This window comes from Rana temporaria, chromosome 1 (genome assembly GCF_905171775.1).
Source record: "Rana temporaria chromosome 1, aRanTem1.1, whole genome shotgun sequence".
Taxonomy (NCBI): domain Eukaryota; kingdom Metazoa; phylum Chordata; class Amphibia; order Anura; family Ranidae; genus Rana; species Rana temporaria.
In genome coordinates this window covers 446,213,596-446,790,311 of record NC_053489.1, presented here as the reverse complement: position 1 = coordinate 446,790,311, position 576,716 = coordinate 446,213,596, and the positions used below count along the sequence as shown (strand labels likewise).

At 43.2% G+C, this 576,716-nt stretch overlaps 4 protein-coding genes and 1 long non-coding RNA gene across 9 annotated transcripts; 1 reads left to right on the top strand and 4 right to left on the bottom strand.

Moving 5' to 3' along the window:
- Nucleotides 1-23,429: 23,429 nt before the first annotated feature.
- LOC120932092 (mucin-16-like) lies at nt 23,430-61,577 on the bottom strand. The gene is made up of 18 exons (XM_040344227.1): nt 61,343-61,577; nt 58,538-58,555; nt 55,491-55,621; nt 53,471-53,538; nt 52,337-52,509; nt 51,133-51,150; nt 49,788-49,951; nt 49,348-49,415; nt 46,239-46,405; nt 46,131-46,157; nt 41,203-41,354; nt 36,030-36,100; nt 34,988-35,160; nt 32,665-32,846; nt 30,824-30,891; nt 27,331-27,479; nt 25,580-25,677; nt 23,430-24,192 (listed from the first exon to the last, which is right to left on the bottom strand). Exons 1-18 carry the CDS (start codon nt 61,548-61,550, stop codon nt 24,094-24,096), a joined length of 2,034 nt encoding a protein of 677 aa, XP_040200161.1. The 5' UTR covers nt 61,551-61,577; the 3' UTR covers nt 23,430-24,093.
- Nucleotides 61,578-61,952: 375 nt separating this feature from the next.
- LOC120932084 (mucin-16-like) lies at nt 61,953-121,361 on the bottom strand. The gene is made up of 18 exons (XM_040344215.1): nt 112,457-121,361; nt 97,245-112,409; nt 87,696-87,797; nt 84,345-84,481; nt 82,834-82,901; nt 75,127-75,299; nt 74,353-74,379; nt 74,102-74,256; nt 73,542-73,603; nt 73,232-73,404; nt 72,638-72,673; nt 69,847-69,986; nt 68,565-68,632; nt 67,358-67,530; nt 66,014-66,031; nt 64,207-64,346; nt 62,905-62,972; nt 61,953-62,007 (listed from the first exon to the last, which is right to left on the bottom strand). The coding sequence occupies exons 1-18, from the start codon at nt 121,359-121,361 to the stop codon at nt 61,953-61,955; spliced, it is 25,665 nt and encodes an 8,554-aa protein (XP_040200149.1).
- An 82,019-nt stretch (nt 121,362-203,380) lies between these two features.
- Nucleotides 203,381-342,613, bottom strand: ARHGEF18 (Rho/Rac guanine nucleotide exchange factor 18). 2 transcript variants are annotated; one of them, XM_040327062.1, is made up of 22 exons: nt 342,373-342,613; nt 303,966-304,033; nt 295,329-295,392; nt 291,610-291,748; nt 288,711-288,823; nt 286,753-286,893; nt 286,384-286,631; nt 276,583-276,708; nt 271,626-271,743; nt 271,071-271,319; nt 260,808-260,884; nt 255,942-256,120; nt 255,149-255,237; nt 254,831-255,019; nt 254,456-254,581; nt 250,527-250,612; nt 248,624-248,677; nt 237,622-237,669; nt 233,989-234,453; nt 224,869-225,202; nt 222,424-222,546; nt 203,381-204,422 (listed from the first exon to the last, which is right to left on the bottom strand). In XM_040327062.1, the coding sequence occupies exons 1-22, from the start codon at nt 342,596-342,598 to the stop codon at nt 204,259-204,261; spliced, it is 3,426 nt and encodes a 1,141-aa protein (XP_040182996.1). In that variant the 5' UTR covers nt 342,599-342,613; the 3' UTR covers nt 203,381-204,258. The 2 variants fall into 2 exon arrangements, with proteins under 2 accessions (XP_040182996.1, XP_040183004.1); XM_040327070.1 differs by having other exon boundaries at nt 295,335-295,392.
- Nucleotides 342,045-422,439, top strand: LOC120916237. 2 transcript variants are annotated; one of them, XR_005743974.1, is made up of 3 exons: nt 342,045-342,331; nt 385,842-385,929; nt 421,600-422,439. It is a non-coding gene; the product is annotated as an uncharacterized LOC120916237 (long non-coding RNA). The 2 variants fall into 2 exon arrangements; XR_005743973.1 differs by having other exon boundaries at nt 342,045-342,437.
- Nucleotides 346,731-491,441, bottom strand: LOC120916219 (rho guanine nucleotide exchange factor 18-like). 3 transcript variants are annotated; one of them, XM_040327082.1, is made up of 9 exons: nt 491,290-491,441; nt 453,778-454,175; nt 427,731-427,908; nt 423,718-423,832; nt 410,234-410,291; nt 396,944-396,988; nt 385,088-385,159; nt 366,040-366,145; nt 346,731-347,611 (listed from the first exon to the last, which is right to left on the bottom strand). In XM_040327082.1, exons 1-9 carry the CDS (start codon nt 491,434-491,436, stop codon nt 347,444-347,446), a joined length of 1,287 nt encoding a protein of 428 aa, XP_040183016.1. In that variant the 5' UTR covers nt 491,437-491,441; the 3' UTR covers nt 346,731-347,443. The 3 variants fall into 3 exon arrangements, with proteins under 3 accessions (XP_040183016.1, XP_040183031.1, XP_040183022.1); XM_040327097.1 differs by lacking the exon at nt 491,290-491,441 and adding an exon at nt 461,170-461,334; XM_040327088.1 differs by lacking the exon at nt 396,944-396,988.
- Nucleotides 491,442-576,716: the final 85,275 nt, after the last annotated feature.

The window sequence follows — 576,716 nt, the reverse complement described above, 5'->3', positions numbered from 1 at the left end:
CCGGTCTCGGCTACATGTGAATTGAGTTTGGTGGTCTCAGCCCGGCTCCCGGTGGGTGTGCTATGCGAGGTAAGCCTGCGCTTAGTACGCCCCCTCCCACAAAAACCACCACACTTACACGCACTCGAAATTGGGTTAACATCATGCACTTTGACCACACGGTCTCTAAAAAGAGAGGCAAAGGACTAACGGGGCTGGTTGAGCGGGCTAATCCTCTCACTCCCTTATAGGGAGTCCCTCTGCCCCGTTGAGCTTCAAAGCGGAGCAGGTAGGGCGGGCTGTGTGGGAGGACCCCCTCACACACCTGCCATTGCCACCCGGGGCATGGAAAAAGGTGGCAGATTGCCTCTGGGGGAGGCCTGCCTACTCCCAACTCCTGCAGTCCGGCTCCTCTCTCGAGTACACACACAAAATACACTTAAAAAAAAAAAAAAAAATGGGTAGCAGATACATAGTCACAAATGAAAAGGGGGATATGGTCAGAAATGTACACAAGGGTGCCGAATCACCAGCCTTAGCATTCAATGCAAGGTGGTGCAGAGGAAAAAATGAGTGGAATGTAGGACGTCTCTCTTGTAAACATGCGACCATCATGTGGTCACAAAAAAGCACTCCATACCTTCTGAGGATGTGTAGTTTTCAAGGAGAGCAATAAGTGACAACGCCATAAAATTGGTCTGTTTGGGGAGATATTAGATTAGCTTCTATGAGTTGGGCATAATTTCACTGGTGCCAGGGGTTAGGAGCGATTTGTTTTTGTACTGCAAATCTAATGTGGTCTTTCCTCCTGCACTTCATTTTCTCCACATTCAGAAAATTATTGATGCTGCCTAAATTCCTTTGTATAGATTGGATGCATAAGGCAAAAAAAAGTGGAGAGGATTCATGACTGGCTAGTTTGTGCTGAAGATAAAAAGTAGCCTATACATCGTTGTAGGTAGGGCCTGGGGATGGGATACCCAACCTGGGAGAAATCACACACACACATATTTCTGGAACACATTTAGGCCTTATTCACACAATATTTTAGTGACAGCTTTGTCAAGGTAGCTATCTAGGTAATTCCTGCAGCCGGATTCACAGGTGGTTGCAGATAATTGCAGCCACTAAGCCTGTACAAAGCAATGAAGGCTGACAGGAATTAAAGCTGTCTTCTGGTATTCGGATGTAATCATGCATGGCGCAATTACCTGCAGTTAGGTACAACTGATTGCCCTGAATGCAATCCATTTCTGTTCTAGGGTTATCATCTATCCTCAACCTCAGATAATTGCTCCATGTGTAATTACATCCAAATACTGGTGGACAGGTGCAGCATGTCATTGCTTGGTACAGGCTACATGGCCACAACTATCTACATCCACCTGGGAATTTATCTGCAGGAATTCCCTGGATTCTTCTGGCAGCTGTCACTAAAATACCATAAGAATGAGGCCTAATCCTACAACCTTGTTACTGTACAAGAATGGCAAGAGCCACCATGAAGTGTTGTTACAATTTCAAACACTAGACTAAATGGAGTAAAGTTTCCCAGTCTAGCCCTTTAAGTGGATGAAATGTATTGTTTTTATATATTTATGCATGACACTACTATCAGCCCATCCCCACATGCTAGGGTTCTAGGTGTAATCCTGAACTCTGAACTATACTTTTGGCCCCATGTCCAATCACTGTACAAATCTTGCCACATCAACTTCCACAAAACATCTCTAAGATAGGCCCTTCCTAACCAATTACACCACAAAGCTCAAAGTTTACTCCCTAGCCATCTCTCTCCTCGACTCCTGCAACTCCCTCCTCATTGGATTACCTTTACAGAGGCTATCCGCCCTTCAAACCATCACGAAAGCTGCTGTCGGGCTCATCCACCTTTCCAAGTGCTCAGTGTCTGCTACTCTCCTCTGTCAATTCCTCCACTTACCTAACAAATTAAATTCAAACAACTAACAACAACTTACAAAGCCATCCACAACGCTGCCCCCAGCTACATCACTAGCCTAGTCTCAAAATACCAACCTAATCATTCTATTCATTCCACTTAAAACCTCCTGCTCTCTAGCTCCCTCGTCACCTCCTCCCATGCTCGCCTTCAGGACTTCCCACAAGACTCTCCCATCCTATGGAACGCCCTACCCCAATCTGTCCAACTATCCCCTACTCTGTTTGCTTTTAGGCCGCGTACACACGATCGGTCAAAACCGATCGTGTGTGGGCCCCATCGGTCAGTCAACCTTCGGTCAAAAAATTTAGAACTTGCTTTAAAATTGAACCGATGGACTGATAACCGATAGGTCAAAACCGATGGTTAGTATGCAAAAGCATCAGTTAAAAACCTGCGCATGCTCAGAATTAAGTCGACGCATGCTTGGAAGCATTGAACTTCGATTTTTTCCTGCACATCGTTGTGTTTTACGTCACAGCGTTCTAACACGATCGTTTTTTTAACTGATGGTGTGTAGGCACATCAGACCATCAGTCAGCTTCATCGGTTAACCTTCGGACCGTTCTCATCGGATGGACTGATCGTGTGTACGCGGCCTAAGACAATCTCTGAAAACCCTCCTCTTTAGAGAAGCCTGTTCTGCCCAAGCCTATCAACTGTACTTTTATTTTCTCCATCAGCTCATCCCCCACAGATATTACCTTTTGTATCACTTGAACCTCCCTCTTAGATTGTAAGCTTTAATGAGCAGAGCCCTCTGAATCCTCCTGTATTGAATTGTATTGTAATTGTACTGTCTGCCCTCATGTTTTAAAGCACTGTGCAAACAGTTGGCACTATATAAATCTCGTATTATAATAGATTCAGCATAAACCAGTGTCAAAGCACCAATGTTAATGTGTCATTAAAATAACTTAATTAAAATGTCATTAAAACAACTGAAAAATAAAACTTGATGAAAGTTAAGAAGAACACCGTAACGTTGCAAAAATAGCAAGATCATTTTATTAGATTTTAGCTGATCAAAACAAAACAAAAACAAAAAAACAGTAGGATGTGCTTGAATGTGAAAATATGTTAAGGAATTTCATTATACAAAACCTTTTTCTTGTAATACTGAATGCTCACTATACAACTAAACAATCTGAAAAGACGTAGCATGGTGACGTAAAAGGTGTAGATAAAATAGAAGCAGATGGGTAATCATGTGCGATAAAGATGAGATAAATGTAAGTGGGAGTGCCAGTTTTAAGTGCCTAAGAAACATTCTGTCACCTTGACAACCCTGCGTATGCTGTACACAATGCACACATTGTTTGTTATTGTATAACCATAATTATTTGACTTCCCTTTTATACTGTAAAGGTTAACAGATGGGACCAACTCCAATGCCTCTTATCTCTTATATATCATTGTCTTTGTTTTCTCCTTACTCATCCTTGGTCAAAGTACACATAAACTTTCTTTCTTTTTTTCAGCATAAACATCTGAATAGTTTTTCTATAGGTTCAAGAGATAATTCAAGTCTATATTCAGTTTATTTCCAAGTAACATTCACTTCTTTTTAATACATTCAGTAATAGGTTTCATAAACATTTCTTCAAAAAGACAATAACCATGCTAAATTTAGAATTCAAAGTAAGTTGCGCTAAGTGAACATAATATAAATGTGGATGGATGGTAAAGTCCAAAAAAATGTCAGCAAAAAAAAAAAAAAAAAAAAAATTGATAAGTCTAATTTCTTGAAACATATGCTGAATAAAGTGTTGGGTGCTGTGAACTCCAAATGGTATCCTTCACCAGGTGAATCACCAACATAAATTAAGGCTGTACTAGGGCGACACGACTTCCAGCACGAATTTCAGAGGCGACTCCGACACGACTTGAGCATGAACCACAGGGCGATTTACAACACGACTTGAAGTCGTCTCCAGGACAGGAGACTTTCCAGTGGTCAATCAAACAACAATCAGCTCTGTGGGAGGGAGGGGGAGGGAGAGGTTTGCCTGAGAAATGTATGTTATCTTCCTGGAAAGTCGCTTCAGTTAAGACAGTGATCAGACTTGGATCAGACTTGGAGGCGACTTCCATTGAAATCAATGGGTACAAATCGCCTACAAGTCGGATTGAAGTAGTTCAGGAACTTCTTTTGAAGTCGGAGCGACTGGAGTCGTGTGTATTAACACCTCTCCCATTCACTTGCATTGTTTTTCTCGACCGCGCGACTTGGGACGACTTTAGGCGACTTCAAGTCGGATCCCAAGTCGCCCCAGTGTGAACCGGCTCTTACCGCATACGGTGGACCCTCTGTTATGGAAGGTCAGTCAAGCAAAGGAAACTGTCAGCTCCTGGCACCAAGGGGAAACAGTGGTATAAGGAATATACCTATCTCCAACAGCTCCTCCAGATGGCTGAATCAGAACCTCATGTCCGCCGAACAGATTCCCAAAGGAAATAAGAAGGGGGGCTTCCAATAGTGTAAAAAAACTTTTAAAAGGTATTTTATTCAGACACTGTGCACAACATAAGATACACAGTGCATATAAAGCATACAAACTGAAGTTTAACCACTTAAGGACTGCCTAACGCCGATATACATCGGCAGAATGGCACGGCTCGGCACAGGCATGTACAGGTACGTCGCCTTTAAGAGCCCAGCCGTGGGGCGCTCCCGCTGGACCCGCGGACCCAATCGCCGCCGGTCTCCCGCGATTGGTCACAGGAGCTGAAGAACGGGGAGAGGTGTGTGTAAACACACCTTCCCCGTTCTTCTCTGTGGCAGTGTCACTGATCGTCTGTTCCCTGTTATAGGGAACGACGATCAGTGATGTCACACGTCCACCTACAGTAAGAATCACTCCCTTAGGGCACACTTAACCCCTTAGCGCCCCCTAGTGGTTAACCGCTTTACTGCCATTGTCATTTTCACAGTAAGCAGTACATTTCTATAGCACTTTTCGCTGTGAAAATTACAATGGTCCCAAAAATGTGTCAAAAATGTCCGATGTGTCTCCGATGTGTCCACCATAATGTTGCAGTCATGAAAAAAAATGCTGATCGCCGCCATTACAATAAAAAAAATATTAATAAAAATGCCATAAAACTATCCCCTATTTTGTAGACGCTATAACTTTTGCGCAATCAATAAACGCTTATTGCGTTTTTTTACCAAAAATAAGTAGAAGAATACGTATCCGCCTAAACTGAGGAAAAAAATTATTTTTTTTATATATTTTTTGGGATATTTATTATAGCAAAAAGTAAAAAATATTGAATTTTTTTGTGGAAACCACACACCAATTATACGATGACCTCTAAATCATATTTTCACTTTTGAAGTTAAATTTGATAAAACCCCCTCCATATTCTCATTATGTGTTCCCAATCACAAGCATGCCAAAAATTATGTTTTTTAAATATGTCTTATCCTGTAGGTGTTTCCCATGAGGAAATGTCATGGTTGACTGCAAGGTTTTATCTTTTTGGACCAGCCCAAATATTAAAACTTTTTGGTCTGAGGTTGCTGGTTTCATCACATAGCTCACCAGTGTTCATGTATGTTTGCTCGGGCTGGTGGGCGCATTGATCCCCCTTCGGCTCTTAGGACTCTTGTTAGTCTGCTGATTTTTTATGACCGTTAGGCCTGGTTCACACTGGTACGATTTGAGATGCGATTTGAGATGTCAAATCGCATCTCAAATCGGCGGGATTTGCCGGCAATTGTCGGCAATGGCACCGTCCTAATCGGTGCGACGCCGCATCTGCGGCGCTGCACTGATTTCAAAAAGTAGTGCCTGTACTACTTTTAGCAATTTCGGGCCGCGATTTACATTGACATCTGTGCAGAAACCTGCACAGATGTCTCTGAAATCGCGTCCGAAATCCGGACTGCCAGCGGGAGTGAAATTGTGCGAATTCAGCCGAAAACTCCACTGCTTCACTCCCGCAGCCCAGTGTGAACCTGGGCTAAGGCTGTTACCTTGAAGTGGAAGTCTAAGGAGACCCCTAGCTTACAATTTTGGAAAATCCAGGAAAATAAGGTAATCCCCCCTTTATAAAATAATTTATGAATCTCGTGGGTGTTCTCGAAAGTTCAATAAGGTGTGGGACTTATAGGTAGATTCTCCATCCATAGCCACATAGTATCTGAGAAATCCCAGTAGCTACATGGGGAAATAAATGTGAAATATTCATTATTGTTTGTGGTGTGCTGCATCATGGGTATTGGGGATAATGCAGAGACCCTTCCATTTTTCTTTATTTCTAAAATGTATATCTCATTGAGCTGAGTGAAGATAATTAGAGATGTTTGTTTTGATGTTTACCTCAAGCCGGGGAATGGCCAGAGGCTCTGTTTTGTTCCACTTAATTCTTTAAAACCAATAAAAATTATTTAAAAAAAAATAGGTGTTATCCCAATTTGTCTGAAAATGTAGAAATACACTTTAACCACTTCCCTACCAGCGCATTGTAAAATGACGTGGGCAGGGACATTCCCTCTCTGGGCGGGCATTATCAGGGATGAGGTCTGTCGCTCAGGACACAGCCCATCAATGATCAGGATAAAGAGCCAATGAAAATGCCTATTTACCACGTGAACGGCTGTGTCCAATCACAGCCGGTCACACACACTGTCTCTGTGCATGCTGCTCGTGCGGGCCTTAGGTACACGCGGCGATCGGGGATGAGGCATGTCACTCTGACACAGCCCATCTCTGATCAGGGTAAAGAGCCAATTAAATAGGCCGTAGTGAATTACGCCACAGCCTGGCTCTCTCCTCCTTCCCCCGCCGCCGAGCCAGTAGGAGAGCGCAGCGCAGAAGGGACCCGGCATGAAGCTGTAATGCTACACTGCTGGCAATGGCGGCAGCAGCACTGACAGCTGATGGAAACATCAGCTGCGGTGCCGACATCGCTGGACTCCAGGACAGGTAAGTGTCCTATTATTAAAAGTCAGCAGCTGCAGTATGTGTATCTGTTGGCTTTTAATTTTTGCAGGGGTGTGCGGACCTCCTCTTTAAGCTGCACACTAAGGAACTTGGTGAGAACTGTGATTTACAGTGGTGTAAAAGCATTACTAAACCCAAGAACAAAACACAGTCAAGTGCCAGTAACACACTTCCTATACTAGGGTGACAATACTCACTCAGTGTACTCTGAGGCCCCGTACACACGACCAAGTTTCTCGGCAGAATTCAGCAAGAAACTCGATCGGAGCTGAATTCTGCCGAGAAACCCGGCGTGTGTACACTTTCGGCCGAGAAAGCTGACGAGTTCCTCGTCGAGCCAAATAGAGAACATGTTCTCTATTTCCTCGTTGTTCAATGAGGAAAGTTGGCTCGCCGAGATCCTCGGCGGCTTCACACAGAACTCGACGAGCAAAACGATGAGTTTTGCCCGTCGAGTTCCTCGGACGTGTGTACGGGGCCTGAGGAGAAGAAACATTATCACCCAAGGCTGGGAGAGCACTTTCCCCTTTACTTTATCTCCAAAACAAAGGGTTTTGTTTTGTAGTGTGCAGAGATAACTAATAACAGTTAGTACAGGAAGAAAGCACAGATGTTAACATGTATAACAAAAAAAAATTAAATGGTATATTTAACACACCAACAGATTGGGAACATTACTTAGGAGAGGAAGGCCACCATTATCACTTTCTATAGTTTAATTTTGTAATTTTTATGATGGCTGGGTGACTTTTTCTTGAGCATTTCCCAGAAAATTCACTTTGTTTGATCCACATGTTTTACTTTTAACTGGTCAAGTAATGTACAACTGGTTCATATAATCCTATAGTGGTAGTCCATATAGTACATCTGGTGGAAAGTTGTTCACTTTAAGTCTCAAATAGACGGTGCACTTTGCAAGTGCACTTGCTCCAGAGCTTATTAAATGAGGTAAAGCTTAACTTTGCAAAGAAAACCCTTTCAAATGCAAGTGAAATAAAAAAAAAAAAAGATTTTTTTCTTGCACATGATTGGATGACGGAAGTCAGAAGACCTTTTCTTCATTCACTAAGCTCTGGGGCAGCTGCACTTGCAGAGTTCAGCTGATATTTGCCTTTAGTAACTAACTCAACTCCTTTGAGTCTGGGGGGGAAAAAAAATCTAGACTTTAAAATCATTTTAAAGCATGGTGCGCAAAAATAACATTGTGGTGAGAATATTTTGGCTATGAACTTAGTTTGTCTCCTTCTGCTTACACCTGTGGGTCATGCACTGTGGTTATACTGTATTTAATACAATGTCTTCAAAAGAATACCTTTGTTTACATGTCTTGAGATGACGTTATATTGAATGTATATGTATTATCTTAACTAGCTTAAAGCCTATACAATGCTTTTTGTGAAGAGTTGTTGGCTATGACCGCAAATATACAGTATTCACGAACAGTAAAATGTTAACATCTCAAAATTTCCTCAGGTTCCAATCGCCTCACCGCTGCTACGGGTATACCAGTAGCCTCTGTATGCTAATATATTCTTTTTGGATGATATCCATCTAACGATACAGACACATACATCTCTATATCAATTTCAAAAGACTAATAGTTATCAGTAGTGAAGAGAAAATTAGTTCCAAACCAATCTGAATCTGATAACGTGTGTTTATTTCTCTGCATATATACATGCCCAATCTGGATATAATCATTTAATTTATGTAGCATGACAAGAGTTTATCCCACCAAACTGAATTAAAAAAAATCTGCTTTGGTAAATTTCATTTGTTTGACAATCCTTTGGCAACTAATGTAGAAAATTGTATCTACTGTTTTTAGTATGACTAGTGCGGAGTTCTCATAGCTATTTTGTAGCTTCTAAAAAACTGTGCCTACACCATGAGGTAATTCAAGTTTTATACTCTTTTGTGATTTGGCTTTGATGTTATTTCGCTATTTTTATGTAATATTTACTACACCTTATCTACAGATTACATTTTTATTGCAAATTTAATGTCTCAATTTCACAAATTGGCTCTTTATATATCGCAATGCAATATTTCAAAGGAAATGTTCACTAGAAACGCATGCAATAATTGTTAGTGAACTGACCCCTAAATGTCACTGCAGATAGTTTTGATCCTTCCAGGTCATATATATTTCACACAGTTATTAGCAGTGACACTGTATTGGAAAATGCTGTAGGGTCATTTTAACTTATATGGTGCAAAAAAACATATTATCATTATTGGTTCTGATTCCTTTCCCAGCATTGAATAAACTTCAAAGTTACACTCACCACTTTCTCTTAAGTGGGTATTTATTGGGACAGAGGGACATTAGCAAGGGTGCATAGTGCCCCCAGGACACCCCGGAATTAAATAGGGGTCACTAACCTTTATTATATTTATTTTATGTTTATTTTTATATGTAGTGACACGCACACTTAAATATATAGGATACACCTTTAACTTCGTACCTAAATTGGTCGATCTTCATAGCAGAGTGATTTCAGGATGCCTGCACAGGATCCTGTCCGTCCACACCATCCATAGAGATCCTTTGTTGTTTTTATTGTATACTGTTCTGCAATAACAATTTTACCTGACATCCACAATTTGGGGCATCAGGTTCGGCAAAAGCCCTTGCTCAGTGATAATTTGTCACTAACCATCTATGTGGGAGCTATACCTATTGGCACCAGTATAAGGGTAATGTAGGATCTGTGTTCTTCAACAAGGGAGGTTCACTGCATTGGACTCATCCCTCAATCAGATTACCCAACACCTGTGTCTACACAGGAACTGTGAACACCTTAGGGTGACTTAATCTGCAGCGCCACCATCCCAACACTCATATACTGTACCACTGATCTCATCACTGAGATCCTTTAGGGAGGCAGCAGCACCAAACACATCCTAAGCGCGGACTCCTTATTATTGTAACTTAAGTGGGTATTGCTCACCCGAATAGGCCCCTCTCACCTGGCCTAGCACCCGGGTAGATGCACAGACAAGGATAATCTCAATCTCTGCCACAGACTGGTTGCAAGTTCAGATGAGGGTTTCCGGAATCCTGTGCCACAGGATTTGATACCCAGAGATCCAACCTTACAGTTCTAGAGCCTTTAAGCCAACCGGGCACACTGTAAGGTATTGTGGGCTACAGCTACATCCTTCAATAAGTTACCAGGCCTCTTCCAAAGTACCAGCCTTCTGCTCGGTCCTTTCCGGGACAGGTCCTCCCCTGGCTTCCTCCATTGAGTGGCTTCCTCCCACAGGGCAGACAGCACATGATCACATCCATGGCATAGGCCTCAGTCAGGGTAACTGGGCCTACAAGGGCTGAAATGCAGCCTCAGGCCAGCATGGTTCAGAGGCTAAAAAAATCACACGACACATACCTTGCGCCAGGAGGGCCACATGGTGAAAATGGCCCTGTAAAATGGTGTCTGCCCCTTAAGTATCCTTCCCCGGTATGCCCAGCGGGGAGACCAGTCCCACTGGGCTGTTCCCGAAGAAAGATACCCAATACACCATGGCTTGCCTTATGTAACGGAATGGCCCATGACACCCAGAGACCTTTGAAGGATGGGGGGTACCCTTGTGCCAGCTTCATTAATGACTCTTGGGTCTAGGGTCATCCTATGCCCCTTTTTGGCATAGGGTGACTGGGAAATAATAATTAATGTATTGCAGGAGATCTGGACATATTACTCGTGATTTCATGCTGACCCACAACAGGTCAATAAGAGAATGTCCCCTTCAATGCTTAACATAGACTGCTGAGATGCTAATTAAGTCTGCTACTGTGGTGATGTGGATTGAAGCTTGAGAGACAGCCTGGCTGGCTATTATGGGATGTTTTAAGTATCTTGCTGTGATTACATTCTGTGTCCATTGTACTAATTAAGTCTGTAAAGGTCAGATGTCTAACTTTGAGGTGTTAATTGAGTCTGGCTTCTGAAAGACCTTTTCATTGTGGATGCTAATGACACTGTTTTGTGTGAAAAGCCTATTGATGATTAGATGTGGAATGTGACTTGTTAACTGTAGTAATTACCTCCTCTAAATGCGGAGACAGAATGTCTGTCTGGATGTGGGGTGGAGAGTTTCTTTGTTCATTTGATTAACTGTAACATGTTTGTACTGTATATAAGAAAGCTAAGGTACCATTAAAAGTATTCATTCATTTGGAACCAGAAAGAACAGAGCTTGTGTCTCGTCCTAATTCTGGGGGAATTCTTATGGAATGGATCGTGTCTGTTGGATGGTTGGAGTGTCGGATAAGCTGTCGTGGGTTGATGGAATGGGAATATCGTAAACGGTGGTGACCGTTACAGCTTAGTTCCAACATTGGCCTGTGGCGGTATCACCACCTACAGGCAAACAAAGGGAAATCCCTCCAGGCACAGCCATAGCCGGAACAGAGGTTGATTTAGCTCCAATTAACAGAGTCTGAGCTAAACTACCAATCAGTGCTGAGTATCCTCAAAGGCCTCTACTACTCTGGCTAATTATTTAAAAAAAGTTTAGGTGCGCTGTTCCTCGAAATTCAAAAAGCAAATATCCAATACAACTGTAGGCAGGAGCTGGCTAAAATTGTCTGGGTAATAAGGAAACACTCTGCAGCACTTGTTACACTGAGGCTGCTCCCTCTAATATTCAGCCTGGACTTTATGTTGTCACATCCTGAATGCAGAGTGAATAAGACCAGATAGTGGAGCAAAGAATCTTGGGACATGTAGTCAGAAGAGCCAGGTTTTGCCCTAAAGTCAGGCTGCTATGGACTACAAGTTCCAGCTGGCTGGAGAGAGAGAACAGAATGCTGGGAGAGGTGATATATAGCCTGTGCTGGGACAGCATCACTCTCTTGGGACCTCTGCCTTCATCTGGAAGCAGTGACCCAGACGGTCGAAGGAGTACGAGTTGGTGCTGCAGCCTAGGAAGTGAGGGGAGCCTCCGGCGAGAGTGTGGAGCAGCATCCACCATCGGAGGCCATTCTCATCGTCCGCAACACAGATTCAGCTTAATCACTGCTTGCAGGGTATGCGGTCAAGCACTTCTCTTCCTGATGACAGCATCTGCAGGAGCCTGTTTCAGGACCTTCCCGCCATTCCTACAAATCTGGTGTTGTTCGGATTGGTGAGCGGGCAGAAGCCCATCCTATTTGCACCCCAAGAGACACTGCATGCAGACACCTTTACTTTTCTTCCCTCATCAAAGCCTTATAAAGGAGACACATTTACTTTGCTTCTCTCATTAGAGCCTATTAAGGCGACACTGTATACTTTCTGTTACAACATTGGATATTAGAATCCAGGAGCTGGATTGAGCTAGCTGACACTGAACATCTGCAACAAACCTAAATATTTTTATATTATTTATTGGTTCAGTATTCAGGATATTTGAGTTGCAGCGGTTCACATCCGTTGTGCTGGCTGAGCACGAGAACTTATATATATTTTTTTCTGTTTACTTTGGCTAATTGTCACACAGTTCTATAGGAGGTCATCCATTTGGATTCAGAGACTGTCCCTGTGCTCTCCTAATGGTGTTGGTGGGCTCCATTTGCGTATACTGCAGTGTCTTTCAATTTGTGGGTTCCTGTGTGTGCCATGCAACCACTCCCGTGCCTGTTGTATTACAAAGTTGTTGGCAGTTTGGCCATACAAAAACATTTAAGAGACACAGTTTAACCACTTAAGGACCGGACCAATATGCAGCTAAATGACCCAAGGGGTTTTTACAATTCGGCACTGCGTCGCTTTAACAGACAATTGCGCGGTCGTGCGACGTGGCTCCCAAACAAAATTGGCGTCCTTTTTTCCCCACAAATAGAGCTTTCTTTTGGTGGTATTTGATCACCTCTGCGGTTTTTATTTTTTGCGCTATAAACAAAAATAGAGCGTCAATTTTGAAAAAAATGCAATATTTTTTACTTTTTGCTATAATAAATATCCCCAAAAACATATCTAAAAAATGTTTTTTTCCTCAGTTTAGGCCGATACGTATTTGTTTACCTATTTTTGGTAAAAAAAATCGCAATAAGCGTTTATCGATTGGTTTGCGCAAAATTTATAGCGTTTACAAAATAGGGGATAGTTTTATTGCATTTTTATTAATTTTTTTTTTTTACTACTAATGGCGGCGATCAGCGATTTTTTTCGTGACTGCGACATTATGGCGGACACTTCGGACAATTTTGACACATTTTTGGGACCACTGTCATTTTCACAGCAAAAAATGCATTTCAATTGCATTGTTTATTGTGAAAATGACAGTTGCAGTTTGGGAGTTAATCACAGGGGGCGCTGTAGGAGTTAGTGTTTACTTTGTGTGTGTTTACAACTGTAGGGGGGTGTGGCTGTAGGACTGACGTCATCGATCCAGTCTCCCTTATATAAGGGATCACTCGATCTATACGCCGCCACAGTGAAGCACGGGGAAGCCGTGTTTACTTACGGCTCTCCCCGTTCTTCAGCTCCGGGGAGCGATCGTGACGGAGCGGCTATAAACGAATAGCCGTCGTCCCGGATTGCTCCCCGAGGGGATCCGACTGCCGCATGTAGCGGGGGAGGTCCCGATCGGACCCCCGACCCACGTCTAGGCAGGCACGTACATGTACGTTGATGTGCCTGTCCGTGCCATTCTGCCGACGTATATCTACATGAGGCGGTCGGGAAGTGGTTAAAGCTCTCACGTCATAGGACAGGCAGCCCAAGACAGGCTCCCCTGCTGAGCCAGTGGGGCCTGGGTCTGGCAAAAGAGGGATGCCTGTATCTCCATATTGGTGGCCCTGCAACCACCACCTACTTACATTCCAATATTGCATAATCTCCATACTTCCTCACTTTTGGCAAACAAAATTCACATATATTTCCCTAATTGTTCTACCTCCCATTTCTAACCTAACTATTCAGCCTTCTTCTATGGCATTTATATTTTCCAACCTCATATTACACCACTTTATTTTTGCATTTCATGTCAGGTTAGTATGGGCTTGACTAGTCCCAACGTAAACATTCTTCCAGCCTCTATCTCCCCTTCTCACATGTCACATGGACATGCATCCTCATAAAAACAGGTAGCACCAGCTAACCTCAAAGTACATCTGAAATGCCACCTGACATATGTTGCAAGGAATATTACTGTGGCAACCCATGGGCTATTGTTTACAAACATGAGGTAGCTCCTTTGAGGCCCCCTGTTGACCCATTTGGGGCCCTGATGTAGTACAGGAGGGATGCCTGTACCCCTGTATCAGTGGCCCTGCAAGTATACACTCATCTTTCTTGAATATCTTGGTTGGAAGATCGAGGTGGGGGGCAGGAGCTGGCCTCACAGGTTAATAATTATTGTAGAATCAATAACAAATGTGTATAATAAAAAGCCCATAAAACAAAATGTGGAATGTTTGACAATTTTTTATATGAATTTGCTGCACAATGGTACATATTTCCGGATTGGCATGGTGTGTGGTAGATAAATGATGTACAGTTCACCAAATTCAATTTCATTGCAGGTGCCCAGTACAACCCAGAGCTTACTGCTATATAGAGTATTCTGTTTATTGGATTGTAATCACTGTGGCATAATATAAATAACATTTTAGCTTGATGCCCTTCCTAAGCTATTCAAGAGATAAAAGGCCATATAGCATACACATGAAGAAACATAAAAAAGCCACATTTGGGAAAACACAATAGTTCAAAAGTTCAAATGTCCAAAACTTATCAATCAAAAATAGCTCAGGAAAATATAAATATATTAACAGATAATGTGATGAGTCACAAAAAGCACCATACACTACATCCTTATTTAATCTTATCATGTTAACATTTCTAATTCAATATTGGTTTGCTTCACACGTTCCAGCACCAGACACTTTGTGCTAAAACACGTGAAAGTGTTTACTGAAGGGCAAATTCCTTTTGGATTCCTTTACATCAAGCTTGAATCTGCTGTGAACCGTTGTGCTTACGGTGGTTTGTGTATGCAAATGTTATGTTTGTACTCTGTGAGGTGTGTCCAATATACACACGGTTTCAGAAGTGTTTAATCATATAGACTTTGTTACTTTCACAGGTGGAACAACATTTAATAAGAGTTCCCCCACAGAATTTCTTAGGGTGTCGCTTGTTGTGCCATTTGTTGTGCTTCGGTGATCCATTAAATCCGGGTGTCAGCGTCTGTAGTGCTCATCCGGGCCCACTGTGTAATATTGAATGCAATGATGCTTCACTTCTAACAGCCCTAAGTAAGGATCAAAAATGGTCTCTGCCTAGGCTCCTCCCAGGCCATGCCCCTTAAGCATATATTGATTGGTTTGAGCAAAAGTTATAGCGTCTAAAAAATAGGGGATAGATTTATGGCATTTTTATTAATATACCGGTATATTTTTTTTTACTAGTGATGGAGGCGATTTTTATCGGGACTGCGACATTATGTCGGACACATCGGACACGTTTGACACTATTTTGGGACCATTGTCATTTATACAGCGATCAGAGCTATAAATAGCCACTGATTACTGTATAAATGACACTGGCAGGGAAGGGGTTAAACACTAGGGGGCAATCAAGGGGTTATGTGTGTCCTAGGGAGTGATTCTAACTGTGGGGGAATGGGCTACCACTGACATGACAGGCATTTGTTTACATAGGCATCTCCCCATTCTGCCTCTCGGTCTCATGATCGCGGGCCTCCGGCGAACATTGAGTTTGCGGGACCCACGAGCATGCTCCGGCGGCATGCGGCAAGTTCGAAGGGATGTACAGGTACATCAATTTGCCTGTACGAGCCCTTCTGCTGACGTAAATGTGTGTGCGGCGGTCTGCAAGCACAAGCAGTTAAGTAGCAGAGTTATATACTGTGTGACATACTTGGCTTCAAACGTGGAACGACCAGCTGTATACTAGCAACAAATTTAATATTAAAAAAATTAAAAAAATTCATAAGAGATGAAAAAAAAATTCTTGAACCTAACCAAAACCCCTAACATATTAAAGGATTTTTTTTTATTGCTATAAGCAATGTGTTAAAAACAACAGGCGCTCTCAAAGAAAGGCCCGGGTGGCCATTCCTTCAGAGCGCATGTTTCGATGACATAACTGGCAGCATGTACAGTAAATACCTCCTAAACAGTTTACCTACAGGTACAAGTTATGCATTGAAGTTTACTCCTACATTAAAGCATGTGCTATCAACACAGCATTAATAATGTGCAGAAAGCATTCACAATATTCAAAATTTATAATAAAAATAAATCACTGTGAATAAAAGCCCAATGCAAAAGAGTCCAAAATATGTGATTATCACATATTTTGTATTCTTTTGCACTGGACTTTTATCCACACAGATTTTTTTTTCTTCTTGTGGCTACTTCCAAATAGAGCAACAATAGAGGAAGGCTGATATGAAGACTTTGAAGGGTCTCCAAAAATGTTATTTATGTAATGTCTCAAGCATTGGTGGAGTAATTAAGGAAGAGAAGGGGAAAGAAACAAGGGAGGTGGGGTGTTGGGGGGGTGAAAATGGGAAAGATGGAAGAAAGGGTTAAATTGGAAAGGAACAAGGAGGAGACAGTGCAGCACTGATTGTGGTAAAGAGCTGATGAGGTAGGCTATCTTCCATGTGATCAGCTGTGTCCAATCACAGCTGATCACATGTAAACAAATGCTGGTTATCTGAATTTCCTTTCCTATGCCCTATTAGTGTCTGAGGAAAGGAAAACCGATAACCTGCTTTCCTATGGTGACAGGGGCATTTACACTGATAATCAGGGCACTGTTGAGGCAGCCTCATCAGTGCAGCCTCAACAGTGCAGCCTCCTCAGTGTCCATCAGTGTAGCCTATCAGTACCCATCAGTGCAGCCTATCAGTGCCCATCAGTGCAGCCTCATCAATGCACATCAGCGAAGAAGAAAAATTACTTATTTGCAAAATTTTAACAGAAACGTAAAAAAGGTTATTTTTTCCAAATGTTTCTGTCTTTTTTCATTTGTTTGAAAGTGCAATAGCGCTAAAGGCTGAAAATTTTAAGTGGTTAATTATGTTTTCTATTTTGTTAATAATATCAAATGTTTTACTTTGTTTTAGATTGCTTTTACTTCTGATGTTTTGCTTCCTGTCTAATGTGATCTCACTAATAAAAGAATGCTGGTTATAGTGTTAATAAGGACGTGAACTAGATGCACATGAACCATTAAATGGTATTGCTGCTTTTCTAGAGGGAGGGGAGATTTTGTGCTAAGGTTCTGACTAGGGATGAGCTTCGAGTTCGAGTCGAACTCATGTTCGACTCGAACATTGCCTGTTCGGCGAACAACGAACAATTAGGGGTGTTCGCGGCAAATTCGAAAAGCCGCGGAACACCCTGTTAAAGTCTATGGGAGAAATCTAAAGTGTTGATTTTAAAGGCTAATATGCAATTTATTGTCCTAAAAAGTGTTTGGGGACCTGGGTCCTGTCCCAGGAAACATGTATCAATGCAATTTTTTTTTTAAAACGGCCAGTTTTTCAGGAGCAGTGAATTTAATAATTCTAAAAGTGAAACAATAAAAGTGAAATATTACTTTAAATTTCATACCTAGGGGGGGGGGGTAAAGTGAGCATCTGAAAAAGCGCATGTTTCCCGTACATAGAACTGTCCCTGCACAAAGTGTAATTTCTGAAAGAAAAAAAGGCATTTAAAACCGGCTTTGCGGCTCTAATGAATTGTCGGCTCTTTCAATTACAGAGATGATTCATTCATAAAGAAAAAAAAATGTGTGGGGGTCCCCCAAATTAAATTACCAGGCCCTTCAGGTCTGGAATGGATATTAAGGGGAACCCCGCCGTAAAAAAAAAAAAATGACGTGCGGTTCCCCGCAAATATCCATACCAGGCCCTTCAGGTCTGGTGTGGATTTTAAGGGGAACTCCACCCCAAATTAAAAAAAAAATGGCATGGATTCCCCCTAAAAATCCACACCAGACCCTTATCCGAGCACGTTAACCTGGCCGGCCGCAGAAAAGAGGGGGGGGACAGAGTGCGGCCCCCCCTCTCCTGAACCGCGCCAGGGCACATGCCCTCAACATGGGGAGGATGTCCCCATGTTGATGGGGACAAGAACCTCATCCCCACAACCCTTGCCCGGTGGTTGTGGGGGTCTGCGGGCGGGGGGCTTATCAGAATCTGGAAGACCCATTCTGGAAGACCCATTTAACAAAGGGGACCCCCAGATCCTGGCCCCCCCTATGTGAATTGGTAATGGGGTACACTGTACCTCTACCATTTCACAAAGGAAGTGTAAATAGTTAAAAAAAAACACAGACACCATAGAAAAAAATCCTTTATTAATAAAAAAAAAATAAAAATCCAGCGATGTGAATCCACTGTCTCCTATCTAGCGATGGATGATCTCTCCAGCGACGGATGATCAGCGGTCCAGTCCAGCGATGCAGAAGATCCATCCGTCCAGAGCGCAGCAGGGGAGCTCCACTCTGACGCGCTGGAGCTGTGACATTACTTATATAGGGGAAGCGCCGGCCACCCGTCAGGTGACCCCGCCCCCTCTGACGCACCCTCGTACGTCACTGGGAAAGCCCTGTCTTTCAGGGTCTTTCCCAGTGACGTACAAAGGTGCGTCAGAGGGGGCGGGTCACGTGACGGGTGGCCGCTTCCCCTATATAAGTAATGTCACAGCTCCAGCACGTCATTCCACTGGGCTGTGTCCAGCGGAGAGTGGAGCTCCCCTGCTGCGCTCTGGACGGATGGATCTTCTGCATGATCAGCGGTCCGGTCCAGCGATGCAGAAGATCCATCCGTCCAGAGCGCAGCAGGGGAGCTCCACTCTCCACTGGACACAGCCCAGGGGAATGACGTGCTGGAGCTGTGACATTACTTATATAGGGGAAGCGGCCACCCGTCACGTGACCCCGCCCCCTCTGATGAACCCTCGTACGTCACTGGGAAAGACCCTGAAAGACAGGGCTTTCCCAGTGACGTACGAGGGTGCGTCAGATGGGGCAGGGTCACGTGACGGGTGGCCGGCGCTTCCCCTATATAAGTAATGTCACAGCTCCATCGCGTCATTCCGCTGGGCTGTGTCTAGTGGAGAGTGGAGCTCCCCTGCTGCGCTCTGGACGGATGGATCTTCTGCATCGCTGGACCGGACCACTGATCATCCGTCGCTGGAGAGATCATCCATTGCTGGATAGGAGACAGTGGATTCACATCGCTGGATTTTTATTTATTTTTTAATTAATAAAGGATTTTTTTCTACGGTGTCTGTGTTTTTTTTTAAACTATTTACACTTCCTTCGTGTAATGGTAGAGGTACAGTGTACGTCATTACCAATTCACATAGGGGGGGGGGCAGGATCTGGGGGTCCCCTTTGTTAAAGGGGTCTTCCAGATTCTGATAAGCCCCCCGCCTGCAGACCCCCACAACCACCGGGTAAGGGTTGTGGGGATGAGGTCCTTGTCCCCATCAACATGGGGACATCCTCCCCATGTTGAGGGCATGTGGCCTGGTGCGGTTCAGGAGAGGGGGGGGCGCACTCTGTCCCCCCCTCTTTTCTGCGGCCGGCCAGGTTAACGTGCTCGGATAAGGGTCTGGTGTGGATTTTTAGGGGGACTCCACGCCATTTTTTTTTTATTTGGGGTGGAGTTCCCCTTAAAATCCACACCAGACCTGAAGGGCCTGGTATGGATATTTGCGGGGAACCGCACGTCATTTTTTTTTTTATGGCGGGGTTCTCCTTAATATCCATTCCAGACCTGATGGGCCTGGTAATTTAATTTGGGGGACCCCCACACATTTTTTTTTCTTTATGAATGAGTCATCTCTGTAATTGAAAGAGCCGACAATTCATTAGAGCCGCAAAGCCGGTTTTAAATGGCTTTTTTTCTTTCAGAAATGACACTTTGTACAGGGACAGTTCTATGTATGGGAAACATGCGCTTTTTCACATGCTGACTTTACACCCCCCCCCCCCCCCCCAGGTACGAAATTTAAAGTAACATTACACTTGTATTGTTTCACTTTTAGCATTATTAAATTCACTGCTCCTGAAAAAACGGCCGTTTTAAAAAAAAAAAATTGCATTGATACATGTTTCCTGGGACAGGATCCAGGTCCCCAAACACTTTTTAGGACAATAACTTGCATATTAGCCTTTAAAATTAACACTTTAGATTTCAAATGTTCGAGTCCCATAGACTTTAACGGGGTTCTAATGTTCACACGAACATTTGGTGTGTTCGCAAGTTCTGATTCGAACCGAACAGGGGGGTGTTCGGCTCATCCTTAGTCCTGACCCCTGCACTCTGCATTACTTATTGCTGACCTTTGCACTCGACAATATATGCCCGCCGCTATTAGCAAAATTACTAATAATGTGAAATTCTCACTGCCAGCCACTCTATTATATCTTGCCATAGCACACTGTACCTGTCTTGTAGAAAAACAAGCATTGTAAATACTGATTTAGCGCTATTTTCAGGCCGACTCTCGGCCAGTTTTCAAGGCTACTACAGGAGAGGCTGAGCCACCATGTGATCTCCCCAGCTGATGTCAGAGGGAGATCATGGCCACTCCTGCAGGATCCATCCATCGGAGCTGTACAGCGGCCGCAAGTCATGTGACCGGCCTGAAGACAGCTCCAAATCAGTATTTACAACGCTCGTTTTTCTACAAGACAGGTACAGTGTGCTATGCCTGGCTCTAATAGAGGGTCTGGCATTCTTTGTGTTATATGGGTTAACAAACCCTTTAATATAATGCTTGCTTTCAGAAATATTGTGCTGCATATCATTTATTTAGAATTGTATTATTCCCGGGTCTTTCTTGAGAAAACCCAATTTTTTATTCTAGCACCCTTTTTTATGTAAACTAACTCTTTAAGTACTGATGTTTTGATTTGGGTGTGCATTAGCCTATTTTTTGATTAACTAATTTTTTGCTTTTGGCTGCGCCTGTATCTCCTGGATTTATTTCTTGAACAGTACCACTCTAGTTGTATTTGAGAAGATTTAAATGCTACCCACATATTCCGTATTTTTTGCTCCATAAGACGCCCCTGACCATAAGACGCACCTAGGTTTTAGAGGAGGAAAACAAGAAAAAAAAATATTCTGAACCAAATAGTGTACTAAAATATTGTATCAAACCACCTATCAAATCAGCTTAGCTACACTATATCTGATGGTGGACACAGCAACTTCCCCCCCTTCCCAGATCAGCTCAGGGTGGCAGGGCAGACACAAACACCCCTTAAGCCTCTTCTATCACATTAGCTGCCATTATAATTCCCTCTGGCTGGCTGGCTCTCAGCCTCAGATGTACCCAGGAAGCAACTAGAAATGAGGACTGGGGACATAGTTTACAGCAGCAGCTGCGGGGGAAGAAGCAGGAAGTCAGGATTAGACCACAGCGCCGAAAAGGGGGGGATTCAGCTGAAAAAAACCCCAGCAAAGGCTCTCACTGCCTTCTGGCAGGTGACACCCGACCTGGGTGTGGAGCGCAACCCCATAGCACTGCTACTGACACCCCCCATGTTTTGACACCTGGGGCAAAACGTCTCTCCTGCTCCCTCTTGGTATGCCCCTGGACATTCTGTCCTCTCTCCTTCACAGAGAAGGAGAGAGGGATTCTGACACAGTGGCGGCACCGGGGGGGGGGGGGGGCAGTGCCTGGTCAGTATTCGCACTATAAGACACAGGGACATTTTCCCCCATTTTTGAGTCTTATGGTGCGAAAATACGGTAGTTTTTAAAGAGTAAGCATAAGGGTATTCTCATCAGAGGCTGGCTCCCTTTGCTAGTAACCATAGGTAACTTGGCTGATGCTTGTGCTCCCCTATTTTCCAGCATAGTTTGTTGGTGTGGCCATCTTCCTCAGGGTTTGGAAGCACAGGTAAACTACTTTAAGATCTCTCTGTTTCTTGTCCATTAATTTCTTTAACACCTACACCCCCAAGCTCTAAAAGGTGTGTAAACACTCCAACTTGTATAATAGTTACACCAATAAAAATCACATTACACAAACCATCTCCTAACAGATTACACAAAACACATATTTACATTAATTCATTTAAAAAACAGCATATGAAAGAATCTACATATAAAATGATGTCCACAACATATTACAAAAGAGGCTATAAAAAGTGATTAAGCATACGTTTAACATTTAACCCTTTAGGTTAAAAACTCAGTATTTTGTATATTAATTCCCCCTCCTCTTCAACTGGTTTTAACCTGTTGATCAGCTAGAAAGGTGAGTTTATTAGGATCCTTCATTTGACATTTAAAACTTTTCTCCCCTGGAAAAAACATCCTAGAAGGGAGTTTCTTCTTATCTTCTACATGGCCATTTACCAACAAATATCTCAATGTAGGGGGTGAGGGGAACACCATTTTGTTTTATTGAGTAACTAGACTTGAAGATAGGGTCTTTTTTTCAGGAATGGCCAATATCTGGTGATGATCCTAGTCACATATTCATTATCATCTCTACAGGCAGTAATTTGTTCCTTCTCTTCTGCTAAAGGTTTATTGGCCAGTAGTTTCTCCCTATCAGCATTGAAGTAAAACATATAGACCTAATGTATCATCTCACTATTGTATTTCTTCTCTAAAAACCTGGCTTTTAGGCCAACAAATGTCTCTTTCTAAGTACAATTCCCTTTGGTGTTTCCTTAATACATGGTTTATAATGGCAGCTGTTCATGGAGACAAAACCATTGCAGTCTGTATTTTTAGGAAAGACCAGAGTAGCGATGGACCCATTGGAAATTTTAAAGGTTAAATCTAAAAGGTTCACTTCCAATTCACTGCAACACACCTGATTGGCTCGTTTTGCTACGTCTCCTTCTCCCTGCCAGAATGCTGCAGTACAAGCACTGTGAGATACTGATTCAAGTCAAATTAATGTATAAACACTGCATAACATCTTTATAAAATAAAAAAACACTTATACCATGTACACACGATCAGTTCATCCGATGAAAACGGACCAATGGATTTTTTCATCAGATATCTGATGAAGCTGACTTTCATCAGTCTTGCCTACACACCATCAGTTAAAAATTTGTGTCAGAACGCGGTGACGTAAAACACAACGATGTGCTGAGAAAAATGAAGTTCAATGCTTCCGAGCATTCCGACTTGATTCTGAGAATGCGTGGATTATTAACCAATGGACTTGCCCACAGACAATCTTTTTTTTCTATCGGTTTTTTAACCATCAGATAATTTTAAAACAGGCTCTAAGTTTTTCTACCGATGGGAAAAAAAACGATGGGTCCCACACACAATCGGTTCGTCCGATGAAAATGGTCCATTGGACCGTTTTCATCAGACGAACCAATCATGTGTACAGGGTTTAGGGATGTACTAATGATCATGGGCTGTTTTAATGTGTGCCTTTTTTATGTCTGGACTTTAGCTTTGAATCAACATGTTATAAATGTTTTCTGTTTAATGACAAATAATTTGCATTAACAACAAACCACCAGCTTTTAAAGTTTTCTATTTTATTTTCACAGGTATACATATTGTATAAATAAATCATTGATTGCAAAATATATAAGCTTTCTATATATAATATATACTAAATATAATGAAAGTTTCTTCAGTCCTTTAATTAAGTGCATAATACCAGCCATTTAGAAATACATTTATCAGGTTGCAGAAATCGGATTTCTATTTGGCTGTTAGCTACATTACAATTAATCAAGTATCTTTGTACTACAGTTTAAAAAAAAGTCTTATTGGATGCTAAGCCAGTGCAATGTATTACTAGAGTTTGATGGTAAATAGAGTCAGTATCAATATTTGAGGTATTTATTTACTGTTTTTTACATATTATTTATTAAAATGTTTATACTATAGCTCCTGTGTGAAGTAAGATACAAATTGGCAGAAGACAAAGTAGTATATAGTTTAAGATATTGGCGCAGTGCAAAACGACGCAAAAAAAAAAAAAAAAAACACTATATAAACCATTTCCACAAGTGAAACTGTGGTTTCAGTAGAAATCTTAGTCCATGTTAGAATTTATTCCTTGCTTTCAGTTATCCAGTCGCCCAGCTTTTCCAATCAAAAGGTGTTTTCCAGGTTGGAAATAACATGATGGCTTAGTGATAACAATTACAGTATATAGGATAGTATACTAGCATCGATGTATATGATAATACAAAGACATTTTGAAGAAGTTTTTGGTCATCCTCAGTATAACTTTCTCATGTCCAGATGGGGGAAATAAGTTTCATAAATGTTCTGGTGTATGTCATAGGAGTCTCTCCTGCCTTTTAAACAATATATTAGCTGTGGGAAAAAATACAAATATTTTTGATATTTAGTACAACACATATATGGCTTTATGAAGACATTGCTGGACATGGACAAGGCTACAGCTTTACAGGCAATGAGATTCATTTTTTAATGCAAGATTTAACCTCTTTATGAGAGAACCTCAAAAAAGATTTAATGACTTTGGTAGCTATAGTCTAAAATGTTACCGCTTTTAAATGTACTATCCCAGATAGCAAGCAATTGAGCTTTAAATGTAAAAATGATTTGCTAATGCCTTGCTAAACTATCACTAGACTTTCCAGGCTTCACAAGTGTGTTGAACAATTGCAGCAAGTCCACATTGCATGACTCCAGATCAACTTTCTTTGCAAACATTCTGCAAGTTTGTGGCAAGTTCTGGTTCAGTTATGTTGTGCAATAGTCATCCCACCACAGGGGTCACTGTGGCTGAATATTCATGCAGTAGACTTGCAGAGCTCTTGGTGTAGACTCACCACTTGCCACGCAAATTTTCTACATATTGAAAAAGTGTCAACTAGAACATGTGCTTCAAATGCTCTGCAAGTGTACAACATGTCAGTGGAAACTTTCAATTCAACACTGCCACAAATGTGTGGCAAGTTATCCTTGCTATCTGGGATATTATCTAAAATGCATAATTATATGAGCTACTCAGTGAAATCTATGCAGTTGTCACCTCCGCACAAGCACTTATCTTTAAAAGAGAATTAGGGCACTGTTTTTAGAATCTCTGTGGTAATTTTCTAATATTAACAAAGCTGACCTGTAGCCACTGAAGGACTGGACATGCTAAATACATCCCCTGTACTATGCTGACGTTTGTGTGTGTAGCATTCCAGTGACCTGAACTTATTTAAGGAAAATATACCTATAGGGAAGTATTTTAAAGGCGTTGTAAAGGCAGAAGGTTTTTTATCCAGCAATGTTGCAGGAGAGACTCGGCTATCTGGGACTCTCCCTCTTCATTGGCTAAGACAGCAGTGAAGCACTTTTGGCTCCCACTCCTGTCAATCAAAGCCAGGGAGCCAATGAGGAGAGAGTGGGCGTGGCTCCATACCTGAATGAACACAGGGAGCTGCAGCTCCAGTGCCCCATAGCATGCTGCTTGCTGTGGGGGCACTCAACAGGAGGAAGGGGCCAGGACTGCCGAGGAGGGACCTGAGAAGAGGAGGATCTGGGCTGCGCTGCACAAAACCACTAGAACAGCACAGGTAAGTATAATATGTTTGTTATTATGTTAACATTTTTTAAACAAAAAAACAAGACTTTAGTATTGCTTTAACTTGAAGCAAACATAACTCAATGGTCATGTTTCTAGTGATTAAAGTTCTGACTATAATTTGCTTCTTTTCAATATAAAAATAAAAACTTTACTTACCAAAAAGATGATCAAAAAGAGTAAGACAAGTACTAATAAAACAGCCAGGCAAATAAGAATAATGGCCCAAAATGGCAAGTCATAATTTCTTGGGATTTCTGCATTAGAAATACACATAAGCATATTAAAATGTATTGTTATTATTTTGAATCGATTACATACAAAAAAAGGATTGGACATGCTAATTAGATTATGTTTATAGAGAAGATGTATCTGCTAACGGGTTTCTAATTCAGCACAGTCAACCAGACATAGCAAACAGTATAAACTTAAAAGAGATTAAAAGAGGCAGGTTTTAGATCAGATTCATGTACACACACACACGTTCCCTGTAAAACATATATTTAAATTGTATGTTTAGCCAGGCTCAAAGTAGCAGTAAAAGTCAACACAAATTCGAATCCTCCTCCCTCTATTCAAAACTATAACAAAAAAAAGGTTTTGGCTTGAAATCCATTTTAAGGAGTTAGTTTGTCATTATAAAAAAATATACTCTAGGCCAGGGATATGCAATTAGCGGACCTCCAGATGTTGCAAAACTACAATTCCCATCATGCCTCTGCCTCTGGGTGTCATGCTTGTGGCCTTTCAGAGTCTTGCTATGCCTCATGGGACTTGTAGTTCTGCAACAGCTGGAGGTCCGCTAATAGCATATCCCTGCTCTAGGCAGTCCACAAACACCAAAATTCTCAATTTAAAAAATATACATTAATGCTCTTCCCATAACTGTAGGTCAGTTGTGAATGGAGTGAAACTTACCCCAAAGGTTTCTGACAGTTTTCACAGCTCCATTCTGTCCTCTTCTCTGGGACAGACCAGCCATTATAGCAGCAGTATAAGAGTGAGTACCATCCTTTTTCCAAGCCCCACACATGTGTGGGGTTCAGAAGGACAATTCTCGCTTTTGTACCATTGGGAGACTCTCATCTTAATGACTGGTCCATCCTAGAGAACAGGACGGAGCTGGGAAAAATATCAGAAGCATTCTACGCACAATTGACCTACAGGATGAGATTGGTTTAGAGTTTTGGAATTGTGTTCATGAACTGCATAGAGTATTTTTTAAGGTAAACTAACCATTTACCATTTTTTTTTATTTTTACATAAGTTTTTCTTTTATATTGTTCAATTTTGAAAGAAAAATATTCTTTAGTTCATAGAGATAGAAGCAAATATTTACTTTTGCTAGGGACAGTTCATCCAAGATTGATATTTTTCCCAGTCTTCACACCAGCTGAAACAATTACAAGGTGTTCCCACTCTGCATGTTGAGTTTACTGTTTCATTTTCAAATTATGGCGCATACTAATTACTCTATTTTCACCAACATTTAATCTCACTCCAGAAACCGTGACGCTTTAGGATAGGTGGGAACAGTGCCAGAAATTAAGAGGGAATATTAGAAGACAAGGTGGATATGTTGTGATCAGATCAGATCAGACTCAAGGGAAAAAAATCTGCAAACTTGGACATTCTGTTGCTTTAGAAAATATTGTGTAATCAGTTACAGTGCATTCATAATGCATAGCCCATAATGGGGAACATAGACAATGCATTTATCTGTGGAAATTAAAAAGATTGTAAATGTTCCAACAGTGGGGGATTTGATAATTAAATCAATGACATGATGTGTTGGACAGGTTTTAAAAGATGACTGTACATCAGACCTAGAAATTAAATCATTAAGACTTGCATTTGCAAGTCTGTGACTGTAATTATCACATAATTAGAATATTTTAAGGGATCCTTACCTGTAACAGTAATATCCTTTAGGGGATATATTAATCCCAAAATACGTCCTCTATCTGACCCTTGGTTAAATTCATCCTGAACAGACTTCCTGTTTACAACTGGATCATCTTGAAAGTAGCAGTTACATGATACTATGATAGATCCATTCCTGTAAATACAGAGCATTAAGATTTGGACCCTAAAGGATTTCAAAACTGCAGGTTATAAAAACTTTTGCTTCCAAGCAGTAATCTGAAATTTCCACTTTAGAATTTTCATAGTCAAGCACCTTTTAGGAATTACTTGATTTTTAATATTTATGTTTACTCTTTCCATGTCAGAGTGTGCCAGGCTGAAAATCAAGCTGTAAGGATGTGCCCATCGAGCGGTAAGGCTGTTTGACCACATTAAACATACCAAATGTGCTTTCATGGTTACCTGAAAAGTCGTGTTTAATGAAAACCAAACACTTTGTTAACAGTAGTTTAAATGTCCACTCAGGAAAGAGCTAACTCAGTCTCCTTGGGGACTTTATAGCCTGACAATGAACTGAAAAACAGCTAAATACAGTACATATACCTGTCATGAAAGGTAAAGTTGGCCATGGATATATCGACCCTATTTCCCCATCCACACATCCCAAGTGAATGAAAGAATCTTCCCCACTGCACTATTGTATTCTGACTGCGAGGACTTCCCCTCATCCTAATACACAGATTGACTGCAGATTTGATTGAAACTAACATTTCCATCAAGCCCGTTGGAGAGCAGTCGGTCCTTAGATCAACTGATGTTGAACAGAAACTACCATTAGTGGATCAAGATTTTTTCTTTCCCTTTTGAACTGTCCCAAATTTTGATCCACCTTTGGCCAGATTAAAGCTGTACTTTGATAACAAACATATGAGTGGAGATTCAGATTGCTACAAATGCCCATTCCTGACTGGTTCTTTTTAAGGTGAATATTTTTTATCATCAGATTGCATATTTTAAACCATCATTAAGATTGGGATTAATTGAAAAACCAAATATTGTGGTATGTAAGCTCAGAAACATTTATATATTGCAGGGTTATGAAAAACTGTGACTCTGGTTGTAAAATCTCTAAAAAGATCTCCTTTAGCTTTACCAACAACTATGTAGTATGAGAATCTACCTGAGCAATTGATTCACTTTACTGTATTTTCAGTTAGATAGACCGTCATAATGCATAGACTGTAAATCTAATGGAGAATTTACAACTAGACTGTTGTGTATTTAGAAAGCCATAAATTCCACTTCACAATTATGTGCCACTCTGTGTTGGTTTATCACATAAAATCCCAATAAAATACATTTATGTTTTTGGTTGTAACATGAGAAAATGTGGACAATTTCAAGGGGTATGAATACTTTTTCAAGGCATTGTATGGATAGTGCTGAAATGGTTAATGAGTCCATATGGAGGAAAGGATGCTGCAAAGAGCAGACCAAATGGCAGGTTTTCTGTGGTTTCTTGGGCACTCAAAAAAAGAGTATCTGCTATCACTTAACATTAATTTACAATGCTAAAGGTCCATTTTAATATTTGATTGACAAACCCTTTTCACTTAGAAAAAAGCAGTAGGTAGGTAAAAAGATCACTTTAGCTTTTCCATCAACCCCAAACTGGTAAAATGATAGTATGGCAAGGCCCCTGTGTAGCCCTGACTTGTTACGGAAGGACTGTGGGGCTTTTTTTTTCTTTAACCACATGCCAACCAGCGAACGACGATGTTCACAATGGTACGACTGGGCAAATGGGCGTACAGGTGATCGGGAGCAGTGATCAGTGTTGTGTCACTGGTAGCCCATCCCCCCATAGTTAGAATCACTCCCTAGGGCACACTTAACCCCTTCAGCGCCCACTAGTGTTTAACCCCTTCCCCGCCAGTGTAATTTACACAGTAACCATGGCATTTTGATGAATATATGACAATGGTTCCAAAATAGAGTCAAAAGTGTCCGATGTGTCCGCCATAATGTCACAGTCACAATAAAAATCTCAAATCGCCACCATTGCTAATAAACAAATAATAATAATAAAAATGCCATAAAACTATCCCCTATTTTGTAGACGTTATAATTTTTGCGTAAACCAATCAATATACGCTTATTGTGATTTTTTTACCAAAAATATGTAGAAGAATACATATCGGCCTAAACTGAGGAAACATTTTTTATATATTTTTGGGGGATATTTATTAGAGCAAAAAGTAAAAAATATTGCTTTTTTTCAAAATTGTCGCTCTTTTTTTGTTTATAGCACAAAAAAATAAAAAACGCATAGGTCATCAAATACCACCAAAAGAAAGCACTATTTGTAGGAAAAAAAGGACACCAACTTTGTTTGGGTGTCACGTCGTACAACCGCTCAATTGTTAGTTAAAGCGCCGCAGTGCCGAATCGCAAAAAATGTCCCGGTCATTGGATAGCCAAATCTTCCGGGTCTAAGGTGGTTAAGAATGAAAAGGATAGCATGCAAGAAACAATGCAACAGACATGCAGGCTGGCTAACTTCATCACTGGAGGGCCAGAGATCATGTGCTCTATACCATGCTGATACCTAGATTGGATGTTCAAATGTAAAAGAAGTTTGCCTTTTACATGGTTTTGAAAAAAAGAACTAATCATCCTAAAGCACCAGTAGTTTCCTCTTAATGAGAGAATACAACGCACATGCTTGAGACACTGGTAGTCTATCCCTGCTAGATCAGTGAATCAAGTGATATCAGACCGTCCCTAGCTTGATTAAATGTGTGGTAGAGAGCATATCGGTATCCAAAGAAGGTGGCCTGGAGTGGCATGTGGCTGTGTTGGTATGGAGTACCTTCAGTGAGTCAAAAATGATGGGAACATCCCAATGCAGCTGACTGTGAAAGCTAGGAAGAATCTTTTTTTTGCCAATGTAACTGAATTGCAAAACCATCTGTTGACAGTACCGGGAGTGCTGTATATCCAGAACTTAATGAGAACACATACAGTAGTTGTGATCTTAATATCAATGTTTTCTACCAAGAGGCCAGCAAAAAGCATCTACAATGCCTGTGTTCTGCCATTGGTAAAGGGAGATCCAATCTATTGTATTGGTAGCTGGTAGAGCATTATTACATGTGTTACCCACCACCTGCATTTCAATCTTATATGTGATATTTCCTCTTAGTATGCCACTATTTGTCTGCAGTAAAAAATAAAAAAGGGTCCATGAATCAGACTTGAATTGGAATGAGTAAGCATCAATAACCATGGTCCAGTCCAGTTTAAGCTGCAGCGACAACATACAGATTTGGAGGAACCTACCCAAGATTGCTGTCAATACATAGTTTTGAAGACATTTTTATCTTTCCTTATTAGCAAAAATAAGTTTCTACTAAAACTTAAAATGTCTGCTGTAGCTTTCTGCACAATGATTATTAAACTGGAGCTTGGCTCTTTTGGAGCTGGAGGAATTTGAGTATTCACTAATCTAAATATCTATCATATACAGTTCTATACCTTATTGATGAAAGCAAGCAGTATTTGAATTGTTTGCTCAGTGTACTATTTTGATATAGCCCATTCATCTGAAAAACAAAATAAAAACAGTGAGCTGCAATAAATGCATATAAAACTACATTTTTGTCATCAAAACTGTGTCGTATCTTTCTGGCTTCAATAATCAAAGTTACAATATTTCTAAGCTGGAAAGGACTATTCTGGAATCTCATTTGTGTTCCTGATTCACAGCCTGTTCATCTCTAAATTAGGCCTTGTACACACGACCGAGAAACTCAACGGGCGAAACACATAATTTTCCTCTTCGAGTTCCTTGTTAGGCTGTCGAGAAACTCGACAAGCCAATTTTCTCCATTCCCGTCAAGGAAATAGAGAACATGCTCTCTTTTTGGCTCGTCAAGTTTCTCGACAGTTTCCTCGACGAAAATGTACACACGACTGGTTTCCTCGGCAAAAAAATATCTTTTGCCGAGAAACTCGGTCGTGTGTTCGAGGCCAGACTGTGGTATACTGAGTAACATATGCTATTGCTGCAGAAAAGAAAAGCCATACGCAACATGAATAGTCAAAATATATTATAAACTTCTTTAAGGCACAGTCCCTGATGTTACTTTTTCAGCCTACACTTTGAAAGTATCATGGGGGTTGACTTGCTAAAGGCAAATAAGCTTTCACTTTGCTGGGGAATTTTGCCTTAGCTTAGTGAACATGGTGAAATGTTACTTTGCGAAGAATACCCAATCCCATGCAACGAAAGTAAAAAAAATAAAGTCTTTTTGCTTGCACATAACTGGATGATGGAATTCATGAGAGCTTAAACTCAAGGGAACATTCCCTTGCAAAATGAACAGCCTATTTGCCTTAGCAAATGAACCTCATGGTCTCAGTCAGGCACATTTTTTCCCATGTGCAGGCACTTTCACTAAACCATGTGCCACATATGTTTTACAGTCTAGGATGTGGCTGAGCAAAAGCATTTCTTAAGTACTGGTATCAAACACTCCCAAGGGTGTTGAATACCTGTTCTCGCAACATACCATGGTGTCTAATGCCCCAACTGCCCACCTTATCCTAACATAGCGATTGGACTGGGTGGTGCACATGCCAGGGTCGTGATGCTTTGCTTCATATACGAGTCATATTTGCAGAAGCATTGCAACATATAGGCTATACTGTATATGCAGTTTAAATAACTGTTGTGTTAGCCATATACCATATACCAATATACATCTATAAAATAAAGCTATTTTTAGGATGTGAGTCGTATTACAGGCATTGCAGCTATCAACTATAATGAGTACTGTAAGGATATAAGACACATCTGTGTGATCCCAGATCTTTTTTATAGGATAATTAACCCCAGAACAAAAGCCAAAAACTCTTTCACAAAATACAGAAAATACATATTGAGTTTGCCAGAAATACAGTGTCCTGTAAGCTTAACAAGAGATTATCTTCCTTCCTATCTATCTTCTGTAATCTACCAATTACCTTTCCCCTCCTGTAATGGAGAATGAAGCGATACAGAAATGTTTGTAGTCCATACCAGGCCTAGCATGATAACTATGACTCCATCCATAGATACAGCAAAGCAATGATGTAGCCACCCAGAGAAAGGAAGTATGTTATTTTCAGGATCACCGGATGAAAATAAAGCAACAGAAGCTTGAAAAGGAAAAACATCCTCTACACCAAGGACTAGTAGACTGCAACATTTTAAATGTTTGTTTTTTGGCCTAGATACATTTTAATGAAGTTTATTGTATACGGTATTAGTATGGGATATTGTAAAATTAGGTATAGTATTTCAATTAAACTAACATCTACCAACATTTTTTTACCTTGTTCGTTATGTCTTCCTCCAGCATCTGCCGCTTTGTGGGATCATCTGGTACAGAATTGTTGAGTATGGTGAAATTAATATTAAAGCCAAGAAATGCCGAGGAAGGCAGGTTTCCTATGATAGCACTAGCTGTGGTGGTTATGCTGCTGCTAGCCGTTGTGGTTACATCTACCCTGAAAACTGTAGAGACAGCCAGGTTATTAAGTAGTAATGCGAGTAAACCTACATTGTTTGTCAATCCAACAAAAACAGTCAGTCCACTGATAACTGAAACTTTAATTTTATATGGATGGCGGTGAGCCAATTTAGGCTTATGTACACATATTTTTTACAGACTAGCCTTTTAAGCAAAAATGTAAAATATTTTAATAGTATTTAATAAAGTATTTTAATGGAAAAAATAAATTCTCACTTTAGAATATTTTACATATAATTCAGAGAAAATGTTTACACTCATGTCCAACATAAGATACAGAGCTTTATTAAACCCTGCTGTAATCTCTGAGTTGTATAGTATAAAACCCATCAGTGTCCATTTCATTCATTCATCGATCATTATAGTAATTTTACTTTTTAATTTTACATACATACATACATACATACATATATATATATATATATTGGAAACAGGTTAAAAAAAATCATAAAACTTGCAACTGACTTTTCACTTTTCACAGATTGCATTAGGAGTTGGCTTGGTTCACATAACGTACATGCAAAATAAACTAAGGGGTGGGAGCACCCAGTGATGTGATCAACCGGGGTACAAAATGTATTTAACGGCTGGAAAAAGTGGAGCTATTAGATGGTGGGAGCCAGCATCGGGTACAGAGCTCTCTTTTTTGGGGCAGCGGTGGCGCTCATCGTGATTGACGCTGGAATTGCTTTGTGTGACATTGTTTTTTTTAATAAAGGACTTGTCATAAACCGTCTCTGTTTTTATCTACTTTTTACACTTGTTTGGTGAGTGAGAAGTGGTACAATGTACCCCATACTTATTCACATGGGGGGACAGGGGTTGTGAGGAAGAGGCCCTTTTCCCCATGGAGACAATATGCTTTGGGGAGGAGGAAACATCAGTTGTTAAGAGCTGACTTGCGGACCCACTTCTTAATAACCAGCTACTGTTAAGGATGCCGGCGGCTGCACACTCCTAAAATTTGCATCAGAACCACATCTAAATTGCAGCTGAACTGCTGAACAGCTACTTGTCTCAGTTTTTCTCAAGGGCAAAACATTTTTGTTACAGGCATTCCTGACTTGAAAAAGCACTCTTGTTATCATTTAAAGCGGTTCTACAGTTAGGTCCATATATATTTGGACACAGGCACAATTTTAGTTTTTTTCAGGTATTTATCTAACATATTCAAGCTATAGTTATATAAAATATGATATAGGCTGAAAGTGTACACTCTCTAGTGTAATTTGGGGTTATGTACATCAAAATTGGAGAGTTTAGGAATTACAGCTCTTAAAGGGGTTGTAAAGGATTTTTTTTCCCCTAAATAGCTTCCTTTACCTTAGTGCAGTCCTCCTTCACTTACCTCATCCTTCCATTTTGCTTTCAAATGTCCTTATTTCTTCTGAGAAATCTTCACTTCCTGTTCTTCTGTCTGTAACTACACACAGTAATGCAAGGCTTTCTCCCTGGTGTGGAGTGCCATGCTTGCCCCCTCCCTTGGACTGCAGTGTGGAGTTACAGACAGAAAAACAGGAAGTGAGGATTTCTCAGAAGAAATAAGGACATTTAAAAGCAAAATGGAAGGATGAGGTAAGTGAAGGAGGACTGCACTAAGGTAAAGGAAGCTATTTAGGGGAATTTTTTTTTCCTTTACAACCCCTTTAAGAATAGCCATCCCCCTTTTTTCAAGAGACCAAAAGTAATTGGACAATTGAATCAAAAGCTGTTTCATGGCCAGGTGTGGGCTACTCCTTCATTATTTCTTCATCAGCGGCACCCCTCCACTTTCAGAGTACACTGATCAGCAGCTGGCTTGGTTGTTAGATCGACTTATGTCAAGTGGGAATGCCCATAGATGAATAGATCCATCTATTTCAGCTGAACATGAACTGGTTCCCCAAATCTTATGTAGAGTACGCTGTATCTTTGGTAAGCGCAAAATATGATAAGAGTTGATATTACCACATTGACAGATATAGCTGTGACACCAATACCTATAAGTGGTAAAAAATCATGCTTTGGATGAGATGGATGGATGTGGATAAGACATTCTTCCACATGTACTTCACCTTTTGATGTATACCACACCCAAAGCATACTATAAAGCTTATAAACAACACATTTACTGCATTTTACTTACCATCCACGTGAATACTTGATCTAGACAAAGTAAAGTTGCCCAAAGTGGTGCCATTTTGGGTTATTTCTAGGAGTGAGTTTTGAATATCATTTTCTGTGAAGGTTCTTGCCAAAAGGTTCATATTAAAAGTGCAGATAGCTTCTACAGTGGTGTCTACACTTTCGGGAGTTGACCTACAAACATATTTGCATAATAATTTAGAAGTGTATTTGTACACAAAAATATCACCAATACACACTGGGCCAGATCCACGAAAGAATTACGTCGGCGTATCTCTTAATACGCTGCGTAATTTCAAATTTTGCGCGTCGTATCTTTGTTTTGTATCTACAAAACAAGATACAACGGCATCTCGGATGGATCCGACAGGCGTACGTCTTAGTACGCCGTCGGATCTTAGATGCAATTTTTCGGCGGCCGCTATGTGGCGTTTCCGTCGATTTCAGCGTTGAGTATGCAAATTAGCTAGTTACAGCGATCCACGAACGTACGTCCGGTGCATTTTTTTACGTCGTTTGCGTTCGGCTTTTTCCGGCGTATAGTTAAACCTGCTATTATGAGGTGTACTCAATGTTAAGTATGGCCGCCGTTCCCGCCTCGCATTTTGAATTTTTTTACATAGTTTACGTAAGTCGTTCGCGAATAGGGATTTGCGTAGAATGACATCACCGTCTTAACCATTGGCTTGTTCCGGTTTCATTTCGAGCATGCGCACTGGCATACCCCCACGGACGGCGCATGCGCAGTTAAAAAAAAACGTTGTTTACGTCGGGTCACGACGTATTTACATAAAACACGCCCCCCATCACAGAGATTTGAATGCCGCGCCATTATGCCGCCAAAGATACACTACCCTGCCGTAACTTACGCCGCACATTCTTTGTGGATTTGAAAAAAAAAAAAAGTTACGGCGGTGTAGTGTATCTTAGATACGCTGCGCCCGGCGGAGAGAAGCGCAGAGGTACGTGGATCTGACCCAATATATTTATATAGCCACAAATAACATTATTAACCCCGGTTGATAATTTGATGGAATGCTTACCTTAACCTAATTACTTCACAGATTTCAAAGTTGTCCTTTACTCGTGAATTATATTTAAAGCCTTCATTCAGCTAAAACAGGAATAGAAAGTAAGCATTTTGTTGATAAAGCAGGCAAAAGGAACCTGGTTGTGAGAAGCTTCTTGACATTTTCTACTTTAAAAAACTTGTGTAAAAAAAATAATGACAGTTGCAAAAATAGATATAAACAAGAGTGGATGTTAGATAAACTAGTATACTTGGTTTATGGTTTAGGGGCTGACATTCCTCCCAGAGATACAAAAAAATAACTTTCTTTTTAGCACTCAAAACACTGCCAATCATTGCATGAAAAAATTATACAGAAGTATGATAATAAATGCTCATAAAACATAAATATATATTCAACAAATGAAATATATTGGTACAATCAATGTATAATATATATGACTGCAAATCAAAGTTAAAATGCAAATTAGCAGTAAAATTACAGTTTTTGACTTCTTTGTTTCACTTCTGTTTGTAAACAAAGAGGCCTGGGATTCCATTCATCCATATCTTATCTTATACCTAGATGGTATAGATTCTAATGGGGGGGGGGGCATAGAGGTCCCCCTAAAAATACACACCAGATTCTTATCCTTGATAAGAGTCTGGTATGGATGTCAAGAAGGAATCCTGGGCTGGGTGAGAATATGCCACTAATGGTTAGGATATTGGCGGCGAATGCCGGTTCTCTAAAAACCATCTTGAGAGTGAAGCTGTCACATTTAGTAGCAGTAGTAATATTGCTGCTAAATGTTTCACTGTCTGTTTCAGCAAGAGGTGCAGCTTGGCTGAAACCTGTTTGATTTGCTTCACCTCTCAACCAGCAAAATTCATAAGCTCATCCCTATTTGGGAACTACTTACCTAGTCTCATCCTGAAGAAGCACTGTACTGTGAAACATATCGACTTTGAGTTTGCGCCAACATTACATATAATAAAACAATTTTATTAGCATGGTAAAGTGGTTAATTAATACTGTACATACTGTATATTGAATGCAACAAAATATTTATATTCTACAATATGGATTTATATCTAGATACATTTTATCAGACTTATTAACAAAAAATCTGTATGATGATTTTATATGATGTTTAGTTTTGCTTTCAGTGCTGAAAAGAAAGTCCCATTTTTGTATTTGATCATTTATTAAATTATCAAAACATGTACTTTACTTTTTTAAATTATGAATGCATTTTAAGAACATTAATGCTATAATACCGCGGTTCCCAAATGCTTCTGTTCGCAAACAGACAAGTTCACAAAACTTTGCTTCAGTACGCAAACTCCACTTCGGTTCACGAACATGAGCCGTGGTCTTTTTCCCTGCTCTGACACGTGGTCGTGACTTCCTGAAGGTGAGATAGCGGTTACAGAGAGACACTGAAAGTGTGAAGACACTTATGCCCTGTACACACGATCGGTTCATCCGATGAAAACGGTCTGATGGATTTTTTCATCAGATATGCGATGAAGCTGACTTCCATCAGTCGTGCCTACATGCCATCAGTTCAAAAAACGATCGTTTCAGAGCGCGGTGACGTAAAACACAACGATGTGCTGAGAAAAATGAAGTTCAATGCTTCCGAGCATGCGTCGACTTGATTCTGAGCATGCGTCGATTTTTAATCGATGGATTTCCCCACAGACGATCGGATTTTTCTATAGTTTTTTTAACCATCAGATAATTTTTCACCGATGGGAAAAAAACAGATGGGGCCCACACACGATCGGTTCATCTGATGAAAACGGTCTATCAGACCGTTTTCATCAGACGAACCGATCGTGCGTACGCGGCATTACAGTATTGAGATGCTTTTTGGTGTGCTTTTTAGCACATTCTGTACTGTACCGTACATCCAGTATGACTCCAAAGAATATTCAGAGCAAGCATGGTGGTAAGAAGAAAGTGCAGAGTAGTAATGAAGGTGACAAGACTGTTTAGAGCAAGCATGTTGTTGAAAAGAAAATGCAGAGTGGTAATGCAGGTGATAAGAATGTGTTAGTTAGTGTTCCCTCTCTTCATACTGCACTGTACTGTTCTTTGTTTCATATTTTTGTGGTTCAAAAACAAAAAAAAATTCAGAACGGATTAACCTGATTTACATTGAACAGTATGGGAAAATTTGCCTTAGTTTGCGACCAATTCGGTTTGCGACCAGAGACGTGGAACAAATTACGTTTTGTGAACCGAGGTATCACTGTATATAAAAAAAAAATACACGTACAAGGGCTAAGGTGAGCAATATATAAATGTAGGTAAATTACATTTTATAAAATTAACATTATATTAAGCACAAGTTACTGTAAGTATTTTCTGTAAATATTTTCTCTCCATTATTACATTTTACCTGTACATTTTCAATGTCATTTTCACATGTTATGCCTGTTGTTCTTGAAAAATTACTAGTATATGTTGTAATCTCTTGTTTTTTAACTTGTTTATGTGCACCCCACTGCTTACAACATTTGTATCTAGCAATGCTTAACGCAGAACTTAACAAAGCCATTATGGTGTAGTTCAAGACAGAAGTATGTTTGAACAAATTAACATGTGATCTTGTAGTTACAGAATACAGAATACAGAGTACTTTATTAATCCCAAAGGGAAATTGGAAATTGTTATGACACAGATACACTTAACAAAGACAACACAAGATCACAACAATAAACTGAACAAGAAGCAAAACACAACAAAATTACCAATAACAGCCATTAACACCAAATAACAAAATTAAAACTACACTACAAATAAAACATCCATACAATTAAAATACAATACATAACATAAATTAAAATAACAGGCAAACTACCAAATACAAATAATACACCACTTTCTCTAAGGCCTCGTACACATGATAGGTTAACCAGAGGACAACGGTCTGAAGGACCGTTGTCCTAGGTTAACCTATGAAGATGACTGATGGTCCGTCGTGCGTACACAACATCAGTTAAAAAATCGATCGTGTCAGAACGCGGTGACGTAAAACACAACGACGTGCTGAAAAAAACTAAGTTCAATGCTTCCAAGCATGCGTCCACTTGATTCTGAGCATGCGCGGGTTTTTAACCGATGGTTTTGCATACTAATGATCGGTTTTGACCTATCGGTTAGCAATCCATCGGTTAAATTTTAAAGAAAGTTGCCATTTTTTTAACCTAAGGTTAAATAACCTATGGGGCCTGCACACGATCGGTTTGGACTGATAAAAACGGTCCTTCAGACCGTTGTCCTCTGGTTAACCTATCGTGTGTACGAGGCCTAACACCACCCCAAATAATAACCAACACAATACTATAAAAACAACACAAAATCCTGATCATAAACCAGAATTAAATATTCACCTCCAGCCCTCACAGAAAATAATTACAGTATCTCACAAAAGTGAGTAAACCCCTCACATTTTTGTACATATTTTATTATATCTTTTCATGTGACAATACTGAAGAAATGACACTTTGCTGAAGCTGGAGGAGCGCAAGGTCTCTAACATCCACCAGCTCCATGATGTTGTCATGGAGGAGTGGAAGAGGACTCCAGTGGCAACCTGTTAAGCTCTGGTGAACAGTACTCCATGCCCAAGAGGGTTAAGGCAGTGCTGGAAAATAATGGTGGCCACACAAAATATTGACACTTTGGGCCCAATTTGGACATTTCCACTTAGGGGTGTACTCACTTTTGTTCCCAGCGGTTTAGACTTTAATGGCTGTGTGTTGAGTTATTTGGGGGGGACAGCAAATTTACACTATTATACAAGCTGTACACTCACTACTTTTTTTCATTATTGTCACATGAAAAGGTATAATAAAATATTTACAAAAATGTGAGGGTTGTACTCGCTTTTGTGAGATACTGTATATAGCTTGATCGCCACAGGCAAAAATGATATCCTGTGTCGCTCTGTGGTGCATTGCAGGTGTAACAATCTGTCACTGATTATACTCTGCAGAATGACCAGTGTATTGTGGAGAGGGTGGGAGGAGTTGTCCAAGGTTGAACGTAACTTAAACAACATTCTTCCCTTCAACACTGTTGTAAAAGACTCAAATTCCAATCCAGCAACATCTCTGGCCTTGCAAATCAGTTTGTTGAGTCTGTTGGTGTCAGACACCCTAAGCCTGCTTCCCCAGCATGCCACTCCATACAGGAGAGCGCTGGCCACCACAAACACATAAGGGCTCTGGTCCTTCCTATAGAGCACCTCTGTGTTCTTGCTCCAGTCCAGCTTATTATCTATGTGCACCCCCCAGATACTTGTAACTCTCTACTACCTCCACATCCACTCCTCGAATGGAAATTGGGGCCACTGGTGGCTTTCTCTTTCTGAAATCCACAACCAGCTCCTTTGTCTTTGCCACATTTAGATACAGATGATTAACTTCACACCATGTGACAAAGTCCTCCACCACAGTCCTATACTCAGTCTCTTTTCCATCCCTGGTACATCCCACTACCACAAATAGTAAATAGTTTGAGGTTATTAGAAAGTGTGATTAAAAATAGGGTAAGCCTACATTACATTGTATAGCTATGTTGCTGGAGTTCAAGAAAAAGTTCTAATTGTGAACACCTACTGTTGGGATAACAAAAGTAGATTGCATTTTCCGCCTCTTTTGGAGGCATAGTAATATGTACTATATATATATATATATATATATATATATATATATATATATATATATATATATATATATATATATATATATATATATATATATATATATATATATATATATATAGATCTACTATAGAATGAGAAATGTCATATATTAATTAATTATAGACATAACATATATGAGAGAATTTAGGAAAGGAAAAGTGCACTTACCTTTTCTGATTCCCCTCCTGACCAAAACCGCCCCTTACACCAACCCAGAAATATACTTACCTGCATCCCTGTGGCCAAGGCCTATCACAATGTGGTCAGCTTTCAGTAAAAATCAATGATGAGCTGCTAGTTGACCACAGGCCAGTTCACTATTTCCTAGTGCACCAGCAAGTTGTTTGATACATTATAAATATGTCAGAAAGGCGCTACCATGCATACTCCAAAATGTGGTGTATAAACAAATGGCATAATAATTTCAGTACACTACTTTTATATTAATATTCCCAATAATTCATGTTTAATAAGGATGTCACTTACCAAGTTATCGAGTTTGCTTTTTAAAATTATGAATGGGCCAGAGGTTTTGTTTGCTAGACTTGCGTTAAAGTTAAGGTTTGTTATTGTAAAATTAAGAAAGAATTGCCTGGGTCCAAAAATTCTGAATGTAGTCAAAGATGGAGATTTGGTTGCTAAAATTACAAAAAGAGGAATTATTTACCAAAGATATGTTTACACTTAACTTTCAATTTTTTTTTATTAAAAAAAAAATATATATATAATGTGTTACTATACATCTTAAGTCTACAAGAAGATCCATCTATAGTACATGGGATGGCAATGCAACATGAAAAAGATGGTACCGATGGCTATAGTACCTAGAAAACACAGCGGTTTATTATTTAAAACTGGAGATTGCAAAATCTGGTGCAGCTGTGGATTGTAGACAATCAGGTTCTAACTTCAGCTTGATCAATTAGGCTTTGATAAAGATTTTGCACTCTCCGGTTTTAGTAAATCAACCCCAAATTCCTTACCTACAAAATACACTAAAAGCTAAAGCCAATAATGACTAAAGCCTTGTACACACGATCAGTCCATCCCATGAGAACGGACTGAAGGACCGTTTCATCGGTTAACCGACAAAGCTGACTGATGGTATGATGTGCCTACACACCATCAGTTAAAAAACTGATCGAGTCCAATGCGGTGACGTAAAACACAACGACGTGTTGAGAAAAACGAAGTTCAATGCTTCTAAGCATGCGTCGACTTGATTCTGAGCATGCGCGGGCTTATAACCGATGCTTTTGCATACTAACTGTTGGTTTTGACCGATCGGTTAGGTGTCCATCGGTTGAATTTTAAAGCAAGTTCTAAATTTTTTGACCGAAGGATAACTGACCGATGGGGCCATCGGTTTGGACTGATGAAACAGACCTTCAGTCCGTTTCCATCGGTTTTGACTGACCATGTGTACAAGGCCTAAGTCTCCATAATCTATTCAAGTTAACCTCTCCCTGTCCACCCATAGCCTATAAACTGTGGACGGTAAGCAGCGCTGATGCGGGTTAACATACCTGTATGTCAGCAAACATTGGTGGGTCCTGCGTGGCTCACAGAGTGCATATCCGAGAGCCCGGTAATTGGCATGTCACTCGGACACATTGGATTACATATATCCAAAAATGAGTGCTGGTGTCGCCCTACCTACAAAATAGCACTGCTCAGCACTCAAGAGTAAGCAATAAAGATAATTGGCAGCAGAATGTGAGATGTGAATATACAAAATCGAGCAGCTGCTTAAATACATAAAACATCAAACATACAGTAATCAAAAAAAACTCTTAATAGTCCCAGAGTCCAGTGTAATACTGTAGCAGCGCTACTCTCAAACCATCGTTTGAAAGACCTCTATATGTAGTGCATATAGGAAACAATAATGGTGCAGGTAAACTAGATGTCGTTGATCATAATATTCCTTAACAAGTGCTCCTTTCACCAGGGTGTAGTCACCACGTGGGGGGATATTCTCCCCTTTTGGGGATGCACTCACCAAAATGTGAAATTAAATCAGCATGGAACAATCATGTGCATCTGTCCTGAATGTTGAACTCTCCACCACTTGCTTTCACTTGTTGAGTCCAAACCGCAATCCCATATAAGGAAACACATTCATATAGTGCAGTACTGTTTAAAAAGTTTATTAGAAGCCCACATGTACACCTTATACAAATATGCGTACCCCAAGAAAAAAGATCTCAAGCATGTATTGTGTTACTTGTGCCTGTGTTTGCTCCGGTCACCAAATCAATGAAGCCGCTCTGTTAACAGTACGCCTGCAGACTTCCTTGTTCCTGGCGCCCTCAGACGAAGTCAGCCAATGACGAAACACGTCAGGGTGTGACTCCTATCGCACGACCAGAAACACTGTGAGCGTTCCAAGGACCAGGAACAAGGAAGTCTGCAGGCGTACTGGTAACAGAGCGGCTTCATTGTCATGGTGACCGGAGCAAACACAGGTACAAGTATCACAATACATGCTTGAGATCTTTTTTCTTGGGGTACGCATATTTGTATAAGGGGTACCTGTGGGGTTTTAATAAACTTTTTAAACGGTACTGCACTATATGAATTTGTTTCCTTATATGGGATTGCAGTTTGGACTCAACAAGTGAAAGCAAGTGGTGGAGAGTGCAACATACAGGACAGATGCAGATGAATGTTCCATGCTGATTTAATTTCACATTTTGGTGAGTGCATCCCCAAAAGGGGGGTGACTAACCCCTGGTGAAAGGAGCACTTGTTAAGGAATAATATGATCAACGACATCTTGTTTACCTGCACCATTATTGTTTCCTATATGCACTACATATAGAGGTCTTTCAAACGGTGGTTTGAGAGTAGCGCTGCTAGAGTATTACACTGGACTCTGGGACTATTAAGAGTTTTTTTTTATTACTGTATGTTTGACATTGGATTACATTACTGCTGTGTCGGGTGATAACATAATCGTCTACCATGTAATGGTTGTGTCTAACCACAGCAATAACATAGTACTCAATGTAAACCAAATGTAAACATCAGGTCTTTCTGCTCTTAAACAGATCAGCTGCAAGAGCAGAGAGAACCATTGCTGCAGCCTGTGAGGCCTCGTACACACGACCAGTTTCCTCGGCAGAATTCAGCTTCCGACCGAGTTTCTGGCTGAATTCTGCCGAGAAACCCGGCCGTATGTACAATTTCGGCCGAGAAGGCCGACGAGGACCTCGGCGAGGAAATAGAGAACATGTTCTCTATTTCCTCGTTGTTCTATGGGAGAACTCGGCCCGCCAAGGTCCTCGGCGGCTCCAGGACTGAACTGGCCGAGGAACTCGATGTGTTTGGCACGTCGAGTTCCTCGGCCGTGTGTACGAGGCCTGAGTGTACACTCACAGACTGCAGTCTAAGCCTGCCCAGTGTCCCTGATCACCGCCCCCAACATTATACAAATAAAGAGTGCAGCCAGCCCCTGTCATCTGCCCCAGTGTCACCAGTGCTCAAAGTAACAACGTCATACACCATACCGACGTCTTGACCACTGCCATGCACCATATTAGTGCCCTGATCACAGTCATACACGATACCAGCATCTTGATCACCACCACATCATACCAGTGTCCTGATCACCACCATGCCCGATACTAGCATCCTAATCGCCATATGCCATAGCATAGTTTGTAGACTCTAACTTTGATGCAGACAAAATAATATACCGTAAACTGTTTTGGGTTATTTTTACAAAAAAAATTGTAAGAATACATTTTGGCCTAATGTTATGAAGAAAGATTATTTATTTGCTATAAACTGTAGAAAATAGTTTTTTTTTCACATTTTTTGTATTTTTTGTTTACATAGCAAAACATAAAAAACCCAGTGGTAATTGAATACCACCAAAAGAAAGCTCCATCGGTCTAAAAAAAAATGACGAAACATGTATTTGGGTACAGTGTTGCATGCCTGAGTATTTGTCACTCAAATTGGATCGCAAATGCTAGGGAGTTGAAACATCAGTGTTTTTTTTCCCCTATCACATTATAAGAAAACAAATACTACCCAGCACACAATATCTAATTTCTCAGAAGCCCCAAATGAGCAAATAAACTAAATGTATGGAGCAAGTCTCATTTTATAATATCCAAAACTTGCTGCTGCCAACGTTGGACAAATTATTGGGTACTTTTAGAAAAATACAGTATTATGTACACAAGCAATGTATGCCACTATGTAATGCAATACACAGAAACTATATATGAATTCATTAGCCATGATGTAGTCATTGTAGATCTTCTATATATTTTAATGCCATGCCATTTTAAGCATGCGTGCCAGTAGGTTTTTGGTGAATCAGACTTAGTACTCAATGATTTAAAGTTGGAAGCCTAAAAAGTTTTCACAATCCTTTAAAAGTGCAAGTTGTATTGGCAAGCATTAGAAGTACACTTCCAATGGACAGATCAATTTGGTGAGATGTTTACTGGACAACCTGTATACAGATTTGCCCAGATGGGATTATCCACATTTGGTCAGGCTATTTAAATGCATAATATACACAGAGCAAGTCACTAAGCTAGGGACATGGCAGGGTGAATTTAGCTATTTATGATTGTAAACCTTATAATTGTAAAATGCAAAAGTTCACATTATAAACACATTTTTTTATTTAAAAGATCATCTTGGTTTATCATATAACATACTGTATATTTAACATTAATACTGTATATTCATATATATAACAAATTCAATATAATAATATCTACTTCTAAAAAAAAATAATATCAGCATATAGTTAAATAATGTAAAGTAGTAGCAATGCTTGAAAAATCAAAAAGAGCACTATCCTATCCTTAGCCTCGGACCCCACTACAGCTGTCTTCTCTCTAATGTAGGAATACAATGAATGTATGGATAGGTGAAGGAGATATCTCAGACACTATCAGAGCTATAATGTAATGCACTATGAAGTTAGAATTGCATATATGTAATCCTGTCCCACTTCCTCCTTCTGCCCAGGGGCGCTAAGGCGATACGTCATATCGCCTTCTGGCGGCCCCTCCCTGTAGGCGATCGCCTGGGACACATGACAGGTCCCAGGCGATCGCCTGAACAATCAGATAGCGCAGCGCGCTCGCGCATGCACAGTGAGTGCCCGGCCATGAAGCCAAAAGCTGTCACGGCTGGGTGCCCACAGTAACAATGAGGATGCCGGCCGGAGAGGGGGGGAGAGGAGCAGAGCTCCGGCTGGTGCGTGGAGCAGGTGAGTGCATGTTTATTAAAAGCCAGCAGCTACACTTTTTGTAGCTGCTGACTTTTAATAAACATAAAAAATGCCTGGAACTCCCCTTTAATTAAAATTCTTTTTTTATATCCAGCTATTTTTATATGAAATACATTCTTTACTGCTATTTAAATAATGTATAATAACTTACTTGTTGTAGCCATGGCCTTATTGTATCCTAGAACACAAAGGTAGATTTTTACTTTGGTGTTTGAAATTTCTACATTCACTATCTACAAATAGATTGGATTACTCTTACCATTGACATAAAGAGAGTTTGCATCTAGCTTGTAGATACTCAACTTGGTAACATTTAAGGTCATGGAAGACACCTCATTGTAAAATGCCCCTGCATCAAATTTCAGCCCTGTAGCATCCTTCTTAATATTACAAACTAAGTTTACTTTGGTGCCAACTGCATTGAATCTGGTGAACGGAAAATTAATATTTTTTAGTCATCAGTATCACAAGTGGTAATGCCATTTTCAAGTATACAATAAAAGTACAAGGTTATAATTGTAATTGATTTTACTACTACCTTTTTTAGATGTGAGAAAATGTACTGATCCTATATGCACAGACAAAAGTAGTCTGAAGCAGCAATTTTATGTTGGAAGACTATTTGATAGCATCAGATAAAAACTATTTTTTATTGCCATGTCCTTATGAGAGGAAATCTCTGCAATGGGGACACAGACATCAATAAAAAAAGATCCTGACTGAGGTTTGTACACTAAAAGAAAAATTAAATAAATGACTAATGTAACAACTGATTTACCGAATGAGAACTTTTTACCCTACTGATTTGAAAAGGAAATGTGCAAAAAAGCTGTTGACAGGACAAGGCCCTGTCCATTCAAAACTGATTTTTTTTTTTGTTAAATAATAACAATTTCTTACATTTCTCATCCCAAAGCTCATCACACACTTATGATATTTACACAAGCTTATAATACTAAGGCTATACAGGTAGTACACATTTTAACAAAAGCATATAAACTGCAGAAATACACTAGTTATGTACCAGAATTCCGAGGCAGAACAAAGGCATTAGAAATGCCTGAAAATGTCAGATGCTAAAAATCTTACCAGTCCATGTAACTCTACAAGTAAGCAAAGATTGGAGTGATTGGTGGTGAGGCTGGTAAATATTATTATTAACATTCTTTTACGTCTTTTTTTAAATTTTCTACAGGCTGTGGCTATATTCAATAATTCACCGGTAATTCAGATGTGAGTTGAAAGTTCTCTAAAAACCATAGATTCTGTTAACTGAACTTATCATATGCTATTCACATTCCTAAATGTGATTAACATATTGCATCTATCGAGCCACTGGAGGAACTTGTGACGGTATCGGTATGATATCCCCGTCAACGTTCCCTTCTTCCCATAACGAAAATCACCCCAATATTCCACAAGGAGGGATATCCCTGGAATCGCCCAGAAAGATGAGACAAGCTTACTGCTTGAACAACACAGACTTTAATGTTATATCACACAGCTTATATGTCATTTCCAAAACTGTTACAATGACAAATCTCCGCCCCCTCACACTGGGGCTTCCATACAGATGACTAGGTAGACACGACGGGGCCGATGCTGAAAACACATTTTCTTTAGACAATGACATCAGTGACGCTGAGCACTAGCTGTACTGAATACATCAACCAGACCGCTCGACCCCGCATATAGAGACATAATTACCACAATGAAGCAATCAGAATAATTAACACAAGCCACTTAAACACAGATCTCCTTCACACAACACAATAGATCAATTAACCTTTAGAAATAGTGAGGGGACATTAGCACGTCAATAACCTGTCAGAGGAATGAATCACATGAAATTCCTTTCTACCTCTACCCATATGGCTAGCAGGGAGCAGTAAACTGAGACATATAGGCAAATGTATCACAGAACTAATTACACATCTGTAAATTAAATGTAATAATTGAAATATGCAATAGCACCACCCAAGTTAACACGTAAAAGATGTTTTCGGGTAAACATTTAGATAATAACACAAATGTGTATTCACTAAACATAATAGTAATTTTTAAATCTTGTTGTGTCCTATTAATAAGCAGTTAAATACTATAAACAATGGGCCAGATTCACAAAAGGGATACGACGGCGTATCTGCTGATTCGCCGTCGTATCCCTGTTTCTATCTATGCGACTGATTCATAGAATCAGTTACGCATAGATATCCCTAAGATCCGACAGGTGTAATAGTTTTACACTGTCGGATCTTAGGATGCAGTACCGCGGCCGCCGCTGGGGGGAGTTTGCGTCGTAAACCAGCGTCGGGTATGCAAATTAGCAGTTACGGCGACTTACAAAACTTTTTCCCGTTGTTACGTCGCCGCAAGTGTTAGTTTGCCGTCGCAAAGATAGGGCACCTTTTACAAAGTGTAAAATTAGTACAAGTAAAAGTATACCCGTCTTTCCCGCGTCGCTTTTGAATTTTTAAAAAAAAATAATAATTCCCGGCGCAAGTCTTTTTTTCACGTCGCGAGTCACAAAACGTCAGCGTGTCGTAATTTCACGCAAAGCACGTCGGGAAATTTGCGTAGGGAGCATGCGCAGTACGTCCGGCGCGGGAGCGCGCCTAATTTAAATGGTACCCGCCCCATTTGAATTGGCCCGCCTTGCGCCGGACGGATTTAGGATACAACGCCGCAAATTTCCAGGTAAGTGCTTTGGGGATCAGGCACTTAGCCAGAATATTTGCGGCGGTGTAACCTAAATCAGTTACGTTACGCTGCGCCCGGGCTACGTGAATCTGGCCCAATGTTATTACAATTCCCTCAAAAAATCTGCAAAATAATAAATGGAGAGAAATGAAAACTGGTAAGCTCATGAGTAAAGCTCTTTTAAAGCGTGTACTCATTTTTTTTCTATCAATTGCTCGGGATATGCTACAGAACATTTTTCTGCATCTATAAAAATTTTTGACCGACAGCACAGGACAATTCTGTGGCAATGGACCATTTATTCAGTAAGGAATCAGAAAAAATAAAGCTATACTGTAAATTGCAGTAACCTACAGTAAGCATTTGATTTCAATTTATGGAAGCCAGAATCCTGGCAAAAAAATTCTAATTTTAACACTTTGCATTTCACTGTTACTGAAATGGCTTAAATCCAATGGATGATTTGTATAATATATGTATATCATTTGTGATAGCTAATTATTAATAAATAAGGTATTAGTTTTAAAGCGGTGCATAGATGGACTAATGTTGTTATATCAAGCCATAAATAAAACATGTCAACTTTATACATTACATGAAAATAAGAGACAAAGTTACGAAGGCGACAAGAGTACACATTGTTTAACGCTTTATAAACTGTTACTCACACAAAGCTATCAAGAAGGCAATTTATCAACTGGGAACCAAGGGTGCTGTTTTTCATTAAGTTGTTCACCTAGCAGCATAACATAGAAAAAGTCACTAGATAATTCAGAACATTCCCAGCTAAAGTTTATTATGTCAAATCACACAATTCTAATGACAGACAAAAGAATAGCTACATCCTATGAATTGTTTCCATAAGCCAGCATTCTTTAAAAAAGGAGCCTACATCTGCAACTGCCCAATGCTATTTTGAAATTAAAACATATGTGTATTTTAAGTAAAATAAAATACAGTTTATAAATACAATATGCAGGTTGGATTCTCTCGCTTTAATTGCTATAACAGTATTTATAGACTGCACCAAAGTATACAAATTCTTCTGTGTATGTGGTATCTTAAATAGCATGGACATGTAAAAAAAAGTGTAAGTACCGGTACTTACCAAGTACAGCATATTGGTAGATGTAGAGTTGTACTTTAAAGAATATTTGGAAGCAAGCTCAGAAGTATAAGCCAGGTTAAGTATGGTAACATTGAGTGTAATTTCTTCAGAACTGGCTGCGTCTACTGGGACTTTGGTAGCTGCCTCAATGGGGGACTCCACAGCTAATAATATAATGAAGTACAATTGTGAGTTCCGGTTACAATAAATCTATTAAAATATGTTATGGTAAAGTTCTTCACACCTTCTTTGATGCTATATGCAGTAATGTAAAGCCATTTTAGAACTACAGAAACTGTTTACAAAAAAAAAATGGCTAACAAGTTTTTCAGGTTAAAAACAAGATGGCTAACAACTTTTCAAGGGTATGCAACCCTGTTATTATTTTAAGCTGTTTTAAATTTGAGCATCACAAATCGTTTAAATAACATGCTTGAGAGATGTCTTAAAAGTGAAATTACCCACCAGTACAATGCAGTTGAGCAAAAGTGACAATAAAAAAGATTACAACTAAATGACAGATCTTTTAAACGTCATGGGGAGCACCCAAACTCCATACTATACCAGGCAAGTGTCTCTTCTGCAGTTACTGGGGTGAATGGCAAAATGTCTCCTAATCATCCCCATGCCAAGCAAGCATCTGTATGCCAGTTTGGAAAAACTCCTGGCTTTACAGCTGCTAGTATTCCAGATGGTGGAGTCACCCCCTATTCTCTGAGATTATTGGCTGCAACTTCATCACAGTGGCAGGTAGTTAACTGACATTTATTGACCGAGATTGGCCATCCCTGCCTTCCAGTCTTTTGCAATCACAGCGGTCAAGTAACAGTCATAGTCAACACCTAAACCATATGACTTCAGACTACTTGGGGTGCAGGATGGGCCCAGGGGGATCACTGGTTGGAGCTTGCACATTATGCACTGGAATTTTTGGCCCTGCCCTGTAGCAAGCATGATGAGAGGGCATTCAGTAGAGCAGGCTGTTTTTAATACAGAGAGTTTAATGCACATTTCCACTGATAGGGTGTATTGGCTCGCTTTTCAAAAAATGAACCAGTATCAGAATCATCATTGGTTACAAATGATTTTTCATGATTTGCTCTGCCCATAGACTTCAACAGGGTTTCGGATTTAAGTCTGTAATTTATGGACCTTGCAATGGGTTCAATGAATGCCCCATGAACCAAACCAAAACACATTTGCTTATCTTTTACATTTCACCTTTCTCCTATAACCATAAGCATTGTCATGATTTATAACTTATATCTTCGGCTAACTGGGAGAGGTCTTTGGCAAAGCCAAAGCAAACAGTATCAATTTTAAAATAAATTGGACCACTACTTACATGCTGCTTCGTTGTATCCTGCAAGAGAAAGCAAAAAAAAGAGTTTTGCCTTTTAATTCTGACAAAAAAATAAAAAACACTCAAAAAGTTATCAAAATCTCTAACAGAACTGGACACTTGTCTTACACAGATGAAGACATCCCCTCTTCCTCAGGGCTGAGCAGTCTTTACAGGCTGTGTTTATATTCTGGTAGTCATTTTTTTTTTTATTATTATTATAACTTCTATTTATTAGGATTTTTACATTTCAAGTACAAAACAAAGCCTTGGGGCATTCCCTGACTGATAAGTACAATAAAACACATTACAAAACTAAATATGACTACATAGTACAGATCTACTGCTCAGTTTTGGTAGTAATTTGATATGTCTTGCTTGTTCTGGGCTAGGTCATGGGAAAAAATGACAATCCTAAGCGCATGTTTCAAGATGGAGATTGCTAACACACTTAATAGCTGGGTCCAGTCCTTGCAGAAGTTTTGTCATACATTTTCAGACAGCAGCAATGAGAACATTTAATGCCTGGTAATCTAAAACGGAGGTGGTTTGAAGGGGGGTTGTGAGGGTTGGGAAAAAGTGCACCCATCTGTATTGTAAGTGTATTAAAGTCAAATTTTTTGTAGAATAGTTTAAAAAAATGGTTGCTTAAAGCGGAGTTCCACCCAAAAGTGGAACTTCCACTTAAACCACTCCTCGCCCCCTTACATGCCACATTTGGCATGTTTTTTTTTTTGGATGGGGGGGAGTGGGGGCTTCAGTAGGAGTGGGACTTCCTGTCCCATTTCCTCCTTCCGCCCAGGGACCACTTAGGTGACTCGTCATATCGCCTTTTGGCGGCCCCTCCCTGTAGGCGATCACTTGGGACACGTGACATTTCCCAGATGATTGTGTGTCCACTCAGGGAGTGCAGCGCTGCTCATGCATGCGCAGTGAGTGCCCGGCCGTGAAGCTGAAAGCTGTCACAGCCGGGTCCCCACAGTTAGAATGGAGGTGCCCGCGGAGGGGGGGGAGAGGAGTGAAGCTCTGGGCGGCTGTGTCGCTGGACAGTGGAACAGGTAAGTGTCTGTTTATTAAAAGCCAGCAGCTACACTTTTTGTAGCTGCTGACTTGTAATAAACAAAAAAAGGCTGGAACTCCCCTTTAATTGTAATATGTCATAATTCTAAGTGACATGGTTGAAGTTACAGAAGGAATTGCAAATTACCATTGACATAAAGACTGTTGGGATCCAAGGAATATATCCCTAGACTGGTGACACCCTTTGTTTTGTTTGCTAGCTCTTTGAAAAAAGCAACTTGATCAAATCTAGGTGCTCCAGAACTGTTGACATAAGTGCAGATGGCATCCACTTTGGTGGCACGTGCTCCATTAGCTGAGCTGTAAAAACAAAATGTAAAATATATTATTCCGATTTATTCATCCAGATTTAATAAGATGCAGTATGATAACTCTCCTTATGCAGAAACGCCACTCAACCATTCTACCAACAGATTACACCTCTCTCCCACTGGAAACTCTGCAAGTGGGGGGCTGCAATTGCACATTTATTGAAACCAGGACAAATGTGCGACGGGGAGCAGACTGTGATTAATCTGGAAGGCAAAATTGGCTCCCACAATCATGATGGCAGTGCGATGAGAAGAATGAGCTGCGGAAAGACATCACAGGAATCCATAGACTGGGAAGCAACTCATTTTTAACGTTCAGCAGCTACAGTATTTGTAGCTGCAGATTTTAATTGTTAAAGCTGAACTCCAGGATGTAGCTATCTTTGCAATTGCAGATCCCTCTCCCTAAGCTCTGTTGAACTGCTGACACAGTTCAAATGAAATTGCCTTACTTTTCTTGTAATCCAAGATTTTCCATCCCAGTGATGTATCAAAGCAAAGAGAAATGCAAGAAATGAGAGCCAGCATATGATGTCAACTAAAGGAGGATCGGAGGGCAGAGGGCAAAGTTGGCACTGAGGGCCGTATCTGCTATCCACAGTGGAAGGCATAGACCAGTGGTCTTAGACTCCCGAGTCCACGCACTACTAACTATGTCTCTGCTCGTTGTAAAGAACTACAGTGTGGCAGAGACAAGACCAGTGGCCAGGGGATACATAGTGGCCATCAGTCTTACAAAACGGAGGTAGGTATGACATCAGCTGATACATTTTCTGCCTGAAGTTCAGCTTTAAAGAACTTACTGAAGTTCCTCTTTAATGTGTGGAAAATTTAAAAGATTATTTAACAGAAATAAAATTCAATAACTAAGTGCAACGTACAGAAACCCATAGCAAAACTAAAAGCTTGACTATAGTAAGCATACCACACACACACTATTAATATCTTACCTAAATCTTATGGTCTGACATACTGGAGAAAAAAAATTCAGTGTGGTTTGGTTCACAACAGAATTTATCTGGAAAACACAAACAACATATTCTTAAAGATGATAAAAACAACCAACATGACACAGTTAATAGTTTAAACATTTTAAAGAGAAGCCATTTAACCCTAATCCTGGAGTTGGCAACACGTCAATCGTGGACAGGTGACAGCTAAGCCACGATGCCGACCCCCAGAACCTGGACAGGATAGGTGGCGGGGGTGGAAATTAGTGGACCAATCTGAAAGTAGGCTTCTCCTCCTCTTCCTCTCGCTGATATTCAGCTGCCATAGGAGGAAAATACAGGAGATTGGTACCAATGTATGCCACCCCTCTTGTCCCAGTTCCTTTTCTTTCTGCTGCTCAGGTCCCTCTGTGTGCTCCCCTGCCCCCCCCCCCATTGTTTCAGGATGACGAGCGGGGAAGAGGCCAGTTAATATGTCACAAAGGCATATGTGTTGGAGCTTTGAGGTGCACACCCTAATGCCGCGTACACACGGTCCTTTTTTTGTGTGATAAAAAAAAACGACATTTTTAAAAACGTCATTTAAAATGACCGTGTGTGGGGAAAACGTAGTTTTATGTCTTCTGAAAAATGACAAAAAAAAATTCGAACATGCTTCAATTTTTTATGTCGTTTTTCAAAACGTCGTTTTTTGTGTCATTTAAAATGATAGTGTGTGGGTAAAACGACGTTTAAAACGACGTTTTTAAACCCGCGCATGCTCAGAAGCAAGTTATGACGCGAGCTTGAATGGAACAGAGTGCCGTCGTACGTGCTGAACGTAACCGCGCTTTGCTAGAGCATTTTGAAAAAACGATGGTGTGTAGGCAACGTCGTTTTTTAAAATGAAGTTTGAAAAACGTTGTTTTGTTTCATGATAAAAAACTTTGTTTTATTTCATCACAAAAAACGACCGGGTGTACGCGGCATAATGCAATAGTCTGCGCACACCTATGTAGGTAAGGGATTGTCCAAAGCAAAAAAAAGTTTTAAAAATTCTGTTTGCAGGGAGTTGCAATTTTGATAATGCCTACAGGATCTTTTCTGAGAGCCATGCGTTGGGTTACTGTTGTAGCATGGCTGGGCAGGGGCCATGGCAATCGACATGGGACCCCCTAACTCTGATAAGCTAGATTAGACATGTTTGAAGTGTTTAGAGCTAGACAGATGTTTTTGTACATATTCCCAAGGCCGGTGCTTCCCCCCATGCTATTTTTTTACACAGATTTGCCTATTAGCCCAGAAAATTGGCATATTTTATTAGACAGACAGAATGTTTTTAATGGGATCTTGTTCAGCAACTCATTGAAGTTCACTGTTTGGCTCATCACTATTAGGGAAAAAGCAGAACTTTCCTAATATGGTCAATTTGCATCTCTTCTTCTGATGTAGTATAAAGAGGAACCTAAATATTTGCAACTGCATAGAGCTATGAGCTATAAAACTGTAATTATGATACTGTACGCGGTTTTAGCTATCATTTCTTTATGCTTGTGGACCAAACATGCTTATCAACATTGATATCAATGTAACCTACAGTATACAATTAGGGATCATTCCGATAGGCACTGACAACTATCCTGTGTGGTGGCAGCCTGTAGAGATGGATGCAGATGCAGCAGCTGCACAAACACAACCACGTGTCAAAATTTAAAACGTGGGCAAGAGCGTGTGCACAGATCCAAATGCCGACAGTGCTATCAATAATCACTGTCTTCTCTCGGAAGTGACGCTTCCCCTACCCTCTCCTGTGCCCCTGTTGGGAGAAGAGAATGGCTTGGCAGGAGGGATTCCCACTGTCTGTGTTAATAGGGGAATCAAGTAAAATTATTTCCTGCAACCCGTGATTTGCTCTGTGTATGGACTCCCTATGGTTGCTGGAAACCCACCCTTTTAGAGGAAGAGGTATTAAACAAATATATGATCTTGCTTCATGTTTACAGACATTGATAAAAGCTGTGAATTCATAATCCATACTTACTACAGTATTCATTATAAGTCGAGTGCTGTTGAATAAGGAGGTGTTCGGTGTCCCCATATTAGAGGTGTATGGGAGATTAGTTATAGAAACATTTACAGTAAAGGAATTAATTGGCGTGGTTGGATTTTTAGCTGAAAAAAACAAATAAATCCACATCACACAATGCTCCAAAGAGTATAAAAAAAATTTGAGCAAAAAGCACAACATAATCAGAAGCACAGGGGGTAGAGAACTGGTTGTTAATGTTGCAGAATATCTTTAACCACTTGAAGACCAGGCCTTTTTCTGACACTTCTCACATAGCTGTAAAGATCAGTGGGCCAGATTCAGGTACATTTGCGGTGGCGCAACGTAACCCGTTTACGTTACACCGCCGCAAGTTTTCAGTGTAAGTGCCTGATCCACAAAGCACTTACCTGTAAACTTGCGGCGGTGTATCATAAACACGTCCGGTGCAAGCCTGCCCAATTCAAATGGGGCGTGTACCATTAAAATTAGGCGCGCTCCCGCACCGGACGTACTGCGCATGCTCAGTTTAGAAATTCCCGCCGTGCTTTGCGCGATGTGACGTCATTTTTTAGAACGGCGACGTGCGTAGCGTCCATTCGTATTCCCGGATGTCTTACGCCAAAACAAAAAAAAATTCAAATTCGACCCGGGAACGACGGCCATACTTTAACATGGCTCGACAAAAGTTAAGCCATGTTAAAGCAGGTGTAACTTTGCGACGGGAAAAAATTACTAGCGACGACGTAACGAACGCGAAAACCGTCGTGGATCGCCGTAAATGCTCATTAGCATACCCGACGCAAGAAAACGACGCAAACTCCACCCAGCAGTGGCCGAAGTATTGCATCCTAAGATCCGACAGTGTAAGTCAATTACACCTGTCGGATCTTAGGGCTATCTATGCGGAACTGATTATATGAATCAGCCGCATAGATACGACAGGAGATATGACGGTGTATCAGGAGATACGCCGTCGTATCTCCTCTGTGAATCTGGCCCAGTATTTTTTTGCTAGAAAATCACTTAGAACCAGCTAAGCAAAGGCCCTAGAGAATAAAATGGTGGTGTTGCAATTATTTATGCCACACGGTATTCACACAGTGTTTTTTCAAACGCATTTTTTTGGGGGGAAAAATACACTTGAATGAACTTTGAGACACAAAAACACAATATAATACCCAATTTTTTTGGTACAATATAAAATATAATGTTATGTTAATATAATAATAATATAATGTTAATAAAAATAGATGTCATGATTTAAAACTACGCATGCCCGTGGAAGGGCGACAAACAATGTAAATTATATTATCCATAAGCGATGCTTTAAAAACCTTTACTTGTTACCACTTTAGATATACACAGGAGGTCTGGTGCTCGAATTATTGCTCGATCTGGCATTCACAGTGATAGCTCACATGTGTGGTGCAATCACTGTTTTGTACGACATTGTACCAACGCATGTGAGCACGGGGGACGAGGGCGCTTTATAATTCTTATTTTATTTTTTTATTTATCTCTTTTTTTTTTCACACTGTATTTACACTGTACCTTTAAAAAAAAATTTGATCACTTTTTATTGTTATCACAAGGAATGTAAACATCTCAACTGAGATATCTGAGATATCTGAGACATCTCATCTGCCCTCTTGGTATGATCCAATGCTTTTTAAAAAACACTACTGGTTTGTTTACAACCAGCGAAACAAAAATTGATAAAATACTCGTTGCTTCTGTTTTTTTAGACCATAGAGATGATCAGGGCCATTCCTGTCCCCTATCAGCTCCATGGTTCGTTGGCAGAACCGATGGATGCAATCTGTCCTAGTGGGATGGAAGAGCCTGGGAAGGCAGTGAAAGGGGGCCTCCCACTGCTTGTAAATGCAATCAAGTGGCTGTTTAACCACTAGGATTGCTTATATAAGAAAGTGTTCTGCGGGCTGAAAAAAACGATACTGGGGTGATGCCTGGTATAACCACTCAAAGTACGGGTACGTTAAATGATGGCAAATGGTCAAAAGGTCTTTCTTTAATGTCTGCTTTACTAGTGATTATAAATAGTTGGACACACTATTTCATTTGAGATCCCTGAATAATTAGTTGTCTTGTTCTACATATTTGAAGTATTAGAGGTAATCGATTAGCCTTTAAAAGGGTTTGATCGATGTGTGCTGAGTTGTGGCCCCCTTTTTTTTTACACTCTCTGCAAGGACAGAGAAAGATACAATGGGGTTGATTTACTAAAGGCAAATCCACTGTGCACTACAAGTGTCCCAATTGTTAGAACAGGGCTTAGGCTCTCTATGAGACCCTAGTCTCTGTGCTGGGAGATGGGTAAATATGCATCCCCACAGAGAAAAGCCCAGTCCAACGCATATTTGTGTTAAATTGGTGCCAAGGGGTTAAGGGACTGGTGTTTTCCAATGTTGCCACCGACAGACTATAAAAAGAAGGGTCCTTTCAGTAATTTTAAAAACATAATTTAGTTTCCAGTTTGTCGTGTCTTTTGTTGTCTTCGTCAATCCCTTGCCTATTAGCCTTAAAAATGGCCACAAATGTTTTTCATGAATTGCTCAGCCCGTCCCTCTACAGTCCATGACCACTATTGTTTCGGATACATAGGATCTTTGTATCTGTGATAGACTAGTGCCTATGTAGTCCCATGATTTTAGATGGTACAATTTTTGATACCCAATAAATTATTTTCACTTTTTTGACCAACAGAAGTCCGCACTCTCTGTCACCTTTGCAGCCTTCTTGTTCTTTTCCCCCTCAAGGGAACATAATTTTTCTTTGTATTTAAGCCTGCAATTTTTAGACTTTGCAATGAGTTCAATGAATGCCCCATGAACCAAACCAAAACACATTCGCTCATCTGTTACTTCCAGATAGAGAAATGTACGTTTCACTTTTCTCCTTAAACTGTAAATATTGCTATGATATATACGGTAAGTTATTTCTTTGGTTAAATAAAAGATGTCATTGGCAAGGCCAAAGCAAACTGTATCAATTTTAAAATAAATTGGACCACTACTTACATGCTGCTTCACTGTATCCTGTGTGAGAAAGCAAAAATATGAGTTTGGCCTTTAATTCTGACAAAACAAATTTTCAAATTGCAAAATCTCTAAAAATAATTGTTCACTTCAGATAAAGACATCCCCACATTCTCAGGGCTGGGCAGTCTTTACAGGTTGTGCTTATATTCTGATAGTAAGTAGCTATGTTTTGCTTGTTCTGGGCTAAGCCATGGGATAAAAATGTCAATCCTAAGTGCATGTGTCAAGATGGAGATTGCTAACACACTCAATAGCTAGGTCCAGTGCTTGAGAAAATATTGGTTTTGTTAGATTTTTTTAGACAGCAGCAGTGAGAATATTTAATGCCTGGTAATTTAAAAGGGAGGTAGGGGGCGCGGGTGGTTGATCAAAGTGACCCATCTGTAAAGTGTATTAAAGCTGAGTTCCACCCAAAAGTGGATACTCCGCTTATCTGCTTCCCCCCTCCAGTGCTACATTTGGCACCTTTCAGGTGCTGTTTTTGAAAGGTCCCCTTCCTCACTTCCGGGAGACAACACCACAGCGCCTCCCTCAGAAGTTGGCCCCGTCCTCCACGGCCAGGCCAGTTAGTAAGCACAGCGTGCTTCGCACATGTGCAGTAGGGAACTGGTTATGAAGCCAAAAGGCTTCACTGACGGGTTCCCTTTATGACGAATAGCAGCGGTAGAACCCAACTGCTGATCTGAAAATCAGCTGGGGTGCCGACATTGTCCCTGGACAGGTAAGTGTCCATATATTACTCAAACTGCCTTCAAGCCATAATTCTAAGTGACATGGCCCATTAAGTCAGACCTGGTAAGTGGATATTGTCTTATAGGGTGGATTTATAAAATCACGCTTAGTAGCAAACATACTGTATGTCAGAAAGATCAGAAAATTTTAACTAGTCAAAATAATTATAGAAGGTTGTCAGATTTTATTTTTTGGGGGGGTCATTTCATCTGAAGATACAGTGCCTTGCGAAAGTATTCGGCCCCCTTGAACTTTGCGACCTTTTGCCACATTTCAGGCTTCAAACATAAAGATATAAAACTGTAATTTGTTTTGAAGAATCAACAACAAGTGGGGCACAATCATGAAGTGGAACGAAATGTATTGGATATTTCAAACTTTTTTAACAAATGAAAAACTGAAAAATTGGGCGTGTAAAATTATTCAGCCCCCTTAAGTTAATACTTTGTAGCGCCACCTTTTGCTGCGATTACAGCTGTAAGTCACTTGGGGTATGTCTCTATCAGTTTTGCACATCGAGAAACTGAAATTTTTGCCCTTTCCTCCTTGCAAAACCGCTCAAGCTCAGTGAGGTTGGATGGAGAGCGTTTGTGAACAGCAGTTTTCAGTTCTTTCCACAGATTCTCGATTGGATTCAGGTCTGGACTTTGACTTGGCCATTCTGAGTGAGTGAGTGAAAGAGTTATATAGCGCAACACTTGCGAACTGAATCGCCTCTGGGCACTGTATTCTAACACCTGGATATGTTTATTTGTGAACCATTCCATTGTAGATTTTGCTTTATGTTTTGGATCATTGTTTTGTTGGAAGACAAATCTCCGTCCCAGTCTCAGGTCTTTTGCAGACTCCATCAGGTTTTCTTCCAGAATGGTCCTGTATTTAGCTCCATCCATCTTCCCATCAATTTTAACCATCTTCCCTGTCCCTGTTGAAGAAAAGCAGGCCCAAACCATGATGCTGCCACCACCATGTTTGACAGTGGGGATGGTGTGTTCAGGGTGATGAGCTGTGTTGCTTTTACGCCAAACATAATGTTTTGCATTGTTGCCAAAAAGTTCGATTTTGGTTTCATCTGACCAGAGCATCTTCTTCCACATGTTTGGTGTGTCTCCCAGGTGGCTTGTGGCAAACTATAAACAACACTTTTTAGGGATATCTTTAAGAAATGTCTTTCTTCTTGCCACTCTTCCATAAAGGCCAGATTTGTGCAGTATACGACTGATTGTTGTCCTATGGACAGAGTCTCCCACCTCAGCTGTAGATCTCTGCAGTTCATCCAGAGTGATGGGCCTCTTGGCTGCATCTCTGATCAGTCTTCTCCTTGTATGAGCTGGAAGTTTAGAGGGACGGCCAGGTCTTCGTAGATTTGCAGTGGTCTGATACTCCTTCCATTTCAATATTATCCCTTGCACAGTGCTCCTTGGGATGTTTAAAGCTTGGGAAATCTTTTTGTATCCAAATCCAGCTTTAAACTTCTCCACAACAGTATCTCGGACCTGCCTGGTGTGTTCCTTGTTCTTCATGATGCTCTCTGCGCTTTAAACGGACCTCTGAGACTATCGCATTTATCCGGAGACTTGATTACACACAGGTGGATTCTATTTATCATCATTAGTCATTTAGGTCAACATTGGATCATTCAGAGATCCTCACTGAACTTCTGGAGAGAGTTTGCTGCACTGAAAGTAAAGGGGCTGAATAATTTTGCACGCCCAATTTTTCAGTTTTTTATTTGTTAAAAAAGTTTGAAATATCCAATACATTTCGTTCCACTTCATGATTGTGTCCCACTTGTTGTTGATTCTTCAAAAAAAATTACAGTTTTATATCTTTATGTTTGAAGCCTGAAATGTGGCAAAAGGTCGCAAAGTTCAAGGGGGCCGAATACTTTCGCAAGGCACTGTATTTAATAAACAATGTAATTATATGTGGGTATACATGTTTTACCAATTCTAAAATAATTTTTTCCTTTAAAAATGCACCAAACATGGTATTGATCAGGTAGTTTAAAGATAAGGCAACACACATTTTAAAGAAGAGATTGCAAATTACCATTGACATAAAGACTGTTGGGGTCCAAGGAATATATCCCTAGGCTGGTGACACCATTTGTTTTGTTCGCTAGCTCTTTGAAAAATGCGACTTGATCAAATCTAGGTGCTCCAGAACTGTTGACATAAGTGCAGATAGCATCCACTTTGGTGGCACTTGCTCCATTAGCTGAGCTGTAAAAACAAAATGTAAAATATATTATTCCCATTTATTTATCTAAATGTATTTAAGATGCAGTATGGTAACTCTCAAATGCAGAAAGGCCATTTTCCCATTGTAATCTATTCAAGCGGGGGGCTGCAGTTTCACATTTTATGTAACAGAGATAAATGTGCATTGGGGAGCTGGCTGTGATTTATCATGAAGTCACGAATGGCTCCCAAAACCAAGATGGTGGTGTGATGGGAAAAAACAACTGTGAAAAGACATCACTGGAATCCATGTACTGGAGAGCAGCTGTTTTTTAAAAGTTTTTTAAAAGTCAGCAGCTACTACTGTTTTATTTGTTAACACTGAACTCCAGAATGTAGCTATCTTTGCAATTGCACATGCCTCTCCCTATGTTATTTTTTACTTTTTTTGAAATCCAAGATTTTCCACCTCAGTGATGTCATAGCATCCTTTGGAAAAGAGAACTGTCTTTCTTGCTGCACATCATATCCAAACTGGGAAAGAGGAGCATAATGCAATGGGAAATGCATGAAATGAGGGCCAACGTGTGCAGTGAGCTGAAGAAGAAACGGAACTGAGGGCTGTATCTGGTATACACAGTGGAAGTGTCAGATCGGGAGTCTTATGCCCTGTACACACACTAGGTTAGTCTGATGAAAACGGTCTGATGGATTTTTCCATCAGTTATCCGATGAAGCTGACTGATGATCAGTCGTGCCTACACACCATCAGTTAAAAAAACGATTGTGTCAGAACGCGGTGACGTAAAACACAACAACGTGCTGAAAAAAATGAAGTTCAATGCTTCCAAGCATGCGTCGACTTGATTCTGAGCATGCATGGATTTTTAACCGATGGACGTACCCACAGACGATCGTTTTTTTCTATAGGTTTTTTATCCATCAGATAATTTTAAAACAAGTTTCGATTTTTTTAACCTATGGATAAATAACCGATGGGGCCCACACGCGATCGGTTTGGTCTGATGAAAATGGTAATCATGTGTACGCAGCATCAGACTCCCGAGTCCACCCACTACAGCGAGCAGAGATGTAAATACTGTGTGTACATATAATTGGCCAGAGCATGCATAGTGGCCATCGGTCTTACAAAACGGATGTCATGGAGATTCAAGCTATAATTCAAATAATGCACCCTGGATTTCTCAGAGATTACACAGTGGGGAGAAACAAGCAGCATATTGCTCTAAGGTATGACATTGCCAATATTTCTGCCTAGAGTTCAGCTTTACTGAAGTTCCTCTTGTGTGGAAAATGTAAAAGCAAATTTAACAGAAATCAAATTTAATAACTTCAACGTACAGAAGCCCATAGCAAAATAAAAAGTTTGACTATAGTAAGCATACTGCACACACACTATTAATATCTTACCTAAATCTTATGATCTGACATGCTGGAGAAAACAATTTCAGAGTGGTTTGGTTCACAACAGAATTTATCTAGAAAGGACAAACAACATATTCTTAAAGATGATTAAAACAACCAACAAGGCCCAGTTAATATTATTAAACATTTTAAAGAGAAGCCATTTTTTAACCTGTGATCATCTTAATATAAAAATTCTTATCAGTGTGTCTTACGTATCTGCTGGATTCCAGGGGCGCCTATACCAGATCTCTATCTACATCAGAGGATTCTTTGATCACACAAACCATCTTCAGCCTTGCTGATATTGACGATCATTGGAGCCCCTGTACCTGAATAACTTCTTAAAGGAGTATTCCCTGGTCCCTTTATGCCCCCTGTAGTCACTTGAATATGGCACTCTTTTGCAGCCTTTGGACCGCCCTGGTGCTTGCCCCACCAGTGGGGTCTTCTAGAGCTACTATCTAAATACTGGTTATCACATTGACCCTGAAGAAGCCATTGTTTTTGGTGAAACATGTAGGGATTTGCTACCAGTAAATACAGGCTTATGAATACTCTGGCCAGTGCTAGCTGATACTCTGTTTTTATGCACCTATGATTGTGTTGTGATATATATACTTTTTCATGTAAGAAAATATTGTACATTTTAAATAATCTTTATCTTTATATTGTGTGGGCACCGTTTTATTCCCAATTCCTTATTCTCCTTGTCTTCATCAATATTAGGGATGAGGTGCTGGATCTCGTGAGGCCACTCAAGTTACACTCCATCACAAACTGTGTCTTACGTAGTGATAAGCCAAACGTACGCGGGTTGAGTTACTGAAATTCAGGTGCCGAATCCAACCTCCATTGAAATCAATGGGAGCTGAATGTGAAAAGAAACTGTAAGGGCCTTGTTCAAGGCTAATAGGTAAAGGATTGTATACAAACCCATGGTTGCAGGAAAGAAATTTGCTCCGTGTATGGCCATGGCTTAAGTTTCGTCTGTCACAGCTAAAACATGTTATCAATATGGCTGCTGGGAACCCTACCCTTTTAGAGTGAGGGCATTTACCCTCCTATGCCCGCTGACCTAGGTTTAAAGGTCAGGAAATGCATTATGGCCACAATGACATAATTTCACTAGATACACAAACCATGAACTCCTGAACCTTGTCCCTATAGATAGATAGGGGAAAAAAATATTTTAACTGTAAAAAACAAAACAAAAAAACTAACAGGCTGAGGTATTAAACAAATATACAATCTTGCTTCATGTTTACAGACTTTCATAAAAGCTGTGAATTCATAATCCATACTTACCACAGTATTCATTATAAGCCGGGTGCTGTTGAATATGGAGGTGTTTGGTGTCCCCATATTAGAGGTGTATGCGAGATTAGTTATAGTAACATTTACAGTAAAGGAATTAACTACTGCCAGTGGCGTGGTTGGATTTGTAGCTGAAAAAAAAAAAAAATCAACATCACACAATACTTCAAAGTAGGGTATAAATAATTTTTTGAGCAAAAAAGCACAACATAATAAGAAGTGCCAAGAAGGTTAGAGAACTGGCTGTTAATGTTGCAGAATATCTTTAACCACTTAAACCAGGCCTTTTTCTGACACTTTTCACATACATGTAAAGATCAGTATTTTTTGCTAGAAAATTACTTAGAACCTCCAAGGAGAGGCCCTAGAGAATAAAATAGTGGTGTCTTTTTATGTCAAATGGTATTTGCACAGTGTTTTTTTAAATGCAAAATTTTCTGGGAAAATGCACAAAAACACAATAAAATTACCCAATTTTTTTCATAGACTATAAAAGATATACCAAACATGTCATGCTTTAAAACTGCACACTTTAATGTAACGGTGACAAACAATGTAAATTATACTATATATAAGCAATGTTTTAAAAGCCTTTACATGTTACCACTTTAGATTTACACAGGAGGTCTGGTGCTAGAACTATTGCTCTTGATCTGACATTCACTGTGATACCTTACATGTGTAATGCAATCGCTGTTTCGTATGAAAATTGACCAACGTGTGTGAGCAACGAGGGATAAGGGCGCTTTATAATCCTTATTTTATTTATTTCCATTTATTTTTTTAATTTTATTTTTACTCTGTAAATCACCTTGTGATAACAGTAGGCAGTGACAGGTCGTCTCTACTGAGACATCTGGGGTCTATTAGACCGCAGATGTCTCCTCTGCTCTCTTGGTATGATCCAATGTTGGTATGGTCCAACACTTTTTACAACCCACTAATAATTTGTTTACAACCAGCGAAACCAGATGTGACAAAATACTTGTTGATTTCAGTTTCTTACACCATAGAGATGATTATCTATTCCTTGCCTATTAGCCTAAAAAATGGCCACAAATGTTTTTCATGAATTGCTCAGCCCGTCCCTCTACAGTCCATGACCACTATTGCTTCGGATACATAGGATCTTTGTATCTGTGATACACTAGTGCCCCACCTCTCCATTCCACGGCCTGGGATGTTAGGATCTGGTTATAGCACATGCAGTATCACCCCCTTTCCTCAGCTAGCCTTTTGTTCTTTACATTTCCCTCTGTTTGAGCCTCCAACTACCTAGTTAGATTGTGGAATTCCATTGTGATATGGCATTCGCCGTGGTGGTATACTTGGCGGCCGGACCATTCTGTTCCTTGTTTTTTGTATGTGTTTGTGTTTTTGTCTCATTTTAGCATGCCTGTCATGCATCACTAAGTGGTTTTAGGTTTTCCCTACCTGGGTGGTTGTATTTGAAGTCCTATGATTTTAGATGGTTCAATTTTTGATACCCAATAAATGATTTTCAGTTTTTTGACCAACAGAAGTCCGCACTCTCTGTCACCTTTGCAGCCTTCTTGTTCTTTTCCCCCTCTAGGGAACATCATTTTTCTTTGTATTTAAGTCTGCAATTTTTAGACTTTGTAATGGGTTTAATGAATGCCCCATGAACCAAACCAAAACACGTTCGCTTATCTTTTACTTCTAGATAGAGAAATGTACGTTTCACCTTTCTCCTTAAACCGTAAATATTGCTATGATATATACAGTAAGTTATATCTTTGGCTAAATGAAAGAGGTCATTGGCAAGGCCACTACTTACATGCTGCTTCACTGTATCCTGTGTGAAAAAAAAGCCAAAATATGAGTGTGGCCTTTAATTCTGACAAAACAAATGTTCAAATTGCAATTTTGAGGAAAAAATCTATCAAAAAGTTATCAAAATTTTTAAAATGATTGTTCACTTCAGATGAAGACATCCCCGCATTCTCAGGGCTGGGCAGTCTTTACAGGCTGTGGTTATATTCTGATAGTAAGCAGCTATGTTGGGCTTGTTCTGGGCTATGCCATGGGATAAAAATGTCAATCCTAAATGCATGAGTCAAGATGGAGATTGCTAACACACTCAATAGCTGGGTCCAGTGCTTGAGAAAATATTGGTTTTCTTAGAAATTTTTAGACAGCAGCAGTGAGAACATTTAATGCCTGGTAATTTAAAAGGGAGGTGGGGGGCGTAAAGTCTATTAAAGTTGAGTTCCAACCAAAAGTGGACGCTCCACATATCTGCTCCTCCCCCCCCTCCAGTGCTACATTTGGCACCTTTCAGGGGGGAGCAGGTGCTGTTTTTGAAAGGTACCCTTCCTCACTTCCAGGAGACAATGCCACAGCGGATACCTCAGAAGTTGCCCCCCTCCTCCTTCCTTCACCGCCAGGCCAGATAGAAAGCACAGCGTGCTTTGCGCATGCGCAGTAGGGAACTGGTTATGAAGACAAAAAGCTTCACTGACTGTTTCCCTTCATGACGATTGGCAGCGGTAGCACCCAACTGCTGATCTGAATATCAGCTTGCGGGCCGACATTGCGGGCTCCCTGGACAGGTTAGTGTCCATATATTACAAGTTAGCAGCTACAGTATTTCTCCCCAGGCGGAACACCACTTTAAAGCCACATTTCTGTAGAATAGTTAAAAAAAAGGGTTGCTTAATTGTAATATGAAATATCAGACATATTTCCCTACAGATAGCCAACCAGAAAATGTCATCAGAACATTTGTACGGCCACAGTAAGGGGACATTCTAATGAAAAAAACTCAAACTGCCTTCAAGCCATAATTCGAAGTGACATGGCCCATTAAGTCAGACCTGGTAGGTGGATATTGTCTTATAGGGTGGATTTATAAAATCACGCTCAGTAGCAAAGATACTGTATGTCAGAAAGATCAGAAAATTTTAACTAGTCAAAATAATTATAGAAGGTTGTCAGATTTTATTTTTTGGGGGGGTCATGTCATCTGAAGATATTTAATAAACAATGTAATTATATGTGGGTATATATGTTTTACCAGTTCTAAAATATTTTTTTCCTTTAAAAATGCACCAAACATGGTATTGGTCAGGTAGTTTAAAGATAAGGCAACACACATTTTAAAGAAGAGATTGCAAATTACCATTGACATAAAGACTGTTTGGATCCAAGGAATATATCCCTAGGCTGGTGACACCATTTGTTTTGTTCGCTAGCTCTTTGAAAATAGCGACTTGATCAAATCTAGGTGCTCCAGAACTGTTGACATAAGTGCAGATAGCATCCACTTTGGTGGCACTTGCTCCATTAGCTGAGCTGTAAAAACAAAATGTAAAATATATTATTCCCATTTATTTATCTAAATTTATTAAGATGCAGTATGGTAACTCTCAAATGTAGAAAGGCCATTTTCCCATTGTAATCTATTCAAGCGCGGGGCTGCAGTTTCACATTTTATGTAACAGAGACAAATGTGCATTGGGGAGCTGGCTGTGATTTATCATGAAGTCACGAATGGTTCCCAAAACCAAGATGGTGGTGTGATGGGAAGAAACAACTGTGAAAAGACATCACTGGAATCCATGGACTGGAGAGCAGCTGTTTTTTAAAAGTCAGCAGCTGCAGTGTTTGTAGCTGCTGACTTTTAATTGTTTTATTTGTTAACGCTGAACTCCAGGATGTAGCTATCTTTGCAATTGCACATCCCTCTCCCTATGTTCTTTTTTACTTTTTTTGAAATCCAAGATTTTCCACCTCAGTGATGTCATAGCATCGTTTAGAAAAGAAAACGGTCTTTCTTGCTGCACATCATATCCAAGCTGGAAAAGAGGAGTATATTTCCTATAATGCAATGGGAAATGCATGAAATGAGGGCCAATGTGTGCAGTGAGCTGAAGAAGAAACGGAAGGCGGAGTTGGCACTGAGGGCTGTATCTGGTATACACAGTGGAAGTGCCAGATCAGGAGTCTTAGACTCCCGAGTCCACCCACTACAGCGAGCAGAGACGTAAATACTGTATGTACATATAATTGGCCAGAGCATGCATAGTGGCCATCGGTCTTACAAAACGGATGTCATGGGGATTCAAGCTATAATTCAAATAATGCACCCTGAATTTCTCAGAGATTACGCAGTGGGAAGAGAAACAAGCAGCATATTGCTAAGGTATAACATTGCCAATATTTCTGCCTAGAGTTCAGCTTTACTGAAGTTCTTCTTGTGTGGAAAATGTAAAAGCAAATTTAACAGAAATCAAATTTAATAACTAAGTGCAACGTACAGAAGCCCATAGCAAAATAAAAAGTTTGACTATAGTAAGCATACTGCACACACACTATTAATATCTTACCTAAATCTTATGGTCTGACATGCTGGAGAAAACAATTTCAGAGTGGTTTGGTTCACAACAGAATTTATCTGGAAAAGACAAACAACATATTCTTAAAGATGATTAAAACAACCAACAAGGCCCAGTTAATATTTTAAACATTTTAAAGAGAAGCCATTTTTTAACCTGTGATCATCCTAATATAAAAATGATTATGAGTGTGTCTTACGTATCTGCTGGATTCCAGGGGCGCCTATACCAGATCTCTATATCAGAGGATTCTTTGATCACGCTAACCATCTTCAGCCTTGCTGATAGTGGCGATCATTAGAGCCCTTGTACCTGAATAACTTCTTAAAGGAGTATTCCCTGGTCCCTTTATGCCCCCTGTGGTCACTTGAATACAGCACTCCTTTGTGGCCTTTGGACCGCCCTGGTGCTTACCCCACCAGTGGGGGTCTTCCAGAGCTACTATCTAAACACTGGTTATCACATCTTGCCCTGAAGAAGCCATTGTTTGGCGAAACATGTAGGAATTTGCTACCAGTAACTACTACAGGCTTATGAATACTCTGGCCAGTATTAGCTGATACTGTTTTTATGCTCCTATGATTGTGTTGTGATATATATATATACTTTTTCATGTAAATATTGTACATTTTAAATAATCTGTATCTTTATATTCCTTATTCTCCTTGTCTTCATTAATAGTAGGGATGAGGTGCTGGATCTCGTGAGGCCACTCAAGTTACACTCCATCACAAACTGTGTCTTACGTAGTGATAAGCCAAACGTACGCGGGTTGAGTTACTAAAATTCAGGTGCCGAATCCAACCTCCATTGAAATCATGGGGAGCTGAATGTGAAAAGAAACTGTAAGGGCCTTGTTCAAGGCTAATAGGTAAGGGATTTTATACAAACCCATGGTTGCAGGAAAGAAATTTGCTCCGTGTGTGGCCATGGCTTAAGTTTCGTCTGTCACAGCTAAAGCATGTTGTCAATATGGCTGCTGGGAACCCTACCCTTTTAGAGTGAGGGCATTTACCCTCCTATGCCCGCTGACCTAGGTTCAAAGGCCAGGAAATGCATTATGGCCACAATGACAATGACATAATTTCACTAGATACACAAACCATGAACTCCTGAACCTTGTCCCTATAGATAGATAGGGGAAAAAAATATTTTAACTGTAAAAAAAACAAAACAAAAAAACTAACAGGTAGAGGTATTAAACAAATATACAATCTTGCTTCATGTTTACAGACTTTTAAAAAAAAGCTGTGAATTCATAATCCATACTTACCACAGTATTCATTATAAGCCGAGTGCTGTTGAATATGGAGGTGTTTGGTATCCCCATATTAGAGGTGTATGCGAGATTAGTTATAGTAACATTTACAGTAAAATAATTAACTGCTGCCAATGGCGTGGTTGGATTTGTAGCTGAAAAAAATAAATAAAAAATCAACATCACACAATACTTCCAAGTAGAGTATATATATTTTTTGAGCAAAAAAGCACAACATAATAAGAAGTGCCAAGAAGGTTAGAGAACTGGCTGTTAATGTTGCAGAATATCTTTAACCACTTAAACCAGGCCTTTTTCTGACACTTCTCACATACATGTAAAGATCAGTGGGCCAGATTCACAGAAGAAGTATGCCGGAGTATCTACTGATACTCCGGCGTACTTTCAAATTTGCTGCGTCGTATCTTTAGTTTGAATCCTCAAACCAAGATACGACGGCTTCTGGCTTCGATCCGACAGGTGTACGACTTCGTACGCCTTCGGATCGTAGGTGCAATACTTCAGCGCCCGCTGGGTGGAGTTCTCGTCGTTTTCTGCGTCGGGTATGTTAATTTTCTTTTTACGGCGATCCACGAAGGTACGCGCGGTCGTCGCATTCTCTTACGTCGTCGCTAGTCGGCTTTTCCCGGCGTATAGTTAAAGCTGCTATTTCTTGGCCTATATTTAGACTTGCCATGTTAAAGCATGGCCGTCGTTCCTGCGTCGAATTTAATTTTTTTTGCGTAAATCGTCCGTGAATAGGAAAGGACGTAACTCACGTCGACGTTCAAAAAATCACGTCGGTGCGATGTAATTTCGCGCAAATCACGGCAGGAAATTTCAAAATGGAGCATGCACAGTACGTTCGGCGCGGGAACGCGCCTAATTTAAATGATCCACGCCCCATTTGAATTAGGCGGGCTTGCGCCGGAGGGATTTACGCTACGCCGCCGCAACTTTACAGGCAAGTGCTTTGTGAATCAAGCACTTGCCCCGTAAAACTTGCGGCGGTGTAACGTAAATGTGATACGTTACGCCGCCGCAAATGTACCTGAATCTGGCCCAGTATTTTTTGCTAGAAAATTACTTAGAACCTCCAAGGAGATGCCCTAGAGAATACAATAGTGGTGTTTTTTGTGTCACATGGTATTTGCACAGTGGTTTTTCAAATGCAAATTTTTCTGGGAAAATGCACAAAAACACAATATAATACCCAAAGTTTTCATAGACTATAAAAGATATACCAAACATGTCATGCTTTAAAACTGCACACTTCAATGTAACGGCGACAAACAAAGTAAATTATACTATTCATAAGCAATGTTTTATTTCTAGCAATGGTGCTAGAACTATTGTTCTTGATCTGACATTCACTGTGATACCTCACGTGTGTGATGTAATCGCTGTTTCATATGAAAATTGACCAACGTGTGCGAGCAACGAGGGATAAGGGTGCTTTATAATTCGTATTTAATTTATTTTCATTTATTTTTACTCCGTAAACATCCCTTGTGATAACAGTAGGCAGTGCCAGGTCATCTCTACTGAGACATCAGGGGTCTATTAGACCGCAGATGTCTCCTCTGCTCTCTTGGTATGATCCAATCTTGGTATGGTCCAACGCTTTTTACAACGCACTAATAATTAGAATTCATAAACCATACTTACCACAGAATTCATTATAAGCAGAGTGCTTTTGAATATGGAGGTGTTTGGTGATTAGTTATAGTAAAATTTACAGTAAAATAATTAACCAGCGAAACCAGATGTGACAAAATACTTGTTGATTCCAGTTTCTTACACCATAGAGATGATCAGGGACATTCTTGTCCTCAGATGTCTCCTCTGCCATCTTAGTATGATCCGATCTTGGTATGAGCCAATGCTTTTTTCAAACTACTAATGGTTTGTTTACAACCAGCAAAATCGGAAGTAACAAAATACCATTCCCCGATCAGCAGTCAGAACTGCCAACTGCAGTCCTGGGTTCTCCCGGTGGAACGGGAAATCCCAGGAAGGCAGTGGGATTGTAAGGGCAATCCAGCAGCTATTTAGCCACTAGGATTGCTTTTACAAGAAAGTGTTCTGCCGGCTGAAAAAAACAATACTGGGATGATGCCTGGTATAACCACTCAAAGTCGGGCGACGTACGGGTATGTCGCCTGGCGTAAAGTGGTCAAAAGGTCTTATTTTAATGTCTGATTTACTAGGGATTATAAATAGTTGGACACACAATTTTATTTGAGAACCTTTGCCTTTGCAATAATTAGTTGTCTTGTTCTACAAATTTAATGTATTAGAGGTATAGATTAGCCTTTAAAAGGGTTTGATCAACGCATGCTCAGTAGTGGCCCCTACTTTACGTATAGGTTTCATTAAACCCCAAAAAACAGCAGTCTCTCTGTGTGGCTGCGTGACTGGTTATTTGTGTGAATTGTATTGCAAAGCATCTTAGTAGGATCATGCATAGCATTTAAAAAAACTGAAAAATACAGCCTGATGCAGCTAAGTGGGATTCAACAGCTGTTATGATACCCTCTACACCCACCCTATGGACTTTTAACTGGGTATACATGTATAATTTTTATTTTGCTCAAACAGTGGATTGAATAAAAAGGAACCTGAGAGATCCCTGCATCAACAGAGACAATTTTGATGCAGGGAGCTCTTCTACTGTGCTATTTTCAGTAAGAGAGTACCTGGCTTTAGATTATTATTGCTGTATCTGTATTTTTAAATAACTATATTGTACTGTATATGTTGACTATAAATTGACTATAAATCTATAAAAAATGTAATAGCTTACTTGGAACCAGAGATATTAACTCTTGCTCATTATAACCTAAGCAAGAAAAAAGACAATAAATAATGTTAGACTTTGGAGATAACCACAGCATAACTCCAGCAACATGCAATTACAGTATGTTAAAATATTCAGAAATCCTCTTCCGATGCCGTTAAGCTTCTCCACAAAACCAGCCATAGGTGCAAAGTTTATTATACGCCTCTGTAGACTCAATAAGCCAGTATGAAAAAAAGGGAGGCTTAATTTTTCCACAATTAGGCTCCACTAGCGGGCAAAATATTCCAGAGGAAAATATCCTGTGGTGTGTTTCTGTTCAATTGCTCTTAAAGTTGTAGGATCATTATGGATCTGAGGCATGCAGCTTAATATTGTTCTTTCCTACTATATTAAAGTATAGATAATTACTATATTGCCTACAGGCAAGCAAAACCCATATAAGAAGTAAACTTTTACTCTTGGTTGTTGGTTAAAAAAACTATTTGTAGACTGAATTTGTTGCTTAATGAAAAATTATTTATGTAAAAGAAATACACAAATTTGGCACTTGGAATTTATAGAGAAGAAATAATAATAATAAGAATAAAGACATTTTACCATTGATATAAAGGCTGTTAGGATTCAGGGTGTAGATTGCCAACTTTGTCACATTAGAAGTCAGATTTTTCAGTTCCTTGTAAAAAGCCACTGTATTAAATGGAGTGGTTAATAACTTGCTGCGGTAGTAACAGTTGGCATTGATTTTGGTGTCACCTTCACTGTTTTCCAAACTGTATATCAATTTAAACCATTGAAAAGGTGATGATTAGTAAAGTTCACACAGTTATAAGGGACATTCAACTTAAATATCTTTCTAACCAAACAATTAACTCATTATGCAATTGTTTATGGCTATTTTAATCCTTACCTTATTAGTTGGCAGAAAGAGAAAGACATTTTGAGACTGGTATTCTTCATTAAGGCATTCAACTAAAAGACAAATTTGAAGGATTTTTACAAATTTAGTAAAAAAAAATATTTTTAGGTCCTCTTTTATTTGTTTTGGAATAGGGAGAGTTAGAGATGGTTAGAAACTCTTCTAGCTTTTGTATTGCGGTATTTGTTTCCACTGTGGAGATTTCAACGTACTTCCTATCCTGGGGGGGGGGGGGGATGTCAGGAAGTAAAGGAAATTCTATATAATGGGGAAAGAGACAACAATAAAAACAGTTTAATTTGCAGAGTGAGAATTGAGTGGATTTGTGTCCTGGTGACCTCAGTTCTTCTCCTGGTTTCACAGAGATAAAAAAATCACTACAGATAGTGATAAAATCGAAACTCATACATTGTGCCACTCTGTTCAAGGTTAAAAAAAAGTTTAGTTTGAGTTAGACTTTAAGGGCCACTGATGCAATAACACATATTACGAAACAGATCTTTTACACTCTTAATGTAGTTATGTACTGGAGTTTTGAATTATTTACTTACCAATGTAGTCATGATTGCCTGGGTGTTAATGTATTTGGAAGATGCTGGGTTTGTAAATTCTTGGACATATTTCAAATTAGTCAAAGTGAAGTTCACTGTAACAGTAGAGTCTGGTGGGTATGCTGTTGTTGGCAAGCGCATCGTTGGCATAATGGCTACAATTTATCAAGAAGAAAACAGATGAGCAATAAGTACATCCTAGGCACAGTTGAGTATTTCACCTTTGATTCCTACCAAAAATGTCTACTTACTGGTTGGGACTGTGTATTTATTATAACCTGAAAGAAAGAATAGGGGTTTTAATTGTATAAAGATCCGTTAATATTACTTGCAGAGACCCCTATATTAGTCATTCTAAAGTAGCTTACAAAAGTTCAATGGCCTTCACAGTGTATTTGAGTTACTTCACAAAACAGGCCAGAAATTGAAGTTTTTAAAGCACTATTTTTATTTGAGATCCTTGGTCTTTGCAATATTTAATAGCCTTGTGCCACATATTTAATGTATTGGAGGTATAGATTAGCCTTTCAAATTGTTTCATTAATGTATGCTCATTAGGGGCCCCTACTTTTCCTATAGGGTTCACTAAACCCTACAAACAGCATACTTTCTGTGGATCTGGTTGTATGAGTTGTAATGCAAAGCATCTTAGTAGGATCATTCATAGCACTCCATAAAGCTAACAAATGCAGCCTGATGCGGGTGGGATTCAACAACTTTTATGAGCTCCTCTACACCCACCCTTTCTATGAAACTTAAAGTGGTTCTAAAGGCTGACTGTTTTTTACCCTAATGCATTCACTGCATTAAAGTAAAAACACCCCACTAACTAATGACTGAACCTCCCCAAACCCTTACCTAAGCCTGTCAGTGACCCGTTAATTTTCCTCCACTGCACAGAGCAGGTAAGTATAATATATTTGTTATTTAATTTATTTTTTAATTGTACAAAGATCCGTTAATGTTACTTGAATGAAATTATGTTTCTGAGCATTTTTATCATTTATAATTATAACACACATTACCATCAATATATAGGCTGGAATTGTCCAAGCGGTATTTGGCCAAGTTATTTATTCCATTTGTGAGGATGTAGACTTCCTTATAAACTGATTGCTTGGTAAATTTCTGGCCTACTGTGTTGTTAACGTAGGAGCACACACAGTCAATCCTGAAAGATTCAGGCACCGTTCCAGGGCTGCAAACACAGTAAAGAAAAATTAAATAGGCAGTGTGCTTCAAAATACATAGACAAACAAAAAAGGTCAAGAACATGTTAGAATGTGTATATGAAGTGAAAACTCAACATTTTATGTTTGTCTTACTTGTGAATATAAATGCTTGTATGGACAAGCAGTATGGGATGAGCTTTTTTATTTATTTTAAAGGACATCTAGATAGAAGCTAGGATGATCACCCACCAACATCTTTGTATTTCTCAGAGATTCTAGTATCAGCAAACTCAACACAGCTGTCAATGTAGACTGCTCTCCTGATTCGGGCTATAAACACCTCCCCCTCTCCTTATCTCCATGATAAGATGTGTCATTTTGTAATTTCAATGTACATGAAGCTACAAGGACAAGTGATTTCAAAGTTGATTCACATGCATTTTCTATACTGAACTTAGACTTAAAAAACGAATGTAGCCACCATATCTAAGGACTAGTAAACTGAAATATATCCTTAACAGAATAGGTTCTCAAGTGAATGGTCAGACTGAATGATCTCTTAAGCCCTGTACACATGATCGTTTTGTCTGATGAAAACAGACCGATGGACCGTTTTCATCGGACAAACCGATCATGTGTGGGCCCCATCGGTTTGTTTTCCATCGGTGAAAAAAAATAGAACATGTTTTAAAATTTACCTATGGATAAAAAACCGATAGAAAAAAATGTTCGTCTGTGTGGAAGTCCATCGGTCAAAAATGTACGCATGCTCAGAATCAAGTCGACGCATTGAACTTCATTTTTTCTCAGCACGTGGTAGTTTTTTACGCCACCGCGTTGGACACGGTCGGATTTTTGACCGATGATGTGTAGACAAGACTGATGAAGTCAGCTTCATCAGATGTCCGAAGAAAAAAAACATTGGATTAGATTCCATCAGATATCCGATCGTGTGTACAGGGCTTTAGTCTTTACTTTAGCCTCTAGTAAAGACCATTACATTACAAAATGAAGGACACCACTGGACCAGAAGTGACAACGTGCTGGACCAGATATATTATCTTTTATAATCCTTGATTCGTTTAGTATGTTTGCCTCAAAATATTTAAGTTTAAATCATTAAAGGCGCTACACATCTGTGGTATGTAACAACAGGTATGTGAACAAAGGCATTTGTGTGACTGATGGCCATGTTGTCAGCCAACATGTATACTAGTTAATGATTGGTAAGCTGTATGGTAAGCTTTTGGTGGAAGGACCTTGTGTTGTTTTGCGCTGATGAACCTGTCAGCCATTATGGAGCCTGATGCAGTCCCCCTGTACTCTGGAGTGTGCCAAGTCAAGGACCACAGGGTTACAGACATGTACTCGATAAGAGATTTTAATTCACATTTTTGTAAGTATAATCTATGTTGATTTTCAATAAATACTTAAATAAAGGGGTTTTCCACCTTTTTTTTAAGTTTATTAAAAGTCAGCAGCTACAAAAAGTGTAGCTGCTGGCTTTTAATAAACTGACACTTACCTGCTCCACGGCTCCAGCGACGCGCCGGCCGGGGCTCCGCTCCTCGCCCCCCCTCGCCGGCCGGCGTCTTCATTCTTAGTGTGGGCACCCGGCAGTGACAGCTTTCGGCTTCACGGCCGGGCACCCACTGCGCATGCGCGAGCGGCAGTGCGCATGCGCGAGCGGCGCGGCGCCGTCCGATTGGACAGGCGCTCGCCTACAGGGAGGGGCTGTGAAAAGGCGATTAAGCTAATCGCCTTTCCAGCCCCTCGGCGGAAGGAGGAAGTGGGACAGGAAGTCCCCTTCTCCTGAAGTCCCCACTCCCCCCCCAAAAAAATTACATGCCAAATGTGGCATGTAAGGGGGCGAGGAGTGGGTTAATAGGAAGTTCCATTTTTAGGTGGAACTCCTCTTTAAGGATAATGCCTTAGGCTGGTGCGCCCTCTTTTGCTCGCTGTTTGTGGTAACTATAACGTTTACTAAACAGGTTTAAAGTTAGAAGGTTCAGGATGGCAAATAGCATGCATACACCAAAGAATTACAATAATGATTTTAAAAGGTGCACATACATTGATTTTACACAGTCTGTGTGCCTCAGGCAGAGTAACATGTTGTCCAGACTTTAGAGCTTTGTGAATGGCTCTGAAAAGCCGTTGCCTGTACATGTGGGGCAGTGCCATCTGGTACAATGGTATGGATAATTCCCAATTCTCTGCCCTTACCCCTGGAAGAAATTTTTCCTCACTCTGCCTCTGCCTCTGCCTCACTTTCCTCCTCTTAAATCTTTGGCACAGTGGAAAATAGACCAGCAACAGGACAATTTAAAATGACAATTTTAGGCCTAAGGTTACTAGAGACAAAGGCCCAGATTCTGAAAGGACTTACGATGGCGCAGCGCCATGTACGCAGTCGTAAGTCCTAATCTGAGCCGTCGTATCTATGCCCCTGATTCTTAGAATCAGTTACGCATAGATATCCATTAGATCCGACAGGCGTAAGTCTCTTACGCCGTCTGATCTTAACTGCATTTTTTTTTACCGCTAGGTGGCGTTTCCGTCGAATTCCGCGTCGAGTATGCAAATTAGCTAGATACGCGAATTCCCGAACGTACGCGCGGCCGACGCAGTAAAGTTACGATGTTTACGTTAGGCTTTTCCCGGCGTATAGTTGCCCCTGCTATATGAGGCATAAGTGCGGCGTAACAATGTTAAGTATGGCCATCGTTCCCATTTTCCATTTGAAAATTTTACGTTGTTTGTGTAAGTCGTCCGTGAATGGGGCTGGACGTCATTTACGTACACGTCGAAACCAATACGTCCTTGCGGCGTACTTTGACGCAAAGCACACTGGGATATTCCACGGACGGCGCATGCGCCGTAAGTGCAAAACGTCAATCACTTTGGGTCACAGCACATTACCATAAAACACGCCCCCCTGTTCAACATTTGAATTAGGCGGCCTTACGCCGGCCGAATTACGCTACACCGCCGCAACTTACGGAGCAAGTGCTTTGAGAATACAGCACTTGCCCGTCTAAGGATACGCCGTTCTACCAGAATCTGGCCCATAAAGCACAGGTAGGGGCTTTAATTAAAAAAGATTATGGCTGATGCAGCAATAGAAAATAGGCCAGCAGCAGGACAATTTTAAATTTAACCACTAGCCGACCAGCCACCGTCATTATACGGCGGCAGGTCGGCTCTCCTGGGCGAAAGCCCGTAGCTATACGTCCTATCGTATAGCCGCCACTAGGGGGCGCGTGCGCGCCGCCGGAGGCGCGCGCGCGCGCCCCCCGCTCGCCCCGACTCCCGTGCGTGTGCCCGGCGGGCGCGATCGCCGCCGGGCACACGCGATCGCTCGTTACAGAGCGGGGACCGGGAGCTGTGTGTGTAAACACACAGCTCTCGGTCCTGTCAGCGGGGTAAATGCTGATTTTCTGTTCATACACTGTATGAACAGAAGATCAGTGTTTCCCCTAGTGAGGCCATCCCCCCCCCCCCCACAGTAAGAACACACCCAGGCATACTTAACCCCTTCCCCGCCCCCTAGTGTTAACCCCTTCACTGTCAGTGGCATTTTTATAGTAATCTAATGCATTTTTATAGCACTGATCGCTATAAAAATGCCAATGGTCCCAAAAATTTGTCAAAAGTGTCCGAAGTGTCCGCCATAATGTCGCAGTAACGAAAAAAAATCGCTGATCGCCGCCATTACTAGTAAAAAAAATATATTAATAAAAATGCCATAAAAATACCCCCTATTTTGTAAACGCTATAACTTTTGCGCAAACCAATCAATAAACGCTTATTGCGATTTTTTTTACGAAAAATATGTAGAAGAATACGTATCGGCCTAAACTAAGGAAAAAAAATTTTTTTTATATATTTTTGGGGGATATTTATTACAGCAAAATGTAAAAAATATAATTTTTTTTCAAAATTGTCGCTCTATTTTTGTTTATGGCGCAAAAAATAAAAACCGCAGAGGTCATCAAATACCACCAAAAGAAAGCTCTATTTGTGGGAAAAAAAGGACGCCAATTTTGTTTGGGAGCCACGTCGCACGACCGCGCAATTGTCAGTTAAAGCATCGCAGTCCCGAATCGCAAAAAGTGCTCTGGTCTTTGACCAGCAATATGGTCCGGGGGGTAAGTAGTTAAATTGTAGGCCCAATATGAGGTGTTTTAGGTGCACACTTTTGTTAAATTTTTCTTTCAAATGATGATGAACCATCAACATAAAATAAAAATCAAGAAACCTCTCATGGAGGCAAAAACCATAAGATATCACCCCTAAAACAATAGTATCTGTTTTCTTTTTTCTTTTTTTTTTAAAGGGCAGTCTTGCAGCAAAAAAGGCAGTTTTGTCTAAATAAATCCTATCAACACAAAAGAAACGAATATATCCCCAAAATAAATAAAGTCCTGAATTACCTCCTGAAACAAAAGCCCTTTTTTTCAAAGGAAAGCCTTGCGTCTATAAAAGAAGTTTAACCAAAAATAAAGGCCAGAACAAAATGAAAATTTATTTAGCCCCCTAAAAAATGTAATCGCCAAAATACTGCGCCCCAGAAACAAAATGCACTTTTTTTTTTTTAAAGGGAAGAGTTACAGCAAAAAAGGATGCTATGGGTGGGAGAGCATGCTAAAAGTGATCTCTGACCCCAAATCAACCAAAGCAGAAAATAAATTAAAAAATCACCCTCCAAAAAGAGCAACAAAGAGGTTGCTTGCCCAAAGAGCTAGCAATCAGAATTAAAGTACAGTTTTCTTTTTAACTGACCCTGAATCTCTCCCTATGCAATTTGACAGCTTTCCCTATCCTTTCCCTCTAAAGCTTCCAGTACACTGACACTAGGGCTGCTCCTTTTCCCCTTCTTTTATATTAGTGAGGGGCTAGCATGTAAAAAAAAGACCCCTATATTGGCGTTCTTATGCAGAATACCAAAGTGAAAAGCACTCACAGTGTATTTGAGAATGAATTACTTTACAAAACAAGTAGTTAAACATTCAGGAATTGATGGTTTTAAAGTAGTTTTACTGCTTGTTAAAAATATCTAAATGGCAACCAAAACATATCTAAGGAAAACTAAGCTCTTAGACTAATTATATTTCTTTTAATAATCTCTAACAAAATTTGTTGCTGTTTATTTAAAAAAAAAAAAAAAAGTAAAAATGTAAGGTGAGAAATATCACTGATAATTGTAACCTCTTTATATTGATTATAGAGATTATTAAAAGAAATATAATTACAAAGCACTGTAGCAATAATCGTGTCACTGTTGTCAAATAGCTACAATTGATTTGGGCTAATTAATTAAAGGAGTTGAAAATCTGCACACAGTATATTGTGTGAACATTAAAGCGGTTGTATACCCTAAATAAAATAAAAATAAAAAAACCTGCAAGGCAAAGGCATAATGAGCTAGTATGGCTAGCATACTAGCTCACTATCAATTACTTACCTTAGATCGAAGCCCCCACAGCGGTCCTCGGACACATCCTCCGTCGCCGCCATGATACCCAGAGTGTCTTCTGAGTATCGCCGCTCCAGCGCTGTGACTGGCCGGAGCGGCGATGACGTCACTCCCGCGCATGCGCGCAGAACGGCACGATCCCAGCGCATGCGCACATTTACGCCACTTTCCAGCAGGCTCCCATTCAAATGCTGCCGTGCTCAGTGCACCTGCGCCGTTGTCTACGGCGCGCATGCGCCGTAAACATCGGTGCCTGCTTTTCTGCAAATATCTCCTTAACCATATAGATTTAAGTAGATATTGCAAGCACCTACAGGTAAGCTTTAATGCAGGCGCAAGTGGGCAAAGAGGGTATACAACCGCTTAAATTTCATTCTAATAAAGTGAAAAGCAAATTCCTGTGCAGATTAAAAAAGAAAAACAGATGATTGGATAATTGAAGAGAATATTTACAAAATGTATTGTGTGAAGGTTCTCAATGTTAGTAGTTTAGCTTATTTGCATCAAATTTTTTTGTCAATATTGTCTTTTTATTATTTATTTATGTTGAGGTGTGTTAAACCCTGCGGTCATTGAAGGCTATGTGTGTAGACGAAGTTGATCAGTGTCAGTAGTCAATACATTTTGCCTACTTAAAAAATGTGTTTAATAATATATAAGGCTACTATCTGGGTCAAAATTTTAGAAAATACTCATGTAAGCAGGAAAATTTATGAAAATATTTTATAATGCCTTTTTTGAACTCAAAGGGTTCCATTTCCCGTGCCGGTTAGGAAGGGGAGATGGCCACTCCAGGTGGAGACCTTGATGATAATCCACCCCGCAGAGATCCCAGGTGCAGACAATGCAATCAGCAAGGCAGGAATAACAAGGATGTATTTCTGGACAGCTGCACTCTCGAACAAAAGTTGCCTTTATTTAAAAATGGGAACAGCACTACAAGTCACAGCAATCGAACCCCGGACAGCTGACGGTGTTTCACACTGTATCTAGAGTTTAGTCATATGACTAAACACTAGATACAGTGTAAAATGCGTCAGCTTCCCGTGCCGGTTTCTAGAATGATCATAATTCGTACACTACATTACTCCTACTCCATGCTGTCCCTCTGTATTAAAGTTTAAAGTTGGGAGGTATGTTAATCCGCGGCCTAGGATAACTCTTAAGCCTCGTACACACGATCAGCCCATTCGATGAGAACAGTCCGAAGGACCGTTGTCCTCGGTTAACCGATGAAGCTGACTTATGGTCCGTCGTGCCTACACACCACCAGTTAAAAAAACGATCGTGTCAGAACGCGGTGACGTAAAACACAACAACGTGCTGAAAAAAACTAAGTTCAATGCTTCCAAGCATGCGTCGACTTGATTCTGAGCATGCGCGGGTTTTTAACCGATGCTTTTGCATACTAACGATCGGTTTTGACCTATCGGTTACCAGTCCATCGGTTACATTTTAAAGCAAGTTCTCATTTTTTGGACCGAAGGTTAAATAACCTATGGGGCCTACACACGATCGGTTTGGACTGATGAAAACGGTCCTTCAGACCGTTGTCCTCTGGCTATCCTATCGTGTGTACGAGGCTTTAGGGGTTGATTTCCTAAAGACAAACAGGGCTGCAAGGAAAGTTCATCCTATCTTAGTAAAGGATATAAATCTCTACTGAATTCCAACGCCCAATAATGTGCAAGCAAAAATTGTGTTTTTTTATATTCCTTGCATATGATTGGGTGTTCTTTTCAAAGTGAATTTTCGCCACATTCACTAAGCTAATGGAAAATTCCCTTGCAAAGTCAACAGCCATTGGCAAATTAGCCACTTAGGAATTGGATGAGGAGAGAATTACCGTAAGTCTCAGAATGGCCTAACAATTAGGTTAGGATCAGTCACCAAAGAGTGTGCATAGTTGCTTTATTTTAATGTTTGTTTGTTTGTTTTTTGTACTAAAAACTCTTGGGCAAAGATGTACTATATTCTCAGAACATGGGGATTTAGAAGAGAAATGTATTTTAAATGTTAAGCTAGAAATAAAAAAAATCTAGAATCAAATGCTAAGCATTGAGTACATTTGAAAACAGTACCTGAACATTAAGTCTCTGCATCCTGTATATGCAGCCCCGATGCTTGTGTTTCGGAACACCTGATCGATCTAAAAAATAAAAAAAAGAATCATTCACAAGACAAGAGACATGTGCTTAACTAAATGAAAATCAGTATAAAAATCCAGTGCATTGTATTGAAAATAACTACTGAGGACATGCTTGCATCTATTGTATAAATAAAGTTTTTCTAAAAGCTCAAGGTGTTTTATCTTCATGCATTCAATGCATGAAGATAAAAAATATTCTGTGTACAACAGCCCCCCTAAAACTTTCCTGAGCCCCATCGCGATCCAGCAATGTGCACTACTAGAGCCTCAGCTCTCCAGTGACTCTCCCTTCTCATTGGCCAGTGGCTCCCACTGCTGTCAATCACAGCTAGTGAGCCAATGAGAGGGAGAAAGGAGGCAAGGTTGAATGGACACCCAGAGCAGCGGCTCAGGAGTGAGCCTGCTTGGGTGCCCCCACAGCAAGCTGTTTGCTGTGGGAGCACTTGGCAGGAGGGAGGGGTCAGGAGAGCCAGCGGGGGGATCTGTGAAGAGGAGCGATCATAGCTAATCTGTGCAAAACCACTGCACAGAGTAGGTATGGCATGTTTGTTATTTGAAAAAAATAACTCTGTTGTGTTATGGCTGGTGGATAGCGCTGGTTTTCCACTTCACTGAGAAAGTGAATGGTTTCACAAAATGCCTAGAGCATAAGGATGCAATCTCGATAGTTTTTATGAAATTAATTAATTACCTTCTACTGTTGGTCATCAATTTAAACATGTTCATTAGCTATTCCTATTTTGGTATTTTGGTCTGTTACAGTTTTTACCAGTTTACAACGTCATAATTGTGATGGCTTCAATGTATTACTGCTGTGTGTGACCAATGTTCCTAATTTGTACCATCTTTGGCTGGAATGTACTATTTAAAAGAACATTTATTTATGTATTTCTGTTACCTATGGATATATCTAATATATATGTACTATTTCTACCAGTGGATATATGCCCTTATATAGAGTACCACATTTGCTCCCCTCTGTTTTAACTCCTCAATAGCACTATACAAGAAACTGTGGCACAAAATAAGGTCACCTTGTGGTGTCTACTTTCCAAGAAGAGGTCATTATGGAGGTTTTCTTGTCCTGACAATTTTTAAATTTACATTTTTATTTAATATGTTTTATAACAGAATGTAATGAAATGGTTTATTTGCAAATGTTTTTTTTTTCCTTTGTATGGTAAAAGTTTAAAATGGTAATAAATACCATCAAATGAATGCTCTATTTGTTTGGGTACAGTGTTGCATGATGGAGTAATTGACAGTCATACTATTACAGTGCTCATCACTGAAAAACACGCTAGACACAGGTGCTGTAACATGCTGGTTCTCAAGTGGCTAAATAAACTGCTTTACCACAAATAAGAACATCCTAAACTATATACTGGTAACTTAAGGGGATTTATAGTAAACAATATTATTTTGATATCAAGCATCTCTTACCTGTAAGAGCAAGATGGCAGACATGGCACGGTAGATATTAGAGGACTGATCCTGAAACTGGGAATTGTAAGTCACATTCACCAAAGTCAAGTTGAATGTAAAATCCACAACTGCTGGAAAACCTGTTGACATTACACCTGAAGGAATTATTATTATTAAAGATAAAGTAAAATGCATGCGCAAGGATTGTATATTGGTTATATCTTGCCTTCTGTTAATTTACAACCTTCAATGCGTAGTCATTACTTGATTATTTTACTTCACATCTATTGTAACAGTTGTGTGGTGTAATTGTTCAATGATCAACTTACTGTATTCCAAATGGTATTAATGCGGAACTCTACCCAAACGGGGAAGTTCCACTTTAAGGGGAAGTTCCACTTTAAGACCTGCTCCCCCACTCCTCTTTGACATTTGCCTTTTTTTTCTTGGGGGGGGGGGGGCAGGTACCTGGTTTTGAAAGGTATCCACTCCCACTTCGGCTCGGATCACCTAGTGGATCTGAGTGAAAGTTCTCCTTCCCCCTCCCTCCCACCAGTCCTCTGGGACACGTTACAGGACCATTGATGGCTTGTGCATGCGCAGTGGGCACTCAGCTATGAAACTGTCACAGCTAGGTTCCCACAGTTCCGATGATGGCGCCAAGGACCAAAGACAGTCCTGCCACTCCCTCGGGTGAGCACAGTGGTGGATCCTGGTACAGGTGTCTGTTTATTAAAAATCAGCAGTCACAGTTTTTGTTGCTGTTGACTTTTAATTTTCAGAAAACTAAGTGGCGCTACCCTTTATGCAAAAAAAAAAAAAATCAATAACATTAAAAAATATTTGAAATTATGAAGAAAAACCTGTTTATACCAAGTTGACTTTTAAGTAATTCTCAAAAGGAGTATCTGCTGGTGTACTGGAGGATAAAAACATAAACAGAGGAAGTCATACAAATTTATAGAGCAGAATTCCGCCTCTAAAGCCAAACTTTTTTTCTCTTTTTTTTATAGAGAATAGAAGAGTTAGGACCACTGTCAGGCTAAGCTTTTTGTATCCCCAATAGGTATAATGACTCTATTTGTCCTGATGATCATTGTAACTGGGACTGAAATAGATAGGAAAGACACACATTTTGAGTCACCAGACCAGGACTAGATGGAAAATGTTATAATGGGAACACTTGTTGCATTGACAACTGTCTAAGAGGCAATTTCCTTTCACTTCCTGTTGTGTCCATAGGGCAGGAAGTAAAAAGACATCTCCAAAATGAGACACTGATGACAGAAAACAGATGTTTTTCCCATTTTCTATGCTATCCAAAATGAAAAAAATGACTACTAGTGCACCTGAACAACCAATTAAAATTTAACTTTTACTGGTCTGCTGCAAACAGGATGAATTCTGATTGGTTACTTAAAATAAATTGTCCTAAAAAATATAACGCTTAAAAACAAGTACTCAGGGCTTATTAAGATGGCAACTAGAGGTGGCTGGACTGCAGCATTAATATGCAGATAAACTCTGTGAGTGAATACAGTAGCACTCTGTGCCATGGCCACACACATCCTGCAGGATTAATTGTATCCAGATTGTGCGCAGCCGGAACTGCCATTCCTGGATGCAAAGGGTTTGCATCCGGGGCCAGTCAGAGCCCCTAAGTGCACATAACTACTAGATGAGCAGTTGTATGTGAAAGGCCAGCCATTGGTCTATACAGGGTGCAAGGAACAGCTGTGACAAGGAGACATAGAATGTGCATGAAGGTAGCGTTTCCATTGGCAAGCATTACTCCCACAGGAGACCACATAGCTGAAGGAGCTCTTAAAGCCAAAATTAACCTTCTGAATAATCAGCTAAATACATTCAAGGTTGGTTTTCTTTAAAAAGTAGGCACAGCTTGAGTAGAAAAGTCTGCCTTCTGCCAACAGCTGCAGAGTGGGACCCTGATGTGTGAAGAAGTGATCTCTTTGCAAAGGTCTGACATGCCAACCTGCATCAGAGCTAGAACTCTCTAATCAGGGCAGGGGTGGATCCAAGGGGGGAATGGGGCAATTGTCCCCCCTGAAAATATTACAGACTCAACATCAGGCCAGCAGCAGCACAGAGAGAGAGAGAGACTGCACCACCACACCGCTGGCCTGGCCTCTACTGCCCGACGCACTGCACTAGTTGCTATCGCTTGGCGTCTAGCAACCAATGAGTGACGTCACATCCAAGCCGAAGGGGAGGAGAGTGAGGCTCCAGCATCAGAGCGGAGACTTCTTTCTCCTCAGCCGCGCCTAGTGTGACTGTTCCACCCACCTCCATCTTCTCCAGGCTCCAGCACGGCATGAAGAGAGAATGATGCATCTGGCTGTATGAGTGATACCGCAATCCCCGCTCATCTCTATTGCTCCTCCAGTTTCTTGGATGCCTTTACTGTTCTTGTAAGTATATGAGGGCTGGCCTGAGTCCTGAGTTCTGATAATCTTCCTATAGGACAGATGCATAATAGCATGCTATGATGTATATGGTGTCATTGATTTAGGTGCTTCTAGGAAGTTCCAGAGATGTTCTACTGCTGACTTAATCAGGCGGAAACAGATTGCAGATGGACAAGTGTTTAGGGACCGAACACTGCTGGCCCATATATGTACCCTGCGACAAGAAAGATATCAGTGACAAATTCTGGTGAGGTTCAGTCCCAGTTTACATATATGCGATGCGGGAACCAGCACAATTCCAATGCGGGTTCCAGCATCGCATATCACCTGCCGACGGTTAACACTGACATCTGCGAACTGCTGCAGGTGTCAATGCAAAGTTAATGACAACCCCAGATCAGTTTTCAGATCGCAGTGCAAACTGTCAAAGGTGCAGGAATCGGATCACATAGGTGTGAACAACCATGTGATCCGATTCCAGTGCAGACAAAAAAAAGGGTCTTACACCATTTTGCTATGCATGCAATGTGATTTCAGCCATACATTTTGTAATGATCCTCCCAAGACTAGACTCTGGATCTGCCCCTGAATCAGGGGAGATTTGTGGCTTGTAGAGTTGTGTGATTTGTGGATTGTAGAGCTATATGTTTGACTCAATAGTGGGGGGGGGGGGGTCAGACCTCTGTAAAGAGATGACTGCTTCTCCATAGAAAGCAAGGGTCCCACTCAGCAGCTGCTGTCAAGAAACAGGCTGTAGCTTTAGAAAGAAAGTACCACTGATGACACTGGCTGCAATAGCTGCTTGAGTCTCCATTGCCTGCTCTGTACTGGAGATGCTAATTGTTAAACTAATACTTTAGTTAAAGCCAAAATCTTTTGATTATGTCTTTCCTTTATTAGTGCTAGCAACACATCACCAAATATATAGCTGAAATGGAATTACCAGATGGAGTACTAGATGCTTGGCTTATAGTAGTCTGTGCTGTGATTGTGTTAGCTCCATTAGGTTGGTATACCGGTACTTTGGTCACTGGAACTATGACTTCTGTGGATAAAAATAATGGACACTGAGTTGAAATAAAATATCTCTTTTCAATATATTGCCAGTTTGGTTTTTCTTTAGTAGGAAAGCAAACAAGCACATAGAAAGTGTACTATTTTCAATGAGTTGGGCGACTCATAGACTTGTATTGCAATAGAATCCATGAGTTTGTTTTCAAAATAATCAGCATTTTTTTTTCTTTTTTAGACAGAAGTGAGCTTGGTAGCTGTAAAGTCCTCCAATCCATATTAGAGACTAGCAAGTGGCAACCATCCTCCCAAGCATAGAGTGCATTGGTCAATTGGGACTGGCCGATAAACACGTAAGATTGGAGATTTGTGTCCCCAGTCTTAATGAGCTGGGAGCACAGGAAGTATCCGCCAGACTCCTGATGTCTTACCTGCCATTTACATAGTAGTACTACAGAGGGCTTTTCATCACTCTTGTGATAGTAACATATTTAAAACAGAAAAAAGTCCAATACATTTTAAAAAACACATACATAGAGTAAAGCCGAAAAAGAACAGTCAACCGTACAAATTAGGAATAATAGCCTATTTCCTTTACTAGACATAATTGTTCATGCATGAAAAGGTATCTTTAGGTCCAAGCACTTGAGAAAGGGTTTTTAGTCTAAAAAAGCAACATAAAAAGCTGTAGATAGACATAATTTGTACTAGAGCTCAAATCAAGTGTATTGACCATCTAAGTCTCAACGGTATCAAATTGTTGTTTTGTAGCATATTTTACATTACTGACTCTCTTTTAGGATATTATATATTCACACCCTCAAAAGTCCAGTAACAAAACATTAAAGCAATGCTCAGTAACGTAATCATCTGTCAAAGGAAGTGCAGTCTGCAGTCATACACAAAATTTTAGTCATTCATTAAAGCAAGGGCTGTTACTGATTAAAATCTTCATGTTTGATTAATCAATTTATTTAATCGATTTATCGACTAATTTCGATTAATTATAACACACATACATTTTTCGGATCACCACCATATATAGTCCCCACTGTAATATCCACAGACATCTCCCCCACTGTAATATCCACAATCACCCCGACTGTAATATCCACAATCACCCCCACTGTAATATCCACAGACATCTCCCCAATTGTAATATCCACAGACATCTCCCCACTGTAATCCACAGACATCTCCCCCACTGTAATATCCACAGACATCTCCCCATTGTAATCCACAGACATCTCCCCCACTGTAATTCACAGACATCTCTCCCACTGTAATTTCCACAGACATCTCCCCCACTATAATATCCACAGACATCTCCCCCACTGTAATATCCATAGACATCTCTCCCACTGTAACCCACAGAAATCTCTCCCACTGTAACCCACAGACATCTCCCCACTGTAATCCATCTCCCCACTGTAATATGGTCCACATCTCCCCCACTGTATAGGAAGATTAGTCTTACCAGAGAAGCTGGCCAAACACGAGCAGTTGAGGCTGGGTGATGACGTCATTGCGCCGCTCTAGACTCACCTAGGCCGCCGCCGGGTGGACCAAGATGGCTGCCGCTCCGGGCGCTAGACTGAAGCCGCTGCCTTTCATATGGCCGAGGCAGCAGCGGAGCTCCGCGGATCACGCGGTGTGCCGATCTGCATATGGTGACCAGTTCGGACCACGAATCATTTAAGATCTGTTGCACCACTAGTACCAATCAAAAGAATTTTGATCGATCAAAAAAAATGAACGATTAATTGAGGAATTAATCTTTCATTTCCACAGCCCTAATTAAAGCCTTTAGTTAAAAAAAAACACTAATGATGTTACTATAAGTGTGATGTGTTTTTTGTGCTGTTAGCTATTGGTTTAGCAGAAATCTTCCTCCTCTGATCCCCTCTATCCAGCCATAAACTTCCGTTGTTGTGGGGCTTAACAGAGCTAAGGGAGCAGTGACAGGCGCTCATCAAGATTGCCTGAAGGTTTTCCACCCTTTCTTCCACACCTCCTGTATTCATAGAGGATGTACTATGGTTCCTATAAATGAAACACAATCTATTAATAGAAGAGGACCTTTCATTAATTTGCCCATTCCCCATTCATAGATAGCTTTTGCTTCCTAGAAAATATAGTACAGCTTCTATGAATGCAGGAGGTGAGTGGAAAAGGCGGGCATGGTCGGACACTCTTGCTGAGTGTCTATCACAGAGCCCCCAGCTTTTTTAACCCCCACCTCACTGGAAGATTATGGCAATACATTTATTGGATTAACAGAATAAAAGAAAAACACAAATAGGAAGGTCTACCTAACATAAAACACCAGAAGCCCAATATCTCTATCAGGTGGTCTGTAATTTACGCCTCATGCATGCAAATGCGCACAAATACGCGTGAATGCGCCCAAATGTGAGGGACTGCACACAAATGCCTATTTACATATTGTGCAGAACGAGAACGTGAGAATACCCTTCCATGCATTTTCGGGAAATATGAAATTTGCGCAAATATGCGCAAATACATACAAAAAAAGTCTGAAAAAGTAGATGCTCAAACAGGGGTATCATGAGTAAGAGGCTTTAAAGGAGAAGTACAGTCAAAGCTGGCCACCCCCCGCCCCCTCCACAGCACAGTGCTCCAATGAGTGAGGAGGGGGCAGAGCAGAGAATTGTGACTGACAGTCACCAGCTCTCTGCTCACCGGGCTCTGAGAACCAAGCGATCTGCAGAGTTCGATCTCTCTTTCTCAGTGTAGATCAGTTGAAACCAGCAGGACTCCTGATTTACCCTCACTTCCTGTCCTGCTATCAATGGTTTCATCAGACTGGAGAAAGGCAAGGTAAAATCTACAACAGAGACACTGACAGAAATAGAAATCTGACAAGGATTTTAGCATTGCTCTATCCTACTAAAGAAAAGCCATTTTTATTTCTGTCTGTGTGGATGTTGAAAAGTTACCCTCCCTTTCTGTCTGGCAGAATTATTAAACAGAATGTACAAAGCTGGACAAAATTTTACAAAAGGCTAACATCTACAACTGCAGCCAAAACTGGTTCCATCAAATACTGGCTTGGGGGTGAGAAATGGATGCATAAGCATCAATAAATGAGTACTTTCTTGTTGAATTGCAAAACTTTCTAAAAATCACTTTGGCATTTCCTGCAAGAGTGAGTGGAAGTTGGGAGAAATAGAAGTACATGCAGGTGAGGGATTAGTAGCCTAGGTATGATCAATGGTAAGGCACAGAGGTTAGTGAGGGAATGGGGGCTACAGACACAAACAGTGCTGAGGGAAGAAGGATGTAAGTTCAGAGGGGGGGGGGGGGGAGGGAAAGGGGGATGCAAGTGCAATGGGTGGTAAAGATATGTAGGCGCAGGTGTGGAGGCGGTGAAGAAAGGACATGGGTGTGGTGGGTGGTAAGGGAACAAGGACAAGGGGCTTCATAATCCAGGGACAAAGCCAGGGTGCTACTTCCAGATCTCCAGAAATATTATGAAGCAGCAGTAATAAAGAGAGTTATAGATTGGGTCCATAAGACATCATATAAGAAATGGGTGTCGCTAGAAGACAATATGAGTAAAACGGCGTTAGGCCAGATTATCTGGATCCCTAAAAAACATAGAGACCTCCCCAAGGCACTTGCCCCAATTACAATAGGAACACTAAGAATATAGGATAAAGTAATTAAAGACATGAAAGGGCAATATAATAGTCCTCTGATGCCCCTGATAGGAAATAATTATTTCCCACCGGGGAAAAATAATAAACTGTATCTAAAGTGGACCCACTTGGACAGATTGAGGTTAAAATATGTCTTAAAGGGGAATAGGCTATGCCCATTAGAAGAACTACGTGAGAAATATGGAACATCACCATGGGATGGTTGGAGATATATGCAGCTCCAACATTTTACTGAATCTCTTCCAAAACCCCTTCGTAGTGTTGAAAGATTAAATCCTTGGGGGAGATTAATAGACCAGGGAGGGATGAGCAGAAAAGGGACGACCTCTAAAATATATAGGCTGTTGATAACCTCCATGGAGGATGGGTCAATACACCTCTTGGAAAAATGGGAGACAGAATTAAACCAAACAGTTCCAGAGAGGCTGAAGAAGAGGGTTATGGATTATGTACATTCTACCTCAAAGGACACAAAAGTGAAAGAAATTAACTATAAATTATTGACCAAGTGGTGCTATGTCCCCACTAAAATGTATAAAATAAATCATGACGCATCACCCCTGTGTTTGAGGAAATGTGGGGAAGAAGGAAATCATGCCCATATATGGTGGCAATGTAGATTGATCCAAATATATTGGGTAGAAGTACTAGGTCTAATGAAACAGATAGAAGGGACAGAGATAGAACTAGACCCCTGGAAATGCTTATTCCACGCAATGGAAGTCAGAGAAAAAAATACAGAGTGTCCCTTACCCCGTTTTTATTAAATGCAGCGAAAGCATTAATCCCGAAAAATTGGAGAATGAAGGAACCATAAAGGATAAAGGAATGGTTTAGAGAGGTAGATAAAATAAGGGTAATGGAGGAATTAATACGTTTTCAAGAGGATGCAGAAGCAAGATTTCAAGAAACATGGGGGAAATAGATGAACTTTAAGCAATCCCTGACCTATTTGGAGATCATGGGGAGTGAGGGGAATACATAGGCTGGCACCTAGGTGGTGAATCTTTTCCCCACTGTTTTTTTTTTCTTTTCTTCACATAATACGAAGTGATAAGGGGGAGGATGGAAAGTCCCCCCACTTCACTTCCTTATAAGTAAGGATACACATATGGGCACTGGGATAGTTATGGGATACACGCCAAAAGGGGTAAATTCCCCCCCTTTCCTTTTTTTTTTTCTTTCCTCTTCTTCTCTCTTGGGCCAACAACAAGAGATATATAGGTACACATATAGGGTAATGGGATGGGCGTAAGGGGGGGGGGGGATCTGGTGCGGACTTACGTGAAAGTACTGCTCCCCTCGCTTTTGCTCCCTCTTTTCACTATTTTTGGGAGATGGGGCTCCGGGGTGACACGCGCGCATATATGCGTATGTCTATATGAATATGTATGTAGGTGTGTATGTGTATGTATGTTCGAACGTACACAGGGGGGTGAGGGCTAGGCGGGCTGCTTTGATCACTCTGTTTCTGAGAGGTCTCTAAATTCCCCTCTTTTTCTCTCTTTTCTCTTTCTTTTTTTTTTTCTTTTTTTTTTGATCAAAAGAGAAGGTGCCATGGTATAAAGAGTCCCATTATAGATGCATGATTTAAAGGGATTGACCTAACTGTGTACCCACACAAGTTTTTCCTGTATTAATGTATATGTTTTATGTATGAAAGAATTTATGAACTTTATAATGGATGTTGATTTTAAAAAATTTCTAGAAAGTTTATAAAGTTTTTTCTATGTGAAAAGGAATAAAAATAACTTAAACACCAAATAGCAAATAATAGCACTACCATATAGGTGAAGCAATCTGCACAAATCACCATGTGTTGCCTGTCTCCCCAGTCCAATAAGCCATTGATCATCACCACATAGCTATAGTCATTTTAAATACCACTGCTACCACCTGTCCCCAACTGAGTGGTAGCAAAAATGGCTCCAGCCACTCACTGTACATAGGTCAGAGCTCCTAATAGATCAGATCTTCCATATGGCCTGCACTGTGATGCTGATAGGCACAGAGTGGAGAAACATAGAAGTGTTGAGAGCTGCCAGCTTTTTCTGCACAGTATAGCTGGGTATAGGCTACTGAGGGAGCAGAACAGTCTCTGTGGGCATCCATTCACCAGGAGTGGAGCAGTCTGAGTGGGAGTTAGATTGGTCGGGGCAGAAGAGGTCTAGGTGGGGGTACATTGGGAAAGATTGGAACAGTCTAGGCAGGGGTGGAGACAGGGCATGGGCCCTTTGAACCATACTGTTTCTAAATGGATGACTGTTTGGTGGATGGCTTAGTAGATTTTGTACAGTCTAATAGGCCAATGGGTGGAAGAAGTGGGGAGAGGAAGAGGAAGGAGGAGGAGAAAACTTTACTAGAAGCAAAACCCATCAGTGGGAAAGTGATTCTATGATAAACTCTTATGCCGCGTACACACCATCACTTTATGTGATGAAAAAAAACTAAGTTTTGAAAAGCGTCAATTAAAATGACCGTGTGTGGGGGGAAACGTTGTTTTATGTCTTGTGAAAAACGACAAAAAAAATTGAAGCATGCTTAAATTTTTTGTGTCGTTTTTCAAAACGTCGTTTTTTGTGTCAATTAAAATGATAGTGTGTGGGCAAAATGACGTTTAAAACAACGTTTTTAAACCAGCGCATGCTCAGAAGCAAGTTATGAAGCTAGTTTTCATGGAAAAGAGTGCTGAACGTAACCACGCTTTAGAGCATTTTGAAAAAACGATGGTGTGTAGGCAACATCGTTTTTGAAAATGAAGTTTCAAATACGTCGTTTTATTTCATGATTTAAAACGTCGTTTTTTTTCATCACATAAAGTGATGGTTTGTACGCAGCATGAGTCATTGTCTCTTAGCCAAGAGCAATGCAAAGGTGCACTGTGAAAACAAAACTCTGACTTTGCTTTCATAATATTGAGGTTTTCTTGTGGAAATGTGCACAGGAGATTAACTGATTTGAAATATTGACATACGATGTATAATACAGTAAATACAATCAGAATTTTTTTGTGAAAGTGTAAAGACATACAAATTAATAAATCTGCTTAAACTTTTGGAAAAAAAACTAATCAGCAATTTGTCAATTATCAAAATGAAATATAAGATTTGTGAAATAAATGTGTATTATGATCTTCTTTAAAAAGTAAAATTTTTGTTTTTTTATTGCAATGTTTTATAACTATGTGTGACAAGTAAACAGCAAATCACTGTCAGTGTTAAGCATGGCACAGAGCGAGCACTGAAAACAAATGACTAGTGTGGTCCCAGTGAACTATAACTATTATGACTGCTGAGGCGCAATGAGCCCAGGCGCAATTAACTGTAACATAAATGTATAGTAAAAACTTTCCCCCTTGCCCCTTCACCCCGTTAAATAAACACACTTACAACCATTTAGGTTGGAAAGGGCAAGGCCACAGCTTTATTAAATCCAAACATAACATGTGAACACTTTTCAACCAGTACCAGTCACAGTTGTACTGTGAGCACACAATTCCAAAGGGGAGGAGGCCTGTCCTTACCATAAGTGCCGGACAGGCTGCCTACTTCCGATTTCCTTCAAGGGCATAGTCCATTACGGCCATTTTATGCTGGCAAGGTCAAAAAAACGCAGCAAGCTGTGACATACTATATAAAAAAGGGACGGGAGGGTGGGCAGCTCTTACCAACCACGTTTCTTGAAAAAGACCCAGAATTCCCTAGGGGCACTACTTTTATCAAGCTCAGGCATAGCCCATTCCCCCTAGCAACCAATCATTTGATCTGCCTTATCCTGCACCTAGCCATGCCCCCATCAGTCACGGCTCTCTTCCCTAAGGGGCTCAAGAGGCCTTCATTATCACCACAGTTTGCAAAAAATAGTTTTCCTATTATTAATGGGAAAAAGCCAGGAAAAAAAAAATCAGGAATCCTGCACCTCTCTCCTAAATATTTGAAAATTGGATAGGAGTTGGTCCAGGTATAATAGAACTCTGCTCTTGTTCTTGTTACACTATAATTAGATTTATCTTGGATTTGATCTGTTACATCAACAAAATGTAACAATGCCCATTTAGTGCAAGGGCTGGCCTAAATCCAAGAAATTATTTAGTCTGTTAGACCCCTTTCACACTGGGACGTTTTTCAGGCGCTTTTGGGCTAAAAAAAGCGCCTATAAAGCACCTGAAAAATGCCTCCCCTGCATCCCCAGTGTGAAAGCCTAAGAGCTTTCACATAGGGGCGGTGCGCTTGCAGGACGTTAGAAAATGTCCTGCAAGCAGCATTTTTCGAGTGGTGGAGAAGCGGTGTACACACCGCTCCTCCACTGCTCTTGTCCATTGAAATGAATTGGAACCGCTGCCGTAGCCCCTACAAAGCGTTTCGACAGAGGCGCTACATCGACACATTTAACCGTTTATTCGGCCGCTAGCTGGGGTTAAAAGCACCCCACTATCAGCCGAATAGCCCTACTAAAACGACGGTACATCAATGCCTGCCCGCCCCAGTGTGAAAGCAGCCTTAGGCCCCGTACACACGACCAGTTTCCTCGGCAGAATTCAGCTTCCGACCGAGTTTCTGGCTGAATTCTGCCGAGAAACCCGGCCGTGTGTACACTTTCGGCCGAGGAAGCCGACGAGGAGCTCGACGAGGAAATAGAGAACATGTTCTCTATTTCCTCGTTGTTCTATGGGAGCTCTCGGCCTGCCGAGCTCCTCGGCGGCTTCAGGGCTGAACTGGCCGAGGAACTCGATGTGTTTGGCACGTCGAGTTCCTCGGCCGTGTGTATGGGGCCTTAGACTCACAGGTAAGATAGCACAAAATACAGGTTTGTGTGAGATGGGACTTTAAAAGTATGTTGAAATTGTAATTTCTTAGAGCCTTTTTTTTTTTCATTAACCTCCTTAGCGGTAATCCCGAGTCTGGCTCGGGGTGAATTTTTCATACCAAAAGCAGTATCCCTGAGCTAGACTCGGGATTGCATTGCAGGATACAGGGGGAAGTTACTTACCTTGTCCCTGGATCCTGCGATGTGTCACCGCTGTGTGTGCGGGCTCCTCCGCTGTGTCTCCTCACTCAATTCAAAGTGCCGAGTGCCGAGCTCCGTTCCCTGCGACATTACGATGCACGGGGACGGAGTTTGGCACCAAATTCAGAAAGTGAAACACACAATACACATACAGTATACTGTAATCTCACAGATTACAGTACTGTATCAAATAATTACACCCCCCCTTTGTCCCTTGTGGTCTGCCCAGTGTTCTACATGCAGTTTTATATAATAAAAACAGTTTTTTCTGCCTGGAAACTGGAGATTGTCCAAAGCAACCAAAAAGTGTCCACATCAAAAGTGCATTTAGAGCAGCTAGAAAACAGCAATAATAAATTAGAATCACTTTCAGAATTGAGAAATAGCGATTTGTGGGGAAATTCGTCATCAAACAATAAAAATAATGACAGCGACAATTCTGCAACTGAGCAAATTTCTGTGTTTTTGATTTGATTACATTATTGAATATTTTTTATTATAATTACATTATTATTAGTTATAATTATTCATAGTTATTTATTATATTATAATTTATGATTTTGTGTTTCAAACTTTATCATACTCGGGATGTCTACTAGACTCTTGTTTGGACAGTTTTAAGTGAGTTATTCCTAAGAATTACAGGCCTACAATAGAAAACACCAAATTTCCATGCAAAATAATTGTACCGCTTTCTACACCTAAAACCAGAAGGAATCATACCGCCAGGGAGGTTAAGACAATGAACAGTGATTCAATATATTCATTTACTAATCACAGAAATAGCTTACCTGTTGGTAAACGTGTAGTAGCAGTGGACAGTGACTTTGCTATTGCTGGAAAAGATGTAACTGTTGTTGACGTCTCCAGGGCTTTTGTTGATGGTGGAACTGATTCTGTGGTTGTTTCTGCTGCAGTTAGTGATTCTGTTGAAGAAGATGTTATTGTGGCCATTGTCACAGGCCCTGTTGTTGTTGGAACCACTGTGTTTGCTCTACTTGTCTCACTTATAGTCAAACGTTTTGCAGTTTCTAGTGTTTTTGTTGTTGGTGGGATTATTGTTGTGGTGGTTATCTCTGCTGTAGCTATTGATTCTGTCAACGATAGCAATGCTGATGTAGTTTGTTGTACTGTAGTAAATTTTTCGGTCAATCCTTGTGGTGTTGTAAAAGATGTTGTCTTTGTTTCAGTTAGCGAGGCTGTAAATGTTGATGATGCTGATGTTGTGCTTGTCTCTTCTGCAGTGGTTGTTGTTTTTAATGATGACATTCCTGTTGTGACAATGGGCTCTCTTGTTTTTGGAAACACTGTTGTTGCTGTACTTGTATCCAATGTAGTAATTTTTTCTGTTGATGCCAAGGATGTTGCTTCGTTAAGTGTAGTCTCTTGGTATTTCATTGTTGGTGGTAAAAATGTTGTGACTATTTCTGTTTTAATTGAAGTTGTTGTTGGTGGTTTTGCATTTGTTGTAGTTTCTAGTGTTTTTATTGTTAGTGGGATTGATGTTGTGGTTGTAATCTCTGCTGTAGCTGTTGATTCTATCGACGATAGCAATGTTGATGTAGTTTGCTGTACTGTAGTCAATGTTTCATTTAAGGCTAGCGGTGTAAAATATGTTGTCTTTGTATTGGTTACAAAAGGATTTAATGTTGATAATGCAGATGTTGTGCTTGCAGTGGTTTCTTTTGTTAATGATGACATTCCTGTTGTGGCAATGGGTTCTGTTGTTGTTGGAACCACTGTTGTTGCTGTACTAGTCTCCAATGTCATAATTTTTTCTGTTGATGCCAAGGATGTTTCTTTGTTAAGTGTAGTCTCTGGGTATTTCATTGTTGGTGGTAATAATGTTGTGACCATTTCTGTTTTAATTGAGGCTGTTGTTGGTGGTTTTGCGTTTGCTGTAGTTTCTAGTGTTTTTATTGTTGGTGGGATTGATGCTGTGGTTGTTGAGGTTAATGAGGACATTCCTGTTGTGATAATGGCCTCTCTTGTTGTTGGAACCACTGCTGTTGCTGTACTAGTCTCCAATGTCCTAATTTTTTCTGTTGATGCCAAGAATGTTGCTTCGTTAAGTGTAGTTGCTGGGTATTTCCTTGTTGGTGGTAATAATGTTGTGACTAATTCTGTTTTATTTGAAGCTGTTGTTGGTGGTTTTGCGTTTGCTGTAGTTTCTAGTGTTTTTATTGTTGGTGGGATTGATGCTGTGGTTGTTATCTCTGCTGTAGCTGATGATTCTGTCGACGATAGCAATGCTGATGTAGTTTTCTGTACTGTAGTCAATTTCTCGGTTAATGCTTGGGGTGATAAAATAGATGTTGTCTTTGTTTCAGTTACCGAGGGTTTAAATGTTGACAATGCTGATGTGCTTGTCTCTTCTGCAGTGGTTTCTGTTGTTAATGAGGACATTCCTGTTGTGATAATGGCCTCTCTTGTTGTTGGAACCACTGCTGTTGCTGTACTAGTCTCCAATGTCCTAATTTTTTCTGTTGATGCCAAGAATGTTGCTTCGTTAAGTGTAGTCGCTGGGTATTTCCTTGTTGGTGGTAATAATGTTGTGACTAATTCTGTTTTATTTGAAGCTGTTGTTGGTGGTTTTGCATTTGCTGCAGTTCCTAGTGTTTTTGTTGTTGGTGGGATTGATGTTGTGGTTGTTATCTCTGCTGTAGCTGTTGATTCTGTCAATGATAACAATGTTGATGTAGTTTGTGGTACTGTAGTCAATGTTTCGGTTAATGCTTGTGGTGTTGTAAAATATGTTGTCTTGGTTTCAGTTACAGAGGGTTTAAATTTTGACAATGCTGATGTTGTGCTTGCCTCTTCTGCAGTGGTTTCTGTTGTTAATGATGGCATTCCTGTTGTGACAATGGGCTCTCTTGTTTTTGGAAACACTGTTGTTGCTGTACTAGAATCTAATGTAGTATTTTTTTCTGTTGATGCCACGAATGTTGCTTTGTTCAGTGTAGTCTCTGGGTATTTTGTTATTGGTGGTAATAATGTTGTGACTAATTCTGTTTTTATTGAAGCTATTGTTGGTGGTTTTGCGTTTGTTGTAGTTTCTACTGTATTTGTTGTTGGTGGGATTGATGTTGTGGCTGTGATCTCTGCTGTAGCTGTTGATTCTATCGACGATAGCAATGTTGATGTAGTTTGCTGTACTGTAGTCAATTTTCCAGTTAATGCTAGTGGTGTTGTAAAATTTTTTGTCTTTGTCTCAGTTACCAAAGGTTTTAATGTTGACAATGCTGATGTTGTGCTTGTCTCTTCTGCAGTGGTTTCTGTTAATGATGACATTCCTGTTGTGATAATGGGCTCACTTGTTTTTGGAACCACTGTTGCTGTACTAGTTTCCAATTTCATAATTTTTTCTGTTGATGCCAAGAATGTTGCTTCGTTAAGTGTAGTCTCTGGGTATTTTGTTGGTGGTAATAATGTTGTGATTATTTCTGTTTTAATTGAAGCTGTTGTTGGTGGTTTTGCGATTGTTGTAGTTTCTAGTGTTTTTGTTGTTTGTGGAATTGATGTTGTGGTTGTTATCTCTGCTGTAGCTGTTGATTCTGTCGACGATAGCAATGCTGATGTAGTTTGCTGTACTGTAGTAATTTTTTGGGTTAATGCTTGTGGTGTTGTAAAATATGTTGTGTTTGTTTCAGTTACAGAGGGTTTAAATGTTGACGATGCTGATGTTATGCTTGTCTCTTCTGCAGTGGTTTCTGTTTTTAATGATGACATTCCTGTTGTTATAATGGGCTCTCTTGTTATTGGAACCACTGTTGTTGCTGTACTAGTTTCCAATGTCATCAGTTTCTCTGTTGATGCCACGAATGGTGCTTCGTTAAGTGTAGTCTCTGGGTATTTCGTTGTTGGTGGTAATAATGTTGTGACTATTTCTGTTTTAATTGAAGCTGTTGTTGGGGGTTTTGTGTTTGTTGTAGTTTCTAGTGTTCTTATTGTTGGTGGGATTGATGTTGTGGTTGTTATCTCTGCTGTAGCTGTTGATTCTCTCGACGATAGCAATGCTGATGTAGTTTGCTGTACTGTAGTCAGTTTCTTGGTTAATGCTTGTGGTGTTTTAAGAGATGTTGTCTTTGTTTCAGTTTCTGAGGGTTTAAATGTTGACGATGCTGATGTTGTGCTTTTCTCTTTTGCAGTGGTTTCTGTTGTTAATGATGACATTCCTGTTGTTATAATAGGCTCTCTTGTTATTGGAAACACTGTTGTTGCTGTACTAGTTTCCAATGTCATAATTGTTTCTGTTGATGACAAGAATGGTGCTTCGTTTAGTGAGGTCTCTGGGTATTTCGTTGTTGGTGGTAATAATGTTGTGACTGTTTCTGTTTTATTTGAAGATGTTGTTGGTGTTTTTGTGTTTGCTGTAGTTTCTAGTGTTCTTATTGTTGGTGGGATTGATGTTGTGGTTGTTATCTCTGCTGTAGCTGTTGATTCTGTCGACGATAGCAATGCTGATGTAGTTTGATATACTGTAGTTAATTTTTTGGTTAATGCTTGTGGTGTTGTAAAAGATGCTGTCATTGTTTCAGTTACCGAGGGTTTAAATGTTGACGATGCTGATGTTCTTGTCTCTTCTGCAGTGGTTTCTGTTTGAATCACTGTTGTTGCTGTACTAGTCTCCATTGTCATCATTTTTTCTGTTGATGCCAATGATGTTGCTTTGTTAAGTGTAGTCTCTGGGTATTTCGTTGTTGGTGGTAATAATGTTGTGACTATTTCTGTTTTAATTGAAGCTGTTGTTGGGGGTTTTGTGTTTGTTGTAGTTTCTAGTGTTTTTATTGTTGGTGGGATTGATGTTGTGGTTGTCATCTCTGCTGTATCTGTTGATTCTGTTGATGATAGCAATGCTGTTGTAGTTTTCTGTACTGTAGCCAATTTTTCGGTTAATGTTTGTGGTGTTGTAAAATATGTTGTCTTTGTTTCAGTTACCAAGGGTTTTAATGTTGACAATGCTGATTTGCTAGTCTCATCTGCAGTGGTTTCTGATGTTAATGATGACATTCCTGTTGTGGCAATGGGCTCTGTTGTTTGAATCACTGTTGTTACTGTACTAGTCTCCAATGTAGTAATTTGTTCTGTTGATGCCAAAGATGTTGCTTCATTCAGTGTAGTCTCTGGGTATTTCGTTGTTGGTGGTAATAAAGTTGTGATTATTTCTGTGTTAATTGAAGCTGCTGTTGGTGGTTTTGCATTTGTAGTAGTTTCTAGTGTTTTTATTGTTGTTGGGACTGTTGTTGTGGTTGTTATGTCTGCTGTAGCTGTTGATTCTGTTGACGATAGAAATACTGATGTAGTTTGCTGTACTGTAGTCAATTTTTCGGTTAATGCTTCTGGTTTTGTAAAAAATGTTGTCTTTGTTTCAGTTATCGAGGGTTTAAATGTTGACAATGCTGATGAGCTTGTCTCTTCTGCAGTGGTTTCTGATGTTAATGATGACATTCCTGTTGTGGCAATGGGATCTGTTGTTGGAATCACTGTTGTTGATGTACTAGTCTCCAATGTAGTAATTTTTTCTGTTGATGCCAAGGATGGTGCTTCATTCAGTGTAGTCTCTGGGTATTTTGTTGTTGGTGGTAATAAAATTGTGATTATTTCTGTGTTAATTGAAGCTGTTGTTGGTGGTTTTGTTTTTGCTGTAGTTTCTAGTGTTTTTGTTGTTGGTGGGCTTGATGTTATGGTTGTTATCTCTGCTGTAGCTGGTGATTCTGTCGACGATAGCAATTCTGATGTAGTTTGTTGTACTGTAGTAAATGTTTCGGTCAATCCTTGTGGTGTTGTAAAAGAGGTTGTCTTTGTTTCAGTTACCAAGGGTTTAAATGTTGACAATGCTGATGAGCTTGTCTCTTCTGCAGTGGTTTCTGATGTTAATGATGACATTCCTGTTGTGGCAATGGGCTCTGTTTTTGGGATCACTGTTGTTGCTGTACTAGGCTCCAATTTAGTATTTTTTTCTGTTGATGCCAAGGATGTTGCTTCATGCAGTGTAGTCTCTGGGTATTTCGTTGTTGGTGGTAATAAAGTTGTGATTATTTCTGTGTTAATTGAAGCTAATGGTGGCTTTGCGTTTGTTGTAGCTTCTAGTGTTTTTGTTGTTAATGGGATTGTTGTTGTGGTCATTATCTCTGCTGTGTCTGTTGATTCTTTCGACAATAGCAATGCTGATGTAGTTTGTTGTACTGTAGTAAATTTTTTGGTCAATCCTTTTGGTGTTGTAAAAAATGTCGTCTTTGTTTCAGTTACCGAGGGTTTTAATGTTGACAATGCTGGTGAGCTTTTCTCTTCTGCAGTGGTTTCTGATGTTAATGATGACATTCCTGTTGTGGCAAAGGGCTCTGTTGTTTGAATCACTGTTGTTGCTGTACTAGTCTCCAACTTAGTAATTTTTTCTGCTGATATCAAGGATGTTGCTTCATTCATTGTAGTCTCTGGGTATTTCTTTGTTGGTAGTAATAAAGTTGTGATTATTTCTGTGTTAATTGAAGCTGTTGTTGGTGTTTTTGCGTTTGTTGTAGTTTCTAGTGTTTTTGTTGTTGGTGGGATTGTTGTTGTGGCTGATATGTCTGCTGTAGCTGTTGATTCTGTCGACGATAGCAATGCCAATGTAGTTTGCTGTATTGTAGTAAATGTTTCCGTTAATGCTTGTGGTGTTGTAAAAGATGTTGTCTTTGTTTCAGTTACCAAGGGTTTAAATGTTGACAATGCTGATGAGCTTGTCTCTTCTGCAGTGGTTTCTGATGTTAATGATGACATTCCTGTTGTGGCAATGGACTCTGTTGTTGGAATCACTGTTGTTGCTGTACTAGTCTCCAATGTAGTAATTTTTTCTGTCGATGCCAAGGATGTTGCTTCATTCAGTGTAGTCTCTGGGTATTTCGTTGTTGGTGGTAATAACGTTGTGATTATTTCTGTGTTAATTGAAGCTGTTGTTGGTGGTTTTGCATTTGTTGTAGTTTCTAATGTTTTTGTTGTTGGTGGGATTGTTGTTGTGGTTGTTATGTCTGCTGTAGCTGTTGATTCTGTTGACGATAGCAATGCCGATGTAGTTTGCTGTACTGTAGTTAATTTTTCAGTTAATGCTTGTGGTGTTGTAAAAGATGTTTTCTTTGTTTCAGTTACCGAGGGTTTAAATGTTGACAATGCTGATGTGCTTGTCTCTTCTTCAGTGGTTTCTAAATTTAATGATGACATTCCTGTTGTGGCAATGGGCTCTGTTGTTGGGATCACTGTTGTTGCTGTACTAGGCTCCAATGTAGTAATTTTTTCTGTTGATGCCAAGGATGTTGCTTCATTCAGTGTAGTCTCTGGGTATTTCGTTGTTGGTGATAATAAAGTTGTGATTATTTCTGTGTTAATTGAAGCTGTTGTTGGTGGTTTTGCTTTTGCTGTAGTTTCTAGTGTTTTTGTTGTTGGTGGGCTTGATGTTATGGTTGTTATCTCTGCTGTAGCTGTTGATTCTGTCGACGATAGCAATGCTGATGTAGTTTGTTGTACTGTTGTAAATTTTTCGGTCAATCCTTGTGGTGTTGTAAAAGATGTTGTCTTTGTTTCAGTTACCCAGGGTTTAAATGTTGACAATGCTGATGAGCTTGTCTCTTCTGCAGTGGTTTCTGATGTTAATGATGACATTCCTGTTGTGGCAATGGGCTCTGTTGTTGGGATCACTGTTGTTGCTGTACTAGTCTCCAATGTAGTAATTTTTTCTGTTGATGCCAAGGATGTTGCTTCATTCAGTGTAGTCTCTTGGTATTTCGTTGTTGGTGGTAATAAAGTTGTGATTGTTTCTGTGTTAATTGAAGCTATTGTTGGTGGTTTTGCGTTTGTTGTAGTTTCTAGTGTTTTTGCTGTTGGTGGGATTGTTGTTGTGGTCATTATCTCTGCTGTAGCTGTTGATTCTTTTGACAATAGCAATGCTGATGTAGTTTGCTGTACTGTAGTAAATTGTTCGGTTAATGCTTGTGGTGTTGTAAAAAATGTTGTCTTTGTTTCAGTTACAGAGGGTTTAAATGTTGACAATGCTGATGAGCTTGTCTCTTCTGCAGTGGTTTCTGATGTTAATGATGACATTCCTGTTGTGGCAATGGACTCTGTTGTTGGAATCACTGTTGTTGCTGTACTAGTCTCCAATGTAGTAATTTTTTCTGTCGATGCCAAGGATGTTGCTTCATTCAGTGTAGTCTCTGGGTATTTCGTTGTTGGTGGTAATAACGTTGTGATTATTTCTGTGTTAATTGAAGCTGTTGTTGGTGGTTTTGCATTTGTTGTAGTTTCTAATGTTTTTGTTGTTGGTGGGATTGTTGTTGTGGTTGTTATGTCTGCTGTAGCTGTTGATTCTGTTGACGATAGCAATGCCGATGTAGTTTGCTGTACTGTAGTTAATTTTTCAGTTAATGCTTGTGGTGTTGTAAAAGATGTTTTCTTTGTTTCAGTTACCGAGGGTTTAAATGTTGACAATGCTGATGTGCTTGTCTCTTCTTCAGTGGTTTCTAAATTTAATGATGACATTCCTGTTGTGGCAATGGGCTCTGTTGTTGGGATCACTGTTGTTGCTGTACTAGGCTCCAATGTAGTAATTTTTTCTGTTGATGCCAAGGATGTTGCTTCATTCAGTGTAGTCTCTGGGTATTTCGTTGTTGGTGATAATAAAGTTGTGATTATTTCTGTGTTAATTGAAGCTGTTGTTGGTGGTTTTGCTTTTGCTGTAGTTTCTAGTGTTTTTGTTGTTGGTGGGCTTGATGTTATGGTTGTTATCTCTGCTGTAGCTGTTGATTCTGTCGACGATAGCAATGCTGATGTAGTTTGTTGTACTGTTGTAAATTTTTCGGTCAATCCTTGTGGTGTTGTAAAAGATGTTGTCTTTGTTTCAGTTACCCAGGGTTTAAATGTTGACAATGCTGATGAGCTTGTCTCTTCTGCAGTGGTTTCTGATGTTAATGATGACATTCCTGTTGTGGCAATGGGCTCTGTTGTTGGGATCACTGTTGTTGCTGTACTAGTCTCCAATGTAGTAATTTTTTCTGTTGATGCCAAGGATGTTGCTTCATTCAGTGTAGTCTCTTGGTATTTCGTTGTTGGTGGTAATAAAGTTGTGATTGTTTCTGTGTTAATTGAAGCTATTGTTGGTGGTTTTGCGTTTGTTGTAGTTTCTAGTGTTTTTGCTGTTGGTGGGATTGTTGTTGTGGTCATTATCTCTGCTGTAGCTGTTGATTCTTTTGACAATAGCAATGCTGATGTAGTTTGCTGTACTGTAGTAAATTGTTCGGTTAATGCTTGTGGTGTTGTAAAAAATGTTGTCTTTGTTTCAGTTACAGAGGGTTTAAATGTTGACAATGCTGATGAGCTTGTCTCTTCTGCAGTGGTTTCTGATGTTAATGATGACATTCCTGTTGTGGCAATGGACTCTGTTGTTGGAATCACTGTTGTTGCTGTACTAGTCTCCAATGTAGTAATTTTTTCTGTCGATGCCAAGGATGTTGCTTCATTCAGTGTAGTCTCTGTGTATTTCGTTGTTGGTGGTAATAAAGTTGTGATTATTTCTGTGTTAATTGAAGCTGTTGTTGGTGGTTTTGCTTTTGCTGTAGTTTCTAGTGTTTTTGTTGTTGGTGGGCTTGATGTTGTGGTTGTTATCTCTGCTGTGGCTGTTGACTCTGTCAACGATAGCAATTCTGATGTAGTTTGTTGTACTGTAGTAAATTTTTCAGTCAATCCTTGTGGTGTTGTAAAAGATGTTTTTGTTTCAGTTACCCAGGGTTTAAATGTTGACAATGCTGATGAGCTTGTCTCTTCTGCAGTGGTTTCTGATGTTACTGATGACATTCCTGTTGTGGCAAAGGGCTCTGTTGTTGGGATCACTGTTGTTGCTGTACTAGTCTCCAATGTAGTAATTTGTTCTGTTGATGCCAAGGATGTTGCTTCATTAAGTGTTGTCTCTGAGTATTTCATTGTTGGTGGTAATAAAGTTGTGATTATTTCTGTGTCAATTGAAGCTGTTGTTGGTGTTTTTGCTTTTGTGGTAATTTCTAGTGTTTTTGTTGTTGGTGGGTTTGTTGTTGTGGTTGTTATGTCTGCTGTAGCTGTTGATTCTTTCGACAATAGCAATGCCGATGTAGTTTGCTGTACTGTATTAAATTTTTCGGTTAATGCTTGTGGTGTTGTAAAAAATGTTGTCTTTGTTTCAGTTACCGAGGGTTTTAATGTTGACAATGCTGATGAGCTTGTCGCTTCTGCAGTGGTTTCTAAAGTTAATGATGACATTCCTGTTGTGGCAATGGACTCTTTTGTTGGAATCACTGTTGTTGCTGTACTAGTCTCTAATGTAGTACTCTTTTCTGCTGATGCTAAGGATGTTGCTTCATTCAGTGTAGTCTCTGGGTATTTTGTTGTTGGTGGTAATAAAGTTGTGATTATTTCTGTGTTAATTGAAGCTGTTGTTGGTATTTTTGCGTTTGTTGTAGTTTCTAGTGTTTTTGTTGGTGGTGGGATTGTTGTTGTGGTTGCTATCTCTGCTGTAGCTGTTGATTCTGTCGACAATAGCAATGCTGATGTAGTTTGCTGTACTGTAGTAAATTTTTCGGTCAATCCTTGTGGTGTTGTAAAAGATGTTGTCTTTGTTTCAGTTACCAAGGGATTAAATGTTGACAATGCTGATGGGCTTGTCTCTTCTGCAGTGGTTTCTGATGTTAATGATGACATTCCTGTTGTGGCCATTTGCTCTGTTGTTGGGATCACTGTTGTTGCTGTACTAGTCTCCAATGTAGTAATTTGTTCTGTTGATGCCAAGGATGTTGCTTCATTAAGTGTTGTCTCTGGGTATTTCGTTGTTGGTGGTAATAAAGTTGTGATTATTTCTGTGTCAATTGAAGCTGTTGTTGGTGTTTTTGCGTTTGTGGTAATTTCTAGTATTTTTGTTGTTGGTGGGATTGTTGTTGTGGTTGTTATGTCTGCTGTAGCTGTTGATTCTGTCGACGATAGCAATGCTGATGTAGTTTGCTGTACTGTAGTAAATGTTTCAGCTAATGCTTGTGGTGTTGTAAAAGATGTTCTCTTTGTTTCAGTTACCAAGGGTTTAAATGTTAACAATGCTGATGAGCTTGTCTCTTCTGCAGTGGTTTCTGATGTTAATGATGACATTCCTGTTGTGGCAATGGGCTCTGTTGTTGGAATCACTGTTGTTGCTGTACTAGTCTCTAATGTAGTACCTTTTTCTGTTGATGCTAAGGATGTTGCTTCATTCAGTGTAGTCTCTGGGTATTTTGTTGTTGGTGGTAATAAAGTGGTGATTATTTCTGTGTTAATTGAAGCTGTTGTTGGTGTTTTTGCGTTTGTTGTAGTTTCTAGTGTTTTTGTTGGTGGTGGGATTGTTGTTGTGGTTGCTATCTCTGCTGTAGCTGTTGATTCTGTCGACAATAGCAATGCTGATGTAGTTTGCTGTACTGTAGTAAATTTTTCGGTCAATCCTTGTGGTGTTGTAAAAAATGTTGTCTTTGTTTCAGTTACCAAGGGTTTAAATGTTGACAATGCTGATGAGCTTGTCTCTTCTGCAGTGGTTTCTGATGTTAATGATGACATTCCTGTTGTGGCAATGGGCTCTGTTGTTGGGATCACTGTTGTTGCTGTACTAGTCTCCAATGTAGTAATTTTTTCTGTTGATGCCAAGGATGTTGCTTCATTAGGTGTTGTCTCTGGGTATTTTGTTGTTGGTGGTAATAAAGTTGTGATTATTTCTGTGTCAATTGAAGCTGTTGTTGGTGTTTTTGCATTTGTGGTAATTTCTAGTGTTTTTGTTGTTGGTGGGATTGTTGTTGTGGTTGTTATGTCTGCTGTAGCTGGTGATTCTGTCGACGATAGCAATGCTGATGTAGTGTGCTGTACTGTAGTAAATGTTTCAGCTAATGCTTGTGGTGTTGTAAAAGATGTTGTCTTTGTTTCAGTTACCAAGGGTTTAAATGTTGACAATGCTGATGATCTTGTCTCTTCTGCAGTGGTTTCTGATGTTAATGATGACATTCCTGTTGTGGCAATGGACTCTGTTGTTGGAATCACTGTTGTTGCTGTACTAGTCTCCAATGTAGTATTTTTTTCTGTTGATGCCAAGGATGTTGCTTCATTCAGTGTAGTCTCTTGGTATTTCGTTGTTGGTGGTAATAAAGTTGTGATTGTTTCTGTGTTAATTGAAGCTGTTGTTGGTGGTTTTGCGTTTGTTGTAGTTTCTAGTGTTTTTGCTGTTGGTGGGATTGTTGTTGTGGTCATTATCTCTGCGGTAGCTGTTGATTCTTTTGACAATAGCAATGCTGATGTAGTTTGCTGTACTGTAGTAAATTTGTCGGTCAATCCTTGTGGTGTTGTAAAAGATGTTGTCTTTGTTTCAGTTACCAAGGGTTTAAATGTTGACAATGCTGATGAACTTGTCTCTTCTGCAGTGGTTTCTGATGTTAATGATGACATTTCTGTTGTGGCAATGGGCTCTGTTGTTGGAATCACTGTTGTTGCTCTACTAGTCTCCAATGTAGTAATTTGTTCTGTTGATGCCAAGGATGTTGCTTCATTGAGTGTAGTCTCTGTGTTTTTTGTTGTTGGTGGTAATAACGTTGTGATTATTTCTGTGTTAATTGAAGCTGTTGTTGGGGGTTTTGAATTTGTTGTAGTTTCTAATGTTTTTGTTGTTGGTGGGATTGTTGTTGCGGTTGTTATCTCTGCTGTAGCTGTTGATTCTGTCGACAATAGCAATGCTGATATAGTTTGTTGTACTGTAGTAAATTTTTCAGTCAATCCTTGTGGTGTTGTAAAAGATGTTGTGTTTGTTTCAGTTACCCAGGGTTTAAATGTTGACAATGCTGATGAGCTTGTCTCTTCTGCAGTGGTTTCTGATGTTACTGATGACATTCCTGTTGTGGCAATGGGCTCTTTTGTTGGGATCACTGTTGTTGCTGTACTAGTCTCCAATGTAGCAATTTGTTCTGTTGATGCCAAGGATGTTGCTTCATTAAGTGTTGTCTCTGGGTATTTCGTTGTTGGTGGTAATAAAGTTGTGATTATTTCTGTGTCAATTGAAGCTGTTGTTGGTGATTTTGTGTTTGTGGTAATTTCTAGTGTTTTTGTTGGTGGTGGGATTGTTGTTGTGGTTGTAATGTCTGTTGTAGCTGTTGATTCTTTCGACAATAGCAATGCCGATGTAGTTTGCTGTACTGTATTAAATTTTTCGGTTAATGCTTGTGGTGTTGTAAAAAATGTTGTCTTTGTTTCAGTTACCGAGGGTTTTAATGTTGACAATGCTGATGAGCTTGTCGCTTCTGCAGTGGTTTCTAAAGTTAATGATGACATTCCTGTTGTGGCAATGGACTCTTTTGTTGGAATCACTGTTGTTGCTGTACTAGTCTCTAATGTAGTACTCTTTTCTGTTGATGCTAAGGATGTTGCTTCATTCAGTGTAGTCTCTGGGTATTTTGTTGTTGGTGGTAATAAAGTTGTGATTATTTCTGTGTTAATTGAAGCTGTTGTTGGTGTTTTTGCGTTTGTTGTAGTTTCTAGTGTTATTGTTGGTGGTGGGATTGTTGTTGTGGTTGCTATCTCTGCTGTAGCTGTTGATTCTGTCGACAATAGCAATGCTGATGTAGTTTGCTGTACTGTAGTAAATTTTTCGGTCAATCCTTGTGGTGTTGTAAAAGATGTTGTCTTTGTTTCAGTTACCAAGGGATTAAATGTTGACAATGCTGATGAGCTTGTCTCTTCTGCAGTGGTTTTTGATGTTAATGATGACATTCCTGTTGTGGCAATGGGCTCTGTTGTTGGGATCACTGTTGTTGCTGTACTAGTCTCCAATGTAGTAATTTTTTCTGTTGATGCCAAGGATGTTGCTTCATTAAGTGTTGTCTCTGGGTATTTCGTTGTTGGTGGTAATAAAGTTGTGATTATTTCTGTGTCAATTGAAGCTGTTGTTGGTGTTTTTGCGTTTGTGGTAATTTCTAGTGATTTTGTTGTTGGTGGGATTGTTGTTGTGGTTGTTATGTATGCTGTAGCTGTTGATTCTGTCGACGATAGCAATGCTGATGTAGTTTGTTGTACTGTTGTAAATTTTTCGGTCAATCCTTGTGGTGTTGTAAAAGATGTTGTCTTTGTTTCAGTTACCCAGGGTTTAAATGTTGACAATTCTGATGAGCTTGTCTCTTCTGCAGTGGTTTCTGATGTTAATGATGACATTCCTGTTGTGGCAATGGGCTCTGTTGTTGGGATCACTGTTGTTGCTGTACTAGTCTCCAATGTAGTAATTTTTTCTGTTGATGCCAAGGATGTTGCTTCATTCAGTGTGGTCTCTTGGTATTTCGTTGTTGGTGGTAATAAAGTTGTGATTGTTTCTGTGTTAATTGAAGCTATTGTTGGTGGTTTTGAGTTTGTTGTAGTTTCTAGTGTTTTTGCTGTTGGTGGGATTGTTGTTGTGGTCATTATCTCTGCTGTAGCTGTTGATTCTTTCGACAATAGCAATGCTGATGTAGTTTGCTGTACTGTAGTAAATTTTTCGGTTAATGCTTGTGGTGTTGTAAAAAATGTTGTCTTTGTTTCAGTTACCGAGGGTTTAAATGTTGACAATGCTGATGAGCTTGTCTCTTCTGCAGTGGTTTCTGATGTTAATGATGACATTCCTGTTGTGGCAATGGACTCTGTTGTTGGAATCACTGTTGTTGCTGTACTAGTCTCCAATGTAGTAATTTTTTCTGTCGATGCCAAGGATGTTGCTTCATTCAGTGTAGTCTCTGGGTATTTCGTTGTTGGTGGTAATAAAGTTGTGATTATTTCTGTGTCAATTGAAGCTGTTGTTGGTGTTTTTGCGTTTGTGGTAATTTCTAGTGATTTTGTTGTTGGTGGGATTGTTGTTGTGGTTGTTATGTATGCTGTAGCTGTTGATTCTGTCGACGATAGCAATGCTGATGTAGTTTGTTGTACTGTTGTAAATTTTTCGGTCAATCCTTGTGGTGTTGTAAAAGATGTTGTCTTTGTTTCAGTTACCCAGGGTTTAAATGTTGACAATTCTGATGAGCTTGTCTCTTCTGCAGTGGTTTCTGATGTTAATGATGACATTCCTGTTGTGGCAATGGGCTCTGTTGTTGGGATCACTGTTGTTGCTGTACTAGTCTCCAATGTAGTAATTTTTTCTGTTGATGCCAAGGATGTTGCTTCATTCAGTGTAGTCTCTTGGTATTTCGTTGTTGGTGGTAATAAAGTTGTGATTGTTTCTGTGTTAATTGAAGCTATTGTTGGTGGTTTTGAGTTTGTTGTAGTTTCTAGTGTTTTTGCTGTTGGTGGGATTGTTGTTGTGGTCATTATCTCTGCTGTAGCTGTTGATTCTTTCGACGATAGCAATGCTGATGTAGTTTGCTGTACTGTAGTAAATTTTTCGGTTAATGCTTGTGGTGTTGTAAAAAATGTTGTCTTTGTTTCAGTTACCGAGGGTTTAAATGTTGACAATGCTGATGAGCTTGTCTCTTCTGCAGTGGTTTCTGATGTTAATGATGACATTCCTGTTGTGGCAATGGACTCTGTTGTTGGAATCACTGTTGTTGCTGTACTAGTCTCCAATGTAGTAATTTTTTCTGTCGATGCCAAGGATGTTGCTTCATTCAGTGTAGTCTCTGGGTATTTCGTTGTTGGTGGTAATAAAGTTGTGATTATTTCTGTGTTAATTGAAGCTGTTGTTGGTGGTTTTGCTTTTGCTGTAGTTTCTAGTGTTTTTGTTGTTGGTGGGATTGTTGTTGTGGTTGTTATGTCTGCTGTAGCTGTTGATTCTGTCGACGATAGCAATGCCGATGTAGTTTGCTGTACTGTAGTAAATTTTTGGGTTAATGCTTGTGGTGTTGTAAAAGATGTTGTCTTTGTTTCAGTTACCAAGGGTTTAAATGTTGACAATGCTGATGAGCTTGTCTCTTCTTCAGTGGTTTCTGATGTTAATGATGAGATTCCTGTTGTGGCAATGGGCTCTGTTGTTGGAATCCTGTTGTTGCTGTACTAGTCTCCAATGTAGTAATTTGTTCTGTTAATTGCAAGGATGTTGCTTCATTCAGTGTAGTCTCTGGGTATTTCATTGTTGGTGGTAATAAAGTTGTGATTATTTCTGTGTTAATTGAAGCTGTTGTTGGTGGTTTTGCATTTGTTGTGGTTTCTAATGTTTTTGTTTTTGGTGGCATTGTTGTTGTGGTTGTTATAACTGCTGTAGCTGTTGATTCTGTTGACGATAGCAATGCCGATGTAGTTTGCTGTACTGTAGTTAATTTTTCAGTTAATGCTTGTGGTGTTGTAAAAGATGTTGTCTTTGTTTCAGTTACCGAGGGTTTAAATGTTGACAATGCTGATGTGCTTGTCTCTTCTGCAGTGGTTTCTAAAGTTAATGATGACATTCCTGTTGTGGCAATGGGCTCTGTTGTTGGGATCACTGTTGTTGCTGTACTAGTCTCCAATGTAGTAATTTTTTCTGTTGATGCCAAGGATGTTGCGTCATTAAGTGTTGTCTCTGGGTATTTCGTTGTTGGTGGTAATAAAGTTGTGATTACTTCTGTGTCAATTGAAGCTGTTGTTGGTGTTTTTGCGTTTGTGGTAATTTCTAGTGTTTTTGTTGTTGGTGGGATTCTTGTTGTGGTTGTTATCTCTGCTGTAGCTGTTGATTCTGTCGACGATAGCAATGCTGATGTAGTTTGATGTACTGTAGTAAATGTTTCAGCTAATGCTTGTGGTGTTGTAAAAGATGACATTCCTGTTGTGGCAATGGACTCTGTTGTTGGAATCACTATTGTTGCTGTACTAGTCTCCAATGTAGTAATTTCTTCTGTTGATGCCAAGGATGTTGCTTCATTCAGTGTAGTCTCTGGGTATTTTGTTGTTGGTGGTAATAAAGTTGTGATTATTTCTGTGTTAATTGAAGCTGTTGTTGGTGGTTTTGCTTTTGCTGTAGTTTCTAGTGTTTTTGTTGTTGGTGGGCTTGATGTTATGGTTGTTATCTCTGCTGTAGCTGTTGATTCTGTCGACGATAGCAATGCTGATGTAGTTTGTTGTACTGTAGTAAATTTTTCGGTCAATCCTCGTGGTGTTGTAAAAGATGTTGTCTTTGTTTCAGTTACCCAGGGTTTAAATGTTGACAATGCTGATGAGCTTGTCTCTTCTGCAGTGGTTTCTGATGTTAATGATGACATTCCTGTTGTGGCAATGGGCTCTGTTATTGGGATCACTGTTGTTGCTGTACTAGTCTCCAATGTAGTAATTTTTTCTGTTGATGCCAAGGATGTTGCTTCATTCAGTGTAGTCTCTTGGTATTTCGTTGTTGGTGGTAATAAAGTTGTGATTGTTTCTGTGTTAATTGAAGCTATTGTTGGTGGTTTTGAGTTTGTTGTAGTTTCTAGTGTTTTTGCTGTTGGTGGGATTGTTGTTGTGGTCATTATCTCTGCTGTAGCTGTTGATTCTTTCGACAATAGCAATGCTGATGTAGTTTGCTGTACTGTAGTAAATTTTTCGGTTAATGCTTGTGGTGTTGTAAAAAATGTTGTCTTTGTTTCAGTTACCGAGGGTTTAAATGTTGACAATGCTGATGAGCTTGTCTCTTCTGCAGTGGTTTCTGATGTTAATGATGACATTCCTGTTGTGGCAATGGACTCTGTTGTTGGAATCACTGTTGTTGCTGTACTAGTCTCCAATGTAGTAATTTTTTCTGTCGATGCCAAGGATGTTGCTTCATTCAGTGTAGTCTCTGGGTATTTCGTTGTTGGTGGTAATAAAGTTGTGATTATTTCTGTGTTAATTGAAGCTGTTGTTGGTGGTTTTGCTTTTGCTGTAGTTTCTAGTGTTTTTGTTGTTGGTGGGATTGTTGTTGTGGTTGTTATGTCTGCTGTAGCTGTTGATTCTGTCGACGATAGCAATGCCGATGTAGTTTGCTGTACTGTAGTAAATTTTTGGGTTAATGCTTGTGGTGTTGTAAAAGATGTTGTCTTTGTTTCAGTTACCAAGGGTTTAAATGTTGACAATGCTGATGAGCTTGTCTCTTCTTCAGTGGTTTCTGATGTTAATGATGAGATTCCTGTTGTGGCAATGGGCTCTGTTGTTGGAATCCCTGTTGTTGCTGTACTAGTCTCCAATGTAGTAATTTGTTCTGTTAATTGCAAGGATGTTGCTTCATTCAGTGTAGTCTCTGGGTATTTCATTGTTGGTGGTAATAAAGTTGTGATTATTTCTGTGTTAATTGAAGCTGTTGTTGGTGGTTTTGCATTTGTTGTGGTTTCTAATGTTTTTGTTTTTGGTGGCATTGTTGTTGTGGTTGTTATAACTGCTGTAGCTGTTGATTCTGTTGACGATAGCAATGCCGATGTAGTTTGCTGTACTGTAGTTAATTTTTCAGTTAATGCTTGTGGTGTTGTAAAAGATGTTGTCTTTGTTTCAGTTACCGAGGGTTTAAATGTTGACAATGCTGATGTGCTTGTCTCTTCTGCAGTGGTTTCTAAAGTTAATGATGACATTCCTGTTGTGGCAATGGGCTCTGTTGTTGGGATCACTGTTGTTGCTGTACTAGTCTCCAATGTAGTAATTTTTTCTGTTGATGCCAAGGATGTTGCGTCATTAAGTGTTGTCTCTGGGTATTTCGTTGTTGGTGGTAATAAAGTTGTGATTACTTCTGTGTCAATTGAAGCTGTTGTTGGTGTTTTTGCGTTTGTGGTAATTTCTAGTGTTTTTGTTGTTGGTGGGATTCTTGTTGTGGTTGTTATCTCTGCTGTAGCTGTTGATTCTGTCGACGATAGCAATGCTGATGTAGTTTGATGTACTGTAGTAAATGTTTCAGCTAATGCTTGTGGTGTTGTAAAATATGACATTCCTGTTGTGGCAATGGACTCTGTTGTTGGAATCACTATTGTTGCTGTACTAGTCTCCAATGTAGTAATTTCTTCTGTTGATGCCAAGGATGTTGCTTCATTCAGTGTAGTCTCTGGGTATTTTGTTGTTGGTGGTAATAAAGTTGTGATTATTTCTGTGTTAATTGAAGCTGTTGTTGGTGGTTTTGCTTTTGCTGTAGTTTCTAGTGTTTTTGTTGTTGGTGGGCTTGATGTTATGGTTGTTATCTCTGCTGTAGCTGTTGATTCTGTCGACGATAGCAATGCTGATGTAGTTTGTTGTACTGTAGTAAATTTTTCGGTCAATCCTCGTGGTGTTGTAAAAGATGTTGTCTTTGTTTCAGTTACCCAGGGTTTAAATGTTGACAATGCTGATGAGCTTGTCTCTTCTGCAGTGGTTTCTGATGTTAATGATGACATTCCTGTTGTGGCAATGGGCTCTGTTATTGGGATCACTGTTGCTGCTGTACTAGTCTCCAATGTAGTAATTTTTTCTCTTGATGCCAAGGATGTTGCTTCATTCAGTGTAGTCTCTTGGTATTTTGTTGTTGGTGGTAATAAAGTTGTGATTGTTTCTGTGTTAATTGAAGCTATTGTTGGTGGTTTTGCGTTTGTTGTAGTTTCTAGTGTTTTTGTTGTTGGTGGGATTGTTGTTGTGGTCATTATCTCTGCTGTAGCTGTTGATTCTTTCGACAATAGCAATGCTGATGTAGTTTGCTGTACTGTAGTAAATTTTTCGGTTAATGCTTGTGGTGTTGTAAAAAATGTTGTCTTTGTTTCAGTTTCCGTGGGTTTAAATGTTGACAATGCTGATGAGCTTGTCTCTTCTGCAGTGGTTTCTAATGTTAATGATGAAATTCCTGTTGTGGCAATGGACTCTGTTGTTGGAATCACTGTTGTTGCTGTACTAGTCTCCAATGTAGTAATTTTTTCTGTCGATGCCAAGGATGTTGCTTCATTCAGTGTAGTCTCTGGGTATTTCATTGTTGGTGGTAATAAAGTTGTGATTATTTCTGTGTTAATTGAAGCTGTTGTTGGTGGTTTTGCATTTGTTGAAGTTTCTAATGTTTTTGTTTTTGGTGGGATTGTTGTTGTGGTTGTTATGTCTGCTCCAGCTGTTGATTCTGTTGACGATAGCAATGCCGATGTAGTTTGCTGTACTGTAGTTAATTTTTCAGTTAATGCTTGTGGTGTTGTAAAATATGTTGTCTTTGTTTCAGTTACCGAGGGTTTAAATGTTGACAATGCTGATGTGCTTGTCTCTTCTGCAGTGGTTTCTAAAGTTAATGATGACATTCCTGTTGTGGCAATGGGCTCTGTTTTTGGGATCACTGTTGTTGCTGTACTAGGCTCCAATGTAGTAATTTTTTCTGTTGATGCCAAGGCTGTTGCTTCATTCAGTGTAGTCTCTGGGTATTTCGTTGTTGGTGGTAATAAAGTTGTGATTATTTCTGTGTTAATTGAAGCTGTTGTTGGTGGTTTTGCTTTTGCTGTAGTTTCTAGTGTTTTTGTTGTTGGTGGGATTGTTGTTGTGGTTGTTATGTCTGCTGTAGCTGTTGATTCTGTTGACGATAGCAATGCCGATGTAGTTTGCTGTACTGTAGTACATTTTTGGGTTAATGCTTGTGGTGTTGTAAAAGATGTTGTCTTTGTTTCAGTTACCAAGGGTTTAAATGTTGACATTGCTGATGAGCTTGTCTCTTCTTCAGTGGTTTCTAAAGTTAATAATGAGATTCCTGTTGTGGCAATGAGCTCTGTTGTTGGAATCGCTGTTGTTGCTGTACTAGTCTCCAATGTAGTAATTTGTTCTGTTGATTCCAAGGATGTTGCTTCATTCAGTGTAGTCTCTGGGTATTTCAGTGTTGGTGGTAATAAAGTTGTGACTATTTCTGTGTTAATTGAAGCTGTTGTTGGTGGTTTTGCATTTGTTGAAGTTTCTAATGTTTTTGTTTTTGGTGGGATTGTTGTTGTGGTTGTTATGTCTGCTGCAGCTGTTGATTCTGTTGACGATAGCAATGCCGATGTAGTTTGCTGTACTGTAGTTAATTTTTCAGTTAATGCTTGTGGTGTTGTAAAAGATGTTGTCTTTGTTTCAGTTACCGAGGGTTTAAATGTTGACAATGCTGATGAGCTTGTCTCTTCTGCAGTGGTTTCTAATGTTAATGATGAAATTCCTGTTGTGGCAATGGACTCTGTTGTTGGAATCACTGTTGTTGCTGTACTAGTCTCCAATGTAGTAATTTTTTCTGTCGATGCCAAGGATGTTGCTTCATTCAGTGTAGTCTCTGGGTATTTCATTGTTGGTGGTAATAAAGTTGTGATTATTTCTGTGTTAATTGAAGCTGTTGTTGGTGGTTTTGCATTTGTTGAAGTTTCTAATGTTTTTGTTTTTGGTGGGATTGTTGTTGTGGTTGTTATGTCTGCTCCAGCTGTTGATTCTGTTGACGATAGCAATGCCGATGTAGTTTGCTGTACTGTAGTTAATTTTTCAGTTAATGCTTGTGGTGTTGTAAAATATGTTGTCTTTGTTTCAGTTACCGAGGGTTTAAATGTTGACAATGCTGATGTGCTTGTCTCTTCTGCAGTGGTTTCTAAAGTTAATGATGACATTCCTGTTGTGGCAATGGGCTCTGTTTTTGGGATCACTGTTGTTGCTGTACTAGGCTCCAATGTAGTAATTTTTTCTGTTGATGCCAAGGCTGTTGCTTCATTCAGTGTAGTCTCTGGGTATTTCGTTGTTGGTGGTAATAAAGTTGTGATTATTTCTGTGTTAATTGAAGCTGTTGTTGGTGGTTTTGCTTTCGCTGTAGTTTCTAGTGTTTTTGTTGTTGGTGGGATTGTTGTTGTGGTTGTTATGTCTGCTGTAGCTGTTGATTCTGTTGACGATAGCAATGCCGATGTAGTTTGCTGTACTGTAGTAAATTTTTGGGTTAATGCTTGTGGTGTTGTAAAAGATGTTGTCTTTGTTTCAGTTACCAAGGGTTTAAATGTTGACATTGCTGATGAGCTTGTCTCTTCTTCAGTGGTTTCTAAAGTTAATAATGAGATTCCTGTTGTGGCAATGAGCTCTGTTGTTGGAATCGCTGTTGTTGCTGTACTAGTCTCCAATGTAGTAATTTGTTCTGTTGATTCCAAGGATGTTGCTTCATTCAGTGTAGTCTCTGGGTATTTCAGTGTTGGTGGTAATAAAGTTGTGACTATTTCTGTGTTAATTGAAGCTGTTGTTGGTGGTTTTGCATTTGTTGAAGTTTCTAATGTTTTTGTTTTTGGTGGGATTGTTGTTGTGGTTGTTATGTCTGCTGCAGCTGTTGATTCTGTTGACGATAGCAATGCCGATGTAGTTTGCTGTACTGTAGTTAATTTTTCAGTTAATGCTTGTGGTGTTGTAAAAGATGTTGTCTTTGTTTCAGTTACCGAGGGTTTAAATGTTGACAATGCTGATGAGCTTGTCTCTTCTGCAGTGGTTTCTAATGTTAATGATGAAATTCCTGTTGTGGCAATGGACTCTGTTGTTGGAATCACTGTTGTTGCTGTACTAGTCTCCAATGTAGTAATTTTTTCTGTCGATGCCAAGGATGTTGCTTCATTCAGTGTAGTCTCTGGGTATTTCATTGTTGGTGGTAATAAAGTTGTGATTATTTCTGTGTTAATTGAAGCTGTTGTTGGTGGTTTTGCATTTGTTGAAGTTTCTAATGTTTTTGTTTTTGGTGGGATTGTTGTTGTGGTTGTTATGTCTGCTCCAGCTGTTGATTCTGTTGACGATAGCAATGCCGATGTAGTTTGCTGTACTGTAGTTAATTTTTCAGTTAATGCTTGTGGTGTTGTAAAATATGTTGTCTTTGTTTCAGTTACCGAGGGTTTAAATGTTGACAATGCTGATGTGCTTGTCTCTTCTGCAGTGGTTTCTAAAGTTAATGATGACATTCCTGTTGTGGCAATGGGCTCTGTTTTTGGGATCACTGTTGTTGCTGTACTAGGCTCCAATGTAGTAATTTTTTCTGTTGATGCCAAGGCTGTTGCTTCATTCAGTGTAGTCTCTGGGTATTTCGTTGTTGGTGGTAATAAAGTTGTGATTATTTCTGTGTTAATTGAAGCTGTTGTTGGTGGTTTTGCTTTCGCTGTAGTTTCTAGTGTTTTTGTTGTTGGTGGGATTGTTGTTGTGGTTGTTATGTCTGCTGTAGCTGTTGATTCTGTTGACGATAGCAATGCCGATGTAGTTTGCTGTACTGTAGTAAATTTTTGGGTTAATGCTTGTGGTGTTGTAAAAGATGTTGTCTTTGTTTCAGTTACCAAGGGTTTAAATGTTGACATTGCTGATGAGCTTGTCTCTTCTTCAGTGGTTTCTAAAGTTAATAATGAGATTCCTGTTGTGGCAATGAGCTCTGTTGTTGGAATCGCTGTTGTTGCTGTACTAGTCTCCAATGTAGTAATTTGTTCTGTTGATTCCAAGGATGTTGCTTCATTCAGTGTAGTCTCTGGGTATTTCAGTGTTGGTGGTAATAAAGTTGTGACTATTTCTGTGTTAATTGAAGCTGTTGTTGGTGGTTTTGCATTTGTTGAAGTTTCTAATGTTTTTGTTTTTGGTGGGATTGTTGTTGTGGTTGTTATGTCTGCTGCAGCTGTTGATTCTGTTGACGATAGCAATGCCGATGTAGTTTGCTGTACTGTAGTTAATTTTTCAGTTAATGCTTGTGGTGTTGTAAAAGATGTTGTCTTTGTTTCAGTTACCGAGGGTTTAAATGTTGACAATGCTGATGTGCTTGTCTCTTCTTCAGTGGTTTCTAAAGTTAATGATGACATTCCTGTTGTGGCAATGGGCTCTGTTGTTGGAATCACTGTTGTTGCTGTACTAGGCTCCAATGTAGTCATTTTTTCTGTTGATGCCAAGGATGTTGCTTCATTCAGTGTTGTTTCTGGGTATTTTGTTGTTGGTGGTAATAAAGTTGTGGTTATTTCTGTGTTAATTAAAGCTATTGTTGGTGGTTTTGCGTTTGTTGTAGTTTCTAGTGTTTTTGTTGTTGGTGGGATTGTTGTTGTGGTTGTTATCTCTGCTGTAGCTGTTGATTCTGTCGACAATATCAATGTTGATGTAGTTTTTTGTACTGTAGTCAATATTTCAGTTAATGCTAGTGGGGTTGTAAAATACATTTTCTTTGTTTCGGTTACCAATTGATTAATTGTTGGCAATGCAGATGTTGTGCTTGTTTCTTCTGCTGTGGTTTCTGTTGTTAATGATAACATTCCTGTTGTGGCAATGGGCTCTCTTGTTGTTGGAACCACTGTTGTTGCTGTACTTGTTTCCAATGTAGTAATTTTTTCTGTTGATGCCAAGGATGTTGCTTTGTTAAGTGTCGTCACTGCAATTGTTGTAGTGTCCAGGGTTTTTGTTGTTGGTGGAATGTCTGCTGTAGTTGGCGATTGTGCTGATGATAGTAACATTGATCCCGTAGTTGCATTTACTTTAGCCAGTGTTTCAGTTAATGCTGGTGGTGTTGTCGATGATGTAATTTTTGTTGCAGTTACCAAGAGTTTTGATGTTGGTAATGCTGATGTTGTGCTTGTCTCTTCTGAAATGGTTTCTGTTGTCAAAGATGTTATTGCTAATGTAATAATGGGCTCTGTTGTTGTTGGAACGTCTGTGGTTGCTGTACTAGTCTTCATTGTAGGTAACATCAATGTTGTTGGACTTGTCTCTGCTATAATTGATGTTTCTGATTTTAATTCTGAAGTTGCAAATGATTTGCTTGTCGACTGCTGTGTTAATACTGTGGTAGTTTCCACTGCAGAACTTTGTTCAGTTAATGCTAAAGATTTTGTTTCTGTTGTACTGTCTCTGGATGTTGTTTCTGGGTGTGATTTTGTTAGTGGCTCTGTTGATGGAGTTGTTGTCTCTGTTGGTGTCTCCAGTGTTTTTGCTGATGGTAAAAATGGAGTTGTTGCACTTTTTTCTTGTGTTGTTTTCTGTGTCAAATATATTGTATTATCTTCTATTGTTGTTGTTATTTCACCAGCTGCTGGTGGTTCTGTTAAAGATGTTCCTGTCATGACTTTAACTGCAGTTATTGCTATGTTAAATTTAAAAGAGAGAAGAAAACCATAAATAGACCATTTATGTTTGTTAAACAGACAATATGAGCTAAAAAAAATACTTAAAAATAGTTGATAAAGTTTTAAATATTTTTGATGTTTGATATGTGTAGCTTTTTTTTTTTTTTTTAATGCATCATCTCACTTTTATAGTTTATCTGTGTGTCAATGTATGACTTATGTAGCAAGATCAGACAACAAATGTACATTTCATAGCAACCTTTAATGTATGAATCATATGTTTATTTAAAAAGAAAAAACCTTGTTCATGTTTGGTTGATAAATAATCACTATTTTGTTACTGTTGGTAATAATTTCTCACTTATGCTGTAAGTTTTCCTTTGTATAAAAGTGCAATGGACTTCCTTCTGTAAACACATTTTACAAAACAGATAGTCAAACGTCTCTAAAAAATTTGCTATATCATCGCTTTTCTCTCTATTAATCTACCATATTCTTGGAAATACAGTGCCCTTGTCCATGAAAATATCATGTTTGCATTCAATCATCACTATATTCATTCACTGAAAAATCTCAGCTTTGCAGTTTTGAAATGGCAAATATTTATATTTCCTACATACATCAAACAGTTACTGAGATTGGTTGCTAAAGGTCATATAAAGCACTCATATCTATTTTCCTTCGATTCAGAAACATAAAGGCTTTTGCATTTGGAGGTGTACAGGACGCCGTGGCTGGGTCCTGAAAGGATGTTATATTTCCCCTCTGTGGTCCTTTTAAGGGAACAGAAAGGGTTAACACACCTGTCTAAGGAAGTGGTTTAAAGCAAAGACAGGAAGTGATAGGGGAGTGAAGGAGCATAGTGGAGGCTGTGCATGGTGAATGGTGGACATGGAAAAGCTGTGAAAAGCTGTAAAAGCACTTGGCAGTGCCCTGCCTGAAAGCCTGCTACTGGGAAACTTACCTACAAGGACTGTTTAACTGCGATAGCAGTTCTGAGCTGTACAAGTCGGTGAGACTGTTATTTCTTTTGTTTTTGCTGCTGTGAAGCCATTTAAGTTTAATAATCCTCAGTTTTTGATTTGAAAGCCTGTGTCCTGTGATCAAGCTGGTTCCCCGAACTTTACAAAGGGTTAATCTAAGATTTGTCAAATGTGCCAGACTTTCCATATTAAAGGGGTTGTAAAGGTACAATTTTTTTTCCCTAAATAGCTTCCTTTACCTCAGTGCAGTCCTCCTTCACTTACCTCATCCTTCGATTTTGCTTTTAAATGCCCTTATTTCTTCTGAGAAATTCCCACTTCCTATTCTTATGTCTGTAACTCCACACAGTAATGCAAGGCTTTCTCCCTGGTGTGGAGTGTCGTGCTCGCCCCCTCCCTTGGATTACAGGAGAGTCAGGACACTCTCTACGTTGCAGATAGAGAAAGGAGCTGTGTGTTAGTGGTCATCCTGACAGGAGTCATCCTGACTCTCCTGTAGTCCAAGGGAGGGGGCGAGCATGACACTCCACACCAGGGAGAAAGCCTCTCATTACCCCTTTAGGAGCTTTCAAAATTAGCTCAGAAGACTTCCAAATGCTACAATAAGAGTTTCCAAGTGCTTTGTGAATAATTTGCTTGCCTCTCTGTGTTACGTTGGCGTAGCGCATATGAGATGCGCTACACCGGCAGAAATATGCGCCGATCTACGTGAATCTGGGCCAGTGTCTCTCCCTTCTTTAAAGGAAGAAGACTTATCCTCACTCAATGCACCAATTCTACATAAAGAAATTTTAGATACCATACATGCATTACCAAAAAACAAGTCACCTGGCACCGATGAATTCTCCTCAGAATATTACAGAGCATTTTCGCAAACCCTGGTCCCATATTTGGGTGTTTTGCTCGACAGCGATGCCTCCTCTGCCTCCTTTCCGGAGGAGAGTAATCAGCGCCTGGCGCCGTAATGCTGGACCGCAACATGGCGACCGCGCAATGACATCATCGCCCAGTGCCGCGTGCGTTCCAGCCTGGAACGCGGAAGTGCCGAGCGTCATTAGCACTCTTTTCAGCACACATGCCTCTCAGCCTTAAATAGAACAGTGTGTAATACACATGCTGTTCTATTATTGTCAGCTGTAGCCGGCCACACTACACCACTATGGGAACCATGCCACCCTGGATGCCTGCCTAAATGAAGCTTATGCAGACCAGGGCTGCTGCTGACCTACTGCAGACATTCATCCCTACAAACCGGATAAGTACTATAACTGCTCTAGTATTATTCAATTACTGAACCCTTTACAAAGTGCTGTAATTGGATCTGGTGTATTTAATAGTATGCTGCTGTTTAAGTTTAATTAGTATGCCCTCAGCTGATAACTCTGCAATATCTTAAAGGGATTTACACTGTCAAACCAACTGAGCTATATTTGCCTCTCCAACGCAAATACTACTTGCATACAGTATTCCCATATGCTACGTGCTTGACTTCTGTTGTTAAAAGTATACGGGCTTCCGCCCTAAAATATTGAACATGTTCGCTTTAACTTTTTATGCTAAGGGTTGAAGGTATTTTATACCTGCTCCCTTAGTGGCCTAATGTGTTCCTTTATGTTAAAGTGATATTATGTAGAGAACCCCCAAACTCCTGTTCTCTGATTGGAGTGACGACTGGGGTCCTGTACTGATAATCACATACATAAAGAAGTGCATTGGAATCTTTAATGCAGTTGTGCTCCTTGATCTTCATTGTAATTTTTCTATGCTAACGGTTGGAGGCATGTTGTAATACCTCCGCCCTTAGTAGCTCAACGCATTCCTATATGTGAGAGAGATGATGTAGTGAACCCCTGTTCTCTGATTGGAGTGACGCCTGGGGTCCAATACTGAAATCTCACATAACATTGGGAGGTGCATTGAATTCTTTCCTTAACCGCAGTTGTGGTTCACTCCCGTTCACCATAGTTTGTGACAAGGAGATGTTACAAGCCACTATTGTCACTTTGCCGAAGCCAGGCAAGAAATCAGATTCCCCCCAAAATTTCAGACCAATCTCACTCCTAAATACTGATTAAAAAAATTATGACAAAATCTTAGCTAATAGACTAGCCAAAATGACCCCCACTTTAGTGAAAGTAGATCAAGTAGGCTTTTTCAAGGGTAGACAAGCACCAGATGGCACAAGGCGGTTGTTCAACCTCCTGTACATAGTAGAAACTAAAAAAACACCCACAGCAATTTTGCATTAGACACAGAAAAAGCTTTTAATAGGGTCCACTGGGGATACCTCAAAGCGACCCTACAAAAGTTTGGTCTCCAGGGGACAATCCTGTTTGTATTAGCTCTATATTCTACTCCCTCAGCTCAGGTTTTTCGTCCAACACCCTCTCAGATAAATACTATATAACAAATGGGACCCGAGGATGTCCGTTATCTTATATCATTTTTACCTTAATGATGGAACCTTTGGCGGAGGCAATTAGAACCGATGGTAATATCTCAGGGATCAATGTTGCAAACCATATACATAAGATTGGTCTTTTTGCTGACGATGTGGTCCTAACTATCACAAATCCGGCTTCTTCCTTGGCTAGAGTATATACAGTATTGAAAAACTATAGTGCAGTCTCTTACTATAAATTGAATGTTACGAAATCTTGCTTATTACCTATCAACTTGTCAAAACAACAAATATTCCTTCTAAAAGAAAAGTACACATTTCAATGGATGACTGAAGCAATTTCTTATTTGGGCAATAAATTATCCTATCCAACATCTTCCATGTATGCAGCTAACTTTCCTGCCCTAATAGACACTGTCAAAAATGACTTACACCATATCGCCTCATACAAGCTCTCCTGGTTAGGCAGAATAGCTGCCCTGAAAATGACTCTCCTACCCAAACTAATTTATTATTTTAGAACCATCCCCATCTCTTTTCCCGAATCTTTTTTCAACCTTATAGATACATTTTTCAGACAGTTTATATGGAAAAGTAAAATGTCCAAAATACATTATTCAATTATCTAAAAACACAGGACTAATGGTGGGATGGGTTTCCCCAATATATGTAATTTTTACAGAGCATCCATTTTAGACCAAAGGAAGATCTGGTTCGATCCAGACTCCACTAAACTATGAGTTCAAATAGAAAAATCTATTCTACAAAATAGAGATCTCCCTTCCTTGCTACTAGTTAATTTAACAAACATACTGTCAGGTCACCTGTGGCCAGGTGACAAGTGCACCCCATTGGGGTCAGGGATTCACCACAGGGTAGTGAACCCTATAGCCGACTGCTGCAATCAGAGAGGAAGCGTGAGCTCAAGATTCCCCAGTGTGCAGAGTCTAACACCCAGCATGGTGTTCACCAGAGCCTCTGGTGGTGAGGATGGCCTTCGCTGCAGCTGGATACAGGTCGCGACCCCTGGGGTCCCCTAGGTCACGCTCCGCAGGGAGAGAGGGGAAGCAACAACCAGGACAAGCGATAGTGATGGGTAAGCCGAGGTCAGGGCAACAGGCAGACAAGGGTAACCGAGGGACAAGCAAAAGGTCAGGGAAACCGGCAAGCAGGAGTAGTCAGAGAGCCAAAATCGGTACACAGGAAGGTAAACTTAGCACACAGCAGACAGGAACTCAAGCTACAAACAAAGTTGAACAGCACTGCAGACTTGCAGTGCAACAGTTAATATAGACTTCCTGGTATGACCTGGGGTGAGACCATACAGGAAGGAGGGATGATAAAAGGCAGCCAGAACAGAGTCAGGCCTCTAATGAACACATGGAGACAGGTAAGCTGCCAGACTTTATTGCATATCCATGACACATACCTTTGATGTGTCCCATGTTTCCTTCCATTATGACAACACTCTCGGCTTGGGAAAAGCACCATCTGAGCTTGGCTCCCGAGTCAAAATCATATCAAGAAATTACAAATCTTTGAATCTATGAGTACCTAATCCCTAACCTTAATATACAGTCATGGCTAAAAGAGAATATACTTACCTATAGACATTTACTCCTAAAAGATCCTGCTACACACACTTACTCTAGGATTCAGATACAGCACTTCCAAACCAATCGGTCAACTACATCCTATAATCTACACTGTGGTGCGTGGAACTACTTGCTGTCGAACCACAATAGGCCTAAGGGCCTGTCCTGGTTCTACTCCCTTCTACAACACTAAAATCACTTTACTAAAACCTCCAGCATGACAAACTGGGAGAAAGACTTGGGTACCACTCATTCATCGGATGAGTGGAAGGAAGCAATAAAAGTTTGCTTTAGATACTCCCACTGCACCAACCATTGGGACCTCATGATGAAGATCCTACACAGATCCTATCTCACTCCATTGAGGTTGTCCCTAATTTTCCCCATGGAATCCAGTATCTCCTGGAGGCAATGTGGATCAAAGGGCAACATCTACCACATACTTTGGGCCTGCAAGCACATTCGCAGCTTCTGGTATGCGGTTTTCAATTAATTTCTTCTTTAACTGGCTTTTTTGTAAAACTAAATCCTCAATTGGCCCTTCTCACACTTACAATTAAAAACATTCCAACTCAATTCCGAAACATAGTTAACCATGTGCTAATTGCCGCCAGGCTAACAATTACTTCCAAAAGGAAATCCAGCTTGGTACCTAATACCACTGAAGTAATCCAAAGGGTTAACATGCAACACTCTTCTGGAAAACACTTCGCTGTCTCACTCGGTACTAACATTCAACAACCAATGGGCACCATGGACATCTAGATTCTCCAATTCAGTCTAAGTTCCTCAATGGAACTACTCTTGGGTCTTAAACTAGAGATACCCACCCAGCCTTGGTACAATGTTTTGTTCTTTTGTTTTCTATTTTGTTCTTATGTTCTCTATTTTCTTTGTTTATTGTTGTTTCAGGTTTCATTACACTGTACAAATATGGTATATTGTTAAATTTATTCTCTACTACAACAGTATATTAAGGATCATTTATAGATATATTTCCTTTTGACAACTATACACCTTCTCTGCACCGTGCCTACTAAGGGGGTTGTGGTATCCACATTCAGCAGTAGGATGCGCGGTCCCTTCTACTGATAACGGAGTATGCAGGTATGTTTTGTTATCACTTATGTCTTGTATCGATTTGTAACTTGTACTCTGTAAACCAATACTGTACTTCTGTTTTTCTCTATATATTAAAACTAAAAAAATAATTGAAAAGAAAATCTCTATGAAGTAAAGGGAATTTCACTCTTAGACAGTTGTCACTAGAACAGGTGGCCCCATAGAAAGATTACCCCTCACATATTGGGTAAGATATTGTTTGTTTATAGTTCGGATATCAAAATCCAAAAACAAAAGTTGAATAAATTGCAGCTTAACATTACATGGTAATATGGGATTTAACAGTTTGCAGAAGAAAGATAACATTGTTTGTGCTTTCAGTTGAGCTCACATAAAAAGAACAATCAACAGATATTCTGTGCTTCTGCAAGTGTTTTTAAAGCAATTTATTAAATCGTTGTTCTTGTGTTTAGATATGCTTTAAGGGTTAGGGTTGTGGCTAAAGGTTAACTTCACATGGTAATGTTTTAAAAATCTTGTTTATGAGTATAATTTACATGATGTCACAGTATAACACAGTGAGCTGTCAGGAAAAAAAAATAATTCAGGAAAATGTTGTGGGGAAAGGAGGAGAGCATTGTCATATGATCAAAGCAATAAGGGCCAGATTCACAAAGGAGATACGACGGAGTATCTCAGATACTCCGTCGTATCTCTTGTTCTATCAATGCGACTGATTCATAGAACCAGTTACGCATAGATAGCCAGAAGATCCGACAGGTGTAATTGTTTTACACTGTCGGATCTTAGGATGCAGTACCATTGCCGCCGCTGGGGGGAGTTTGCGTCGTAAACCAGCGTCGGGTATGCAAATTAGGAGTTACGGCGATCCACGAAGATTTTTCCCGTCGTTACGGCGTCGCTAGTGTTAGATTTCCGTCGCAAAGATAGGGCTGCTTTAACATGGTGTAAAAGTACTCCACCATGTTAAAGTATGCCTGTCTTTCCCGAGTCGCTTTTGATTTTTTTTTTTGATTTTTGATTTTTCCCGGCGTAAGTCTTTTTTTCACGTCGCGATTCACAAAACGTCGGCGCGTCATAATTTCGCGCAAAGCACTTCGGGAAATTTGCGACGGGAGCATGCGCAGTACGTCCGACGCGGGAGCGCACCTAATTTAAATGGTACCCGCCCCATTTGAATTGGGCCGCCTTGCGCCGGACGTGTTTACGATACACCGCCGCAAATTTCCAGGTAAGTGCTTTGTGGATCGGGCACTAAATCTGAAAAATTGCGGCGGTGTAACGTAAACCGGTTACGTTACGCTGCGCCCGCTCTACGTGAATCTGGCCCTAAGATCCAAGCAAGTTAAGCAAGTGAAACGCAAAGCCCATTTGTAAATCCCACAGCAGTGATTTAAGTGGGGTACACACTATAAGAAAATTGGGCGAACGATCATCCGATTTTCCTCATTGTGTCACAGCAAGCCGTAAGTGAGCAAGGAAATAATGTATGAAAATTATTTTATGACAAATGCTTTTTTTTGTTGTTTAATGTTTCTTATCATAATGTGCAGTCTTTCATTTCTGATTTTTCTTGTGCAAAAATGGTACATATTAAACAAAAATCATTAGTATTGTTCACCTACGTGAACATTTTTGGGGTTTTCCCTTCGGAAAGGTTGGAATCGGCTATCGAAATTTGTGTACATGAGAAAATTGTACAATTGTTCCTCGGGCAAAAAAATTTTACCCAATTTTTTTATAGTGTGTGTACAAGCCACACTTTTTTTTTTTAGAAAAATGTCAGATTTTTAGTTTTTTGTTTTGCTTTGCAGCTGTATAGCAGTGGTCAGGTTTCACACTGTGCATAGTGGAATGTTTTCATGAGTTCCCTGACCATGTACCTGGTGAGACTTATTTGGTGAATAGAACCCTGCAGCAAATTAGTATGAAGGGGTTCTACTGGAAACAATGTTTTTTTCTCTCTAATCAAAGCAATTTGTAATGCATGTAGTGTGAAAAAAAACTATCATGTGTTATAGGGTAAAGAAAATCTAGTGATGACATTAAAAGAAAATGAACCCTAAATCCTAAGATTCAGTGCTAAAGCCCCATTCCATGCTAAAACTATTTTTTCTCATACCACCAACTCACCTCTCTCTGACCAGTCCTGCTAGGCATTTTCCCCACATATACTCATCTAAGTCCCCCTCTAGGTCTCTCACCAGCGTCACATCTGGTTACAAGGAACAACAAATCCAGGGGTGCAAATGAAGTCCAAGATCACTGGTCCCCTAATTCTCCCTTGTGATGAAGTCATTCTGTTTTGGATACTGAGAGAACCCCATCGCTGAATATGCAATAGGAAGTGTCCATGTCATGCAGAACCCCCCGAGAAATGACCCAAGGATAGGAGAAGGCTTGGGGATGTGGCGTGACTGCAGTTTCAGGTAAGTGTAAAGGTGGATTTAGTTAGGGAATTTTTTTTTATACAGTGATAGCGGGTGAGCACAAATGCAACTATAAAAATCTTCTTAAAGTTTTCTTAATAAGTTAACTCAATTATTTATTTGTTGTACAACAGGAACAATAACTATAAATATATGCATAGGGCAATAAAGCCTAAAATATCTTCTTTATTCAAAGCAAAGTGTACAAACTTTTTACTTGAGTAATATTAATGGCAATAAAAAATCCTTATGTTGATAGTCAGCTGCTAGTATTGTGTAAAAGTCAGAGAATACCATAGCTGTGATGGGAATTCTGGTGTGCTATACATCCTCTATAAACAAAATCATATCAGATATATAAAACAAGAATATATAGAATAGATAAAATAGATAGATAGATAGATAGATAGATAGATAGATAGATAGATAGATAGATAGATAGATAGATAGATAGATAGATAGATAGATAGATAGATAGATAGATAGTCTCATGTTCTTACCTAGAATTATTACAATTAAATCCAGTCTTCTTGGCAGACATATATGACATTTCCAATCCATCCCAGTATAAAAAGATAGTATGTAACTGTGGTCCACTTGCTGCCTCTGTGAGAAATGACAATAAATGTCTCAGGTGCTGAAGCACCTGTTTTTTTTTTATTTGTATTTTTTTTCTTTACTAAGCTAAGTGACACTCCTTTGCCTGAAGCAAGTACAGTATGCGATTTGATGTATTGTATTGCGAGGTCCAATGTAAAGCAGAATAGTTTGAAGAAAGGTCACTGGCTGACTCATTTTAACATTGTCGAAAACCAATATCTAAAAAAGAAAGTTGGCTGACTTAGATCCCTGGAATGTATGGAACCATTACACTTTTATGTAAATCACCGTACTCTACCACCAGTGATACCAGTGTTATAAAAGTGCTATACTTTTCATGCACGGCTCATTTAATTTGAAATGTTCTTACCATACCACTGTTAGATTGTTGTTTTAAAACAAAAACTTTCTGTATCGGTTTAAGGCCAATTTATATCTATGTCCTGTGGGAACACATCAGGTCGCCCTCCAGCTGTTGATGAACTACAAGTCCTATGAGGCACGTTGATGACAGTTATAAGCATGACTCCCAAGGCAGAGGCATGATGAGACTTGTAGTTTCGCAACAGCTGAAGGGCCAAAGGTTGAGCACCCATGTCATAAGGTAACATGTGCATTACTGCAAATAATGGTATATGCATTGACGTTTTAACATGCTGCAAAGCATGGCAACGCATCATAGTCCATTGTGGTGTGCTGCAGCAAAAAAATTGCAACATGTTCAATATTTGATATGTTGGAAATCAACTGATTTTAATAGGCTGCCTTAAAGTGATATTAAAGGCAATAATTTTTTTTTGTTTGTTTCAAATAACAAACATGTCATACTTACCTGCTCTGTGCATATGTTTTGCCCAGAGCAGCACAGATCCTCCTCTTCTTGGGGCGGGGGGGCCAGGAGCACCACGCAGGTGCTTCTGGCCCCTCCCTCCTGCTAAGTGCCCCCACAGCAAGCAGCTTGCAATGGGGGAACGCTGCTCTGCGTGTCCATTTACCCACTGAGTCAAGGCTTGGCCATGCCCCCTATCTTCTTATTGGCTCACTGGCTGTGGTTGACAGCAGTGGGAGCGAATGGCTCCCGCTACTGTCTCAGCCAATGAGGAGGTTGAGCCCCTGTAGAGCCAAGGCTCTTGTGAACATCGATGGATCGGGATAGAGCTCAAAAAAGTATTGGGGGGTGCTGGCTGCACAGAGAAGGTTTTTTACCTTCATATATAGAATGGATTAAGGTGAAAAACCTGGAGCCTTTACAACCACTTTAATTGAATGCATGCTAGTTAGTCCAGTAAAAAAAAATTCCATCTAGAACCAATGGGGAAAAAAAAACAGACTTAATAAATTGAAAACTGTATACAGGATTCTATACCATCAATTGACCAAGAGAAAAACAAAAAAAATCAGTATAAAGCATAGTCCAATTTGCTCCGGTTGTGGAAAAATAAACTCCTCCTTGATCCCCCAAAGGACAATCGGATATTCCCTGATCAACTATCCCTGGTGTAATTACCTATAAATGTTAATATTCATTTTTATTTTGTGTATTTTGGAATACATCGAGCCCTATTTTAAAACAATATACTGAGCTGGCTAGAACTAGTCCTTGAGGGAGCCTATTCCACATTTTCACAGCTCTTATTGTAAAGAAAACTTTCCCTATGTGGAGGTTAGACCACTTTTCCTTCAAATGTAAAGAATGCTTCTTTGCCCTCTGTGATGATCTTAAAGGGAATAACTCTACACCAAGTTCACTATATGGTTCATCACATGTGGCAAAACACACAATGACACATATTTAATAATGCAGCACACAAATGTAAATGGGCCTGAAAGCATATCTAGAGATTACGTGGCATCAGAAACAGGCCATCAACATGCGCACATTACATATTCTACCGATTCACCCTGCAAGAGTATAGAAAATTTTGACTTATTATATTCACCCTGCATGTGGGTAGGTGTAACGTGATGCGGCGGGCAGAAAACACTCAGAGTCCAGGGGCAAAAACAGAAATGTATTGTAACAGAAGATCAGCAAAACACAACAGGCCCAGCGGGAAGGCAACCTGACCAGGAACACTCACAAGTTATAACAGCGACGTGACATAAGATGGTAGTCTCAGGGAAGCCAACAGTGTCTATCTTGAGGAACGAAATGTGGCCTTGCCGATCTGTACCCACATGAGGAGTTTTTAATGTTTTTCTAATGCAGCTCCAGCTCAGAGAGGGGGAGGGTGTAAACACATCAATTTCACTTTCACTTGTGCATTGTGGGATGTGTAGTATAATGAGGAAGTGACTCATGTTGTTAAATCAGTCTGGGAACTACTAGACCCACAATGCCAAGTCACAAACCCACAATGCAAAGTCACAGAACAGCCTGCTGGGTAATGAGATAAAAGGACAGGCGTTTCCTGCTTTCGGCCTCTCTGGACGCCATTCAACAACCAGCAAGAGGTCTGTGTGTGTGCCCAGGGCTGGGAGAGCCTACAGCGGAGAGTGGATCGCCTGCCCCAGAAGGATCCTTGTGAGCAGCCCTGCTGATCGAGCAGGAGGACCGGCCTGCGCTTCATAGCATTTGAAGCCATTTGCCTTCCAGTACACCGGGAGGAGCAGCACGGCATGGCAGTGCCATCTACACAGACTGAGGCACCTGCAGGAGGTTTCCGGATGGAGTCTACAGCCAGCTGGGATCCATAGTGGTGAGAAGGCACCTGCCTATCAAAGTAGTGACTGTAATAAGCTAAGTCAGTTTATTCTATACAGACTGCCGCTGAGACCTGTAGTTCCAGGGCTGTGGATGTGCTGTATCTGAGCATTTTACAATTAGACTTTGGGGTTTTATCTTTCTCCCCTACACTACAAGATCAGTACTGTTTTACACACACATAAAAGGAATTACAAGTGGGGATAGTCCTTCAGCTAAGGACTTCATAGCATCATACTCTACAGTTATTGCTTTTTTCTGCTCTTGTGGATTACAACTAATCACCCAACTCAACACTGCAGTATAATATAAGCTAGCTGAAGACAGAACTGGAACTTGAGACATTTATCACTTTATTCTTTCACAAAGCTCTACATTGAATAATTGTTCTGAACTGATACCTAGAGGGAGCAATTTGGTGGAATATCGTTAGTATTTGCATTTCATTATTGCATTCACTGTCTGTGCAATTTCTGTGTGCATTGGTCAGTGTGTTGAGGCCCCAGTGGGAAGGTTTTCAATGCATGTGTTAAAAGTGTTGAAGATCTGTCTCCCTGTGCACCTGTTCACATATACCCCCATTTATTTATTACTGGGTACAAGTGTATGATATTACTGCGTTGAACAAATACCTTCTACCAACCATGGCCTGTGTTATTCATCTTATTCAGTCCGATGGACTTTTTTCACCAGACAAACCGATCGTATTTGGGCCCCATCTGTCTTTTTTCCATCGGTATAAAAAAATAGAACATGTTTTACATTTTTCCGATGGATAAAAAACCAATAGGAAATTAGGATCGTCTGTGTGGAACTCCATCGTAGAAAAATCCATGCATGCTCAGAATCAAGTCGACGCATGCTCGGAAGCATTGAACTTCATTTTTTCCGGCTCGTCGTAGTGTTGTACGTCACCGCGTTTTGCCACGGTCGGAATTTAGTCTGATAGTGTGTATGCAAGACTTCATAGTTTATCATTATTGTGTTTCTCTCTGTTGCTGGGTTCTACACTAACATTACAGAGCGGGTGTGCCAGAGGGGATGAGACTGTTCTTGGGGTTGAGAGACAAAGTGCAGAAACAAACATACATTGAGCGGCTCCTCTGGGGGTAGCACTACATGTAGAAGAAACTAGAGGCTGAGATGAGGCTTGCCCTAAAATACAGGGCAGACAACAGAGGTACATTAATGGTATATTGGTACAAAGGGAAGCTAGAATTTAGGGGAAAAAATATGAACTTAGACTTTACAATCAGGAAATGAGCCACAAAAATCAGCAATCCATTACAACTCTCCAAATATTCTGGATCATTTAAAGGAGTTGTAAAGGCGGAAGGTTTTTTATCTTAATGCATTCTATGCATTAAGATAAAAAAAACTTCTGTGTGCAGCAGCCTACCCAACATCCCCCAATTACCTACCTGAGCTCCTTCTCTCTCTAGCGATGTCAACGATCCCCTTAGTCACCCAGTACATTCCTCCTGATTAGCTGAGACAGAGCAGAAGCACCATTGGCTCCCACGGCTGTCAATCCAAATCAGTCAGCCAACCAGGAGACATAAGGGGCAGGGCCAGGGTGGGGCTCTATGTCTGAAGAGATACACAAAGCTCTGACTCGGCTAGGGTGCCCCCTGTAGCAAGCTGCTGGCTGAGGGGCACTGAAAGGAGGGAGGGGCCAGGAGCAGCAAAGAGGGACCCCAGAAGAAGAGGATCCGGGTTGCTCTGTCCAAAACCAACCGCACAGAGGGTGTAAGTATAGCATGTTTGTTATTTAAAATAAATAAAAAGAATTGCCTTTAAAATCACTTTAAGTCCTCGGTAAGGTGGGACAGAAAGGGATGAAAAGGGAGCATTCATTCAGTACAAAGATGGAAGGGTATTTTTTTTTTTTAGGTGGGGGATTTGTGAGTTTATGAATAGGAAGAAGAATGGTTGGCTTTTAATTAGATAAAGGGATAAAATAATGTACTCTTCAGAGCTTGAAGGCTCAAGTCGTCTTTCTGCAGGATGGCCATACATTATACAATTTTTGCGTACAATTTAACTTTAGATTTTAGATTTAGAAAAAAACATATAATATGAGGTCAAACCTAAATACTTTTAATTTCTATATAGTCAGGCCGGCCCTTGCACATAGTTGAAGGTAAATCTATAAAGAGACAGAGATTGCTGCTCCAGGCAGGTCTTGTTGGGTGCAAATCTTCTTCTCAGGAACTGAGGGTGCTAGCAATGCACATGGAAAGTAAGAACAAAAGATGATCAGGACAGCCGCACTCCAATCCAATGTAACTTTAATGTAAAAAACTGGAAACAGGCACTACAAGTCACAGCAACGGAAACTAGGACAGCTGACGCATTTCACACTAACTTCAGTGTTTACTCATAGCTTAGTACCACTCCCCTCCTTCCCATACTAGCAATGTTGCTATCCAAAGGTGTAGTGGTTACTTCATCATGTAAGCACCCTAATACAGGAAGAGTGTTGCTGGTCATATCACAAGGTAAATACAGAGGGGGAAAAAATACTAAAATAGAATTCTAATGCGGCCATCGCATCTAAGAATAAGTAAGATGCATTTTTTGGTTTTGGGTTTAATACTGCTTTAATACAAAGCAGGATGCTCTTGCATTGTCTACTTCCCACTGGCTAAACATACAGGACATGCCCAAGGACCTCAAACAGGGCCCCCTCTACAAAACCCTTTGCATTGAACTGGACCCAGTGAGACACACACTTTCTATACTTTACCTGTTACTCATGACCCCAGAATCAAGGTCCCTTCATATATACATTCGGATGTAATATGGAGATTTACGGTTTCAAGGTTAAAAATAAACCTTCTCTGCCTCAGGATTCCCCCAGCCCCCCTTATTCTTACCTGAGTCTGATGCGATGCAATAACATGCCCTCCTGTCTCCCTCCTCATTGGGCATATTCATAGCAGTAGGAGCCGTTGGCTCCTGATCCTGTCAATCATCTCCAATGACGAGGAAGTGTGGGGGGGGGCAAGTCCCACTGTCTGTGTCAATGGACGCATCAGCGGGGCTCAGGAGCAAGCACCACGAGTGCCCTCATGAGAAGCAACTTCCTGTGGGGGCACTGAACAGATAGAAGAAGCCAGGAGAGCCAGCGAGGGATCCGAGAAGAGGAGTGTGTGGATAACTGGAAGATGTGTTCCAACTGCCAAAGGAGAACATCAAAGTGTGAACCAGAGTAAATGATAACTATACCACCACTGGACATCTGTGAAGAATCTAATGAGATGGTGTGCATTGTTAGTTCCTTCTTACACCGTATATTCATCATGTATTCGCTCATGCAAATATTATCATGTATCTGTTTATCAAGAAATCATTCTACCAATCGTATATCAGCTCTTTCTATGGCCTAATTATTTAAGAACTGTATCATGTACTTTGAGATTTTGAAATGTTTTAATCTTGATTGATTAAATAATAATAATTACTATATACTCCTTGCATTTTTATTTATCAGTGACATGCCTCATATAAAGTCCCATGACCATTGTTCTTTGTTTTTATGTCTATATGTATAATAGTGATGGAGGGATGTCATGGCGGTTGTGTCGGGTCACACCTTTCTCTTTCAACGTTGTATCAGTAACACGTACCACTAAGTGGGCCATAAAGTTAAAGGACATGCATCGAAATGCAATTGGGCAGCCCCCTTGGACTTTTAAGGCAGAAAAATCTAATATAAATGTAGCCAAGGCTTGCTACAATGCTTATAATTAAGGGACAGTTTTGTTATTGTTATAATGGGTTTGGCTCAATTTAGCGCATGCTGGCAGGGCCGATCCTAGGGTCACAGACGCCTGGGTGCAGAAATGTTGCTGGCGCCCCCACATGGGCGTGGTCATCGTACTAACTCCTCCCCTTTACAAATGTTTCTATGGCTTTGACTCAAACACAGAGATGCTCCCCTAAGAAGTCTCCATTAGTGTCCCCCATCAGAGTCCCCCCCAGCAGGTGTCCCCATCAGAGTCCCCCCCAGCAGGTGTCCCCATCAGAGTCCCCTTAGCAGGTGTCCCCCATCAGAGCCTCCGAGCAGGTGTCCCCCATCAGAGCCCCCCCAGCAGGTGTCCCCCATCAGAGCCCCCCACAGCAGGTGTACCCCCAGATCAGTACCTGTCCAATAGATCCCTGTAGCTCAGGCGCTAGGAGCAGAAGCACATTACAGGGGGCGGGGCAAAGGTGGCATCTTTGGTCACTAGGAGGGTGGCACTCGGAGAGCATTTCTGGGAGTGCACTGGATGATTGGTAGCAACTCCAGCCAACCCAGAAGCCTCTCATCACACCGCCTATGGGAGAAGATCTGACACACGCAGAGGGGGCGGGGCAGACAGGAGACTGCTCCACGTGCACCAGACAGAATTAATTAGTGGAGCCTAGTACCGGAACGTGTTCCAGGAATAGGCTACGCTGCGGTACCCAACCCGGATTCCGGGGACAGCGGGGAGGTATGCGCTCTTGTCAGTTGCCAGCGGAGAGAGCAAGCGGGATGGGGAAACGCAGCACCCGCTACATGTGCTCCGCCTCTGGACACAGACAAGGAGGAGGGAGGGGAGCACTTTGGAGCTTCGGCGCCCCCACCTCTGTGGCGGCTGTGTGCGGAGCACCCCACGCACCCTGCCTAGGATCGGCCCTGCATGCTGGACTCTATGTGTGTTCTTTCTCCTGTGTAAAGACTCAGAGCAAGGCATCATGGAACATGTAGTCCGGGGTGAGGAAGCGACACTGTTAGCAGGATCAATCTGGGCCAAAGTTAACAGAATACTGTGCACACAAAACAGCCTGCTGGGAGAGGAAATAAAAAAGCAAGATTTGCTCTCTATGGACGCCATTCTGAACCTGCCAGCAGGAGGTCTGTGTGACAGGGAGTACTGAGAATCTGCGGCCTACAAAGTGGGGAACCAGATAGCCAGCCCCAGAGGGATCTCTGAGGACAGTATCGCTATCCCAGTACAGTGGACCAGCGTGTGTTCCGGACCATCCGTAGGTACCTGCAATCCAGTCTACAGGGAGCTGCAGTGTGGCGCGGTGCCACCATTTATACCGGACAAAGATAAAGAGACAGAAAATTCCGGCTGGAACCCTCTATTCATCTGATCCATTCATCTGATGTTCGTAGTAGTGAGCGGGCATAGCCCTTGTGATAGTTAACAGTACTGTTAAGTGATACTGATACAGACTGGTTGGTGATCCTTGTAGTTCCACGGCTGTGAATCTACTTCTACAAAGGCCACACACAGCAGGCACTTGGGGTCAGTGCACCCATAGTGCTTTATAATCAGTATTGTGAACACTTCTTTGTCAAAGTTAAAGGAGGAGCATACACCAGTTATCATTTATTTGGCTAAACTGCAGTTTAGTTCATTCTGAATACCTTTTACATCTTGGATTACAATTAACTGCAATACAAAAAACACAGGCTAGCTGAAGATAACTGGAATTAAAGGAACAATTATTATTTCCTCTCTTTTGTGCACAACTTCATTTTATTCTTTTGCATATTTTGTATTGAACTACTGCAGGGAGCCACCCCATAGGACATTATTTGGGTTTATAATGTTGTTCATATTTTACAATTTGCTGGTCTGTGTGTTGTTGAGGACACAGAAGGGAGAGATCCGACATGTGAGTTATAGTGTTGGGTATTTACTCCTCTGTTTACCAGTTCACATAGGTCTTGTATTGGGTCTATGTTAAGTATTCATGCATGGTAGCATACGGGGCATATTTGCTGTCAATTTAAGCTGCGTTACTTATGCAATTTTCTGTGTTTCTTGCATCTCAGTAAACATATATGATTTGTTTCATTGATATTATTTGAGTCTCTATTTACTATCACAGCTGTGGCAGGATGGAACCCAAGGTGTCAGAGGTAAGAGAGGATTTGGTTGAGGTAACCAATGGGGTACAGAGTCTATCAGCAGCTCTCACGGTGGTACCACTACAGAAAAGGTAGATAAAAGGCAATGCAGTGCCACTTTTATTGAGTACACAAATGTAAACCATATGGGCATTTGTACTAAAATATACAAAATTTACAAATGAAACAAATCACCATCACAGAACACTATGGGGGTTATTTCCGGAAGGCAAATCCACTTTGCACTACAAGTGCAAAGTGCACTTGAAATTGCACTGAAAGTGCACTTGGAAGTGCAGTCGCTGTAAATCTGAGGGGTTGAGCCGAAATGAGGGGAGGCTCTGCTGATTGTATTATCCAATCATGTGCAAGCTAAAAATGCTGTTTTTTATGTTCCTTGCATGTCCCCCTAGGATCTACATCCACTGCACTTCCAAGTGCACTTTCAGTGCAATTTCAAGTGTACTTTGCACTTATTGGGCTAGATTCAGGTAGGGCGACGTAACTTTGTGCGGGCGTAGCGTATGTTATTTACGCTACGCCGCCGCAATTTAGAGAGGCAAGTGCAGTATTCACAAAGCACTTGCTCTGTAAGTTGCAGCGGCGTAGCGTAAATTGGCCGGCGTAAGCCCGCCTAATTCAAATGTGGAAGAGGTGGGCGTGTTTTATGGAAATTAATCGTGACCCCACGTAAATGACGTTTCGAACGAACGGCGCATGCGCCGTCCGTGCACGTATCCCAGTGCGCATGCTCCAAATCACGTCGCAAATAGTCAATGCTTTCGACGTGAACGTAACCTACACCCAGCCCTATTCTGAATCGACTTACGCAAACGACGTGAAATTCGACGGCGTTTCCGACGTCCATACTTAACATTGTCTGCGTCATCTTTTTGGTGGTTTATCTTTACGCCTGAAAACGCCTTACGTAAATAGCGTATCTTACATGCGACGGGCAAGCGTACGTTCGTGAATAGGCGTATCTACGTCATTTACATATTCTCGGCGTAAATCGACGTACACGCCCCTAGCGGCCAGCGTAAATATGCAGCTAAGATACGACGGCGTAGGAGACTTACGCCAGTCGTATCTTAGCAACATTTAAGCGTATCTCAGTTTGAGCATACGCTTAAAGGCGCGGATTCGGACTTACGACGACGTATCTACTGATACGCCCATCGTAAGTCTTTCTGAATCTAGCCCGTAGTTTGCACTTGTAGTGCAAAGTGGATTTGCTTTTCGGAAATAACCCCTATGTGTTTCTGTGTATTGATCTTAAAGAGATATTTACTGATTTACTTTACCATATCCTTTTGACTTTAGACATTACTATCTCCTTTGCTGGTGCAGCCATCAGGGCGCATCTTGTTGATGTCTGCCGACGGCTCATCCAGGGATATACATTTGTCCACCTGCTCTCTCCATGTGGATTTTTACATCCATTATAGGTTTTCCCATTGCTTTTATCGTTAGTCTGTTCTGTGTCTCTATACAGTGAACTTCCTATGTAAGTTTTTATATAGCCATGAATACAATACAGTTTACTGTGTACAATCATCTGCTCAGTCAATATTATGTATTGAAGTGTGATTATTATGTGACTATGTTTGCATTTCTTTACACTCTGTCATTCAAGTAGTATCAAAGTCACATCAAAGTAGTGCAAGAATCTTTATGTGTTCAAACCCGCATGTTAGGGCTCTTTCACAAGGGGCTGTCCATGTACGTACTACACTTTCTCAGCGGGGGATCGATCCGTTAATCCCTACTGAGCTGGCGATTGGCAGGTCTGTTTCCGCTCACTGTGCATAGACAAACCTGTCAGAGCTCCGCTCTCCTCTATGGGGGATCGAATGAAAACGGACCGCCCATCCGTTTTCATCTGATCCGCCAGACGGATGGAAAATAGGTTTTCCATCTGTCTGGATTGGAGCGGATCAGATGTCAGCGGACCTGTCACCGCTGACATCCGTTGCTCCGTAGAACTATATGGAGCATCCGTTCAGGTCCGTTTAAAAAACTGACAGGCGGAACTGAACGGTCCTTTTGTGTGAAAGAGCCCTTAGGGTTAAGAGCTAGGGTTAGGGTTAAATCTTAGGGTTAGTGGAAATTGTTGGGGTTAGAATGCTAACCCTAACAGTTACCACTAGAACTAACCCTAATGAATACTGCTAACCCTAACCCTAACTCTAACCCTAACTCTAGGTCTTAACCTTAACCCTAAGGCCTTGTACACACGACCGAACATGTCCGCTGAAACTGGTCCATCGGACCAGTTTCCGCGGACATGTCCGACCGTGTGTAGAGCCTACCGGACAGTTTTCCGGCCTAGCGGACAGGTTTCCAGCGGACAAAAGTTTCTTAGAAACTTGTCCGCTGGAAGCCTGTTCGTCAGACATGTCCGATGGTTAGTACGACTCATCGGACATGTCCGCTGGCCCTAAATCTCACGCATGCGTCGAATTGATTCGACGCATGCGTGGAAGCATTGACCTTCCGTGTCAGAGAACGTCGGTGTCGTCTACGTCACCGCATTCTCTGTCCGCTGGGATTTTGGTCTGATGATGTGTACACACATCAGACCAAAACCTCCCACGCGGACCGTTTTCATCGGACATGTCTGCTCGTCTGTACAAGGCCTAACATTTAACCCTAGCTCTTAACCCCAGCCCTTAACTTTCCTTAGCCGTTTACCCCAACCCCTAAGGGTTCCTGCACTACTTTGATACTAATTTGATGCTATTTGAGTGCCAGAGAGATTAAAGTTGCATCAAAGCCACTTCAATGTCACACTCCATAAACAGAACTGTCATACTTTCCTATTAGAAAAGGAAGAATACGGCTGCACACCACCAAACAATCCAACATTGATTTATTTGTACATAAAAGTCATAATGGCTAGCCCCAAGTCAAGGACAGAGGAGAGTACACATGTTTCACACTTGACTAGTGCTTCTTCAAAACCAGGTTTCAGCTCTTCTGTGTCCTTGTCTTGGTGGCAGTCATTATGTGGTTTGTACCAGGCCCATTCTGATCTATCGTATTTATATTACCTGGAGCAGCGTTACTCTTCTTTGGATTTCCCATACTTTCCTATTATCCCCAAAAAAGAATGCAAATGCATGGCTACAGACTGGAAAAATGCATCAACCTGCATAGATGTAAACCTAGCCTTAAGTGTACTTTCTAGTAGTGTAATTTAGGCAGTATTTGAGTAATTCCCATTTGGGATTGTAAATCATACTTTTCTACTTATCTTAAAGTAACCTTTCGATTTGTGTTTTTGCTTCTGTCCTTCATATAAAAATGTGTGTATTCTTGTGTGAGTACTCACCTATGATTGGAAAAAAAGGAAAAAAATGCACTAACCCACAAAAAGACAAATACAGCAGCCAGCACTCAAACAAACAAAGTAACTCAAGATAGTAAATAAATAGTGCAGCGCTAAATAAATGACACAAAATGCTTATAGTGACATAAGATCAATGGTGTAAAGTGGAAAAACCACAGCTGAATACAATGATGTGAAAGTCCATGTGCGATGACCGCACAACGTGAAATAATGCAATACTGGATGAATCAAAAATGGACACAACATCAGTGTGTACAACTAATAAATGAAGTCCATGTGCAGTGGTCACACAATCATAAAATAAAGTGTTCTTCCGAATAACAGCACTGGATGGTAGATGATTAATTGCCTGATGAAATCATGGAGGCTTCACATATAGACAAATTAATGTACTCTTTCCATATGGTGTGGACTCAGCTGTTTTGCAACAGTAAGTCTGATGCGCTTGATGGTCTCAGAGGACCTAGAACAATGCGGCAGGGTCTCCCAGGTTGGCAAAATTTTCTCAGTAACTCCGGTGGGGTGGGTAACAGAAGCAAAGGAAATGGGCCAATGGACCTTCTGCTGCAGGATGGAGGTAAACCAATTCCTACAGGCTCCGAAAAATAAAAGAGACAAAAAAGAGTGCTCCAAATGGTGCAGGTCACAAAAACCATGAATGGTTTATTTAAAAAAGTGTCATAAAAAAACAACAAAACAGAATAAAAGTGATCACAAGAATAACAAATTTAAAAGCAGTATGAGATGCTGTGAAGCAGAAACCCGGGCCGTTTTCGTATGCCCCTGGTGGCGGCTTTCTGAGCCGAAACGCGTCGGCTTTCTGCTTTACAGCATCCCATACTACTTTTAAATTTGTTATTCTTGTGTGTTCTTGAGGTTCGTAAACATGATACCCAGCACCCATAGGAACAAGCCCACATGGAATGAGATCTTTTCTGCCAGGAAAATTATCAGCAGAAAGCACAAACACAGCAACCAATCCTAATAGTGAATTTGACACTGAAGACCTGTCATATTTAGGTGATCGGCACATCTTCCTGAAGTAAAGAGCAAAATTCTTCAGGATCAAGGATACAACTAACATTTCCTCAAATTAGGCTGCTGTTTTCCATAGAAATTTAAATTTTAAAGGAAAAAAAAAATCATGATTTGCACATAACATAACCTAACTTGAAAGTGCTTTCCCAGCTTTGATCATATAATTTTTTTTTTTTGCAGATATTCTTCTAGAATCCCTGTATAAATGAATTCAGTGCCAAGTGCATACTGTGGGCCAAATCCTCAAAAGAGATACGACGGAGTAACTGCTGTTACTCCGTCGTATCCCTGGTCCTAACTATGGAACTGATCCACAGAATCAGTTTTCCATAGTTAGGGAGAAGATCCGGCATGTGTAATTGAATTACACTGCCGGATCTTAGGATGCAGTACCGCATCCACCGCTGGGGGCATTTCGTGTCGAAATGCCGCCTCGGGTATGCAAATTAGCACTTACGGAGATCCACGAAGCTTTTCAGCTTCGTTTTTTCTCCGTAAGTATTAAGTTGCATACGCAAAATTAGGGCTGCTTTTACAAGGTGTAAAGTTAGTACACCATGTAAAAGCAGACCCTTCTGTCTAGCGACGCAGTTTTTTTTCGAATTTGAATTTTTTTTTTCGCGCCATATCTTTTTTTTTCCCGACGCAACTTTATTGACCCGTCGCAATCCACAAAGCCCAGCGTAGCGTAATTTCGCGCTATGCACGTCGGGAAAATGACGTCACGAGCATGCGCAGTACAGCCGGCGCGGGAGCGCGCCTCATTTAAATGGGAATCGCCCCCATGAAATGAGGAACGCCTTGCGCCGGCGGAATTTAAGTTACACGGACAGAAATTTCTAGGTAAGTGCTTTGTGGATCGGGCACTTAGGTAGAAATTTTAAGGCAGTGTAACTTAAATTAGAAATTCGCCGTTACGCCGGGTCTTTGTGGATTTGGCCCTGTATGCTCAACTCATTCTACCAGAGCTGCATCTTGCCGTCACTCCAGCGCTTACCATCTCTTGGGATTATTACAAAAGTTTAGAGAGGTATAAGCCTGGCTCACACTACCATTTTTACTTATTTTTGTATAATCCAGCAGGCTGAACAAAAAAAAAAACTTACAGCTCAGGAGGAGCCAATGTACTAACTATGCAATGTTAGTACATCAATCTCCCCTGCTGTGCTATTGTGTTCTGATAGGGGGACAGCCACCCACCAGAACACTCCGGTCCTGATCATCGATCAATCGGCAGACCTTTTTCGGTCATGCCCCTTTCACTGTAGGACCAGCTGCAGTACATATGGGCCAAATGTCGGCCAGTTTTTATTGAATCAGCTGATACCATCCAACAATTACAAATATGCAAAAGTTCTGGAGTGAAAAAAGAATAAGAGGTGCCTCACAATATACAACAAAAGTAATCCTTATTAACATCCCTCAATTCATTTTTACTGCATATGAGGTATAATGGGCCTGATTCCCAAAAGAGATACGCAGGCGGAACTGCTGTTCAGTCTGTGCCTAACTTTGGAAACGATCCTCAAAAGGCTTTTTCCAAAGTTAGGCAGAAAATCTGACATGTGTAAGACACTTACACGGTCAGATCTTAGGATGCAGTACCGCATCCGCCGCTGGGGGCATTTCTCATGGAAATGCAGCTTTGAGTATGCAAATGAGGACTTAAGCAGATCCACAACGCTTTTCATCAGCTTTTCAGCACTGTGATTTCTGCGTAAGTTCCGATTTGCTTGCGCAAAACTAGGGCTGGTTTTACAATGTGGAAAGTTAGTCACACCTTGTAAAGGCCCATTCAAGCGACGGCATTTGGTATGCATTCCTGAGGGAGAACTCCACGGCAATTTTTAAATTCAAAACCGGCATGGGTTCCCCCCCCAGGAGCATACCAGGCCCTTAGGTCTGGTATGGGTTGTAAGGAGACCCCCCCTACACCGAAAAATCGACGTAGGGGGTCCCCCTACAATCCATACCAGACCCGTATCCAAAGCACGCTACCCGGCAGGTCATGAATGGGAGTGGGGACGAGCGAGCGCCCCCCCTCCTGAGCCGTGCCAGGCCGCATGCCCTCAACATGGGGGGGTTGGGTGCTCTGGGGCAGGGGGGCGCACTGCGGGCCCCCCCACCCCAGAGCACCCTGTCCCCATGTTGATGAGGACAGGACCTCTTCCCGACAACCCTTGCCGTTGGTTGTCGGGGTCTGCGGGCGGGGGCTTATCGGAATCTGGGAGTCCCCTCAAATAAGGGGGCCCCCAGATACCGGCCCCCCACCCTAAGTGAATGGATATGGGGTACATCGTACCCCTATCCATTCACCTGGAAGCAAAAAGTAAAAGTTATTAAACACACAACACAAGGGTTTTTAAAATAATTTATTATTCTGCTCCGGAGGCCCCCCCCGTCTTATTTATTAGCTCTAATACCAGGGGGGCTTCTTCTTCCACTCTCCGGGGGTCTTCTCCGCTCTCCGGGGGGGGTTTCTTCTTCCGCTCTCCGGGGGGGGGTCTTCTCCGCTCTCCGGGGGTCTTCTTCTATCTTCGCCGCTCTCCGCTGTTGACTCGGCGAACCCCGGTTCTTCTGCAGCTGTCCGGTGCCTTCTCCTTCAGCGCTGGCTGCCTGCTATCTTTGTGTGTTAGCTCAATTACTAACAGGCAGCCAGCACGGTCTTCTGTGACGTCAGGTTCTTCTTCTCCCCTCTTCCGATGTTGACTCGTCGCCTCTTGTCACTGCAATGATGGAAGCGCGCCTTGCATCCCATTTATATAGGCATCACCGTCCCATCATGCTCCGGCAGGTACCCACGTGGTGGGTGCCTACCCACGTGCACCCACCACGTGGGTACCTACCGGCGCATGATGGGACGGTGATGCCTATATAAATGGGATGCAAGGCGCGCTTCCATCATTGCAGTGTCAAGAGGCGACGAGTCAACATCGGAAGAGGGGAGAAGAAGAACCTGACGTCACAGAAGACCGCGCTGGCTGCCTGTTAGTAATTGAGCTAACACACAAAGATAGCAGGCAGCCAGCGCTGAAGGAGAAGGCACCGGACAGCTGCAGAAGAACCGGGGTTCGCCGAGTCAACAGCGGAGAGCGGCGAAGATAGAAGAAGACCCCCGGAGAGCGGAGAAGACCCCCCCCCCGGAGAGCGGAAGAAGAAACCCCCCCCGGAGAGCGGAGAAGACCCCCGGAGAGTGGAAGAAGAAGCCCCCCCTGGTATTAGAGCTAATAAAGAAGACAGGGGGGGCCTCCGGAGCAGAATAATAAATTATTTTAAAAACCCTTGTGTTGTGTGTTTAATAACTTTTACTTTTTGCTTCCAGGTGAATGGATAGGGGTACGATGTACCCCATATCCATTCACTTAGGGTGGGAGGCCGGTATCTGGGGGCCCCCTTATTTGAGGGGACTCCCAGATTCTGATAAGCCCCCGCCCGCAGACCCCGACAACCAACGGCAAGGGTTGTCGGGAAGAGGTCCTGTCCTCATCAACATGGGGACAGGGTGCTCTGGGGTGGGGGGGCCCGCAGTGCGCCCCCCTGCCCCAGAGCACCCAACCCCCCCATGTTGAGGGCATGCGGCCTGGCACGGCTCAGGAGGGGGGGGGGCGCTCGCTCGTCCCCACTCCCATTCCTGACCGGCCGGCTAGCGTGCTTTGGATACGGGTCTGGTATGGATTGTAGGGGGACCCCCTACGTCGATTTTTCGGCGTGGGGGGGTCTCCTTACAACCCATACCAGACCTAAGGGCCTGGTATGCTCCTGGGGGGGGGACCCATGCCGGTTTTTTCTTTGAAAATTGGCATGGAGTTCTCCCTCTCAGGAATGCATGCTGAGCGACGCTGTCATTTTTTTTTATAATTATTTGTTTTCCCGGCGCGTATATTTTTTTTCACCCATCGCAACTTTAGTGTCCCGTCGCAATCCACAAAGCCCGGCGTCAATTACGTTCGCGCGCTGCACGTCGGGAAAATTACGTCACACGCATGCGCAGTACGGCCGGCGCGGGAGCGCGCCTCATTTAAATTTTAAACGCCCCCGGAGAGGAGGACCGCCTTGCGACGGCGGCACTTAAGTTACACGGCCTGAAATTTCTAGGTAAGTGCTTTGTGGATCAGGCACTTAGGTAGAGATTTTAAGTCAGTGTAACTTAACTGCTGAAAGTTAAGTTAGGCAGCTTTTTTGGGAATCAGGCCCAATGTATTTAGACATTATCCTTTTTAAAGGATTACTTTTGTTGTATATTGTGAGGCACCTCTTTTTCTTTTTGCACTCCAGAAGTTTTGCACCTTTGTAATTCAATCTGTATAGATAAATACTTTAATTAACCATACAGCAATTTGTTGTTTTAGGTTTAGTTAAAAAGTCCATCAGCTGAGACAGGGTCTTTAGACGCCCCCTGGTGGTGTAAAATAGATATGGTCCCTATTGTAACTATTATGACCATGGTATGGAACCACTGTAGAGAATCATGATTATCACATTGTCGTACAAATCTGTTTGTTTAGCCTTGTCCTTTTGTGTCTCGTATAGCCATTTAAGCGGTTGCACTATGGGCATCCAACATGGGTTCCAAATTTTGATATAGATACAGACAATTTCCATCATTTTCTATCAAAGTGGGTAGGTATTCACAGGGCCATCTTTAAGGCAGGGCAGCTGCCCTGGGCCCTGTCATTGCTGTGTGGCCCAAAGCAGCTACCTCATACTTGCCAACTATCCAATTTAAATTCCCTTGTCCCTTGAAGTTTTAGTCCTGTGCTGTGTCCCAATATCTTAGTGTGAAGTGCTGATACTAATGCTGCCCAGCTCTACCCTGTTGTGTACAGATGACTCACCTGCAGACCCTGTGTGTGTATACATGTAAATACCTGGCATTGATATGTAAATAGCGGCGGCATTCATGTGTAAATAGCGGCGGATCAGCGGCGGCATTCATATGTAAAAAGAAACAAAGGGGCATGCTTGAAAGTCCTGCCTGCCACTGTGGTCATTTAGCCTAACATCAGCCACTTCTGTAAAGGTAAGCAAATTGTTGGGGGGGGGGAGGGTAGTGTGGGGTGTGCAGTGGTAGGCAGAGAAGGAATTACAGTTTGGGGTGCACAGGTAAGCAAGAATGGGATGTATAGAGGTAAGGAAGTTGGTGCAAAGATGAGCAGAAGAGGCAGGCAGAGTTCAAGGGAGGAGGGTTGAAGTGGAGAGGGTGGGGGAGGTTTGGGGTGCAGAGGTTAGCAGGGGTTTTAGAATGCAAAGGTGTACTGACAGGGTGGATAAAGATGTAGGTCAGGTGTAGGGCAGCCCAATTATTTAAATGGACTGCTCTATGTGCTAGAAATGCGGAAGAAAGTCTCTAACGCTTTTTCAAAATCACATAGTTGCAAAGCACATGTCAGCAGATGCGTGAGGGTGTCATTAAAAATGAATGGCACTGCTGTGTATCTGCTAAAGGGCAGCACATTTCTGTGGTGTCAGGAAAGCGATTTTGCATGTGCTTTCCCGACACACACAAATGTGAAAGCAGGCTAAATGTCTCAGTTACATTGGTGGTCAGTGTAAATCTTCTCATTACATTGGGGCTTGGTGAAGAATCCCTTTAATTACACTAGTGGCCAGTGTTAAGGCCCCCTTACATTACTGGTCAGTGTAAATCACTCATTACATTGGTGGTTATTATGACTGCTCCTTTTACATTAGTGGTAAGTGTAAATCCCCTTTACATTGGTGGTCATTGTAAATCTTCTCATTACATTGGGGCTTGGTGTAGAATGCTTTTATTCACACTTAGTGGCCAGTGTGAAGGCCCCCCTTACATTAGTGGTTAGTGTAAACCCCTATTACCTATTGGTGGCGAGTGTTGAAACTCCTTATTATAGTGGTAGTTGGTAAAAAAAAATCAGCATTGCCATTGATAACACCCCCCCCCCCCCCAGCACTGTCATTGGTCCCAGGAGTTATAGGTTTCCTAGGAGTTTTCCATGTAAATATTGACTTTCATCATTTTCCAAAGAATAGCGGCCAAAAATCACAACTTCAAAAAATTCACCACGCCACTTACTAAATACCTTAGACTGTCTACTTTCCAAAAAGGGGTCATCTGGAGGTATTTGTACTTTCCTGGCATTTTAGGGCCTCAAGAAATTAAATAATCAGTCATACCATCAACAGAAACTAAGAAAAGCAATTGTTTTTGTTTTTTTCCGTTATATAGCAAATGATAAAATGCCCAGTGCAAAAGAAAGCACTATGGGCCAGATTCACAGAGCAAGTACGCCGGCGTATCTACTGATACGCCGGCGTACTTTCAAATTTCCCGCGTTGTATCTTTAGTTTGAATCCTCAAACCAAGATACGACGGCATTTGGGTAAGATCCGACAGGCGTACGGCTTTGTACGCCTTCGGATTTTAGATGCAATACTTCGGCGCCCGCTGGGTGGAGTTTGCGTTGTTTTCCGCGTCGGGTATGCAAATTAGCGATTTACGACGATCCACGAACATACGCGCGTCCGTCGCATTTTCTAACGTCATCTGTAGTTGGCTTTTTCCGGCGTATAGTTAAAGCAGGTATTTTGCGACGTATAGATAGACTTGCCATGTTAAGTATGGCCGTCGTTCCCGCGTCGAAATTTGAATTTTTTTTTTTGCATAAGTCATCTGTGAATAGGGATGGACGTAACTCACGTCGAAGTTCAAAAAATTATGTCGTTGCGATGTCATTTCGCGCAAAGCGTGGCGGGAAATTTCTGGATGATGCATGCGCAGTTCATTCGGTGCGGGGACGCGCTTCAATTAAATGAAACCCGCCCCCTGATCGCCGATTTGAATTCCGCCGCCAGAAATACACTACGCCGCCGTAACTTACGGCGCAAAATCGCTGAGGATTCGAAATTACGCCAGGTAAGGTACGGCGGCGTAGCGTATCTCTGATACGCTGCGCGGATCCAATTCTCTCTGGATCTCGCCCTATTTGTCTCAACAAATGATATAAAATTTATTTGGGTACAGTGTTGCATGACAGTAATTGTTATTCAAACTGTTACAGCGCTGAAAAATGAATACTGGACTAGGCAAAAAGGGGATTTAGCATGCTGGTCTTCCAGTGGTAATAGACGTGTGGTTAAATACAGTCTGAGATTACTTACAGGATGTAGAATGTGGTAGTGTTGAATGTATGGAATGAACAGTGCAGTATACACAATGAGAGGGCAAAGATGACGAAATGTGACCACCCCCTACTGAGGTTGATGGAAGTTGCACAACTTGTGCATAGAGGGCCAAATCCTCAAAAGGGATACGCAGGCGGAACTGCTGTTCAGCCTGCGTATCCCTGTGCCTATCTTTGGAACTGATCCTCAGAAGCAGTTTTCCAAAGATAGGCAGAAGATCTGACATCTGTAAGACACTTAGGCCTCGTACACACGACAGAGATTCTCGGCAGAATTCGCCGAGAAACTCGGTCAAAACCCGGATTCTGCCGAGAATCTCTGTCGTCTGTACAGTTTTGGCTCGATGGAGCCGCCGAGGAACTCGACGAGAAAATAGAGAACATGTTCTCTATTTTCTCGTTGTCCTCGTTCTTCTATGGGAGAAGCCGGCCCGCCGAGCTCCTCGGCGGCTTCATCCCAAAACTCGACGAGGAACTCGACGTGCCAAGCACGTCGAGTTCCTCTGTCGTGTGTACGGGGCCTGACACTGTCAGATCTTAGGATGCAGTACCGCATCCGCCGCTGGGGGCATTTCGCGTTGAAATGCCGCTTTGCGTATGCAAATGAGGACTTACGGAGATCCACAAAGCTTTTCAGCTTTGTTTTTTCTGCGTAAGTTTACGTTTGCATACGTAAAATTAGGGATGCTTTTACAAAGTGTAAAACAGACCTTTTTTTCGATCGCCGCTATTTTTTTTAAATTTTGAATTTTATTTTTCGGCACGTAACTTTTTTTTTACCCAACGCAACTTTATTGTCCCCTCGCAATCCACAAAGCCCGGCGTAACGTAATTTTGCGCGCTGCCCGTCGGGAAAATGACGTCACGAGCATGCGCAGTATGGCCGGCGCGGGAGCGCGCCTCATTTAAATTGTCATCGCCCCCTGCAGAAGAGGAACGCCTTGCGCCGGAGACATTTAAGTTACACGGCCGAAAATTTCTAGGTAAGTGCTTTGTGGATCGGGCACTTAGGTAGAAATTTTCCGCCAGTGTAACTTAAATGGTAAAAGTTAAGTTAGGCTACGGTTTTGTGGATTTGCCCCAGAATGTTTGGGATGGCAACATGGACAAAAATGAAATCCAGAGATTGCCATCATTGAAAAATGAACAGCACAGGACAATGTTGTTTCAATATGGTTTAACTTAAACACGAACGTGGTTGTGGCAAACATTGGGTTAAAACAGGACCTTGAATTTAGGCATATTTAAAGGGGTTGTAAAGACAAAAATATTTTCCTCTTAAATTAAAGTCTGACAGTAGCTGATAAAGTAAAAAGTAATGTTTTGCATTATAACTAGTTTGATACCTGTTGAAATCGAGCTGTTTTATTCACCTCCGTCATACCAGAATCGTTATTCTCACTGACTTCCTGGTTTGCGGTGCGCATTCATTCTTGCTACATCACGGCCTAATGGGAACTACAGTTCCCATTAGGCTTAGCCTCCATGCCTGTGAGGCATAAGAGAGCATCTTCACGCAGGGCTGTAGTCATAGGGAGGGGGTGAGCACATTCTGCTTTCCACCATGCAAAACAGCTCAGATGCTGGTGGAAAGCAAGAAGAGGAGAGACAGGAAATGGCATTTTCAAACCTGAATTACTGTATTGTTGAGGCTCGAAAGGAAAAACGAGGTAAGTGGTATTTAAATGCTCAAGCCTACAGCAATCAATTGATCTAATAAAAAATGAACCTTTATGCTAGGGTTTCTATGCTTTATGTCTTGATCTGGGCTGTGTTTAAATGAGGGATGTTTGAAACATGTCACCTTTTCTGGCTGCTCACCAAAGACATGAGATTGAAATATGTTAATTTTTTTTATTAACTTGCGAATTTTGTAGAAATGAGGGTGAAACTGTATTCAGTAAGATTCACCCATTCACTCTGCACGGTTTGAGATTTGACAGACCTCATTATCATCACACTGTTTTTTTAAAAAAAATTAAAACACCCCCACTCCCCACAGTCCAGATTACCGTATATGCTTGAGTATAAGCCAACCCGAATATAAGCCAAGGCACCTAATTTTACCACAAAAAAAATGGGAAAACTTATTGACTCGAGTATAAGCCTAGGGTGTCCATCTGCATGCCTCACCGTGCCTCACCGTGTCCATGTGCATGCCTCACTTTGTCTCACTGTGTCCATGTGTATGCCTCACTTTGCCTCACCGTGTCCATGTGTATGCCTCACTTTGCCTCACTGTGTCCATGTGTATGCCTCACTTTGCCTCACTGTGTCCATGCCTCACTGTGCCTCACTGTGCCCATGCCTCACTGTGTCCATGCCTCACTGTGCCCATGCCTCACTGTGCCTCACTGTGCCCATGCCTCACTGTGCCTCACTGTGCCCATGCCTCACTGTGCCTCACTGTGCCCATGCCTCACTGTGCCCATGCCTCACTGTGCCCATGCTTCACTGTGTCCATGCCTCACTGTGCCCATGCCTCACTGTGTCCATGCCTGACTGTGTCCATGCCTCACTGTGCCCATGCCTCACTGTGTCCATGCCTCACTGTGCCTCAAGTACGGTACCTTGATCAGCGTTATCTCCTGGCGCTGTGTCCATCTTCAGTCTTATTATCTCCCGGCGCTGTGCCCATCTTTAGTCTTATTATGTCCCAGCGCTGTGCCCATTTTCAGTCTTATTATCTCCCAGCACTGTGCCCATCTTTAATCTTATTATGTCCCGGAGCTGTGCCCATCGTTAATCTTATTATGTGCCGGCACTGTGATACATTCAGTGTAAGCCGTGTAGTGTAACCAAGCGCCACCTCCTCCTCTTCCTCCTCCTAGATGGAACACTGACTCGGTTTCCCGGCAGTGAGTCAGCCTATCACGGACAAGGAGGAGGAGGCAGCGCTTGGTTACACTACACGGCTTACACTGAATGTATCACAGCACCGGCATATAAAAAGATTAACGATGGGCACAGCTCCGGGACATAATAAGATTAAAGATGGGCACAGCGCCGGGGGATAATAAGACTGAAGATGGGCACAGCGCTGGGGGATAATAAGACTGAAGATGGGCACAGCGCTGGGAGATACAAGACTGAAGATGTATCACAGCGCTGGGGGATTAGGCTGCAGATGGGTACAGTGCCAGGAGAGACTGAAGTATAGGCCGAGGACGGCATTTTCAGCACAAATAAAAATTGCTAAAAAACTCGGCTTATACTCGAGTGTATACCGTATTAAAAATCAGTTTCTCAATCAAGCAGCTGACTAATAATAGTCAGCTTCTCAAGTACCCAGATAGCAAGAAATTAAGCTGAAAGTTTTAAAATGACTTGCTAAGCTATTGCTAGACTTGCCAGGCTTCACAAGTTTGTTGCACAACTGCAGCAAGTGTGCATTGCATGACATTCTGTAATGCCACATACACACGATCAAAATTTCTGACAAGAAAAGTTTGATGTGAGTTTTTGGATGAAAATTCCGACCGTGTGTAGGCCCCATCTGACTTTTTCTGTCGGAATTTCCGACTGCAAAAATTTAGGAGCTGGTTCTAAAAATTTCCGATTGGAAAAGTTCTTGTCGGAAATTCCGATCGTCTGTATGCAATTTCGACGCACAAAAAAACACGCATACTCGGAATCAATTTGACGCATGCTCGGAATCATTGAACTTCATTTTCTCGGCTCGTAGTAGTGTTGTACGTCACCGCGTTCTTGACGGTTGGGAATTTTGTGTGACCGTGTGTATGCAACTCAAGTTTGACCCAAAATTCTGTCTGAAAAAAAATCCATGGTTTTCTTGTCGGAATTTCCGATCGTGTGTACGCGGCATAATTCTGCTGCAAGTTCTGGTTCGGTTATGTTGTGCAATAATCATCCCACCACAGGGGTCACTGTGGCTGAATATTCATGCTGTATACTTGCAGAGCTCTTGCTGTAGACTTACTGCAATTTTTATATTTTCTAGAGACTTATTCTGCTGTAGCCAATGACAGGTCGACTTGGCCTTGTGTTTTGGATCATTGTCATGTTGGAATGTCCAAGTACGTCCCATGCGCAGCTTCCTGGCTGATGAATGTGAATGTTCCTCCAGTATGTTTTGATAACATACTGCATTCATCTTTCCAATTATTTTTACCAAATTTCCTGTGCCTTTGTAGCTCAAACATCCCCATCAATTCACCTCCATACCTTTCATCATAGGCAGTGACGTAGCATGGTTTGTCAGTGCCCGAGGCAAGGCAAGTAATTTGCGGCTCCTAACTTTTAGGACTTTTAGCACTCCCTGAGTCCTGTCCCTTCCCTTCCTACAATAGTATTGACCAGCCTGATTCCTACACTGACCACTACGCGAACCTACCTGATTCCTATACTGACCACTATACTACACTGACCACTACACTGACCACTACACTCAGGGCCGATCCGCCCTAAAGGCTCACTATGCAAGCCGCTTAGGGCCCCCCTATTTACTAGAGGCCTGGTCAGAAGTAATTTTCGGCCCCTCACCCCGTTTCTCAACTCGTTGGCTGCATGGGATAAGAGGTAAGAAATCAGCATCCCTCCGCTTCTCACTTTAATGTAAGATGTCATTTCCAACAGCAGAACACCCCCCCGCTTCTCAACTTTAATGTGTCATGTCACTGTCGGCAGTGCCCCCCCCCCCCCCCGCGTTTCACAACTTACTTTAATGTGACATGTCATCTTCGGCAGCCCCCCCCCCCCCCGCTTCTAAACTTACTTTAATGTGACATGTCATTTTCGGCAGCCCCCCCACGCTTCTCAACTTTAATGTAATTTTGCTAAGGGCCCCAGGGAGGTCAGGATCGGCACTGACTACACTACACTGACCTACCTGATTCCTATACTGACAACTACACTACACTGACCACTAGATTACACTGACCTACCTGATTCCTACACTGACCACTACACTAACCTACCTGATTCCTATACTGACCACTACACTACACTGACCTATCTGATTCCTATACTGACCACTACACTAAACTGACCACTACACTACAGTGACCTACCTGATTCTTATACTGACCACTACACTACACTACACTGACCTACCTGATCCCTATACTGACCACTACACTACACTGACCACTACACTACACTGACCTACAGTACCTGATTCCTATACTGACCACTACACTAACCACTACACTACCCTACCTGATTCCTATACTGACCACTATACTACACTGACCACTACACTGACCTACCTGATTCATATACTGACCACTATGCTACACTGACCACTATACTACACTGACCACTACACTACACTGACCTACCTGATTCCTATACTGACCACTACACTACACTAACCTACCTGATTTCTATACTGACCACTACACTACACTAACCTACCTGATTCCTATACTGACCACTACACTACGCTGACCAGTACACTACCCTACCTGATTCCTATACTGACCACTATACTACACTGACCACTACACTGACCTACCTGATTCCTATACTGACCACTACACTACACTGACCACTATACTACACTGACCACTACAATACACTGCCTGGTAATACAGGCTCCTTGGCCAGGGGTAACTGCAAACATATCTGAAAGGGAATCTTGGCCCACCGACAAAGAGTTCTGCTCAACAACATTACCTCCAGCTGCACCCCAGAATCTAGGGCAAGAAAATATGCCGTGGCCCAACTGACCACATTCCAGGCATGGTGTTTGGCGACTCTCTCCTGTTGCTAAGGGAGATGGAACTCTCCCAACACGCAGAACTTCACTTTCTTCTCTATGAGGTTGGTGACACACCTCTTCCCTGTAGCTCCTCCTTCCCATTGACACATCCTCTCCTGTTGCCAACGGAAACGGCGCTCTCCCAGCTGCACGTTGCTGGCTCTCTCCGTGAGGCGGTGTTGCTTTAAAGTTGCCACGACCCTCTGTAGGCACTATCGTTGTCTTGCGGTCCAGTGACCTGACATCATAGGCATTGCTATGGGCACCTGCACCCATCTGCTCACTCTTTAACACTCAGCGCAGGCTTCTCATACCTTTGCTTTGCTGAAGACTGGGACAAAGGGCATTTGGAAACTTCATGCCCCCACTCACTGCACTGCAAACAGCGCACCTGGCTTTCAACACTTTTTACATTGATAGCTGGCCAGGCTATACACTTGGGGTTATTAGTGTAACATCTTTGATGCTACTTCTCTCATACAGACCCAGTTCTGTCCTGTTCAGACAGCTGCGCTTGGTTTTGCAGGTTACCCGCGTCACTTCCGGTGCGCAGAGATGTGCGTTCCACGCTGGAACGCGGAAGTGCGACCAGCGTCTCTTCCAATTTTCCCCGCGAATTCGCGGCTATTTAAACCCCCAGAGATGACGGCAGGGGGTTCCGTTATTTTGTCGGATACCTGCCGTCACCTTGGAACACCCTGCCTACACGCTCCACCTCAGTCGCCTCCAGAGACCAGTCCTCATCTACAGTCAGCAGCGCTTGGACAGCACAGACCTCAGAGGACTTCTACCTGACACCCACTGATCCTTCTAATACATCTTCACTGCTGACAATCTCTATACAAACAGGATCTTAATCCCCATGGACTACTGCTCTCAGCAGAACCGCAAGTATCTTTGATAATCAATCTGTTTACCTGTCAGTATTGTCACTAGTTGCTTATCCCCATGGACTACTGCTCTCAGCAGAACCTCAAGTATCTTGATATTTAATCTGATTATCTACCAACATCGATACTAGTTACATTGGTGATTTCTGTGGTCTCACATTACATATGTCTCATGATATAAATGGACTATACCTATATCTATGATCCACTCTAATGTGAAGTAACAATATAGTTTCTATCTATTGTGGATGTCTATGCACTAATATCAATATCTCAATATCCGCTTAATAGTCCACATAAAAGAGTATGCTCATTATTCTTTCCTTTTCAGCTTATGAGGTAATAAGCTAGTTTAAGTTGGTATCGGTTAGAGGATATGATGATTTAACCCCAAACTTTCTAAACTGAATTGAGAGTGACCTGGTGGTTAGACCTGACAAGCCTCTGCAGCTGCGATCCATACACAATAAATAACATTCCACGGCAGTAAATAAAAACAATCCTTACATAATAACGGAACCCCTTAATAAAGAAAATTGTTGTAATGGAACCAGCAGAGCTTGCAAACCACCTTGTTGGACTTTCACAAAGAGTTGATAACCTTACAGCCACTATGAACGAACTTCGCCTAGAAAATGATACTTTGCGCAACCAAAATTTTGTCCAAGCTAGGGACAGGCCTGAACCTAAGGTCTGCGCCCCAGAACCATTTTCAGGAGACCGAAAAATGTTCCGTCAGTTTATTAGCTCCTGTCGTCTCATGTTTGATTTGCGCCCACGAACCTATTATTCAGACAGGGTTCGCATTCTCACCCTTATCTCCTATTTAAAGGGAGAACCTAGGCTCTGGGCTGACGCATATCTGCTTGAACATGGTGAATTACTTGGTGCTTTCGAGACCTTTTTGGATGAGATGTCACTTCTATATGAAGATCCTAATAGACAGCTAACAGCGGAAAATAATATTAGGAGCCTTAAACAAGGAAAGAGACCAGTGGAGGAGTTCATATCCGAATTTAAATGTTGGTGTAGAGAAACTCAGTGGACTGATATCTCTTTACGAAACCAATTCAGACTTGGTTTGTCTGAATCCATGAAGGATGAGTTAGCACGTGTGGAACTCCCTGCAACTCTAGAAGAGCTGATGCATCTTTCACTCACCATAGACCGACGCCTCAGAGAGAGGAAGACTGAAAGAGGCAACACCTACTTACCTCCCCAATTCAGAAGGTTTAAATCACCACCAAAGGAGGTTCCCATGGAACTGGGAGCTGTCAAGGGCCCTCTGTCACAAGCTGAGAAACAGCGCCGTAGAGCTCATAATCTCTGTCTATATTGCGCAGCTCCAGATCACTTAGTCTCCACCTGCCCACTCCTAAGGAGGAACATTGAAGGTAACATATCTAATATATGTAAGACCATTCCACCTAGAAGTACCACTAATCGTTTCATTTATGTCTCCCTTACCTTACAGTGGGACCAAGATAGAATCACTATCAACGCAATGATCGACACCGGTGCCTGTGGCAACTTTATTGATTTAAATATTGTGAATGAAAATAAAATTCCCTGTGTGCTTAAACAAAATCCACTCTCTGTCACTTTTATTGATGGTTCTACCTCTTCTTCTGGCCCAATTTCCTCTCAGACTACACCTCTACTGGTCACTTCTGGGAATAACCATACAGAGACTCTAGTTTTTGATGTTATCCCATCTCCAATATTCCCAATTGTTCTTGGTCTACCCTGGTTATTATGTCACCAACCAACTTTCCTTTGGTCTAAGCACTCTCTCAATTTAAACTCCACCTTCTGTCAAAATAATTGTTACCCAAAACATACCATTCTCTCCACAGATGTAAGCTGTAAAGACTTACCTGCTTACATACAGGATTTTTTAGATGTATTCAGTAAAATTAACGCGGCCATTCTTCCCCCTCATCGTATATACGACTGCCCTATAGATTTAAATCCAGACTGTCCAATTCCTACTGCTCGTATCTATCCGCTCTCACAACCAGAACTTGAACATCTTAAGGTCTACCTAGACGAAAATCTAAAGAAGGGCTTTATTAGACCTTCCACTTCACCAGCAAGTGCTGCCATGTTCTTCGTCAAAAACAAGGATGGATCTTTACGCCCTATCATTGACTACAGAGCCTTAAACACTATTACCATAAAGAATCGATACCCACTCCCTCTCATTCCGGAACTTATCGAACGTCTCCAAACTTCAAAAATTTTCACAAAACTAGATCTTAGAGGAGCCTACAACTTAATCAGGATTCGTCCAGGAGACGAATGGAAGACCGCTTTCAAAACCCGCTATGGACTCTATGAATACACTGTTATGCCATTTGGGTTGTGTAATGCACCCGCGACATTCCAATGGTTCATAAATGACATCTTTAGAGATTTGCTTGACATCTGTGTGGTAATATACCTGGACGATATATTGATTTATTCCGATTCAATTGAAGAACATATCAAACATGTTCGATGGGTTTTAGCTAGGCTTAGAACGCATTCTCTATATGCCAAGCTGGAGAAATGCGTTTTCGGCCAGTCTAGCATTTCATTCCTTGGGTACCAAATTACACCTGACGGTATCCAGATGGACCGCTCAAAGGTGGATTGTATCATCTCTTGGCCAATTCCTCAATCAAGGAAAGCTCTTCAACGCTTCCTTGGTTTTTCCAACTACTATCGTAAATTCATAAAAAACTTCTCAGCTATTGTCAAACCTTTAAGTGCCCTCACCAGCACCAAGACACCCTTTTCCTGGACTAAGGAAGCCCAGGAATCCTTTGACTCTCTTAAACTCTCCTATACTACAGCCCCAATTCTAGAATTACCTAACCCACAGTATCATTTCACCGTGGAAGTGGATGCCTCCCATTATGCTTTAGGTGCTATTCTTTCACAACGTCCAACCCTCTCCGAACCACTTCATCCTGTCGCATTTTACTCCAGGACCCTATCACCAGCGGAAAAAAATTATCCTATTGGAGAAAAGGAACTTCTTGCAATCAAAGACGCCTTACAAAACTGGAGACATTTATTAGAAGGTTCTACACACCCAATAACCATTCTCACGGATCACCGTAATTTACAACATCTAAAAACATGTAAGACACTCTCAGCCCGCCAAGTCAGATGGAGTCTTTTTTTTGACAGGTTTGATTTTTACATTTCCTACAGACCTGGTTCACAAAACGTGAAGGCTGACTCTCTTTCACGATTACATGAGGATCAAAACACTGAGATTCCTCCACTCTCTGTTATTCCATCTAATAGATTCATTGGAGTTTACACCTCTTTCAGACAATTAATCTCACAATCACTCGCTGCAGATACCACCTCTCTACCAAAGGATCTTACCAAATCTTCAGATGGTGTCTACACTTACAACAACAAAATCTATGTTCCTCCTAATTTACAACTCCTATTACTTAAACATCTTCATGATTCACCTTTAGCAGGTCACCCTGGGATCAACAAGACTACTCATCTTGTTAAGAGAGACTATTGGTGGCCCAACCTTTCTAAAATGATTTACGACTATGTGACGTCATGTGAGATTTGTGCTCGAAACAAGCATTCCAAGAAACCTCCATTTGGTCTACTTACCTCTATTCCAATACCTAAAAGACCATGGGATGTTTTGTCGATTGACTTTATAGTTGATTTACCTAGATCAAACGGTGCCAATACCATCATGGTCACAGTAGATCTACTCACGAAGATGGCACATTTCATCCCCCTGAGGAAATTACCAACTTCCCTTGAGACAGCAAATGCTTTCATTTCCAATATCCTTAAAATTCATGGACTTCCCTCTCAAATAATCTCTGACCGTGGATCCCAATTCATTTCTAGATTTTGGAAGACCCTCTGTAAAAGTCTACAAATCGACCATCGAATGTCCACCGCCTACCATCCGCAAACCAACGGTCAAACAGAACGTCTCAATCAGATCCTTGAACAGTATCTAAGATGCTACTGTACACACCTACAAGACGATTGGTATCAATTACTTCCATTAGCCGAATTCTCATATAACAACTCAACCAGTTCTTCATCCAGATTCACACCTTTTTTTGCCAATTATGGTTTTCACCCAAACAGTTTACCAACCAACTACCCCCCAAACGCTGTTCCAGCAGTTGATGATTACCTTTCTACTCTTAAAGATACTTTGACTACTCTACGTTCCAACTTGGAGATCGCTCAACAAAGACAAAAGAAGAATTATGATGCCCACAGGTCAACACCTCCTGAATATAAGGTTGGGGATTTGGTTTGGCTATCCACACGTAATCTTCATTTTAAAATACCCTCAAAGAAGTTAGGCACGCAATTCACGGGACCTTTCCAGATCACCCATTTGATTAACCCTAATGCGGTTAGATTGCTTCTACCCACAGATTGGAAAATTCATTCGTCTTTCCATGTCTCTTTAATTAAACCTTATGTTCCTAACCCATTCCCTAACAGGAAACCTTGCCCACCTCCACCTGTGGAAATACTTGGTCAGACTGAATACGAAGTTGAAAAGATCCTAGACTCTAGAAGACGTGCTTCTACCCTTCAATATTTGGTACGATGGAAGGGTTATGATCAAAACGATGATTCTTGGGAAAATTCCTCAGACATACATGCCCCTCGCTTAGTAAGACTCTTTCACCAAAGATACCCAGACCGACCATCTCCTTCTGGGAACACCCGTGGTGCCCCCTTGAGGAGGGGAGTATGTAACATCTTTGATGCTACTTCTCTCATACAGACCCAGTTCTGTCCTGTTCAGACAGCTGCGCTTGGTTTTGCAGGTTACCCGCGTCACTTCCGGTGCGCAGAGATGTGCGTTCCACGCTGGAACGCGGAAGTGCGACCAGCGTCTCTTCCAATTTTCCCCGCGAATTCGCGGCTATTTAAACCCCCAGAGATGACGGCAGGGGGTTCCGTTATTTTGTCGGATACCTGCCGTCACCTTGGAACACCCTGCCTACACGCTCCACCTCAGTCGCCTCCAGAGACCAGTCCTCATCTACAGTCAGCAGCGCTTGGACAGCACAGACCTCAGAGGACTTCTACCTGACATCCACTGATCCTTCTAATACATCTTCACTGCTGACAATCTCTATACAAACAGGATCTTAATCCCCATGGACTACTGCTCTCAGCAGAACCGCAAGTATCTTTGATAATCAATCTGTTTACCTGTCAGTATTGTCACTAGTTGCTTATCCCCATGGACTACTGCTCTCAGCAGAACCTCAAGTATCTTGATATTTAATCTGATTATCTACCAACATCGATACTAGTTACATTGGTGATTTCTGTGGTCTCACATTACATATGTCTCATGATATAAATGGACTATACCTATATCTATGATCCACTCTAATGTGAAGTAACAATATAGTTTCTATCTATTGTGGATGTCTATGCACTAATATCAATATCTCAATATCCGCTTAAAGGGTCACTAAAGGAAAAATTTTTTTTAGCTGAAATGACTGTTTACAGGGCATAGAGACATAATAGTTAACTGATTCCTTTTAAAAATGATTAAAAATAGATAAAAAAACAATCATATAATGTGCCTGCAGTGTAGTTTCGTTTTTGCTGTTGTTTCCTGGTTCTCTGATGTACAGAGAGCCACTAGAGGGCAGTCAGCCAATAGAGAGCAGTGATACTTTGACTAAAACTCCTCAGCACCAATCCAGTTTAGTTTTACTCACACCTCCTTGATTAGTGACCACCGTGAGAAATCTCCCAGTACTGTGGTTATCAGGAAAAAGGCAACCAGGAAGTGTCCAGAACAGAGAGGATTTACAGCAACATGAAAGCAAAAACGAACAATGAGCACATGAAACCAGGACTGCAGCAAGGTAAAGGAAGCTATTTAGCTAAAAAAAAAAATTCCTTTAGTGACCCTTTAATAGTCCACATAAAAGAGTATGCTCATTATTCTTTCCTTTTCAGCTTATGAGGTAATAAGCTAGTTTAAGTTGGTATCGGTTAGAGGATATGATGATTTAACCCCAAACTTTCTAAACTGAATTGAGAGTGACCTGGTGGTTAGACCTGACAAGCCTCTGCAGCTGCGATCCATACACAATAAATAACATTCCACGGCAGTAAATAAAAACAATCCTTACAATTAGACTCCAGCGATAGATGCGTTTTCCAGTGAGTACGCCAACTGAGTTTTTAAGGGCCTGGTAGCCCACTTTTATTTAAAAGCATAAAAGTTCACAAATACAATAGCAGCCCTCGCAGGGGGTTCCACCATTCCTGTATCTTGCCAAATCAACAGTTTAGCCTCCTGGCTTCCATAGTTGTTATCCGGCTGTTTCAGGCCTTTAGCTTAGGCCATGGGTCTGTTCCTCAGAACCAAACAATTTCCTAGAGATAAGCTCAAACCTTGCTTACTCCAAATGACATCTGCCTCTTGCAGACATGCACACAGCCTCTGAGTCCTCTCAGAGGGATTTTGGGAATTCACCTGATTCCCGAGACAGACTTCCTGTCTGCAGGGTGGGGCCCTGAGCTATAGTCAGGTCACAACTAGATAGCTGAACACACAGCTGTGTAATTAGTGTGTCTTTCTGTCCAACATATGGCATAAACCAGCAATCTTTCCCATAGCACAGAGTCCCACCCTCACAATATATATATATATATATATATATATATATATATATATATATATATATATATATATATATATATACACACAGTATATTTATATATATATATATATATATATATATATATATATATATATTTTTTTTTTTTTTTCTTTGCAGAGACCCATTAGAATAAAATGGCAATTGTTGCATTATTTTATATCACACAGTATTTTGGGGTAAAAAATACACGTTAATTAATTTTTATGCGAAAAAACACTATAGATAATGCAATTTTTTTTAAATATAAAAGATGTTGTTACACTGATTAAATAGATACCTAACATGTCATGCTTTAAAATTGATCACACCCTTGGACGCTTCCTGATGACGTAATCCATTAAACGTACGTCGAGGCGCAGACTGGTCACGCACACGCACGTTACTTCCGGGTCGGTGTTGTTGGAGGTGGAATGCACGCCAGCACACGCGGAGACGGAGACCTGTTCTCTCGTACTAACACAACGCTCAGCAGCCTCAGTGCCGGGACTTGGGCACCGGACATAGCAAGGAGCCATTCGACTGTTATTGTTTTTATCCATTTTAAATAAAGCCGGGTTATGCTATTGCAGTATTTTCTTTTATATTCTGTCGGGATTTGACATCTGCTGGTTGGAGTATAATCTTTGGATTCAGGATCGGGTGTTTGGATTCCTCCTGTCCGCAATGATTATTTACCATTGGGTAAAACAATCGTTTTTGACCTCTTTTTAGTTAAAGGGTCAACTACTGTAAGGAGCCAATTTATCTATTCACGTCGGGTGAATGTTTTATGTGTCTGGCTTCACTTTCAACTTTGAGCATCTACTTTCATCACTCAACTTTTCAAATATACAGTATTAAGGACTTTTTTGATCACAACAGATTTCTTTTGCACAGCAGCAGATATTATATTCAATATATAAATCATGCATGGACTAATTTTATTTTTATAATTTTATATCTGGTATTGTCGGTTCTACGATATTGGTATATAATTTATATTATATGCACTGGTAACTCACTAGCGCCCCCTTTCCCACATACATTCCACACCCTTGGAATGGCGACAAACTACGGTACTTAAAAATCTCCATAGGCGACATTTAATATTTTTTTACAGGTTACCTGTTTAAAACGACAATGCTACCATTATTGCTCTCTCTCTTACGTTCACTGTGATACCTCACATGTGTGGTTTGAACACCGTTTACATTTGCTTGTGTGACTTACGTATGAGTTCACTTCTGCGAATGAGCTCGGAGGCATGGGGCACTATTTATTTTAATTTTTATTAAAAAAAATTACACTGTCCCTTTGTTCATTTATTTTCTTATCCCCTTGTAGCGAGCTGCTCCCAATGACTGGGGCACTCCTCTAAATTTAGAGGGCGTCTGAGCCAATAGTGGGCTCAGACTTTGTTGAATTCCATTGAAATTAGCCTCTGTTCTGGCTATGGTTGTGCTTGATATGATTTTCCTCTGTTGCCTGTAGGTGGCGTTACCACCTCAGGCCCATGTTGGAACACAAGCGAACCATGGTGTGGTAGATGACCCTTCTCGGCAGCAGCCCAGTGGGAGTGGTGCCCCGCTGTACATGCCGGGAAGAGATACTTAAGGGGCAGACGCCATTTTTCGGGGTCCTTCCCCTCGTGGCCCTCCTGGCGCGAGGTATGTGTGTGTGATTACAGCCCCAGGACCATGTTGGTCTGAGGCTGCATCTCTATTGAGTAGGCTCAGCTATGCTGACTGGGGCCTATGATTCTAAAGGGGATGCCAAGCTGTCCATCCAAGTGGGGGAAGCTGCTTAACGAAGGAAACCGGGGGAGGACCTGCCCTGGAGGAGACCAAGCAAAGCAAGCTGATGTCTCGGGATAGGCCTGGTGACTTCGTTATAAAGGGATCCACAGCTCTATTTGTCTTACAGTCCGCTGGATCGGCTTAAAGGCTCTTTTACTGTAAGACTGGAAGTTCGTGACTTAAACTCTGTGGCAGAGGAACCTTGGCTATCCATGATCATTCACAGACGGTCTGTGGCAGAGACTGTTCTCATACTGTTCGTGCATCATCCCGGCTGCTAGGCCATGTGATAAATGGAAGCAAAAAGGTATGGACAGCCGCACTCCGATAAATGTAAAAAACAATAAAAGCCTTTAATCCAGTAAAAAAAAACACTGCACAAACAGAGAAACAGCAAACGGTGGGATAATATAGCTGACGCGTTTCACATTGTTATACAATGCTTAGTCATAGCTATGACTAAGCATTGTATAACAATGTGAAACGCGTCAGCTATATTATCCCACCGTTTGCTGTTTCTCTGTTTGTGCAGTGTTTTTTTACTGGATTAAATGCTTTTATTGTTTATTACATTTATCGGAGTGCGGTTGTTCATACCTTTTTGCTTCCATTTATGCTTCGTGCATTGCCTGCACCCATTGGATCTCTCTGAGTTCAGACTCATCACTAATTGTACTAAGTGCACTCATCTGGAGCGGCAGTTTCTTTCCCCTACTGCTAGGCCATGTGAGAGGGGTCTATCCGGGTGAGCAATACCCACTCAAGAAAGAGTGGTGAATACTGGAACTTTAGATATTTTTGTGCATTCTGTACCGCGTACCTGAACCTTCCCCTTCTCTCTATACTCTCCACTTTCTTAACACGTTTCATGCAGCAAAAATAAAACCTAACAGTTGAAGGTTTTACATCTTGTGTGGACATTGCAATTTCTATAGACTTTCTTCCCCTGACAACGAACTTAGAGGTAACGTGCTACACCCTTTATTGCTATTACAAGGATTTTAAACATCCCTTGTAATAGGAATAGGATAGCAGGACCTCTTTCTGGTGTCAAAAACCCCAAATCTCTCATTTACCTTTAAAAACAATTTGTTTAAACTTTTACTTTAACATATAAAAAATTTTACTACGGCCTGGGAACAGGAACAGCGTCGGATCGCTCCCGGGCTTCACCAGTAAAACCAATCTGCCGCCTGTCGCCACCGCCGGATGCAAAGAAAAACCACCAATGCTGCCTGGCCCGCTGTGTGACATTTATTAAATAGCTATGGGGTGGTGCCACCAGGTGTCGTCGCTGGGTAGCCCAGCCCCAAAGCTATTTAAGAAATGTCACATGGCTGGCCAGGTTTTTTTTTGTGTCTGGCGGTGGAGGCGGGAGGTGGATCTACACCGGGGACATTGTTTTTTTATTTTTTAATAATGTAATTGTCAACAACTTGTGTACTGTCTTTAGTTACCTTTTTTGTTTCAATACATTTTTGTTGAGATTTTAAAAGATAGTAAACAGATAACCAATAGTCATGGCAAATATAGAGAATGGAAGCAATTTTAGAAACTTAGCAAGTCGTCGTGAGTGATACATCGGAGGTAGCACATACAATCAAGTAAAGTAAACATTGAACATACTATAAAGTGACGCTTCGCATTTTCCTTGTATTAACTTCAGAGTACCAAAAGAGGGAAAATAGGGGGAGATGAGGTTGAAGACTTCTTGCCAGAAAACATGAAGCACAAGACAGCCCCATAAGATGTGATACAATGATCCTGTTAGACCACACTCTATCCAACAGAGGGGAGACATGTGAGTTTTGAATGTAGATATTTCAAAGGGGTTAAATACCACCTTTGGGTAATTTTTGGGTCAGTTCCCAAAGAGTAGCGCAACTTGTAACTCTGCAAATTGTCTTCAGTACACGTGGCCATTGGGAGCAAGAGTAAAGGGTTTCCAGGTCTTTCTCCCATTTTTGAAATGGGGGGGATTTTATTAATGTTTGTTTTTCTTGGAGGAGATTGTGGAAGAGTGTTATGCCCTTTTTGTTGGGTAAACGGGACTTGAGGTACAACCAGGTCTGGTTTGGTATCTTTTTTATAAGGTGAGGTGTGTGTGTGTGCAAGACAGTAAGATATTCACCAGGTACAGAAACAGCTCCGAAGGGGCTATGAGAATTTTGTTTTGTAGGCTGGAGATGGGTTTTAATCTCCCGTTTTAGTACAGGTCGTTAACATTGTTGTAGGAGGCTGCTAGTTTGGAGGGAAGATTTATGTCAGGGATCAATAATCGCAAGGTAGGTAGGGGCATATTAACCAAAGTCATATCAGTGTGCTCCCAAATGTGGTCTGTGAATTTCCACCCTGTACGCACAGATGCCCTAAAAGTGGGATAGTAGTGGAAGGGAGTAGGTCCCTTTGGACCGGTGCTGTGCAACCAGTGTCCAAGATTGTCTCCGGGTATAGTGCATTGTTCAATGTCACACCAATGAGTATTGGCGGGTTCTGAGAGCCAGTATCTAAGTTGTGCTAATATGGCAGAATGATAGTAATCCCTAATGTCTACCAGCCCTGATACTCCTACAAGCCAATGTTTAACTGCTTCCCGGCTGTCATATGACATCATTGACTTTGAGCGGTGACTTCTGAATGATGCCTGCAGTTACAGACATCATTCAGATATCTGATTTTTCAGCCAGGGATTACCTACACCATAGGAATGATCATATTGGTAGTCCAGCAGCTTGATCACTCTTACAAGTGGCGAGAGGGGTCATTCCCCCCTCCTGCCATCCTCCGGTGCTTCTCCGGGCTCGCCGCTGCCATCGGCGAACCGGAGAAGGGATCTGTCGGCCCAGGATGCTGACCATACAGATTTACGGCAGACCAGATGGTCCCCGGGGTCTTTGATTGTTCGGAGGCCTCTGCATTCGAAAAAATGGTGCCGCCTCGGCTAGGAAGCTGAGATTGTTTTTGTTTTTTGTTTTTTATTTCAGGCTTCCCAGCCTAGAGGTCAGATGTGGGGAATTATTGACCTCATATCTCACTGTAAAGAGGACCTGTCATGCTTATTTCTATTGCAAGGGATGTTTACATTCCTTGTAATAGGAATAAAAGTGATAAAAAAAACTAGAAAAATAAAACCTTTTTTTTAAAGCATGAAACTGTTTTTCTTTTTAAACATGCTTTAAAAATTGCTGCACAAATACTGTGCAAGATAAAAAGAACAACTGCCATTTTATTCTCTAGGGCAGGGGTGTCAAACTGGCGGCCCTCCAGCTGTTGCAAAACTACAAGTCCCATGAGGCATTGCAAGGCTAACAGTTACAAGCATGACTCCCTCAGGCAGAGGCATGATGGGACTTGTAGTTTCGGAACAGCTGGAGGGCCGCCAGTTTGACACCCCTGCTCTAGGGTATAATATGGGTGGGAGTGTACACTTTCAGCGAGGGGTTCCATAATCAAATAAAAATGTATGGGGTAGGGGACAGCCCTGTCTGGTGCCATTAGAGATAAAAAATGGCTTGCAGAACATTTTGGAGACAAAGACTTGGGCCAAGGGGTTGGAATAAAAAGCTGAAAAGTTTCTAATGGCTGAAAAGATTCTCCCTTGAAACTCGAACGCCTTCTCTGCATCCAAAGAGAGAAGAAGAAAAGGCGTTATTGTGTGCTCAGCAAAGTGGATTAAGTTAATGAGACGCCTAGTGGCGTCAGAGGTTTGCCTCCCAGAAGCAAACCCTGTTAGGTCTCTATGCACCAACCCAGGTAGGATGTGCATGAGTCTGAAAGCTAAAACGGGGCAGAAGTTTTGTGGTACTGAAGGGTCCTTCCCTGGCTTTGGCAAGGTTATTATCAATGCATTCAACATATCAGCAGGAATGTAGAAGAGGAGGCAGCATCGTTAAATAAATCACGTAGAAATAGGGCTAAAATTGCGCTGTTTGTAATATTCCCCTGGTAGTTAGGCAGGACCTGGTGCTTTGTTACATGGTATATAATCAATGGCTTTACAAATTTAGAATTGAGTGAATGGTTCATTTAAGTTGGCTAGCTGTTTTATTGTTATGCCCTGTACACACGATCACTTTTTGTGATGAAATAAAATGACATTTTTAAAAATGTAATTTAAAATGATCGTGTGTGGGCAAAATGTCATTTTATGTCTTCTGAAAAAATGACAACATTTTTTTTCGAACATGCTTGAATTTTTTATGTCATTTTTTTAAATGTCATTTTTTGTGTCATAAAAAATGATCGTGTGTGGGCAAAAATGAAGTTTTAAACCCGCACATGCCCAGAAGCAAGTTTTGAGACGGGAGGTAAAACTACCATTCATAATGGAGTAAGCACATTCATCACGCTGTAACAGACAAAAAAGCACGAATCGTCTTTTACTAACAAGTAACCAGCTAAAAGCAGCCACAAGGCAAAAATAACTTCCCCTTTAGAGTGCCGTCACTTTGTTCATCATTTTTCAAAAACGATGGTGTGTGGGCAACATCATTTTTAATGATGAAGTTGGAAAAATTACATTTTTTTTCATCACAAAAAGTGATCGTGTGTACAGGGCATTAGAGTTGGCAATGTGACCTTGTCTAGAAAAGCATTAATGAGTTTTGGGGTGGGTTGTATAATGGTGGGATTATCTCTAAAGCCGCGTACACACGATCAGTCCATCCGATGAGAACGGTCTGATGGACCGTTTTCATCGGTTAACCGATGAAGCTGACTGATGGTCCATCGCGCCTACACAACATCGGTTAAAAAAACGATCGTGTCAGAACGCAGTAAGGTAAAACACGACGACGTGCTGAAAAAAACGAAGTTCAATGCTTCCAAACATGCGTCGACTTGATTCTAAGCATGCGTGGATTTTTAACCGATAGTTGTGCCTACTAACGATCGGTTTTGACCTATCGGTTAGGAATCCATCAGTTAAATTTAAAGCAAGTTGGCTTTTTTTTAACCGATGGTTAAATAACCTATGGGGCCCACACACAATCGGTTTGACCAATGAAAACGGTCCATCAGACCGTTGTCCTCTGTTTAACCTATCGTGTGTACGAGGCCTAATGTTATACAAGGAATTCTAGTAGATGCTGAAAGTATCTGCTATAGCCTGGGGATCTGTTTGCTTATCATGGGTAATGGGGTGGTGCAAGAAGGGAATTTTGATCTTGTAAAAATAAATAAAAATAAAATAAAATTGTGCTAAATCAGTATTCACAAATCAATATAATTTATAGGTATAAAGCGGGGGGTCATTTGGAGCTGGTAAGAAGCAAACCATAGCACTTGGTGGTGGATTCCTCACATAGGGTGATACCAGGTGGACCATTTTATCAGGAATTTGAAAAGCTTCTAGTTACAAGCACTGGTGGACTTTTATAAGAACTTCATACCTATAGTTCTGAAAGATTGATTTGTAAAATACTGATTTATTTTCTTTTTATTTATGTTATACTGTGCTTTATGTCATACAGGAAAATTGCTGCTTGTGTTTATTGATCTGTTTTTTCAGCGCAGTTTTTTCCACACTCTTTTTACATATAAATTTGATCTAGATGTAGACAGGTTGCCAGAGTTTTACCAGCTTTATTGCTGGTATTGTAGTGAGATGCATTGTGATTTCTCAAAGGAATCCAACAGATGGCCTCTAAGCTTTTGTCGGAGGTAAAGTAGGTTGTTTTAGTGGGTGGGGTGGGGTTTTCTTTATTTTGCTCTACTAATTTGCGAACAGAGGAGAGTATGTGATCATGACGCTGTGTCCTCTTCTTCTTAGCTTGGGAACTCAGTTACTTTCTTATACCTGCCTTATGATCCATAGGGTTGCAGGGCTTTGTACTGAGCTTGCGTTGTGGTGGAAAAAGTCCTCCAGTTGCTTTTGTAGAGATTCTGCATAGGGGGAAGATTTCAAAATGAAGGAGTTAGTTAGCTCTCCATACTGTGGCTGGTGTAGAGTGGGTATCTGCACTGATGGTGGATATATCAGACACGCAGATTCTTTGAAGCAGCTATTACTCTACTAGAAAGTAGTCTATTCTTGAATAAGAATTATACGTTGCTGAGAAAAACGTACATTCGTGTTCTGAGGCATGGTGACATCGCCATACATCGAATAGGTAATTTGCTAAAATAAATGTATTCATGGGAGATTGTGTCCTTGGGCGTTTGTTGGTGGAATATAGTTGAAAGTTAGGGGCAAGGTTGAAATCTCCACATAGCAGGATGTATCCCTTTCTTGATAATCCTGTTCAAAAAATGTATTTGATGTGCATTTGGAGCATATAGAGATTAGAGTATAGGTAAAGTTGTCAATTGTGCTGAAAGGTAACAGTGTTGTGAATAGCAATGAGAACATCTCTTTTTTTTCTACGGAGAGTTGTCCGTAAAAACATGGGGAAAGGCTTTGTGTGAGCAGCGCAGAGCATCTGATCTATGGAAATGGGTCTCTTGGGCACAAACTATGTCACAGCTTTGTGCTAGTGCAGTGTTCCATAGTAAGGCTTGCTTGCTTGCTCGGACGGGTGGTTGAGGCCCTTGGTATTGATTGAGAGCATTTTAGGATATATTTTTAAGAGGAGATTGCTGTGATCAGTATTGTTCACTTACATTTGAAGAACGTTGGCAATGAGTCATTGCTGGGTTATGATAGTCAGCTGCCGACAAGTCTGGATTGCGGGTCTAGCAAGTCATGGTGGAGACTGGCTGATGGTGATGATTTGTGCCTTGCAGAGGGGAAAAAACACAGAGGGGAATAAGGGTGATGTAGAACCAAAGCATTACAAGTGAAACAAACATTGAACAAATGTTGACAGCAGCGGTAGGTGTGAGTGTCGTACCGCTGTGGATATCCTGTGGGGGATAAATTTATGAGGCCAAGACAGTGGCAGCATTTGGCTTCAGCCGGAGTAGAGGGCTGAGTTGAACGTAGCTGGAGGATGGGGGACCGGACAATTCTCATGTGTTCCTGCATTGAGGTTTAGGTGAGATCTTGAGGGTTGTGTGAGGAGGACGGCATCAGGGACCCCTCTGAGTTTTAAGTTGTTCTGGCGTGACCGGTCCTCAAGGTCAGCTATTTTTGCCTTCAGCCAATGCCGTTTTTCCAGATTATCATCATGAGCATCCACTAGGTCATTTACAGTGGTGGTGATCTCCTCCAGTGAGTTTTATATGTGATCCACCCTATCACCCAGGGGGTTCATTTTTAGAGGAGAATTTGTCTGTGAGTGTGGCAAAATCAGCGTGTAGTGAGCTTTGTAGGGATAGTAGCATATCCTTAAGTAAAGTGTTCATTACAAGATATGAGGCAATGGAAAAGTGGAGAGGGGGACAGGAGAGAGTGTTTGCAGCAGCATGGCTCATCTCACCATCCTGAGGGCTGTCATCTAATCTCATGGGGGCTTTAGCTAGGCTGGCACTGAGCGGGCTGTGTGATGAAGGAGAAGGTGGGGATGCACCTTCTAGCAGGGATCCATCAGCTGCAGGATCATCTGGGAGATCCGTCTAGTGCAGGTAGACGGCTGCGGCGCCATATTTCTGGCCTCCTCATGCAGGCTGTAGAAAAAATGCACTGAGTTTCTGTGGGTGCGGTTCATCCTTTCATTTGCGGGACATGATCCGTATGCTCCCGCGGGTCTCAGGCAGGGTTTGGCTGTGAATTGTAGAAATAGTATGGTTCGTCCCCTCCCTTTCCTGACCTTCCAGGCTGCATGCTCAGTTAATAATCTGGTATGGATTTTGGGGGGACCATACCGTTTTTTTTAAATCTTGGTGTGGGGGTTCCCCTCAAAATCCATACCAAACCCGAAGGGCCTAGTATTTATTTTGGGTGGGGGAGACAACACGCCAACAGTTCCGGATGTGTTTCTGCATGCGTGTTTTTAACGCTTTTTGATGCGTTTTGTGCAGGAAAAAAACAGCATGTTGTGCTTTTTTACTGGAATTGAAACGCACTGAAACACACTGCGATGATGTGAACTATGCCATTGGTTATTGGTACCTATATAATCTACTTTTCCATGCTCCATGCTTCCAGCTGCAGATTGAAAAGGAAAGATAACTCTTTATAACAGTCAATTATATTATGACTTAATAGTGTCGTAATCGTATACTCTATTTATTTATTTTTTGCTAAAAAAAAATCCCACAAAGTGGAGTTACCCTTTAAGCAGGCTGACATATTTAATTGCGAAACACATTTAGATAAGACTGCATTATGAATAAACAATAAAGATTTCTTCTACTGTAAGACATTCCTGAAAGGGGAGCAGCAAAATCTACAGGAAACACCTTGTATCTGAACTCAATGTTCTCTCTAAAGATTTGCCATGCTTGAAAAAAAATTATATAAACCTTTCAAATTCTTTCCTCTCTATTTAAAGAATAGACTTGTATTTACTAAACTTCTTTATTAACAAAGAATCAAATCCAAATAAAATAAGTAAAAATGTATAAATAGAGAGAAGATAGTCACCGCTCCAATTAGGTATGTGCAGTGCCGATCCTGACCTCCCTGGGGCCCTAAGCAAAATGACATGGCACATTAAAAATGAGAAGTGGGGGGCGCTGACGACAGTGACATGTCACATTAAAGAACGTTGAGAAGCAGGGGGAGGGGGTGTTATGCTGTCAGAAATGACTCAGCCAGCGAGTGTAGAAGCGGGGTGAGGGGGCTCTAGTAATTTGGGGGGCCCTTTGCAGCTTTGCGGGGCCCTAAGCGGCTTGCATATTGAGCCTATAGGGAGGATCGGCCCTGGGTATGTGGATGAATCCGTATCCGTATCCTCTCAGAGAAACCCAGGTGCCGGCAATGCACAAAGCAATTGTAGAAAGAAATGTTTGGACAGCCGCACTCTGGAAAAACCTTCTCGGTTGCCTTTTATTGGTAAAAGTATTCAAACACCACACATCACAGCAAAGACAGGGGCATACAGCTGACATTTTGCACTATCAATCAGTGCTTACTCATAGCTATGAGGGGAAGCTCTGCTGATTTTATTATTTAATCATGTGCAATCTAAAATGCTGTTTTTTATTTTCTTTGCAGGTCCCTCTCGGATATACAGCGACTGCACCTCCAAGTGCATTTTCAGTGCAATTTCAAGTGCACTTTGCACTTGTAATTTGCACTTGTAGCGCAAAGTGGATTTCCCTTTAGTAAATAACCCCCACGGTGTCTTCCAATGTTCGACTTGCAGGTCACTAAGGGATATACACTATGTTGTGTATACACACTTTTCCACTTATGAATACTCTGTTGCAAGGGAACAACTTCAGCATGTGGTATATAGATAAAGTCTAGTATCCAAAGGGGGAGACAATGTATAAACTTCTTATAATTAGTTAATCTGACAATTTACCCTGCTCTTTTTTTTTTTTTTAAAGCCGAACACTGTACTTCACCTCCTTTCACCCCTCTCCCTGTCCTTTATACAGTACTTACCTAAGGCAGGATTCACATATGTGTGAATTGGATGCGGTTTTCCGCATGCAATTCACATGACATGCGAGTGTGACTGGCTCTCAATGGTTAACACAAGTTCAGGGCGGACACGGTACGCATTCCAAAAGAGTCCTATGCATTTTTGGGTCCAGTTCAGGTACGATTTCAGGCAAAAATTCAGAACTGATTTGCACCTGAACCTGTAAACAACAGTTGTGTGATGATCCAGTCTTCTCATTGCCAGAGACAGGACCCTACTTTGGGTGGCTATGTTACCACCCGCATGACATGGACATTTCCCTTTGGCTGTCTGGAACGGATCCTCTCTGGATCCTAAAGAGACTTTATAGGAGATAATGCCAGCTTAGGGGACTGTGAATGTAAAATGCTTTCCAAAGTATATGGAAAAATAAACATACCAAATGAGTTGAATGGGGGCAGTGGGGAGGTATGGTAAGAGGGTGTTGCCCAAAGGTGGATTTTAACAATATTTTATAAAACACATCCCAATAGCAATAGGATTGTAAATAAATTACCTACGTCAATGCTTCCTCCTTAACTTTAAGAGGGTGCTTGACAAGAAGTGCCCAAATGAACATGGAAAAATGAGAAAAAAAGGCACTTGGAAATCAGGCTCTTCAAAAGCGCAAGTGCCCTAAAATGGTAATGTGATAATTTTAAAATTATGTTTCATATAGCAAGTAAAATGCTTAACTTGTCCGTCAGCTGAGGTAATGATGAAGCTTTGTGTGTCTGTCTGTGTGTGGGGGGGTGGGGTGGGGTTATTGATTACTTATGATATATTTTAGACATACTGTACGTGTGAAAACTATATTTAGCTAACTGACTCAGGCGGGCCATTACTTTTTTAAAAGAATGTAAATGTATAAACATGCCCATTTTATGTGGGTAGTACTGCTTTGCACACTTTATCCTTTGGAATATTATTGTTGGCAGATTGCATTCCAGACCAGTCACTCACAATACCAGATGAAGGATAGAACTGGTGATATGTCAAGATAAAATCCTGTTTCAAACATTAAAAAAACTTGGCTTCTCATCACCTATCATCTGTCATACTCCTTGGCCTGGTATCATGGGTAGTTCATATTTGCACTGTGTATGCCAACCAGGTAAGAGATGGGTGTGTATAACAACTGGAACCATATAGAAGCAGACATTGTATGAGAGATAGAGTGTTATACAGATATAGCAATAGCAACAGAGCAATTGGAAGCCTGGAGCCTAAAGTATAATTATTATGTAAACCCCTGCTGAGCTAATATCATATACCTACTGCATGTGCATGAAGAGAACAAAACTGCTTCCTCTTGTTGCCCAGCTCACTTCTAATCAGTATTGCTCCCCTTAATACTTTTTGTATTATGAAGATGTGAAGAGCGACATGTCACCACATTATAAGATGAGCTTTGCATAATAAGAGCACTAAGTTTCAGGGTTTCTGACGCATTTCGGAGGACTTCTAATGGTACATGTAGACACCTCTAGTTTAAGGGTGCTATACAGGCTACAAGATAAACAAGGGTTATTAAAACATTAGCTTTGCAGAAGATAATTGCGCCAGGGGAATGTAATATATTGTGGATGAGAATATATCATAACTACAGGGGCGTACCTAGAACATTTGGCACCCGGGGCGGATCCAATATCTGGCACCCCCCCCATGGTAAAATGTAAAAACACCCCACTGTGCCCCCTGCATCCTTCAATATCTCTTTGACACTACTGTGTACCCCCTCTCCACAACTGCACCACTGGACCCCTTTACATTACACAGCACCCTGCATCTCTGGACCCCTTTACATTACACACCACCCTGCACCTCTGGATCCCTTTACATTACACAACACCTTTGGACCCCTTTACATTACACAGCACCCTGCACCACTGGTCCCCTTTACATTACACAGCACCCTGCATCTCTGGACCCCTTTACGTTACACAGCACCCTGCAACACGGGTCCCCTTTACATTACACAGCACCCTGCATCACTGGACCCCTTTACATTACACAGCACCCTGCACCTCTGGACCCCTTTACATTACACAGCACCCTGCATCACTGGACCCCTTTACATTACACTGCACCCCTTTACATTAGACTGCACCTCTGGACAGTGCAGACCCCTCCCTACAATACAGACCCCCTACAGAACCCCCTTACAATACAGACCCACCCCTACAGTTCAGACCCCCCCTACAATACAGAACACCCCCACAATACAGAACACCCCCCCCCCACAATACAGAACCCCCCCACAATACAGAACACCCCCACAATACAGAACACCCCCCCCACAATACAGAACCCCCCCACAATACAGAACACCCCCCCCACACAATACAGAACCCCCCACAATACAGAACACCCCCCCACAATACAGAACCCCCCCCACAATACAGAACACCCCCCCACAATACAGAACACCCCCACAATACAGAACCCCCCCACAATACAGAACCCCCCCACAATACAGAACACCCCCCCCCACAATACAGAACCCCCCCACAATACAGAACACCCCCCCCACAATACAGAACCCCCCCCCACAATACAGAACACCCCCCCCCCACAATACAGAACCCCCCCACAATACAGAACACCCCCCACAATACAGAACACCCCCCCACAATACAGAACCCCCCTCATATACAGAACACCCCCCTTACAATAGTGCACACACCCCCCTTGCCTTCAGACCCATGATCATCAGCGCGTCGCGTGTTACACTACACACATAGGCAGCACAGCACAGGGGGAGGCGGCTGCAGCTTCACGCTCCTAGGCTGTGTGACTGTCAGTGTCAGACAGTCACAGCCGTATCTATCAGAGCCGCGGGCGCTGCGCTGCCACAGAGAAGGGGATAATTGCAGTCCCGGGTATGGATACGGGCGGCTCGCACGAGTCACCCCCCCCCCCCCCCCTGAAAAGCCACGCTTCAGCTGTGTCTTACCTAGACTGCCGCTAGCGCTGCCTCCCTGTTACCGTGCTACCATCATGCCGCACGCTACAGTCCTCTTCATTCGCGGAGGGGGGGGGGCGTCGGCCTGACACCCCTCCAGGGTGTGGCACCCGGTGCGGCCCGCCCCCTCCGCCCCATGCTTAGTACGCCTCTGCATAACTATGCTGCCATTGGATATAATATTGATTTTAGACAATATTATAATGATGGTGGGGATATTTTAAAGCTGCATATGATCATAAATGTAACTATGGGATTCATATATGGTGTCACGTACCCGATAGGAGACTAATATCACAAGGTTGGTTGCTCTTATATCCCCAGCCCTGGCCCCACTGAGAGTGGAGCAGAGGGTCCAGAGGGATAGGAGAATATGAATGCCAGCAGGTGTTGATAGGAAAACTTGCAGCTGAAGTAGGAGACCCTGGGAAGCAGGTGGACCATCAGGACAGGAACAGTAGCTGAAACCAGGAAACCAGCTGAGATTAAAGGGGCACTACACTTGTGCTGCAGGTTCAGGATGCGTGGCTTGTCAGAACTCTCAGTAAAATGCAGAACAGGTGCAGTGGACAGCCAGACGAGCACTCGAACAGAAAGGACAGCCAGGATCTGAGGTAGCAGTGTGGTCACAGGAATAACCTGGGTCATCAACAGGTGGGCAGCGAGGTACTGAATCATAAGCAGATCTGAAGTCAGGAACAAAGCTGGGGTCAGTAATATAGCGACAAATCAGAAGCAGGATCCAAGATCAGGTCAGGGGCAAGGCAAGTCAGCAATGAGGGAAACACACAGGAAGAATGCAGGATGCAGGGAACAGTTGAAAGACCAGTTAGCGCTTAAGCATGAGCAGATGCATACTTAAATAGCCCACCCGGCACCAACATGCATTCCTGTGCGCATGTGTGCACCTGATCACTATTCTGTTGATAATGCCATGCATTTCTGTGAGCAAAACGTCTGATAAGCATTCTCGAACATATGGCTTGGAGCACCACAACCCATAAACACGAGAAAAGTACTTAGGAGGGCATATACCGGCACTTTAAAGGTGCCAATAATAGCACAGTATTAAAATATCATTGTTTTATTCATTACTATTTGCTTTAAATGACAGGAAAATTAACATTAAAAATCCATAATACATATAAAAGGGTGTGGGTACAATTCACGAAAACAGACAATATACCAATCCTCTTTATTTTGAACCTTATGTAACTACTGTATTATAACCACACATTAAGCATGTTATCTTACTTTACAATAATCCATTCACCCAATATGATTGAGAAATGTAGTCTTTGTTCTTCGATACATTTAGCAATAAAGCTTCATCAGGAGTAAAAAAAAAGTGGTTCATCTATAATATTATACATAATAATTTTTCATTACCGTTACCTATTATGTCATCCAGAGTATATAATGTATGTGGTGTGATTTGGGAACTTTTTTTTGTCTTGATCAGGTCAGAGAAAAATCGAATTCAGCTCTTTCCTGCACTTCTGCAGCAATTACTGATAATAATAATAATCTATTTCTTGTTGTTGATTTTATTAAATGTTGAGTTGTGATTTATAACATATTTTTATATATTGTGGGTACATTTTTGTGTTTATTAGCACTGAGTTGTTTGTTTTTTTTAACATAGTAATTTGTCTACATAATTTTTATTTATTTATTTTCACATTTTTTACTTAAGAAAGTGAACCAGGAAGATTTAGAATTTACATGCAAGAGAAGTAGTAGACAAAATATTCAGTGATGGCGAGTAACACTTGCAACAGATTCATGTCAAAGAAGGTTTGAATCCCTCCAGAGAACATGAGGGAAACACCCCCCAGGGCTAATAGGCTGTCATGCTGTATCGTAATTCCGGGAGAAAATCGTCTACATCATTTTAATCCATATAATTATGTATCAAACTGAAAATCTAAATTGAACTTGCAGAACATTGATTGGAAAACCAAACCAAACCTTTTGTTATAAACTCAAGTTTTTGGCATCTTTTCACATGGGCAGATGAGAAAGAATTGTATATTAAAATAGAAGTCACAGACTTTTACCTACAGGTAAGCCTATAACAAGGCTTACCTGTAGATAAGGAGAATATCTCCTAAACCTGCAAGGTTTAGGAGATATTCCCCTCGCAATGCGCCGCTGATTGCAGCGGCGCATGCGCAGGGGGGATCTACGGCGAAAGGACCGGCAGACGCCGGACCTTGCCGAATTTAAATCTCCTGTGCGCATGCGTGGGAGTGACGTCATCGCCGCTCCAGACAATCACAGCGCTGGAGCGGCGATACCCGGAAGACACGCCGAGTCAAGATGATATCTCACTCGGCGTGGACCAGGTAAGTTCTATACACCTCGTTCCGAGGTAAGTATTTCATAATGAGCTAATATGCGGTGCATATTAGCTCCTTATGACTTTTGCCTTGCAGGAGAAAAAAAAAATATTTGGATGCGGGTTTACAACCGCTTTAAGCCCTGTACACACGATCGGTCTATCCGATGAAAACGGTCTGATGGACCGTTTTCATCGGTTAACCGATGAAGCTGACTGATGGTCAGTCGTGCCTACACACCATCGGTTAAAAAAAACGATCGTGTCAGAACGCGGTGACGTAAAACACAACGACGTTCTGAGAAATGCTTCCAAGCATGAGTCGACTTGATTCTGAGCATGCGTGGATTTTTAACCGATGGACGTGCCTACAAACGATCCTTTTTTTTCTATCGGGTAAGGTAACCATCGGTTAAATTTAAAACAAGATAGCTTTTTTTAACCTATGGATAAATAACCGATGGGGCCCACACACGATCGGTTTGGTCCGATGAAAACGGTCCATCAGTGTGTACGCGGCATAAGAGTACTGTACTATTTTTGTGTGTGCTGTCCTTACTGTCTTCTGTCTGTGGATAGGTTGCATGTCCAACACAGACTTCTTCCTCCCTCTGGTGGACAAATTATGCAATACCACTCACAAAAATTCAAAAATATTGTTCACCAAAGAATACTTTAACTTAAAATACATTAATACATTGCTGCCCAACATAGTTCTGAAACCTGTGTTTTTTTTTTTTTTAATAATAGCCAGAAGCCGATGACTAGTTTCTGGTTATTTGATTGCCATGATAGGCAATCAGAGTAATCACCATTGAAAAACATTACGGCCCGGATTCAGAAAGGAGATACGACGGCGTATCTCCGGATACGCCGTCGTATCTCTGAGTGCGGGCCGTCGTATCTATGCGACTGATTCATAGAATCAGTTACGCATAGATTTCCCTAAGGTCCGACCGGCGTAAGTGTCTTACACCGTCGTATATTAGGCTGCATATTTACGTTGGCCGCTAGGTGGCGCTTACGTATATTTACGCAAGGAATATGCTTATTAGGTATTTACGCCGATTCAGAAACGTACGTCCGGCCGGCGATTTTTTTTACGTCGTTTACATTAGGCTTTTTCCGGCGTAAAGTTACCCCTGCTATATGAGGCGTAGCTAATGTTAAGTATGGACGTCGTTCCCGCGTCGAGTTTTGAAAATTTTACGTCGTTTGCGTAAGTCAATTGCGAATAGGGCTGTACGTAAGTTACGCTCACGTCTAAAGCAATGACGACTTGCGGCTTAATTTCGAGCATGCGCACTGTTTTTTTTCACGAACGGCGAATGCGCCGTTCGTAAAATACGTCAAATACGTGGGGTCACAGTGAATTTCCATAAAACACGCCCACATCATCCCCATTTGAATTAGGCGGGCTTACGCCGACACACATACATAACGCCGCCGTAACTAAGGGCGCAAGTTCTTTCTGCATACAGAACTTGCACCCTAAGTTACGGCGGCGTACCGTATGTGAGATACGTTACGCCGCGCCGACAGATACTGCAATGTATCTGAATCCGGCCCTACATGTATAGTTCTGTCTCTATTATGTCAGACTTTGCTTTATTATCATTATAAACAAAAATAAAGCAAGGCATGGGTGGGACAATAGAAATGTGATTTCTAAAGATTTTTAAATATATTTACATATATTTATACATTACATCAAGGAAAATGGCCATCTTTCTGTGAATTTTTTTTTTATATTATGTAGAGTGGAAAACAAAGATCAATTGCAATACATACTTTTCAAAATCTGAAAGTGCTCTTCTAATTAAGGTAGGTCTGCTAGCAGTTAATAACACGCATCTGGTCAGTGCAGCATTTGAAATGTGAAAACATGACATTTTCTGGAAGAAACCAGAAAAGACTGGAAACTGCAGAGCATTAAATGGTATTTTTTGTGTAAAATGCTTGGAAACATGTTGAATAGAACAGTGAAAATATATCTTTAATTATAAAATTAAACACATTTTCACTTTCCTCTACGTGTATCCAATCCTGTTGTCTACAAATGCATTATAATTAAAATTATAAGTATTGTATTGGTAAGTATTGCAGGATTTAGGTTCCAACCCGTCTTTCTCTTTAACTGAGCTCTTAACAGGCGTTAGCTGCACCAAGATATTGGTGCTGGTAAATCTAGGCCCAAATGTAAGGCTTCCGCCCCCAATAAGGTAAGTGAGCATTTTTATTAGTCATTTAGTGTTAGGACAAATGTCAAAGTAATGGTAAGGCTAAGAGGTTAGGGTAAATTAGGTTAAAGGTAAAACTTAGGAGAAAAAAATATGAAAATTAAGTTAACTGTAGAGTCAATTTTAAGTATTAGTTTAGGACGGTGGTACATTGTATGGGTTAGATATATGATGCAAGCCCAACCCCAGTCTCCTATTTTATTCACTTTTTATTGTGGCTATCACTGTCTCCTGTATGAACAAAAAACATTTGCCAATCAGCAATTTACATTTTTTATTTTTGAGTCTAGAACATTGCAAAATTTAAAAAAAAAAATTGGTAGACTGTATCTAGCACTGTTTTTGTGGGTGAGTGAGTTTTTTTTTTTACTATCCTTATATATTTACACATTTGCCAAGTAGTGACCATTCTCTCCCTGCTTCATCATTCCCCAATGCATCATCCTCCTCCATGGTCCAGTGCTGCTTTTCTTCCAGGCTGAATGGCACTCAGTCACTTCTTGTGATCCCAGCCCATCCTGGAATCAAAAGAGAATTCTGTATAGAGTGGAACCACATAAATATATGGCGCTGCTCTCTGCAGCATTTAGGACCTGTACACTACTGGAGCAAATGAGGACCCATACCGTTACATGACTGGACAGAAGATTGCTAGAAAAATAGAAGGTATGCTCATTAAATTGAAAAAAAATAGAGGTGCAGGGGTGCTCCAATGGGTGGGTGGGGGTGGGGTTGGGCCTGGTCTTGAGTTGGACTTTAAGTAGTTGGTTGTAAACTGAAGGTTACGGATTAATAATTAGGACTGTTTTAAGACAGGCAGGGTTTAATGTTAAAGTGGAGTTCCACCCATAAATATAACATTACATCAGTAGTTTTAAAAAAATGTCATTAGTCCTTTACGAATATTTTTTTTTTTTTTTAGATGCCTTCAAAGTGTTGTTGCTAGGCAGAATAGTTAATCTTCCCACTTTCTGCACCTAGGTGCTTAAGATTCACTGCACAGACTCCTGGGAATGTAGTGGGTGTAACTTTCCAGGAGTCTGTGCACTCCCCAGTCTCAAAGAATCATGCGACTTGGACAGCACAGGTGCTGAAACCTGATCTGACACTGCTTGTGCAGCACTGGGCATGTGCGAGATCTGCAAGGCTGAAATCCAGGAAGTCATACAGTCTGGCTTCATGATGCCCACACTTAAGATGGCCCCAGTCAATTTCTATTTTATAAAGTGTCTAAATGCTGTAACAACCTAACAAAACGGACCTTAGTTTACAGACTAACTTTACTAGAATACATTAAGCTTGTGTATTACAGGGGTATTTATATTTAAAAAGTGAAATTGTGGTCGGAACTCCGCTTTAAGGTGAGGTTAATGGATGATGGGGAAAGTATATAGATGGGGGTATGGGTGCACATATTAAAAAACAAAATTGTTTTTTTTTTCGGACTGAAAACTGCCATGACAAAAACTCTGGGGTTGGCTTACTAAAGGCAAATAGGCTGTTCACCTTGCAAGAGAATTTGCCCGAGTCCAGATAGAAAACAATTGAGCTGAACATTTGAAAATGACGTGCCAAACTATTGCTAGACTTTCCAGGCTTCACAAGTTTGTTGCGCATTGCATGACTCTAGATCAACTTTCTTTGAAAACATCTGCTGCATGTTCTGGTTCAGTTATGTTGTGCAATAGTCATCCCACCACTTAATGCTGTAGATTTGCAGAGCTCTTGCTGTAGACTCACCACTGCAACTTTGCTCTTGCTAAATACTTGCCACGCAAATTTTCTACAAATTGGAAAAGTGTCAACTAGAACTTGATAGTGCTATGCAAGTGTACAACTTGCCAGGGAAAGTATGTAGCACGTAAAAGACATACAATTGAACACTGCTGCAAATTTGTGGCAAGTTATCCTTGCTATCCGGGAGAGATTAGTGAATGCAGTGAAGTATTCGTTTGTAAAGAATACTTAAAGGGGTTGTAAAGGTAAGTTTTTTTGGAATGGATGAGGTAAGTGAAAGAGGACTGCACTAAGGTAAAGGAAGCTATTTAGGGAAAACATTTAACCCCTTTAATCACAAGCAAGGCAATTTTTATTTAAACAGCATTTTTCCTTGTACATGATTAGATGATAGTAGTCAGCAGAGCTTCACCTAGCTCACTAAGCTCTGGGGATAATTCCCTTGCAAAGCGTCTGTTAGCCTTTGGTAAATCAACCTTTCTAGGGTTGATTTACTAAAACTGAAGAGCGCAAAACTGGTGCAGCTGTGCATGGTAACCAATCAGCTTCTAACTTCTATTAAGCTATGACATAAAAACCTGGAAGCTGATTGGGTCCTACGCAGAGCTGCATGGGATCACTCTTCTCTTTCACACGTCAGTTCAGTTTTTTAGATCAGTTTTTTTTTTCATCAGTTGATCCGTTTTTCCATCAGTTTTTCGTCCGTTTTTTGTCAGTTTTTCCATCAGTTTTTCCATCAGTTTTTTTTTTTTTTTGGGGGGCTTTTTACATACAGTGCCTGCCGCCGAGAATGTGTTTTTAGCACGACAGCATCGCGCTGATTCTCGGCGACAGGGTGCCGACATCTCGCACTCGCTGGAATAGTAAAAGCACATTCCAGCAAGCACGTCATAGAAGCGACGGGAGATCCGACTTGGATTCCCGCCAATTCTACACGTGTGCGGCGTTTGATATGAATCCTGAGGGGAAAGTCCCCGCCGGATTTTAAATAGAAATCCGGCATGGGTTCCCACCTCGGGAGCATACCGGCCCCTTAGGTCTGGTATGGGTTGTAAGGAGACCCCCCCCTACGCCGAAAAAACGGCGTAGGGGCTCCCCCTACAATCCATACCAGACCTGTATCCAAAGCACGCTACCCGGCCGGCCAGGAAAGGAGTGGGGACGAGCGAGCGCCCCCCCCCCTGAGCCGTACCGGGCTGCATGCCCTCAACATGGGGGGGGTTGGGTGCTCCCACCCCAGAGCACCCTGTCCCCATGTTGATGAGGACAGGGCCCCTTCCCGATAACCCTGGCCGTTGGTTGTCGGGGTATGCGGGCGGGAGGCTTATCGGAATCTGGGAGCCCCCTTTAATAAGGGGGCCCCCAGATACCGGCCCCCCACCCTAAGTGAATGGATATGGGGTACATCGTACCCCTACCCATTCACCTGGAGGCAAAAAGTTAAAGTTAATAAACACGACACAAGGGTTTTTAAAATAATTTATTAGTCTGCTCCGGAGGCCCCCCTGTCATCTTTATTAGCTCTTTCACCAGGGGGGGCTTCTTCTTTGATGTCTTCGGGTGGGGGCCGCTCTTCTTCGCCGCCGTCTGGTTTCTCTTCCACTGCCGGGGGGTTTCCTCCGACGTCTTCGGCGGGGGGTGGTGTGCTTCTTCTTCCGCTATCCGGGGGTCTTCTCCGCTCTCCGGGGGTCTTCTTCTATGTTCGCCGCTCTCCGCTGTTGACTCGGCGCACCCCGGTTCTTCCTCCCGCTGTCCGGTGCCTTCTCCTTCAGCGCTGAACGTCTTCTTCTTCTTCTTCTCTTCTCCCAATGTTGACACGTCGCCTCTTCTCGCTGCAATGACAGGTGCGCGGCTTGCATCGGACTTATATAGGTCTCACAGTCCCATCATGCTCCGGTACCTACCCACGTGGGTAGGTATCACATGGGTAGGTACGGAGCATGATGGGACTGTGAGGCCTATATAAGTCCGATGCAAGCCGCGCACCTGTCATTGCAGCGAGAAGAGGCGACGTGTCAACATCGGGAGAAGAGAAGAAGAAGAAGAAGAAGACGTTCAGCGCTGAAGGAGAAGGCACCGGACAGCGGGAGGAAGAACCGGGGTGCGCCGAGTCAACAGCGGAGAGCGGCGAACATAGAAGAAGACCCCCGGAGAGCGGAGAAGACCCCCGGATAGCGGAAGAAGCACACCACCCCCCGCCGAAGACGTCGGAGGAAACCCGCCGGGGGGGGGGGGGGCGCTTTTATAAAAGCGACCCCCCCCCCCCGGCGGTGGAAGAGAACCAGACGGCGGCGAAGAAGAGCGGCCCCCACCCGAAGACGTCAAAGAAGAAGCCCCCCCTGGTGAAAGAGCTAATAAAGAAGACAGGGGGGGCCTCCGGAGCAGACTAATAAATTATTTTAAAAACCCTTGTGTCGTGTTTATTAACCCCATATCCATTCACTTAGGGTGGGGGGCCGGTATCTGGGGGCCCCCTTATTAAAGGGGGCTCCCAGATTCCGATAAGCCTCCCGCCCGCATACCCCGACAACCAACGGCCAGGGTTGTCGGGAAGGGGCCCTGTCCTCATCAACATGGGGACAGGGTGCTCTGGGGTGGGGGGGCCGCAGTGCGCCCCCCCTGCCCCAGAGCACCAAACCCCCCCATGTTGAGGGCATGCAGCCCGGTACGGCTCAGGAGGGGGGGGGGCCGCTCGCTCGTCCCCACTCCCTTCTTGGCCGTCCAGGTAGCGTGCTTTGGATACGGGTCTGGTATGGATTGTAGGGGGACCCCCTACGCCGTTTTTTCGGCGTAGGGGGGGGGGACCCATGCCGGATTTTTATTTAAAATCCGGCGGGGACTTTCCCCTCAGGATTCATACCAAACACCGCACACGGCGTTAGCGGATCGGATGGTAAACGGATCATCCGTTTTGCGTCCGTTCCGTTTTTTTGACGGAAGAAAAATAGGGTTTTCTTCCGTCCAAAAAAACGGAACTTAACGCAGACGGATGCTAACGGACGTTAGCGGATGCTCATCCGCCAATGGACGTTAACCCATAGGGAAGCATTGTGGTCCGTTAACGGACGTCCAAAAAACGGACGAACAGAACGGACGTGTGAAAGAGCCCTTAGTATATCAACCCGCTGTCTTTGTATTTTTCCTGCATGTTGACGTGTAGGAAACTACAGTAAAGAAGTTTCCTTTTTTATGTTGTCTCCTACATGCGGTTTTGTGGACAGCTCAAGCACAGCTGCATCCTTTATGTGTTCATTTTCAATCTTTTAGCACCATAAATCCTCATTAAAGTTATGTCTCACACACATAAGCAGAAATCGGGTGTGCTAATTGTGAGTTAGGATATAGACTGAACTTCACTTTTTATGAGGACAAAGAGGGTTGGCTTGAAGCCTAGAAGTATCAGTAAAAAAAAAAAAAAACAAGCGTATTATTTACTTTTACCATTTTAAAACTTATTTCCCTAACAACCACATACTGATTACATTGCAATGATATAGCACATTTGCTTTTGTTAAAGACAACATAACATTAAAGGATGGTATTCTCATTGAAATGATTACTATAGAGAGTGAACTTTGAGTGAATGAAAGTTTGTAGCTCATATATTTTAAAGATGTTAATCCTATTTTTGGTAGTACCTACCTATTTTTGGTAGTTGCTGTTTCCATGTGTTCTGACAGCTAAAAATAGTGAAACATTTAGGAATCACCGGACAGTTTTACATAATTAATACCAGGAATCATAATATAATTGTTATTGATTTTATAACATTTATTCTGCCTTGAAAATTAACACATTTACAGTTTATGCTCTGAATAGTATAGTGATAAAACTGATACTTCTCAACTAAAATAATCATTTACATAGGTCTCACAGTACGGTAAATGCCATTTATAGGATGGTTTTGATCACTGTGGTTGGCCTAACCAACTATCCCTTCATGAATTATCAGTTTTAAAGCCAAGACTTTTTGTCCAACCACCACTATTGATAAATACAAAACTATTAAGGCTCTGTACCTCTTTGCCAGAAACGTAACAAACAAATACATGTTTGACAATGATAGGATCAGAATAAGACAAGAAAAGAATTAACATAAAAAATAATACATTTTATGATGCAGGCCTGCAGCCCTGCTCGATCTAATATTGCTGCTAGAAGAAAGTGGTGAAAGTGACTTTAGAGAGGAAAATAGACATGCCATAGTGGATGAGCCAACCCAAAACAATATTTAAGAACAAGTCACAGAAATTCCCAGACTTGACAATCAACTCCCATGTGTGGGCATTTTGACTGCTATGGTTAGTGATGTTAAGCGCATGATAATTGCCACTAAAGCAGTGGTTTTCAACCTGGGGGTTGAGACCCCCTCGGGGGACAAATGATGATTTGCCAGGGGTCACCTAATCCTGGGCTGTTCCTGAAGCACGCACCACTCTCCCAGCCTTCTTGCGGCTGCTCAGCAGGGCTGTCTCTGGAGCCGGTGGCCACCCAGCTGGGCTGTTCCTGGAGCACATGGCCACCCATTCAGCCTCTTCACAGCCAATTACTTGTCTTGCAAATTACTTGTCTTGCCTTGGGTGCTGACAACCCACGCTACGAAAATAGTTTTACTGTTAGGGGTCCCCACAACTTGGGAAATTTTATCAAGGGGTCACGGCACTAAAAGGTTGAGAACCACTGCTCTAAATAATCTAATCTTACTCCTACACAGCTTAACTGCCATTCATATCTTCCTGAAAAAAAGACTAATACTCCTCCTTTGACAAATTCTTTGTAGAAAAATGTTTTTTAATAACAGACTGTAAAAGTCTAATTGAAGATTTTCTTGTAATGACCTTTGGAAAGGAGTTACTCCTTTGGGGGATTGTTGCAGTTTTTTTATCTTCTACGGATGTCTTGGCATCGCTACCATTATTGATGGCTGGCATGGAACTTTGTCTAAAAAAAACAGTCCTCCGAAATGGAAGAACGTTCTTTGTGGTAGAGTTTTCATCTGATTGGTGTGCTACAGTATCTGGTAATGTAGAACCAAGCCATGTACACTCAGTATCTGAAATTAGGGTATTCTGCATGCTGGAAGACCTTACCACTGGTATTCTTCTCCTTGTGGTCCCCATCTGAAAGAAAACATCTTCTCCATTTGGTACATGTGGGCTCTCTGCAAGCATGAGAAATCCATATGGAGTGGTGGTTTTTGCTAGATGTGGGAGAGACATTGCTGCTCTGGTGACAGGGTCCAGATGGTCTTCAAAGCTGAAAATAGGAGACTGTTTGGTCTTCCCTTCCAATACGTCTTCATCATGACTATGCCATAGTCTATACTTCCACATAGTAATGTCTTCAGGAACATTCAATCTATCAAGCCTGGCAAGCGAGGGAATAACAAACTGTGGAATGTTCTTGTGGGTTATTACAGGAGTAAAGCCATCTCTTGTTGTTTTAGACTGTTTAAAATTACCGGCAAGCATCTCTTTTTCAAAAGCATACATTTTTTACTAGGAATTCTGGTTCTTCTGTGTTTGTAATCAATCTTCTACATCATTTATATACCCAGTAAGAATCGGAAGCAAAACCTAGTTGAGCATCACTGTGGCCACGTCAAAGATTCACCCCTCATCGGTCCTTGACCTTAACGTCAAGTGCTGAAGATGTATCTTCTGTCATGACAGAATTCATAGGAAGTTCTTTAACAGCTGAGGTCCCCAATATCTAATATATCTAAAAGAAAGCTTTTGAAACCGAAATGGAAGTCAGTCAGTACTAATGATAAAGTGTGGAGCACTTGAAGACTATCTCTGAGTCACATTTCAACAATTGGGAATCTCTGCCCGAAAGCCATTGTTCAGTAGAACATGCTGAAAAGAAATAGTCATAAACGATTTTCTTTATATTACTCATTGTACTACTGGCTGTATGTTTTGAGAAAAATGTGAGCATAATCAAACATCGACAGAAGCTTCTAAAGTCACAGATGCTCTTCCCAGAAGTGGTTTGCATTAAATGAAACTCAACAAATAAAACAAATACAATATAATTGATTTAAAACAAATTAAATAACATAAAGATCACAAATGACTAACAATATATTGCCTTCATTACATAAAATAGTTTACACTTATAGGTGGATTCACAGAGAGTTAGGCCGGCGTATCAGTAGATACGCCAACCTAACTCGGAATCTGCACCGTCCTAAGTTTAAGTGTATTCTCAAACTGAGATACACTTAAACCTATCTAAGATACGACGGCTTGCGCCGTCCTATCTTAGGGTGCAATATTTAGGCTGGCCCCTAGGTGGCGCTTCCATTGAGTTTGGCGTAGAATATGTAAATCACTAGATACGCCTATTCACGAACGTACGTGCGCCCGTCGTAGTAAAGATACGTCGTTTACGTAAGGCATTTTCAGGCGTAAAGTTATTCCATCAAATAGCTGGACTAGTAATGTTAAGTATGGCCGTCGTTCCCGTGTCGAAATTTGAAAATTTTACGTTGTTTGCGTAAGTGGTCTGTGAATAGGGCTGGACGTAATTTACGTCCACGTCGAAACCAATACGTCCTTGCGGCGTACTTTGCCGCAATGCACACTGGGATATGTACACAGACGGCGCATGTGCCGTTCGTAAAAAACGTCAATCAGGTCACCCCCCATTAACATAAAACACACCCCCTCAGCCTAATTTGAATTACGCACGCTTACGCCGGCCGCATTTACGCTACGCCAGCGTAACTTAGCAGGCAAGTACTTTGGGCCAGATTCACAAAGCACTTACGCCGACGTATCTAGAGATGCGCGGCGTAATTGAAAAATGCGCCGCGCGTATCTTTGCGCCTGATCCTCAAAACGAGATACGCCTGAAAGCCAGTTTTTTCCGTCCGACGTAAAACTATTACACCGGCGCATCTTGGAGCGCAAAATACGCTAGACACACCATTGTTTTGATAGGCAAAGATGCAAATGAGGGAGATAAGGCGATCCACAAAATTAAGTTTGTGCGAAGTAGGCTACGCCCTGTGCGCATCTGTTAGTTTCCCGGCGGGAATTTACACCTTATAAAAGGTGCCCTAACTTTGCTCCAGCCGTGTAAAGGTCAGCAAAAGCAACACCATTAAGGAAGAGCTGAGCATACACACTTGCAGGACAACAATCTGTATGCAAACATGCCAGGGGCATCCATGCTCATAACTATACTAGTGACTTTAGAGGCGCGCAGAAGGAGGAGGGAACAGAGAAGGAGGAGGGCACAGGAGAGGATATACCGCAGACGCCTAGATGTGTTTGCCATGGCTGCTTCTGAGGTGTATCGCACCTTCAGATTCAACCGTGAAGCCATCCTGGAAATAACCACAATCCTGCAGGATGACATCACCAGCCCAACACACCGCTCACATGCAGTGCAGCCACTGATCAAGGTCCTGGCAACACTGCATTTCCTTGCCAGTGGCTCTTTTCAGCACACAAGTGGATTGTTGGCTGGGATGTCACAATCCTCCATTAGCAGATGTGTGCACCAGGTTGTCCCTGCAATCCTGAGACGCATGGCCAACCAAATCATCAAACCTATCCAGGAGGTCCAGCGGATGAAGACAATGACAGATTTTTACCAAATTGCCAGATTCCCACGCACCGTGGGGGCCATTGATTGCACACATGTGGCACTACAGCCCCCCCATGAGACAGAGCACATGTACCGCAATAGGAAGCATTGGCATTCAATCAATGTACAGGTGATAGTGGATGCCCAATACCTCATATGGCATGTCCGTGCCAAACACCCAGGATCCAGCCATGACAGCTTCATATACCGTCAAAGCGACATCCCAAGACAATTTGAACAGAACATGTATGGGGACAGCTGGCTGGTTGGTGAGTGACATGGGTGTCAGGTATGACTGTCCCCCCCATGATGCAGACATCAGGAGGGGCACATGCATGACTAACATCCTCCTGTCTTTTCCCTTCCAGGTGACTCTGCATATGCACTTGGACCCCATCTCATGACTCCATTCCAGTACCCCCAAACCCCAGGAGAGGTAAACTACAATGCTGCACACATACGTACCCGTGCAGTGGTGGAACGCACCTTTGGCCTCCTGAAGTCCCGTTTCCGATGCCTGGATAAGTCTGGGGGTACCCTGTTGTATTCCCCAAACTTTGTGTGCCAGATCATCGGTGCATGTTGCATGCTGCACAACTTCACAGTGAGAAGGGGCCTGGAGATTGACATACGTGATGACCTGACCCCCGAACCAGACAATCCCCCCCTGACCGAGGGTACCCGGTCTGCTGAGGGAACAGCAGCCAGGAGACGCCTCACAGAAGGCATCTTTGCACAGTAAACACACACATTAAACATGGCACAATGAGAATGCATGCATGCACACCCACTGTGGTCCCTAGCACACACACCCCACATGCACATCGAATTGGATTAGACCCAAGTTAACAACATGGTATTAGGGAGCAGCAACGCCACGCCACGGCTCCAATTATGTCACTGTGCATTCATACACTATTCACATGGACCTGGGATCACTTCTCCCTGGTCCTGGGGATCCCTACTCCACCAAAACTGAGGGTGACACCCTTTTTCACCAGGAAAGTCACCCCCACATTCATACATCACTCACACACATATAACAAAGCATAATCACAGTAGAAAATCATAAAAAAAAAAAAAAAAAAAAAAAAAGAACATCCCAAATGATCAATGGCGGTGTGAGCTACGCCTGGGCCGGCCACGGGCACGGCCACGGCCAACCAGGGGAGACACATGGGGGGGGGCAGGGGAAGGAGGAGCCTCCCCTGGTGGCTGGTCACCTGCTGGCCTGCCCTCCAAGGCCACAGCGATCCTGGTCAGGCCCAGAGTGAGGGCTGCCGTATTGGCCTGGACAGCCTGTGTATTGGTGTTGACAGCCTGGGTCAGGGCAGACACCTCCAGGGCCACGCCTGCTGTGGCGGCCTGCAGGTCGTTGAAACATATTATGTACGCCACCAAGTTTGTGCCCACATCACTCACCGACTCCTTAATGGAGCCCAGGCTGTCCTCCATCTGGGCCAAAGTCCGGTTGACCTGACCCAGATGTTGGGTCTGTCGGGCCTGGTTCCTCTGCAGATTTGCAGGCAGGAGCTCGGCCACCCCCTGGTCTTCTGGGTGGCCTTCCTGCCTACAGATGAGGCTTGTGGCCTGGGAGGAGGGGAGAGAGACCCTTGTGGGGGAGGAGTGGGAGGGGCTACCCCTGATGGAGGCCTGACTGCTGCCAGCCTCAGGGGCAGCCACAAGGGGATCCTCCTGCAAACATGTCCATCCGATCATCCACGACCTCCCCCCCTCATCCTCCTCCCCCTCAACCTCCTCCTGAGGTGAGGTGTGGCCACTCCCCTGCCCTGGGGACTCTTGGCTTTCTTGGGGCTTCTCAGCAGCCTGGTGTCCGGGGGATGGTGCGGACTGGCCTGATGGGCCAGCAATCTCCTGGCCATCTGTGGATGACACAAAACATACACAGGTTGGAGGATCCACACACTTGGCACATATTCCCTTCCCCCACCCACACATGCTACTCGCCAGATAGAAAAAAAAATTACTTGTCCTCACGCCCTCCTCTGAGTCAAAGCCAGGCAGGCCCACCACTTGCTGGCTGTGGAAGCACTGGGCCACCGCACGTTCCTCCTCAGTCCACCTTACGGTGCAGGGTGGGCCTCCTCCAGTGCCCCTGGCATGGGCATTTATCTTGGCCAGCTTGTCACGGACCAGGCTCCTCAGAATCATTGATCTTCTTAGAGATCCCACTGGGGGTCCTCGTCTCCCCCCCCCCCCGCATTGATCTCATCCGTAATCTGCTGGATGATCGCCCTCTTCCTGGCCGGGGTGGTGTCCCAGCTCTCAGGGCCACGTAAATATCGCCCAAATCGGGTGATGGCCCTTGCAAGTAAGTGCTTCTCACGCACCGAGAAGTTCAGCTTCCTTCTCTTTGGTGCCATAACACCCAACACTCAACACCAAACACACACAAAAATCAAACAGAACAAACACAAAAACACACAGAACAAACAAACACACACAAAAAGACACAGAATAAACACACCCAAAAATCAAACAGCAAAAACCAGACAGCAATATCAAACACAAGCAGACAGCTAATACAAAATCAAAAACAAACACACAAAATCAAAAACAAACACAGAAAAAACAAACAAAAAAAACAGTCAGAAAAAACAAACACCTACTACAATCTCCTACTTCTATAAATCTTTAATCTAACAATACTACACTCACCAACAAACACCAACAAACAACAGAGCAAAAGCAACTTGCTTTAGGAAAGGGAACACAGGGATGTACTTTTGCAATGGAAGGGCGTTTGTGTGGGGCTATTTATATACAGGGCGTATCTCACTAAGTACGCTTGGCCTTTTTCCTATCTCACTGATTGCGCCCGGCCGAGTTCTGAGCATGCCCAGTGAGGTGCAGATTCATGCGCGCATGCGCAGTACGGCCGGCGCTTCATTTGCATGGGGTCACGGCTCATTTCAATGGAGCACACCCACTTCCTTCCCACTTGCAATAAACCCGCCTTATGCCTCGGTATTTACGTTACGTGGGCGCACATTTGGGCGCAAATGCTCTGTGGATACGGCACTTACGTCACAAAATTGAGCCGTCTTAACTTAACTGACATACGTTAGGACAAACTAAATTTGCGCCGCTCTACGTGAATCTGGCCCCAACTGCCTCCATTGACATGAAGGTCAGGTTACTGTAAGCCAGCTAGCACATAGTTCCCCCTTACATCATAGTCTGCAGGATTCCCCCTTACAGTGCAAAAAAACTCTTATGCAAAGGGGAATGCTGCAGATCATGATGCAAGGGGAACTCTGAGGTAAGGGGGGGGCTCTGGTGACCAGAGAACACCTTCCGCAGCGTGAATACACTAATGTAAGGGGGGGTATTAATATAAATCGGGAACCTTTGTATCAGTGCCCCCTAACATTATTGCATTCACTCCCCCTTACATCAGCAACCCCCCCCCCCCAGACTGGCCTGGCCGGCACTGTCACTGACCTCTTAGGTGCGCCGTGCAGGGCCCATTCAGATGGCTCCAGCTTGGTGGCTCTGGTTTTATCCTATAGCCTTCTTTCCACAGTCCACACACATCCGACTCCTCTCGAGACCCCCATTCCGGCAGCGTTCCCACTCTTGACTCCTCTCCAGACTCCCCCTCAGAGACTGCAGACATGGCACAGGAGGGGGAGGACAGAGACTGTGGACATGGCACAGGAGGGGGAGGACAGAGACTGCAGACATGGCACAGGAGGGGGGAGGACAGAGGCTGCGGACATGGCACAGGAGGGGGAGGACAGAGACTGCGGACATGGTACAGGAGGGGAAGGACAGAGACTACGGACATGGTACAGGAGGGGGAGGACAGAGACTGCGGACATGGTACAGGAGGGGGAGGACAGAGACTGCAGACATGATACAGGAGGTGGAGGACAGAGACTGCGGACATGGTACAGGAGGTGGAGGACAGAGACTGCGGACATGGTACAGGAGGTGGAGGACAGAGACTGCGGACATGGTACAGGAGGGGGGAGGACAGAGACTGCGGACATGGTACAGGAGGGGGAGGACAGAGACTGCAGATGTGGTAGGTTCCTTCTCTGCTCCCCTTCAGTATCCTTCTGTGCCCCTCCAGTCCACAGGCACATCTGTGTGTCAGGCAGTGTCCTCCGTCTGTGTCCTATTTCTCAACAGGGCAAGGCATGTGACCCCCTTCACGGCTTCACCCCCCCCCCCCAGTCCTGACAGGCAGTGTCCTCCTTCTGTGCCCTATTTCTTTACAGGGCAAGGCACCCCCCAGTCCTCGATACTTCTCATTCATTGTCCTCTTTGGCCCCCACCCATAGAAAGCTCATCTCTCTCTCTCTCTCTCTCCACCATAGGATGCGATGACAGGAGCGGGGCCCACCTCACACCTCGGTGTTATAGAAGGAGTACACCGGGGACACGGGACAGGTCCTCTTCCTCCATAGAGGAGGGCTGACCATGACAGTGGCGGTCCCCGGGGATGGGAGAGGGAGGGAGGGGGGTTCCCAGCTTACCTTTCCTGCGCTGGGCGGACGTGTGGCATTTAGTCAGCACATTGCTGGGCGCCCCGGCTCCCTCCTTCCAGCACACGGGATGCCGGGGACCCGCTCACCGACCCCCGCTGGTCTCACACACCCCGGCTTTCCTAACATGAATGACACTTCCTGCACACTCAGCTCCAACCTCTGCCATACTGTACACAGCCCGTACGACCTTCCGGAAATGCACGGCATGCTGGGTAGCCTCCTGGAGCCACTGAAGCCCGGTCGGCCATCTTCGTTAGGGGTAACCCGGTGCGCGCGGCCATCATTTTTACGGGCATAAACAGACTTTAACGGACTGCCCGAAAACGAGCTCAAATTACGGACTGTCCGTAATTTAACGGATGGTTGGCAACACAGCCGAACCGTCTCCCGCCACCGATAACAGTGATCTTGCGGCGAATCTGCAGCAGAGACCACAGTCATCATTTACAGGACCGCTCACTGAAAAGATGGACATCTCGGTTGTGGCAGCAGCTGCTGCCGCTACTGAGATATCCATCTTTAAAAAAATTACGTATATATACAGTGAGGGGTCCTTAAGTGGTTAAGAAAACTCCATACAAAGATTCAATGTGTCTGGCTTGCCTAATAACAGTAAGGTTGTAGACGTTCAAGGTGTATCGCCTTTTAATCAAGTTATTCAGAGGGTTCTGAAGTACAGGCAAAGCTGTGGATCCTGTGGAGCAACTGTGACCCTATTTTATCAGACAGCTAAAGCCCGCTGTTGGCTGACGTCGCAGAGCCAGTCCAAAGATCTCAACCATATGGTCAGGATTCGCCCACAAGCCTGGACCGTCACCCGGCTCAGCCTCTCAGCGAGTCGCTGAGCCAGCCACTCCCGCCCCTTCCACAGCCTAGAGTTGGGGGAGCCTGAGCAAGGAGCCGTAAGTGACAGTCAGCAGGTCTCTGCTCATGGAGCTGATAGAACAGAGCAATTGTCCGTATATGTCTCTATAGATTTACTTTGAGATGTCAGTGTCTGTTGTAATATTTAGAAAGGTCCTCAAATTAGAAATAAGGCACTAGTTTTAACTAAGAACCTGCTATTTAGATTGGCTCTTTTTTTCTTTGAGTTCTTTTATATATGAATATCGTGGTTGTTCCTGCCATGGTTGTCTCAAAATACCTTTACTGAATTATAAGGGATCTTTATTTGAACTCAACATAGAGCTCATATCCCTGAATGTTTTTTTCCTTGGTTTCTTGGAAATAAAAAAAAATAAAAAAATTGTCATTTGAAAAATAAATAATTCGCTTATATAATTTGTACTACTGATGAACCAATTTAAAAACATTTTCATAAAGAAAGCAAAAACAAATTGCTATGACAATTTTCTTTTTTAATTACTGAAGATTCATAAGAGGCTGGACATTATCAAAGCTGTGAAATTTAACAATTTATTCTTATTTAATAAAACAAATGACACCCTATTTTAAACATACAGAATTATCTACCTGTGTCATCGCTATATACTGCAGGGTAGTATTTGTTCATGAGACACACAACAGAAACATACACATTTGTGACACATTACATATGATACATTTCAGAAAAAATAAAATCCTATATTTACAAACTATACATCCATTCACCACCGGATTTATTGTATTTTAAATCTTAAATATATTTTATTCAAACCTGAAACCAAGAGAATTTTAATTTCCAGCACCTATAAATCAGCTTAATTTGCATCATAACCCATACATACATTGTAAGGTAATAAGCTAGAGAGCCCAAATCAGATAAGTACTACAGCTTTGGACTAAGTAATGAAGCACTGAACTGACATTTAAGAGGCTACCTCAATGAATGACATCAAGGAAAGAATACCATCCGAGTATATAATACAAGGACTTTATTTAGAAGCTGTCAAAATTAGAGGCTGCTGTTCATTAAAAGCATAGCAAAGAGAGAAAATGGACGAAATTCCATGTAGGCCCTGTGTAAATTACTCTGTCCCCTGCCCAAGTTTTAATGGATTAGTAGCTTCTTGTAGACATCTAACTGATCATCTGTTGGCTATTTCCAATTTAAGCAAACAAAAGTTTACGACAGGTAAAAAAAAAAAAAAATGAAAAAGAAAGACAACAAATCTCAGAAATGTAGACATTTGCAGTTTAACTATACTAAACAGATATTAAATTCCAAGATATGTTTGCGATGGCCTGTAAGACATCGCTGCTCTCTGTATTATAATTATTACACAGTTCCTTAGGTATTTAATAGACTTGCTGTCTCTTTCAGCTAGACCTGATAAAATAGAGAGTATATGTGGAAGAGTGTAAAACATTTTTCTACACAATGAAGACTAATGAACAATTTTTGTCAGCTACATATACCATACTTTAAAAGGGGATAAAAAACAAGCGTGTTTAAAAGTGTTCCTTGTGCAAATTCTTATCTTGCATCATGCATCAACTTGTATACTAAAGAAAGAGGACCAGCCTCCATCATCAAAAAAGGTTTTAAACAAACATTGGTGCATGGGTATTTTTTTATTTGCATTTATATGGGTACATCACAAAGCAATGAGTGGAGAGTGTTTTGAGCCAATCAGGGCCACTTAAGCGACTTGGTAATCGGTCACGGGCCACAATGAGCGGAGCGGGCGTATGACAGGTCTGTGTCCACTCTGCATATGCAAAGCGGACACGGATACAGCCCGCTCTACTCTATGGGCCCTCCGATCTGCCCAGACGGAAGGGGACGGATCCCCGTGTTTTTTTTAGCAGATCGAATTAGAGGTAGTCTGTTTACATCTGCCACTCCATAGAGGTGAATGGATGGTATGATTGGATTGGACCGATCATGTGAAAGGGGCCTAAGGCTTTCACACTGATGCTCTATAGTTTACCCACACCATGGGTGCAGGGCAGTGCACCTGTGGCTTTCCTGCGGGGATAGCTGCACTTTGCCATAGACTTCTGTTATATCCTGCAGGTGTGGAGCACTCTTTTAAAGCTCACCAAACCTGCAGGTAATAACAGAAGTCTATTGTTCAGTGCTGGTAACCGCAGGTGCACTGCACTCCACCTGTGGATCAGTTTGAAAGCAGCCCAGATATGCCCACATTATATATATATATATATATATATATATATATATATATATATATACACTTTTGGAAACAGTCTTCCATTCAGTTATCGCCGGCTGTTGCTGTGCCAGGCAGAGTGCATTTGGTATGACTCTGCCTGTGACAGGAGTACTTTACAGACTTATGTGGCTCTGCTCTACAGCCAGTTGCTTCCTCTACCGCCGGCTTCATTCACAGCACGTGTGGCCCCCGAACCACTGGTTGGGCACCCCTGGTATAATCTAACAGTGCAGTGCCACAACTTTTTATAGAATCTGTAAGGTTTTAGGGGATTTTGGAAGACTGATTAAATGAAACCTGTCATGCCAGAAATGCAAAGGCCGACACTGTTGACCTACTTTTGATGAAGCCAGTTGTATGGCTGTGATGCTTCTGTTTTTCAGAGATCCAAAGTACAGAACAGCCAAGCACTTTCGTAAGGAAAGGACAGTAACTGCAGCCTGTTTTTGACATGACAGCGGTGCTCTAAGCTTCTCATTTGCATGTCCCGCGAATTAGAGACTTTGACCCTATAGTGGCACACCCCCCTTATATAATCAAAACACTGTAAGGAGGAAATTTGCAGGATTAATCATCACTTACACTGAAATTCAAAGGCGCTAAGTGACAGCTGCACTTGCTGTGCCTAAAATGGTTGACACACCAGGTTTTCCTTCAGCAGGCCAGGCACTAGGCAATGTGCATGTACAATCTTTTGTACGTTCTCCTTCATGTGTAATCAGTGTAACTTCTCTACATGCCAAACTGGCAGTGCTTTTCATGTAGCAGTTTAAACAAGTAGTACAGGATTGGAAAAAAAAAATGCTACACTCACCTAGGTGGATTCAGCCTTGATCTGGTGCTGTTCCCCTGCCAGCTCTGCAGTGAGAATTGAGTGATCCAACAACCCTAATAACTCAATTCTCCCCTCCGAGCAGACATTCTCAGTCACTCTCTCTCTGCTCTTCCCCTCCAGTGCTCACTGGAGTGTTGGGATATGGAGAGGGGGGGGTCTGCTGACTCTGAGAGGCTTAGCCAGCTGCTAGGTCCAGGCCTCGAAGTGGATCCTGACTTTAAAGTCGGGTTTGATCTAGCGCTTGGACTCGTTGGGCGGCTTTAGCCCGCTGTTGGCTGAAAGCGGGCCACAAGAGTGCATAACTTACTGCCCTCCTGTTATCTATATGAGAAGTAGGGCAAAAAAAGCTTTGGCCATACTTTAAAATATTTTAAGCATAAAAGCACACAAGATTAGAGTTGATCTTAATTCAGACTTCCAAAATGCAGAAAGTATTAATCAGCAAAATAAGTATAGACTTCAACATACTTCTTCACATCTTGAGAACTACATTATAAATGTTTTGTCATTAACGTTACCATTCTAAAAGGTTAAATTAACTAAATAAAAAAATTAAAACAATCCCTTTGATAAACATTTCAACATGGATACAACCAAGGACTGTATTAGCCAGGGTGGCTTTAAATACTTCACAATTGCACACTTTGCTAAAGTGCTCGAGCATCAATGGCGTAAAAGACAAGGGGCTAGATTCAGGTAGCTTTTACGGCGGCGTATCTCCAGATACGCCGCCGTAATTTCAAATCTGCGCCGGCGTATCGTTCCGCTGATTCTCAAAGGCAGATACGCTAAAAAAATAGGCTTCCTCCGCCGACGTAACTTGAATGCGGCGGCGTATAATTGTGTGCAGTATTACGTTGGCCGCTAGGGGCGCTTTTGTTGTTTTCGGCGTAGAATATGCAAATTACCTAGATACGCCGATTCACAAACGTACGTACGGCGCAATTTATTTACGTCGTTTACGTTAGGCTTTTTCGGCGTAAGGTTGCTCCTGCTATTAGGTGGCGCAGCCAATGTTAAGTATGAACGTCGTTCCCGCTTCGAAATTTGAATTTATTACGTCGTTTGCGTAAGTTGTTCGCAAATAGGGCTGGGCGTAATTTACGTTCACGTCGAAAGCAATGACGATTTGCGTCGGAATTTTGAGCATGCGCACTGGGATTTTTTCACGAACGGCGCATGCGCCTTTCGTAAAAAACGTAGAATACGCGGGGTCAACCTAATTTAAATGAAACACTCCCCCCTCAACATCATTTGAATGACGCGCGATTATGCCGGCCCCATTTACGCTACGCCGCCGTAAGTTAGGAGGCAAGTGCTTTGTGAATACAGCACTTTCCTCTCAAACTTACGGCAGCGCAGCGTAAATACGATACGCTGCGCCGCCGTAAGAAGGGGCACAGCTACCTGAATCTAGCCCAAAATGTATAAGTAGGGAACTACTATGGCACTAGAAAAAAAAAAAAAATCTATATAGAAATTAGGTAGATTACAACTGTAGCTGTGCCTTACACATACGTGAAAAAAAACGTGTTTGTGGTCAGAGATTTCTGTGCAGTAGCACAGTATCCTTAACAATGAAGCAAATATAAAAAAAAAGGTATGTGAACAATTAAATAGTGGTAAAAAAATAAAATGTATAAAAACAAGCTCCAAATTTTCACATATACCACTTTCATCAACGTTTGGTCCAATGGCCACATTACCTAAAAACGGATATTATTGACTGAAACAAAACACTTGAAAAATCATTTACTGTTGCCAAAAAATCCTTATTTTTAGGCATTTACTCGTACAAGTAGGAAATAACAATTTTGTTTGTTACTGTCACACGAGGCACTCCACAAGAAAGCAAAAAATTCTACAAGAAGGATAATTTCTTAAGATTTAACCTCTGTAGACACCAAGGCCCTGTTCACACCGGAACGATTTTCTGTTTGAAGCTTGTAGCTTTAAAGTGCTCAACAAGCCAAATTCCATTCATTTCTATGGCCCCTGTTCACATAGGAGCATTCTGTCGCCTGAAGCAAAATGCCTGTCGCTCAAAAAACTACACAATTTCCTTTTTGGCAGATTACAAGTGTTTTTGGCCCCATAGACTTTAATATAACTGCCTGCTCAAACAGCAGCTCTTTACCCCTCATTTCCTCTCCCTCTCCTCCCCCTAGTGCTTTCTATTGGCTAAACAAAAAAGCCTGAAGCAGTAAAAGACATGTAATACGCTTTTAAAAAGTTTTAAAAATGCCAGTAAATTTCTACGCTCAGGTGTGAATGGAGCCTAAGGCAGGCCATACATGGTGCACATTTCTTTCCTGCAACCACGATTCCCCATCAAGACAGATAGTTCCTGCTCCTGCCGAGCAATTGTCTGCTCTGGGGGGGGGGGGGGGGGAGCAATCCCCACTGGGAGAAGACAGTGATTATTGCTAGCGGCTATAGCAGATAATTGTAAGAAAAAACAAAAAAACGGCAGGCTGGTTGTACTCAATTTAATCGATCAACTTGGTACATTCAGCCTGATCAATAACTGTTCGAATCTCGGCCGGTTCCTGCTGAACGGCCAAGATTTGAACAGTGCATGGCCGGCCTTAGGGGTTAATTTATAATAGAGAAAACCTGTATGGCTATTCGTCCAGCGAAACTGCATGTACATTTGTTCTGTTTGAGTTCATGAGTATTCAGTCATTTGTTTTAGGGATTTTTTTTTTTTGCACAATGTATAAATCTGTGTCTGTTGTGTCAATGGGGCAAAACAAAAACAAAATAATTTCTTTGCCTGATGGAATGTTCTTAAGAGTACTTTCTCTTCTGATCAAATGGTCAGAGTACTTTGTCTGCTGTTTGAATGTATAATCTCTCTTAGGCTGCATTCACACCTAAGTGTGTTGTAGCTACAAAAGTCTTAAACGTAAAAAATCTATTGTTCTCTATGGTGCATGTTCATACCAGTTGCGTGCACATATGTGAAAAGGCACCACAGAGAACTGATTTTTTTTTTAAAGTTTTTTCATGTGTTAATGCAGCCTCAGAATTAAATGTTCTTAAGAGATGATGCATTCATTACAGCTTATATCTCTACAAAGAAACCCATACACCATGTATAATAGTTGACATATTGTATTTGACAACACTGGAACAAACAGGATTAGCCAAATGTATGATGCATTCGCCCTGCAAAAGACAACTTAAATATCATAAAACAAAATGTTGCACATTTTAGAAACCTTAGCATGGAAATTATTCACAACCGTTTTCACGAATGCCTGCAGTGAATTTTTATAAATAGATATAAATACACCCCTTTATAGCTGCTAATAGAAATGCTACTTATTCTGCATGCTAAAGGAAGAAGGGACAGGCTATTGGTAATTTTTTTTTGTCCCTCAGGAAATGTTTGCGAGAAAAGACAACAAGCATAAGGACATAACTTTAACCTAAATATTAAGCAATCCTGTCCAGCAGGTAATGCTTCGGTTTGACAGATGCACCATTACCCTTTGACTTCACTCCAATTGCACTTGGAACAGAGATGTCGGGTTAGAAGACCACATGGTTAGCAGGAACAAGAAAAAAAAAAAAATATTGCATTTGGCAAATCTACTGGTGAATATCCCTTCATTATTCTTTGGACTGAATGCCACACCATTTTAAACCTGTTACTTTTACAGATTCCATTTAAAACTTCATAAAAAGGCCTTAGTGGTAAAAGCATTAATCCACAATATTTCAGTCTGTGCCATGAAAAGTGTATAAAAAGTCAGTGATGGAGCTAGAAAAATATAACATCTTCTTTATTTGTATCCTCCTCGTTAGCTGGAGCAGGTGGTGGTGGAGGATGAATAGAGGGTGTCAGTAAATGAGAACTGCTTTGCCGATGCACACTTGAATGATATGGTGGTGTTTCATTGATGGGATCGCCTTGTCCTGAAGAGTCTACGTGGCAAAAGAGAAAATTTGAAAACAGACTTTGATATGAAAAATAAAATACAACCTGTGTACCTGAAATCCCAAGCTGAAGTTAAAAATACAGCACTCAAAATGCACACAGGGACCGTAACTACTACTTACAAATTAATGTAGCGCACATTTAATCCTTAAATACAGGGAAAGAAAGGTGGGATAAAATGGCATTTTTTACTTACTTGAAAAATACCTTTCTTGGAGTACATCACAGGACAATGGAGAGGTAATTTATAGAACACTGGGGTAATCACCGCCTTTAGTTGATTGAACACTGGCAAAGAGCAAAGCCCTGCATAAACCCACACTTGCATGAAATAAAGCGGGTGAAAAGTGTCCCAAATACATTCAAATAATGGTCTCTGAGCAACACCACCGCCAGACTAAGGGCCCCACAGAGTAAACAGAGTGTGTACCAGCAGTCCTATCTGAGCGATGATTTATACAAAGGCTCTGAATAAAGAGTGGGAAGCTAGCCACCACCAAGGCAGAAACCTGGCATTTTTTAGTTTTCAGGGGAAAGCATTTGTCCAATACTGACATAAATTAAACCCATGCGACAAAGTATTGCTTGGGTGAAGCTTTCCCTTTTCACACCAAGCAAAGAGCTGTGGCAAACCCCATGAGCTGATAGTTTTTTTTTTGCCTTCTGCAAGGTGGGCCATTAGCGACTTAAGAAATCAGCTTTCCAATTTTCCACACCTGGAAAGTGTACTTCGGACAGGGCCGGAACGTGAAGTCGTAATGAGCTCCGCTTCTTGAAAAGCAGCTTGAGGCTGGGTTCACACTACTACACTACTTTCATCTTACTTTGCTCTGTGTTCAATGTTTCCCTATGAGAGCGTCTTGTAGCGTCCTACACAAGTCGGTCCGACTTTGAAAATGCTCCCTGTACTACTTTTGGTCCTACATTGATCCTACTTCAGGCCCATTGAATATGATTGAAGTCGGACCAAAGTAGTATCCTGTTCATTAAGTAGGATGGATGTAGGACCAATGTAGGATAAATGTAGGACCAATGTAGCAGAGCAAAGTAGGATGAAAGTAGTGTAGTAGTGTGAACCCAGCCTTAATCCTGGTTCCGGCTTGATGATCTATGCATGTCACAATTGGGCGTGGTTAGATTGGACCCGAACTGGCAGTCTCTGGAGCGAGGTTGGGGGCTGGGTGTCGGTGCTGAAGGGCAAGCCAATCTGCCCTAAGCTCCAGGACATCGATTGGCATCTGGAGCTTTTCCCCTGGACTGAAAGGAAATCCAAGACTCTACCCTAACCTTACAGTGCCTTCCACATCATTGGGAGAATGGATTTCTTGTCCTCCAGCACCACTATTGCAAGAATACAGTGATTTTTGTGCAAAATGCAGAGTGATCCAAGGACACAGTTGGTATGTCCAATACTGTCAGGATGTTGAGTTGTAGCAGTCTTGACAAAAATGAGCATGTAGAACTGCTTCAAAAAAGAGGCTACCATCAAATCTAGTACTTCATGCAAAGGCGAATAGGAGGGACACTCCAGGGAACATAGCCCCCCATACTATGAACCAGAGGGTCCAAAGCTCTCCTTTCCTGGAGAAGGAACATGTGCCAGGGTCGTGTTCAGGACAAGACCCAAATAAACCAGGCAGTGCAACAGTTTCCAGGGTTGACTTCTTGAGATTAAGGGCCCAGCTGAAATTTTCCAGCTCAGGCACCATGAAACGGTAACGAAGCAGGGGCAATGAGCGCTTGAGAGTGCAACAGGTTCAGCCCAGAGCACACTTCAAGGATTAGAGTGCTTTCTTCCCCTGTTGCGTTTTGGATAAACACATACAAGGAATTTCCAAAGAGGCATTTGCCCTCAAAAGGCATATATTTCAGCTGCTTCTTGCAAGGGTGTTTAACCAGTATTTCAGCCATAGTACTTGCCGAATATGAACTAGCATAAGTCCTAGGCAATTGTCAGAGAATCTTCCAACCCATCCACACAGAAGTGCAATAGTTCCGAAAAGAGATTCAGGTGCTGTCTAGAACAGCCTTTCTAAACCTGTGTGCTGCAGCACACTGGGGTGTTGCCAGAGATCCTCAGGTGTGCCGCAGGATCTTGATGGAGAAGGGTTGTCAGATGATCTCCTGCCAAACTGTACATCGGCACTGTGAGGGAGCTACATCAGCCTTAGCAAAGTAAAAGGGAGGGGGAGTGTGCTGTGCTCTCTGCTTCCTCCTACAGTGCAGTACCCAGCTGTGTAAGGAAAGGCACTGTAATATTTTTTTTAACTAGTTACCGACCGCCCACCGTCGTTCTAGGTTGGCACTTTAAAGATGGATATCTCGGTAACGGCAGCAGCTGCTGCCACAACCGAGATATTTATCTCTTCAGTGGGCGGTCCTGTCAACGATAACGGCGGATTCGCCGCGAGATCGCCATTATCGGTGGCGGGAGAGGGGTCCCTCCCACCGCTCTCCGCCGCTTACCGTAGCCGTCGGTAGCAGCGGAGGACCTCGGGTGCGCTCGGTTGCTGACTGGAGATGCGAGTGAGGGAAAAATGTCCTTCACCCGTCCCCATAGCTCTGCTGGGCGGAAGTGACGTCAAAGCGTCAGTCCCGCCCAGCGTCTTAAACAAACATTTTTTTTTTTGTCATTTGAAAAAATTACAGTTTCAATTTTTTTTTTTTTTTTGCATTTAAGCCAAAATATGAGATCTCATATTTAAGAGGACCTGCCATGCTTTTTTCTATTACAAGGGATGTTGACATTCCTTGTAATAGGAATAAATAGGAATAAAAGTGATATTTTTATTATTTTCTTTATTTCAGTGTTAAAAATTGTAAAATAAATAAAAATAAATACGAAAACAAAAATATTTTTTTTTTAAAGTGCCCCGTCCCGACGAGCTCGCGCGCATACGCGAGTAGCGCCCGCATATGAAAACGGTGTTCAAACCACACAAGTGAGGTATCGCCGCGATCGTTAGAGCGAGAGCAATAATTCTAGCCCTAGACCTCCTCTGTAATGTAAAAAATGTAACCTGTAGAATTTTTTAAACGTCGCCTATTGAGATTTTTAAGGGTAAAAGTTTGACGCCATGCCACGAGCGGGCGCAATTTTTTAAGCGCGACATGTTGGGTATCATTTTACTCGGCGTAACATTATCTTTCACAATATGTAAAAAAATTGGGACAAATTTATTGTTGTCTTATTTTTTTATTTAAAAAAGTGAATTTTTTCCAAAAAAAGTGCGCTTGTAAGACCGCTGCGCAAATACGGTGTGACAAAAAGTATTGCAATGACTGCCATTTTATTCTCTAGGGTGTTAGAAAAAAAATATATATAATGTTTGGGGGTTTTAAGTAATTTTATAGCAAAAAAAAAATGTTTTAGTCTCGTAAACACCGAATCTGAAAAACAGGCTCGGGGCTTAAAGCGGGGGTTCACCCTTAGAGGGCACTTTCCCCCCTTAGATTCCTGCTCGTTTTTACTAGGGGAATCGGCTATTTATTTTAAAATATGTGCAGTACTTACCCGCTTACGAGATGCATCCTCTCCGTCGCTTCCGGGTATGGGCTTCGGGAATGGGCGTTCCTTCTTGAGTGACAGTCTTCCGAGAGGCTTCCGACGGTCGCATCCATCGCGTCACGATTTTCCGAAAGAAGCCGAACGTCGGTGCGCAGGCGCAGTATAGAGCCGCACCGACGTTCGGCTTCTTTCGGCTACGAGTGACGCGACGGATGCGACCGTCGGAAGCCTCTCGGAAGGCTGTCACTCAAGAAGGAACGCCCGCTCCCGAAGACCCATACCCGGAAGCGACGGAAGAAGATGCAGCTCGAAAACGGGTAAGTACTGCTCATATTTTAATACAAATAGCCGATTCCCCTAGACCGAACGAGCAGGAAGCTAAGGGGATAAAAATTTTTTTTTTACAAATGGGTGAACTCCCGCTTTAACTAGTTAAAGGGCTTTATACGTGTGTCTGGAAGGTCACAAGCCTGACCCCCTGTACAAACGTACGCACCAGGGAGTGCGTCGCCAACGGTCGCTGAAAATAAACAGCCAAGGCCGAAATCTGATCCATAACTGTACTTAAGGCGAGAGCTTGACCCACTCACCGCTGTAGGAACAGCAGCATCTGGGACAACACGTATGTGCGGGGGTGCCATTTCATCTCTGCACACGTAGAGATGTAGGCCTTCCACGTACGATGGCAAATCCTACGTGAAGTAGACTTCCGTGCAAGTAGCATGGTAGAGATCATCGAGTCCGACGGACCTCGGACCTCCAACTCCTGGCTCCCAACAGCCATGCTGTTAAAGCCAGCGACTGTAAAGCAGGGTGAGGAAAAATCGGACCCTGCGACAGAAGATCTACTCTCAGGGGTAGAATCCAAGGGACGTCTGCCAGACGCACCAGGTCCGCGTACCAGGAAAGGCACGGCCAATCCGGAGCGACCAGGATTGTTGGCATCCCCTCCGCTTCCACTCTGCGCAACAGGTGAGAGGGAAGCTTCAGAGGAGGGAAAGCGTAGATTTAGGCGATAGTGACCCCACGGTGCCACCAACGCGTCTGACGCGTCCGCCCAAGGGTCTCTTGACCTGGCCGCGAAACGTGACACCTTCCGATTGGGACGGGACGCCAGAAGGTCCACACCTGGTGTGCCCCATTTTTGGCACAATTCTGAAAACACTTCCTGGTGCAACGACCATTCTCCCTGGTCCAGTGTTTGGCGACTTAGGTAGTCGGCTTGCCAACTCTGCACCCCTGGAATGTACACGGCCGACAGAGCCGGGGCGTACCTTGTGGCTCACCGGAGGATGTGTGCATCCACCACCGCGGCCGAGCTCCGCGTGCCCCCTTGATGGTAGACATACGCCACGGCCGTGATGTTGTTGTACTGGATCCTGACCGAACGGTCCTGCAGACCCAGAAACCACTTGGGGAGACGCAGCTTGATAGCCCGGAGCTCCAGGACATTGACTGGCAGACGGGACTCCACCTGAGTCCAGCGCCCTGGGCTGACTGGACACTCCAGAATGCCCCCAGCCGGAGAGGCTGGCATCCGTCGTGACCACTGTCCGATAGCACGGCAAAAATAATTTCCCGGTCCGAAGTACCGGAGATATCAGCCACCACACTAGGGAGGACCTGACCAGGCGACTTCACCCAAATATGGTAATCCAGAGACGAAGGGAGCTTGTCCCAACCTGACAGAATCTCTTTCTGCAACACTCGGGTGTGGAATTGGGCATACGGAACCGCTTCGAAAGAGGCTACCATGGGACCCAGAATTCTCTTGCAAAGGCGAAGCGACGACCACTGCTGGGTCGCAAACCGCTGCACCGCAGATTGCAGTGTCTGGAGTTCTTCCGTCGGGAGAAAAAACTTGCTTCCGAGGAATCCAGGACCAACCCCAGGTATTCCAGTCGCTAGGACGGAACGAACATTGACTCCTGGGCATTCAGTAGCCACCCAAATCTTTTGGAGGGGCTGGCAGGTGATGGACCATCCTCCCCTAAGTCTGAGCTTAAAGAAGCTCTCAGGAGAAAGTCGTCCAGGTATCCCACAACAGTGATTCCGCACTGCCTTAGCAGGGCCAGAATCGTAGCGAGCACCATTGTGAAAACTCGTGGTGCCGAAGCCAGGCCGAAGGGGAGGACCACCAACTGAAAATGGTCCTTTTCGACCGCAAAACGCAGAAACCTCTGGGGTTTCGCGCGTATGGGAATATGCAGGTACGCGTCCTGAGTACCCAAGGACGCCATAAAGTCCCCCTGATGGAGAGCCGCCACTAGCGAGCGAACAATTTCATCCTGAATCTTTGCACTTTGACAAAAGAGTTAAGGGCCTTGAGGTCCAGAATTGGACGGACCCCCCTCCTTTTTTGGGGACTACAAACAGATTGGAGTAAAAACCCCTGAAACCGTTCCCTTGAAGGAACTGGTATAATCACTTCCCTGACCAGCAGATCCTGACCAGCCACTGACAGGGCCACCCGGCGTACCGGAGGAAGCTGGAGGCTGGAAGGAAAAATCTGTTTGGTGAACAAGAAAGAAACTATCTTGAACCCCCAGGAAATTACATCGCAAACCCAGCGGTCGGAAAGAGGGATCTCCACCGAGCCGTGCATCCGTAAAGTCGGCCCCCAGCCGAGTGTCTGGCGGGGGCAGACCTACATGCAGAAGCAGGCTTGTCCGCAGGCTTTTTGTACCAGGTGCGCTTTTGATCTAAAGCGGGTGTCTTAGCTCCTTACCCTTCCCCAGATTGTGGGAGCAGAGTGCTCTTACCCCCTGTAGCATCTATAATGATGTCATCCAGGGACGCCCCAAAAGGCCGTACACCCTTCAAGGGTAAGTCCTCTTAAGGACCTTTTAGAGGTTTGGTCCGCAGACCAACACTTTAGCCACACAAGGCTGGTCAGCCAGGCCCACACGGAGCTTAGGAGCATTATGCGCCTCCAGCTCCTGCAGCAGAGACTTTGCCCGCTCAGTAATTGTCTGTGACACTAGAGCTCTGGCCAAAACCGGTCTCACTGCTGACCCCACTACTGTGAACATGGAGCAGGCCACAGCCTCAGCTCTCCTATCTGCGGGGTCCATAAAGGCGGGAGCCCCTTCCACAGGTAACGTGGTAGACTTGTTCAGTCTGGACACAGGGGGGTCCCCTGACGGAGGACTTTTCTTTTTTTTTTAAAGTCTTCCTCAAGAGGATAACGGACCGCAAACTATTTTGGTACATCAAAAACTTTCTGCGGCCGATCCCATTCCTTGTATAATATTTTGTCCAGGTAAAGAACACAAGGAAACACTTTTGCGGGGCGGCGTGAGGAACCCAAAAGGGAACGGAATCTCTGATGTCTCCGCCGTCCTCAAGTTTTTGAGTATCCCGCACCGTAGTGATAAAAGCTCCAACAAAACGCCTTAGGCCCCTTTCAGACTGGGGCGGGAGCGGTATAACGCCGCTAAAAATAGCGGTGCTATATTGCCGCGGGAATCAGCTGCTAGCGGTGCGGTATTAACCCCCGCTAGCCGCCGATAAAGGGTTAATACCGCCCGCAATGCGCCTCTATAGAGGCGCATTGCGGGCGGTATTGCCGTGGTTTCCCATTGTTTTCAATGGGAAGGAGCGGTATCCATGCCGCTCCTCTCACTGCTCCAAAGATACTGCTGACAGGAGATTTTTTTGTCTCCCGCCAGCGCATCGCCTCAGTGTGAAAGCCCTCGGGCTTTCACATTGAGTCTGCAGTGAAGGAGTTTTTCAGGCGGGATAGCAGCGATATTTTTAGCGCTGTACCGCTTGAAAAACTCCTCAATGTGAAAGGGGCCTTATCAAGCGTTGACCCTGAAGCAGAGTCATCCTCACTGACCGTGTGGGCTAAGCCTGCAACATCTGACATGACAGAACCAGAGCCAGCAGCAGGGTCTGGTTCCGTGTCAGAGCCGTTCCCAGAAGCAGGTGCAGGGGGGGGGGTTTACCCCCCTTCTGGCCGCTTGTCACTTCAATCCTGGCGATAAACGCCTAAGGGACTGCCGTATGGGCTCTACAGAGACCGCAGGGGCACTAAGGGTTAACTCAGGCATGGTTGGGGTAGAAGCCTCTGTTCAGACTCCATGTTGACCCACAGCTATGCCGCCCTAGTACTGCAAGGCAGAGACCCACAGGTCACCCTCCCGGCCGCAAAACAGAGAGCAGGGGACCCCCAGGTAACTCTCACCACCCGGCCAGGCTGTAGTGCTGCTGAAGCGCTGAGAGTGCTGTCCGCTCTGCGCCGTCCCTCAGGAAGCAATTCGCGGGCTGCAAAATGGCGGCCATACACGTGTTTAAAGCAACAATGACACAACAGAAAATACAGCCCAGCACACAAAGCAACTCCAGTACAACAAATTAATAAGAAGGGAGAAGCTGCTGCTCCAGGTGAGCACACCTGAGCAATCAATGTCCACTCAGAAACAAGGCAAAAACTTGAAGGCAGGGTATGGACAGCCGCACACCAATGAATCTTAAAAAAGTAAGCCTTTAATGGTGAAAAAGGAAAGGCACTAAAAAAAATTAATAGCACCACACAGCAGCACAGCCCCCGTAGTGACAGAGCCCCGGGCGAACCCCCCCCCCCCCTTACAGCCGCCACCCAGCATGGGGAAGGAGGGAGAGAGGAAAGCAGGGCGGACCCTCATCCGACCTCCCCAGGAAAGCACCAGCCATACCACCTTGCCAGGGCAAGGGGCCACTACTTACCCGTCCTGCGACCACCGGCTGGAGGCATTCCGGACAGAACCAACGTCCGCTAAACGGCATTGGCTGTCGGCCAGACACACTGTGACAAAGCCATAGAGACCGGTCATATGTGTGCCCTGGAACATGTAGTTCCCCGGCCACCCCTGGAGCAACGGGGCATGTCGTGGACGACTCAGAGCTGAGCTGAGGGCTGGCACACGCTCGATGGCCGAGCATGGGGGGACTACAAGGATCGAGATCCAGCCTGTCACCCAGTCGGCAGTTGATAGTAGAATCTCAGGATTCAAAAATGCAGGAACAAAACAAAATAAAAAGCGGGGGAAAAAAAAAAAATTCGCAAAAAAATTCCAGAGTACATGGACTCCAGAAGGCCATGTCTACTCCTGACGCTAGGCAGAAAAAAACTGGAGCTGCTGAGTCAGAGAGTGGGTTATACCCGGGGGACCACGCCCCCTGGGAGGAGCTTTACTGAAAAGTGTTAACACTTGAAGTGCTGTTTTTTCTGCCTAGTCTCTCCTGGAAGGAAGGATATAATACCCTAAGGTCAATTGCTGCTGTGTCCGTCCATGAACGGAAGAGAATTTTTTTTTTTCATGACATTAAAAATAGTCGTGTGTACGCAGCATAACAGGTTGGCTCCATCCATCCATCTTCCCATCAACTGACCAGCTTCCCAGTCCCTGCTAAAGAAAAGCATCTCCACAACATGATGCTGCCACCACCATGTTTCACAGTGGGGATGGAGTCTCCAGGGTTATGTGCAGTGTTAGTTTTCTGCCACACATAGTGTTTTGTTTTTAGGCCAAAAAAAGAGATTTTTAATACAGCTTACCTGTAAAATCTTTTTCTTGGAGTACATCACGGGACACAGAGCGGCATATTCATTACTATATGGGTTATATGGAGTACCTTCAGGTGATGGACACTGGCAATCTCAAAAACAGGAAGTGCCCCTCCCTATATAACCCCCTCCCATAGGAGGAGTACCTCAGTTTTGTAGCAAGCAGTATGCCTCCCAAAATGGTCCCCAAAAGAGGGGTGGGAGCTCTGTGTCCCGTGATGTACTCCAAGAAAAAGATTTTACAGGTAAGCTGTATTAAAAATCTCTTTTTCTTTATCGTACATCACGGGACACAGAGCGGCATATTCATTACTATATGGGATGTCCCAAAGCAATGCTTACAATGAGGGGAGGGAGAACATCTTCCTAAGACAAAAGGATTTAATTTAGAGATATACTCAAATCATAATAAATCCAACTTAGTTGAGAAAAAATAATTTTAAATTTTTAATTTAACTCAAAAGGGAGCCCCCGGAATCCGAGGGTCTCAAACTGCAGCCTGCAGCACTGCCTGCCCAAAGGCTGTATCAGTATTCCTTCTTACGTCCAACTGGTAGAATTTTGTAAACGTGTGGACAGAAGACCAGGTTGCCGCCTTGCAAACTTGAGCCATAGAGATCTGGTGGTGTGCTGCCCAGGAGGCGCCCATGGCCCTAGTAGAATGAGCCTTTAATGATAACGGAGGAGGCAACCCTTTCAAGCCGTAGGCCTGAGTGATTAACTGTTTAATCCACCTCGAGATGGTGGATTTTGCAGCTGCCTGCCCCTTCTTGGGCCCATCCGGTAAAATGAACAACACATCTGTTTTCCTGATCTTCTCTGTAGCTTTAAGATAGGCCTTCATGGCCCTGACAATATCCAAGGTATGCAGCAACCCTTCCTTTCTGGAAGTAGGTTTAGGAAAGAAGGATGGTAATACCAAATCCTGGTTTAGATGAAAACTGGATATAACCTTTGGTAGGAAGGAAGGATGAGGGCGGAGAACGACCCTGTCCTTATGCAAAATAAGATATGGTTCCTAACAGGATAAGGCTGCCAGTTCCGATACTCTTCTGGCGGAAACTATGGCGACCAAAAATACTAACTTCCTTGTCAGTAAAACCAAAGGAATTTCAGCCAACGGCTCAAAAGGTTGTTTCTGTAAACTTGACAGAACAAGATTTAAATCCCACGGACAAAGCGGGGATTTAACTGGAGGATTAATACGTAAGACCCCCTGTATGAAGGTCTTAACCAGCGAGTGGGTGGCCAGCGGCCGCTGAAACCACACTGACAAAGCTGAAATCTGTCCCTTGATAGTGCTTAATGCCAGTCCTTTATCCACTCCTAGCTGGAGAAAACTCAATACTCTATCGATGGTAAACTTACGAGAAAGCCATAGCTTGGACTCACACCAGCCTACATAGGCCTTCCAGACCCTGTAATAAATCACCCTAGAGACCGGTTTCCTGGCTCTGATTAGGGTAGAGATTACCTTCTGAGACAGACCTCTACCCCTGAGAATCAGGGATTCAGCCTCCAGGCCGTCAAATTTAGATGCCGTAAGGCAGGGTGGAGGATCGGACCTTGCGATAGCAGGTCTGGCCGTAGAGGAAGAGTCCAAGGGTCTCCCACTACCATCTTTAGGATTAGTGAATACCATGCCCTTCTGGGCCATGATGGAGCTACCAGGATGACTGGTATGTGCTCCACCCTGATCCTGCGCAGCAGGCGGGGTAGTAACTGGAGCGGGGGAAAAGCATAAAGAAGTTTGAACTGATGCCAAGGGCAAACCAGCGCATCGGTTCCGCAGGCCATCGGATCCCTTGAGCGGGATATGAACCTGTCTAGCTTTTTGTTGAGTCTTGATGCCATGACGTCCACGTCCGGCACTCCCCATCTCTGGCAGAGTGTCTGAAAGACCTGTGGATGTAGAGACCATTCCCCCGGCAACAGAGTCTGGCGACTTAAAAAGTCCGCCTGAAGGTTGTCCACTCCTGGAATGAATATTGCCGATATGCAGGGCACATGAGCTTCTGCCCATAGGAGAATCAAGCTCACCTCTCTCTGAGCGGCTTGACTCTTAGTTCCCCCTTGGTGATTTATGTATGCCACTGCCGTGGCATTGTCCGATTGAATTCTCACCGGGAACCCCTGCAACTTGGACGTCCAAGCCCTGAGGGCTAGTCGAGCAGCTCTGAGCTCCAAGATGTTGATGGGCAACTGCTTCTCTGGCTTTGCCCAAGTGCCTTGGCGAGTGCAACCATCCAAGATTGCTCCCCAGCCTGTCAGGCTGGCGTCTGTGGTTACTATCTTCCAAGCCACTGGGCTGAAAGACTTCCCCTTCAGTAGATTCTGAGGGTCTAACCACCAACACAGACTTTGTCGGACTCTTGATGAGAGCGGCAAAGGGATATCTAAGGCCTGTGGCCTCCTGCTCCATGCTGACAGGATGGCTGCCTGCAGGATGCGAGTGTGGCTCTGGGCGTATGGTTCCGCCTCGAATGTGGCCACCATCTTGCCTAGTAACCGCATACATAGGCGAACAGTTGGTTCCTTCTTGCTTAGAACCAGTAGGATTAATTCCTTGATGGCTTTGACTTTTATCAGAGGCAGAAACACCCTCTGTTGTTCTGTGTCTAATCTCATGCCGAGATATTCCAACTGCCTTGTGGGCTGGAATGCTGATTTTTCTCGATTTAGGACCCAGCCGAACCTCTCGAGGTACTGAACTGTGAGGGCCACTGCTCGTTCCAAGCCAGGAGACGAATGATCTATGACTAGGAGGTCGTCCAGGTATGCTAGGATCGTGACCCCTTGGATCCTTAGATTGGCTAGGATTGGAGCTAGGACCTTCGTAAACACCCGGGGGGCCGTAGCCAACCCGAAGGGAAGCGCCATGAATTGGAAATGACGTAGAGCCACTGAGAAGCGTAGAAATCTTTGATGTGGCTGGTAAACTGGAACATGAAGGTAAGCATCCTTTATGTCTATGGATGCCATAAAATCGTCCTTCTGAAGTGCGGCAATTGCTGACCGCAGGCATTCCATCCGAAATGAGCGGACCTTTAGGTATGCATTCACCATTTTTAAGTCCAAAATTGGCCTGACATCGCCGTTGGGCTTTGGGATGATGAATAGGTTGGAGTAGAAACCTAGCCCCTGTTCTTGGACTGGTACCTCTACTATTACCTCCTGAGAGAGTAGATGATTCAATGCCGCTATTAATGCAGCTCCCTTCTTCGGATTGTTTGGTACTCTTGACTCCTGAAAATGAGGAGGAGGAAACTTTAGGAAGTCTAGTTTGTAGCCTGTAGCCACGGAAGACCGTACCCATTTGTCGGGAATGCTGGCCTCCCAAACCTCTGTAAAGAGACGCAGTCTTCCCCCCACCTTCGTGGGTGGGGGCGCCCCTTCATAAGGCCGGCTTGGGGGCTGGCTTTGCTGGCTTGCGAAACCTTGCAGGAGGCCGTCGATACTGTTTGGTATTGGAAGGCCCCTGCCCAGGGGAGTACTGTCGTTTAAACGCAGGCCCCCGAAACCTTTTCTTGGTGGGCAACAGAGTACTTTTTCCGCTTGAAATGGTCTGAATGTATTTATCCAGGTCTTCTCCGAAGAGTCGTCCTCCATGGAAGGGGAACCCTACCAAGAGCTTCTTGCATGGGGGCTCTGCCTCCCAGCTCTTTAACCATAAAAGTCTTCTCATATGGATAAGGGATAACGATAAACGTGACGCTTGCTGGATAGAATCCTTAATCGCATCTACCGTAAAGCGTATGGCCCTCGGGATGTCCGAAAATTCTTCTGCCTGCTGGGCAGGAATAAGTTTAAGCATCTGCTTAGCTTGATCCGATAATGCTTGTGCAACCCCAATTGCAGCCACAGCTGGCTGCACTACTGCCCTCGCAGTAGTGAAGGAGGTTTTAAGTAGCGTTTCCAAGCGTTTATCAACCGGATCTTTGAACACCTGTATGTTTTCTACAGGGCATGTTAAAGATTTGTTAACACATGAGATGGCTGCGTCTACAGCCGGGGCTGCCCATTTCTTGGAAAATTTCTCTTCCATAGGATATAAGGCAGAGAATCTTTTTGGCGGTACAAAGATTCTATCTGGCTTGGCCCAATCTTGGAACATAACTTCCTCTAGTAGAGGATGGATCGGAAAAACCGCATTGGTTTGAGGCGCTCTTAGTGAGCCCAAAGCTGAGACCGTTTATACTTGGAGATCTGGTACTGGCAAGTTGAACGTCCTATGGACCAAGTCTGTTAAAACTTGAACCCACCAGCTCTCCCCTTGGGAGGCTGCGCCAGACTCCTCCGTACCCGGATCCTCGATCCCTGAACCTACTTGGTCCTTGTCCAAGAGGTCTTCCAATTCTCCTGCGGAAGGGACCTCCTCATCTGAGGGTTCACCTTCGGGCGACGGAGATCTATTCCGTTTTCTGCCCCGCATAGCCTTGGCTATCATTTTTTCCACTCTTTTTTCCATCTCCTTTAGAGAGGTGGACAGTACCTCGTCCGTGACCACCCTAGGGTTGGACTGACCCATGCCAGCTCCAGCCCCAGATCTCGATGGTCCCACCAAGGCTCCCTCTGGGGAAAGTAGCGGCATGCCTTTGTCTGAGACCTCAGACCCTCTGGGGGAATCCCCACCTCTTGTACCCTCTAAACCAGACGCCATGGTACAACACTGAGGTACGCCCGCTACTTAACGGTGTTTGGGAAAATAAATAGTTGTTGCCCAAAACCTTCTGGGGGAAAAAATGCCTTCTTTCTTATTAACTTGGTTTGTTTCTTTTTTTTTTTTTAAACCAAAGAAAGAAAAACCATCCTGTCCCCCTTTAGTAGTATTTGCCAAAAAAAACTGCTGAAAAAGACACCCTATCTATAGGGTAAAAGACAGTCCTTTTGAAGACTGTAATATTTTCTTTGGCCACTGTGTGTCCTCGGCGCCCCACGCTGCCGCTCTGGTCCTTCCTCTCTCAGTTCCACACTTCACTGAGCTGGGAACTTTTTGGAAGGGCCGCCCCTTCCTTTTACCTACAGGCCCGCCCTTCCCCTGTCAGCAAACGGCGCGAAATTGCGCCCATATCACGGGGACGCGCGAGCGCGGGGGCGGGGGGGGGGGTGTCAGTTCATGCACGAGGAGGTCAGAGGCTGATCCTGCCGTCCAGGCCAGGATCCACAGAGCGGCATCTATTTCTGCACAACCGCCTGGACCTCTCTGAGCAGGCTTGCAGGTAGGAGCATTCACTCCCTTTACATGAGAAACCTCAATAGATTCCCAGGGGCTTCTCTTAGAGAGAATTGTCACTTACACACAGGCCCTTTTTCAATGCTTTCAAGCACCAGTTGCAATACTACCAGGGAGGTCACTATTATGGGGAACATATATACATACAGTCATCCTATCCTAAGATATGTGACTCACCTTGCCAGATGCAGCGCATAAACCATAGGCATGTCCCACTGTGACCTTCCCCCAGAAAAAAACCTGCTGCGAACCAAGTTCCGCAAGTTTCCCCTTCACTTACCTGCTCCATGCCGCAGGACTTTGCACAGCAAGAGGTCCAATCTTCCCCCATCTCCGTGGGGCGTCTAGACCTTCAGGCCCTGGGTTCCTATTAGGGTTGTCCCGATACCACTTTTTTAGGACCGAGTACAAGTACCGATACTTTTTTTCAAGTAGTCGCCGATACCGAATACCGATACTTTTTTTAAATGTGTCCCCAAATGCAGCCATGTCCCCCCCATATGCAGCCATGTCCCCCACATATGCAGCCATGTCCCTCTAGCCATGTCCCTCACATATGCAGCCATGTCCCTCTAGCCATGTCCCTCACATATGCAGCAATGTCCCTCTAGCCATGTCCCTCACATATGCAGCCATGTCCCTCTAGCCATGTCCCTCTAGCCATGTCCCTCACATATGCAGCCATGTCCCTCACATATGCAGCAATGTCCCTCACATATGCAGCAATGTCCCTCACATATGCAGCAATGTCCCTCTAGCCATGTCCCTTACATATGCAGCAATGTCCCTCTAGCCATGTCCCTCGATGCGGCAGGAGCGGCGGGGGGGGGGGAAAGGGGGGGAAGTATTCTATTTAGGTATCGGGGGTATTTGCGCGAGTACGAGTACTCCCGCAAATACTCGGTATCGGTCCCGATACCGATACTGGTATCGGTATCTGGACAACCCTAGTTCCTATGAAGGATCCACTGTCCTGGGCCCATATAGCACCCTGGCAACAGAAACATTAGGCCCCCAAAGGTTTCTAAGTTCTGGGCCCAGGGTCCAGCTCTCTGTGACAGAAAGCATTATGGGCTATACCCCAATGGTTTGGGGTCCGGTTGCTGACCACTTTAGCACTGAGGCCTTTGGACAGAACCGGTTAGCCCACCTTAATCCCAAGGATGTGGAGGCAAGCTAAACCATGACCAACACCTAAGACACTGGCGTAAAAACTGAGGTACTCCTCCTATGGGAGGGGGTTATATAGGGAGGGGCACTTCCTGTTTTTGAGATTGCCAGTGTCCATCACCTGAAGGTACTCCATATAACCCATATAGTAATGAATATGCCGCTCTGTGTCCCGTGATGTACGATAAAGAAAGTTAAATTTTTGCACCTTCTTACAAGTTTGCTGTGTCCCCCACATATCTTCTCACAAACTGCAAACAGGCCATCTTATGGCGTCCTTTCAATAGCTTTCTTCTTGTCACTCTTCCATGAAGGCCAGATTATTGGCGTGCACGACTAATAGTTGTCCTGTGGACAGATTCTCCAACCTGAGCTGTGGATCTCTGCAGATCCTCCAAAGTTACCATGGGCCTCTTTGGCTGCTTCTCCAATTAATGTTCTCCTTGCCCGACCTGTCAGTTTAGGTGGACGGCCATGTCTTGGTAGGTTTGCAGTTGTGCCATACTCTTTCCATTTTTGGATGAAGGATTGAACAGTGCTCCGTGAGATGTTCAACGCTTGGGATATTTTTTTATAACCTAACCCTGCTTTAAGCTTCTCCACAACTCTATCCCTGACCTGTCTGGTGTGTTCCTTGGCCTTCATGATGCTGTTTGTTCACTAAGGTTCTCTAACAAACCTTTGAGGGCTTCACAGAACATCTGTAGGCAATTGGTTCCACTAGATTTTAGTTAGGGGTAACAGAGTAAAGGGGGCTGAATACAAATGCATGCCACACTTTTCACATATTTGTAAAAAAAAAATTAAAAATGTAAAACCATTTGTCATTTTCTTTCCACTTCTCAATGATGTGCCACTTTGTGTTGGTCTATCACATAAAATCCCAATAAAATACATTTACATTTTGGTTGCAACATGATAAAATTAGGAAAATTTCAAGGGGTGTGAATACTTTTTCAAGGCACTATACATACGTTTGTGTGGGTGTGTCTGTATGTATACATTTGTATGCATGTTTGTGCATTTGTTGGTATGTGTTTGTACATGTGTTTGTGCGTGTGTATGTATGTATGTTACTTTTAATCGTGACTCCTATTCCTGTACCATCAGAACTGCTTTTTTAGGGCTTGTTTGTAAAAGCAGCAAGTACTGCTGCTCCCCTGAAAAGCAATCCATGCTCAGATCGCTTTTCAGAGGCATTTGGCAGGTGGTACAGAGGCAACCTGTTTTAACCACTTAACGACCGCCTTACGACGATATACGTCGGCAGAATGGCACGGCTGGGCAGATCGACGTACCGGTACGTCCTTTACATCTACCCAGCCATGGGTCGCGGGCGCGCGCCCCGGAGCTCTGGGACCGCGAGACCCGATCGCCGCCGGGGTCCCGCGATCGGTCCCCGGAACTGAAGAACGGGGAGAGCCGCGTGTAAACACGGCTTCCCCGTGCTTCACTGTGGCGGCTGCATCGATCGTGTCATCCCCTTTATAGGGCGACAATCGATGACGTCACACCTACAGCCACACCCCCCTACAGTTGTAAACACACACTAGGTGAAACATAACCCCTTCAGCGCCCCCTGTGGTTAACTCCCAAACTGCAACTGTCATTTTCTCAATAAACAATGCAATTTAAATGTATTTTTTGCTGTGAAAATGACAATGGTCCCAAAAATGTGTCAAAATTGTCCGAAGTGTCTGCCATAATGTCGCAGTCACGAAAAAAAAAAAAAACGCTGATAATTAATAAAAATGCAATAAAACTATCCCCTATTTTGTGAACGCTATAAATTTTGCGCAAACCAACCGATAAACGCTTATTGCGATTTTTTTTACCAAAAATAGGTAGAAGAATACGTATCGGCCTAAACTGAGGAAAAAAAATGTTTTTTTATATATTTTTGGGGGATATTTATTATAGAAAAAACTAAAAAATATTGCATTTTTTTAAAAAACTGTCGCTCTATTTTTGTTTATAGCGCAAAAAATAAAAACCGCAGAGGTGATCAAATACCACCAAAAGAAAGCTCTATTTGTGGGAAAAAAAGGACGTCAATTTTGTTTGGGAGCCACGTCGCACGACCGCGCAATTGTCTGTTAAAGTGACGCAGCGCCGAATCGCAAAACCTGGCCTGGGCATTTAGCTGCCTAAAGGTCCGGGGCTTAAATGGTTAAGACTGTAAATGCAGCATCACTACACTGCAACTGTGCAATGCACACAGTTGCGGGGTGGTTGCAGTGCAGCCCCATTCACCCCAAGTATACCTCAAGCTGCAGCCACAGCATGTGTACACCCCCAGCTGCTTCCTCTGCAGCCAAGGGGGGGAGTAGTCGGGTGTGGTAAGCAGATTGTGACAGCTAGCTGGGCGATCCCCCGATAGTTTTAAGAACTGGGGATCGGGGGGAGCAGGGGCCATTGCATCTGTAACCGTGAATATGGGTGTAACATGTTACAAAAGGTGAAATTATCCTTTAAAGCTATGTATAGCATTAGCAATAAAATATATGTTCCGGACAATACGCTTACCTTGAGGAAAGAATGAGATAAGACTATTCGTGAGACTAGGACTTGCTGATCGTCTACTCCTCACTGTACTTTCATCTTTTCCAGAAAGCCTACATGGAAACAGTGCCCGGTGATCGATGGATGCTGTGATAAAATCGCAGAGAAAAAGTAATTTTAATATGTTGGTCTGCTTATTCACATTAGGTCAATAAAATGTTGCAAGCGGCGAGGTTGCCAGGCTCCGAATTAAGTATTGTGGGATTTAAGAGAGGGTGTGCCTAATCTTTCAATCCATCAGAGTTTTTTCAAGGCCCTCAGGCAGTACTATCAGAGCTCCAAGTCTAACAATAAGTGACCAGTCACACTGCTGCATGTGGTAACACAAGTTACGTGTGTTGGTGTGCTGTGGTGCCATTTTAATTTATTACCTTGCAGTACATTGGAAAAAATCGAGTCAGATCGGATGTTCAGTTCATTGTGGTGGTTAGGCAATTCAAATGTACGGCTGCCTTAACACAACTCGTGTTAGCAGACAGCTGTGGTGTGAAATAGGGGTGCGCATCTTCACTGGGCTCACGATTCGATTACGATTATCTGGTCAACGATTCAATTCGATTGGATTCCGCGATGCATCACGATTGCTGATGCGCTTCCACTTCCCCTTGGGGTGCCTAGGCGGCCCTTCCTCAAAGCAATCTTCTGTGACACATCACAGGTCCCAGAAGATTGCCCGGCTATGCAGAACAGCTCAGTCAGACATGCGCACCCGGCTGTGAAGGTGCAAGCTGTCACAGCCGAATGCCCACAGTAGCACTGCCAGCGCCGTGGACAGGCAGGGGAGAGCATGGAGTGTTCAGGTGGCCACGTCGCTGGATTGTGGGACAGGTAAGTGTCTTTTAATTAAAAGTCAGAATATACACTTTTTTTTGTAGCTGCCGACTTTTAATAAACAAAACATTTACTGGAACTGCTTTGAATTAAAAATAACCTCACTCCTTTAAAGCGGAGTTCCACCCAGTGGAACTTCCGCTTTAAGCACTCCTTGCCCCCTGACATGCCACATTTGGCTTGTCATTTTTTAGAGGGGGGGGTGTAACCTCTTTTTATAGTCGGACTTCCTGTCCCACTGCCCCGGCCACCTAGGAGGCGACTCCTCTTTCCCTAGGCGGCCCCTCCGTGCCAGCGATCTTCTGGGACACAACACAAGTCCCAAAAGATTGGCTGGCCAATGGCAGAACGCAGTGCGCACTCGGCCATGAAGCCGTAACTGTCATGGCAGGGTGCCCACAGTAGATTTGACAGCGGAGAGGAGGGGGGCTCCGTGCGGCCGCATCGATGGACCGCGGGCCAGGCGAGTGTCGTGTTTAATAAAAGTCAGCAGCTACACTTTTTGTAGCTGCTGATTTTTAATAAAACTAAAAATAGGGTGGAACTCCCCTTTAAAAAGTGCACTAATCCGGTGCACTACAGGGTACAGGAATTCAGGCATGTGGCTGCTGGGAGGTCAGGAGGGATTAGAATCCACAACCGGCAAACAGCCCTGTGAGTTTCACTGTACTGTTGACATTTCTCTGGGCTTTGCACATTCCAGCACACTAGGAGTTAACATAGTGGAATGTGCAAAGAGCCAGAGAAATGCAGGCACAGACAGAGCACGTGTAGGAGTCACACACTGCTGATAAAAATACCTGTGGTAATAAATGCCGTTATAATCTATTAAGTGGCCACTGCTGTATGTGCTTTTTAAAACATATGCAGATTCATACCTCATGTCTCTGTGTGTATATAACTGTATATGCCCCTCATGTGACTACATGGTCTGGCCTGCCTCTCTCCTCTGAAGTCTCACATCTCTCCTGACATCCGTTCTCAGCCCCGCCCACTGTCTGTAGCTAAACAAGTATCAGATCACAAGAGAGGTGGGTGGGGCTGACGTCAGGAGAGACTTGAGACGAGGGATGTGAAAAGGAGAGAGGAGAGAGGCGGGCCGGACCATGCAGTCACATGATCGCATGTACAGTTATATACACAGAGACATGAGGTATGAATCTACATATATTTTTAAAAAGCACATACAGCGGCGGCCACTTAATGGATTATAACGCGCATTTATTACAAAACTGGTATTTTAAAAGACCTGCTCGGAGCGATCTCCCGGGAGGGGCGGGGCATGTCAGATGATGTCACGAACATCGATTATTGGGGTTGCATGCATCGATGACGCATCGGGGACCCCCGAATTGCACCGATTCGACAATTATATTCAACACCCCTAGTGTGAATGGGACCTAAAAGCATGATCTATTGCATTTAGCAGCATAAAAAGGTATGCATGCTTAGTTCAATCCTTTTCTATAGCGGCAAACAAGACAACCAATTATAACTGTTCATTTTAAAGTGACACTTTTTTAATAAAAAAAAATTAATTAAAAAAATTTTAAAAATGACAAATATGGAAGTGCTAACCTGAACTATCTGTACGATGTGAAGGTTTTCCTCTGCCAGTTTTTTCCTTTCCGCTTTTGCTCAGTGCAGCCAGTTTAGTGGGAATCTGCTGTTTAGTAGGTACTGTTGGCCTTTGGAGTTGATTCGTGGTACTTAACAAATGGACAGGCACATCATTTTTCAATGCTGGCCTCGTGTCTGTGGAACTACTATCCCGGCGCATAACTTCAGGTCTCTCCAGGTAATCAGCTGCTGATACAGATGCACTGGTTTTGGTTAAAGGTTTCATAAGCTGACTAGCCCCTTCTAGGCTCTGCATTCCTTCACCGTTAAAGCTTGCTGAATGTGGAACACCCTAAGAAAAAAAAATGCATAATAAAAACAGCTGAATAGAAAGTCCAGACAGTCGCTAGTAACAAAAGAAATTTGTGTAGCATATTGGTGTGGGATTTTTAAGCCCAACAGAATCGTATTACTGTAATGCAGTCAGGCTGCATATAAATACCAAGGTCAAAATTATCAAGGCTCATCCGGCAATATTAATACACCAATATTTTCCATATCACGGCAACAAAAATCTCTCGGGGGTTATAACTCTCTCTTGCGCTATACAAAATGGAAAAAAATGTTGCCTATAGTTCTGCTTTAAAGCTGTACCCCAGGCAAATGGCTAAAAACACACATAAAATACATATAAGGAAACTGTTGTACAAACCAAAGGATTAGTACTTTGGTTCATTAATTTCTGCAACACAGTACAGCCCTGTCTGGTAGGGCAGAAGACCTGATTTTAAACAACACAGGTCTTGCCCCTCCTGAAGCCCGAGACATAACCGTAAAAGAAAAAACAGGTGGCCAATTATATTGCCTATGTTACTCTGCACTTTCCACTTATCTGCATTTGTCAGCACATTTAACATTCAGCATTCTAAGGCCCCTTTCACACTGGGACGGGAGGTGCGGTGATGGTAAAGCGCCGCTATTTTTAGGGCCGCTTTACCGCTAATTTCGCTGTGCTATTCGGCCGCTAGCGGGGCGGTTTTACCCCCACTACCAGCCGAGAAAGGGTTAAACTCGAGCCTGTGCAGAGGCGCATTGCCGGCGGTATAGCCGCGCTTGTCCCATTGATTTCAATGGGCGGGAGCGGTATACACACACACACCACTGCTTCACCTCTCCAAAGATGCGGCTAGCAGGACTTTTTTTTACCGTCCTGCTAGCGCACCGCTCCAGTGTGAGAGCCCTTGGGCTTTCACACTGGAGAAACAGCAGCCGCTGTTTCAGGTCGGTTTGCGGGCGCTATTTTTAGCGCAATAGCGCCTGCAAACCGCCCCAGTGTGAAAGGGGTTTTAGGGCTCATTTACACTACAGGTTGTGAGGCAGTAAATCCACATGGTCGACTCACAGTCTTACCATCCCACCAACACTCCCCTTTTAGAAAGTGTACACATGATGCTCCAACTTTGGATGGGGGTTTACACATGCTGTGGGTGCGATTGCTTTGCTTCATGGCAGGAATTTTACCCCGCCATATTTGGCTTGCGCTACCACTCACCAAAAACGAATGGGGTCACCCCACAACCGTGTGGAAATGGTAGTCCAACATTTTACTGCCACATGCTCTTTGAAGCATGAGTCAAACGCAGATCGCTCTTCAGACATCATTGCAAGTATAACCGAGGCCTTAAAGGGGTTGTAAAGGTAAATGTTTTTTCACCTTTCGGTTCCCAGCCTGGCCGTTGATTGGCTAGGTTGGACGAATTGATAGCTATGGCCGCCGCTGTATCACGGGAGCGCGCTCGCAAAAGATTTTCACCATGCGAGGGAGCTTGCATGAAGGTGGAAAGCTTTTGCAAGGAGGAGTAGAGACAGCCGCCGAGGGACCCCAGAAGACACGGATCGGGGCCATTCTGTGCAAAACGAGCTGCACAGTGGAGGCAAGTATAACATGTTTGTTATTTTACCCCAACAAAATTCTTGCCTTTAGTGTTTCTTTAATTGTCCCTTCCCAGTCAGAGTGCTGTTGTATAGGGGACAACAAGAAGTCGCTACCAAGTCATATTAAAGTACTCACACTGGGGTTTATTTACTAAATCGGGCTCACTTCTGCATATAAACCAAGAAGCATCTTTGTTTTATTGCCAATACTTAAAGTAGAACTAAAGGCAAAACTTTTTTTGGGGGGGGGGGGGGGAAGGGGGATTAGAAGGCTTGTCCGTTTTTGTTCCTGTCTGTCTGTGCCCCCATTAAGGAGATTCCCCCTCTATTTGTCCTGTTTGGGTTGTCCCCAGAAAATTCTCTTAATTTGCAGGGAGTTCCTCTCAATTATTGTTTGGTTATGGGACAGGAAGTGAAGATAAATCTCCACAATGGGACACAAACGGGGGGGAAACAACATCTGACAGGGGTTATAACCCTTCCTTGATCTATCCAAGATGAAAAAAAAAAAAAAGTTTTGCCTATAGTTCTACTTTAATTGAACAAGCCGAGGTTAGAAGCTGATTGGCTACCATGCACAGATGCACCATTTTAGAAAATCTACCCCACTATGTACAAAATATAAATGTACCCATTCAGGACCGATACAAGGATTTTTGCCAACTCAGGCGAAGGCGCACACACCATACATTATATATGTATATATATCAGACCCCCCACCACTAACTACAGACCCCCCTCCTGCAGTATGGATCCCCCTCACTAAGAACAGACCCCCCTTCCTCATTACAGACCACCCTCCATCAGTATAGACCCCACACCAAGTAAAGACCACCCTCCGTTAGTATAGACCCCACACGAAGTACAGACACCCCATCAGTGTAGAATCCCCCTCTTAGTGCAGACACCCCACCTTTAGTGCAGACCCTCCATCAGTATAGATTTCCCCCTTTAGTGCAGACCCCCCACTAGTATAGAATCTCCCTTAGTGCAGACCCCCACAGTATAGACACCCCCCCATAGTGCAGACTCCCCCCATCAGTATAGACATCCCTCCTTAGTACAGACCCCTCCCTCCAATACCCCCATGGCAGCCGACAGGGGGCATCACGGGGCACCAGCACACAGGGGGGTCCGGACAGCAGGGGGTTCGAAGTGGGGGGAAATTAAAGAGGAGGGGGACAATTACAGAGATTGGGGGGGCAATTACAGCGGAGGGGGTGCAAATACAGAGGAGGGGAGGTAATTACAGAGATGGGGGCAATTAGAGGAAGGGGGTGCAAATACAGAGGAGGGGGGTGCAAATAAATGCTTAAATACAATCTACTCACTCTTCATGTCAGAGCTGTAGTAGGCATGTCAGTCTGTGAAGTCGGCTGTCCCATTCTCCCCTCCGATCCACGCTGCTATTATCACAGAATCACTGGAGGAAACAGAGCCGCGGAAAACTCATGTGAACTGTCAGCCTCTGATGATGGAGGCGTGGTTAAGCCTCCGGAACGCTCTGATTGGTCACAGCATCCCAGGCTGACAGCACACTGCAGTTTCCCCGCGGCTCTGTATCCTTGGCTTCCTCCAGTGGTTCAGTGATAACAGCAGTGTGGATCGGAGGGGAAAATGTGACAGCCGACTTCACAGACTGACATGCCTACTACAGTTCTGACATGGAGAGTGAGTGGATTGTATTTAAGCATTTATTTTATTAAAAACTTCCGCAGCAGCAGCTGCCTGTCACCTCTCTCTCGCTCCCTTTTGATTGCTCTTTAATTGGTTCCCCCGCCCGCCGCTTCGATCCCCCTGCTGTCCGGGTCCCCCTCTGTGCTGGGGTTTAAAAGGAGGGCGACTGTCCCGGTCAGTTTTCCGCCCTGGGCGGCGCTGGCGCCGTAAGGCAAGTGCCCATATTGCCTTGCGCTAGCGCCGGCCCTGTACCCATTTATTATCAATAACTGCATTCATTTGTGTCTTTTATATCTGCATGAAGATCAGCTTTTTTTTTTCATTGGAAAAAGACAACTTTATTTGGATAAAAGTAATTTTACAAAGTAGTTGCTTATGTAGAATAATAAAAACAGTACATTATAACAGTCATTTTGTGTGAGATTCTTAGTACATACATGTTAAGGCACAGGTTTATGAGGGTATAGACATCCAGTATTTAAGAAACTTCATGTCTTTCAGTGACCAATACAGTTCTGATTAAGATTTTCATGGTTAACACCTTCACATGACAGTCACTTTCTACTTTCATCTTAGTATGCCTGTCTGCTGGGCTTGGATTATTTTAGGCACATGTTTCTCCATCCTCTAACCATCTATCCCACACCTTTGAGTACTTATGCGCGCACTTTCTATGGGCATAAACTAATTTTTTAAATGGTAGTGCATCATTAACGCCCCTCTTCCATTGGCGTATGGAGGGAGGCTGAGCCTGCATCCATACCTTGGCTATGCCCTTACGGGCCATATGTAGTATTTGTCAATTTCTACGTCTGGCAGAAGTCCCAGAAGACATAGTTTAAGGGTCTAATACCACTGGGGGACCCATTATGTCATCTAAAAACTGGACAATCTGCGTCCAGTATGTCTGAATGTTTGGGCAGCTCCATATGAGATGGAAGAACGCTCCAGGTGCTGCGTGGCACAAATGGCATGTCGGGTCATAAGTATGGAGGAATTTCGCCTTTTTTAGGGGAGTCAGGTAGGCTTTGTGTACAATGTATATCTGTGTCAGTCTGTCAGATAACTTGGGGGACGTCAGTCTTTCCAACAGAACTACTGACTAATATACAGTTGACCATAAGAGAAAACATTTATAAATTAAGACTAGAAAGTAACCAAACAGAGGAAAGTCAAAGCTAGGGAAATAAAATTACTTACAGCTAAAAGTTTTTAAAACAAGCTCCAACTATGCACTAGCTGAAAACGCACTACAGTTTACCCTAACATACATTTTTGTAGAGATAATAACGAATGAATGCAAAACTGAATTGACAGCATACTTGACTAGCTGCGTTTTGCTGACCTAAGAGTCTGTTATACTCTCTTATGCCAGCTTTATAATCTTAGTAGTAGTTTATCCTGGGGACAGCTTTGTATTAAAGATGATTAACAGAAACTAAGGAGCAGATTTATAAATTATCATTCAGAAAGAAAAGCATAAACCTTTGCCCCATATGTAGTGCAATGGTTTACACCAGACTTTACACAAAAAGAAGACACTGAGGTTTCAAATAGGCTGAGAAAAGCAGCTCCACTCAAAATCTCCTTGACTACTGCAGTGTGGAGAAGATAAACAAGTATGAAGCATGTGTTTCTCTCAGGGTTGGCCTTACATTGTTGTTAACCACTACAGTCCCGAGCCCCTGTCTGAGATTTGGTTTTACTAGTTAAAAACATATTTTTTGTTTTGCTAGAAAATTATTTAGAACCCCAAACATTATAAAAAAAAAAATTTCTAACACCCTAGAGAATAAAATGGCGGTCGTTGGAATATTTTGTCATACCGTATTTGCGCAGCGATCTTGCAAGCGCACTTTTTTTGGAAAAAATACACATTTTTTAACCACTTCCATACCGGGCCTATTTTGGCACTTCTCTCCTACATGCAAACATCTTATTTTTTTGCTAGAAAATTACTCAGAACCCCCAAACACTATATATGTTTTTTTAGCAGACATCCTAGGGAATAAAATGGCGGTCATTGCAACTTTTTATCTTGCACGGTATTTGCGCAATCATTTTTCGAACGCCTTTTTTTGGGGGAAAAAATAAATAAATAGCAAAACAGCCCAATTTTTTTTGTATAATGTGAAAGATGAAGTTACCTAACATGTCACGCTTTAAAATTGCTCACACTCATGGAATGGCGCCAAACTTCAGTACTTAAGCTAAGGTAAGCTAATCATATGGCTATATATAGGCGCAGGTAGATGTGTGGGTCAGCTCTATAACCCTGTTGATGTCTGTGGAGACGAAACCGGTCGGTTAAAAGTCTGATCCATATTACCAATACTGTGCCAGTTCATGTTATCTGCCTGCTGTGGATTTTTTCTTTTGATGTGCCGTGGTGAACGAGTGTCTTTATCGTTTGGGTCTTTTTACAATTTTACTTTTTTAAACTGTGGACGATTTTCTTGCTGTGTACTTCATTTTTATGAGATTTGGACTATCTCCTTGCTTTTGTTATAAACATTCTTTGATCAAGAATTTTAAATAAATTTCTACACTATGAGGAGGTGTTTTTTCCCTCTTTTCTCATATCACCTATGAAATCGGGAGTTCCTCCTCCTTATCATCTTATGTGACGTTCCTTTGACTGCTGTTACCTACTTTCCTCCTGGGATCCATCCGGAACATCGGAATTGGGATATCCATCCACCCATTGGTGCAACTGAAGGACGGCCAGCATATATAAGCCTTGAGGACCTACCCACCATACGGTGAGCTGTGGGTCAACGAAAGCTGGTAAGGGTACCTTAACTTTTATATGCCAAGGAATTGAAGATGTGCATTTTCTGAGGGAAAGGATTCTCCATTGTTATAGAAGAGGCGTTCTTTTTGAACTGAAGTGACTATCAGTTTTCTGGGGAAGCTTTGGAAGTGCTCCAATTTTTTCCCTTCCTCCTCCCCCCCTTCTGATTTTTCAGAACGTTTATTTGTGTTTTTTGTGTTTATTTACACTTATAATCATTTATTACATAAGAATTTTCTTTTGTATGCTTTTATATGCCACATAAGTATATTTTAGCACTCAGAGTTAAATCTAGCTCTGGTATTTATTAAGATTAATCTATAAGATTTTGTTTTCTTAATACTATTCTCACTATAGAGGTCACATCCTCATAACCATTCAGTGGTTTCTTTTTTTCTTTATAGTGTTGGCGCTACATTTATTTCCTTTTTTTCTGTTTACACTTATCCACTGGTATGTTGGCTGCCTATTCACACTATATATACACTTAGATTTGTTTAGCGCAATATAATTTTATATAAGTACTTAAAAATCTCCATAGGCGTTGCTTAATTTTTTTTTTACATGTTACCAGTTTAGAGTTACAGAGGAGTGCTAGAATTGTTGCTGGCGCTCTAGCGCACGCGGCGATACCTCACATGTGTGGTTTGAACGGCGTTTACATATGTGGGCGGGACTTACGTGTGTGTTAGCTTCTGAGCGCGAGCTACCGGGGATAGGGGCGTTTAAAATTTTTTTTTTTTTTTACTTAATTTATTTTATTTTTACACTTTTTTTTTTTTATCACTTTTATTCCTATTACAAGGAATGTAAACATCCCCTGTAATAGGAATCAGTGTGACAGGTACTCTTTATGGAGAGATGCAGGGTCAATAAGACCCCACATCTCTCCTCCAGGCTGTAAAGCATGAGATTGTGAAAAAAAAATCACGGATCTCATGCCTTTAGCCGCGATTGCGGCTTTGTTTACATTCCGGTACCCGGGCGTGAAGTCATAACATCGCGCCCGGGCCTCTGAGGATCATAGAGATGACTGGTGACCATCTGGTCACCAGTCATCTCTATGCCTCCCATCCGGCGCCGGCAGATCGTTTCTCCGGGTCTCCGATGGCACGGGAGAGTCCGGAGAAGCACCGGATGGCGGCGGGAGGGGGGGGGGGGACGTCCCCTCCTGTCGCCTATAAGAACGATCAATCGGCGGAACTGCCGCTATGATCATTCTTATGGTGCACAGGATCGCCGGCTGAAGAGATGTATATCTGAATGATGCCTGTAGATGCAGGGATCTTTCAGATATCCCCACTGAAAGTCCAGGATGTCATATGACGTCCTTGGGCGGGAATTGGTTAATTAAAAAATAAGACAATAGTAAAAAAAAATTGTCATTTGAAAAAAATAAAAAATAAAATGGCCCTTTAAGAGCTATGGGCGGAAGTCACGTTTTGACATTGCTTCCGCCCTGCAATTACTTGGAGACGGGTGGGGGCCATCTACCCCTCACTCGTCTCCAGGTTAAACCCTACCTTTTTATATAACTCAAACACCAGGGGAAGAAGCCTCTGCCCTCCTGCGACAACCATTATGATGGGGTCTTCGCATTCAAATAACATTTTACAATATTCTCCATTGTGGACAATGCATTAAAAGACATGATACCCCCTTGCTTGGTTTCACAGTGAATTTCTCCATTTTGCACTATGAACTTAAATTACATAAATTGATTCATGCTAGTAAAAAGGAGCCAAGTGTTTTATGGGTATCTTCAAATCCACCATTATGCCCTGACTATAGCCCCAAACCTGCAATTCTCCCCTCCAACTCCCTTTGAAACCCTAATCTTAGCAGGCTCTGCCCAGAAGGGCTTAATCTCAGACATTTATAAGATACTAAACACTTATCCCTTAGAGTCACAGGGCAAACACGCCTATATGACTCGATGGGAGAAGGCTCTTAACGAGGAAATCCCTATAGAACAGTAGCGGGTGATCTGGTCCCAAGCAGCAAAAAGCTTGCTCTGCACACTGTATAAGGAAAATGCATATAAAGTCCTCCATTTCTGGTACATGACCCCAGATGTGCTCCATGCCATTTACCCCTCTAGCTCGGACCGATTCAGTTCAGCAGCTGTTAGCCCGCCTCCTTGATAAACAGGTCCCCGCGACACCCAATTTTTTTTTCCTAGGCCCATAACCACTGAAGATCCCCACACCCAATAAAAAACTACTACGCCACATCCTCACAGCTGCACGCCGTCTCGTAGCTCTAAATTGGAAACGCCACTTCACTCCCTCTCCTGAGGCCCTGCATGCTAGAATTAAAGGTGTGGAGATGATGAAGAAAATGACCGCTAGAATACAGAACAGGCTGGAGGCCCACAATAAGGTCTGGGAGCTGTGGCACCTCCAGGAGGACTCAATACGAACCAATATGATGACATTTTACAATCTCTTTACCCCTTTTCTTCTCTTTCTTTCTATTCTGAGTTCTCTAGTAACTCCTATTTGTGTATGCACGAGTTGTTCTTTACTGTTGAACTGTATCCTGACGCATACTAAGCAATTTGCTAGCGTCGGATATGCAACCACCACTGTTTTTAATTAATTTATTTGTTGCTATGAGTGATTGTATAACTGTATTGATACATTACTGTATCAATGTGTTTATCTTTTTTCTCTTGTGTTGTAACGCAAACACCAATAAAAATGTTATTTGGGAAAAAACTGAACTCTTACCAAAGTTACCTGGACCACGTCTGGTGCAAAGGATCCAGCACCAACACTCGTTTTTTTTATCTTCTTCAACTGTTCCAAGCGCTCTCTGTCCTTCTCGACTGCTCTTTGTGCCTCGCGTAGCCTCTCCAAATCATGCTGATAAGCTTGTCTCTGTTTTTCTAAGTCTGACCGCTCCTGGTCTAACTTCTCCTTCTCCATCTGAGAAGTCTCCTCTCTTTGCCGTAGCCTCATCTCATCAGCCTCCATCTCTTTTTGATACTTCGTTCTTTCACGCTCCCATCGCTGCTTTTCTTGTTTTAATTGCTCCTGCTGCTTTTGTACATTAGCCAACTCCTCCCTTTGCTTTTCAAAATTACGTTGTTTCTCCTGCTCCAACAACCAATTGCCCCTTGATGACTGCTGTCTTAGCTGCTTCTCGCGTTCTCTCTGCACCTCAAAGTAGGTGTCTTGTTGTGCGACTACAGCCTAAAAGAGATCAAAATAATGATATTTCACTAAGCGGTTTGAAGGGAATGCTGAAGATCAGAATAAGCAATACATTTCATTATTAATGAAGGCTAAAGCTGGCCAAAGACTGATCAAAATTCGATTCCACAGTTGAGGTCAGCATGGACTGGATTCAAGTTTGGATCAGTATGTTGCTATCCCTCTTCGTCAGAAGTGTATCGTTTGTTCAACTTCTTTTAAAGGGACAGGTTGGAAAATGTTTGACGATCAATGGCTGCAGCCACTGTTAAAGAGTATTCTGATAGCAAGAGTCTACTGCCAGAATACAATGTCCCAACATGGCACCTTGCTTGTTTGGGAAGAATAAAATGTTTTTTTCCATTCAGCCTGCTGGCCAGCTATAAGATACAGATATAAAAAGAAAAGTCTGTAGGCACTAGAAAGGACCTTTGCCTGTTAAGTAATCTGTAAACCCAACATTTCATATTCCTGATATGTATCTGCTGCACCAATTACTTGTATGAAATAGTATCCTGTTCATTCTTTATTGCTTCCTTTATGTGAAATCCCTGGTGTTCCTGCTAGTCCCTCTGCTTTCTATTAAAAACTGACCACAGTAAGCAGACCTCAGTGTGCTCCCCTCCAATAATCAGACTTGCCCTCAGACACCCCCCTGCACAGCCTTTCACTTGGAAAATCAGTGTGCTGTTGCTTCTTCTCCCCCAGATCTTATGCAGTTGAGAACAGAGGGAATGCAATCACTTGCTGAGAATTTCCTCTCCATCACATCTGAGCAGCCCATGTGACTATAGAGTCAAACATGTGGGCGTATACACATTGGTAAATGACTGACCACTCCCTCCCTCATCCATGCCCATTAACCAGGCAAACACAAAGGGGCAGGATATTACATGTAGATTAATGGAGGTTTCACTTCCCTCTTATTCTAAGACACAGGCTGGAGGGGCTTGACACAGGTTGGAGAGGCTGGAGGGGCGCGACACAGGCTGGAGGGGCGCGACACAGGCTGGAGGGGCGCGACACAGGCTGGAGGGGCGCGACACAGCCTGTGTCTGGCAGAAATCCGCCCACACCAAGTTATTGTCAAAAAATAAATAAAAAAATTAAGATTTAATTTCAAATATATATTTCTATGACAATTTAAAACAATTTATTGATATTATTTCTACTGTATTTGAAAGGCAGTTTTTTATTTTTTGAACATGTGACCAGCAGCAGAGGACTAGAAGCCCCTTCTGCTATTATTTCCTTGCAGGGAGGCTGGGAAAGGTCTGGGTCATGTGACAGCTGTATATCGATTAGGAAAAGGGTACCAAATGTTTTTTTTTTAATTAAAATAAATTACATTGCCATCATCCACATACAGAAAAAGAAGGGAAAATGTAAATTAAACAGTGTTTCTTTAGGATCACTTCAAAACAAAAGAAAACTTTAGTAAACTCTGTGGGGAAAAAAATATCTGGCCCCCCTGCAGGTTAATGCCAAAATTTGCTAGTATGCACCACATACTAGCACAATATGACACTTACCTTTTAAAGTGGTAGTAAAAACTCAGCCAACACAAATGGAAAGAAACTTTATTAGAATGCAGATTGCTCAATTTGTGTGGAATGGCACAAGATGGACAGATTGTAAAGACACCACCTGGTACATTTGTTTATTACCCATTTCAAGGGATGGAAGTAGAAATCTTGAGTTTACTACCACTTTAAATGGAGCCTTACAACAGTACACTGTCGCTGCCACCAGTCTTTAGTCCAGGTCTTTGCTCTCCAGCCATTAAAATGGTTGAGCCGTGATGACATCACTTCTGCACATGAGAGTGGAACTTGCGCACAAGTCACAGCACACTCACTGTACCTGAATGCAGAGTGCACTGCACATGGCCGGTGATGTAAATAGCTGGGAATATCTCCTAAACTCTGCACAGTCACTGTACCTACAGGTAAGCCTTAAAGCGGAGGTTCACCCGTACAATATACTTTTTCCCCTTAGATGGATGCTCGTTTTGTCTAGGGGAATCGGCTAGTTGTTTTAAAATATGAGCTGTACTTACGGTTTACGAGATGCATCCTTCCGGGTATGGGCTGCGGTACTGGGCGTTCCTATTTTGATTGACAGTCTTCCGAGAGGCTTCCGACGGTCGCATCCATCGCGTCACGATTTTCCGAAAGAAGCCGAACGTCGGTGCGCAGGCGCAGTATAGAGCCGCACCGACGTTCGGCTTCTTTCGGCTACTAGTGACGCGATGGATGCGACCGTCGGAATCCTCTCGGAAGACTGTCAATCAAGAAGGAACGCCCGCTCCCGAAGACCCATACCCGGAAGCGACGGAGAAGATGCATCTCGAAAACGGTAAGTACGGCTCATATTTTAAAACTAGCCGATTCCCCTAGACAAAAAGAGCATCCATCTAAGGGGATTGTTTAAAAAAATAGTTTAATGGGTGAACTCCCGCTTTAATATAAGCTAACCTTGTAGGTACAAGTCTAAATTCTGAGTTAACTACCACTTTAACATATCAAAAATTTGTTTCACTCTGGTCTATCTGGTTTAATGACTCCAAGTGTGCAGTTCAGAATGACGACATGTACACATCTTATTTCTCCATTGCAGACTGCAACCTTTTTGTTTCATTATTTATTTAGTCTATTTCTACCCTCCTTCCCACTTCTGTGCACTTGATTCCAGTTCTCCCCTCCCAAATCCCCAGGAGTTGCCATCCTACTACTCATTGATTGTGTCGTTTGTAAGCTTATTCAGATTTTTTTAATCCTATTTGACCATTACTGTTAATGTGACTGTACCCTTCATGTGACCACTGCAAATACTGTCTATGCTAACAAAACGTTGTCCTTGTTGTGCCAATATACTTTTCTAAAACTTCAATAGGAAACTATGGGCAATAAAAAACACATACGTTTTACTTCCAGAGAATGTTTGCTAAATGTCAGACCCACCGTTTTATCAACATACTTTTTTTGCGGTGTACTGTGTGACATGTAATATAACCATCTCAAATGAGTGGGGGTCAAAGTAGGAACACCCGCTTCGACCGGAAAAGAGTAGATACATTTTTTAAATTTGTTGACAGATAAATCCACTACATGTACTACCACCAGCAAAAAACACCAATCAGCAAAAGAAAAAAATAATGTCACTTGCCTGTAGACTATACAACAGCTGCAACAGTATTTGCATCTTGCCGATGAGCTGTAAAGAAATATCAAGGTCAGAATGCATAGCAATCATTATTCAGAAACAATATCAATCACTACCCAGAAACAATGCTACAAAAGAAGCATGTTGCGTAAAGGCTATAGAACACTCAACGACAGGTAACTATGCAGCTGAATATAACTTTATTACGACTGGGAAAAACATCTATACAACCCCAACTATGATCAATGAATAGATGTGTATGACCTTATGACTGAACGTAATTCAATTTTTCTTATTTTTTTTATAACAAATATGTTATACTTACCTGCTCTGTGCAATGGTTTTGCACAGAGTAGCCTTGATCCTCCACTTCTATGGTCCCCCGCCAGCGTGTCTGGCTCCTCCTGCCTTCTGAGTACCCGCCAGCAAACCACCTCCTATTATGGAGGGGCTTTGCCTCCATCATAGGAAGAGAGAGAGAGAGGGAGGGGGAGAGAGATAGAGAGATAGAGAGAGAGAGAGAGAGAGAGAGAGAGAGAGAGAGAGAGAGAGAGAGAGAGAGAGAGATCCACTGCTCTTGTGCAAAGCACTGGATCAAGATCAGGCTCGGTTAAGTATAAGGGGGGGGGGGGGGGGGAGGACTGGGGGAATCCTGGAAACAAGTTTTTTTTTTTTACCTTAAAGTGGATAAACCCACCACTCACCCAGTATAAAAATGGCACAGTAATAAAGTATATATACATGCAAGCCTCCTGCACTTTTTCCTACCTTGCAAATGTCACCCCCTTCAGCATTAGGAGTCCCACAAAACTCTGGAATAAGTGGGTGGGTCTCTTTGCCGGAGCTTGGTGGGCGGAGTTGTGATGTCACAAAACTCCACGCCCACCTCTACACTTTCCTACTGTTCAGTCACACTGATCATGCCCCATGAGTAACATCCAGTAAAAACTCAGAAAAGGCACATGGAGCAGCCAATCCTGGGAGAGCTGGAGAAGAAAGGAGGGGGGAGGTGTGAAACTGGAATCGTAACGCATTCTTTGCTCGCTCATGACATAAAGAAATCAGATGTCAGTCACAGCAGTGGGGAATATGGCAACACAAATTTATCTGTATGTCGTTTTTTTTTTATCTTACTACAAAAAGTCATGGTAAGACTGGGCACAGATGACTTGACATCCTCTACTGTACCAGGTAGAAGTCTTCATTAAAAAAAAAAAAAAGAAAATTCCCCCCAGTCGCCAACAGGAAATCTACACTCTTCCGCCAACTGACCAGAAAACATGGCTTGTTTGATCCCTGGCGCACTACATACCCATCCGCTAAACAATTCACCTTTTACTCCCACCCTCACAAGTCCCAATCCCGTCTAGATTATTTTTTTGTTAATGTCCCAACCCTGAAAGCTTGTACTGACTCATGGTCTGATCATGCCCTGATTAAACTCTTCCTAGCACTTTCCCCGGGATCTTTAGATCATGCCATTGGCGTTTGAACGAATTCCTGCTTAAGCATGACCCCTCCAAAACGGACCTAGAGCAAACTCTGAAAAATTACTTTGCTGAAAATAGTTCTTCTGAAGTCTCCCTCGCCTCCCTTTGGGAAGGCCATAAAGCGATCTTCCGGGGTCAGTGCATTTCACTCTCTTCTGCCTTGAAATGTAATTCTAATGCCGCTTGCCAGCTCTTGCTGGATAGGCTCCGGCAATTGGAATCCCGCCTATTGCCCTCCCCATCCCTAGCCACTCTCAGGGCATTGGTAAGCACTAGGGCCGGGCTGCAGGACATTGACTTAGGGAAGACTGAGAAAGCTCTCCTTCAACTCCGACAAACATATTACAACAAAGTCAACGAACGGCATACCCTCCTGGCTAGACAACTCCAAGAACGTGCGGCTGCTGCTTCACCTGCTGCTCTCAAGGACGCGACTGGCACCCTACAATCCCATCCTTCTAAAATTGCACAGATATTTCATCTATATTATTCGGCTCTTTATAATGATCCGAGTGTACCGCATAATCCTTCCACTCCCGATCTGTTGCAGGCCATTCATTCTTATTTAGCGGACTGTGATCTCCCTGCTCTCGCCCCTTCCGCCCTAACCAGCCTTAATTCCTCTATCACTGAGGAGGAAGTAACGGATACGATTAAATCCCTCCCGAATAACAAAGCCCCTGGACCTGACGGTCTTTCGTACCTCTACTACAAGACTTTTCTACCACTTCTTCTCCCCCATATCACTCCTCTGTTTAACGCCTTTATGACCAACTCGCCTATCCCGAGAGACATGCAGACCTCCTTCCTTACGTTGATTCCCAAACCGGGACTGGCCTTTCCTGTTTGCGACCCTCCGGCATGTTGGCATGAAGGGCCCATTCCTACAAGCTATTGACCATTTATATTCGTCCCCCTCGGCCCTAGTTAGGACCCAATTTGCCTCCTCCCCCGTTTTTCCTATTACCAACGGGACCCGTCAGGGCTGCCCGCTATCCCCTCTTCTCTACGCCCTCTGTATTGAGCCCTTGGCAGCGCATATCAGACAAAATCCAAACATCCGTGGCATTCCAGTCCGTACTAGGGACTTCAAGATCTCCCTATTTGCGGGCGAGGTTCTGCTCACCCTTACACAACCTCAAGTCTCCCGAATTTGCATGTAGAGTTAGACCGCTATAGCGCACTCTCTGGGTACAAAATTAATAACTCTAAGACGGAAGCCCTCCCCCTCAATTTACCTCATCGGACATTATCTGCCCTCTCCCAATCCTTCGGTTAATGAGTGGAAGACCTCTGCCTTAAAGTACCTTGGTGTTTACCTCACGCCTTCCTACGACACTCTTTATAAGGCCAATTTCCCACAACTGTACGCCTCCATTAGGGCTTCTCTGGCCAAATGGAAAAATCTGAAGCTATCCTTATTTGGTCGCTTAGCGACCATTAAGATGGCGATCCTACCTAAGCTTCTTTATCTTTTTGAAACACTCCCCATCCCTATCCCAGCCGCACACTTTAGAGCCATTCAGGGCGATTTGATAAACTTTTTCTGGAACTATAAGAGGCACCGGATAGCTAGATCAGTCCTATATGCCCCTCGTGATCAGGGCGGCCTCGCTTTTCCCAACTTTGCCAAATATTACTTAGCTGCTCAGCTGTGCCCTGTAGCCTCTTGGTGTACCCTCCATGCCTATAATCGATGGACACAAGTTGAGAAATTGTGGCTGGCCCCTACCCACCCTAACTCCATGCTGTGGAGTTCTGACATATCGCTCAGTACATCACAATTGCTAGGCCCGATGACGCTATTGCCAACGATGTGGCAGCGCGCTAAATTGCAATATCCCCTCACATCCACTGCCTCGTTGGTCACCTCTTTTTTGTTTACGCCTAATATCCCAGACAGCTTGACCTCACAGATGTCCCACTTTTGGATGGATAGGGCCTTATTTCGCTACGGTCAATTGGTGGATACTAGAACCAGAACTTTGCGGTCTTTCCAAGACTTAAAAGATGCTTTTGATTTACCCAGACAGACTTTTTTTAGTTACTTACAAATCCGTAATTTTGCTCAATCTCTAGTAACGAACCTCCAATTCTCCCCTCTAACCGAGTTTGAAAAAATCTGGTTGGAAGGCTCGTCCCCTAAAGGTATGATCTCATGCACCTATCAGCTCCTGATTATGGACATGTCGTTAACTGGGCCCCAGCATGTCTACATGCGCAAGTGGGAGAAGGCCTTGGGTGAGGAAACGCCTCTACAGGCATGGAAGCTTATATGGTCGCAGGCTTCTAAGAGCTCCATCTGTACGCTCTATAAAGAGAATCAATATAAAATTTTGTTTCACTGGTACCAAACTCCGGACCTGCTCCACTCCATTTATCCTTCAGCTGATCGCCGTTGTTGGTGCTGTTCTGACGGGGTGGGAACGCTATATCATACCTATTGGACTTGCTCTTTGATTGTTCCTTATTGGCAGACAGTGCACTCCCTACTCCACTCCATCTTCGGTTCCTGGGAGCCTTTTTACCCTAAACTTTTCCTCCTGGGCCTCCCACCTCCCTCTTTTTCCAAATATTCTAAAAAACTCTTGGCACAGGTCCTCACGGCCGCACAGTGTTTGGTTGCCTTGAAATGGAAAAAGAAGGAACCTCCCTCCTTGTTTGAACTGCACTCTAGAATCAGGGACATCAAGAGGATGGAGTACATGACGGCATCCCTGAATAACACTCTTGATTCTCACAACCGGGTATGGGAACTATGGAATGTGCTGGAGACCCCGGTCGCATGATCAACCCCTGTTCTGGGGGGGCACATCCTGGTTGGGATTTCCGGGCTGTGGAGGGGGGTCTTGGGCGGGTGGTTGTCCTCTCTTTTCTCTTCCTCCTCTCTACTCTTTACCTCTCTTCTCCTCTTCCCTTTTACGGACTTCTTTTAACTTCTATACTATACCCCTTCCTCCTTTGTTCGCTAAAGCACACTCTGGCAGGCAGGGCATTGTGATGGTAAAGGCTCTTGGCCCTTTGTTTACTTAAATGCATCTTGCTTTGTACTGTCTTTAGCGGTTTGTCCTGCATATTTTGCCTCAGTTTTATAGCCGGAAATGCTGTTTGTCCTGCCAAGTGCTAACTCTTTGCAATGATTTATGTCCTTTTATGTTTTTTTGTCCCTTTTTTCTTTTTTGTCTGGAAAATTTTAAAAATCAATAAAAATGTAAGTTAAAAAAAAAAAAAGGTTCAGGTTTATATCCACTTAAATGCAGAGAATACATTAAGGTAAAACTCTTAAAGTGTTACTAAACCCACAACAGTAATATAATTTTGTATATGCAGTAAAACATTCTCGTTATACCCACTGTGGAACCTAAGGGGTTAATTCTCTGCATTGTGTAAAAAGGCGGTTTGATCCCATCTCCTCTGATCCTCCCCTTCTTCCACAGTCCCCAATCCATCTCTTGAGTTTGGTGCGCATTGTTGCAAGAGATTTTTGTTTATTGGGAGAGTGCATGTAAACAGCACAGGGCCAATTAGCACTGTCCGGACAGAGGTCAGGGGTCTTGCAGCCTCATAGGACAGTCATCAGAGAATGAAAACTCCTCCTACAAGCTAAATACCTTTTCTCATCAGCAGTTAAAGCGGTCTTGTGACTTCTGTTAGTGTCTGGTTAAAGACACTAACAGAAGTCACAAGACTGCTTTAACTGCTGATGAGAAAATGTATTTAGCAGTTTATATTTACTCAAACGATTGCATTCCATGTTCTGTGTACTGATACTAGATAGAGTGAATGCAGGGTCCTGGGTTTAGTAACACTGTGTGGATTTAGAACCACTTTAAGTCCTTTCCTTTAAAATAGCAAGGTTCCAATCACCAAGGATTTTGGAAGCATGCACTGGACGCACATCCTATGTTGCTGGAAATTAGGACAAATGTATTTGACAGATTCTGACACTAGGAACACTGCTGTTAGCACAGATAAAATAGCCTCTTTCAATAGTTTATTAGGTTTTTACAGATAAATGTTAAAGCAATTGTGTTCAAGCATTCAACTGTCAAGTGTCGTACAATAAAGATGGTCAATATAAGACCAGAAAGAAATTAATCCTAACAGAATTGCAAGAAGTCTGAAACCCTTGATCTATAATTTGTGGAGCATAGGCTTGGTCCACTAGATATGCAGTACATCACCTATGAAATTGCAACCATCAAAACACATCAGAATACGATGTACTAGTCTGCATGGGACCATGCACCACTTAGTAAAGATCTTAAAAAGTGATAATGATTGAGCAAGAGGCAACTGTGAACCAAATTTTTTTAGTGCTCCTTAAACTTTTCTGCTGCAGCGTAGGCATGTAAACAAACCCCTTGCTGTTGACTATGTAGCAGAAGTGTCAATTCAGGTAGCTGTAAATGCTGCCACTCATCCAGCAGCTACCCCACCCAACCTGCTATGTGTCCTGGGTTTACCTGTCCCACTTGGGTGCCCAGGACTTCAATGGTGGGTTAGCAGGATGTAGAGCGCAAGGAGATCACAGATCTTCCATAGGCCTCTGTGAAGAATGAACCAGAAATCACACAGCTCTGAGCAATTCTGGGTTCAGATCTGTCAATCAGGGGAGAGGTTAATGGAGAATGTTATGCAAACACTTTCCATACACAAGCGCCATGTTTGTATTGTGCCAGTGCTCCAATAGCCCTGGCACATCCCTATCACATACTCTCGATAAGCAGGCTTGGGTGGGGTAAGGCAGTGCTGTGGACAGCAGTTAGTTTCATAGATAATCAATAGCTGTGGGTGGGTTGTAACCAAGTGCTGTGCAGTATCCAATAGCTTTGGGTGGGTTGTGACCAAGTGCTGTTCAGTATTCAATCACCGGAAGGTATCAGTCTATAACCCAGATCTAAGAATATCAAGCCTGTGCCCTGTACTGTACAATTAGGATATTAAATGTGTTTTTATCAAATCTACATCTTCAGTAAAAAGGAACGCATTTATCATCAAGTGACAAAAAATTATAACTGCAATAATTTTATTCTACAAGGGTCCCTGCTTTCAGAAAATACATTGTGTTTTGTAAGCTCTAAGTGATTTTCAGGTCTAAAATGTGGATTTTAACCTGTGTGCAGAAACCACTAATGTAAACTGTCTATATAATGAGATGTTTGGTTGAGAATAAATAAAAAAAGATACGTTTGAGAAAAAGGTTTATAGGATAGCATGTGTGCTCAAAGTGAGCTGGTTTGTTGAAGAGGTCTCTGTTGTGTGTCAGTGAAGAAATCCAGTGTTTGATTTGCATGTATCTTAAAATTCCCAAATACTGGATCTTTGGAATTTGTATATGATCTCAGCCCAGCTAAAAAAAAAAAAAAAAAGTGTTTCCCATTGAGGAAGGAACATGAATACTTGCAATTATGAGCAAGAGCTCCACCAAGTCAGGTTTCGATTTCAAGCCAGGAGGAAATAAGGGGATGAGCAGGTGTGGCAACAAGGGTAGATGCAGCTAGATAAGCTTTATTTGTTTAGAAATACTGTGGTTGAAAATAGGGAAAAAAGGGAATTTTGACTTGCCTATAAAATCTGTATCCTAATCATACAGTAAAGAATACAGGCTGGATATACCCTGGGATGTCCACAAGGAATAAATCAGAAGAAAAGACAACAAGACAAACAGAACCATGGCAACAAGTCCAATAAAACAGTAAATGGTCCAAGGCCCAACTCAGAGTGCTGCTGAAAAAATCTTGAGGCCGAGAGCTGCATCTTCAGAGGCCTGGACATCACACTGGTAGTACTTTAAGAATGAGTAAACTGGAGACCAGGTGGCGACCTTACAAAGCTGAGCAACAGAAACTTGATGGCAGAATGCTCAGGAAACACCTACCTGATGGAGTGAGTACATAAAGGTAATGTACCATATCTTTTAGAGTACAGGTGCTTACAATGAGTTATTCTATTCGCATAGCAATAGTAGATTTGGAAGCAGGGTGTCCTTTTCTAGACACTGCTGACAGGACAAAAAAATCTGTTTTAGGTCTAGATCAGGCGTCTCAAACTGGCGGCCCTCCAGCTGTTGCAAAACTACAAGTCCAATGAGGCATTGCAAGAATGACAGTTACCAGCATGACTCCCACAGGCAGAGGCATGATGGGACTTGTAGTTTTACAACAGCTGGAGGGCCACCAGCTTGAGACCCTTGGTCTAGATGATGTGGCTTTCAGATGACTCCGACAGCCCTGATTACGTCCAAACAATTGTGAGCAATTTCCTTGGGAGCAGGTCAAAAGGATGGTGGGACAATATCTTTAGAAAAAGGTAGAAGGCTGATACCACCTTAGGGAGAAAGGAGGATTTTGAGTGCAAGACTACATTGTCCCTGTAAAGGATTAGGAAGAGCGTCTTACAAAAGAGGCTGCTCACTTTGAAACACGTCTGACAGATGTGATTGCCACTAAGAAGGCCACTTTGCAGTAGATATCACCCAAGGGGTGTTCCCCAATAGGTTCAAATGGTTGTATCTGCAAGGCGCAAAGAACCAGATTAAGATCGCAAGAAAGAACAAGGTGTTGTAATGGGGGGGTGATCCATTAGACACCATCAGTAAAAGGTTTTTACAAGACAGAGAAGCCAAAAGTTTTTGGAACAGGGTTGAAACCTGTCCCTTAAGAGTAGTTTGAGCTATGTTTTCATCAAGTCCTGACTGCAGTAAAAGCCACAATTAGAGGTACCAAGTAGTCTCTGAGGTTGAAATTCCAGTGTTTCAGGTGAAAGGGAATCCTTAGTTTTTTTAGTAGATTTTTCTTGAAATAGCTTTTCTTGTGTAACGTGGGAATGAGTCCCATCTATCAAGATCTGGGCTTTAAAGCGGTCCTCCACCCTAAAGTGGAGTCCCGCTGATCGGAACCCTCCCCCCCTCCGGTGTCACATTTGACACCTTTCAGGGGGGAGGGGGGTGCAGACACCTGTCTAAAGACAGGTATTTGCACCCACTTACGGCCACACGCTACGGGAGAAAGACGGGCATTCCGTCACATCCCGTCTGTCGCCCGTTGTGTGCTGGGAACACTCGGCTCCCAACACACAGCGTGTGAGCCAATCGGCGGGCGCAGCGCGACTCGCGCATGCGCCGTAGGGAACCGGGCAGTGAAGCCGCAGCGCTTCACTTCCTGGTTCCCTGAGCGTGGATGGAGGGGGGAGCAGCAGAGAGACGAGCGATCGCTCGTGCTCTGCTGCGATCAGCGCTGGACTCCAGGACAGGTAAGTGTCCTAATATTAAAAGTCAGCAGCTGCAGTATTTGTAGCTGCTGGCTTTTAATATTTTTTCCCCGTGACACATCCGCTTTAATAGCCATGTTGTTAACGCTAGCGACTTAAAAGTAAGATGGTACAGGGTGGACTTTGGGACAGCAGGTCTGACCTATTTGAGAGAGAGCAGGAGTCTGGGTAAGTCTGTGTACCAGATTCTTCTGGGCCAGTTTGCTTTAGTGAAAATCACAGATTGTTTTTATTCCCCCATCCTGCAGAGCAGCCAAGGAAAAATCTGCACTAAAGAAAAGACATGCATTAATCTTAACGGAGTCCATAGGATTACCAATGCATCAAATGCTGGTTCTAGAGGATTCTTGGTCACAAACGGGGATAACTTATTGTTGAACCTGGAGGTCAGGATGTCCACACCTTTGGGGTTCCCCAATCCTTACTTAGGATGGAGGTGGCCTGACCCACTTCCTTCAAGGCTGCCCGACACCCCCATGCTCTATGACTCATATAGGCCACTGCTGTGGCATTGTATCATGACAACCTAATTGGTTATCCCTGGAGAAGGTGGGTCCCATTGGTGCAAAGCAAATCTTATTGCTCTGATCTCCAAGATGTTGATGGCAGGCTTTGCTTCCCTGGGTGATTAGGTTCTCTGAACTGTGAGAGCTGTGAAAACATCGGTTATCACCCTTCAGTGAAGGTGGGAGAAATGACTTTTCCCATTTCCCATGCTGAATTGGTGATCCACCAGGCTATAGAGTTCCTTGCTTGGCTACACAGAAGCACCATCAAGTTGATAGAGGGAAATACTGAAGTACTGACTTTTTAGATGGTGGTTACCCAATGAAAGACGTAAAAAAAAATCTGGATAGTTTTTTGAATATTTAGTTAACCACTTCCATACCAGCCCATTGTAAAATGACGTCCACAACGGACCTCTAACGATCCGGGTGGAAGTCATATGACGTCCTGGGCTTTGTGGGGGGATATCTGAATGATGCCTGCAGCTAGAGGCATCATTCAGATATCCTTCTCTTCTGCCGGCGATTCTGCACAACGTAAGAATGATCATAGCTAGATCGTTCTTACAGGCGGCGGGAGGGGACATCCCCCCTCCCGCTGCCATCCGGTGCTTCTCCGGGCTCTCCCGTGCCATCGGGGGCCCGGAGAACGAATTGTCCGGCGCTGGCAGGAAGCATAGAGATGACTGGTGACCAGATGGTCACCAGTCATCTCTATGACCGTCGGAGGACCCGGGCGCGATGTGATGACGTCACGCCCGGGTCCCCGTAAGTAAACAAAGCCGCAATTTTTTTTCACCGATTTCATGCTTTCCAGCCTGGAGGAGAGATGTAGGGTCTTATTGACCCTGCATCTCTCCATAAAGAGTACCTGTCACACACATTCCTATTACAAGGGATGTTCACATTCCTTGTAATAGGAATAAAAGTGATAATAAAAAATAAAAAATAAAAAAAAAAAGTGTAAAAAATTAAATAAATATGTAAAAAAAAAAAAAAAAAAAAAATTTTTTTTTTTTTTTTTAACTCCCCTGTCCCCAGTAGCTCGCGCGCAGAAGTGAACGCACACGCAAGTCCCGCCGACATATGTAAATGCCGTTTAAACCACAAATGTGAGGTATCGCCGCGTGTGTTAGAGTGCCAGCAACAATTCTAGCACTAGATCTCCTCTGTAAATCTAAACTGGTAACCTGTAAAAAATTTCAAAGCGTTGCCTATGGAGATTTTTAAGTACCGAAGTTTGGCGCCATTCCATGAGTGTGCGCAATTTTAAAGCGTGACATGTTAGGTATCTATTTACTCGGTGTAACATCATCTTTCATATTTTACAAAAAAATTGGGCTAACTTTACTGTTTTGTTATTTTTTTAATTCATGAAACAATTTTTTTCCAAAAAAAAGGCGTTTGAAAAATTATTGCGTAAATACCGTGCAAGATAAAACGTTTCAATGACCGTCGTTTTATTCCCTAGGGTGTCTGCTAAAAAACCATATATAATGTTTGGGGGTTCTGCGTAATTTTCTAGCAAAAAAATTATGATTTGTACATGTAGGAGAGAAGTGCCAGAATAGGCCTGGTATTGATGTGTGTATAACAGCCCGGTATGGAAGTGGTTAAAATGGAATGATGAAATTGCCAGATAAAGACTTTTCAGAAACAGCACTTTTCCTCCCACAAATTTAGGATTATTTATATAATATTTTTTTGGTATTTATCTTCAACGTTAAGTTTTATTACCTCAGATTCTTGACTTGTGGAAGGATTGTTGTTTTCCAGCACTGGCATTTCAGACTGTGGAATAAATGCAAAAAGTTTAAACGGATTATAACTCATTAAAAAGTTGTGTAGCAATTTATAAAAAAGGGAACATGTGCTCTTCTGGCTATACACTTACCCCCATCATTCCAAGTTTTTAATTTGAAATACCACCTGAAGTAAACTGCACTGGGTAGTGATTCTCAAAGCAAAACTATACTTACCTTCTCTTCAGTGCTGTGGTGTCCCAGAGCTTCCTGTCAGCCACTGACATCTTTGGCCAGTGGGCTTCCAGGTACCGATCTTGGCAAATTTCCTTGGTCAGGCAGAGATGACATCATTCCCACGCACACACACGATTTCATTCAGCACGGCACTTCAAAAAATGTACACAAAGCTGCACATGCACAGCTCAGTGTAAAGGGTGGACAGACAGTTAAAGACTTAATGCAGAAAAGACATTGGGTCTCTCTTCAGCATTAAAAATTGCCATTTTCCCCCCTAATGTTTCACTTTAAAAATAACCTCTGAGGACTAGGCCCACAGAAATCAGTCGTGATACACACCTGGCCCTGGGACACGCTTGATGTCCTACCTACAACAAGCGGTCTCTATTTAAACTACCCCTCCGGTACCTAACTGGTCACCTCCAGCCTTGTACACGGCTCTTACAATAACAGCCGCCTATTACCAGATAGGTCCCAGGGCCCTCTAACCTTCAATACCTTCACACAGTCACCACAGGTCTTCTCTGCACTGGGGCAATCTTTCCAACTAAACCTCCGTGTGAGAATCTTCTCCACGCTGGACCCATGTTCCCCCAACGAGTGGACATCCTGTGCACAGAATAATATCTCCTGACGAAGCTACCACAGTAGCAAAACTAGTACAGATGAGATCTTGACTTATACGACCCCCTTCGCTCCACCGCCACCCTCTGATCGGGGTCCCATACCACCTCGGTGATGAGTTGGCTGGTCGTATAATTTGTCCGTTTTACATTACTGCTGATGTATTTTATAAAACTGTGTATTCCCTATTTTTTTTATGTTACTTTTAATAAAATTATTCATTTTTTACCTCTACTACATCTCTCTTCTTAACTCGCTTACCTAGTACCGCTATAGTCCCCCTGCCCCCACCTATCTCTCTGGCTTTTTTGGGCCTCTGGGGTCCCAACAAACCCTATTTCTATTCAAACTTATGCTTAGGATGAAGGTACTTTAATTTTGTATTTATTTTTGTTACTGAGAGGCTTCTATATAAACCACAGAAATCATGTAGAACAGCCTCTGTGCCGACTCCATTTTCTCCATTAGAAAATGGAACAATGCATGCACACATAATCCCATCCTGGCATCAAGGAGATGCCAAGGAAGCAATTTATGCTGTGCTTTTGGAAGATGGCACTCTCCTCTGGCAGCATTCTCTCAAACAGCTGTAACTATATGAGGTCCATGCGAATAATTATCAGCTGTTCCAGCATCTACTTGTCTGTGCATAGTATTAAAAATAACAACTAACCCCTGAAAGTTAAGGCTGTACTATTATAACAGTTCAAGAGCAGGTCATTGGTTCTCTTTAACTCCTTGGTGTCGGCCACACGCAAATATGCGACCACTCGGCGGCCGGGCAGCCACATTTTTGCGTGCATTAGTGCAAACAGCGCTGTGCTAAAAGCACACGCCCTGCGTGCTTCCAGCACAGATACTGGCAGCTGATGGAAAAATCAGGTGACAACCAATCACGACGGTCACACGACCTTAAGCTCCACCTCCCGGCACCCACTGGCTCCAAGGGGTTAAATAAGTATAAATGTTCAAGCCTTTCATCAATGCATATATTTTACATGCAATTCTTGAATCACATCTTGGCATACTTTTACCTCACTATCCACAAGGTCTTGAATGTGGCTTTCTGAGCTAGTGGATGTTGTGCGTCGCTCTTTGACCCCCTGTTTAAAGCTGCCACCTAAGAAAAAAAAAAAAAAGATTTCTTACATTAACGGCTTTAATCATAGTTAAAGTGTGTACATGTTAATGTAATAGCTTACTTAGCCACCTCCAGTTTGGGCCTTCTGCCACCTGTAAAAGTGATCAGGCTGTTGTATAGCCACACGGATCACTTTAACCTTGTGCAGAATCGCTGTCTGCTGTCTCCTCAGATGAGAGGACATCCGTGATAGGCGGAACACAGAACAGAGGCGCTGCTGGGAAGATTTGTGTTCCGCCTATCACAGGACAGTCTAAGAAGGCACGGCTTTCAAATCATGGACGCTTGCAGCAGACAGAGACTGTCACCGGCCTGGAAGCCAGAAGCTGCAAAACGTGAGTGATGGCACAGTGGGGGGGGGGGGGGGAGTGGGGCCAAGTGATGGCACAGTGGGGACAAGTGATGGCACAGTGGGGCCAAGTGATGGCACAGTGGGGGCAAGTGATGGCACAGTGGGGGCAAGTGATGGCACAGTGGGGGCAAGTGATGGCACAGTGGGGGCATGTCATGTAATGGCACAGTGGGGGCATGTCATGTAATGGCACAGTGGGGGCATGCCATGTAATGGCACAGTGGGGGCATGTCATGTAATGGCACAGTGGGGGCATGTCATGTAATGGCACAGTGGGGGCATGTCATGTAATGGCACAGTGGGGGCATGTCATGTAATGGCACAGTGGGGGCATGTCATGTAATGGCACAGTGGGGGCATGTCATGTAATGGCACAGTGGGGGCATGTCATGTAATGGCACAGTGAGATTTGAAAAAAGCCTGTTTCTGTCAGCGGTTGTTCCGGCTACCCCTCAGCTTCCAGAAAGACTAGAAGGAAGGGGGTAGTCTTATACGGCGAGTATATCCCAAAACCAATATATATATATATATATATATATATATATATATATATATATATATATATATATATATATATAAAAAACACGAAAAGAAAGATCAAACCAAAAATGAAAGATCAAGAGGAAGATACACTTTGTATTTCTGCAGGTTAACAACCTGCACTGCAAGAATAGTTATCAAAAGGACCTCCTACACTGAACACAGTGTCTGCTGGGAAACGGAGTCCGAGGATGAGAGGACCTCCGTGATAGACGGTAGCGGAACACAGTGTCAAACGCCCATCATGGACCAGGAGGAAACCGCGACTTTTGAAAAATGGACGCCCGCGATCCGACAGGTACACTGACTATCACGGAACGAACGGGACCAGGAGGAAGCCGTGACTTTTGAAAAATGGATGCCTGCAGCCTGTGAAGAATACAGGTACACTGAGGCTGCAATGGGCACAGTGAGAATATGCACAGTAAGGCTACAATGGGCACAGTGAGACTGCAATGGGCACAGTAAGGCTACAATGGGCACAGTAAGGCTACAATGGGCACAGTAAGGTGTGCAAATGGGCATTGTTGACTCTCTTTTCCGCTTACAGTAGCTGCTGCATTCTTACCCTAGGCTTATACTCGAGTCAATACGTTTTCCCAGTTCTTTGTGGTAAAAAAAAGCAGAGGCGGCTTATACTCGGGTTGGCTTATACTTGAGGATATACAGGTATTTTTTTAAATCCAAGTATTGTTTTTCTCTTCTGTCCATCGCCACCTCTATGCCATATTCTGCACCACTGATTTCACAAGACGATTCCTTAATTTTTAAAACAAATCTCTTCACTTTGTTTTTGAACCCGGAGGTCCACATCCAGTTTCCATCACCTGCGACAAATGTCCTGGAACATTCCCGGATGTAGGGACTACTCCTCCAGGTCCAGGCCTACTGGCTGAGGAAATCTGCCTACCAATTGCCTACGCCTGATATGTTCAACAGCGACAAGGTTAGAACATGAAGTCCTACACAGGACAGGATCTGATCTAGGTCTCTTGGTGCAGCAAAACATCTAGTTCCTCCTGGATTGTTGATGAACTATGAGACTATGATGGTGTCCACAGATAACCATTGAGTCAATTGACTGAATTCTTGCATTCTCTTTTTGTGATGAATCTTTCAATTTTTGCAGATTTAAATGCTTTTTTAGGATAGGTAAATGGGACAATAAAGGATGACAATACCCAAAGGAAATCTAATAGTTTGCCATTGTCACTTGAACAGGAAGGAGTAAAGGTAATGTTCATCAATGGGGACGTTTGTTATTGTAACAACTCTAAGGAATGTGATTTTCTCACTTCCTGTTGCATGAAATATCAAGGGAAGTGAAAGGAAATCTCCCAAATGGTGGCATAGCAATAAAAACATACCAGCTACACTGGATTGGTAACATTTTATTGTGTCTATACAGTGCCATCACTTGATTGTCCCTACCATTACTTTCCTGAACAGGATATGCCATGGTGTGCAAGATGGTATACTCTATAGTAACATGCTGCAAATGTGATGAACTTAAACACAAAATACGATGTTAAAAAGGCACTTTCTGCATAGCTTCAGCCTGCGGCTAAATGCAGATAAAAAAATAAAAACAATACTATAAAGTGAATAAGATCTAAGGTGGAGATCAGATAACTAAATAATCCAACGGACTTCTGTTTTTTTTTTCTTGGCAAGCATGTAAACATGAATAATTATATCATGCATGCTTGAGTATATGATCTACACAAACCTATAGCAAAACGTATATTGGGTAAATATACTAAAGTACAGCCAACACAATTTTTTTTGTTTAGAATAGGTAGCTTACCCTTGTAAGTTAATTTTTTGTGCTAAAGACGCAACAGGTAGAAAAGCGAAGCCTCTACAAAGGAAGGGGGATTGCTCTCTTGGACAGTTGTCACCAAAAAGATTTCCCCTTGGAAGGATGCCACCTTTTCATGAAAACGTAGAAATTGTGGATTTCGCATCACTATTTGCCTAACATTGGTCATCAGGACTAATGCCCCGTACACACGAAAATTTTTCGGCATGTGAAAAACTAAGTTTTCTGCCTCTAGAAAAACAATGTTTTTTCCAACTTCATCATTAAAACGATGTTGCCCACACATGATCGTTAAAAAAAAAATGCTCTAGCAAAGCGCGGTGATGTACAACGGCACTATAAAGGGGAAGTTCCATTCGGATGACGCCACCCTTTGGGTTGCTTTAGCCGATTTCGTGTTAGTAAAAGACTATTTGCGCTTTTCTGTCGGTTACAGCGTGATGAATGTGCTTACTCCATTACGAACGGTAGTTTTACCAGAACGAGCACTGCCATCTGATAACTTGCTTCTGAGCATGCGCAGGTTTTTAACGTCGTTTAAGCCCACACATGATCATTTTTACAACCCGAAAAACGACATTGTTTTAAACGTTGTTAAAAAATGCAGCATGTTCGATTTTTTTTTTTTGTCGTTTTTTAGAACCCGAAAAATGTTTTTTTACATGCCAAAAAAGGATCTTGTGTACGCGGCATAACAGTTGAGGAAGCTCCCAGAAAGTGACACAGACAGCATAGAACCTATCAGTTTACTTCCTTCCCTTCTTCATCCAAAAGTACAAAAAAATAATAAAAGTTTGGATTATACATATATAATTTAGGTAAAATTTCAACCACAAAAGTTCTTACAAGTCAAAAGATATCCAATAGAAAGCCTGCTGTCAAATACAAAAATTACAAGCATCAATGCTTTTCTAATATTTGGACGCTCATTAAAAAAACATTCAAACTTAATTAAAAGAATAGGCAGTATGCCTCATGATCTGTAGACATTCACTCTAACAACCATTACTAAACTACGTAAAAATGAAGAAATTATTAGTGAACAATTTTACTGTCATTCTGTAACGCCTTCACTTTCTTTCATTTCTTATAAAAAATCCAATATTACTTTTTGAATGTCCAGAGCTGTCATAACCGCCAAATGTCTCTGATCGTCTTGGTAATGCACAAACCCCTATGCTTGTATCTTCATGTGGATTGAAGGAGAGAAATAGCATGGAATGGATCTTTTCAGCTGCAAGAATGAAGAAAGCATTTAAGTTAGAACCAATGAAAGAACAGTCCGTTCTCCTTTGTTACATTTGTATATCCAACAGTGTCTGTATAAATAATAAATCAACATAAAAAAAAAAAAAAAAACAGATCACTGAAAGATAAAAAAGAAGCAGTACTGTTACACTTTTATTGTTGTCATATTTCTCACATTAAAACCATCTGAAAACAAATTAACATGTTTCCTTTTTTGTGCATTTGTTAACAATACCTTCCGCTATGGCAGCGAGGAGCGTGCTTTCTCCTTGTAGGCTGTCTGCACTATCAGATCCAATAAACAGTCTCATCTTGGATCCTTGAGAAGAATCGTCAAAACCGTATATGTCAGCCATGTCTATGTAAAGCTGTAGCTTTTCACTCAATGTTTGCATTATATATGTATCCTTCAAATTCAGACGCTCTGCACAAGAAAGAAAGAAATATACAGGAATAAAGGTATGAGACATAATGTGTATTTGCCATCTTTAAATTCATTTAAATAACACATACTTCAATTAGAAAAACAAAAGGAATTTTGATTTTGATTTACCTTCGTAATCCTTAATTCTAGCAGCACGCTCATATGCCTGTCTCCGTTCAATATCTGCTTCATTTGTTATTTCTTCTTCATCTGGACAACTTAAAAAAGAATGGGTAATTTTAAAGAAACTAACAAGCAAAGAATAATGCAAGTAGAGATCAATAGAATAATTCTATATATTAAAGTTGGAGCCAGCAAGAGCACCAAAGTTAAAACACACTATGTGGTAAATTAAGATATTATTCATAACTACATAGTAAAAAGCTGTTATAGGAAAATTGTGCTCCTGATAGAAAGTGTTTAAAGAAAGTACAACTTAACCACCGTTCACATCGGTGTAATGAGTCATGTGACTTGACAGCTCCAAAATCGCACGACAAGTGGCACACCATTTTCAGCAATGGAAATGTTCAAATTGCTGTAACTCATTTCGCAGCGACCTTGAAAAAAGGTACCTGTGCACTACTTTTTGCCAATTTCATTTCGACTTGCATAGACTTCTGTTACATGAAGTTGCAAGCTGTAATGAAGTCAGAGGTGCAAATCGCTCTGATCTGCAGCTTTGAACTCACGCTGAAGTATCGCAATTTCAAAGCCGTACCAGTGTGAACCAGGGCTTACAGTCCAAAATCAATTTCTGCTTTCAGCTGTTTAGTGCATTACGGAGAACAATATAAGGACTCAAATGATGAGGGGCAGCAAGAACAAGAGGCCAAATGAACATCCTAGTGTAGCATGAACTACATTTAGCAAAGATATAAAAATCCAATATAAATCAGGGACGTAGACTGCTGTGGTATACCTCTCCACAGCACCACGAATTAGTGTCATCCAGGTATTCCTCTCTTCTTTGGAGGCAGTATGAATTTCATACATCTCTGGGCCTTTCAGTGAAGCACTTATGAGGAACATGGCCTTTTCTTCATTAGCCACCTCTCGGACTATCAGCTTTTGTAATGAAATAACAGGTGGTTTGGCATCCTAGAAGATAAAATGGTTTGTTTATATAGGTGATGAAATGCTATCAGTTAAAACAGTTTTTTTTCTTTTAACAAACATCCATACAATATTAAATATTTTGTGACTTTGTCCATGTTTATTAATTTGAAGTGACACTAAACACTAATAGACAACAATTATTCTGATAAAAAAAGAAAATCCATACACATTACCTAATGGTCCGGTAACTTATTTTTTCCTGAAATTGTTTCTTACTGTATTTATCTGTCTCCTTGTAATGCCCTTCGTGAACTCCTGAACCTCTCCTTTTTTGCCCTCACTTCCATTTCTTTGGAATGAGCAGTGCATGTTCATTGCAGTCACATGCACTGTTCTATGCAAATTACAAACCCCATTGTTCATGGTCCATCTCAGGAGATTGCAGAAGAGGATGGCTATGTACCTACATACAGTGGGGTCACGTAGAACAAACATAACCACCCTTTATCCGGCCTGATCACGGCAGCAAAAAGGAAGAATTTGGAGATTGACAGATGGTACTTTTTCAGTCAAGAATACATATCTGAATAGAATTGTTTTAAAATTAGAGATTGTCACACTTTAATCACTTGCTGACTGCCAAACATTAAAAAATGTTCTAGCTGCAAGTCGTTACAGTGGGGATCGAAAGTTTGGGCACCCCAGGTAAAAATTTGTATTAATGTGCATAACGAAGCCAAGGAAAGATGGAAAAATCTCCAAAAGGCATCAAATTACAGATTAGACATTCTAATAATATGTAAAAAAAAAAGTTAGATTTTATTTCCATCATTTACACTTTCAAAATTACAGAAAACAAAAAAAGGCGTCTGCAAAAGTTTGGGCACCCTGCAGAATTTATAGCATGCACTGCCCCCTTTGCAAAGCTGAGACCTGCCAGTGTCATGGATTGTTCCCAATCATCGTCTGGGAAGACCAGGTGATGTCAATCTCAAAGGTTTTAAATGGCCAGACTCATCTGACCTTGCCCCAACAATCAGCACCATGGGTTCTTCTAAGCAGTTGTCTAGAAAACTGAAACTGAAAATAGTTGACGCTCACAAAGCTGGAGAAGGCTATAAGAAGATAGCAAAGCGTTTTCAGATGTCAATATCTGTTCGGAATGTAATTAAGAAATGGCAGTCATCAGGAACAGTGGAAGTTAAAGCAAGATCTGGAAGACCAAGAAAAATATCAGACAGAACAGCTCCCAGGATTGTGAGTAAAGCAATTCAAAACCCACGTTTGACTGCACGATCCCTCCAGAAAGATCTGGCAGACACTGGAGTTGTGGTACACTATTCCACTATAAAGAGATACTTGTACAAATATGGTCTTCATGGAAGAGTCATCAGAAGAAAACCTCTTCTACGTCCTGACCACAAAAATCAGCGTTTGAACTTTGCAAATGAACATAAAGACAAGCCTGATGCATTTTGGAAACAAGTTCTGTGGACCGATGAGGTTAAAATAGAACTTTTTGGTCAAATGAGCAAAGGTACGTTTGGAGAAGAAAGGGCACAGAATTTAATGAAAATAACCTCTGTCCAACTGTTAAGCATGGGGGTGGATCAATCACGATTTGGTGTTGTATTGCAGCCAGTGGTACAGGGAACATTTCACAAGTAGAAGGAAAAATGGATTCAATAAAATTTAAGCAAATTTTGGATGGTAACTTGATGCCATCTGTGAAAAGCTGAAGTTAAAGAGAGGATGGCTTCTACAAATGGATAATGATCCTAAACACACCTCAAAATCCACGGGGGATTACATCAAGAGGCGTAAACTGAAGGTTTTGCCATGGCCTTCACAATCTCCTGACCTCAACATAATTGAAAATCTATGGATAGACCTTAAAAGAGCAGTGCGTGACAGACAGCACAGAAATCTCAAAGAACTGGAAGACTTTTGTAAGGAAGAATGGGCAAAGATACCTCAAACAAGAATTGAGACTCTTGGCTGGCTACAAAAAGCATTTACAAGCTGTGATACTTGCCAAAGGGGGGGGGGGAGAGTACAAGATATTAACTCTGCAGGGTGTTTTTCTAGGGCCTCTGCTTTCAGGAAATATATCATATCATGTTTGAGAGTTCCAAGTAATTTTAGAACAGAAAATGTTGATTTTAACATGTGTGATAAAAAGGTTAAAAACTGGCAGCAAGTGGTTAGAAGTCACTATGCTTTATGAAGTAATTTTATACTGAAATATATTCATCCTAAAATAACTACACATACAGTAACATTTATATGTAGAAAACTAAGCTTGATTTGAAATTGTATGTGAAATAATGGCGATCATACCCAACAATGCTATAAAAGACCTTTAACCACTTCCCGCCCGCCATATAGCAATATGATGTGTGCAAAGTGGTTGTGTTATCCTGACCGGGCGCCATATGACGTTATCAGGATAGCAAGCTGGCGCATGCCCGCAGGGGCGCGTGGCTATCAGTGGTGCTGTGTGTCATTCTGACACACCGCATCTCCGATCTGGGTAAAGAGCCTCTGAGGGATGCCAATCAGGGCCCACATATGATGCCAGCCAGTGCCTCCATATCAGTGATGCCCAGTGCCACCCATAAGTGCCGCCTATAAGTGCCCTTCAGTGCTGCATATCAGTGCCCATCAGAGAAGGAGAAAACGTACTTATTCACTGAATTTTATAACAGAAACAAAGAATTTTTTTTTTTTTTTTCATAATTTTCGGTCAATTTTTGTTTAGCAAAAAATAAACACCCCAGAGGTGATCAAACACCACCAAAAGAAAGCTCCATTTGTGGGAACAAAATTATAAAAATGTAGTTTGGGTACAGTGTAGCATGACCACGCAATTGTCATTTAAAAAGCGACAGCGCTGAAAGCTGAAAATTGGCTTGGGCAGAAAGGGGGGGAAGTGCCTGGCATTGAAGTGGTTAATCACTTCCATAGCGGGCACTTCTATCCTACATGTAAAAATCATAATTTTTTTGAAAATTACTCATAACCCCCAAACATTATATGTTTTTTTTAGCAGAGGAAAAAATGGCGATCGTTGCAATTTTTTATGTCACACAGTATTTGCGCAGGAATTGTTAATGAATTAAAAAAAAAAAAAAAGTAAAGTTAGGCTTTTTTTTATACAATGTGAAAGATGAAGTTACGCCGAGTAAATAGATACCTAGCATGTCCCGCTTTAAAATTGTGCACACTCATGGAATGGCGCCAAACTTTGGTACTTAAAAATCTCAATAGGCAACGCTTTAAATTTGTTTACAGCTTACCAGTTTAGAGTTAAAGAGGAGGTCTTGGGCTAGAATTGTTGCTCTTGCTCTAATGCAGGAGACAATACCTCACATGTGTGATTTGAATGCCGTTTACATATGTGGGCGAGTTACGCATGCGTTCGCTTCTATGCACGAGCACAGAGGCACTTTACATTTTTATTTTTTTTATTGTTTATTTTACCTTTATTTTTAAACTTTCTCTTTAAAAAAAATTTGATCACTTCTATTCTTATTACAAGGAATGTAAACATCTCTTGTAATCGGAATCGTGCGTGACAGGTCCTCTTTATGGAGACCCCAGATCTCTCCCCCAAGACTGGGCCGAGATAAAAAAAATAAAATAAATTAACTGTCTTGGCCTTTTCAGCCGAGTCCCCACGGCTTTGTGACCCAACGACGCGTCAGGGCCTCCGAGGGTCATAGAGATGACTGGGGACTTTGGTCCCCAGTCATCTCTATGATCAACTACCGGTGGCGAAAGATTCGTTCTCCGGGTGCAGGCATTCAGAAACCCCCACTCAAAATCCAGGACGTCATATGACGTTCTTGGGCTGGAAAGGGGTTAAGGAAGTGGGGCAGGGAAGTGGGCTCAATATAGTTTTAACTATATCCAATCTGGATACATTTGAAAGCTTCAGCTCTACCACCAACAGGTGAGATTTATTTTTATTTTTTTAAAGAGAAGTACCGTATTTATCGGCGTGAGCGTGTTATACGCCGATCCCTGCTGTCTGAGGGAAGAGGAGCGAGCGCCGCTGAATTACATAGAGCCGTGATCTCCTTCCTGTGTATCCGGTGCTCTGTCACGCACAGCCACGCCTCCTGGCCCCGCATTGGACCACTGTACTGTCTATCATATGAGCAGGGGCAGGAGGCGTGGCTGTGAGTGACTGAGCGCCGGGTACACAGGAAGGAGATCACGGCTCTATGTAATTCAGTGGCGCTCGCTCCCCCTCTTCCCTCGGAGACAGCAGGGATGATCTGACAATGAAATGTGCGACTGCAGATGGGCACTGAACAGGCAGGGCATTTTGGTAAATGTATAAGCTGCAGATGGGCACTAATCAGGCTGCAGTGAGGATCAATGTTGCAGATAGGCACAGATCAGGCTGCACTGAGGCTGCAGATGGGCACAGATCAGGCTGCATTGATGGTCAGATACCATCATTTTGCTTCAAAGTGGTTTATTAAAAAAAAAAAAAAATAATAATTCCTGAAACTTCCCTCTTAAATTGGGGTGCGTGTTAAGTACCGTATTTATCGGCATATAATGTTGGGGTTTTGATAACATTGCTTTAAAACACTTGAACAATAGAAAAGCATAAACAAAATTATGACAAGTAGTTACAAAATGTAAAAAAACAAAACATGACTCAATTAGATGGATTTTAAAGAATGAAGCTTGTTCTATGACCCAACACACTTACCAAAGAAGAAAACATATACTTTTGATCCTTCTCTTGAAGAAGCAGCAGTACATCAGTCAATAAAACAGCCAAGATATCTACACACCAAAAAAATATATATACATATTACAAATCAGAATCTTTAAAATATTGCATTAAACATATAAATAAGTGATGCTTTAACTTTGCTAGTTTCCAAAGGAAATTTGTTGATAGTTTTATCAGGTATCTATAAAGCCGAGACCTTTAGTCCCCTTTGACACTTATACGACTTGTAGCATGATTTTGGATGGCAAAATCGTATAACAAGTCATTCTTCATGATTTTCAATGACTACCATTCATACTGGCACGACTTTAAGTCGTGCAGACTTCAAAGTAGTTCCTGTATTTTTTTCTGAAGTCGGATTCCGTATTAACAGATCCGACTTTGGCATGCGACTTGTACACGACTTGTGCATGAGGGAGAACTCCACGCAATTTTTTTTGGAAAAAACAAAAAAAAAAAAAACGGCATGGGTTCCCCCTTCATGAGCATACCAGGCCCTTCGGTCTAGTATGGATTTTAAGGGGAACCCCCACACCAACAAAACTGGGTGGGGACGAGCGAGCGCCGATTTTTAAAATCATTCATTAGTCAGCTCCGGGGGTCTTCTTCCGACTTCTCCGCTCTCTGGGGGTCTTCTTCTGACTTTGGGGGTCTTCTCCGCTCTTTTCTTCTGCTCTCCGCGCTCCCCGGTTCTTTTCCAGCTCTCCGGTGCCTTTTTTGGGGATGGCCCGCTGCTATCTTCTTTAAAGCTCTTTTACTAGCGGCGGCCAGCCCGGCCTTCTTCGCCTTCTTCTCTCTTCTTTTCTTCCGATGTTGACTCACCTCTCCCTCCCGCTCTAATGCCGGGTGTGCGGTGCGCAACGATTTATATAGGCCTCTTATGACATCACAGTCCCAGCATGCTCCGGGTGGTGATGACATAATTACCCCCCCCCCTTATGTCGTCACCACCCGGAGCGGAGAAGACCCCCGAAGTCAGAAGAAGACCCCCGGAGAGTGGAGAAGTTGGAAGAAGACCCCCAGAGCGGACTAATAAATGATTTTAAAAACCTGTGTAGTGTGTTTATTTTTTTTGACACTTTTACTTATTAAAGGGGGTTCCCAGATTCCAATAAGCCCCCCGCCCGACCCCAACAACCAACGGCCAGGGTTGTCGGGAAGGGGCCCTTGTCCTCATCAACATGGGGGCAAGGTGCTTTAGGGTGGGGGGGTGCAGGGCCCCCCCCTCAAAGCACCCACCCCCCCATGTTGAGGGCATGCCGCATGGTATAGCTCAGAAAAGGGGGGGGGCGCGCTCGCTCGTCCCCACCCCCTTTTCTGACCGGCCGGGCTGGTGCTCGGATAAGGGTCTGGTATAGATTTTGGGGGGGGCCCCCACGCCGTTTCGGCGTGGGGGTTCCCCTTAAAATCCGAAAGGCACGTTTTTTCGGCGTGGGGGGTTCCTCTTAAAATCCGAAGGGGCCCGGTATGCTCATGAAGGGGGGACCCATGCCGTTTTTTTTTTTTTTTTTTTTTAATTGGCGTGGAGTTCCCCCTAATTATTGGGGAATGAAAGTCGTGTCCCTGCTCATTGAAGTTGTGGGGCAAAGTCGGATCCACAGTAGTATGACTGTTTTGTCAAAATCGCGGAAGCGAATCGCTGTAAAATCGCGCGACTTTGATGTCGCACAAGTGTAAAAGGGGCCTTAGGCTGTTTATTGCTAACAAATAGTAAAGTGGATTTTTAATGAGATATTGGGCATAGTCCACATTTAAAAAAATAAATACAAAAGGCACCCAAATTCATAAAAAAGAAAACATTGTGCATTTGAGCCTGCAAAGCACTGCAACCACATTCAGTAAATCACAGTTTTAATGTAAAGGCTTCTGCAGACTGTTCTCCAGCCCCAGTTCGTACAGAGGTAGGAATTTTCAATTAAAGAGTTGGAGGAATTAGAGGAAGCAACAACAGATTCAAGTGCAGTGAAGTCACTTAATTGAGAACAGTGCCACAAAAGTGACACGTAGTCTATTTACAGATTTCTTGGTGCCATGCACAACTATGCCAAATTTTAAATTAAGCAGAAGCCTGTGGGGAAAAATAGGATTTTTATAACAGCTTACCTGTAAAATCCTTTTCTTGGAGTACATCACGGGACACAGAGCTGCATAGCCATTACATGTGGTTATAGAGTCTACCTTCAGGTGATGGACACTGGTGTAATCAATTAAACAGGAAGTTCCCTCCCTATATAACCCCCTCCCCTACTGGGAGTTCCTCAGTTTTTGTAGCAAAGCAATAAGTGTCCCAATATCCCCAGACAAGAGGGGTGGGAGCTCTGTGTCCCGTGATGTACTCCAAGAAAAGGATTTTACAGGTAAGCTGTTATAAAAATCCTATTTTCTTTATCGTACATCACGGGACAGAGAGCTGCATAGCCATTACATGTGGGATGTCCCAAAGCAATGCTTACTGAGGGGAGGGAGACACCAACAACGCAGACCGCCATCAGACGTGAGGACCTATAATGCTGCCTGCAGCATACTGCGCCAAAAAGCTGCATCCTCTTGCCGTCTTATGTTCACCTGATAGGAGTTAGTGAACGTAAGCACAGATGACCAAGTTGCGGCCTTGAAAATCTGCGTCATAAAGGCTTGGAAATGCATTGCGCATAAAGCGCTTACCATCCTGGTAGGGAGCACCCCCACAAAAAAACAGGGGGAATCCTAATCTAACCACAAGCCTGAATAATAACCTGATGAATCAACCTTAAAAACAGTTGATTTTAGACGCTGCCTGCCCTTTCCTGGGGCCTCCTGGTAGCGCAACAACATCAGTTTTCCGTATCCGAGCAGCCGCTTCAGATAGGCCTAGACCCTTCTTACTCTAACGAGAGAGAGAGTGTAACCCTTTTAATAGCTGACCTGAACACTGCCTGCCCATCTAGGGTCTTCTGGCAGCCCAATAAAAACGTCGGCTTTCTATATCTGAAACCTTCAGATAGGTATTTAACTGCTCTCATCTCAATTGAGAGAAAAGCAATAACCTTTCCTTCCGTGAAACAAGGTTTTGAAAAAAGGGAAGGTAAGAATATCTAGATTCAAATGAATACTAGATCCTTCTAGTAAATAAGGTTGGGTGAGGATGAAAATCACTCTACTTGTAAGAATAATTGAGTATGGCTCTATACCAAGAAAGTTGCCAATACTGAAACTCTCTTGGAGGCTACCACAACCAAGAACACCAATTCCTTGTTAAAGGATGAAGAGAAATATGGTGCATCGGCCCAAGGAGCTGACCCTGTAAGCCGACAAAACTAGAGCCAATCCTCCGAGCACAAGGGCGACCCAACTGGTGGACTTATACAAGGGGTGACGTGCATAAAAGCCCGGACCAAAGAGTGTGAAGTAATCGACCTTTGGAAGCAAGGCCGAGATCGGATCCTTGATATAACTTAAGGCTAGCTCCGTCTCCTTTCCAAATGTAGGAAGGCAGGAATTTTACCTTTGACAAACTTCCACGGATGCCACCATCTGGTTTCACACCAGGAACATGGGCCTTCCAGACCGTAGGATATCTGGTCCTGGAGGCCAGCTCTCTTGTATGAATCAAGGGAATTGCCGCTGATTCTGAAAGCCCCGATCCTCGAGAATGTGGGCTATAATAGCCAGACCATTAATTCACCTGTTGCAAGGCAGAATGTAATACCCCCTGCAAAGTAGGCCTGGACAAGATGTAAGGGACTGTGGGTCCTCTACTACCACCCTTACTGTTCCTGCACCGAGAGGTCGTCAGGGTTATGCCGGAGTAATCAGGCCAGCTTCCGTTCTCCTCTAAATGTTGCATAGAAGCCACAAAAGTCGCGGCACTGGGGGGAGAGACAACCAGTGACAACTGGTCCCCCCCCCTGGATTACAAACACATCTGCCCCGCATGCGGGTGGATCCTTTATCCTTGACCCCAAGCTGTTCAATCTCTTGTTGAGCCTGGACGCCAATACATCTTATGTACAGGGTACTATTTCTGTGACATTTGGTCAGGAAAACAGTCGGGGTGTAGAGGTCATTCTCCCGGAGACACTTGTTGACGGCTCCAGCGAATCGCCTACCAATTCTGCATTTTATGAAATGACGAATGTCAATAGGCAAGGCACAAGCTCCTCCTTGGTAAATTAAGTAAATCACTAGTATGGCATAGTCTGATTGTACTCTGACAGAACCAACCTGCCACCTGAACGTTCAGGCCCCTAAGCCAGATGCTCCATCGGTAGCTCTAGCTGACAGATAAGGCTCCCTTGGAGCTTGACTACTTCCCCTGGGCCATGGTCTCTTCCTGACCTGGCAAACCCTTTTAGTTAAGAATCACCAAGAGGAATTCCAGCATATCTCTGGGACCGGGTTCTTTGGATAATGCTAGGTCAAGATCCACTCTTTCTAGGCCGACAAAATACTGTTTATAACAGCCCTGAATAAAAGTTAGTATAGGGAACTGTCTTGAATGAAGCCAGCATCTTCCCTAGTGCCTTAATCAAAAGGCCAAAAGTAAGGAACTGTTCCTTGCCGTGACCACATAGACCAGTTTTCTTATAGCGATGGTCTTGTCTGAGGCCAAAAAAAAAAACTCTCCTTTTTGGACTGTGCCAAACATACCCAGCTTCTTGTCAAATGAAAGAATGTATCTTTAGAGTTCCAGATACTTGACCATGCTGGACACCCTTAGGTCCAGCCATGCTACTGACTGACCCATCAGCAGGAGTTTGCTTCGGTATGCCATTACTGCTATACCCTGGGCCTACAGACCTGCTAGAGGCGGGCCCTAGCACCCTGACAACCCAGGCACGGAGGCTAACCCAAAAGGGCAAGACCACCAACTGGAGATAGTGCTGTTCCCCTGTAAAACGCAGACAACCTCTGCAGACCCAAGTAAATAAACACATATGCAACTGGCTCCCCATGTGTGTATGTGGCAAGTGTTAAAGCCATATGCCTCAATGGAAGTGTGTGTACATGGCAGCGTGTGTTCCTGGAAGCATGAATTCATATAAATATGTTTTAAGCAAAACATGCATATAGCATGTGTGCTCTGGAACAAGCATCTTGCAAGCAAGCATGTGATATAAACGTGTTATGCAACAATGTGCAAAATGAACCCATGCAGACACGTATTTCTATGCAAACACAAGGAACCCTGTATTGCTTAATTAGGCCGCCATGTGCAACTTTAAAGTAATCATGCATCCTTATGCGATTCAGCATCTTCCATGCGATCAACATCTTATGCATTTTAAGCACTACTGTGCGGACAAGAACCCTTGTGTGACCAAGGACTCTTGTGTGACCAAGCACCCCTGTGCGATCCAGCATCCTTATGCACTCAAGCATCTTAATGCGACTTTAGGCATTTCTGTGAAACAAGCCTCTCTATGTGATCAAGTATCCTTGAGTAATCCAGGACGCTGTTGATCCAACAACCATGTGTGATCCAGCTTATTTTTGCATTCAAGCATCTTTAAGCGATCTTTAGGCATTCTTGTAGAAACAAGCCTCTCTGTGCGACCAAAATATCCTCGAGTAATCAAGGACTTGGGTGATCGGGTAATCATGTGTGATTCAGCATTTTTATGCCTTCAAGCCTCTTTATGCGATTCTAGGCATTTCTGTGGAAACAAGCCTCTTTGTGTGACCAAATATCCTTGGGGAATCAAGGACTTGGGTGATCAGGTAATCATGTGTGATTCCAGCATTTTTATGCCTTCAAGCCTCTTTATGCGATTCTAGGCATTTCTGTGGAAACAAGCCTCTTTGTGTGACCAAATATCCTTGGGGAATCAAGGACTTGGGTGATCAAGTAATCATGTGCGATTCCAGCATTTTTATGCATACAAGCATCTTTATGCGAACTTAGGCACTTCTGTGGAAACAAGCCTCTCTGTGTGACCAAATATCCTTGGGTAATCCAGGACGCGGATGCTCAGGTAACCATGTGTGATGCAGCATCTTTTTTGCATCCAAGCAACTTTATGCGATTTTAGGCATTTCTGTGGAAACAAAGCACTTCTGTGTGACCAAACATCCTTGGGTAATCAAGGATTTGGGTGATCAGGTAACCATGTGTGTGTGATCCAGCATTCTTATACATACAAACGTCTATGCGATTTTAGGCCTTTCTGTGAAAACAAGTCTCTCTGTGTGACCAAATATCCTTGGGTAATCCAGGACTTGAGTGATCAGGTAACTAGCATCTTTATGCACTCAAGCATTTCTATGCAACTCTAACAAACATGCAACACCATACAGACAGAAACATGTATCCTTATGCGATCCACAATAAAACATGCTCTGTTACTTGTTTTTATCCCACATGCATTCCAAACTCATGTATCTTATGCAACATGCGGACTGGTAAAGAGGAAGTTATCCTCTGTAGATGTGCGTTTCCTCAATTAAGAGACGTTAGCAATGTGTACCAGCAACTGTGCATCCCTCAGATGTGCATTTGGTTAGCCTGAAGCCGACACCAGGCTGAGGACCATATGGAGGTCTTACTAGCCACCTATAGGAAAAACCTCTCTTTACACTCCAAGGAGAAGATAGAGGCTTTGGCCGAGTAGGCAGAGGGAAATTATATGCAGCATGAATCTCTGAAAAGACTGCAGGTGCAATCAGAACCTGTAGGGCTATTGATAGCTTCTCCTCGTTAGGCTGCAGCTCCTGTCTCCTGTCCTCTGACAGTGAACCTTCATCCCCAGCTCTTCTAATCCCTTTGTTTAAGGATTAAAGCAGGAAAAGGGACACACCCTGCTTTTTTTTTTTTGCTTCTTGTGAGGATGCTGCGAACATAGCAGTTAACCTCTTGTAGAACAACAAATGTGATGCAAAAAACAAAACACATGCAGAGTGGCTGCAATGTTGGGGGAGGCTGCATTGATTGCCTGACAGGTCTGATGGCTCAATCTGTGAGCTGTCTCTACAGGGGAGAATAAGGGGCCACCAGGTTCAGGTGGCGATTCCTTTTTATATTCCTACCCCTGACCTTATTCAATGGGGAGACCAAAGTCCTAAGCTAAAAGCAGAGGAGCTTAACCCAGGTGCATCAACAGCTGAACTTAGTCTGGCAGCAACAATGCCTGCTAATCTGCACAGCTAGATGCGGAGTAGGCGTCTTAGATGAATCTGTATCCAACTCACACAAGGTGCTTGCGTTTGTGTCCCCCTAGCTTTACAGAGCTCTGACATCTGGGCCTTTTTGAAGAGCCCTCTCTGCGACTGCACTGAGCCGGTGAGCACGTGCAACATGGTAGAGCCTGAAGCTGAGGAAGTGGGACGCACAATAGACCAGCTAACACTTAAGCTTCCGTCTTTGGAAAGCATGGTAAGCGAAAACATCAGGCATGTCTTTTACTGCCCATAGTAGTGGAAAAAACAGATAAGACTTGCAGCTACTCATGGAAGACAATGCTTTGCATAGGATTAAGGGCATTTTTTTTTTTTTATGTACCAGCCCCTTCCAGGGGAGATATATGGGTACTACAGCCATCCTGTCTGAACAGACATAGTGGCCCAGGCTACATGCCGGCTAGGGGAGGTATATGGGTGCCCTGAGCCATCCCGTCTCAAAAGACATCGTGGTTTACATTGCCCATGCATAAAAACATAATATAGGCGAGACCCATAGTCCCCTACAGAAGACCTACTGTCGAACCAAGTCCCGTAGGTCCCTCTCTTACCTTTCCACGCTGCAGGGTATTGCCAAGCAAGAGGCCCAATCTTCCCCCTTCACCGTGGGTATAGTCCTAGACCTTCAGGGACCGGGGTCCATGGCAGGAACACCACACCCCTGGACCTATATAGCACCCTGGCAGCAGAAAAAACATTTGGTCCTTAGAAGGCACAAAGTTCTGGAACCCAGGATCCAGCCCTCCGCAGAGAGGCATTATAGGCTAAACCTCATTCTTCGTACCAAGGCCCGGGTACCGTCCACTTTGGCTATGAAGCACCTTGGACGGATCCGGATTTATGGAGGCTTTTTACATCCAGCATGGATCCCTCCAGTGGAGCTCCTAAGAGCACATGTTAACTCGTGACCAACACCTTAGACACTGATGAAAAAACTGAGGAACTCCCAGTAGGGGAGGGGTTATATAGGGAGGGAACTTCCTGTTTAATTGATTACACCAGTGTCCATCACCTGAAGGTAGACTCTATAACCACATGTAATGGCTATGCAGCTCTGTGTCCCGTGATGTACGATAAAGAAAGCACCATCTGATTAAGTTAAGTGGGGATGGGGTGCACTGGGGAATGGCACTACATAACTCCTTTAACCACTTCCTTACTGGGCACATATACCCCTTCTTGACCAGGTGAAATTTCAGCTTGTGGCACTGCGTCACTTTAACTGACAATTGCGCGGTCGTGCGACATGGCTCCCAAACAAAACGGACGTCCTTTTTTCCCCCACAAATAGAGCTTTCTTTTGGTGGTATTTGATCGCCTCTGCGGTTTTTATTTTTTGCGCTATAAACAAAAATAGAGCGACAATTTTGAAAAAAAAAATATATATTTTTTACTTGTTGCTGTAATAAATAGCCCAATTTTTTTTCTCAGTCTAGGCGATACGTATTCTACATATTTTTGGTAAAAAAAAAAAAAAATCGCAAGAAGCGTCTGGTTTGCGCAAAAGTTATTGCGCTTACAAAATAGGGGACAGAATTATTATTATTTTTTTTTTTTTTTTTTACTAATGGCGGCGATCAGCATTTTTTTCGGGACTGCGACATTAAGGCGGAGACATCGGACACTTTTGACACATTTTTGGCGCCATTCACATTTATACAGCGATCAGTGCTATAAATATGCACTAATTATTGTATAAATGTGACTGGCATTGAAGGGGTTAACACTAGGGGGGTGAGGAAGGGGTTAAATGTGTACCCTGAATTGTGTTCTGTGTGTGGAGGGGGTGACTGGGGGAGGTGACCGATCTCTGTCCCTATGTACAAGGGACACAGATCGGTCTCCTCTCTCCCCTGACAGGACATGGATCTCTGTGTTTACACACAGAGCTCCATGTCTTGTCCCTGTAGCCGCCGATCCCGAGTGCCTGGCGGACATCACGGCCGCCAGGCACACGCATCGGCATCTCAGCGATGCGGCGGGCATTTTTTTCGTGACTGCGACATTAAGGCGGAGACATCGGACACTTTTGACACATTTTTGGCGCCATTCACATTTATTCAGCGATCAGTGCTATAAATATGCACTAATTATTGTATAAATGTGACTGGCATTGAAGGGGTTAACACTAGGGGGGTGAGGAAGGGGTTAAATGTGTACCCTGAATTGTGTTCTGTGTGTGGAGGGGGGTGACTGGGGGAGGTGACCGATCTCTGTCCCTATGTACAAGGGACACAGATCGGTCTCCTCTCTCCCCTGACAGGACATGGATCTCTGTGTTTACACACAGAGCTCCACGTCTTGTCCCTGTAGCCGCCGATCCCGAGTGCCTGGCGGACATCACGGCCGCCAGGCACACGCATCGGCATCTCAGCGATGCGGCGGGCACGCGCGCACCGGCGACTGCGCGTGCAGGCCATATAAACACGGCCAGTCAGAGAAGTAGAACCACCCTGCGGCCGTATAAAGTCGTACGGCCGTCGGGTAGTGGTTAATATGGTTGTAACAAGAATCATACTAAACTATTGTAAACACTTCAATAATAATCTAAAATCCAAATTGGTACAACCAGGTACCCCTTTAAAAAATAGATCAGTTATTTTTTTATGCTTGGAAGTTTATACTCCTCGAATGGAAATCTGTTTAGACCCCTACTTTGGACCTCTGGAACTCTGTTAACAAAACGGTGCCATTGAATTAATTCACTTACGGGTCTAGAGGACGCCCCAATTCTCTATGGTATGGGACATTTGGACAGAGCCCAAGGACACGGTAGCCTCAGCGAGAATGCCCCAATAGTAGGTATTAATCTGACCTTATTAAAACGCATATACGTCATTTCATTGTACCGTGGGAACATTTTCTCCTGACATCCAATTAGTGCCTACCAGAATTGTCGAGTCACCTTTGGCATTGGTTGACAACCATTTCAGTTTTGTGTGCTTTGTTTTGTGTTCTTAATCCTAGGTATGCCCAATAGGCTTTGTATACCTTACCTTTTAAATTCAATATTTTTTATTTATTTTTACAAAAAAAATTATAAAGTAGGCCACTAAAGAAAAATCTATTTTCCCCATATACCTTTCAATCTTCCCGAAGCCGACTTCCAATAAAGCATGCCATCAAGAAGAAGTTGCCGGTTTTCCATGTTATGCTTCCTAAATGTCATCCCATTCTTTAATTTAACAGAGGATTTTGGCTCCATTTTGGCTATGATTTCACTCAGACGTTGTCCCTTCTCACTCCTATGAACACGCAAATCTACTTCTGTGATGGTTTCCTTTAGGAGTGTAAGAGCCTGAGTCAATGCTTCATAGTCCTCGGTCCCTTCTAGGTAAAGCCATAAAAAAGTACATAGTTAGACTTGAAACAAAATCTATTAAACCAAAACAAATGTATTATATGTTCTACAGAAATTAAAATTAAGTGTTAGAAAAAACACTTCCTGACAACATTAAAGAGAATTATAGCTGTAAAGTATTAGAGCACTGTAAAAACAAAGATGGTGCAGTGCACTGGTGGATTTTTTTCTGACACTATGCAACAATCACAATGCGCAAATGCAGCAGAGTGCAAAAATTACACTACCTTCTCTTCTTTTTAAATAAATAGGAATACACAGAGTATTTGCCCTACCTTCTGTGTTTTGAATGATCCTCTCCACAAGGACTGGATATTTTGTAATCCTCTGTGTAACCAAGAGTATACACTCCGGGACTCCCAGACGCCTCACAATAGACGAGTTACCTATTTTCTGGTAAAAAAATAAATAAAAAGTATAAACTTAAATATCCTACAACATTTTATTGCCTACTCACACAAGGAGTAAAAGCCAAGTGATGATGAATAGAAGGGAAAAAAAAAAGACATAATTCATAGGTCATTTAGTTTTTTTTTGTATTCTGCACTCCATTTACTTCTATTGCATTACAATACATGGAGTTTTGGACAACATAATAAAGCCATTTAAAGTAGAACTATGGGAAAAATAAAATAAATGATATACAGTATGATGCAGAGTGTCACTAGGATTAACAGAGCAGTTTTGTTTTTGGAGTCCCACATAACCTAGTTTAATTACCTGTTACCATCTTTACTTCAGAGACATGGACTCTCCAAGATGCTCTTTTCATACTGAATCATGTTACTGACCTGTTGCCAGATGTTCTTTCTGCTTAACCACTTTGCCAGCTTTCGGTTTCCCTGGACTAAATTTTTTGAGACTGCTGTTGCCATCAATTTCAAAATTACTTTACCTAGCTTTTTTTTTTTCTTACAATGGTAAATTTTCTCAGTTTAAACATTTGACGTGTTTACTACTCTCTATTGTTAATAAATTATGGGTTTATGAGATTTGCAAATTGTTGTATTTGTTTATTTTACACAGCATCCCAACTTTTTGGGAATTGGGGTTGTATTAGAACAGGTTAATTATAAGAGGTTATGCCACCACCATCAGTTGACTAGACACTGGCATAAAAAGACAAAAAAATCCCCTGCCAGGTATAATTCCACCTGGTTAGCCAAGGCTTCAAATTTTGTAGCAAGCCATAAGCCAAAAAAGGCAGAGGGGTAGGATCCCTGTGTCCTGTGATGTACTCCAACAAAGGGATTTTACAGGTAAACCAAAAATTCTATTTTCTTTATTGTACATCCCTGAACACAAGGTGTTTTATCTCCATTTTGAGGCATGTCCCAAAACACTCAATATGAGAGAAGGTAAACACGACAAGTCAACAGGCCCCAAACAGAAGAGGTTAGAAACCTTACGCAGCAGCCCACAAAACTCACCGACCAAAGGTGGTGTTCTCAGCAGCTTAAACATCTACATGGTAAAACCTTGTAAAAGTATATAGATGGAAGACTAGGTAGCCAATTTACAAACTTGAGCTACTAATGCCCGATGACAAAATAGCCCAGGAGGCACAAGCACTCCTGGTAGAATGAGCCATCACTGAACATGGTGGAATTTTCTCCTTCAGTTTAGAAGCCGGAGATAAAAGTTGATAGATGCAACAAAAAATGGTAGATAAGAAAGCTGCATTACCCGACCTTCAGGGAGCACAAAGAGGAAAACAGACTGAGGAATGAACCACATCTAAGGTTTGAAGAGCCTTGCTGCCTGACGTCTGAGGCTTAGGACAAAGAGAAAAAAAAAATGGGTTGATTTACTAAAACTTGAGTGCGCAAAATTTTGTGCAGCTCTGCATAGAAACCAATCAGCTTCTGGGTTTTCTTTTTTTGTCATAGCTTAATTTAACAAGTTGAAGTTAAAAGCAGATTGGCTACCATGCAGAGCTGCACTAGACTTTGCACCCTCCAGTTTTAGTATATCAAACCCAATGTCCTGATTCAAATGGAACAAGAAACCACCTCAGTTAAAAAACAATGGATGGTTGAAGCAGTAGAACTACCTTGTCACGTAGAAACACCGAGAACAGTTCCTTACAGGAAAAAGCAGCCAATTCTGAAACTCTGCAAGATGAAGTAATGGCAACCTGAAAAATAATCTTCCAGTGCTGATTCTAAGAAATATCACAGATAGGATTAATAAGAAATTTCGGCAATAAAGAAAGTACCAAGTTCATGTCTCACGGAGTGAACAGAGTCTTAACTGGTGTAACAATACGTGTGATACCTTGCAGAAAGACACACAAAGGACGTGAAGCAATAGGTCTCAGATTACGGACTCAGAAGTAGGTCATCCAGGAAACCTATAAGAGGAATACCAAGGGAACTTAGGAGACTCAATAGTGCCAGGACCTTGAACGCTCCAAGAGCAATGGAAAGGGAGAACCGCTGACCCACAAAATTAAAGTGGCGATCCTCCACTGAGTGAGGAAAGATCGTGTAGATAAGCATCTATGCCATCTACTGATGGCAGTAAAATCTCCATACTGGAGCAAGGCCACTGTACCTGTGGAAACTTGCCGAGTCTTTTGAGCTCGGTTATGTAACCATAAAAAGTTTTGAGTAGAAACTGCAAAACCTTTTGCCATCTGGACCAGAAAGATCATTCTCCATAATAGAAGATTATCGGTTTTTGCAAAAAGATATATTAAAGCGGTTGTGTAGTCCCATAAAAAATAAGAATTGTCAGCTGTAAGGAAAAAGGCATAATGAGCTAGTATGCACCGCATACTAGCTCATTATGAAATACTTACCTTAGAATGAGGTGTCGGTAACCCACCTGGTCCATGCCGAGGTAGCTGACATGTTGCCTCTGCGTGTTTTCCAGGTATCGCGGCTCCAGTGCTGTGAGTGGCTGGAGCCGCAATGTCGTCACTCCCCGCAAAGGTTTAGGAGATATTTTTTTACCTACAGGCAAGCCTTATTATAGGCTTACCTGTAGGTAAAAGTTACAAAAAAAGAATATACAACCGCTTTAAACCTACGGTTCATTCAAGAGAAGATTCCTTGGATGAGGATTCTTCTGCGTCTCCTACCAGAGCAGTCTTGTCCTCCTTTACCTTGCCCTCCACTGGTTTCTCCTCCATTAACAGGGAGGAGAGGAGGAACACATTTGCTTGCAACCAAGGTGGTCCAAGCCAGCACATATTCCAGAAAGCTAATGCTGTATTCAGCAATAAACTTGTTGAGTCTCTTGAGGTCAAAGAAGGGACAAACATTGAAGCTCTGTTTTGGAACCATGAAAAGGTTTGAGTAGAAACTGCAAAACCTTTTGCTCTCTGGATCAGCATGATCATAAAAAACTGCTGCTGTACTCCCTCCCTTGTTGCAAGGAACTGAAAAAAGGTGTCCCATAACAAACATTCACAGAAAAGTGTTTGAAAGGGTATGGTTTCACTTAACACCAGTGTGCTGGTTATGCCAGGAGATTTGGACTTCTAATCTAATCAGTGCACCACAAGGAAATGTTGTGTGGCCTGTTTAATACTTGTGATTTTTTGTCCCACACAAGAATGGATCTACTGAGACCTATAGTCCCACAGTGAAAGTCACTCTGCTGCGACCTGTACTCCCACAGAAAAATGTTCTGCTGTGTCCCACTAAGAGAAATTCTTCTGTAACCCCACAGAGAGCCTGCACACATGAAATTCAAGATGGCTGCCACCAGTGCGCTCTGACCTAATCGTGAAATCAGTGTGTTGTACTGTGCACATGGCCATACTAGAGTGAAACCAGGAGGTGAAAAGTAGCTCTCCTCCAAAAATATTGGTGCCCTGAGCCTCCCAAATTGGCCCTTCATACTGCTATTGCTACATAGCGCTCAGGGTGACCAAGCAGGCAAAATATATTTTTTTGCGAGCACTTATGGTGCAGAGGAGAAACCAAATGGCAGTGCCACAAACTAAAAGTGCTGGTCTCCCACAGCAAAATACAAAATCCAATGGTGTGCTGGGAAAATGGGAATAGGCATCTTGTACACTCAAAGATGTATGAATTGCCCTTGTCTAAGAGAAGAAGTAAAAGACAAATTTCGCAAATTGATACCAGATTTTTCTGAAGGAAAGGGTACAACCAACCCTTGTGACTGAAATTGGTGCAAGGTGGTAATTATATCCGTATTCTTTTGGTCTAAAGCTGGCAGATTAGAAGGAAAAAAAGTTAGGAATGGGCAGAGAAACTATTTTGTAACCCATTGGAATGTTAAATTGAACACAGAGGTTCAGGACATCGGACACCAACAGGTGTCCCCAAACGCCAAGGAATATTCAACATCAAATGACATGAGTTTTGTAAAAAAGCATGTTCAGAGGACAATGTTTTTTTTCTGGATGCCCAAAACAATCAGAAAGGGTATTCATCAGAGTCAATTACTTTACCCCAGTCCTCAGCAGTCCATTCCCTTTACCTTTTGCAGAATATCAGTCAGTCCCTGATGTTTTTCTGGGAGAGAAGTGGCTTCTTTGCTGCCCTTCTTGACACCAGGCCATCCTCTAAAAGTCTTTGCCTCACTATGCATGCAGATGCGCCATTCCTGAGCAAGCTTTGCACTGGTGGTGTCCCAAACCTACAGATAAATCAACTGTAGAAGACGGTCCTGGCGCTTGCCAGACTTTTTTGGGCGCCCTGAAGCCTTCTTCACAAATGCAGTGCAAATGTTTTTTTATGGGATTAAGTTTATTTTCATGGCAAAGAGGGACTTTGCAATTCATCTGATCACTCTTCATAACACTCTGGAGTATATGCAAACTGCTATCATAAAAAGGCAACAGACTTTGTAAAAAAAAAAAAAAGTGTCATTCTCAAAACTTTTGGCCATGGCTGTATATCTATGACCATTTACAAAATCTCTTGGAAACTTGATATACAAGACCTGAACTGTGTGTAGAGAGGTATACAATCAACAGTCTAGGAAAACGTACTGAAAATCTTTGGGCGATTACATTTTTCTGCTCTCACAAAGTATCTATATTTCTATTTTTATATAACCCACATTTCAATTTCTGTATACGGAGATAACAGAACCACCAATAATCAGTCCCAGTGCCATTTTTTGTTCCAGAGCTGACTCTAGTCACCTGCACACTCGGCCACTGAGATCAATGAACCTACATGCAACATTAATAGGTTTACATAAAAAAAAAAAAAAAAAGGGGGGGTGTTTTTAACAGTGATCGGTACTCACCTTCATGAGGTTCTGAAACTTCTTATTTTCTCTCATCAGGAACTTGTAGCGACTAACTGCTCTATTGTGCTGACTACAGAACACACCATATTTGTCCTTCATCCTTGCAGCCGTGTCACCTGAGAACTGAAAATAACCAACGTTACCCCCAAAAAAATCAGTACTTGATAAAATAAAATATCCATGGCTTAGCCCTCACGGATGTGGGACTATACGAGGCATAAGTAGTGAATCAATACAAATACATTTAATAGTGCATATGAGTAGAACATGTGTGTTTTATGTCCAAATCTATTTTGCAAAACCATGTGATAAGTGTCATAACTGCCTGACACTCCTGTATTACCATATCTCACTGTAACAGATATCAATTGGACTACCACACAATCATTCCATCTTTGAATATTAGAGTTTATATTAGGTTTATAAATGCAGCATTATTTCAGATCACTGTGACAGATCAAATATTGTATTGTGCAATGTGCCAAGGATGTGCGCATATATATCTATAGAAATCGGTTGGTCCCGGCTAGGTTTATTAAATCATGGCAGGTTGCATCACTGGTGCATTGTGGTCGCGAGGACATATGAGAGGCTGCGGCGTGAATACATCCGCCCTTACAGAATGCCAGCCATAACGTCACTTCCGCCCACAACTCAAGTTTGGCATTTACAGCTGATACGCTGATAAGCCATCCCTCAGCCCGATGATTGCTCAGCTGCAGCCCATGTGACCATTTGGAGGCTCTGTTGCACGCTGACGCAGCCCATCTGGGCATGGTGTACCTGTTAGACCAATAAGCATATAAAGAAAGTACCAAGAACTGTGTAGCCAATCCCATGAATAAGCGATTCGTCACGAAACATGTAGGGGTCGTGGCTACACGGAGAGTATCTGAACCTATGTGATTGATCTATGTGTATGGCGCAATTTCTATGACCGGCAAGTTAGAGAGGATACTTTTCTCCAAATAGAGGATTTACAGTGCGGTGGAGTGGTGAGATTATTCCAGGCTGATCGTAGGTCCGCCGTGACCATTGTTCAACCAGTTTAAGGATATTGAAGGAGTTTGCTGTGCTGTTATTCACTGCTTTAACCAAAGCTTTTTTTGTGAGTGTAACTGTTGCAGACTGTGTGCTGTGTTTTATTAAACTGCCTATTCGGTATTACACTATTGTGCGCTTTTCTTTATCACTTATGTGGAGTATCTGAATCACATTGTTGGAAGTGGAATCCTTTGATATGCATTTGAAAGATCCCGTTTTATGCTTTGCTGCCAAAACACGCGAGTGTGAGGCATATTGTTCTGGTGAGTGGCCAATTTGATGGGTGAAGGAATGACTGAACACAGTTGGTGTGGTGGAAGACTGAAGATTGCAAGATTTCTTCTCACTAATGAACTTTTTTGCTTTATCACTATAATTTAGGCTCACGGGTTTATTTAATTCGTTTATTTGATTTTCAATTTCCCTTTTTTGAAAATTACTTTTCACTTAGTCGTATGTTTATATGTATTTGTGCAAACTATACATTTATTCACTTTAGCGCTCTGCTCAATATTTTTGACACTGAACCAGGTTTTTGGAGTCACTATATTTATTTGTGCACATTTATTTTGTTTAAAGCGGCAGCTAGGAGCTTTTGAGATATCCTTTTCCAGTCAGCGCAACAGTGGGAAGTCAGGAGGGCGCTTTTTATCTTGATCACCAGTCTGTAAAACAAAATGGATTAAGAAAAAAAAACAAAAACGTAGCTGCCATATGCAGGTCATGTTCTCATTGTTGAAATTCTTGTGGAAAGCTATCCAAAAATTACATGTCTAACTTAAATGCTTACTGATTTAAACACACTGTCACAATAGGACACAAATTTTTAGGTCTATGGGACACCTTTTCCTTATAACAAAGCAGGGAAGTATTGTGTAGTCCACAGAGAGAACTGGGAATGGATTACAATCAGTAGAGTTAGCAGCTCCCTAGATTGTTGATACGGTCATAAGATTTCTGTTGCCCTTATTGGACAGATAACAAAACACTTTCAAAGGCAACAGACCTAAGCTAAGCAAATAAAAAAAGTTAATGAATAGGATTTACATACACTTCAGGGATATTGGTTCTCCTGGCCGCCATTAAGAATGGAAGTCATCATTAGGTTGCATAAATGTTTTTAAAGCGGTAGTAAATTCTTGTAAAAAAAATAAAAAAAAGAGAGAGAAAAAAGAAAGTTTCTTGCTGTAAGGCAATATCATAATGTGCTAGTATGCACTGAGCGAATAGAGGAAAAGCCGATAAACAACACTTCCTATTTACCATGTGATCATCTGTGATTGGACACAGCTGATCACATGGTAAAGAGCCTACATCATAGGCTCTTTACCAAGATTGGAAATGCTGTGTGTCACAGCAACACCCCGCATTACCGATCGCTGCATGCCTTTATCCTGCTGGATGTCATATAGGCAAGTCCAAATTCCTTTTATTATGTGTGTACAGGAAGGGCTAAACTTGGGTAGAACAATTAGGTGCTCACTGTACAGAGGTAGATGCTTCTGAGGAGGGGGGTTTTGAGAGGTTCCACTGTTCAACCACATCCTGCCCAGCCTATAACAGAATGACGGCCGGGTGGGGGATCAGTTATCCTGACTGGGCATCATATGACGTCCAGCAGGATAAGGGCACGCTGCGATCAGTAATGCGGTGTGTGGCTGTGACGCACTGCATCTCTGATCTTGGTGAAGAGCCTATGACTTAGACTCTTTAACAAGTGATCAGCTGTGTCCAATCACAGCTGATCACATGGTAACCAGAAAGTGCTGTTTATCAGCTTTTCCTCTATTTGTGCTGTCACGGCACGAGTAGAGGAGAGCTGACCACCGGCTCTCCTAACGGGGGTCTGCACTGATAATCAGCACATCAATTATCAGTGCAGGCTCTTCAAGGATGCCCACTTGTGCCAACCAATGACCACCAATGATGCCAACCGTGCCCAATTTAGGGATGCCAATGAGTGCCCACCAGGGATGGCAATCAGTGCCCATAAGTAATGCCTCTCAGTGCCTCATCTGTGCCACCTCGAAAAATGCCCATCAGTGCAGCTTCATCAGTGCCCGTCTGTGAGGGAGAAAAATTACTTATTTACAATATTTTATAACAGAAAAAAAAAAACGTTTTCTGTTTAGCAAAAAAAAAAAAAAAGGATGCTCTATTTATAGGGGGAAACAATTATACAAATTTCATTTAGGTACAGTGTTGCATGACCACGCAATTGTCATTCAAAATGTGACAGCACTGAAAGCTGAAAATTGGCCTGGGCAGGAAGGGGTGAAAGTGCCCTGTATTGAAGTGGTTAAGTAAAACCTTCCAATACATATTTTATGAATTCTGTGCTTGCGACTAGAGCCATTCCTGAAATATATCGTCTGACGTTCTAGGGCAGGGGTCTTCAAACTGCGGCCCGAGGGCCAGATGTGGCCCTTTGCTAGCCTTTATCCGGCCCTTGGAGCACTATTCCTCCCACTGTCACCAGCAATATGACACTATGTTTTGCACTGATACCAATGATGGGATTCTTTTCCTCCTACTAATACCAATAATGGGGAACTACTTCTCCTACTGATCACCAACCCTGAGGCCATATTTATTCTCACTGATGCTGGGCTTGGGACATTTTCTAACCCTGCTGGCCACAATCCGGCCCTCCTAAAGTCTGAAGGACAGTAGACTGGCCCTTTGTATGAAAAGTTTGGAGACTCCTGTTCTAGGGAATGCACAAAAAAAAAATCAGAGCAGAAGGTAACTGCTATAGCTTCTCTGTTAAAGCATGATCCTGGAAAACTGTTAGTTAGCTGCAGTTTGATATACAGAAATTGCAGCATTAGCTGGCTGCAGGGGCAGGGCTTGCTAAGGTAAAGAGAGCCTTTAGGAGCATCTCCAACTTTCTACCTGCATAATCTTTGAAAGAAAGAACATTGCCAATAGGCATATACATGTTAAAAACTATATGTATGTGTATATATATATATATAATTTGTATTATTTTTTTTCTACATACTGTAAGCAGAGCAGTGCAGTGTCACTATAGTTACATTGTACTTTTGTAGAGGTGATCATGTCCAATGAATAGCTGCTCTGATATCACCATCAATGCCACCAGCCATTGCCTTTGATTACAGCAGTACTATGTCACCAGGCTAATGCAGCCAGTCACAATGTCCCCAATCATCACCACAGTGTCACCAAAGGGCCTTTTTCACATGTGCAGTGCTCTCTGTGGCAGGCAGGCAGGCAATGCGGAGGCAATGTTTCTATGTGGAGGCCTCATCACCGCCTGCTTTAAAGCCTTGGACCCCACACACATGCCTACTTTCACTTGAATGCATCACAATCAGCAGGAATACAATACCTGCCATGGCTGCGAAGAAGAAAAAAAAATAAAAAATCACAGCGCTGGCATGTGTATACCCCTGGTTTCTGCCTCTGCAGTTGAAGGGGGTAAGAGTTGGGGGTAAAACCACATCTCAACTGCAAGGTTTTACCACCCCATAGCCCCACGTGTGAATAAGCCATAGTGGTCAGCGTGTCTCTGATCACAACCACACAAGTTACAGTGTCTCCACATCAGCGTAGCTAGAAACAGTGTTCCTTGATCGCTGTCACAGCAGTACTAGTGTCACCAGACTAGTTTGAAGGCAGCAACAATGTTTCTGATAGGACACAAGGATGAAGCACAATGTCCACATTTTGATAAAGGCCAAAACAAACCTCAGGTAGAGACAAAGGCTGCAAACGCAGCACCGCCTTATCCTTTAGGCTCCATTCACACCTAGGCATCTTAACACCTGAATCCCGACGCTATTGCAGCCTAAAATACGCTGGAGGGGTGATTTAACATTGTTCACATCTCCACGCCGAAACGCCTGAAGCTCAAAACAAGTCCCTGACCCTTTTTTTTTCAGGCAGCTTCGGCGTTCGGCATAGCCGACAATGTGTAAATCACCCCTCCAGCGAAAACAAGGTTAAAAAACGACGCGTTTTGTCGCGGCAAATCGCGGTACAAAACGCTGCGCTAAGGTGTGAATGCAGCCTTAGGAAGAGTAAGTAGGGAGACTTGCAAGACAAGGCCGCCACTCAAAGACCCCCTGGTAGAGGCAACATCCACCCGAAAGCTACTTGCCAAGAAAGTGCCACCACTCTCTCATGTACCTTAAAAAAAAAAAAGTGGTTTCTGAAAACACCCAGGGTACCAGATTCAATCCACAAAGGCAGCAGTGATTGAACCGGAGGGGCCCACGTGGAACCCCTTGGACAACGTTCCCACCGGTGAATGAGGGTCGCGGAAGAACCCAACCAAGGCTGACATCCGCCCCTCAATGGAGCGAAATGCAAGTCTTTCAACCACTCCACGCTGTAAAAAAAACAGCAGGATCCTGGAAGCCAAATATGCACATAAACCCCTAGAGAAGTAGGCCCTTCAAGTGTGACGATAATTCATCCGAAAGATGACTTCCATGCCCTCAGCACTGTGGAAGCACCTAAACGACTGGCAACGGTCACTTAGTATCCGACTGTCAACAGCTCTGTCGTGAAGGCCAGCAACTGCAAGCAGGATGAAATGTATGACCTTGCGATAAAGGGTCCTATCGCATTGGCAGCCGCCAAGGAACATCCGCCACCAGTCGCACCAAGAGGCATACAAGGGACGCCGGAATCAAACTGGGGCAAGAAGAGTACTCGGATCCCCTCGGCCACTACTCTGTGAGCAGACAAGGAAGAGTATTTTCAGGAGGAAGACGTACATAGCCGAGACTGTCCCCACAGGACCACAAAACGCGTCCGACGCGTCCTCCCAGGAACCGTCGATCCTGGTCACAACCTCAAAACCTTCTAATTGGGTCGAGAAGCCAGGAGATCCCCATCAGGCGATCCCCCATCTCTGGTAGAGGAGTCAAAACATGTCCAGGTGTAGAGACCATAGTCCATGGCCCAGCAACTGCCGACTCAGGGAGTCCGCCTGCTAGAGCTCTACGCCCAGACTGTATGCGGGTGATAGGGCCAGCACAACCTTGCCCCGCTCCCGCAGGATGAGAGCGACAGCATGCAGCAGCCGAGCGACTAATTCCCCCTCGATGGGCGACATATGCCACTGCCGTGGCGTTTTCTAACCGGATCCTGACTGGACGGTCCCGCAGCCTCCGTGACCAAGTGGAGGGGCACTGCCTGAATGCCCAAACAAGCACCCTGATCGGCAGGTGGGGTTCTTCCTGCATCCAGCGACCCTGTGTCGTCCAACAAAAAAAGGCAACGACTTCCTGGACTGAAAGGCAGGAGACCTCAGCCACCAGATCAGGGATCCCAGACTAGCTGGCTTACCCGGCTTTGACAATCCAGGGACAATGGAGCCAAGTTCCATGTCGACAGGATCTCCGTTCTGCAAGACTCGAGAGTGGAATTTAACACACAGGACCGCCTCGAAGGTGGCTACCGGAAAAAAACAGGACACGCATGTAAAATCGCAGTGACCACCACCAGCGTGATGCCCCCCTGCTGTACCGCAGCCTGAAGAGACTGCAACTTGCGAAGGGAGAAAAAAAAAACTCTCGCCTTTGAGGAGTCCAGATCGAACCCAGGCATTCCAGGCATGAAGTTAGCACCAACACCGACTTCTGGGGGTTCAGTACCCAACCAAAAACTCCCAAAGAGTCAGACTGGCAAACGCCACATCCACCCCGAATTCCGAGACGGAATCTGCACTCAGACGGAGATCGACTAAAAAGCCCATGATTGCGATACTTCGCTGCCTCAGCAAGGCCAGGATCGGGGCAAGCACTATGAAGAAACCCGCGCTGCCGACACCAGGCCAATAGGGGAGAGCCATTTAGCAGTGCTCATCCCAGACTGCAAACCGCAGAAAACTCTGATGCCTGACACAATTGGGGCTACAATAAAAAGCGTCCTTGATGTCCAAGGAAGGCAGCAAAAAAATAAAAATCCCCCAGATGTAGTGCAATGACCACAAACTGACAAAACTGCCCTGTCGGCCTGGGAACGCTTACCTGCGGGCCCGGTTGAAGGTAAAAAAAAACAAAAACGCTTGTGAGCGGGGAAAAAAGGAGGGCCCTGGACTACGGCGTGGCTCCTTACGTTTTCCGAGTCTGTGAGAGCACAGTGCTCTCACCCCAAACAACATTTTTTAATAATGTTATCCAGCGAGGCTCCAAAAACCTCTAACCCCGGCAGAGCAACTCCACCAGAGCCAACCTGGACATCTGGTCCTCAGACCAGCATCCCAGTCAAACCACACGGCATAGCCCCACCGCAGATACTGATGGTACTTCACAGCCAGGAATCTGTATCTAAGACCGCATTGCAGACATATGTAATGCCATGCACCACCTGGTCCGCTATCAAGCAGACCGGGGAAACCATTTGCAATCCAAATCACGGTGCAGCAAATCTTGTCCATTAAGGACGTATCGGTGACCCCAGGGTCGTGTTCAACAGTGGCTGCAATGCTGACCCCCATACTCTGAACAAGGGCCGGGCCTTGGATACCAGGGGGCCCCATCGGGGGAGATGTCCCTTATCAGAAAAGGGACAACGGACAGCCATGCAATTTATTGAAACGCTGCGGCCGTTCCCATCTTGAGCATAAACTTATCTAATATCTAAAACATATCTAATAAGCTTGTAGGGAAAACCTCCCAGTGGTGTGGGCCAACTTGTAGGACCCAGAAGGGACTGACACCATAATAGATGCACTCGCCGTAACCCCCAGTTTATTGGGGAGCCCGCACGTGGTGATAAGTGCTCCAACGAGCGCCTTCTAGCGCTGACCTGGACACGGAAGCAAGCGAGAACGCAGTTTCGCACAGTCCGAAGGTCCTGGGTTGCATCCTCTGACAGGTCAGAGCAGGGGACATCTGCCACAGCAAGGCCAAAGTCTGAATCAGAACTTTACCCGGAAGATGGTGGGGGAAGGGGGCGTTTTTACAAGGCGTCCATACGCACCCCATGTTCAGGGCACCGGTTGCCACCACAGAGATGTCAGGGAAAGAAAACGCCAGCTTCTGACGCCATGCAACCCGCACTTGCCTGACACCCATAGGGACCAGGCAAGACAGCAAAAAGAAAATCCACCCCCTGGCTGCTCAGCATGAGGGACCACAGGGGACTCACCGCTCTGATCCAGGTGCTGCTAGCGCCGCTGTCCACTCTCCCCATATGCCTCCTAACAGGCATGGCTGCGGTGTATTCCAGTGCCTAAGGTGTTCTGCGCCGTTCGCGCCACTCAGAAAGGACATTTTCACCACTAAAGCCAAAAGCCAAGCCGCCCCTATACAAAGCATGCGGTACTACAAGAAAATGTCGCCGGACGCCGCCAAAATGGCCGTCGAGCGCTTCTGAGGAAAAGCTGAGGAACACGCTAGGCCTCAGCGTGGAGGCCCCCCCATGGCACGAACAACACCCCCCACAGAGAGTGGACCTTAGGCACCCCGCACAGCCCCCAGCCAAGACACGGAGCCCCCACCCCGGAGGACCCCCGGTCAGTAAAGCAGGCCCAGCTACACAGAGCATGGGAAGGGGGAAAGGACAGGGTGGGAACCCCCTAATCAACCTCCCCAGGAATGCCAAGTCGCACCACCCTGCCGGAGCAGGGGATCTGCTACTTACCCATCCTGCGACGACCGCCTGACGACATCCCAGACAGAACCAACGTCCGCGCAATTACGGCATGGCTGTCGGCCCAGCAAACTGTGACACGGACATAGAGCCCGGTCATATGTGTGCCCTGGAGCGCATAGCTCACCGGCCACCCCTGGAGCAACGGGGCATGTCGTGGACGGCCCAGCGCGTAGCTAAAAGGCCTGCACACGCTCGATGGCCGAACTGGGAGGACTACAAGGATCGAGGATTCAGCCTGTCACCCAGTCGGCAGTTAATCTCAGGATCAAAAGTGCAGAAAAAATAAAAAAATCCCCAGGCCACATGGGCCCAAAGGGAGCCATGTCATTCTCCTATGCTAGGCAGAAAAAAAACTGAGGCTGCATGATGCAGGGAGAGGGGTTGTACCTAGAGGGACCACCCCCAGGGCGGTACTGTACAGTTTAGATGTATGTTTAACACTTAACATGCTTTTCTGCCTAGTCCTCTCCTAATAGAAGGCTAATACCTTAATGTCAAGACTAAGATGCTGTGTCCGTCCATGAACGGAAGAGAAATTACGTTTTCAAAAGACTCGCTATGCCTTTCAGAAATTACCTTGGTCTTTTTGTGAGTGGAAATGCTTCTTTACAATAAGAGATAGTGAGGAAAAACTAGTTCTGGCCAGCTTAGTAGATTGTTTTAAAAAAAAGAGCATTCCTAAATGCATAAAATATAACTGGATATTAATATTTACAGGTAATAAAACCAGAGATTGTCAATCCATGGAAAATTTTTCCTCCACTGAGCAAATTGGACCAAACTTTAACAGGGTTTTATTGCCTTCCTTTTTGATCAATTGTGGGTGCATGTATAGTGTATTATATGGAGATTTTCAGTTGGTTGAACTAGATGCAACAGGAATTCTGTAGGACATAAAAAGGTGGAGTTCCTATACAGTTTTATAAAGCATATGAAAACACAATCGCATAATCTGAGGACTATCAGAAAATGGGATATGAACGGTTATCAAAACTACTAAACATAGCAGTGAATGCGTTTCAAATGTTTTCTACAAAACAGTGTATTTTATGCAAGGATAAAATAATAAGGTTTTATCAGTATATTACAATTGATATGTGCGCACAAGGGATCTTTTACCTGTTGTACAAGAATATCACCAATCTTCTGTATGATGTAGTTTCGATCACTCCCCTCTTCTAAGGATTCTTTGCGCCTCTCTTTAAATCGAGTCAAGAATTGCCCATGCAACTCCAGAAGTTCATCCAGACAGGGCAAAAGTTGGTGGATTTCATTATTCCAATGCAGTTCTTCTTTAAGTGCTCGACAATACACTTTCAACATGATTTTAAGTGTCCGGACATGGTGCATTTCTGTCTGCATTAGTTCTGAAATCGGCAAAGAAAAAAAAAAAAACGTGAAAAATCCACATTAGCTGGAAATGTGCAACAACATAAACTATTTTAAATTAAGTGAGCTATTCAATTGGATACAAGATTGGATTCTCACCATAAATTACATCCTGCCTCTTGATAACTTCTTTCTTCTGTTTTTTGGCAAATGGAGGTTCAACTGCACTGCTCCAAGACTCGGTCTCAAGCTCAACAGCATCAGCTTCTAACTCAGATCTAACTGAGGAATAAAATGCTTCTGAAAAATAAAAATATATAAACAAATATAAGATTGTGAGTTCTAGCATGAGTGAAAGTGTGCCAAGATGTAAAATTGCAAATCTCAACCACATTTTTTTTAGAAAGTTTAAATATACACTATATTATATTCTTCTTACTTGAATTGAGCATTATGTAAATTATCAATATTCTCTCGTGGGATGATGACCCTCTGAAACTAATGTTACATTATTATTTGGGACATGCTGATAGTAGGAAAAGAGAAGCCTTTCAGAAAGTCATCTAGACAGCCTGGTCTTGTAGTGGTACTAGCACAATGATTCCTTGGGAGAAGAGGTGATTCAGGGCATTCAGAGACCTGCTTTTGAGACCCTCTGTCCTGAAAATAAAACCGTCCCTCTTGAATGAATTGGCCAAGTGCCTCACCAAAAAGACATCTTCTTTGGAACGGCTTACAGCCTTTTGGCTGTCCAAGCTTTTAGCCATAAGATTCTGCCCACTCCACCCCTTTCCCTGGGTGCAAGATCTCACTTTATTTCTTGCCCCAGAGACATGACAAGGAGTAGAAACCTCCCCAAGATGAGGGGAAATCATCACCCACAGGCTTATTATGGGGCATCCGTTGTCCTGTGTCCCTCCTCTACCCTGAAGCCAATCATGCAACCGGATCGAAGCGCCCCAAGAATAGGCAAGTATGCACATCTTTTTTCTACAGGGTAGGTTGAATAGGAGTTAAAATGGGAGTGGAAGCAGATTTAAGATTGTATAGGTTTAGCCCAGGCTTCCACTTTAATAAAGCATCAATGACTGTTTTCTTATAGCGGTAGTAAACCGTTGTTTTTTTCTTTCTTTTCTGAAACTTACAAGGTAAAGCCATAATGTGCTAGTATGCATTGCATACTAGCACATTATGTGAGACTTAACTTGGAACAAAGCCTTCCAGCTGCGAGTTGTCGCCACTAGGAAAATGGTAGCAATTACGACCAGCTCTGGATTTACAGTGGTAAGTCAGTGTTCAGAATGCACTATGCCTGTGCTGAGAAGCAATTAATAATGTGACAGCTTCCCACAAAGTGCTCTCTTCCTGGCCCCGTTCAGCTGTTGGCCAGGAAAACATACAGCTGTTGGATAAAAAAGGGGGCAGGAATACTGGTGGCGTCATTACCTAAATATGGTAATGCCCACATCGTCACAACCGAGGTAGACCTGATGGGGAACTAGTACCAGAGGCCGCAGCACCTGTTGAGTGGGTGGAGCCTGGGGGGAAAACAGAGACTAGTTGCCCATTAGGTCCACTTTGCTTTTGATTGACTTTGGATGGCAATGGGTGGATTTTAATTCTATTTATGAGCTGAATAGTGAATATGGATATACCCATTGCTGAGCACCGTCAGTCAAAAGCAAGGCAGATCCGATATCCCCATCAGGCTCTGCTTGCCCTACTTAAAAACGGCTTGGTCATGTGCCTGCGAGTGCGATGGGCACAGTGGCTGGGGAGGGAGCACATCGAGGAAGGTATGTTCAATATAGTCTGACCTCAGAGCCAGCCAACAAAATATTTATGTACATATTTCTGACAGGTGCAAAAATCTGGTGCAAACATCAACAATTTTAGTGCAGAGGCCCATTGAAAATTTTGAAAGGTGTCCGAGTCCATTTATAAATTCCCATGATTGAGCTCTACGCGATTTTGCCTTAAAAGTACATATAGCTTGGAGTTTGATATATTTTAATAAAAGTATACACTGTTTTGTGAACATGTGAAAACAATCCTGGGGTGTAAAATGGAAGCATATCTCGGATATAACAAGAAAGAAACCATTTTTAAAACATTACCTTCCACAAATAATGATTCTGTACTTGAAGGGGCCAAAGATACATTGTCTTCTGTGAATATCTTTAGTTTGCTAAAATTTGAGTCCAACTCATCCATATCTGCTGCGACGGAACTAAGAAGATTAATGAACAAAAAGCAAAAATAAATATTCTTGCATAGTGTAACATGTGCAGTTATGTAGTATTTGTACATTTAATAACAAAAGGTTTAAAAGAGGAAATGGGAGAGGTGATCTTCAAATACATATAGAGATGTTTGCAATGTTCCCTTAAAAAGATGAAGCCTCTCCCTTAAGCAGTAGGTGTTTAAAATACAGTACGTTACCATCTTATCCTGGCAACATAATGATAAAACACCAAGCACCCATAGTGGCCAACAGGACACTCCTAACCAAAGACACTGGCTGTTCTAGGGACCATGGGTAGTTTCTCTAGGTAGACTGATGTGAAAGTGGTTGTAAAGGCAGAGTTTTCTTTTAGCCTTGAGCCATCTACTCAAAGATCCTGCTTGAAGACAGACATATCTTTTCTCAATATTCAAGTAGAACTAAAAGATTAAGCGTTGGTACTAACCTCTGTCAGATTTATTTTTGTGTCCCATTGGGGGAGATTTCCCTTCACTTCCTGCCCCATAGCCAAAACAGGACGTGAAAGGAAATTCCCATTGGAAAATTTCCCCTCTATTCCTGTGATACAGACAACCCAAAATTTGGGATTTTCATTCACTTTCACTCATGAAAACGGTAAACAGAAGAAATAGAGAGGGTAAATCTCCCTAACCAAGACACAGACCACAATAAAAAAAACTGACAGGAGATCTAATCTATCTCAAATCTGTTAAAAAAAAAAAAAAAAAAAAAAATGTTTTGCCTTTAGTTATACTTTAATTTTAGATTACGCACCATTGATTTGGTTAATGCAAACACTACAGATATTCAAAAAGTATTCATATCCCCTTGAAAATTGTCCATATTTTGTCACACATATACATATATATATATATCAAAAAGAGACTATTGTTTTTTTGCTGTATGACCAGCAGTGTCTGCCCAGCACTAGGCTGTGCCAGACTCCCTAGATAGGTTCATGTGTGGTGAAGGTCGACGCCCCAAGTGGCCAGGGTTTATTTTATGTTTGATTTTGTTTATGCTGTTTGGACGCTTGCACTTGTTTCCAGCAAGATGGAAGAATAAACCAAAATCTTTGCTTTCAACCGTCTTCGACTGCCTGTCTGTATAAATTCAGTGTGTAGTGAACCCATCCAGGGGGTCACACACCCTGCTACCGAGCTAACCCCCTTAATATATATATATATATATACACACACACACACAATATATATATATACATATATATATATATATATATATATATATATATATATATATATATATATATATATATATATATATATATATATACACATACACATACATATACATATAAGTGACAGGAACATTTTAAATGGTTTTCTATTTTATTTTACAAATAAATATCTTAAAAGTGTGCCGTGTATTTGTATACAGCCTCCTTTACCCGAAATCCCCTAACTAAAATCTAGTGGAACCAATTGCCTTCAGAAGTCACCTAATTAGTAATCTCAGTATAAATAAAGCTGTTCTGTGATGCCCTCAGATGTTTGTTAGAGAACCTTGGTGACCAAACCGCATCATAAAGGCCAAGGAACACACCAGACAGGTCAAGGATAAAGTTGTCAAGAAGTTTAAAGCAGGGTTAGGTTAAAAAAAAAAATTGTGCTGAAAAAAAAATCTAAAATTGTGCTCATGTCCAAATATATATATATGGACCCAACTGTAGACACATGGAATAGCATTTAATTTGTATTTTATATTAATATTTCTAATGTTGTAAATAAAATATGAAATTTTTAATAATATTGTTATGGGTTGATACCTTAAGCCCAGGTTGACACTGATGCAGGTTTGAAATCGTGCAAGTTCAGCTGAACTCGCATGATTTTAAACCAACAATGCAGTCCAACTTCAGGGGCGATTTGACAGACATCTGTGCGGGTTCCTGCACAGGTGGCTATACAAATCGGCCCAAAGTCGCCAAAAGTAGTACAGGAACTGCTTTTGGGGATCTGTGTGGTACCGCAAAGTCGGCGTCACACCGATTCGAACGGTGCCATTGCCGACAATAGCTGCCGATTTGACATGTCAAATCGCATTCTAAATCGGCCCAAAGTGAATGTGGGCTTAAGCAGTATTAAACCCAAAAACAAGCATTATATTACAGCTTACCAATTCTTAGATGTATAATAGCTGTATTAGGTTTTCTTTTTTAGGCTTGCTTTTTCTATTTTCATCAGGTAATCCAACCTGCAAGTCTGTTTTTCACAGCACAATCTCTCCAAAAGAATGTATCATTTTACATGGATGAGAAGAACCACTGGTGGGACAATTAAATAAATCAGCTTTTACCCCAACCTATACCCCAAACGAAAAACGTTTGCTGTAACTGCTTATGAAGTGCTTATGAAGTGTGAGATGAGATTTGGCATCAATTTGAAAGTGGTTCTAAATCTGCTAAAAAACCTAACAATACCCTTCCCCCAAACTGATAATGCTGCTGTCTGCCGTGTCCTGTGATCATTCCTCCAGAGTTGTCTCACTAATAGAGGTGGTGTATTACTGGCCAAATCACCAGGTGAGAACAGAGGAAAAGCCAAAGAAAAGAACCCTAATGCAGTCACCACATCCAATGAATGGTAAGCTGAGATATACATTTTTGGTTTGGGGTTTAATACTGCTTTATCATAAGTTTATAAGTCAAACTACTCTACTACAAGGGGCTCTTCCATTTCTTAATTCCTTATTTTTGTCACTCTCATTCTAACCAATGTATGCATTTTGAATTTAAAAAATTCAGTGCTTACCCTGTTCTGCTCCCTGCCGTTGCTTGTATTTCCACTCTTGAATTGCCTCTATTGGTGACAGTCATTCCGGGCCCTCGTCCCTGCGTATGAGCCCCATCCAGACCTACAATAGCAATGCGATGAGGGTCCTTCAGTGAGGCTGAAAAAGAAGCAAGCACCGAGTTGGAATAGGAAGGACTACTATCATGTTGAAATCTGCTGTTAGTTTTCTTCTGTAGTGCAGAAAAAATGCGAAATGTCAAAAGCTCATTTTCCAAAACAAAGTTCCTGCCCCACTTCTTTGGATAGGAGCTGTACACAGAGATTCTGGAAGAGAAAGGCTGGGAACCACTGCCCTTCTCTCTTCTGAGACTGGCATTCCCCATACTATAGTTCAGTCAATGCTCAACTCTGAGTACTCCGTCAATGTCCCAGAATTTCTAGCTTTGAAAGTTTCCAGCGATGATTCCAGAAACTCCTCCTGCTGCTTAACTAACCATTATTGATTAAGCTTCTATGACTAGTGATCAAAGAGACAATTTCACCAGGTGCTTCTTTAACAGCCAATTGTGCCCATGAGATAAATTACTTTAGCCCTCTCTGCAGCAAGTGCTAACTGACAATCTGCTTTGCAAGCGACATACGTGTAAAGCTGATCTTCACAAAGAAGAAGAAGAAGAAAAAAAAAAAAAACTGTCTCCCACACCACCAATTATATTGAAATTTCAACATATGAGTGTAAGAACAGATTAAAAAAAATGTATTTGAAAACACAATCTAATTGTTAGAAGCTCAGTAAGCACTGCAATATGTATATTTGAAAATGAGCGACAGAATACAATAATTCATGGAGCAAAGGATGCATTTTAAAACTTTCAAAAATATAATTCTACAGTGATTTCATTGAGTACAATAATGCACCATCAACAATAGTGCAATCATTGATTTGATTAATGACAACAGCACAGGTGGTTACAATGGTTTTGTTCATAATGTAGACAAATCAGTACTGCAATGGCCAATAGATCAGACAACAGCCTGTGGTATTAAGCCCTGTTCACACCGAATCGTTGAAATCGTGAGACTTCACTTGAAAACGCACAATAAGCCACATGTCAGTGTGATTTGGCTGAATGAATATGGAAGTCGCACCTGAAAAATCGATAAAAATAGCGCAGGAAGTTCTTTATCTAAATCGGTGTGCACGGCAAAGTCAGCATCGAACCAATTTAAACAGTTCTATTGCTGAAAAAAGGGTGAGATTTGTGATGCAATTTGAACCTGTCAAATCACATGACAATTCGCACCCATGTGAACAGGGGCTTAACCCATAAACAAAAAAATATATATATTGTAGCATGCTAGTCCTTAGATGTGGTGACTGTATATTTATTTTTATTTTTTGGGCTTTCTTCTCTTTTTCGCCTAGTGACCCGGCCATTAGGTAATTTTTATTTTTTAACATCCTTTAACAGATTAAGTCATCCAGCAAAAGTGGTAATTAGGGCATTGAAAGAAACTATTTAAGACTGATCATCTAACACTGCCCTCTACCCAGATTGGCAGTGTTGCTCTCCAAAAGGTGTCTTCCATGGGTTTGGCCCCCCACAGAGCCCTGATCCCAACATTGACTCTTTCTGGGATTACTTGAAGAGACAGAAGTATCTGAGGCAGCCTACATCCACAGAAGATCCATGGAGAGGTTTTAAACAACCAACCTGCCGAGTTCCTTCAACAACTGTGCAAGTGTACCTAGAAGAATTAATGCTGCTTTGAAGGCAAAGGGTGGTCACACCAAATATTAATTTGATTTGGATTTCTCTGCTGTTCACTTACTTTCCATTTTGTGAATTGATAAAAATAAACAATTAACACTTCTAAATTCTGAAAGCATTCTTCATTTTACAGCATTTTTTTACACCTGCCTACAACTTTTGTACAGTACTGTGTAAGGGTCAAATGTGTCCAGAACTGTGACCAAACTGTCAGTCAACTCAGGGTGACATACTGATTATCAAGACGAGAGGCTTCAAAATGACGTCAGCACTGTGCAACCATCAATAATGCAGAAATATCAGGAACCCCCCCCCTCCTACCAGCCTCAGGCATCACAGCCCTTTTAAATCTCCAGCTGTAGCCAGTGTAAAGTGGTTGGAATTGGCAAGCTGCAATATATTGCATTTTTAAAAAACACTTTAAATTAAATGTTTTTGTTGTTGTGAGAAATATAGTTCCATGTACTACATAAAAGCCATGTGTGCAATGGGTTGTCCGACAAGATTCCATTCCTTTACTGAACTGACCTACAGTGGTTAAACTATTTATTTCAAGTGTTCATAAATATGTTGATTTCAGTAGTAAACTGGCCTTATGTACAATTTCTTCAATATGTTAATCAACATGCTCTTTAGAGTCGGTTCACACTAGGGCGACACGACTTCCAGCGCGACTTTCAGAGGCGACTCCGACACGACTTGAGCATGAACCACAGGGCGATCTGGGGCGATTTACAACACGACTTGAAGTCGTCTCCAGGACAGGAGACTTTCCAGTGGCCAATCAAACAACAATCAGCTCTAGGGGAGGGAGTGGGAGGGAGGGGGGCAGGAGAGGTTTGCCTGAGAAATGTATGTTATCTTTCTGGAAAGTCGCTTCAGTTAAGACAGTGATCAGACTTGGATCAGACTTGGAGGCTACTTCCATTGAAATCGCCTACAAGTCGGATTGAAGTAGTACAGGAACTTCTTTTGAAGTCGGAGCGACTCGAGTGTATTAACCACTTGCTTACTGGGCACATAAACCCCTTTCGTTCCCAGGCGAAATTTCAGCTTACGGCACTGCGTCACTTTAACTGACATTTGCGCAGTCGTGCGACGTGGCTCCCAAACAAAATTGACGTCTTTTTTTCCCCACAAATAGAGCTTTATTTTGGTGGTATTTGATCACCTCTGCGGTTTTTATTTTTTGCGCTATAAACAAAAAAAGAGCGACAGTGCTATAAAAATGCACTAATTACTGTATTACTAATTACTGTATAAATGTGACTGGCAGGGAAGGGGTTAACACTAGGGGGTGAGGAAGGGGTTAAATGTGTATCCTAGGTGTGTTATAACTGTGTGGGGTGACTGGGGGAGGTGACCGATGCGGTGTCCCTATGTACAAGAGACACAGATTGGTCTCCTCTCCTCTGACAGCACGTGGAGCTCTGTGTTTACACACAGAGCTCCACGTCCCTGCTGTCTTACCGACGATCGCGTGTACCCGGCGGACATCGCGGCCGCCAGGTACACGCATCGGCTCCCGAGCGATGCGCCGGAACAGTGTTTACCTGCTGCGCGCGCGGGTAATGCTTTTAAATGACGTCCAGTTGGCACTTGAGAGCCGCGCTGTTGACGTCTTTTGTCAATAGCGCGGGTCTCAAGTGGTTAACACCACTTCCATTCACTTGCATTGTTTTTCTCGACAGCGCGACTTGGGGCGACTTCAAGTCGGATCCCAAGTCGCCCCAGTGTGAACCGGCTCTTAACTTGTCTGTTTAATGTCACATTTCACACAGATGTCTTTTAAGTCAAACTGACATACGGCTTTGAAATCATGTGAAAAAAGCCACAGTCAATGTGAACGAGGGCTTAATGTGAACACCATTCTGAAGTGGATTACATTGATTGTATATCACCCATATAATTTAGAAACAATTTTTTTTGATCTACTATTAAAAACACTCATAGAAAGTAAATTACCTTTACCTTGCTGATAAAATGAATATACGTGGGAAGACGTTGCAGGCTTGTAAAAACTATCCTTCTGAAAAGAAACAGATTTTTTTATTTTTTTATTATTAAAACAAGATTATTAAAACATTGAAAAGTGGATGTAAGTCCTTCATACACCCAGTGAAGTGAACACCCTCAGATGATACACAGAGATGAAACCAATCTCCCTACATAGGTTTTACATTTATATACTCATATTCTCATTCAAAGAGTTTTCTTTATTTTCATGACTATGAAAAAAGGGATTTTTAATACAGCTTACCTGTAAAATCCTTTTCTTGGAGTACATCACGGGACACAGAGCGGCATATTCATTACTATGTGGGTTATATGGAGTACCTTCAGGTGATGGACACTGGCAATCTCAAACAGGAAATTCCCCTCCCTATATAACCCCCTCCCATAGGAGGAGTACCTCAGTTTTGTAGCAAGCAGTATGCCTCGCAAAATGGTCCCCATAAGAGGGGTGGGAGCTCTGTGTCCCGTGATGTACTCCAAGAAAAGGATTTTACAGGTAAGCTGTATTAAAAATCCCTTTTTCTTTCTCGTACATCACGGGACACAGAGCGGCATATTCATTACTATGTGGGATGTCCCAAAGCAATGCTTACAATGAGGGGAGGGAGAACATCTTCCCAAGACAAAAGGATTTAATTTAGAGATATACTTAAATCATAATAAATCCAACTTAGTTGAGAAAAATCTTTTTTAAATTTAACTCAAAAGGGAGCCCCCGGAATCCGAGGGTCTCAAACTGCAGCCTGCAGCACTGCCTGCCCAAAGGCTGTATCAGTATTCCTTCTTACGTCCAACTGGTAGAATTTTGTAAACGTGTGGACAGAAGACCGGGTTGCCGCCTTGCAAACTTGAGCCATAGAGATCTGGTGGTGTGCTGCCCAGGAGGCACCCATGGCCCTAGTAGAATGAGCCTTTAATGATAACGGAGGAGGCAACCCTTTCAAGCCGTAGGCCTGAGTGATTAACTGTTTAATCCATCTCGAGATGGTGGATTTTGCAGCTGCCTGCCCCTTTCTTGGGCCCATCCGGTAAAATGAACAACACATCTGTTTTCCGGATCTTCTCTGTAGCTTTAAGATAGGCCTTCATGGCCCTGACAATATCCAAGGTATGCAGCAACCCTTCCTTTCTGGAAGTAGGTTTAGGGAAGAAGGATGGTAATACCAAATCCTGGTTTAGATGAAAACTGGATATAACCTTCGGTAGGAAGGAAGGATGAGGGCGGAGAACGACCTTGTCCTTATGTAAAATAAGATATGGTTCCTTACAGAATAAGGCTGCCAGTTCCGATACTCTTCTGGCGGAAACTATGGCGACCAAAAATACTAACTTCCTTGTCAGTAAAACCAAAGGAATTTCAGCCAACGGCTCAAAAGGTTGTTTCTGTAAACTTGACAGAACAAGATTTAAATCCCACGGACAAAGCGGGGATTTAACTGGAGGATTAATACGTAAGACCCCTTGAAGGAAGGTCTTAACTAGCGAGTGGGTGGCCAGCGGCCGCTGAAACCACACTGACAAAGCTGAAATCTGTCCTTTGATTGTGCTTAATGCCAGTCCTTTATCCACTCCTAGCTGGAGAAAACGTAATACTCTATCGATGGTAAACTTGCGAGAAAGCCATCGCTTGGACTCACACCAGCCTACATAGGCCTTCCAGACCCTGTAATAAATCACCCTAGAGACCGGTTTCCTGGCTCTGATTAGGGTAGAGATTACTTTCTGAGACAGACCTCTACCCCTGAGAATCAGGGATTCAGCTTCCAGGCCGTCAAATTTAGATGCCGTAAGGCAGGGTGGAGGATCGGACCTTGCGATAGCAGGTCTGGCCATAGAGGAAGAGTCCAAGGGTCTCCCACTACCATCTTCAGGATTAGTGAATACCATGCCCTTCTGGGCCATGCTGGAGCTACCAGGATGACTGGTATGTGCTCCATCCTGATCCTGCGCAGCAGGCGGGGTAGTAACTGGAGCGGGGGAAATGCATAAAGAAGTTTGAACTGATGCCAAGGGCAAACTAACGCATCGGTTCCGCAGGCTCTGGGATCCCTTGTGCGGGACATGAACCTGTCTAGCTTCTTGTTTAGTCTCGATGCCATGATATCCACGTCCGGCACTCCCCACTTCTGGCAGAGTGTCTGAAAGACCTGTGGATGCAGAGACCACTCCCCCGGCAATAGAGTCTGGCGACTTAAGAAGTCCGCCTGTAGGTTGTCCACTCCGGGAATGAATATAGCCGATATGCAGGGCACATGGGCTTCTGCCCACAAGAAAATCAAGCTCACTTCTCTCTGAGCGGCTTGACTCTTGGTTCCCCCTTGGTGATTTATGTATGCCACCGCCGTGGCATTGTCCGATTGTATTCTCACCGGGAACCCCTGCAGTTTGGACGTCCAAGCCCTGAGGGCTAGTCGGGCAGCTCTGAGCTCCAAGATATTGATGGGCAACTGCTTCTCTGCCGCTGCCCAAGTGCCCTGGCGAGTGCAACCATCCAAAATTGCTCCCCAGCCGATCAGGCTGGCGTCTGTGGTTACTATCTTCCAGGTCACAGGACTGAACGTCTTTCCCTTCAGGAGATTCTGAGGGTTTAACCACCAAGATAGACTTTGCCGGACTCTTGGTGAGAGTGGCAAAGGAATCTCCAAGGCCTGAGGCCTCTTGCTCCATGCTGACAGGATGGCTGCCTGCAGGATGCGAGTGTGGCTCTGAGCGTACGGTACCGCCTCGAAGGTGGCCACCATCTTGCCTAGTAGCCGCATACATAGGCGAACAGTTGGCTTTCTCTTGCTCAGAACTATTTGTATTAGCTCTTTGATGGCCTTGACCTTTAATAGAGGTAGGAACACCTTCTGTTGTTCTGTATCCAATCTCATGCCGAGATATTCCAGCTGCCTTGTGGGCCGAAATGCTGATTTGTCTCGATTTAGGACCCAGCCGAACCTCTCGAGGTACTGAACCGTGAGGGCGACTGCTCGTTCCAGGCCAGGAAACGAGTGGTCTACGACCAAGAGGTCGTCCAGGTAAGCCAGGACCGTGACCCCTTGGGTCCTTAGATTGGCTAGGATTGGGGCTAGGACCTTCGTGAATACCCGGGGGGCCGTAGCCAACCCGAAGGGGAGCGCCACAAATTGGAAATGACGCTGAGCCACCGAGAAGCGTAGAAATACCTGATGTGGCTGAAAAATTGGCACATGAAGGTAAGCATCCTTTATGTCTATGGACGCCATGAAGTCGTCCTTCTGGAGCACGGCAACAGCTGACCGAATAGTTTCCATCCGGAATGAGCGGACCTTTAGGTACGCATTTACTCCCTTTAAGTCCAAAATTGGCCTGACATCGCCGTTGGGCTTTGGGATGATAAACAGGTTGGAGTAGAACCCCAAGCCCTGTTCCTGGACTGGTACTTCTACTATCACCTTCTGGCACAGCAGATGATTCAATGCCGCCATCAACGCGGCTCCCTTCACCGGGTCGCCTGGTACTCTTGACTCCTGGTAATGAGGAGGAGGGAATTCTGAAAATTCTAGTTTGTAGCCCGTGGCCACGGAAGACCGTACCCAGCAGTCGGGAATGCTGGCCTCCCAAACTTCTGCAAAGAGACGTAGCCTTCCCCCCACCATCGTGGGTGGGGGCGCCCCTTTATAAGGCCGACTTGGGGGCTGGCTTCGCAGGCTTGCGGTACCACTGCTTCTTGCCCCCAGTGGCTTGGCCTTGTGGTTTATTGTTAAAGCCTGATCTTGCAGGAGGCCGTCGATACTGTCTGGTATTAGAGGGCCCTGTCCCGGGGGGGGCTGGCGCTTAAACGCGGGCCCTCTGGCTTTCTTCTTGACTGGCAAGAGAGTGCTTTTGCCGCTTGATATAGTCTGAATATATCTATCCAGATCTTCTCCGAAGAGTCGTCCTCCATGGAAGGGAAACCCTACCAGGAGCTTTTTGCATGGGGGCTTGGATTAAAAATAAGGATAAACGTGATGCCTGCTGGATGGAGTCCTTGATAGCATCCACCGTAAAGCGTATAGCCCTCGGTATATCCGAAAATTCCTCTGCCTGCTGGGCAGGGATAAGTTTAAGCATTTGCTTAGTCTTATCTGATAATGCTTGGGTAATTCCAATAGCAGCCACAGCGGGCTGAACTATCGCCCCTGCTGAAGTAAAGGAGGCTTTCAGTAATGTTTCCAAGCGTTTATCAACCGGATCCTTAAACACCTGTACGTTTTCCACCGGACAAGTTAAAGATTTGTTCACATAGGAGATGGCTGCGTCCACCGCCGGGGGCGCCCATCTTTTGGAGAATTTCTCCTCCATAGGATATAAAACAGAGAATTTTTTAGGTGGTAAAAAGACTCTATCTGGCTTAATCCAATCCTGAAACATGACCTCCTCGAGTAGAGGATGGATCGGGAAAACTGCGTTGCTTTGAGGCGTTCTTAAAGAGCCTAAAGCTGAAACCGCCGATACTTGAGGTTCTGGTATGGGTAACTTAAATGCCTCATGGACCATGTCCGTTAAGGCCTGAACCCACAAACTTTCCCCTTGGGAGGCTGAACCAGACCCCTCAGTATCCAGATCCTCGATCTCTGAACCACCCTGGTCCAAAGCGTCAAGTCTATCCAATTCCCCTAGGGAAAGGATTTCTGTGTCTGAGGGTTCTTGCTCGGGTGACGGAGACCTAGTCCGCTTTCTACCCGATATAGCCTTAGCTATCCTTTTTGCCATTCTTTTCTCTAGTTCACCTAAAGAAACAGCAAGAACTCTCTCAGTGACAAAGCCGGGGTTGGACTGACCTGGATCAGCCCCAGCACCAGATCCCCCAGGTCCCATCAAGGCGTGCCCTGATATGTCCTGTGGGGAGAGCAGCGGCATAGCCGTGTCTGAGCCCTCGGATTTTGCGGGGGAATCCCCACCCTTTGTACCCTCTGACCCAGAAGGCATGGTACAATACCGAGGTACACCTGCTATCACCCAGCCACAGACGTAGCTAAGGGGATCTGTCGGTTTGGGAGCGATAGAGACTAACGCCCAAACTGAGAAGGGAGATCAGCAGTTCTTTCCCTTCTTCTCTTTTTCTTCTTTTTCTTTTCTTTTTTTTTCTGAAGAGGAAAAGAAACCACTCTGTCTCCCACTAAGTATTGCCAATAGCCATCTGCTGAAAAAAGGAAAAGAAAACCTATCTGTAGGTTTGACAGTCCTTAGAAAAACTGCAATTCTTCCTTTCGCCACTGGGTGTCCTCGGCGTGTCCTCCTCTCCTCTAGCTCAGAATGACACTGAGCTCTTGGCAGCTAATGGAAGGACCTCCCCTTCCTTTATTTGTGATTCGTCGCCCACAGGGACGCGCCCCCACCACGGAAACGGCGCGAAAATTGTTTATATCTCGGGCACGCGCGCGCCCGTCGGCGGGGGCCATCACACATGGAGGAGGACGGAGCAGCGCAGGCACCCAGGCAGGTAAGCCCTTTAGGTAGGTCACAGACCTCCTTTTAGCATGGGAAAAAGACTCCCCTCTTACAGAGATCCCACACCTAGCGCCAGCAGCCCAGCTAAGCAACACTTACCAGGGAGGTCACATATTACTGGGGAAAAAAGATTGAATCATCCTGTCTCTGTCATAGACATAGTGATTCCTTGCCAATGCAGAGCATACCCAGGCCTGTCCCCCTGTGCACCCCCTGTAGGGAACCTGCTAAGAACCAAGTTCCGCAAGCTCCCCAAATACTTACCTGCTCCATGCCGCAGGACTTTTGCACAGCAAGAGGTCCAATCTTCCCCCATCTCCGTGGGTGGCGTCTAGACCTTCAGGCCCTGGGTTCCTATGAAGGAGCCACTGTCCTGGGCCCATATAGCACCCTGGCAACAGAAACATTAGGCCCCCAAAGGTTTCTAAGTTCTGGGCCCAGGGTCCAGCTCTCTGAACAGAAAGCATTATGGGCTACACCCCAATGGGTTGGGGTCCGGTTGCTGACCACTTTAGCACTGAGGCCTTTGGACAGAACCGGTTAGCCCACCTTAATCCCAAGGATGTGGAGGTAAGCTAAACCATGACCAACACCTAAGACACTGGCGAAAAAACTGAGGTACTCCTCCTATGGGAGGGGGTTATATAGGGAGGGGCACTTCCTGTTTGAGATTGCCAGTGTCCATCACCTGAAGGTACTCCATATAACCCACATAGTAATGAATATGCCGCTCTGTGTCCCGTGATGTACGAGAAAGAAATTGTAGATTCACACTGAAGGCATCAAAACTATGAATTACCACATGTGGAATTATACAGAACAAAAAAGTGTGAAACAACTGAAAATATATTTCATATTCTAGGTTCTTCAAATTAGCCACCTCTTGCTTTGATTACTGCTTGGCACACTCTTGGCATTCTCTTGATGAGCTTCAAGAGGTAGTCACCTGGCGCAGCACCCCATCACTCTCCTTCTTGGTCAAATAGCCCTTACACAGCCTGGAGGTGTGTTTGGGGTCATTGTCCTGTTGAAAAATAAATGATGGTCCAACTAAATGCAAACCGGATGGAATAGCATGCCGCTGCAAGATGCTGTGGTAGCCATGCTGGTTCAGTATGCCTTCAATTTTGAATAAATCCCCAACAGTGTCACCATAAAAGCACCCCCACACCATCACACCTCCTCCTCCATGCTTCACGGTGGGAACCAGGCATGTAGAGTCCATCCGTTCACCTTTTCTGCGTCGCACAAAGACACGGGGGTTGGAACCAAAGATCTCAAGTTTGGACTCATCAGACCAAAGCACAGATTTCCACTGGTCTAATGTCCATTCCTTGTGTTCTTTAGCCCAAACAAGTCTATTCTGCTTGTTGCCTTTCTTTAGCAGTGGTTTCCTAGCAGATATTCTACCATGAAGACCTGATTCACACAGTCTCCTCTTAACAGTTCTAGAGATGTGTCTGCTGCAAAAGGTGGCTAATTTGAAGAACCTAGAATATGAAATATATTTTCAGTTGTTTCACACTTTTTTGTTATGTATAATTCCACATGTGTTAATTCATAGTTGTGATGCCTTCAGTGTGAATCTACAATTTTCATAGTCATGAAAATAAAGAAAACTCTTTGAATGAGAAGGTGTGTCCAAACTTTTGGTCTGTACTCATGTACTTGTGCAATGGTTTTACACAGAGAAGCCCTGATCCTCCTATTCTGGAATCCCCAGTCAGTGCTGTTCTCTCCTCCCCCATGCCGAGTGCCCCCATAGCAAGCACTTGCTATGGGGGCATTCATGCGTGCTCCCTCCTGAGTCAGCTGTGTGTGTCCAATAACACACAGCACAGCTTGCCAAATTTGGCAAGGCTTCTGTCTCTCAGCACCTGGGCTTCAACATTCAACAACCATGAGAAGTAGAATGCAAAACTGGACCCTAAGACAAAAGGCTTGAAATGATCGACTGAAGCCACAGGGTGTCAGCAAGCAGGCGAATTAAGTCTGTGTATAAAGTCTGGATGTATGAGAACAACACCCCCTGCTTCCAGTTCTTTTCTTTGAAGATGATTTAAGTGGGGTACACAGAGAGTAGTGATCCCAAGAAACCACCAATATCATAAAGCAGGGATTCCACAGAGCTAACAAAGTGTTTGCCACAGCCACCATAGGATGCTTTGACCTGGCAATGAACTTGTACACCGCTTTGTTGAACCAAGACCCTACCAGAGCCCCCTATCTGGAGTCCCCCACCATAGTCAGATTCTGCGGCTATCTCCCCCCGGAAGTGGGTGCAAATACAAATATTATACAGGTATCTGCACCCCCTCCCCACTGAAAGGTGCCTATTGTGGCACCGGAGGGGGGGGGGGGGGGGGGGAGTCCAATGAGCGGAAGTTAGAGGATGGGGGATCAGGAAGGATTTTTTTTCCCCCTGCTGTAGCAAATTGGATCATGCTCTGCTGGGGTTTTTTGCCTTCCTCTGGATCAACTGTGGGTATAGAATTGGGTATATGTGATTGTATGATATTAATATTTTATTTCTTATGGTTGAACTTGATGGACTTGTGTCTTTTTTAAACCTGACTAACTATGTAACTATGCAAGTTCCACTTTAGGGTGGAACTTCGCTTTAAGTCAAAGGGCCTTACTGAGGCTGAAAAGCAGGTAGTGGCAATTTCCATTTTCCATTTTTTCCCTTATTTGTTATTGTCCAAATCCTCCTGGAGGCAGCAGTATAACTCATGTGTATGCGATGCATAGTAGCCCATTATGCTTTACCTTTGCAGGGAAACAAAGAGGAAGTAACACCAATCAGGGTTTACTTCCTCTTTAATAAGCTAATAACTGTATAAGGAAAATAATTTTTTTTATGATCAGCTTCTGTCAGGAAAACCTATTAGAGCATACCACATTGAGCCACCTAGATGGGGTGCAGCACAGCCTCATGTATTAAGCCAGATGTTCCACTGATCTCTAAATTTATTTTGCCCTAAAGGATTTTTTTGATTCTGTGAAGATAACTTCCACGGAGTGTGTATGCTTGCAGCAGATATACTGCTAAAGGCCCATTTAACTTTCTTCACAAAATCTGCTGCCACCAAATACAGACATAAGAGAATAAGAAAAGATATAATAAATTACCTTTGACTTGCTACCGGTACATTCAGGAAGTAATGTCTTGCAGTTTTTATGAACATTTACAGCACAGTCTGAAATAGATATTTGGAAAAAACAAATTTATATTCTTGGCATTTACGCAACAATATTTCTAAATGGAGAGAATCTATGGATTTAGCATTAGAAAATGATGCTGAATATAAACATGCAATGCTGTGACCAAACAGAAATGTGCTCTAAAGGAAGAATGAGCTTGACCTAAGTAGCAAAGAGACATGCAAGAAAAACTGTTATTCTTTGATGAAAATGTATTACATATAAAAGTTATTTGCTTATAATCAAAAAACGAAAAAGGGGCTTATCAGTGAAGAGTTTGACGTTTCTTGTCGTGGATAGCAGCCAGACAAAATCCTTGCTTCATTTTAAACTCTCCAGCAGAAACAACGGTAAAGCCTCGTACACACGATCGGATTTTCCACAGACAAAGCCTCAGACTTTTGTCTGAAGGGCGTTGGCCAGGAACTTGTCTTGCATACAAACGGCACACAATTGTCAGCCAACAAACACGAACATAGTTACGTACTACATGGTTTTTCAGCTCTTTAGTGCCACCCTTTGGGCACCTTCTGCTAATGTTGTGTTTGGTGAGCATTGCTTCCGAGGGACTTGCGTACACACGATCGGAAGATCCGACAACAGACCGTTGTCCATGGAAAATTTTAAAAGGCTGCCATCCAACATTTGTATGCAAAAAAATTTACAATTGTTCGATGGAGCATACAAATGGATTTTCCACCAACAGGCTGTCAACACACAATTTCCATCAGAAAAGTCGGATCGTGGGTACAAGGCTTAAGATGCTGGTTAGTTAAAGTGGAACTAAACCCTCCTATCCTTTTCAGCCAAGGAAGCTTCCATCTTAGACCCCATACGCACTATTAGATTTTCTGTGGATTTTTGTCTTCAGATTTACCAATACCATATAATATGAGGTCAAACTTTAAGAGTTTCAATTTATATGCAATCAGGTAGGCCCTTGTACTACATGGTTTTGGTAAATTTGAAGACAAAAATCTGCAGAAAATCTAATAGTGTGTATGGGGTCTTAGCCTCTGTTTGATCTGAAACCGTTAAAATCACTGAGATTATTTCTGCTTTATTATGAGCGACACGTATGTTTTCTTGCTGGAGGCGGACCTAAACCCATCGATTTAACGGTTTCAAAAAACATGCTGGGATTGCTAACTGTCACGTTGGTTGTGCTCTCAACCAAACTGTCAAACCATTAAATGGTTGGTATCATAACTGAGCACAATGGAAGTTGAAGATCAAACAGAGGTTAAGATGGCAGCTTCCTTGGCTGAAAAAGATAAAAGGGTCCCCGTCACGGCCAGAATTGCCAAAGTACTCCCTTCATACTCCACAGATTGCTTTAGAGCAGGGGTCTCAAACTCAAATTACCTGAGGGCCACAAGACAAGTTTTCATATGCCATGGGGGGCCGCATGCAAACTTTCAAACTTCAAAAACAACAGTACTGGTGTCAGCGAACACATTAACCCCCAGCACTGGTGTCAGCGAGCGCATTATTACCACCTGCACTGGTGTAAGTCAGGGTTTGACAAATTTGCTTGTAATCTAGGAGCCAGCTAAAAAAAGTTAGGAGCCAGAAAACGCACCCCGTCCCGACGAGCTTGCGTGCAGAAGCGAACGCATATGCGAGCAGCGCCCGCATATGTAAACGGTGTTCAAACCACACCTGTGAGGTATCGCCGCGATTGGTAGAGCGAGAGCAATAATTCTATCGTTAGACCTCCTCTAACTTAAAACATGCAACCTGTAGATTTTTTTAAACGTCGCCTATGAAGATTTTAAAGGGTAAAAAAGTTTGTCGGCATTCCACAAGCGGGCGCAATTTTGAAGCGTGACATGTTGGGTATGAATTTACTCGGCGTAACATTATCTTTCATAATATTTAGAAAAATGGGGATAACTTTACTGTTGTCTTATTTTTTAATTAAAAAAAGTGTAATTTTTTCCCAAAAAAGTGCGCTTGTAATACCGCTGCGCAAATACGGCGTAACAGAAAGTATTGCAACGATCGCCATTTTATTCTCTAAGGTGTTAGGATAAAAAATATATATAATGTTTGGGGGTTCTAATTAGAGGGAAGAAGATGGCAGTGAAAATAGTGTAAAATGACATTAGAATTGCTGTTTAACTTGTAATGCTTAACTTTTAATACCAACGGCCACCACCAGATGGCGCCAGCTCACATCTGGTGGTAATAACTTGTAATACCAACGGCTCACCACCAAATAGCGCCAGCTCCCCCCACTTCTGCCCTGCCTGGGGGCCATTTATAACTGGTCCGCGGGCCGCAAATGGCCCGCGGGCCGGTACTTTGAGACCACTGCTTTAGAGGCTGTGCAGGCAATGAAACATAGCTGACGACAGCGGTGCGCTGTTGTCACCTCTAGCTACAATACGATCCCCCAGCAGGACGGGTGTCTGGAATTTGTGTACCGGCCGGCACACCAGATTAAGGCATTATTTTTCTGCTATGTTGTAAGTACAATACAACTTTTATTAATACATTTTTTATACTTTTAATGCGCTATGTGGAGCTGTCATTATCTTTTACATGTTGGGTACTTATACTGGTGATCTGCAACTTCACGCTGGATGAGATCCACTGATTTAAGATTGATTTTTCCTGATCTGCATTGTGGGAGTGAGACTTCTAATTATACGTGCTTAACGATCCCCTGTCATAAGGGATCAAGGCAAGTCGGTAAGGAGCCATCATTATTCACTGGTGGAGGATTCATCACTTTTTGTGTGGACACGCTGTTTTTCATAAAATTTTGGATCTTTGCACAGAACACGGGTGTACAGTATATTGACATAGCATTTGTGGACTATAATTTTGTATATTTTTTAATATAGTATTCATATATACCGATTTCTATGCCATTTTTTTTGTTTTCTGCAACATATCACTATTGACACATGTTTGTTGTTTGGTATGTGATTTTTATGGCAATTGATGTTTTCCACTACTTATTCTTTTAATAGTGACACATTTGACATGTTATCATAAGTCATTGGTCACACATCTACATATCACTATTTTGTTCCTTTAATGCCACGTGCACACGGTCGTTTTTCGGCATGAAAAAAAAACGTTTTTCCAACTTCATCATTAAAAACGATGTTGCCCACACACCATCGTTTTTAAAAAATGATGAAAAAAAGCGCAGTGACGTACAACGGCACTCTGAAGGGGAAGTTCTATTCGCCTTTGGGCTGCTTTTAGCCGATTCCTTGTTAGTAAAAGACGATTCGCGCTTTTTTGTCTGTTACAACCCGAAAAACGACATTTTAAGAAGCCAAAAAAACGATGTGAAGCCCACACACCATGATTTTAAATTACATTTTTAAAAACTTAGTTTTTTTTCATGCCGAAAAACGACCGTGTGTACGCGGCATGACACTCTTAATGGTGATTTTTGATTTTAGTTTTCACTTGGTTAAGGGGTAGCGCGATGTTTTCTTTTTCTATCAATGAAACATGGCTGATGGGTTTCTGCATGCACTTTTTTGATCTGTTTCCGATGCGTTTTTGATGCTTTCCAGCACATTTTTTCTTCACATTAAAGCGGAGTTCCACCCAAAAGTGGAAGCTCCACTTATCTGTCTCCCCTCCCCTTCAGTGCCACATTTGGCAGCTTTCGGGAGGGAGGGGAGTGGCTACCTGTTTTTGACAGGTACCTGTCCCCACTTCCATCAAACCTCGCTGCCGTGAGGTAGGTCAGAAGTTCAGCCCCTCTGTCATCGGGCCAGAAAAAGAGCACAGCGTGCATTCGCAGCAGGGAACCGGCTGTGAAGCCGCTTGGCTTCATTGCTGGGTTCCCTTACTACGAATGGCAGTAGCAGCATCGCTGGATTCCAGCACAGGTAAGTGTCCTATTATTTAAAGTCAGCAGCTACATTATGTGACTTTAAATTTTTTCGTCAAGGGGGGTTGGGACTCCGCTTTAAGGGCCAGTTCACACCACATGTAGTCCAGTTCAGTTTTTTTTTCTGCATCAGAAACGCATGAATTGTAGGTTATATGGTTTCCAATGGTATAGTTCACAACAGCGCAGTCAGTTCCAGTAAAAAAAAGTAGAACATGCTGCTGTATTTTTTCTGCACTGAACTGTACTGAAACATGGTAAAACGCATCAAAAATGCATTGGAACACACTTAAGGCACATATCCCTATTTAAAGCGGTTGTATACCCACAATATTTTTCTTTTTTTTACACCTGCAAGACAAAAGCCATAATGAGCTAGTATGCCCCGCATACTAGCTCATTATGAAATACTTACCTTAAAACGAGGTGTAGAGAACTTACCTGGTCCACGCCGAGCGAGATGTCATCTTGCCTCGGCGTGTCTTCCAGGTATCGCCGCTCCAGCGATGTGATTGGCTGGAGCGGCGATGTCGTCACTCATGTGCGCATGCATGCGCACGGGAGATTTCATTACGGCAAGGTCCGGCGGCTGCTGGCCCTTTAGCCGAGGATCCCCGCTGCGCATGCGCTGCTACAATCAGCGGCGCATTGTGAGGGGAATATCTCCTAAACCATACAGGTTTAGGAGATATTCTTTATACCTACAGGTAAGCCTTACCTTAGGTAAAAGTGGTAGTAAAGTCTTTACTACCACTTTAAGGTGAGGGGGAAAAAATGTGGTGGAAAGCATCAGGAATGTGTTTTACCGCGTTCCAGTACAATAAACATGCAGCATGTTCTACTTTTTTTTGGAACTGGAATGCACTAGAATTGACCGCACTGGTTTAAACTATGCCATTGGAAAACATATATCCTACTATGCATGCGTTTCTGATGCAAAAAATAAATAAAAATGCACTGGACTGCATGTGATGTGCACCGGCCCTTAACATTTTAAAAGATTGCATACCTGCATTCTAGTTCATCAACATAACTGACAAGAAACACTACACACTCCATCTGTATTTAGGCTGGGGAGCCTAGTTTTCTGCATAGAAAATGCAGTAGCAATGATGTGCAATAGTGTAACTTTGTTACTGAGAGAATTGCAGCAGCCAATCTTTACAAGTCTCTGCGCTAGCATCTACTGGGGTGCACATTGTTAGCCTGTTAATGTTTTCCTGGACTCCCTGCTGCTCTGCACATTGATTGCTAATGTGGTGGAGACATATTGATCCACAGAAAAATGGAACCCTGCTGGCTGACCTGTACTTTCATCTGTTACTTACTGAAGACCTAATTATCTGCAAAACAAAGTCCACATTTCCAGTGGCTGTACAAATACTCCCTCCTACAAATTCAAGGAAGTTTTTACTGACGACAAAACAAAAAGCGCTTAGCCAAACACCTCGGCAAAGTGTATTATATAACAGTTTATAGAGCTCAAACCAGGGTTATGTAAAAAGAAAAAACACACACACACACACACACACACACAAGGTCGCAGATGAGACACATGGAAACTTCTTTTCACAACGGACTGTCACATAAAACTCTATTTACGCAGTTCTTATTAAGGCTGAAACAACTAATCCAAGGCTTCACTTGTTTGCTTTGAATCTAAGAGCCAGCTAAATAAGTTAGGAGACATTTTTTTTTAACTAACAAATCTTACAGCTGGAACATGCAACATGTTCCTGAAGGTGAACTTCTCCTTTAACCCTTTCGCTGCCAGAGCCGTTTTAGGCCTGGAGATTACATAAAACCCTCAAACATTAGATATTTTCTGAAAGAAGACACCCTAGATCAGCTTTTTTTCAACCAGGGTGGCCAGGCAAAATTCCTAAAAGCATCCCAAAAATTGTATACAAGCCGACGGGTGGATGAAGTTGCCTTTTAATTATACATGGGTTTTCATTGTGCAGCATTATGACCTTCCAATGGCATCATCAGCTAATAACGAGGATGCCAGGAGCCTGTTTAGCACATCCTTGTTTAACCGGTTAAGCCCCGGACCATTATGCAGGTTAAGGACCTTGCCCCTTTTTGCAATTCGGCACTGAGCCGCTTTAACCGACGTGGCTCCAAAACCAAATTGGCGTCCTTTTTTTCCCCACAAATAGAGCTTTCTTTTGGTTGTATTTGCTCACCTCTGCGGTTTTTATTTTTTTGCGCTATAAACAAAAATAGAGCAACAATTTTGAAAAAAAAAATTCTATATTTTTTACTTTTTGCTATAATAAATATCCCCCAAAAAAAATATATATATATATATATATATATATATATATATATATATATATATATATATATATATATATATATATATATATATATATATATATATAAAAAAATCCTCAGTTTAGGCCGATACGTATTCTTCTACATATATACAGTGCTATAAAAATGCACTGATTACTGCAAAAATGACACTGGCAGTGAAGGGGTTAACCCATAGGTGGCGCTGTAGGGGTTAAGTGTGCCCTAGTGTGTGATTCTTACTGTAGGGGGGTGTGGCCTGGCGTGACACGTCACTGATCGTCGTTCCCTATGACAGGGAACAGACGATCACTGAAACTAGAAAGAACAGGGAAAGGTTTGTTTACACTTACCTCTTCCCGTTCTTCAGCTCTGTGACCCGATCGCGGGACACTGGCGGCGATCGGGTCCGCGGGTCCCATGGGCATGATCACGGAGTTCAGGCCCGGGTGGCGAACGTGGCGGCGCGCGCCTGACCCATGGCTGGGCTCTTAAAGGCAACATACCTGTACGTGCTTATGCCGCTCTGCCAACGTATTTTGTCGTGCAGCGGTCCTTACGCGGGTAAAAGGGTAAGTTCACCTTCGTACACTTTTGTTTTTGCATTCCAGCTCCCCTATGCACCAATATAGCATTAATGTACTTGTTTTGCTAAAAATGTGAAGCTTTCCATTAAATCTAGAGTCACTTACTTTTCTTGTCCTAATCCACGTTTCCAGACGTTTCTAATGTCTTTCCTCCTGATCAGACTATAGGTCATGACAAAGGAAGGAGTTGACCAGCTGACCTCATTAGCACACATCCTCCACCCTCCCACTCCCAGCTGCACGTTTTTTAAATGCAATCAATCACCCTTCTCACTAAATACACAATCAGACTGCATAGTGTATGGCCATCTTTATAGAAAGTACAAAGGAGGGAGTGAACAGAAACACTCAGCTGTCAAGCCCTGTTCACAACTCTGCATAGCAGGAACTCACATTCCCACATGTTTTTTCAAAATAGGAAGGCGTTTCGGAACATTTTCCCTCATCACACATAGAGCAACCCATCCACCTGAATGGTGCATTTTTTACTGCGATTTTTGGTGCAGCTCATTTCTAAAATGCAAGAAAACACACAGATGTGAATGGAACCTCATTGTTCTTGTGTTACAGAACCAATTTCACTTTCAGGCTCGATTCACATCTAGCATAGTCGGAGCTTAGATTTTGTGGCTCGTTTTCCGCGTGACACGCATAGGGCAGCCTGCTGATTTCAATTGGCTGCACTACATATGGTTAATGGGACATTTTGGCATTTTGTGGGTTGTGTTTTTTTATTGTGCATTTTGCAGCATTTGCCCCTCATTTCACATGGCAAAATGTGTGTTTGGTGTGCCCTTAACAATTAATGGCACTGAAAGCACAACTAGTAATTTTAGGTGTATAAACATGGCCATACACTGTGCAATCTGATTGTATATTGTGTATTTAGTGAGAAGGGTGATCACTGATTGATTGCATTCAAACAACGTGCACCTGGGAATGGGTGGGTGGATGATGTAGGCTGTGTGCTAATGAGGTCAGCTGGGCAACTCCTTCCTGTGTCATGACCTAAAGTTTGAGAAGGAAGAAAGACATTACGAATGGCAACATCTGGAAACATGGATTAGGCCAGTGTTTCTCAATTCCAGTCCTCAGGCCCCCCCAACAGGTCAGGTTTTCAGGATTTCCCTCAGATGAAAAGGCTGTGGTGATTACTAAGGCAGTGAAACTGATCAAATCACCTGTGCAAAATAATGGAAATCCTGAAAACCTAACCTGTTGGGGGGGCCTGAGGACTGGAATTGAGAAACACTGGATTAGGCCAAGAAAAGTAAGTCACTGTAGATTTAATGGAAAGCTTTGATATTTTTGCAAAAAAGTACAGGAATGCTATATTGGTGCATAGAGCAGCTGAAAATAAGAAAAAAGTATACACAGGTAAACTTACCCTTTAATAAGACATCCGGGGGTCTAAAAAACACAAGTTGTCTCACCTGTGCTCCAATGAATTGATTATTTCCTGGCCGTGGAAAGTCAAAGGGGTAACCAGAAATTATTTTTTACACATTGCTTCTGGGTTAGCGGGGGGGATTTCGAACTTGGTGGCTGCGGAGGCGCTGGATTGCTTCCATCTGACCAGCAAGTCTGTTTTTCAAAAGAACAAGTTTTCTTCCAGATTTATCAGTTTACATGGATGAGACAAATCATTTAAACACTGGCAGGGGGAGTTTGGAATAATCAGCTTTTATTTATCCATGTAAAACTTTTTTCCAAAAAAAAAAATGATTGTTGTAACTGATTATAAAGTGTGAGCTGGAGTTTGGCTTCATTTTGTTAGTGTATTTAAATCTGCTAGTGCAGGGCTCAACAAATCCCAGGCACCAGGTTGCCATGGCAACTGAAAACTGCATCTTGGCACCTGGGCTTTAGTCAGCCCATTTCCAGGTGAGCAATTCCTATTGTCCGATGCCTAGGACATGCAGTTCCGGGTGCTGGGCAGCTGGTTGCCGACCACGCGATCGGTTAGTTCTGGGGGGGGGGGTCTATTGGTGTCTTACCAGAACCCCCCCCCAGGCATGCCTTTGGACACAGCTGATCACAAATCAAGGTAAAAGGCCAATCACAGTAGCCCTTCACTATGTAAACAGCTGTGTCCAATCACAGCTGATCACATTGTAAACAGACTTGCCAGTTATCGGCAGTCCTTTTCTCACATGCTGTCACAGTGTGAGGACAGCCTGTAACCGACAGTTCTGACAGGCACATTTACACTGATAATCAGTACCCTGACCATCAGTGCAGCCTCTTCAGTGAAGAAAAATTATTTGCAAAATTTTTGAATAGAAAGTAAGAAAAAAAAAAAATCGAAATTTGTTTTTTTTTCATTAGTTTAACAAAAAATTAAAACCCCAGGGATGATTATATACCACCAAATAAACGCTCTGTCTCATAAGAAAATGATAGAAATTAAATTTGGGTAAAGTGTTGCATGACCACACAATTGTCATTCAAAGTGCGATAGCGCTGAAAGCTGAAAATTGACGGGGCAGGAAGGGGTTGAAAGTGCCCGGTAGGCAAGTGGTTAACATAAAAAAATTAAAATGATAGAAAAAGGAACACAGAGTTAAAGTGTTGTTGAAAATAAAGCTTTGTTAGTAAACAAAAAAAAACCCTGTCTCCTATCTTTTTTAGATGGCTTCTAGACTCAAAGCAAATTTGTCAAGCCCTGTGCTAGTAAAGTTAACCCTATCCTCCCCACCCCAGACTGACAATGCTGCTGTCTGCTGTGCCCCCTGTGCTTATTACACCAGTGGAGTGGAGGCACTTCAATACATGAGATGTGTTACTGGCTAGATCAACAGGTGAAAATGTCTAAAAAAGAAAACCAATGCAGCAGCCACCACATCTAATCTGCAATATTAAATTTTTGGTTTTGGGTTTAACACGGCTTTAGCCCAGGTTCACACTGGGCTGCGGGAGTGAAGCCGTGCGAGTTCAGCTGAACTCGCACAATTTCACTCCCACTGGCAGTCCCAATTTCGGCCGTGATTTCAGAGACAGGTTTCTGCACAGATGTCAATGTAAATCGCGGGCCGAAAGTGCAAAAAGTAGTACAGGAACGACTTTTTGAAATCGGTGCAGCGCCGCAGATTAGGACGGTGCCATTGCCGACAATTGCCGCCGATTGGAGATGCGATTTGACAGGCCTTAAAGTGGTTGTAAACCCTTTGCAACCACTTTAACCTACAGGTAAGCCTAGATTAAAGGGTTTGCAAAGGAATTTTTTTTTAAATCTTAATAGCTTCCTTTACCTTAATGCAGTGCTGTTTTCATGTCCTCATTGTTCGTTTTTGCTCTCAAGTTGCTGTAATTCTTCTCTGATCTCCACACTTCCTGGTTGTCTGTTTCCTGATAACCACAGTACTGTGAGCTTTCTCTCTGTGGTCACTAATCAAGGAGGTGTGATTACTGTGTGTCTAAAACCCCTCAACACCAATCAGTTTCGTTTTCCAAACCATCACTGCCCTGTATTGGCTCTGTACAGCAGAGGCAGGAAACAACATGCAAAAACGAAACTAGAAAACTACAGGTACATTATATGATTGATTTTTATCTATTTTTAATTGTTTTTTTAAAAGGAATCAGTTAACTATTAATGTCTCTATACCCTGTAAACAGTCATTTCAGCAAAAAATAAATAAATGTATTTACGACTCCTCTAAGGCTTACCTTTAGGTGCAAGAAATATCTCCCAAACCTAAAAGGTTTGGGAGATATTTGCAAAGAATATCGGCACCGATGCCTACGGAGCATGCGCCGTAGACAATGGGCGCAGGCTCATTGAGCATGCCGTTAGTGGTGGCATGCGCGGGAGTGATGTCAACGCTGCTCCGGCCAGTCACAGTGCCGGAGCAGCGATACCCGTAAGTCACTCCAAGTATCATTGCGGCATCGGAGGAGGCGTCGAACGAGGGCCGCTGCAGGGGCTTCAATCGCAGGTAAGTACTTTTCAAATTGACCTAGTATGCTATGCACACTAGCTCATTATGCCTTTGTCTTGCAGGTTGTCTTTTTTTTTTCTACAAGAGAGTTTACTTCCTCTTTAAGCTCACATCAGCAGAACCATGAAATGCGATTTTTATCAGTTTTTGTTAAAGCAAAACTAACATTCTGACATCCCCAAATGAACAAGACAAATATCAGTAATAACAAAAAGACTTTGCCAAAAGAGTATAACATAATGATCCTGTGAAGTACTACGTTGTGCAACTAGATGAAGAGAAACCAAAACTGGGCTGGGCTCAGGAATGCAAAGTATGCAGTAATTACCTTGCTCCGCAAAATAAATGTTAAGTCATACGGTTTCATAGCTGTTCAGAAAACATCCCACACCAAAATTTCATAGAGGCACCCTCCTGAATTTGTGTTATACTGATAGGCTGGATGGATATTTTTACTTGCATACATTCCTTTGTAGTTTTCCACATTCTGTCTACATGTATTCGTTACCTATCCTAGTAATCTTGTTACTATCACCTACATTGTTTCAAGGTCACTCAGAGTCATAGTGAGAAAAACAAAAGGATTATAGAAAAACAATAACCAAAACGAAGACAAAAATTGGACTTTTAGCCCTGGTTCACACTGGGCTGCGGGAGTGAAGCCCTGCGAGTTCAGCTGAACTCGCACGATTTCACTCCCGCCGGCAGTCCCGATTTCGGCCGCGATTTATGAGACATCTGTGCAGGTTTCTGCACAGATGTCTATGTAAATCGCGGCCCGAAATCGCAAAAAGTAGTACATGAACTACTTTTTAAAATCGGTGCAGCGCCGCAGATGCGGCGTTGCACCGATTAGGACAGTGTCATTTCCGACAATTGGTGGCAAATGCCGCCGATTTGAGATGCGATTTCACATGTGAAATCGCATCTCAAATCGAAGGAAATCGTACCCAGTGTGAACCTGGGCTTAGTGTCGGTTCACACTACAGCGACTTGGGATCCGACTTGTCAGACCTCAAGTCGCTTGACATCAGTAATCCCATGTTAGTCACTGAGAAACGTCTTAATGTACACTACTGAAGTCGCTCCAACTTCAGAAAAGGTTCCTGTACTACTTCAAGGCGACTTCTAGGCAACTTGTACCCATAGATTTCAATGGAAGTCGCCTCAGAAGTCGGATCTCCATCTTAGCAACTTTACAGGGAAAAAAATTGTTTACCCAGGCAAACCCCTCTCTCCCACAGAGCTGATTATTCTGTGATTGGCCACAAACAAAGTCGCCTGTCCTGGAGGCAACTTTAAGTCTTGCGGAAGTCGCCTTACAAAGTCACGCTGTAAGTCGGGTTGCCCCTGTGTGAAACTGCACTTGGAGTACAATTTGTATATACCAATTGTCTGTTAAAAATTATACTTCCGACTACCACCCAACCATATCCTTAAAGCGGTCCTCCACCCTAAAGTGGAGTCCCGCTGATCGGAACCCTCCCCCCCTCCGGTGTCACATTTGACACCTTTCAGGGGGGAGGGGGGTGCAGACACCTGTCTAAAGACAGGTATTTGCACCCACTTCCGGCCACACGATACGGGCGAAAGACGGGCATTCCGTCACATCCCGTCTGTCGCCCGTTGTGTGCTGGGAACACTCGGCTCCCAGCACACAGCGTGTGAGCCAATCGGCGGGCGCAGCGCGACTCGCGCATGCGCCGTAGGGAACCGGGCAGTGAAGCCGCAGCGCTTCACTTCCTGGTTCCCTCAGCGTGGATGGCGGGGGGAGCAGCAGAGTGACGAGCGATCGCTCGTGCTCTGCTGCGATCGGCGCTGGACTCCAGGACAGGTAAGTGTCCTAATATTAAAAGTCAGCAGCTGCAGTATTTGTAGCTGCTGGCTTTTAATATTTTGTTCCCATGGCACATCCGCTTTAAGTATATACTGTGTGCATAGTTCTAAATATAACCTTACTATGTGATGATGGGGAGGCTGTACTCATTGTTAAACACTTTTGTGAACTGGTTCAGTTCTTCAGCAGAGAGTTGGGTACGTGTGTCACAATGACCAGATTCCAACATACAGTAAGTTTAAAAAAAAATCACTGCTGTCACCTTTTGTGTGTATGTGCCCTCCCGATAGGAGACACCAGGAGAATAATGGGAGAGGAAGTCACCCACTCTGTATGTCTAATGTATTCAAATGTGATGGGTTTGCCCAACAAACGCGCCAAAAAGGGCATCAGGTGATACAATGTGAGATACTGTAAAGGACCTAGTTTCAGTCGGTTCCAACATGGGCACCGTACCCTAGGGCTATGTGTGGGGGACTGTTGGATTGTGTGAGGCATCATTTTGAGGAGACGTTCAAGTAGTATAATATGCCCAAGATCTATGACTTTTAGATGATATTATGAGGGGTAAGATCGGTCACACTATGGAATGGTCCTCAATGTCAACACATTGGGGATTTAGGAATAGCATGATCCATGCAATCTCAGACCTCAACCTGCAGCAAAGCTACACTACTCAAAGAACCTTTACACTAACTTCTGGGAGTTCTAAATGTGAAGATCCTTTGAACAGTGCAGCTCTGCTGCAGAATGAGATGCTATGAAGTGTATTTTTATAGGTACCTTCATAAAAGTTTTCTTAAACTTTATGCTTTAGTTTTTTGGGGGGGGTTTCTTTTTACTATGTGATGAATACCTTGTGAAAAATAATGCTTAGAACCTTTGTCACCTGTGAAAGAGCAGGGTAAATACTTTCCGTTGGGACTGTCAAATAGTCCTCTGTTTACGAGTTCTCTGAAGTCTGCTGGGAAAATAAAACGTTCAGATGCGCTGATCTGGGATCTCATCAACTCTCACTGGGTTTCTTCCGACATGTCACTGTTGTATCCTACAATGATGTAAAGGTCAAAAGGAAAGTAGCAGCTATTGCTGTGGGTCAAAAAAAATCTAAATATAGAAATCCCCAGAATTGTTGGTTATCTAGTAGACTTGGAGGGCGAGAAGTACCGTATTTATCGGCGTATACCGCACACTTTTTTGCCCTGAAAATCAGGGAAAAATCGTGGGTGCGCGGTATACGCCGATACCCGCTTTCCCGCGCCGAGTTTGAATACTGCGCCGACATATACCGAGCGCAGTACACTCGTGTATTGTCGGGCAGTCTCGGGTACTCTTGCGCTGACGTCCTGGACGTACAGGACGTCAGTGCGAGAGTTGCCGAGCCTGCCCGACGATACACGAGTGTACTGCGCTCTGTATATGTCGGCGCAGTATTCAAACTCGGCGTGGGAAACGAGCGGGAAGGATGCCGCATTAGGATGCCGGACCCGACAAAGAGGACACCCGAAGCCGGACGCGACGAGGCCGCCGCGCAAGACACCAAAACTGTAAGTACAAAAAAAACTTTTTCCACAGGAATTCGGGGCAATTTTAGGGGTGCACGCTATACGCGGGAGCGCGCTATACCCCGATAAATACGATATATGTTAAATAAAGCAGTGTTTGACAGCATGGGCTCTGGCAAAAGGTCAGTTCTAACACTGCTATTTTACAGGTAACAAAAGTGTGTTTGTGTCTTCAAGGTTCCGTGGGCCTCTTCTATGAACTCTAAACTTCCGTTTTTTCCATAGCTTTTCTATTGTATTCAAGTCAGGTGATTGGCTGGGCCATTTCAGCAGCTTTATTTTCTCTTTGAAACCAATTAAGAGTTTACTTGGCATTGTGCTTGTGATCATTGTGGGGTTATTTAGCAAAGGCAAATCCACTTTGCACTACAAGTGCAAACTGCACTTGAAATTGCACTGAAAGTACACTAAAAGTGCACTTGGAAGTGCAGTCACTGTAGATCAAAGCATCATATACTGTGTGTACCTGGCGCTACTGTACATACGGTAACAAAGCATCATATGCTGGATCTCTGGGACTTGTAGTTCACCAGTTTCCTTTTTGATTCCATAAAAGGGATACCGTAATACCTGAGAGATTACAACACCAGACAGATTTCAGAAATGGCTGATAGACAGGGCTCCAGCAAGGAGAAGGAAACATAAAGCCAGTTTTAAGCTCAAAGTATTAAACTTTGCCAAGGAACATAACTGCGTTGCTGCAAGACAATATGGAGTAACAGAAAATATGGTCCGAGCCTGGAAAGAAAAGGAAGATGCATTAAAGTGTATGCCAAGGGCTAAGTGTGCATTAAGAAGAGGCACCCACATTGGCCAGAACTCGAAAGGCAGGTAGCAGACACAGTGCATGAGCATCGTCAAAATGGTTTTGTAGTGACATGAAACAGCATACGAATTGTTGCACTTCAGTGGGCCAAATCTCACCCAGATAACAGCAAAGGATTTAAGGCCACTGTATCCTGGTGTACTAGGTTCTTGGAAAGGCATGATCTGGTACTGAGGCAAAAGACCAAAATTGCACAAAAATTACCTGCAGATCTCGACGGCAAAGTAAGTAATTTCCATGGCTAAGTAATACAACAGCACAAGAAACACAGTTATGCGTTAAGTCAGATCGGATATATGGATAAGATACCTATGAATTTCGATATGGTTGGAAATAAGACAGTCAATTCAAAAGGTGCCAAAACCGTGTTAATTAAAACAGGACATGAGAAGTCCAGTTTTACAGTTGTACTAGCATGTACAGCTGGTGGTGCCAAACTAAGACCCATGATTATTTTCAAAAGAAAAACAATGCCGAAAATCAAGTTCCCTGTTGGAGTTTTTGTACATGTGAATGAAAAAGGCTGGATGGATGAAGAAGAGATAAAGCTATGGCTTGAAAATGTATGGAGTAGACGACCAGGTGGACTTCGTCAAGAACGTAGCCTACTGGTGTGGGATATGTTCAGGGCTCATTTAACTCCCAGCACAAAGGAAAGGCTGACAAGAATGAACACAGATGCAGCAGTTATTCCTAAGGCCGGGTTCACACCTATGCGAATTGGTAAACCGCATACAATTCGCATAACATTATAAAATACATTGTTTTTAATGAGGCTGGTTCACAGATGTGCGATGCTTTCGCACTGCGCATTGCCGAAACATGTGCGTTTTCTAGGCATTGCGCTGCGGCTCAGGTGCGAATTCAGGCCCATCATCTTCTATGGGTACGCATCTGATTCGCACATGTGTTAATTTCTCTTCAGGATTTCTCTCATTCAGCTCAATACACTTCCCCCCTCCCCCTCCCCTCTCCCAGGTCTCCAGATTTGCATCTAAAACGAAACTGATCTGCTGAACTGTTTTCTTATCTCTCTGCAGAGATAAGAGAGCTGAAATTCGCACCGCACTAGTGTGAATCCGGCCTGAAGGATTGACATTGTTGGTACAGCCACTGGATGTGTGCCTAAACAAGCCATTTAAGGATTGCATTCGAGAACAGTGGAATGAGTGGATGGTTAGCGGCGAAAAGTCATTTACAAAAGGAGGAAACATGCGTGCTCCACAGTTGGATGTTTTGTGCAAGTTTGTCATAAAACCTTGGAATGATATTGATGCAGAAAAAGTAATCAAGTCTTTCAAGAAGTGTGGCATATCAAATTCATTGGATGGTATGGAGGACGAGTACTTGTGGCAAGATGAAGGGTAAGCCGAAGCTGAAGCCACACCATCTGATGTGGAATTAGATCCATATGATAACTGTCTTACAAATGTAACACAAGATGTTATTGATGAACTTCTGATGTCAGAGGATGAACATGAAGAGGATTTTAAGTACCAGCAAGTCAACCGTTTTCATTAAAATTACTGTGTTGAAATAAAATCTGATGTTAAGTCTGATGTTTTTTTTAAATGGTGTTGCCTCAGAAGGGGGTAGTCTTATACGGCGAGTATAGCCCAAAACCTAACTTTTCACTGGAAAAATAGGGGGTCCTCTTATACGCCGGCAAATACGGTAGACCAAATTTTAATGGTTCAGGCAAAATGGTCGGCCCTCACTTCTTTAAATCTGGTCCTCTCTGAAAAAAGTTTGGACACTTCTGGGCCAAGCAATCTATTACCAATAAAGTTTAACAAGCAAAAAATTCACAGCATCAATATAAGTAAAAGCGGATCTCCGCCGAAAAAAAAATATATTAAAAGCCAGCAGCTACAAATACTGCAGCGGCTGACTTTTAATATTAGGACACTTACCTGTCCTGGGACCAGCGCTGTCGGCAGCAGAGGACGAGCAATCGCTCATCACTCTGCTGCCCCCACCGCCATCCTCGGTGAGGGAATCAGGAAGTGAAGCGCTCCGGCTTCACTGTCTGATTCCCTACGGTGCATGCGCGAGTGTAGCAGCGCTGTCCTCACTGGTCCCCGTTGTGTTCTGGGAGCCGAGTGTTTCCCAGAACACAACCGGCGGGAAGTGACGCACTACCCGCAGAATCCCCGCAGTGAGGACTCCCGGAAGTGGGTGCAAATACCTGTCTTTGACAGGTATCCACACCCCCCTCCCGACTGAAAGGTGTCAAATGTGCCAACGGAGTGGGGGAGGGTTCCGATGAGCGGAAGTTCCACTTTAGGGTGGAGATCCGCTTTAATGAAAGGTCGGCTCACCAATCAAGGTCCAGGAGTCACAAATACTGAGCACCATAAAACATTATAAAATGATGCTTTTTGCCTGAAGCCACCCTGCTGCTGCATTACCACACCTGAATGCCATACATAAAATTTACACTACAGTAGAATCTCTTATTAAACCGTGTACATATAGGGAGTTCCACTCAAGAGCTGCCTCATGTATGTAAACTATATAGTAAAAAAGGTCCACCTACAATCTCAGATGGTAGGTGACTGGAATTGGTGTAAAATTATTGTTGTTTACACTTGCAACAGCCCTTGCCACCCCCTTTGAAAAGTGATTCACCATGACTGGTGGCTGGTAAGCGATATATAACCTCCCTACCACCTGTTTAGTAAACACCATCACACCACAACCTGAATAGGTCGTGTTTACGCTAGATCAGTGCTTCTCAACTCCAGTCCTCAAGGCGCACCAACAGGTCACGTTTTCAAGCTTTCCATTATTTTGCACTGGTGATTTGATCAGTTTCACTGCCTTAGTAATTACCACAGCTGTTTCATTTCCGGAAAATCCTGAAAACATGAACTGTTGGTGTGCCTTGAGGACTAGAATTGAGAAACACTGCGCTAGGGGTATAATGCTTGCCACAGCATGTGTACAGCCCTCTCCAACCGATGTGTAAAGTTGAGGAAGGGGGCGGTAAAACTGGACTGAAAGTGTAAACTAGGTCTTAAAGTGGTTGTAAAGGTAAAAGTTTTTTCTACCTTAATGCATTCTCTACATTAAGGTAAAAAAAACTTTTAATAGAAGCACTACCAGCCCCTCCTTAATATTTACCTAAGCCCAATCTGGATCTAGCGCTGTGTACATCCTACAGCAGCTCTTCTACCCTCTTCTCTGCCTCACAGGCTTGGCTCAGAGCAGCGGGAGCCATTGGGGTAGGGGGTGTGTGTCTGAATAGACAGCTTGGCTCAGGATCGAGTATGTATGAGTGCCCCAATAAGTGGCTTTCTACAGTTCACTCAGCAAGGGCGAGTCAGGAATGCTGGCGGGAGGACCGATCACAGAAGAGGAGGATGCGGCTGCTCCATGCAAAAGAATTGCACGGAGCAGCTAAGTATAACATTTTTGTTGGAAAAGAAAGCTTTGCAATGACTTTAAATCTATAGGTCATATGCACTGGTAGAGCACCCAAAATGCTAAATACAACAGCAGGATGAATAGCAACACACTGGCGCACAAGAAGAGGTACAGCTTCCAAACCAGACCTGAAAACATCACAGCTGAGAGTGTAAGCAGACAATATGAATAGCACAAAAAAAAAACGGTTATTTAAAAATGGAACTTCCGCTTAACCACTTGCTTACTGGGCACATAAACCCCCTTCGTTCCCAGGCGAAATCTCAGCGTCCGGCACTGCGTCGCTTTAACTGACAATTGCGCGGTCGTGCGACATGGCTCCCAAACAAAATTGGCGTCCTTTTTTCCCCACAAATAGAGCTTTCTTTTGGTGGTATTTGATCACCTCTGCGGTTTTTATTTTTTGCGCTATAAACAAAAAAAGAGCAACAATTTAAAAAAAATATATATTTTTTTTACTTGTTGCTATAATAAATATCCCAATTTTTTTAAAAAAAACTATTTTTTTTCTCAGTTAAGGCCGATACGTATTTTTCGACGTATTTTTGTAAAAAAAAAAAAAAAATCACAATAAGCGACTGGTTTGCGCAAAAGTTATAGCGCCTACAAAATGGGGAACAGAATTATGATTTTTTTTATTATTTTTTTTTTTACTAGTAATGGCGGCGATCTGCGATTTTTATTGGGACTGGGATATTGCGGCGGACGTATCGGACACTTTTGACACAAATTTGGCGCCATTCACATTTATACGGCGATCAGTGATATAAAAATGCACTAATTACTGTATAAATGTGACTGGCAGTGAAGGGGTTAACACTAGGGGGTGAGGAAGGGGTTAACTGTGTAGCCTGGGTGTGTTATAACTGTGTGGGGGGAGGGGGGTGACTGGGGGAGGTGACCGATGCTGTGTCCCTGTGTACAAGAGACACAGATCGGTCTCCTCTCCTCTCACAGCACGTGGAGCTCTGTGTTTACACACAGAGCTCCACGTTCCTGCTGTCACCTACCGTGTCACCGACGATCGCGTGTACCCGGCGGACATCGCGGCCGCCAGGTACACGCATCGGGTCTTCGGCGATGCGTCGGGACAGTTTTTACCCGCCGCGCGCCACCCAGTGGCGCGCGCGGGTAATGCACACAAAGGCCGTTTTTAAACGGCCACTTGGCACTTGAGAGCCGCGCTGCGGACGTATTTCGTCTATAGCGCGGATCTCAAGTGGTTAATACACTCCTTGCCCCCTTACATGCCACATTTGGCATGTAATTTTTTTTGGGGGGTGGAGAAGTGGGGGCTTCAGGAGGAGTGGGACTTCCTGTCCCACGTCCTCCTTCCGCCGAGGAGCTGGTAAGGTGAATAGCTTAATCGCCTTATTGCAGCCCCTCCCTGTAGGCGAGCGCCTGTCCAATCGGACGGCGCCGCTCGCGCATGCGCAGTGGGTGCCCGGCCGTGAAGCCGAAAGCTGTCACTGCCGGGTGCCCACATTAGGAATGAAGACACTGGCTGGCGAGGAGCGGAGCCCTGGTCGGCGCGTCGCTGGAACATGGAGCAGGTAAGTGTCTGTTTATTAAAAGCCAGCAGCTACACTTTTTGTAGCTGCTAACTTTTAATAAACTTAAAAAAAAGGCTGGAACTCCTCTTTAAGGCAATAGATGTAAACATAATACCCTAGGCCTGAAAAAGCAGACCTGTGCTATAGCTGTGCAGATATATGGCAATGATCTCTGCCCGTAGTCTCACATTCCACTGTTGCAAAAATAAATGGCCTTACACTGTCCATCGCCATCAAATGAAGAAAGACTTTATTCCAGATAAAAAGGCCCTTCATCATGGGCTGGTATGCTTCATAAAATCAGCATTATCTTGCCCATGTGGGAGTAAAGGGCTTCTGAGAGAAAGCTCATGTAGTGTACCAAAATCTAGAGCTTGCAGCAAACAGACCGGAGACTGTTTACCAGTGCAGTCAGAAAGCCAAACACCTGAGACACACCCCGGTACCGCTAATTAAACAATTAAAACTTGTTTACATGGAGCATATGAATCTGTGCCCAGAGTGAGGATGGCGTTTACCCACATAGGGCTGCACAGGTGTTCTGTGCATCCCTGAATAGGCAGTTCCATGGCTGTCAATTTGGATGCAATGTGACATATGTGCGACCCAGAATGCTTTTAATAGTAGCGTATACACTACATTTTCCACATTCCAGTGAGATTTGCAGTCCATTCAAACGAATGTGCTGCAAAATCACACCGGGTGGTAATGGCATGGCATTCCTGTGCAATCCCAGGGTGAACCAGCCTTGAGACCGCACGAAAAGGAAGCATGTAAATGAAGTTCCCAAACAATTGCACAAATACAAATGGGGTAAAAGGAATCTGAATGGGAGGGACTCTATTCAGCGGATGCACTTGCTGTGTTCTAATAAAGAACATTGTAGTATTTGAATCTCTTTGGAAGTGATGAACCTTTTGGACGTTTCTCACCAAAAATATATTTTTTGTTGCAGAGGGAGCCAAAAATATGACATATTATAGAGCAGACTTCCAGGTAATCAGTGAGCCAATCATACAAGCAGAAAATATTTCTGGGGGGTTCCATAACGCAATGGTGTACAAAACACCTCCAGATTGCATTGAATTTTACAGAGAATTGCAGCGATGCAGATTGAAAGGGAAACGTCATTTTTAATAACATTTAATTCCAAAATGACTTGTGTAGCAATTGTACAGTATATGCTATAATTAATGTTTTTTTGCAAAAAAAGTAGAGCTTTCATGGATTGCTACCGACTGCTTGGTGCCAGATACTACAGCATACCTTCTGAGGTCTAGTGAAGTAAATGCCTCAACGGGTTGGGCCTAACATTAGGTGGGTGATCATAATGTTTTGGCTGATCAGTGTATTTACAATACAATTACATCCAAGATGAATGTGACAGCTATTCACAATTTACACTGTATTTGCACTTCTAATAAAAGTTACGTCATTATTTTAAAGTTACAATAGTTTTTTAACCACTTCAGCCCCGGACCATTTGGCTGCCCAAAGACCAGAGCACTTTTTGCAAGCCGGCACTGCATCGATTTAACTGACAATTGCATGGACGCGGCTCCCAAACAAAATTTATGTCCTTTTTTTCCCCCCACAAATAGAGCTTACTTTTAGTGGTATTTGATCACCTCTGCGGTTTTTATTTTTTGCGCTACAAAAAAAAAAAAAAGAGCAACAATTTTAAAAAAAGAAAAGCATTTTTTTTACTTTTTGCTCCAATAAATATCCCCCCCAAAAAAAAAATATAAAAAAAAAAAAAGTTTTCCTTAGTTTAGGCCGATATGTATACTTCTACATATTTTTTGGTAAAAAAAAAAAAAAAAAATCCATTTACTAGTAATGGCAGCGATCAGCGATTTTTATCATGACAGCGACATTATGGTGGACAAATCTGACAATTTTGCCGCTATTTTGGGACCATTGAAATTTATACAGCGATCGGTGCTATAAAAATGCACTGTTTACTGTGTAAATGTGACTGGCAGTGAAGGGGTTAACCTGTAGGGGGCGCTGAAGGGGTTAAGTGTGTCTTAGGTATGTGTTCTAACTGTGTGGGGGCGGGGCTACGTGTGACACGACATTGATCACTGCTCCCAATGAAAGAGAGCAGTAGATCACAGTCCTGTCACTAGGCAGAATGGGGAAATGCTTGTTTACATCAGCAGTTTCCCGTTCTTCCTCTCCGTGAGATGATCGCGGAACTCCCGGAGGACATAGAGTCCGCGGGACCCGCGGGCACACTTGGAGAGCTTGCGGTGGGCGCGTGCCTGCAATGCAGTGTCTTAAAGGGGACGTCTATATAAACGTCCATATGCCCAGCCGTGCCATTCTGCCGACGTATATCGTCATGCAGTGGTCGGCAAGGGGTTAAAGAGAAGGGTTCCCCCCCCCTTTTATACGTACCTCGGTGGTTGCAGCATGGGTTCGATGCCGCATCTGTCTCCCGGCACCTCTGCACTGAGAACTGAGCCATCGAAAATTGCAGAACCCTCGGTTCTAACAGATCCCTGAAGGTAGAGCTGCAGACTGTCAATCAGCAGCTCTCCTCTATGCTACTCCACGCTCTCACTGGAGCGCTGAGCTGGGGAGGGGCGGGGAGCGCCCATCTCGGCGGCTCGCTAAGAGCCCGAGACAGGTATCAGTCCAGGCATCTGGTGGATCCAGACTCCATTGTCGTGATGAGGCTGTGCCTGGACCGATTACAGTGATATCAGCAGAGAGTGGACTTTAGCCCGCTCTCTGCTGAGAACGGATCACAGCGGTGCAAAACAAATTATATAGGACAAGCCCTGCCAAACAAGCTTTGGCTATACTTTATTTTAGATAACAAAATATCCTATATATTGTCACATGCATCTTTCTTCACATTCTTTTTTCCAGCAATAAAAAACCCTATAACATGAGTCAGGATCATCTAGCCTGATGTGTAACATATGTTCTGTCATTAATACAGAGGATGACAAATATGTAAAACATTTCAGAAATGTGTCAAGTTTGTAATTAAATTACAATTGCTAACAAAAGCATTTAGGTGATGAAGCACATTGTGTAAACATGAAATCCTAGATGACGTGTCTACACTGGCTTTGGAAGATGTTACATTACACAAAGTTCTTCTAGAATATGCCTAAAAATGTTTCTAAAGCTGGCCATACATTATACAATTTTCTTGTACAATTTTCCTTCAGATTTACCAAAACCAAATAATATGAAATAGTCAAACCTAACAGTTTCACCTAGTATGCAATCAGACAGGCCCTTGCACTACATAGTTCAACAAAGGAAAACTGAATAACAAAATTGTTTAATGATTTAAAGCGGTGGTTCACCCTCATTATCAACATTTTAGCATTAAATTAGGCATAGTAGCGCGAGCTACAGTATGCCTGTATTTATTTTTTTAGCCCCGTACTCACTGTGCAATTGTATAGATAAGATTCCGACTCCCCGCGGGGAATGGGCGTTCCTATCCAGGAGGGAGGATGATTGACGGCCGGCTATGGCACGTCACGCTCCCCGAAGATAGCCGGAGTAGGTCTCGGCTCTTCACCGCGCTATACGGCGCCTGCGCACAGACTATGCGCAGGCGCCGTGAAGAGCCAAGTCCTATTTCGGCTATTTCCGGAGAAGCGTGACGTGCCATAGCCGGCCGGCCGTCAATCACCTTCCCTCTGGATTGGAACGCCCATTCCCCGCGGGGAGTCGGAATCTTCAATATACGATTGCACAGTGAGTACGGGGCTAAAAAAATAAATACAGGCATACTGTAGCTCGCGCTACTATGCTTAATTTTATGCTAGAAGAAAAAAATATATATATATTTTTTTTATAGGGTGAACCCCCGCTTTAAATCTAAGATCTAAAAAAGTTAGGAACCAGATTATTTTTATTTTTTTTAAACTAACAAAGCTTTATTTTCAACGACAAAACCCCTTTTCGTATCTAGTCCTGATGTGTATCTTCACAGCTGCATGGCACAGGTTTACACAGTTATGCCTCTTAGCTTTTGCCTATTGACCTTCTTCGGACCTCTAAGAACTTTGTACATATAAAATTGTAGTAAGTTAGCGATAGTTTGACTATCCGTCACTGCGATTAGTTTTAAATTTACTAATTTCTTAAGGTTAGGAGGGTACGGTGTGATGAGAACCTAGTTTAATGTGACGAATAGAACAACCCATATATCCAAAGATCAGTTAGAAAGAGAGGGTTGCTGGGTGCAGAGAGAGAAGGGAGCGATGATCTTAACTACACTCAGGGCGCTCCGCTATCTGCAACATTGCAGAAACAAAGGTAACGGAGATCTGAGTGCCGAACTTAACAGAGTAAGAGCTCTGGCATGTTCGGACAAAGCCCGAACCCACCCAAGCTATCCGGACGCAGCACTCGCACCTTTGCATACGCGTCGCCTACCGATTGACCAGTAAATCATGATTAACGGGTTGCCGACCAAGGCGTATGGTGAATGCGCTGACAAAGGCCCAGGTGCCAGAATGCAATTTCTAGTCACCATGGCAACCTGGTGCAGATCTGTTGAGCCCTAGTAGTGTATGGCCAGCCTTACACACGGGTCATAAAAGCAGGAGGTTATTATCCATCATAATATTCATCACTGGGTTATATTGATGAATGCAATCACCCGCACAAACTAATCACAAAGAAATCTATTTATCAGCCTGGCTATATTAACAGATTCCCTATCACGTTTGCACTGTATCCTTTAGAACAAGTGTGTTACTTTCACAAACATGTATATGCTGCAGATATTGTCATTTTATTCAATAAACGTAATGACAACTTGCAAAGGGCAGCAACCCATAGTGACAACCTGAATGTGTCAGATCAGAGAGATTGGGAGGAATATTACTTGTTTTCACATAGTACTGCACTTGGGACACTGCCAGAGAGAATAAGCAACACAATGTTATATTGCCTATTCAGTCTACAGATACCTTTCTGAGCATACACAATGAAGTGGGTCCATGCAGATTGTGATCAGAGATATGCTGCTGACAAGACCTCTGCTCTACATGTTTTCCAGAGCTACATGCAGGTTGTATGCACACTAAGCCATGGAAGATCTGACTTCGTACAGTAAGATATCGCTGAGATTAAGGATAAGTTCTAGAAACATGTAATATTGTATTATTTGCTGATCCCAGGGTATAGTGAATACAGAGTGCACGTGAGTACAATGCATTGATACCACTCGCTGAGAAACAACTAATTGCTCAATTTGTATAACAGCGGTATACATTACCCTACACAACAGAACAATTACCATCTCCACAGGGAAGAGAATACCCCCAGCCATTAACAACATACAAGGGGGGAAATGAGCCGTCATATACACAGGTAGTAACGCGTGTCTAACCTGGGCACTGAAATATTCTACAAATAACAACTTTATAGAAAGACAGATACACAGCACACATTTATATGGTGATCTAATCAGAATTTTTGAGCTCCCATCATCTTAACGTAATATAAAACCTACAATTATCTTTGTAAGCTAAAATAGCAATACACAAACAAAATCAAGACGCAAATAGACGGCATTCACACCATAGCATTTTGTGACCGCGTGCCAAATCACATTTTTGCACCACACGCATCGGCCAGCATATTCGATTAGTCTGCCCTACAAGTGGTGAAGTAGTTCAAAAACCTTTCGCAGCTTTGTACATCTGTTTTGACACATCTGAGATGCCATTAAAGTGGAACTAAACTCCTATCTGAGCACCAGAAACTGAAAAAGCTATGTCATTTATTTTTATTATTCAATGGAAACTCCCCTCTCCATCCATGTCTCTATGTTTTAGTAGAGAAACTACTTTAAATAAAAACACCCCCGCTAACATTTCTAGTCGTGGCCATCTTGAGTTAGAGCAGATGATTCATGTAGCTTTTACTTCCTGGCAGGGTGGATACATTTTTTATTTTTTTTTAATGAGATTTTTTGGATTTTTATCAAATTTATTTTAATAAAATGCTATCTAAAGATAGTTTTTTATTTAAGATACATTAATAATTGTGTTTATTCAGCATGAAATTGAGCTTAGTTATGTAGCATGAGGCTGTATATTCTGCAATTTTTACATTTTTGGTAAACTCATTCAACGAATCCAAGCTCTGCAAGCTGAGATAACATGCACTTGCATGGATGCATTCGCACAAAGTTCAGGAATATTCCTGGAAGCAAATCACAGCAGGGGTCCAGTGCATCCCTGTTCTCCATTTCAGGGACGAATCAGGCCCGAATTTTGGGCTAGATTCAGACCTTAAAACGGACCAGAAGATGCACAGGACACTTCTGCAAACTGCCCCACAGCCGTCCTAGGGATGTGTGAACCTGCTCCATTGAGTGCTGGTCACAGTCTCCTGACATGCGAGTTGGATGTGGAGAAACCCACATTTAATTCGCACTAGTGTGAACCCAGCCTTATCCAATTGTTTTCCAAATCAATGCATACTACAAACTGTATGATTGAATCGGTTCTGAAATCGCTGTTTTACTACCCTGACAGCTTATCATTCTACATAGGAAACCATTTTGTTTGTAAATATTAAAGATCCTAACTACCAGCAAGAATAAGCCCTTACATAAAAAAGAGCACCTGTCATTTCAGATCCACCAGGGTAGCGCCTGTTAGCGGGCATCCACTCACCTGCTGCCATGTCCCTCACCTTGTTGTGTTACTGCCGCATCACCAGCCATCCCATTAACTACTTGCCGACCAGCCGCCGTCATTCTACGGCGGCAGGTCGGCTCTCCTTGGCGAGAGCCCGTAGCTCTACGTCGGGTCTCTGCGGCCACTAGGGGCGCGTGCGCACCACCGGAGGCACGCGCCCCCCGCTCGTCTGCGACTCCCGTGCGGGTGCCCGGCGGGTGCAATCGCCGCCGGGCACCCGCGATTGCTCGTTACAGAGCGGGGACCGGGAGCTGTGTGTTTAAACACACAGCTCCCGGTCCTGTCAGGGGGGGAAATGCTGATCCACTGTTCATACAATGTATGAACAGAGGATCAGTGTTTCCCTTAGTGAGGCCACCCCCCCCCCCCCCCCCCACAGTAAGAACACACCCAGGGACATACTTAACCCCTTCACTGCCAGTGGCATTTTTATAGTAATCCAATGCATTTTTATAGCACTGATCGCTATAAAAATGCCAATGGTCCCAAAAATGTGTCAAAAGTGTCCGAAGTGTCCGCCATAATGTCGCAGTACCGAAAAAAAAAAAATCGCTGATCGCCGCCATTACTAGTAAAAAAAATATATTAATAAAAATGCCATAAAAAAATACCCCCTATTTTGTAAACGCTATAACTTTTGCGCAAACCAATCAATAAATGCTTATTGCTTATTTACGAAAAATATGTAGAATACGTATCGTCCTAAACTGAGGAAAAAAATGTTTTTTTATATATTTTTGGGGGATATTTATTATAGCAAAAAGTAAAAAAATATTCATTTTTTTCAGAATTGTCGCTCTATTTTTGTTTATAGCGCAAAAAATAAAAACCCCAGAGGTGATCAAATACCACCAAAGGAAAGCTCTATTTGTGGGAAAAAAAGGACGCCAATTTTGTTTGGGAGCCACGTCGCACGACCGCGCAATTGTCAGTTAAAGCGACGCAGTCCCGAATCGCAAAAAGTGCTCTGGTCTTTGACCAGCAATATGGTCCGGGGGTTAAGTGGTTAAAGTGAATGGGACTGTTGGCGAGTCAACAGTTAGTCAGAGGAGGAGTCACTGCAGGACAGAGATGACAGTTGCTCTTTAAAAATTATTATTTAAATCGAGCCACGTTAAATCAAGCCTTTTTACCAGTGATTTCAATCAAATCCACCCTGCTTCCTGGAATCCATCTACCCTTAGCTCAGGGATGCAGGCAGGAGGGTGTGCTTAGCTGAGAAAACCCCTCCTCTAGATGAAACAAAAACAATGTGTGACATTTTGGCTCAATTCCGAAAACAGGAAGAAACAAAAGAATTGTAAAAAAAATAAGTTTAAAAGAGAAGTTATGGCCAGAGAGGTCATACTTCTCATGCGACTCGCACTTACTTGTGCTCTCCTGTGACCCAGAATCAGCTGTCACCGAGATGACCCAGTCTCTGCATGTATCCTGAAAATGTCAGGATCCACCAAGATACCTGCCCGGCAGCTGGCTTAGCCTCTAAGCATGCTGCGGAGATCTTGAGCCTGCCGCTCCTGCCCCCTTCACAGCCCAGTGCTCCAATAAGGGATGGAGAGCCAGGGCACAGAGCGGTGACTGACAGGGCAGACCAGGAATTTAGAAATTAGTGGTTACGTGATGGCTCATTTCTCAGGCTAAGAGGCAGGTGACAGTTGCAGCATCAGACCGATGCTGCAGCCGCCATCCATACAGAACTGGCAGAAACCAGTGGGACCAGGTATACCCATCTACTGTCCATAGAAGTCTGGCCAAAAGTGGTCTTCATGGAGGAATTGCAGCCATACCTATGATGTGGAAACAAGGCTAAGCGACTCAACTATGCATGAAAAACAGCACTGGGGTCCTCATTGCTGAGAAATACAGGTGAATACTTATACAACATGCCGTACCTTTACAGAGGTGTGCAATTGGCCCCAAATGTATTCTGCAGCAGGATGACGACCCCAAAAACATACAGACAATGTCATTAAAGTGGAAGTAAACTCATGCATGATCTTTACCTATAGGTAAGCCTATAATAAGGCTTACTTATCCACTTCCCGCCCGGTCTATAGGAAATAGACGTCCGGGAAGTGGTTACCAAATCCTGACAGGACGTTCTCGAACGTCCTGCAGGATAATGCCTAGCGCGCGCCCGCGGGGGCGCGCAGCTCGGTGATCGGGGACGGCGTGTGTCCCTCGGACACAGCGCTTCCCCGATCACGGTAAACAGCCAATTTCATTGGCTGTTTACCACGTGATCAGCTGTGTCAAAGACGCAGCTGATCACATGTCAAAACAAACTCGGCGGCGTGCTCCGTGCGCGCCGCCAGAGGCTTGCAGAGCGGGGATCGGGGAAGGCGCGTGTCCCATGGACACAGCGCTTCCCCGATCAGGGTAAACAGCCAATGAAATTGGCTGTTTACCACGTGACCGGCTGTGTCCAATCACAGACGGTCACAAATGTAAACAGACAGGGCAGTTAGTACCTGATCTCTGATCTCTCCTCACACACCGATTTGTGAGGAGAGAGCAGGGATCAGTAAGTGAGATCAGTGTAGTTTGTTACTGTAGTTTACTGTAGCACAACACAGTAGCACAACACAGCCCCCCCTCCCCCCCACCAATAAAGAGGACCTGACACAGCCCACCTGTCAATCAGCCCTCTGTCAATCAGCCCACCATTCAATCAGCCCACCTGTCAATCAGCCAATCTGTCAATCAGCGGTACCACCGCCATCAGTACCACCACCACCCGTACCGCCATCGGTACCGCCGCCACCCATACTGCCACCACCCGTACCGCTGCCACCCTTACCGCCATCTGTACCGCTGCCACCCTTACCGCCATCTGTACCGCTGCCACCCGTACCGCCATCGGTACCGCCGCCACCTGTACCGCCGCCACCCGTACCACCACCACCCCTACCACCGCCATCGGTACCACCACCACCCCTACCACCGCCATCGGTACCACCACCCGTACCACAACCATCGGTACCAACACCACTCGTACCACCGCCATCGGTACCACCACACATTCCTGCCACTAATACCTCCATTGATACCGCCACTCAGGCTACCAGTACCGCCATCTGTACCACCACCACCCGTACCAACACCACCACCCGTACCACCGACACCGGTACCACCACCCATACCGCCATCGGTACCACCACCCGTGCCACCACCCATACCGCCAACGGTACCACCACCACCACCCAAACCGCCATCGGTACCACCACCACCCGTACCGCCATCGGTACCACCACCACCCGTACCGCCATCGGTACCACCACCACCCGTACCGCCATCGGTACCGGTACCACCACCACCCGTACCAACACCACCACCCGTACCACCGCCATCGGTACCGCCACCACCCGTACCGCCATCGGTACCACCACCACCCGTACCGCCATCGGTACAACCACCATCCGTACCAACACCACCACCTGTACCACCGACATCGGTACCACCACCCATACCGCCAACGGTACCACCACCACCACCACCCAAACCGCCATCGGTACCACCACCACCCGTACCGCCATCGGTACCACCACCACCCGTACCGCCATCGGTACCACCACCACCACCCATACCCGCCACTAATACCTTTATCGGTACCACCACACAGGCCACCAGCAGTACTATTACGCAGGCCCAACAATAAGTACTGCCATACTGCCATAATGTCCAAAAGGCATTACACAACCGAGGAGGCATTTGTCATTATTTCCACCATGTCGGATAACAGCGAGGAGCTCTCATTATCCGATTCTGATTCGGAATACGAGCCAGTGGAGGATACTGGCTCAGAGTCAGAGTATGAGTCCCCGGAGGAAACCGTCCCTCCCAAAAGAATGCGATCGGGACCAAGTTCAGGACCAAGTTCAGGACCAAGTTCAGGACCAAGTTCAGGACCAAGATCAGGACCAAGTTCAGGACCAAGATCAGGACCAAGTTCAGGACCAAGTTCAGGACCAAGTTCAGGACCAAGTTCAGGACCAAGATCAGGACCAAGATCAGGACCAAGATCAGGACCAAGATCAGGACCAAGATCTGCAGATCTGCCCAGCACCAGCAGCGCCATACCCCAGGAAGAGGAGCCCAGTACAAATAATGGCAATACACGCCCAACTCGAAGAATCCTGCCCCAGTCCTACCTTCCCGATGCCCTGGCAAACCCCTTATGGTTGCCTGCCAACTCAGGATCCGCTATCATCCCCCCTTTCACCGCACAGCCAGGTGTGCAGCCCGACACTACAGATTTTTCTCAATTTGATTATTTTTGTTTATTTTTCCCAGAAGATTTTATGCAGAATATAGTGGATCAAACCAATATATATGCATCCCAATTTATTGCCGCCAACCCCAATTCTTCCTACGCCCGCATGTTCCAGTGGCGGCGTCTAACATTGGAAGAATTTAAAATGTTTTTGGGCCTTATGTTCAATATGGGACTTACAAAGAAGAATGAAGGCCATTCATATTGGTCTACACGCCCCATTGAACACATGCCTATATTTTCCTCTGTCATGTCCAGGACAAGATACGACATGATAATGCGTTTTCTCCACTTTAATGACAATTCACAGTGCCCTCCCCGAGATCATCCCCACTACGATAAATTATACAAAATACGCCCCCTAATCAATGCCTTTTCCCAGAGATTTGCAGAAGTTTTCATCCCAGACCAAAACATTTGTGTGGACGAGTCCCTCATCCATTTCACTGGCCGACTGCACTTCAAGCAGTACATCCCAAACAAGAGAGCCAGGTATGGATTAAAATTAAATAAATTATGCGATCGAGCCACTGGATATGTGTTCACATTCAGGATCTACGAAGGCAAAGACTCCCAGCTCCAGCCCCGTGATTGCCCCACATATATTGGAACCAGTGGGAAAATTGTCTGGGAGTTGGCATACCCCCTGTTCGGAAAAGGCTATCATTTATATGTTGATAATTATTATACCAGCCTGCCCCTTTTTCGTCACCTTTACAGCAAGCAAACCCCGGCCTGCGGTACCTTCAAAAAAAACCGGAAGGGATTCCCACAAAATTTGTTGACCAAAAATTTGAAAACTGGAGAATCGTCATTCATGAGGAACGAGGAGGTGTTGGCCATGAAGTGGAGGGACAAGAAAGATGTCCACATCCTCTCTACCATCCACAATGACACCATGGTGGAGATCCAAAGACGACACGGCCCTATTACAAAGCCCGAATGTGTTCACGATTACAATTTGTACATGGGTGGGGTGGATTTAAATGACCAGATGTTACAGCCCTACTTATCAACAAGAAAGTCCTATTTTTGGCACAAAAAAGTTGCGTTTCACTTGTTTCACATGGCCCTTTATAATTCCTTTGTCTGCTACCAAAAAGCCAATCGGCCAACTCAAAACCCACAAATCTCCTACCTCAGATATATCAAGGATATCATTGAAGCTCTCATTTATCAACAAGATCCCGTCCCAGGAAGCATTCGCTCTGATTGTGTGAGTCGTCTTCACGAGCGACACTTTCCCTTTAGCATCCCCCACACAGAATCTGGAAGAAAACGCCAAAAAAAATGCCGTGTATGCAGCAGAGCAGGAATAAGAAGAGACACCACCTGTTACTGTCCTGATTGTCCCTCCCAACCTGGCCTGTGCCTGGGACAGTGCTTCAAAACGTATCATACATCCATCCAATATTAGTTCCCCTTATTATTAACAGACTGCCATTTCCCCATTTGCCTGCTACCATGTAACTACCTTCCATGTTAATTAACTGACCCTGGCCTGTTTACCGACGATGTCTTTGCTTGCCGATTTAAACCACGTTTCTGACCTCCACGTGCACCAACCTCAGCCTGTTTACCGACGATGTCTTTGCTTGCCGATTTAAACCACGTTTCTGACCTCCATGTGTACCAACCTCAGCCTGTTTACCGACGATGCCTCTGCCTGCCGATTTAAACCACGTTTCTGACTTCCACGTGCACCGACCTTGGCCTGTTAATCTACCACGTTTTTGCCTGCCACTTGGACTGATCTTTTGGCCATTTACTTTTAGTACACAGGGGTCTCACATATGTGAGGGGCTTCAGAAAAGCGTTCTGAGTAGAGAAAACCAGTTTTTAGTTTTCTGTGCTCCCAGAACAGGGTCTGGTTGCCCGGAGGCTTCAAAGCGATTTGGGTGGGAGAAGCCTCTACCCCTGTCCCCCTGGCCCTAAGCTTGACGGTCCTTCCTGCTGCCTGGACCAATGCTTTGGCTGTGCTGACCATATTACTGCCTGTAATGACCCATGACATTATGGACCATGTTTCTTCCTGCTGCTTGGACTAATACTTTGGCTGTGTTGATCATATATCTGCCTGCTGCCTCTACTGACTTTGCACAGTATTTCTGCTGGGACACCTCTGCCTGCTACCTGGACCTGTGCTTTTGGCGGTGCTTTGGCTGTGCTCTGGCTGTGCTGACAGTTTCTCTGCCTGTACGAACTATGGACAGTATTCCTGCCTGCTGCCTGAATGATTGCTTTTGTTGTCGCTGACCTCATCCCTGTCTGCTGCCTGGACTGATGCTCTCCTCTGTGGACCACTGCACTTCTAAAACCACAGGTAATCTTTTGTTATTTGGTATGTACCTGCTATGTGTTAGATATATGAAGGGCCTTCAAAAATGTGATCGGTAGTCAGAAAATGATATGTGCAATTAATGCTGCTAGAATGCCTGGAAGTGCTACTTAGATGTTGGGCCTCTGTATGTGGTCAGGCTGTGTAAAAGTCCCACACATTTGGTATCGCCATACTCAGGAGGAGTAGCGGAATGCATTTTGGGGTGTCATGTTTGCTATGTATATGCTATGTGTTAGAAATATCTTATAAATGGACAACTTTGTGTAAAAAAAAAGCATTTTCATTTTTTTTCCACATTTCCCAAAAAATTCTGGAAAAAAATGAACCGTTTAAAAGACTCATAATGCTTCATAGATTATACGTTGGGGTGTTAGCTTTCCAAAATGGGGTCATTTTGTGGGTAATTCCATTGTCCTGGTGTTCCAGGGCCTTCAAAAGTGTAATAGGTTGTCAACTAGTTAGATGTGCAATTTATGCTCCTAAAACCCCTGATGGCGCTCCCTGCATGTTGGGCATCGGTATGTGGCCAGGCAGTGAAAAAGTCTCACACATGGGGTATCGTTTTACTCAGGAGGAGTAGCAGAATGTATTTTGGGGTGTCATTTTTGCTATGTACATGCTATGTGTTGGAAATATCTTATCAATGGACAACTTTGTGTAAAAAATATGCGATTTCATTTTTTTTCCACATATTCCAAAAAATTCTGGAAAAAAATGAACCGTTCAAAAGACTCATTATGCCTCATAGATTATACGTTAGGGTGTTAGCTTTCCAAAATGGGGTCATTTTGTGGGTAATTCCATTGTCCTGGTGTTCCAGGGCCTTCAAAAGTGTAATAGGTTGTCAACTAGTTAGATGTGCAATTTATGCTCCTAAAACCCCTGATGGCGCTCCCTGCATGTTGGGCATCGGTATGTGGCCAGGCAGTGAAAAAGTCTCACACATGGGGTATCGTTTTACTCAGGAGGAGTAGCAGAATGTATTTTGGGGTGTCATTTGTGGTATGCACATGCTATGTGTTGGAAATATCTTATCAATGGACAACTTTGTGTAAAAAAAATGTGTTTTCATTTTTTTTCCACATATTCCAAAAACTTCTGGAAAAAAATGAACCGTTCAAAAGACTCATAATGCCTCATAGATTATACGTTAGGGTGTTAGCTTTCCAAAATGGGGTCATTTTGTGGGTAATTCCATTGTCCTGGTGTTCCAGGGCCTTCTAAATTGTAATAGGTTGTCAACTAGTTAGATGTGCAATTTATGCTCCTAAAACCCCTGATGGCGCTCCCTGCATGTTGGGCATCGGTATGTGGCCAGGCAGTGAAAAAGTCTCACACATGGGGTATCGTTTTACTCAGGAGGAATAGCAGAATGTATTTTGGGGTGTCATTTGTGGTATGCACATGCTATGTGTTGGAAATATCTTATCAATGGACAACTTTGTGTAAAAAAAATGTGTTTTCCTTTTTCTTTCCACATATTCCAAAAACTTCTGGAAAAAAATGAACCGTTCAAAAGACTCATTATGCCTCATAGATTATACGTTAGGGTGTTAGCTTTCCAAAATGGGGTCATTTTGTGGGTAATTCCATTGTCCTGGTGTTCCAGGGCCTTCTAAATTGTAATAGGTTGTCAACTAGTTAGATGTGCAATTTATGCTCCTAAAACCCCTGATGGCGCTCCCTGCATGTTGGGCATCGGTATGTGGCCAGGCAGTGAAAAAGTCTCACACATGGGGTATCGTTTTACTCAGGAGGAGTAGCAGAATGTATTTTGGGGTGTCATTTGTGGTATGCACATGCTATGTGTTGGAAATATCTTATCAATGGACAACTTTGTGTAAAAAAAATGTGTTTTCATTTTTTTTCCACATATTCCAAAAACTTCTGGAAAAAAATTAACCGTTCAAAAGACTCATTATGCCTCATAGATTATACGTTAGGGTGTTAGCTTTCCAAAATGGGGTCATTTTGTGGGTAATTCCATTGTCCTGGTGTTCCAGGGCCTTCTAAATTGTAATAGGTTGTCAACTAGTTAGATGTGCAATTTATGCTCCTAAAACCCCTGATGGCGCTCCCTGCATGTTGGGCATCGGTATGTGGCCAGGCAGTGAAAAAGTCTCACACATGGGGTATCGTTTTACTCAGGAGGAGCAGCAGAATGTATTTTGGGGTGTCATTTGTGGTATGCACATGCCATGTGAGAGAAATAAGCTATTACAATGAAACTTTTGTGAAATTTTTTAAATAAAAAATAAAAATCTTAATTTTGCAAAGTGTTTTGGGAAAAAATTACAACTTCAAATAACTCACCATGCCTCTTACTAAATACCTTGGGATGTCTACTTTCCAAAAAGGGGTTATTTGGGGGGCATTTGTACTTTCCTGGCTTGTTAGGGTCTCAAGAAATGAGATAGGCCTTCAATACATCAGGTGTGATCATATGTGATAATTTATTATGATTTGCACTATAGCTTGTAGACTCTAAAACTTTCACACAGACCAAATAATTTCCAAAAAATTTGGGTTATTTTTATCAAAGACATGTAGCAGTATAAATTGTGGCCAAAATTTATGAAGAAAAATTAATATTTTGCAAAATTTTATCACAGAAACTAAGAAAAAAACATTTTTTTTCAAAAATTTCGGTCTTTTTTCATTAATAGCGCAAAAAATAAAAAACCCAGAGGTGATCAAATACCACCAAAAGGAAGCTCTATTTGTGGGAAAAAAAGGACAAAAAAATCATTTGGGTACAGTGTTGCATGACTGAGTAATTGTCATTCAAAGTGTGAGAGCCCTGAAAGCTGAAAATTGGTCTGGTAAGGAGAGTGTTTAAGTGCCCAGTATGGAAGTGGTTATAGGTATAGTAAATATCTCCTAAACGTTCACTGTTTAGAAGAATTGACACCGTTTTGGAGGCATAGGGTGGTCACACCAAATACTTGCATGATTTGGATTTCTCTTCAGTTCATTTTGTTAATTGATAAAAAAAATAAAAAAAATTAACACTTATCTCTGAAAGCATTCCTTACCATATAGCAAAATGAAGGTGGCAAAGTGGTTCTGTTATCCTGATTGGCCGTCATTTGACGAGATCGCGATAACTAGCCTGCGCGGGGGCAGTCTGACACACTGCAACTCCGATCTAGGTAAAGAGTCTCTGACGGACACCATGTGATCAGCTGTGTCCAATCACGGCTGATCACAATGTAAACAGAAAAAATTGTTTATCGATTTTCCTCACTCACGTCTGTCAGAAGCGAGTAGAGGAGAGCTGATCGGCTGCTCCTCTGACAGGGGGGTCTGTGCTGAATGATTATCAGCACAGCCCCCTCTGAGGATGCCCACACTGGACCTCCAGGGACACCACCAGTGATGCCCACCACTAGTCACCATCAGGGATGCCAATCAGTGCCTGCAATGGATGCCAATTAGTGACAAACAATATTGCCTACCAATCAGTACCATCCATTAGTGCCCATAATCAATGCCCATCTCCTTGGTGCCCATCAGTGAAGGAGAAAAATTACTTATTTACAAAGTTTTGTAACAGAAAATAAAAATCCCAGAGGTGATCAAATACCACCAAAAGAAAGCTCTATTTGTGGGAAAAAAATGAAAAAAAATTAGTTTGGGTACAGTGTAGCATGACCGCGCAATTGTCATTCAAAGTGCGACAGCGCTGAAAGCTGGTCTGGGCAGGAAGGTGTATAAGTGCCCTGTATTGAAGTGGTTAATTAACAGCATTTTTTTTCCCCCTACACCTGCCTAAAACTTTTGCACAGTACTGTGTGGATGACTATATGACCTAAATGATATCACTTCATAACTAGTGGCAATAAATAACAAATGTGTACATAAATCCCAAAAACGAAATGAGACACTGTGGAGTTTCACGTACACATTTAATTATTCATTGGCACTAGTTTTGACATGATATCATTTAGGTCATAATTATATATACACACACACAAATACAATGTTTAGCGGTAATAAATCTCAGAAGATTTCTGCACATAAAATTTATTGTAGGAAAAAAACAAAAAACTCAAAAAGAAAAATGCTTGTTCAGTCGATCAAACACAGAATAAGTACTTTTGTATGTATGGTAATATATTTCTATATTAAATTTGATGTGCGCTCTCTCTATATTCTATAAAATGTTTTAAAAAAAGCATGTGAGGACACATTTTTATATATATATATATATATATATATATATATATATATATATATATATATATATATATATATATATATATATATATATATATATATATAATGTGTCGTCAAAAAAAAAAAATAATAATAATAATAATATTATATATTATTTTTTTTGACGACACATTTTATTTTTATATATATATATATATATATATATATATATATATATATATATAAAAAAATGTGTCCTCAAAAAATATATATATTTTTTTAAAACATTTTATAGAATATAGAGAGAAAGAGCGCACATCAAATTTAATATAGAAATATATTACCATACATACAAAAGTACTTATTCTGTGCTTGATCGACTGAACAAGCATTTTTCTTTTTGAGTTTTGTTTTTTCTACAATAAATTGTATGTGTATGTATATATATATAATTTTTTTTTTTTATTATTACACATTTTATAGTGTATGTATTCATATTTATTACACATTTTATAATGTATTCATATTTATTACACATTTTATAGTATATATATATATATATATATATATACATATATATATATACACACAGACTTGGAGCTGTATTGAAATAGATGATTTGTTGTGGTTTATTTATCAGCTGCAATGTATTCCAATCGTGCTATCTTTCCCTCATACTATAGAGTACAGACCCTATGAGTGAGTGACACTAGGTTGGAGATAAGTGTACCTAGGATGCTCTCCCCTGATACCCCCACCACCCCTAGGCATTGTGGGTGTTGTAGTAGCACATAAAGCTTGTAGCCTGGGTCACTCTCCTCCAGAGCTGCTGACGTACTGTGTGCACCGGCTATGTACTAATGGACGGGCAGCTCTGCCAGGCACACACTGTGCCAGGGTGGCACTGAGAATAAACCCCCCCACAGGAGGTGAGAAAAACAACACAGTCCCAGCCCACTATTCACTCTACCTGTCCGCTGTCTCCGAGGACACCGACTGGATTCCACCTGACTGGATCCCCGGGAAGCGGAAGTGGTGAGGAGGGGCACTTCCGCCGCTGGGCAGGGAGGTGTTCCCACATTGGCTCTGGGAGTTGCTTTGGTTTCTTTTACCTGCAGATAAGAGCGGAATGAAGGGGATGGCTGGGTGCGCTGAGGGTTGTGTGTGCGGTCAGTGACCTTGCATAGACTTCTCATACAGAACCGGAGCGCCCCGAGGACTCGGCACCCTCATTGGGATCTATTGTCTGTGTAAAATACACTTGTGGCTGCTCCTCAGGTGGTGTTGTGCTTGTCATACATCATCGCGGATGTCTTCTGTTATTTTTAAACTACCTTTGCTCCAAAATTTGTAGACACGAAAATAAAACTGTTTTGCCTTTAGTTCAGTTTAAAAATAAATCTTTAAAAAAATGAACCTCGTGAATTGGATAGGCTGATCAGTTAAAGGATATGTAAAGCTTTGTGTTTAAAAACAAAATTACAAACATGTCCTACTTCCTTCCTCTGTGCAGTTAGTTTTGCACAGAGTGGCCCCCGATTCTCCACTTCTGGGGTCCCTCAGCTGCGCTCCTTTTCTCACGTGCCCCCTCGGAGACATGCATTCCATGGGGGCACTCCCATCCTGCTGCTGCGTCCGTTGACACAGACATCGGGACTCAGCCCTGCCCCATGTGTCACTGGATTTGATTGACAGCAGCCAATGGTTGTGCTATCAATCTAACCAATGAGCACACAAGACACCGGCTGGCGCTGCTGTGCTCGTCGCTGGAAAGACTGGGTTCAGGTATGTAAAAAGGGGGCAGCTGCATCACGGGTGTTTTTTTTGTTTTTAACCCCCTATTCATACTTGCCTCGGTGGATGCAGCATTTGTCCGATGCTGCATCTGTCCATCTGCACTGAGAACCGAGCGATCAAACCGCCAATCGCTTTGTTCTCAGAGATCCTTGAGAGGAGAGCTGCAGACTGTAAATCAGCAGCTCTGCTCTCTTATGCTCACTGGAGTGCTGAGCTGTGGAGAAGCGGATGTGTCAGCGGCTCGCTTAGAGGCTGAGACAGCTATCGGACTGATTCCAGTGACGTCAGAAGAGAGCAGACTTTAGACCATGTAAAAAAAAAAAAAGTTACATTGCTTGGAATGTTAACGGTCACATTTGCTCATGTTTTCAGCCCTTGTTCACATGTCGAAACGCAGCCTATTGCCAGCAACGGCACTGTCCCAATCGGTGCGACACTGCACTGATTCCCAAAAGTAGGTCCTGCACTACTTTTGGTGACTTCGGGGGCGATTTCAATAGACATCTGTGCATGAACCCTCCCAGATGTCTTTCAAATTGCCCCAGAACTCACACTGACATGACTGTCAGCTGAACTCACATGATTTCAAACCCGCCTTCAGTGTGAACGAGGGCTCGAACAAACTGTCAAATCATCTGGAGTCCTAAAGCTTCATGTACAGTATCTCACAAAAGTGAGTACACCCCTCACATTTTAGTAAATATTTTATTAAATCTTTTTATGTGACAACACTGAAGAAATGACACTTTGCTACAATGTAAAGTAGTGAGTGTACAGCTTGTATAACAGTGTAAATTTACTGTCCCCTCAAAATAACTCGACACACAGTCATTAATGTCTAAACCGCTGGCAACAAAAGTGAGTACACCCCTAAGTGAAAATTTCTACATTGGGCCCAAAGTATCCATATTTTGTGTGGCCACCATTATTTTCCAGCACTGCCTTAACCCTCTTGGGCATGGAGTTCACCAGAGCTTCACAGGTTGCCATTGGAGTCCTTTTCTACTTCTCCATGATGACATCAAGGAGCTGGTGGATGTTGGAGACCTTGCGCTCCTCCACCTTCCATTGGAGGATGCCCCACAGATGCTTAACAGGGTTTAGGTCTGGAGACATGCTTGGCCAGTCCATCACCTTTACCCTCAGCTTCTTTAGCAAGGATAGCAGTGGTCATCTTGGAGGTGTGTTTGGGGTCGTTATCATGTTGGAATACTGCCCCGCGGCCCAGTCTCTGAAGGGAGGGGATCATGCTCTGCTTCAGTATGTCACAGTACATGTTGGCATTCATGGTTCCCTCAATGAACTATAGCTCCCCAGTGCCGGCAGCAGTCATGGAGCCCCAGACCATGGAACTCCCACCACCATGCTTGATTGTAGGCTTTGTACTCCTCACCTGGTTGCCGCCACACACGCTTGACACCATCTGAACCAAATACGTTTATCTTGGTCTCATCAGACCACAGAACATGGTTCCAGTAATCCATGTCCTTAGTCTGCTTGCCTGCAGCCAACTGGTTGTGGGCTTTCTTGTGCGTCATCTTTAGAAGAGGCTTATGCCGCGTACACACGATCGTTTTTTAGCATGGAAAAAAACGTTGTTTTTCAGCATGTCCAAAAAACATTTTCCCAACTTCATCATTAAAACGATGTTGCCTACACACCATAGTTTTAAAAAAAATTATCTAGCAAAGCGCGGTGACGTACAACACGTACGATGGCACTATAAAGGGGAAGTTCCATTCGCCTTTGGGCTGCTTTAGCTGATTCCGTGTTAGTAAAAGACGATTCACACTTTCCTGTCTGTTACAGCGTGATGAATGTGCTTATTCCATTACGAACGGTAGTTTTACCAGAACGAGCGCTCCCGTCTCATAACTTGCTTCTGAGCATGCGCGGGTTTTTTATGTCGTTTTAGCCCACACACGATCATTTTTTTACAACCCGAAAAACAACGTTAAAAAATGCAGCATGTTCGAATTGTTTTTTTTTGTTGTTTTTCAGAACCTGAAAAATGATGTGTAGCCCACACACGATCATTTTAAATGACGTTTTTTAAAAAACAACGTTTTTTTAATGCTGAAAAATGCACCAGTGATCACCAGATAGCTGATGCCATGCAGACCTGTCAGTGTATCGGCTTGCTCATACCTCTTATGAGCAAGCCGATACACGCTGACAGAAAGATCAACTACCACAAAGCCGTGAAAGTTCATTGAGAACTACAATCCGACAGCCTCTAAGGCGGTTTGGACTTGTAGTTTTCCATTCACAGAACACTCTGCTTATATGACGCAGGTGTAGCCCCACATGGCCATGTTTTTTTTATAATTGTGACAGTGGGGGAGGGGGAGAAGATCACTGGCTAGCATGATAGACCCTGGATATGGATGTAACTTGTTATGAATGTGAAGATACATACAATGTACATGTTTGTGCGATCTGTGCAATTATTTCTGAAAATAAGCTTTGTACAGGTTTACTGTACCTTTTTTATTTTTTTAAATAAACCATTTGTTTAGAGATAAAAACAAAACAAAAAAACATGTTATACTTACCTGCTCCATGTAATGGTTTTGCCCAGGACAGCCCCAATCCTCTTTTCTAATGTCCCCCACTGGCACTCCTGGCTTCTCTCCCCTGGCTTGGATGACCCCCATAACAAGCCACTTTCTATAGGGCACTCATGCATGCTCCCTCCCAAGCCCCCTCTGTGTGTCCAAAAGACACACAGAGCGAGGCATGGCCCCTGCTCTTTTCTCACTGACTGTGATTGACAGCAGTAGGAGACAATTAGCTAGATTAAAGTACAATGGCCTTAACTTGCGGCGGCGTAGCTTAAGGCATTTAAGCTACGCCGCCGTAAGTTAGCTAGGCAAGTACATGATTCACAATGTACTTAGCTGCTAAGTTACGGCGGCGTAGCCTAAATCGGCGGGCGTAAGGGCGCCTAATTCAAATGTGTGTTAGGGGGGCGTGTTGTATGCTAATTGTGCTTGACCTTACGTTTTTCACGTTTTTCTTTTAACTGCGCATGCGCCGGGCGCCTACATTTCCCAGTGTGCATTGCGGCTAAGTACGCCGCACGGGCCTATTGATTTTGACGTGGACGTAAACGACGTAAATCCCGATTCACGGACGACTTACGCTAACGACGTAAAAAAATCGAATTTCGACGCGGGAACGGCAGCCATACTTGACATTACTATTCCAATAGGGCCTAGCTCTAACTTTACGCGGCCTATCTCTTACGTAAACGTACTGCGTCAGCCGGGCGTACGTTCGTGAATCGGCATATCTCCTCATTTACATATACTACGCCGACCGCAATGGAAGCGCCACCCAGCGGCCATCCAAAATATTGCAATCTAAGATAGGACGGTGCAAGCCGTCGTATCTTAGATATGTTTAAGCGTATCTCTGTTTGAGCATACGCTTAAACATAAGTCGGCGTAGATTCTGAGTTAGGTCGGCTTATCTACTGATAAGTCGGCCTAACTCTTACTGAATCTACCTAAATGGCTCTTGCTGTTGTCTCTGAGCCTTTGGAATGCATGACGGTAAAAAACCTTCAACCTTTAGAACCACTTTTTCATTAAATAGGGGACAAAAAGTCCCCAATGTGATGATTTTTTGGTGACAGGTTCTCTGTAATGAGACCCCAGAGGTCTAAAAGACTCCTGATGCCTCACCTGTTCTCTAATAAAGCTAATGAAATGCAGATTCCATCAGCTTCTGCCCCAGCCATACAGGCAATAAGAATGGGAGGAGAACAGACAGAGGCTGCTGTTACCAGGGGTGTTTGGAAGCGATTGGGCAGCTTACTAGCCACTGAATCATTTCCATCTGACAGCCAGCAGTCTGCTTGTCAGATATACACACTCTCAGTGATTGCAGACATATTAAAAGTAATCTAAAAATCCAGTCGTACATCTTGAACTTTTCTACAAAGATTAATATCCCTTCTTTCTACACAGATGACCAATACATGTGTTAACTGTGAAGCAGAGAATCTTTTGTCATGTTTCATCGACAGCGTCACATAACATCTCAGCTTTAAAAATAGTGTTTTGTTGCTCAAGAGATGGCTCATGCTGATTAAACATTGTTTTTCCTAAATCTTCTCCTGCAGTGAGATAATGAGTTTAGTAATAACCTTGCTTTCATGCTTTGAAGCATTAAGAACAGAGACTAAAAAAAATAAGGCAATGTGAACGTGGCATCCCCTCCAACCAAAGAAGCAGTGCCTACTCACGCATGCATTGCAGTCCACGCGCATTTACAAGTGCCTTGGTGCATAAAGTGCATTTGGCGTGATTTGAGAAGCAGCCTGGCTCCAGCTCATGCCCATTGACATTCATCAACTTGTCCTTTGGTTCTCTGCCCTTTTCTTTCAGCTGCTCTTTTATCTTACCCTAGAAGACAACATAAAGATCAAAAATAAATTGTTACCAACATTTTAACATTTCTGTAAAATTACTATTGAGACTATGGTAATACGCATTATTCATGACACATTTAGTATTTAATAAACAGCATATTATTTTGGAACAAGATACAGTTAAAACTACATCGGCAATCACTTATTTTACTGGCCCTGCTATATATACCTGATATCCTTGGAAAAATTGTGGCTGCACCCACCATGACTGCCATATTGTGCAACGAGCACAGAGCAAAAAAGGGTCCCAATTCCTGATGGAAACTGGGGTTTTGCCTGTTTTTAAAAAAAAAGGAGGTCGGTTGCATCAGAGTTTCCTAAAATACTCTGAGTAGTCGATCGCGGTGGGGGTCGGTGAGGGTTGCTGCGGGGAGGGAGGTAAGTTGGAGGTCCTTGGAGGCCCCCCTTCCTTCGTGCGCGCCCGGCCGGCTTTCCCTTATAACTTGCACAGTGTAAGTGGTTTAATTGTTGTCCGTCGGATCGGTCGGGTCGGCCTCCGGTCCCTGGCCCCTCCCTGGGGCACCGGGGAATCCCCCCTTTTTATTACCTGGTTAGATGATTGTGTGCCACCTCTATATTTTAAGCCACGAATTTATGTGTACTGTATGGGGGAGGTGGCCCTCGTCTTGGGACCGCTACCTGGTTCCCCAGTTCGTTAGTGATAATGGTATAGCCACCAAGTCCCGGGGAGACTATGTGCCCCCCCTGTTTTTCTCTTTTGTTTCTTGTTTTTTTTCTGCATTTCTGTTATGTTGGTAAAAACGAAAACGGATGGCTTATTGTCTGATGTGAGATGCTTATGACAACACATGTTGTGATGTATTACCATGCCGTCCACAAATAAAGATTTTACAAAAAAAAATACTCTGAGTAGGTGCTTTTTCCCAACATGGCAGTGCTAGAAATTAAATACTGTAGCTGCTGACTTTTAATATAAGGACACTTACCTGTCCCGAGATCCAGTGACATTCTCGCCTGATCCGATTCTTTAATCAGCTTCGGGTGCAGGTTCCTGCATCTTGGGTAAGGTTCACAGCCAGTTTTGCTACTGCTCATGTGTGAGCCATGCTGAGCTTTGGGAATGGTCCTGCAGTCTTCTTGGACCTGTGATGTGTCCCAGAAGGCTGCGGGGGAAAGGTGGAGAGGGCCGAACCAGGTACCCACTCCACCCCAAAAAGTGGCAGTGGAAGGGAAGGATGCAAACAAGCAGAACTTCCTCTTTTGGGTGAAGTTCCGCTTCAAGCAACATACCTACAAGCCTCAGCATTGTCAACTGAGGTGAGCAGGGGTTCCTAAGCCTATGCAAATACCAACTTGGCAATGAATCGATCTGACACCTAATTGTGCTGGTCATCTGACCTTTTTCCAATACGGGTGTACTTAAACACAAGGGCCCGGATTCAGATACATTGGAGTATCTATCGGCGGGGCGTAACGTATCTCAGTTCCGTATTCAGAAAGAACTTGCACCCTAAGTTACGGCGGCCTAATGTATGGGGTCCGGCGTAAGCCCGCCTAATTCAAATCTGGATGATGTGGGCGTGTTTTATGTAAATTTCATGTGACCTCGCGTATTTTAGATTTTTTACGAAAGGCGGATGCGCCGTTCGTGAAAGAATCCCAGTGCGCATGCTCGAAATTATGCCGCAAATCATCATTTCTTTAGACGCGAACGTAACTTACGTACAGCCCTATTCGCGAACGACTTTCGCAAACAACGTAACATTTTCAAAATTCGACGCGGGAACGACGTCCATACTTCACATAGGATACCCCTCATATAGCAGGGGTAACTTTACGCCGGAAACAGCCTAACGAAAACGACGTAAAAAAATGCACCGGGCGGACGTACGTTTCTGAATCGGCGTATCTACCTAATTTGCATATTCAACACGGAAATCTACGGAAGCGCCACCTAGCGGCCAGCGTAAATATGCAGCCTAAGATACGACGGTGTAAGAGCCTTACGCCGGCCGTATCTTAGTAAAATTCTGGCGTATTTTGCTTTCTGAATACAGAAAGAAGATACGCCGGCGCTTCGTAGCACTTACGCGGCGTATCAATAGATACACCGGCGTAAAGGCTATCTGAATCCGGGCCAAGGATTGAAGTTTTTTAATCCTCCCTTCCTTCTGTTCTGGCTCCCCCACAAAACTTTCCTCCTTTCCGTTTGGTGGTACCCATTAATCTACCTCATCATCCACCCCCTCCCTCATGACTGGAGCCCACCTTCTAGTAAGCTCCAGTTTCTGGAACAGCAGTGCTTCATGCAAATCCATATCTGATGTCCCCTTCCTCAATGATCATGGAGTTATTTTCCTTATCCTCAACAGTAGGAATGCTTGCACATGACCAAGATCATCCTCTTGCAGCAAGTCAGTGACCTTGTGATCAAATAATTCAATGACTCCTCGTAATTGGTTTGCAGGACTATGCCAGGATTAGCAAAGGAGGAGGAAGAAAAGGGCGCATTGGCAGCAGTTGACATTTTTAATAAAGGCAATTATCTAAATGTAATGGCAATAAGGGAAATATGTTGTGTTTTGGTATGCATTACTTTACTGGACAAATGTGCAATGGTCTGCTGCAAACACAAGTCAACTTTGCCTGTGTCTATAACAAGTGTACATTGTGGCCCCCAATATAAAAAATTAGTTCTGGCAAAAGAAAATTTACCTTTACCGTAAAAATGAACACTAAAATACTAAACCCAACCCATTTTTTAAAAAGAATAAGACAAAGACTTTAATTAAGGGGGCCCAGAAACTAAACGGCAACTGCAATTGTTGTCGAGACACATTCTTTGCTACTGGCACTCCAAGATGAGCATGCACTGTGGGGCTAATTATTTTACAAACATGTATTTTGTTCCTGAAAGACGTCCTTGTACTATCAGAGATATCAGACATTTTTCTTTCATTCTCATTGTACATCAGTGGAAGTGGCTGAATGCAGATCAGAAGCAGGTGCTGGGCACTGAAATGCAAAGCCCCTGTAGAGACATAAAATCTCAGCTGAACCTCTAGCAAATGCAGCAGCTCCGCTGCACAGTATTCAGTATGCCATTGTGCCCCATCATGTATCTGGGAGTTCTCCACATGAAAAACATCTCTTTTGTTAACCAGGCTAGTAAAATCACTTCTATTGGGTTTTTCTATACCCATTCACTTGTTGACTGGGCTGTTGGAGACATACAGTCCTTACAGCAGTGCATCCACAGTCTTTCCCTTTGCCCACTATTACCGTTGATTCTTCTGCAGCAAGATCGGGAGTTTTTTGTTTTGTAAAGAAGTAAGGTGAGATTTTGCCCCCTAATTTTCTATAGAACTGCTACTTGACACAACATCTCTCAAAGATGGATATAAAAATGGTATAGTTGCGCTAAGTAATAAAATCTGACTAAGTGTGTAGACCAAATTATTGAAATGTAAAGGAAGGTGCTAATAGTGACAAAATTCACCATACATAAATGTGCAACACAACACCATGGATATTAAATTTATGAGTGCAGAAAAAACTACAAAACGGTATGATGTCTCAAAAACATATATAATCATAGCAAGTGTCCATGTGTCCCCCAGCCTTGAATTTTTTTGAAGGCCTTCTCCTTTTGCGTTTATATGCATTTTTACATTAGAGTTAAGCCATCCAGGACTTTTGTTCGCTCTTTTAAATGCATTTCCCAATGAGATGCCCTTATGTAATGTGCTCTTAAAGCAAATCCATCTCTCCTCCGTGTTCTTTTTTTTTTCTCTAAGATTTTATCCCAATTTATATCTTCCAGCAAGGTTTCGCACTAGGATTCAGTGCTTGGTCATAGCTGTGACTAAGCACTGAACCCTAGTGCGAAACGTGTCGGCTATATACCCCACTGCTTGCTGTGCTTTGTAGTGCTTTTTTCCTTTTTACCATTAAAGGCTACCTTTTTAAGTTTTTTTTTTTTTTTTTTTTTTGGTGTGCGGCTGTCCATATCTCCTCTTAAGTTTTGCTTCGTGCATTGCCGGCACCCATTTGTTCCTGAGAGGACACTGATTGCACAGTGCACTCACCTGGAGCGGCAGTTTTCTCCTTCCCAAGGTTTGTAGTTTAGGGAAGTTGGCTTTTGCAATTCAGTGTCTTTGTGTTTCCTATTTGTGTGATTTATACTGAAGCCAATTGCCCTGTGATCGCTATTTCCTAAATTGCCCCGTATTTCCACATCCGTGATCAGGGTTGTATTGTTGGTAATCAGTAGATCTAGTAAAGCCTTGTTTATAGTTGGTGTGTCTACAATCTGACCCATGAAATTGTCCTGCAAGTCATTTAGGAACTGGCGAGCCTTAGACGAAGGCATGGGTAACTCCGCCCAGTGTATGTCTGGATAATTAAAATCCCCCATTGTAATAAATTGTAATAGGAGGTGCATCTCCCCTTCCTCCCTCAGGTTAGGGGGCCTATTGCATACTCCCAGTATTTTCCCCTTAGCTTCATCCCTTTTGGAGCTCTACCTATAAGGATTCCACCTCCTCCCTAGCTCCCTTATTGATGTCATCTCTCACATTCAATTGTACATTATTCTTGATATATAGATAGGCATACCCCTCCCCCTTTTTTACCAGCTCTATCCCTGCAATAAAGGGAATATCCTTGAATGGTTGCCAGCCAATCACGAGAGCTGTTGAACCAGTTATAACTATAAATAGAGAGCAGTCCTATGGCCACATCCATTTCAAATATTGATAAGAGAGAAAAAAGGGCAGGATTTAGTTATTCTCTTCAGATGGCCTTAAAGTGGAGGTTCCCAATAAAAAAAAATTCTAACAATAAATTCTGAAGACCGATTACACTGCGGGTAGGCTGGGGTTTTTTTTTTTTTTTTGTACATACCTCGATATCGCCGTTTCATCCCTCGACTTCCGGGTATGATTCTTGTGGGGCTGGGCATTCCTAGTTGATTGACGTTCCTCCGACCGGCGCAAACTGCGCGTCACGACTTTCCGACAGAAGCCGAACGTCATTGCGCAGGCGCCGTATAGAGTCGGCTCTATACGGCGCCTGCGCAGCGACGTTCGGCTTCTTTCGGAAAGTCGTGACGTCAAGTATGCGCCGGTCGGAGGAACGTCAATCAACTAGGAACGCCCAGCCCCACAAGAATCATACCCGGAAGCCGAGGGATGAAACGACGATATCGAGGTATGTACGGAAAAAAAAAAACAGCCTACCCGCAGTGTAATCGGTCTTCAGAATTTATTGTTAGAATTTTTTTTTAGGGGGAACCACCCCTTTAAGGAGTTTGTTACTCTCCGAAAATACCTACCAATTGCAGGTTGGGTTGTTCATTGCTTATGAAAATATGGTTCTGCTGAGCCAACAAATGGATACATATATTATATGAACACCACTACTATTGTTAAATGGTAACCTGTTAGGTTTGTGTCCATACCACCCCCCGTCCTCCCCTTCTTTTTGTTTTCTGGTATGTTTTTTGGTTTTCTCCTTATCTACTTTGGAGTTATACTAAAGTACAAATATATACTTGAAGTGGTGCTTTTGGGTAGTAAGTATATATATATATATATATATATATATATATATATATATATATATATATATATATATATATATATGTGTTTGCATTCTGTTATTTAAAATATCACTAGATCAACTACATGATGGTAATATGTAGGGATGAGCTTCGTATTCGAGTCAAACTCATGTTCGACTCGAACATCGTATGTTCGATCGTTCGTCGAATTACGAAAGTTTGGGCCGTTCGCGACAAATTCCAGTTACGTTTCACAGCCCATAATTCACTGCGGCATCGTAGTGCATTGCTGGCTGATGATTGGCCAAGCATGCACTATGACCTGCATGTGTTGCGGAGGTTAAGAGAGAACAGAGAGAGTGTCATTTTTTGCAGGTAGATAGAGAAGGCAGGCAGGCAGGCTAGTCAGTTAAATTTACAGTGTGTAGAGGATATACAGTCCTGATCAAAAGTTTAAGACCTCTTGAAAAATGGCAAAAAATCATATTTTACATTGTTGGATCTTAACAAGGTTCCAAGTAGAGCTTCAACATGCAACAAGAAGAAATGAGAGTGAGACAAAACATTTTTTGAGCATTCAATTTAATGAAAACTACGAATAAACTGAAAGAGACTGTTTTTCAGCTGGTCAAAAGTTTAGGACCACACCTCCAAAAAACCCTAACCCCCCCCCCCCCCCCAAAAAAAAACAGAAATCCAACTTCCAAACATGAACTCCGTAATGAGTAGCTCCGCCGTTATTGTTGATCACTTCAAAAATTTGTTTCGGCATGCTTGATGCAAGCGTTTCCATGAGGTGAGTGGGAACATTTCTCCAAGTGGTGAAGACAGCTGCACAAAGGCCATCTACTGTCTGGAACTGTTGTCCATTTTTGTAAACTTCCCTTGCCATCCATCCCCAAAGGTTCTCAATTGAATTTAGATCAGGGAAACGTGCAGGATGGGCCAAAAGAGTGATTTTATTCTCCTGGAAGAAGTCCCTTCTCATGCGGGCATTGTGTACTGTAGCGTTGTCCTGTTGAAAAACCCAGTCGTTACCACACAGACGAGGGCCCTCAGTCATGAGGAATGCTCTCTGCAACATCTGGACATAGCCAGCGGCCGTTTGACGCCCCTGCACTTCCTGAAGCTCAATTGTTCCACTGAAGGAAAAAGCACCCCAGACCATTATGGCGCCCCCTCCACTGTGGCGCGTAGAAAACATCTCAGGTGGGATCTGCTTGTCATGCCAGTAACGTTGGAAACCATCAGGACCATCAAGGTTATATTTTTACTCATCAGAGAATAAAACTTTCTTCCACCTTTGAATGTCCCATGTTTGGTGCTCTCTTGCAAAGTCCAAACGAGCAGTTCTGTGGCGTTCAAGGAGACAAGGTTTTTGAAGAAGTTTTTTGTTTTTGAAGCCCTTCAGTCACAGATGCCGTCTGATGCTTATGGGGCTGCAGTCAGCACTAGTAAGGGCCTTAATTTGGGTCGAGGATCGTCCAGTGTCTTGACGGACAGCCAATTGGATCCTCCGGCTCAGTGCTAGTGAAATTTTTGTTGGGGTCTTCCACTTGACTTGTTCCATAACCCTCAGGATCATTTAAGAAATTCCAAATGACTGTCTTACTGCGTCCCACCTCAGCAGCGATGGCGCGCTGTGAAAGACCCTGCTTATGCAGTTCAGCAACCCGACCACGTTCAAAAAGGGAGAGTTTTTTTGCCTTTGCCATCACAACGTGTGACTACCTGACAGAACATGACAATGAATCCACATCTTTGCACAGATTTGGCCTTTGTGGTCCTAAACTTTTTATCAGCTGAAAAACAGCCTGTTTCAGTTTAATCGTTATTTTCAATTAATTGAATGCTCAAAAAATGTGTTGTCCCACTCTCATTTCTTCTTGTTGCATGTTGAAGCTCTACTTGGAACCTTGTTAAGATCCAACAATGTAAAATATGATTTTTTGCCATTTTTCAAGTGGTCTTAAACTTTTGATCAGGACTGTATATGCATCCCAGGTGTTGTGTGTGTGTGTGTGTGTGTGTGTGTGTGTGTGTGTGTGTGTGTGTGTGTGTGTGTATATATTTATACACCGTATACTTTAGCTAGATCAGCTTTTCCTAATTTACTGGCAGGCAGGTGATTGTGCTAGCTGCAGTATTCTCACGTGGTGTATTGCCTGTGTCCTCTGCAGTGTGCAACATAAAGCTACTTGGTGTGTACTGCCCGTGTCCTCTGCAGTGTGCACCTAAAGCTACGTGGTGTGTACTGTCTGTGTCTGTGCTGTACTGTCTGTCTCAGTGATTTTCATCCATATTGCAGGGACCAGACATTACATTAAAGCCGCAAGCAGTTTTAAATTACTTTTTTCTTATAGTAATCTCATTTTGTGCAGGGACAGTTCTAAACACGTGCCACTTCACAGGCATACTATAGACACCCAGCAGGTACAATATTTAACCACTTAAGACCAGGACCTTTAGGCAGCTAAAGGACCCGGCCAGGTTTTGCGATTCGGCACTGTGTCGCTTTAACAGACAATTGCGCAGTCGTGCGACGTGGCTCCCAAACAAAATTGGTGTCCTTTTTTTTCCCCACAAATAGAGCTTTCTTTTGGTGATATTTGATCCCCTCTGCGGTTTTTATTTTTTGCACTATAAAAATAGAGCGACAATTTTGAAAAAAAATGCAATATTTTTTACTTTTTGCTATAATAAATATCACCCAAAAATATATAAAAAAAATAATAATTTTTCCTCAGTTTAGGCCGATAAGTATTCTTCTACCTATTTTTGGTAAAAAAAATCGCAATAAGCGTTTATCGGTTGGTTTGCGCAAAATTTATAGCGTTTACAAAATAGGGGATAGTTTTATTGCATTTTTTTTTAAAAATTTTTTTTTTACTACTAATGGCGGCGATCAGCGATTTTTTTTCTTTCATGACTGCGACATTATGGCGGACACTTCGGACAATTTTGACACATTTTTGGGACCATTGTCATTTTCACAGCAAAAAATGCATTTAAACTGCATTGTTTACTGTGAAAATGACAATTGCAGTTTGGGAGTTAACCACAAGGGGGCACTGATGGGGTTATGTATGACCTAATATGTGTTTCTAACTGTAGGGGGGTGTGGCTGTAAGTGTGACATCATCGATTGTGTATCCCTATAAAAAGGGATCACACGATCGATGATGGCGCCACAGTGAAGAACGGGGAAGCTGTGTTTACACATAGCTCTCCCCATTCTTCAGCTCCGGGGACCGATCGCAGGACTCCAGTGGCGATCGGGTCTGCGGGTCCCTCGGTCCCGAAGCTTCAGACCGGGTTGCGGGCGCGTGCCCGCGACTCACGGCTGGGCACTAGCAGAGGACGTACCTGTACGTGCCCAGCCGTGCCATTCTGCCGACGTAAATGTGCAGGAGGCGGTCCTTAAGCGGTTAAAGGACCATATTGCTGGTCAAAGATCAGAGCAATTTTTGCGATTCGGCACTGTGTTGCTTTAACTGACAATTGCGCGGTCGTGCGATGTGGCTCCCAAACAAAATCTGCGTCCTTTTTTTCCCACAAATAGAGCTTTCTTTTGGTGGTATTTGATCACCTCTGTGCTTTTTAGTTTTTGCGCTATAAACAAAAATAGAGCTACAATTTTGAAAAAAAATAATATTTTTAACTTTTTGCTATAATAAATATCCCCCAAAAATATATAAAAAAACATCGCAATAAGCGTTTATTGATTGGTTTGCGCAAAAGTTATAGCGTTTACAAAATAGGGGGTAGTTTTATGGCATTTTTATTAATATTTTTTTTTTACTAGTAATGGCGGCGATCAGCGATTTTTTTATTTGTTTTTTATTTTTATTTTTGCTCAGTACTGCGACATTATGGCGGACACTTCGAACACTTTTGACACATTTTTGGGACCATTGGCAATTTTATAGCGATCAGTACTATAAAAATGCATTGGATTACTATAAAAATGCCACTGGCAGGGAAGGGATTAACACTAGGTGCGGGGAAGGGGTTAAGTATGTTCCCTGGGTGTGTTCTAACTGTAGTGGACTCACTAGGGGAAATGACTGATCGCTGTTCATACATTGTATGAACAGACGGTCAGGCATTTCTCCCCTGACAGGACCGGGAGCTGTGTGTTTACACACACAGCTCCCGGTCCTCGCTCTGTAACGAGCGATCGGCAGGTTCCCGGGGGGCGATCGCGGGAGTCGGGGGCGATCGGGGGGATGGGCCTTTGATGACAGTCCCTAAAGCTCAGCTAAAGATAAGATAAGTTATATTTGCAAAGTATACTAGTGTCCCTGGTTTGATTGAAAACGAATGTTTAAAAAGTTCACTTATCCTTTAGGGCCTGTGTTTATGGGCCTTAGTTTCCATTAGAACTGCATGTTTCCCCATAAATGTTAACAGAAATACAAAAGCAGGTTGATGGAGTATATGGGAAGGTATAATGCGCCTTTTAAGAGTTCTAAATGATCACAGAACTATCTCAACCTGATGTCAAATGCAAGTGGATTGCCCCTGAAAGCAAGCTGCATCTACACTAAGGCTGGGTTCACACTACTACACTACTTTCATCCTACTTTGCTCTGCTACATTGGTCCTACATTTATCCTACATTGGTCCTACATCCATCCTACTTTCATGAACAGGATACTACTTTGGTCCGACTTCAATGATATTCAATGGGCCTGAAGTAGGATCAATGTAGGACCAAAAGTAGTACAGGGAGCATTTTCAAAATCGGACCGACTTGTGTAGGACGCTACAAGACGCTCTCATAGGGAAACATTGAACACAGAGCAAAGTAGGATGAAAGTAGTGTAGTAGTGTGAACCCAGCCTTAACCCTAAATTAGATTTTTTTTCATTTTGCATAGAATAAGGGAGGGTTATAACCCATGTAAGGTTTATTTTTGCCATCTGTGTTAAATTGATCAGATTTCTCTTCCTTTCCTGACTTATAGCTAACACGGGAAGTGAGAAAAATACCCTTTAAAGTAAGGGAATTCCTGGTTGTCACCAGACCCATTGGAAAATATCCTCACTAGTCTTGTTCTAGGGACAATCTTAAATTTGGGACTTTCTTTTACTTTCACTTTTGTTAATAATGGTTAACAGGCCTAATTGAAAGAATACATCTCCATAACAGGGGGTTTTAATCCCTCTCCACTCTGTACAAAACAAAATAAAAAACCTTTGCCTTTACTTATACTTTAAACTACAAAAAAAAAACAATGATTTTGTATTTGTTTTACAGAACACTTAACGTGTATCCCTTACTGTTACATAGGATTTCATTATGTATGTATTAATGCTGACATCTGGTGGCAATTCCATATAACCACAGCTTGTTATTGCTATATTTGTTAATGGTATAATCCAGTTTGCCTGTATGTTGGAGCTAGTTGGTTCAGTCCTTACCAGTGCTAGTTTTGTTGATGAAAATATTCTCATAGTTTTCGTCAGCGGCGTGTTTACAGTGCTGAAAATAAAACAATTATATTCAACTTTTTCCCGATTGATGAAAACTATGACGAAAATCAATTCCAATTTTCATCAACAAATGAAAACGGAATGAAAATGTGAGGGAGTGACGTTTACCAACCTGAACTTCCACCTTCTTCAGTGCTCTGCCTGTTGTTTAAAGCCCCAGCCCCCTGAGAAGCTTCATTGGCTGAGAGACGCAGGCTCCCTCTGTCTGCCTGCTGCCTGGGAGTTCTGAAACAATGCCCTGCAAACCTTATGGTGAGTGTTTCCCCTCCCAGCAAGGTAGCAGTGCTTATCACTGTGTAAAATAACAGCCTCCCCAGACTGTCCAGTTCTCTGCAATGTGCACTCCCTTCAAGAGAAATGCTTAAATAAGGCATTATAATTAAAAAAAAAACATTTGTTTTTAGTCTACTAAAATGTACTGGAGATTTTAGTAGACTAAAATACAACGAAAACTAAAAGAAATTTAGATGACTAAAACTAAAATGGCATTTTAATCAAAAGAACATTGGTCCTTACATAGACCACTCCCTTCTTCATGTTACCTGAATAAGTTACCAACTTTCGTAGTGGGCATGACACTGGGAAGAATTTTGCCTCTTTACACTTCAAATGACCGGTGAACATACCATGTATACTGCATTTTCAAGTAAAACTAAGTTGGATTAAACTCTCATGTCATTGGAGAGTTGAGCTGTCTGTAGAGGATGCAGCAAGTGACCAAACTGGCCAAGCAGACTAAGGTCTAAAAGAGGTATGTGAATGCATAAAGCTGTGTTTGAAACAGAACAATATGGTAGACCTTAGAAGCTGACTTTTAGTCATTTTTTTTTTTTGATAATGGGTTGGAGGATATAGCACCATACACATTAGGTATGTGTAATAATGGGGTTCATTTACTAAAACTGGAGAGTGCAAAATCTGGTGCAGCTGTGCATAGTAGCCAATCGGCTTCTAACTTCAGCTTGGTCAATTAAGCTTTGACAATAAAACATGAAAGCTGATTGGTTTCTCCCCAACTTTATTAAATCGACCCCAATGTGTGCATTACCTGCAGATTACTGTTTTTGCTCATAATCCTCTGTGCTGTGTTCCCTTAACAGCTGATGGTTACTGTGCTAAACTTTTGTCCTCTGGTCCTGTGAAGGTTAACCATGACATGTCCTAATCAGGAAAGTTGCGCTGCTCGCCCACCCCCTACTCCCCCATTCATGGGACTCAGCTTACTGCACTCCCACAATTTACCATGTTCCGTGAATAGGTGAGGAGTTGATTGATGGCATCCCCTCCACCCATTCACAGAACTCGGTGCATCATGAGAGTGCAGTAAGATGAGTCCCGTGAATGGTGGAGGGGGCGGGTGAGAGGCACAACTTTCCTGATCAGGAGCTGCTGCAGTTAACATTTACAGGACCAGAAGACAGACCCTTAGGACAGTATATGGTGGCTGTAAAAAGGACACAGCATGGAGGATCTGGAGCAGAAGCAGTCATCTGCAGGTGATAGGATACACATCATTACACATAACTAATGTGTACGGAGCTGTATGCAAAGTAAAGGACTAAACTTTAATTTTAACTAATCATTTTACTAAATTTTTGGAACACTTTGCCACCTAAAATGGTAACTGGAGTTTACTATATAAGTCTTGATTATACCTCAGACAGGAGGCTCATATCTTATGCATTATCTTTCTTTAATAATGCCCATAGCAGAAATACAGTAAACATTTATTGTAACTTAAAAGAAAAAATTCAAAGAACTACCCTTCCCAGCAGTCCCTGGGCCAGTGTAGCCCCTCCCAGACCGTAGTCTATATAAGGGACTGTCTGAGGTAACCTCTTCCTCTTTCTTTCTGCTCATGGCAGAGCACACAAGATAAGTATTTCATGTACCTTTATTATTTACAAGATAGGTATTTCATGTACCTTTATTATTTACAAGATAGGTATTTCATGTACCTTTATTATTTACAGGATAGGTACTTCTTGTATCTTTATTATTTACAAGATAGGTGTTTCATGTACCTTTATTGTTTGATTGTATATATGGTCTCTGATACCGAGTGCCCCGGTGTCGGGTGATTTTGTTCAGTCTTGACTGATATGTTTGAGGTATTGTGGAACATGGGGAGTTTCCCTGGAATTCCTCCCTGATACCGAATGCCCCGGTGTCAGGTATTTTGTCAGAATTGATTGTTCTGTAGTTTTTGGAAGATTTGGAATACTGGGGGTTCTCCCTGCTATCCCCCGTTTCTGCGCTTTATTTCTGTCTGCCTGACACCGGACCGGTGTCAGGCAGATATGTTTGAGAGGCCACGTTTGTTTGTTTCCAATTTCTTTGACGTCGGAGCACTGCGGCGTCCGTGCGGGATCCGCGCTGTTTTTCATTCGCTCCCTCGGCGGGCGCCATGCCTGGGCAACTGTCCCCCCCCCCTCCCTCCCCACGCTTCCCTTCGCGCGCTCAGGTGGGGGGCGGGGTCTCCGCCGCGGCCGCTCCTCTCCTCTCTTTCGGTGCCTCTCTCGGTATCGAGAGCGAGACGGGGGAGAATGGTTCTCATCGACCGTTCCGTCCCTCACAACCTCGGGCCAATAAGAACTCCAGAGGCCGTAGTCTCGCGAGACTTCGCCTCTGGAGTTAGAATCTCCTCAGGCTCCCCTCACACCGCAGGATGTCCTTCCCAGCGGTGTCGTAGCCAGGAACCTGCTGCTGTTTCACCATGCTTTCAACCACTAGATGGCAGTACATCTTTTCAGATATATATATATATATATAAATATATATATTTCATTCCAATGAATCAATATCTAATAAATAAATTAATTAATTAATTAAATTAAATAATTTAAATAACCGAATCTACAATAAATAATTCAATATATACTCAAATTATATTTCTGGGGAATTTTTTCCCTAGAACATATACCTTATTTATCCTAATAAATAAATAATCAATATGTAGATAGATCAATAAATCAATAAATTAAATAAAGAAATTATAGCATGTTTATCTCCAGGGAATTTATTCCCTACAACATACTCCTAATAAATAATGTATTAAATAACTATCTAAGGATTGAATGAATAAATACATTTATTATTAATGATATTATTATTAATATATATTATTACTTATAATATATAACTAAATCCATTATTCAGTTTTACATATAATAAATTATAGATGGATTGTACAAATTATATATTCATTATATAAATAAATTATACAAATATGTATAAAAAATTGTATTGAATTGTACAAAGATTCTACAATTTAATGAATATCATGGCATTGTTCATGCCGGTACCCCGGATAGGGTGGACACAGTCCTAGGAGGCCAAATCTCAACAGTGTTACACAGTTGCCAAAACTGATCGGTAGACCAATCTTTACGACCATGGCGTCGGTTACCCCCGCCTGCACACCATATGCCTGGACCATCTGGCAACGGTCTACCGCCCCTGAGAAGGGCTGGGCGTTCCAAAACGCTGCCACGTTTCTGTGGCCCTTGACTCCCCGACAGGGGAAGTAAATAATATGTCCCAGGCAGTACCCTACCCGGACTGCCGACCCACTGCCCTCCCAGACTCCGACCGACCCCCGAGCCTCGGGGAGATGCACATGCAGAGGCAGCGATCCGTTAGACGGACTAAGCCAGACCCATTCGTGGACTCTTCCAGAGTTGTCCGCGGAGTCTGAGGCGGCTAACACCTTGAGTCTGAGGTTGTAGATGATGAGAATGATGATGAGTGTTAGGGCAGTGGGCACATGGCGCTCTATGACGACGCCAACCCTGTTCCCAGGGTGACACTCTATGGATTCTCGTAGAGAGCCATTATAGATCCGGGGGCGATATGCCATCCACACTCCGATGACTGGGCACCTCCACCCGAGGTGATCCAATATATCACATAATGGACCCGGAGATCGGTCGAAAAACTCACCGAATCATTTTCAGGGCGTAACCCCCTTCCTTTACCATTTATGGCTGTGCACACTCCCGAGGTGAACCCCATACCCTGGGGGTATCCCATCATACACGGGAAATCCCCCAAGCTGGGAATAGAGAGGTCCTTCGGATCATACAGACCAGGGCCTTGGATCTTTGGGACCTATCACCATCATCCCACACCTTAGTGAGCAGGCCACGCCGCTGAACAGCCGACTGACCTGTCCCAAATCGGGGCTGGGCCCAACGGGCGGTCGCCTCCTGGGATGCGTGGACACTACGGGTCCGACTGGACACCGCCGCTCGAATCTTAACGTGGCTTGTTCCCCAGCTGTCTCACCTAGCCGAATCAGACCCCGGTCCGACCACCGAGGGCAGGCTAGTCGGGATCACGCTGATTAAGATATTCCAAGACGGTAGGACTCTATTCCATCCCGGATGAGCCCAAACGTCATCAAAGTCTAACACGGTACAGTGCCGGTCTATCAGGATTATAGGACCGGAGATGGACCTAGTCCCTCTTTCCTCGGTCTTCAGACCTGAACACCGCCCTAATAGACAACGAATTGCAGGGCCTCTGGTTCACCCAAACGATAGTGGAGACGGACCCGCTCTCCCCGGGTTTCCCCAAGAACGTCTTCCTGGTCAGGAAAGGAGGGCGGTTATCGCCCGGTAGTAACTTGAGAAATCTCTCGTAATTACCGTATACAGTGACGACATTCTGCGACACAAAGGGTGAGGTTGATTATCTACTTGGACGACCTACTCTTAATGGCTCGTACCCCTCGCCTGGCGAACGAACACGCCTCCGGGACAGTCCCCCATAGATCACGGGGAATCTATCCTCTCCCCATCTCAGGAGGTAGAGTTTTAGGGTTCTTGTTGGACACCAACCTAGTGCTCCTTCGGCTACCCATGACCACTTGGCCGCCATCTGCACGAGGTCAGTATCGTGCTGGGCTAACGACGGGTATCCTTACGCGGACTGGCTCGCCTGGTTGGCCTGTTTCTGGCGTTAATCCAGGCCATTTGTCCAGCTTCTTTCACTATCGAGACCTTCAGAGTCTCAGTCCCTACGTCTTTGCCAGGGGCTTCACTGTGCAGACGTCGTCACTCTGGACACGGAAGCCATAATTGAACTACGGTGGTGGCTACGTCAGGTCGACAGACGGCACGGCAGGTCCACCTGCAACTCCACTACGGATTCATCTTGGAATAGGTTGCCAACCACCTCGGTTGGGGTACTCGATGCGGTCCCTCGTCCACAGGAGGGGCGTGGCCCACAGCGGAGTCTCTGCTGCACGTTCACACGTGGAAATCCTGACGACCGCCTTGCCATCAGGACTCTAATGCCACACACGTCCACCTAATGGATCTAGCAAGATCTCTGACATTTCTGCCTGGAACGCGACATCGTTCCAGCTGCGAAATGTACCCCAGGCACTTCCGCTATGGTGTTAGATTGGAATTCTCGTTACCCGCCCAATTCCATCGACTGACGACTGCACCGGTCAGTGTTCCTGGCCCTTGCTCCCTTATGGGATCCTTTCTCTCCCCAGTCTGTACGGGGATCTGCACCCTCTATTCACGACGCACGTCCTACTTCTCTTCGCATGGTTGGGTTTTCGGGGTGTCGGTCACGGACAGTGACCTTTTCTTTTATAACGGGGGTTCCACTTGCCTTGATCTAAGCCTTGGGACTAGATATACATTTCGATCATCCGGAGGACTCTGGGTTAGTTGGTGATCAACGACAAGTTAACCTCATGAAGGCGTTCGTCTGAGATGACCAACTACCTGGTGGACTCGTTTGAGTCCGGGAGGTCCTATAGCTCCCCTGCGCCTTCCGCGCTGCGAACTTGGACTACCGCTCCCTTGTAGACTTACTACCGGTGGGATAACACCCATGGTGTACCGACTTAGTAAGCGTTAAGTTTCAACGCCCATCACACCCAGGGTATCAACGCTCTTGGGAGGTGATCAGTGGTCCTGACCACGCGCCAGGACTGGGGGGACAATCTCACTCTGTCGGAGGTTATTGTCGTTTGAGCTACTGCCCCCTCGTGTCTGATTCCGTCAGACGCATATCGAGTGTCACGACGTTGGCCATTCCAGGCGTCGGATCCCGCCTCGGAGAGTCGGGGTTTTTCCGTCGTGCGTAGGACAGCGGCGGGACTTCATCGTTTTTTTTTTTTTTTTTTTTTCTACCCGTTCTTCCCCGCACATCATACTCCGTTGTCTACGGATTTCTTAGTCCTTCACGGTCCCTCTCTTCCTACTCCTCATTCCTACGCTAAACCTCAGTTTCCGGTTTCCTCAGCTACGCTAGCCAGAGGGGTACGATCAATCATGGAAATGGCAGGGTCTTACGTAACCCCGTTGGGCGCCCACCCCTCCAGAGGAGCGGTGGCTCCTAGGTCATCACCCCGGGCGGCTCCCTATAGGATTTACGGCTAGCGGCGGACTGGTAACCACGATTGCTTTCCGCCAATTCTGCTTGGATCGGAGGAACACATATCTATATCAATTTTGTAGTTGTTTCATTTGTTATCATCTATATATGCATTGTTATAGCTTTGAACTTGCATAAGATATGAGCCTCCTGTCTGAGGTATAATTCGAGATTTTCCTAGCTTGTGACGGAAAATATTGATTATATGAAGACAGGAGGCGAGTATCTTCCCTCCCGACCCAACCCTGTCATGAGGTTGTCTCTCTCTCGTTCTAGACTGTTGAACCACACACCCTGCAAGTCGGAGGCTGGTACGCCCCGGCAGTTCGTTTTCACTAACCCCGTCGGGATTGCTGTTCCGTTTCGATCCATGGGTTTAGTTCACCGCAGATGGAGGCTCCTACTACGTTCCAGATCCGGAGTCGGGATGCCGTTGTGCCGTTGACTGAATCCGTTGGTCCATGTTCCTGAAGACGACTGACCGGTCGGCTCCGAATGGTTTTGGTTTTCCTATAGTCCCCGTTGGGATGAAGTTGGTCCGGATGAAGTTGGTCCGTGTTGGCCTTGTCCTTTCGTTTCCTCCAGATTCAGATGTTGTGTTCCGGTCGGAAGGTTCCCGGCAGCCGCGGAGATGTCTAATTGGACTTTCGGTTCCTGTTTACACTAATTCGCATGAAGAAAGAGGAAGAGGTTACCTCAGACAGTCCCTTATATAGACTACGGTCTGGGAGGGGCTACACTGGCCCAGGGACTGCTGGGAAGGGTAGTTCTTTGAATTTTTTCTTTTAAGTTACAATAAATGTTTACTGTATTTCTGCTATGGGCATTATTAAAGAAAGATAATGCATAAGATACTCGCCTCCTGTCTTCATATAATCAATATTTTCCGTCACAAGCTAGGAAAATCTCGAATTATTTTTGCTACAATACAGATTGCTTGAGATTCTGTGGCAGTGGATTATAATGCATCCATTGTTGTACCTTATCTTTTTGCCAGGATCCAGTGACTCTGTTCTTTAGGGAGCTTAGTCTTCTTTTCACTTTAGTTCCTCTTTCCACCTTCTCAGGTTTACCTGTGTCTTCTGTCCTTTAAGTGGGGGAAATGGTAATAAATGTGTAAACTATAGAGGTCAAGTTATCCCTGCTGCAATTTCATGGCTACACAAACCCATGTATAAACCTTGGCTTAATAATTTTCAGCCACTAGATGATTCATAATTTGATATTTCCAAAAGATTACTAAAACTGTTAGGCCGCGTACACACGGTCGGTCAAAACCGATGAGAATGGACCGAAGTTCAGTTTCATCGGTCCAAACCGACCCTGTGTTCGGCCCATCGGTCTTTGGTCCTTCGGACCAAAATTTTATAGCTTGCTTTAAAATTGAACCGATGGACCGCTGACCGATCGGTCCAAACCGATGGTTAGTACACAAAAGCATCGGTTCAAAACCCGCACATGGTCAGAATCAAGTTGACGCATGCTTGGAAGCATTGAACTTCGTTTAACGTCACCGTGTTCTGACCCGATCGGATTTTTAACTGATGGTGTGTACGCACATCAGACCATCAGGCCACTTCAGCGGTGAACCGATGAAAACAGTCCGTCGGACTATTCTCATCGGTTTGGATCGACCGTGTGTACGCGTCCTTAAATTCTTACTATAATATGTGCAGCAGTCCTCGTGCATAGGAAATTTTGTGCAGTAATGCCTAAAATGTACCTAAAGCCATTTTTTTTTTACTTTTGAATAGAGGGGTAGGGTTAGTTCACCTGTCAGGTTTTTTATTGCTTTCTAAAGCCCCACTGGAGAGATTTACCCTCACTTTTTGTCCTGATTGTTAGCAGAACTAAGGCCCATTCACACCTCAGCGGTTTATAGCTTGAAGCTCAAAGGTTCCAAAAGACTGGAGTAGAAATAGTAAAATCTTCTCTATGGAGATGGTTCACATCTCCAATCCAAGCCGCATGTACCTCAAAAAAGTTTTGGCGCTATTTTTGTAGCTCAAATTGGGCAGATTTGCGTGTTTTTTTTTATTCCCATGCGTGTTTTGTCTTGCATTTTTGCGCAATTGCCTGCTCAAATGAAAAAAAAAATTGTAATATATGAATACATAGGTGAAAATAAATGCACAACTAAAAATCATCATAAATGATGAATAAAAGGAATAATATGTAATAATACATAATTAAACCCTTACTTAAAAATAAATAAATAATAATAATAAAATAATAAACACCCAATCCGGAACAAAAAAATACAATAAAAATAGGATTTTTGTCCTCACCGTAAAATAGTTTTCTTTGAAGTCCATGGACAGACACAGCTTCCTTAAATCTTGACATTTGGGTTATGTTCTGCCAAATGTCAAGATTTAAGGAAGCTGTGTCCGTCCAGGGACGAAAGAGAAAATAGGATTTTTGTACTCACCGTAAAATCCTTTTCTCTGAAGTACATGGACGAACAAGGCTTCTTTAAATCTTGACATTTGGCAGAACATAACCCAAATGTCAAGATTTAAGGAAGCTTTGTCTGTCCATGGACAAAAGAGAAAATAATAATTTATTATTAATAATAATACATTTTGTGTTAGGGTATTTATTATTATTATTTCATTTTTTTTTTTTTTTTTTAAGGGTTAGGGGTTCATTATTTATTTAATTTTACATAGTATTCATTTATTGTATTATTTATGTAGGATTATTTATATTTTACATATATTAATTCATTTAGTAGTAGTAGTATTAACACCCTAACCCTAACAAAATAAAAAAATAATAATAAGAGAATAAATTAAATGTTAACCCCTAATCCTAACAACTCCAAAACCTAAACCTAGCCTTAACTCTAACCCCTTACACTAACAAAAAAAAAACTATAAATGAATAATCATGAAAAAGAAAAGCTGATGGAAAAGCTAAAATGCCTGAAAACAGATAATGGTTCTCTTTATTGGATAATAAAAAAAAACAAAGCTCAAAAACGCTGTATAAAAGCACACCAAAATCATGCATAAAAATGCGTGGAAAAAAACGCCAGAAAAACACTCTAAGGGAAATCCTACACTTTTGAGTGAAGTGAAGAGAAATGTCTTCTATGGGACAGGCAGAAAAAAAAGGAAAGTGGAAACAAAAATGTTTTGGCTTTAGCTATACTTTAAGGGCTCATGCAAGGCAACATTTAAATGAGACTCTTTAAAGAGTAAGTTTACTTTATTGTAACCATGGCCCAATGTCCGTTACCTCCCTAATTATCATAACTACATACCAAAAATGCAGACCTCAGACTAAATTTTTTTTTAAATGTTGGTGCTACAAACTACAACAGGTGGCATTGTGCTACCCTGGGAACCAGGCTGCTCACTACTGCCCATGTGTTGGCTCCATGTCATAGAATACAATGGTCAGTCTGCTTCCCTGTAGGCTTGCAGGGGGATAGCTAATTTATATTTAGACTATAGCAAAGGGCTAGCACATGCACAGTACTGCCCAGTGTGAAACTGCACCAAGCATAGGTTACAGAATCTGAAGCTAATTTTTTTTTTTTTTTTTTGGGTGTGTTTAGTTGTAACAAGAAGGCAACTGGACCATGGTTTCCTTTCAGTACACTTATTCTTTATATATGTATAATGACATACAACGCAAACCTTTTTAAAGTAGCTGAAAGACATTGCCAAAAGCAACCAATTAGGTATTTCGTTCTATTTTTCCAGTGGAAATGTAGTTAGCGGGAGTTCACCCATAAAACAATTTTTTCGAACAATCCCCTTAGATGGATGCTCATTTTGTCTAGGGGAATCGGCTAGTTGTTTTAAAATATGAGCTGTACTTACCGTTTTTCGAGATGCATCTTCTCCGTCGCTTCCGGGTATGGGTCTTCGGGAGCGGGCGTTCCTTCTTGATTGACAGTCTTCCGAGAGGCCGAAAGAAGCCGAACGTCGGTGCGGCTCTATACTGCGCCTGCGCACCGACGTTCGGCTTCTTTCTGAAAATCGTGACGCAATGGATGCGACCGTCGGAAGCCTCTCGGAAGACTGTCAATCAAAATAGGAACGCCCAGTCCCGCAGCCCATACCCGGAAGCGGCGGAGAAGATGCATCTCGTAAACGGTAAGTACAGCTCATATTTTAAAACAACTAGCCGATTCCCCTAGACAAAATGAGCATGAAGCTAAGGGAAAAAAGTGTTATGTACGGGTGAACCCCCGCTTTAAAGTTGAACTCCAGGCAGCTATAAAAACAACATCAATTATGATATGTGTACAGTATGTTCATTAAAAAGTATTAAAGGGGTTGTAAAGGTTTGTTTTTTATTTTCTAAAAAGGTTCCTTTAAGCTAGTGGATTGTTGGTTCACTTACCTTTTTCCTTCGATTTCCCTTCTAAATGTTTTTATTCTTTGTTTTCTTTGTCTAAATTTCTCACTTTCTGTTCCTCCTCAGTAAGCTGTTCTGGCTGACTAACCCCCGTGGATGATGGGGGCAAGCTTACTGAGGAGAAACAGGAAGTGAGAAATTCAGACGAAGAACAAAAACATTTAGAATGGAAATCGAAGGAAAAGGTAAGTGAACCAACAATGCACTAGCTCAGGGATCCTCAAACTACGGTCCTCCAGCTGTTGTAGAACTACACATCCCATGAGGCATTGTAACACACTGACATTCACAGACATGACTAGGCATGATGGGAATTGTAGTTCCTGAACAACTGGAGGGCGGTAGTTGGAAGACCTCGCACTCGGGCTTTCACACTGGGATTATGTTAAAAAATGAGGTACGGCGCAAAAACATACATGTGAAAAATTAGTAATAATACCAAAAAAAGAAAAAAATGAATACAAAATGTTAACCAAAAAAATGAACCACAACCTAACGTGATTAATGTAAATGGTGTATAAATACTAGAAACAGGATAATTGAATATCAATCTGTTAGTAGCCAAGAGAATGTGAATAAACAATCAAAGAATGTGACAAAAGCACAAATAAAGTAAAAAGTGAATAGAAATGTCCATAAATCAGTCCCAAGTGTAATAGAAGTGAGAAATGAATCCAAAATCTTCTTATAATGGGTGATGTAACATCAGGGATTAGAACCTCCTTCCACCAAGTGAGCACCCAAGTGAGAGAGATGTGGTCTCCTTACCAGATACTAAGACCACAAACAGGCGGTCAGACCAGGCACAGGGTTTTAAAGTCTCCCAATAAAGACTCTAGGCTGGAGATGGTTCAAATTTGCTCAATCAAACGCTGATGGGGATCTCAGGTATAAAAACAGAAAAAAGGCCCATAGTGTAGACTGCGACACAAATTTTAATAAATAATGGTATTGCACTTACAGATAGTTGATCTAATGCATTCCCGATAAAATGTATCTTAAGCGTGTGCAAAAAGAGTCTCGGCGTCCTCTCTCGTTCCTTCTCCTGTATCGGTCTGTTCTGAAGGGCGTGATGACGTCAGGACGCAGGCCACACCTACGCATTTCATCATATGTTGACGTCGTCTGGGATTGGCTGCTGAGGCTTTTTACAGGCCCTATTATTTTTTTGCTAAAGCGCCTGAAAAACCCCTCCAGTGTGAAAGGGGACTTGGTGAGGTAGAGGCAGAACTAGGAATCAACCAGGTGTGCTGGATGCAAATGTACTGACAAGGAATCTGTTAAAGTGGTTGTAAACCCATTTTTGTAACTTTATACTACAGGCACTGGCATAGGAAGGGGGGGGCAGGGGGTGCTGTGGCCCCGTGCGCGACATTTAGGGGGGGCGACTTTCCGTGCCTCCTCCTAATTTTAATTTCCCGTGTCACCGCGACACGGATGTCCGGAGCGGCCAGCGGCCACCATGTGTAATGTCCAGCGCTCTGTGATTGGGCATATGGGGGTCATGTGAGGAGTGGGGCTGGAAGTCCCGCCTCCGCACATGACCGCCATACGTCCAATCGCAGAGCGCCGGGAAAGTCTGAAAATGGCGGCGGCCGGCGGGAGACGCCAGGCTCTGAAAGTGTGACCCGCCGGCGCCGTCTTCCCCTCCGCTCTGGTGCGCTGCGGTACGGCGCTGCCACTGTGTGGAGGGAGTTGCAGCATGGAGCGGGCTGTGGATGGATGGTGCTGGCGGCCGGCGAGGAAGAGAGTCGGGACTCCGTCCGAAGCAGTGCTGGGGTCCTGTCCGTCCTGACTCCTGAGGAGAGTCCTGGAGGAGTCTCTGGAGAAGAGCAGACAAAGGTAAGGAGGACTCAGAGGATGGACTTCTACTGTAGGAGTTAGGTGGGTCAGTGTCAGTGCAGGGGTCAGTGTCAGTGCAGGGGTCAGTGTCAGTGCAGGTGTCGGGTCAGTGCAGGGGTCCGTGTCAGTGCAGGTGCAGGGGTCAGTGCAGGGGTCAGTGTCAGTGCAGGGGTCAGTGTCAGTGCAGGGGTCCGTGTCAGTGCAGGGGTCCGTGTCAGTGCAGGTGTCAGGTTGGGTCAGTGTTGGTGTCAGTGCAGGGGTCAGGTCAGTGCAGGTGTCAGGGTCAGTGTAGGTGTCAGTGCAGGGGTCAGTGTTAGTGCAGGTGTCAGTGCAGGTGTCAGTGTAGGTGTTGGGTCAGTGTCAGTGCAGGGGTCAGTGTCAGTGCAGGGGTCAGGTCAGTGTCAGTGTAGGTGCAGGTGTCAGTGTAGGTGCAGGGGTCAGTGTCAGTGCAGGGGTCACTGTCAGTGCAGGGGTCAGGTCAGTGTAGGGGTCAGGTCAGTGTCAGTGTAGGTGTTTTAAAAAAAGCTCCAAAATATTTAAGTCCCCCACGTTTATGCACATATAAACGTGGATGTTTATATAAGGGGGGGGGCGAAAAAATGTTTTCGCCCCGGGCGCCCATGACTCTGGTTACGCCACTGACTACAGGTAAGCCTATATTAATGCTTACCTGTAGCTACGCTGGATATCTCCTAAACCTGCACAGTTTGGGAGATATCCCCCTGTGTCTGCATGTGCCAAAGTGATCGGCACATGCGCACTGAAGCAATGACACGTCGTGCCGTTGCTTCAGTTAGATGTGTCGTTACCAGCTGCTCCTGTGCACACGTGCGGGAGTGACGTCGTCGCGGCTCCGGCCAATCACTGCGCCAGAGCCGCGATACCCGGAAGTAAGCTCGGGAGAGATGTCCGTGGCCAGAGGGGGGTAGAGGAGTAAGTAATACATAATGAGCTAGTATGCTATGCAAACTAGCTCATTATGCCTTTGTCTTGAAGTTTTTTTTTTTTATTATTATTCAATTTTTTTTTTTAAGGGTTTACAACCACTTTAAAGGCTACGTTTACCTGAGCTGGCAATTGATGCCCCTGCACCCGATTTATCGGTGGACGCTATGCGGCAATCATAGATGCCTTCATAGCCTAGGTGGAAGCAGCGCGTGGGAGAATGGGGGCTAGAAAGCGCCCCCCTTCCCCCGCCATCTGCTGGGGACAACTCCAATGCATTGCCGGTTCCATGACCCTGAGGTATCTGAAGATGCGGACCAAGAACCCTCTTGAAGAGAGTTTCTTGAAAAGATGGACCTCGCCCCCGATAGTGGACCCTCCTGTGTCCAGATTAAACAAGCTCCACCATACCAGTGGAGGGGGCTCCCGCCTTCAAAGACCCTGCGGACGAGAAGGTTGAGGCGATCACCCGCAACCTGTACATGGTAGTGTGTTTGACGGTATGACCAACCATAGTTGGGGCCCTGGTGTCTGACACTCATGGAAGGGGCAAAGATGCTGCTCAATGGGTTACAAGCGCCAGGCTTCCTCGAACAAGGTAGCCCTAGCTGACCTACTAGTACAAAGCCTAAAATTCATTTGTGAATCAGCCTTGGACACCTATTCCTCTGCTGGCCAGAGCTTCAGGTCAGGCGGTGGCTGTCATGGACAAAGTAGGTCACTAGATGGCGCTAGCAGCCCATCGGCGCGCGCATGAGTGGCATCGGCACGCACGGCCACGCGCAATCGCGGCACTTTGCCGGGCACGCCGAATGTTGAGACCCGTCAATCCGTTCCCGAAGTGTATCACGATTTTCTGGATGTTTTTAGCAAAAAGGGGGCTGACACCCTTCCTCCGCACAGACCCTACAACTGCCCAATCGAGCTCCTCCCTGGAGCCGAAATCCCCTTTGTCAGAATTTTCCCCCTGACAGAACTGGAGCTTGAGACCCTAAAGACCTACGTCGACGATAATCTCAGAAAGGGGTTCATCCGCTCCTCCACCTCACCAGCAGGAGCAGGGATTTTCTTCTTTGAGAAGAAGGACCATTCTCTTCGCCCCTTTGCTGATTACCGCAAGCTTAATAAAGTAACAATCATGAATCGGTACCCTCTTCCTCTGGTGCCAGAATTGTTTCAAAGACTGGGGGCAGCAGTCATCTTTACAAAACTGGATCTCCGGGGGCCTACAACTTGTTGCGCATCCGGGACGGTGACGAGTGGAAGACTGCCTTCCGTACCCACTTTGGCCACTTTAAATACCTGGTGCTGCCCTTTGGACTCTGTAATGCCCCTGTTACATTCCAGCATTTTGTAAACTACATTTTTAGACACTATCTTGATCTTTTTGTCATTGTATACCTCGATGACATCCTCATTTTTTCTCCTTCTATAGACAAGCATCGGGAACACGTCAAGAATGTGCTCAAATGACTTTGAACGCACGGATTATACACCAAACCTGAGAAGTGTGAGTTTGAACGTCAAAGTATACAATTCCTGGGACTAATAATATCTGTAAAAGGCATCGAGAGGGATCCACAGAAAGTTACGGCAATTCTCGACTGGCCGGCGCCTGTGGATAAGAAGGGTGTTCAGCGCTTCGTCGGGTTTGCAAACTTCTACAGAAAGTTCATTAGGTGGATCTCTAACATCATCGCCCCTATAACTAGCCTAACCAAACAAACTGTCCGCTTCCACTGGTCCCCTGAAGCCCAAGGAGCTTTTGAGACCCTCAAGAAGCTGTTCACATCTGCATCGGTCCTCAGACACCCTGACGCAAGCCTGCCCTACATCCTGGAGATGGATGCTTCAGAAACGGCAGTTGGAGTGGTTCTGTCTCAAAGACAGGGGCCTAAAGCTCTTCTGCACCCGGTTGCTTTCTTCTCCCGTAAATGATCTGAAGCAGAGAGAAACTACGATGTGGGGGACAAAGAACTATTGGCGATCACTGCCGCACTGGAGGAGTGGCGGTATCTCTTGGAAGGCGCAGCACACCCGATCCTGATTTATACGGAATACGGAAGAACTTGGAATACTTGGAATACCTGAAAGTAGCCAAGAGGTTAAAACCACGTCAGGCCAGGTGGGCGCTCTTTTTTACCAGGTTCTCCTTCCATATAAAATACCAAGTCCGATGCCCTCTTACGGATGTACTGCAATTCTGAAGTTCCTGCTCCTCCGGACACCATCCTATCCTCTGGAAATTTCCTGTTACTGCAGGATGACCTACTGTCTCGAATCAGGCAAGCCTCTGCAGGGATTTCCTCTTCTTCAGGCACAAACCTGCAGTCTAAGGATGGTCTGCTGTGGCACGAGAACAAGATCTTCGTACCGGAAGGCCTACGGGTCAGTGTCCTGAGTTCCTGTCATGACCACGAACTGGCTGGCCATTTCGGGGTACTAAAAACCTCTGAACTTCTGCAACGTTTTGGTGGCCTCAGCTTTTAAGGCCCCTTTCACATTGAGGAGTTTTTCAGGCGGTACAGCGCTAAAAATAGCGCTGCTATCCCGCCTGAAAAACTCCTTCACTGCAGACTCAATGTGAAAGCCCGAGGGCTTTCACACTGAGGCGATGCGCTGGCGAGAGACAAAAAAATCTCCTGTCAGCAGCATCTTTGGAGCGGCATGTATACCGCTCCTTCACCGCTCCTTCCCATTGAAAATAATGGGAAACCGCGGCAATACTGCCCGCAATGCGCCTCTATAGAGGCGCATTGCGGGCGGTATTAACCCTTTATCGGCCGCTAGCAGGGGTTAATACCGCACCACTAGCGGCCGATTCCCGCGGCAAACTCGACGGTATAGCGCCGCTATTTTTAGCGGCGATATACCGCCAACACAGCTACGGGTCCAATGTGAAAGGGGCCTTAAGGATTGCAGGAGCTACATGGAGTCGTGCACCACATGCATCCGAAATAAAGGGAGCAAATCTAGAGCCTGGGGACTTTTGAAACCATTGCCCGTACCAGAGAGGCCATGGAGGATGATCTCCATGGCTTTCATCGTAGAGCTTCCCCCTTCTGAGGGTTTCATCACCATCTTTGTGACTGTAGACAGGCTATCCAAGATGGCACATTTTCTGCCCATGAAAGGTATACCCTCTGCTCCTGAAACTGCTAAAATCTTTATTAAAGAAATCGTGAGGCTCCACGGCATCCCTGCAAACATTGTGTCAGATCAGGGGGTGCAATTTACCTCTAAGTTCTGGAAAGGGCTCTGTGAGTCTCTCAAGATTGAGCTGTCATTCTCATCTGCTTACCACCCACAATCTAACGGCCATAATGAGAGAACACTGGAACAATACTTGCGCTGCTTTTCTTCATTTTCACAAGAAGACTGGGTATCTCTGTTGCCACTGGCTGAATTTGCATACAACAATTCAGTTCATTCCGCTACTAAACAATCCCCATTCTATGCAAATTACGGCTACCATCCGCTATTTATGTCTAACTGTGTCCCGGAGTGTACGGTACCCGCTGTCCAGGAGACAATGGATTTCTTTAACTCTAACAACATGCTGTTACAAGAGACCATGACGAAAACACAGGAGCATAATAAGGAGGTATTTGATAAAAAACTCAACCTGGAACCCGGAGATCTGGTGTGGTTATCTACCCTCAACTTAAGACTTGCCTGCCCTTCAAAGAAACTGGGGCCTAAGTTTGCGGGGCCCTTCCCAATCAAGAGGAAGATTAACAGCGTGGCCTATGAATTTGAGCTACCAGATTCATTCCGCATTCATCCGGTCTTTCATGTCACCCTCCTTAAACCTAATGTTTCTGACCCCTTCCCTGGTACTGACCCACCCGAACCAATCTTGGTCGACGGCGAGGAAGAATTCGAGGTTGAGTCTATCTTGGATTGCAGGAAGAGACGCAATCGCGGCACTTTGGCGGGCACGCGCACGAGTGTCAGCGGCGTGCGGGCACGTGCTGACGCCATTTTGGCGCCAAACCAGGCTATTTAATGGAGCTGATCCTGCGGCCTCTTGCTGTTCGGTCTTCAGCGCTTCCTGTTACCCACCTGACGCCCGTTACCTGATTGTCTACAGTTCCTGTGACCCGGCTTGCCTCTGATCATCCTTGACCTCCGCCAGCCCTGACCCCCGGCTTGTCTGACCTTGTCTCTGCCTGCTCCTCTTATCTGACTGCTGCCCGCCTGTTGCTGATCCGGCCTGAACTACGACTTTGCTCCTGCTTCTACCCTGTACCTGATCCGCCCACCAGTGTTTGACCCGGCCTTCCTGACCCTGCCTGTGCCCATACTACAGCACACCTCCTTCCTGTTGCTGATCCCGGCTTCCTGCACCAAGCTCCAGCTGTCTGTTGTCCTGCTATCCTCGGCACTGCTGACATCTCCCTGGAGTCTACAGGAGTCCACCCCAGCTCCAGCACAGCGTTCCTGTCAGGCACTTGTGCGACTTTGTACTCTCAAGCTCCCTGTCCACACTACCAGGGGCTCCGGAGTCAGAGAAGCAAGAGCAGCCGCTCCCTGCACGTCACGCTCTATCACCAGGTACGTGACAGTAGCGCTACGCCGTCTACTTTGGTTAAGATTTGGTCTGCCAACCAATCTTCCAAGAAAGCCCTGATGGACTTTCCCTTTAAGGGCGACAGACTTTTTGGAACTCCCCTGGATGACATAATTAAAGATGCTACAGGAGGCAAGGGCACACTGCTCCCACAGTCCAAAAAGGGGAAGGAGCCACGCCGTAGGGCACACAAGCTTTTTTTTCCGTCCGCCCAGTACAGCGGGTAAAAGACCACAGGCCGATAAAGCGCCTGCTCAGGGACTGAGACATCAATGGATTCCCAAACCCAACAAACCTGCCGACAAAACTACGTCTGCATGAAGGTTTGCCCCCACCCATCTCCCGGGTGGGGGGACGTCTTCACAAATTCGCGACCCGGTGGACATCTCAGGTCCCCCTACCGGTGGGTTTGCAAAGTAGTGTCTTCAGGGTACAAGATAGAACTTCTATCTTGCCCACCAAACAGATTTTTTTCCCTCCAACCGCCAGCTACAACCTATTCTTCGCAGTTTAAGACCTGCTGAAACGCGGGGTGGTTATTCCTGTCCGAGTACAGGATCGGTTTCAGGGGTTTTACTCCAATCTGTTCATAGTACCAAAGAAGGAGGACGTTTGCCCAATTCTGGACCTCAGGGCCCTCAAGTGCTTTGTGAAGGTACAGGGATTATGGATGGAATCGGTTCGCTCTGTCGTCACTGCCCTCCAGCCGGGGGAATCTCTGGCATCCTTGGACATCAGGGATGCCTATTTACATGTCCCCATATGCACAAAGCATCATATACTTCTGCGCTTTGCGGTCGGGGAAGACCACTATCAGTTTGTGGCTCTCCCCTTTAGCCTGGCATCGGCACCAAGGGTGTTCACCAAGGTGCTTGCCCCAATTCTCGCCCTACTAAGACAACGTGGCATTGCTATCGTGGGCTACTTGGACGACCTGCTTCTGAGGGCCGCTTCAGCCTCAGAATTAGAGGAGAGCGTGTCTATAACCTGTCAGACCCTCAAACACTTTGGGTGGCTACTGAACATTCAGAAGTCAGTAAGGGACCGACTCAATGCCTAGTATATCTGGGATTGATTCTGGACTCCTCAGAGGCAAAGATTTTCTTCCCTGTGGAAAAGTGGCAGACCCTTCGGGCTGCGGTGCGGCAGTTGACACCCCAGAAATGGTCGTCACTCCGCTTTTGCATGCGAGTCCTGGGCCTCTTGGTGGCCTCCTTCGAGGCGGTACCATATGCGCAATCTCACATGCGAGTGCTACAGAAGGAATTTCTGTCCAGATGGGACAAGTGCCCATCATCCCTGGATTATCAAATCTGGGTGAGCCACCTGGTCAGGACCTCCCTAGTTTGGTGGCTAACCTCACCGGTACTTCTGTTCGGGAAGTCGTTCCTTCCTTATCACTGGATAGACATCACGACGGACACCAGCCTTACCGGTTGGGGGGGGGGAGTCTGGGGGGTTCAGTCGACCCAGGGTCGCTGGTCTCCAGAGGATTTCCATTTGCCGATCAATGTCCTGGAACTTTGGGCGATCAGGCTGTGCCTCTCCACATGGTCTCAGAGGCTACGAGGGCGTCCAGTCAGGATTCAGTCGGACAACGCCACAGCGGTGGCATATGTCAACCATCAAGGAGGAACAAGAAGCTCGGCTGCAGTGTCAGAAGTCGTTCACAGCCTAAGGTGGGCAGAAAGGAATGTACCGGCCCTGTCGGCCATATACATTCAGGGTGTGGAAAACTGGCAGGCGGACTACCTGAGTCACCAGATGCTGGACAAAGGAGATCTCCTGGCGTCTCGACTCAATCGGAAGGTATTGAGGTTTGTGGCCAGGTCAAGAGACCCATGGGCGGACGGGACAGATGCGTTAGTGGTGCCGTGGAGTCTGTACCGGCTAATTTATGCCTTCCCTCCTCTAAAGCTCCTGCCTCTTCTGCTTCGCAGAGTGGAGGCAGAGGGGATTCCTATGATCCTAATTGCTCTGGTTTGGCCTCGGCGTCCTTGGTACGCTGATCTAGTGCGGCTAGTAGCAGACGTCCCTTGGCGTCTACCGCTGAGAGAGGACCTGCTGTCACAAGGTCCCATACTGCATCCTGCTTTACAGTTGCTGCAGGGGGTTCGGCAGGTTGCCCCTCCAGCCCGTCCCCCCTACCTCCGTGGGGATTTGAATAGCAGACGCACCTTGGCGTCTACTGATACGAGAGGACCTGCTCTCGCAAGGTCCCATAGGTCATCCTGCTTTACAGTCAATGGCTTTAATGGCATGACCTCTAGGTGCCTCAGAAACCACCGTTTGAGAACATTAGGGAAGTTCCCTTGTTGACACTTTTTTAGAAAATGGTCCTTTTGGTTAGGTCAGTTAAGAATACGGTTCTGAGCTGGCAGCCTTGTCATGAAAGGCTCCCTATCTGATCTTCCACAAGGATAAGGTGGTGCTGCATCCGCATTCTTTTTTTCTTCGTAAAGGTCATGTCGACCTTCCATCTCAAAGAAGATATTTGTACTACCATCCTTGTGTCCTCATCTGTCGAATCCTAAGGAGACGACGTGGCATCCCTTGGACGTTGTCCGAGCTCCGAGAATATACTTGCCTGTTACTGCTCCATTCCGGAGTTCAGACTCACTGTTTGTTTCGGTGGCTGGTGCCAAGAAGGGCCCAGCGATCTCATCGGCCACCAAATTGAAGGTGGATCCGACAGATCCTGATCAGGCTACGCCATAAAGGGTCGGGCACCTCCCTGTCACGATGCATTCGACCAGGGCAATGGTGCCTCTTGGGCTTTCTGACATCAAGCATCTGTTTGCCAGGTGTGTAAAGCGGCGACCTGGTCGCCCGGTCACACTTTCACTAAACTTTACAAGTTGATGTGAGTGCATCTTCGGATGCTTCTTCGGCCGCAAAGTTTTGCAGGCGGCTGCTTAGAGTTACAACTCCTCAGTTGAGGAGCTCTGTTATGGGGTGAAGTTTATTTTTATGTCAAGATTAAGGCTGTGTCCATCAATGAACGAAAGACAAAATAGGATTTCATACTCACCATAAAATCGTTTTCTCTGAGTTCATGGATGGACACAGCACCCACCCCTCTTTTTCTTTAAAGTTTGTACTGCTTGCTACGAACTGAACTGCTTGGTGCAGGCTGAGAGGATATAGTCAGTGGGACCGCACCCTGGGCGGGGCGGTTCGGCTTTGAAGTTAACTCTTTCTGCCTAGTCACTCCTAAAGGCTATTTCCGTGTCCATCCATGAACTCAGAGAAAAAGATTTTACGGTGAGTATAAAATCCTATTTTTGTGCCAGGTTGTAGTAGTGTTTTAACCACTTCGTTACCGGGCCTATTTTGGCACTTCTCTCCTTCATGTAAAAATCAGATTTTTTTTTGCTAGAAAATTAATCAGAACCCCCAAACATTATATATATTTTTTTTAGCAGACACCCTAGGGAATAAAATGGCGGTCATTGCAACTTTTTTTCTCGCACGGTATTTGCGCAATAATTTTTCAAACGCCTTTTTTTAGGGAAAGAAACTGTTTCATGAATTAAAAAATAACAAAACAGTAAAGTTAGCCCAATTTTTTTGTATAATGTGAAAGACATCTTACAGACAGACGTACTTAAAAATCTCCATAGGCGACGCTTTAAATTTTTTTACAGGTTACTATTTTTGAGTTACAGAGGAGGTCTAGTGCTAGAATTGTTGCACACGCTCTAACGTACGCGATGATACCTCACATGTGAGGTTTGAACGGTGTTTACATATGTGGGCGGGACTTGCATGCGCATTCGCTTCTGCACGCGAGCGACCGGGACAGGGGCGTTTTAAATTTTTTTTTTTTTATTTATTTATTTATTTTTTTACTTCATTTTTTTATTTTTACACTTTTTTTAAAAAAAATTTTTTTTTATCACTTTTATTCCTATTACAAGGAATGTACACATCCCTTGTAATAGGAATCACTGTGACAGGTCCTCTTTATGGAGAGATGTGGGGTCAATAAGACCCCACATCTCTCCTACAGGCTTACAAGCATGAAATCGGTGAAAAAAAAATCACCGATTACATGCCGACAGCCGCGATTGCGGCTTTGTTTACTTTCGGGTACCGGGCGTGATGTCATAACGTCGCGCCCGGTCCTCTGACGGTCATAGAGATGACTGTGACCGTCTGGTCACCAGTCATCTCTATGGTACACCAACGAGTGCCGGCTGATTCGCTCTCCGGGCCCCCGATGGCACGGGAGAGCCCTGAGAAGCACCGGATGGCGGCGGGAGGGGGGGACGTCCCCTCCCACTGCCTAGAAGAACGATCGAGCGGCGGAACCGCCGCTTTGATCGTTCTTCTGGTGCACAGAATCGCCGGCTGAAGACGGCGATATCTGAATGATGCCTGTAGCTGCAGGCATCATTCAGATATCACCGCACAAAGTCGAGAACGTCATTTGACGTCCTACGGGTCTCAAGTGGTTAATAGCTTTTTAGGAGCATTTTGTGTTGTCTGTTTTTTTTTCTGCTGGAGAATGCTTCCAAACACTATGCAAAAAACATTTTTTTTTCTTCTCAAACGCTGAAGCTTGAAAAATGCTTGTAGCATAAAATAGTGTGCATGGACACATAGGATAAGACTATTAGCTTCTAGGAGCAGAAAAAATGCTCACAATGGTCTGTAGGAGCTTAAAAAAGCTAGTGTGAATGGAGCCTTAAAGCGGAGGTTCACACAAAAAAGTGAACCTCTGCTTTTTGGATCCCTCCCCCCCCCCTCCTCCAGTGACACATTTGGCACCTTTCAGGGGGGAGGGGGGTGCAGATACCTGTCTGAGACAGGCATTTGCACCACTTCCGGGTCTGATCCTCGCAGGGAATTCAGCCTGTGACGTCACTCCCCCCGCTGTCTTCTGGGAAACACTGCTCCCAGGAGAGAGTGGGGACCAGTGACAGCAAGCCGCGATCCGAGCGCATGCGCAGTAGGGAATAGGGCTGTGAAGCTGTTAGGCTTCACTGCCCGATTCCCTCACCGAGGATGGTAGCAGCCGAGGACCGAACGATTTCTCAGCCTCGGCTTCTGACTTTGCGGGCGCGATGGACAGGTAAGTGTCCATTTTTTAAAAGTCAGCAGCTGCCGTATTTGTAACTGCTGACTTTTAAAAAAGAAAATCGGCGGAACCTCCGCTTTAAAGATATATGCACAATGTTTTACCTGCCAGGGGATTTGTTTTTATCATCATCCAGTTTTGAGAATTATAGAGCCCCATCACAAAACACAGCCCTGTTTGGCAGTGCAGGAGGCTTAATTTTTTTTTTTTTTAGTTAAGTAACACAGACGTTGTAATTCCCCTAGCCATTGAAAGGCCGGTGAAATTGGAAGCAGAAGACTGATGAGCTAATTTTTCTGTCATGCTGCTTTCTCCTCCTTTCCACATGCTTCTCTTTAGCATGTGAACACTGCAGAACAACTGGCAAGCTCCTTGCTCTGCTTCAGAAGTGAGAGCAAGGTTGCTATACTAGGTTCATTTCAGTAACTTACACTGCTTAAAAAGCTCAGGGGTAAGTTTGAGCTGTGAATGTGGGTCAGGTTTAGTGACTCAGGGCTGGATGACTCATCATGACACCTCTTCTGGTGCCTCCCCCTGTTTTTGGGATATTGGAGAATGTTCTAGAGCTAGTGGGCAGGAGTTGAGGAGGATCTGCCTGGAATATTTATGAGGCCTTGGCCAATCCCCAGTAGTGGGCTGGCAGGGGAAGAAGCCTATCTCATAAATAGCCATGAGTTATGCCAGCAGGGTAGTCGAGTGAAAGATGGGGATGCAGTGCTAGGGAGACTGTCGGTGGCCCTCAAGAGTGCCCCCTAGTCTGGGGGGGGGGGTGACCTTGGGCTGGGACTTAGGTGCTGGAAAAATCGTTCTGCAACACACAGGAGGAAGCCCTTCTTGGAGGCACGGGAGTAAGAAAGGACAGAGTAGCACTGTGGGAACTGCAAAGGGGGAAGGCTGCATGTAGTCAGGCTCCCTTGAAGACCGCTTAGTAAGAAGCTGTATATAGAGACTGTATATAGGAAGATTGCCCCTGAAGTTTTGCTGAAGTTAAAAAGGGCAATGGCCATTCCATAATCTTCCATCCAAGTTGAAACCCCATAATAAAACACAAAAACACTATTTTCTGACTCTGGAGTGCCTGTGAAAATTTGGTGTGCCTGGCTGTGCAGGGGTGGGGGATCCAGATCACCTGCGGCTCCTTAGGGAGTGCGCTACAGATGTATTAAAGGGAACCATGAAAGTTCCACATATGTGGCTTTCCCTCAGCCCCTGTTGACAAAACGTAAGGAAAAGCCTTACAAATTCCTATTGCTGACATTCCTTGAACACACAGAGGGATCTTGGGAAAGCTCAGCATCCCAATGTTTCCAGAAGACCGATACTGCACTATACACTATACTCTATATATATATATATATATATATATATATAATGTGTGTATGTATGTATGTAGCGCCTGTGTACTTTTCAGTACAGGTGCTATGTCAAATTTAGTGGGATGAGAGAGTTACTTGCTTTCATCCATGTTGATTTATCTAAATTTGGCTGTTGCCAGCCCTGAACTGTTCCCTGGGTCATTCTGTGCTCCGGAGATGTAGTTCCATCTCTGGGTGACAGGTGGCGCCAGAGAGGTCCAGGCGGAGGCGCCTTTTCGCCCAGCAGCCAATCAGAGGAGTGTTTCCCTTGCGGGGCATGCTGGGGGAGGGTATTTCTGTGGCAGACGCCGTTCTTCGGGGGTTCCTGGTTCCAGGTGCGGCACCCACCTTTATGGTGTGCTCACATCACAGGCCCTGGCGATATGGCCTACCAGGCCGGGGCGCACGTGCTACGCGGAGTTCCTGACTCCGGGCCCTCATGGCCCGGAGCAACTTATGCTGCCAAAAGGGCCCCAGTGACTTACTGGATCCCCCACCTTTATTGAGAAGATCCCAAGCGAGTTGCTGTTCGGTGGGGAGTCGGTCTGAGGAGAACCTGGAGGCAGGTGATCCAATAGGGCTTACACCATCCATCCGGGATCTGGGTGACCGGACACTGACAGGTTGTATGCTGCAAACTGTCAGTCGGTGACCCCAAGCTATCAAGTCTACCTGAGGAGGATTCGCTCTATCATCCATGTTCACAAGTACTGGGCCTGTGGCAGAGGTCTCACTACAAAAGTCTAAATCTTACTAGAGCCAAGTCGGTGGCAGAGACTTGTTCCTTCCCAGCGGTTCCGAGTGACACCCTGGCTGCCAGGCCTGTGAGAGGGACCTGTCCAGGGGCACTACACCCACTCCTGCTGGAGTGGCGACGAAGCAAGATTAATCATTGGAGGCAGGACTGCTTCTTCTATCCATAGCCTGAATCTGCAAAGTTCTCTCCTTTTCACCAACCTATTCTATCTACCTCAAGTTGACTGTTGGTCAAAATAAAAGCACAGAAAACGTCAACTAATTGTTTGGACATTCCGTCATTGCTCTCATCATCGTCATTACCCCTAGACACATCACAGAGGTAACACAACTATGCCGATCCCAAATCTAACCAGCGGCTCCTGAGGGGGTAGCGCTACACACACACATATATATATATATATATATATATATATATATATATATATATATATATATATATATATATATATATATATATATATATGTATATACTGGATGTTCTTGTTTAATTTGAGGATCCAACTTTCCCAGGATCCATCAAGAAGACACACAGATGTCACCTCATCTAGGCAAGGTGGACCAAATGCTGAAAGTAAGATTTCCTCCCAAAAGTTATTTTTTTTTTAAGTCCGTACTATAAGATTCTGACAGCAAGGGGGTCGGGGCAGGCAGCCACATAAGTGCATCCACCATTTTAGTGCAATATCCGCTTTAATGAATACAGAGCTGCATTTTATTGAGTATTTTAAATTTGCATGGAGTTCAGCTTTAATCAAAGAGTCATTTAAACAAGGCTCATTGTGACATGCAAATTGCTTTTAATGTAGTTTTGCATACATATTTTTTTTGTCAGTTTCCATTACCACTTTCAGGCTACTGTTATTGACATCATGCATGTTCATGCACATATTGTATGCCATGCATCGGCAGTATGTTATATGTAGCGGTTTTGTGTTTAAATTAAAAAATCTTTACAGATTCAGCTGGGCTTCAGCTGCAAAAACGTATTCAAAATATACCATGAGAAACTACCTTTTGTTCTCAGAAGATGGGATACATTTATTCTAGGTTCTCTTTAAAATTCACATTTACAAAAACGCATTTGTCTAAATTACCCACTCGTTTGACAGGAACTCGTACCAGGTCAGATTTTGCTTCGATCCACTGCTTGCTTCTTGTTTGCTTTTAGTTCTATCGGAGTAAAATTAACAAAGATTTTTTTTACATTCTTGCACATTCAGGTAATCTGCATGAAGGTTCCTCTAGCAATTGGAAAAACGTATAAAGTTTTCTGATCTCTTACAATAAAGTACATTAAACCTAAACAGAGGGTACTGTTACTTCTGCCTTAAATCCAAAAAGCAAGGGGGTCTATCCTTCATTGAGAAATGCATAATGGGCAAATCCAAATAATTCCTTTCAACCTATTGTATATCTCCAATGGCATTGCCAGAATCCCTAGTTTGCAGTATGTACAGTATAAACCTTGTAGCTCTTGAAATTGTAATATTATTTGGAGACAAGGACTTTGACCATTTACAACAGTAAAAGCTATGATTAGATATGCTAACAAAAAAGTCCTCACAAAATTACATGGAAGTACGATACTACCTCCTTCTATTACAAAAAAAGTTTTTTTTTTCTTTCTTAAAGCCCAGGTGCAGCCAAAAAAAAAAAAACTTTCTTTGGAATAAGTGAAAAAGTCAGGTTTTTATTGCAATCTCTGTCCCCATTCACTTCATTGTGATGGGAAACCACTGCAGACCGAAGCAAACCACTAAACGGGGAACAGGGAATGACTTCAAAGCAATACAATCATGACCAAAATACTTACTCTTTAACATGTCTACCTAAAACTACATTTTTTTTTTAGATGAGCTGTAAATATGCCTCTGCTTGAAGAAAAGATTGACAAATTGATGGCAAATAGACGGCAAAGCAATCAAGCAAATAAAGATCGAGTGAGTAGACTATATAATGTACTGCTTTATGAAAATGTATATTAGCATGTTAAAAGTGACTCAGATTTATTTTACCAAACTCCTTATTAAAAGGAGAATTATTAGCCAAAGCTTGTTTGGCCGTACTTCACCTGTGAACCCGTTTTCAGCAGACAGCAGGCTGAAGCCCGCTGACGTCACAGAGCAAGTCCAGGCTGGGGTAAGATCGCGACAATATGGTCGCTATCCGCCCACAACCCAGGACTGGCACCTGGCTCAGCCTCTCCCACCCCCTCCACAGCCCAGTGCTCCAGTGATTGCTGGGGGCAGAGCAGAGAGCTGGTGACTGACAGTCACCAGCTCTCTGCTCATGGAGCTAAGAATCGAGTGATCAGCGGTCTTTGATCGCTTGGTTCTCAGTCTTAGAGCCAGTTGGGGTCCGATGCTGCATCCATCTAGGTAAGTATGATGCTTGGGGAAAAAATCTTCAACTTTTCTTTTAAGGGAGAATGTAACATTTGATGAGATGATTATTATAGCCAAATTGAAGGGGGAACAGGGGTCAGGAAATCTCCAATACATGTCAATCTGCTGCCCACGGGCCGCATGCAGCCCAAACCGCTATGAATGCGGCCCAAAACAAAATCGTAAACTTAAAATTTATTTTCTTTAGGAATTAAAAAAAAAAAACGTGTTTACACTTAGGCCTTGTACTCACGAGCAGACATGTCCGATGAAACCGGTCCGCGGACCGTTTTCATCGGACATGTCTGCCCGGGGACTTCTGTTCGATGGCTGTACACACCATCGAACAGAACTCCGCACGTAAACAATACGCGGGGCGTGTCCACGGTGTCGCCGCGTCGATGACGCGGTGTAGCCGCGACAATGACGCGGTGACGTGGGCGGGCCTGCCTTTTAAATGCTTCCACGCATGCGTCAAAGTCATTCGACGCATGCGAGGGATGGCGGGCGGCCGGACATGTACGGTAGGTCTGTACATGTCGGGGGGACAGGTTTCCAGCGGACTGTTTTAAAGCAAGTCCAGGAAACAGTTGTCCGCTGGAAACCTGTCCGATCCGCCCGAAAATGGTCTGCTCGTGCCTACACACGGCCAAACATGTCTGCTGAAACTGGTCCGCGGACCAGTTTCAGCAGACATGTTTGGTTGTGAGTACGGGGCCTTAGAGAACACATGAGGAAAAAACTGACAGTGTCTCTTTATTGGCCCTAAGTTTTATCTTCCCAAAGATAACTATCCCACATTAATGCCTTATTCATGTCATCGGTTTTTGGCAGTACCTATATTTGTGAGCAACTAATTTCAAGGATGAAGCATGCAAAGGACAAAATTGGAGCCAAAATATCTGATGAGCAGCTTGATACTTCATTGAGAATTGCTACTACATCCATAAAACCAGATTATTAATGTATTAGTTTATAAAAAAAAACAGTGTCAAAAGTCACACTAGTTTATGTTGCCCATTTTAATTTTATAATAAAAATACTATCAAGAAAATGAAGCTTTATTAAGATAGGTACATTAGCTATATCTGTGATCTGCCCAACTTTTTCTGCTCATCAGCCATCCTTCTTGTTAGTGTATATTATGTGTGGCCCAAGACGATTCCTCTTCTTCCAATGTGGTCAGGGAAGGTCAAAAGTTTGGACACCCCTGTTATAAGGGCAAGAGTGAAATGCAGTTCATCTATATCCTGCCAAAGCTCCCCAGATTCTGTATTTAGACTGTGTTAAGTGAATGGGCACCCACTGGATTTTAGAGTGTTTCCCACATTAGGCATCATTGCCTAATGGCAATATATTCACCTTACAGGTGAAGGACAGGGACATGGATGTGTTTCCCATTGTAAAATCGGTGCCCTTTCAAAGAATAAACTGATAGTAAGTATACTTGTAATGTCATTACACTGGAAAATGGTCACATTGGGGTTAATGTAAATACAATGCTGGCTGATCACTGAGTGGTTAATGTATATAATGTGCAGAACTGGTTTACTAGAGGGTTAAAGCACATACATTAGGAGATTTTTACTGTATGGTTAAGTCTGATACTGGAGACATGTCACTGAGGGCTCATGCACAACCACATGCGTTGATCTGCATTGATGAACATAAGCTTCATCACAAGGACAACCCAAGGACACAAGTCCATCCAGTTCAACCAACAAATATTTGCCCTGTTCACACCAGCAGTTGTGCATTATACAGATCTTAATGTGTGCAGGCTTCAGTGAACAAGCCCTGAAGGTTAATGTGTAGTGTAATAGTATCAGCCAAGGACCAGACACACAGTGAAGTTTACTTGACCTTTACGTGTTGCATGCAAGACAGAAAGGTACAATGAGTTATAACAAGTATTAAACTATGGGTTATAAACAAAAGTTATCCAAACAGAGTAACATGAATCTCAGCATCAATCCTTAAATTGGCCCACTAGCTGGCAATGTGGCATAACTATTAATATAGCACAGGAAAAAGTCAAATACTTGTAGTGCCCTGGATAAATATAGCCTGCCACCTGTTAGAGGGCCGACTGCAGAAGATAGCCCTGGTAGCTGAGGTCAGGAATCCTGCAGCAGGCTCCACATAGCTACGAGTTCAGAAGTCTCTGAAAAAGCAGCAGCTCTGAGCAATGCCATCCCACTTGATTGGCTGTACTGGGGAATCAGTCTGGACAATATTCGCCAATGTGACTGGGACTTAGCTACAGTGCGAAACGTTAGCTTTTGTTCCAATTTTTTTGCTGTGGCATGTTTATTTTGTGATCAATTTTAATTAAAAGAACATTTTTGGAGTGTGGCTGTCCAAGTTTCCTTCGTATTTTTGCATCACTATTGCATTGCCGGCACCCATGGTTTGGTTACAGTGAGGAGGTTCTTTGAAGACTACTGAGCGGTTATTTTCTCTATCTACCGTGACTAGGACTTAGGTTAATGTGTGTGCTCTTATGCCCTTCGGTGGCCTGCATACTTATTCTGATGTAGGGGGACTCTGTACCTGATCGCAGCTGGATAGCCCAGTCATAGCTTCCCCATCAGACACAGGCCCACTGGGCACAAACTGGGCTGGAGCAGGACAAAGAATGCAAAGGAAAATGTGGTCTTGCCTGAGGTAAAAAGCCCAAACCACCCTAGGAAGAAAGGAGGCTATAAGCCTTAATACTACCTTATGGTTTAGGACCAGAAAGGTTTTTTTTTTTTGCAGGATAACACCATCAGCTCAGACACATGTCTTTCAGAGATGATGATGATAAGGAAACACAAAGGGTAAAGAAAAATATGGATAAAAGGTTCAAAAAGGTGGTCTTAGAAGAGCTACATGAGAGGCACTCTGTGCAAAGGTTTTAACCTAAGAATGGGAGGCTAGCGAACTTTGAAAAAGGTGACTAGACCATGCATGTAACCCGCATGTCTCCTGCAGATAGGAGCTACCTATTGCTATCTGGCACTGAAGGAAAAAAGCAGAAAGAGAGTGAGGAGAGCGTGCGCAAAGTTCAACTAATGATGCAACATAAAATTCATCAGCATGTTACAAACAGAATAGGGTGGTAAGGTAGAGTTCAACGTTTCCAACTACTGTATGCAAGAGCTCCTGCAGCTCCAGTACTCATTCAAAGTCTACAGAGATTGGGTCACACCAAAGGCTGTGAACATGGCTCTGATTTTGGGAACGTTCTGCGGCTAACTAACATAATTACCAAGGGCCAAATTCTCAAAAGAGATACGCAGACTTAACTGCTGTTCAGCCTGCGTATCTCTGTGCCTAACTTTGGAAACGATTCTCAAAAGGCTTTTTCCAAAGTTAGGCAGAAAATCTGACATGTGTAAGACACTTACACGGTCAGATTTTAGGATGCAGTACCGCATCCGCCACTGGGGGCATTTCTCATTGAAATCCAGCTTTGCGTATGCAAATGAGGACTTAAGTAGATTTTCAAAGCATTTCAGCACTTTGATTTCTGCCTAAGTTCCGAATTTGCCGGCGCAAAATTAGGGCTGGTTTTACAATGTGGAAAGTTAGCCAAACCTTGTAAAGGCCCATTTCAGCGACGGCATTTGGTATGCATTCCTGAGGGAGAACTCCACGGCAATTTTGAAATTCAAAACCGGCATGGGTTCCCCCCCAGGAGCATACCAGGCCCTTAGGTCTGGTATGGGTTGTAAGGAGACCCCCCCACGCCGAAAAATTGACGTAGGGGGTCCCCCTACAATCCATACCAGACCCGTATCCAAAGCACGCTACCCGGCCGGCCAGGAATGGGAGTGGGGACGAGAGAGCGTCCCCCCCCCTCCTGAGCCGTGCCAGGCCACATGCCCTCAACATGGGGGGGTTGGGTGCTCTGGGGCAGGGGGGCGCACTGCGGGCCCCCCCACCCCAGAGCACCCTGTCCCCATGTTGATGAGGACAGGACCTCTTCCCGACAACCCTTGCCATTGGTTGTCGGGGTCTGCGGGCGGAGGCTTATCGGAATCTGGGAGTCCCCTTTAATAAGGGGGCCCCCAGATACCGGCCCCCCACCCTAAGTGAATGGATATGGGGTACATCGTACCCCTATCCATTCACCTGTAGGCAAAAAGTAAAATGTAGTAAACACACAACACAAGGCTTTTTAAAATATTTTATTATTCTGCTCCGGAGGCCCCCCCTGTCTTCGTTATTAGCTCAATTACCAGGGGGGGCTTCTTCTTCCACTCTCCGGGGGTCTTCCGCTCTCCGGGGGTCTTCTCCGGACTCCGGGGGGCTTCTTCCATCTTCTCCCCTCTTCCGCTCTTGACTCGGCGAACCCCGGTTCTTCTGCAGCTCTCCGGTGCCTTCTTCTTCAGCGCTGGCTGCCTGCTATGTTTGTGTGTTAGCTCGATTTCAAACAGGCAGCCGGCGCGGTCTTCTGTGGCGTCAGGGTCTTCTGGTCTTCTCCCCTCTTCCGATGTTGCCTCGTCGCCTGTTGTCGCTGTAATGATGGAAGCGCGCCTTGCATCACATTTATATAGGCATCACCGTCCCATCATGCTCCGGTAGGTACCCACGTGGTGGGTGCACGTGGGTAGGCACCCACCGCGTGGGCATCTACCGGAGCATGATGGGACGGTGATGCCTATATAAATGTGATGCAAGGCGCGCTTCCATCATTACAGCGACAACAGGCGACGAGGCAACATCGGAAGAGGGGAGAAGACCAGAAGACCCTGACGCCACAGAAGACCGCGCCGGCTGCCTGTTTGAAATCGAGCTAACACACAAACATAGCAGGCAGCCAGCGCTGAAGAAGAAGGCACCGGAGAGCTGCAGAAGAACCGGGGTTCGCAGAGTCAAGAGCGGAAGAGGGGAGAAGATGGAAGAAGCCCCCCGGAGTCCGGAGAAGACCCCCGGAGAGCGGAGAAGACCCCCGGAGAGCGGAGAAGACCCCCGGAGAGCGGAGAAGACCCCCGGAGAGCGGAAGAAGAAGCCCCCCCTGGTAATTGAGCTAATAACGAAGACAGGGGGGGGCCTCCGGAGCAGAATAATAAAATATTTTAAAAAGCCTTGTGTTGTGTGTTTACTACATTTTAGTTTTTGCCTACAGGTGAATGGATAGGGGTACGATGTACCCCATATCCATTCACTTAGGGTGGGGGGCCGGTATCTGGGGGCCCCCTTATTAAAGGGGACTCCCAGATTCCGATAAGCCTCCGCCCGCAGACCCCGACAACCAATGGCAAGGGTTGTCGGGAAGAGGTCCTGTCCTCATCAACATGGGGACAGGGTGCTCTGGGGTGGGGGGGCCCGCAGTGCGCCCCCCTGCCCCAGAGCACCCAACCCCCCCATGTTGAGGGCATGCGGCCTGGCACGGCTCAGGAGGGGGGGGGACGCTCGCTCGTCCCCACTCCCTTCCTGGCCGGCCGGGTAGCGTGCTTTGGATACGGGTCTGGTATGGATTGTAGGGGGACCCCCTACGTCAATTTTTCGGCGTGGGGGGGTCTCCTTACAACCCATACCAGACCTAAGGGCCTGGTATGCTCCTGGGGGGGGAACCCATGCCGGTTTTTTCTTTGAAAATTGGCATGGAGTTCTCCCTCTCAGGAATGCATGCTGAGCGACGCTGTCATTTTTTTTTATAATTAATTGTTTTCCCGGCGCGTCTTTTTTTTTCACCCGTCGCAACTTTAGTGTCCCGTCGAAATTCTCAAAGCCGACCGGCGTTAATTACGTTCGCGCGCTGCACGTCGGGAAAATGACGTCACACGCATGCGCAGTACGGCCGGCGCGGGAGCGCGCCTCATTTAAATTTAAAACGCCCCCAGGAGAGGAGGACCGCCTTACGACGGCGGCACTTAAGTTACACAGCGTGTAATTTCTACCTAAGTGCTTTGACGATCAGGCACTTAGGTAGAAATTTTAAGTCAGTGTAACTTAACTGCTGAAATTTAAGTTACGCCGAGTTTTTGAGAATTTGGCCCCAAAGGTCTGGGGAATGTAAAAATCCTCCTGTGGGAGGAAATATAACCCAGTTGTCTCAGATGAACTGGTGGCCCTTAATCAGGGCTGCTGTTAGAAATCACGGGGCCCTGTACAGCCTACCTGGCAGGGCCCCCCAATATATCAAAACAATATTTTCACAAAAAATATACTAAAATAATTATTAGCAGACACAAACATAAAATAGAACCTGTGTGAATTAACCCTTTTTTAATTGTTTTCTTATTTTTTTTTATTTAAATGCATATTTTTTTTTAAATGTATACAATTAAAAAATGTTTTATTATTATTATTTTTCAAATGTATTTATTTACAGGACATGGAAGCTGGCAGTGCCATGGGAGGGGGGGGGCAGCACAGTGACAGTGGGGCATACTGGGGGGGGATAAGAAGTGAGAAGAACATGGAGGGGGATTGGTGCGGGGGAAGCAATTGCAGGAACTATGCCCTGTGTCTGTGTCTCTCCCTACAGCAGCTGAAACTGAGGGAGAGAAACTGTCTTTCAGCTGCTGCAGAGAGCCGCACATGGCATATTTCTGTAATTGGCCCTCCACCCAACCACACCGATTCCTACTGCTGTTGGGCCCCCCGTTTGCTCGGGCCCCCTACAGGAGGGCTGGTGGTCCCCCCCTATCAGCGGCCCTGCCCTTAATGAACAAAGAAAGAATGGAAAAGAAAGAGCTTCCTTGTCTTTTTTTATCTGTGTAATGAATGCAGCTTTCAGAGATTCTTGATTGTTATCAGTACTTGTACGTTCCACCTAAGACTTCCTTTTTGAATTAAAGCGGATGTCAGCTGAAAAAAAATATATTAAAAGTCAGCAGCTACAAATACTGCAGCTGCTGACTTTTAATATTGGCACACTTACCTGTCCTGGAGTCCAGCGCCGTCCGCAGCAGAGGACGATCGATCGCTCGTCACTCTGCTGCCCCCCCGCCATCCTCGCTGAGGGAACCAGGAAGTGAAGCGCTCCGGCTTCACTGCCCGATTCCCTACGGCGCATGCGTGTATGACGTCCTGCCCGCAGTCTGTGGCCGGAAGTGGGTGCAAAAACCTGTCTTTAGACAGATATCTGCACCCCCTCCCCCCTGAAGGTGTCAAATGTGACACCGGAGGGGGGGAGGGTTCCGATCAGCCGGAGTTCCACTTTAGGGTGGAGCTCCGCTTTAAAGAAGGCAACATTGTATTTCACAGTATTTCAGTGGAGTGTTCTTGGTTCCTTTTGGCCTACCAGACCATGAATTTATTGGTTATTTGGCTTGGTTGTTTCCAAGCCTCGGTCTACTAAAGTAATTATTTCAATAGCCTTCTTGCACACTATGCTAGCTAATGTCTGAACCAGCTTTATGCAAATGGTTAAATGGCTCAGTATATTTATTTTATCCATTTTATAAACTACTCATTATGTTGATGTATCTTGAATTTGATATCATCTGTGAACCACAAAGCAAGAGTGACATTCAGGAGGGATAAGCATGCAAATCACTTCTCTCTCTCTCAATCAGTGGCGGCCCGTTCATTTGCAGGCTTTTGTCCCGCCTTGTGGCGCTTTCCAATGCGCTGAGTAACTTCCGCCAGGCGCTCATAGTATCTATTACTATGACCGGGCAGTTTGATTGACATCTGAGTTAGATGACACTTCCTGTTTTCTCTCTCCCATTGCGCCTGAGAGAGCCGCTGCCAGTGGAAGGAGACACAACAGGAGAGGACACCACACAGCAAGGTAAGTGCAGCTGTGCTCCTGTAGGGAAGGAAGGGGGAGGGGGGTTTGATGTGACACAGGCTGCATTTGATGTGACACAGGCTGCATTTGATTGGACACAGGCTGCATGTAAGGTGGGACTCCGCTGGGGGCACCTGATGGCATCTGGTGGCAGGCGACACGCTTAGGGCTCCCACTGATTCTGATTATGGTGAGTTGAATAATTTCATTTTATATTACAATGTAATAATAGAAATAATGTGCTTCAATCATCCTGACACCATAACAACCATGGTACTGGGGTGATTGAAGTGCTAACACCAGGTGTTTGGAGTATCTTTATCTGCTGATTGTTAAACTTTCTAGAATACACATATTTCCATTGTTGTGTAGGATCTGGGCCTGCTGTCCCTCCCTCTTCCTCCATCCCTCATTCATCTCAGATGCTAAACACACCACCTTAGAGTCACACCCACTATTTCACTAAAACCATGTCCATTTCCACAAAGTGGGAGGGGTCAAAAAGGAAGAGCGGGGGTCTGGCGCCCCCCCATCCTAAAACTTCACCAGCCGCCACTGCTCTCAATCACTTCTCTCCAGAAATAGTGCAGCCTTTCTTAAGATTTCTAAAAGCTGCCTAGGCGTTCCATAGCACTACTAGAACAATGTGGACAAATAGGACAAAGTTGACTTTATGGCCAATACAGTATGCATAGCTTGCACTTATTGAGGAACAGAAGGCCTGCACACAAGGGACGAAAATTATTCCGCCAGTTTGTACAACCGCCTGTTTGACAGAAACCAGCCTAACGTCTGGCTTTTGTTGAACAGGCATAATTGAAAACCAGCAGCTTGTAGCTAATGGCTGCGAGCTCTGTCCGTTTGTTCTGGAGGGGCAGCCCCCCTGTCAGAAGATTGCTGTTTTAACATTGCATAGGTAGTACAGCGAGTTCTTCCAGTTTTTTTTCCGTTTAGGCCGCTGGGTTGAATGGAAAAAAAACTACAGTAAAACCTTGGTTTGAGAGCGTTTTGCAAGACCAGCAACATTTTTTAATACATTTTGCCTTGATATACAAGCGATGTCTTGATATAAGAGTAGTGTCATGTCACAACTGAGTATAAAAAAGAAGACAGAAGCTTCTAAGTGTAGCAATATGGTTACATTTAATGAAGGTACAACATTTAGTAACTTATTGCTACACTTGGAGGTGCCTCTCTTCTCTTTTATACCCTGTAAAAAAATGCTTTGATATACAAGTGCTTTGGATTCCAAGCATGTTTCTGGAACAAATTATGCTCGCAAACCAAGGTTTTACTGTACCCATGTGTACCAGGCTTAATGAATTCCAAATTTGTAGCACTAACACGGATCACACTGGGAGGTAGAGCATGAGATTTTCCAGGGAGCAGAATCTAAGAGCCAGCGGGTGTTCACCAGGGCCCCCCAATGGTGGGGATGGACTTCTCTACAGTCTGGCTCCAGGTCGCGGCCCCCAGGGTCTCCCAGCTCGCGCTCACAGTTTTATTTACATGTAGAGGGTACAGGTGATTATGGGGTAAGATTCTACATCCCTGTGCTGTAAAGTTCTAATAATCACAGTACAAGAGGAATCTGAACAGATCCTATTAAAAATGCTTGTCCATGTGTTTTGCTGTGTTTGAAAATGCAGAACAATACACAATACAGTTTGAACATACTCAAACTAGAGATGGACCTGGAAAAAAAATGGAAGTAATTTTTTTTATTTATTTTTTTCCATCGACAAATTAAAATAAAAAAGGAGTGTGGAATATGTTCTTTTACAATGATAAATAATATATCTTTGTCGTGGTATTCAAACTATACAACATGAAGACCTTAATGAAAGATTTCTGAGACTTTAATGTCTTAAAGCCGGGAGTTCACCCGAAAATTTTTTTTAACCTTGGATTGATGCTCATTTTGTCAAGGGGAATTGGGTTTGTTTTTTGAAAATCGAAGCCGTACTTACCGTTTTAGAGAGCGATCTTCACCGCCGCTTCCGGGTATGGTCTTCGGGACTGGGCGTTCCTATTTTATTAACAGGCTTCCGACTGTCGCATACATCGCGTCACGAAGTAGCCGAAAGAAGCCGAACGTCGGTGCGGCTCTATACGGCGCCTGCGCACCGACGTTCGGCTACTTTCGGAAAATCGTGACGCGATAGATGCGACCGTCGAAAGCCTGTCAATCAAATAGGAACGCCCAGTCCCACAGCCCATACCCGGAAGCGGCGGAGAAGATTGCTCTCTAAAACGGTAAGTACGGCTTCGATTTTAAAAAAACGAACCCAATTCCCCTTGACAAAATTAACTTTTCGGGTGAACCTCCACTTTAATAATTGTAAGTTCTCGCAGCTGAAGACAAGCGAATCCTGGAATACAGTTCAAGTAACTACTGGCTGTAGAAAAAAAAACTGAAGCCACCAACAGTAGCTGTAAAAATGTGCTGTGGATAAGAGGCTAAGCTTAAAGTGAATTTTTCGCACATTGGATGAATTAAAAATACCACTCTGAGGACCTACCATGAAGCATAGTATTTCCATATTGCCAGAACACTAGAATCTATGATCTCATTATGATGACCTCAATATGATAAGGAGGACTGCAATCTACCTAATCAGTAAACTAATGTTTTTGTGCAGGTGAACTTCACCAAGTGAAAACGTTATACTAGTTTCAAGAAAGAGTAACATGGAGGGGTCAAAATCTGCTGGGTCAAGGTTCTAGATCTCAGAAATCCCTTTTAATATACTATTCAACTTGATACCTCGAAGAGTTCCAGGGTTTTTCTTTCTGGTGCACCTATGCACTGTATGTGTAATTAATGAGCCCACCTACCTATGATATTGTTTCAGTTCTTGGAGCACTTGCTGCACAAATAATCTGCATAGAGAAAATGTCAAGTTATCAGTAAAACATCTTTCTTAATATATTTTTTTCCAGTAATGCTATGTCTTAGGTACAAGCATGCACATTTGCCTAATGCAAATGAGCATATTCGTAGAATAGTTAGAATTAGAAAGATCTTTGGAAGCCAAATGTCTGGTGTGCTTGGCTAGCTATCTTGTAATTGCTGTACATTTTTTTCTGTTACTGCTGTTTGCCCCCCCTTCCTATTCAAAGCAGCATCCACAGTTTTTTTTAAAACATTACCCCTTTAACTGGGGGTCGCTTTACTAAATTTGGAGAGTGCAAAATGTGATGCAGCTCTGCATAAAAACCAATCAGCTTCCAGGTTTTGGCAAAGCTTAATTGAACAAGCTAAAGTTAGAAGCTGATTGGCTACCATGCACAGTTGCACCAGATTTTGCACTCTACATTTTGCTTTGTGCACTGGTCCAAATCATTTGGTGAAGTGGGGATTTTGGTGGGGGGTTTGTGATACATTTGCCTATATGTCTCAGTTTACTGCTCCCTGCTAGCCATGTCTGTAGAGGTAGAAAGGAATTTCATGTGTGATTCATTCCTCTGACCGGTTATTGACGTGCTAATGTCCCCTCACTATTCTAAAGGTTAATTGATCTATTGTGTTGTGTAAAGAAGATCTGTGTTTACCCTTAAAAGATGAGTATTGTATCATCAGGCTAAATGATTAGAGAAGTAGTATGTTAATTATTCTGATTGCTTCAGTGTATTAATTAACTCCCCTGATGTCTTTATCTAAAGAAACGTGTCTGCATGGTCGGCTCCGACTTGTCTCCTATAATCTGTATGGGAAACCCCACTGTGTGAGGGGGGCGTTCCTAACAGGTTGTAACCACATATAAGCTGAGTTTTTGTGTCAATAAAGTGTCTTGGTTCCAGCATCCAGTCTTGACTCATGTGTGGGGAATCCTGTGATGTTCTTGTATGGAGAGGAGGGAATGCTTGACGGGGATATCATACCGATACCGTCACAATTGGTTGGTAGCAGTGGGATTTTCCCTTCTACTCTCCTTTACACCCGGATTCCAAGCAGACACTGGAAGAACTACTGGAAGTTCGTGGAAGGATTGCTAGCAACAAAACCAAGCGGGTCATCATAGCAGAATCAATGGAGCTAGACCAGGAGGACGGGATTGCAGCAACGCCAGCAGTACAAGAGATGGAGACACCAGGGATTCAGGAGGAGGAATCGCCAGCCAACAAGCTAATGAGAGAGAATCTAGCGTGGTTCGGCCCGAACCCAAAGCCGGATGTGGTGCTGAAAGTGATGGACCTGTTAGTAAACGCAGAACTACAGAAGGATAAACAAATAAGAGATGCAGAGCTACAGTTAAAACTGGCAGCAGTCCAACCAGCAGCCGCACCTTCTCCAAACAGTGAGTACAGCACAGCAGACGCAAGGAAGATTCCGTTTAGCGCTTTTAAAGCTTTTGATGAAAAGGACTGTGAGATTGATAACTTCCTGGCGGATTTTGAGCGACAATGTAACCTGCACCGAATAGCTAGAGGAGAGTGGGTTGCAATATTGTCAGGCAAACTGTCAGGCAAAGCTTCTGATGCTTTCCGGACCGTGCCAGATCAGGATATCCATAGCTACGCCAGGGTTAAAGAAGTGCTCCTGGCTCGTTATGCAGTAACCCCAGAGTCCCACCGACAGAAGTTCAGGGACTCACGCAAAACCATGAAAGACTCTTATGCGGAATGGGCATGCCAGTTGTCCCGGTCGGCCTCTAACTGGGCTAACAGCAGCCAGGCCACCACCGCAGAGGACATTTTGCAACTAATGCTCCTGGAGCAATTTTACAATCACATCCAGACGGATGTCAAAGATTGGGTGAGAGATCGCAGGCCCATGACTCTACCAGAGGCCGCTAAGTTGGCGGATGAATATGCGGATACTCGCAAGACGAACCAGATCACACCACAGGAACAACCTCCACCACAAACGGTGCCCTCACACCCACCAGCCGCTAGATACCAACCTCCTAACAGACCGGTGACATCTAGCCCTCGCTATCCACGCCAGGAGGACAACGAACAACGCTGCTTCCGGTGCAAACAGTTGGGTCACTTCAAGCAGAATTGCCCCATGAATGACAACACCAGGTCAAATTGGTCTCAACCTGGGTACCGCCCACCAGCAGCAGCCCATTGTGTAGACTCGGCTTGGGATCCCCAGGAGCGGGGTCGGGAAGAACCATTGGGCACCCCTTACGAAGCCCTCATGGTACAATCTGCTATTACGGACAACAGGGAACACCATTGTCAGCTGGTCATGGGCTCCAGCCCTGAGCCGGAGGGGCCCTGGAGGGAGCTGGGCAGAAAGAGGCACCGCCGGCCACCCTTCAAGAAGAAGAGGTCCTGGAAGCCGTATAACAAGCTGACCTGGGAGGAGAAGAAGCGACTGGAGGAGAGGGAGTCGCAGCGGGCGTCCCAGATGCGGGCCGAGATGTTCGCCAAGGGCCCACCGGTGGCCCCTTACACCACCACCCAGTTCCTGATGATGAAGGACCACGTGGAGAGCCTGCAGGACATGAGCAAGCAGGAGCTGATCTGTGAGTACATAGAGCTGGAGGAGTGCATAAGCCGCATGGAGGAGGAGAACAACCACCTGAGGTCACAGCAGGCTGACCCCCCCAGGCTCCATGAACTGGAGATGGAGCTGGAGAAGCTCAAAGAGGAGAACTGGCGGCTGCGGAGGGAGCAGGGGGTGGCTGACCTTATGGGGCTCTGAGTCCCCTCTCCCCCCCCCGGACTCTGAGCATCAGTGCTACAGCATTTCAACAAATATAACTTTTTCTTTTTATGAATCTCCTGTGATTGTCACTTCAGAGCCATAACCTGCCCCCTCCCATAGCGGCACACCTAGACGGCGGCGCACAGACCCATTCGCTGTCTTCACACTGACTTCTGGTGACTTTGCAGATCGCACAAAGACTTGGGGACTGACCGGCGTGTGATCTGACGACCCGGTGACATACCTGAGTCTGAAGCAGTTGCCAAGGGAGGTCAGTCATGCCAAACGGAGTTAACCTCGGACTAAAAGCTCTAAACCCGTCAACCCTACTGGACCAGGAAAGGTCCAACCGGATTTGCCGGAGCAGGGAGCAAAAGGGGGGCCATTGTGATACATTTGCCTATATGTCTCAGTTTACTGCTCCCTGCTAGCCATGTCTGTAGAGGTAGAAAGGAATTTCATGTGTGATTCATTCCTCTGACCGGTTATTGACGTGCTAATGTCCCCTCACTATTCTAAAGGTTAATTGATCTATTGTGTTGTGTAAAGAAGATCTGTGTTTACCCTTAAAAGATGAGTATTGTATCATCAGGCTAAATGATTAGAGAAGTAGTATGTTAATTATTCTGATTGCTTCAGTGTATTAATTAACTCCCCTGATGTCTTTATCTAAAGAAACGTGTCTGCATGGTCGGCTCCGACTTGTCTCCTATAATCTGTATGGGAAACCCCACTGTGTGAGGGGGGCGTTCCTAACAGGTTGTAACCACATATAAGCTGAGTTTTTGTGTCAATAAAGTGTCTTGGTTCCAGCATCCAGTCTTGACTCATGTGTGGGGAATCCTGTGATGTTCTTGTATGGAGAGGAGGGAATGCTTGACGGGGATATCATACCGATACCGTCACAGGGTTGTTTTTCAGGGGTTGGGCTTGGACCCTCCAGTGAAGGGAACTCTTAAAGCATCAGCATACCAAGACATTTTGGACAATTTCATGCTCCCACCTTTGTGGGAACAGTTTGGGATGGCCCCTTCCTGTTCCAACATGACTGTACACCAGTGCACAAAGCAAGGTCCATAAAGACATGGATGAGCGAGTTTGGGTTGGAGGAACTTGACTTGCCTGCACTGAGTTCTGACCTCAACCTGATAGAACACCTTTGGAATTAATTAGAGCAGTGATTGCGAGCCAGGCCTTTTTGTGCCTAACCTCACAAATGCGCTTCTGGAAGACTGGTCAAACATTCCCATAGATGCACACCTAGACCTTGTGGACCGCCTTCTCAGAAGAGTTGAAGTTGTTATAGCTGCAAAGGGTGGGCCAACTCAATATTGAACCCTACTGACTAAGACTGGGATGCCATTAAAGTTCATGTGTGTGTAAAGGCAGGCGTCACAATACTTTTGAAAATATAGTGTATGTTCCCACTAATCCAATGCCCAGAAGCACAATTTCCGCATCCCTGCTGTTTCTTAAAACATGCTATATATACATAATACCCACTTCTCAGCAACAAAATGTCACTATCTATTCTGTCTATACAGTACTTAAACATTTGAACCATTCAATTCAACAAAATATATCCATAGGTATTATCCAATGCCCTCTGCCTTTTAGCACTGACAACACCTCCCCATCCATATACTGGATGCTTATCATCCACTGATTAGTAGGAGCATGTTATCCTTGGTATTGCTCTCTTCACTTCTTAATCATGTGTAACCTGCACTGCTCAGATCTACCTTACACTATTGTTTCATTAATGCTTACAAATGTAGCAGGCACTGCAACTGATTTGATTAAAATTTCCTCTAAATAGTAACCATCCAGTACTCACTAGCATAAAATCCCTGTTACTGTAGCTAACACCCTATACATATTTCCATTGACTTCTCAACAGCACATGGTCAGTGTTAATGTCATCAAAAGCGTGGGGCTCCCCCCAAATTCAATTACCAGGCCCTTCAGGTCTGGTATGGATATTAAGGGGAACCCCGCGTCAAATAAAAAAGATGTGGGGTTCCCCCAAATATCCATAAAAAAAAACAGACACCGTTCGAAAATGGCCCCGCCCCCTCTGATGTAAAGGCAAACCTGCGTTACATCAGAGGGGGCGGGGTCACCTGCACATCACTGGGAAAGCCTGGGCTTTCCCTTGCGTCAGAGGGGGACAGGGTCACGTGTCAGGTGGCCCAGCCCTCACCTACATAAGAGCTGTCACTGCTGAAGCCACGTCATTCACCGGGCTGTCTCCGGTGAAGACAGGTGATGCGTGCACTGGATTGACATCTCATTGCTGGATCCTGGATGAAGAGGAGATCTTCTCATCGCTGGACCCCGGAGAGGAGATCACCCGTCGCAGGATAGCGACAGCGCTGGAGCGGAGACCGAGAGTGGATTACCGCCGCTGAAATTTTTTAAAACATTTTTTTCAATAAAGGACTTTTGGAACAGTGTTTTTTTTTTTTTTTTTTTTTTTTACAATTATTTACACTTTCTTTGTGAAATGGTAGAGGTACAATGTACCCCATTACCAATTCACATGGGGGGGCCGGGATCTGGGGGTCCCCTTTGTTAAAGGGGTCTTCCAGATTCCGATAAGCCCCCCGCCCGCAGACCCCCACAACTACCGGGCAAGGGTTGTGGGGATGAGGCCCTTGTCTCCATCAACATGGGGACATGGTGCTTTGAGGGGTCACAGACCCCCAAAGCATGCTCCCAATGTTGAGGGCATGTGGCCTGGTACGGTTCAGGAAGGGGGGCGCTCTCTTTCCCCCCCCCTCTTTTCCTGCGGCCTGCCAGGTGGCGTGCTCGGATCAAGGGTCTGGTGTGGATTTTTGGGGGGAACTTCACACCATTTTTTTTTAAATTTGGGGTGGAGTTCCCCTTAAAATCCATACCAGACCCGAAGGGTCTGGAATGGATATTTGGGGGGAACCCCACATCATTTTTTTTCATTTGACGTGGGGTTCCCCCTTAATATCCATACCAGACCTGGGCCTGGTAATTGAATTTTTATGAATGACTTTTCTCTGTATTGCCGTGAGCCGACAATTCATTATAGCCGCGAGTGATTTTAAATTACTTTTTTTCCTTCATAAATGACACTTTGTGCAGGGACAGTTCTAAGCACGGGAAACAATCACTTTTATTGTTTCATTTTAAGCATTATTAAAATCACTGCTCCCAAAAAAACGTCTGTTTTTAAAACTTTTTTTTGCATTGATACATGTCCCCTGGGGCAGGACCCAGGTCCCCAAACACTTTTTAGGACAATAACTTGCATATTAGCCTTTAAAATTAGCACTTTAGATTTCTCCCATATGCCCCGTACACACGATCGTTTTTCGGCATTAAAAACGAAGTTTTTCCAGCTTCCTCATTAAAAACGATGTTGCCCCACACACCATCGTTTTTGAAAAATGATGAACAAAGCGGTGACGTACAACACGTACGACGGCACTCTAAAGGGGAAGTTCTATTCGCCTTTGGGCTGCTTTTAGCTGATTCCTTGTTAGAAAAAGGCGATTCACGCTTTTTTGTCTGTTACAGCGTGATGAATGTGCTTACTCCATTATGAATGGTAGTTTTACCAGAACGAGCGCTCCCGTCTCATAACTTGGTTCTGGGCATGTGCGGGTTTAAAACGTCGTTTTTGCCCACACATGATCATTTTTAACAACACGAAAAACGACATTTTAAAAAACGACGTGAAAAAATGAAGCATGTTCGATTTTTTTTTTTTTTTTGTCGTTTTTCAGAAGCCGAAAAACTATGTGAAGCCCACACACGATCATTTTAAATGACGTTTTTAAAACGTTGTTTTTTTTCATGCCGAAAAACGATCGTGTGTACGCGGCAATAGACTTTTACAGAGTGTTCAGCGGCTTTTCGAATTTGCCGCGAACACCCCAAATTGTTCACTGTTCGACTCGAACTCGAAGCTCATCCCTACTATCTATATTTTTATGTACCAGCTGTGCTCAGCAACAGAATTTCCTTATCACTGTTGCCTCTCAAAATTCCCTAACCACTTCAATACAGGGCACTCCACCCCCCCCTTCCTGACCAAGCCAATTTTCAGCTTTTTAGCGCTGTCACTTTTTAAATCACAATTGTGCGTTCCTGCTACACTGTACCCAAACAAATTCTTTATTATTTTGTTCCCCCAAATAGAGCTTTATTTTGGTGGTATTTGATCACCACAGGGTTTTATTTTTTGCTAAACAAATAAAAAAAGACCAAAAAAATAAAATACGTTTTTCTTTGTTTCTGTTATTTTTTTTGTAAATAAGTAAGTTTTCTCCTTCACTGATGAGGCTGAACTGACGGGCACTGATGGGCACTGAGGAGGTGGCACCAATGAGGTGGCACTGATGGGCACTGATAGGTGGCATTGATAGGCGGCACTGATGGGCACTCATAAGTGGCACTAATAGGTGACACTGATGGACACTGAAATGCTGAACTGATGGGTACTTATGGGTGGCACTGATAGGTGGCACGAGTGGGCACTGATGGCATTGATAGACAAGGATAGATGGCACTGATTGGCATTACTGATAAGGAGGCACTGGCAGGGATAATTGATAGGCACTGGCATCATTTGTGGGCACAGATTGGCATCTGCGGGCACAGATTGGCATCCCTGATGGCCATTGGTGGTCATCAGTCGTGGGCACCCCTGGTGGTCCTATGTGGTCATCCTGGGGGGGGGGCTGCGATGATATTCAATCAGCACAGACCCCCCCCCCCCTGTCAGGAGAGCAGCCGTTCGGCTCCCCTCTAGTCCCGTCTGTCAGATTTCATAAGAGGAAAAGCACATACATGGCTCTTCTTGTTTACACCGTGATCAGCTGTGATTGGACAAGATGATCATGTGGTAAAGAGCCTCCGTCAGAGGCTCTTTACTGAGATCGGTGTTGCGGTGTGTCCGACTGACACACCGCACCACCAATCGCCATGCTGCACGCCCCCACGGGCGCGCACCGGCTTCTTGTCCCGAAAGATATCATTTTGCTATAGGCTGGGTGGGAAGTGGTTAAACTTAAAGTGGTTGTAACCCTAAAAAAAAAAACAAGCTCCTGCCCTTTAAGGCACAAGATATAACCCAGTGCTTTTGCCAATTGTCAATTGTCCATTTCCATGTTGTACAAAACGGGTTGATCCTGCCTGTTCCTGTCTTCCCCTCTGTAAACTGACAATGTTTATCATGGCTGCTGATCTCTGATAGTGTGGTCAGTTTATGTGCCTCCATCATCCAGCTATCTCCTCTGCATCTCCCTCTCTCCCTGTCTCTTCCATAGTTTTTATGAGAACTGATCTCCTCCCTACCCCTCTCCTGCCTGTGTAATTCTATTGCCTGCAGCTACTCCAATGCTTGTAAAGTAAATAACATGTATTAATAATTTTGATCCTCTATGTTTCAGGTCCCTGTTCGGTACAGTGTCTGTTTTACTAAAATTATAATGCTAAATACCTTATTTGCAGAGCCCTGCTGAGCAGACATGTGACCTCCCTCTGCTAGCTTGCATTCATCAGAGAGAAATCTCAGCCCCCCCACTGTTCTCACTTATTCAAGAAAGGGAAGCAGAGGGAGGTCACAGCACAGAAGGGCTCTACAAAGAAGGTATTTAGCATTATAATTTTTAGGAAAGCACATACACTGTACTGAACCAGGGACCTAAAGAAGAGAGAATCAAAATAACTAATACATGTGACTTTACAACCACTTTAAGTATCAACCAATGCTTTTTGCACATTGAGTCAACAGATATCAAATTCTACCAAGATCCTTGATCCCTCCTGTTCCCAGATAGTGTACAATTTTGTTCACAAAATAGTTGTAATTGGTAGTTTTGTTCTGTGTATAAATATATTAGCAAACAGTCTTAACCTGAATCTAAAATCTTGCATAATTTTTAATGTGTCCGCCAGTATACAGATTGAAGCGCACTTTAAAAACCGTGAATATGATTTTCACTATACATTCACTGGTGGTAAATCTGCCACTGTCATTTAAAATATCTGTAATGAATGTTTGCTGAATGCCATATTCGCTGCTTTATGTATGCCCTGTAGAATTTCTGTTAACATAAAATTATATTATTTTTTTTCTACTTTTTTAATGGGTCTAGTTTAGGCTAGTGAAAAAGTGAATATTTACCGCGCTTATCAGGGGAGAAAGAAGGGGGGGAGGGGAAGGGTGGTGGGGGTACAGCTGCGGCACTGAAAGGTGTATCAAACCATACGTAATTGATAATGGGGAAGGTAGTGCTGCGCTAATGGGTGGTGGATGGACAGGTGTATGGGCAAGTGAGGGAAGAAAATGGAAGATGGTATAACTGAGATTGGGAGCAGTATAACCAAAATGGCATAAACAGAAAAGCAAAAATGATCAGTGAACAATACTGGTGCAAATCATATAACTCCACAAATTTCTCTTAATGTGGTAGAATATACTATGAATAAAGTGATAGATGGTGCAAAAAAATTATGTGTAACACAACGCCCAAATAACTGTGATGGGTAATGGTATTAAACTGGTGATAAACAGTCCATAAACAAGGCTTGAGCTATGTCAGCAAAAAATATATAAATATTTTAAAAGTCCAAAAAATAGAAGTGCTAGTGTAGGTCCGCAATGTGAAGTGGAAGGGGGATGGGTATCCAGTGATCCTTCTAAGATGAATAAGGATGTCCCCTTACCTTACTGCTGTAAGGTAACAGCATATAGATCCAACCACATAAAATGGTTATCCAGATGGGCTCTGATCCAGAAACGACAGGTCCTCCTTGGAAGTCTCGTCCCAGATTGATCAGTATCTCGCCCCAAAGAAATAAAGCATCGATAGTGTGATACCGTTTTGGAAATTTTAATTCTCATAAATAATAGACAAGGGTACTCACATAGTTTAAAATACAATTAAGCATGTAAAAAGAGGGGCAGTCTGTCGCCAACGTCACCTCCGATACCTCTCAGTGGACTCATGCGCATTCGTCACTATCATGTGACTTCCTCAGGAGTACTCCTACTCCTGAGGAAGCCACATGATAGTGACGAATGCGCATGAGTCCACTGAGAGGTATCGGAGGTGACGTTGGCGACAGACTGCCCCTCTTTTTACATGCTTAATTGTATTTTAAACTATGTGAGTACCCTTATTATTTATGAGAATTAAAATTTCCAAAACGGTATCACACTATCGATGCTTTATTTCTTTGGGGCGAGATACTGATCAATCTGGGACGAGACTTCCAAGGAGGACCTGTCGTTTCTGGATCAGAGCCCATCTGGATAACCATTTTATGTGGTTGGATCTATATGCTGTTACCTTACAGCAGTAAGGTAAGGGGACATCCTTATTCATCTTAGAAGGATCACTGGATACCCATCCCCCTTCCACTTCACATTGCGGACCTACACTAGCACTTCTATTTTTTGGACTTTTAAAATATTTATATATTTTTTGCTGACATAGCTCAAGCCTTGTTTATGGACTGTTTATCACCAGTTTAATACCATTACCCATCACAGTTATTTGGGCGTTGTGTTACACATAATTTTTTTGCACCATCTATCACTTTATTCATAGTATATTCTACCACATTAAGAGAAATTTGTGGAGTTATATGATTTGCACCAGTATTGTTCACTGATCATTTTTGCTTTTCTGTTTATGCCATTTTGGTTATACTGCTCCCAATCTCAGTTATACCATCTTCCATTTTCTTCCCTCACTTGCCCATACACCTGTCCATCTAGTTTAGGCTAGGTTTACATTGGTGCAGGAATGCCTGTAAATCGTGCGCAATCCCTCACCTGCACGCAAAACACGGTGCTTTGAACAATACGCACAAGGTGCCATTAACTCTTAATGGCGATCTCACACGCTGAAAAATGCAGTGCAGTATCCTGCTTTGGCACCATGTAATTTCCATGTAGCTGCAGTTTTAAAAAGGCGCAGGAACCTTTTTCTTGCAGGAAAACACAGGCACAGCAGGTCAGCAACCCATTCAAATGAATAGGCTGCTGCTCCCGTGCAAACGCGGCACGCAGAACTGCACTAATGTGAATCTAAAAAAAAATATTGTTTCTTCAACATGTTTGTACATTTTACAAATATAGTTGTATCACTGTTATTTTTTTTTTTTAAAGCTTTGCAAACCAGTGAATTGTGATAATGCATGCATGTTAAACGTGTGGTGTTCATGCATATAATGTGGATTGCACGAAGTAGCTCATCCAGTTTGAATGTACTCCTAAAGCACTTCAATTCAATAGAAGCGGACATGCAACATATTTTTTACCCATGGCCCACTACAGTGCATGGTTCACATCTGTGTGCATTGTGGTTCATTGCAATGCAAGTGCATTGTGTAGGTGCACCATGCGCTGTGATAGCATGTCCTAACACATTATTACTTGAATTCTCTTGCTTTTTTAACAATAGAGAAATGCTTACACGCATATGTCTCTTTAAAAGTAAGAATACCTACTGACAATTTAATACCTGAAACGCGCATCCCTACAATTATATTTCAGTTGAAAACAATGCCGCTGCGATCCAACCGGAAGTGAGGGAGCGGTCAAAACCAGGTACCAGGTGCTCCACCCCAAAAAAGTGGCAAATGTGAAGGAGGAGGTGGGAGGAAGAAGAGGAGCGGAACTTCCCCTTTTGGGTGAAGTTCCGCTTGAAGACTAGATTTCACTTGGAAATATATCCTCTAAATTTCTATTGCGTCTACAGGACATGAAATTAAAGGAAATCCACATAATGAGGCAAAGCTAAGGGGAAAAACTGACAGGGGTTTTAATCCCTTCCCTATTCTATCCAAAATGAAAACAATTTTTTTTTACTTTGGATATACTATAATTATGCATTTCCTGGACCACAATTCGTTTTTTTTTTATGAGATTTCTCACAAAGCATAGAGACATGAATGTATAGGGGAGTTTGCTTTGAATACTTACAATTATTTAAATAGTGTTTTTTGTTTTGTGATACAGCATAGTTCTGCTTTAACTACTGATAGAGCCATAATGCATTTAAATTGATAGCTCTAGGAAGATTAAAAATGTATATTTGGCAACACTAGTCACTGTAGAGTAAATAACTGCTACTGAATAATGTGTCTGTGTATGGCAGTGGTTCTCAACCTTTCTAGTGCCGTGACCCCTTGATGAAATTTCCCAAGTTGTGGGGACCCCCAACAGTAAAATTATTTACAAAGTGTATAGCACCCAAGCATGTATCTAGCACGGACACGGGATAACCACTTTTGAGGAACCAACTGGGAAGTTCATATATAAATGATATGTCTTGTTCCATAATAATTTTTTTCTTGCATAACCACGTCATGTTTGACCCAAAGCGGAGTTCCGCCATTTTTTTTTTTTTTAAGTCCAACATGACGTGGTTATGCAAGAAAAAAATTATTATGGAACAAGACATATCATTTATATATGAACGTCCCAGTTGGTTCCTCAAAAGTGGTTATTCCGTGTCAGTGCTAGATATTCAAAGTGTATAGCACCCAAACATGTCTCTAGCACTGACACGGAATAACCACTTTTGAGGAACCAACTGGGACATTTATATATAAATGATATGTATTGTACCACAATTATATTTTTCACAGTCATGTCAGACTTATTTAATCAAAATCGATGTATTAATTACACTGCTGTGACAAACAGTACAAAAATGCCTTAATTACCGGTATTTAGTGCCTGGCTTGCCAAAGTACCTCAGGTTACCTCAGGTGTTCCGTCAGCATCACTAACAAGTCTATTATATTAACCGGAAGTGACACCACCGCCATCTTGGTACCCTCGTCCGCAGCAAAGCTACAGTTAGAAGTCGGCAGGCGGACATCTTTTTACACCCACCAAAGTCTTGTATTTTACATGTATTTTTACCAGTAAACTGAGCTTATATACTATATAAAGCTTATATAGTATATAAGCTCAGTTTACTGGTAAAAATACGTGTAAACTGCAAGACTTCGGTGGGTGTAAAAAGATGTCCGCTTGCTGACTTCTAACTGTAGCCTTGCTGCGGACGAGGGTACCAAGATGGCGGCGGCGTCACTTCCGGTTAACTCCGCTTGCTGACTTCTAACTGCAGCCTTACTGCGGACGAGAGTACCATGATGGCGGCGACGGAACGTCACTTCCGCACGGTTCTCCTCTCCCGAAAGTGACGTCTTGCTGGCCGAGACGGACAGACTCAGGCGTAAACAGTAATTTCGGCTCCGTCTCGGCTAGCGTTACAGTTTGGACTAGCATTCGCGACCCCCGGCAAATTGCCAAACGACCCCCGGGTTGAGAACCACTGCTGTATGGTATTGACATATACTTTTTGTATGGAATCATTTCTGTAGTGTATAATAATATCATTTATTAATGCTGGCTCTGTTGGATATTTTAAAGAATTTTAAGATATTGTTTTGTATTATCTTACACATGTGTTGGTTCCACATGGTCCTTCTCAGTGGTTTCCATTGCAGGCGGTTGAGTCACTAGAAAGAACAAAAAAATATCCATATTTAGCAGTTATATGTCAAAGCAAATGTATTGTATTACATGTGTATTGGATATAAACATTAACAGTTGCATGTTTGGATCTCCTGCACACATTATTCTTATTCCCATATTCATCTCATGACTATTTTAAACTATTTCAGGACTTTCTTGAACCAGATATTTTTATTCTTATAGCTCTTCAAGGATAGTGCACTATTAGGCGTGTTGCTATTACATTTTTGTAAAATATAATGCTTATCTGAAATACAGCCAAGGTCAGGCGTACCCAACCCTGTTTTTCTGCTGTTGTTGAGGTGCAAGAATCGCAGGGCTCTCGTATGGAGCAGAGAGCCAATACTAGTGCCGCTCATCCTTCTGGTGAACTGGCAAGCACCAGCGGCCTTGTACATCCTGATCATACATCCACTACAGTAACACTTGGTGACGTGGCGAGTCCCATAAGTGCAGTTCAAGCTCGTAAGGTGGCTAGCACGAGTAGAGTCCCGCAGCCACCAAAAAGACAAAGACATGCCAGTTGGGCCCCCATTCACTGGCCAACCTGGATTTCAGGTGGAAACCGTTGATTTTACGTCACTTGACGGAAGTTCTCTATAGATCTATTGTGGACCAAAGCAATTTGTATGCTGTTCAACTCATCGCCACAGTTTATTCTTGCCAGAGATTAAAAACCTATTACGGTTTCTAAATTGAAGACCTTTCTGGGCCTATCCCTCCTCATGGGCATAATTAAAAAGAGTGAGTTGCGGTCATATTGGTCCACTGACCCAATTCACCATATGCTCGTGTTCTCTGCCTCTATGACCAGGACATGATACGAGCAGACCTTTTGGTCCATGCACTTCAATGATAATGAACTCTGTCGTATTCGGGGTGACCCTGGATTTGATTGGCTCTACAAAATTTGGCCCTCTCGTAAATCACTTCAACCAACAGTTTTCAGCCTTGTATACTCCCGATCAAGTTGTCTGTATTGATGAGTCCCTGAATACCTTTTCTGGCCGCTGGTCTTTCAAACAGTATCTTCCCAGTAAGTGTGCCAGATATGGGGTCAAGATGTATAAGCTATACATATCATTTTATGGTTTACGAGGGAAGAAATAGTTACGTAGAGCCGGAGAACTGTCCAGACTACATAGGGAGCGCTGGTAAGATTGTGTGGGACTTGGTGTCACCCTTATTCAGAAAGGGGTACCACTTGTACAAGGACAATTATTACACAAGTGTGACACTTTTTAGCCACCTTTTTGATTGTGGAATTGGCGCATGTGGCACTGTGCGATACAATTGCTGGGGATTCCCCCAATGGCTTGTAGAATCCTGACTTAGACAGGGAGAGAGCCTGCTTGAAGAGTAATAATTTGTTAGCAGTGAACTGGAGGGATTCACGGAATGTTTTTCGTTCTATCCTCCATTCACGCAGATATGACAGTCCAAATTCCTACCGTGACTTGTGTTTTGGAGAAACCCCTCTGTGTCCATGAATACATTTTTAACATGGGAGGGGTGGACCTCAACGACCAGTTGTTGGCACCGTACCTAATTGCCCAAAAGGCCAGATGCTGGTATAAAAAAGTGTCTGTATATTTATTCCAATTGGCTCTGCTGAATGCTTTTGTGCTATACAAAGCTTCAGGACGAACTGGATCCTTACTTTAAATTCCAGGAAGAGATCATCATAGCCCTTCTGTTTCCAGACGGTGCTGTGGTCCAACTTCCCAATGCAAATGCAGTAAGACGGCTGCATGAGAGGCGTTTTCCGATTGTCCTCCCTGGTAACCCTACCCAAAGAAGGTGTCGTGTCTGCAGAAAATGCAGATTTAGGTGTGACACCCGCTTTTATTGTCGCTCCTGTCCTGACCAACCTGGTCTCTGCATCGGTGACTGTTTCAAACGCTACCACACACTAGTGGAGTATTAGCGTAGGGTACAGCACTGCACAGTCCTAGGGCACACTAACACAGGGTTTTCGAAAGATGAGATGGCCATCTCATTTTGAGAGACCCTAATCTGGAACTTTCAGTTTACAGTTTTTATAAAAAAAAGCCCAAAATAGTTGTGGTTTTATTTTTATTCTCTCTCTCTATTGTCCGCTCACTATTCTATATCTCATGTTCTCTCTCTATTTATTTTTTACTATGTTTTATTGTATTTGCTTTGCAGGTATGGTATGTCCTACTGTTATACTGTAATGTTACTTTGTTTTATTGTTAACCATCATTTGCTTAGCAGATACACCATTCAGCTGCAGCACATCGTTTGCTCCCATGATACGTAAAGCCGTGACTCCAGCGCTGTAGGAGGTGATTTCACCACCACAGTTGAAAAAAAAAGAGCATATATGCCGAAGCATGGGGGCAGGGGTGGAGGAGCGATTTGCTCCTAACATTAGGGGCGGAATGCCTCCATGCTTCAGCATATAGGGCCAGATTCACATAGAAATACGTTACGCTGCGGCGGCGTAACGTATCCCATTTATGTTACTCCGCCGCAAGTTTACAGCGTAAGTGCTTGATTCACAAAGCACTTACCTGTAAACTTGCGGCGGCGTAGCGTAAATCCGCCTGGCGCAAGCCTGCCTAATTCAAATGGGGCGGGGACCATTTAAATTAGGCGCGTTCCTGCGCCGAACGTACTGCGCATGCTCCGTCCCTAAAATTTCCCGACGTGCATTGCGCTAAATGACGTCGCAAGGACGTTATTGGTTTCGACGTTAACGTAAATGGTGTCCAGCGCCAATCACGGACGACTTACGCAAACGACGTGAAATTAAAAAATTTGGCGCGGGAACGACGGCCATACTTAACATTGGTTAGGCCACCTAGGCATGCTTAGTTTTACGCGACGTATCTCTACGGAAACGACGTAAATTTAGAGCGACGGGCAAAGCGGATGTTCGTTAATCGGCGTAACCAGTCATTTGCATATTCTATGCCGACCGCAATGGAATCGCCACCTAGCGGCCGGCCTAGAATTGCAGCCTAAGATCCGACAGTGTAAGTCACTTACACCTGTCGGATCTTAGGGCTATCTATGCGTAACCTGATTCTATGAATCAGGCGCATAGATACGACAATCGTATCTCAGAGATACGACGGCGTATCAGGAGATACGCCGTCGTATCTCTTTTGTGAATCTGGCCCATATTTTTTAGGCACAGATTGCGTTCACATTTTTTTTATTTTGACTATGTTTTATTGTATTTGCTTATTGTATGGTATGTCTAAGGCCCCGTACACACCATAGAATCTATCCGCAGATAAATCCCATCGAATGGGTTTCAGCGGATAGATTCTATGGTGTGTACACTCCGGCGGATATTTATCCGCGGATATTTCCGAATTCCAGCAGATAAATATTTGTCGACATGCACAGAATATCTATCCGCTGGAATCGGATCCCACGGATGGATCCGCTGGTCTGTACAGACTCGCCGAATCCATCCGTCCGAAGGGATCCCCCGCATGCGTCGTAATGATTTGACGCATGCGTGGAATTCCTTATATGACAGCGTCGCGCACGTCGCCGCGTCATAATCGCGGCGACGGCGCGACACGTCTTCGCAAGAGGATTTCGGCGCGGATTTCAATGCGATGGTGTGTACACACCATCGCATGAAAATCCGCCGAAATCCACGAGAGGATTTATCCGCGGAAACGGTCCGCTGGACCGTATTCGCGGATAAATTCTATCGTGTGTATGGGGCCTAACTGTTATACTGTAATGTTACTTTGTTTTATTGTTAGCCATAATTTGCTTAGCAGGTACGTTATTCATCTGCAGCACTGATTTATTTCTTGACAGCAACAGCGTTTGCTCCCACGATACGTAAATCGGCGACTCCAGCGCTGTAGGAGGTGATTTCACCACCACAGTTCAAAATGTTTATTTTATTTTTGCACAAAGTTGTCACTAAATGATATATCAAACATGCCATGGGCATATGTGAAATTGCACCCCAAAATACATTCTGCTGCTTCTCCTGAGTACGGGGATACCACGGGTGAGTGTTTTTGGGAGCCTAGCTGTGTACAGGACCCCGAAAACCAAGCACCGCCTTCAAGCGTAAAATGGTGATTTCACTTCCTCACTACCTATCACAGTTTCGGAGGCCATGAGATGTCAAGATAGCACAAAACCCCCACAAATGACCCCATTTTGGAAAGAAGACACTTCAAGCTATTTGCTGTGAAGGCAGAAGCTTCCTACTCCCCATCACCTAGTTTAAATGTTTCACTAAACTTTTAGCCATCCTTTCCATCAGCAGGGCTTCACCCTCCCCAGTTAGGTGCAGTCCATACCTAATATATGTAGCGCCCAGCTCCCAATTACTGGGGCGCTATTCTAAATTTAGAGGGTGTCTGAGCCAATAGTGGGCTTAGGCTTTGTTAAATTTCATTCAAATTAGCCTCTGCTCTGGCTATGGTTGTGCTTGAAAGGATGTTCCCCTGTTGCCTGTAGGTGGTGTTACCACCTCAGGCCCATGTTGAAATACAAGCGAACCATGGCGTGTTAAGTGACCCTTCTTGGCAGCAGCCCAGTGGGAGTGGTGCCCCGCTGTGCATGCTGGGAAGGGACACTTAAGGGGTCCTTCGCCTCGTGGCCCTCCTGGCGCGAAGCACGTGTGTGTGTGATCTCGACCTCGGGACTATGTTGGCCCAAGGTCGCATTTCCATGGAGTGGGCCCAGTTATGCTGGATTCAAATGGGGATTCCAAGCTGTCCATCCAAGTGGGGGAAGCTGCTTAACGAAGGAAACCGGGGGAGGACCTGCCCTGGAGGAGACCAAGAAAAGCAAGCTAATGTCTCGGGATAGGCCTGGTGACTTTGTTATAAAGGGATCCACTACTCTATTTTGTCTTACAGTCTGCCGGGCCGGCTTAAAGGCTCTTTTACTGTAAGGCTGGAAGTTCGGGACTTAAATTCTGTGGCAGAGGATTCGAGGCTATCCATCTTTCGTTCTCAGACGGTCTGTGGCAGAGACTGTTCTCATACTGTTCGTGCATGCTAGGCCATGTGAGAGGGGTCTATCCGGGTGAGCAATACCCACTCAAGAGAGAGTGGTAAATACTGGAACTCTAGACATTTTTTGTGCATTTTGTACCGCATACCTGAACCTTCCCCTTCTCTCTGTACCCTCCACTTTCTTCACAAGTTTTATGCAGCAAAAATAAAACCTAATAGTTGAAGGTTTTACATCTTGGTTGGACATTGCAATTTCTACAGACTTTCTTCCCTGGACAACAAACTGTTCTCCTGTTGCCTCTCTGGAGTGCTTTGGGGTACAGTCAGTATTTGACCCTGGGCATCCTTTTCTTCAATGTAGCTCCTAAGTCCCTAAAATCATTTTTTAGGATGCTCCATCTTCCTCTATCTTTGTCATTGGTACCAATGTGTACCATGACAGTTGGGTCCTCTCCAGCCCCACCCAACAATCTGTCCATTTGATCCGTACTATGTTTATCTGTGATTTATAAAAAATCGTGTGAATTTTAAATTTGTTTTGATTATTAATAATAATAATAATAATACAAATTATTATTTGGAGCCAGATATGCTCAACAAAAATTTTCTCCTGGGGGATCAGCAGGATTACTGAGAATCTTTATTAGAGAAGAAATCGCAAGTAGATCAGTAGAGGATGTATTAAAATGATATTTATGGGTAAAGGAGAATGAATTATAATAGGGACAAGTTGAAGTCTCATGAGGTGGAGAATCTCTTCTGAGTGTAGGACCCCTGCCCTCCCACATGACTGAAACAACATGTGAAAAATTAAGACAACCACCAAAAAGGGGTTATTCTCTCTTGCTGTTGGCACTGAGGCATGGACAGACTTATAGTAAGTGTATCAGAAAGGCCAGGAAGTAGACTGGATACAGTAATAAGCACAACGTAGTGTAAGGAATACATTCTCCTCAAATTCACCCACCAAGAGGTGCAAGAGTTACAAGTGATAGTAAAATAAATGCAATTCATATATTATAAATAGACGCAAGCAAAATAAATACTAAGATTTGTATTATATACAGCTGCTGGTTTTAGTAAGCTCAGGATTTATTTTTGTGCCACTTATGTTTGTAATAGCCAGGTGGCACTGCTTAACATCACAACATGTCAAGATTGATCCACTTTATTTAACACAGGAAGGGAAGAAAACATATACAATAGCATACTTACAACATTTTAAGTGCAATATGATGGAATAAAAGAATCATAGATACAGATAGAAAACTGAAACACTAGGATGGTAGACTCTGATAGTTAAGGTAATTAATAAGATTAGAACCAGGTAATTATTACGATGTAGATCAGTTTACTGTTGAGGTGGACCTTGCAGTTCAGTGCAAGCTCTGCTTATACTGTACACGGAACAGACATAACTTTATGACCACCCACCTAACATTAAGTAGATCCCCCTTTTGTTGCCAAAACAGCCCTGATCAATCGAGGCATGGATACCACTAGACCTCTGAAGGTTTTTTTTTTTGTGTGGAAGGGCATTTTATTCTGCTGAAAGAGGACACTGCCATCAGGGAATACTGTTCCTATGAATTGGTGTACTCGGTCAGCAACAATGTTTAGGTAAGTGGTACGTGTGAATTGACATCCATATGAATAAACGGACCCAAGGTTTCCCAGCAGAACATTGCCCAAAGCATCACACTACTTCCACCATCTTGCCCTCTTCACATAGTGCATCCTTTTTCTTTACAGTATTGATTTTTAGAAAACCATGCTTGTTTAGTATCCATTTTTTTTGTATTTGAAGTGCTCTACACCCAGGAAATTCAATTAGGGCTATATTGTAAACTGACTCTTTTCTATTATTTAATTCTTAAAAAATGTAAAATCCATTGCACCAGTTCTATTTTTATTGATCTATTTATCCAGTATATTGTAGGTGTCATTGCCTGACAATATACCTTTCTTTTCAATTGCCAGTGGTGCTAAAAGATCTAAGTAATGTCTAGAAAAATAGACTCCTTTCACAATAGCGTTTAGTCTACAGTAGATCTGTCTGTCAGTTTTCCACATGTATCCAAACTGAACCACAATGTATATTGGGTCCTCGATCTGTAGATCTGTTTGTAAGGCCCCTTTCACACAGGCTGTCTGATCGGGTCCGCTTGTCAGTTTTTCAGGTAAACCCCAATTGGACCCTCCAATCTGCTCTGTGTTTGTAAGGCCCCTTTCACACAGGCTGTCTGATCAGATCCGCTTGTCAGTTTTTCAGGTATACCCAATTGGACCCTCCAATCTGTTCTATTGAGCGACAGATATCTGCGGACACATGTCCGTTGACACCCGCCAAACATCTGATCTGATGGTGGTCCTATTCCCCATTTCTCTGGGGCATCGGTTTGGATGGCTTCAGATGGAAACAGATGGACGGGCGGTCTGTTTCTACCCAATTGCCCTATAAAGGAGAGCGGGACTTTGTCCGTGTCCGCTAGCGTGTCCGCTAGCGGAGTGGACACAGACCTGTCATTGGCCTGGTCAGTGGAAAGATCCCCTGCTGAACAAACTGATTCTGCTTAGTGTGAAAGGGGCCTAAAGGTATTCTGTAACACTACTCAAGAAGTGCACAGAATAGCTTTCCTCTTGGGCACATTTGGTCATCATGAACCTCTCTTCCTTTTTCTGTGTCCACCCAGATTTTTGTAACTATACCCCAACCTCAGTGTACTCCTTTATCACTGTAGCCAATACACTGTAGCCAAAAGATCAAACTCTGTCAAACAAAGATGGCCACACACTGCAGGAATGGCCGTATTTTGATCAGTGTATTGGCAGCTTTTGTCTAGCTTTAAATACTTTCATACTGTATGTACAGTTCTCCTGTTAATCCCTGTGGGCTAAATGAAATCTGCATTTCTGGCTATTGTATTCAGACAGCTGCAGCACCCACGGCTGTCTAAATACCCAAACAGTGACTGTATTTGATAGAAAAAGGGGTCTACATTTCTCCCAGATTGTGTATAAAACAGTATGATGTAAAAAAATAAATTATGAAAATATGCACCTTGAAAGTCATAATGTGCACCATTAACTCTAGGACTTATAAAATACATGAACATCCTGTAATGCACAAATAAATGGGCAGGAGTATCCGCTTTATAAATATATTAAAGCCTTTTCTTATTGTTATGCTGTGTGTGTAGGGAAAATTACAACAAATTAAAAATCTTATGCCGCATACACACGACCGTTTTTACGGGTTGTAAAAAATTACGTATTTTTTTTATGTCATTAAAAAAAAACGTGTGTGGGCTCCAGAGCATTTTTCACGATGTAAAAAATGCCCATTAAAAATTTCAGACATGCTCTAATTTTTCACAACGTTTTTAACTTTGTCGTTTTTAACGTCGTAAAAAATGGTCGTGTGTGGGCTTTAACGACGTGAAAAAAACGCGCATGCTCAGAAGTTATGAGACGAGCGCGCTCATTCTGGTAAAACTAGCGTTCATATTGGAGTAAGCATATTTATCACGCTGTAACAGACTGAAAAGCGGAAATCGTCTTTTACTAAAACAAAATCAGCAAAAGCAGCCCGAAGGGTGGGCGCCATCTGAATGGAACTTCCCCTTTATAGTGCCATCGTATGTGTTGTACGTCACCACGCTTTGCTAGAGCATTTTTTTTTCACGATCGTGTGTAGGCAAGGCCGTTTTAACGATCGGCTTGAAAAAACGTCGTTTTTTCTAGACCATTAAAAATTTCATTTTTTACAACCCAAAAAACGGTCGTGTGTACGCGGCATAAGTGTAAGATGTAGTATAGTATCGTCTCGCAAATTATGTAAAAAGTGGAACCACTTCAATTTTGAAACATGCCCTTGTAAATAACCAGGGATGTTTATTTTACTAAGGCCCCTTTTACACGGGTGTCATCCATTCAGTCACATTTTTTAACCACATCATTACTGGGCACTTTCGCCCCCTTCCTTCCCAGACCAATTTTCAGCTTTCAGTGCTCTTGCACTTTCAATGACAATTGCGCGGTCATGCTACCCAAATTAAATATTTATTTTGTTCCCAGAAATAGAGCTTTCTTTTGGTGGTATTTATTCATGACTCAGTTTTTATTTTTAGGCCATATAAGCGAAAAAAGAGTGGAAATTTGGAAAAAAAAAAAAATATTTTGTTCTTTCTATTTTAAAAGAAATCCAATAAAATCGAATTTTATCATAAATTTAAGCCAAAATGTATTCTGCTACATGTCTTTGGTAAAAAAAAAGTGTATAATAATTGGTTTGTATGATCACGGACAGATGTACGCAGATGATCATGTACAGATGTGTGCAGGTGATCACGGGTCCCCTGGCCCCCCTCCTTCTCCCGCAGTGCTGCCTGGTTCCACCCTTACCGCTCCATCCAGCTGCTGCGGGGGTTGCTGTCAGGATGGCGAGCGGTGAAGAGGCCAGTAAACATGTAATTTACAACCCATTCCTTGTCTAAAATGATAATTCATAACTGGCCATTCATAATTGAAGTGTAGTAAACTGTGTTTACTATGCTTCAGCATGTGAATGAATGGGAAGGTCTGTACAGAGCTATTCCTGTCCATTTATTCTGTGCAGCTAAGGCTGCAGAGATGGAAATTGAGGGCTTTGTCCTTAATCTCCTTTTTCTGTCTCAAAGAGATCTGTTAAGACCCCTAATATCTCATTGAAGCCCCCCAACGGGGCTCCTAAAATATTGTAAAAAGTAATAAAAATTATATTGTAAAAAAAAAAAAAAAAAAAACTATTGACACCAGTAGCTGGTCTACCAGGGTCGCAAAGGTCGCACTTACCACCGGGCCCTGACAGTCCACCACTTGGCTCGGAGGTAAAGGCCCCAGGCTCCCAGGGAAGGGCCCTCTGGGTCAGAGGGAAGCCCCCCCCTCCAGCACCCTTCATGGTTTCTTGCACCGGGCCAGATAGAATTGTCCGGCATCACCACAAATGCTTCTTTAGTACTGTCATTTAGAAATTGTACTATGACTGGCAGAAGTTGCCTGTAGCAATAGAGAACCTTTCCTCGCTAAGCCAACACACCATAGTATAGGAGGGAAGTTCACCATGCTCCATTTCAAGCTCTTCAATCAACTCCCTAAACAACCTTCTTTGAATTTTACCTGTCTTAATGTTTTTCTTTATATCATTTATGTTCAAAAACTTCTCAGCTTTATGTCTCAAAAACTTTGGCATAGAACTAAAAATCTATTTGTCCTGCCTGTGGAAGCAGGAGCCCCATCCGCAGTATTGTTTACAGGCTTTTATTTTTGAATATACTGTATTGAGTTATTTTTTTCACTTATGAATAGATACTGTGGGCCGGATTCAGATACATTGGTGTATCTTTCTGCAGGGCGTAACGTATCTCAGATACGTTACGCCGCCGTAAATTAGGGCGTAAGTTCCGTATTTAGAAAGAACTTGCACCCTTAAGCCCCATACACACTATCAGTTTTCCTGACAGTTTTCTCTTCAGGTTTACCAAAACCATCTAATATGAGGTAAAACCTCAAGAGTTTCAATTTGTATGCAATCAGGCAGGCCCTTGCACTACATGGTTTTGGTAAACCTGAAGAGAAAACTGACAGGAAAACTGATAGTGTGTATGGGGCTTTAGTTACGGACGGCGGCGTAACGTCTGTGGTCCGGCGTAAGCCCGCCTAATTCAAATGTGGATGATGTGGGCGTGTTTTATTCAAATTCACTGTGACCCCACGTATTTGACGTATTTTACGAACGGCGCATGTGCCGTTCGGGAAAAAATCCCAGTGCGCATGCTCGAAATTACGCCGCAAATCGTCAATGCTTTAGACGTGAACGACTTACGCAAACAACGTAAAATTTTAAAAATTCGACGCGGGAACGACGTCCATACTTAACATAGGATACCCCTCATATAGCAGGGGTAACTTTACGCCAGAAAAAGTCTAACGTAAACGACGTAACAAAATACGCCGGGCGAACGTACGTTTCTGAATCGACGTAACTACCTAATTTGCATATTCCTCGCGGGAATATACGGAAGCACCACCTAGTGGCCAGCGTAAATATGCAGCCTAAGTTACGACGGTGTAAGACACTTACGCCGGTCGGATCTCAGGGAAATTCTGGCGTATCTAGCTTTCTGAATACAGAAAGAAGATACGCCAGCGCTTCGTAGCACTTACGCGGCGTATCAATAGATACGCCGGCGTAAAGGCTATCTGAATCCGGCCCTGTAGCTTTATTCCTGCTATGTCCTTTCAAATGAAAGATTTTAATAACTTTTTCCTTTACTTTCTTTAGTCACTGAAAACCATTCTAACAAGCAAGCTAAGTGTGAATTGTCTGTCATATCAACCAATTCATCAAGTGACAGAGAAACTAGCTGAAGTCATCCAAATCTGTATCAGCTGCCATGACGTCAACTCTTCTAACGTAACTGAGCAGCTGAAGGAAATCTATTGCAAATATTATTTCTGTTCTTTTTTCAAAGTTATTAAAGAGTGAATCAGCAGCTTCTAAATAGGCTTCTTTAATCATCTCACCATCCTCAGATGTTTTTTTTCCCTCTTTGCTGTTAGCTGAGACACTCGATAAGAAGACACAGATGTGACTGTGATTTTCTATACACGTCTATTAAACAATCCTTTCAATGTTTTAAAATGTGCATGGCCTCTTTTTTTTTTCTTGGCGAAAGCGATGGAAGCTTTGCAGAACAAATGCACGCGCTTCCCAATTATTTCAGTGTTATGTTCCTCTTCACAATTTTTTTTATGTATATGTTTGCCATTGACATGAAGGCTGAACAACTGCCACTACATGTTGAATTGCTCTACTGGTTTTAGGCCTGGCTATGCTTGCATCTGGACTTGCAGGCTGGGCTGAATTCTGACATGGCCCAGCTGAGCCTGGCTAGTCTGAATTCTGCCGTGGCCCAGCTGGCTGGCTGGTTTGAGTTCTGGCCTGGCTAAATGGTTTGAGTTTTGGCAATGCCAACTAAGTTTGGCCTGTCACAGCATTATACATCTCGGCCAGGACAGTGCAGAGGTTGGGAGTAAGTAACAGAGTGCAGGAACAAGAATAAGAACTGCAGAGTTCAGAGGTCAGTAGTATGTAACATAGCATGCAGATGTAAGTTTTCAGAGGTCAGTAGTATGTAACATAGCATGCAGATGTAAGTTTTCAGAGGTCAGTAGTATGTAACATAGCATGCAGATGTAAGTTTTCAGAGGTCAGTAGTATGTAACATAGCATGCAGATGTAAGTTTTCAGAGGTCAGTAGTATGTAACATAGCATGCAGATGTAAGTTTTCAGAGGTCAGTAGCATTTAACACAGAAGGCAGGGGTCAGTAGTATGTATCGCAGAATGTGGGGGGCAATAGTATGTAAAACAGAGTTCAGAGGTCAAGAATAAGTAGCACATGGTGTAGGGATCAGGAGAAAGTAATTCAGAGTGTAGAGGTCAGTTGTGTGTAACACAGAGTGCAGGGGTCATTAGTATGTAATACAGAGTGTAGAGGTTAGTTGTGTGTAACACACATCTCCATTTACAAGCAAAAATACTCATTCAGCACAAACATCTTACCTAAGCTAAAATTACCCCCAGCATAGAATTCCTCTCACCCCCCAAAACACCCACCACTTCCTGGAATGTACTCATACCTCAGATGCAGCAGCAACCAATAGAGTGAGGAAGGGGGCCACAATCTACCACTTGCATGGTTGCAATGGTCGTTCATGATCATCAGATAATGCATAAATTAGAAAATGACGCAATAAGTAACTTGGATGCTAAATATAAATGGCTGACTATAAAAAGATGTAACAGAAGTTCATAAAAAAAAAAACACATAATAATCCATAAAGGGCTAACTCTGTAGCAGCTTCTTTAACAGATTGAAGAAAATATCTGTTTAAATATAGAAGATCACCAGAGGGTGCCAGCCTTAGTGTAGCATAAACACCTTTAATGAATCAAATGGCAACTCGCACATGGTAGAGATTTTTGTTTTACTAATGCTGGAGAGTGCAAAATCTGGTGCTGCTGTGCATGGTAGCCAATCAGCTTCAATGTTTTATTGTTAAAGCTTACTTGAACAAGCTGAAGTTATAAGCCAATTGGCTCAATGCAGAGCTGCACCAGATTTTGCACTCTAAAGTTCTAGGAAATCTCCCCCGAAGTGTGAGCCACTACAACTGTTTCCCTAAGAGATTCACATCAATCCAGGCCAGCCAGAGGGCAGCCACAGACCAGGTCATGTGAAGCAACCAGGAAGAAAAGGGACTCCATGGAGCGTAGGGCCAACAGTCATACACTGGAGGACGTCATTCACACTATCCAATTTAGTATCATTATCTTTAACAGTACATATTTTACTAATTTAGGAAGTAGGGAGGTGTAATAATAATGTATGACATACCTTCAATCACTGGACAGGATGATTCCAGGCTACGGGAGATTATTGGGGTTGAAATCTTGTCTAATGTTGAAGGCATAGACTTTGAACGTAGTCTCTTGCCAGAGCTGTCTTCATCCTAGCAATTTTTCAGTCATTGAAATATTATAAAATAAAAACATACATCAAAACTGGAATGATAATGAACATCATTCAGATTTTCTTGCATTAAATGCATGAAAAACACAAACATAATAAAAGATGGTAGATGTTTTCATGCTGGCACGTTTATGTTATTTAGAAATGTGAATAATAAAACGCAATATGCAATAAATTAGGTTTGAACCTTGGTCAATTTTCATTGCACGACAGAACCAATATGCCAGTATAGAAGGTCAGTGACCCCACATTTATTAAATGCTGCCAAATCCTTGATCTCAATTTTTTGGGGACAACGATGTGTCCCGGAGGTTATGCAAAGTTGATGATCTTTTCTTTAATGGAAGAACTAACATATTTGGCTAGGGGTTCAACTGACAAATGTTCTATGATATGGATGGTTTTAGTTTAAAACCCACTACCACTACACTACTAATATAATTTCAGACCCCTAGTGGTTTATCACCTTTAATGGATTTCAATCTTGAATGTTAATGAGGTTATTTGATATATATGGCCTTCTTTTATTCTATCCAATGATTGCCATGTGTCGCAGTGCATCTGCCCCCCCCTTTTTTTTCTTTTATCTCTTAAAAAAAAAAAATGAAAATGATGGCCCGGATTCACATAGAGCGGCGTATATTTGTGCGGGCGTAGCGCATCTCATATGCGCTACGCCGACGTAACACAGAGAGGCAAGAACAGTATTCACAAAGCACTCGCTCCCTTTGTTGCGCCGGCGTAACGTAAATTGGCCAAGGTAAGCCCGCCTAATTCAAAGTAGGAAGGTAGTGGGCGTGATCTATTAAAATGAAGCGTGACCCCATGTAAATGAAGGGCCGAACGACGTCGCATATACTCCCTAAGATACGACGGCTCAATGCCACGACGTGAACGTAACCTACGCCCGGCCCCATTCATGTACGACTTATGTAAACGACGTAAAATACGACGGCTGTTCCCTGGTCCATACCCTAACATGACTTACACCTGCTTGATGTGGCTTAACTTTACGCCGGACGTACGCCTTACGTAAACGGCGTAGATTACTGCGACGGGCGTAAGTACGTTCGAGAATTGGCGTATCTCGCTCATTTACATATTTGACACGTAAAACAATGGAAGCGCCCCTTGCGGCCAGCGTAAATATGCGCCCAAGATACGACGGCGTAGGAGACTTACGTCGGTCGGATGGAGCCAAAATTAAGGCGTATCTTATTTCAAAAATCAGGCGCAGAGATACGACGGCGCATCCATGCACTTACGCGGCGTATCAGAAGATACGTCGGCGTAAGTGCTTTCTGAATCCGGCCCGATGTGCTTAATGTAAGTGGTAATGTATGTCATAAGTACGATTTCTTGGATACAGTATCTAAACATTTTGTGAGTTGCGTGTTTAGGAGAGCTGTAACTTACGGTAATATCTTTTATGTTTTGTTGAATTTTTTTACTTTCATACATTATATTTTGTACTGTTTTCTATTTAAATTTACAATAAATACTTGTTAATCAACAAAAAATAATAATAATAATAATAATAATGACCCAAAATCACTTATTCCATTCTACTTAATCTTTTTTTGTGTAGTAACTGGTAAATATGAACAAAACAGAAAATGGTAAAATTGAACTTCAAAAATCTACACCTTCAGTAAAATAAATATGATAAAGCATTGAATTTTACCTGTAAAGAACATTTCTAAATGCATCAACGATTCATTTATCAATGTTTATGCCCATATTTCACATAACTTTCACCCACAATTCACACCTTTTTCTAATGAAATCTTGTGTTGAAAAATTGATAAACAGACCCTTTAAATTCAACATTAATGTAGCCTGTAACTTTTTTCTTTTTTTTAGATTTGGCTAGCCAGCTTAATATGTTAATTGATGGAAATGCCCCCTTTTGAACCTGAACTTCAGGCACACAGTATAAAACGCATACATTAAATATATTTTTTATTTATTCTGTTCAGGCCCTCACCCAGGCATTCTTAAAAGACAGGATTGGCACGTCCCTGACCTTGCTTTTTCTCTACTGCAGTTGAGCAGTTGTACTTTGTTAACAATCTGCTCACAGCCGGCTGATTTTACAATAAAGCAGAATCACCACACTCTTATGACCATCACTCTGGTGCCTCTTTCTGTCAGCATGCTCCCTTTTTAACAGTGACAGTATTTTAGAATACAGTAGAGTAGACCCTAACTGACATATACATTTGTTCCCTTCTTTCTAGTCTGAGGCCTACTGTGGGGGGAGTAACAGGAGGCAAATATTTAGAGGATCCAGATCATTATGCTAACTGTATAACAAATACACTTTCATAAATATATATATATATATATATATATATATATATATATATATATATATATATATATATATATATATATATATATATATATATATATAATTAAACGGTAGTGTTGTATATTTGCTTGGAGTTACATTTTAAGACAACACAGCTATGGCTTTTTTAGTGGCTGTGAGTTTTTTTTTCTTTTTAAATAGTAGTATAACTCTCCCTCTTCTACCAATCCTTTTCTCCTAACCTCTTCCCTCCTTTTTTTTATTCTTTCTTTTCCCCCCTCATACTGTATCTTCTTGCAATTCTTACTGCTTTGGACCCCCTTATATCCATTTCTCTTCCTTTTTCCAGCGTCCTCACCCTACCCTTGTTTCTAAAAACAAATAAAAACTTAGGAGAGATTTTCTCACTTCCTGTTTGGCTATGGGGCAGGAAATGAAGAGAAAAATATGCAATGGGACGGGGATGGCAAAAAATCTAGTGACAGGGGCTATAACCCTCGCTTACTTTATCCAAAATGAAAAGAAAAGTGTTGCCTATAGTTCTACTGTAAGCACACATTTCTGCTAAATTTATGGAGAGGACTAAGAAAATATAACCATGCCAGTGGTGCAGCAGAAAACATATCACACAGTGATATAGGTATGTGGTCCAGGCATTGAGCAAAAGAAGGATTGGGGGCAGGAACAAATAAAGAGCGCAAGCCGGGGACTTTTTTGTGCCAGCCCCTGCAAAGTGCCGCTCTAGGCCTGGGCCTTGTTGGCCTAGGCCAAGATACAGCATTGCCTGTATGGATTAGTATGTTGACTTGACAATTGTTTGTATTCCTCTGCTCAACTCTTAAATATAGAATTTATAATAAAAAAATCTAGTAGTATTCCCGCACCGCCCAGCCGTCATTTTATGGCCGGCGGGTGGCAAGTGGTTAATGCTTTTTATTGTTTTTGTTTGTTTTTCCTTTTTTTCTTCATTTTTTTTTGTATTTTTTTTGGGCTGAGTATAGATCTATGTTTGTCCCAAACATGTTTGAAGCCATTTACTGTTGACTGTTTCATTTCCTCTGTTGGAAGTTTATTCAAAAGCATCAATTACCCTTTCAGTAAAATAATGCTTTATAAGGTTAGTTTTTAACTTTCCTCCAGTTAGTTTGAGGTCATGGAAAAAACTGCCCTCCTGAACCTTATTCACACCCTTGATGTATTTAAATGTTTCAATCATGTCTCCCCTTTCCCTTGTTTCCTCCAGACTGTACATATTACGTTTCTGAAGTCGCTCTTGATATGTTTTATCCCCCAAACCCTTTACCATTTTTGTTACTCGTCTCTGGACTCGTTGTATCTTATCAATATCTTTGCAAGTGAGGTCTCCAGAACTGGACACAGTATTCTAAAAGAGGTCTCACTAAAGATCTATATAGGGGAACCAGAACCTCTTTCCTCCTGCTGGTGATCCCTCTAGTGATGCATCCTAGAATTCTATTCACTTTTCCCATTGCCTGGTTACACTATTTGCTCATTTTGCAATCCTCTGCAAAATGCTTCTATAAATTCTGAAAAATATGTGTACCTTGTGCAGTGTTGCAGTTTCCACAAGATCAAGGTTTCCAGTATCTGCTTTAATTTTCAGGCTGGCCTTTACCACCCAAGGGTCTGATAGCTGTGGGACTTCCTGAATGGCGATTTTGTTGCTTGCCTGCAGCTCCCTTTCTCCATCGCTATCCAACTCTGAAGCATCAAGGCTAAATCTTTCAAGATACAAGAGTAATATCAGTATGCAAATCTGTCATTTCATAATACAATTTCACTGAGAACTTGTAAGTCATATTGCTCTAAAAGCTGCAGTTTGAATAGGATCATAGGAAAATATTGCGTATAAGTATTATTATGGTACCCATACAACAGGAAAAAATGAAACCACAATAGTAAGAATGAACCATTAAGAGAGATAAAAAAATTGAGAAAATAGGTATGACTAAGATTACAATATCTGTTCAAACAAAGTTCACATACTATATCAACGCGTTTCATTAGGGAATTAATGCTCTATTTTTATTGTAAGCGGATGGCTATTTTGGCCTTTTAACTCTAAATGCTTTACTTTCTTGGTATGGCTAAAGTTTGGCGTAATCCTAAATTCAATTCTCTTCATATACATATTCCCAGTACTGCATATGGTAAAAGAGAACTACATAAAAAGTACCAATGCAATGGTTTGCATATAATGGTGTGGCGGACCTGAACGGACAGACCGTTCAGGTCCGCCTGTCAGTTTTGATGGCGGACCTGAATGGCCGCTCCATGCATCTCTATGGAGCGTCGGATGTCACCAGAGACATGTCCGCTGACATCTGACCTGATCCGCTAAAAACAGACGTATGGGGATACGTCCCCAATCCGTCCATGGTGGATTGGATCGGGTAAGATCTGATGATCTGATGACATGATGTCCGTTTTTATCAGATTGCTCCATAGGAGACAGCGGCGTCCGACAAGCCCCTCCCCGCTCAGTGAGCAGAGAGGAGCTTGTCATCCGTCAGCTGAGCGGCAGATCTCCCGCTGAGCTGGCGGGAGCAGGCGGACTCCAAAGCGGAGTCCGCCTAGTGTGAAAAGAAAACATAAATCCGGACAACAGAATTAACTAAGCCCACCAAATGAAGAGAACAGCAAGCAATTGAAAAATTGCATAACTAAAATATGTTCTGAAAATGTATGTGTTATAAAACATTGAGAGGAATGTTGCAGAATGAATCCAAAGCTACCACACAATATAAAAACAGAATTGTTTGCATTATTTGTTATAACATGTTATGGATACATAAAAACGAAAAAGGAAAACTGGACAATAGCTAAATATAATATAAAAGAACACATGTTCAGACTCACACACAGGAGAAGAAATAAATGAATAAGCATATATTTTGTAAACATTTTTGTATAAATCAATGAAAAGAAATTGAAAACAGAATCAAAAAAGTTTGTTGGGCATGCCATTGAGATATCATTCCACAGTGATGAATCTGTAATCTACCTCTACCCAGATTACAGCTCACTTCATAAAATATTAACAGGTCAGTCTGGCAAGAGAGATCCTTCTTAAATCCATGTTGGTTACTAGTAATGATACTATTTTCATCAGCAAATTCATGGATATAGTACCCAAAAGTTGAACTTCCACTCATTTGTCTTCTCCTCCCACCTCCTTCCATAGGAGAGCGCAGCGGTGCCTTAGGCGCAGTAGGGACCCGACGTGAAGCTGTAATGCTGCACTGCCAGGTTTGCTTACTGGCAATGGCGGAGGCAGCACTCGACACCTGATGGAAACATCAGCTGCGGTACCGACATAGCTGGACTCCAGTGTCCTATTAAAAGTCAGCAGCTGCAGTATGTGTAGCTGATGGCTTTTCATTTTTGCAAGGGTGGGCAGACCTCCTCTTTATATATGCAAATTAGCTGCGCTACCACCAATAATTGTGTTAATTGCTTAGTTGGTAAGCCAAACAATTTCAATCAACCAAAATTAAATGGATGAAAGAAAAACACAAAACAAATGATTCTAGTGCATAAATAAACATAAGGATTCATGACATGAATAAGCATATGTGAGTCCATCAAAGAAAAGAAGCCGTTGATTTTTCCAATCCTTCTAGGCTGACAATAAAGCAAATTATATGAAAGAAAAAGAAAAACCTTCTCTTTAACATCCCCTCTTATGCCGCGTACACATGATCGGAATTTCTGACAACAAATGTTCGATGGGAGCTGGTTATTGGAAACTCCGATCGTGTGTAGGCTCCATCGGACATTTGCTGTCGGAATTTCCGACAACAAAAATTTGAGTTTTGTTGTTGGAAATTCCGATTCTGTGTACACAATTCCGATGCACAAAATTCCACGCATGCTCGGAAACAAGCAGAAGAGCCGCACTGCCTATCGAACTTAATTTTTCTTGGCTCGTCGTACGTCTTGTACGTCACCGCGTTCTTGACGTTCAGAATTTCCGATAACATTTGTGTGACCGTGTGTATGCAAGACAAGTTTGAGCCAACATCCGTCGGAAAAAAAATCCATGGTTTTGTTGTCAGAATGTCAGATCGCCTGTACGCGGCATTACAGTTTACATACTATTGATGTTAGGCTGACTGGCATGTTTCCAGCCCTTTTTTGAATATTGAATAGTGCGCCAGGAGGACTGCAGGCAGGAGGCATACTTTCAACCGCAAAGAATGGGGAAAAAGCCAACAGAGGAAAGATTTACAATGTTTCATCTTAACCTGAAGCGTGTATGGAGGGTCTCTGACCGTGTCTTCAGTGTCAATCAGCTGGCATTCAGCTTCCGTGAGGGGGTGACAGATTTGATCAAAATCCTTTCTGATGAGATGGATTTCCAGTTGCAGGGAATTGATTTTATTAGTGAGGGTGGTCATACATCCCGTAATTGCCTAAATCAGAGCCATAAAGTATGCCTGCTCTTTAAGAGACAGATACGCATCCTCTGTCTGAGTCACCATATTGCCTGCAGTTAGCACAAGGGCGGATGCGCCTTTAGATGAAGCAGGTGTATCTCTGTGACATTGAGACTCCGATTGCCACTGGCGTCTTATATGCATAAGCAGGGGGATGTAGGGAGAAGCTAGAGTTAAAGTAGACAGATAACTTTCCCTTCTGTGGCAGCAGAGCTCCTCAACTATGCGTCCAGAGCTGTCGCCATCTTGGACATGCCCACCCCTACTCCTGTTTATCTTGAATGCTTACTACAGCAACAGGTAGCTTTTGGATAGAAGTACCTGCAGACTGAGGAGCAGGGGCGTAATTAGGCTCGGCCAACTGAGGCAAGTGCCTTGCATTTCCTACTGGGGATGCAGAGGTGAGCAGAAGTGGAAGAGGGAAGCATACGTGAATAGTGTTGGAAGAAGCTAGCAGGGGATGCAGAGATAGGCAAAGCTGCAAGAGCGTTTTGGGGAATATAGAGGTGAGCAGTGTTGGAAGAGGTTTGCAAGGGATGCAAAGGTAATCAGCTTTGGAAGAGGGTGGAAGGGGATGCAGGGATAAGCATTGTTGTAATGGATGATGAGATGAGGACTGTTGGAAGAGGGTTGCAGGAGATGCAGAGGTGAAAAGAAATGGAAGAGGTGAACATTGCTGGATAAGGGTGCCATGTTATGCAAAAGTGAGCAGCTTTTAATAGGGTGGCAGGGCATTCTAGAGCTGAGCAGTGTTGGAAAGGGGTGGCCATGGGTGCAGAATAGAGCAGTGTTTGAAGTATGTTGCAGATGCTAGGAAGATTGTGGGGTGAGCAGTGCTGCAGAAGGGGTGAGTGAGTGAGAAACTTATATAGCGCAACACATGCGAACTGAATCGCCTCTGGGTGTACAATCAAAGTGTTTCAGAAGCTGGGTTTTTTTGAGAGGCAACTGTGTCCCCTCATCACCTGCAGCAGAAGAATGATTACGTAGATTACAAGAGCATAAAGATTTGTTGCCTGCCTAGTGCCTGGTATATATGTCTATTAATCTACCTTGTAGTCATTTAATGATTACATTATTGCAAAGTAGAATAATAAACATACACACCAGACATTAGGCAGGCAAAAAGGTTTACAGTATGTATAATAGTATAGGAATACATATTTGCATTCCCATACTTTTATTGTATATATAAATAAAAGAATAGGAAGGCAAAATATAAATTCCACATTTGTATTGTACTTTGAATGGGCTGCCTTGAAGCCATGTTCAACATAATGTGCACAACTCAAAAAAGGAAAGGGGCACTTATTTTTGCGGCATGGAAGGATTTAGGAGAAAATTACCAATCTGTGGTCTTACTAAGGTTCAGAACTACTGCTATAAAAAATAGGCACTTGCTGTTCTGCTTCTCAGCAGCGTGACCTGTCCACTACTATAGCACCCCGGGAACCTTCATTATATAAACTATACTGTGCATTACATACTCCTGGCCCTTACACCTGCACTCTATTTGCTATACAGTGAAACTCGAAAAATGCGAATATCGTGCAAAAGTTCATTTATTTCACTAATGCAACTTAAAAGGTGAAACTAATATATGAGATAGACTCATTACATGCAAAGCAAGATAGTTCAAGCCGTGATTTGTCATAATTGTGATGATTATGGCTTACAGCTCATGAAAACCCCAAATCCTCAGAAAATTTGAATATAACATGCAATCAATAAAACAAGGGTTTTACATAGAACAATATCGGACCTCTGAAAAGTATAAGCATGCATATATACTCAGTATTTGGTTTGGGCCCCTTTTACAGCAATTACTCCTCAATGCGGCGTGGCACTGCTGAGGTGGTATGGAAGACCAGGATGCTTCAATAGCGGCCTTCAGCTCTTCTGCATTGTTCGGTCTCATGACTCTCATCTTTCTCTTGGCAATTCAGGTGAGGCGAGTTTGCTGGCCAATTAAGCACAGTAATCCCACGGTCATTGAACCAGGTTTTGGGGCTTTTGGGCAGGTGCCAAGTCCTGCTGGAAAATGAAGTCAGCATTCCCATAGAGCTCATCTGCAGAAGGAAGCATGAAGTGCTCCAAAATCTCCTGGTAGACGGCTGCGTTGACCCGGACTTAATGAAGCACAGTGGACCAACACCAGCAGATGACATGGCTCCCCAAATCAACACAGACTGTGGACACTGGACTTCAAGCATCTTGCAGTGTGTGCCTCTCCATTCTTCCTCCATACTCTGGGTCCTTGGTTTCCACCTTTTATAGTTTAAGTTGCATTCGTGAAATAAATGAACTTTTGCACGATATTCTAATTTTTCGAGTTTCACCTGTATTGTCATTACATACCCCTGAACAAAGAATTCATTGCCTCAACAGATGTTGGTTCTGATTGTTTTAAAATTCTTCTCTAAGGTAGAAATATACAAAGTGTCAGCTCTATATCTATTTTTTGTGTTCAGAAAAACATATTCAACAGAAGGGTTTCATTTTAAAAATGATTGTGCTGAGGTTAGGATTATGTCTGTGAGAAAATTTCTTGTGGCACAGTAAGCGGTTTGGAAGAACTTTGGTATGTGTCATGTACAGTGAGTATGCTAAATATTTATTTAATGCTTTCACATCCAAGCCTTTATTTTTAAACTCAGGTAGCCAGACCTTTTTTTCAACTTTTTATATTTATTTTTTTATTACAGCTTTTGCAAAAGACCCACTAAACCATACATTTTCTGAAAGCAAAAAAAAAACGGTAGAATAAAAAGCAGGTGCTACTTATTTTTTAGGCCCCCTGATATTCATACAAATGTTTATCAGAGCAATATTTATGGCAAAAAATACACTACAAACATTATTAGCAAACATAAGCACAGAAAAACTTCTTGCTAAATTCATACTAAATCAAAAAAATAAAGCTGTATTGAGTTAATAAATAACAAATATTATTACATTTAAAATTGCACTTTTTTGTGAAACAGTAAAAAACAAAAAAACGCAAAACTGTTAATAAGTAACTTACTTTAACCACTTGACCTGCAGAATGTTTTTAACCCCCTTCGTGATCAGAGTATTTTTACTATTTGGCCCTGCACTACTTTAACTGGCAATTGTGGGGTCATGCAACCCTGTACGCAAATTAAATTTATATATTTTCTTCACACAAATAGAGGTTTCTTTTCGTCGTATTTATTCACCACTGGATTTTTTTTGCTATATACTGTAAATAAAAAAAATACCAAAAATTTTGTAAAAAAGTTTCTTAGGGCCAGATTCGCAAACAGCGGCGCCTTAATTTTGTGTCGTAAGTGCCGTATGCACAGCTCATTTGCGCCCCAAATTGCGCAAGCGTAACTTAAATCCCGAGGCGTAAGGCGGGGTTATTGCAAGTGGGAAGGAAGTGGGCGTGCTCCATTGTAATGAGCCGTGACCCCATGCAAATGAAGGGCCGGCCGTACTGCGCATGCGCGCACGAATCTGCACCTCACTGGGCATGTGCAGAACTTGGTTCGGCGCAATCAGTGAGATAGGAAAAAGGCCAAGCGTACTTAGTTTGAGAATCGCCCTGTGTATAAATAGCCCCAGACAAACACACTTGGGCAGCACAGTGGTGTTGTGAGTAGCACTTTCGCCTAGCAGCAAAAGGGTCGCTGGTTCGAATCCCGACCACGACACCATCTGCCTGGAGTTTGCATGTTTTCCCTGTGCCTGCGTGGGTTTCCTCCGGGTACTCCGGTTTCCTCCCACACTCCAAAGACATGCTGGTAGGTAAATCGGATCTGTCCAAAAAATTGGCCCAGTATATATATGTATATCTGTGTGTATGACTGTGTGTCCCAAGCGTGTCACTATCCTACAGGGTAAAATGACCGCACCAGCCAAGCAGACACTGGCTGGAAAAAGCGCCCAGAGGCGATTCAGTTTGCATGAGTAGCGCTATACAAGTCATTCATTCATTCATTCATTCATTCATTCACTTCCCTTGCAAAAGTACATCCCTGTGTTCCCCTTCCTAGAGCAAGTTGCTTCTGCTCTGTCGTCTGTTGGTGTGTGTTGGTGAGTTTAGTGTTAGTTAAAAGATTTGGAGGAGTAGTAGAGTGTAGTAGTGTGTGTTTTTTCTGATTGTATTTTCTGTTTTTTTTTTCTGATTGTTTTTTTTTCTGAGTGTATTTTCTGTTTGTTTTTTCGGAGTTTGTTTTTGAATTTGTATTAGCTGTCTGCTTGTGTGGTTTGATTTTTGTGTTTGTTTGTTGTGTGAGTATTTTTGTTTGTTGTGTGAGTATTTGTGTTTGTTTGTTGTGTGAGTATTTGTGTTTGTTTGTTGTGTTTGTTTTTTGTTTGTTGTGTGAGTATTTGTGTTTGTTTGTTGTGTGAGTATTTGTGTTTGTTTGTTGTGTTTGTTTTTTGTTGGTGCTGAGTGGTACTTATGTACTTATGATTTGTTTAATGTGTGTGAATGATGTGTGAATGTGGGGGTGGCATTCCTGATTAAATAAGGGTGTCACCCTCAGTTTTGGTGGAGTAGGGATCCCCAAGACCAGGGAGAAGTGATCCCAGGTCCATGTGAATGGTGTATGAATGCACAGTGACATAATTGGAGCCGTGGCGTATCGTTACTGCTCCCAAGTACCATTGGGGGTACTTGGATCTAATCCAATTAGATGTGCATGTGATGTGTCTGTGCTAGGGACCACAGTGGGTGTGCATTCATGCATTCTCATTGTGACATGATTAATGTGTGTGTTTACTGTGCAAAGATGCATTCTGCGAGGCGTCTCCTGACTGCTGTTCCCTCAGAAGAGGGGGTACCCTCGGTTACTAAAGTCACTAGTATAGTTATGAGCATGGATGCCCCTGGCATGTTGGCATACAGATTGTTGTCCTGCAAGTGTGTGTGCTCAGCTCTTCCTTAACCACTTGCTTACTGGGCACATAAACCCCCTTCGTTCCCAGGCGAAATTTCAGCTTACGGCACTGCGTCGCTTTAACTGACATTTGCGCGATCATGCGACGTGGCTCCCAAACAAAATTGACGTCCTTTTTTCCCCACAAATAGAGCTTTATTTTGGTGGTATTTGATCACCTCTGCGGTTTTTTTTTTTTGCGCTATAAACAAAAAAAGAGCGACAATTTAAAAAATATATATATATTTTTTACTTGTTGCTATAATAAATATCCCAATTTTTTTTAAAAAAAAACAATTTTATTTCTCAGTTAAGGCCGATACGCATTTTTCGACGTATTTTTGTAAAAAAAAAAAAAATCGCAATAAGCGACTGGTTTGCGCAAAAGTTATAGCGCCTACAAAATAGGGGACAGAATTATGATTTTTTTTATTATTTTTTTTTTTACTAGTAATGGCGGCGATCTGCGATTTTTATTGGGACTGCGATATTGCGACGGACGTATCGGACACTTTTGACACAAATTTGGCGCCATTCACATTTATACAGCGATCAGTGCTATAAAAATGCACTAATTACTGTATAAATGTGACTGGCAGTGAAGGGGTTAACACTAGGGGGTGAGGAAGGGGTTAAATGTGTAGCCTGGGTGTGTTCTGTGTGGGGGAAGGGGGGTGACTGGGGGAGGTGACCGATGCTGTGTCTCTATGTACAAGAGACACAGATCGGTCTCCTCTCCTCTGACAGCACGTGGAGCTCTGTGTTTACACACAGAGCTCCACGTCCCTGCTGTCTTACCGACGATCGCGTGTACCCGGCGGACATCGTGGCCGCCAGGTACACGCATCGGCTTCCCAGCTATGCGCCGGGACAGTGTTTACCCGCTGTGCGCCCCCCAGTGGCGCGCCCGGGTAATGCTTTCAAATGACGTCCAAAGACGTCCAGTTGGCACCTGAGAGCCGCGCTGTTGACGTCTTTTGTCAATAGCGCGGGTCTCAAGTGGTTAATGGTGTTGCATTAGCTGACCTTTACACGGCTTGTGTAAAATTAGGGCACCTTTTATAAAGTGTAATTTTACACCATGAAACTAACAGAAGCGCACAGGGCGTAATCTACGCCGCACACACTTAATTTTGTGGATCGCCTTATCTCCCTCATTTGCATCTTTGCCTATCAAAACAGCGGCGTGTCTAGCGTATTTTGCGTGCGAAGAAGCGCCGGTGTAATTATTTTAGGTAGGACGGAAAAACCAGGATTTCAGGCGTATCTCGTTTTGAGGATCAGGCGCAAAAATACGCGCGGCGCAAATTTCAATTACGCCGCGCATCTCGAGTTAAGTCGGCGCATCTGCTTTGTGAATCTGGCCTGTAGTTTCTGTTAAATTTTGCAAACAAATATATATTTTTAATAAATTTGGTAAAAAAAAATCCCAAAACAGTGTATATTATTTAGTCTGTGTGAAATTTATCGAATCTACAAACTATGATATATTTGAAAATTGATCACACCTGATGTACTGGCGGCCTATCTAATTCCTATCTAGTCTCTAATTTCTAATTTCTTGAGGCCCTTAAATTCCAGAACAGTGCAAATACACCCCCCCCCCCCAAAAAAATGACCCCCTTTAGGGATGGTGTACAGTCCAGGGTATTTAGTAAGAGGCATGGCAAGTTTTTTAAAGTTGAAATTTTTAGTGACAACTTTTCAGAAATGAAAAATGTGAAGACTTTTTTTCATAACTGTTTAATATACTGTCACCAGTGCAGTACAGTATCATCATATGACTGAACATTAATCAAAAGCCCAACTGTCCAAGTGTTGGACAGGTGCCACATCCCAATGTATATACAAAAAACTAAATGGATTGGAGATGGCACCAGCAACACTTGTATTTATTATAAAAACTGTTTATTGAATAAAAATATATAAAAAATCAGTTTAGAATGAAACATCATGGACGTTTATGACTACAGAAACCATTTTTGCCATGTCCTGTTCAGATTAAACATCGCATCACAACAATTCCCCAATGTTTGAACTACAGAAAGTCTTCTTTAGGGGGTTCTTTGTGGAGGAATGCAATGAATGGACAAATGTTTATGTAGAGAAATCAGATACGGGTGCCAGTAACAGCTCAACACACACCAAAGGATCAGGAGGCAATTCAAGGGAAGATTTTCTTTATTGTCCTAAACAGAATCATACACAGCTCAATATGTAAAGCTCCAAAATTGTTCAGCGGAATGGGAAGAGAAAAGGACGGAAAAAATAAGTCTTCTAATTACAATTTTCAAAACTTGAAAAACAGATGCACTTGTAGGGGATAACAGCGCAATCCCAAATGGACAATAGTTGTCTGCATGAAAAGAGCCCCCAAATGGGATCTGCTTATTCAAGACTGGGACAAAAATCTTTCATGTACTGCAGGGTGAGCATCCTCTGCATCCATAGCAAATATCTGGCAGCATAAGCTCTCAGTAGCTACCTTGTGTTTCACCTTCTGTTCTTCCATTTACTGAAGACCCTACTCAAGCCAGCTATACAAATAGTGACTCTTTCAAAGTTATTTGCATGAGCATGGACACACCACTAAAAACACACTAAAATGCGTAGTGCACATTTGGGTGGCATTCATTGATAATGTCATCACAAAAACACTATAGAAACTGTCATTTTTATCCTTATGCAGTACATTTGCCTAAAGTAAAGGATAAACATGATGTGATATTAAAAGGTGCCCACTTAGATCGTTGAGACTACCTAATATCCAGAGAGCACCCGGTATATGGAAGGAATGAAAGTGCAAAAGAATTGGGCATTTGACAGTAAAAATAAACAAAAATAGAAATAGAAATAGAAAAAGGTATATTATTATTATTTTTTTTTTCAAATAGCAATTTTTATTGATTTTTATCAAGAAAAACAAAGGAAAAAAACAACAATGGCCATAACAACCACAAATAGCAAGTTTTCAATTAAAACAATATTACTGCTGAAACATTATAGCGCAGGGTATCATCACTGGAAAAAATAAAATAAAAATTAAAGTAAAGCATGGAAAGTAAAAATCTGATACAAAGAAAAGGAGTGAGGGGTCATCATAACAGCTTGTTTACAGACTCAAGGTGGGTCCTCCTTGAGATGTCATAGTTCACAGACACGATTGTGAGCCTGCATTCTGTTCTGTACTCTAGCAGTCATTTTTTCCCATCAACTCCACGCCCATAATCCTAGCATACATGGCGTCTGAGGAGGGAGGGGAGCGTTGTTTCCAGTTAAGAGCTATAAGACCGTGCACAGCCGTAAGAATATGGCAGAGCAGCTTCTTATAGGGTTTAGACATTTTCAGTGGGGAAAGGCCCAACAAGAAAAATGTTGGTGTCATAGGGATAGATACCTCAAAAAGGTGAGCCAACAACTGTTGAGTTGAGTGCCAAAATGGGGTAATCAATAGACATGTGCACACTGAAATATTTTGTTTCGGAATTTCGTTTTCGTCCGAAAAATACATTTATTTAGTTACTCCCGAAATTCGTTTTTATTTAAATTGTTTCGTTAAAAAATGCATTTGTCCGAAAATCCAAATGAATTAAGATTAAATCTTTCATTAAAGGCTTATGGTGTCCGTCGAATGTTCTAAGAAGATTCGACGAAGCAGCTAAACTGTACGGCACCGCAATAGTATATTTCTGGTCGAATGTTCCACCTACAAGCTATAGAAGAATTCTAATGTTGTATGACACTAGTAATAATTATATTTATAAATTATTATTACTAGTCAACCAACATTCGAATTGGGCCGAGCATTTGACCGGAAATGTATGATTGCGGGGTCATATAGTTTAGCTGCTTGTCGAATCTTCTTAGAACATTCGACAGACACCATAAGCCTTCAACGTTTGTATTTTTTTCCCTTCTTCGTCGAATCTTCACCATTCATGTTGAATGGTCTACCCCAACACTGTCTCTATAATGTTGAATCTTTTCTCTCTGTGTCGAATCTTTCCTCTCTATGTAGAATAATCTTGGACTAATAGAGTTAAGGTTAGGCACATTCAACCACAGGTTCGACACAGATTGCTATTGTCAGAATTATGTCGAATCTCCTATCTATATCGAACTGTTGTAGCAACGAAAACAAAAATAAAGCATTTTTTATGTCGGATCTTTCGGATTTCGGATTCTGCGCATTCGTTTTCGTTTGTTAAAACAATAACGAAAATACCCGAAATTCGGACGAAAATGCATTCGGATGAAAACGAATGCACATATCTAGTAATCAATGGGCAGCTCTAATACATACGGAGGAGTGTACCTTTGTCCCTGTGGCAACGTACACAATGATCAGAACTAGTAGGATCGATGGCGTGAAGTACATCAGGTGTTAGGTACCAAAAGTAGAGAATTTTAAATGCATTTTCCTTATAAAGAGTACAAAGGGAACTTTTGGCTGCCTGAGACCAGATCACCTGCTATGCCTTCAGAGGAATTTCCTCACTTAACGCCCTTCTCCCATCAGAGCATGTTTACCTTGGACTAAATGGAATAGGCATTCAATATCTGGTAAATGTCAGAAATCAGTCCCTTCCGTGCAGAGCCCTCCAAAATTATACATTCAAAAGAGAACGGAGAGGAGAATTGCAAATTTGAAGTGATAGTTTGGGCATTATGGCGGATCTGCAGGTATCCATAAAACACCTGGCGAAGCAAACAAAATGTATCCTGAAGTTCAGCAAATGGCAACCATTTATGAGACCTAGGGTCTATCAAATGGCCAAAATGAAACAGGTTGCCCAGGGAAAGGACATCAAGGAAGTAAGGCTGTCGGGGCATCTTGGGATTGTATAGATTTAAGGGCATATTGACAGGACAGCATGCACCAAATCATCCTAAGCTGGGACATGGCAACCAGCAATCGACTAGGGTCCACCCCCACATTTGCATCCCAAAGTAGATTATTATAATGTATAGGTACTAACCATAGTTTTTCGATTTCTGTCCATTTGTTATAGGAATGTTAAAGTGGGTATATTATTTATTAATACAAAAACATATGAAAAATTGTATATGCTTTTATATATTTTTATGTTTTTGTATGAATAAATAATATACCTTTTTCTATTTCAATATTTTTGTGCATTTTTATATATATATCCAGAGACCACTGTGGAATGCCCTATTCTTTGCTTAAAGTGATTGTAGATGTAAAACAACCAATTCAGTTGAAAATAGAAATTAAAGGCAAAACATTTGTGTATGGATATGAAAAACATTATAAATACCTTATTTCCTTTCTTAAAAGTGATCACATTTCCTCAGCTGCATAAGAGCTGGGGGGAGGAGAAATAGTAGCACACTGCGGATCCCAGTGAAAGGCTGTGCAGGGGGTGGGTGTCAGGGCAAGTCTGATCATTGGAGGAGAGCAGGCTGAGTTCCCAGCATAGCTAGAGAACTGACCATATTGTGTTCTCCTGCTTAGCGTGGTCAGTTTTTTTAGTAGGAAAGCAGTGGGACTGGCAGGAACACCAGGGATTTCACAGAAATTAAGCAATTCAAAGAGAACAGGATACTTTTTCATAGAAGTACATGGTACTGTACAGCAGGCACAGATCAGGAATATGAAATGTTGGGGTAACAAACGCTTTATGTCCTAAACTATTTATTTGCTTAATGCCCTATTATACTTGTGCTTTTTTGTACTGTTGTACCTTATTTCTTGAAAAACAATAAAAATTATTGGAAAAGAAACGGGTGTTTTCTCACATATCCAAATGCCTGACAAATGCACCAAGACACACATTGAGATTTAAAAAAAAGGGTACAGCAATTACTTTGATGCATTTTTAGTGTGGAGGGCAGCCCGTACAAATGCATGGTGTCACTCCAAAAGTGAGCTGCAAAAAGACATGAAAAATGGGGTGCAGAAGCGTTGCTCAGATATGAATTTAGCCTACATTTGCTGTTTATGAATGCTATGCAAAAATTTCTTATTTATTACTTTTGTTCCTTGGCAAATTAGACATTTTAGGCCTGTATGCAAAGGGCTTAAAGTGTTACTAAACCCACAATAGCAAAATCATTGTTAGATATGTAGTAAAGCATGCTTGTTATACTCACTGTGAAATCTAAGGGGTAATCCTCTGCATTCTGTAAAAAAAAAGCTGTTTGATCCTGTCTTCTCTGATCCTCCCCGTCTTTTACTGTCCCCAATCCTTTTGTTGATAGTACAAAGCCCTAGAATGCACTCTGCACTTGCTCTGTTTGGCGTGTTTTGCTAGAGAGTTTTTTTTTTTTAGGGAGGATGCATCTGATCAGCACAGGGTCAATCAGCACTGTCCAGACAGAGGGTCAGGAGTCCTGCAGCCTCATGGGACAGTCAGAGGTGAATAAACACTCATCCGACAAGATTTAACCAGACACTGATAAAAGTCACATGACTGCTATATACTGCTGATGAGAAAAGATATTTAGCCGTTTATATTTACTAAAATAATTTTATTTCCATGTTCTGTGTATTGTGGAAGACCAGATATAGTGAATCCAGGGTCATGGGTTCAGTATAGGTGAATGGGAATGCACTTATGGAGGAACTCTGTATGATCTCAGGGGGTGTCTCAAACTGATTTCCAATGCAAGCTAAATGCTCCTAAAAGCAGCAGGCATTATGCCCATTGACACCATTTCTAAACATGTTGCTGCTGCAAGGATACATGTAGTATGCCTTATGTTTGTGTTGCTTCTTATGTCTTCCATGGGCTTACCCTAAGACATCTAAACTATTCTGCTTCTTTCCTGAGACCCATCTAATTTCTGTCTTTCTTCAGGGCCACATTGCTTAGAATATACTGTAGCTCAAGGGTTTGAATATGACAAGGCTATATCTGGATTAAGCAGAAGCACACCTTAAAAGGAGGGGACTGATAAAAATAGCCTAGATCAATAGAGGATAATGTCAAAATACATACTGTACTGATAGAAATCTAACCACTGGGATACATCCTAACTAAAGTCCTAAAACATTTCCACATATGGATACAAAAAAAAGAACTACAATGGATTGCACCATTCCTGTAAAACTGAAACACATTGCAACTAAGGAAAACAATAAAAAGGTCACATAGGAAGCAATAAAGCATTCAATAAATTAGTAGATGTATCCAAAGCAGGTTTGTCGGTTGTAAATAAAAAACACACATCAAAAATAATATGACGAATGCATCTCCTGTGGCGTTGCCCCAAATAACATGTTTACTGGAAGGAGGTTATAGGTACCATTACCAGGGTTTTCCAGGTTTGGATTAGAGAGGACCCCAAATAATGTCTGTTAGGTGTCCTAGATGATGTTATGGTGGAGGAGGGACCTAAGCAGTCAATAGCTATTGCCCTTTTTTAGGCCCAGAAACGTATTCTGGAAATCTACAAAAACCCCTACAATGAAGGAGTGGATAGACCAAATGAGTAACACTTTGAGGCTAGAAAAATATATTCACCAGCATAGGGGCAGCACAAAAAAGATTGAAAAGCTATGGGAATCCTGGTTGGGCGTTCCTGGGATGGCCCCGGTGGATCTTGTTTTGGACCCGATTGTTATAACCGATGTGCCTGGGAATCACTATCTGGTGGGTAACTCACTCATGGTGAACGGGGGAAAAAGTGTCCTTATATACAGTGGGTATGGAAAGTATTCAGACCCCGTTAAATTCTTCACTCTGTTATATTGCAGCCATTTGCTAAAATCATCTAAGTTCATTTTTTTCCACATTAATGTACACACAGCACCCCATATTGACAGAAAAACACAGAATTGTTGACATTTTTGCAGATTTATTAAAAAAGAAAAAAAAACTGAAATATCACATGGTCCTAAGTATTCAGACCCTTTGCTCAGTATTTAGTAGAAGCCCCTTTTTGATCTAATACAGCCATGAGTCTTTTTGGGAAAGATGCAACAAGTTTTTCACACCTGGATTTGGGGATCCTCTGCCATTCCTCCTTGCAGATCCTCTCCAGTTCTGTCAGGTTGGATGGTAAACATTGGTGGACAGCCATTTTTAGGTCTCTCCAGAGATGCTCAATTGAGTCAAGTCAGGGCTATGGCTGGGCCATTCAAGAGCAGTCACGGAGTTGTTGTGAAGCCACTCCTTCGTTATTTTAGCTTTGTGCTTAGGGTCATTGTCTTGTTGGAAGGTAAACCTTTGGCCCAATCTGAGGTCCTGAGCACTCTGGAGAAGGTTTTTGTCCAGGATATCCCTGTACTTGGCCACATTCATCTTTCCCTCGATTGCAACCAGTCGTCCTGTCCCTGCAGCTGAAAAACACCCCCACAGCCAGCATGATGCTGCCACCACCATGCTTCACTGTTGGGACTGTATTGGACAGGTGATGAGCAGTGCCTGGTTTTCTCCACACATACCGCTTAGAATTGAGGCCAAAAAGTTCTATCTTGGTCTCATCAGACCAGAGAATCTTATTTCTCACCATCTTGGAGTCCTTCAGGTGTTTTTTTAGCAAACTCCATGAGGGTTTTTTTATGTGTCTTTCACTGAGGAGAGGCTTCCGTCGTGCCACTCTGCCATAAAGTCCCGACTGGTGGAGAGCTGCAGTGATGGTTGACTTTCTACAACTTTCTCCCATCTCCCGACTGCATCTCTGGAGCTCGGCCACAGTGATCGTTGGGTTCTTCTTTACCTCTCCCACCAAGGCTGACATGAAATGTGAGCTGTAAGGTCTTATATAGACAGGTGTGTGGCTTTCCTAAGTCCAATCAGTATAATAAAACACATCTGGACTCAAATGAAGGTGTAGAACCATCTCAAGGATGATCAGAAGAAATGGACAGCACCAGTTAAATATATGAGTGTCACAGCAAAGGGTCTGAATACTTAGGTCCATGTGATATTTCAGTTTTTCTTTTTTAATAAATCTGCAAAAATGTCAACAATTCTGTGTTTTTCTGTCAATATGGGGTGCTGTGTGTACATTAATGAGGAAAAAAAATGAACTTAAATGATTTTAGCAAATGGCTGCAATATAACAAAGAGTGAATTTAAGGGGGTCTGAATACTTTCCGTACCCACTCTATATGAGTAACTATGTGTAGGTCCCTTTTGGACCTCTGCACATATGTCACTTGGTGATGCTTGCGGTTTCTATTGTGTAGATATTTTTACTAAATATGCTGGATTGCTACTCTCGGTATTCTACGTAGACAAAGCATTGTGAATGTGTAACAAATTGTATTGCTCTGGAGTGTAATGGATGTATTATATTTGTTTAACCACTTAAGGACCGCCACCAGTACATATACGTCGGCAGAATGGTACGTACAGGCACATCCACGTACCTGTACTTGTCTGCCTTTCTGCGGGTGGGGGGTCCGATCGGACCCCCCCGGTACTGGCGGCAGTCCGTTTAGCTGTGGGAGCAATCTGGGATGATGGGGCGGCCATTGGTTTCTGGCCACCCCCTCGCGATCACTCCCAGCGAATCACCTGCTTCCCCTGCCTGTGTAATGTAAACACAGGCAGGGGAAAGTGATGTCACGCTCCTCAAGGCGGTCTTTTTGACCGGAGCTCGAGGAGAGAAGACATCACATGCAAGTTGCACCAACAGCACACTGACACAGTACACATAGGCACACTTTCACCCCCCAGTCACCCCCAGATCACCCCCAGTACCCCCAGTCACAGTGTCACTGATTGCAGTGATCATTTATTTACTGATCACTGCATTTAGTGTCATTTGTGACTGTAAAAAGTGTTAAGGACATTAGTGTTAGGCCCCTTTAGGTCCAGGGTAGCCCCCTACCCTCCCTAATTAAGGTTTAACCCCTTGATCGCCCCCCAGGTAACCCGTTCATCCCCTATCGCCAGTGTCACTAAGCAATCGTTTTTCTGATCGATGTATTAGTGTCGCTGGTGCCGCTAGATAGCCAGTTATTTTTTTAGGTTCGCCGCCAGGTTTTTATAGCGTCTGGTACCCCCATAAATTTTCTAATAAAGGTTTTAACCCCCTGATTGCCCCTAGAGTTAACCCTTTCACCAGTGATCACTGTATAGGTGTCACTGGTGACGCTGGTTAGCCAGTTAGTTATTTAGTTATTTAGGTTCCCTGTCAGGTTTTTATATAGCGTCAGGTACCCCCATATATTACCTAACAAAGGTTTTAACCCCCTGATTGCCCCTAGTTAACCCTTTCACCAGTGATCACCGTATAAGTGTTACGGGTGACGCTGGTTAGTTACTTTGCTGTTTAAAGCATCAGGGCGCCGTATATAACCCAATAAAGGTTTAACCCCCTGATATCAATTAGGTTTTATTGTCACTCAGGGTCTGCGTCGCCCCAGGCAGCGTCAGGTTAGTGCCAGTAATGCTAACACCGACACGCAAAGCATACACCTCCCTTAGTGGTATAGTATCTGAACAGATCAATATCTGATCTGATCAGATCTATACTAGCGTACCCAGCAGTTTAGGGTTCCCAAAAACGCATTGTTAGCGGGATCAGCCCAGATACCCGCTAGCACCTGCGTTTTGCCCCTCTGCCCAGCCAAGCCCACCCAAGTGCAGTATCGATCGATCACTGTTACTTATAAAACACAACACACATAACTGCAGCATTCGCAGAGACAGGCCTGATCCCTGCGAACGCTAACAGTTTTTTTTGGTGGCGTTTTCTACATTTGCTGACAGGTCAGGTGCTTTTTTACCTGTGAATCCTCACTAGTGTACCACTAAATTTAGAGCCCAAAATGGCATAGCGAATGAACACTAGTAAAGAGGCCTACGAGTTTCTGAGCCTGACAGATAGTCAAGAGGAGGTCACGCATCTGTCAGATTCTGTCTCAGAATACAATCCCGTAGAAGACAGAGGCTCCATGTCAGATAGCTCTGACGACGAAGAAGAAGTCCCTGCTAAGGGCAGGCGTACCCGACCCCATTCTGCTGTTGTTGAGGTGCAAGAACCGCAGGTCCCTCGTATGGAGCAGAGAGCCAGTACTAGCGCCGCTATTCCTTCTAGTGAACTGGGAGGCACCAGCGGCCTAGTACACCCTGGTCGTTCATCCAGCACTGTAGTATCACGTGGTGATGTGGCGAGTCCCATAAGTGCAGTTCAAGCTGGCGAGGTGGCAAGTACAAGTAGTGTCCCGCTGCCACCAAGAAAAAGACAAAGACAGGCCCGTCGTGCCCATAGTGCCCTTCCTGCTGCATTCGCCAATCCTGATTGGGTCCCCACCACTTCTGCAGCATCCGTACTTCCCCCATTCACTGGCCAACCCGGTATTCAGGTGGAAACAGCTGATTTTACGTCACTTGATTTTAATTCGCTGTTTTTCACGGAAGATCTATATAGATCTATTGTGGACCAGACTAATTTGTATGCTGGTCATTTCATTGCCATTTGTCCCCAGTCCGCCCTTGCCAGAGAATGGAAACCACTTACGGTTTCCGAATTTAAGATATTTTTGGTCCTTTGCCTCAACATGGGCATACATAAATTCTGGAAGTTGCGGACGTATTGGTCCACACGTCCACATGACCATGTGCCTGTGTTCTCTGCTTCCATGGCCAGGAAACGATACAAGGGGATCTTGCGGTTCACGCACTTCAACAACAATGAACTTTGTCGGCCACGTGGAGACCCTGAATACGATCGGCTCTACAAAATTCGGCCCCTCATAAACCAATTCAACAAACGTTTTGCAGCCTTGTATACTCCCCATCAAGTTGTCTGCGTTGATGAGTCCCTGATTAAATTTTATGGCCACTTGACTTTCAAACAGTACCTTCCCAGCAAGTGTGCCAGATACTGGGTCAAGCTCTATAAGCTCTGTGACAGGGCAACAGGCTATACATGGAGCTTTATGGTTTATGAGGGAAAAGATAGTCAGGTAGAGCCAGAGAACTGCCCAGATTACATAAGGAGCGCTAGCAAGATTGTGTGGGACTTGGTGTCACCCTTATTCGGAAAGGGGTACCACTTATATGTGGACAATTATTATATGAGCGTGCCACTTTTAATTCACTTGTTTGATCATCAGATTGGAGCATGTGGCACCGTGTGACCTAATCGGCTTTTCCCAGTGACTTGTAGAATCCTGTCTTAGGCTGGGGGAGGGAGCCTGCTCAATGTGTAATTATTTGCTTGCTGTGAAGTGGAGGGATAATAAGAATGTTTTTGTTTCTCTATACTTATTTCAATTGGCTTTGCTGAACTCTCATGTGCTATACAGAGCTTCAGGACAGACTGGATCCTTCCTTACATTCCAGGTTGAGATCGTCACAGCCCTTTCTGTATCCAGGCGGTTCTGCACCTCACCATTCCCAACCAAATGCAGTAAGTCAACTGCATGAGAGGCATTTTCCGTATGTCCTCGAGAGTACCCCTACCCAACGAGCCCCCCAAAGAAGATGTCGTGTCTGTAGCAAGCGCGGGTATAGGCGTGACACCCGTTATTATTGTCCCTGCTGTCCTGACAATCCTGGTCTTTGCATTGGGAAATGTTTTGAATGCTTCCACACACTAGTGAAGTTTTAGCGCAGGGTACAGCATTTCACAGGCTAGGACACACTTACACAGGGTCTCCCAAGATGCCATCGCATTTTGAGAGACCAAAACCTGGAACCGAAAAGTTGAACAGTTACAAAAAAAAGTGTTAAAAAAAAGTAAAAAGAAAAACACAAAAAAATATATAAAATAAAAAAAACAAAAAATAGCTGTTGTTTTATTGTTCTCTCCCTCTCTATTCTCTCTCTATTGTTCTGCTTTTTTTTTTTTTACTGTATTCTATTCTGCAATGTTTTATTGTTGTTATGTTTTATCATTCTTGCTTTTCAGGTATGTAATTTTTTTATATTTTACTGTTTTCAGGTACGCCATTCAGGTGTTGCGTGGATTTATTTATCTTGACAGCAACAGCGTTTGCTCCCACGATACATAAAGCCGTGACTCCAGTGCTGTAGGAGGTGATTTCAGTTACAATTACAGTTAAAAAAAGAGCATATATGCCGAAGCATGGGGGCAGCAGGGGCAGAGGAGCGATTTTGCTCCTAATGCTGCGTACATACGGTCGAAATTCCGACGGAGGCTTGCCGTGGAAAAGTCTGACCGTGTGTACGCGGCATAACTTTTTATACTGCGTACAAACGGTCAAAATTACGACGGAGGCTTGCCCGTGAAAAAAGTCGGACCGTGTGTACGCGGCATAACTTTTTTGCGGGAGGATGTCCCCATGATTTGGCATATATATATTTTAGGCACAGGTTGCGTTAAAAAATGTTTTATTTTTTACTGTTTTTTTTTTGGTATTTACTTTGCAGGTGTGGTATGATCTTACTGTTATACTGTAATGTTACTTTGTTTTAATGTTAATCATCATTTGCTTAGCAGGTACGCCATTCAGTTGCAGCGCAGATTTATTTATCTTGACAGCAACAGCATTTGCTTCCAAGATACATAAAGCCATGACTCCAAAGCTGTAGGAGGTGATTTCACTACCACAGTTAAAAAAAAGAGCATATATGCCAAAGCATGGGGGCAGAGGAGCGATTTTGCTCCTAATGCCGCGTACATACGGTCGAAATTCCGACGGAGGCTTGCCCGTGGAAAAGTCAGACCGTGTGTATGCAGCATAACTTTTTATGCCGTGTACATACTGTCGAAATTCCGAAGGAGGCTTGCCCGTGGAAAAGTCAGACCGTGTGTACGCGGCATAACTTTTTTGCAGGATGATGCCCCCATGCTTCGGCATATATATATTTTAGGCACAGGTTGCGTAAAAAAATGTTTTATTTTTTACTATTTTTTTTTGGTATTTGCTTTGCAGGTATGGTATGGTAAGGTCTTACTGTTATACTGTAATGTTACTTTGTTTTAATGTTAACCATCATTTGCTTAACAGGTACGCCATTCAGTTGCAGCGCGGATTTATTTATCTTGACAGCAACAACGTTTTCTCCCACGATACATAAAGCCGTGACTCCAACGCTGTAGCAGGTGATTTCACCACCACAGTTAAAAACAAAGAGCATATATGCCGGAGCATGGGGGCAGCAGGGGCGAAGGAGCGATTTTGCTCCTAATGCCGCGTACATACGGTCAAAATTCCGACGGAGGCTTGCCCGTGGAAAAGTCCGACCATGTGTATGCAGCATAACTTTTTATGCTGTGTGCATAAGGTCAAAATTCCGATGGAGGCTTGCCCATGGAAAAGTTTGACCGTGTGTACGTGGCATAACTTTTTTTGCGGGAGGATGCCCATCATTAAAAGTGGGTGGATGAAGGGAGGTATTCTAATGGTGGGCATACCCACCGATCAATCTCTTTTTTTCGTTCAGCCAACAGGCTGCATTAATAAAAAGATTACAATACATGTCCAACAACGACCATCAACGTACTGGTATGTTGCTGGACTTTGAATGGTTATACCAGAATGATGCCTGTGGGTTTAGGTATCATCTTGGTATCATTCTTTTCAGCCAGCGGTCAGCTTTCATGTAAAAGCAATCCTAGTGGCTAATTAGCCTCTAGACTGCTTTTACAAGCAGTGGGAGGGAATGTCCCACCGGATATAAACAGCGCCATTGGGAAATTGGGAAAGCATTTTATCACACCAATCTTGGTGTGGTTAGATGCTTTGAGGGCAGAGGAAAGATCTAGGGTCTCAAAAAAAGAGTACCTGTCACTAACTATTGCTATGATAGGGGATATTTACATTCCCTGAGACAACAATAAAAATTGTAAAAAAAAGAAGAAATGGAAGGAACAGTTAAAAAATAAAATAAAAAAGCAAAATAAATAAGAAAAAAAAAAAAAAAAAGCACCCCTGTCACCCCTTCTCTTGCGCAAAGGCGAACGCAAGCCTAGGTCTAGCGTCATATGTAAACAGCAATTGCACCATACATATGAGGTATCACCGCGAAGGTCAGATCGAGGGCAGTAATTTTAGCAGTAGACCTCCTCAGTAAATCTAATGTGGTAACCTGTAAAGGCTTTTAAAGGTTTTTAAAAATGTATGTTTGTCGTCACTGCACGTTTGTGCGCGATTTTAAAGCATGTCATGTTTGGTATCCATGTACTCGACCTAAGATCATCTTTTTTATTTCATCAAACATTTGGGCAATATAGTGTGTTTGAGTGCATTAAAATGAAAAAAGTGTATTTTTTCCCCAAAAAATGCGTTTGAAAAATCGCTGCGCAAAAAATATATAATGTTTGGGGGTTCAACTTAATTTTCTTGCAAAAAAAAAAAAATATGATTTCATGTAAACAAAAAGTGTCAGAAAGGGCTTTGTCTTCAAGTGGTTAGAAGAGTGGGTGATGTGTGACATAAGCTTCTAAATGTTGTGCATAAAATGACAGGACAGTTCAAAACCCCTCCAAATGACCCCATTTTGGAAAGTAGACACCCCAAGCTATTTGCTGAGAGGCATGTCGAGTCCATGGAATATTTTATATTTTGATACAAGTTGCGGGAAATTTTTTTTTTTTTTGCGCAAAGTTGTCACTAAATGATTAATTGCTCAAACATGCCATGGGCATATGTGAAATTACACCCCAAAATATATTCTGTTGCTTCTCCTGAGTACGGGGATACCACATGTGTGAGACTTTTTGGGAGCCTAGCCACGTACGGGACCCCAAAATCCAAGCACCGCCTTCAGGCTTCAGGGTGTACATTTTTGATTTCACTCCTCACTGCCTATCACAATTTCGGATGCCATGGAATGCCCAGATGGCACAAAACCCCCCCAAATGATCCCATTTTGGAAAGTAGACACTCCAAGCTAATTGCTGAAAGGTATGGTGAGTATTTTGCAGATGTCGCTTTTTGTCACAAAGTTTTGAAAATTGAAAAAAGAAAAAAAAATACATTTTTCTTTTCTTTCTTCATTTTCAAAAACAAATGAGAGCTGTAAAATACTCGCCATGCCTCTCAGCAAATAGCTTGGTGTGTCTACTTTCCAAAATGGGGTCATTTGGGGGGGTTTTGTGCTATTTTGGGATTTTATGGCCTTCGAAACGGTAATAGGTAGTGAGGAGTGAAATCAAAAATTTGCGCCCTTAGAAATCCTGAAGGCGGTGATTGGTTTTTGGGGCCCCATAAGTGGCTAGGCTCCCAAAAAGTCCCACACATGTGGTATCCCCGTACTAAGGAGAAGCAGCAAAATGTATTTTGGGGTGCAATTCCACATATAACCATGGCATGTGTGAGCAATATATCATTTAGTGACAACTTTTTGTACATGTTTTTTTTTGTTATTATTAAATCACTTGGGGCACAAAAATGAACTATTCAATGGGCTCAACATGCATCTCAGCAAATAGCTTGGGGTGTCTACTTTCCAAAATGGGGTCATTTGGGCAGGTTGTGTGCCATCTTGTCATTTTATGGCCTTCAAAACTGTGATAGGTAGTGATAGGTAGTGAGGAGTGAAATCAAAAATGTATGCCCTTAGAAATCTTGAAGGGGGTGCTCGGTGTTCGGGGTCCCGTACGCGGCTAGGCTCCCAAAAAGTCCCACACATGTGGCATACCCTCGCAAAAGAAAAAAAGTTTGTAATTTTTCTTGCAACTTGTGGCAAAATATAAAATATTCCATGGACTCAACATGCCTCTCAGCAAATAGCTTGGGGTGTCTACTTTCCAAAATGGGGTAATTTGGGGGGGCTTTGTGCTATTTTGGCATTTTATGGCCTTTGAAACTGTGGTAGGTAATGAGGAGTGAAAACAAAAATTTGCGCCCTTAGAAATCCTAAAGGCGGTGCTTGGTTTTTGGGGCCCTATACGCGGCTAGGCTCCCAAAAAGTCCCACACATGTGGTATCCCCGTACTCAGGAGAAGCAGCAAAATGTATTTTGATGTGCAATTCCACATATAACCATGGCATGTGTGAGTAATATATCATTTAGTGACATTTTTTTGTAATTTTTTGTTGTCATTATTCAATCACTTGGTACAAAAAAAGTATATTCAATGGGCACAACATGCCTCTCAGCAATTTCCTTGGGGTGTCTACTTTCCAAAATGGGGTCATTTGGGGGGAGGGGGGTGTTGTACTGCCCAAATGTATGACTAAAATTGAGTTTATTCGATTTTTCTTATAACAAGATTTACAAAATATCATTTTTTTTCAAAATTTTTCCATTTATATCGCAAAAAATAAAAATTGCAGAGGCAATCAAATACAATCAAAAGAAAGCTCTATTTGTGGGAAGAAAAGGACACAAATTTTGTTTGGGTACAACATTGCATGACCGCGCAATTACCAGTTAAAGCAGCGCAGTGCCAAATTGTAAAAACACCTTGGGTCTTTAACCTGCATAATGGTCCGGGTCTTAAGTGGTTAATAAAATTTGTCTTAAGATAAAATAAATAAATAAATAAATGACCAAATGAAAAAATGTAATACTTTATCTGTATTATCTGTATAAAATTCCTGTAGTAGTGACAAAGCAGCTGTCAGGTGAAACCATAGCACACAGCATGTGACATGCTGTTTGACACATCCAGAAGTGTCGGATATCAGCAGTACCCATAGGTCTGACAAAGAGCAACCTGTCAGACAGGTATGAGTTTATTTTATTATTTTACAGGGAGCATTTGTTCCAATTTTCTTATCCTGGCAACAGGATTTATGGTGCAGGGCAACTGGTACCAAAATGCTTCCCAACACTGTTTGTGCATTACACCATGTAACATGAAAATTAGCTCCATAAATCAGTTTTAAAGGAAACAATATAATGAACTAATATGTTTTAAGATTAGTAAATACATAATCATCAGTGGTGACTCATAATGCCGGAATTGGAGAGTCCTAATCGGTGTGGCGCCGCACCGACTTCCAAAAGTAGTTCCTGCACTACTTTTGGTAAATTCAGGGGTGATTTCAATTGACATCAGTGCATGAACCCGCACAGATGTCTTTCAAGACGCCCCCGAAGTCGCACTGAAATTGCGTGAGTTCAGATGAACTTGCACGATTTCAAAGCTGTGTTCAGTGTGAACAAGGGCTCAACATGAAACAAGTCATCACTTTCACACCTACAAATCATGTAGTGTTTCCATAATTTTGTCCAACCCTTGTATGTATTTATCAGAATGTAGCAGTGTTCAAGTGTATAAAAATTACATTTAACAACATTTTTTGTTGTTTTAAATCAATCAATGATAAATAAACATTAAATACCTGAAGCATTAATGTTTACTGCTACATATTGATTAATCAAATTGTTAACCATCTTACCTGCGTACAGTATCTGTTGGTGATATTGCATCATCCCAGCTGTGTCTCCTAGAAGTTGACAATGACCTAACTAAGATAGGAATACTTTCCATGGTTACATCTTCCTGGCATCTATTTTCCTTATATATTTGAGATTCTGATGGACTTCCAGCTTCAAAAGACATAGGGCAGAGGATTGGCTTGGTACAAGTAATTACAACCTCTCCATTATCAAAGCTAATGTTGGGTCCACCAGAAACACGGAAGGCCTGGGTTTTCCGGTCAGTGTTCGTATCTTCCATCATTTCCAGATCTTTGTAGTACTCAGTTCCTTGAAGAGATGAGTCCAATGAAGGAAGATCTTCACTACTACTCATTGTATCACTACAGCAATTATCCAGGTCAATTGACTCGTCATCCTAAAAAGATAAAAAAAAACATAAACTCAGATTCACAGATGCACAAGTCACAATAATTAAGAAAAAATGCGTCAATAAGATATGTTTTTAAGACATCTTTACAATGCGCCACTGAAGTTCAAATTAGAACAGATAAGACAAAGTGAAAAAGAATACATACTCAGAATACATGGATCATCTGCTTTCCAGTAATAAAAAAAGTTCCTTGACTTAGTTCTGTTTTCATTTGGCTGAATGACTATATTTCCTGTTTTCGTCTCATAATAAAAGTGAGTATGAAAGAGGACCTTGTGATGGGGAGTGTGATGGTGATGAGGCATTATGGGTGGAGGTGCATCTGGGTGTACATGGTTTAAAGTTAATATTGGAGTTTTTTACAGCCCCCCCCCCCCACCCCAGTGTTAATGAGGAGGTGGAGACTCAGCTGCTTTCACAGAGTATAGAAAAGGCTGCAAGGGCTGAAATAATGGTAATAATGGAAGATTTTAACCACCATGATATTGACAGGAGTAACAGTACTGTTCGAACAGTGAAAGGGCAGACTTATAAAAACCTATTTCAAGACAATTTTATGGTACTGTTTATAGAAGCCCCAACCAGAAATGATGCTCTGCCGGACCTCCTACTCTCAAACAATGAACAAGAACAAGAACATCTTGGTAGCCGTGACCATAACATTTTGGGCCTAGTTCAAAATGCACTGCTTTTGCAACCTGCAATGGGTGTCAATGCAATGCTAATCATACCCCAAGCACAGAAGCGCAGTGTGCTTGCCTGTACTGGATTGCCTGGTACAGCAGTACCAGGCAATCCATTTGCAGCGTGTTTTTTAAAGTATTGCTTTTACTACTTTTGGTGCGCTGTAGGGCAATTCCAGCTTATTCAAATAAATGGGCGAAAACACATTGTTCTCAAATCACACAGAAATTCAAGCATGTTTCTTTGTGATTCCTAGTGTGAACCAGCTCTTTTTGTAAGCTTTAAACAACAAGCACATACTGGAAAGATAAAAACAATTGTTGTTATTAATTCCAAGGCTGTTTAGTCAGTAAAAAATGTTTCGTCAGTAAAAAACTATCATCTGGAGGTTAGCAATCCTGCAGTCTACACGGGAAATATGTCTGCTTCTGTTACAAATGATAGATGTTTCTTGCAAGCCAATGTCAATGCAACCCAGTCTAAGAACTTTGGGCTAGATTCATAAAGACTTACGACGACGTATCAGTAGATACGCCGTCGTAAGTTCGAATCCGCGCCGTCGTATCTGTAAGCAGTATGCTCAAATTCAGATAAGCTTCTCTGTTGCTAAGATACGACCGGCGTAAGTCTCCTACGCCGTCGTATATTAGCTGCATATTTACGCTGGCCGCTAGGGGCGTGTACGTCGATTTATGCCGAGAATATGCAAATGATCAAGATACGCCTATTCACGAACGTACGCACGGCTGTCGCATGTAAAATACGCCGTTTACGTAAGGCATTTTCAGGCGTAAAGATAAACAACCAAAAAGATGGCGCAGCCAATGTTAAGTATGGACGTCGGACATCTGTCGAATTTCACGTAGTTTACGTCGTTTGCGTAAGCCGATTCAGAATGGGGCCGGGCATAGGTTACGTTCACGTCGAAAGCAAGGAGTATTTGCGATGTAATACTGGGCGCGGATTCGCCGTACGATCGGCGCTTCATTTACATGTATGGTAATGAATCGTGAATTCATTACCATACAACACGCCCCCTACCTGCCTATTTTGAATTAGGCGGGGTTACGCCGGGCCATTTGCGCTACGCCGACGTAACTTAGGAGGCAAGTGCTTTGTGAATACAGTACTTGCCTCACTATGTTACGTCGGCGTAGTGCAAATGGGATGCGCTAGGCCGACCCAAAGATAGGCGGCTGCACGTGAATCTAGCTGTTTGTGTTCTCATGATACTCCTTTTTTTTAATCAGATCATTTTTATTGAATGCTTTTTAACTTTTCAATACAGACATGCAAACTAATACAAACATACGGGTATAAAACAAAAAGGAATTACATGGTACAGATGCAAATATTCATGAATGGGGAAAATGATCAACGAGAGAAGATTGAGCAAGGTAGGAGGGAGAGAGAGAAAAAAAAGACGGGGGAATAAAAATCAATAGGTTGAGGGTGAAGGGGACAAACACAATTACTTTGCATCCACTAACAATTGCAATTGTGGGTATAATCTTTTCAACATAGCATTGGTATCCCAACCCTTTGGCCTGCTTAAGTGTGTTAGATCACAATCAATATATTTATATAACAAGAGGATAAGACTCCAAGTTTCAACATGCTAGATAGGAGATTGTACTGTTTTGCCAAGTACCATTTTTATTTCCATTACATCAGTTATCTCCCAGATGCATCAACGTATCAAGTCTATAAGTAGGATATTATCATAGCGGCCTATCTCGAATCATAGCTATTGGTGCCCTTTTGGGTGTATTCAACCACTCTTATCACAGTTTTTCAAACTTATTGTGGCAACTACACTATTGGTAAGGTAACTTTTTCAGTCTGTAGGCCCCTTTCACACGGCATGTCCCCTCGGATTTACCTGTGCATTTTTCAGGCAGATCCGAGCGGGCCATCCATTGACTCTTATGGGGAGGCGGATGTCAACAGACACCCATCTGCCATCCGATCCGCTAAAATCAAACGTATGGCGATACGTTCGCCATCCGTCTTGGTGAATCGGATTGGATGAGATCTGATGAAAACGGACAATCTGTCCGTTTTCATCCGATCTCTCCATAGGAATCAGCGGCGCTCTGACAGGTCCCTCCCTGTTCAGTGAGCAAAGATGGACCTATCATCCACCGGTTCAGCGGAGATCAACGGAGCGATCCCCTGCTGAGCTGGCGGACTCCGCTGAAACAGACCTGCCTCTTGTGAATGAGGCCTAAGGCAGGTGTTTACTTCTTTAATCTGAGTTTCAACAGTAGGGGGTAAAAGTGATAATCATTTTTTGCTAGAAGTTTCCTGGCTGGGAACAGTAGTTGGCCCATTGCTAATATTATAAAATGATTAAGTATCCAAAAATATAGGTTAAGGGTGCATTCTGAGTACATGTTGTTCGGTTATTTAATTGTCTTGCTGGTACTGAAATAGTTTGGGTCTCAGGATACTACTTAAGTCCCTTTCACATGGGCTGTCCTATCAGGTCTGCCTATCAGTTTTTCAAGGGGACCTGATCGGATGCTCCATTTACCCCTATGGAGCGGGGGATGCCAGCGGTGACATGTCCGCTGACAACCGACACTATCCGATCTGATCCTTTCTGCCAAATTCAGACGGATGGTGTTCTTATTTTCCATTAGTTTGGCGGATTGTATATGATGGGGTAAAAAAAACCACACACCTGATTTCTTCATAGAGGAGAGCAGGACTGTGTCCGTCTCCGCTCTGCTTAGTGAGTGGTGACAGACCTGTCATCTGCCTGCTCAGTGGCATTCAGCAGAGTGATCCCCCACTGAGCAAGCAGAGTCCGTCAGGCACTGACGCAAGCAGAGTCCTGAGTCAATACTTTGTAAAAACCACCTTTTGCTGCAATTACAGCTGGGCATGTCTCTACCAGATTTGCACATCTGGAGAGTGAATTTTTTTCCCATTCTTCTTTGCAAAGTAGCTCAAGCTCTGTCAGATTGGATGGTCAGTGTCTGTGAACAGCAATTTTCAAGTCTTGCCACAGATTCTCAATTGCATTTAGGTCTGGACTTTGACTGGGCCATTCTAACACATAAATATACTTCAATTTGAACCATGCCATTGCAGGGTCATTGTCCTGCTGAAAGGTGAACCTCAGCCCAAGTCTCAAGTCTTTTTCAGACTAACATGTTTTCTGCTAAGATTTCCCAGTATTTGACTCCATCGATCTTCCCATTAACTCTGACCAGTTTCCCTGTCCCTGCTGAAGAAAAGAATCCCCACAACATGATGCAGCACCATCATATTTCACAGTGGGGATGGTGTGTTCAGGGTGATGTGCAGTGTTAATTTTCGCCACCCATAGCGTTTTTCTTTTAGGCAACAAAGTTCAATTTTGGTCTCATCTGACCAGAGCACCTTCTTCCACATGTTTGCTGTGTCCCCCACATGGCTTCTCGCAAACTGCAAACAGGACTTCTTATGGCTTTCTTTCAACAATGGCTTTCTTCTTGCCAATCTTCCATAAAGGCCAGATTTGTGGAGTGCACATCTAATAGTTTTCCTGTGGTCAGATTCTCCTACCTGAGCTGTGGATCTCTGCAACTCCTCTAGAGTCATCATTGGTTGCTTCTCTCATTAATGCTCTCCTTGCCCGGCCTGTCAGTTTAGGTGGATGGCCATGTCTTGGTAGGTTTGCAGTTGTGCCATACTCTTTCCATTTTCGGATGATGGCTTGAACAGTGCAATGTGAGATGTTCAAAGCTTGGGATATTTTTTTTTAACCTAACCCTGCTTTAAACTTCTCCTCAACCTTATCCCTGACCTGTCTGGTGTGTTCCTCTGTCTCTTCATGATGCTGTTTGTTCACTAAGGTTCCCTAACAAACCTCTCAGGGCTTCACAGAACCACTGTATTTATACTGAGATTACATTACAGGTGGACTCTATTTATTATTTAGGTGGCTTCTGAGAGCAAATGGTTCCCCTAGATTTTAGTTAGGGATATCAGAGTAAAGGGGACTGAATACAAATGTATGCCACACTTTTCAGATATTTATTTGTAAAAAAAAATAAAACCATTTATCATTTTCCTTCCACTGCACAATTATGTGCCACTTTGTGTTGGTCTATCACATAAAATTCCAATAAAATACATTTTCTTTTTTGGTTGTAACATGACAAAATGTGGAAAATTTTAAGGGGCACGAATACTTTTTCAAGGTACTGTATGTGGCCTGGCAACCTGCTCCAGCTAGTAACTAAAAGCTAGCTAACAGCACAAAATGCCAGCTTTGTTTGTCACCTGTGAAGGAAGGTATTCCCTCCAGGAATTGTCAACTAGATGTAAGAATAGATACAGTGAAAGTAAAAGTGATACTAAAGCTTCCATTTTTTTGTAATTAAAATAATAAACATGTAATACTTGCCTGCCTTGTGCAATGGTATTGCACAAAGCATCCCCAATCCTCCTCAAGTCCCCCGCCAGCACTCCTGGCTCCACCTTTTTAGTGCCTTGTTACACCTTTTCACCTTTTCAGTGAGTGCCCCCATAGAAAGCGGCTTTATATGGGATCACTCCTGCAAGCTTGCTCCCAAGCCACCCTGCCAGACAGGGTGAATCTGCCCAACACCTGCTCCCGACCCTGCTGTCTTCTGGGAGACACACAGGTCCCAGAAGACAACAGGGACCAGTGAGGACGCGCAGTGGGGGAGATGTCTGTGGATATTACAGTGGGGGTGATTGTGGATATTACAGTGGGGGAGATGTCTGTGGATATTACAGTGGGGAGATGTCTGTGGATATTACAGTGGGGATGATTGTGGATATTACAGTGGGGGAGATGTCTGTGGATATTACAGTGGGGGGATTGTGGATATTACAGCGGGAGAGATGTCTGTGCATATTACAGTGGGAGAAATGTCTGTGGATATTACAGTGGGGAAGATGTCTGTGGATATTACAGTGGGGAGATTGTGGACATTACAGTGGGGGAGATGTCTGTGGATATTACAGTGGGGGAGATGTCTGTGGATATTACAGTGGGGAGATGTCTGTGGATATTACAGTGGGGAGATATCTGTGGATATTACTATTACAGTGGGGAGATGTCTGTTGATATTACAGTGGGGGAGATGTCTGTGGATATTACAGTGGGGACTATATATGGTGGTGATCCGAAAAATGTATGTGCGTTATAATTAATCGAATTTAGTCGATTAATAGATAAAAAAAAACGATTAATCGAACATGAAAATTGTATTCAGTAACAGCCCTAATATATATATATATATATATATATATATATATATATATATATATATATATATATATATATATATATAATGTTTGGAGTTTCTAGCAAAAAAATACTGATTTTAACTTGTAAGCAGCAAATGTCAAAAATAGGCTCAGGCCTTGTACACACGACCGAGAATCTCGTCGTAAAAGAAACGTTGTCGGGCTTGACCAGAATCTTGTCAAGCTTTCCTTGCATACACACTGTCAAGACAAAATCTCGTCTTTCTTAAACGCGGTGACGTACAACACGTACGACGGCACTATGAAGGGGAAGTTCGATTCAACTGGCGCCACCCTTGGGGCTGCTTTTGCTAATCTCGTGTCACCGCGTGTTAGTAAAAGTTTGGTGAGAGACGATTCGTGCTTTTCAGTCTGTTACAGCATGATGAATGTGCTATCTCCATTACGAACGCTACTTTTACCGAAGGTGCGCTCCCGTCTCATACTTTATTCTGAGCATGCGCGGGTTTCTAAGCATACACACAAACGTGTTTCTCGTCGTAAACCAGCCTGACGAGAAACACGACGGGGAAATTGAGTCTCCCCACGAGAAAAAAGAGAGCATGTTCTCTTTTTTTCTTATCGAGATCCACAACAGTTTTCTCGATGAAAAACATACACACGAGCAAAAATGCTCTGCCAGGAAAACGGTCGTGTGTACGAGGCCCTAGGCTTAGATTTTAAAGAGTTTAAAAAGTTTAGGTTTAAAATTTTAGTTTAAGTTAGGTTGTTTAGTTTAAGATGATACTGTTATTAAACTATAACGTTTTACACTGACAACTTGAGCAACATCAGTTTCACATGTTATACATCCGGCTACATTACGTAAGGCAAATTTAAATAGTGACAAAACCCCTCAACAACAAACAAAAAGCTATGAACTATGAACATAGAAATATAACACTAACACTAAGACGTTATCATTGCAAATACCATGTCATGGTCTGTTTAGTCAGTTCTTGTACTATACTAGGTCTTCTGGTAATGCATATTGTGCAGGTAGTTAAAGGATAGCATGATTTACCTTTTTGAAGTTCAATGTTCAGAACCAAAGAAAAGATAAGATATGCAGCAGCTCATCTGTTCTCCTGAAATGGTTTGTAGCTCCGTATGTGTAGTGCAGATATAGTGAGAAGATAATGTAATTTTCTGATTTTGTTAGGTTAGGACAGTTCCTCATTTACTCGGCATTGCATAACTTCAGTTTAGATCTCATTTAACTGCTCATTTAAAAGAAAAAGAAAATTGAAACTAAAAATGTTTCCCTTTTTACAATAACATTTTCTGAACCTGATCTAAAAAAAAAAAACAATGTTATATAAAATGGGTAGTGGTTTCTAATTCCAAATAGCTGATTTTCAGGGGGGGGTGAGGGGTAGGCATTAAGTGCCTGCAAAACACAGGCTCAAGTTAAAGTGGTATCAAACCCAAAACCAAAAATGTTATAGACTGCAGCTTACCAATCCTTAGATGTGGTGACTGCATTAGTTTTTATTTTTGTATGTTTTTGCCTCCGTTTTCACCTAGTTATCTGGCCGGTAACACACCTCCCATATTACAGTGACCCCCACTCTGGATGAAGGTGCACCTTACTTTATAAGTAGTTACAGCCACAGTTTTTTGTTTTTTACTTTTGGGATAAAGGTTTTACATGAATAAATAAAATCTGGCCATTGTAAGTACCCCGCTCAGTGTGAAATGGTTTGTCTCATCCCTCTAGCAGCTACAATGAAGGGAAATCCAGATGGCTGCACACCAACCTGAGATCCAAATGCCTTTATTAGCATAAAACCATGAAGGACATGAAGAGCACTACATGTACAAAGCAAGGGAGGAATGGCTTACAATGTTTCGCACACAAATTGTGCTTGTCAAAGCCCCTTTAACAGAATAAAGTTATCTTCTTATTCGGCCAGCATCTTATTCAAATGCAGAAGTTAGCTCCTTATTCGGCGAGCTTCTTATTCAGGTTGGATCTTTATTCGCAAAAGTGATTATTTACTAAACAATCATCTGCAATGTTTATAATAAAATTGTGACCTCTAACAACAATTCAATCTCCCTAAATGCCATGAATTTAAAGAGAAAATTCTGAATAAATATCTGAAAACCATCTTGGCTAGAGGTCGACCGATATATCGGCCGGCCGATATATCGGGCCGATATTCAGTCATTTTGGAGAAATCGGCATCGGCCGATTATTATCCAAATGTGGCCGATATTTAGCAGATCTGCATCAGCAGAGTGTGGAGAAGGAAGGAGGAACATGGGGTTCCCCCTCCCTTCTCCACACTGTCTGCAGAGCAGTGCCGTGTGTGTGAAGGAGAATGGAGCTGTCGGGCTGATGTCGGGGTGGGCGGGACCCGGGGTGGGCGGGACTCAGCTGTCCAACACCAGCCAATGGGATGAGATCATTGGCTGGATAGCTGCTGGGTCCCGCCCACCTCCAACATCACGATGAATCTGAGCTCCTCTCTCTCTCTGCTCTCACAGTTTCACAGCACATAATGTAGCTGAATGTGTGAAACTCTCTCTTCATACAGTTTCACAACTGCTGCAGAGAGAAAGAGGAGCTCAGATTCGTTGCGATGTTGAAGGTGGGCGGGACCCGGGGTGGGCGGGACTCAGCAGCTATCCAGCCAATGATCTCATCCCATTGGCTGGTGGACAGCTGAGCCCTGCCCAACCCGGGTCCCGCCCACCTTCAACATCGCAATGAATCTGAGCTCCTCTTTCTCTCTGCAGCAGTTGTGAAACTGTATAGAGAGTTTCACACATTATCCGCTACATTATGTGCTGTGAAACCTGCCAGTGCCATCTGCTAATGCCAAGCCGGCCAGTGCCACCTGCCAATGCCATCCAGTGCCACCTGCCAATGCCATGCCAACTAGTGCCACCTGCCAATGCCAACTAGTGCCATCTGTTAATGCCATCCAGTGCCACCTGTCAATGCCATCCAGTGCCACCTGCCAGTGGCAACGCCATCCAGTGCCACCTGCCAATACCATCCAGTGCCACCTGCTAATGCCATCTAGTGCCATCCAGTGCCACCTGGCATTGCCAATGCCATCCAGTGCCACCTGCCAATGCCATCCAGTGCCATCTGCCAGTGCCATCCAGTGCCACCTGCTAGTGCCAACTAGTGGCACCTGCCAAGGCCATCCAGTGCCACCTGCCAATTAGTGCCACCTGCCAGTGCCAACCAGTGCCATCTGCCAGTGCTAACTATTGCCAATTAGTGCCACCTGCCAGTACCATCCAGTGCCACATGCCAATTAGTGCCACCTGCCAGTGCCAATTAGTGCCACCTGCCAGTGCCAATTAGTGCCACCTGCCACTGCCACCTTAGTGCCACGTGCCAACCAGTGCCACCTGCCAGTGCCATTCAGTGCCACCTGCCAATCAGTGCCATCTGCTTTTGCCAATTGGTTCCATCCAGTGCAATCTGCCAGTGCCAATTAGCGCCACCTGCCAAAAAATAAAAAATCGGCCTAAAATATCGGCCGCAAAAATCGGCATCATATATCGGCCATCGGCCGCCCCAAATTCTAAATATCGGCATCGGTATCGGCCAGAGAAAAACCCATATCGGTCGACCTCTAATCTTGGCTCACCCAAATTCCACTTTTCTATACTCATTGGGCATCCTACTATATAGGAAAGTTTGATTTGGCCCGAGCCAAGTGATGGAAATCATAAAATATGGCACCAAACTTGTCACCCTGTCACCCATGCATTTCAACAGGAAATTCCAAATAAGAAGCCAAGCTATTCCTATATGAATCCATCTTGGCTCACCAAAATTCCACTTGTTTTATACTCATTGGGCATCCTACTATATAGGAAAGTTAAATTTGGCCCGAGCCAAGTGATCAAAATCCTAAAATATGGCACCATGACAGCCATACATTTCAATAGGAAATTCTGAATAAGAAACCAAGCTATTTCAATATGAAATCCATCTTGACTCACCCAAATTCCACTTGTTTTATACTCATTGGGCATCCTACTATATGGAAAAGTTCAATTTGGCCTGAGTCAAGTAATGGAAATCATAAAATATGGCACCAAACTTGTCACCCTGTCACCCATGCATTTTAATGGGAAATTCTGAATAAGAAGCCAAGCTATTCCCATATGAAATCCATATTGGCTCACCCAAATCCCACTTGTTTTATACTCATTGGGCATCCTACTATATAGGAAAGTTCAATTTGGCCCGAGCCAAGTGATCTAAATTCTAAAATATGGCACCTTGACAGCCATATATTTCTATGGGAAATTCTGAATATGGAATCAAGATATTCGTATATGAAAACCATCTTGGCTCACCCAAATTCCACTTGTTTTATACTCATTGGGCATCCTACTATATAGGAAAGGTCAATTTGGCCCGAGTCAAGTGATGGAAATCATAAAATATGGCACCAAACTTGTCAGCCTGTCACCCATACATTTCAATGGGAAATTCCGAATAAGAAGACAAGCTATTCCTATATTAAAAAAACACTGTGGCTCACCCAAATTACACTTGTTTTATACTCATTGGGCATCCTACGATATAGGAAAGGTCAATTTGGCCCGAGTCAAGTGATGGAAATCATAAAATATGGCACCAAACTTGTCAGCCTGTCACCCATGCATTTCAATGGGAAATTTAAAATAAGAAGCCAAGCTATTCCTATATGAAATCCATCTTGGCTCACCCAAATTCCACTTGTTTTATACTCATTGAGCATACCACTATATTGGATAGTTCAATTTGGCCCGAGACAAGTGATGGAAATCCTAAAATATGGCACCTTGAAAGCCATGCATTTCAACGGAAAGTTCTGAAGAAGCCAAGCTATTCCTATATGAAATCCATTTTGCCCCCCCCCCCCCCTAAATTCCACTTGTTTTTTACTCGTTGGGCATCCCAATTTATAGGAACGTTCAATCTGGCCCGAGCCAAGTGATCTAAATCCTAAAATATGGCACCTTGACAGCAATACATTTCAATGGGAAATTCTGAATAAGGAACCGAGATATTCCTATATGAAAACCAACCTGGCTCACCCAAATTCCACTTGTTTTATACTCATTTGGCATCCTACTATATAGGAAAGTTCAATTTGGACAGAGCAAAGTGATGGAAATCATAAAATATGGCAACAAACTTGTCAGCCTGTCACCCCTGCATTTCAATGGGAAATTCCAAATAAGAAGCCAAGCTATTCCTATATTAAAACCAATTTGGCTCACCCAAATTCCACTTGTTTTATACTCATTGGGCATCCTACTATATAGGAAAGTTCAATTCGGCCCGAGTCAAGTGTTAGGAATCCTAAAATATGGCACCTTGACAGCCATACATTTCAATGGGAAATTCCGAAAAAGAAACCAAGCTATTCCTATATGAAAACCAACTTGGCTCACCCAAATTCCACTTGTTTTATACTCATTGGGCATCCTACTATATAGGAAAGTTCAATTTGGACAGAGCAAAGTGATGGAAATCATAAAATATGGCACCATGACAGCCATACATTTCAATGGGAAATTCCGAATAAGAAACCAAGCTATTCCTATATGAAAACCAACTTGGCTCACCCAAATTCCAATTGTTTTATACTCATTGGGCATCCTACTATATAGGAAAGTTTGATTGGGCTGTAGCCAAATAACATTACTAACAAATTAATGAACTACACCTGACACCCTGATAGCCTTGCATTTGGGATCACAGTGTGAAGTAACAACTTAAATGACTGTCTCAACTTCTTCTGCTTGTTACCTTCTATATTTTTTTATGTGTGGAGTTCTGATTCCATAACAGTGTGACTTACTGTAGATGCCTTCTATTTATGGCATTGTAATTTTGATAGGTATATGACTTTTGAATACGACAAAATAAACACACAGATAACAGGTGGGTTGGTTTTTTACTTTTTTTAAAGTGATTGTAAAGCCTAGTTTTTTTACTATAAAAATAACAAACATGTTACACTTACTTGCTCTGTACAGTTGGTTTTACACAGAGCTGCCCAAATCCTCCTCTTCTTGGGTCCCTCTTCTGTGATCCTGGCCCCTCCCTCCAGTTCAGTGCTCCCACAGCAAGCAGCTTGCTATGGGGGCACCCGAGCAAAGTCACAACTCTGTGTGTCCATTCAGATTGGCTAGCTGATTGGCTAGCTGACTTTGATTGACAGCAGCGGCAGACAATGGCACCGCTGCTGTGTCTCAGCCAATCAGGAGGGAGAATCTTGGATGTCTGAGATATTGTGGACATCGCTGGACACCGAGAGGGACCCTAGGTAAGTTTCATGGGGTGTTGGGGGGTCTGCTGCACATTTTGGGTGAGCCAAGTTGGTTTTCATATAGGAATTTCTTTGTTTCTTATTCGGAATTTCCCATTGAAATGCATGGCTGTCATGGTGCCATATTTTATGATTTATATCACTTGGTTAGGGCCAAATTGAACTAATAGTAGGATGCCCAATGAGTATAAAACAAGTGGAATTTAGGTGAGCCAAGATGGTTTTCAGATATTTATTCAGAATTACCCCTTTAAATACTTGGCATTTAGGGAGAGAAAATTGTTGTTAAAGTTCACAATTTTATTATAAGCATTGCAGATGATTGTTTAGTAAATAATCACTTTTGCGAATAAGAGTTGGTTCACACTGGGGCGGCACGACTTCAGGGGCGACTCGGCAAGGCGTCCTAAAGACGACTTCAGAGGCGACTTTCAAAATGACTTCTGTATATAAGTCAATGCAAGACGCCCCCAAAGTCGTACAAGAACCTTTTTCTAAGTCGGAGCGACTTGCGTCGCTCCTATTAGAACGGTTCTATTGAATAGAATGGGACGCGACTTGCAGTTATCACATCTAAGAATTGGTAAAATAAAATATATTTGTAGCAGGTACTTCTCCAGACTGATCTAATCTATTAGGGGACAGCTGTCTGCTGCAGCAGCGTGGGCTTTTCACCCCCTCCCCCCCGTTTCTCTCTTTACACACAGACTCTCAGAACTGCTTGTTTGTAAACTCCCTATTGGAGGTTGTCTGTAAACTCCCTATTGGAAGGGAGCCAATCATCAGACAGCAGTAAAGGACTGTGGGGGAGGAGATAAAAAGCCAAAGGAACTAGGCCAGCGCCTCTTTTTGCCTGCACCCCATCATGAAAGCATCTCCCACACTCTATGTGTGTGTGGAATCGTGGCCTACCAAGGGACACACAGCCTGCAATTCCAGCCCAGAGGAACAGATTGTTCCTGCAGCTCCAGCCCAGAGGAACCAATTGTTCATGCAGCTCCAGCCCAGAGGAACAGACTGTCCATGCTAAAGAAGGACACCTTGCAACAGCTCAAGGACTGAATGCCACTGCGACACACCAGCATCTAAGATCGATCGATCGCTCAGGGGAGGATGGCTGACTGTGTACAGGATTTGGTGAGGGGGCTTTGCTTAGGAACCTTTAATGCTTTTCACAGAATACCACATCCAAATATTGTCCACAGAGCTCCTACATTGCCGGTGAAGATAATAAAACGCAAAGCTTTGCCTCCAGGACATTACCGCAGTTGCTCTTAAAGGGGACACACCACGGGTACTGAGATCATTTCACTGGGTGTGTACTAGAAGCATCATAGGCCGGCCTGGGGTTCCCCTTTATCCACAGCATCCTACACACACCAAAAGTTATTGGGGAGTCTATTTAATCTGTACATATTGTTACCTATTACTTTTGTTGTTTTCATAGTGTTCCTGACAGTTTTCTTTAATCTGTTTCAACCAAGTCCTGGGTACTTACACAGGTCCTGGCCGACTTATGTTAACCTGAATTTTACTTTTCTTCAAGTAAACTACAAGAAGAACCGTGTTGTGTATTCATGCTGAGTTATTCCATTAATTACATTGCTAGGTGTGGCAGAGGGGCTGGGACAGTTCATTGGGGTTGAAAGGCAGAGTAACAGACTAAACAAACAAAAGCAGCTCCCTCGGGGGTTTGCTACATATTAAATGTTTGATTTTAGGTTTAATACTGCTTTAAGGTCTTTAGTAGGCATTCTACATCTGTATACACGTATTCCATTAGCTGCATCACTATACCTGCTACATGGAACACAGGAAGGAAAGCACCTGTGCATTAAAATGACCCTATTTTTTTCGGCTTAAAAGAAATAAGTAAAAAATACACGATCCAATGCTAGGTTCACACTGCTGAAATATTGTTGAACCAACTTTCAGTGCAATTAGGTAGTGCTACTTGGATGCAACTTGAATGCAACGCTGATGAAACTTTATAAGGTTTGTATATTCTATGGGGCCAAAATTGCACTGGAACCGCACCAAAGTAGTACAGAAACCTTTTCCAAAATCGATCCATGCTATATCGCATTGATGTGAACGGGCTCCATTAATAACAATGTAATTTCCCTTGACATGCCCCTCAAGTTGTATCTGAAATCATGCTAGTGTGAACCAAGCCTTAAAAGAAGATGGTTTATACCTACCTTCCCTCTGCCCATACCTTGAATCTTCACTCGCTTTCAGAGCAACACTGCTGGCAAAACCTTCAACCTCCAAAACACTTCCAGTTGTGTCAGACGCCTGGCCTATCACTGCATTCTGTGATTCCATCCACTGGTCCCCAGATCGTTACTGTGTCCTGTAGTGTTGTAGGGGTTGATTGACGGAACCCAGTGGCGGCTGGTGCTCCAAATTTTTGGGGGGGTGCAAACAAAACAATTGCAGCCTCACTGTGCCCATCAAACGCAGCTACTGTGCCCATCAATTGCAACCACTGTGCCCATCAAAGGCAGCCACTGTGCCCATCAAATGCAGCCACTGTGCCCATCAAATGCAGCTACTGTGCCATCAATTGTCACCACTGTGCCATCAATTGTCACCACTGTGCCCATCAATTGTCACCACTGTGCCATGCCAAACGCAGCCACTGTGCCATCGAAGGCAGCCACTGTGCCATGCCATCAAACGCAGCCACTGTGCCATGCCATCAAACGCAGCCACTGTGCCATCAATTGTCACCACTGTGCCCATCAATTGTCACAACTGAGCCCATCAATTGTCACCACTGTGCCATCAATTGTCGCCACTGTGCCATCAATTGTCGCCACTGTGCCCAGTAATTGTCGCCACTTTGCCCAGCAATTGTCGCCACTGTGCCCAGCAATTGTCGCCACTGTGCCCATCAATTGTTGCCACTGTGCCCATCAATTTTCGCCACTGTGCCCAGCAATTTTCGCCACTGTGCCCAGCAATTGTCCCCACTGTCTGTGCCCATCAATTTTCACCATTGTGTGCAGCAATTGTCACCACTGTGCACATCAATTTACGCCATTGTGCTTGGTAAAATGCCCCCCGCCTGGCACTTACCTTTCTGGGGTCGGCCGCCATCCTTCCACGGTCCCTTGATATCTTCTCCCGCTCTCGATGACGCTTCAGCCAATCAGGTTACCGGTAACCAGAACCGGTGAATCTGATTGACTGAGACGCCTGTCATTCTTATCCACGGAACGCACCCCCCGTGCGTCCCTGGATAAGTGTTTGGAAGCCTATTACAGCCTGAGGGCTGTAATCGGAAAGCCTATCAGAGACGCTGGCTCTGATAGGCACTTCCACAGCCAGCCAGCTGCCATCATTCAGATGGCCGGCGCTCGCCAGGGGGCCAGCCATCTGAATAGTCGGCAGCGGCTGATACATAGATTCATGCAATGCTTGAATCTATGTATTGTATCAGTGGCGTGTGCGGGAGCCAGAGGGGGCGGCGCTCCGACGCCCTCTATGGACGCACCTCCACTGACGGAACCACATGGCAACCAAATTGTTAAAGATTAAATTAACCACTTACGGACCAGCCACCGTCATTATACCATGGCAAGGTGGCACGATCCCGTGAATTGCCATAACTGTACATCGGCTCAGGAAATCGCTTTTGTGGGTGCGCGCATGCTCACATTGGCCAGCGGGGGAGCCAATCAGCGAATCCTGCAAGCTCGATGTCCACCAGCCACCCGCAATCAGTCCCCCCAGTGACAGAACGGGGATCTGCCTGTGTAAACAATGCAGATCTCCGTTCTAACAGGGGAAATCACACAGAATACTAAGAGAGAGTGCTGAGTTAGCCAAAAGGGATAAGGGTTACCCACATCCCAAATATATATGCACAGGAAAAGTATTCCTCTAACTGGGACTTTAAAAGGTAAACCTCCTCTATAAGTAAAGGCATAAGGTATGAGTATAAGGTATTTATTAAGATAACAGTAGATAAACACAATCTACAGTACAGTACAAAAAAGAAGGGGGGTACAGGATGCATAGAAAATGATGAGTACAGACATGCAATACATTGAGGTACAATCATTACTCTGTTGTAAAGATCACACAGATCACACAGATCCTGTCTTTCTGCTAAGCAGGAAGATGGATCTCTGTGTTTCCCCAGTCACACAGTTCCCCATACAGTTAGAAAACATGCTGAGAGAACACATTTAACCCCTTGATCGCCACTAGTGTTAACCCCTTCCCTGCCAGTGTCATTTACACAGTAATCCGTGCATTTTTGTAGCATTGATCGCTGTATAAATGTCAGTGGTCCCAAAAAAGTGTCAAAAGGGTCCGAACTGTCTACTGCAATGTCGCAGTCCCAATAAAAATCACTGATCACTGCCATAACTAGTAAAAAAAAATGTATAATAATAAAAATGGCATAAATCTATCTATATTGTAGACGCTATGGGCTAGATTCACAGAGATGTGCCTATCTATAGGTGGGCATAGCTCAGATACACTACGCCGCCGTAAGTTAGAGCGGCAGGTCCTGTATTCACAAAGAAGTTGCGCTCTAACTTACGGCAGCATAGTGTAACTGGGCCAGCGTAAGCCCGTCTAATTCAAAATAGGCTGGTTGGGGGCGTGTTCTATGCTAAATACTCGTGACCCCACGTATTTGACGTTTCTAACGAACGGCGCATGCGCCGTCCGTGGACGTATCCCAGTGCGCATGCTCCAAATTACGCCGCAAAGACTCATTGGTTTCGACGTGAACATAACTTACGCCCAGCCCCATTCACGGACGACTTAGGCAAATGACGAAAAACTTAAAAAATTTTACGCGGTTCCGACGTCCATACAACATTGGCTGCACCATCTTTTTGGTGGTATATCTTTACGCCTGAAAACGCCTTACGTAAACGTCGTATCTTTACTGCGACGGCCGGGCGTACGTTCGTGAATAGGCGTATCTAGCTGATTTACATATTCTAGGCGTAAATCAGCGTACACACCCCTAGCGGCCAGCGTAAATATGCAGCTAAGATACGACGGCGTAGGAGACTTACGCCGGTCGTATCTTAGCAACATTTAAGCGTATCTCAGTTTGAGAATACGCTTAAATATACGACGGCGGGGATTCGGACTTACGACGGCGTATCTACTGATACGCCCGTCTTTAGTCTTCATGAATCTGGCGGCCATAACTTTTGTGCAAACAAATCAATAAACGGTTATTGAGATTTTTTTTTAACAAAAATATGTAGAAGAAAACATATTGACCTAAACCGAGGAAGAATTTCGTTTTTTTATTTACTTTTTGGGGATATTTATTATCGCAAAAAGTAAAAAATATTGCTTTTTTTTCCAAATGTGTCGCTCTTTTTTTGTTAATAGCGCAAAAAATAAAAACCACAGTGGTGATCAAATACCACCAAAAGAAAACTCTATTTGTGGGGAAAAAAAGAATATACATTTTGTTTGGGTACAACGTCACACGACCACGCAATTGTCAGTTAAAGCGACGCAGTGCCAGTTTGCAAAAAATGGCCTGCTCACTAACCTCCCTGGCGGTATGATTCTTTCAGATTTTTGATGCTGAAAGCGGTACAATTGTTTTGCATGGAAATTTGGCATTTTATATTGTAGGCCTGTAATTCTTAGGAATAACACACTTAAATCTGTCCAAACAAGAGTCTAGTAGACATATTGGGTATGATAAAGTTTGAAACAGAAAATCATTAATTATAATATAATAAATAACTATAAATAATTATAACAAATAATAATGTAATTATAATAAAAATGATTCATTAACGTAATCAAATCAAAAACACTGAAATTTGCTCAGTTGCAGAATTGTCACTGTCATTACTTTCAGTGTTTGATGACGAATTTCCCCACAAATCGCTATCGCTCAATTCTGCAAGTGATTCTAATTTATTATCGCTGTTTTCTAGCCGGTCTAAAACCACTTTTACGTAAACGAACAGTTTTTGGTTGCTATGGACAATCTCCAGTTTCCAGGCAAAAAGAACAGTTTTTATAATATAAAAGTGCATGCAGGACACTGGACAGACCACTAGGAACAAAGGGGATGTGTAGTTATTTGATACAGTACTGCAATCTGTAAGATTACAGTATACTGTATCTATACTGTGTTTTTACTTTTTCGAATTTGGCACCAAACTCTGCCCGCGTGCGTCGCGCTGCTCGGGAACAGAGCTCGGCGGCACTCTACAGTCACCAGTTTGTAAATCGAGTGAGATGACAGCTCGCACACACAGCGGGGACACATCGCAGGATCCAGGGACAAGGTAAGTAACTTCCCCCTGTATCCTGCAATGCAATCCAGAGTCTGGCTTGGGGTTACCGCTTTTGGTATGTAAAATTCACCCTGAGCCAGACTCGGGAATACCGCCAGGGAGGTTAAGGGGGTAGAACCATCAAACCCATGAACATTTTTTTCACAGAGAAGGTTTTTTTATTGTAGCTGGTTCTGTTTTCTTTTGATATAGGGTTCATGCTAGAATTGTGTATGCTTTTACATGCCAAAAGATTTGGAATTTAGTTACATTTCTCTGATTCCCACACCTTGGCTCAAAAATACATCATAGTGAGATTGGTGTATTTTAGCAGCAACATTATTGGAAAGGGATGTCTGATGAGCTGCTTCCCCCAATATTGCCATTCCATAAGGTACAAAAATACTTGCTCCCGCTTCACTAGAATAAAGATAAAAATTTGTGTTAACCCTATAAGTTCAGGGTTCAGTAGAGTTCAGGAACTGCTGAATCTGTGGAGAAGTAGACATGTTTTGGGTTGTACTTAGCATCAGGGTCTGGAATATTCAGGGTCCTAGAGATGGAATGTATTTAGCTGCAACACCTTGTAGAATTTTTAACACCCTATGCATAGTCAATATCCATTTTCCTTCACACACACTTTTCAAATTTACCAATGACTGATATTAATGTAAATAAGTGGTCACCAGTAAATATCACTGTAATTAACTTGTATCTGACTCCCAAAAATCAACGTCATTGTGAACCATCACTATCACATTGAATAATGTGATTGTAAATGATCCGTTATGGGAAAAGTCATGCCTGTTTCTATATCACTGTCTAACATGCCTTACCAAATAATTCCTCTCTAGATAAACCAAATAGCAGAAGTATTCCTGTCTGGACACTACAGATGACACACCATTCGTCTTAGGGTCTCTTCCATCAGCACTGTATGTTCTTTTCACATGGACATATTTTATTAAAAATAAATAAACGCAGAACTAAACGCTCTTAATCAACATAAACTATTTGTAATCCCTTGTGCTGCTAGCATTAGAAAATAGATAGGTTAAAGTATATTTTCTTGTGAAGCGCCCCCTGACATCAGGGAGGGATGACATTTCACCTCAGGGTGCAGGGTGGTGGGTGTGGACATTTGTAGAAAGGATGGAAGCCAGACACTTTTAGAATGCAAAAGTGAATCTATGGCTTACAACAGAAGAAAAATGTGGGAGAGATGGTTGGGGCACAGGACAACCGGGAACTATATGCAAAAAGCCTAGCAGAGGGCCAATGTTCCATACCTACGTAGCCACAGCTGTCTCCTTTAGCAACAAAAACTCATGACGCCGTACAGAATTTCCCTGGATGAGTTCTCCTTTGATGTTTCTCCAGCTTCTTCACAGTCGCCGATTCATGAAAAGTCTCCTCTAGTATTTCATCTCAGAACTCCATCCTTCTCAGTATGCCCCTGGGCAACAATAGTTTTTTTCTATCTGGCAGATTATCTCCCATGCCCCCAGACAGCAACCAGGCTCTCTCTGAACAGGTGGCTGGGCCTTCCTTTAGGCCTACTCCGCGGCAGCTGCTCCTTACACACCAAACAAGACCGCAGTTGAGAAAGTCCCAGATTACCTGACTTCCTCCAAATATGTACCCTCTCCCAGCATCCTCAGCGGCCAAATAAATTCCTACTGATTGGCTGGGAAAAGTATGCATTTCCATAACCTGAATTCACTGTAGCTCATCATACTGATGTCAAAGGCAACAGTGCCACCCATTGACAAAAGAGCGAAACCACAGCTAAACCAGACTTAGGAGGAAACCCAAATGATCACGAAGACTACAAATTAGCCAGGCTAACTACTACCTAGCACAGCTAAATTTGCTAGCAGCCCTGTTTAAGACAAGGGTGCTAAACTTGCGTTAAACTTTTCTTTTATATTTCTTTAGTTGCTTCCTGGTTTCTGGCCTAGGCCAAAATTATGTCATATCTCAGGAGTCTTCATAGGCATTTTTCTTTCATCTAGAGGAGGGGAGGAGGGGCTTTTACAGCTAAGCACACCTTCCTGCTTGAAAGCATGGATCATGGAGACACAAATAGATTGGTGAGTTTGCTCTGAATACTAAAAATAATTGAAATATCCTTTTTTGATTTGTGGTGCTCAAATACAGTAAAGTTCTACTTTAAGTACATAGAAAACTTAAGGGAGACAACCTTGATTCCTTTCCACCCACTTATGATCTTATACTTTAAATCAGTTTTGAAAAACCCAAATTGTCTAGAAGCTTAGTAAATGAGCAGAAGTTCTGCTGATGTTCATCATCCAATCATGTGCAAACAAAATAGTTTTTTTTAAATTTTCCTTGCACATGATTGGGTACTCTTTACAAAGTGAAGCTTCACCTCATTTACTAAGTTCTGAAGCAAGTGCATTTGCAGAGCACAACTGCACTTTGCCTTTAGTAAATCAACTCCAATGTTTGACCTTCACACATTAAGCTACTTCCATAACGACCATTATTTTCAGCAATTAGACCTAAAAATTACAACCTTGTTGCTAAAAATAACCATCATATTGGTCAGTAAGAACTCATTCAGATAGCAGCTTAGTGGCGTTCTCCATGCAGAGCTGCATGCAGAAAATTTGTGTTTGGATTAGGGATGAGCTGAACACCCCCCAGAACATGTGTTCGAACATGCGAACATCGTTAAAGTCTATTGAAAACGAACATGAAAAATCAAAAGTGCTAATTTTAAAGGTTAATATGCAAGTTATTGTCCTAAAAATGGTTTGGGGACCCGGGTCCTGCATCAGGGGACATGTATCAATGCAAAAAAAAGTTTTAAAAACATATGTTTTTTTGGGAGCAGTGATTTTAATAATGCTTAAAGTGAAACAATAAAAGTGAAATATTCCTTTAAATTTCATACCTAGGGGGTGTCTAAAGTATGCATGTAAAGTAGCGCATGTTTCCCAGGCTTAGAATTGTCCCTGCACAAAGTGTAATTTCTGAAGGAAAAAAAGTAATTTAAAACTACTAGCGGCTATTCATGAATTATTGGTCCTGGCAATACAGAGAAAAGTAATGAAAAAAATTACAGGGGTCCCTCCTCAGTCCATTACCAGGCCCTTTGGGTTTGGTATGAATATTAAGGGCACCCACTGCCATTTTTTTCAATGACTTTTATCTGTATTACTGGGACCGACAATTCATTAATAGCGCGAGTAGTTTTAAATTACATTTTTTTCCTTCAAAAATTACATTTTGTGCAGGGAACAAGATAAAAAATAAAATGTGTGGGGGTCCCCCCAAATTCCATATCAGGCCCTTCAGGTCTGGTATGGGTATTAAGGGGAACCCCGCGTTATTTAAAAAAATGACGTGGGGTTCCCCCCAAAAATCCATACCAGACCCTTCAGGTCTGGTATGGATTTTAAGGGGAACTCCGCCCCGAAATAAAAAAAATGGCGTGGGGTCCCCCCAAAAATCCATACAAGACCCTTTATCTGAGCACACAACCTGGCAGGCCGCAGGAAAAGAGGGGGGATGAGAGAGCGCCCCCCCTCCTGAACCATACCAGGCCACATGCCCTCAACATGGGGAGGATGCTTTGGGGGTCTGTGACCTCTCAAAACACCTTGTTCCCATGTTGATGGGGACAAGGGCCTCATCCCCGCAACCCTTGCCTGGTGGTTGTGGGGGTCTGCAGGAAGGGGGCTTATCGGAATCTGGAAGCCCCCTTTAACAAAGGGGACCCCCAGATCCCGCCCCCCCATGTGAATTGATAAGGGGTACATTGTATCCTTATCATTTCACACAAAAAAAGTTAAATTGTTAAAAACCACACAGACACAGCTTTATAAGTCCTTTATTAAAAATTTAAAAATTTAAAAGAAAAAAAAGATTCCAGTGATGTCTCGATCTCCACTCCAGTGATGGAATCCATTCTCCTGTATCCAGCGATGGGTGATCTCCATGCTCCAGTGAGGAACACACACACGATCCTTACTCCACTGGTGACACCCTGGAAATGACCACGGCCAGCCTGACAGCTCTTATGTAGCTGAGGACAGGGCCACCTGTCACGTGACCCCGCCCCCTCTGACGCAAGGGGAAATCCCGTGGATGGGTGGTTTCAGAGGGGGCGGGGTCACCCATCCACATCACTGGGAAAGCCCTTGCGTCAGAGGGGGGCAGGATCACATGACAGGTCGCCCCGCCCTCAGCTACATAAGAGCTGTCAGGCAAGGCGTGGTCATTCCCGGGTGTCTCTGGTGGAGTCAGCATCGTGTGCTTGTTCCTCGCTGGATATCATCGCTGGAGTGTGGAGATCACACATCGCTGGATACTAAGGCCTCGTACACAAGACAGAGGAACTCGTCGGGCGAGACAAATCGTTTTCCTTGGACGAGTTCCTTGTTAGGCTTGTCGAGGAACTCGACAAGCTTGCTTTGCGTACACACTGTCAAGACAAAATCTCCTCGTTCTCAAACCCGGTGACGTACAACACATACAATGGCAGGGGAAGTTCGATTCCACTGGCACAACCCTTGGGGCTGCTTTTACTAATCTCATGTTACTGCGTGTTAAGTAAAAGTTTGGTCGGAAACGATTTGCACTTTTCAATCTGTTACAGCGTGAAAAATGCGTTATCTCCATTACAAATGCTACATTTACTCCTGTCTCATACTTTATTCTGAGCATGCGAGGGTTTCTTAGCATACACACCATCGTGTTTCTCGCCGAAAACCAGCCCGACGAGGAACACGACGAGGAAATTGAGACTCCCGTCGAGGAAAAAGAGAGAGTTCTCTTTTTTCCTCGTGGAGTTCCTCAACGGTTTCCTCGATGAAAAACGTATACACGACCGGTTTCCTCTGCAAAAAAGCTCTCCCACCAAGTTTCTTGATGGATTCTGTCGAGGAAACCGGTCGTGTGTACGAGGCCTAAGAATGGATTCCATCGTTGGAGTGAAGATCAAGACATCGCTGGAATCTTTTTTTTCTTTTACATTTTTTAATTTTTAATAAAGGACTTATAAAGCTGTGTCTGTGTGGTTTTTAACAATTTGACTATTTTTTGGTGAAATGATAGGGGTACAATGTACATGTTATCAATTCTCATAAGGGGGCCGGGATCTGGGGGTCCCCTTTGTTAAAAGGGGCTTCCAGATTCTGATAAGCCCCCTGCCCGCAGGCCCCCACAACCACCAGGCAAGGGTTGTGGGGATGAGCCCTTGTCCCCATCAACATGGGGACAAGGTGCTTTGGGGGTCACATTTTTGGGGGGACCCCACGCCATTTTTTTTTCCGGCGTGGAGTTCCCCTTAAAATCCATACCAGACCTGAAGTCACTTTCTGCAGGGACAATTCTAAGCACGGCAAACATGCACTACTTTACATGCATACTTTAGACATCCCCCAGGTACGAAATTTAAAGGAATATTTCACTTTTATTGTTTCACTTTAAACATTATTAAAATCACTGCTCCCGAAAAAATTACTGTTTTTAAAACTTTTTTTGCATTGATACATGTCCCCTGGGGCAGGACCCGGGTCCCCAAACACTTTTTAGGGCAATAACTTGAAAATTAACCTTTAAAATTAGCACTTTAGAATACTCCCATAGACTTTTACAGGGTGTTCCGCGGCTTTTCGAATTTGCCGCGAACACCCCAAATTGTTCGCTGTTCTCCGAACTGGCGAACAGCCAATGTTCGGGTTGAACTCATGTTCGACTCGAACTCGAAGCTCATCCCTAGTTTGGATCCTGTATGCAGGTGGATGCGGATGCATCTGCCAGCAGCTCTGCTGCCTAAATGAGCCCTGCACATGCATTAGCTTATTGAAATCAGTCTTTTTGTGAGATAAGATTTGTAAAATAATGAGAGAAAATTAGGCTTTCATCAGTTAAATGCAAAAAAAAAAATGTACATTTAAACAATATTTATTAATTAAATTTGAATTTGAAATTCAATTTGTGAATTTAACTTTTTTTTTAATTCATAAAGAAATAACATAAATGGGATTAACCCCTTTGAGCCATAGCCTCCAGGCCCTTTAAGGGGTTTAGGATGCCCGGCTGGTGGGTTTATGGTCATGTGACCACCATGATTGGCTGTCATGACAGTCACATGATTGGAAAGCTCCCGATGGTAAGCAGCGATCGCGAGCTTTCCGTTAGCTGCCAGTAACTGTGCCGGGAGCACGAAGGGCACATGCTCTCACCACAGCTGTATACCACCAATTCATGCAAATATGCGGCCCCCCAGCGTCAAGGCCCACCCACCGATTATTTGTGTGTGGCCAGCACCAATGGGTTAAAGATAACCCATCTACCTTAATGGTCTAACCTTAATACAACAATAAGCCTTAACATCATGACCACCCATCATGATCTGTCAAAGCATAGACTGGATTAGACCACTGAAGTTATGCTGTGGTGTCTGACACCAAGCCATCAGTGGCAAATCCTTTAAAGTGATACTAAATTCCCGTTTGTTTTTATTAAAAAATAACAAACATATTATACTAAAGTAAAAAAGTAAATAATTGCGCTTCCCTAAAAGTGTCTAAGGTGGGCAGCCAACACAACAACGAGTATGCGTGTTTTTTTATGCGTCGGAATTGCATACAGAACTTTTCCCATCTGAAAATTTGAGAACCAGCTTTCTGGGAATTTTTTTTCGGAAATTCTGCCAGAAAATGTCCAATGGAGCCTATACACGGTCAGAATTTCCGACCAAAAGCTCACATAGAACGTTTCTTCACAACGCAGCATTAGTTGTGAGGTGGGAACTACATGGATCAGACCTGTTTTTCCAGCACATTCTACAGAGGTTGAACTGAGATCTGAAGAATTTGGAGTTCCTCAAACCATTCTTGAATTTATCAGACCAGGCCATTTTTTTCCCCTTTTATTGGTTGAACTAGATTGACTTGTGTCTTTTTTCAACCAGACTAACTATGTAACCATGTAATTTGAGCTACAGTAGCTCTTCTTTTGGATCGGATTAAATGGCATTAATCAGCCTTGGCCACCCATGACCCTTTTGCTGGTTCGCCGATTTTTCTTCCTTGGAACCCTTTTGGTCCTGACCACTGCAAACCGGGAACCTCCCACAAGAGCTGCAGTTTTGGAGTTGCTCTGACCCATTTGTCTAGCCATTACAAGCCACTCAAATCCTTATGCTTGCCTATTTTTTCTGCTTTTAACACATCAATTTCAGGGACAACATGTTCACTTGCTGCCTAATATATGTCACCGACTTTCACTGGCCATTGTAAAGGGATAATGAATGTTATTCACCTTTCCTGTCAGCAGTACATTATACTGTGTCATGCTACTACAAAAAAAAAAATCATATAAATGGTTAGCATACAGTATACCATCAACAAGTGACAGTAAATTATATCATATGGCAACAACACAAACAATTTAAGGCTGCAAAACCAGTTTATAATAACTAATAACATCACTTGTTATCATTATTATGCAGTATAATATGACCTAGTAAAGGGTGCTGGAATGTTTGTTCTGTAACTGAATTTATGAATGTAGCACTGGATTTAGGAGGGCATTGTCATGGACAACTGAACATTTTTCAAACTGACAGCAATATCGAGGGCAATTTTCACAAAGACTCCAATATTGGGTTGATTGCTCCCATTTTTGTCTTTGGAAAGACAAAATGTCCCCCTCTTTATAATGGGACTTTAAAGGCATTGGAAAGTAACAAAGATTAATATTAAAATTCAAAATGAGATTTTTGATAAGTATACAAAAGTAGAAAAATTGAAAAAACATATAATTATCAAAAATACAATATTCAATAAAAGGCAGTATATATTACCACATCCTGGTAACATATTAAATTGTGACATTATATAAGGCATTAGCATGAATATGTCCATATTGGACATACTCCTAAATTCTGCACTTTATATGCTCTTTTGTCCATTTGTAAGCTTTTATAAGATGGAGTACTTTTGTTCACTTAGAGTACCCCACAAAGTATTTACTATAGCCAGTATTTACTCTTGGAATGCATAAATCCCTATTTGCACAAATAGTATGTCTGACCTTTTTTTACAGGGAGAGGATACCATTTTTTAAAGATACCCACTACCGTTTCCTCACTTACACAGGAAAGAATGACGTTGCATGTTCTGACCCTCTCCCCGTCTGCAGCTTCCTGGAACACATCACACAGTCTCACTGGATCGGGGAGCCAGCTATGATTCCTCAGGAAGTTACAGCTGACTCTCAGACCTGAGTTCTACAGAAGTTAATCTGGAGAGATCCGGGTGCTGAATCCTGTGTTAGGGGATTCTGGACCGAAAGTGTCTCCTCTTAAAAGAAGGTCTGTGGCAGAGACTGTACTTTATTCCGTGCACCATTGCGGCTTTTAGGCCAGTGAGAGGGACTTATGCGGGTGAGAAAACCCACTCTGGCTAGAGTGGCGACGAGAACTGTTTGCTGGAAGCAGGAGTGTTTCCTAACAGAAATTATGCACCTGAACCTATCTACCTGTTTATCCTTCCACCCCTTAAGCCACTTCTTCTTTCTTTAACAAGTTCTGCAAATAAATCTTGGAAAAGAGGTGTAAAGTGTGGACATTGAACTTTTTCAACTCTCATCTGCTACCCTGGACGGCGAGAATATAGAGGTAACATGCCGCCCGAAAATATTGTCCTCTCTCTGACAACACCTTTTTAGTTTCACACTCTTCCTGTCTTCATCTTCTTCAAACCTACTATCTCTCCAACCATCAGTCACCAATAGAAACATTTGCTACTTTATTCTTTCTCTTCTCTGTTACGGACTACCTCTAAAGCTGGCCAAAGACTCACATCTCAGATGGTTCAGCAGGGACTGGCCAAGATTCAAACCATGTATGGGCAGGCTGATTGTACCCAAGTCGGTCCATCAATTAATCAACTTGGGTACAACCAGCATGTCAGATTTTTAGGATGTGATTATTTCCAATACTGACTGTGTTGATCAAGTGATTTTCTTTCCTGAAACCCATAGTTGCAGGAAAGAAAGTCGTATCATCTATGGCCGGCTTAAAGGGGTTGTAAAGACAAAAATATTTTCCTCTTAAATTAAAGTCTGACAGTAGCTGATAAAGTAAAAAGTAATGTTTTGCATTATAACTAGTTTGATACCTGTTGAAATCGAGCCGTTTTATTCACCTCCAGCACTCCTGAATCGTTATTCTCACTGACTTCCTGGTTTGCGGTGCGCATTCATTCTTGCTACATCACGGCCTAATGGGAACTACAGTTCCCATTAGGCTTAGCCTCTATGCCTGTGAGGGATAAGAGAGCATCTTCACGCAGGGCTGTAGTCATAGGGAGGGGGTGAGCACATTCTGCTTTCCACCATGCAAAACGGCTCAGATGCTGGTGGAAAGCAAGAAGAGGAGTGACAGGAAATGGCATTTTCATACCTGGATTACTGTATTTTGGAGGTCAAAAGGAAAAACGAGGTAAGTGATAATTAAATGCTCTAGCTTACAGCAATCAATTGATCTAATAAAAAAACTAACCTTTAGTGTTCCTTTAAGACAAAAGCCCCCTCGTTCTGCCCTGACCTGGCCACATCTGTCTACAACAGCTCCCTCTCATCCCTCTCATGCTTCCTGGAAACACTTGCTTCTGTTTCTTCACAAGAATTAGGCCTCCACCACTACATCCTTGGCAAACAGTTGACACCAGATGTCTCAAAAGACATAGTTGTGGCCTAAAATGAAATCCCTGCCTGGTATAAATCTCTGGTAAAATATACATCCTTCCTCCTTGCTTCAAAACAATCGTATTTTATCATTCTCATTAACACCCTCTCATTGAGCGCTCATCAACCCTTTTCTACGTTTAACTTTTTACTTATTTCCCCATTAACTTATTTACTGCCTATGCACTAGGACATGGGTGCTCAACCTGTGGCTCTCCAGCTGTTGCAAAACTACAATTCCCATAATGCCTCAGCCTTTGGGAGACATGCTTGTACCTGTCAGCGGCTTGCAATGCCTCATGGGAATTGTAGTTCCGCAACAGCTGGAGAGACACAGGTTGAGCACCCATGCACTAGGACATTGCTAATCATTTTAAAAACAAGATAGAGCAACTGATAAAGACATTGTCACTGTCTAGATAATCCCTTAAGCCTAGTACACACAATAAGGTTGTTGGTGTCATATCGAAAACCAATAGAATACAAAGATTCTCGTATGGCAGAATACAACTTAGAAAGTAATGTAATGTGAACAAATGTGAAATCGCTTCCTGATGACATAATCTTTACGAAACGTACATCGAGGCGTTTCCGGTCACGCCATTTCCAGACCCTAGCTTCCAGTTTCTCTCCTAGCCTGAGTGGAACGCACGCCGGTTGGACGTGAGCCCAGCAGTGATCATCTATCGTAATTCATGCAGACTATCATCAGTGCTAGGCTAAGGCACCAACAAATGTAAGCAGACATGTATTTCTGTATATTTGTAAATAAAACAGTATTGCGCTATGGATTGTCTTTCTGTTTCCTTATGAGAAAATTTGGAGGAGAGGAGAACACAGAGGCTTCACCCATTAACTAGGGGTTCCTTATAGGATATCCCTACAGCGCATTAGACCATCTTTTTAAGTAAAGAGGTCATAGCCATCTGGTGAGCAGCTTTCATATCTGAGCACTTTTGGTGTTGTATCACGTTTTATGAGGAACGTTTTTTTTTTCTCTGCCATCAAGATGTTAAATCATCACCAATTTTCACCATGGACTTTTTCAATGTTATATCTCTATAGCAAATTCACTTGTTTATCCAACACTGCAATTTATATCTGCACCGATTTATTTATATATGGTCTATATTATTTGTTTACAGTCAGGTATTAATTTTTATTTGCACTTTATTTTGCACGTGTCACTTTATTCCATGTCATATGGTCTTTGAGATAAGGCACATATCACACAGAGCACCCTACCGCTTATTTTCCAAATTGCACAGTGTTTTCTCATTGTTTTTGGGGAGCAGCTATTGATATTAGGATTGTTCTTATATACTCCTGTTCAGAGGCGGCTCTTTAATTAGGCAAATTAGGCGGTCGCCTAAGGCCTCACACTCACAGGGGCCTCGCGGCTGCCTAACTTACCCAATGCATTACTTCAGTTTTGAGGGACAGGGGACCTTAACGCTCCTGTGCTCAGGCAGCGTTAAGAGCCCTGACTCAGAAGCGGGGCCACCAGCGTCTCTAACAGCCAGTGAACATCAATGACCCAGCATGCCCTCAGTCAATAATGTCACAAGGGGGCGGGTTCACCAGGTGACATCACTGGGCGGCCCTCGCCCCTTTCTTATTCAAGAGCAGGATCTGGGGGCCGTCTTGTTAAAGGGGGCTTCCAGATTCCGATAAGCCCCCTGCCCGCAGACCCCCACATCCACCGGCCAGGGTTATGGGGAAAAGGGCTCTTGTCCTTGAATTATATTTCCCATCATGTGGGCATAAGTGGGGCCCCATGTCAAGTTTTGCCTAAGGCCTCACAAAGCCTAGAGCCGCCTCTGCTCCTGTTTGGCGCAGGGTCCCCCCCCCCCCCACACACACTTCTCATTATTATAATCTCTATACTGATGACACCCAAATCTACCTCTCCACTCTTCAGCTTACCCTTGCAGTCTCCTCGTCTACCACTAATTTACTAACTAACATATCAATATATGGAAAAAATCAAGAGATGGTGTTGCGCTCCAATAGCATAGGATGGTGTAATTGGTAAAATGTAAAAATAACCAAAATAGTATAATTGATAAATGAATGTGCCAATATGCAAATAGACTGACTGAAAGATAAAAATCGCTATAAATGCTAAGATAAGGTGCATCCAAAGGTGTACTCAATGAATGTGCAAACAGTGCAGATAAGGTGACTCAGGAGCATAAATAAAATCATAACATAAAGATAAAAATATATGCAGTCGCAGAGGAAATCGCAGGATGGTGTTATGCTCCAATCAAAATGAATGACTGGACATAACTGATATACAACAATGATGGATGAATAAAACAGTGAACTTGAATAAGAGTGCAAATACATACAAATAGGTGACTGTAGAATGTAAGTAAAATCACATCATATAAAGGGTGGATGGAACCGCAAGATTGTCCAATTGTTACAAAGTGTAAATGGTGCAACTGCGACTCAGTCCAAGAGGTGAAGAAATTGCAAGGTGAAAGTAGAGTTCTGGGTGCAGAAATAGAATCGCAACGTAAAGATAATATATGCAGTCGCAGAGGAAATCGCAGGATGGTGTTATGCTCCCATCAACATGAATGACTGAACATAACTGATATACACCAATGATGGATGATGCAACTGCGACTCAGTCCAAGAGGTAATGCAATTTAATTGAAATAAATTGCAAAGTGCGAGTGAAGTGCTGGGTGCTAAATAACATCTGAAGGTGGCAAGGTGACTTGTTGGTGAATCTTCGGTGTGTGGTGACACCCAAAGGTGTGCTAGCAAATTACATTACGGCTGCAAGGTAAGCAGCATTTAATAAAACCAATGGAATCACTCGGGGGAGAGGGGATAACTCCTACCCGTCCTTCCAGTGGTGTGGCGCCTAGGGGGTTAAGGCTTCCTTCCAGGCTGGGTGGTCAGCAAGGTAAGACAGCTGCAAAGTGTGTCACCAGGCAGGGTAGAGAAAACATAGAGGAGGCTCTCTAGTGTAATATGTTTTAAACACTCATCGGTTTATTCAAACATATAACAAACAGGGTACTCACATTTAAAACAGTAATGCAGTGTATATCAGAAACGAGCAGCGAGCTCACACTGTGCAAACGTCACTTCCGGTGTCCTAGTGTCTGACACGTATCGTCACTGTCATATGACTTCATCAGTCATCACTGGGGGGGGGGGGGGATAGGGCAATGATGTCAGCAAGAGCAATTTGGCTGCACCCACTGTTCGCTCCAGTAGGCTATGTGCACCGCATTACTACTCTTCTTGGGGGCACCCAAAGGTGTCCCAGGCAACTAAAGTGTTCGGGTTTGGCTTGACGAAAAGGTGGCAACCCTAATATAGATGTCACCCTACTCCCAAAACTCAATCTTTCCAATTAACTGAGCTCATAATATTTCTTCCCCTGTCCACCCTCTCTGACTTTTCCTTTGTGATCCTTAGCACAGCTATCATTTCCTCCCCTTATGCCAGGGTACTAGGTGTACTGGGCTGTGACCTCGCCTTTCAGCCCCACATCCGAATATCAGTCTAAACCCCCGTACACACGGGCAGAATGTCGGGAGACATTTGCCGGTACACAAAAATACTCTCCGACATCCTGCCCGTGTGTATGTCGGTCTGTTGGACATGCATGCTGGAAAAACAGTCGACTGACTCCCAATCAGCGCTCTCAGCCAATGGCAGAGAGCGTTGATCAGAGTGTTCTGGTGGGGGGGCTGTCCTGTCAGAAAACAACAGCTCAGTGAGGGAGATCGCTGGACTAACCTTGCATGGTTAGTACAGCGATTTCCGACCAGAGCTGTAAAAAAAAAAAACTGAGGGCCAGATTCACAGTACAAGTACGCCGGCGTATCTACTGATACTCCGGCGTACTTTCAAATTTGCTGCGTCGTATCTTTAGTTTGAATCCTCAAACCAAGATACGACGGCTTTTGGCTTCGATCCGACAGGCGTACGGCTTTGTACGCCTTCGGATCGTAGGTGTAATACTTCGGCGCCCGCTGGGTGGAGTTTGCGTCGTTTTCCGCCTCGGGTATGCTAATTAGCCTTTTACGGCGATCCATGAAGGTACGCGTGGTCGTCGCAGTCTCTTACGTCGTCGCTAGTCGGCTTTTCCCGGCGTATAGTTAAAGCTGCTATTCTGTGGCGTATAGATAGACTTGCCATGTTAAAGTATGGCCGTTGTTCCCGCGTCGAATTTTAAATATTTTTATTTTTTTGCGCAAGTCGTCCGTGAATAGGAAAGGACGTAAATCACGTCTACATTCAAAAAATTACGTTGGTGCGACGTCATTTCGCGCAAAGCACGGCGGGAATTTTTGAAACGGAGCATGCGCATTTCAATCGGCGCAGGGACGCGCTTCATTTAAATGAAGCACGCCCCCTACCCGCCCAATTTGAAATAGGCGCCGAGAAATACACTACGCCACCGTAACTTATGGCGCAAAATCTTCCTGGATTCGAAAGTGCGCCAGGTAAGATACGGCGGCGTAGCGTATCTCTGATACGCTGCGCCTGGGCAAATGTACCTGAATCTGGCCCTTAGTGTATTGCCATTGGTTAAGAAGTTGCAAAATATGCCCCTTCTTAGCCAATGGCACCACCAAGCTAATAATTCACTCCTTATTATCTCTCACCACCTATTATCTCTCCACTATTTCAGCCCCCTCCTTGTTGACCTACCTCCACACAGGCTATTACCCCTTCAGTCTATAATGAATGCTGCTGCCAGACTCAATCACTTTACCAAACGCTCAGGGACCACAAACCCTTTTTGCCAATCCCTCCACAGGTTTTCGTTTACCCAATAAGCAAAACTAAAAATACTAACAACAACCTACAAAACCACCCACAACTCTGCCCCGAGCTACATTACCAACCTCATCTCAAAATATTGCCCAAACAGTCTTCTTCTTCACACCTCCAAAGACCTCCTACTCTCAAGCTCCTTGTCACCTTTTCCCATGTTCGCCTCCAGGACTTCTCCAGGGACTCTCCCATTCTATGGAACTCCCTACCCCAATCTGTCAAGCCATTTCCTACATTGTCTGCCTTTGAACCATCTCTGAAAACTCATCTCTTTAGGGAGGCCCATCTTATCGCTACCTAACAACTGAACTTTTATACCCACACAGTGTTTTAATTTTTGTATTACTTCCCCTAACTTTTAGATTGTAAGCTTTCCTAGCCCTCTTGGCTTGAATTGTATTGTTACAGCACTGTCTTCCTTTTGTTCTGTGCAAACTGTTGGCACTATATAAATCCTGTATTATAATAATAATTATAATAATTGTACACATTGGTATGCAAGGAATGATTTTACATTGCTGTGCCTCACTGTGTTTTGATTTGAATACTGCATGAAACTTTCTACAGATGTAGATGTGGACTCTTAGTTAGACTTATAATTAACCAGTTAGCAACCGCCCTATAGACGAAATACGTCTACAAGGCGGTTGCTTAACTCTGGGAGGGCGTCAATGTACGTCCTCCCAGAATCGCGCTCCCGCGCGCCCTGTGGGGCACGCACACGGGAGTCTCCGTGACCGCCGGGTCCTCCGGACCCGACTGATCACGGATCACGGTAAATCGCCGCTGATAGCGGCGGTTTACCACGTGATCGCTCCGTCCAATGACGGAGCGATCACTAGTAAACAAACCGGCGTCATGTGATGACGCCGGTTCCTCCCTCTCCTCTCTGTACCGAACGGTACAGTGTGAGAGAGGAGAGGGGAGAGAGTGGAAGCAGCAGCAGCTGCTGCTGCTGCTGCGGGCTGGATCTGTGACACATGCAGTCACAGATCCAGCCATCGATCCCTCCCTGTGCAATACTCTGCAGTACCAGCCATACTCTGCAATGCCCCCACACTCTGCAATGCCCCCACACTGTGCAATGCCCCCACACTGTGCAATGCCCCCACACTGTGCAATACCCCAAAATACTCTGCAATGCCCCCACACTCTGCAATGCCCCCACACTGTGCAATACGCCAAAATACTCTGCAATACCCCAAAATACTCTGCAATGCCCGCAATACTCCGCAATGCCCCGCAATACTCCGCAATGCCCCGCAATACTCCGCAATGCCCCGCAATACTCCGCAATACCCCACAATACTCTGCAATACCCCGCAATACCCCGCAATACCCCGCAATACTCCACAATACCCCGCAATACCCCGCAATACCCCGCAATACTCCGCAATACTCTGCAATACTCCGCAATACCCCACAATACCCCACAATACCCCGCAATACCCTGCAATACCCCACAATACTCCGCAATACCCCACAATACTCCTCAATACCCCACAATACTCCGCAATACCCTGCAACGTCGTCTATGGGGATTTTTAAGTAGCGAAGTTTGGCGCCATTCCACGAGCGTGTGCAATTTTGAAGGGTGACATGTTGGGTATCTATTTACTCTGCGTAACTTCATCTTTCACATTTATGCAAAAGAATGAAGAAAAAATACTAAATTTGCCAAATTTTATAACAGAAACAAAGAAAAATTATTATTTTTTTACAGAATTTTCAGTCTTTTTTCTTTTATAGCGCAAAAAATAAAAAACCCAACGGTGAATAAATACCATCAAAAGAAAGCTCTATTTGTGTGAAAAAAAGGACGAAAATTTCATTTGGGTACAGTGTTGTATGACTGAGTAATTGTCATTCAAATTGTGAGAGCACCGAAAGCTGAAAATTGGTCTGGTTATTAAGGGGGTTTACGTGCCTGGTGGTCAAGTGGTTAAGGTCATAGGCATTTGCACAGGGTGCGCCAGGTATGCCTGGGCACACCCTAATCACCCTGTAATGTGCAGATTCCCCCTTGCTGTTTGGATGCAGAGAAAAGGGACTTGGGAAGCTCTCTCCTCAGTCCTTTTCTCTGTCTCAAAAGTGAGACATCAGGTGTCTGTTTAGACCCCCTGATGTTTCACCAAAGCCCCCCAATAGGGCTCCTAAAAATAAAATAATAAAAAACGATTCTAAAAAAATATTGTAAAAAATAATAAAAAAGTTAAAATTGTAAAAAATTGTAAAAACCTCTGTCCTTCTTACATAGTCCACTGCTCTACTGACACTGTCCAATGCCCTACACATATTATATATATATATATATATATATATATATATATATATATATATATATATATATATAAAAATATCTATATTGATATCTATATTGTATATAGAATTGCTTCATAAATACCTGTGAAGTGATGAGAAGTACTTTAGGAGCTTCTGATGTTCATTTTCTATGATTCTGAAAGCATGGCTGACAGCTAGCTTCCCACAGGTGTCAAAAAAATCAAACACAAATTTCTGAAAAGGCTTGGCAAATGTATGGGGCATTTGGCAAGCTCTAGTAACAGTGGGGTAGATTCAGTAAAGAATTACGCCGGCGTATCCATAGATACGCCGCGTAATTTCAAAGCTGCGCCGGCGTATCTACTTTCTGTATTCAGAAAGCTAGATACGCCGATTTTAGCCTAAGATACGACTGGCATAAGTCTCTTACGCCGTCGTATCTTAGGGTACATTCTGCCGCTGGCCGCTAGGGGCGTTTCCGTTGTTGTCGGTGTAGAATATGCTTATTACCTAGATATGCCGATTCACAAACGTACGTACGCCTGGAGCAATTTATTTACGTCGTTTACGTTAGGCTTTTTCGATGTAAGGTTGTTCCTGCTATTAGGAGGCGCAGCCAATGTTAAGTATGGACGTCGTTTCCGCTTCAAAATTTGAATTTTTTACGTCGCTTGCGTAAGTCGTTCGCGAATAGGGCTGGACGTAATTTACGTTCACGTCGAAACCAATACGTCGTTGCGGCGTACTCGGGAGCAATGCACACTGGGATATGTACACGGACGATGCATGCACCGTCCGTACAAAACGTCAATTACGTCAGGTCATCATATATTTACATAAAACACGCCCCCTTCTACATTTGAATTACGCGCGCTTACGCCGGCCCCATTTACGCTACACCGCCGCAACTTACGGAGCAAGTGCTTTGTAAATACTGCACTTGTTCCTGTAAGTTGCGTCAGCGTAGCATAAATACAATACGCTGCGCCGCCGTAACTATGCGCGCCCCTACCTGAATCTAGCCCAGTGCTGATACCATACACGTATATAATCTAATCCTTATATAAAACAAATCCATTGTGAGTACTAATATTTGTAGAAATTAAAGTAGAGAATCGCAAATTCATGTGACAGAAAGTGCATGACATATTACTATGCACCAGTAAATAACTGAGTCTATGATAAAATGTACTGCAATTACAGACCTGACTGCATGTGGACTTTCTCTTTAGCTGCATGCAGAAAAGCTACATTCAATTGTATTGCCCCTGTGCCAATATTAATGCGCAGGGATGCTGTGTTGGATATAATACACTCGCAATCCTTCTGTTTCTCTCCTAATGGTTGAACCTTCATTTGGTTAATTAGGTCACTAATGTTCACAATGGTCTTTCTTCTGGCATGTAATCCTATTCATATTTCGAAATGCTTTTAGCTAAAAAAATGAATAATTCAATATCAACGCATTTTTAAATGCCTTAGAAAGTTTTCTGGTTCAATTGCACTAAATATTGAAAATTTATTTTTATGTAGGTTTATGTTCTCATTACCTATCATTCAGCACCTATACACCACCTGACCGCGATACTGAAAACTATGTAAAATTAGGCATAACATTTTTTAGCTTTATCTTTCACTTTTTTATCCTCCAATTACAATACTCCGTTTATCGGCATTGTCATATCATCGGCAATACAAATAAATGTTCAAAACATAATAAGAAAGCTTTTCATTTACCTTTTCCTCCACCATAAAAAGTGGATCTCCAGTTTCCAGAGAAGAGAGGCTTGCATCTGCATCAGGAGTCGCACATCTTGAATCTGGGATAGCAGTGAATTCTGTGCATGGTTTACATTCAGATGCTGGAAGACAGAGTATGAACATGAATGTGTGAAGTACTGTAAATATATCTTTTTCTGCGCTCCAGAATAATCCCACAGAGAAATAAATTATTTTAAGTGCTTGGAACTTAAAGTGAACCTGTGAAACACCCTTGTATGGAAATCTACATCTTTCCCTATCCCATTTAACTACAGTCAGCCTTTTGGGAAAACAGAATGAACAACTAGGTGCATTCCATATTTTTGGTCTGAAGACATTGGGGGCTGATACTGTACATGCAAAAAGGCTGTTCACTTTGCAAGGAACTTTGTATTTTGCAGGGGATATTTCCCCAGAGCTTGGTGAATGTGGTAAAAATTCACTTGTAAGGAAAAAAAAATGCATTTGTGCTTGCACATGATTGGATGATAGAAGTCAGCATATAGGATGGTGCAGATAGCCTTCCCATCTGTAGGTGGCTTCACATCATTATTGCATGGGAAGGGAAGTGTTGTGGGAGGGAAACCTTTAACTGCTTCGCATCCGCCCTATGACGGTCATATGACATCCTCCCAGGATCACGCCATGGGTTGTGCTGAGGCGTGGTCTGTATCCACTGGGCACAACGCATGACAGATCAGTGTGCCGGGCTGCTTCCGTTACCATGTCATCGCTGTGACCAACTACAGCAGATTACGTGACAACTGTCCATAATGTATTAATGGATGGCTTCCATTCATACCATTAATTGTGTTGATCCTTGTGATTGGCCACAGTGATCACATGTGCATGTACAAACAGGGCCAATCATAGCCCATCTGTACAATGTGATTAGCTGTGGTCAATCACAGCTAATCACAATAGTACACACTGAATGCATTTCATTCAGAAAAAATGGTTGCTCATAACAGTGATTAGAGTTGGGGCAAACACCCCCGGTTCAATTGGCACCAGAACTCTCGAACATCGCAAATGTTTGGAACCCTGAATGCCATTGAAGTCTATGGGACCCAAATTTGAAGGCTTATATGAAAGTAATTGGCCATGAAAACGGTATGGGGGCCCGAGCAGTGATTTTAATGATGCTTAAAGTGAAGGAATAAAAATGAAAAATTCCTTTAAATATAGTGCCTGAGAGGTCCTCTTAGTCTACCTGTAAAGTGGTGCATCTTTACCATGTATATGAACCTGCTGCAGCAAAACTGACACTAAAGAAAAAAAAAATTCAGTTGCCGGAAATACCATTGGTAACAATGGTACCCCCCATCCTTACCAGGCTCTTTGGGTAAGGAATATACTTTGGTTGTTAAGGAGTAGACATCCGCTGGTGCTCTTAACAACCGATGAGTCATCAGCTGTCAAAGGGGTTCCCTGCTGGTAGCTGAATGTAAAGAAAAGAATTTCCAGCATTAAAAAAATCACGCGGCCTGGGGAACCCCCACCCAATTAAAAAAAAAAAGGCATCCCCCTCAATCCATACCAGACCATTTTCCAAGCATGCAGGTCAGGAAAGGGGGGGGACAAGCGAGAGCACTCAAACCATACCACGCTACATGCCCTCAACATTGGGGCAGGGGGCTCCACCCCCCCCAATGCATCTTGTGCCCATGTTGTTGGGGACAAGGGACTCTTCCCCACAACCCTGGCCAGTGGTTATGGGGGTCTGTGGGTGGGGGCTTATTAGAATCTGAAAGCTGCCTTTAACAAGGAGGGCCCCAGATCCCACCCCTCTTGTGTGAATGAGTATGGGGTACATAATACCCCTGCTTATTCAAAAAAGTACTCAAAAAGTAAATTCCTTTAAAGTCCTTTATTTAAAGTTATTGTAAACCTCAGTCATGAAATCTGAACAAATCACATAAGTCTGTAACATTTACTTGTCTCTCTCCAAAGCTCTTATGCCGCGTACACACGATAATTTTTCGGGTTGTAAAAAACAAAGTTTTTTAAAAATGTGATTTAAAACGATCGTGTGTGTGCTTCAGAGCATTTTTTGAGTTCTGAAAAACTGCAATTTTTTTTTTTTTAACATTCTCTTTTTTTTCACGACGTTTTAAACTATGTCGTTTTTCGGGTTGTAAAAAACAATCATGTGTGGGTTTAAATTGCGTGAAAAACCCACGCATGCTCAGAAACAAGTTATGAGACGGGAGCGCTCGTTCTGGTAAAACTAGCGTTCGTAAGGGAGATAGCACATTCATCACGCTGTAACAGACTGAAAAGCGCGAATCAGCAAAAGCAGCTCCAAGGGTGTCGTCATCCGCATGGAACTTCCACTTTATAGGGCCGTCGTATGTGTTGTACGTCACCGTGCTTTGCTAGAGCAAAACATTGTTTTTTCTAGAGGCTGAAAAACGTAATTTTTTACAACATGAAAAATGATTGTGTGTACGCGGGATAAGTGTTGCTGGTACTTTTTTCCAGCATGTGTCACTTCTGAGAAGTTTTTCCGGGACATGAGAAAAAGTGAGCCAGCGTCGGAGCGGACTTTTTTTTCAATTTTGAGGTCATGTGGCCTGGTATGGTTCAGGAGGGTGGGGGGGGGGTCGCTCACTAGCTCCCTCCCTTTCCTGACCTGCTGGTCTGCATGGAGTTGCCCTCAAAATCCAGTTCAACCTGACTAAAGCTTTGTATGTATTGTGTGTTTTTTTTTTTTTTTTTACTGACGCAGAGCACTGATTAAAAGCCGATTTGCAGACTGTTTCCGGTCATGCCCCTTTGACAGATGTTCAGCCGGCTTTTGTCGGATCGAATCAGTACACACAGGACGAATGTCGTATGGTTTCTATTGAACTGGCCGATGTCGCCCGACATTCGGCCCATGTGTACTAGGCTTACCCATGTTACTAAGGTGCAGATAGCAAAAGAATAAGGCAAGCACTTACAGTAATTCTCAAAAGTTTGCATACCCTGTCAGAAATTGTGAAATTTTGACATTAATATTGAAAATATGACTGATCATGGCATAAAAACTGTCTTTTATTTAAGGATAGCAATCACATAAAGCCATATTAAGAAGTGGAAAATTAGGGGCTCTTTTGATACCAAGCCAAGGTCAGGTAGACCAAGAAAGATTGCAGCCACAACTGGCGGAAGAATTGCTCAGGATACAAAGAAAAACCCACAGGTAACCGCAGGAGAAATACAGGCTGCTCTCCAAAAAGACGGTGTGGTTGTTTTTAGGGAGCACACATCAAAGATACTTGAACAAAAAAGAGCTGCATGGTTGAACTGCCAGAAGGAAGCCTTTACTGCACCAATGCCACAAAAAAGCCAATGAGGCATGTCAAGGTGTTGTTGGGCATATTGTAACCAGGCTTTTTTGTGGAACTTGTACAGTAAAGGCTTCTTGACCATGCAGCTCTTTTTTGTTCAAGTATCATTGTATTGTGCTCTTTAAAAACAACCACACAATCTTTTTCCAGAGCAGCCTGTATTTCTTTTCAGGTTACCTATGGGTTTTTCTTTGTATTCCGAACAGTTGTGGCTGAAATCTTTCTTGATCTGACCTTGGCTTGGTATCAAGAGATCTCCACATTTTCCACTTCTTATTAAGTGATTTAAGTGATTGAACAGTACTGACCAGTGGTGGCCCGTCCTGTAGTCACAAAAAAAAATCCAAAAAATCTTTCTTTAACTAAGTGCATTTTTTTTAGGCGCCGGACAAACTGCACTATGGGAACCGCCACGTCAATGCAATCACGGGATTGCAGACGTGGCGCTTCATTTGCGGGATTATAACCCGCCTTTTGGCGCAATCGAAAGCGCCGATTAGCTTCCGTTTGTGGAAACACTATGGGCAGGCTGCGGGGTATTGCTGTTTACATGTAGAGTGGTTGCTTCCGGGTTTTCGTGGAACAGACGAAAACCGGAAGTGAGGTCGGCAGCTCTGTTCTTTGCATAGCCCAAGCACAGCTGAAAACAAGGTGAGAGAGAGCTGTCACGGTTTGTGAACATGCTTTGTCCTTGCTATACAGCACCCAGCAGATGGATAGGAAACACAGTATTACAGAGTCTGTATGTCTTATGGCTGCTGGGGTCATGGACAGAGGATAGAATTCCAAGTCCAGCGTGTATTGGATGTTCAGTATACTCCTTTATGAAGTGTCTGGCAGTGTATGTTGTACTTGTAGCTGGGAAAAGTGTGTCCTGCAGCAGCTGTTATCCTCGTGTGAACAGAATCCCAGGTTCCCTGTCTAATATTTGAACTCCTAGCTCTAGTCTGTTATGTGGACCTTGTACTGTGCTCTCTGTGACTGCCATGCAGTGTATTCTCCCTGCAGTAGCTGAGATCTGCACAAGGATAAAAACAAGGCATTGCAACGTCTATAGAAAGATGTAGTGGTGCTGTCATCTGCAGCTATACTGTATAGAATACCATGCACAGTGTAAATTATAATGTATGAGCTTGGTGACCTGCAGATATATAGAATCCCATGCACAGTGTATATATTGTATTGTCTCTGGGCCAGATTCACGTAAATTCCGGCGTAGCATAGCGTAAGCTATTTACACTACGCCGCCGCAACTTAGTGGAGCAAGTGCCGTATTCTCAAAGCACTTGCTCCGTAATTTGCGGCGGCGTGGTGTAAATGGCCCGGCGTATCCCCGCGTAATTCAAAGGGGGCGGCTTGTATTTAAATTAAGCGCGCCCCCGTCCCGAACTAACTGCGCATGCGCCGCCCTTAAACATAGCCCAGTGCGCATGCTCCGTAGTACGCCGCAAATACATTGGTTTCGACGTGAACGTAATTAACGCACAGCCCTATTCGCGACGAGTTACGTAAACGACGTAAACGACGGAAAAACCCGACGCTGTCCCGACAGCCATACTTAACATGGCATATGGCGGACCGACGTAAGGTTACCCCTCATATAGCAGGGGTAACCTTACGCTTACGGAAAAGACGTAAACTACGGCGAAGCGGCGCAAAAACGTTCGGGAATCGGCGTATCGGCTCATTTGCATATGCGATGCTGAAATCGACGTAAAAGCCACCTAGCGGCCAGCGTAGTATTGCATTTAGGATCCGACGGTGTAAGTGACTTACACCAGTTGGATCCTAGCCTAACTCTGGCGTATCTTGTTTTGAGAATACAAAACAATGATACGCCGGCGGGATTTTCAAATTACGCCGGTGTATCTGTAGATACACCGGCGTAATTCTTTTGAGAATCTGGCCCTCTGTGTGATGTGCAGATGTGTAGAATTTAATGAGTAGTGTATAATGTATTGCATTAGCTCAGTAATCTGCAGATACATAGAATCCCATATACAGATATAATGCTGTATAATGTATTGGATCTGTGGGCTGCAGATGTATAAAATACAATGCACAGTGTATAATATAATGTATTGGCTCTATGATCTGCAGTTGTATCGAATCCCGTGCATTGTGATTGTACTGGCTGGCTCTGCAATCTGCAGAATTGCAGAATGTGTAATATATTGTATAGGTTCTGTGATCTGCAGATGTATAGAGTCCAATGCACAGTGTATAATGTATTGCATTAGCCCAGTGATCTGCAGATACATAGAATCCGATGTACAGATATAATATAGTCAGAGCTTTTTTTCTCAGAAAATAGGTGCAGGAACTCAACCACAACCCCGTTCAGATTTCACAAACAGTAGAAGGGTCTTAAAGGGGCATTAAATGCCAGGATTGCATTGCATAAAGAATGCAGAGTTCAGGTGGTTACACACAGAGTGTAGCGCTGTCACTTGTAAACACAGAAACCAGAATTCTGTGTTTACAAGTGATTGTGGTGAGCCAAAGGGTCTGAGCCAGAGGTGGTGGAACTGAGTTCCCCCAAGTTCCCCCTGAAAAGAAAAAGCCCTGAATATAGTGTATTGGATCTGTGGTCTGTAGATGTATGGGATCTAATGCACAGTATATAATATAATGTATTGGATCTGTGGTAAAGTAATTGAGGGCGGGGTGTATCATGTATGCAGCATCTGATGGGGTACAGTAGCGGCAATTGATCAGCACACTGGCAGCATCTGATGGGGCACTGTAGTGGCAATTGATGGGCACAGTGTCTGTGTTTGATGGGTACAGTGGCTGCAATTTATGTTTTGTTTTTTTCAGTTTGTTTGCGCCCCCCCAAAAAATGTAAGCACCAGCCACCACTGGTACTGACTAGCATATTCAAGGCTTTTGATATCTTTTTATATCCTTTTCCATCTTTGTAAAGATTCATTATGCTTTGAAAAGGATCCAGAAAACAGTTATAATAAATGGCTTCATGTAATAGCTATCCTTAAATAAAAGACAGTTTTTTGGCATGATCAGTCATATTTTCATTATTAATGCCAGGGTATGCAATCTTTTGAGCAAAACTGTATACTTGCAACATTGGTATTTCTGGATAAATAAAAAACAAAGAAAAACAAAAACATTCATGGGGAGACAAATTTAATGTAACCGTGAAGGCTGGTATGAAATCTGTATATAAAATGACACAGCCTAAATGCATGTATGTGTAAATAAATATAATTATATGGTTGCACATGAACAGATATCTATAGAAAGAAGAAAATATGCAAATGCTTATTAATAAGATGCAAGACACAAAGGAACAGCACTACGAGGAAGAAAAACAGAACTATACTAGAGGGGATTACACAGGAAAATCAGTTCCAAGTATGACAGGGCCTACATAGAGGGAAAATGTCACTAAGGAACTTGGCCAGAAATTACCCTTGATATTCACAAAGCAGACTCCAAACATGAATTAATATTTTGTGATCTGGTAGCTTTCAAAGAACATGTTATTGAGTATGCAGCAAAAATAAAATGGCATGGTATTCAATGTTTAGCAAAACAGTGGAACCAAGAAAGTGCTGTTAATCTGAGTAATAAGTCATATTTTAGCATAGTATAGCCTGTGTTAGATGGTTGAGCTATAATAGAATAACAGATGTAAAAATGCAGATGTTTAATAAGAACCAGAGCATAGAAATAAGGGATTACTCATGGCCAAATACTTCTTTGTTTTACTTTACCAAATAATAAAAGCTGAGACCTTTGACTGAAGGCATGTAGTAGCGTTGAATACACAATTGGTAATAATGACCCTGAGGCAATAAATCACCATTGCTAGTTAAGCTGACCATACCCTGGTAACCTGCCCATTGGACTAATTGTCACGATGTCACGTCTACCCCAACGCAGGTGGTCAGACCCTATAGCTGGCTAAGTGTAACGGACCTATGAACTATTCTGCCTACAAAGAACTGCATGATTTGTTACAATTGGATTTACCACATTATATTCTGAGCTTAAAGGGTTAATTGTAGAAGGAGCTCTTTCACTGCTAAATGCTAATTGACTCTCTGGTGTGTATTACCAGTTAACAGCCTCCTGCCAGGTGTATGCTAACGTGATCATCTGTGAGTGTATTGTTCTAAAGGTTAATTGAATTCTATTGAGAAAGGAATGTGCCTGGCCAGGTCATGTTAAGTGGATCTCGGTGCCGGAATGTCTAGAGACTGATTGATTCAAGGAGATGTCATTATTTCAAAGTATCTGTGTGAAGGGGGGGCGGAGATTGTCATTGTTCCTGTAACAGTTGTAAGCACATATAAGCTAAGGGAAATGTCCCATTAAACAGTCTTGTTTGACCCTTCAACACGCAGCCTCGTCTCGTTCTTGATGAGGGACCTTCTCTCTCTCTGGATCTTGGGGATGGAATGATACCGGTTTTACTTGCATATCGCACTTTGCCAGGGAAAAGGACGTCTCCAACGGCTGATACCCTCTCACTAGCCCGGGTAGCCGTTACATTGGTGGCAGCAGTGGGATGGTCCTTTTATCCAAAGAGCAAGTGCTGAATGGAGTCGCAGTACGCCAGGCTGAAAAGATCCACACTAAAAGATTTATTAGAGAGTCGTGGTAGGAGCGCCAGCAACAGACCACGGAGGGAGCTGATAGCTGACCTGCTGGAGCTGGACGAAATGGATGGATCCATGGAAGGAACTGAGTCCCTTGCACCGGTCAGCGAAGGAGATGTAATTACTGGGATTGTACAGCGGAGATTATCCTTGTATCCAGAAACGTCCGTGGAACTAATAAACCAGCTGTTCCGGGAAGCAAGGGAAGAGATACAAACTAAGAGGGGACAAGAACTGGAACTGGTAAGAGTGAGACATCCCATTACACATGCAGTTCCTACTCCCCCACCAGCGGCTACAGGAAAGAAAATACCGTTCACTGCATTTAAAGCTTTTGTAGAAAGTGAGGAGGAAATCGATGGATATTTGGCGGATTTTGAGAGGCAGTGCTCACTACACCAGGTACCACCAGACCAATGGGTCACTATTTTGTCGGGGAAATTGTCGGGCAAAGCCAATGAAGCCTTTCGGGCTCTCGCTCCAGAGGATATTTTACAATATCAGCAAGTTAAAAAGGCGCTGCTAACCCGATATGCCGTAACGCCAGAAGCCTACCGCCGGCACTTCCGGGAGTCCAAGAAGAAGGCTGTAGACTCCCACATGGAATGGGCCAACCAGTTACAAAGGGTGGCATCCCTTTGGGTCCAAGGGTGCAAGGCCAACACCGGGGAGGAAGTATTGCAGCTGTTCCTAATGGAACATTTCTTCCAAGACCTGGCCGCAGACATACAAGACTGGGTACGAGATCGCCGTCCCGCTAACTTAAACGAGGCGGCTCGGCTAGCAGATGAGTACGCGGAGACAAGGAAAGTAAGCCAGGGTACTATGCGGCTGGCTCAGAAGGTAGAACCGCGTACTCCAACCGTCACCCCACGCCCAGAGTTTCAGGCTCCAGTCCCACCAGGACCACCACGCCCTCAGGGGCCTAACAACTACCTCCGGGATTCGCCTAGGGTGACGTGCCATCACTGCAGCGACATGGGACATATTGCTCGTTATTGCCCTTTGAGAGCTACAAATAACAACTGGAGACGCACAACACCCAATACAGAGGTCACTCCATCACGTCCCTCTGCGGCCCACTGCCTGGAGACCGAGGGGGGCCCTGAGGAATGTCTGGGAATTTGGTATGAGGCAGACCCAATACAAGCTGCCTCTCCGGATAACCGTCAGCATCACCGTCAGGAGGTACGGGTTAATGGACAAGTAGCACAAGGCCTAAGAGATTCCGGGACTACTATCACTCTGATTCAAAAACATCTGGTAAAGCCAGAGAACGTGTCCACTCGCACAGTTGCCGTCCGGGTCGCAGGGGGTGCTGTATTTCGCGTACCCACCGCCCGGGTGCACTTAGACTGGGGAGCCGGGTCAGGAAAGACCACAGTTGGTATCATGGACAACCTACCTGCCGAGGTGGTGCTGGGCAATGACATTGGCCCTCTGACTTCGGCTTATTTACCTACACCTGCTTGTCCCGTGACCACCCGCGTTGCTGGAATCAACCTGCTTGCTGCTGAGAACAGGGTAAGACTACCTTCCCCGACATGTACTGTAGATCCGGCACAATATCACAGTCTAAAATGGGAATGTGACAAGTTGGCCAGTGAGAAGTCAGAGATGCAACGACACTATGTCATGTATTATGAGATGTCCCGTGGCTTGAACATTGAAATGCACAAACAGGCGGAAATTGTCAAAAGATTAAATGGGATTTGCATCCAGATGGTGCCTTATCTGTCCCAAGAGCATCAGCAACAGGTTTTGGGAGCCATTGAGAGAGCAAAGCAAGTGACTGTTCCAGAACTGAATTCTATTATTCACCGTCACCATCAGCTACCGACCTGGTAAGCCAATGGGAATGCCGACGGACTGTCCAGGCAAACGGAACTTTTACCCTAACAGCAGACCGGACATCCCCAAGTTGACCCGAAAAGGATCAATCCGGGTCTGCCGGAGTGTTCCACAAAAGGGGAGTAATGTAACGGACCTATGAACTATTCTGCCTACAAAGAACTGCATGATTTGTTACAATTGGATTTACCACATTATATTCTGAGCTCAAAGGGTTAATTGTAGAAGGAGCTCTTTCACTGCTAAATGCTAATTGACTCTCTGGTGTGTATTACCAGTTAACAGCCTCCTGCCAGGTGTATGCTAACGTGATCATCTGTGAGTGTATTGTTCTAAAGGTTAATTGAATTCTATTGAGAAAGGAATGTGCCTGGCCAGGTCATGTTAAGTGGATCTCGGTGCCGGAATGTCTAGAGACTGATTGATTCAAGGAGATGTCATTATTTCAAAGTATCTGTGTGAAGGGGGGGCGGAGATTGTCATTGTTCCTGTAACAGTTGTAAGCACATATAAGCTAAGGGAAATGTCCCATTAAACAGTCTTGTTTGACCCTTCAACACGCAGCCTCGTCTCGTTCTTGATGAGGGACCTTCTCTCTCTCTGGATCTTGGGGATGGAATGATACCGGTTTTACTTGCATATCGCACTTTGCCAGGGAAAAGGACGTCTCCAACGGCTGATACCCTCTCACTAGCCCGGGTAGCCGTTACATTGGTGGCAGCAGTGGGATGGTCCTTTTATCCAAAGAGCAAGTGCTGAATGGAGTCGCAGTACGCCAGGCTGAAAAGATCCACACTAAAAGATTTATTAGAGAGTCGTGGTAGGAGCGCCAGCAACAGACCACGGAGGGAGCTGATAGCTGACCTGCTGGAGCTGGACGAAATGGATGGATCCATGGAAGGAACTGAGCCCCTTGCACCGGTCAGCGAAGAAGATGTAATTACTGGGATTGTACAGCGGAGATTATCCTTGTATCCAGAAACGTCCGTGGAACTAATAAACCAGCTGTTCCGGGAAGCAAGGGAAGAGATTAACAGCCTCCTGCCAGGTGTATGCTAACGTGATCATCTGTGAGTGTATTGTTCTAAAGGTTAATTGAATTCTATTGAGAAAGGAATGTGCCTGGCCAGGTCATGTTAAGTGGATCTCGGTGCCGGAACGTCTAGAGACTGATTGATTCAAGGAGATGTCATTATTTCAAAGTATCTGTGTGAAGGGGGGGCGGAGATTGTCATTGTTTCTGTAACAGTTGTAAGCACATATAAGCTAAGGGAAATGTCCCATTAAACAGTCTTGTTTGACCCTTCAACACGCAGCCTCGTCTCGTTCTTGATGGGGGACCTTCTCTCTCTCTGGATCTTGGGGATGGAATGATACCGGTTTTACTTGCATATCGCACTTTGCCAGGGAAAAGGACGTCTCCAACGGCTGATACCCTCTCACTAGCCCGGGTAGCCGTTACAGCTGGCTACTGTGCGCTTCACCTATAGCAGCCTTCTTTCCCTTAAGGCAAGCAGGCCTACCGGTACTTGGTTGCCCCAAGGACTTAAACACAATGCTATAGTCTGGCCATCCCACCTGGGTAGATGTGAACAGAGAAAACAACAGATTACTGTTTAGCAGATAGCGTGGTTCTAAGACGGTCCAGGTAATAAGGCAGGTGGAGTTCTAGGGTGGTCCGATATCTGATCCGAGTCATACACAGGGATATCTAACAACAAAGTAGTGCAGGCAAATGAAAGGCTTGTTCAGAACAATGCAGGTCTCTATCTCCATCACAAGTGAGGGATAGAGTGTTCGGTTTGCTTATATTAGGTGACTGACCAGATTAATCAGCCAACAGGTGAACACAGACAGGGAGGAAAAGCAACAGGCAACACCCGGGTGCTGGAATGAGGAACAAGGGCACTAAGTGATCATGACACTAATCTAAGAAAACAAAACAGATTCCCCAATCCACATAAGTTAGGTGGCTGCAGTAATCCTTTCTGCTGCACTACTGTATTCCGAAAGCAGGACTCCTTTGCTATCAGAATACACTGATCAGCAATGCAGTCAATCAGACGAAAATGTATCAACGGTTCGGTTTGGGAGGAGTTGATCATTAGATCAACTTCTCTTGAACAGGAACGGCTATGGATGGATCGAGATTCAGCCGGTCCCTGCTGAACCAAATTTTTTTTTTTTTTTTTTAAACTTAAATTTTATTGAATTTTCAACATTTTCCAGGTAAAGGAAAAACAAAAGAAAGGACAAAGAAAAAAAAACATAAAAGGACATATAACATTATAAAGAGGCAGCACTAGGAAGGACAAGCAGAGTTGTCGGTAGTACAACTGGAGCATAAGATAGGTCAATGCAAGATCCAATCTGGTTAACATAGGGCCAAGTGTCTATATCATCACAGAATCCAGCCTGCCACAGTGTGCCTTAGCGACCAAAAGAAAATAGGGTATAGTGAAGAAGTAAAAGACAGTCAGTGAAAGTGGAGAAAAGTAAAGAAAGAGGTAAAGAGTGAAGGAGAAAAAGAGAGGAGATAGGTCCACCATCCGCCCCAAACCCCCCCATGCCGTGCCCCCCCAAAACGGGGGTTATCATGCGATCGGGGCCTCCAGCGCATTCCATAGTTCCCATACCTGGTTGTGGGTATCGAGAGTGTTGTTCAGGGAAGCTGTCCTGTATTTTATCCTTTTAACGTCCCTGATTCTATAGTGTAGTTTAACCACTTGGGATCCGCCTGCCGTCAATTGACGGCTACAGTGCGGATCCCAATCGCCAAACTGCCGTCAATTGACGTCCGCCCCTTAGGGCGGTCCCCGCGCGCGCTCCAGAGCGCGCTGCGGGGAAAATCTGTGTTGGCCGTGTCCCTCGGACACAGCCAATTACAGATCGCCGCGAGCGGCCAATCAGAGTGGCCGTTCGCGAGGCGATCTGTGCGGCCAATGAGAGAGGATCTCATATGTAAACATATGAGATCATCTCTCATTGCCGTTTTACACAGAGACAGCGGTGCTGTCTCTGGAGAGGAGACCGATCTGTGTCTCTTGTACATAGAGACACAGATCGGTCACCCCCCCAGTCACCCCCCCTCCACCTACAGTTAGAACACTAAGCAGGGATACATTTAACCCCTTCCTCACCCCCTAGTGTTAACCCCTTCAATGCCAGTCACATTTATACTGTAATTAGTGCATATTTATAGCACTGATCGCAGTATAAATGTGAATGGCGCCAAAAATGTGTCCGATGTGTCCGCCATAACGTCGCAGTCCCATTAAAAATCGCAGATCGCCGCCATTTCTAGTAAAAAAAAATAATTAAAAAAAAATAATTCTGTCCCCTATTTTGTAAGCGCTATAACTTTTGCGCAAACCAGTCGCTTATTGCGATTTTTTTTTTTTTTTTTACCAAAAATATGTAGAAGAATACGTATCGGCCTAAACTGAGAAAAAAAAATGTTTTTTTTTTTTTTTAAATTGGGATATTTATTATAGCAAGAAGTAAAAAATATTGTATTTTTTTCAAAATTGTCTCACTTTTTTGTTTATAGCGCAAAAAATAAAAACCGCACAGGCGATCAAATACCACCAAAAGAAAGCTCTACTTGTGGGGAAAAAAGGACGTCAATTTTGTTTGGGAGCCACGTCGCACGACCGCGCAATTGTTAGTTAAAGCGATGCAGTGCCGAAAGCTGAAATTTCACCTGGGCAGGAGGGGGGTATATGTGCCCAGTAAGCAAGTGGTTAAACAGGGAGAAAGGTTCCTTCTTTTTCCATTTCAAGGCCACCAAGCACCGTGCGGCCGTAAGGACCTGTGCCAAGAGTTTTTTTTAGAAAATTTAGAAAACGAGGGGGGTGGGAGGCCCAGAAGGAAAAGTTTAGGACAAAATGGCACTGATGAACCAAATATAGAGTGGATTAGGGAATGGACTGTCTGCCAATAGGGCGCAATCAAGGAGCAGGTCCAATAGGTATGATATAGCGTTCCCACCGCGTCAGAGCAGCGCCAGCAGTGGCGATCAGCTGAAGGGTAAATAGAGTGGAGCAGGTCTGGGGTTTGGTACCAATGAAACAAAATGTTATACTGGTTTTCTTTATAGAACGTACAGATGGAGCTCTTAGAGGCCTGCGACCCTATAAGCTGCCATGCCTGCGTGGGTATATCCTCACCCAAGGCCTGCTCCCACTTGCGCATGTAGACATGCCGAGGCCCAGTAGGTGACATGTCCAGTATCAGAAGCCAGTAGGTGCGCGAGATCATACCTTTGGGGGATGACCCTTCCAAAGAGATTCTCTCAAACTCAGTTAAAGGGGAGAATTGAAGATTCGTTACTAGAGACTGAGCAAAATGACGGATTTGTAAATAACTAAAAAAAGCCTCTTTGGGCAAATCAAAAGCCTCTTTCAGGTCTTGGAAAGTTCTGGTTCTAGTATCCACCAATTGACCGAAGCAAAATAAGGCCCTATCCCCCCAGAAGTGGGACATCTGCCAGGTCAAGCTGTCTGGGATATTAGGTGTAAATAAAAAAGAGGTGACCAGGGAGGCGGAGGAAGTGAGGGGATATTGCAATTTAGAGCGCCGCCACAACGTTCGCAATAACATCATTGGTCCTAGAAGTTGTGAGGGGCTGAGCGATATGTCGGAACTCCACAGCATGGAGTTAGGGTGAGTAGGAGCCAGCCACAGTTTTTCAATTTCTGTCCATCGATTATAGGCATGGAGGGTACACCAAGAAGCTACAGAGCGCAGATGGGCGGCTAAGTATTATTTGGCAACGTTGGGTAAAGCAAGGCCACCCTGATCGCGAGGGGCGTACAGACCTAGCTATCCGGTGCCTCTTATAGTTCCAATTTTTTTTTAACAAATCGCCCCGGATGGCTGGAAGTGCGCGGCTGGAATAGGGATGGGGAGCGTTTCAAAAAGATAGAGAAGCCTAGGTAAGATCGCCATCTTGATGGTTGCTAAGCAACCAAATAGGCATAGCTTCAGCTTTTTCCATTTGGCCAGGGATGCCCTAATGGAGGTGTATAGTTGGGGAAAATTGGCCTTATATAGAGTGTCATAGGAAGGCGTAAGGTAAACACCAAGGTACTTTAAGGCAGATGTCTTCCAAGCATAGCCGAAGGATTGGGAGAGGGCAGACAGTGTCCGGTGTGGTAGATTGAGGGGAAGAGCTTCCGTCTTAGTTTTATTCATTTTGTACCCCGAGAGTGCGCTATAGCGGTCTAACTCTACATGCAAATTCGGGAGGGAGACTTGAGGTTGTGTAAAGGGTGAGCAGGACATCGTCCTCAAACAGGGAAATCTTAAAGTCCCTAGTGCGAACTGGGATGCCTCGGATGTTTGGGTTTTGTCTGATGTGTGCTGCTAGGGGCTCAATACATAGGGCGTAGAGAAGAGGGGATAGCGGGCAGCCCTGTCGGGTTCCATTAGAAATAGGGAAAATTGGGGAGGAGGCAAATTGGGTTCTAACTAGTGCCGAAGGGGACGAGTATAAATGGGCAATAGCTTGTAGGGAGGGGCCAACACACCGGAGGGTCGCAAACAGGAAAGGCCAGCCCAGCCTATCAAAGGCCTTTTCCGCATCCAGGCTGAGTAGCAGTGCCTCAGTCCCAGTCCTGTTTGCCATCTCCACAAGGTCAATAACTCGCCTGGTGTTATCCCCCGCTTGACGGAGGGGGATAAACCCAACCTGGTCCTTGTGGATGTGTGACGGCATGAAGTTGTTCAACCTATTCGCCAATAACTTAGTAAAGATTTTTAAAGCGGGGGTTCACCCTGAAATTTTTTTTTCTTGATCTACCATACAAACGAGCATACTAGCGTCAGCTACAGTATGCCTTTTTTTTTTTTTGAGCTGTACTTACGGTTTAATCCGTAACTTTCGTTTCAGACTCCGGCCGGGAAATGGGCGTTCCTATGAAGAGGGGTACTTGATTGACGTCCAGCTATGGCGTGTCATGCCTTCCGAAAAAAGCCGAAATAGGACGCCGACATATACGGCGCCTGCGCAGTCAGCTTCTAGTCTGATGCGCAGGCGCCGTATAGCGCCGTGAAGAGCCGAGTCCTACTCCGGCTATTTTTGGAACGTAGGACACGCCATAGCCGGCCGTCAATCATGTTCCACTCTTCATAGGAACGCCCATTCCCCGCGGGTGTCTGAAACTAAATTTACGGATTAAACCGTAAGTACAGCGCATTAAAAAAAAAAGGCATACTTTAGCTGATGCTAGTATGCTCGTTTGGATGGTCCAAAGTGTTTTTTTTGGGTGAACCTCCGCTTTAAGTCTGTATTGAGGAGGGTAATTGGTTTGTAATTAGAACAGAGGGTATGGTCTTTTCCCGGTTTGGGGATCAACGTGAGGAAGGAGGTCTGGATGTCTCTCAGGATGGGGGAGTTGCTGAACCGAATTTTAATCCATCTATAGCCAGCTTTACATTTTTGGTTGATTCAGAGCAATTTTAACTTCGAAATTCCTTTGACGATTTGGCCAAAATTCTAACAGTAGGAGACCCTGGTAGCTCAAAAAAAGTTGCGTAATCAGCTCCAGGCACTGTTTAGGTATTCGGACAGAAAATGTTAGCAGCTGTCAGGATAGCCCACCATGACGGATTTGTCCATCTACTCCGTTTGTATGGACCGATGAATCTGTTAGATTTTTTTAGTTTATCCCGGAGCGTAACAAAAGAAATGTATTAATGTACGGCCAGCTTCAGCCGCAAAGTAGGAGTCTCCAAACTTTCTAAACCAAGGGTCAGTTTCCTGTGCTTTAGACCTTAGGGGGGCTGGATTGTGGCCATTGAGTAAACAATGCCCCATCATTGGTGTCAGTGAGAGGAACCGTGCCCCATCGATGTGTCATTGGGAGAAATTATGCCCCATTGTTGGAGTTATTGGTAGGAATAGTGCCCTATCTTTAGTGTCGTTGGGAGGAATTGTGCCCCATCATTGGTGTCAGTGGATGAAATTGTGCCCTAAGGGCCAGATACAAGCAAGCAAAGGGCCACATCCAGGCCCTAGGCTGCAGTTTGGAGACCACTGCTTTAAAGCGATTAGTCCACAAAGTTGCAACTCTCAAGCCTCAAGACTTATTTCTTGAAACATGAATTAGAGGTTGTCCTGATAGTACTGAAATGCAAGTGTTGCTCTAGTCATCTGAGTTACAAGGGTACAGCAGCACAATGATGGAAGAAATATAAGTAGCTATTAGGGGTGCAACGGATCACAGTTGATCCGTGATCCGAACGGGTCACCCCCTTCGGATCGGATCACACTGTGATCCGCGGATTGCCACGGCTCCGGAGCTAGGCCGAAGCCGCAGCCTTTCCTAATGTTATGGCCGCGGCTTCGGCCTACCTCCGGAGCCGCGACCATAACGCTAGGAAAGGCCGCGGTTTCGGCCTAGCTCCGGAGCCACCGCCGTAACATTAGGAAAGGCCGCGGCTTCGGCATAGCTCCGGAGCCGCGGCCATCTTGGTACACCCGGCGGCGGCCCTCCTCTGTTTACACCCACAGAGGAGGAGCCCGCACTCGGACACACCGCTCGGGGAGTGCCTGTCGGTACTAGCTGAGGGGGGGGTCACTGTACTGAGGGGGGGTCACTGTACTGAGGAGGGGTCACTGTACTGAGGAGGGGTCACTGTACTGAGGAGGGGGGGTCACTGTACTGAGGAGGGGGGGTCACTGTACTGAGGAGGGGGGGTCACTGTACTGAGGGGGGGTCACTGTACTGAGGAGGGGTCACTGTACTGAGGAGGGGTCACTGTACTGAGGAGGGGGGGTCACTGTACTGAGGAGGGGTCACTGTACTGAGGAGGGGGGGTCACTACTGAGGGGGGTCACGGTACTGAGGAGGGGGGTCACTGTACTGAGGGGGGGTCACTGTACTGAGGGGGGATCACTGCTGAGGAGGGGGGGTCACTGTACGGAGGGGGGATCACTGTACGGAGGGGGGATCACTGTACAGAGGGGGGGATCACTGTACAGAGGGGGGATCACTGTGAGGAGGGGGGGGTCACTGTGAGGAGGGGGGGGGGGTCACTGTGAGGAGGGGGGGTCACTGTGAGGAGGGGAGGTCACTGTACTGAGGAGGGGGTCACTGTACTGAGAGGAGGGGGGGTGTCTGCACTGAGGGGGTACTATAGTTGGTGGGGGGGGGACATGTGGATATTACAGTGGGGGAGATTTTTTTTTTTGCCGATCCGAAAAATGATCCGATCCGTGACTCCTGATCCGAGGAACGATCCGAACCGTGAGTTTTTTGATCCGTTGCACCCCTAGTAGCTATACACATTCAGATGTTTTACATACCATCTGTGTAAACTATGATAAGGTAGGTCATAGATACCGACTGAAACAAATAGCAGTTCTGTAACTTTACAATCGTATATGAGAACATTCAACCATAGACAAGAAGCAACAAAGAATTGTCTGGGAAACACATATTGAGGCAATGTCATGTTACAGTCTCACATCTCATTCAAGTTGAGCTTTTTCCCAAGAGGGGATACTGAATTTCCTCAGTACCATCAACTGTACTCATATTGCATAAATGCAAATATCAGATAGGCCCCTTGGGATACCTCTGATCCCAGCACTAAATGACACTTATGTATGATGTCTTGCAGTCCAGCAGCTATTATAAGTAAAAACAAATCCTAATAAAAATATGCCTCATATAAAATCAAGCATTAACAGCGCTTAAACATAAAATATATAATTCCAAATAGATATGCATCCATATCCTGCAGTTTGTAATAAGGAAAAAAAGGGAATAGGATAAAAAAATAGGATCTATGTTCCACTTCTTCTCTAGCAACAATGAACTTTAAAAACAAACAAAAACAGTCCAATGCTCAAAAGTTCAAATGTGCACACACCACTTCAGTAGTTTCTCTGAAACAAATACAGCTTAACACTTCATTCTCACTAACGGTTAGAATAGCAACAGCAGTTCATGCCAATGGAAGTGTCCACGCGATTCATTGTTCCATTCAAATGAACGCCTTCCCAGGACTCACCTCGACAATATTCCTTACCCAGGAACGATCGATCCAAGTGAGACAGACGTTGTACTTGAATGTGATATGCTCTTTCACCAAGTTATTCTTGTAAGCATAACTTGTATACGGGGGGGGGGGGGGTGCTTTCATTTATTAAACCGTTTTAACACTATGTAGAGCTTCCCCTTGTTTCCTTTCATGTCCACACTGCTGCACTCATCTCCCCACTGACCCGGACTACTGCCTATCCCGAGAGGGGCTGACTGTTTTTTTTAGAAAGATCGTATCAAGGCACTATCAAACGACCGTCTGAAAGATCATATCAAGGCACTATCAAACAACCATCTGGTAAATAGATCACCAAAGGGAGATACACAAGTAGGAGTGGTGACGGAATCACTCTTTCAGTAACAGCCATAGTGACTGATGTCATTTTCCTTCCATTTGCATGAACTGCTGTTGCTATTCTCAACGTTAGTGAGAATGAATAGGGATGAGCCAAACCCCCCCCCCCCGTTCGGATCGCACCAGAACCTTTAAACGGATCGAATGTTCACGCGAACATTTAGAACCCCATTTTAGTCTATGGGACTCGAACGTTCGAATTCAAAAGTGCTAATTTTAAAGCCTAATATGCAAGTTATTGTCGTAAAAACAGGTTTGAGAACCCTTGCCCCAAGGAACATGTATCAATGTAAAAAAAAGTTTTTTAAAAAAAATTGAAAAATTCCTTTAAATATCGTACCTGCTGGGTGTCTATAGTATGCCTGTGAAGTGGCACGTGTTTAGAACTGTCCCTGCACAAAATTAGATTACTATAAGAAAAAAGTAATTTAAAACTGCTTGTGGCTTTAATGTAATGTCTGGTCCCTGCAATATGGATGAAGTGAGTAAAATAGCATGGGTTTCCCCGCCCCCCTCCCCCCAGGTCATTACCAGCCCCTTTGGCCTTATATACTTTGAACAGCAGTATACAGGCGGTGCAAACAAGACAGGGACTGTAGGTTTGTTGTTAAGTAGAATCTGTTTGTAATTTTGAACTGGTATTTTCAAAGGTGGGGACCCAGTCGATCACTGGGTCCCCGTCGCTGCTCAAATGCTCCAGACCAACATGGTCCCGGAACCAGGAACACTGCATGGCACGCACGCCCAGGCCAGGTAGGCCATAATGCCGGGGCGCCATGATGTGGTCACCCTAAAGGTGGGTGCCACACTGGACGAAGAAGACCCAGAACCAATGGCGTCTGCCCCATAAATACCCTTCCCCAGCATGCACAGCGAGGCTCAACCCTCCTGATTGGCTGCTAGGGCAGAGCACCCAAAACTCGACTCCACTGCTGCCACCTACTGCACTGGGGTGGGAAGAACACCCCAGTACAACAGAATGAGCCCACAGGGTCTCTGAGACAGAGACCCTGTTTTTAACATAACAATTTGGATCAGAGTTCAACCAAACTCTGATCTACCTCTAAATTTAAATAGCACCGGTACTTCAAAGTAACCAGGCACAACACAGCACTTTGGGAACATCCAACTTCTTTTGCAATTACCTTTTGAGCCGTTCCCTCCTTATGGACGGTCAATGATGGGTTTCTGCACAACTGTCAGGTCAGCAGTCTTTCCCATGATTGTGATTCCTACTGAACCAGACTGAGAGACCATTTAAAGGCTCAGGAACCCTTTGCAGGTGTTATGGCTTAATTAGCTGATTAGAGTGGGACACTTTGAGCCTAGAATATTGCACCTTTTCACAATATTCTAATTTTCTGAGATTGTGGATTTGGGGTCTTCATGAGCTATAAGCCATAATCATCACAATTATGACAAATCACGGCTTGAACTATCTTGCTTTGCATGTAATGAGTCCATCTCATATATTAGTTTCACCTTTTAAGTTGCATTAGTGAAATAAATGAACTTTTGCACGATATTCAAATTTTTCGAGTATCACCTGTACTACATTTTTTTTAATTCTGTTTATTAAAGTTTTTTGTTCATACACAAAAAAAAAAAAAAAACACAACATTCCTTGGCACACCGCCAAGCTTAACTCTCGGCCAACATGACCGGGAACACAAACACTGTGCCATCGCAGATGGCATATTCAATACAAACCCTCCCCAGATCCTCCCCCCCACCCCCCCTACTCAGTTCCCATCCCCGACCATCCTTAAATCAGGACACCTTTAGTATCAATACTCCCCTCTGTGGCATACCACCGACAGCTACCCCGAAACACCTGGAACAGGAGCACTACCCCACTTATATATCTAGTTGATCATACATCAGCCTCCTTTCTCTTTACCCAACCGTGTGGTCTGATTCATACCAGGCCCTCCACACCTTTTCAAATTTTCCGACACATCCCCGGGATAGGTACGTTGCCTTATAGTAAGGCATCATAGCGTTCACCAAACCCTTCCAAAAAGCAATCTCAGGAGCCCCTGTATTCTACCATTTAAGCAAAATGGCCTTCTTTCCATAAAACAACAAGATACTCAATAATGTTCTATGGGCTCTGGACGGCACCACCTCCTCCACCAATCCCAGTAAGCAAACATTAATTTCCCGTGGGACCGGTACCCCCAGCACTTCTGCAATACAGGCCGTGACCCCAGTCCAGAACTGTTGGATCTGGGGGCAAGTCCAGAACACGTGTTGCGCGTCAGCAGGAGAAAACGTACACCTCCAGCATTCAGCAGGTACCGATGGATAAATCGATGCCAACCTGGCCACAGTTAAAAATTTAAACTGAATTAGCCTGTCTCTCGCTGCCACTAGATATTTAAATGGACGGTCCCACATTTCATCCCATTCCTCTCCCTGTACACCCGTCACCTCTGCTCCCCATTTCTCCCTGCACTTGAGTAGCGCTCTGGGGCTGGCCTTAAAAAGCTCTTTGTAGGTCACTGACAAGGTCTTTGGCAGCTCCTCCGTCATAAGTAAGTCTTCCAACCTAGAGGGGAAAGATTCCACTTTCCGCGATCCAAACTGAGACTGAAATGCATGTCTCAGGCTTAGATAGCAAAAAAACTGAGTGTTCGGAAGGTCATGTTTGGCCTTCAGCTGATCAAATGTTAACAGTTCACCATCCCGAGTAACATCCCTGAGTAGTTTAACCCCCTTAGCCGCCCATCCGGATGCACCCTCTAGTTTGTAGAAATGATGGAGTTTAGGGTTCATCCACAACGGTGTTGAGGGGGAAAATCCTGTATAACTCGGAGAGGCGAGTTTCTCTACCTCCTCACAGGCTTTGATCGTAGCTTTCATGGAATGTGTAAGGGGGAGGTCCCTGCCTGTATCCCTATGAATGGCCAATCGCAGAGACTCGTACGATCCGAGATGGGCAGCCTCAAGCACTGTGGCTGAATCCCCCGAATCTGAGCTCAGCCACCTATGAACAAACACCAACTGAACAGCCAAGTAGTACCTGCGCCAGTCAGGGAGTGCCAGTCCCCCCTGACCCCACGGTTCTTGTAGGACCTTCAACCCCACCCTAGGCATTTTTGGAGCCCAGAGATAAGAGCTTGTAAGACTATCCAGTTTCCGAAAGAAGGACTTCGGTATCCATACCGGAGCGTTCCTCAGAAAGTATAGAATAACCGGGAGAATTTTCATTTTCAAGAGGTTAATTCTACCAATCAATGATAACGGAAGTTTTTGCCAGACCAATGCTTTCTGTTTAAAGAACGTCAAAAGTGGCAGTAAGTTGAGGGACATGTAGTCCATCACACTCGCCGTGACCTTCACTCCCAGTTACGTTATTTGTTTGACCCATTGAAGAGGCAGGTCGGGATTCGCTTTTGCCCTAGCCCCCTCCTCTAATGGGAGTATAGATGACTTCCCCCAGTTGACTTTCAAGCCAGAAAATTTAGTAAATCTGTCCATAATATCCAACGCAGTGTTCAATGACTCCACGGGATCCCTCAAAAACAAAAGAAGGTCATCAGCATATAATGCCAAGCCCTCATCTATACTTCCCACCCTGATGGCCTTCACTTCCTCCGACCCTCTCAATGCCACAGCCAGGGGCTCCATCATAAGGGCAAATAAAAAGGGTGATAGGGGGCATCCTTGCCTCGTCCCTCTCCCTATCGTGAAAAACTCGGAAGTTGACCCTCCCATGCGAATAGCCGTCCTAGGCTTACTGTAGAGCAATTTGATCCACTGCCTAAACCCCTGGCCAAAGCCCATTGTCTCGAGGACTGTGTGCATAAAATGCCAGTCCACCGAGTCAAAGGCCTTTTCTATATCTATGGAAACTATTATTCTACAGGACGCGTCTAAATTGGGAAGCTGTAAGTGCGTAAAAAGTCTTCTCAGGTTTGTGTCAGTGGACTTACCCGGCATGAAGCCCGTCTGATCCACATCCACTAGTGATGCTATGACCAGAGCAAGTCTCTTTGCTAGTACCTTTGTCAGAATTTTTAGGTCCATGTTAAGAAGGGCAATAGGTCTATACGATGAACATTCCTGCAGATTTTTACCTGGCTTAGGTAATAGGATAATGTATGCCTCGAGCATCGACGCCGGAAGCGTTTTATGTTCTAAGCAACAGGCAAATAAAGTCACAAGCCTGGGAGCCAATTGCTCCGCATACAACTTGTAGAAGTCCGCCGGGAATCCATCCGGACCCGGTGCTTTATTAGGTGGAAAATCAAAGATTGCCGCCTCCACTTCTTTTTTAGTGATTTTTGCGTCTAGAGTCAGGCATTCCTCAACAGTAAGTTTGGGGAGAGTCAGGCCCCCCAGTAAATCCCTCAACTCCTCATGGTCATACGGTGGGATAGGAGCATAGAGGGTAGAAAAATATGTTTTAAACTCCTGCAACACTGCAGCCGGATCCCTGACCCCTTTATAACTCAAATATGTTCAATATGGTTGTGGTCCGCTACCAACCTAGCCAGCAGTTTACCATTTTTATCCCCTTCCGCGAATAACGAATTTGTCCTGTGTTTAGCTTCAGTATGTGCAAGGTCATTGTAATGTAGGGAAAGTCTGCGTCTAGCTTCCAGTAGGGCAGTATACGTGTCATCAGTCTTGTCAGTGGCATGGATAGACGCGCATTCGCGCTCCTTTTCCTGCAACCCCAGAACTTCAGCATTTTGGTCTACTCTCACTCTTTTTATAGCCGAGATAGCTTCTCCCCGAATTACCGCCTTAAAGGCATCCCAGACCACTGGGGGGTCTGCTGAGTCTACATTCAGGTCCCAGTAATTACCTACCGACTCAAGCAGGTGCGAAGAGACCTGCTCCTCTTGTAACCAACCCGGGGATAGCCTCCAACTCCTCCCCCCCCCCCCACTGCCGGGAAGAGCAAGGAGAGAACGAGCGGATTATGATCCGATAAGCCTCCCGCCAGGTATTCCACCCCTTTCACATACGTCATCATAGCCTGGTTCCCAAATGCGAAATCAATTCTGGCCGAGGAGCGGTGTGTCTGCGATAAATGAGAATAGCATACTGTGTTTGGGTATTGAGCACGCCATATTTCCGTTAAACCTGCCATGGATACCCATGACAAGAGGTCCTGGGACCCACACCGCCCTGGGTTTGAGGAATCTATCTCTGCCAAGGTGGCATTAAAATCCCCCATAATCAGGAGCGGCAAATGAGCATGCGGCGCCAGCTTAACATATAAATCATACAACAGTTGTACATTGAAGGGAGGTGGTACATACACAGTCACTAGCAACAGTTTACGATTACCCATATCCAAAACTACTGCCGCATATCGTCCCCCCGGATCAGTTATCACCTGATGAACCGTGCACGAAAGCGATCTACTGATCAGAATGGACACTCCCCTGGCAAACGTGGAATATGTGGCATGAAATGCCTTTTGAATCCAATGTTTGCGTAAGGCCAGAATTCTACTGCCCTCCAGGTGAGTTTCTTGCAGGAGGACCACATGCGGCTTGACTGACTTCAGATACTGGAACATTGAGGCTCTTTTAAATTTACTATTCAATCCTCGGATGTTCCAGGATACCACTTTAATCACATTAGCCATAGTCAATTTTACCAAATAATCCCCAGGTGTTTCCGTCACACGCCCAGGAATTCAATACAAAATAATATACCACACCCCAAGGAGAGGCCCTTGATGGTCGAGGACCAAGAACTGAGTAACAAGAATTAACTGAGAACACCCCCCCACCCCCCAACCCAAACTTCCCTCCCCCCCTGCCATTATACCAGATCATGTCAAAAATAAAAAATGATAAGAAAAAAAGTAAACCATGAAGCAAAAAGGCTTCAAAAAAACTCCCCTTCATCCGGTATGCAGCTTTACCCCAAAAAATTAGATGTTTTCGAAAGGTCCTCCGAACAGTCACTTGTCCAGCAGTAAAAGCAACAAAAAAACAAGCAAAGAAAACAAAAAAAAAATCAACCATAGTCCTAGGGAGCTCCGCCAAAACCTCTGCAATGTGAAGCCAAATAACCAGGACCTAGTTCCTTGTGGAGAAGAGAACAGTACTCCATCGCCATCTAGTGGCGTCAGCTTGGTAAGGCACATATGACTCACAGTAATAACAACAGCAGAGAGTTAGTAGCCGTCCCAATTCTTTGGCTTCTCTGTGCCATTTCCAGGATGACCTTGTAAAAGTACTAGCAACATGCACAGAAAGGCTAGTAAAAATCATTTCTGCCATACAAATAAAAGTAAAGAAAAACAAACATGGCGCACAGCTTCATGTAGCAGGAAGAAACTCTGTACTGCACTTCGATGCAACCTTACTGAAGAAAAAGGCCCTCTAAAGAGCCAACGGGCCTGACATACAGGCAACTAAGCCCTTCCACCAGAGAAAAACACAAAAGAAAAACTAGTAGGGAAAGTGGAACCAGCCTGAACGCTGGAGAGCTTAGTAACAGGGTCATACTCATCTTGCAGCGAATCTTCCTCATGGGTTCCTATCCAACCATTCACATGCAGCTCGTGGGTTGTCAAAAAATTTCACAGAACCTTGGTGTTGCACCTGCAGCCTACTAGGATACAGCATGCTGTACTGTATGTTTTTCTCTCTCAGTCGCTTTCTGACATCATTAAAGGAACGCCGTCTTCTCTGTGTCTCAGCCGAAAAATCAGGGAAAAGCATCACTCTAGCATTCTCATACTTCAGGTCTTGGGCCTTTCTGGAAGCAGTTAGGATCATATCCCTGTCCCTGTAGTTGAGGAACCTCACCAGAAATGGATGTGGGTATTCACCCGGGGGCCTTCTTCCCATAGGCACCCTATGTGCCCTCTCCACCACATACGTAGGTGGTCTCTCGCCCAGATTCAGGAGATTTTTAAAGAAATTTTCAGCAAAGGTAGTAGATTGTGGGCCTTCAGCCCCCTCCGGGAGCCCCACCACGCGGACATTATTTCTCCTTTGTCTGTCTTCGGCGTCATCAGCGCGGTCTTGCAATTGCCTCACTATTGCCTGCAGCTCTGCCAACTGATTCCCCTGGGACTGCGTCTCATCCTCGACCGTAGAGATCCTTCCCTCTGCCTCTGTCAGCCTCCCCCTGATTTTATCCAGGTCATGCCTTATCAATGTACATTCAGTGGCAAGGTGGTCAATGCTTACCATGACCGCAGCCTTGCTGGCACTGATTGCCTCCAGAATCGGCCGGGTAATCGCTTCCTGCGTCGGATCCTAAACCGGAGGATTAGGCTGTGGATCATCCGCTCTGGCTATCACTTCAGGAACCTCCATCTGAGCAGGGATGCTCGAATGCTTTTTGGCGCTGCCAGCAACAGCCGGAGGATGCAAGATGGCGGCGGGCGAGGCCTCGTTCGCGCCACGTGAGGAGCGGGTTTGCCTCTGGCTCTTAGGGGTCTGATGGCCGTGCTTCGCTGCTTCCTTTTGTCATGTCCAGGCTTTCCCCCACCAGGATCAGAGGTCTGTTCTCCCAAAATCCGGGCTCGAATCGCTCACAAAACGGATAAAAGAGCAGGATTATTGCGGAGCTCTCTCAGAGCACGTCCTGCCTCGCTCACATCCGGACACGCCCCCCACCTGTACTACATTTTAAAAGTCTGGAGAATATTATAAACTTTGTTAACAGGCTTCATTGAGGAAATGTAGATGTTACCTTTCTAAGGATATGATTGTAACTATGGGCATGCTATGAGTGATAAATCTTGCTAGGCTTCACCAGATGGATGTGTCTGAGATTCACATACTTTCCTTTCAGAATAAGGTGGAAATTAATGTACTGTTCCTGCAAAGTGTTTCCATTGCACGTTATCCCTCTTGTCTGTAAGCCTGGAGTGCAATGCAATCATAGGAACAGTTAGTTTATATGCTATGTAAACTAGCACTGGAGTTTCTCAAAGAATAGTGTAATATCTTTAGCTACTGTTAAAAGAGGATGACTTTCCAGTATATATAATATCTTTATTAAGTAAATACATCCTGCCAAGTTACATTTTCAGGGTTTATGTAACGAAACAAGGACTTCTCACCACAAATTTTAACTGCTGTCAAATTGTGATGTTTAAAAATAAGAAGCTGTGTGGGCAACATCAAAGGGGAAATGTAGTAAGCTGAATAGGGCTCAATAAACTTGTTGTGTAATTAGTGATGACAAATTTACCTTCAGCTTTCAGCTTCTCTTATGAATTTCCGCCCTCTTGTGGCCAAAATTGGCACTGTGCAAGCTAAACTATAAACTCATTTGGAATTTCTGTTTAACATAATTATAATATAATTATATAATAATTATAATTATAATTTGTATTCTTATGACCAGTGCAGAGCATAGTTATATGTACTTTTAACAATATAATGTCAATTTATTCCATTAAAAGTCAGGGGTACAATACAAAAAGTGCCCAACACGTTTTGGGGGTTCCAAGCACCCCCTTTCACCAGGGCTAGAAAGAACATTAAAAGATTTCCATATCTACCTGATATGATATACAATATCCCCTCCATGGGGTCATAATCAAAAATTCAATCGTGAAGAAAGTGTCAAAATTAATATACAAAAATGAGAACATGAGTACTGAACAACTGGTTTCAAAAAAGAGAAGGAGGAGAAAAAAAACAACAATAATAAAACAATAATAATAATAATAATAATAATAATAATAATAATAATTAGCATTATTATTATTATTACTACCTCTATTATTAAAATCATACATTCTAGGTGACATGTTAGCCTAATATGTCAAAGCAGGTATGTGTAAAACTTGAGCCCTACTTTATACAATCTGATTGTCCGAAATAAATAAATAATAACATATTAATAATAACAATAATAATTATAATTACTATTATTAAAATGATATATTCTCAGTAATTAATAATTGTATAAAAACATTTTTAGAAATTATATATGTATAACTTGATCCATACATCATACAATCGGATTGTACAATTGTAAAGTATTGCAAAAAAAATGTATTAAAATAAATAACAATAATAATAATAATAGCAATAATAATCACTATCATTAAGTTGGTGCATTCATGAAAATATGAGTAAAATGTGTGAAATAAACCATACATTATACAATTCGATTGTACAATAGTGTACAATAGTAAAACGATACAAAAATAATAATACTATTAGTGATAATCATACTAAGAATAATGATGTTTATTATAAAATAATGCATTCTGGTTAAAAATGTGTATTTAGTATATTAATAGAAATTTGTAAAATGTATCCAAAAGGCTGTTAACCTACCTGGCGGTATGATTCTTTCAGAAAAAACATGCTGAAAGCGGTACCATTATTTGCAAGGAAATTTGGCGTTTTATATTGTAGGTCTGTAATTTTTAGAAATAACTCACTTAAATCTGACCAAACAAGATTCTAATAGGCATCCCGGGTATGACATTTTTTTAAAAACAAAATTATAAATTATAATATAATAAATAATTATAAATAATTATAACAAATAATAATATAATTATAATAAAAATTATTCAATAATGTAATCAAATTAAAATCACTGAAATTTGCTCAGTTGCAGAATTGTTGCTGTCATTATTTTTTTTTATGACGAATTTCCCCACAAATCGCTATCGCACAATTCTGCAAGTGATTATAATTTATTTAGAAAAAAGGGGTGGAGATAAGGGCCGTCTAATGTGAGCCACCCTCACTGCGCGTAGCTGGAGAATAAATGTGAACACTAGTGATATTTATAAAATAAATGAATAAATTAATAAATATGCAAGAGCTGCTGCTTTAAAAATTATAGAATCCAAAATAGTTAATATGCAAATACAGTGATACCTATTATAAATAAGGTGCCAAATGTGATATTAAACAGCGCTCAAAAAAATAGGTGAAAATGTAAATCAACAAATATAATATTGGTACAGTGACATAGTGAAAAATAAATAAATAATCCACCCTCTAAGTGAGTCAATATATAAGTGTCCAAAAATCTGTGCAAAAATCGCATCAAAAAATACCAGGTTGGCAAATAAAGTCCATGAACTGTCTAAGTGAACAAAAAAATATATATAAATAGTTCATAAATGGAGAGCAAAGGAAAAGAAAAAATCCTTCCCGATCTTCAATAAGTGCTTTCACCACACCACAGTGACTGCGTGCTTCCACCACCCATCAGAAATGCAAACTCACCGCAACAAATGGCCTGACACTTTCGTGTTTAGGCACACAGGCTTGTTAACTGACCCCCTCAGTTTAGTTGATAGAACTCCTTCTTTTCATATAGAGTGGAGCATTCAGTTAAACAGATGGAGATCCGAAGCAAAAAGAAAACTCCAAGATAACAGCCATATGCAAATAAGAAAAAGAGAGCACAATAGTGTGATACTGTAACACAACTTTTAATAACACACTACAAATCTCCCAAAGAATGCACTCACAAAGGTAACTCTTGTTACAAGCAGTGTATAAATCCAAAAACTGACACGGTGTAAAACAAAAAATAAAGATATCCTCCAGGTGAACTGGTGGTCACAGCGGACCAACGAATAGCCCAAGTGTTACTCACAGCCCTTGTGCAGGTGTACTGGAGCTGCTGCTTAGGTAATTGAGCTGGTGGCAGATTAGACCATTCCACGTTCAAGCTTAGAAAGTTAGGTGTGCGGTTGTGACTTCAGTAATCACTCCCCGACATGTTTCATCGAAATGATTTCTTCATGGGGTTACTTACCAGCTGTCTAGTGCCACTTTATATAGTTGCCAGGGTCCTCCCTCCCCCCTTGTGTTGATGCGTGCCTACTGATGTTAACAAGCTGCAGCTGCGTGGACTTACGTTCCTCCCAGCCATGCTAACATGCAGCTGATCCGCTCATCCAATCAGAGCAGCATCATCGTCATGACGCTGTAGCTGGCATTCTTCCAACGTGGTGGAGGCCCTCAGTGGCGACGTTGGTGTATTACACCACATCCCACTGCCTAGTATCGAATGTAATGTCTAACCCCGATGGTTAAACTGGGGTATGACACTCAACCTGCCTGCAGTGTATTCCATAATGGAGGGATGAAAACCAAATATTGCTGACTGTCAGCTTTTCGGATGTCCCTATGACCACAAGTTACCTCTAGGTCTATGCATACAGAGTATAGCAGTATAAATTCAGAAACACAGAGTACATTGGCTCTCATTATTTAAGCACAAGAGCCAGCCAATTAATGGTGTGTATAGTTATGAATGACATGTATACATATATAAAATATATATTATATAGCACTCTAAAATCTACAAACACATCTCTAGACAATAAGTGTATATACAAAATATAAATGATATTTTAAAAATTGTATATAAAAGAGTTGCAGATATTGTTATCCATATTAAAAATGCATAAAAATATTAGTTAAAAGATATTAATAGGAATAAACAATATATATAAAATAATACATATATTTTTAAAAATGTTAAAATTATTTAAAAACATTATATTAAAATGAATACTGGAAAAAGATAATAAACTGGGCCATGAGCTGTAAATGACATGTGTATAAATATACGTTAGTAAAACAAATAAATGCTCTGGTTTAGACGTAAGTGGGTGTACTACATCATCCCCATATGCATGCACTCATCAAAACTCTGATCATGACGGGTAGCCCAGTTGTTTGGCCCCCTTATATAAACATAGCTCATGATCATCCTATATATGTAAAAACGCATGTCTCAAATCTATTGCTCATAATTTAGGCATTGCTAATGAAGCAATTCACATCCAGTTCTATGTTTAGTCCCCTCGGAAAATGGCTTTTTAACAGGAAGATCCATTGAGTTTCGCGCTGCGACAGGTCTCTCACCCTATTTGAGCCTCTCCACGAAGGGTACACACAGTCAATACCGCAGAACTGAGCTAACGAGGGGTCTTGGTTATGTTTTTCTTTAAAGTGGACTGACACACTATGATACTCGAAGCCTTTCTTAATATTCGCAAGGTGTTCAGCCACTCGAATCCGCAATAACCGCTTGGTTCTCCCTACATAAAGTAGCCCACAGGGGCACCAGATCAGGTATACTACGTAAGAAGAGTTACACGTAATAAATTCTTTAATAGAAAAACTCTTCCCATCACTACTCATGACCTGTTGTTTACCCCTGTTACTTGTTCGTACAGTTCTACAGCAGATGCATTTCCTACAGGAGAAAAATCCTTTAAGATCTATTCTAAGGGCCTGTTGGTCTGGGGGATCTAAAATCTTACGAACCACCTTATCACCAAAATTAGGAGCCCTCCTGTAGATGAATCGTGGTTGACTCGGAAGAATTTCGGCAAGGTGTCTGTCCTTACCCAAGATGTGCCAGTGATTTTTAAAAATGGCCTCTACCTCCCTATATTGGGCATGAAACCCAGACAGGAATCCGCATTGGTGTTGATTATTGTTTGGCTCTTCTGCCTTCTTCTCCAAGCATTTATCTCTAGGGATAACAGCAATGTCTTCAATCATAGTATTCAAAGCTGGCTCATCATATCCCTTTTGAACAAATTTATTCTTGAGTATTTGTGCTTGTGAGAGATAGTCAGTGACATCTGAGCAGTTGCGTCGAACTCTTAAAAATTGCCCCTTAGGGATATTTTTAATCCACGCTGGATGGTGTCCACTATTAATGGACAGGTAACTGTTCCGATCAGTGGTTTTAAAATACACTTTAGTCTTTAATTTATTTCCTTCTCTTTGAATAGTCACATCCAAGAAATTGACAGTATTTCCACTGATCGTGTATTCCAGTTTAATATTATTGGAATTATTATTGAGTTCTCCCAGGAACTGGAGTGCTTCTTGTTGTGATCCTTCCCATATAAATAAAATATCGTCTATAAACCTCCGATAAAATAATAATTGGGGTCTCCGGTTATAAAAAACATGCCTGTCCTCCCACTCAGCCATAAACAGGTTGGCGAGGCTGGGGGCAAACTTAGCCCCCATAGCCACGCCAACCTGCTGGGAAAAGAAAGAGCCATCGAACCAGAAGTAGTTATGGGACATGCAGAATTCTAATACATGTCCCATAAATCTCTTCTGAATGTGCGATAAATCATCCCTCCTGCTAAGAGCCCAGTTCAATGCCAGTGCGGCATCATCATGCTGAATGATAGTATAAAGTGACGCCACGTCGGCTGTCACCAAAAAGATGTCTATATCAGGCTTGATGCTCACTTTGTCCAGGGACTGTAGCAGGTCAGTGGTATCTTTCAGATATGCCTTGGTGGTCCGCACACTCAATTGAAGAAACCTATCGAGATATTCTCCCAGTCTCCCAGTCTCCCATTATATATATTTTTTTGTTCACTTAGACAGTTCATGGACTTTATTTGCCAACCTGGTATTTTTTGATGCGATTTTTGCACAGATTTTTGGACACTTATATATTGACTCACTTAGAGGGTGGATTATTTATTTATTTTTCACTATGTCACTGTACCAATATTATATTTGTTGATTTACATTTTCACCTATTTTTTTGAGCGCTGTTTAATATCACATTTGGCACCTTATTTATAATAGGTATCACTGTATTTGCATATTAACTATTTTGGATTATAATTTATTATCGCTGTTTTTTAGCTGATCTAAAACTATTTTTGACATAAAGGGACACTTTTGGTTGCTATGGACAATCTACAGTTTGCAGGGAGAAAGAAAGGTTTTTATTATATAAAATGACATGCATGACACAAGACAGACCACTAGGGACAGGGGGGGTGTGTTTTTTTTACATACAGTACTGTAATCTATAAGATTACAGTATACTGTATGTAAGGTGTTTGTTTACGTTTTTGAATTTGGCGCCGTTCTCCGTCCCCGTGCGTCGTAACGTCGCAGGGAACGGAGATCGGCGTCACACGGAGGCACTATGTGAATCGAGCGAGGTCCCGCTCGCTCACACAGCGCAGTGGCATCGCTGGATCCAGGGACAAGGTAAGTAAAAAGTGCCTGTGGATCTAGCGAGGCAAGCCCGAGACTGACTCGGGGTTACCGATCGTAGCAGGAAAATCTAACCCCGAGTCAGTCTCGGGAACACCGCCAGGAAGGTTAAAAGCCATACAATCTGACTGTCCAATTGCTGAACAAATCACCCAGCCTTAAAAATCTCATGCATAAAAGTGACAATGTAAAAATAGATGCCGCCGATGCTTAGGGGTGAAAGCTCTCGTGCACATTGCTGATTGGGATTAGGCTCAGGTAAGTATAAGGGGGGAGCTGGGGGGATACTACAAAACTGAAGTTTTTTTTAAAACCTTCTGTAATGCAGGATCCCCCCAGCTCCCCCCTTATACATACCTGAGCCTAATACCAATCAGCACTGTGCACGAGAGCTGCTGTTTACCTCCTCACTGGGCAGATTGATAGCAGTGGGAACCATTGGCTCCTTCTTCTATCAAATTCTGTGATGAATGAGCGGGTGATGGGGCAGAGCCACCCAGTCTGTGTCAAGAGATGCAGACAGAGTGGCTCTGGAGTGAGCTGTTATATCCTCTGTGTTGTGAGAGACACAAGACTCTGGTCTGGAACAATGGATGTTTATTTCAGGTCATCTGTACACTGCAACATGCAACTCAAGACAGAACATCTTATATGCTTCCTTACATGTGCTCTCCAAGATGGCTACTATGCCCCTTGACCCTTGTCATCACTCCTGGGTGGAGCCAGCCTTAAAGTGACAGTACATGTGGAACCCTTCAGGTATAAAATGAGCCCACACGAGTTCCCCATAATAGGGGACCCCAGAAAAGGAGGATCAGGGCTTCTCTGTCCAAAACCATTGCACAGAACAGGCAAGTATAAAATGTTTATTATTTATTTATTTTTATCAAAAAGGGTATTTTTTAAACCTAATGCCCTGTACACATGATCGGAATTTCCGAGAAAAAAAGTCAGACGGAAATTTTTTCATCGGATATTCTGACCGTGTGTATGCCCCATCTGACTTTTTCCGTCGAAAATTCCAACAGACTTAGAAAGAGAACACGTTCTCTTTTTTTCCCGTCGGAAATTCCGTTCGTCTTTATGGAACTTTATGGAAAAAAACATGCATGAGTTTATTCCGACAGAAAAACCGATCGTGTGTACGGGCCATAACACATCCATTTACAGTACGGTGACAACACAACATTTTCATCATCATTTCACAGAATATCAGACTGATATACATGTTGCATTCTAGTAATTACAATCCTTTCACATGTAGAGTTCCATTGTAAAAAAAATAAAATAAACTTTATTCTACATATTGTCAACTTATAAAACATCTGTTTCAGTTCAAATTAAATATGACCAATTATACTTGTGCAGGTCTAGCAAGGCAAATCAATAGCCGCACCTGGACCAGTTTACAGGGATGAGGACTTGGAGTGTCTAACCAAGGTACCAACAGTTTCTCAAAGGCAACCCTTACGTTAGTATACATATTTTTCATAGATAAGAGCATTACCCATATGCATCACCCATTGCTGGACGGAACACGTTTATTATTTTAATTTAACCACTTAAGCCCCGGACCTTTAGGCAGCTAAATGCCCAGGCCAGGTTTTGCGATTCGGCACTGCGTCGCTTTAACAGACAATTGCGCGGTCGTGCGACATGGCTCCCAAACAAAATTGGCGTCCTTTTTTCCCCACAAATAGAGCTTTCTTTTGGTGGTATTTGATCACCTCTGCGGTTTTTATTTTTTGCGCTATAAACAAAAATAGAGCGACAATTTTGAAAACAATTCAATATTTTTTACTTTTTGATATAATAAATATCCCCCAAAAACATATATAAAAAAATATTTTTTCCTCAGTTTAGGGCAATACGTATTCTTCTACCTATTTTTGGTAAAAAAAATCGCAATAAACGTTTATCGATTGGCTTGCGCAAAATTTATAGCGTTTACAAAATAGGGGATAGTTTTATTGAATTTGTATTAATTATTTTCTTTTTACTACTAATGGCTGCGATCAGCGATTTTTTTCGTGACTGCGACATTATGGCGGACACTTTGGACAATTTTGACACATTTTTGGGACCATTGTCATTTTCACAGCAAAAAATGCATTTAAATTGCATTGTTTATTGTGAAAATTACAGTTGCAGTTTGGGAGTTAACCACAGGGGGCGCTGTAGGATTTAGTGTTCACCTAGTGTGTGTTTACAACTGTAGGGGGGTGTGGCTGTAGGACTGACGTCATCGATCGAGTCTCCCTATAAAAGGGATAACTCGATCGATGCAGCCGCCACAGTGAAGCACGGGGAAGCCGTGTTTACATACGGCTCTCCCCGTTCTTCAGCTCCGGGGAGCGATAAACGATTAGCCGCGCCGTCGTCCCGGATTGCTCCCCGCAGGTATCCGACCGCCGCATGTAGCGGGGGGGGTCCCGATCGGACCCCCGACCCGCGGAAAGGCAGGGACGTACCTGTACGCCCATCTGCCTGTACGTGCCATTCTGTGGACGTACATATACATGCGGCGGGCGGGAAGTGGTTAAACAAAAAAAATCTTTAATGTTACTTTAAGGAGTAAAGCCACTTTTGTTGAGAAAAACATTCTGCTCTGGGTGATCTATGTACATTACAAGGATTTTAACAAACTTTGTTGCAGATGCCTACCTATTGATATTCTGAAGAAATTCCTGTGTGTTTGTCTGTGTCCATGTGGGAAAGTGAATCTAAGGCCCCGTACACACGACCAAACATGTATGCTGAAACTGGTCCGCGGGCCAGTTTCAGCATACATGTTCGGTTGTGTGTAGGCACGAGCGGGCCGAATTCCAGCAAACATTTGCCCGCCAGGCCTTTTCCCAGCGGGCAAATATTCCTGGACGTGTTTTAAAACCGTCCGCTGGAATCCTGCCCGCTCGGACTGTACGGTCGTCAGTACAGACCTACCGTACATGTCCGAGCGCCCGCCGTCCCTCGCATGCGTCGAATGACTTCGACGCATGCGTGGAAGCCTTTAAATGGCAGGCCCGCCCACGTCTCCGCGTCATCGCCACGTCATCGTCGCGGCGACGGCGCGGACACGCCCCGCGTATTGTTTACGCGCGGACTTCTGTACGATGGTTAGTACAACCATCGTACAGAAGCCCTCTGGCAGGCATGTACGGTGAAAACGGTCCGACGGACTGCAAGTCTTTTTGGGTATGTCTCATGTATGTCTTGGGGATGTCTCTACCAGTTTTGCACATTTAGATAGAGACATTTTTGCCCATTCTTCTTTGCAAAATAGCTAAAACTCTGTCAGACTGGATGGAGAGTCTTAATCAGTAGTAATCAGTGGCTATTATTAGCTCTGATCGCTGTATAAATATGTATATATATAAAAATCTTTCTTAGTTTAGGTCGATATGTATTCTTCTACATATTTTTGGTAAAAAAAATCGCAATAAGCGTATATTCATTGGTTTTGCCGCAAAAGTTATTTATAATTTTATTATAATTTTTATTATATTTTTTTTTATTATTAATGGCGGTTATCTGTGATTTTTATCAGGACTGAAACATTTCGGTGGACAGAGCTGACACTTTTAACAGTATTTTGGGACCATTGACATTTATACAGCGATCAGAGCTAATAATAGCCACTGATTACTACTGATTAAGACTCTCCATCCAGTCTGACAGAGTTTTAGCTATTTTGCAAAGAAGAATGGGCAAAAATGTCTCTATCTAAATGTGCAAAACTGGTAGAGACATCCCCAAGACATACATGAGACATACCCAAAAAGACTTGCAGCTGTAATTGTAGCGAAAGGTGGTTCTACAAAGTATTTATCATTTTCCTTCCACTTCACAATTATGTGCAACTTTGTGTTGGTCTATCACATAAAATCCCAATAAAATCTATTTATATTTTTGGTTGTAACATGACAAAATTTGGAAAATTTCAAGGGGTGTGAATACTTTTTCAGGACACTGTATGTATGCGCCATATTTGGCCGTTCTGTGTGGAAGCTGGAAATCATCTTAGTGGGCACTGCAGCTAAAGTTATTGCTGCTAGCTTCATGGTTCTGTGTCACACAGCTGCACTGTGTGACAGCTGCACTGCCGCACAGTGAACACAGGAGGTCGCATAATAGAGCACAAGCACAAGCACAAGCTGGACCAAAGTAACTATGCAAAAAAAAATGAGATTACTATAAGAAAAAAGTAATTTAAAACTGCTTGCGGCTTTAACTGCTGGGCGAGATCACGTAGATCTACGTCATCTTGCCGTTCAGCCAATAGGGGCACGCGCACCCCCGCTCGCCCCTGATGCCGACGCGCGTGCCCGGCGGGCGCGATCACCGGCAGGCACCCGCGATCGCTCGTTACAGAGGGAAAACCGGGAGCTGTGTGTGTAAACACACAGCTCTGGGTCCTGTCAGGGGGAGAAATGCCTGATCGTCTGTTCATACAATGTATGAACAGCGATCAGTCATTTGCCTTAGTCAGTCCACCCCCCCCTTCAGTTAGAACACACCAGGGAACATACTTAACACATTGCTCGCCCCCTAGTGTTAACCCCTTCCCTGCCAGTGGCATTTTTATAGTAATCAATGCATTTTTATAGCACTGATCACCATAAAAATGCCAATGGTCCCAAAAATGTGTCAAAAAGGTCCGAAGTGTCCGCCATAAGGGATTAATATAATGTCTGGTCCCTGCAAAATGGATGAAAATCATTGAGAAAAATAGCACAGACGCAGACAGTACACACACCACGTAGCTTTAGGTGCACACTGCAGAGGACATGGGCAGTACACACACCATGTAGCTTTAGGTGCACACTGCGGAGGACACAGGCAGTACACACCACATAGCTTTAGGTGCACACTGCAGAGGACACAGGCAGTACACACACCACGTGGCTTTAGGTGCACACTGCAGAGGACACGGGCAGTACACACACCACGTAGCTTTAGGTGCACACTGCAGAGGACAGAGACAGTACACACCAAGTAGCTTTAGGTGCACACTGCAGAGGACACAGGCAGTACACACCACGTTGCTTTAGGTGCACACTGCAGAGGACACAGGAAGTACACACCACGTAGCTTTAGGTGCACACTGCAGAGGACACAGGCAGTACACACCACGTAGCTTTAGGTGCACACTGCAGAGGACGCAGGCAGTACACACACCACATAGCTTTAGGTGCACACTACAGAGGACACAGGCAGTACACACGTGAGAATACTGCAGCTAGCACAATCACCTGCCTGCCAGTAAATTAGGAAGTGCAGATCTAGCTAAACTATACAGTGTATAAATATATATACAACACCTGGGATGCATATATATACTCTACACACTGTAAGTTTAACTGACTAGCCTGCCTGCTCTATCTACCTACTAAAAATGACACTCTCTCTCTCTCCCTCTGTCTTCTCTCTCTTAACCACCGCAACACACTACACAAGGCCGACCTGCAGGCGGCCTTTTATAGTGTGGGGCGTGTACTAAACCCCCTGAGCCATAATTGTCCAAAGCCACCCTGGCTTTGGCCAATTATGGCTCTCTGTTTTTTGCCAGCTGTGATTGGCCAAGCATGCGGGTCATAGTGCATGCTTGGCCAATCATCAGCCAGCAATGCACTGCGATGCCGTAGTGAATTATGGGCCGCGAAACGCCACTCGAATTTGGCGCGAACGTCCCAAAACTTTCGTAATTTGACGAACGATCAAACATACAATGTTCAAGTCGAACGTAAGTTCGACTCGAATACGAAGCTCATCCCTTGCTAATATATATCAAGATATTGTATATAAAACCCCGGAGGTCAGAGGCAGAGGACAGAGGGCAATGTCATCACATCAGTGTAGAAGAAACTTGCAGGTACGTATTTTCATGTAGACAAGGGCTGTGTTGAGAATTCCAGAAGGAATTAGTCACAGCCAGGTCAAGGCCCCATAGATGTCCTCTGATCTTGTTTGCCCACGGGTTACATCCCTTACTCAGGCATGCATATAAAGGTGTACGGCTATTTTTCATGTTTTATACATAAATTTAATGTAATATTATAATTGAAAATGTATTTTATTTTATTTTTTTATCAACTATATAAAATATCAAGTACATTTTTGTGCACATGACCACATGAGCTTCCTTACCTTTGTCCCTTTAGTCAAAGAAACCAGTCAATTGTTATTTACTAGAAAATGCCCTTTAATGATATTGTATGTACAGAGAATTTTATTTTGTATACAGGTAGAGTGTGGACATTTACTGTGTTTTTAAAGTGGTATTAAACTAAAAAAGAAAAAGCCTGCAGGTTTATACCATAATGTGCTAGTATGCACCGCCTTACCTCACTCCTTTAATGTCTTCTCACATTACCAACTTACTAACTGACATATCAGAATGGATGTCACACCACTTCCTCAAACTCAATCTTTCTAAAACTGAGCTCATAATTTTCCACCCAACCTGTGCCCCCCCCCCCCCGACTTCTCCGTCAAGATCAATAATACAACCATAAGTCCCTCCCCTCATGCTAGAGTGTGCTGTTCGTAATCCTGGGCTCTGACCTGTCCTTTCATCCCCAAATCCATTTACTGTCCAAATCTTGAAGACTTCACCTCCATAACATCTCCAAAGTACACCCCTTTCTAACCGTTGACACCACCAAGCAACTTATCCACTCCCTTGTTATCTCTCTCCTTGACCATCGTAGCTTCCTCCTCATTGCACTACCTTGCGGAAAGCTATCCCCTCTTCAGTCTATCATGAATGCCGCTGCCAGACTTATCCAACTCAGTCTCCGCCACTCCTTTCTGTCAATTCCTTAATTGGCTTCCCATTGCCCAACAAATAAAATTCAAAACACTAACAATAACATACCAAGCCATTTACAATTCTGCCCTGAGCTACATCAGCAATCTTATCTCCAAATATCACCCAAACCACCCCCTCCACTCCTCCGAAGACCTTCTGCTCTCTAGCTCTCTTGTCTCCTCCCCCCATGCTCGACTTCAAGACTTCTCCAGAGTTTCTCTTATCCTCTGGAACTCCCTACCCCAATCTGTCTGGTTATCTCCTATTCTGTCCACTTTTAGGCGATCCCTGAAAACTCATCTATTCAGGGAGGCTTTCAGCTAACAACCAAATCTCCTATTTCCCTCATCAGTTCATCCCTCAAAGTTACTACCTTTTGTTTCACCAGACCCTCCCTCTTAGATTGTAAACTCGCAGGATTAGGGCCTTCTAACTGTCTTGTATTGTTGCTGTATTGTCTCTGTTTATATTGTAAAGCGCTGCGCAAACTGTTTGTGCTATTTAAATCCTGTTTAATATTAATAATGACCGACTTACCTTTTAAAGGAAATGTAAAGGTTTGTTTAACCACTTGCCGCCCGCCAATGACATATTGACGTCGGCAAAGTGGTTGTAGAATCCTGACTGGACCTCATATGACGTTCTCAGGATTCTGAGCCACTGCGCACCCCCGGGGGCGCGCATCGCGGCGATCGTTGTTGCAGGGTGTCAGTCTGACACCCCGCAACACCGATCTCGGTAAAGAGTCTCTCACGGAGACTCTTTACCACGTGATCAGCCGTGTCCAACCACGGCTGATCACGATGTAAACAGGAAGAGCGGTTGATGACTCTTCCTCTGACAGACGCGAGTAAAGGAGAGCCGATCGGCGGCTCTCCTGACAGGGGGGGTTCGCGCTGATTGTTTATCAGCACAGCCCCCCCTCGGATCGCCACATGGACCACCAGGGAAGCCCACCAGGGAAGAGCAAAAAAAAAGGGGGGCAAAAAAAGGTCTGAAAAAAAAAAAAAGTCTGGGAAAAAAAAAGATGCCAAAAAAAAGATGCCAATCAGTGCCCACAAATGGGCACTGACTGGCAACATAAGTAAATCAGTGCCGCCCCACAGTGTCCATCAGTGCCACCCTACAGTGTCCATCAGTGCCACCCCACTGTGCCCATCTGTGCCACCCATAAGTGCCACCCCACAGTGCCCATCTGTGCCACCCATAAGTGCCGCCCATGAGTGCCCATCTGTGCCGCCTATGAGTGCCCAGTGCCGCCCATGAGTGCCCATCAGTGCCGCCCATGAGTGCCCATCAGTGCCACCTATGTGTGCCCATCAGTGCCGCCTATGTGTGCCCATCAGTGCCGCCTATGAGTGCCCATCAGTGCCGCATACCAGCGCTGCCAATCAGTGCCACCTCATCTGTGCCCATCAGTACTACCTCATCGATGTCCATCAGTGCCATCTCATCTGTGCCCATCAGTGCCACCATATCAGTGCCCGTAATTGAAAGAGAAAACATACTTATTTACAAAAAAAATTACAGAAAAAAATAAAAACGTAATTTTTTTTCAAAATGTTCAGTCTTTTTTTAGTTGTTGCGCAAAAAAAAAAAACGCAGAGGTGATCAAATACCACCAGAAGAAAGCTCTATTTGTGTGAAAAAAAGGACGCCAATTTCGTTTGGGTACAGTGTAGCATGACCGCGCAATTGCCATTCAAAGTGCGACAGTGCTGAAAGCTGAAAATTGGCTTGGGTGGGAAGGTGCGTAAGTGCCCTGTATGGAAGTGGTTAAAAACAAAAAACAAAACAAAAGCATGTCATACTTACCTCCCCGATTCTCCTCTTCTGGGGTCCCTCAGCAACGCTCCTAGCTCCTCCTCTTCTCAAGTTCCCTGTTCGAGAGCCGCTCTCCCTTGGGGCACTCGTGCGGGCACGTTCCCGTGTCCTGCTGCTGCATCCATTGGCACAGACAGCAGGACTCGGACTCAGCCCCGCCCCCCGGCTCCCGCATCATTGGATTTGATTGACAGCAGTGGGAGCCAATGACTGCGCTGCTATTAATCTATCCAGTCAGAACCTGAGACACTGGCTGGAGCTGTGTGCTCGTCCCCGTCACTGGAAAGACCGGTCTAAGGTAAGTAAAAAGGGGGCTCTGAGGGGCTGCTGCTTCACACAAGGTTTTTCACCTTTGAGGGTTTACAGCCCCTCTAAATGGAACCCTCCAGCACTGTGCTGTCACAGCTCAGGCTTGGCCTGCTTGCTTCCATCTTTGCTAATCCTTGTGATTTCTATCTCTTTGGCCACTTGAATGGCCGGGTCATGATGATGTTGCTCCCGCATGCATCATCATGGTGCAGGGTAGGTGACATAAATGTGGTCTGAGCTGCGCATGCACATTACATGACCGCTAACAGGCAGGGGAAGGCATTTATCACAGAAGAGCCCACTAGGGTCTCTTCTTTTATAAAAACCCTGCCTGTGAGTGGTTTTTACAAATTGGAGTTTAGTGCCACTTTAACAACTTTTAAATCATTTATTTTACTGGATACTTTTAGTACCAACAGTGAGTCACACTTATACGGCCTTTAATAAATGTGCTAACATTTCTAGACACACATTGTTTATACGAAAAGCCCCAATAAAGCCTTGTGAAATCATTTTAGCATAAAGCAGTGAGATAAACCACACCACAACATAAAAAACAGTACTTTTATGAGGCCAGTTAGAACAAGTGGTGATTGGGGGGATTTAAAAAGGCATACTGACAGACAAAACAAAGCAGTTAGGGAAAGCTGTTCAGTGCTATACAGGCGCACGATCTCTCTGCCAGTGACATCCATAAAAGGATATATAGAGGGGGGGAATGTGATCCTTAGCTCTACGGAATCCCTAGCTCCAATATACTAGTAACACAATTGTATCTAATATTTATTTTGCTGTAATGTAGAAACACATTGATTGCTATACACAAAGACAGGCAATCAGATTTTTGTTTAAATGTTAAATAACCCCTATGATCTTAAATAAAAAAAAAATTAACTTTATTACATAATAAATAAATAAAAAATCCATAAATGTCAGAATATTTAGCAACAGTATAATGTTTCTGTAAAACTCTACATTTTATCATTTAAGGCAGTCCTTGATCTACAGGCAATTGACCTTACTTAGGCTGAACTTATTTCATTACTGTGCTACAGACAAGAGGAATATTTTGGCCTCATTTTGAATTTTGTGTGCCCTTTACAGAACAGTTAAGGTTTTGAAATAGTGCCTTAGCAGACAGTGGCCCAGATTCAGATAGGAGATACGACGGCGTATCTCCTTATACGCCGTCGTATCTCTAAGGCCGGCCGGTCGTATCTATGCGACTGATTCATAGAATCAGGTTACGCATAGATATGCCTAAGATCCGACAGGTGTAAGTGACTCTTCGGATCTTAGGCTGCAATTCCAGGCCGGCCGATAGGTGGCGCTTCCGTGGGCCGGATTCAGATACATCGGCGTATCTGTCCGGCCCGCGTAACGTATCTCTGATACGTTACGCCGCTCTAAATTTGGGCGCAAGTTCTTTATTCACAAAGAACTTGCGCCCTTAGTTAGAGCGGCGTAGCGTATGTGTTGCGGCGAAAGGCCGCGTAATTCAAATGTGGAAAGGGGGGGGCGTGTTTTATGTTAATGTGTGTTGACCTGACATGATTGACGTTTTTTACGAACGGCGCATGCGCAGTCCGTGTACATATCCCAGTGTGCATTGCTCTAAATGACGTCGCAAGGACGTCATTGGTTTCGACGGGAACGGAAATTACATCCATCCGTATTCGCGAACGACTTACGCAAACAACGTAAAATTTCAAAACTCGGCGCGGGAACGACCGCTATACTTAACATTAGCTACGCCTCATATAGCAGGGGTAACTATACGCCGGAAAAAGCCGAGCGCAAACGACGTAAAAAAAAAAGCGCCGGGCGGTCGTTCATTTCTGAATCGGCGTAACTCCTCATTTGCATAATCGTCGCATAAACAAAGGGAAGCGCCACCTAGCGGACAGCGTCAGATTGCAGCCTAAGATCCGACGGTGTAAGTCACTTACACCTGGCGGATCTTAGGGATATCTATGCGTAGCCTGATTCTATGAATCAGGCGCATAGATACGACGGCCGGACTCAGAGATACGACGGCGTATCAGGAGATACGCCGTCGTATCTTCTTTATGAATCCGGCCCTGTGTCTTTTACACGTCGAATATGCTAATGAGCATTTACGCCGATTCAGAAACGAACGCCCGCCTGTCGATGTTTTTTTTACGTCGCTTGCGTTCGGCTTTTTCCGGCGTATAGTTACCCCTGCTATGTGAGGCGTATCCTATGTTAAGTATGGCCGTCGTTCCCTGCGCCGAGTTTTGAATTTTTACGTTGTTTGCGTAAGTCGTTCGCGGATAGGGATGGACGTAATTTACGCTCACGCCGAAACCAATGACTTCCTAGAGACGTCATTGGGAGCAATGCACGCCGGGAAAATTCACGGACGGCGCATGCGCAGTTAAATCATCGCGGGGTTGCGCCTGATTTAAATACTACACTCCCCCTAGCCGCGGAATTTGAATTCCGCCGGGGGATTTACGATACGCCGCCGCAAGTTTTGAAGTAAGTGCTTTCTGAATACAGCACTTGCCTCAAAAAATTGCGGCGGCGTAACGTAAATCAGACAGGTTACGCGGATCTAAAGATCCGCTAACCTATCTGAATCTACCCCAGTATATTCAGGAGAAAAAGTGTAAAATCGTATGACAGCGGGCAGTATGCGCAGTAAAAGAATGTAGAGAGAGCGGGCAGTATGTGCAAGAGCAAAGTGCGAATGGTATGACAGCAGTCAGTATATGCAGTTGAGGAATGCAGAAAGTGTAACAGTGAGCAGTATGCAGGGCTGTCTTAATGCATGGGCACCTCTGATGCATGGGGGCCCCATGATATTCATTATCGTGATTATCATGATACATCATACTTGCCAACTGTCCCCGATTTGCAGTCATGTTTTTTACTAAGCTGTCTTGGGATGACCATGTCTTGGGCAATGTCCCAGAAGCTGTACTGTGCTATTCTGATCCCAGTATTGTGCTCCCCTGTACTGTGCCCATGCCACTGATAGGCCAGCAGGGGGGCCCGGCAACCTGATCAGATCAATAATTTAATCTAGTAATCCTCCAGCCAACGTCCCTTAACGTTGATTTTTTTTTGTTTGTTTCTGATCGCTTTTTTGTATTATTAGATGGCGGCAAGGAAGGGACTATTTTGTGTATTTCGCTCTCCCTGCTGGCTCAAGTCCGGCCAGCGCGTCGTCTGTGTAGTACCGTCCTCCTGGCGCCGCGGATTGATTCCTTCCTGTCTCCGAGTCTCTCCGTGCACGTGAGAAGTAGCAGTAAGGCGACTCAGGTGAGCAGCGGCAGCAGAGGATATGGGCAGAGGTAGAGGCATCCCATCTAACTGACCTCAAGTCCAGGCAACAGCAGCCATCAGGGAAGAAGTGATTCCTTGGGCCCAGGCAGCAAAAAAATACACAGGTGTGTGCTTGGGGGGGGGGGGGATGCTCCAAGATCTCCTCCTACTACTACTGCAGCAGCAGCATGTATACATTATGGCATGATTAGCATCAGCATGGGTGGCTCTGTCTGCCCATAACGCATGAGCTGCCTGCAGAGACAGTGCCACCCATGCCATGCCGCCAATGCCGTAATGTGCTGCAGACAGTGCCACTCATGATGCTAATGCCATAACGCATGTGCTGCCTGCAGAGACAGTGCCTACCCATGCTGTCAATGGCATTATGCCATTGGCGGCATGGGTGGCAGTGTCTGTGGCACAATATGGCATTGGCGGCATGGGTGGCACTATCAGCAGGTAGTACATGCGTTATGGCATTGGGTCATGGGTGGCACTGTCTGCAGCACATTATAGCATTGGCGGCATGGGTGGGACTGTCTGCAGGTAGCACATGCATTATGGCCCAAAACGCATGTGCTGCCTGCAGAGACAGTGCCACCCATGCTACCAAAGCTGTAATGTGCTGCAGACAGTGCCACCCGTGCCACCAATGCCGTAATGTGCTGCAGACAGTGCCACCTATGCCGCCAATGCCATAATGTGCTGCAGACAGTGCCACTAGGTGGTACTGTCTGCAGCACAATATGGCATTGGCGGGATGGCATGGGTGGCACTGTCTGCAGTACATTATGGCATTGGCATGTCTTGCTGTCAAGTCGCTGGGCCAGGGTGCGGGGCCAGGGGTGGGGCTGAAGGTACCAGGGGCGGGACTGAAGGGGGCCCCGTCGGGTAGGTTGTACGGGTCCCCATGATTTCTACCAGCGGCCCTGAATGTGCCCTTTGTGTTGATTAGTCTTGATTTCTTATGGTTAAAAATCTATTTTATTGAAAGTACTAATAAATATATGTTCAATTCTATCAATGATTTTGAATTTAATTCTTGAGAGTAGGTGCGTCATTTGGGGCAGGTTGGTAGGGGCTTCAGTGCATTACTTGTCCAGGGGCCCATGATGCTTTTTTGATGGCCCTGGCAGTACGTATGGGAAAGTAATGCAAGGTTGTGACAGTATGAAGCATTTACAGAAGAGTGTTTTGGAGGGTATTATAGCGGGCTGTATGTGCAGAAGAAGAGTGATGAGGGTGTATGGGTAGGAGAGGAGTGTCAAGGGTATGACCTTGGCAGTATATGTGGAGAATATGACTGTAGACAGTAGATATGAGCAGTGCAGTAGGTGTGATACTGGGGTATGCGTAGGAGAGGATTGTTCACAGTATAACAGTGTTGTTTTCCCCTTCACTGACGGACACTGATGAGGCGGCACTGATAAAGTAGCACTGATGGGCACTGAGGAGGAGGCACTGATATGTAGAACTGATGGGCACCGATAGGCGGCACTGATATGTAGCACTGACAGGCGGCACTGATGAGCACTGACAGGCGGCTGTGATGGGCATTGACAGGCAGCTGTAATGGGCATTGACAGGCAGCTGTGATGGCCACTGACACTTGGCTGTGATGGGCACTGAGATGCAGCTGTGATGGGCAGCACTGATGATAGGTACTGCTAAATTACTGACACATGATACTGCAGTCTTTTATTATGGGAACACTGCTGGGCACTGATTGGCAGGTGATTGGCACATATGAGGGGGGCTGTGCTGATAATCAATATGCTGATTATCACCACAGCCCCCCCTCTGCCAGGGAGAGCCGCCGATCGGCTCTCACTGTCAGCGCTAACCGTAGAATGACGTTTACCGGCACTTCTGGGTTCACGTGATGATCAGCTGTGATTGGTCACAGCTGATCACGTGGTAAGAAGCCTCTGACAGAGGCTCCTTATCATGATTGGAGATGCGGCGTGTCAGACTGACACGCCGCACTTGCGAACGCCACGCTGCGCGCCCCCACAGGTGCACGCTGGCATGTTATCCTGCTGGACATCATATGACACCTAGTCAGGATAACAGAACCACTTCCCAACTGTCAATCTGCTATAGGCTGGGCGGGAAGTGGTTAAATATGTAATGGGGCGGTGGAGATGAGATTGTTACTGGACCTCAGTCAGTCACGTGGGCTGGAGAATGGATTGTGAGAGGTAAATGCACATATACAAGGGACATTATGTATCCCTTGTGCAGCTGTCTCCAGGTTTAGGTGAATTCTTCCTCCTCCAATGCCTCCCAAACCCCACAGTCTTGCAGCACGGCAGGGGTTAATAGAATTGAGATAGCTGTGACAGGCACTCATCAAGAGTGCCTGACTATGCTCGCTCTTTCCATCCAGCTCCTCTTTTTATAGAAGCGGTACTGCAGCTTGAAAGCATGATATATGAATGCAGGGGACAGACCTTTTTATTCATCCGCCCATCCTCCATTTATAGATCATGTTTCCTTCTTGGAAGCTGTAACAAGCTAGTCCACCGAAGCTCCGGAACTTCTTTTGGGCGACATGCATCCCGTGATTTTGTTTGCGTGATTTTGTTTGCGTGATTTTGCTGCGATTTGTCGTGCAACAATCGTGGCCAAATCACACCACATTTGGGGTGCCATTGAGAAATAATGGCATCGCAACCACGTCCCACTTCCTGTTTTTTCTTGCAACTGAAATGAGATTGAACAGTACTATCATCCCAAGGTTTAAAGTGTTTTTTTTTTGTGTGTAAAGTAAAGGCCCATACACAAGATCGGATTTTCCGACAACAATGGTCCGACGGACGTGTTTTATCGGGCAATCCGACCGTCTGTATGCTCCATCGGACAATTGTCCGATCAGGTGTACACAAATACATTGAACTAAAATTCAAAGTACAAACACGCATTCTCCGAACCAATGCTAAACATCAGACAACAATGGCAGAAGTTGCCCAAAGGGTGGCGGTAAAGAGCTGAAAAACCACATGGTTTGGTGAATGTTGGTTGAAAATGTTCTGCCATGTTCACGGCCAACGCCCCTTCGGACAAAAATCCACGGCAAAGTCTGATGGAAGTCCGATCGTGTGTACGAAGCTTAAGCCATCTGACTAAGAATCTACAAGATACAAACCCCTCTCTTAGCTCACAAGCAGGCAAAAGTGGTATGTAGATTTATTTCTGTCTAGTTATGAGTTTTAAGTCATGTTTGTTTTAAATGTAACTCACAGTATGTCTGATGATTTGTCCTTCAGATTTGTCTCTTTATTTAGTTGCACGGTGTTGATGTAAGTGTCGGTGTAAGAACTTGATATATACAATAAACATTTGTGAGACAAGAACCTAATGCCCTGTACACACAACTGTTTTTCTCGGCAGGAAAAAAAACAAAGTTTTTCCCGACGGGATTCCTCTCAAGCCTGCCTTGCATACACACGTTCAGGCCAAATACCGCCCGTCCAAATCGCGGTGATGTACACCATGTACGACAAGACTATAAAGGGGAAGTTCCACTCAAACAGCGCCACCCTTTGGGCTGCTTTTGCTGATCCTCGTGTTAGTAAAAGTTTGGTGAGAGACGATTTGCGCTTTTCAGCCTTGTGCTTTTCAGTCTGTTACAGCGTGATGAATGTGCTATCACCATTTCGTATGCTAGGTTTGCCATAACGAGCGCTCCTGTCTCATACTGTTTTTTTCTGAGCATGCACGTTTTTTTTTCCCCTCGGAAAAGCATACACACGACCGGTTTTCCCGACGGGAAAAGGTCCGCTGGGAATAGCGGCGGGAAAAAAGAAAACAAGTTCTCTTTTTTCCCCCCCCGCAGTTTTCCTGTCGGGAAAACTGCGATGGAGCATACACACGGCCGGGATTCCCGGCCAAAAGCTCTCATGGGAGTTTTCCTACCGGTTAACCGGTCGTGTGTACGAGGCATCAGCCTTCTCATTTTGACTAAGGACAGCATAGTAGAACACTTCACTGCGTCTGTGAAGGCCATGAAAACGTGAAGCTGCACGCAGAAATCGGCTAGCAAGGAAAGCCATACGTTTCATAAGGGAAGTACAACATTGGAATTGATCACAATTAATTAACTAGTAGCAAGTAAAGGCTAAACAAGCAAGCAGATTAACATGTCAGACACAAGTGAAAATACAGTGCTGTCCAAAAGAGAATTCTTACAGGCTACAGACCCTATTGCGCAAGATGTTGTCAATACAGAGCAAGCCAACCCACCACAGCAAGCAGAATTAGCAGCACAAATGCAACAGCCCGAGGTGAGCTCAGATAATATACAGCTGCCAGACATTAGAAGAAGTCAATGTACACGCACACTCACCGAAAAAGGTAAAGAACTGCAAGATGTTGAATTCAATTCTCTAATAAAGGATTTCCAACAGAAATATAAAAGATGGAAATATCATATCAATGGTTTGAAAAGAGCCCTTAAGAAAAGAGGTAATGCAGAATTGATTATTGAAGTTGTGAGCACAATCAATGCCACTCAGTCAGAGGTTGACCATATTTATGGTGAAGGAAAAGAAAATGTTGCGCTATTAATAAAGGTTAAGCTAAAACAAACAATTGATAACAAAGAACAAAATTAATGAAAATAAAATTGCAAAGACCCAAAGTTTAGAAGGGAATGAACCACATAACTAGCAGTAAAGTCTTTGTATCAATCAAAAATGATTGTAAGCAAGTTCTTCAATGTAGAAAATAAATTCATATGTTGAAATCATATGTGGTGACCAACACCACTAAATAAAGGATGGAGGCTTACCGGATGGCAAGCAATGGAGAGCTTGCGGCTGCAAACCCCAGCCAGGGCCTTTTGATGATCCTCGCAGGGAGATGACAGGGGATGGATGTTGAGGCCTCCCGGACACAGAACCACAGGATTGCAGCGTATCACACACAAAAAAGACTTAATGGTGAAGTACAGCAGGACCAGCACATAAATTTATTCGTGACTCAAGGGACCACCACCACCAAAACACCCTATGGATAGGAGGCTTACCAGAACAAAAAGCAGTGTGAGCATGTGGCTAAACCCCTAGCCAGGGCCTTTATATTCCCAAGCGGTGGCGATATATCTTAAGGGTCCTCCGGTATGTTATGATCAGTGGATGCATAGGAAAAATAATAATGCCCACATGGTGAAGTATGTTGACTCAAAAGATTTAATAAAAAAATAGAAACACTTACAGAATAAAAGCAGAAATGGATAAGAAGCCGGCCGGCTCTCATAAACGCCCGTCCACACGGAACGAAAACGTCTTGCGTCAGCACGCTACCTTCCCGACGCACGTTTCGTCAAAAGCTGACGTCATCTGGGGCACGGGCGACGTGCTGACACTACACATATAAATAGGCTAAAACCAAGCCTCGATTTTATCGAGGCTTGGTTTTAGCCTATTTATATGTGTAGTGTCAGCACGTCGCCCGTGCCCCAGATGACGTCAGCTTTTGACGAAACGTGCGTCGGGAAGGTAGCGTGCTGACGCAAGACGTTTTCGTTCCGTGTGGACGGGCGTTTATGAGAGCCGGCCGGCTTCTTATCCATTTCTGCTTTTATTCTGTAAGTGTTTCTATTTTTTTATTAAATCTTTTGAGTCAACATACTTCACCATGTGGGCATTATTATTTTTCCTATGCATCCACTGATCATAACATACCGGAGGACCCTTAAGATATATCGCCACCGCTTGGGAATATAAAGGCCCTGGCTAGGGGTTTAGCCACATGCTCACACTGCTTTTTGTTCTGGTAAGCCTCCTATCCATAGGGTGTTTTGGTGGTGGTGGTCCCTTGAGTCACGAATAAATTTATGTGCTGGTCCTGCTGTACTTCACCATTAAGTCTTTTTTGTGTGTGATACGCTGCAATCCTGTGGTTCTGTGTCCGGGAGGCCTCAACATCCATCCCCTGTCATCTCCCTGCGAGGATCATCAAAAGGCCCTGGCTGGGGTTTGCAGCCGCAAGCTCTCCATTGCTTGCCATCCGGTAAGCCTCCATCCTTTATTTAGTGGTGTTGGTCACCACATATGATTTCAACATATGAATTTATTTTCTACATTGAAGAACTTGCTTACAATCATTTTTGATTGATACAAAGACTTTACTGCTAGTTATGTGGTTCATTCCCTTCTAAACTTTGGGTCTTTGCAATTTTATTTTCATTAATTTTGTTCTTTGTTATCAATTGTTTGTTTTAGCTTAACCTTTATTAATAGCGCAACATTTTCTTTTCCTTTACTTGTATTTGTGTTTGTATGACACTGTCGTGTTGCAGCTGAGCTAGTTATTTTTCTAGGGTTTAAGCGCGGTATTTTTTCTTTTTTGTCATATTTATGGTGACATAAGAAGCATCACAGGCCCTGAACCTGAAATTCTGAGAAAAAAATGACACTTGTTTTGCAATCACTAACACTGCAAATGAAAAGGTTCAACACTTTCTCATGGAAGGTCCAGAAGACTTAACCTGTCCAGATTCAGAGTCAAGCCTCGTACACATGACCTGTTTTCCCGGCAGGAAATCTGCCAGGAGAGCTTTTGGCCGGGAAAACCTGACATGTGTATGCTTCCTCGCAGTTTTGCCATCAGGAAAAAAGCCGGGAATCCCGTCGGGAAAATAGAGAACCTGCTCTCTATTTTCCCTGTCGGGATTCCTGGCGTTTTTTTTCCACCAGATCTACTACTTACCTTTGGGAAAGACTGCGAGGCAATGACGATGGAGCTTACACGGCTGGGATTCCCGGGAAAAGCTCCATGGCAGTTTTCCGGCCTGGTTCTCAGCTTTCCCCTCGGTTTTCTCGGCAGACTTTTTACCGCCGAGATAACCGAACGTGTATACAGGGCTTCAGTGTTTTAAACTACTGTGTCCAGCATCATTTTAGCAACCTCCAGTAAGTTAAAGGGGTTGTAAACCCTTGTGTTTTTTCCCTTAAAGGGTCACTAAAGGAAAAAAAATGTTTTGCTAAATAGCTTCCTTTACCTTACTGCAGTACTGGTTTCATGTCCTCATTGTTAGTTTTTGCTTTGAAGTTGCTGTAATTCTGCTGTGATCTCCACACTTCCTGGTTGCCTGTTTCCTTATAACCATCGTACTGGGAGATTTTTACAGTGGTCTAAGCTGTCATTACTGTGTGTCTAAAACTCCTCAGAACCAATCAGATTAATTTTAAAAACAAAACACTGCCCTGGATTTGTTGTTTTTGTTCTGTGAGTCTTCCCGACTCACCTCTCACCCGGAACTTCATGTATGTACCTTTAAAACCGAACGTGAAACTAGAGACACATTATATGATAGATTAAATTCAATTTTTAATCATTTTTAAAAGGAATCAGTTAACTTTTATGTCTCTATACCCTGTAAACAGTCATTTCAGCAAAAAATTTTTTTCCTTTAGTGACCCTTTAATGCATCCTATGCAATAAGGTGAAAAAACACCTGCCAGTGACCAGCCCCCCAGCCCCCCCCCCCCTCGTTTTACTTACCAGAGCCCTGGAATTTCCCACAGCAAAGACATGCTCTTCCTCTGCCAGGGGTTCTTAGCTCTTGATTGGATAGATTGATAGAAGCGCAGCCATTGACTCCCACTGCTATCAATGAAATCCAATGAAGCAGGCACCGGGGGGCGGGTCCGAGTCCAACATTCGGAGTCTACGTTGATGGTGGAAGTGTACTTGCATGCACAAAGTTTCTGTGTCTATAATGTTAATTTCCTCTAGATGACGCATGTGTGCTTACTTTATCATTAATTTCTCCCATCATGCATTATTAAATGTCACTTACGTTTTTTTCTTGCAACTGAAAGGAGATTGAACAGTGCTGTCATCCCAAGGTTTAAAGTGTTTTTTTTTTTTTTTTTGTAAAGTAAGCCACCTGACTAAGAATCTACAAGATACAAACCCCTCTCTTAGCTCACAAGCAGGCAAAAGTGGTATGTAGATTTATTTCTGTCTAGTCATGAGCTTTAAGTCATGTTTGTTTTAAATTTAATTCACTGTATGTCTGATGATTTGTCCTTTAGTTCTACAGAGTTGATATAAGTGTCGGTGTAAGAACTTGATATGTACATTAAACATCTGTGAGACAAGAACCTCGGCCTTTCCTAACCACTTAAGCCCCGGACCAAAATGCAGGTAAAGGACCAGGCCCCTTTTTGCGATTCGGGACTGCGTCGCTTTAACTGACAATTGCGCGGTCGTGCGACGTGGTTCCCAAACAAGATTGGCGTCCTTTTTTTCCCATAAATAGAGCTTTCTTTTGGTGGTATTTGATCACCTCTGCGGTTTTTATTTTTTGTGCTATAAACAAAAATAGAGCGACAATTTTGAAAAAAATTCAATATTTTTTACTTTTTACTATAATAAATTACAATGGTCATCTGAGTCTCCTGACCTCAATATCATTGAGCCACTGGGGAGATCTCAAACATGCAGTTCATGCAGGAGAGCCCAAGAATTTACAGGAACTGGAGGATTTTTGCCAAGAGGAATGGGCAGCTTTACCATCTGAGAAGATAAAGAGCCTCACCCACAAATACCACAAAAGATTTCAAGCTGTCATTGATGTTAAAGGTGCCAACACACGGCATTAAGAACTGGGGTATGTAAACTTTTGATCGGGGTCATCTGGGTAGTTTCTGTTGTGATTATGATTTAAAAAGAGTAAACACAGTTGATTGATAATAAATGGTTTCAGCCAAACACTAACAATGAGTGAAAGAAAAATGTTTGTGTTATCATTAGTATTAAATATAAAGAAAGAAAATTGCGCTAACCAAAAAATATATGTGATTAAAAAATACAGAAGGCAGCAATCACGTGACCTAACACAAGCATATATGGAAAAAGAAAAAATTGCGCCAACTTAAATAAATGTAAACAATCAAGTCCTTATGAATGAAGCATAAATAATGATAAGAAATGTCCAAAAATAAGTGTAAATCCGGAACGAACAACACCCAGTGCACTGGTAAATGTGTGAGCCGCCACCACATGGACTGAGGCTTACCAAAAGGTGGTTAAATAACAGCGTTATTTATAATCCACAGCGGGATAATCCAGGGTATGGGATCACAGCACAGGATGAATCAAGAATGCCAGACAGACTACAGCTGATCACGAGATCCACAGCGGGATTTAGCCAGACTCAGCGTGGGATACTCCTCCTTGACCGTGTCATGCAGCCCAACGGTATAACATATGTAGGGAAGGAGACCGTAACATAGTGTAGTATGTACAAACTATTTTATTTAAAAAGGTAAAAAGCTACTTACACAGAAAAGTGCAAATCAGGCAATAAAAACAAATGCCGGCCGGCATGTAACAAGAGCCCTTCCTCCTAGTGTAAACGCGGTGACGTCACTGCACGCCGTCGTCCCCAACGGTATAACATATGTAGGGAAGAATACCGCAACATAGTGTAGTATGTACAAACTATTTTATTTAAAAAGGTAAAAAGCTACTTACATGGGAAAGTGCAAATCAGGCAATAAAAACAAATGCCGGCCGGCATGTAACAGGAGCCCTTCCTCCTAGTGTAAACGCGGTGACGTCACTGCACGACGGCGTGCAGTGACGTCACCGCGTTTACACTAGGAGGAAGGGCTCCTGTTACATGCCGGCATTTGTTTTTATTGCCTGATTTGCACTTTCCCGTGTAAGTAGCTTTTTACCTTTTTAAAAAAAATAGTTTGTACATACTACACTATGTTGCGGTCTCCTTCCCTACATATGTTATACCGTTGGGCTGCATGACACGGTCAAGGAGGAGTATCCCACGCTGAGTCTGGCTAAATCCCGCTGTGGATCTCGTGATCAGCTGTAGTCTGTCTGGCATTCTTGATTCATCCTGTGCTGTGATCCCATATCCTGGATTATCCCGCTGTGGATTATAAATAGCGAGATGTTTTCCTTTCTTTAGTACCTTATGCAGTTCTTTTCCCACTGATTTTCTAGGACAAGTGGTGTCAGCAGAGCTATCTCAGAGTATGGACTCGAGGCAGCATCTGACGTCACCACACTCAGCATAGAGGAATTCCGCATTCCAGCTGACCGAGATGCCGTAGTATAGGAACCTAATACAAAGGCATTTGAGCCTATGATGCCCGTGATTGGCAGCTGGAGCCGATGACGAGTGCGGAAATGGGCAGAGCCGGCTAGTCGGGACATATACAAAGGTATTTGAGCCTATGATGCCCGTGATTGGCTGCTGGAGCTGATGACGAGTGCCGAAATGGGCGGAGCGGACTAGCCGGGACGTATCACATACAGGGGAAGGCAGGCAATTACCTAGCCCATTCCCTAAAATAATGAGCAGTCGGATCGTGTAGCCACGCCCTCTGAAGACGTGAGCCAATCACGAAACGCATCAGGGCCTGGCTACACGACAAGCTCTCTTGCACCAAGGCTGGTATCTACCCGGGACTCACAGAGCAGTGGATAGTGATTTTGAATATCCTCCCTGAGTGAGCTGATACTATCGTTTTGAGTGACAAGCCTTTTATGATTTTAAAGCGTGTAAGCATATATGGGTAGCAGTTTTTTTTAATTAAAAATAAAAGGGTTTTACACTATCTAGTCTCCCTTTGTCTCCCTGCATGACCGCTGTGCTGCACCAATGATTTAAGGAATATTATTCACAACCACGGAGAGAGAAGCATCAGGAGATTGATTAAACACCAGGATCCCATTATTGCTGACACCCATCCAGTCCTCTAAGGAGATGAGCTGAGACCCAGTACATTCTATGCTGTTTTTCACCTAAAATCTGGTGAGTACATTATCCAAAGGGGGAAAACAGCAGTGTGAAACATACAGGTTCCTGTAGTGCCTGGAGAAGATATCATTTGCATTGTCTGTACCAGGAATGACATGTGAATTGATATTTTATTACACACACAGCTCTAGTTTGATTGAGCTGTTTACTTAAAGCGGGAGTTCACCCATTTATACATTTTTTTTTTTCTCCCCTTAGATTCCTGCTCGTTCGGTCTAGGGGAATCGGCTATTTGTATTAAAATATGAGCAGTACTTACCAGTTTTCGAGATGCATCTTCTTCCGTCGCTTCCGGGTATGGGTCTTCGGGAGCGGGCGTTCCTTCTTGATTGACAGTCTTCCGAGAGGCTTCCGACGGTCGCATCCATCGCGTCACTCGTAGCCGAAAGAAGCCGAACGTCGGTGCGGCTCTATACTGCGCCTGCGCACCGACGTTCGGCTTCTTTCGGAAAATCGTGACGCGATGGATGCGACCGTCGGAAGCCTCTCGGAAGACTGTCAATCAAGAAGGAACGCCCATTCCCGCAGCCCATACCCGGAAGCGACGAAGAGGATGCATCTCGTAAACGGGTAAGTAATGCTCATATTTTAAAACAAATAGCCGATTCCCCTAGTAAAAACGAGCAGGATTCTAAGGGGAAAAAGTGCCCTCTAAGGGTGAACCACCGCTTTAAAGAGACTGATACTAGTAGCTAAAGATTGGTTTGATCTTGAGAGCTTCCCTATCAGCCTATATAGGTTATGAGATTTTTGGACTCATGAGTCACCTGTAGTGACCAAAAAGCGCTGTTAATGTTTTATTAGTCTCTACTTATAACACATATTTTTTTAGGGATTATAAATAACGCTGTTATTTAACCACCTTTTGGTAAGCCTCAGTCCATGTGGTGGCGGCTCACACATTTACCAGTGCACTGGGTGTTGTTCGTTCCGGATTTACACTTATTTTTGGACATTTCTTATCATTATTTATGCTTCATTCATAAGGACTTGATTGTTTAAATGTATTTAAGTTGGCGCAATTTTTTTTTTCCACTTATCATTAGTAGTAAAATTGCCAAGAAATCATAAATTCTGCCAGGGTATGTAAACTTATGAGCACAACTGTATATGTTTGCATATGTGCAGTTATATATGTGTGTGTTTATATACAGTATGTGTGTGTATGTGTATATGTATATACATATATATACATACACACACACAGTATGTGTGTATTATGTGTGTGTACACGTATGTATGCACATTTTATGTATGCGCTTTTAATACTGACCCCCTATATGTGTACAATCAGAATTGATTTTTTTCCCTGCTTGTTCATAGTACCAGCAAAAAATGCTGTTCCTCTGAAAAGCGATCCATGCTCAGATCGCTTTTCAGAGGCATTTGACATCTGGTAAAGAGGCAATATGTTGCCTCCTGACTGCCTGTTTTAACCCCCTAAATGCATCATCACTATGCTGCAACCGTGTGCAATGCACACAGTGGTGGAGCGGTTGCAGTGCAGCTCCATTCACCTAGAGGTATACTTCAAGGGTGCCCTGACTGGAAAAAGGTTGAGAATCACTGGCATAGAGAAATTGATCTCTCCATTTTTCTCCTGCAGCCTCTGAATACCTGCAGACGAAAGAGGAGGAGAAGCTGGGGGAAATGGAGAAATCGGTTCCTTTATATGCGGCCACCCACTTGCGACCGGGCCATGGCGTTCCCCCCCGCCGGCATTAGAGGAAAGGGCCCTGTCCGGGGGTCAGGGGGGCCCCTCATGGTTTCTTGCATTGGGGCCCTGAAGATTTTAGTTACACGACTGAGGCAGGGATGTATCTTGTAACCTTGCCTGTTCAGCCTATACGGCGAGGCCATTTTCAGGAGAGTAAATTTGGAAGAAGAGTCTGTCAAATTCAAAATTGGCAGCTGAAACAAAAACAAACTGTGCTATGCAGACGACAGAACGCTCATCACCAGCAGCAAGAGGACATGCTGTATCCACTGAGAAAAGTTAAAGCTGAAAATCATAACATGGGATTAGAACTGAAATTAAACAAGACAAAGATCATGAACATAGAAAATGATGACAAGTTTTGAGCTTGACAGTGACAGAATAGAAGTTGTAAAGCATTTTAATCTCCTGGGATCTCTCATAAACAAGGAAGCAACTAGCAGTGAACAAAAATTGTGCCTTAGGCCACATGCAAAGTATTGCATCAAAAATTGTTATTAGACGCCCCTGTTACACAGGGGCACAAAAATTAGGCCTTAGGCCACGTGCAAAGTATTGCATCAAAAATTGTTATTAGGCGCCCCTGTTAAACAGGGGCAGAAAAATTAGGCCTTAGGCACTGGTGGCGGAGCACAGAAAAACAACATTTCTTACTAGCTAACAGCATGAAAAGTGAGGAGGAGAAGGATATTCCATCAGCAGCACAACAGGACAGTCACTCAGCATCAGCAGTCTCAAAGGGATCTGATATTTCAACACAAAATTCTTATTCAGTAACATCAGCATCAGGTGCTTGGTAGCCGGTGTTGATCCAAGCCTGATTCATTTTGATGAAGGTCAGTCGATCAACAGAGTCGGTGGAGAGGCGTACCCTGTGATCGGTCACAAAGCCTCCAGCAGCACTGAATGTGCGTTCTGAAAGAACACTGGATGCAGGGCAAGCCAGTAGCTCAATTGCGTACTGTGCAAGCTCTGGCCAGTGATCCATCCTCAAGACCCAGTAAGCCAGAGGATTTTTCGTGGGGAAGGTGTCCAAGTCGGATCTTGCCGCTAGGTATTCCCGGACCATGTAAACCAGACGCTGGTGATGGTTGCTGGAACCGGTCAGACCTTGGGGCTGCGGACTAAAAAATTGTCTGAACGCATCGGTCAGACGGCCACCTTCTCCACCGCTCCTTCTCTGACTCACCGAAGCCTCAGCAAGACGTTGTCCAGGGCCAGGTTTTGGTAATCCCCCCGGTTCTGGGAACGCATTGCACAGACCCTTCTGCAAGGCCTCCCGCAGTAGTTTCATCTTCTGCTCCCTCTGCGATGGCAACATAAGATCCGTTACCTTACTCTTGTAACGTGGATCAAGGAGAGTTGCCAGCCAGTAATGATCCCTCTCCTTGATAGCACGTACACGAGGATCCTTACGCAGGCTTTGCAGGATCAGGGAGGCCATGCAGCGTAGGTTTGCAGAGGCATTCGGGGCACAGTCCTCTGGGTCACTGAGGACAACAGGATCCTCAGCCACCTCATCCCAGCCATGTAAAAGTCCACGTGTTCCTTGGTACTGTAAATGATCCCTTGAAGACTGCTGCTGTTGATGCTGAGTGCTAGGCTCCACCTCCATGCTGCTGATACAATCCTCCTCCTCCTCCTCCTGTGTTCCAGGTGGGCAAGCAGGAACAGTGTCTGGATAAAGGGGGCCTTGAGAGGTAAGGAAGTCCTCCTCTTCCTCCCTCTGTTCTGCCTCAAGGGCCCTGTCCATTATTCCACGTAGGGTGTGCTCCAACATGTGAATAAGCGGGACAGTCTCACTGATGCATGCACTGTCACTGCTCACCATCCTCGTGGCCTCCTCAAATGGTGACAGGACAGTGCATGCATCCCTGATCAAGGCCCACTGGCGTGGTGAAAAAAACCCAAGCTCCCCTGAGCCAGTTCTGCTGCCATATTGGCACAGGTACTCATTGATGGCCCTCTGCTGCGTGTGCAGCCGCTGCAGCATGGCCAACGTAGAGTTCCATCTGGTGGGCATGTCACAGATTAGGCGGTTCTTGGGCAGGTTGTATTCCCTCTGGAGGTCTGTCAGCCGAGCAGTGGCATTATATGACCTCCGGAAATGCACACAGACTTTCCTGGCCTGCCTCAGGACATCCTGTAAGCCAGGGTACCTGCCCAAGAACCGCTGCACCACCAAATTGAGAACATGTGCAAAACAGGGCACATGGGTGAGTTTTCCACGTCGCAGGGCAGAGAGGAGGTTGGTGCCATTATCGCTGACCACCATTCCAGGCTTCAGCTGGCGTGGCGTCAACCACCTCTGAGCCTGCCCCTGCAGAGCTGAAAGAACCTCTTCCCCAGTGTGGCTCCTGTCTCCCAAGCACACTAGCTCTAGGACCGCATGGCATCTCTTGGCCTGCATTCCTGCGTAGCCCGTCGTACGCCTACGGAGCACGGCTGGTTCTGAGCCAACATCACCACAGGAAGAGGCCACAGAGGAAGAAGAAGAGGAGGGGGTGGAGGAGAGAGGTGTGTCACAAGCAGTTGTAGTGTTTTGGAGGCGTGGTGGCGGAACAACCTCCAAAACTACTGTACCTTGACCTGCGTCCTTCCCAGCTGCCAGCAGAGTCACCCAATGGGCCGTAAAAGACAGGTAATGTCCCTGTCCATGCCTGCTGGACCATGAGTCAGCGGTAAGATGCACCTTACCACTGACCGCCCTGTCCAGCGAGGTATGGACATTGCCTTCCACATGCCGGTAGAGAGCCGGAATAGCCTTCCGTGAAGTGGCGTTTGGGTACTTGCCACTGAGGTACTGCACATTCCACAAACTCACGGAAGGGGGCAGAATCTACCAACTGAAAAGGTAGCAGTTGAAGTGCTAGCAATTTTGCTAAGCTAGCATTCAACCGCTGGGCATGTGGATGGCTGGGAGCGTACTTCTTTCGGCGCTGCAGCAGCTGGGGCAGGGAAATTTGTCTGGTAATATCAGTAGATTGGCCGGATGTACTACCACTACTACGTTGTGACACACCTATTTCTACACCTTCGGTGCAGGCTGCAGAGAGGACTGGGGGTCTAGTGGGGTTTGAGGTCACAGAAGGGCAAGGGGAGGACCGCTTTGGTCTTTGGTGTGGGTCTTTCTGGTATGCCTGCCAACGATGTGGAAAACAAAAAACCGCGCTACCACAACAGAGTCTATAGGCAGCAGCTGACGTTGGATAAACAAAAACAATAAATGGTAAAAAAAGCCGCGCCAAACTAAATTAAATTTAAAAAGTCTATATCAGTCAGCGGATGAAAAAATGCTGAAATCCCCGTAGAATCAATCGAATATTTCAGGTGGAGCCTTTAGTGTTGCTTGGTAAAATGACACTGTGATTAGTCAAAACCTCAAACCACCAGGTGATATGCATGCGTTCAGTGCAAATCCTCCACCATAAGAATAAGCAGCTTACCAGACAGCAAGCCTTTAATACAGTTGGCTATAGCCCAGCCACGGCCTTTCAATCCTCTGGACACTTAGGTTAGGACACTTTGTGATAAGCAGCAGGATCCCAGGCTCAGCAGTTTGGTGGAAATAGATTGCGGTTCACCCGCATTTAAAACCCATCGGAAGACAGCAGCAATCAAGCGGTCCAAAACACATATAGCGGGAGATAGAAAAGGGACGCAATAGCATAATACCGCAGGGTAAAATATTTATTAAAATGGTAATGTACTTACACAAGTAAGAATAAAAACAGCGTGTAGCAACGAGAAATAAAGCCGGCCGGCTTGAGGAGCCCTCCTCCTTGGCGTGGTGACGTCACTGACGCAGCCTCCCAGACGCGTTTCGTCACTAGTGGACGTTATCAATGGGGGTAGGGCTAGCAGCAGTGAGACACCTTAATATAGCAGCCACTCAATGCAAAGGGCGATCCATGGGAACAGACCCCGCCATCTTTGTTGAGGGAAAAATTGCCCATACTCCCGCGCATGTCATACGCGGCCCGGGCAAAGAGTATTAACCTATATAATCAATACCTGGTTACAGCGGAGTGAACTCCCACTCGCCGCAAAAAGCAATGATATAAAGGGATTAAAAATTATAGAACCTCCGTAAAATCTAATTGAAGTTGGCACATAGATTAGCCAAGAAAGCATAAAGTTTATATCCGGCACAGGATAGTTCTCCTCAATGCTCACCGTGGCCATCTTGTGGACAACTTAGAAACCACTTGTTAGATCTAACATAATGGTAATACAAAACCCAGGGAAACCAAAGGCCTGCATCTTAACACCAAATAATATTTTTAAAAGTATTATACTAAGTATCATTTAGTTTAATGTAATAGAAAAACAAATTTCTATACATATAGAGGATACAAACACCTCAAGTGACAAAAATATATTTTAAATGTGCTGATTAGTTTTATGTTAACTAGATGGTAATAATCCAAATAGTATACTAAACCAATTATTAGAAAAATTTAATCAGTGGATAAATGTGTTTTAGATTTATACATAAACACTTATCTAAACTTAATTACTTAATATTAATATAATTAATACGTCCCAACAAAAGTCGGGAAATTTAATGACGTGAAAAGAAAAACAATACGTGTCCAACACACCCTCAAGGGTATAGATACCCCAGGGGGGGGGGGGGGAAGAACACAAGTGTTATAGATTAACATACATAAATGTGTTCACTACAAAAAGTGAAGGTGAAATTACAATTTTCACAACAAGTGAAAAGAGAACTTCTCGTGAAGATTTTCTTTGAATATAAAAATATATATATATAACCCTAAACAAATAAAATTAAAAATAGGAATGAGAATTCAAAAACTCGCGTCTGTTCCCATAGGGCCCTTTCCAAAGGTTCACATCAGGCATTGTTAATAAAAGCATTTATATCAGTTTCAATGTTGAGGCCATGGGGACTGTATGATTCCAACCGATGGATCCACCCCATTTCCATTTGGGAAATCTCCCTAACCAAATTACTACCCCTCCAATGCGCCTTAAATTTATCGATTCCGAGAAATAAGGTATTAGAGGGGTCCTTATGATGTTTGAGTCTATAATGATTAGATACAGAGTGGTTCCTAAAACCTGCTAGAATGTTCGTGATGTGTTCGTTTACCCTTATTTGGAAGGACCTCTTCGTGCGGGCTACAGTATATAGGCCGCACGAAGAGGTCCTTCCAAATAAGGGTAAACGAACACATCACGAACATTCTAGCAGGTTTTAGGAACCACTCTGTATCTAATCATTATAGGCTCAAACATCATAAGGACCCCTCTAATACCTTATTTCTCGGAATCGATAAATTCAAGGCGCATTGGAGGGGTAGTAATTTGGTTAGGGAGATTTCCCAAATGGAAATGGGGTGGATCCATCGGTTGAAATCATACAGTCCCCATGGCCTCAACATTGAAACTGATATAAATGCTTTTATTAACAATGCCTGATGTGAACCTTTGGAAAGGGCCCTATGGGAACAGACGCGAGTTTTTGAATTCTCATTTCTATTTTTAATTTTATTTGTTTAGGGTTATATATATATATTTTTATATTCAAAGAAAATCTTCACGAGAAGTTCTCTTTTCACTTGTTGTGAAAATTGTAATTTCACCTTCACTTTTTGTAGTGAACACATTTATGTATGTTAATCTATAACACTTGTGTTCTTTCTTCCCCCCCCCCCCCCTGGGGTATCTCTACCCTTGAGGGTGTGTTGGACACGTATTGTTTTTCTTTTCACGTCATTAAATTTCCCGACTTTTGTTGGGACGTATTAATTATATTAATATTAAGTAATTAAGTTTAGATAAGTGTTTATGTATAAATCTAAAACACATTTATCCACTGATTAAATTTTTCTAATAATTGGTTTAGTATACTATTTGGATTATTACCATCTAGTTAACATAAAACTAATCAGCACATTTAAAATATATTTTTGTCACTTGAGGTGTTTGTATCCTCTATATGTATAGAAATTTGTTTTTCTATTATATTAAACTAAATGATACTTAGTATAATACTTTTAAAAATATTATTTGGTGTTAAGATGCAGGCCTTTGGTTTCCCTGGATTTTGTATCACCATTATGTTAGATCTAACAAGTGGTTTCTAAGTTGTCCACAAGATGGCCACGGTGAGCATTGAGGAGAACTATCCTGTGCCGGATATAAACGTTATGCTTTCTTGGCTAATCTATGTGCCAACTTCAATTAGATTTTACGGAGGTTCTATAATTTTTAATCCCTTTATATCATTGCTTTTTGCGAGTGGGAGTTCACTCCGCTGTAACCAGGTATTGATTATATAGGTTAATACTCTTTGCCCGGGCCGCGTATGACATGCGCGGGAGTATGGGCAATTTTTCCCTCAACAAAGATGGAGGGGTCTGTTCCCATGGATCGCCCTTTGCATTGAGTGGCGGCTATATTAAGGTGTCTCACTGCTGCTAGCCCTACCCCCATTGATAACGTCCACTAGTGACGAAACGCGTCTGGGAGGCTGCGTCAGTGACGTCACCACGCCAAGGAGGAGGGCTCCTCAAGCCGGCCGGCTTTATTTCTCGTTGCTACACGCTGTTTTTATTCTTACTTGTGTAAGTACATTACCATTTTAATAAATATTTTACCCTGCGGTATTACGCTATTGCGTCCCTTTTCTATCTCCCGCTATATGTGTTTTGGACCGCTTGATTGCTGCTGTCTTCCGATGGGTTTTAAATGCGGGTGAACCGCAATCTATTTCCACCAAACTGCTGAGCCTGGGATCCTGCTGCTTATCACAAAGTGTCCTAACCTAAGTGTCCAGAGGATTGAAAGGCCGTGGCTGGGCTATAGCCAACTGTATTAAAGGCTTGCTGTCTGGTAAGCTGCTTATTCTTTAGGTGGAGGATTTGCACTGAACGCATGCATATCACCTGGTGGTTTGAGGTTTTGACTAATCACAGTGTCATTTTACCAAGCAACACTAAAGGCTCCACCTGAAATATTCGATTGATTCTACGGGGATTTAAGCATTTTTTCATCCGCTGACTGATATAGACTTTTTAAATTTAATTTAGTTTGATGCCTGCCAACGAGCTGCATGGCAGGTCGACATATGTCTGGACAAGCATGTGGTGCCCAAGCGGGTGATGTTTTGGCCACGCGAGATACGCTTGAGACATATGTTGCAAACAGCAAAGGTAGGATCTGATGGACAGGTTTCAAAAAAGGCCCACACCAAAGAACTTTTGCTGTACCGTTGAGACACAGCAGCGCCACGTAATGCAGTTGGTGTACTGCCCTTAAGCTGACCCCTGGAGGGCTTCCTGCCTCTTTGAAGATGTGCCTGTGCCTCGTCCTCTTCCTCCTCCTCCTCTCTCCTACCAGGCACCCAGATAGAGTCAATGACCTCATCATCCCCTCCCTCCTCATCATCACTGGCGACAACCTGGCAGTATGCTCCAGCTGGGGGAACATCACTCCCAGATTGTTGTCCCTCTCGGCCACCCCCTCTCCCTGGGCTCACATCAATGCCTTCCTCTATCAGTGTTCCGTCATCGGAGTCTTCAAAACACTGCGCATCTTCAGCTAGCATGTACCCAACACTGTGTTGAAACAGTTCGGGGGACTCCTCATGAGGACACGGTGGGACTAGGGAAGGATTGTGTGATGCCATTGTGCAGAGGGTAGAGGACGCCTTGGCAGCTGCTTTGCCAGACAAACTATAATCAGTCTGTGTGAGAGAGGATGAGGAGGATGAGGACGGCTTGGTCATCCACTCAACTAATTTCTCAGCATGTTGAGGCTCAACACGGCCAGCTCCCGAAAAGAAGGACGAGCGGCCATGGCCACGTGCTGAAGAGGATGCACCACATCCATCACCAGCGTTACCTCTAGATGCAGAGCCTGCTTGCCCTCGTGACTCTCTGCCTATCTTTGTCCTTCCAGCCATAGTTATGCGTTCAGGTGTTATGTAACAAAATAGTCGCAGTCACACCAACTGCGTTCAGATGGTATTAAACAGCAACCACACAGTAAGAGCGACTTGGCTCAAGTGTTATGTAACAAAATAGTCGCTGTCACACCAACTGCGTTTAGATGGTATTAAACAGCAACCACACAGTAAGAGCGACTTGGCTCAAGTGTTATGTAACAAAATAGTCGCTGTCACACCAACTGCGTTCAGATGGTATTAAACAGCAACCACACAGTAAGAGCGACTTGGCTCAAGTGTTATGTAACAAAATAGTCGCAGTCACACCAACTGCGTTCAGATGGTATTAAAAAGCAACCACACAGTAAGAGCGACTTGGCTCAAGTGTAAAGTAACAAAATAGTCGCAGTCACACCAACTGCGTTCAGATGGTATTAAACAGCAACCACACAGTAAGAGCGACTTGGCTCAAGTGTTATGTAACAAAATAGTCGCTGTCACACCAACTGCGTTCAGATGGTATTAAACAGCAACCACACAGTAAGAGCGACTTGGCTCAAGTGTTATGTAACAAAATAGTCGCTGTCACACCAACTGCGTTCAGATGGTATTAAACAGCAACCACACAGTAAGAGCGACTTGGCTCAAGTGTAAAGTAACAAAATAGTCGCAGTCACACCAACTGCGTTCAGGTGGTATTAAACAGCAACCACACAGTAAGAGCGACTTGGCTCAAGTGTTATGTAACAAAATAGTCGCTGTCACACCAACTGCGTTCAGATGGTATTAAACAGCAACCACACAGTAAGAGCGACTTGGCTCAAGTGTAAAGTAACAAAATAGTCGCAGTCACACCAACTGCCTTTAGTTGCTATTAAGCAGCACACACGCAGTAATAGCGACTGCGGTCAAATGCGATTTAACAGCATGCACGCAGTGACACTAACTGCCTTTAGTTGCTATTAAGCAGCACGCATGCAGTAATAGCGACTGCGGTCAAATGCGATTTAACAGCACGCACGCAGTGACACCAACTGCCTTTAATTGCTATTAAGCAGCACGCACGCAGTAATAGCGACTGCGGTCAAATGCGATTTAACAGCACGCACGCAGTGACACCAACTGCCTTTAGTTGCTATTAAGCAGCACGCACGCAGTAATAGCGACTGCGGTCAAATGCGATTTAACAGCACGCACGCAGTGACACCAACTGCCTTTAGTTGCTATTAAGCAGCACGCACGCAGTAATAGCGACTGCGGTCAAATGCGATTTAACAGCACGCACGCAGTGACACCAACTGCCTTTAGTTGCTATTAAACAGCACGCACGCAGTAATAGCGACTGCGTTTCTGTGCAATTCAATAGCCCAGTTGCATTAACAGCGACTGCGCTTCTGTGCAAATAAATTGCACACGTGCAGTAACAGGTAATGCGTCTGTGTGTGCAATTAACTAGCACACGTTCAATAACACAGAATAATAATTTTAAAGTAAATCCATAATGCAGGCAATAAAAAACGTTAGAGCACTGCATGTAGAACAATCTCCTGCCTGACAGATACTAATAGATAAACTAGCTGAGCTGTACAGTTTATAAATATATTGACAACGCCTAAGGATGTGAATATATTCTCTACAAACTGTACTTTTAACTATACTGACTATACACTTCCTACTCTATCTATCTATCTATCTATCTATCTATCTATCTATCTATCTATCTATCTATCTATCTATCTATCTATCTATCTGGTTAAGACACTGTGTCTCTATCTCTCTATCTCTCTCTGTCTGACTGACTGATCTTCTCTAGAACCGCCAACACACTACACGAGGCAGCCGTGCAGGCTGCCTTTTATAGTGGGGGCGTGTACTAATCCCCCTGAGCCATAATTGGCCAAAGCCACCCTGGCTTTGGCCAATTATGGCTCTTCGTTTTTTGAGCGCTGTGATTGGCCAGGCATGCGGGACATACAGCATGCTTGGCCAATCATCAGCGCTCAACGCCGCAGTGAATTATGGGACGTTTTGCGTCATTCGAATTTGGCGCGAACGACCCGTTTTGTTCGATTTTCGACGAACAATCGAACGACCGATGTTCGATTCGAACATACGTTCGAATCGAACGCGGAGCTCATCCCTAGTAGCTACACAATGAAGACTCTCGACAAAGTATTTAATGCACATAAAAATAAATGCACTCAAAATGAATGTCAGACTTGCCTATGAACTCATTTTCTCAGTTGCTAATTACCGTTGTTGAAGCTGGACACTATGGAAACAGGATAGAAAGAAGATCGACTCATTTGAGCTTTGGTGCTGGACAGGGCTTGAGTCCTGTGGGAACGGCGTCCCTGCACTTTTTTCACAGCAGGAACACCGTTCCCTTTGCAGGATTCGAGCAGCCGAGCCGCCCGAGCCGCCCGAGCCCAGGGCCGATCCTACACGGGGTGCAGTTCACCCAGGCGCCACAGTGGTGGGGGCGCTCAAGCGCCAGAGTGCTCCCCTCCCTCCTCCTCTCCATGTCAGTTTCCTGGACGGTCTCCGTCGCCGCTGTTTCCTGCCCAAGTCCATCCCCCCTCCATCCTCCTGACATGCAGTGACGTCGTTGGGGGGCGGGGTGGGGTGGGAGGTCCGGTCGTGCCTGGACTGATCTGTGTGACGTCAACAGACGTCTGTGAGAAGCCCAGCTAAACAAGCTCAGGCTGGACTTCTACTTTAAAGCGGAGTTCCACCCAAAAGTGGAACTTCCGCTTAATCCACTCCTTGCCCCCTTACATGCCACATTTGGCATGTAATTTTATTTTTGGGGGGGGGCTTCAGTAGGAGTGGGACTTCCTGTCCCACTTCCTCCTTCCGCCCAGGGACCGCCTAGGCAATACATCATATCGTCTACAGCGGCCCCTTCCTGTAGGTGATTGCCTGGGACACGTGACAGGTCTGACCAATCACAGTGCGAAGCGCCGCTCGGAGAGAGGGGGAGAGGAGCGGAGCTCCGGCCGGCGCGTCGCTGGACCACGGAGCAGGTGAGTGTCTGTTTATTAAAAGCCAGCGGCTACACTTTTAGTAGCTTCTGACTTTTAATAAACATTAAAAAAGCTGGAACTCCCTGTAACGGAATGACCCGTGACACCCAAAGACTTTGTGAGGATGGAGGATACTCCTGTGTCAGCGTCACTGATAACTCTTGGGTCTGAGTCCACTCTGTGCCCTTTGGGCATGGAGTGGCAAGGGAATAATAATTCATGTATAACATGAAATAGGACATCACGGATAGTTCGTATTGCAGGATTTTGAGATACTGTAAGATGTTGGATTGTTTTGGCGTGGATAGTGTTTTACAGTATATTCCTTAAAATGCCTGCAAGGAATATTCTATGACTCATTTCTAGTGACATGCTAATTGAATCAGGGCTTGGAAGACATTCCATTGTCCTTGTGTAAAGGTATTGTAACGGACAGGTGTTAATCCCAGGTCTGCTCCCAGACCTATAATTATGCATACTAAATACTGCTTACGTGTGATAACACTGTCTAGAGCCTAGCCTATTGATGCTCAGAGGTGTCAAGCTGTATGCGGAGACAAAATGTCTGCCTAGGAGACGGAGTGGGTGAAGGTGTTTTGTTGTTGATTAAGGAATGTTAAGTAATTACCCTTAGTGTGTGATTAGGGGGGTGGAGATCTCATTGTCCCTTTGAATACTGTCACATGCTTGTACTGTATAAAAAGCTGAGAAGAAACCATTAAAGTTGTCATTACATTTGGAACAAGCACAGAGCTGTGTCTCGTCTTGATTCTGGGCAAATTAAATGGGATCGGGTCCTGTCGGTTGGAGTGTCGATAAGCTGTCGTGACTGGGATGGAAGGTCATAAACGGTGGTGACCGTTACAGTGGTGGCACAGCAGTGGGATAATTCCATCCCTTAAAGGACGGCTACAAGGACACAGGACGATGGAGATGCTGTATGAACGGCTGAAGCTCTCTTCCCTCAAGGACTTACTGGAGAGCCGGGGCAGATCGGCCAGCAACCGTAAGAGAAGGGACATTATCGCACAACTTGTCGAAATGGATAGAGCTGAGAGGCCTAGCATAACAGACAGGACACCCGATGAAGAGTTTTGGGACCGGGCTGTTAGACGTGGACTGGCACAGTATGGACCTAATCCTCCACCGGAGATCATAGACCGGGTTATAGCGGCTGTGGATGCCACTTGGCTAGAGCAAAGAGGTGCTGCAGCAGCAGAAGTCACAGCAGCACCAACTGAAGAGAGGGGAGAGGTACAGAGACCAGTCACCATGGAAGTGGAGTTCCAGGGAGCCGGGGCAATTGGCCCCTCTCCCCAGCAACAAGCTGTGGTGGTAAAGCATTTACCCCCAGCTGAATCCCTGGCAGCAGGGCAGGATTCGACTGGCTGCGGCACACAACTGCAGCTTGAGCTGACATCGGGGGATGGGACTGTGGTCTCCCCTCAAAGCGACCCAGCAGAAGAGCTGGCAACAGAGCAGAGTGCCACAAGCCTCTGCTCTCAACTAGCAGGAGAGGGAGTTCCTGTGGGAGTGGATGGGACTGTGGTCTCCACTCAAAGCGACCCAGCAGAAGAGCTGGCAACAGAGCAGAGTGCCACAAGCCTCTGCTCTCAACTAGCAGGAGAGGGAGTTCCTGGACCAGTGGATGGGACTTCAGTCTCCACTGGTATACCACAGGGATGGGGGCCAGTTGGCCCAGATCCCCAACCACATGATGGACTGAGCCCAGTCACCCTGGCCCAGATTCAAGAAGCTATTGCGCCGCGCAACAGCTGTTTTGCTCCCACGTAGCGAATGCCCCTGATTCAGGAACATCGCTACGCGGAATGCAGCCTAGGATATGACAGGCATAAGCCTCCTTATGCCTTCATATCTCAGGCTGCATTCTTGCGTTGTCCGCTAGGGGGCGCGGCCATTGTGATCGGCGTATAGTATGCAAATTGCATACTACCACCGATTCACAAAAGTTGCGCGGGCCCTGCGCACGCAAGGTACGGAGTTTCCGTACGGCGACTTTAGCGCAAGGTTGCTCCTGCTATAGCAGGGGCAGCCAATGCTAAAGTATAGCCGCCCTTCCCGCTCGTGAAATTTAAATTTCACGTCGTTTACTTAAGGGATTCGTGAATGGCGCTGGACGCCATTCACGTTCACTTAGAAGCAAATGACGTCCTTGCGACGTCATTTGCCGCAATGCACGTCGGGAAAGTTTCCCGACGGAGCATGCGCTGTTCGCTCGGCGCGGGAGCGCGCCTAATTTAAATGATTCCCGCCCCCGGCGGGATCATTTACATTAGGTGCCCTTACGCCGGGCTAATTAGCATAGCGCCCGCGCAATTTACGGAGCTACTGCTCCGTGAATCGCGGGCAAATCGAAATATTTGCGTGGGCGCAGAGCAAAAATCGTTGCCCTTTGCCCACGCAAATATTGCGCGGATCTACCTGAATCTGGGCCCCTGTCTTCTCTCCAGCGGCTGAAAGGACTCCAGAGAGAAGGGCCAGTCCAGGCCTCTCCCCAGCGGCAGGCAGGTTCTCTGAGAGAGACAAAGGTTGGCGGGTGAGTAAGGCTCTGTTTGGAGCAATTTATTTGGGGTACGGTATGGATACCAGCATTGGAGGACTAAATCTACTGACTGACTTCGGAGTCAACCCGTTCGGGGTCTCCTCCTGTGTCAGTCTCCCACCGAAAGGGGAGAGATGTAACGGAATGACCCGTGACACCCAAAGACTTTGAGAGGATGGAGGATACTCCTGTGTCAGTGTCACTGATAACTCTTGGGTCTGAGTCCACTCTGTGCCCTTTGGGCATGGAGTGGCAAGGGAATCATAATTCATGTATAACATGAAATAGGACATCACGGATAGTTCGTATTGCAGGATTTTGAGATACTGCAAGATGTTGGATTGTTTTGGCGTGGATAGTGTTTTACAGTATATTCCTTAAAATGCCTGCAAGGAATATTCTATGACTCATTTCTAGTGACATGCTAATTGAATCAGGGCTTGGAAGACATTCCATTGCCCTTGTGTAAAGGTGTTGTAACGGACAGGTGTTAATCCCAGGTCTGCTCCCAGACCTATAATTATGCATACTAAATACTGCTTACGTGTGATAACACTGTCTAGAGCCTAGCCTATTGATGCTCAGAGGTGTCAAGCTGTATGCGGAGACGAAATGTCTGCCTAGGAGACGGAGTGGGTGAAGGTGTTTTGTTGTTGATTAAGGAATGTTAAGTAATTACCCTTAGTGTGTGATTAGGGGGGTGGAGATCTCATTGTCCCTTTGAATACTGTCACATGCTTGTACTGTATAAAAAGCTGAGAAGAAACCATTAAAGTTGTCATTACATTTGGAACAAGCACAGAGCTGTGTCTCGTCTTGATTCTGGGCAAATGAAATGGGATCGGGTCCTGTCGGTTGGAGTGTCGATAAGCTGTCGTGACTGGGATGGAAGGTCGTAAACGGTGGTGACCGTTACACTCCCCTTTAATACCCCTGCTATAAAGGGATTCCAGATTCCACTATACGTCCCCCATTGCTCCCATCTCTTTCCTAGGACATCCAAAGTGGGCAAAGGTCCTTGTCCCTAAAATAGGGAAAAGGGTTCTTTGTAAGGGGTAAGGCTTTCCCTCCAACTTTTTCAAAGTATCGCCCCAGCTTTGAATGCCATGCAGCCTGTTCTGGTACAGAAAGAGGTGGTCACATGTGACATGCCTTCCCTTTTCTGGCCACCCACAGGGAATGGCCAAACGGTTAAAATTCTGGGTGGAATTTTAATAAGAATCCCATACCATTTTCTTCTTTCGAGAAAAAAAAGGGGGGGGGGGAATGAAGGGAAATGGGAAAACACATAACTGGGGATAATAAAAGAAATGAGAGAGGGAAGAGAAGACAAGGGATGAAAAGAAGAAGAAAGAGAGGAAAAAGGAAAGAGAAAAAGAAGAAAAGGGAGAGAAAAAAATGGAAGAGAAACGAAAAATAAAGAATTAGAAGACAAGATACACAAGGAAAGCACTCACATTGGCCACATCCGTAATGGTAAGAATATGGAAAAATACCCAATCCAAAGAGTGGGCAAAATCGGACTTTGAGGCACGTGGAAGTATAAAAATATAATTTATTACACAAATATACAAAATGTACACTAACAATGGTATAATGGAATGTGAATAAATACAATCACAATACAACCATCTGGAACGAAAATATATGAATAGTGAATGAATCCTATTGAAGTCGCCTACGCGTTTCACTGTGGGGCTTCTTCAGGACGAGACAAACAGGATTATTGCTACGCAGTGTTATTATGTAGCTATAGTTTCACAATCTGGAAGCAATACATATCATATTAATACAACATAAAAATGGTAATGATGGTATTTTCACAAAAAAATTAAAATAAAAACGTTATCAATTAATTAAAACCAAGAAAATATCAGTACATATGGGTTACATCGTGTGGCTACATCACCTGATGCACAGCGGTGGATATATCCATCCAGGAAAACTCCAAATATAGACAGAGTATCTACCGATAGTGTGAGATAGTATATAAATCACATTTAGAGATACCGAGGAGGGTCATCTAATGAAAGTGTACAAAAGGGAAAATTAAATATGGACACATGCATATATATATATACATATATATATGTAGGCATTATCATGTGGGTTTAAATGGCGTACATAGTGCGCTTTTACATATATGTCTACATGCATGTGTATACACCTTCCATGGAGAAAAGAGAAAGGAACCAAGCAAAAGAACATGTGAAAAATCCTTCTAACCCTCAGGTGTATAATACAGCAGATAATCAACCATGCAAGTTTAGAACATACCAGTGGTCCAGGCCAAATGTGTCTATGATGACATGAACGAATAGGCGCTTCAATCCATAAATATAGGAGGCATACGAGGGGTGTAAATCAGGATAACCGAACCCCTGTTTGATTAGAAAGACAATACACAGACAAGAAAAAGGAAAGGAATAAGAAAAAGAAGGGGGGAATGAATATACCCAGTATTTATATCAGCCAAAAATATGTCTAAGTGTTTGACATTGTATTTAAGACATTAAAAGCAACTTGTGCTAGATATAGATACCTTAAAAGTCCACCAAGGGACTTAGGGCCTAATCCACAAAAACCCGGCGCAACGTAATTTTTACCATTTAAGTTACACCACCGCAAAATCTCTACCTAAGTGTCCGATCCACAAAGCACTTACCTAGAAATTTTGAGCGGTGTAACTTAAATCCGTCCGGCGCAAGGCGTTCCCAATCTAATGGGGCGAGTCCCATTTAAATTAGGCGCGCTCCCGCGCCGGACGTACTGCGCATGCTCCCGACGCGATTTTCCCGACGTGCTTTGCGCGGTTTTACGTTACGCCGAGTTTTGTGAATCGCGCCGGGTAAAAAAAGTTGTGTCGGGGAAAAAAAAAAGATGCGGCGGGAAAAAATTTTTTTTATAAAGAAATTTGACAGCGTCGCGGGAAAGAAGGGTCTACTTTTACATGGTGTACTAACTTTACACCTTGTAAAAGCAGCCCTAATTTTGCAACGGCAAACTAATACTTACGGAGAAAAAACGAAGCGTAAAAGCTTCGTGGATCTCCGTAAGTGCTAATTTGCATACCCGAAGCGGCATTTCGACGAGAAATGCCCCCAGCGGCGGCTGCGGTACTGCATCCTAAGATCCGACAGTGTAAGTCCCTTACACATGTCGGATCTTCTGCCTATCTATGTGAAACTGATTCTGTGGATCAGTTCCATAGATAGAAACAGGGATACGACGGCGTATCAGTAGATACGCCGGCGTATCCCTTTTGTGGATTACCCCCTAAGAGCTGGGGCAAAGAATAGCTTGTGGATGCATCCACAAGCTATTCTTCTTCTTTTTCTTATTCTTTTCCTTTTTCTTGTCTGTGTATTGTCTTTCTAATCAAGGGGTTCGGTTATCCTGATTTACACCCCTCGTATGCCTCCTATATTTATGGATTGAAGCGCCTATTCGTTCATGTCATCATAGACACATTTGACCTGGACCACTGGTATGTTCTAAACTTGCATGGTTGATTCTCTGCTGTATTATACACCTGAGGGTTAGAAGGATTTTTCACATGTTCTTTTGCTTGGTTCCTTTCTCTTTTCTCCATGGAAGGTGTATACACATGCATGTAGACATATATGTAAAAGCGCACTATGTACGCCATTTAAACCCACATGATAATGCCTACATATATATATGTATATATATATATACACATGTGTCCATATTTAAGTTTCCCTTTTGTACACTTTCATTAGATGACCCTCCTCGGTATCTCTAAACGTGATTTATATACTATCTCACACTATCGGTAGATACTCGGTCTATATTTGGAGTTTTCCTGGATGGATATATCCACTGCTGTGCATCAGGTTATGTAGCCGCACGATGTAACCCATATGTATTGATATTTTCTTGGTTTTAATTAATTGATAATTAAATTAAATGTGTACCGTCAGTTTTTTAAATGATCCGACTCTAGGAATAAACTTTATTTCTTTACACTATTTATATACATCACTAGAAGGGTCCAGGTAGTTTCAATTAAGTTCCAGCAATGTAAAATTGGCCAGCAGAAGGTCAATTTAAAATAGCCATTTTCGGCACAAATGCACTAAATGCAAAAAGCACAAGTAGGGGTTTTACAACAGGAATTAAGATAATGCAGATAATACAGCAGTGCAAAATTGATTAACAGAAGGACATTTCTGATGAGAGAGGTGATAGAAATGTACATGTGTTCGTTGACACCCACTAACATATGATCTAATCCTATCCGTCTAGCGGATCGGATGACAGTTTGGCTGTCTGTTTCCATCCGACCGGCCCTAGAGGAAAGCGGGCTGTGTCCGCTCTCCAAAAGATTTACAGGTTTTTGGCTTTTATACAAGAATTAAGGTATTGTAGAGCAGGGGTGTCCAACCTTTCGACCTACCTGGGGCACACTGAAAGAAGAGGAATTTTCTTGGGCCCACATAAAATACACCAACATTAAGGATAGCTGATGAGCAGTACAACCCAAACTCTCGAACATTGCAAAAGTTTGGACCCAAACCACAAACTCTAATAAAGTCTATGGGACACGAACTTAAAAAATAAAAAGTGCCCGTTTTGAAGGCTTACAGTGCCTTGCAAAAGTATTCACCCCCTTGGCTTTTTACCTATTTTGTTACATTATAGCCTTTAGTTCAATGTTTTTTTAATCTGATTTATATGTGATGGATTAGAAGACTATTTTTCAGAAATAAAAAACTGATAATTGGCATGTGTTATGAAGCCCATAAAAAGCTTGAGTACAACCAATTACCTACAGAAGTCACATAATTAGTGAAATTATGTCCACCTGTGTGCAATCTAAGTGTCACATGATCTGTCATTACATATACACATCTTTTTTATGTCTGGCACAAAACCAACACATCACATCACCCAAAGAACACCATCCCCATGTTTTTCAGCAGTTGGAACTGGGAAACTGGTCAGAGTTGAGGGAAAGATGGATGGTGCTAAATACAAGGATATTCTTGAGAAAAACTTGTACCACTCTGTGTGTGATTTAAGGCTAGGACGAAGGTTCACCTTCCAGCAGGACAATGGTCCCAAACACACTGCTAAAGCAACACTTGAGTGATTTAAGGAGAAACACGTAAATGTGTTGGAATGGCCTAGTCATAGCCCAGACTTCAATCCAATAGAAAATCTGTGATCAGACTTAAAGATTGCTGTTCACAAGCGCAAACCATCTAACTTGAAGGAGCTGGAGCGGTTTTGCAAGGAGGAATGGGCAAAAAGCCCAGTGGTAAGATGTGGCAAGCTCATAGAGACTTATCCAAAGCGACTTGGAGCTGTGATACCTGCAAAAGGTGACTCTACAAAGTATTGACTTTAAGAGGGTGAATAGTTATGCAAATTTACTTTTTCTGTCCTATTTGTTGTTTGCTTCACAATAAAAAAAAAAATCTTCAAAGTTGTGAGCATGTTCTGTAAATTAAATTATGCAAATCCTCAAACAATCCATGTTAATTCCAAGTTGTGAGGCAACAAAACACGGAAAATGCTAAAGGGGGTGAATACCTTTGCAAGGCACTGTATATGCAAGTTATTGGCCATGAAAAGGGTATGGGGGCTGGGGTCAATGCAAAAACAATTTTTTTTAAAAGGATTGTTTTTAAAGGAGCAGTGATTTTAATGATAGGTAACGTAAAACAATAAAAATGAAAAGTTCCTTTAAATATAATGCCTAGGGAGTCCCCTTCAGGGCCGGACTGGCCTACCGGGATACCGGGAAAATTCCCGGTAGGCCGCCTGCTGTCAGTAAAATGTCCACAGTAGTCTGTCACCCAGCCCCTGTCACCCAGCCCCTGTCACCCAGCCCCTGTCACCCAGTAGTCTGTCACCCAGCCCCTGTCACCCAGTCGTCTGTCACCCAGCCCCTGTCACCCAGTAGTCTGTCACCCAGCCCCTGTCACCCAGTCGTCTGTCACCCAGTCGTCTGTCACCCAGCCCCTGTCACCCAGTCGTCTGTCACCCAGCCCCTGTCACCCAGTCGTCTGTCACCCAGCCCTGTGTCACCCAGTCATCTGTCACCCAGCCCCTGTCACCCAGCCCCTGTCACCCAGTCGTCTGTCACCCAGCCCCTGTCACCCAGCCCCTGTCACCCAGTAGTCTGTCACCCAGCCCCTGTCACCCAGTAGTCTGTCACCCAGCCCCTGTCACCCAGTAGTCTGTCACCCAGTAGTCTGTCACCCAGCCCCTGTCACCCAGTAGTCTGTCACCCAGCCCCTGCCACCCAGCCCCTGTCACACAGTAGTCTGTCACCCAGCCCCTGTCACCCAGCCCCTGTCCCCCAGCCGTCTGTCACCGAGCCCCTGTCACCCAGTTGTCTGTCACCCAGCCCCTGTCACCCAGTCGTCTGTCACCCAGCCCCTGTCACCCAGTCGTCTGTCACCCAGCCCCTGTCACCCAGCCCCTGTCACCCAGCCCTCTGTCACCCAGTCGTCTGTCACCCAGCCCCTGTCACCCAGCCCCTGTCACCCAGTTCTCTGTCACCCAGCCCCCTGCTGTCACCCAGTCCCCTGTCACCCAGTCCCCTGTCACCCAATCCTCTGTCACCCAGTCCCCTGTCACCCAGTCCCCTGCTGTCACCCAGTCCCCTGTCACCCAGTCCCCTGTTACCCAATACCCTGCTGTCACCCAGTCCCCTGCTGTCACCCAGTCCTCTGTCACCCAGCCCTCTGTCACATAGCCCTCTGTCACCCAGTCCCCTGCTGTTACCCAGTCCCCTGCTGTCACCCAGTCCCCTGCTGTCACCCAGTCCTCTGTCACCCAGTCCTCTGTCACCTAGTCCTCTGTCACCCAGTCCTCTGTCACCCAGTCCCCTGCTGTCGCCAAGTCCTCTGTCACCCAGTCCCTTTGCTGTCGCCCAGTCCTCTGCTGTCAGCCAGTCCCCCTGCTGTCACCCAGTCCAAGTGACACGCTGAATCTGGGGATGGGTGGCAAGTGACACACTAAATCTGGTGGCAGGGGACGGATGGCAAGTGACATGCTGAATCTGGTGACAAGTGGCAAGTGACATTTCCGAGTGTCTCCGATGCTCTCCGGCGCCCCCCACCTCTGGCCACATGCGGTATTGCATGCAATTGAAGTCAATGCGGAACAAATTATTTTCGTTTCCATTAACTTCAATGGGGAAACTCACTTTGATATGTGAGCACTTTGGATTACGAGCATTCTCCTGGAACGGATTATGCTCGTAATCTGAGGTTCCACTGTGTAATTATATATATATATATATATATATATATATATATATATATATATATATATAATCTCCCTAGCCCTATGTGCTTTCATATCTGTCTTATCTTTATATAATACGCTCTTTAAATGTTTCTTTAAAATGTATGGTTTTCTCTTTTATGAACAAAAAAATAATGACGTTATGATGTTGGGCTGGTATAATAATGCTATGGGGCTGGTATAAAATGTTTTCCAGGGCTGGTTTTTACTCCCAGTCCGGCCCTGGTCCCCTTAGTCTGCCTGTAAAGTGGCGCATCTGTACTGTGTATAGAACCTGCTGCAGCAAAACTGACATAAAAAGAAAAAAAATGATTTTCCTTTCAAGCTTTCTTTATTTTGTAAACAATGGCTTGGGAGCCAATCTGTATGACGAGGCCACAATTTAGTGCACTCAGAACAAGATTAGAGATTTTTTTGATAAATTCTGGGGTCTCTTTTTGTCAGATTTTGAATGGAAATAACACATTTTTGCACCATTGTGAGCAAGCCATATGTGAAGAGGCCAAATTATAATACACTCATGTTCATGTTCCCCCAAGTTCATGGGGGAACATGACTGCCAATTTGTTGTTTGTCAGTGTTATCCCCTCTCTGTAGAATCATGTTACTCCATTTCTCAACCTCAGAACCAACATCAGAATCAAGTAATGTCTGCAGATCCTCAAGAAGCAAGTGGCTGGGGTTGTGTTCAAATAATTCAGCTGACTCCTCCATGCATGATGCTGGGGCTATAGGAGTAGCTGTGGACAAGGAGGCAGAATAAGCCGATCTGACAGCTGTGGTGGACTGCGCACTAGTCTCAGATTAGGTCATAGAGGATGACGAGGATAAGGATGGTTTAGTAAGCCAATCCACCACTTCCTCTGCATGCTGTGGCTGGATAGCATGGGAAACATCACTAAACAGAGACAAATTTACCCTGCCTGAGAACAGACCATGTCCACCTTTACCTAGGGATACTGATACTGCTGGCCCCCTCATAGTGGCATGGGAACATCTGCCTCTCCTTGTTGGCCTCCCAGACATGATGGGGGCTTATTACCCAAATGTAATAGAAATTGGGAAATGTGTGTGCAGCACTACCCCCGGAGGAGCTGCTGGTTGTTTTGGGTGGCACATTTACCTCGTGGCTCTTCCGAATTCTTAGGGGTGAATGGTGCATATAGCAATAGTAAAAGAATGTCTGCAACAAGTGTCTTTGCTGTGCTCTTTATTACCCAGCCGGGTAAAAACAATGAACCGGTGATGAAAGGGATAGAGGTTGAAAGGAGAAGGAGAACCGCAGATTCAGGCGTAGTATTTGGAACAGACCTGTTCTCATATGTAACACTTTCCGTACCACTCCTGCCTGAGTGGGTTTAGTGTACACGGAGAGGCCTCTCTCACTGACCTGGCAGCCGGAGTATCACTCAAACCTTTTTAGGACAAAGTATCTGCCACAGACCCTCCTGAAATGAACTTGGGCTTGAGGAAAAAGTCTCTGCCACAGACCCTCCTGAATGGACGTCAGGGAGACACCTCTGCCACAGGCCCTCTCTGATTGTAGATACGGAGGTAACCCTCCTTGGTAGAATTACGCCTGGATCTCCCTTTTACCATCGCCCAGGTACCGACTGACAGGTGATCAATCCTTCAGTGTCCGGCTACCTTGATCCCCGGTGGTTTGTCTAAATCTTTTTGGATCGCCAGCCTCTCATTGGCACTCCTCAGACGGACTCCCCACCGAACAGCTATACCGCTTGGGATCCTCAAAGGTGGTAACCCAGTCGCTCACTGGGTCCCCGTCGCTGCTCAAATGTTCCGGACCAACTTGGTCCCGGAACCAGAAACACCGCGTGGCACGCACGCCCCAGCCAGGTAGCCCATAACGCTGGGGCGCCGTGCTGTAGCCACCCTAAAGGTGGTTGCCACACTGGACAAAGAAGACCCAGAACCAATGGCGTCTGCCCCATAAATACCCTCCACCAGCATGCACAGCAAGGCTCAACCCTCCTGATTGGCTGCTGGGGAAGAGCACCCACACCTTGACTCCACTGCTGCCACCTACTGCACTGGGGTGGGAAGAACACCCCAGTACAACAGAATAAACCCACAGCACAACCAAGCTGAGACAGAGGCCCTGTTTTGAACATAACAATTTGGATCAGAGTTTAACTACACTCTGATCTACCTCTAAATTTAAATAGCACCGGTACTTCAAAGTAACCAGGCGCTACACACTCCTTGCACCTGAATAGACACTGTCCTCAGTGTCTCAACAAAAATGTATTCACTCCTGAATACCTGACCTTAAAGGGTCACTAAAGGAAAAAAATTTTTTGCTGAAATGACTTTTTACAGGGTATAGAGACATAATAGTTAACTGATTCCTTTTAAAAATGATTAAAAATAGATAAAAATCAATCATATAATGTACCTACAGTTTAGTTTCGTTTTTGCTGTTGTTTCCTGGTTCTCTGATGTACAGAGCCAGAGAGCCAATAGAGAGCAGTGAAGGTTTTGCAAAACGAAACTGGATTGGTGCTGAGGGGTTTTAGACACACCTCCTTGATTAGTCACCACAGTGAGAAATCTTCCAGTACTGTGGTGATCAGGAAACAGACAACCAGGAAGTGTCCAGAACAGAGAGGAATTACAGCAACATCAAAGCAAAAACGAACAATGAGGACATGAAACCAGGACTGCAGTAAGGTAAAGGAAGCTATTTAGCTAAAAATACATTTCCTTTAGTGACCCTTTAATCTGCATTACAATATAAAAGGATAGTGGTAAGTGAAACTCCTGCGCTGTGTAGGATAAGTGACTTAACAAAAAGGGGAGGGGGGATAGAACGAGGGGCATGAAAGGTGAATGTGGATGTATATACTGCAGCAAACAAAAGAGGGTCTATCCTCTTAGACAAAAATGGTAATGCAAAAGATATATGATGTCTGTGCTGTGAAGAGCTGTAAATGGAAGGAACAATAGGGAAAGGGGAGGGGCCGTGAAGGAAGGGGGGGGTGTGTGGGTGAGAAAGGGGGCGGGGGCACAGATGAGCCCAAGGGGCAAAGGAATGGGAAGGTGCAATGTACGAACACAGTGGGAAATAAAACCTACACACTTGTGACTAGGTGGGTGAGTGCATGAACAAAAATGCACAAAATGAAAAACAAAAAACAAAATAGATAATACAGTTCAGTGAATGTTCAATGTCAGTCCCAGTTTCACATCAAAAGGAAAACCAAGGATCCAGGTGAAACAAATAAATAAATAGGTAAGTGAATAGTCTGAAGTGAAAGTTCCAAAGCCAGGTCAGTGAAGATGCACAGCGCAGCGAATCAAAAAAAAAAAAAACGTGCAGCCCACACCGTTTGTGATCCTAGCAGCTTACCTCATATCTGTCACATAAAGCCAATATAATATAAATTGATTCACCCTCTCAATGGATGGATATCTTTCTGGGATGTAAATGGATAGATCTGCCGTCTGTCGGGTGCTGCAAACCAATCAGTGCTCTAGTCCCGACGCGTGTTCGTCACATCACGTGACTTCATCAGGGCGCTCGTGGAGATAGGCACCCTTTCTCATTACACTGTGTAAGTTTACATCCACTTACCTAGACAGAAGTTCCTTGGTGGTGACAGGACTACACTATAGTGTCTTTGTTTGTATCTCCCACATGCACGGCCCAAGATTGAGATCCAACAGATCTATCCATTTACATCCCAGGAAGATATCCATCCATTGAGAGGTTGAATCAATTTATATTATATTGGCTTTATGTGACAGATATGAGGTAAGCTGCTAGGATCACAAACGGTGTGGGCTGCACGTTTTTTTTTTTTTGATTCGCTGCGCTGTGCATCTTCACTGACCTGGCTTTGGAACTTTCACTTCAGACTACTGTATTCACTTACCTATTTATTTATTCGTTTCACCTGGATCCTTGGTTTTCCTTTTGATGTGAAACTGGGACTGACATTGAACATTCACTGAACTGTATTATCTATTTTGTTTTTTGTTTTTCATTTTGTGCATTTTTGTTCATGTACTCACCCACCTAGTCACAAGTGTGTAGGTTTTATTTCCCACTGTGTTCGTACATTGCACCTTCCCATCCCTTTGCCCCTTGGGCTCATCTGTGCCCCCTTTCTCACCCACCCCCCCCCCCCTTCCTTCACAGCCCCTCCCCTTTCCCTATTGTTCCTTCCATTTACAGCTCTTCACAGTGCAGACATCATATATCTTTTGCAATATAAAAGGATAGTAGAAAAAGTAAATAGAAAATTACAAACATTTTAAAACATTGTCATGTATGCATTTATGTACAGTGATACATAGAAAATGTTCACACTCCTGACTATCTATTCTGCCCCATTCTCCGACAGTTTTTGATAGCTGGAAAACCTCTTGTAAAACAAAAAGTGGAATAGAAAAGCGTCTACAAATATACATTAATTATTATGCATGTACCGTTACTAAGGTTGGAACTGGAGCTGCACCTTCGCCCACTCAAAGGTGAAACTTCCTTCCCCTCCAAAGTGACACATTCAAAGTAAGTGCTGAGGTATATAAAGCAATAATCATCATATTTTTCATATATTTTTTTTTGCTGCAAGGCTAAGGAGAAATAACTATGTACAACAGTCTCTCTGCACTGGCAGAAGTTGCAGAACACTGCCCCTAGCGATCAGTGCGCTGGTACTACCAGAAGAAGGCAGTCCATGGCTCAATTAGAGTAGTCAGAGGAAAAAGAGAAATAAAAAAAACTTTTTCCTCTTCTTCTTTCCTGTGTTGTGGAGACGCCAGCGGGACCCTGTTCTTACTAACTCATCAAACCCCCCGAAGTTCTGCACAAATAACCAAATGTGGATCCGGTGGAAATGAAAACAAAACTGAAAAGGGGCAGTCATTCCTGTCCGTAACTTCTTTAAAGCAGCAAACAAAGGTGACAATGCAGGTATTGGGCCTACTTGTAAAATCTTGGGTCAGGCAAAGTGATAATATCCCCTCGCTGATTTGTAGTGGTAACGGAGAAAACTTGATCCACTTTTCCAGGACATTTGAGGACCACTTTGTTACTGAAAATGTACCGACTGGGACTCCAGTCCTTCAAGCAGCTTTCAAACCGATGGCTCAAATAAACAAAGGTGTAATCTGTGTCACGGGCAGCCCTTGGTACATTTAAATGTTCCCAAATGGCATCCTTGTACCATTCCTCTCTCATCTTCTCAATTTGGGGCATGAGAGCTGGAGGCACGTTGGGATATTCCCACCCGTAATCCATGGCCACCTTTTTCATTAGTATGCGTTGCAGGCGGGCCAGTTTTGGCAAGGTACAGGGGTTTCCAAGTCCTTGCAGGACAATAGCGTCAGGCGCTCTTTTTAACACAGACAAAAGAGCAAGCATGGCTTTAAACTCTGTAACACTGATGCTTGGCACCTCAACTCCCCGTGTCAGCTGTGGGACACCCGCATGTGGTGCGGCATCCCCAGAGCGTCTCTTATGTTTGCGTGGTTTGGAAGCCCGGGAGTTTTTACCCCACTGTGACTCAGGGAACTTCGGCTCAAACCACTTATCATCCAACTCGTTCTCCAGCAAAAGTACTGACTTTGTCCTGTTTAATGGCAGGCGAGTCTTGACCACAGCCATGGGAGACTCCGACAGGGCTCATCTTTCCAATAGCGTGCCAAACAAAGACCACATTGGTAAGCGCTGTCTCTGTTACGGCATCCGCTTCCACAACAGGCACACACTTTTTGTCTTCAGGATCGCTTACCTCCAGTGACACGATCGGGGTAACCGCCGATGGCAGAGTCAGCGTATGAGACAGTCACTATCTCCGGATCAGCGATCACAGTAGTTGAAGAGGTTTCCGGCCATAGGGCCCCTTCTTCCGCGGTCACTGTCCCAGTAATCCAATCAACCTTGTACTCCCTGGGGGATTCAGTCGGTGGCTCCACTTGGAACAAATAGTCCCGGTACTTCTTGTACCGGCAAAAGGCAAAATCCGGACAGCCAGCTCCGAACAGCGGGTGCAGGACAGTCCGAGGGCCTCCATGCTACCGCTGGAAAACAGGACGAACTTCACCTGGGTCCGCATTCGGATTCTGGTATCTGTCAGGGGGACTCCAGCAGTAGCAGACATTGTGTTGACTCCCGGCATAGACATCGAGGGTCGCAGCTTTTCAAATGGTGCTGGTGGCACAGACATGTTTGCATGTCTCTCTCTCATGGGTGGGCAATCACTCTGTTCTTTGGCGCCAACTCGCCCTATGTCTCGCGCTGGGGTGGGTAACTCCTCCCACCTGAGTTCTTTTTCTCACACGTTGCAGGTGCACGTGGCTTTGACTTTGTCCAATCATGGCTCTGACAGTACTCTGTGCCCTAACCGTGCCCTAATTTCATCCAATTAGGGTCCTAGAATGCAATGTGAGCGTACAGTGCATTGTGGGGAGCTTGGTGGGTGAACATCCTGCCGAGCACCCCACAAATTTGGGTGTTAACCACACGGGAGAACAAGCGATGTTCGGGCCAAACTTTTGCTCAGCCCGAACCGTTCACCCAACTCTAATGAGCAGAAAAAGTTGGGCAGATTACAAGTTAACGATCACTAATATAGATAGTCTACCTTTTTAATACTTTTTAATAATAACAGTAATAGAGGGCAACATAAAACGAGTGCGATAT

Coding starts and splice junctions, on each gene's coding strand:
- LOC120932092 (XM_040344227.1), bottom strand. CDS start 61,550: ATGGGAATAATATATTTTACATTTTGTTTTTACAGCTCAGCTAATGGA. Junction 46,406..49,347: donor TGCCTTCTTGATAGCTTTGT/GTGAGTAACAGT, acceptor TCCGTTCACCAG/ATTCAATGCAGTTGGCACCA. Junction 36,101..41,202: donor AAAGCAAACTCGATAACTTG/GTAAGTGACATC, acceptor TTCCTGTTTTAG/CTGAATGAAGGCTTTAAATA.
- LOC120932084 (XM_040344215.1), bottom strand. CDS start 121,361: ATGACAGGAACATCTTTAACAGAACCACCAGCAGCTGGTGAAATAACA. Junction 73,405..73,541: donor TCTTTCTGCCAACTAATAAG/GTAAGGATTAAA, acceptor ATTGATATACAG/TTTGGAAAACAGTGAAGGTG. Junction 68,633..69,846: donor GGCTTATAATGAATACTGTG/GTAAGTATGGAT, acceptor TGTCTTTTCCAG/ATAAATTCTGTTGTGAACCA.
- ARHGEF18 (XM_040327062.1), bottom strand. CDS start 342,598: ATGAGAAGTCTATGCAAGGTCACTGACCGCACACACAACCCTCAGCGC. Junction 271,744..276,582: donor AGTTTCAGAACCTCATGAAG/GTGAGTACCGAT, acceptor TTTTTTTACCAG/AAAATAGGTAACTCGTCTAT. Junction 254,582..254,830: donor CCTCGCTGCCATAGCGGAAG/GTATTGTTAACA, acceptor TCATTCTTGCAG/CTGAAAAGATCCATTCCATG.
- LOC120916219 (XM_040327082.1), bottom strand. CDS start 491,436: ATGTTCATACTCTGTCTTCCAGCATCTGAATGTAAACCATGCACAGAA. Junction 410,292..423,717: donor ATCCTGTCCAGTGATTGAAG/GTATGTCATACA, acceptor TGTTCTTTCTAG/TGACTCAACCGCCTGCAATG. Junction 366,146..385,087: donor TACGAGTTCCTGTCAAACGA/GTGGGTAATTTA, acceptor CCCCACTTAAAG/GACAGAAGACACAGGTAAAC.